The following is a 576,716-nucleotide window of genomic DNA, read 5'->3' on the forward strand; positions in this document are numbered from 1 at the left end:
TTCTTCATGTACTATTATACGGCATGTGTCAAATTGCCTTTTAAATAATAATGATGATAAAATGTCATTCTATGTCACAAGGATCTAAAATGTTAATTCTTATCTTCATCATAAAGTACTATCCCTGGTTAAATGCGAGTAGATAGACTGCAGGTGTGTAAGCAGGCCTGAAGTTGCATTTAAGTCAGGTGCAAAGATGATGGACCAACCGAGCAAGCCATTTTTCTCTGTCATCTGATGTCATCAGATATTTGCAATGATGTTACTCAACAGATTCCATCATAAAAAAGTTCAAAGTGAGATCTTCTAATTAAGCCACTACACCAGCCAGAGCCAAGTCTCAGGGCACAGGACAGGTTCATGTGCTGGTGTAAATTAGGTTTGGAGAAGGGCCTGAAAATGAGAGCAAAGGTGGAATACGAAAATAGTAAATCAGTCCTGAATAAGCTATGGAAGATGAGTCATAGTGGCACAGGACCAGGTGTTCAGATATAACATTCACACAGATGTTATGGGTAAATGAAATTTTGCACGTACACACAAAAAAATATACAGAATATTGGGAATCCCCCAAAGTCAACAAAATGCTAAGGAGTATTCCCATTTGTGATGGCCAATTGTGGCTGTTGTCAAGGTGACTCTATGTGCAGTCAATGAAAACTCAGCATCTGCCCTGCCACGGAAGCATTTCCTCACTCATATTAGAACCTACTTCTTTAGGAATCTAGCATTTCCTGAAGACCCGTTGAGACATCCCATATCTGAACAACTATCAGATTCTTGGTCTTTCTGTCAGGAGACAGCCATTGTTGTGTTAGCCAGAACACACTCTGCAATCACTTCAATAACACCCCCCTTTTAGTATCTTTTAATATATATATATATATATATATATATATATATTGATTCAATCAATTTGAACCTCTAGAGAACCCTGACTAATACACTATGTATGGTCACTGACAAGTTTCTAAGGCCCCAAACATTTTATTATGAGGATGTCATTCATTTCTAGAACACTTAACCTAAAATATATGTTAATGTATTCAATAAATTTAAAATCATTGAATTCATTGCAATAGTGAGAACTTGTGACATACAATGCAAGACAACAGTGGTAGTCTGAATAATGTCTCTTACAAATATCTATTTTCTAATACCTGGAACCTATAAGTATTGCCTTCTACTGAAAGTGAAGATTTGCATATGTGATACACACACGCACACACACACACACACACACATCTCTATATATATACATGATGAGTCTTATCTTACAGTCTCACTCTGAGCAATATAAAAACATGGCCTCTCTTGGATAATAGAGTAACAAATAGAAGATGATAAAAAGAAGCCCATGGAGGAGGGGCAGCATGTAAATCATAGAGGACCTTGGTTAAGCTCACTAGCAGTCTGCTGTTGTGTTTTGCTTTTGTTGTCATTTGTGGCTAGGGAACTCAGAGCAGGATTTATAGCTGAAGACCATATGCACACTGAACCTTGACTACAGCAGGTGTTGAGGGAGGAGAAAGATGCTTCTTAGGAGAGACTAGAGTAACAAGCAGAAGCAATTGGACACTGGCCTCAATTCAGGAGGCTTTGCAAAGCAACCTGTACCCAAGGGGATGTGACTACATATACTTTGAGGACTTTGCCTGCCCCAGCATTTTTAACCTTATAGGGTAAGCACAGAAGATGCTAGCTCACCTTAATAAAAGATTAAAACTAAGTCAGGTAGGCTGTATCAGAAAGGGAAGAGGGAGTCAAGGGAACTCATGGAGAAGTCATTACAAGAAAGTTGATAGGTCTGAGAAATATTGGTGATTGTGATATCATGTGAGAAATAAAATATAGAGCTATAAAAAGTCCGTGTTCCTTTCCCCAGTAGAATAGGGAGGGCTGGGGTAGGATGGGAATGTGGGAAGTCAAGGTCAAGAAGAGAATATTGGGAGGGGTAGTTTATGTAAAAGCACTTGAAAATGTTATATGGAAGCCTACTACCGTAGAAGATTCTTCAAATATATACACATGTGACATGTTGCTGAAATATGACCTGAACAGGATCAATACTAATAAACATGCTAGTGTGGAATGGAAAAGCTCATTAGGCTTCGGCCTTACCCACAGAACTAAAGGGTGCTGAATGTGAGACACAGTCTTCATTAGGAAAGAACACAGCCCAATTGGTTATCTAGTATCAAATGGTCAGTTCTGAAATATATACATACAAGTAACATTGCATTAACAGATTACACTATATTTGTATATTTAGAAATACATACTTGTAAACACACATAGATAACAGCAAATAGAGAAAAAGGCTATGAATTTGAAAAAGAATGGGGATAGGTGCATGGGAGAGTTTGGAGAGAGGAAATAGAGGGAAATAATGCAATAATATTTTAATCTCAAAAATAAAGAGGAGGTTAAATGGAGCTATCTTAAAATGGGGTAGCAGTGCCTCTATTACATACCACAGGATAACAAATTAAAAGCCTGGTCCCTGAAATGGGTTACCACTTTTGGAGTTGTTGGTCTCTGGGGTCCAATTGGCCTCCTAATATTACATGTTATCGCTATTGCTTTTGGTTACCCTGAAGATCTTGCTGGTAAGGCCATTTTACTGAAGATATTGCACAGCTGAGTTACAAAACAAAATTAAGCTGGTACCGATCTGGAAGCTTCATCTCTACTGGATAATTTTCATAGCGGTGGAAGGTGTCATACATGCTACTGAAGAGGAAAAGTAATCACCAATCTTTCCCAGCTGTGAGTTCTGCAAACTACACTAATGACTGGCCTAACAAAGACACGTCTGCTGGTGTACACATATCAGTCACTTCTGATAGGATTAAGGCCTGCTTCACCACAGAGAATCTACACTTAACGTCATGATTGAGCCCAATAACCTGTGTGCTCACTTGAACTCTTTGGTGCTCCCATAGACATGCATGGCCACATGCACTCACAATATGCATCCCCCCTAACACACACATGCAAAAACACACTGGTGGCTTATTTTAGTTCATTTTGAGTCAGTTTGTAATTCTGACTAGCTATGAGATAATAAATTTCAGTCTGTGCAACCACTGTATCTATAGTAATTTGTTGCACTAGCAGTAGAAAATGAATATTATGTCAGAAGCAACAGAGTAGCTCACTATGCAAAATGAGTATCTACTAAAAATAGCACTGGATGGATATAATAATGAAAAGATGAAGTTAGAATGTATATAAAATACGTTAAATGCATGTCAAACAAATGGCTACTGTTGCAGACAGATGGACAAGGAAACGGGAACAGTAAAACAAATTAGAACAAAAATAAAATGGAATAAGAAACCCAACTTGTCATAAAATAAAACAAGGCTAACACAAAGAAAGACAGGCCTGCTTCTACACTGATAGACGCATTTTGAACATCAAAGTATAGAAGCTCAAAGTCACATGAGCAGAAAAAAATTGCTTACAATTATACGTAAATGATTAATTAGTTAATTGCCATATTCCCATCATTACTCTCTGAAGTGTGTACTGTAATTCAAGAAAGGAGAACTTTGCTCAAAATTAGTGAGGAAAAGTAGGGCAAGGTGCTCATGGGGGTATAAGTTTAGCCAGTAGTGCTTTCAACAGTGGGGAGAGGGTTCAGTGAGCCCTCACCTCAAACTGAGGAGCTATTTACAATTGAAGGCTTTTTAAAATAGGGTGTTTTTTTTTTGTTGTTGTTGTTTGTTTTGTTTTGTTTTTTGAGGCAAAGTTTTTCTCTGTAACAGCCCTGGCTGTGCTATAACTCCCTTTGTAGTCCAGGCTGCCTAGAAGTCAGCAAGATCTGCCTTCCTCTGCCTCCTCTGCCCCTTCTACCCCGTCCCCCAGTGACAATTTTCTTTAAGATCCAGCCCTTTGTACTTTGGCTGCTGTCTACTGGATGGCCCAACACTCAAGATTGCATGGATTATTTTTAAAATATCAAACAAACAGGAAGTTTGGGGTGGAGAGGGAATGGTGGATTTGAGAGGAGATAGACGGAAGAGTGGGGGGGTGAATATGCTCAGAATACATTGTATGAATTTCTCAAAGAACTAATAAAATATTTTATAGAACAAGAGCATAATGTCAGATATGCACTGAAATAATGAAAACTATTGAAACGAATAAGGTATAGACTCATGGGAAGATACAAAGGTGAATAGTTAAAATTTAGAACAGGAAAAGAATAAAGGAGAGGTACACAAGTTAGTGACAGTTACTGTCAAGCTTTTAAGAAAGGAGGATGGATATATGTTATTGATGGGCGGAGGGCCTGGGAAGATGCATATGGGAGGCTTAGGTGGGATGGGCATGGCTTGCAAGAGAATCTTTCAGTGGATACAGTGTGATAGATAATATTGATTGTCAGCTTGACAGGAGCTGGAATCACTTGGAGACGAGCATCTGAGGGATGGTCCAGATCAGATTAATTGATGTGGGAAGAATCAACTTGATTTTATGTTCTGGAGTGGAGGAAGTGAGCTAAACACCAGCATTATCTCGTCTGCTTCCTCACAATGTACACAGCATGACTAACCATCTATCTTTCCTTTATGCTACCATGGATACCTTTCCTGGAGAGAACAATGTGCCAATATTACCCACTCCTTCTCCAAGATCCTTCAGAGCTAGTGAGGGAAATAATTTTGTTAAACCAGTCTGACTCCATGACAGGATTCAAACGTGGCCTCAAACTGAACAGACCTGAGTTTCTATTTCCCAGAAAGCACAACTACAGTCCATGGAAACAAGATACAATAACTCAATAACCTCTCTGGAAATCAGAAAGAATAATTTAGTAACCATCTTGAAAAGTCCCCAAGAACTTGACCAATCAAATTAAACGTCAGTAAAAAAAAAAAAAAAAAAAAAAGCTTTGCCTAGCTATTCAAAATGATACTTGGTTACCTGGGTACACTTTGTTACCTGGACACTCCATGAAGTCCCCCAAAGGCAGAACCAATCATGAGTTCTCCCATACCCCCTAGACCAGCACCATCCAATCAATGTAAAGATTTTCTAACCCCTAACTGTTTTTAAATTAAGCCCCGTGTGCTCACGTCAAGGTTGCCATTCTATGGAATGATGATCCCAGCACACTGGCAATTTCTGCATGTAAATACAAATAAATGCTCCTTGCCTTTGCATACCGCCTGAGTCTGAGGTATTCTTTCAATGATTCCCGGACCTAACACTGGAAGTATAGACTGTGAAGCACCTGGAATGCTTGCTAGATACTGACCCGAGGTTCTCTAGAGCATGCCATTAACCACTGGGATATCCCTCCAGCTTCACTTGAGAGAGTCTTGTGCGGTAGATGGAGATGTTTCTGAAGCTGCGGTTAAGTACTGGTTTGAGAATGTGACATTAGCTCCCTGTGTTGTTGAAGTTTTGGTTTATGATATGTAAACATGTTTTTGTCTGAATGTCAGGTGTGGGATACGGGATTGATTCAGATGGTCCACAACAGCAAACTACTCGCCTCGTAAAAGCTCTGAGAGGGGCTCTGTGCCAGCTGCAAACAGTTTAAACCTGAGGACTCTGGAGAGAGAGCAGAGCCAGAGTGTTGAAGAGAAGGATGAAGGCTGCTGCTTCCCCTGCTGCTCCCGGGTGCTGTTCATGCAGTATGATGAGACAAAGTTGAAGACATCCTGAAACAAGGATTGGATTTGCCCCAAGACATTGGAAATCCTAAACACCAGGAAGTAGCCTAACTACTTCTCCCCCTAACCTCCACTAACCTCCTTTCTCTCCTATCTAGTGTTGGGGTATTGCAAGGGATTGGGGTGGAGAAGGGAGTAAGAGGCATAAGAAACGTTAATAAAATAGTTTTAAAAAGTAATTCCTACACCCATATATGTATCCCACTACTTCTGGAGAGAGTAAAGAACTTTATGAAACTGTTAGTTTTCTTACAGGTGTGTGTGCGTGTGTGTGCACCGTGGGTACATGTACGGGTCAGCGAACAACTCTCTGCAGTTAATTCTCTCCTTCCATCCTATGGGTCCCAGGGACTGAACTCAGGTCATCAGTCTTTATAGATAATGTCTTTATCCACATAGTCGTCTTGCCAGCGCACAAGTCTGTTCTGGAGGAAAGTCCAGTTTAGTTCAAAAGTAAGACTCTTTCTACAGAAAAAGGAATAAAAATGTCAGAGTGTACAAGCTGAGAATGGGCACATGGACAAAAGTGCTTGAGGCAAAAACGAATGTGCTGGGAGTAAGTTAAAAGTAGCACTGAATAAAAGGTTTCAGAAGGAGGAAGTATATTCTACTCTGGATTTGAGGAGTGTGAAGGTGAGGGAAGGAAGTAAAGGGACACTGAGTACTCTGATAAAGAATCAGAACTGAAGGTGCAAAGAGATGCTGTAAGGAAAGAGGAAGAAGGCGTCACAGTTTTACAGTGATTCATGAAAGAAAACAGAAAGAAAGCAAGAGTCAACATGAGGAGTGGAGAGGATCAGAGCGAGAGGCCTGAATGCCAACCCACAGGGTTTTCTGTTCCCAGGAAACCGTTAGAGAGCAGCAGATGGAGGGGTGTGTCGACAACGCCAGTCATCCAACGCGAGTGCGTCATCCAACACGAGCACGAAACAGCACCTGAGAAGATGTACAACTCCGTGTCCAGGAAGAGGGTCAAATCCTCTCAACTCTGTTCCTGCAAAAGTTGGCAAATCTGAACTTCCTCCATGCTAATATCATCTGACCTTTTCACCTACAGACCCGCTTTACCAGTTACCACCCGCACAAAACCAGAGGGACTTTTCAAATTACAATTTTGGTTACCCTTGTGTCCCCAAATGCCATCTCACTCAAATCTTGAAGGGAGGCAGACCTCCCATTCGCTCTAGGGCCTCAGGTGCAGTTCTATGGAGGTCACAGTGGCCTCATCTGGGCCCTGCTTCCATAGGTGGCAAAACCTTACTATCTCCTGTTAAGGCCTTCTGCCACTGAGCCTTTGTTCTTGGTGTGGCTTTATCCTGTTTCTTGCCTAGAAACCTTCCACTTATTTGGCCCTCAAATTGAGCAGGATTCTTCAAAGACAGTTTACTGTTTTTTTTAAAGGGACCAGTTCAACTTCACCCACTTCAGCAGCTCCAGGTAACCTTCCCTGCTTTCCTTTAATTATGGGGTTGCCTGACACTAATCAAGTTACTAATGATATCTTGTATGCCATTTGATCGCTTCTGTTCCCGAAGCTTCCTTGTAAAGTAGTTGAGGGTACCTATGATGCCTTTCAGCCTGCTACTATGCTTACAGAAAGGAGATGTTATAAAATTAATATCAGGACCCTGCATTTGGTACTGAACACAACCATATAAAATAGGAAAAATAAAAAACAAGGAAGGAATGGCATGGAGCCAACTGAGTGTAATCTTTTTGTAATAACTTAGGTATAAGATGGCTGCATATGAGGCTGGTGTATTTTAAAACCCTTTTTAAATAACTTAATATAAATGTAGATTTGGCAAACAAGACACTGCAGATCCATATATTAAAATTTACAAAGCTGTGCTTGCTAGTGAAAACATGTGAGTCCATATAGTTAACAGTAATTTTTAAGACCAATGACACTTGCTGATATTTTTAAGAAGAGCTTATTTCAAACAGCCTTCAGGGAGAGATTGAAATATAAAAAGAGATGGAGCATCTTTCTAGATACTCATGAGGCACCATTGTTGAGAGAGGAAGAAATTGGATGCATATTAACTACAACATTCAGAAAAAAAAATTGAGTTATTTTTTCCCCCAGACCTTGATTGTAAAAGAATGATGGGTGCCACTCTGCCATGCTCTTTACTGATCCAGAGGACTCATCTACTTGGCTGAGGGGATGGAATAAAAGACTCTTATCTCAGCAATTTAATCAGGTCTGGGATGGTTATCAAATATAATATTTCAAGGATCTCTGGAGCGATAGAAAATCAGTACTGACAAGTAATCCCCCGAGATCCATGCTGAGCAGTGATGGTGAGGGAAGTGGAGGTGACTATGAAAACTACAAATTAAGCCCTACATTTTATTGATGAATAATTTGTTGAGAAATAGGTCAGAAGACCTTTGTCACTACTGAGGCTTTTTAGCAACTTGAAGGGATGGATTTATTTAAAATAACTAATCTCAGGCTTTCTCTATGGCTTTGTAGTTCTTCCATCCAATAATCAAGAATTAGTCATCCTAAATTGGGCATTAATGTTATTGCCACAACCATAGATAGAATATTTAAAAACAAAGATCAGGTAATAAAAATGCAGACTTAAATCTGACAGCCAAATTAACTAAGTTATAATTTGCTTATGATTTACAAGAAAATAATTAGCTATAATTTGCTTATGATTTACAAGAAAATAATTAGCTATAATTTGATTATGATTTACAAGAAAATATTCTTATCACATTATGAAATCTGAGCTCAGGCCGTTCAGTGTGAACACATCAGCGCTTCACCTGTGAAACTGACCCAAACAAGCTTACAGAGCTTGGTGTAGCTCTGTAATAGCTCTGCAATAGAGATCAGATCTTCTGATGCTGCCAGGCATGGCGAGGAACTTTCCATTTTCATCTTTAGAATGCCCACTTCCTAGATTCCTGCATATAGGCCAGCTTTTAAAATTAATTTATTTTAGCTTTTTATGGTATCCAACCATGCTTGGGGAGAATGTCCTGCTTCAATGGCTGTAAAGGCCTGAATGATCATGGCTGCATCACACTGTTGTGAGACTCTAATCTTGCATATATACCACAGGCAAACCAAGGAGACCAACACCAGAAGGCCTGCTAACGCTCCCATGCCCGCCCATTCCTTCAGATGATTCATGGCTGCAGCAATCCATGGTGATAATCCTGTGGCTAGTCCTGCGTCCACTCTGGTAGAATTTACTGTGACAATGGCCACTCTCAGCTGCTCCATCGTAGTATCGAATTCTCCAGTCCAATTACCTAAAATATAGCTCGACAATTGTTTAGACAAATTTGCAGCACAGGAAAAATTCTCATGTTGTATGCTAGTGACACAAAGTCCAGCATATTTTCATTGACAGCCAGGTTGAGCGATTTGCCATAGGGTATCAATTTGCATGTGGACCTATCTGCATTGCACACGTGGCACGCCTGGGTTGGCTACCCAGAGGCTATTTAAGCTGTGGGCTGGCTTTCCCCAGGGTCCGAGGATTGTTCAAGGTTCCTGAATAAACTGCATTGAAAAAAAAAAAAGAAAATTTACAAGTTCTGTTCCGGATGGATTATTAATAAAGAAATAAAAGGCAAAAAAAAATTATTTATTATTTTATTAATTACAGTTTATTCACTTTTTATCCCAGCTATGGCCCCCTCCCTTGTCCTTTCCCAATACCACCCTCCCTCTCTCTTCTCCTCCCATGCCCCTCCCCAAATCTACCAATAGGGGAGGTCCTCCTCTTCCATCTGACCCTAGCCTATCAGGTCTCATCGGAACTGGCTGCATTATTTTTTTCTGTGGCCTGGTAAGGCTGTACGGGGCAGTTTTAATTATGTGATATTGAGAGTGACAGGGGATGTTCCCAAATCTCCTCCTTCTAAATACATGTCATCACTGTCTGTTATAATTTGGAATACAGCAATGCTTTTCTGCCTCTCTCTCTCACTGTGTGTGTCTCTGTCTCTGTCTCTGTCTCTCTCTCTCTCCATATATATATATATTTCAAAAGGTCTGCTGGTAAAATAAGTTCATGTTATTTTTGAGGGGTGTTAATTTCTCCTCAAATGATGGATGGGCATTTCATTCTTTTTTTTCCTGCTTATCATTTCTTAACATTCTTGCTTGAGAAGCCATTTCAGACAGTCCTATGCTGAAGTTCAAAAATGAGGCTGTCATGCTCAGTGATACACAGTGATAAAAGACCTTGTTTGGATTTATTTCATTTTTATTTGGCCATGGTGATTTTAAAATCACCAGGAAAAGGGTCATCTCATCGACATTTTAGTGCTCAGTACACTGAGGATTAACAAAATGAGACAAACTTCACCATTGGGTTAATTCTTCACTCACTGAGTGGAAACTAGTTACTTGTACTTAGTCTGAGTTTGATAAACTAAGATGGTTAAGGACCTGGCTATGGAAAGTAGACAGAGTACAAAATTGATAGGAAAACCAAACTGAACTGGTACTTAAAGTGCTACATTGCTTTCAAGAATCTGTCAAAAGTTTCACATCTAATGAGTAGATGTAATGAGTAATGAGAGATGAAAGAGTGAATGAGTAATGAGAGAGTGGTTGAAGGCTGGCTTCTCTGCCACAGCCTGTCTCTCTGGTCTTCAGTTTTCTTCTACATGGGGTGTAACACCGTTGCCCCACCTTTGATAAAATTAGGAGATGCTAGACAGATTGTCAAATGAAGATTGCAAATCAGCCAGTCTGATTTGGGAGCTGCTCAAGGGTCTGTTTCCTACTGAGTTCCAAGTGCTGCTGCTGCTGTTTCATGGAGCAAGACACTGTATCACCTGAAATCAAGAGAAGAACACAGTGATTTCCCTCACATTTTTACCCATAATGCCAGGGTTATCATGGTAATATTTGCAAAATTCCCTCTCGCAATCTCTAAGGAAGTGTGCATTATAGGGGGTGAGAATCAGCCTATGCCCCCACTCTCGCCTAAGTCCTTGCTATTTTCTCATTTTAAGTCAGTTTGTTATTGAATCATTTAATCATGAGTAGGTTAAATTGAATCATCGTCATCATCATCATCATCATCAGTTTACTAAGTATTTATGAGCTGTGGACCAAATCAAGTACTTTCCATTGATTTTTTTTATATCCATAGTAATTTCATGCTATAAATTGAAACACTGTAAAGGTTAAATTCTAGAAATGCCTATAAGCAGTGCTTTAAAAAGAACCTTCATGCCTGAAAGAACTGAGACAAACTTATAATTATAAAATCAAGATGCAATAGAGATAATTTTCAGGCTGTGGCTATCAGGTAAATTACAGAAAGGTCAGATTAGGCTTTGCAACCTTTCTGTTTGCTTAATTTGGGAAAATATGAATGTGTGTTGAGCCTTAGTTAGGGTCTGAATCTGTAAAGATGGAAGAACAAAACTCTATAAATTCTATCTGTGAAAATTATTTGGGAGAGTTGCACAAATAATCTAGCATTTTGATTAACAGAAACTCAGACACCAATGTTGTGGTTATGTTAGTGAGGGGATTAACATGTTAAAATTGCCTCCTTGCATTATTTCATTTGATGCATGAAGGAAGTAAGGTATTGCATGTGGCTTTCTCTGTCATTTTTTGTCCTTTCTCAAATTTTGTGAAAAGTATTATAGCCTTGGCTTTTAGGCTTCCATGTAGAATATCAGCACCCCTTCTTTGGGGTGTGCTGCTTTGACATGACGGAGGAATCAATTACATGCTGTCTCAGTAACTGTTTCATAGCTGTGATAAAACACTGTGAGAAAAGCAAATCAAGGAAAAAGTGTTTATTTCAGTTCACAACCCAAAGGCAACATACATCACTGCAAGAAAGTGAAAGCAGCAGGAACAGGGAAACATCTGGTCACAACACATCTACCCTCAGGAAGCAGTACAAGTTGAAATCATGCTGATGGTGGCTCCCATTCTCCATTTACACATTGTAGGATCCTGGCCAGGGAATGACTCCACTCACAGTGGGCTGTCTTTCTACCTTAATCTATGCAATCATGATAATTCCCAACAAGCATATTTAGGGCTTATCTCCCAGATGATTCCATATTCCTCAAGTTGTCAGTAGTAATAATTACGTACTTCCTTAAAATATTAATATTTACAATGACTATTATGATCCAAGTTATCCAAATTTCCAACACATTTTTAAATGTTTAATTTTTAGATATGACAGAGTACTATACGCATTACCAAGACTGAAGTGAATTATCTTTGAAAATACTTTTTTAAGAAACAAATTGTGATACTTACCTGAACAGAATAACCAAGTGCATTAAAATGACCTATTTGTTTAAAGTATTACAATCTAAATACTAACATACATTATTGACAGGTAGAGTCTTTGGTTATAGATAATTAAAAACATCTGTTTTCCATCCTGGTTCCTGATGAAGCTCAGAAAAAAGATTCTAAAAGTTCCATTATGATAAGAAATCACCATGTCATTCATAGATGCACACACCCCACATTTCTGAGCTTCCTGTATAAAGTCAGTTTTCTGCCAAGGGCATGGAAGAGAAAGACGAGCAGGATGTTGTGAAGGGCCTGGCTGTTTTAGTCTGACAAGTAGATTTACAACAGGAGAACTAACGTACAGCTTGTATAAGAGAGTCCACGCCGCAGTGCTAATGCACAAGTTGGCAGCACATCAGCCTCTATATCATCTTCATTCTCATGAAGCACAGAACGGAAACAGCATGCTGCTTACACCAGCAAATCTCCAAGGTAAGTTCCCTAGGCTACCATTCACTGTGTCCTTCCAAAAGCTTTGTTCTACCGAGCCCTTCCCAGAGATTCAGAGTTTGCTTAGACAGGACTTATGACACTGCCTGGTAGTTCATTCTTCTGCCTGAGGAGCTTGGAGAAGATCTACTGCCTGAACTAAGATCTGAACACCGGATGGGGGCACTCTGTCTAAAGAGAACTCGGTGACTGGCTGCAGAGACAGCTTGGTGGTCAACAGCACTTCCTGCTCTTGCAGATGACCCCAGTTCCTTTCCTAGCACCCAAGTTAGGTAAACACGACACCCGACAGCAACAATTAATGACGGAAGGCTTCAGCAGGTGGTAAATTAGAGATTTCAGTAAGTCATATCACAAAGCATGACAGCTGGGGTAGCTACAGCCATAATGGCAGAACTGTTTCTGAGAGCTCTCACACACAGGGATCACAGGACAGAACTGGACATGCATGAAACCTTCAACAGTCCTGACTTAATTCTGACAGCTTCTGCTCATGTCCAAGAAGTTCTACAAGGTCCCAGAACAAAGTGACTTCTGTGCACTGAGAGTTCACATGAGCTTGAAGAAACCATTTTACATGCAAACCATAACAATTAATTAGACTAGCCTTAGAGAAATGAGAGATCTCAACCAAATATCACAAGTAGTTAAAACTCAAAGGGCCGCTGTCTTTTAAAACTCTGGTAATCTTTAAGCTATACCTATTTCATAAGGGCAGTAAGAGGGCTGTTGCATGTTAATATATTTTGTATTCATAGCATCATCTCCTCAAGTATGTACAGTATCATTAAGCATGAATGCCACCTCTCATGGGTCGCTTGTTTTTAAGTGATAAAGATGTAAGTCAAGACAAATAAACAAATAAAGAAGCCTGTTCTTTCTCATTTTGTTTCCTAAAATGTCATTTAATCTCCTTTCTTCCTTAAGTAGCTGTTTTAACAACTTACATTTCATTAAGGAAGTCCTATTAGTATTGACAAATCTGCACTGATTTTTTTTTTCTTTTACAAATGACCATGTATACCTCAATCATCATGGGGATCATTTTTGCCTTGATACCCTTAAGGAGCTGGCTACAGCTGAGGTGTTCTGATCTCCCTTATTTGTCATTTGCATGTTCATCATAAAAGCTCACACTGCAAAGAGTTAGTTGCTTCATGGTGGTGGTATGTTTGCATGTCGTCTGGAGGCTCAGCCTTGATGCTTTCTATTTAGACAGCAGCAGCATGGATTTTGGTATAAACTCTTCCAATTCAGGTAGTGTACTTCAGAAAAGAATTCATCTCTCACTTCAGTAACATGGATTTTGGTATAAACTACTCCAATTTCAAAGAGTGTACTTCAGATAAGAACTCATCTCTTCACTGCAGTGAGAGAGCATGGGAGACACTGACCTAACTGTAAACCTCCAATATCCCTGGGTATCGTAATCGTCTGAGGAGTAACTTCAGGAATACAAGATAAGCCCACTAAAATAACTTCCAAAGCTTCAATACAACTTACCTGGAAAGACACTCTGCTGTTTAACTTGTAGTTAGGATAATGTTAGCCTGAAAGCCAAAGGAGCCTAAATATGAGGCCTGTGGACCAAGCCAACACAACAGAAGGCAAAGGCTTGAGAGGATGGGAAAGGCCTGTGGCCTAATTTAGATGGTGAGAGAAAATCACCCTTGTCCAGCTTTATGCCTAAATGTTTCTGTTATATGACACTGCGAATTGGCTATTTTCCTTGGTTTCAGTCTGTGTTGGGGACTCTGCTACACACTGAATAAAAAAAAAAAAAATGACAGTGACATCCTATTCACAAAGTCTTCCCCTCCGTCTTTCTCTGGAGTACAAGGTAGAAAGTTAAGTTGAGATAATTAGAGGACACACTGTATTGAACACAAATACCGTGAAATAGTTTCTGTGTTAGAGGCAAGCGACACTGATAAGAGATTGGAAAACCTCACAGAACTGCGAGGACCCTTCAGAAAGGAATTTGCTAACACAATGCACATTTTCCCACAGGAGTTCTCGGTTTTCCCAGCCTTTCTTGGGTAGCTTTGGAAGAGAGCTGATATCTGGTCCTAAATCCAGAGATTCTGTTTTAATTACTTGAGGTAGGGCATGGGCATTAAACAGAAAAAAAAAAAAAAAACTGCCACGGTTATTCCAATTCGAAGCTAAGATTTGTAAAGAGTTATTTAAAGAAATGGCTGTATAATAAAGAAAGATTATAGATAAGAAATGCTTAAGGATTACTCTTGTCCTGCAAATACCTCATCAGGCATCCAGGACATTTTATAAATCACAAAAAAGCCATTTATTTGTGTGGCCACCAGCCATGTTCTATTGAAACACATGGAAGGAAAAAAAAGAAAAACATGTATCCAGGAGGCAGGATTCGCAGGAAGGGGGAACAACAATCCAAAGGTCAAATTCAATATCCCACAGGAGAAAGTGGCCAGCCCTGACTGACCTTTCAAAGAAGCAGTTAATGAAACATACCAGAGTCTGCTGTGTACTGATGGAGCAACATTTTGAAAACCAGTTGAAGTCCTTTGTTTGTAGCTATCACACAAAAAGATCATTTAGTCAGAGTACCCATCAACACAGTCACCTAATATATATGGTGGTATATTTCAAACCTTGGTCTTGGTAGCTGCCGGAGGAGTGCTCAGCTGGACTCATCAGGAAACCATGCTATTTAGCAGGGATTCAGCTCAGTCTAGTTGAACACCAGAAACTGCTTGTTGGCTCAGCCACACTCTATGCACTTAGGATTTTAAGTGACTATGCGGAAGGGTTCAGAAGAAGAATGTGACACAGATGACTCTAACGTATGTGAAATGGATAATTATCTTTTAGTGTGTAACTCTCAGTAGGGTACAGTACTGGCAAGAGGAAACCCACCTGCTATTATTCTTTTGGAAAACATACCTCTCTAAGAAGCTACCTCACAGAAACAACATGACATAGAACTCGCACTGAGTTTTCTCATTAGGTAACGTGTTTTTATCGGGATGTATTGTTAATTATGTTGTAAACACAATATCAATTTTAGGGAAAGTGATGACATAAATGAGAGCACCTATTTCTAGAATTTTGACATCTTCTTGTAGCTTGCTTAGATAACATACCAACCATGACTGTAAACTAAATCATTGCTGTGCAAACATGTTACGTTGGTTTACATGGGATTATGTTTCTCCCATGATTTATTTAAGGATGTGGAAGATGTGGAAGTATGTTACTTTCTGTTAAAATATTTTTAGAGTTATCTTACACAAAAGAAAATTTTGCAATGAAAGAAAAAGAAAAAAAGTGGAGGACTTCTAATGAGTCTACTATAATGGTCTAATCATGAGAATCTAATGGGATACCCTCAGTAGTGTGCAGAGTTGTTTATAATCTCAGCTTTGAAAGAAAACGCTTCTCAACGACATCAAGTCTGAAAGTGTCTGGAAACCAGCTTCTCAGAAAGCCTGTCAACTGAATGTTCTGACTGTTCTCTGGGAATGCATCGTTATGAAGAACCCAGCTTGTTCCTTCTTTCTAGGTTTTTTTTCATGTTATGAATCTTTCCTGGAATTCTGTTCAGGATCTAATTTTTATTTCTATGTAAAATGTCTGTTCACTCTTCAACGTTTTGTTAAGATCCACTTCCTTTGTTGAGCCTCTTGGGGTTTGTTCTATACTTGAACTTTTCTTTCTTTCTAAATATTTTTTTTTGAGAATTCCATGTATGAGTACAATGTTTTCGTCATTTCCACCCCTCCCTCTCTTGGATTTAATATCTCTGGCGTCCCATACCCACTTTCTTGCAACTTCAAGATCACCTCTATAATAATTGCACGCACAACACACACACACATGAGCGTGCATGCATATGTGTATGTAACCCACTGAGTCAATTTAATGTTGCTTTTACATACACATGTTTAAAGGACTAACAACATGTGATTTGGATAGTCTATTGGGGGGTCTTATTCCTGGAGAAGGCTGGCCCTCCTTCTTTTATTAACTGTTGATTGCCTACAGCACTTCTTGTAAGGGCTTTTTATCCTAAACTACTACTGTTCACTAATCACATTCTTATCAGTACCGACTGCTGCTTCCAATGAGTTCCTGCTGGACATAAAAACTCTTTACTCTCGAGTGTAGAGACTTTGTTGTTTACCACAAGGCTTCTCTAGTTTGTTGGTGATAATTGATATTGAACTAAATTTTTTTATGGAGCATTAATTTTTTTAATATTAGTTACAGTTTATTAACTCTGTATCCCAGTTTTATGCCAGCTGTATCCTGCACCCTCATTCCCTCCCAATCCTACCCTCCCTCCCTCATCTTCTCCCTATGCCTTTAAATTCCACTGATAGGGAAGGACCTCCTCCCCTTTCATCTGACCCTAGCTTATCTTCAGGCCTGGCTGCAGAGTCCTCCTCTGTGGCCCAGCAGGGCTTCTCCTCCCTCAGTTGGGGAGAGGAGGTCAAAGAGCCAGCAACTGAGTTCATGTCAAAAATAGTCCCTCTTCCCCTTACTGGGGACTCATTTGGATACTGAGCTACCATAGGCTAAATCTGAGCAGGGGTTCTAGGTTATATCCATACATGGTCCTTGGTTGGAGATACAGTCTCAAAAAAGACCCCGTGCTCAGATATATTTGGTCCTGTGGAGCTCTTGTCCTCTCCAGGTCATACTACCTCCCCCTTCTTTCATATGATTCCCTGCACTCTGCCGAAGGTTTGGTTATGAGTCTCTGTATCTCCTTTGATACACTGCTATATAGAGTCTTTCAGAGGCCCTCTGTGGTAGGCTCCCATCCTGTTACTTGTTTTCTCCTACAACCAATGTCCATCCAATTTGTCTTTCTAAGTGAGGGTTGATCATCTTACCTGGGGTCCTCTTTCTTGTTTATCTTCTTTAGGTGTACAGATTTCAGTATGTTTATCCTATCTTATAGTTCTAGTGCCTACTGAAAAGCTTCTGTAAAGCAAAAGACTCTGTTGTCAGAACAAAATGACAGCCTACAGACTTGGAAAGGATCTTCACCAACCCCATATCTGACAGAGGGCTGATATCCAGAATATATAAAGAACCAAAGAAGTTAAAAAGCAATAAATCAAGCAATCCAATTAAAAAACGGGGGGCAGAGCTAAACCGAAAATACTCTGTAGAGGAATATAGAAAATGATCTGTAAAGAAACACTTAAAGTAATGCTCAATGTCCTTAGCCATCTGAAAGATGCAAATCAAAAGGACCATGAGATTTCATCTTATACCCATCAGAAAGGCTAAGATCAAAAACTCAAGTGACAACACATGCTGGAGTGGTTGTGGAGAAAGGGGAACCTTCCTCCACTGCTGGTAGGAATGTAAACTTGTACAACCACTTTGGAAATCAATCTGGTGCTTTCTCAGACAATTAGGAAAAGTGCTTCCTCAAGATCCAGCTATACCATTCCTAGGCATATATCCAAAATATGCTCAAGTATACAACAAGGACATTTGCTCAACCGTGTTTGTAGCAGCTTTATTCGTAATAGTCAGAACATGGAAACAACACAGATATCCATCAATTGAAGAATGGATAAAGAAATTGTGGTACATTTTCAGAATGGAATACTACTCAGCAATTAAAAACAAGGAAATCGTGAAATTTTCAGGCAAATGGTGGGATCTAGAAAAGATCATCCTGAGTGAGGTATCCAAGAAGCAGAAAGACACACACAGTTTATACTGAGTTATAAGTGGGTATTAGACATATAAGATAAGATAAACATATTGAACTAGAATTCTAATAACATAAACAAGGATGTTAAGTGTGGGGGTTTTGAAATCTATCAAATTTATTGTTAATCAATGAAAGAAATCTGTATTTTTTTTAGTCATTCAATTGTTTCTTCTGCATTTGCTCGCTGTTTACAGCCATTCATACATTACAACTTATTCCAAAATATTTGGATATTTTAACAAAAATGTTTTTCACATACATAAAAATGCTGAAAATTCACAGTTGATGATTACTCACAGAGCATTTTAGTCGTAAAACTTCCATCAAAGTGTACTGGTCACTGTAACCAGTCTTAAATTTTGTATTAACAATACAGTGTCAACTCATTAATTATAAATGCACAACCATTTGGTGGTGAAAGGAAAACAGGATGTCGAGGGCAACTAAAAATGCTCGCTCACTGATGAAACAAAGTCTTGGAGAGAAACTTCTATTTGTCTGATGTGCTACGTAAGTTTAATAGCCCCACAGCTAGCGATCTGCAGTGGTTCTGAGCAATGGCAATGAGTAGATTCCCCTTTCTTTGTCTGACTTCCAATTGAAGGGTATTTGCAATATTAGGACACACACACACACACAAACCTACACCTGCATGCACGCCATAACAAAAGCTCTCTTTAGGATCCCATATGGCAGGAGCCTTGCACCTGAAACCCAAACAAAGCCAACAGCAACAGATTCAGTGTTTGTTGTTGGCTGCTGGCTGAAAATTTGAGCTGCCATCAATTATGCTTTTGAGGTTGGACTGGATTCAATGAATGCTTGTAAGCCAGCACTTTAGAAGAATGAATTAAACTATGCCTGTGTTTCCTTATCACTTGTGTACTGGCCAAACTGTGCATGGGTTTGACATAATAATTAGAGGAACTAAGTGGCTTTCTTTCCAAGTTTGTGTGGGATAGATAAACATAATGTGTATGGCTTCTGCATATATGGCTTGAATTGTTCTAAGAGTTTTAATAAGAGATTCATGCCATTTCATGACTGGTAAGCTAATTTGAAAAAGAACACGTTGGCCCCATGGCTGCCTTAAGAACACAGATTTCTTTAGGCGTACAGATTTTAGTAGGTTTATCCTATATTATATGTCTATATGAGTGAGTATATACCATGTGCGTCTTTCTGGTTCTGGGATAGCTCACTCAGGATGATCTTTTCCAGATCCCACCATTTACCTGAAATTTTCATGATTTCCTTGTTTTTTATTGCTGAATAATATTCCATTGTGTAGATGTACCACAATTTCTGTATCCATTCCTCCACTGAGGGGCATCTGGGCTGTTTCCAGTTTCTGGTTATTACAAGTAAGGCTGCTACAAACATGGTTGAGCAAATGTCCTTATTGTGTACTTGAGCCTCCTTTGGGTATATGCCTAGGAGTGGTATAGTTGGATCTTGAGGAAGCGCTATTCCTAGTTGTCTGAGGAAGCGCCAGATTGCTTTCCAGAGTGGTTTTACAAGTTTACATTCCCACCAGCAGTGAAGGACTATTGCTAAAATGCTCAATTCCTATCCAGAAAGGCAAAGAGGATGGACATCAGAAGAAGGAGAAAAGAGGGAACAAGTCAGGAGCCTGACACAGAGGACCTCTGAAAGGCTCTGCCCTGCAGACTATCAATGCAGATGCTGAGATTTATGGGCAACCTTTGGGCAGAGTGCAGGGAATCTTATGAAAAAAGTGAGAAATAGTAAGATCTGGAGAGGACAGGAACTCCATAAGGAGAGCAACAGAACCAAAATATCTGAGCACAGGAGACTGATACTCCAACCAAGGACCATGCATGGAGATAACCTAAGACCCCTGCACAGATTAGCCCATGGCAGTTCAGTATCCAAGTGGGTTCCATTGTAATAGGAATTGACTAGGCTCAGAAGGAAAGAAAAGAAGTCCTCCCTTATCAGTGGACTTGGGGAGGGGCATGCATGCAGAGGGTGGAGGAAGGGAGGGATTGGGACAGGAGGAGGGAGGGAACCACAGGAGGGATACAAAATGAATAAAGTGTAATTAATAAAGAATTAAAAAAAACAAAACACAGATTTCTTTTCTGTAGTGACTTGGATGTTGAGTATCAGCAGTATTTCATAAGCTCATTGACATAAAAAACATGGAGAAGCCTTTCCTGCCAACATCATCCTACTTCTCTGATCTCCTTTTCTGTGTTTTAAGAATGAAACACCTAAGAGTTTCAGTAGTGTCTTAGGGTTTCCAATACTGTGACAATTAGTAAAATGAGATACACAATTTCATTCTGTTAACTCAGGAAGTGAGGGATGAAGACTTATGCTACCTTTTATGATTAAAAGTTTAGCTTATACAATAGACAATGACAAAACACCTCCTATGCATTGATTAGATGTGCATGCCGACACTATAGATGCACATTTTGCAATATTTACACAAAGCTCAATTAATGAAAACCTAAGTCAGACTTATTCTGACATTGTCCTGGACTTGAAGTAGGTATTTGAGAACAGACTTAATACAGAATCCCATTATATCCTTAATAAAATCTATGTGTTACTTCCTCTGTAAAGGCCAGACATGAAAGATATATTATTTTCAGCAGTAAAACATGTAAAGGTTCTGATGAGATGGCTTAGGAGACAAAGGGTTTGCCACCAAGCCTGAGTGTGTTACTCAGGAGACACATAGTTGAAAAGAAAGAACCAATTTTTACCAGCTGCCCCCTGACCTTCACATGCATACCATTGCATATGGGCCAAATAAATGAATGAACACAGATGTAATTTGAAAATATGCCAGTTTTTTTTTACATTCTAAAGTTTTCATTACCTTGTATCTATGGCTTACATATAATATAGCAGGAATATTTAAGATGAGGGGAAAATATGACAGCAAAGACCAGCTGCACATTCCTGACTACATCAAGCTTCCCCAGCATGTCAAAGATACTGATAATCAAGAGTTCAGCTCTCGTGTTGCCATCAAGCCTCCTGCGTGATGGAGCATGCTGCTTGCATCTTGCAGATTCAGCAATCAGATGCTACTAAATGCATATGCACAGCACCTGATACAGAGCGAGTAGCCTGTGATTGGGAGCTTGAAAGAAGAAATTCGCGTAACCTGGTGTCCCTTGCAGATTTCTGTGTTATTTGTCAGTCTTCAACTTGAACACTTGATTAATAATCATTTAATGATGACACACGACATGTTGGCAAGTCAGAACCTGCTGTCCTGTAACAACTGCATAGCTCCAGTACCTTACTTTATCATGAGCAATTAAAAGCAGACTCAATTTTCCTATGCTGCAATATTTTCTTGACTTTTAAGAGATGAAAATTGTGTTTTCATGCGCATCATATAAACATTTTATGTGCTTAAATGCTTCATATGTTTTCCCCAATTATCTCAATACAAACAAATGCTTATTGCTTGATGACATCATCCATAGTGAAGCATTCACAGAAAAGATGGCAAACTGTTCCAAATCTAGCACAATCCATGTGCAGGTTTAAGGACCACAGACATTTGCCTGTGGAGTATACACACACAACAGCGCAAGGAGAGGTTATACCTCTGTGATACATAGACATAGATACACTTCTCCCTGACCTCCATAGTCCTCTCTTCTAACACATACTTACACTTGACTAAAGGTAGCAATGCCCTGGGGGTGAGATAGTTTTAAATCAGTCTGTTAGAAGGGAAACATGCTGGAGTGATAAACAGACTGTTAGCATCCCTTTGAAAATCTGCATTTAACAATATCACGTGGCTTGATGGAGATACTCCATAACTGGAGCATTTATACCATCAAAGCCTATATTCCCTTAACAGAAGGGTAGGATTTTTCCTCACCTGACATCTTGTCAGGGGTAAACGTGAACTATGATTACCCATCTGAGACCCTGATCATACTCTATAATATTGTATGATTATTTAAAATTTAAAGATATTATAAGCAGAAAGAGATACAAGAAAATACTTTTGATAATGTATCTTACAGAACCAAATACAGAGATTTCCAGAACATCTGTATGAAGATCTCATGAAAGTACTGTTTGAAGTCACCATATCTAAAAATATTCGGAATGTTAATCTGCAAGGAATGACGGATTGTGCTTTTAAACATCCTTGGATGAAATATCAATCAATTGTAGAAATGGGTGAGTTAGATATGATGCATTATTTTTTTACATATAGCAAGTATGTGTCATTAACTGAAAAAGAATGAAATTGACAATTTCACTGATACAAAATAAATGACCTTAAAGCATATAAAAGCATGTTTTTTTTTTCAACCGTTGTGTGCATAACTGACTTGCCAAATTCATCTGTGTTCTCTATTCCCCCCGTACTATATGCAAGGGGCACTCAGGTTGCTGCCTGAAAGCTGACTTCCCTCTAGGAATCTCCATACAGCTAAGTTTCTATCATCATTCACTTACACGTTCAGTCGTTTTATTATTAAATGCATTTGTGTCATTTTAGATTTGCAACTTTGGCATGTAATAAAAAATATAAATGCATAATAAATATTTGTGATAAGAAAAAGTTATTGCTTTCATTGAAAACAAAATTTAAAACTTTGGAGATACCAGGTAGCTGACAGCCACAAGCATATACCTCAAACTTGGATGTGAGCAGAAAAACTGTGACAAGTCCAGGAGACTAACCAAAACTGGTAGAATACTTTATTAAAATAACCCACACACAACATCACAGTTTGATTCCACTTTAGGAAAACTAAACCAAGCTGAAATTATGGTATACTTTAGATAAGAAAGTATTAAAAAGTAGTGAGTTCATGTTGCAAGAAATACAGGTAACATACTGATATACATGAATAAGTTATCAACATATTCTAACTTTGCACTATCAATTTATTTAGCAACTTACAATTTTTAATGAGGTAGACTGTGTATAATCATACATTTCTGGGGTAAGATAAATGTGGAAGAATACACAGCAATCTGCTAATATTTTTTTCCTAAGGGGGAACTGAGTGGAGGCAAAGGAAAAAGAAGAGAAGTAATATGTACAGCAAATAAAAATGTGTTATTATTAATAAAGTATTTTATATAAAATATAGTCTGTCTATAGCATAAATTCACACATGTAAAAATATAATTTAACGTGTACTAATTCAAGAACAATTGAGAGTAAGGATGTTGGTTTAATTAGGTAATGGAATGGTGAGTACAAGGATTTATTTGGATTTTAATCATCTTAATGTAGTATCACTTTTGTACAATATATTATAATTTAATAAAAGGGGGTAAAAATGCTGTGAGAGGGAGAGTTCTGAGGGAGGAGGTTTCCATCTTGGTTCCAGCTTGGTTCCCCCAGGTCCCATTTATAAGTGTGTGATGTATTAGGCAATAGCATCTAGCATCTCATCAAGTTCTGGGAATCAGTCAAGGGCAGCAGAAATCACCTCTATTGTTTTGGGGTCTTTTGATCTCCCCTGAGGAACACTAGAATAAAAGTTTCACATGCTTTTTAAAGACAGTCTGTGGCTCTTAGGGGGAGCAATATCATACCAGCCTGAGTAATACAACTTTATTTAAGCTTGTGTGTAGGCACCCATAAAGTAAACATAAAACAATATTTCTTTATGGATTTTTCCTTACTGTCATCTGTCTCCCCCTGATCCTCTTCCCATGTATTATCCTCTCAGCCATGATCTCATAAATCCCACCCCTGTTTTTCACATTTTCCTCTTTCATAGCACCTGTGTCTCATTATACTCCTCTCTATTGCTCTCTCCCCTTAATTTTCTGGGTTTCCACAGTTACACCTGGTTATAGACTCACATCTAATGATTTAGAGTCAGGATCTACAAACAAGAGGAAGTGCATGAGGTATTTGTCTTTCTGGGTGTCACTTACATTCTTAGTAAAATACTTTCTTGTGTAAGCCCTCTGAACTATAGCAATGACTATACTAGCAAGATATACCCGAGGAAGCAATAGTGACACTATTTCTCAGGGGTAACCAACAGCTTCTAATTGGACTGAAGACCACCCACTCAGTAGGAGTACAAAAACTACCTGTTAGCAAACTCCCAAAAATACATGACATTTAAATGTGAACATGATGCGATAAACCCATGATTGTACATATGTGCTGATAAATATTTAAAGAAAAATAACTTAGAAAATGTGCAATTGTATGACTCTACTTCATCTGAGGTTTTGAAGTTTTAAAACATTTTCTTCGTGATAGTATTTTTGAGGAAGAATACAGCATTACTGGTGAGCCACATAGCCTTGTGGATGAGAGAAAAAGTGTTTATAAAAATTTCCTTAGGAAAAAAAAAAGCACAGAATGGCTTTTAAAAATTCAGGCCTAAATCAGAGTGCATGTTCTCTCTATGCTGATCCCATTAATGGACAAAAAGGAAAAAAAATGACAGTGTCAAACTGCTGAATAAGAATCAAGGGCGAAGTAGAATAGTCTGTGTGTATGTTTCATTCTCACATCAGAACTAAATTAAGGACTGAATAATTTAGCCTCAAAAATCCCAACTAGTGAGAGGAAACATTGTAGCTGGGAAATCATGTCTGTGACATTTGTTTACTTACTCTTTTTTCTCAGTAGAACACTGAAGTAGTTTAAATACAGATTTTGTCACAGCAAAACATTATTATTCTATCATCATCAAACTTCTGCCAGGTCTAATTGCTCATGTTCGGTCATGCCTTCAGTATAGTCTCTTAATTGTTTTCCTGCTATTAGTAAAAGAAATATTTAAAAGGTTAAACTATACCAAGTGTGCCAAAATGAAGTATTTGGGCCCTGTGGTATTCTTCTCTCTGAGTTTTGACCAAGTTTGTAATACCAAGAATGAATTCTAGTAGTCCTAATAGCCAACCAGAAAGCTGTTGCTAACCCCCACACTGATAGTATCATTATTATACATGTTGTACAAAACTCACATAGATGGTTGTCCTCATAGTTTGCAAAGATTTAAAGGTGGGTAACAGAATTTTTGCCCTTTCTTCTTTAGTAGCATACATAATACCTTCCCAAATTGTGAATGTGACCAGACAGAAAAGAAGGCTCTAGCTCAGCTCTAGCTTGAGTTCTCTGTGCAGTTAAGATATGTGATGAAGTTTTTTAGAAATAGGGTCTTTGTATTTCATTCTGTTTGATAATCAAGAAGACAGCAACATCCACTGATGTTTGTGGCTCATTGCAGTGTCCCTGACCAACAACTCCTAAAGAGGTATTCCACACCTGGTACTGGGGTATTGTTTAGCCATCAACTCCTCCAGTAGCAGCTTTTGCTAACCTGGCAAGGTTTTTTTTTTTCTTTTCTTTTATAAATTACAGTCTTAATTGAGTTTCAAGATTAAAGGTTTCATATGTGTTTTTAACGTGACTCCATTTGGGCTAACTCTACCCATCACAGCCTTCTCTCATCTATCCCCCATCTTTCACCCTGCTTAAATCTTTATAACTAGTATTTTCCTGTGCTGTATCCATCTGTATTGCCTATGTTCTACTTTCTCCACATGGTATCAAGTCACCTTTACACCTGTGTTGATATGCATGTGTATATGGAGTCTGGAGGTCAACCTCCAAAACTGTCTACTGTACTTTTTGAGACAGGCTTTCTCATGAAAATGCGGGATTCATGGACTTGGCCAGGGTGGCCATCCAACCACCTCCGGAGGTCCTACTCTCAGCCTATCCTGGAGTAGCAAAACAGCTGCACCCTTGACTGGAGTTTTGTTGGTATCCATGGATTTCTTTGGAAGGAAATACCTTCCAAACTAAGGTCTTTCTGCTCGTGTGAAAAGAACTTTACTGACAGCGATTGGAGCAGCCCTATTAATAAAACTGGTAAATGACTGAATTCCTTCCTCCTCCGATCATGAACAAGACAAAGGTGCATGTGTATGCTCTCTCCATTTATACTGAATATTGTCCTATTGTACTGTAGGTTCTAGCTGTGACCATTAAGCAATGAGAAATAAAAAACTTTCAACTGGCAAACCAAAGTAAACTGCTCTCTAAGTGCACCTGATATAATCTTAGAGAACATCCTTCAGACTATACAGGGATGTACACATACAGTTAGGATGATCAAATGAGTTCATTTACTGTGCTAACTAAAACCAGTAAACACAAATTGGCTGTACTCCATACACAAGTAGTAAATAACGTGAAAGAGGTCAGAGCAGATTTTTATTGACTAGAGCATGGCAAGATAAAACCATAGGAATAAACAATGAATGAACTAAAAGCCATACACCGATAATTAAGTCATTAATTTGATCATAAACTTAAGCATATTTAGCTAAATCATAAATCTCTATAGTGACCTGGAAATTTTACCTGTTCTTCTCCAGGAAAACTTAGCTTTTTATCACTACACACAATTCTTACAGAATGATATAATTACCTTTAGCATAAAAATTAGTTTAAATTAAATTTCAGGCAGATCTTTAAATTAATAAGCAGTTACAGATGAGAGAGAATATTTGCAAAACCATGTATTTTCTCAAAGGGATAATTCTAAAAATACGTAAATAATTACTGCAATTAAGAAGACAATAAATCAATTTATAAAACACAGACAAAACCTTAAATAATGGCTTCCAAAAGATATTTATAACTGGCCAATAAGCACATGTCCAGGTAATTAATATAGTTCAAAGAAAGTTGAAAGAAAAATGGAGTATCAGCATTCCTATCAGAAAACTAAAGTAAAAATACTGGCAGTCCCCAATACTGCGGAGACTTCCAAGTAGCTTAGACTCGCAGGGATGTGAGGTAGTATTCGGCTTCGCAGACAGCTAAGCATTTCTGCTGCGTGATGAACCCGTACAGATGCTCACTTGTGAAAGAGAAATTGCAATCCTCAGTCTTTAATCAAGAGGAATGAAATAACATGTCTGCAAAACCTTTATGCAAGAATGTTCACAGCAGCTGTATGCATGGGAGTCAAAACTGGAAATGCCCCAAGTATCCATCAATACAAGAATGGGTAAACAAATTGCTGTATAATCATTCAAGGGAATAATACCCGGCAACTACTAGAACTCAAGTGTAGATACAAAAATATCTTCGATGGATCTTTAGATCGTTGCGTTGAGTAAAATATGCTAGGCACAAAATGGTCTGAATTATATCTGTGTGATATTTCATGACTGGCAGAATAGTGTGGTGAGTACATGGGCATAGACCATGTACAAAGACATGCACGTGTGCACACACACATACATATATGTACATCCTGCACACACACACATACGTGCATGAGAACACACACATTTTAGCAGCTTCCTCTGAGTAGACAGGTGGGAACTGGCTAGAACCTGGTAAGATGGAATGTCTAAGTGATGGAATTACTTGTTGCTTCATATTAATATGGGTGGGTTTCACGGCTATCATTAGTTTTTTAAAAGTCTTTAAAATTTCTATTTTAAATGTTCCCATGAAGAAATAGGGACGTGAACCTTTGGATAAAAACTGCAAGAAAACAATAATACTAGAAACCCACAGAGGGAAGCACTTGTCAGGAGCACTGTGTCACGCATAATCTGCTTTACAATACTTTTGTGTCTCAATGTGATTGAATTCAAGGCAGACTCAGGGTTTTAATTGTGCACTGAGTGCAGATTAGAGGAAGCGCCCTGTCTCTAACTCTAGGACACTGAAGGAAATGCCAGCCCTGATTAACAACAACAACAAAAAAGACTGTCTGAAATACATGAAGAACAGCAAAGGCAGAAGGGTATCATTACTTTGGAAAGGGCACAGCAAACACAACTAGATCCCCATCTGTCTGTATATTACGAGCAGTAGAAAATGGGGCATCTAATTTTTCTTGAACAAGTTGCTGGGCACACTTAGGGATTGTTGGATTGTCCAACTCTAGCAGGAACCTTTCACTATAAATCTGCATTTGGGGGAATTCCAGTCCCACTCAGTGATGTGAACACAGGGCCTACAAGTGTGGTACATATGGCAGGTGGCTTAGATGCTATGTACATACGGTGCAAACTGATCCAAAGGTTGGGAATAACTCTAGAGGTGCAACTTAGGAAAGGGTGTTATTTTAACCTATCAAGCAGTTGATTTGCTTGAGTTGTGTTTCTGATCTCCGTGTTAAAGCAAGAAATCAAATCCTTGCAGCCTTCTAGCTTTTGGCTCTTATAAGGCTCTGTGACTCTTTAATTATATTTTTGAGGTTTGACAATGTAACTAATGTTGTTGAAAAATTTCAGAAGCTCTTAGGACTGTACCGTCTTCCAGTATTTTATCAACATTTCTGTTGGGGTAATATTCTTTCCACTGCTGTGATTAATTCTAAAGTAGGAGGCCATTACAAACCTGGATTCTTATATTCAGTCAGAAGGAGTTGAAAATACAATCAGATACAGCAAAATTAATGATTTCATGGATTTTTATTTTTATTGTGTTTATCATTAGAGAATGTGTGCATGCGTGTGTATGCATGTGTGTGTGTCAAGCATGCATGTGTATGAATATGAGTGTGTGCATGCACCTGTCCCAGTCTGTGTGGAACACAGAGAACACCTTCCAATAACTTGTACTCTCCTTCCATAGTGTGTTCTGGGGATCATACACAGGCTGTAATGTTTGTGTGGCAACTGATTTTATTCACTGATACATCTTGCCTGCCCAGTTTTGTTTATTTTTAAATTTGAAAACCTAGGAGGCCATGGAAGGGTGCTGTCTATCATTCCTCCTGCTCTAGCTTCATTCCTGTTGCTGCGATAAAATACTCTGAAAAAGAAACTTACGGGAGAAAGGATTTATTGCAGCTTAGAATTTCTCCTTAGATAATATTGTCTTCCAGCTCCCCCGAGCCAGCTATGGCTCTGTGTTTCTCTCCTTCTAGAAACGACAGGTCTATGCTATGACAAGCAACGTTGCTGTGTCATAGTCATCTGAATGGCTTGTGGAGATCACGCTTGAACTATTGTTCATCCAGTCACTTCGTTTCTATTCCCAAAGACCTCATTTCATATTCCGGAGAAAATAAAGGTTGAAAGAGCTTTTTGAAATGAATCAATAATCTAGCTTGCATAAATTCTGAATTTTCTAATAACGTAAAAATAGACGTTAGCTGAAGTTTTCCAAAGCCAGAAAGGAATATATGGGGACACTGAGAACTTTGAATTGTCTTACAAAATTTTTATGGGAAGTCATTAAAAATTATCTGGATAAAAACAAAAGAAAAATGATGCAAAAATATATCTAGCATTTTTACATCAGAGAATCATAGCAGCATCTGGTGCAGAAAAAGAATTAAACTAGTGGGAACTTCGGGGAGTGTTGAGGGATAGGAAATTCAGTTCCAAAGTCGATGCGTCACCTTCCTACTCCTGTCTTAAACTGATGCAGTTCTAATTCAAAGGCTGAGATAGGAAGAACACGGGTCATTTGGCTTACTAAACTTATTCTAAGTTTCATTAGCTACTAGTAGAGGAACTAAATGAAACTTCAGTCTAGAAACAAAGTAAAACTCTGAAGTTAGTAGAAGAAATGGAGGTGATGAAATAGAAATATCCAACCAGCGTGATTATGGAGTCCTGGAACTTCAGTAAGGAGTCTAAGAGTTGAGTAGTTTGGATTCCCATTAAAATAACGTTTTGTTCCATGATAAAATGCAGAAAATGTGAAGGCTAAGTAGAGAGCTTTAAAGAAGTTTAGAGTGACAAAGGTGAGATAAGTCAGAAAAGCAAATTGAGAATGAATGAGCTGTTTGTGTTCTGTTAAAGAGGTTGTCTCCTGTGCCAATGAGTTTCAGCATCTTCCCCAATTTTTTTTCTAACAGATTTAGTGTGTCTTTTTTTTAATTAAATTTTTCTTTTTATATTAATTACATTTTATCCACTTTATATCTCAGCTGTAGCCCCCTCCCTCATTCCCTTCAACTCCTACATTCCCTTCCTCATCTCTTCCCAAGACCATCCTCAAGTCAACTGATAGGGGAGGTCCTCCTCCCCTTCCATCTGACCCTAGCTTATCGGGTCACATCAGGACTGGCTGCATCGTCTTCCTCTGTAGCAAGGCTGCTTCCACCTCAGGGGGAGGTGGTCAAAGAGCCAGCCACTGAGTTCATGTCAGAGACAGTCCTTGTTCCCCTTACTAGGGAATCCACTTGGATACTGAGGTGCCATCAGCTACTTCTGAGCAGGGGTTCTAGGTTATATCCATGAATGTTCCTGGGTTGGAGTATCAGTCTCAGAAAAGGCCCCTGGGCCCAGATATTTTGGTTCTGTTGCTCTCCTTGTGGAGCTCCTGTCCTCTCCAGGTCTTACCATCTCCCTCTTCTTTCATAAGATTCCATGAACTCTTCCCAAAATTTGGTTATGAGTCTCAGCATCTGCTTTGATACATTGCTGGGTAGAGTCTTTCAGAGGCCCTCTGTGATAGGCTCCTATCCTGTGTTCTGTTTTCTCCTTCTTCCAATGGCCATCCTGTTTGTCTTTCTGAGTGAGAATTGATCATCTTACCCAGGGTCTTCCTTCTTGATTAGCTTCTTTAGGTGTACCGATTTTTGTAAGTTTATCCTATATTGTATGTGTAGTATCCTCTTATAAGTGAGTATATATACAATGTGTGTCTTTCTGCTTCTGGGATACCTCACTCAGGATGATCTTTTCTAGATCCTAGCATTTGCCTGCAGATTTTATGATTTCCTTGTTTTTAATTGCTGAGTAGTTTTCCATTGTGTAAATGTACCACGATTTCTTTATCTGTTTCTCCATTGAGGGACATCTGGGTTTTGTCCCTCAATGTTTTGTACTTTAGTTTTGCACATCCAAAATCATATAATAATTCTAGCAGTGGAAATAAAATAAAAGCTGAAATGTGGAGAAATGGCAAGCTAGCCAGCGCATGGGGGCTACTATGTTTATATTTTGTTAGATCCTTCTAATGCTGCCTTACATTCTGTCTTTTATTCTGCCGGTCATCCTGAAAAAGACAAAATCAAGCAAACCCTAAAATGACCACATTTTCTAGGAGTTAGTTAAGGCTAGCATGATGCATTTAAAGTAACATTTATGTACTTAAGATTATGCAAAAAGGAAGATGGATTTTCCAGTGTTCCTTAGTGAAGGGTTCTGCTCTCACTCCCCACGCCTATATGAGTGAACACTTAGCTGGTGGCAGGGCTCTCTGAAGCAAAGATAAAGCAGGGAAGCAAGTCCCTAGCAAGGTACCCACAGGCACAGCCTAGGGGAAGGCAGTGCAGAATGGAGCTTCTCTAAGGCAGAGGATGAGAGGAGCAAATCTATGTTTTGTCTGCATTTTGGATAATTGAACACAGGTGTGTGATTAAAAATGTCTTTTCATTAAAGCATGTGTGCTAGGTAACATCTGAGGCAGGCTCATAGACGCTCAGCTTGAAAAGCTTTTTTTTTTTTTCTTTTATGGTGGCTAAGGAAAACAAATAAACTGAATGCTGTAAACAGTCAAATATGAATGATCGAGAGAGGATTGTGCCACTGTAGCTATTATCCGGTGAAAAACTTGTGGTGATGAATGTTCGATATTTTATCTGCTTTCTTGAGATATGCCTGTTATAGAACTCACCATTTGAAAGTGTGTTCATCAGTATATTGTTACATTCACTACCACCTTTAGACTTCTAAACATCTTGTTCTAATTTCATTCTTGCTGCTGTTACAAACACTGAAATAAAGCAACTTAGCGGAGGAGGGGGTTTAATTTCAGTGTACAGGATGAAGTGCATCACTGAGGGAAGTTCTGCAAGCTGGAACCTGCAGTAGAAACCATGGAGGAAGAGGAGGAAGACTGCCTGTAGCTCACTGGCTCATGCTTGCCTAACTTTCTTATATAGTCAAGGCCAACTCATTTAGGGAATGGTTCTGCCAGCAGTAGCCCAGGCCATGCTACACCAGTACTAATCAAAACAAGACCACAGGCCAGTCTTATCTGAGTAATTGCTAAATTAAAGCTCCCTTCCCAGGTGACTCTAGACTGTGTAACGTTGACAGTAAAAGCTGACTATGACACATCTCAAAGAGAAATTTTCTCTAGTCAACAATCCATAACCCGCCTCTACCTCCTCACAAATGAGAATATCAAACACAGCCTGTAATTAGGTAGTAAGTTTCTCATATGGACCTTTCTAAACTATGCTGTGAGGTTAACTCCTAAAGGCAAAATTATCGTAAATGTGTCATTTATCTAACACATAATTGTCCATATTGAAATAATACTATTTTTACAGTCTATAGTGATACATTTTCAGTCTTTGAGGAACCATTTTGATTAGTTTCTCCTTGCTATGGTTGACTTCTCTTGATGGGCCTGAGCTAGCAGGTGGATGATAATGTGATGTAATCAGAATATGAACCCAGCAGTCGAAGAGTCTAGGTCAGCACGAAATCTCTAGTAGGCACATAACTCCTTTGTAAAGTCAAGTCATGGATTTATTCTTGAGTGGATCACTGTCTTTGGCTCTAAGAGACACTGGTGGTAGTTTCTCTAGAAACTTTAGTGCCTTCAAGATAATCTCAGAGTGTCCAGAGCTGTGACGTGCACATACACTGACTTACTGCTGGCTGTCAGTCAGGCCCTAGATGCCCACATTGAGAGACTTGCTGAGTGTGTTTTAGATTCTTCAGCAATCAAAAGAGAACAGAAACGAGGGTGACTTGTGTTGTCCTTTCCTTTGAGGTTAGCCTTCAGCTGCTATCGTCATGGGACACAAAAAGAAAAGGAAATAGAGAGTCTATCGGTAATGACAAGTGGGGAAGGTTCACCACACCCACACATCACTGTCAGAGACAATGCGAGGCTGAGATGTGGCTTCCTTGGTAGAATGCTCTGGGTTTGACCCTTGGCTCTACATAAACTGGTCTTCCTAGTGTAAACTTGTGTCACAGGACTTGAAGGCAATGGCCAAATTTGGCCATTAATGAGTTTGAGACCAGCATGAACTATCTTGCATCTTGTTCCAAAATGGGGACATGGAGGCTGAAGAGATGGCTTGGTGGTTAAGTGCACTTACAGAGAAACTAGGTCTGGTTCCCAACATGATAACTAACAACTGGTAACTCCAGTTCTAGGGATCCCATACACAACGGTGAGCTCTGAGGGCATCAGACAGGTAAGTAGTGCAGTCAAAATACACATTCATGTAAGATAAAGAAAGTAAATAAATCTCTTTTTTTTGTTGTTGTTGCTAAAGGCAAAGTGCCAACCACTTTTGCCAATGCATTGGTATAGCTCTGGGACCATAATTAAAGCAAGCACTGAGACAAAACTTGTTTTATGGCCAACATGGGGAAATTAAATATCCTGCATAATAATTTTGTCCTCTGTTGTATTCTGAGTGACTATAATTAAGCCATTGTTAAGTATCAGAGGCATCCAAGGAAAAAAGAATGATAATGTGGCTGGGAAATGACATGAGGCAGATGACTAACAGAATGGTAATAGTATTACCTTCATTTTTTAAAAAAATTTTATAGACAGGCACCTCACCTTCCACATCATTTCTTCTCATTGCTAAAGTCTAGGAGTTTAACAGTCATGCTCAAAACTCTGATTGATAAAATAACCACGTTAACTTTGCTCCTCAGGTTTGTGTTGAAACAAGCAAAACTTTATGCCTTTTCATTTCCAAACTGGCTTAATTTTTGAAACACTGTGTAAAATTGGACGCAGAAAAAAAAATAGCACAAATCATGCTTGGAAAATGGAATAGAAAGATTATTCAGATAACTTGCTATATGGATTTGTAAAATAGATTGTTTTCTATGGTAGTTTAAATATGAAGGCCCTGCTCTACCTACCAATCTAATGTTTCCGCAATAGATAAAATAATTCCAACCACTTTGACGGCTATTCTCAGCTTCATCATTACAGCCTTGGCTATCACATCGATTGACTTTGGTGAGATGAACAAGTGAATGTGTGGACTCGGCACTAAGCCCCAGACTAAGAAACTAGGGCACAACTGCAAGTAACCAGGTCTTTATTTAACTTCCTAAATTCATTCCTGCACTGTTGCATCCACACCACTTTTATTTTTCTAATTCTACTCCTTACATTTGTAATTACTTTTTTATGTCCCCCCTCTAAATAGACTATAATTTCCATAAAAGCAAAGTTCACAGGAGTCTAATTATTTTCTTCCATCTCTTTGCTATGTATACATATGCGAAGTCCTAAGAATGGCTCCAGGCACACCAGTAAAAACTAGGAATAATGGCTGACAGAATCCATAAGTGGGCTTGACCTGATACATTAGTGCGATGTGTTTAATATGAAGCCTAGGAGATGTCCTGGCAGAAGGCATAACTCTGGAAAACGAACTGTTGATGGATGGGGTGTGTCCAGTGCCTAAGTCTTTTAGAATGGTCAATAAATATTGAAAGCAGCCAGTTGTAAGCCTCAGGGAAATAGAAAAACAGCTGTAAGTGAAATGGATAATGGCCATATATTTAGTCAATTTACAATGCTAATAGTTTGACTGAAGATCCACTCATTTGTTGAACAAACCTACATCTATAATACAAATATGTATAGCAACATATTAATTTAAAGCCTTATTAGTATGCTTTTTGGACTCTAAGAATAAAATGAACAGACATGTTGTTCTAACATAGTATGCTAAAGGGTATTAAATGTTTCCATAACATCTTGAAGTTATTTCAGCAGAACTTGATATTTATATTATGTTCTTACGTGTGTGTGTGTGTGTGTGTGTGTAAGAGAGATAGAAAGAGAGAGAGAGAGAGAGAGAGTCTATGTGTATATTTGTGTGTTGTGCACATAGGAGGTCAAAGGACAACTTTTGGAAGTTGTTTTTCTCGTTTTACTATGTGGGTCCCAGGACTGAATTCAACGTCCTTCAGGAATGCTTGGGGCAAATGCCTTTATAAGCTTTATCAACTTCCTAGCCATAGAATCTCACTCTTACATCATCTTCATTTAGATGCTTATTACTATATGAGAGACTCGATATTTGGCTCATCAATACTACTGAACAATTGCATGTCAGCACTGATACATTACTTTAACTAGGTAAGAAAGTATACTGGTGTGGTTTTAGGATGCTTTGATGAAAGTAAAGATTAAAACACAAAGGCATGGTTAATTATTATTTAAATGAATGGGAAATTAGTTAAGAATGTTATATATGTGTGTATAAAATGTTTAAATATAATGCATTTAATAGTTAGACTTATAAGAAGACATGCTAAGTAATTTTAAATTAGGAAAAATTAAAACAATGTTATCATGAACTTTGCATTAAGTAATGTCTTCATTACTTACATGTTATTACTTTAAAGAACACATTTTATGTTAGAAACAGACTTCTCAGAGGTATGGGAGAAGTCAATAGCCAAACTCATGTCTACATAATCTTGTGGAGAAGTGTTCTTATATATCCATTTATCGTGGGTGCAGAGCATAGAACTATTAGAATTGTTTGATAGATATCAACATTGGGAGTGAATTTGTTGCTGACAGCTCAAAGGGTGAAATGTTTGCTATGTTTACTCTGATGACCTGAGTTCATGGGAATCTAAAAATACTCCGTAAACACACTTGTAATACCAGCGTTATGGAGGTAGAGACAGGCTTGAGGCTCAGTGTGCACCAAGTTCAGTCAATATTATGAGTTTCAAGTTCAGTGACAGATCCTTAATTAAAATTAAAAGTGAAAAAGCTACTGAGAAAGATTTCAAGGTTTCAGGTCAACCTCTGGTCTCTACACATGCCTGCCAAGATGAACACCCACTCTCTCTCACACACACACTCAAACTCCACACAATTTGCATTTTTCATTTTGGTTAGGTAATTATACTATTGTTTTTTGCAGAGAATGTATGCTTGTTAGAACCAGCCATAGTGCCCATCAGACCTTTCTTTGATCTACATTAATGATTGCTATTATTAATTTTTAGTCATCTACTGAAGTCCAAGGACCAAAGAACTCAGAGGCTTTGCCAAAATATTATAGTCATATTCCTAAGGTTGACCTTAAGGAACCAGAGAAATAATTATTCTTTAACCTCACATTCTTTAAGTGATTTTCTATATCCAGTGATGTGTTTGTGCATGTGTATGTGTGCCTGTGTGTCTGTGTGAGTTCATGAGCATCACGTGCATGCAGGTGCCCTCAGATGCCAGAGGGGGGATGGATCTTTTGGAACTGGAATTACAGGCAGTTGTGGGGCACCTGAAGAGGTTCTGGAAACTGAACCTGATTACTCTGAGAGAGTGGTGCTTACAATTAGACTCTGAGCTATCTCTCCATTTCCCATTAAATGTGGTTTTAATGGGAACTTCTCACATTTCCTTTTGTATCAATATCTTCCCCCAACCCACAATTATCTTGACCTTGTTTTCATAACAACAACACACAGGGCTTTTAATTAACACCATTACTAACCATCTTAAAGAAATATATTAATAAAAAGTCCCAGTGATGAGATATTGGTGGTTTCGGGCTTGAAAATAAGAGTTGAAAAAGAGTGAAGGTCTGAAGACAAAGGCATGAGTAGGGTAAAAGAGTCGTATATTGTACCAAAGCAAACCAAAATCTGTGGGAGAAATTCAACAGAAATTCATGAGTTCTATGTGTTAATATGAAGGATACCTTCCCACTTATTCAAGTTGCTAAACAAATACCAAGCTACTGTTAGTTTATGGCAAAGTAACAATGGTTATGCATATTAAAAAAACAATTAGAAAGAGCCAATGAAGATTATTACCTATCATTGGGCTATAAAATGGAAAACAGTGTCTGGTTTACAGACTGGGAAAACTTTTAATATAAAGAATTATACAGTTTGTTCAAGGTCACTAGAAGAGCTATGAGGGCCTATTCTTAGCAGATAATTACTAAGGTTGGGTTTAAATATAGTCCCTAATTGTAACTGCACATTTGCCTGGCTTACTCCTTCATTTACTTCACACTCTAATACGACCCCAGCAGTATCTTTTCCTAAGATCTAATTGAATTTTAGCATTCCTATACCTTAATTTACCTCATCCAACTTGTTCCTGGATTTTCCTAAATTGCCGAGTTATCTCACATTGGCTAGAAAACAAGATCATAAAATGAATATTAGGTTTGAGGCACTGGAATATGCCTGTCTGTTCTTACTCAAAACATATGCTCAGTTGGCCCACGTGTTATGCAAGGAACCTCATTGGCTTCCTATGAAATTGGCTTGGAGATTTCATCCAGGAGGAACACATGAGTATACATGGAAGTTCATTTAACTAATTCTGCATCATATTGGATAGATGCCAATTGTGTTAGAAAATACGAAACTCTTCCACCTGTGTTAGTCAGTTTCATGATACAGTCATCAAATACCTGGGCCAGCTTTCTGATGGAGAACATTATTGCTGTGGCTTATAGTTTCAAAGGTTACACTCCACAGTCATCTTTCTTCATCTCTTCCAGGCCAGTGACGAGGCAGGAGATGCTAGTAACCGACCTCAGGGCAACTAGGAAGCAGTAAAATTAGTAACGATGAAGTGTTTGGACCAAAACAGCATTGTACCGGTGGCTGCTGTATCATGAGTGCATCAGTAGGTAGCAGAGAGGAGAGAGGCCATGTCTACGCTCGGTGTTCTGACCTGTGAACAGCTGAATGATGGGTAGCCTAACACTCCCATAAAAAAGCAAGCCTGATCTAAACACCCGTCTAGCACTGTACAAGCCTTAATGGCACCAAAGGCTAGGAGCAAGCCAGAGACTAGAAAACCCCACCGGTGACCAAGGACTCCTGATGGGTGTGAGCCGAGGACAAATGACCCTCACATGGGATCACTTGTGCGGGCTAGGCAAGGAGCAAGCCCAAGGTGACAACCAGACCAGTGCCATGGGGCCCACACATGGAACTAGCCTGAGACATCCACCATTTGGATGCTGTGCACACCTGGAATGGGGGCGAAGACCATGCCTGAGATGACCCTTGACTGGTTCCATAATGCACCAGCGGGACATTGCATTTCTGAGATCACTCCTGAGATGACTCCAGACATGCAGAGGCCCCAGGTGTCACGAAGAGGAGCAAGCAAGCAAGTGGTGGAGAAATGGGGGGGGGAAGAGAAACAGAAGGATGTGAGCACAATGAAGAGAGGCAGAACTAGCAAGAAACACCCTGATGTGAGTAGCTGGTGATGCCACCTGGGATCGTGGTGGGGTCATGGTCTGCTGGGTGCTGCCACAAGGGCCATGTCTTGGTCTGTGGTCCTGAAGCATTAGGGATCTGTTATCACCAAAGACCAAACAGACATCCCTGACCTGGGCTGCTAGCCAGGGAGATGTTGATGTCTGAGGGCTACGCATAACTGTCCCCACCCCTTACCTACACAGCATGGGAGAGATAGCCCTGGGGTATGAGGAAAGGAGAGCTGACCCATCCCCTAGCCAGCTGCAGTACTTTTGGGAGTTGCCTGGAGACCTGGCCTTGCCAATCATCTCCCATGTGGTTGTGTAGGTGAGGGAGAGATACTCCTCCCCACTCTCCATGTACAACCTTCAGCAGGCAGAGGCCTGGCCTTGAGGTCAGGAGATCAGGAGAGCTTTTCCTGCCCCTCACCAGCTGCAGCACTAGGGAGAGTGGGCCCAGCAGCTCACCTGGGTATCACAGTAGAGCTGACCCCTGGAGGCAGGGGCACAGGTGAGCAGACCCTGAGGGTGTGAGATTGGGGGAGCTGATCCTAACACTAGTCTGCACTGTGGTGACAAGAGCAGAAATGTGCCACTCCCCCTGGTCTTTGCCACCAATGGCAGGCAAGAGAGCTGGCCCCAAGGTCATCAGAGGAGAAGCGCTGTCCCTGCCCTCCCCTACTACAAGCATTGGAAAGAGAAGGTCCTGCTCCTCACCTGGGCAGCACAGTAGAGCTGACCTGGTTGTGGGAGGTGCTGGTGAGCTGGCCTGGAGCGCATGAGAGCAGGAAATCTGACAGGCTGACCAGCCCGGATACCTCTCAGGCCCAAGACATTTGAATTGGCTTGGAATTGGCCCATCCCAACATCTACCCCATTGATGAACTGCTGGAGTGCATGAAGGGGCTGTTCCTACAGATCCAAAACTACAGTGTCTCCATGACATGGGACACCAACAGGATATCCAAGAGGAGTCCCAATGAGGCTCCAGGACGATAGAGTAACAGAAACCAGAGGCCTTGTATCAGACCAAGGAGTCACTGAACGAGAATTTTGAAGCAAAGATGTGTGTGCAAAAGGTTATGCTGTAGGACACACAGTGATACACTACAGCTTCCATTAGGAGATTTTTTTTTCTGTAGGGGGAGAGGTTTCAAGGGTGGAGGGTAAGTACAAGGGGAAAGAGAGATGAATGCGATTGGGCTGCATGAAATTCACAAAAAGCCAATAAAAACTTAAAAAACAAAACAAACTGCATAGACTTCAAAGTCACATACTGGGCAGCGCACTTCTTTCAGTTAGGATTTACCTTTCTTAGCTCCTATAAGAGCTGCCTAAACAATGGTTTTGGACATTTTTCCTGCTTTGTTTTTTCTCACCTTGACATAAGGTGGAGTTATCTGAGGAGAGGGAATCCCTCTTGAGAAAATGCCTCCATAAGATTGGCCTATAGCCAAGCCTGTATGTGATTTTGTTTATTACTAGTTGGTGTGGAAGGGCTCAGTCTACTCTAGGAGGTGCCACTCCTGAGTTTTGGGTGTAATAGAAATCACGCTGAACAAGCTCTGAAGAACAAGCCAGCAAGCAGCTTTCCTCCATGACCTGTGCACCAGCTATTTCCTTCAGGTTCCTGTCCTGACTTCCCTCAGTGGTGGATTATGACCTGAGACTCATAACTTGAAATAAATCGTTGTCTCCCAAGCTGCTTTAGGACATGTTGTTCTGTCACAGAAATAGAAACCATGATAAAGATGGAAATTGGTACCAGGTTTTCAAGATATTACTATGACAGACATGACAATGTTTTAATGAAGACTGTGGAAGGACTTTGGAACTTTGACCTAAATAAGCCATTGAGTGATCATAGTTAAATGGGTTATTATTGTGGGAACTTAAAGATAAGTCTGAGAAAGGTGCAGATGATAAAAGCCTGGTTTGGGAAGTTTCAGAGAAAAGCAAAGATTATATCAAGGCAATTTCTGTGATATTTTTAATTAAGAACCATTAATGTAAAAGCTTTGTTTGGCTGATTGATACTGGTCAGCTAAGCCAGAAGAATCAGCTGTGGTTAAGATGAGATCAGAATCATTTAGACAAAATTCCCTGAAAAATATTTTCTCAGAGTCAGCACACACAATCTTTGGTACAGAGATCACCGTAGTTCTACCTTGAGGTGTCAGCTAAATTTGATAATGTGTAAGAGTTTCCCAAGCGGTATTAGTTTTGAAGGCACGAAGATTTTGGAGAGTCGCTGAAAATAGGCACTATGGGGCTGGGTCAGAATCCCTGAAGAAAATCCAGGAGAGGCTGCTGCTGAAGGTGTAGTCCAGTTGCAGTGGAGACAGGAGCATTTTGGAGATGCCAGAACCATGGGATAACCCTCAAGGACAGCAACATCTGTGTAGTGGAGCTGGCCTGAACCTACAAGACAAGCTGTGTGTACTGTGGGTAGATGCTCAGGTCCTTTGGAGCTTAGAAGTTTAGTGGATCCTGTGTGTCTAACTCCGAAATTTTTACATGGTTGTACTTTAATTCTGATTTGATTTGACTGTGACTAAGTCCTGATTCTTCCTTCTTGGAATAAGATGGTATGTAACTTATTTTTTATGTTATAGAATACCACAGTTAAGAACATTTGGAAATTTAGCAGTTGTGAGAGATACATTATTTTAGGTGCTTTAGAAACTTTAGAGAAACTTTGATTTTGATAGATACTCTGGATGCTTTAATGAGAATGAACTTTTATTTTAAAGAGTTTGAATTTTTATTATTCTTTATTATTATTATTTATTACAATTTACTTTGTATCACAGCTGTGGCCCCCATCCTTGTCTCCTCCCAATCCTACCCTCCCTCCCTCTTTCCCTCCTATACTCTCCCCTAGTACACTGATAGGGGAGGTCCTTGTCCCCTTTTATCTGACCCTAGCCTATCAGGTCTCATCAAGACTGGCTCCATTGTCTTCCTCTGTGGCCTGGTAAGGCTGCACTCCCAAGGGGGAGGTGATCAGAGAGGCTGCCACAGAATTTATAAAGACTTTTAAATGTTGGACTGCAGGAAATAAAAGTAAAATTATAAACACTAACCCAGACACAGAACCTTTGACCAATAATCCATCCTGTCTATAAATTATATTAGGGCAGTGGTGGCACAAAGCTTGTGTGAGCAACCAACCAATATTGAATTGACTGAAGACCCATTTTACAACATGGAATACAAACTCAACACTGCTTGGCTAAACATCAATGCCTTATTCAGCCACCATCAGATGAACTTTCTCCTGCAGCAGATGGAAACAAAGGAACACACACACAGACACACACACACACACACACACAGAGAGAGAGAGAGAGAGAGAGCTTGGAACATTTAGCTCTTAATGGGATGTTTCCATCGGATCCCTTCTGTCATAGCTCATGAAACCCCATGAAAGAGTGCAAAGAGCCAAAGGGTATTAAAGGACACCAAGTAAACAAAGCCCTCTAAATCAACTGAGAGGAGCTTATATCAACTCGCAGAGACTGAAGCATCCAGCACAGGGCCTTCAGGGGTCTGCTCAAGTGCGCTGTGTGTATATTATAGCTTTCAGTTCAGTATTTTAATGGAACTCATGGGTGAATGAGTGGGTCTCTGATTCTTGTGCCTTCTCTTGGGCTCTTTTCCTTCTACTGGTTTGCTTCGTCCAACCTCAGGGTGATGGTTTTGTTTTACCTCATATTTTGTTTTGTTATGTTTAAAAAAAGTTGGGCTGTTTCATAGTGTCACAATAATATTAACAATACATCTTAGGGACAACAGGAGAGGAAAGTTTATAAAGAGGTTTTAGTGATGCTTTTGTATGTCTGGTTAGCAGAAGGTCAGGTAAATATTTTCTTTTTTGAACTTGACACAGAATAGAATTATCTGCGAAGAGGGAACCACAATTAAGAAATGCCTATCAGGCTAACCTATAGTCAAGCTTGTGGGCATTTTCTTAATGATTTTCTTAGTGATTGGTTTGGGATAACCCAGCTCGTTATAAATTGTACCCTTGAGCTGATGGGCTTGGGAGGTATAAAAAAGCATTCTAAGCAGCTGTCATGAGCAAGCTAGTTAACAGCATTCCTTCACAGATTCTGTTTGTATTACTGTCTCCAGGTTCCTGCTCTGAGTTCCTGTGTGGATTCCCCTCAGTAACAGAGTGGGATGTTAGAGTTTTAAAGCTGAAATAAACCCTCTTCTCTATCAAGTTGCCTTTGGTCACAGCAACAAAAAGCTAAGTAGGGTTGCGTCCTTGTTTTGGGTTGGGCTGGAACCAGTTGGCACTGTTGTTCATGCTCCAGTGGATGACCCCGCAACGATGTACTTTACAGCACTGGTTAGATTTACTGAGCTATAAAAATAAATAAGTAATTGAAAAAAAAAAAAAAGGAAAGAGGACATGAAGTTGATCAGGAAATGTGAATAGTGGTCCAAGAATAATTGGAGGAGAGGATAAGGAAGTTGATAAGATCAAAATATATTGTATATACCTATGAAAGAAACAAAAATATTTAAAGTATTTCAAAAGAAACTTGCCCTCTCTCTTCTTGTTTTTGCTATTTATATACATGGTGTTCTGTGTTCACAAGACAGTGCTGAGCTCTGAAGCCCAAGAAGCACAATGTCTAAATGCAAAGCAGAATTTTAGGATGAAGAAATTTACTACATATTTTGGGAGGCCTTTCTAAGGAGGTGACATTTGAGGTGAGACCGTCCTAGCCCAAACACTGTAGGCTGCACATTCTAAATGTATGTTTTAGCAAAAGTGCCAAGTAGAACAGGATGCAATTATGGTAGCAAGGCAGGGTGTTGAGAGCAGAGCTGCCCATGAGGATGCAAGATTGGATTCTACTCAATACACGTGGTTTTATTGTGAGCTAGCCTGTTAATTCATAATCTATTACTTTCCTTTTCCTGAGCCAAAGGTAGCTGCTTATATGCCTGCTAACACATTGTTTAGCCTAATAGAGACACACAGGGTTTCAAGAGGAATTGCTTAAAAATATTTAGTCTCTATATTTTATGTTTTTAATATTTTATGTTTTAATCATCCACTTTCTTTCAGATGCTTGTTTTTCAATTAATGCTTTTCTTTACTTCCTGCTAATGGTGTGATAATATATTTATAATAGGTATTTGCAGAAATACTATTAGCAAGTATTATACTATTAGCAAATATTACAGTGTAAATAAGACATTTATTATAAAACGTTACAGAAATAAAACATTTATTAATAAAAATAAGTGGGTTTTATAAAAGCCCATTACGTTACTCTTTTATATACCTAGCCAATAGCCCAATAGCTATGAGCACATTAATTCTTTCTATCTCTCTAGAGATTTAGAGGCATACACATCCATCTGTGGGGTAGATTAGCTATTTGAAAGCAATGTTATTCCATCTTATGAAAAGATTCTAGTACCTTACAGATATTGTTATCTGGGCCCAAGTAATTTCCTTCCAAATATATCATAAGAAACATTCATTCGTTTGACAATGTTTATAAATGGGAATTTCACATACAAGAATCTGACAAGGAATCAGTTCTTTGGAGACCACATTATCCTTCTCATGCTGCTCCCACTCATGCTAGGAGTTGCGAAACTCTTTTGATTATGCCTACTGCTCTACTTTAATTCTTTTTTCGTGCCTAATAGAAAGACTGTGAAACTCAGTTAATTCCATGTAAGCATAGTTGATGCGGTGAGAAAGAAAAATGAATCAATGTTAAGCAACCACCGTACCCATGACAGACTTACACATTAAGAAACACGGTTCAGACTTAAGGTCTGTCCAGAGTCACTTAGCTGGTGAGTGTGGGGCCAGACTGGGAGGTCTGATCATACACAGATATTCCATACTCCCAATGATCTAGACAGTCTCTCAGTTGGCTTCCATTTTCATTATAGACTGAAGGAAAATTTGCAGTGTATCAAATAAAAATTTTGATCTTGTCAAAGGTAAATATTTTGATTTTTTTTTCTAAACAAAGAATTGAACACAGTTCATTGAAAGGGTTTGTTTTGGGGAAACCTGAAACTCTCTCTCTCTCTCTCTCTCTCCCTCGGGATTGCTCTTCATCATTGTATTGTATTCCATTCACATTTTCGTTTATCCAAAACCCTCCAAAATCTGACTCCAGTAACTTGCACACATACACATCACCCTGCTGCCCTTCCAAAGGTATCTGGTTCTTTTCCATTACAGGAGAAAAACTGTCTTTGAATCTTTACAGGACGTCCCAGATGAAGTTGTAGTAAGGAAGCTACTTTGCTGCATTTGAGGGCTTTTATTCTCAACTTTATTAGAATTGATCTTTGTGTAATAACATAACTGCACGAACACTAACTTTATCATCAGACACTACTGTGATAATTTCGTTATCTTTATTTACTTATCAAAATACTAAAACATGGGAGAACAGTCTAACAAAAGGAAACAAAATTCTCTTAAATATGGTAAATCCAAGATATTCTCTCCTGTGTATATGTAATATACAAGCATCCACTATGTTCTAAGCCTTAGGCTTCTATGTTGAGAGATAATGTATGCAACCCTGTTCTTGTGGAGCCTAATCTAGAAGGAGTAGTTTAAGTATTATAAGAAAAATATACAGATACTAGTTGCATTTTATATGTAGGCTTTACATACAGTGAGTATGGTTTATCTTTTGTAAAATTTTAAATAGTCTCTCAACAGAAATTTTAGAGCATGGATATTTTATAAAGCCAAAACAAAACATTTCTCAAAGTTCCAAGCAGATTTTATTAAAGATTTTATCACTATTTGGGCAGGACTAAGCAGCATTTTTTTTTAAAAAAGACAGTTTCATTAGATGAGTATTAAAGAGACAGAGACAGGGAGAAAGACATTAAATTATTATTCAGACAATCTCTCATGGTGTAAAGAATGAGTCCTGTGTAAAGATCTACTTTATTAAACTCTTAGTAGGTTTTCACTGAACTAAGACATGAAATTTTGCTTTTGAACACAATCATTCTGGATGTGGGCATTTGGTTGAGGTACTCATGACAATCTGCTATTTGATTTTACTAGGTCTCAAAAGTTTGCTTTGATAATTGCTGTATTGGAAATACACAATATTGCTATATTGGAAACACTCTTTATAATCTCAGGATTGCACTCTGTATCTTTATTAGAGCTGTTCTTACTAAAATATAAAATATATCAATATTAATAATCTTCAAGTCAGAGTAACCACATATTCAGGAATATTGAGTTTTTAATCAATTCAGTTTTACAGACTTCTTTTTAGAAGAGGGTCTTCAAAACATCACATTTACCCTCTTTATTGTTCAGGTCAGAGAATTCCGATGAATTAAACTGACCCGCCTGTGGTGACACAGATTTGGTGTCAAATACAGAAACGCAACCTACACTAAATGGCTCTATTATTCTTTTCACTACAAACACTGCCTCATTTGGAGCCTTTCAGGAGTAATTTTGAGTTATTTACTGATTCATGAATTTCTGGACACAATCTGACTCTAAAATTACATAGAATAAAAGCCTAACAAAATCTTCCACAATAAAGCAAGTGAATATTTTGGACTACCATTCAGTAATGCCAAGTTTCAAAGTGGGGTTTAAGACAATTACATTCCAAGATATTCTAAGGTATGAATTGAATCATTCCACAAGCTGTAACTCTGATTTTTAGAAGCTATAGTTGTATCAATTTCTATTAAGAATGCTATTTTTATTCAATACTAAGTTTTTGAATTCTAGTAGAAATGCGTTTGGGACCCTTTTCTTCAAATACTAGCCTCATTTATAGAAATGTTCCTGGAAGCTTATACATTTAATAGATATATTTATTACCCTCTATAGTTAAATTACGTATATAGTGCATATTTTGTACCATTTCAAAGTAATTTTAAATAAAAGAAAAATAAAAAAATAGTCCTAAACAAATGAAGGAAATGAAGGAAACACCAACAGCACAGGCTCTAAGATCAACAATCAATAAATGGGACCTCATGAAACTGAAAAGCTTCTGTAAAGCAAAGGAGACTGTAGTCAGAACAAAATGACAGGCTATAGACTGGAAAAGGATCTTCACCAACCCTATATCTGACAGAGGGCTAATATCCAGAATTTATAAAGAACTAAAGGAGTTAAAAAGTGGACGCAGGACTAGGCACAGGATTATCATCATGGATTGCTGCAGCCATGAATCATCTGAAGGAATGGGCGGGCATGGGAGTGTTAGCAGGTCTTCTGGTGTTGGTCTCCTTGGTTTGCCTGTGGTATATATGCAAGATTAGAGTCTCACAACAGCGTAATTCAGCCATGATCATTCAGGCCTTTACAGCCATTGAAGCAGGACATTCTCCCCAAGCATGGCTGGATACCATAAAAAGCTAAAATGATACGCTCAGGATGCGAGGCTAAGCACTGCACTCAGGGTCAGCCGCTTTGGACCCAGAGAAGAGCATGTCTGATTGCATGCGGGTTGATGCCCCAGGTCCCGCCTCTGAGAAAAAGGTATCGGTCGGGTCTGATGCTCTTTGGGTGGATGACACCTAAATGAACATCAGTACAAAGTCCCAATTTATTTCTAATATCAGAGATCAGACCTCTACTCTTGACTGATGCGTCTAAAACAAAAAGGGGGAACTGTAGAGAGCTGCGGAATGCTATGCCTTAAAGATGGAGCTGGTTTCTGCCTTCCACCTTCCCGATGGTGAGTGTTCTCTGTCACGAACAACTCCATATTTGGCTAAGGCCGAGGATCTGGCTTGCTTCCATGTATGTGGACCTATCTGCATTGCCCACGTGGCACGCCTGGGTTGGCTACCCAGAGGCTATTTAAGCTGTGGTCTGGCTTTCCTCAGGGTCCGAGGATTGTTCAAAGTTCCTGAATAAACTGCATTGAAAAAAAAAAAAGCAACAAATCGATCAAGTAATCCAATTAAGAATTGGGGTACAAAGAGAAACAAATGAAGGAAACATTCACACAATAGCTTCTACCACAGAGAAATAACAAGATGAACCTCTGTCTTTTCATTAAAACAAAGAAATAACACTGTGTAAAAGGAATTACAGTAGGCACATTTGTTGTGGTTTGTTATGTCCCCACCTGCCAATAAGAGCCCCCAAGTGTTCTTCCAGAGCATCATTATTTTGCTCTCAGGCAGGACCAAGCCTAGTCTTGGCTCTAGGAATCACACATGACCTAAATCTCTTCATCCCCAAACCCAGAGTGGACTAAAATGGTGCCAAGAATGGCAGACTTTTGCACATACGTAAGGAAAATGGAGGGATTTTCCGTGATAGTTGCTAGTAGAATCACGTGTCACTACGTAACTGATATATCATCACACTGAAAGGATCCAAGAACAAATCTAGCAGAGGACTGAGTGCAACCAAAAGCAGGGGTAGTGGTGGAGGAGTGGGTGGGTGGGGTAGGGAGGGGGAATCCTGATTTTCTGAGACTGAGCTGTGCCTAAGCTTTGGCACTGTTTTTGCTATTAACATGAACAAAGATTTCCTTCCTATGCTCATGACATTTTGAGCTGAACTCCTCAATACAGCTTTTGTTAGCACTATGGCCTGAGTAGCCTAGGACTAACAATAAGTTAGAAAGTTTTCTCTGGCACAGCATGGATAGTTTCACTATTTTCCTTCATATTTCAGTTATTCATGGTGTGGTGGTTTGGATGAAATGTCACCTGCTGTCTTTGGAATTTGAATATTTGGTCCTTAGCTGGTGGTACAGTTTAGGAAGCTTAGGGAGTGTGGCTATCTGTTGGAGGAGGTAGCTTATGGCAGGCAAGGTATGAGAGTCAACCCCCTGCCTACTGAGAGTTCCCACTTTCTACTTTTTGCTTGTGGTTCAAGATGTGAGCCATCAGGTCCTGGGCTGCCATCATGTCTTTATTTCTGCCATCATGGACTCTTACTGCCTGGAGCTGTTAGCCTGAATAAACTCTGTCTTCTATAACTTTTCTTGGCTGTAGTGTTTTATCTCAGCAAGAGAAAAGTGACTAACACTCATGAGCTTGAGATTCATAATCTCCTTCGTTTTTTCATTAATCTCTTACCCTCGGTTTTTCTATTCACCAATTCTTTTCAGAGCTAGGTTAACAATACACCAGGTAGTTTTTATTGTTTTAAGGCTAATAAGAGCCAAATATGATGTCTGTTTCTTAGAATTTAATAAGAGAGATAAAAGTTTGCAGTCGAATAAACAGAGAGTTAGCAACATACCGGGGAAAGATGAAAAACATACACACGGAAGAATGGTGTTCGCCTGTGTGGAAGAATCGGACAAGTACTGTTAGGAGTGAGCATGATGGTCAGCTAAAAGAGAACATGAGCTTCTCTCCTGGAACTTTTCAGCCACTTCTAGAAGAGCATACACCAGATGCAAAAGCCTGAGGGGCAGAGGGAATTGTATAGAATACATAATGATCAGTGTGTGGACATGAAGTCAAACAAGCTCACCCCTTATTTTCTCATAGCTTTATTATGAATTCCAACTTGGTGCCTCGAGTCATCCTTTTCTTTCTAATGAAATATCTTGTCCATTTTCTGCATATAGACAGATCATAGTTTTATTTATAAAATTGCTAATATCAGTCCTGCCCCAAATTAGTAGTGCCTCTCTCTTTCATGTTGTTTGTTCATATAAGAATCTGTGATTCTCAACCACAGTCCATGCAGATTGCAGAAGGCACCTCTTTATGACTAATGGGGGTGGGTAGCTGCTATAGTATTACTGACAACTATTTGGTCAGGTTCATTTCTTTTTCTTCTTCTTCTTCTTCTTCTTCTTCTTCTTCTTCTTCTTCTTCTTCTTCTTCTTCTTCTTCTTCCTCTTCTTCTCCTGCTTCTGCCCTTTCCCCTCATTCACCTTCTTCTTCATCTTCTCCCTCTCTCTCCTCATTATAAGGAATTGGGTCTGGCAATTAAGTGGCTAATGAAGTCCCAAGAACTGCAGTAGAAAGCTGTTGGTATACAGAAACAAGTGTTTAGATTCCAGTAAGTTCTAATTTGAGAACAAAAGCCTGGCCTCCAGGAGTTCCAAAAACCAAGTGGCTGGATTCCCACAAAAAAATTCATGTTCAAATTTAAATCTGATGTTTGAATCTGAACCTATGGTTGGAAAAGACCAAAGCCTGAGGTTAGCAAGGAAGGAGGATGTGCTTCTCTCTTTTTAAATATTAAAATATACATTTTTATTTTTGAGGCTATAAGTACAACATTACTCTCTTTTCTTTCTTCTCCCCCTCCCCCACCTCATATGGTCTATGGTCTTTTTCAAATTCATGGCCTCTCTTTTTCTTTAACTGTCTTCTTATCTAGGCTTTCTGTTTGATTCATACCTCCTTAATTAGTTAAGACCTTCTCTAATAGGGTAATTTTGGTGTAGCTTACTTAATTAAAATATTAATACCATCCAGAAGGAATCTCATAAAATATAATGTAGGCTTCTATTTTTCTTAACATAATTTATTTGGGGTTCCTTTAGCCTCTATCTCCCTTCCAACTCCCAAACCCTAGGTAGGATAAAAAGAAGATTAGTAGGGTATAGGAATAAAGTTGTTGTGTAATTCAAATGCTGATTTTTGTACCTCCTATATCTGGTTGTCATCTTTGTGCTGAGAATCTCCTCTTTCAATGTTGTGAAAACACTGTTCTTAATTGTCCCTTGACATGACAATAAAGAAGCTTACAGCCATTTGCTGAGCAAGGGAAAGAATAGGGCTGGACTTCCTGCCAGCCAGGGAAGGAGGACTGAGAGAAGTAGGGGATTCATCTAGAGGATTCAGCCATGAGAGAGGAGGGGGCTACATTATTTATTAAAGTGAATAAACTGTAATTAATAAAACAATAAATAAATTTTTAAGAAAAAAGAACCCTACAAAGAACAACTATCTCTGGATTGAATGCTGGGAGGAAACCAAATTAGCTTTTTGTGTGTGTGGCCCATTGTGTGCTCTTCTATATCCAAAAACTTACAACTTTATTGAGGCCCCTATATTTAACTATGTTACAAAGAAAGAGACTCTTAATTTTTTTTTTTTATTGCTAGGGAGCAAATTACTCTTTTTAGTGTCATCCCATCTCAGACCCACTCTTGACACTTCTTGCCTGTGATATTAAAGAACAATCAATATATTTAGGTAAATCTGGAAAATGTCAGGTATTTAGGCTCAAGTCTCAGCAAGAACTTCCTCCTACAGTAATGAAGAAGAGAAAGCAACAAAGGATAAATATCACGTTGAGGTTCTAAAGGCTTCCACATTTTTCCTTAGGAATGATCTTGGAGTTAGACTCTAATGTCCTTCCATGTGGACATTTATCCAAGGCTGATTAAGTGAACCTACCATCAAAACTCATCCTATGAACCAATAGAACAGCCCTTCATAATCCCAGCCATATTAGAAAACACTGTGGAACCAGCTTGATGACCATAGCCCATATGATATACAGAAATGCAGGTGCAGGAGCTACTACCAACATGTAGGAATTCATAGCGCCCAATATCAGAGATAAGAGCCATGAGGCACCCTGAACTGCCAATAGACAAACAACCAAATAAAACCAAACTGAATCATCCCTACACTGAGATGCTGAGAACCAAAAATGCTCAGGGCACAATTCTTCTTCTAAAGGCTGAGTAAGCCATGTTACAAGCTATGTTCAATCAGAAGTTAGGTAATAGTTATAAGAAAAATATTTTAACCAATGGTAATGAAACTCTGATATATTAATTTTAGATTGTATAAAAACAGAATATTTTTATATTCATCAATATTTATTATATAATGCCTTCCTTACTGGGTAGTTTATTGTTTTTATGTCCTCAGTGTTTGCCAGATACTTTTTAGCATAAAACAGATTCATTAGATTACTGTTTTAATTTTTAGGAATGTAGGTATCAATAGATGCTTGAGAAAAAACCAGAGGAAATACTGATAGCTCTTTGTTCCAAATGTCTTCCAGTGTATGGCAGTGTAGAATTAACATCTTAAAAAATATATTCTCCAAAATGGTAACAAAGATCTTCAGGCATATTTTGTATTTGGTAGATTTTATACTTTATATTTGAAACACCACTAAGGCAGATAGCTAAAACATGGCTTCAAAAGTCAATGTTTCAGCCAGATGGTGGTGGTGCATGCCTTTAATCCCAGTACACTCCAGAGACAGGAAGATCTCTGAGAGCTCAAGGCCAGGTTGGTCTACAGAGTAAGTTCCAGAGAAACAGGGTTATACAGAAAAACAAAGGGTCTCAAAAACAATAAACAAACAACAAAAACAAAACAAAACAAAACCCCACAAAAGTTAATGTTTCTACTTTTATCTCAATTTTCTGGAAATAGAAGCTTCACCTATTAATATTGGGAGTTGCGGACCACCTGCTATTGGATAACACAAATTGTCAAGGGATTTGCATTAAAAAAAACCAACAACAAAAAAAAAACCAAAAACCAAAAAACAAACAAACAAACAAACAAACAAAAACATGGCTACTCTAGTAAGGAATCATATCCAAAGGTCTGTATGATCTTCCTTTAATCCTGGGATTAAGGCAAACAGATCTCTAAGTTCAGGTCAGCTTGGTATAGAGCAAGTATCAGGTAAACAAAACAAAACAAAACAAAACAAAACAAAACAAAAACCTTAGGTCCAGGCAAGGTGGAACACTCTTCATCCCAGTACTCAGGAGACAAAGACATGTAGATCCTTGAACTTTAATCATTTCTGTTCAGGCAGTTCTTTCTAGATTGGATTGTCTGGAGGCTAGAAACTTCCAGGACTAGGCCTGTGTTAGCAGATGGAAGCAATAACCCTCCAAAAAGACAATTAATTATATTAGGTGACTGAAAGTTATTTTAAGAAAGTGCTGTGTATTATCAGGATTCTCTACAAAGACAGAACAAATAGAACATATATATTATATATATATTATATATAATATTCACATGTATGAAACTGTCAAAGAACAAAATTAATCCTCACACTATTTTCAAAGAGCAATCACCATTTTCTTAGGACCTAAATATTTGAAGTCTCTTGGTAACACATCACAAAACCACTACATGAACATTTTTAGAAATAGTTTTTTGTTCTTCTTTGTTCTTAATAAAAGTTCTGCCGACCACCAATTTTGATATCCATATGTAAATTGCATTTTTAAAACTATTTTTCTTTTCTCTATTATTTATTTTACATTTCAAGGGTGCCCCCTCCCTCCTCTCCTCCCAATCCTTCCTTCCCCTCTCCCCCTTCCCCTTTCTCCTCTCCCTTTACCCCCAGGAAAGGAGAGATCCTTCCCCCTTGTATCAACCTTCCCCAGCACATTAAGGCATGCCAAGACTGACCATACCCTTATCCCCTGAGGCCAAGCAAGGGAGCCCTGCCAGGGAGAAGTGATCCAAAAGCAGGCAATAGAGTCCATGTTAGAAACAGCCTGCGCCAACCCCCTTTACCGGCCAACTGCCCCACAGGAAGATGAAGCAGCCTCTTGGCTACATGTGTGTAGGTCCCCTAGGTCCAGACCATTCATGCTCCTTAGTTGACGTCTCTGTCTTTGTAAGCCCCCATGAGACAGGCTTGGTTGGTCTCTGTTATCTCTGTTGGTTTTCTTTTGCGGTTCCTGTTCCCTCCAGGTCCTTCCCTCTTTCCCCCAACACTTCTGCAGGACCCCTGGAGCTCTGCCCCATGCTTGGCTCCAAGTCCCAGTATCTGTCCAGATCACTGCTTCCTGGAGCCCTCCAGACTACAGTCAAGTTAGGCTCCTATCTGCAAGCATAGAAGAGTATCATTAGTGTCAGGGGCTGACTCTCTACTGTGGGGTGGGTCAGGTTGAACCAAGGATGGGTTGGGTTACATGTTTGTTTTTCTCACTAGTATAATGGCATGAAGTTATAAAACTGAAATCCCTGTTTGTGAAGCATGGGGTCCTCCTATCTACTTGCCAGCATTATTTGAGGGTTGTGCAAAACTGTGTAACATTTCATATGCCTCTCAGGTCATTATACATGCTCAATGTATTACAAGCATCATTGGCATATGACCACTTCCCTGTTAATTTTGTAACAAATCACTCTCTAAATGTTTGATCAATTAGCATTGCCACTATATGATCAGACACATGGGGCTTTTCATGGTTAAGGTTTGAGAAAATGTATCATTAAGCACCTTTATGGTGTGTGTGATTGTAACTGAGCCAATTCTACCTGTGTAGCAACCTTGCTCTGCCCTTGAAGGCGACTTTGGTACACACATTTATTCTAGCTCTGCCCTGTCCTCTGAGCTCAGCATCTTTGACATATTTTATAACTGTAGTCACATGTGCTTCTACTCAGAACACTCAACAGGAGCTGCTCAGGTTCAAGATTATTATTCAACCAAAACTTTCCAGCAGCTGTGTACAAACCAGGGATGGAGACATTTGAGTTGAAAGCGTAGTCTACCTGCTAGCACTCCCTGATTTCCCAAAAAAGCAGGAACAAGAAGCAAAATTCGAAGAAAAAAAGAATAAAAAGAGAAGGATCTGAGATTGCGTAAGGGAAGGGTTGTGTGTAAGATAAGTGAAGATATTGACTATTGGCTTGCTGTATCTTGCCTTTACTATGTTCAGATATGTGCCTTGTATCCCTGATAACCTAAGACCCCTGCACAGATGTAGCCCATGGCAGTTCAGTATCCAAGTGGGTTCCACTGTAATAGGAACAGGGACTGTCTCTGACATGAAATGATTGGCCTGCTCTTTAATTACCCCCCCCCCCCAGGGGGAAGCAGCATTACCAGGCCACAGAAGAAGACAATGCAGCCACTCCTGATGAGACCTAATTGACTAGGATTAGAAGGAAGGAAAAGAAGACCTCCCCTATCAGTGGACTTGGGGAGGGGCATGAGTGCAGAGGGTGGAGGAAGGGAGGTATTGGGACAGGAGGGAGGGTTCACCCCGCCCTTCAAGAGCTCTTTGCACCTGGTTTCAATTCAAATAATCACAGTTGTTTTTCTCATTCCCTGGTGGTCCCTCACTGCCGGCCTTCGGGTGCTGGGGTTACAGCACTCACCCCCCCCAGGCCTTCTTTGTTTTTATTATCCATTGATTGTGCGTGTGTGCTCAGGTACACGCCACAGGGCACATATGGAAGTCGGAGGACAACTCTGGGTGTTGGTTTCCATCTTCCACCGTGTTTCTGCTGCTGTGCTGTGTAGTGCTGGCAATCTAAGCCCAGAGTTTCGGGGAGCAAGCATCACCTAAGGATGCCGGTGTGATGGGTGTGTCTCACCTGGTCTTCAGGCTTGTACTCTGAGCTTTGTCTGTCCTCAGGACAGAGTCTCACCACTGAGCCTAGGCTGACCTTGAACAGTCAAGGTCACAGGGATCTCCGCACACGCTTGGTTGGCCGCTCTGTCAATTTGCCAGCAATTAGGATCAGCCGCTGGGCCTAGGGTGGCCCGAGTGTGCCCGAGGGTGGGCATGCAGGACAGGTGAGGCAAGATGCACTCCTCTCCAGCGCTGGCCTCCTGCTGGTGGCGGACTGGGCACCCTGAGGCGCCCCGCCTCGTGCAGAGTGAGGCCCAGGAGAGGCGCTCTCAGCGCCGGGGAGCTGCCTGCTCCCAGCAGCCCAGCAGAGAAGTTTGAGAGCTCTCAGCTCACAGTTGCCCTGCCCTGTCCCTCCAGAGCCTCAGGAGAGCAACCACACCGCATTCACACTACTGTTTGCGAAAACCACAGGGGGGATACAAAGTGAATAAAGTATAATTGATAAAGAATTAAAAAAAAGATAAGTGAAGAATCCTATTGCTTGAGCAGTGGATACTAGGGGGTACAATTTGAAAGGAATAGAATAAGGAGAAAAAGCTTCTCAAGGAGAGAAGGCTTATTGTTTGCTGAACTTGTCTATTTCTTCTGTAACAGACCTCCACATTACTTTTTCATATTAATGTCATTGTAAAAGTTCTCTCTCCAACAGCTACAAGACTCATTTATTAAGATGCATTTTTGACTGAATAATATTCAATTATGTTAAAACCTAACACTTGTAGCAAAATGGATAAAACTGGTGTACACTGTGTTAAGCTTAATAAGGCAGATACAGAAAGGCAAACACAATGCATAGTCTCTCAAATGTGGAAACTGAACCAAAAGACAAAAACAAAAAACAAAACAATACAAAAAAAAAAAACATAAGAGTTGGAGAGATGGTTCAGTGCTTAAGAGAGCTTGATGCTCTTGGAGAAGGAACTTGATGAGCGGTCAGCATTGTAAGGGAGGGTGCAATAGAACCACAGAACTACACCACCCCATAGATGAGGTGAAGATTTATTGTAAATATGTAATTACCTAGTGGCCGTCTCTCTGTTGGTAAAGAGAGAAGAGCCAGAAGCATTAAAGAGAGTCCAAACCTGCCATGGAAATACCATTGGTGGTGGTGGTGATGAGTAGCCACGAAAATCAGGGAAAGCCTTGGCAGTTACAAAGAGAACAGATAGATATGGTGAGAAAGAAGCTGTAAGCTAGAACAGCATGGAAGTTTAGGTCCATAAGAGCTGGTAGCTTGGAAAGCCATTACAGATAGTTGTTAACAGGAACCTAAGAGGGATGGAGGTTAGTGTGGGGTTTGAAATATAGCTGGATGCCCCATTTCCTGGAAGTAAGGGGAGAGAAGAGAAGTGACCTTTCACATGTTTCTGAAGATGCTGAGCGTGAGATTTTATGTATCTGCCAGGAGTCCTCTGAGTTCTGTCCTAAGTTGAATCCAGACTGTAATTTAGGACGTTGTCAGTGGCAATGTTATTTTGGGGATTTGGTCTTGAGACCTAACCAACGTGGTGGTTTTATGACATTTCTTCACCCCTACAGCTTTACCAAGTTCCAGCTAGTCTACTAAGTTTTCAAATGAGTTTTCCACACATCTTTTGATGACTTTGTGGCAACAAATGTTAGTTTGATTTTTGTTATTTGTCTAGTCAGCTTTTTGGTGTCACAGTCAAGTCTGAATTTCCATTTCCAAGCTTCAGCAGATTTCTGACCAAGTGGTTTCACTAATTTTGGCATTGCATATCAATCTGCTGTTTATTAGAGATTATGACAGTGGTCTAAAAAAATGGTGTTATCAAGACCACATAATATAGGGACATATTTGCCCACTATTTTAGTCATTAGAAAGAGGTGGTTGTATGGTTATAGGGAAGGGCTTTGAAGATTCTGCTTCATATAAATTGTTTCCCTCTGTTCCAGCTAAAACTTACACATTACCAAACATAAAAGAATGGTTTACTCATCTTCAAATGTGATTAATATAAATCTCTGTGTTTGTGGAGCTGTCAGTGTCCACAGGAAACAATGGAGCATGAGGGCAATGAAATTCCGCTGTGGTACTCCTGAGTGTTGTGGCAAACTCATGGGAAAATTTGAGTTGAAGTCCAGTAACTTCATCCAACACTTAATTACTGAGAATATCTCAGGCTAAGTGAAAAGACTTTAATTCCTGTTGTGTGTGTGTTGTATTTGCAAGTTGTCACTAAGTTAATATGCATATTTAGGTGTTTGTCAGCTGACCAGTTAATAAAGAAAACTGTTAGGTATTTTCCTTTGCAGTACGTGCACCACTGAAATGAGGCTGAAATAGGAAGATCTTCATTAGCTAGCTGAGAACGTTTAAATATTTTTGCCTGCACTCATGCTTGTTGTGACAGTCCAGTGAGTATTAGCTATTTTGTAGAAACAGCATAATGAGATAGTAATTTGATTTTTTATACTTACTCTATTTTCTCTTATCTTATTCCTTTTCCAAATATGTATATTCATTGCACCTGCTGTTTTATGACTACAGAGGAGTTTCAGACTGTAGAGTCTTCATGCAGAAGACTTCCCAGGGAGTCCCCAAAGCCTTTGATGATGCCACTTATCTCAGAAAAGAGGAATGTACTTCATGGGAACAGAATGGGGTGCTCGATGATATCATGATATTGAGGTGGTGTTCACAACTCCTTCATATTGAAAGGTCATGCCCTGACTTGTTGCTGTGCTCTGAGAGGTATATGTAATAGAAATGCCTCAGAACTTTTTAAAGGCTGTCTGGTATGTCTTGGTTTAAATAGAGCTGAAGAACAAGTGACCTAATGAGTAGAGGACAGGAGTAGTTGATCTCATACGTTAACAAGTCATGTTGCCAAAGGCTAGTATACCCCATTTACTTTATACAGAGGCCTCTGAGTCTTTATATTTCCCCCATGTGGTACTGAGGATTGAACTTTAGTCCTTATGAACACTTAGTGCTGTCCCACTGAGCTAAATAGTATGGTCAACTCTCATCTTTCTTTTTTTTTTTTTTTTTTTGTTTTGCTTTGTTTATTTGTTTCAATTATATGACAAGGTTTTGTTAACCTTGTCAGGCACTTCTCAAAAAAATCCCCCTGCTTCAGCTTCCCAAGTAGCTGAGATCACAGAGCTGTACCACCACGCCTGGCTTAGGTCAGTTGAAAATATTCTGGTGGGGGAGTAGAGCCTTTTCTCTGACCGTCAATATGTTCCATATCCACATCTTGGGGCTGGGTATCTTCTGTTTTGGGGGCTATAGCTGACTAGTCCTGGTTGGCTTCTGTGGCTGCCTTTTCTTTCCAGGCAAAGCAGATCTGCTGCAGGGGTTGTCTGTACTTCTTTCTTGTCAGAGTAATTTTGGCAGGTGAGCCGGCACTTGGTTCTTGAGGCGGTATCTTGTGGTGTTAGTCCTTCGTTTATTAAGGACCTGAACACTGGGTGCTTTTGTCCCTGACTCTTGCTGAGAATGCTTGGTGCTTAGACATCTTATTCATCCTCATTTGGCAATTTTTGATCTTTCCTCTAGGAGCCCAAATATTTTAGTGACAAAATAGAGTACTCTTGGTGGATTGGTGGCCTACATGTTTCTTCTTGTTGGCTGATATCCTCCTGCTATGGCTTCTACCTTGGAAGTTTTATCTACAGAAGGAAAGTAGCCATCATCTTCTAATGAGATGCCAGCACTCTAAGCCAGTGCTGTAGAATAGGTCTTCTCTCCTTAATGTTCTGATAGGAACCTATAAGGAGCTTTTTTTTTTGTTTGTTTGTTTGTTTTTGTTTAAGCCTGTTGCATTCTTGGTGCTACTGGGGAAGCAAAATATAGCAAATGGCTGTGAATCAATTATCTGCCCTTCTTTAACACAGATCAGACACTGCCCTTTAACAAAACTATTACTAATTTTTAAAAGATTGTGAAGAAGTAACACATCATGATTGTCCGATATACAGTACACATAGATATTACTTTTTAATAAGAAGGGACAGTGAGATGTCAGACCCACAGGACAGGTCAGTGGAGTGAACTTTCATTTCTAAAACCATCTTGAATTGACATATATCAGACAGTGGACATCCCAATGTTACTAGCAAGCACATCCATGTGTTCTCATTTTCACAGTGGAAAATAAAGGAGGTGAAAAATTTGTGAGACAAGGGCCCCTTAGCTGGTATTGAGTATGTGTACAGGCAGCAGCTACAGCTTCACCTTCAATTACGAGGGGTAAACGTCCTTGGACAACAGATAGGTGTTTATCTGCTTGTGGTCTGGGAGCTCTTTTTGGCTGGACTCATTTGAAACACTCCCAAGTTCTCCTCTGCGTGGCAACTAACTCCGCAAGGATTCAGTTGCCATGCAGCTGCGTGGTATTCTCCATAGTACTGCCTTTCTTGTGATTACCGAGTGAGGAGCTTTTATAGTCACAATAATACCTTACACTCATGCCAGGACTTTTACATAAGAAGATCCCAGTAGAGTGAATAGAGTTGTTCTTTATGTAAGTCTTTTCACCAAGCACTAAAAATACCCATGCTTCCAATTTAGCTACATGGTAGCTATCCTCTCCCAGTTAAAAGACACAGTAGATATTTTGGTAGGAGTTGATACCAAAGATTGTTCTTTAGGTTTAAAATTCAAAGATGTGTAGGAGCAAATAATAATAATAATAATAATAATACAGGATCTCCACTAGAAAGTATCATTGACATCCTATCAAAGAAGCATCTCCACTGCCAAGTATTTTGAGGGTATCTTGGCTAGTTTTTGTCAACTTGACAAAGTAGAGTTACAAAAACGAAATAGAGTTACCTGGCAAGATAGACTCTAGAAGGACTGGCCTGTGGTAATATCAGTGGGAGCATTTTGTTGATCAGTGATTGATGTGGGAAGGTCTAGCCCACTTTGGTTGACACCCACCTTGGAGAAGCAGTTCTGGTTTGTATGAGAAAGTGAGTAAGGAGCATCCCTCTGCATTCTGCTTCCATTCTTGCCTCCAGGTTCCCAGTTGGATGTCAGCCCTGGCTTCCTTCAATGCTGAACTGTGAGTTGTAAGCAAAATAAACCCTTTCCTCCCTGAGTTAGTTTTAGTCACTGATTTATCACATGAAAAGCCTAACTAAGAAAACCTAGCCTTTGGAAACTCAGAGGAGCTCTTTTCCCTTGTGTGCAGAATGAGGCAGCAACTGAAAAGGACACCAGGTTAGGCCTGGCTGATGGACTTGGGTTGCAGAGGAGGTGGGCAGCAGAGCTTCATGGGCAAAATTTCCATTCAACGCTTGTTCCACAATCTTATTCTGTGTCAGATGGCCTGCTTATCACCCTGTGAGGATCACTACACAATAGCATGTTTAATCTATTAAACAGAAGTTTTGAAAATATCGGGTGTTTTAAGAGGTTATCTTAAAAATTTTAATTGTGTGGATGTATATGGGTCTCATGGGTATAAGAGTGAAAGTCCTCAAGGAGGTCAAAAGCATGGGATGCTCCTGGAAGTGGAGGTATACAAATGGGTGTGAACCAGAAGACATGGATGCTGGAACCTGAACTTGGGTCCTCTGCAAGAGCAGTAAATGCTATTCGTTCTTAACTCTCAATTATTGGTCCATATACAGAGCCAGGAATTTGGTTTTCTGTTTATTCATTTTTATTCTTAATTGAAGGAACAAGGTTCTCTCTGAAAGTAAAATAGGCTGTTGGGTTTCCTCTTTAGCTTTTTGAAGTAAAATGAAAATAACTTAGTGAAGAGAACAGAACTGAAATGGCCTTTGTCTCAATTTTATTATCCAGTTAAATAAAAAAATACTTTGAAAGTAAAAGCCTGGTTTGTAACAACAAAATTGTTTCTTTCTTTTTTTTTTTTTTTGACAGTATGTCTTCTAATGTTCCCTGTCTTCTTTTGAAACGCTCTCACTTGCAGTCCTTCTGTTTCTGTTTCACTTAGTGCAATCTATCAGCACTAGATTTACCCTGTCTTGCCTGTATTGCAGTAACTGTCTGGTGTTAGTTGTCCTTTAAATTTTATCTGGTTCTTTAAATCTATGTCTGCCCTGGTTAAGACAACTTTTTAAGTCTCTTGTGCAGCTAAATTGGACCATGAGTCTAAATTCTAACTGGTAAGATTTGGATAGTGATGATTCATGCAAGCTTCAGGCTATTTCTCCCTTCTTGCTGGAACTCAAAAAACTGGACAGTTCCTTTTAGTTACAAGGACCATGGCCATAAGCATTTAGAGGTGTTGAATGAAGTAGACTGCTATGCCCAGAAACATCACCCTTACTCTGTTTAAAGGAAATAAAGCAAAGATGAGAGAGAGAGAGAGAGAGAGAGAGAGAGAGAGAGAGAATATGATTAAGCCTCCAAGGCTTTCCTTTCTGTGGCTGAGTCTTGTACTTAGAACTCTCTCTCTCTCTCTCTCTCTCTCTCTCTCTCTCTCTCTCTCTCTCTCTCTCTCATCAATCCCCAGACCTCTTACCGTCGACTGTTAAGAACATCAATGAATGATTAAGGAATTATGAAATGCGCTTCCCAGAAAAAAAATCAGTATCTATGTTAGAGACGTTACAGACCTGATGGACTGAATAGGAATTTAGTAAGTAAAAAGAGGTGAAATGGTACAGCTCCAGAGCCACATTATCTTGGGTTAGCTTTGCTATACATTGGTCATGTCCATAGCAGAATAACATATATTCTTAACACTATGCATAAGTGCTTTTGAAAAGTGAATCATTTTTCTTCAGGGTTCTAGCCCTGAGATTCTCCCATGCTCCAGTAGAGGGTCCTATACTCGTGTGCATATATAGGTAGCAATGAATTGACACAGTGGGTATTAAGATGATAAAAAACTAAAATAAAAGAGGGGAATCTAAGATGGTGGTGACCAATAAGCACCTTATCTGAATGACACAGGATCCCAAACTCAGAAATTGGTGAGTGGAGGGGTGACTGAAGCCAGAACATTGACCTTGAGGCTTCCTGAGTAAGAGGGGACAACCCGTGAGCGGGGACAGTTTGGATCCAGGTTACCCGTGGACATCTCCAGGATCTGAGAGTGGCGGATATTTGATCCCCCTGCACTTCCCCTTTCCTCAAGCATGGGCCTTCCTGATTGGCTGAGGCAGCAGTTGTTGCCCCAAGCAGGAGCCTCCATTCTAGGTGACTGACAGCAGAGGCGACTGCTCCAACTACTGGTCTCCTTGCCAAGTGACCAAATAGCAGACACCACTGAGCTGAAGAATCTCCTGCACTTTCATTTGACAAGGCAGGCCCAAATCTGAGAGTAGAGAACAGGGAGAACCCCTGTGCTTTCTGCATAGGCCTGTGAGTAAGTGAGTGCACCTTCAAGTGAGTGCTCACAGAGCCCCAGATCCAGGGTCCCTCTATGCTAGCAGCCCTACATCAGATGCCTCTCACCCACACTCCCACTATGGGCAACATAGGGATTCTTGGGATAGCATTCTCAACATTGAAGACCCTGTTCTGTGGGTCTCCCAGTGGAGTCCAGCCAAACAGTTCATGGAGCCAAGATGGTGCAATCCAGACCGATCTGAATAGCTGGAGGATGGTTCGAGAGGCCTGTGGGCCATGGAGACATTCAGGGCACCTGCACTTGTGCGTTGTGCCTTGGAATGGTGCCAGCACATCCACCTGTGCTTACACTTCCAGGCATTACACATTCCAGCACTCTGTCTTTCAAGGCACACTTCCACACACACTCCCGAGCCTATGCATATGCACCTGCGACCTTCCTCCTTTAACTACAGCTGAAAGACCAACATTCACTCTTGAATCAGTGGACCTCTCTCATCTTCCTGAAGAATACTCCAGACTCCAGAGACAGACAGACTCAGTCTGTAGTATAGACTTCAGGAACAAACAGCAAAGGTTACTGATAAGCAGAAGGCTAGAGGTTGGCATAAGGACAATCTAACAAAAATCAGGACATCATGGCTTCACCAGCAATCCCAAAAAATCAATGGATATTTTAATCCATCTGAAACACAGGAAACTAATCTCAAATCTATGCTTATGTGGTTATTAGAGACACATAAAATGGAAACAAACAAAGCTCTCAAAGAAATTCAGGAAAATACAGCCAAACAAATAGAGGCACATGCAGAGGCATATAGAGAGGAAAAGAACCAAAAAATAGAGGCCATTATGGAAAGACAGGAATCCACATTCAAATAGACGAAGGAAATGGTGAAAGACATGAAAACAGAATTATAATCAATAAAGAAAACACAAACAGAGAAAACCCTGTAACTGGAGAACTTAGAAAAAAGAACAGGAACCACAAAGGTAAGGATCACCAACAAAATACAAGAGATGGAAGAGAGAATCTCAGGTGCTGAAGATACAATTGCAGAAATTGATACATCTCTCAAAGAAAAAGTAAAATCAGAAAAGTTCCAAACACAAAACATGCAGGAAATCAAGGACACCATAAAAAGACAAAATCTAAGAATAATAGGAATAGATGAAAAAGAAGATTTCAGGCTGCAAGGTCCAGATTTCAAAAAAAAAAAAAATTCACAGAAGAAAATTTTCCAACTTAAAGAAAGAGATGTCCATAAACATACAAGAGGCCTAAAGAACACCAGTTAGACTAGATCAGAAAAAAAAAAAAACAAAAAAAACAAAAAAAACCTCCTCATGTCACATAATAGTCAAAACACTAAATCTACAGAACAAAGAAAAATATTAAAAGCAGCAAGGGGAAAAAGGCCAAGTAACATACAAATGTAGAATTATTAGAATCACACCAGACTTTTCAACAGAAACTGTGAAGGGCCTGGGCAGATATCATGCAGGCTCTAAGAGACCACAGATGCCAAACCAGAATACTATACCCTGCAAAGCTTTCAGTCAACATAGAGAGAAAAAACAATATATTCCATGACAAAACTAAACTAAAACAACATCTATACAGCAACCCAGCCCTATAGAAGACACTAGAAGGAAAACTCCAGTCTAACAAAATCAATTACATCCAAGAAAACACAGAATATAGGTAACTTTACAACAACAACAACAACAAAAAAAAAAAAAAAACAAGCATAAACAAACTAACACCACCAACTCCACAATAAAAGGAACTGCCTTTCATTGGTTCCTACTATCTATCAACATCAATGGACTCAACTCTCCAATAAAAATACACAAACTAACAGAATGGTTGCAGAAACAGGATCTAATATTCTGCAGCATCCAAGAAACACACCTCTGCAACAAAGACAAACTATACCTCAAAGTAAAGGGCTAGAAAAATGTTTTTCAAGCAAACAGATCCAGAAAACAAGCTGGAAAAGCTATCCTAATATCTAATAAAATAGACTTTCAACCAAAATTAATCAAAAAATGGGGAGGGGCACTTCAATCTCATCAAAAGAAAAATCTACCAGGAGAACATCACAATCCTGAACATCTATGCCCCAATTACAAGAGCACTTGCATTTGTAAATGAAGCATTATGAAAGTTTAAATCATACATTGATCCCAACTCCTTAATAGTGGGAGACTTCAACACTCCACTCTCACCAAGGGACCAATGATCTATACAGAAGCTAAATAAGGAAATAATGACACTTAAGTCAAATGGACCTAATAGATGGCTGCAGAACTTTTCACCCAAACTCAAAAAAAGAGTATACCTTCTTCTCAGCACCTCACAGAACCTTCTCAAAAACTGACCATGTACTTGGGCCCAAAGTGTGCCTCGACAGATAGAAGAAGATCAAAATAATCCCTTGTATCCTATCTGACCACCATGGCCTAAAACTAGACCTCAACAACAACAGAAATAACAAAAAGCCTACAAACACATGGAAACAAAACTCTCTACTCAATGTCAGCCTGATCAGGGAAGAAATTAAAAAAGAAATTAGAGACTTACTAAAATTCAATGAAAATGAAGGCACAATGTGCCCACACTTATGAGACATAACTAAAGCAATGTTAAGAGAAAAGTTCATAAAACAAAGTGCCCCCAGCTTTAAAGAGGTTCGAAACATCTTATATAAGCAACTTAATGGCACACCTAAAAGCCCTCAGGGAAAAAAAGAAGCAGACACAACCAAGAGGAGTAGACTATGAGAAATAATCAAACTCAGAGCTGAAATTAATGAATTAGCAACAAAGAAAACAATTGAAAGAATCAATGAAACTAAGAGCTGGCTCTTTGAGAAAATCAACAAGCTAGACAAACCTTAGCCAAATTAACTAAAAGGCAGAGAGAAAGTATCCAAATCAGCAAAATCAGAAACAAAAAGTGGGCCATAACTACAGACACCAAGGAAATACAATCATTAGGTCTTACTACAAAAGCCTGTAGGCCACAAAATTTGAAAAATCTAATGAAATGGACAATTTTCTTGATAGATTCCATTTACCAAAAATAAATCAAGATCAAGAAAATTAATTAAATAGTCCTATACCTCCCAAGGAAATGGAAGCATATATCAAAAGTCTCTCTTCCAAAAAATGCCCAGGCCCCGAAGTTTTCAGGCAGAATTCTACCAGACCTTCAAAGAAGAGCTAACTCTAATTCTCTTCAAACTATTCCACAAAATAGAAATAGAAGGAACATTGCCACTCATTCTATGAAACCACAGTCACCTTGATACCTAAACCACACAAAGACCCAACAAAAAAGGAGAATTTCAGACCTATCTCTTTTGTGAATATTGATGTAAAAATACTCAATAAAATTACTTGCAACCCGTATCCAAGAACACTTAAAAGATATCATCCACCATGACCAAGTAGGCTTCATCCCAAGTATACAGGGCTGGTTCAATATATGGAAATCCATCAATGTCCAACATGGTCCAACCCAGGACCATGTATGGAGATAACCTAGAACCTCTGCATATATGGAGCCCATGGCAGCTCGGTCTCCAAGTGGGTTCCATAGTAAGGGGAACAGGGGCTGTCTCTGACATGAACTCAGGGGCTGGCTCTTTGATCACCTCCCCCTGAGGAGGAGCAGCCTTACCAGGCCACAGAAGAAGACAGTGCAGCCAGTTGTGATGAGACCTGATAGGCTAGGGTCAGAGGGAAGGGGAGGAGGACCTCTCCTATCAGTGGACTTGGGGATGGGCATGGGAGGAGAAGAGGAAGAATGGGATTGGGAGGGGATAAAGGAAGGACTACAGCTAGGTTACAAAGATAAACTGTAATTAATAAAAATGAATAAGTTAAAAAACAAAAAAAAGAACATATGAAATTGGGAGAGAAAGTGGTGGAAGGAACTGACGAGAATTGAAAGAGTAGGGCGAGGAGTAAACTTGTTCAAAACACATTACATTTATTATATGTAAATATTAAATAAAATATTTTAATGAAATATACCAACAGACTTCCAGCTGGAATGTTTAACCCAAATGCTAGAATGTCATCAAATATCATCTGTTGCCTGTGTTAGAAATGTCTCCACTTTGCAAGAACCTATGTGCCTCATGTTCACACCAATATATTTTTGAATTGTGTCTTTCTGTCTTGTTCTTGTCAAAACTTCATGAAAATATTATCACACTAGAATACAATATTTAGGTAAGCAGTTTGTTCTCTCAAGTCACAGTTACAGTCCTATTTGACACCAGAAAAAACCCTGTCTTATTTCCTTTGTTATGTGAGCTATGATTTATCATGGACTGGATCTACAATAGTAATTTTTAGTAGCGTGGTTTTATGCTTTCAAATGGACTTAATCTTGCCTTCTGTTGTGAAGAATTCTGATTCATAAATCAAGGTAAACTCTGTGACAAAAATGGCTGACTTTGGGGACACAGAACTTCCACCTTGTCATCCATAGCCAACAGATAATAAAAATCAGAGATAAAGTTCTGTCTATCTGTCTGTCTGTCTGTCTCTCTCTCTCTCTGTGTATGTGTGTGTCATACAGTAAGACATACAATAGTAATATTTTTAAAAGTATTTTTACCAAACCTAAAGTTGATAAAGTTTTCAAGCAGGTGAAATTTAGAATTATGGTGATGCACACTATTTTAAGCTATTATGCTTCAGTAGATATATATTTCCATATTTCTCAGGTTGCAGTTAAAAATTTACCGAAGTTGAATTTTTCGTAGTACACTTTTATATTTGTCTGCTTCTCTTATATTCAACTGAGCCAATAGTGAGTTGGAAACAGTTTACAACCATAACTTAATAAATAGATTTTCATAAAAACTATAATTCCATGAAATCCATTTTGCCTCAGATCAGTGATACACACTTTCCAGCAACTGATCACTGGGTGCTTTCTCCAGAAAGATGTGCTGAGAAACACATTCCAGCACAACATACTACTTCCTGGAGGAGGAGTCCCCAAATGGACCCTGTCCTCTCTCACCCTGTCTCATTTGAGAAAAAGAATACTCACAGGAGCCAACAACAGATTCTAAACACAGTATAATCATCAGTACATCATGTGCAACACATAATCTGAATTCCTTTAGTATAAAATACATTTGAAAATAATCTTCAGATGTCTGTTTCATGCTGTGGCAATTTAATGTGATGTGGTGCTTTTATATCAACATATCTATTATTTTTGTAAGATGGCAGTCTGTTGACCTAGTCAGAGTGGCTTATAATTCTAATTTTACTATCATTGATTACAAATATAAGTTTATGGCTCATCCTCATATCGGTATTCAAGTGAAAGATCTGCAGAGGCCTCAGAGCACAACCTGCCTGTAGTCTAATGGTGCACGTAGGGGACCTAAAGCTGCCTCTTTCTGGAGTTATTTACCTTGATCTCAAAACCTAACCTGTGCCATAAATGTCTATACGTGATTCTTCTACCAAAAACTTTTTTAACATATTCATCCTTCTCTTATACTGCTTGATGTATAGGGGAAGAACGAGAGAAGGGAATGGGAAGGAAGAAAGGAGGAAAAGATAAAAAGAGGGAGGGAGAAAACGAGGAAGTCTGTAGACCTTCTTTTAATTTTTTTTCTGTAAAGGACACGGACACACACTGTTTACAGCTTCTGGAACACTTTATCCTAATAGACAAACAGTAAGTGAACTTAAGTCGGTGATATATATTAGAAGACATGAAAGATAGTAAACCGGGGATACAGACGCGAATGTGCGCACCCTGAAAATCATTGTTTATTTAGGTAATCACAACACAGGTAGATACTATTACAGTTAGGCCAGTGAGGAAACTGAACCAGGTAGGAGGCAAACAATTGTTCAAGTTTCTATAGTCAAAGGCTAAAGCCGAAATATAAATTGGGGAGATTACAGCCCTCAGTGCTGACTGTTTAGAATGAAAGTGAGGATGAGATTAACATCCCGGAGAAAGACTTGAGGGGGCAAGTGATTTTGATCAATTTGAAGCTTTGTCCATGTATATGTAAAAACTTCATTGAGGGTTAGGAGGACATGAAATTATTTCTGGTTTTAGCCATATTTTGAGAAGGTACTGAGGCTTCTTGCTTCACTGAGCAATCCTCTGTGGCCTCCTTCATAAGGCTTTAAACTTCCCTCAGGTAACTACCATTAAATGAATTAAATAGTAAAGGCACAAGAGTCTCGAGGACATGTGTGCACTCCAGCTTTCATCAACTCTTCCATTATACAGTTTAATTACCAATGGATATTTTCAAATACTCAGCATGGATGTAAGTGAGGCTACAATGTGCCCATTCTGGTGAGACAGCCGTAGCGTTTGATGTAGCGTGTAAAACCAGAAACAGAGGACCAGCCTCCCTCCAGCCCAACACAGCAGTGGGTTTTAAATATTTTCATTAGACAAGCTGTGTTTCCACTTGCAATGAATTTCTAAATTTCTCCCCGGATCCTATAAGAGTGCTAATACTTATTTGAGTCATCTTCTTTATTTCATATACTGCCAACTCAATAATACCATGCAAATTTTCCATCCCATACATCATCTTGACCCAGACTTCCCAGTGCAAATATAAATGGAAACCCACAGGTTTCAAAGGTGGACAATGGGCGAAGATAGAATTTTATATTTTATTTCAAACCACTTTATTAAATCATTATAAAATAGCGTATACTTGTAGAAAATTGAACCACTCCTATGTCTGTTTTTTAAATATAAAAAATGCCTCTAGCCAGTGTAAACTAAGTTAGCCCTTACCACTTTTCTGCACTAAATATTTCCACATTCATGTAATACTTGCATAACTTCAAGCAAATCAAGTTAACTCCTTTTTGCCTAAAGATTCCAATTTGTAAAAATTGAGGAATTAGAATGCCAGTCTCATGAGATGAGAGTGGTTATGGGAGAGGTGTGTTAATGGGAGTAAGCACAGTGAACCCTGCATATGTGTTGGCTGACAACTTCATCATCATGAACTCTATTCTCATCCACAATAACTGCTATTATCATATGAGGTGCGTTGATGTGTTTTTTCAATGACTTAGTTAAATGTCTTCTGTCTAGATGGCACTGAAGTGTGTACTGGGATGTAAAGTTAAGTGAATACATGCATAGGACTTTCATCTTAGAAAAAAAACCGCCAAAAGTAAAAATAACTTTAAAATTTATAGTCAATAATATAAAAACAAATGATGATAGTAGTTTTGAAAACTTATCTATCCACCAGTTATGACTCTACCAAGCATCTATCAATCATAAATCTATCATCTACCTAACATCTATCTATATATCTATTTATCTAGCTATCACGATCATCATCTATCTTCTATCTATCATCTGTCTGTCTACCTATGTTTCTGTCTGTCGTCTATTTGTCTGTCTTTTTATAGTCATCTTCTTCCTTATTTGAAGAACGATGAGGGGTGTTCCTCCATTGAGTCTGACCATATTGCCACTGTGATATCTGAGTCTTATCATGTAAAACTTGGAGAAATGACTTTCTGTTGTTGAATACAGTCAGCCTATGCCATAGATTTCACGGGACCTGTTCCTAGAAGCTCAAATTGACTAAAGAGTCAGACCTCTGCATATCTAACAAGACCTAAAACCATATTCACAGCGATGTTCTGTAGTACACTTTGAGTTACAAATGTCTAGATTCACTTTTACATCATGAATTATGAAAATCTATGCATGTGTACATATACATGCTTCTGTTTAATTTCATTAATTATTTAAATGCATGTTTTTCACATGAAATAATGCCTAGACAGATCTTTTTTTTTAGATATTTTTAACCTCTTCTATTGATTTACAGTATGAACATGAACAAGTAAATCAATGTCTATTTATAAGATATTTTAATACTCATCTACGGGCATATGTGTGAATAGCTATCAAATTCCATCATTATCAATTTTATTTAAGTTCGGGTCACATTGACTTAATGAATTTATGAAGGAATAACTATTTATAAAATTGATTTTATCTATTCTGGAAGAAATCCTTCTATTTCCACATTACTTCATTCATACCTTCATTATAAACTGCACATTCCTGGACATATACTGAGGACTAAACCCCCAGAGACAATATTTGGGGACCAGGCTTTTGAGCAGTAATTAACTTGAGATAATGTAGAAAGAATGAAGTCTTAGGAATGGATTTTTAGATTCATATGGAAGGGAAGATAAACCAACCTCTTCCATTCAGCAAGCCAGACAAGGTTCTCGTGAGGAGAAAGTTTACCAGCACCTTGATCTTGGCTTTTAAACTAAAAATGTGTAAGGCATACAGAGTATGATATTTCCTCACAAACCCCTAACCTAACACAGTACTTAAAAAGAACATTGGTGTTTTGTTATATAGGAGCCATAGGTTTGCACATCCAGTGGCTCTTCTTGTGGATTTTTTTATCATTATTTCTAGTTAATTTCATATTGCTAGTATTTGGATTTTCAGGTAGAAAAGGTGTGGGTTTTTCTTAAGCATTTAGAATTTGGCTTGCTACTTCCATTTTAAAATACACATTTATAGTTTCATCTTTAAGATGATCTTTTAATGTTCATCATATAGGGCTTTGAATGTTGTACTAGTGTGCAGAGTATATCATCTGTTGAAGCTTGGAGATTTGTACCCACTCAGCAAATCTCTAAACCTAGTGGGCTGTAGTCATTGTGCTGGGACCCTGGGGAAAGAAAAGAAAATCATACTTCTTCAGGAGTTTTACCCTAGTATGTGTGGAAAATTAAGGAGCTGTGTTCACCAGTGTATGACAAATCTCTCATGCCTTTTATTTTAATCCTTCACTAAACTGTTTCATAGAACTGAAGGTAGGCACCAACTTTTTACTGTAGTAAGTTAAGATAATCTTGATAATCTTAGAGGGAAAGAAAACTTGAGTGGATACTCTACCCGTTGAGAGGAAGAATTTGGATGTTGGGAGTTCTGGCATCTGATTCACTAGTTTTGGGGAACCTTTTTAATAAGGAATTTATAAAACTTTAAAAATAGCAATGAAAATATTTGTATTTTTAAAACCTTCCTTAAATACTACCATTGGATTGACAGAGCTTGGGGAGTCTTGTGTAGGAGTGGGAGGAAGGACTGAGGGAGCCAGAGGGGTCCAGGAAACCACAAGAAGACCTACAGAGAAATTAACCTGGGCCCATGGGGACTCACAAGACTGAGCCACCAACCAAAGAGCATGCGTAGGCTGGACCTAGAGCCCATACACATATGTGGCATATGTACAACTTGATAATCATGTGTGTTCCATAACTATGGGAGCAGGGGCTGTCTCTGACTCTGTTGCTTGCCTTTGGATCCCTTTTCTCTAGCTGGGATGCCTTGTCTGGCCTCAGTGGGAGAGTATGAGCTTAGTCCTGCTGTGACTTGAGTTACCAGGGTGGGGTGGTACCTCTTCGGGGCCTCTCCTTCTCTGAGAAGAAGGAGAGAGGGCATCAGGAAAGAGGCATGTGGGTGGGACTGGAAGGAGAGGAAGAAGGGGGCTGGGGTAAGGCTGTAAGGTGATTAAATAAATAAAGAATGAAAAATTTAAATACACTTTAAAAAAAAAAAGGAGAAGAGCATTGGTTTAAACAAATCAGCGCTCTGTGTCTTTCTTACCTTATGAATATCCTACTGAATATCAGTGTGTCCTCAGATGCTATAAATTTAGTCCTGTGAGCATTACTAGACTATGAATCATTATTAGTTGCTGAGTACCCGGGGCAGCCAGTGCTTAGAGCACACACAGCACAACAGTTCCTATAGGTTAGGAGTCTTCACTGAGATGCCTGCTGACATCTAAATTTTTGGAGGCAAAATAAAGAGAGGCAAATTGTTCTCATTGTAGGATATTGGTTGCTTCTAACCTCTCTTTTCTATCTTTCCTATCTTCTTCCTTCTCTCCTTTTTTCCTTTCCTTTCTTCTTCTCCCTCTTTTCTTTTCCTTCTCCTTTCTTTCCAACATCCATTTACTTCCTTTTATTCTTATCCTCCCATGATTTCTAAGACCTAGAAATCATGTTACACCATGCTCATATGCTCAATGCCATACTGTCTTTATTCCAACCACAGTATTCAAAATTGGAAATGTGTAATTTTAAAGACTATCTAAGGTCTCTTCTTTTGATGTTAAGTTCTCCTTTCCTTTTGGAAATTTTGTGGTAAAATTTGCCAGGTCCTTTTTTATGTTTGGCAAGCATATATCTACTTCTTTTTTTTTTTTCTTTTTATTGTTATTTTTATTTTTCCCCCTTGGAGTCTTTTTTTTTCATTTTTTTTAAAATTCTTTATTAATTATACTTTATTCACTCTGTATCCCCCCTGTGGTTCCCTCCCTCCTCCCATCCCAATCCCTCCCTTCCTCCACCCTCTGCATGCATGCCCCTCCCCAATTCCACTGATAGGGGAGGTCTTCTTTTGCTTTCTTCTGATCCTAATCAATTAGATCTCATCAGGAGTGGCTGCATTGTCTTCTTCTGTGGCTTGGTAATTCTGCTTTCTCCTCAGGGGGAGGTAATTAAAGAGCAGACCAATCAGTTCATGTCAGAGACAGTCCCTGTTCCTATTACAATGGAACCCACTTGGATACTGAACTGCCATGGGCTACATCTGTGCCTGGGTCTTAGGTTATCTCCAGGCATAGTCCTTGGTTGGTATATCAGTCTCAGGAAAGAGCCCTGTGCTCAGATTTTTTGGCTCTGTTGCTCTCCTTGTGGAGTTCCTGTCCTCACCAGATCTTACTGTTTCTTACTTCTTTTATAAGATTCCCTGCACTCTGCCCAAAGGTTGACCATAAGTCTCAGCATCTGCATTGATAGTCTGCAGGGCAGAGCCTTTCAGAGGTCCTCTGTGTCAGGCTCCTGACTAGTTCCCTCTTTTCTCCTTCTTCTGATGTCCATCCTCTTTGCCTCTCTGGATAGGAATTGAGCATTGAGTCTCAAGTACAAAACAAGGACATCTGCTCAACCATGTTTGCAGCAGCCTTATTTGAAATAGCCAGAAGCTGGAAACAGCCCAGATGCCCCTCAGTGGAGGAATGGATGCACAAATTGTTGAATATCTACACAATGGAATATTACTCAGCAATAAAAAACAAGGAAATCATGAAATTTGCAGGTAAATGGTAGGATCTGGAAAAGATCAGCCTGAGTGAGCTATCCCAGAAGCAAAAAAATGTACACAGTATATACTCACTCATATAGACATATAATATAGGATAAACCTACTAAAATCTGTACATCTAAAGAAATTAATCAAGAGGAAGGACTCTTGCATGCATCCACTTCTACTCACTGTTTTTAAATTGTGCTAAACAATGACAAAAAGAGTTAGTGGTGCAGGGTTTTTTGCTTTGTTGTTCTCCTTGTGGAGCTCCTGTCCCCTCCAGATTTTTCTCTCTCCCCCTTCTTCCATAAGTTTCCCTGTACTCCCAAGGAGGGCTGCATGAAGAGGACCTATGATTCCTGCTCAGATGAAGCCCATAGGCTGCCCAGTTTCCAAGTGGGTTCCCTAGTAAGAGGATCAGGAGTTGTCTCTGACATGAACTCAGTGGCTGGCTCTTTGATCACCTCTCCCTGGGGGGAGGTGGGGGTACAGCCTTGCCAAGCCACTGAGGAAGATGATATAGTCAGCTCTGATGAGCCATAGGGTCATTGGACATAGGGGAGTGGCATAGGCAGAGAAGAGAGAAGGTGGTTTGGACTGGGAAGAGATGTGGGGAGGGTAACAACGGGGATACAAAGTGAATGAATTGTAATAAATAATAATAGATACAAAATTTAAACAAGAGTCAGTAGCTTGGTTTCTACTGCTTATGAGCTGATGTGTGTGATACTAGTGAAAAGTTATTTCATTTACCTGAGGACTGTTTTCTCATACATGGAAAGAGATTTTATCCTTATTTATTGACACTCTTCTATAGTTTTAAGTGCATTCACCTAAACCTACTTAAATGATTAGTCATGATAAAAATATTTCCACCCCTAAAATATTTGTCATACAATCTCTTAATTTATTTAATTTTTTCATTATTATTATTATTTATTACAATTTATTCACTTTGTATCCTGGCTGTAGCTCCCTTTCTCACCCCCCTCCCAGGTCACAATCACTCTCCCTCTTTCTCCTTCCCACTCCCCTCCCCTCGTCCACTAATAGGGAGGTCCTCCTCCTCTACTATCTGACCCTAACCTATCAAGTTTCATCAGGACTGTCTGTATCTTCTTTCTCTGTGGCATAGTTAGGCCACTTTGCTGGAGGTGGATGGTGATCAAATGGCCAGCCACTGAGTCCATGTCAGAGACAAGCCCTTGCTCTCCTTATTAGGGAACTCACATGGAGACTGAGCTGCCCATGGGATACATCTGAGCAGGGGGTCTAGGTCCTCTCCCTTCATGGTCTTTGGTTGATTCATAAGCCTCTGCAGGATACCCTGAACCCACTTTTTTTGGCTCTGTTGGTCTTCTTGTAGAAATCCTAGCCACGACCAAGTCTTTCTATCACCCCTCTTTCCATAGATTCTCTACTCTCTGACCAAAGATTGGCTATGAGTAGCAGCATCTGCTTTGGTACCCTGGTGGGTAGAGTCTTTCAGAGTCACCCTCTGGAAGGTTCCTTTTCTGTCCTGGTCACTATCTTCTCCTACTTCAGATATCTATTCTGTTTGTCCTTCTGAATGAGGATTAAGCCTCTTCCCTAGGGTCCTCCTTGTTGTTTAGCTTCTTTAGGACTTTAGTCCTAATGATCTCCTTATTAAAAGAAAAAAAAAAAACTTTTAAACTTTGGCTCTGTGATGAAAGACAACTTTTACAAGAGCACTTTACTACAAAAATAATGACACATTAGTAAACCTCTTGATCACAGTATGGGAGCTGTTGCTAGATTGTAAGTAGTACTTGAGTCTGTTTACTGAGATGTGCTGAGATTTTAACATGAATCTGGTAAAGGGTGGGAGAAAGAGTATGTGGGAAAGACACATGTGATATGATCTCTTTCCTTCTACATCTATACTTTCCTCCCTTCTAGGTATCTGCACAATTTTCTATGGAGTTTCATTACACTACATGGGAATCCTGTTCTACTCAAAAGCTAGATACATAAAAGATAAATAACACAATATGTATTAAAATGTGTGTTAGAGAATACTGGCTTACACAGAGTAGTATACATTAAGGATACATAATGTGTTGATTTTATTTCTTCTCAGATACATATATGTTAATCTCAAAAAAAACCAGATAAAATATAGCACAGTCTTAGTTGTCATTTGTGAATTAGGAAGGTGAGCTGAAGACTACTGCCTTTTATAGTTTGTTGGTGCATAAAGATATTTTCATAAGGAATTACTTATGAATCTAGATGCTTAACTTTAAAGAAAGCAGCTTGTAATCAGAAGCTATTTATGATAAAAGTAACTGGGAGCAAGTGATTTGAAAAAAATGTAGAGGCCACTGTCTAATAATATGGATACAGTTTCTCACTAAAATCTATTTTATCCCACATAAAGCTTAAACTGCTTTCTTTATGTTAGTTTTCCAAAGTATTCCTTCATTTATTCCCTCATCAATTCTTCCTTTCCTACTTTCTTCCTATCCTTTCTTCATTTCTTTACTTCCTTTTTCTTCTTGTCTTGTCAAAACACAGAATAAGACTGGGGAATCATCATGTTGCACCATATACAAACAACATTTTTTTAAAAAAAAATCTATTTCCTTCATTTATCCTGAGAAAAGCAAGCTTTAAAAAATAGATTTGTCATATCTATATCTAACTATATATATATTTACTCAAACAAGTACATAAATATATTATGTATGTGTGGGCACAAGTATATACATCTGTCAATCACAGTGAATGTCATAAGTTATACACACAGATTCAGTGGAAAACTGAAAAAAGAATCCTGAGCCTCTTTGGGAAAGGCAAGAACTAGAATGACTTCACAGCATTTATGCAGTGATTCTGAAGGAGTTAGGAGCCCACATGCCATGATCACTGTATATTTGACTTTGGTTAAAACGTTGAAGTCCAAGGGAGGGAGACCTTTGTTCTGTGTGCCTGCACTGTGCATGCTTTTTCCAGGGGGGCTAGTTTTGTTCTCATGCCATGGGAGCAGGTGGCATGAAGCTGTTTTGATGAGGTTAAAAGGCTCCTCCCCCCTCTCTGCAAGCAGCAGCCTCAAGTACGTCAGCAGTAATTGTGTGCGTGGCTCTGCTGTGCAGGGTGGGTGGAGGCAAAATTGATATCAAATAAGGGCATCAAACTGGGATCCGAGAGTTCCGTTTAAGTTGTTGCTCATTTTTCATTAGCCCCACCAGGGTGAAAACCTTATAACTTAAATATCCTCCACACAAGAACAACAACTCTGATGGATTTAAATTTTCCTCTCCAAAAGGACTGATTTAGTGCTACATGGTGGATATAAATGAAGAGGTTTCTTTATCCTCTTTTTATTTTGTTATTGACATTTCAGACTTTAGATCAGTTAGAAAAAAAGAAAGAGGTTCTGCTGCTTGGATGTGTAGCCTTTAATGAGGATGGGAGCGTTGCTGCTTTTGGGGTTTCTTGCCATTTCTTCAGTCTTTCTTTCTCCCTTTCCCTTGGGCCCGGGGTGTGGGAACTATCCAAGGTACTAGGATGATGGCACCTTTGCTTTTCAATGCAGGCCGATTGCAGAAGCAGAGGAGAGAGATTACTGCTTATTTTCAGAAGGTACGTTCTTTGTTTCAGAATCCCTGATTAATCAGCAGCAGCAGCATCAACAGACTAAGGCAGCTGGAGAGAAGAGAGAAGCAGGAAGGGAGGGAGTTGGGAGGGAGGGAGGGAGTCGGCAGGAAGGGAGGGAGGGAGGGAGGGAGGGAGGGAGAGAGAGAGAGAGAGAGAGAGAGAGAGAGAGAGAGCACCAGAGCCAGAGCCAGAGCAAGCTGGTTGTCATGGGGGAGGGACGATGCTACCAGCTAGGTTTCTCCAAACGTTCTGTATGTATGCATCGAGAAAGAGCATCTTTGGGGCTGAGAGGAGACATTTAGAGAGGATGTGTCTGATTTTTTGTTTCCATGTATTTTTGTCTTCACAGAACATGATCAAATGAGGTACCTTAGCCAGCCTGGTGATTGCTTCGGGTCTTGTGATCATCTGTGTAGCAAAGTGGGTAAAATCATTCAGTTTCTTCCCTGCTGGACCTGGACGGAGAGGGGCTGTTCTCTCATCCCCACCCATTAGCTATGCCCTCTTTTCTCCGAATGTTGATTTAAGGAAGCAAGCACCTGTCTTCTGCCACTGCATCTTCCAAGCAAACTTTAAAGGGCATTATATCTCATAGAAAGAACATTGAAAATGCTCTGATCTCTAGTGACGAAGAATCTTGGATTTGACACTTTTCCCATCCAGATATAATGCACTTTAACTGAAGAAAAACTGAACTGAACCTACAAGTATATTTCTTATGGTGCTGGATTACTCATGCCGAACTGCCCCGAGACCTGCCTTGAGAGAGGGATCTGACAGACCCAAGTCACCTCCTGACTATTCCACTTAGCTCTCCCTGGGGACTTAATTTTTGGTATGTATCTCATTTCTTTTTCAGATTCCATAAGCATGCTAATTGAATCTATAATTCAAGGGAGGAAGCAATTGTTTATGAGATGGGATGGGTTTTGGTTAGGGTTACTTAATGCTGAAGTTCGCATGTTATATTAGGTGGAGCAGAAATAAAGATACGGCATGGGCATCCACAGTGTTAGTGAGCCTCTGGCTATTTTTAATCCCTCACCCACTTAGTGATTACCATGAAGATGTTAAATGGATTTTCATTAGTAAAATAAGCCCTGTTGAATTATTAAAAGAATCAGGAGTATTTCCATGCCATTAATTGGTATCCACGTTGTGCATGCTGCTATTTCTCTTAATTCCATACCATAAATATTTTACAACAGGCTCAGTTCACTGGTGTCATCAGTGAGAGCCCAGTTTTGCATTCTCAGAAAAAAAAAGATATACAGTGTACCAAAAAAAAATGCTAGACATACTTTGAAGGTAAAGCTGCTTATTTCTGGCTGATTCCAAATAGACATTTTCCAGAAAATGTGCTTTAATATCTGTCAATATTAGGAGAATTTCATTAGTCTTTACAAGATGTACAACTGCTGGAGAACTTTAGATGGACTTGTTTTACTTTGGACATGCACTTATTTATTGAAATAACTCTGTTCTAATTTCTCAAACTACTCAGAAGTATTTTCACTACTTACAGTGTAGGCATTTGCACACTTGGGAAAATTTTGCATTTGAAAAATGTTCATCTTTACTGAGAAATACTAAAGTTATTTTTGTACTAAAGGAATATATGCACTTTTTAAGTGTGGTAAAAACAGGTTACATGGTATAATTTTGATAGATTTAGTATCCATGAATTTATAATCAGACAGTATAAATAATGAATAGAGAGTAAGGACAAAAGTTAATCTCCCATTTTTTTCACATTTTGGATATGATCCAATTTATTTGATGTATTGTTAAGTGTCAACTTAAAAATTAATGAGAAAACATGAGCAAGACATGCACAAGCGATTTTGTTTTTCTCTGAAAAGTAGAATGTACTTTTGTCCAACTCAGAGAAGAAGGAAATTTTGTTAAGGACATTTAATATTTAGGAAATTCTGAAAACAGACCTGTGAAAAATACTGAACTTTGCAAGGACCAAGCATAGTTAGCCAAGTTCAATGGTTTGCAAAGTTGTGTAGAAGTGTCAAAATCTCAGAGAAAAGGATGGTGGCCATTGTTTAAAATCAATCAATTAGCCATAGACTCCCAACTCGATTTGGTGGCTTCCACTGTAGCTCCAGTCAGCACTTTATTACATTGACTGTATCTGCTTTGCAAATACTGCCTTGTAAGCGTCTGGAACCAATTGGCCCAAGGCTCCACAAAGTCCCTCAGCCACTGACTCTTTGCTGGAGTCCCTAATATTAGAGTGGATACAGGCAATCTTTTAAGACCTTTGGTGAAAGACACCATGACAGCCTGGAAGTCAGGGAAATGCCTGGTGTATGCTAGTGCATTTGTATGATTTCTGCCCACTTCCAAATTTGGGGGGTGGAGATAGTAGAGGAAAAACTCACTGCTAAGAAATCTGCTTTCTGAGAAAGAAGCAATCAACGCCTTTGTGGTTACTCCTGCAGGCTTTCTTGGTGGTAACTTCTTTCCCCATTTTGTGCAGACCAGCTGCATTTTGAGAACACTGAGAATGAGAATATGAACATGACCATTTGTGGAATGGGGGATAGGATTCCTAGCACAGATCAAAATATCTGGCACTAGTATTTGATAGTTCATAAGACTTTTATTGCAAAAACAATTTTTGATATAATTTGCATGGCTATGGGTTTTAACTGTGCTATCTAGTTTTGAAGTCCCAATCCACAAAGTTAGCAAATTTCCAATGTGAATTTGCATATCTAGTTAACATATATATGTGAAGCCTGATTACTACTTATATTTTCACACATAATGTGTGGTGAGTGGTTTTAGATTGGTTTAGGTTCGTGCAAATGATATAAAATGGTTTTTATACTGCTGAACAGTGCAACAACAACAAGAAAATGGTCAAATCATCTGGGGAAACTTGCACTGGACCCAAGCCCCCAGCATTCCCCACCTTAGGGAAGATGGAATGATGAAAATGAGAAGAAAAAGTCAAGTTTTGATAACTCAAATTCCAAGAATTTCATATAGCATTAAGATAAGTGCCCTTTGGAAAACCTAAAAAAAATTATTTTAAAAATAGAAACTAAGAATCTTGCAGTTTGCTCAAATAAATTGAAACATAAACAAGTGGAAAGAGTAAAATGTCCAATCTCACCTCAAGGCATCTAATCTCTCTATGCATTATGATGTTTTGGAGTATTACAAATCACGTTACAACAGCATAAAATGCACTTTACTTTATTCTGGTCATAAGATTATCTTGCAAGATTTGCCATGGCCTAAAATATAGAAATTCTTATGAGACTTTAAATATGGGGGAAACAATTCACTCCACATCAGACTGTTTCTCATTCTTACCCACTCAATATAGGTGGCAAAATTAAGATCAAAGAAGTTGTCACCACTCTGAATGTTGGAAAAGCTAGATCTTATGTAGAGAACAATTTCATTTTAAAAATTTTGGGTAAACAGTTTAAGAAGAAGAAGAAAAAAAAAAGCGGCAATGACCAGGAGACTAGTGGATTAGTTCAGTTAGAGAATGTGGGTATATATGAAACTCCACCCTGGGTCAGTAGAACTCTTAGGTACACCACAGGACTAAGTCTTACTGAGTGAGTGGAATCTCTAACAAACCTTCCTTTACAAAGTTGGAGTGTGGATATAGTCAAGCAGGAGATTATACTAATTGAAGAAGTGGTTCAGAATTTTAAACAAAGGGGAGAGAGATCCTTAGACAAAGATGAAAAAGAAGCAGACAGCCTGAATATTCATTTGACTCTTTTTGCGTGACATGTCTCCCTCACTAGCATGTCTTTGAGGAGCTCAATTTCTCCATGAGTTGGTGCCATATTAAATAGACTCTGTGGACTGACAAGACACAGTGGATTTCTACACTGGTGGAGGGGAAATACCACATAAGCGTGTGATCTTGCTGGAACTTCCATGCATCTATTTTCAAAAGTACTCCCATTTAAATTTCTCTTTAATGCTAAGTATTACATAATGCTTTTTTTTTTTTTTTTAGTTTCTTTGCAGAAACTATCAGCTACAAAAGAAGAAAAAGAAAATAGGGATTTTCCTAATTTTATGCTTTTATCAATTTCATTTGTACATACATGACTTTTGCTGTATGGGCTTGGATAATGATAGCTTTATTTATGCAGGAGCATTTCTGAAGCATTAATAGCACTATCAGCTCTAGATTCAGCAGTGGCAAGGAACAATGACGGCTGCATTAAAAAAATATATATGTAGAAACCTCAATACGAAGTTAAATGCTAAGCTTATTTCTTTTGTCGTTGGTAAAAATTTAATCGTTGTATTTTGGGTATGTCAAGTCTCAAATTTTAGGAAACTTCACAGTATTACACACTCCAGCCTTTGAGAAGGGTGTGGTCAACAGGTTATATGTAGTAGAGTGAAAGAATAGCATAACACGAAAGCTGAAAAATCGCCACCCGCTTCGCTATTCAAGCCCACGTCATTAGCTCTGTAAGATCAGACATGATTGTAGATATAGTAATCTAAATGTTCAATCTAAATATTTCCAGACAGAATCTCTGGAAATATACACTATACACAATATACACACTATAGAAGCTTAGGAGGGCATACAGTAAAGGCCCTATTTTCGCTCCGTATTACATGAGATTCTGAACTGGTTATTTAACTGCATCATCAGAAGAATCCTTGATGATAAGTTTTAAATTCATCCATGAATTACAATAAACACATACACAGAACTGCACTACTTGGATCGGTGCTGTGGCTTCCAAGTGGCGCATATACACTTTTAGAACGAAGACACAGTGTTCCAAGAATATAGGCAGGCAGCAAAAGTCTCTCATTTGTTTTACACAAACAATGGGTGCACAAAATTATTGTTGTCCAGAGGAAGACAGAAGCACCCTTTCAACCTTATGCACTCTGTTGTTGCTATATCTAATTTGAAGCCAAACAAGGGAGGTAGTTACTTTTTGTGAAAAACACTGAAGATGTTACCTATAATACAAAATGCAGTTGCCTTTCAACAGTGTATCCTAAAACACCAACTAGGTAATTCACTGTCTGTTTAAATAGATTTGCAATTCAAGAGTCAGGAACTACAACCAGGTCATTGATAGGCTAGACATAAAGCGTGCCTTACTCAACATCTATGTGATTCATAACAATGCATTCTGAAAACACGTTTATGACTTACTGGATTTTCATGCTCATTGCAGCAAATGGTAGTAGTTGTAACAAGGTAGACAACACGGAGGTCAGGAGTTCAGTTTTCTGTTGAAGCTGTTCACTGTGAGAGAGCTATGGTTTGTTCATCTGAAAAATGTCCTTCAGCTTGAAAAGGCAAAGTTGGAAGGTGAGAGATGAAATGAGCTTTGTGGTCCATACACCATAGTGCCCTTGATTTTTTGTTGTTGTTTTGCTTGTTTGTCTTTGCTTTGTTTTGTTTTGTTTTTAGATTTGGACAATGGGAATGGGGATGGATAAGAGTCCTGATTACATTTTTTTTGCTTGTTGTTGTTAGTGAAGAAATTTGCTAACTCCCAATTTGACCCCCATGTGAACAACTATGGTGAAGTAAGTGGTATGGTCTTAAATATTCTGCCTAGTTGTTTCAAAGTAAGATTTGTCAAGGAGCCATGTTGTTAGATATTATAATTTCCGAAGTTAAGAATTGGAAGAGTATGCATGATGGCTCAGAGGTAGGGCACTTATGTGTGGCCTTAGCACCTGAGTTCCATCATCTGATCCTACAGGTGGTAGGAAAAAATGGGCTAGTGATAATTGACCCTTAACTTCTACATTTCATGTTATTGCAAGCATTCCTGGACACACACACACACACACACACACACACAAATATAAACAAACATACATATATATATATATATATATATATATATATACACATAAATAAAATCAACCGATAATTATTTTTAAAACAATCTTAAATTAAACTACAACGGGAGGTAGGTGACAGATGGCTCACCTGGTAAGGACGATTGCCACCAAGCCTGACAATCTCAGTTAGATCCTCGGGATCCACATGATAGAACAGAGTAGCCAATTTCCTCAAGTTGTCCTCTGACCTCCACATGGGAGCTATGGCACCATATACCCCTCGATTAAAAATAAATCTACAAACTAATCTAATAAAAACATTTAATTTTAAAAGAGTTGGTGAAAGGCTCTGCTAGCAGCACCACCATTAGGTTACTTGAAAACATGTACGTTTTTAAACTAAATCCTCATGATATAGTCCATTTCAACCTTTCATTCTCTTAATTTTAATTTTATTTTTATTAATTACAATTTATTCACTTTGTATCCCAGCTGTAGCCCCCTCCCCCTTCCCCTCCCAATCCCACCCTTCCTCCTTCTTCTTCTCCTATGCTCCTCCCCCAGTCCAATGATTGGGGAGGTCCTCCTCCCCTTCCGTCTGACCCTAGTTTATCAGGTCTCCTCAGGACTGCCTTCATTGTCTTCCTCTGTGGACTGGAAAGACTGCTCCCCTGTCAGGTGGAGATGATCAAAGAGGCAGCCCATGAGTTCAGAGCTGTCCCTGTTCCTATTACTGGTGAAATCCTCTTGAACACTGAGCGGCCATGGGCTACCTCTGTGCAGGGGTTCTAGGTTATCTCCATGCATGGTCCTTGGTTGGAGTATCAGTCTCAGAAAAGAACCCTGTCCCCAGTCTTTTGGTTCTGTTGCTCTCCTTGTGGAGCTCCTGTTCCCTCCAGGTCTTTCTATCTCCCCCTTCTTTCATAACATTCCCTGCACTCTGCCCAAAGTTTGACTATGAGCCTCAGCATATGTTTTGATACCCAGCTGGGTAAAGTCTTTCAGAGGCCCTCCAGTCCTGTTCCCTGTTTTCTCCCGCTTCCTATGTCTATCCCATTTGCCTTTCTGAGTGAGGATTGAGCATGTTACCTAGAGTCCTCCTTCTGGCTTAGCTTCTTTAGGTGTAAAGATTTTAGTATGTTTATCCTATATTATATGTCTAATATCTGCTTATGAGTGAGTATATTCCATGTGTGTCTTTCTGCTTCTGGGATAACTCACTTAGGATGATCTTTTCTAGTTCCCACCATTAGCCTGCGAATTTCATGATTTTCTTGTTTTTAATTGCTGAGTAGTATTCCATTGTGTAAATGTACCAAAATTTCTGTATCCATTCCTCTGTTGAAGGACATCTGAGTTTTGTCTAGGTTCTGGCTATTACAAATAAAGCTGCTATGAACATGGTTGAGCAATGTCCTTGTTGTATACTTGAGCATCTTTTGGATATATGCCTAGGAATGGTATAGCTGGATTTTGTGTTAGCACTATTCCTAGTTGTCTGAGAAAGTGCCAGATCGATTTCCAAAGTGGTTGTACAACTTTATTTTTTAAATGTAAAGTGAAGCATAAAAGTATTAGTTAATGCCAAACTATAGAACTGGATATGATTTATTTGAGATTTTTAGAGCACATGAAAAAGCTTTCACCTGTGCCTACAAGACTTCTTCAGAGCCTTATACATCAGTTACTAATTTCCATGGGGACCAACAAACAAAATACTGAGAGCTCAATAATTAACAAGATGCTATTCTTATTTAAAGGACCACATGTAAATGTCGAGAAGTTATACCTATTTATCCTCAAAAAGAATAGAAAGAAAGAATGCATGGCCAGCTGGTGATGTAAACAGTACCAGAATCAGATGAGAGGCAATTTTTCATTCTAGTCTTCCACTACAATGTGACATCTAGAAGATTAGAATTTGACATTCATCACTGTCTTGTTTGTAACAGCTGACCAACAGGATCTTAGATAAATAGATGATCATATGACCTCCTAGAGGCATGTATGGGCACATACATAATATGCAACCCATTTTTATAGTGTGAAATTTGAATTGATCATATGGTTGATTTTCATCTAAAAAATTCATGTGAATTAAAAAATACCTATCCCATGTATAAATATTTCACAATAATATTATTTCACATTATCACAAAACAACAATAACTTAAGTGCCATATAATTTGGAAGGGCATAGATAAAGAGAATTAATGTTCTGAAATTGTCAGCCAACCTTGTTAATAATTACTAAATGTAAACTGTGTAAGAATCACTAGGGTTGGTGGGAAACTTCAGCAAAATAAATAACTAAATCAGGGAGGGGCATTCGTGAAGAAGGGGGAGGGAGGGTGGGACCGGGAGGGGAGGAGGGAGGGGCTTATGGGGGAATACAAAGTGAATAAAGTGTAATTAATAAAATTAAATTAAATTAAAAAATAACTAAATCAATAGAGCCTGTTGGATAATCATGCTTCCTGCACCTGGGAAAACTACATTTTTGCTGGAGGGCAGAGTAGGAGGAATCATTCTAGCCCGGGGTGTTACCTCCAGCATGCTTATAACTCTGAATTGGCTTGCTTAACTTAGGCAAGATTAATTGTCATGAATTTAGGCTGGTCCTCTTTTAGCCGGGAGTACCTGCTGTGGATACTCTTGATGCAAGTGAATCCCTGATAACGGCGATGTTTTAGTTAGCCAAAGGAGACTTTCTCACATTTCTCTTACCAAAATGGAATTCATTCATACTAGTAATTTTCTTCTCTTCTAAGTGTCCACCACTTAAGCATGTAGGCTGATGGACTGATGGAAAAATACAGTTCAATTATATTATAGAGTTGGAATTAAAAGACTGTGCAGCTTTAACCCACTGGAGCTTGGAAATCAAACAAAACGCAATTAAAAATTTAACATAAAATTCCAGAGCCAAAAAACAACTTTCAGTTTTTTTTGGGGGGGTGTATTTTTTTATTTTATTTAATTTTATTTATTATTAGTTACATTTTATTAACTCTGTATCCCAGCTGTATCTGCTCCCTCATTCCCTCCCAAACCCTCATCTCCTCCCTGCCCCTTTCCAAGTCCACTGATTGGGGAGGACCTCCTCCCCTTTCATCTGATCCTGTTTTATCAGGTATCTTCAGAACTGGCTACAAAGTCCTTCTCTGTGGCCTAGCAGGACTTCTCTTCCCTTGGGGGGGGGTGGGGAGGTCAAAGAGCCTGCAACTTTTAGTTTTTAAAATGTCAAAGACAGGGAAATAATTTAAGTTCAGCATGTGATTCAAATTTGGGTTAACCAGTAGCTAAAAGGTTAATAAATTATTATATGAGTGAGATTTTCATAACTACAACCCAGGTTATAAAATATGATTTTCATTTCAGAATGACTATGATATATACTTAAAAAGAAAACTTCTTGACTTTTGCAGTAAATGGATAGACTGTTCAACATTTCTATGATATTTAAAGAATGAAAGTTTTTGTTTGCTTACAGCCGGAGTCTCAAAACATGACAGACATATGCCACATGCACTCTGTCAATTTTCTACATCACAGTGAACAAGAAGTTAAGAAAGCCTTATTAACGTAGAAGATTATTGTTTTATTTTTAGGTAGTTTTGTTCTGTATTGTTGCTAGGGCAGTTTTTCAACCTCATCTTGAATACCTGAAAAGTTCTTTAGGACATGGTGATTTTTAAGACTTTCCTGTCTACCCATCCATCTATCCATCCATTCATCCATGTACACATTCATCCACCCATCAAACCACACAGCCACTTCACATTGAGACTGTTGCCAAACTTCTTCCCTAACATTCTCACACTATTGTCACACTTTAATGTTCATACTACTGTTTAGTTCCACGCTGAGTTCTTCACCAGCCTCCCTTCTAGTAATCCCAAGTGATGGGAGCTTTGTTGTTCTCACTTTACAGCTGAGAGCTAGGTAAAAGTTCCATGTTTTAAAATGTGGCTTGATTTGGCTTTGATTTGTCCATCGTCAGTCACTTCAGCTTTTGAAGTGCTTACACTTTTAATTGACAGTTCTACAGTGATATCAAAGCTACTACTGAAAGGCTGAGGACGTATATGGTCTTGATAATACACAATATGTCTCATAGTAAATTATGATATAAAACAGTTATAGAGGTCCATTTTGAAAGTAACTCAGGGTCACAAGAGACCACAAATTAATAAATGTGTCTTTCCTTTATTGCTGTTGTATTTTGTATGGACATTTTAGATTTATAAATTTCCCATTTATGTATTTAAAGAGAAATGGAAGTCAGTTTTTCTCCAGCATAACAATTTTAATTTTAAAATACATGGAAATGTCATTATGATAATGAAAATATGAAAATTGGATCTATGATATTGCAACAACATATTTTGACAAACAAAAATCATGACTGTAATTATGTATAACAAATATTTATCTTTAGATACGATATTTGCATTTTCACAGGTGGCAGGGGACAACTGTGGTTCTTTGTTCTGCTGACGTTGTTGCTTAGACGAAGCATTTGGTACTCAAGCACCACTCATTTCATGTTATTTCAGATACTCTGGGCACTTGTAATTTCTAATGAGACATTTTCCTCAATGGAAAACTTAAATTAAAATGTGTAAATCTTAATTATTTCTATAAAATTCAGCTTCATTCAAGGGAACATACAGGTCTAAAATAATATGAATGGGACATAATCTTTTAAAAATTCTATTATATTCATTAATGGTGTTCTATAACAACTTTATGCCCAAACTCACCATCACGTAAATGCACTTTTAATATATTAACATATTTAGAGTGTAGGAGAATATGAAGATGAGCACCTGTGTGCCATGGTGCATGAGTGGAGATCAGAAGACCACTTGGAAAGCCAGCCATGTTCTTCCACCATATAGATTCTGGAACTTGAATCTAGGTCACTGGTCTTCCCAGCAAGCTCCTTTACTTCTCCTTTATCCACTGAGCCATACCTATGGCCCTTACCTTAAACACTGAAACTCTCCAGAGCTACATATATCCTGAGGAGTCTGGCAACTAACTGGAAGTTTGGTCTGACAAAATTTCTTTATTTTGTTTTATTTTTATTTTTTTATAATTTATTCATTTTATTCCAACTATAGGGCCGTACCTCATCTCCTCCCAGTCCCACCCTCCTTACCTCTTTCTTATTATCCCTTTACCCTAGTCCACTGAAAAGGGGAATTCTCCTCTACTGCCTTCTGACCCTAGCCTATCAAGTCTCATCAGAACTACTGGGATCTTTGTCCTCTGTGGCCTGGCAAAGCTGCATAGCCCAGGGGAAGTGATCAAGAGCAGGCAACAGAGTTCATGGCAGATGCAGCCCCTGTTCCCCTTACTCAGGAAGCCACATGGAGACTGAGCTGCCTATGGGCTATACCTGAGCAGGAGGTCTAGGTCCTCTTTATGCATGGTCGTTAGTTGGTGCATAAGTCACTTCAGAGACCCCTGGGCTGAGATATTTTAGCTTTGTTGGTCTCCTTGTGGAGTTCCTGTACCCTCTGGGTCCTTCAGGAGCCTACCATAGAGGTCTTCTGAATGGCCCCACCCCTCAGGGGATAAAATCATGCTGAGACTCAGAGCCAAACTTTGGGGAAAGTGCAGGGAGTATGACAAAAACCTTAGTGACAAAATTTAACAACCTGACTAAGGGTATGATATGTTCTCAATCTACAGAGAACATTCGTGTCAATGATACCTTCCAAGATGATGAGCGCTAATCCTGAAGAAGACCCTTTGGACACTTTTCTGCAGTATATTGAGGATATGGGGATGAAGGCATATGATGGCCTGGTCATTCAAAATGCGTCTGACATTGCTCGCGAGAATGATCGCTTGAGAAATGAAACAAATATGGCTTACTTGAAGGAGAAGAATGAGAAACGGCGAAGACAGGAAGAAACAATCAAATGGTAAGTACAAGCACCGCACTCTATGAGGGATCTACAGACCCTCCCAAGACTGTGTTGCTGACACCTGACCAAGAAGGGGCTGGTCAGAGTCTTGGTGGAATACATAGTGAAAGGGACACCTGGGCTCTACCAAAAGCTCATCCGTGCTGGTGACAGATCCTGGCCTTCGTTAACAACAGTTACTTGCCTGTGCTTTGTGCATGCAGAGGTACAGATGGGATGAGGAGAGAATCCAATTTTCTCCTCATCAAGGCTTGTGTTGAACAACCACTTGGTAAAAGCACCAGGGAACATAGACACATTTTTTTTTTTTAAACAGCCAGCGTTTTATGAGAATGTCCACCTTTAATGGCCTACGTTTATGGTTCTTACCTTAAAATAGAGTTCATCTGCTTCCTACAATATGGCTAAGACCAGCAAATAATTAGATATGCATGAGCCTCTGAAGGCAGTTGGAATCCTTGGTGTATGGTTCTAAGCAATTTTATGGTGATTACAACTCCTAGTTTGGTACCTAGGGTCCTGAGTTTGTTCAAACGGAATTGCTTTCATGATGTAACACCTACTAGTAACAAACTAAGAGCTCCAGAGTGGAATTTTTCGAATAGAGGTAAGGCTCCTAGTGAGTGCCCACAAAAGAAGGACACACAACTCTTGTTTTGTTTGTGTTGTTTTGTTTTACAGAAAACTAAAACAGGATTGTTTCCTGGCTGTGTGTGTTTCTGTGTGGTCACATACTGTGCTTTATGGAATCCTGTTTTTACAGTCGAATTGATTTGCCACGTTCAAAAATTCAAAATGTAGATTACTTCTTTCAGTTATCTGCATGACTGGATAGTGATGGGATCTTAACATAGTTCATAAAAGATTTTCCATCTAATACGTTATTCACATACTATCCCCAAAGATTATAATATTAAGAAAAATGAAAATATTTTTTCAAGTTAAATTATTTAGGTTGTAAACAGGCAAGGCAATGTGGCACAAAACTAATAATGTAAAGAAAATGTTTTATGTGTTAGAGAAAGATGGAGGGAGGAGAGAAGAGGGATGGAGTTAAGGAGCAGGGAGGGAGAGAGAAAAAACTAGAAAGAGATGTTTTAGAAGACTGTTTTGAAAGAATATACTGTTTTTCCTTTGGATTATTAAAATTTTATTTAGCTTAATTTAAAATTGATTTTTTTTTTGCTGGAGTATGCTAAGTAGCCTTTTTATACTACTTTGCCCGTGTATCGTCTCCAAAGGACTTCTGCATGTATATGAATGTTTTACTTTAATTTTGAATGTTGAAGATTTAAAAATTCAAAGCAAATATGGATTACATGACTTCTAGAAAGTTATAGTAGAATAGTTCAAAGTTTTGTAATCTTGCAGTTGTGAATCAACAATTAAATATTTTGTGAACATATAGAATTATTTATGGCAGCATCATGTTGGTCTCTCAGAGCACCAACAGGTACACATTTGTCCCACTAGCTTCCATGTTTCATTAACAACCTTCAATAGGTTTCTGCACAAATATCCAAACACAGTGACAACTGAGGTGGCTAAATTTTAAATGCTTTTACTGACGTGCTTAGAGAGGCATGAAAAAAATGGGGTGGAAATCTGAAATCTAAGGCACTCAAGAAGCAAGTATCTAAAAAGGTGGAGATACATTAAAATCCTGTCACTACATGATGAGTGATGTGTCAAAGATGTGGTTATGTGAACTTGAGCTCATTTTGCTGGACTAAGCAGACTACTTTCTAACACTACATTACAAAGCACAAAAGATAGCTCAGATCACTTACTAAGCTGAAAAAGGTGAAAATGGTTTGCATGACCTCCATCTTACACATTAGACTTAAGTCTAGCATATCTTGATAATAGAACTTAAAAGCACATATAAATCAACTCTCCTGTTTAGTTCTAGTTCACCAGAACTAATGGTGGTTGGTGCGGTAAAATCGGGTAAAGTAGCTAAGTCCTGGGCACCATATGAGCAGACTCGGGCATTGAGTACAGAAAACGAATGACAAGGAGCTTCTGGTTGGTCTGCTGTTGGTCACCCTGTTGCGTGTTGTTATTGCTTGAACTAGCAGGATGGCATTTCAGCTTAATGAAATGGCAAAGACTGAAAGTGAAGCAAGGTTACAGCAAACAGAAGGGAATAGGAGCTGACTTTGATGTGCAAATGTTGAAAGGCCTTTTACCTGCACAGGTCTGAGATTCTGGGTGGAAGGTTAGATAAAAGACACAGGATTTTGGGTAGAGATCAAAATAAGAGTTCTATACTGTGAGAGTGAGAATCACCTCAACCTTCCCATTGGTTTTTAAATCATGAGCTTACAAGACAACAAGGACGGCTAGGACTTAAATCTTAAAATGGTCAAAAGTCCAGGAATATGCCCCAAAGCACCAAAAAGCTCACAGGATGAGGACAGTGTAAGAAAGAACCCAACAGGCTTAGTCAGGGAGCCTCAAAGGAGGACTGAGCAATGTTGGAACCACAGCATTAATTCTTGCCCCATAATGGCTGCATGTTTTAGGAATTAAAAGATATAGAATGTGTCTTGCTATTTATAATTCAGTTCTTCCTTATTCAACCCTGCCCAAAATCTTTTTCTGGAATTCTAGTTTAATGTGTAAATATCTTGGAAGTGTAAGAAGCCCATAAGAGCCCAAATTTTGTTGAAATTTCTCCAAATCACTTTTCTTTTCCAAAAGCAAAGCCCATGTGAAGCAAAATGGCAAAGATGTCTTAGGATGTGATTGGGGAGGGCTTGGAGAGGAAAAAAAAAGTGAACAAAGCCAGCCCAGCAATGGTTCTACTGGAGGAGGTGTCTATAAGCCTCCCTCACTGCATTGTGAGGGGATGGCAATCAAACAATCTTCTATAGGTACCATAGCGATTTCCAAAGTTGGTTTTATTTTGTGCATATAAGGACCAGTGTCGTGGGTGTATGACCATTTTCAAATGAGCGTAATCTTACTCCAGTGTGTGCTTTTTCGACCCACTTCAACATTCTTAATGAGAAATGACCATTATTTACAAAGTCTATCAACTATGTTTTATTCAAACAGGCATTTGAGGGTTTTTAGGATACCGACAGAAACAGAATGTTCATATTTTAAAGCTAATACACACACACACACACACATTACCTTGCAATTAATATCAAGTAGAAAAAGCTCAACAAAGGAGCACCATCTACTTAATTAAAATTACTTCATCTTTCTGCTAAATGCCTTCAAAATATATTCAGTTATTTAATATATGGGATATAAATGCCAGAAATTCTAAAAGGCAGCACATTTGACCTTGAAAAGGCATTGATGATAATTCTCTGTGAAATGCGCCAGTTGCAATTTCAAAAATGTGCAGACTGCCAAGGCATGCTTAAAACATGGAAATAGGATTTCATGCGATTGACTTTCTGGACCACATACTGTTGAAATGCCTTTTGTGCTCGAGCTGGGGAGTTTAACCACGGAGCCCTTAGACAAACAATATCCTCCTGGCTTCCTCTGTGATCTAAGTTGCTTAGGTTTTCTGAGCCCAGTTCCTTATTTTTAAACTAACTTGAGCCCTTGCCACTATTAACTTCCTTGTATCTTCTTCTCTATCTGTCATATGGGATTTACTGAAAAGGCTTGCTGGTGAAAAAGAAATACCAAATAAAGGAAAAATGATGTTCTTGGTGCTTCTCTTAAGAGTTGTAATTGATATTTGGTAAGAAAGAGAGAAATACTTAAAGAATTGATGGAGAATAAAAACAATTATTTCAGTGGCTCATTGTCTATGCTACTTTAAATCCCACTGGCTTTGTGCAGGCACTAGTGAGTAAGATTTATTTATATTAAGTAGCCCATAAGTAAAATAAGTGTGCAAAACTACCTTTCAACAATATAGCTCATTCAAGATGGGTTAGAATATCCTACATGACCGTTATTAAGGAGAAAGGTGAGGAACCTAGTTTGGTGTTCAGTGTATGCAATTATAACCAATAAGAAGAAAGGAAATGATGAATGACAGACGCCCTGGAGGGTAGTAGCTGAACACACCTCTGAAAAAAGGCTTTCTTTAGAGGCCCTCTGTTTATAAGTAATCCCTTGTTAGGTCATCAAATAAGGACATTCACTGAAGAACACGAACAATCAAAAGACCATTTTGGATGCCACAGGTACAATGGGGTTCTGGGAATCCTTTTAAGCAAAGTTCTTTATGAATTCCGGTATTGGTCCTCACACCACCCCATTTGGTTGTTTTGAAAACAGTGTGAGAAGTACACTCTAAATAAAAGGCGAGAAGAGAATTCTCACATCTCTTCAACTATGATTTTTACTGTATGAACGCTTTTGTTTGTTTTCTCTTAATGAAAGAAACGCTGCATTAGCAAAATTTCTTTAAACATTGTGAATCTGGAAGACAGCTCTTGACTTCAGCAAACTGTTTCTGACACAAAGGACTACTTAGGCTGATTACCAGTACCTCTGTCCCCTGTGGATGCCCTCAGGGGATCTTTATGAGGTTATATTTCCTCTTTAAAAGTGACACTCAGAAATGGAATTAGATTACACGTGGCTCCCTTTAAAATGGCATGCACATTGAACATTGGTGTGTGTTCTTGAACACTGTGTGGACTTGGGAATCAAAGGACTACTACAACCTTTCTTGTGCTTTGAGGGAGAAAATGACAATAAGAATAAACACTTTAAATTTACTTTTTAATTTGCTGGTTCGCTACTACCTTAAAAGAAAATAGTTGTGATACTGAATTTATAAATCTGTCCATTTTATTTACATGGACCCACAGTTACACAGAGAATGCCTCTCAGAGAACTATGGTCAGTTATACAAATAGTTTGGAGTTAGTTTTGGCTTTTGGAATTATACTCACAACATGATTAAAGACACTGTGGTTGCAGAGAAAATGCATTGACCTGCATTTTGTGAATACTATACCTACTCAGTGTAGCATGAGCAGCCCCTCACTCTGGTCACATATAGCTCTCCTCAATGAATTTGTTCTAACACAGGCATGCAGTGATGCAAAGTTCTCTATATTTGTAGCAGAAAGAAGATTAAAACCATAATTTCATAAGCAAAGTGGAGACAGATAAATGAACAAAAGTCCAGAATCACAAGGCTCTACAGCTAGCCCTACAGTATAAAGAAATTATCTACAGGTAGTTCGAGGATAGCCTCCGGCTAGGCAGTGCTTCTAGGCTTCGAAGAGCATTGGCGATAAGCCCTTGGCCTTATGCAGCTTGTCAGGGCCCAGCCTGCCATGAATCTGTTGATCTGATCTGATGTGAGTTTCTGACCTAATTTTTACTGTAGGTCTTAGTGTTCAGGCCGAGAAAACAAGGTTAATGTGTTGATACAGAGTGAGATTAAACAGCAGACACTCTCATAATAACCCTCTGTAATTTTGGCTTCCTCTTGTGAGTGTGATTAATCCAAACCACTTTTCTATTAATCATTTCAGAGTACCACAAGCTGTTTCACCTGTATTTTGGTGTTTAAAACTGTATCTAGATTGTCTTTTTCCGAGTTGAATGAGATATACAAACAGGGTACAAACGTAGATACTTTCCCAAATATGTAGGGCTGGTTTTTATTTTTTTAATTCACAGAAACGCAAAACTAGAAGAAGAAAAAATCACTAACCAGTCTTGCTCATCCCTAGGTGACTATTTACTAAGCCGGAAACCACTTCTACAATGATGGCTATACTTACATATCAATTTATTAAAGGTTTTTCAGTGATGGTGGTGGAAGTTAATATTGTCCAGTATCTGAGAACACTGTTGGAATAATGCAAATGATATTGTTTCTGCTCTCCCACCTTTTTCAGCAAGGGTCACCCCCTGTCCTAAGATGATTAATATATACGTCACAAACCATTGACTTGTGATTTACATGATGCTAATATTTGTAATGATGATGGCCAAGGGCCCTACTTAGTCACCTGTCAGCACAGATTAGAGCCCACGAGAATGGGGCCTTTCAGACCCGTTGTTTAGATTTTGCCTGTATCAGGTTCTCACAGACTGATTTGGGAGCAACTAGGTTTTCTGTTGTTACTACTTCAGTTATATCCTGGACCTAGCACTGGCTTTATGCTTTAAGACGATCAGTATCTGTCTGTATCTGAAATAAATAGACAGATGCTAGCAAGAGGAGGGGCTTTTTAGAACACAGCCACATCCAGATGGGGCAGTTCCCAGGATGAATTCTTCTGATGCAGAGGAAAATTGCTGTGTGGAACGGACTTTTGGACCCCCAATTCCAAGAGACTTCAAGCACCACCACTGCAAAGGTGAAGGTACCCTTTTCTTAAGGGGTAGAGCTAAATTATTTATAGATTCTTATGGGGCTTACCATTTCTTATCTAAAATTGTTTTGTTTCAGGTGAAAGCTGTGGGAGATATTCTCAACCTTTTATGTAAAGATGGCTCTTATAAATGTTTAAAAATAACAAATATCGAAAAGGAATTGTTGTAGAAATAGAATATTCATCAGGGAATTATATACATTTTTCAGCTAAATGTGAAATAGCTCCTGGAGAACATGTCTAATGTAATGAAATTGCCAGAGTAGAGCCTAAACATGCTAATAAATTTGCCTCTGAGGCTTCGTTCCAAATTTGAGGTTGCCTGAATAAAATGTCTGCATTACAAATGTATGGGTTACCTTAACATTAATTATAATCGTAAGTTGGTAGAAGGCAGATAAAACCTTTCTCCCATGAATTTTTGCTGGGGATATATGCTTTTAGTTAAAAGTTATTCTCAATGATGCTCATAGCCAGCCTGCCAAGATGCAAAGGTGGAGGGGGCTAGTCGCCCTCCCTTTGTCTTCAAAAACATGCACTTTCAACAAGACGTACAAGCAAGGTGTTTTAAAAACACAAAAACAGGCCAATATTTAAAATCCATTATTTTAATTAGTAAATTGCATTTTAGCCTTTGGTTTGGGGTTAAGCAAAGCACTTAGAGTATTTTGGTGTTAGAATAAGAAATGAAGTGGCTCAATGAAATGAAAATTAAAATCACCAAGGAGAGGTGATTCTCTATCAGGCTAATTAGTATGTATTTGTATCACACAGCTATTTGGTGTCTATATTACTTTTTTCATTTTTCCATTATTGGGCATCTTTTATGTCAACCATTACTCTCCATACCTAGGTGAAGGCGGTGACAAAGTTGTCAAAAGAAAAAAAAATAGAGAGAATTGCCTTTGAGGCATTGAGAGTGCAGTTTAAAGGAGGTTTCTCAGGCCATCTCAGGTAGCCTGTCACATACGAGCAAAGAACACGAAGGGAGGGAGGAAGCCATACTGTTAGGGACTGCAGGGACACAGGGATACAAGGAAAGGGACGCTAGGAACAGAGGGCACTACCGTGAAAAGAGAGGAAAGTCAAAGGCTTGACTAGAACACTGCCCATCACCTGTGGAGAAGGCTAGACAATCAGGTCAGGATGGTCGGCAGATGGCCTTGCAGTGACCTTGGGGTAACTGACAGGACTTTACTTCAGAAAACCTGGCATGGAATGAGAAGCTTCTGGGGTCATTATAGTTGAAGAATGAGGAATCTGACTCAATAGTTGACAAGTTGGCCTTCTAGCTGCTCTGTGGCTCAAAATATTTTAAAAAATAAATAAATAAATAAACAAGGAGAGGGGCAGATACTCGAGCTGTAGTTGAGGGAAGCCTCTGGCCTGGAGATGAGGAGCTGAAGTGAAGTGAAACTGTAGACCTTTTTCACAGGTCAGATAGGTCAAATGTGTGTCAGATTTGATGTGGGACGTGATAGCACCATTCAGGGGTGATAGTAACCTTAACTGGGATTGAGAAGACAGGATAAGAAGTAAGTTAGTGACCAAAGATGTCATACATATTAAGTTTTAAGTGACCACTGGGCTGCCAGAGTTTTAATAATATTTGTATTATTTATGGTTCACTTTCAACAATTTGTAGGTTTAAACTTGAAAACTTTTGTAGAAATGTCAACATTTAAAATGTTTACAAAATGCTAACAGGTACATGAATATTTGTATACATATAAGTTCAAGGAAAGATTGTTATTCATTATTATTGTTATGATGATGAAAATATTGGACATAGGATCTATCTACTCTCCTCTCATTTTGTCAATGTATGATACAGAAATTTCACTCAAAAAAATCCCTTATGCATCTTGGGAATGGAAACCTATATTCACTGAAGAGCTAATGAGGGTGAGCTTCTACATTAACTAGAACAAATAGACAATTTCCAGAGGAATTGCTTTTGTGTGTTTATTGGAGTCAGAGATCTTGATTCTCAGAGCTTTGGGATCCTTGCATAGAGGGACTTCTCATGGAGGTTAAAGCCAAGAATCCTAATCCTGTAATTAAAGAAGCTAGATGAGACATAGATGGAGGCCTGCATGACACTTGACATTTTCCAATGAGAACAATGCCTTTAGGTTTATAATAGATTCAATCATTATTACCATTGGTAGTGTCATAGTCATTTGGCAACTGTGGAGAAATGAATTAGTCTGCTAGTCTGCTAATTGATGTATATAGGACACAGTCCCTGGTATAAGGTCTTTTGATAAACCTATAATTTCTACCTCATTGCAAAGAGGAAATTTGGAGCCCTGCTGTGGATGTAATCAGAGTGAAGCATAGCCTAACACTGTTGAAATTTGAGTGTCTAAAAACAACATGAGATGAGGGTCTTTCCTTGCTAGATTTAATGAGAGCCGTAGAAGGCTCTTCACGTCCTCTTAGACTTACTCATTTATTCTTTATTGAGAAAAAAATATATTTGTCTTGTTCAATCGTTAAAAGACAGAGCAGGGACCTGCACCACGTGGGGTTCACTGGATTGCGGGGCAGCCAACACACAGCTGCCTGGAGCTGGCAGGCCGGGTTACTACAGGCAGTATTGTTGCTGTTGTCATGATTGTTTCTGTAGCCACCATTTTCCCTTCATCACATTAGGCTGCTCCATTATTCATTACATACAGCTCCACATTCAAAGATGTAACACTTCCACGGAGGGTGAGAACCAATAAAGAATTATCTCTGGTTTGGGCATTAACAAATGACAACGCAGCCAAAAGCATCCACCTGTTTCATCACATCCATATACTCTGTTCTTTTCCCTAAAATTCTCAAAAACTCTCCCTAAACTTTGCCTGTTTCCCTACAATGCAGGAGGGAAAAAAATTAGTGGTACAGATAGATTCAACAGGATTCAGTCACTGACAGGTTTGAGTCTTATTAAACTGAAAGTCAGGAGAGGATAAACTGTCTCTTGTGGGGGTGTAGGTTTCTAACATTTGTTAAACCAAATTGTGATGAACTTGCTCAGTGTGGTAATGTAACAATCTAACACAACACACAGTACTGTGCAATCTGCTTGTCAATATCCACGCATCTAAGAGGGATGACCTTGAACATTTTCCTTCCCTGAGTATGAACAGCAAATATTTTTTGCTCCTTTAATGGAATTGTCTTTTTTTCTGTAACTTTTTTTTTTGCTACAGCTAAGGAAAATTCATTAACCATGAATTATGAACATAAAATAACTACCACATATCTCAAGAGCTCACATCTAGAATGATGTCTTTTGTACTTTGCATTTGGGTTCCTCTTCTGGTGAGAAGTGCATTTTCAGTAGCAAAGTATAAACTCCTCCCAAGACACACACTCTCTCTGTCTCTCTGTCTCTCTGTCTCTCTGTCTCTCTCTCTGTCTCTCTCTCTCTCTCTCTCTCTCTCTCTCTCTCTCTCTCTCTCTCTTTCTCTCCAAGTGTTTGAGGATACTGGGCAGGCTGGCCCTGCCTTGTTTCCAGCTGTCCTCTACCTGGGAAAGAGCTCTTCCTGTTTCTTTCTCTTTGGTGCAATAATTATAACTCAAGCATGTCCAGCATTTTTTTGTTTTTGTTTTTGTTGACAAAGTATACCAGACATACATGGAGAAACTTGAGCTACTTAAGAATTTCCTGGGGGGTGGGTACGCTTACCTAACCAAGATGCCTGTTATAGTTTTTTGTTTATTTGTTTGTTTGTTTCCAAGACAGGGTTTCTTTGTGTGTAGCCTTGGCTGTCCTGGATTCACTCTGTATGTATACCAGGCTGGCCTCAAACTCACAGAGAATCACCTGCTTCTGCCTCCCAAGTACTGGGTGGGATTAAATTGTGTGCCCCTACTACCCAGCCCTGTTATCAATTTGTATATATATATATATATATATATATATATATATATATATATATATATATTTTAAATGTTGGTATGTACGTTAATCCTTGAAATATATTATTTTCTAAAATATATGGCATTTTATTTAGTGGGTGAACAATATTTTGTGACAAGAAGTGTAACAGAGGTCAGCGATAAAGAAATTTAAAAGAAAGACAACGGAGAAATGACTATAGTGGGCACAACACATGCAGATCCTCTCTCAGGAGAATGGAGGTGACTGCCTTTGGCTCTCCTCCCATTCCAGTTATGAAGCTGGATTTTTTTCATGTGACACAGGCTTCTGACATGATCCATCTTTATGTTTTTAAGAGAAGTATTAGTATTTGAGAATGTCATAATCAATGTAGATTATTCTCTCTGCCCCATTGCCTCTGGCTGATTAAGCAAATAGCTAAGAGATTTGTAATTGATGCCTTTTCTCTAAATGTCTGCTGTCTTCTGTTTGAAGTCCATAAACCTATCTGGTCTCAGCAGATCAATGAAAATAGTTCATTATATTTATAGAGAAACCCGATGATGTGTTTATAAACTTTGTTAGTATAAGCATTCAGTTTGAGAAATTAATTAATTCAGATGTCAAAATTGTTCTTAGATTGTTTCTTATTTCATATTTTCATACTTTCATAACTTCTTAATGACTCCTTGGGATTTTACTTTAATTTTTTTAGGTTTCCATTTTTATAATCCTTTCCAATTCAATAGTTCTTTTTAAATGTTGTAATTTCCCCTGTAGTTATTTTTAAAAGTCTTGGCATTTTAAGCAAAAATAGAGCAGAACACGTTTTAAAACACGGTATATAGTTCAACAGATTAAATGGGATAAAGAGAGATGGGGGAGGGGATAAAAGTGACTGCCCAGTAAAAGGCTTTTTAGCAAATCATGCTGAATCTCATTAATAAAGAATACATCCACTAAAGCTGCACAATCAATCTGCCGTGTACATTAGTGATGTCTGGCCTAATTCAGGTAGATAAATTATTCTCTAAGTGTCGGTCGGCTGCCACTCAATCACAATACCCAGAATACAGGCCTTGCTAAAGTTTCCCTGATTCATGACAATGTTTGTTTTTCACAGGGTTGACTAGACTGTGCAGGCATAGCAGAAGAGTGAAAATAAGAAAGGCTATATAACTGCTGGGAGACTCAAAACATAAAGAATGGTGTCTGTAAGTAATCTACCAAAAATAAGCCGGCAGGGCATAAGCCAGCTGGACACTACTGCCAAGTGTCAGCTGAAGAGAAAGCAGGAAAAGCACAGTCAATATAGAGCATTGATACTATTACTGTAGTATAGACTGCTACTTATCACCAGGTAATACAGAAGAGAGAAGGGGAATGGAGGAGAAAGGAAACACAGTAACCATTAGCTTCTGTCAGTTTTTAAATTACAAAGTTGTAGCCTGTTTTCTAGCCACCAGTGATGTATTTAATGATGAGGACCGTGACTAATACCTTTTCCATTGAGCAGCTGTCAGGAGCACTCATTGTTATAAACAGATACTTCTTGCAAGCCCAATACAATGTCCCTTTGTGAGACTCTGGCTGAAATTGACAGCATGGGATATTTCTAAAGGAGTCAATCAATTTCACATATGTCCTGAAAACACAGGCACCTGCTTTTGAACCTATAGTCACAGGGAAAGTGTTCTGTCACTTTACAAAAGATTAAAAGTGTCCAAGGAGATATTGTGCATATAAGAGAGCATTTTGAAATGAGTTGAGAACACTAAGCCTGCACAGTTATATGATTGTATTAACGTAGAGGAGTGGAAGATTAGAGGGGTATTGGGTTTTAGGAAGGAATACTGCTTGGGGATTTGTCCTTAATGCAGTGACCTTATCTGCTCAAGGCTTTCCATTTCAATGTGACTTAGAATTGTAAAAAGAAGTCAGCTTATAGGTATCAGCAGAGGCCCTTGTGTAAGTTCCCTCTAGCAAAGGGCCTCTATCTTTAGCTCAATGCAATTGGCAATCTAGGTTGGAGATAGTTTGTGATTTAGTTAACATGAATACAGAATGACCTCTGCCACCCCAGAACTGAATGGAGGGTTCAATGCAAACGTGATGGCATGAATGGACTAATGCCGCAGAGAGAACCTGGGGACACAGTGCAATGACTACCGTGAACAAAGGGAAGAAGAGAGAAGTCCATCACACTTGGAGACCATGCTGTCACACCCAAGCACGTGAATGTTCACATTGAGATGACAACCTTTACCAACGTATGAACGTGGTATCATTACCCATTTGTAAGGATCAGGCTCATGATGATTCACCTTGAGCAATGACTATCTAAACAGGCAGCTTAAGTCTCTTGCTTGATGATAGGAAGGAGACACTGAGCTTGGGCACACAACAAGACAATTCACAGCAGTTATATTCACTAGTCTCAATTCCTTGACAGAGTGCGTCTAGTTAGCAAAAACTGCATGCATGAATATGTCAGACAGAAAATATAGTCAATTTTAAGATTGTGTCAGATGGACACATGGAGTCATTTTCATCCTTATGTGCCTGATATCATTTTTAAGATTATCAATGGAATGCACTACTATGAATCTAAGGTGTAACCTAGACTGCTCAATATTTTCTTTTGTCTACATTTAGATTTAAGTTTTGCGGAAAAGACTCTTCAGCTTCATACTTTTTTGTTTAACCCATTACAGAAGTCTGAAGTATTTGAACTCAAAATATTATTCTGTGTTAAAAAAATTCACATGGCAGCAATCATTAAAATTAAAGCTATTGTCAAAATATTTTCCTTATTGAATTAATCAAATACCTGATTTTCACATATCCTCTAGGTGTTTTCAAGTCTCAATTTGTGTTATTTAAGTTCCAACTATCATCTCACTGCAAAGGGCACACTCACATAAATAATACAACGTTTAGAAGCAATGTGAAAGTATCCTTCCTCATCATGTGGTTTACAAATTAACAGAGAGGTTTAGAAATGTTTCTTTTTTAGCTTTGAAGTCCAGGAGTTTTGCTATATGCTTATATGTCAGATTTTTACCTTTAAATGTCTGCAATATGATCATTATAGATGTTCAAATATATAGCACAATTACTAACACTCTCCTGTCCATGTCACAAAAGAGTTAAATGAAAGGTTTGGAATTATTTCAATTTATAGTTTTCTCTTATTTGGTTAACCTCATTTTTATTTCATTGTTTTCTGCCCCTCTTACTGACTTAAGTTTCATAAACTTAAAGCAATAGTTTGAAACAAATCTATTAAAACAGTTAAAAGGCAGAGAGGTCAGGAAAATTTTATACAGTTCTCTAAAAAGACATGTCTTATATTCTAGTTTCAGCCTCTGAGTATATAGATTTGAAGCATGCTTATAGAAGTGTGCTTATGAAAAGCGATCCGTGCAATTTTTTGAAGTCATAAAAGAACTTTAACCTGATATTCCTTTATTATATTATCATTCCTTTTAGAAGTTAAATATTTTGCATCCAGAGCTACCCTCAACCAAACATGAGACAGAGCTAGGGGAACCCCACTGAATAAAGGAGGAAGGATTGTAAGAGCCAGAGGGGTTGAGGACACCAAGAGAATACATCCCACAGAATTGACTAAGCAGGGCTCGTAGGAGATCACGGAGACTGAAATAACAAACACACAGCCTACAAAGGTCTACATAGGTCCAGGTCCTATGCATGTTTTATGTTATGTTATGTTATGTTATGTTATGTTATGTTATGTTATGTTATGTTATGTTATGTTATGTTATGTTATGTTATGTTATGTTATGTTATGACTATATAGTTCGCTGTTCCTGTGAGAGATTGGGGGAGGGCAGCATGGGGTGTATCTCTGAATCTTTTGCCTGCTCTTGGGACTCTTTTCCTCCTACTGGGTTGCATCATCCAGGCTTGATATGAGGGTTTTGTGTCTGCTCATATTGTAATATGTTATGTTGTGTTTGGGTGATATCCCTGGAAGGCCTGCTCTGTTCTGAAGGGAGATGGGAGAGGAGTGGAACTGGGAGAGAGGGAAGATGAGGTCTACAGGGAGGTGTGGAGTGAGGGGAAACTGCTCAGGATGTAAGGGATGAGAGAAGAATTTATAAAAATTATAAAATAAGATTGATATTTTTATTATTATTTTCATATATTTTATTTTTTTCCTCCACCTCCTCCCAGATCCTTTCCACCTCCTTTCCAGGATAAGTCAATTGACTAAATTTTTAGAGAGAGTGCTTTCATGAAAAAGAGACAGAACCATACTGGGTTCATGTCTATGGAGAGGTCATGTTCACTAACTACTGAGTCAATAGGGCATATCTGTCTCCCAACTACAAGGTTAACAGCTTGTACAATTATATAAATGGTATAGTAATTGACTAGGTAGATTTACTCTAAACTGAACAGCTTGGTCAGAGTTTGCATTTATATATTAGTTTCTTTGATTGTGATGGGTTGTGGTGGTAGAATTAGTGTGTGTGTATGTACATGTGTGTACATGTGTGTATGTACATGCATGTGTGTATATGTTTATATTTTGTATGTATGTGTGTATATGTTTATATTTTGTATGTATGTGTGTACATGTGTGTATATGTTTATATTTTGTATGTATGTGTGTACATGTGTGTATCTTTGTGAATACTTTGTGTGTCTGGGAATGTGTATGTTTGCACGTGTGTCTGTTTATGTGTACACAGTGCACGTTGTATGTTTATGTGTGTATACATCTGTACGTATATACTCTATAAGTGCTTGTGCCTTTGCATGTGTGTAGCTATCTGTGTGTCTTTTGTGTGTGTGTCTATTTGTATGTGATTGGGTAAGTGTGTATGCATGCGTGTGCATTTGTGTGTGATTGAATACGTGTGTGTGTGCCTGTGTGTCTGTGTTAGATCCATTAATGTTTTGATGGATGTCACACAGTGCACTTCTCACCAGGAATTCATCCAGTGAGTAAGGGCACTTTAGTTATTAAATTGAGGTCCCATGTTAGAGGCCATTAAGCAAATTATTTAGTGCATTCTGCTTTAGAAGGCAAGGGCACAAGTGCAGTATTTTATAACTGGTTAATTTCATGCTATAATTAAATTCTTGACACACACTGGAATGAGAAATAATATGAAAGGGGAAATTTAAAAAAAGACTTTCTATTGCCAGGTTTCTGGATGAAATGTATTTTTCTAGGACTTATGTGTAATATATTTAATATCTACATGTTTTATTATGAGACAATAAACTAGCATATTGTATAAAGAACCATCAAAATAGAAATACATTTTATTCTTGCATTATTTTTGTTTTATTCAACCAGCAGGAGTTTTACAGCAATAGACTTTAACTGACACTTTAATGAAGATAATTTCAAAGGCAAATCATTTTTATAACATAGTAGCATTACATGATTAACTTATGTATGCTTAATACATGTCTAATTTCCTGTTTGATGACAAGATCGTGAAAAAGTATAATCATGTCCTTGCATGCTTACTTGTGTGTATGAAAGAGAAAGAAACAGAGAATAGGGAATGAACTTGTTATAATTTATTGTACTTGAAATCATTAAGAAAAATTAAAATTAAAATGTTTTCCAGGAATAAGTTACTAACCATTCAATCACAAGAAGGGTCTAACCTACCCTAGGGAATTAGCCACACAGCGCACTCACTTTGCGTGTGACTCTCCAGTTTCCTCTATATTTCTTTAGTGATTTTTATAGTGTGACAGGACGGTGTGAGGTTTTCTTTGGAGCCAGACTTCGACCTTGATTTGTGGTTGTGATTATAGACAAGCTACTGACAGTACGGGCTGCACATTCTTCATTTTAAGTGGCCCTGATGTTCACAACAGTGCCTACCACTGGGAATGACAGCCATCTCAGAGAACACTGAACTCAAGGTCCCAGAGTAACTGCTGACTCTAATCCACCGAACCACCCCCTTCCTCTCCAAGAGCAGAGCTGGATCTGCTCCATCCTCCACACTTACAACAGTGAACACTGGCGCTCTCTCTTCCCCCCTTTTTCTCTATTAGATAGATAGATAGATAGATAGATAGATAGATAGATAGATAGATAGATAGATGTGTATATATATATATATATGCACGTATATGTATGTATATATATGTATGTGCATATATATATTTATTTAAATACTTACTGAATGTTTCTATCATGAGTCTTACTTATGAATGTATTGGAACCTAGTAACATGGTAAAAATCCAGTAAGTGCTTATTAAATTCTCCCCCATGGGAAGAATTCTTTGATTGATATGTCACAAATATCAAATTATAAAATTCTTCCTTTGGCTTGCATATTGTCTCACTGTTTTAAGAGGATCCACAGAAACAACATAGTACTATGTACTATGTATTAGTACTATGTACTATGTATTAGTACATAGTACTAATGGTGACAGACATCTTTCCCTTAGAGTAAATTATTTTATAAAATGGCTTCCTGATAGCAGTTAAGTAAAAACACAAGCAGGAAAAAGGTTACTGACTGAAAGGAATTACACTGTATTCTATACTATTTTATAATTTTTGTTTATATTTTGACTACTACAGAATACCAACCAAGCAGAGAAAGAAGGCTTCCCTCTTGAGGGAATCCTTAAGTTTTAAAAGTGAGGTGTGGCTAATTTCCTGATACTACTAACCTAAATGAGCCTGATTACATTAACTTTTTGTTAGACATAGAATGTGGGTGATGAGAGGAATCTGAAATGTAAATTAAACAAGCTTCAAAAGAACTTAGAACATAAAAAAAAAATAACCTTTTCTCCTAAGATTATTTGTGTAGAGCTTCAAGGTAGATGGTTGAGTGTTACGGAATGTCTAGACTGTGACAATTCTATGTTACCAAAACCATCACCTTCATTATTTAGTCCTCACCTTGCTGTTCACAAAGGGGTCAACTTGACAGTCTCTCAAATGTCTGCACCAATGAGAACAAGCGATCATCCCATATTTCCACTGCGACAGGGGCGAAGAGATGGGCTTTACTGCCAGAGGGAACACTGCTTTTCTGTCAGAGGAGGATGCAGATTTGCTCACAAGCTCAGTACCAACAGTTCCTCTGAGGTTTGTATCTTTAGACCCCATGGACTGGCTAATTTAGAATGTGGCCCCTGCAGCATCTCTTTGAAGCTCTGTTGGTTCCTCACAGGTATCATTTCTAATCTTCTATTTATTCTCATGGAACTTTCTGAACAACTTTATTGATCTCAGTGTTTCCTTTCCATACATAAATTAAAACTGAGCCAAATTATGATTAAACACTGGCATAGAAGCCCATTCAAACAATGTGACTCAGTGACCTGGAATACTTATAGAGCAAGTCAGATAATAGCCAAATGAGGATTTCATCCAGAAACCCAACACTATGACCTCCTTGTCATTGATGAACTATATAACAGATAACTTCACTTTTCCTCTCTTTATTCTTTGGTTTGACTTTTTACACTACAGAGCAAGGTGATTTTTCTGAATTACTTATTTATTTATTCACTTTGTATCCCCTCAGCAGCTCCCTCCCTGGTCTCCTCCCAGTCCCACCCACCCTTCTTCTTCTTCCTCTATGCCCTTTCCCTAGTTCCTTCTCCCCTTCTATCTGACCCTAGACTATCAGGTCTCATCAGGGCTGGCTAAATCATCTTCCTCTGTGCCCTGGTAAGGCTGCCCCCCGCCAGGGGGAGGTGAACAAAGAGTAGCAACTGAGTTCATGTCAGAGACAGCCCCTGGTCCCGTTATTAGGGAACCTACTTGAAAGCTGAGTAGCTTATGGGCTTCCTCTGAGCAGAGGGCCTAAGGCCTCTTTATGCATGGTCCTTGGTTGGAGTATCACTCTCTGCAGGACCCCCTGGGCCTACGTATTTTAGTTCTGTTGGTTCTCCTTGTGGTGTTCCTATGCCCTCCATGTCTTTCTATTTCCCTCTTCTTCAATAAGGTTTCCAGCACTCTGCCCAAAGTTTGGCTATGAGTCTCAGTATCTCCTTTGATACACTGGTGGGTAGAGTTTTTCAGAGATTCCCTGTGGAAGGCTCCTGTCCTTTTCCTTGTCTTCTCCTACTTCAGGTGTCTATTCTGTTCACCCTTCTGAGTGAGGTTTTACCATCTTTCTTAGGATGTTCCTTGTTGTTTAGCTTCTTCTTTTTTGTAAATATTTATTTTTTAATTTAATTTTTATTTTTTGTATTAATTACAGTTTATTCATTTTATATCCCAGCTGTAGCCTCCTCCTTCATTCCCTCCCAATCTTACCCTCTCTCCCTCATCTCCTTCCTGCCCCTTTCCAAGTCCACTGATAAGGGAGGTCTTCCTCCCCTTCCATTTGACCCTAGAACTGGCTTCAATGTCCTCTTCTGTGGCCTAGAAAGGCTGCTCCTCCCTTAGGTGGTAAGGTCAAAGAGCCAGCCATTAAGTTCATGTCAGAAATAGTCCCTGTTCCCCTTACTAAGGAACCTACTTGGATACTGAGCTACCAAGGGCTACATCCAAGCAGGGGTTCTAGTAGGACTATAGATTTTAGCATGTTGATCCTATATAATATGGCTAATATCCATATATAAGTGAGTATATATCATATGTGTCTTTATGCTTCCTTACTACCTCACTCAGGACGATATTTTCCAGTTCCCACCGTTCTGCATTTTGTGTGTTTTGAGAAAAAGCAAGAGATGTTCTGTTTTTTCTCCTTTATAAATACAATTTAAACAATAATATTTAGATAGGTATTTTATCAATCTAAACTTCAACAGAGCAAAAGAAATAGTAACTACATGGGTGATAAATTTTAATTGTATCTCAATTATTTTAAGATAAAGTGTAACTGGAGAAAAATAATACAAGGATGTAGCATATTTCCTTGTTGTATCTATGGTGAGCCTATGAAGAATTGTTGATGGTTTAAACAAAGCTGCATGGTTTTGCAATGACTTTCTTTCAGTATTAATTTAAATTCTGGTGTTTCTGTGCTCTAGCAGCACATTAAGCAAACAGAAATCAGCTGCTCTCTTTGTTTCCCATGACAATAACCTCATCACATACTGTGCAAGCTCTTCTGAAGCCAAAGGGCTCCACAAGGTCTCTGAGTGGACACGTACATCCATGGGCACATGTGTATACACACAAGTGCATATTCACACACAGACACTCACACACAAGTGCATATGCATACACACACACACATACACACAAACATACACCTGCTCCAGGTTCCTCCTGGACTTTGCCTCCAGCCAGCAGCCTTGGCTGGGAAAATGTGTCAGTGTGGCCTGACACACTGGGTGCTTCCAAATGCCACAGCTCTCTGATCTGTCTTCTCCTCTGTCCTCTCCCTCTTTCCTGTTCCTTTCCTCCCTGCGACTCTTTCCAGTACCCTCCCCTGAGTAGGATAAGAAATGTGATCATTAAAGGCTTATTCGTCATCTTAGCTTCTCTCAAAATAAGGCTTTCTATTGAAATGTCTACAGCTGGAAAAAAGGCATTTTTACAATGCGTAAGACCTTATTAAATTCACCGTTGGTGTCTTGGAACAGGAATCACGTGAGGCCTTTGCAGAGACTGAGAGAAACCATGAACTAGCCACAGAATAAAGAATCAGGACGTATTGGAGGTTTGAGATTCTTGTCTTTAACTTCACAAAGGGAAGTTTCTTAGGAATTATTTTAATTGCATCAGAGTTATTTATTAAGTGAAAAGTTATTTTTTGTCTATTAGCTATTCACTCTGTTCCTCCATTAAGAAGCTTTTCTGGAGGATGACCATATGTTTATTGATGTATATCACACTGCATATCACACTGACAGTGCAGTGAGCATGGCAGCCCAGTGAATTACTCTAAGAGCTCACACACATGGAGATCATGTATTGCATGTGAGGCCCAGGATCTCAGTTATCATCATGTCAATGACCTGAACCCAACAGAAAGTGTCCCAAGCATATCAAGTCCACATAGGAAAGTACAGAAGCCAAATGTGTTTCAGACTCTACAATGCATCTGGATTCCATCTCTTGACAATGATGGCTGTGTGTTTTGCGAAAGGTATTTCAAATATCTGTCTAGTGCTATAATCCACTTGGATTAAATGCACCACAGTTGCTTGATGTCCATATGCTGCAATTACAGGGAAATCATACCTTATCAAAACTGATGACATTTTTCAGACTTTCTGTTTACTTGCTGGTTTAATTAACAAAATTTAATTTTCTAGTTTCTTTCTGGGACTCTGCTTTTCTAGGTTAAATTCAAGAACATAAAGGCAGCAGACTTTACAAACTGACAACTCCCTAGATCCTATGTAGGGTAATTAATGATTCTGTGATTTTTTTTTTATGGAGCTTTGAACTTCAAGGGAGTCTATTTTCAATTTCCAATGTCAGTCAATCAGCCTCCAATGCTTTTTCCCAAGTAATAAAATTTATGTGCAAATGTTTTTAGTTAACAGCCATTGAATAATTGTCTGTCTTTCAAGTCAGTTTTCGGCCTCTGTCTCTGTCTCTCTCATATTACCTTGTTTGCATGCAATCATTTTGGAAATGGTCCAGAACAAAATGTCATTAGCATGTTCCAGGAACTCATTTGCAAATGAATTTATGCATTAAGAAATCCACTTACAATAAACAAAGCCATGCCGGATCTACCACGAATACAGAAATGTCTAAGAGTCCAATATGAAGGATTACACAATGTTTCCGCCAGTCATAAAATTCATTGCATTTACATGAAACCTGAGACAATAGTAAATATTTTTAATGATGGTAGGTTTTAAAAGTCTGGAGGATTTTAAAGAAAGAGGCAGTAGTCTGTGATATTTATAGATTTATAAGGAGTTATGTATGCAGGTATACATTGGTTTGGTAGAGAATGCAACACAAATGATATCACACACAAACACTTTTAAAAAATTCTTCTGAAAATCCATATTTGCCAATTTAAACGTTGTAAAAAGGGACAGAAGACCTTGGCTTAGGTGAGACTATAATCACTTTTCCTCTCTTATTGTTTATGATATGGCCCAGTCATAAACATCAGGGTCTGATGTGGCATCTAATCCATATATTTACTCTAGAACCCTTCATTTTTTAACCTGTCTCTTGTCTTCCAACAGACTTCCTCTTGTGAAATTACATGGGTAGAATGTGAAAGTTACAAATTACGTGCCTGGATGACCTCTAAATTATCTTTAAATTTCTATTGAATGAGTACACAGTGTTAAATCATTTCCATGCTCTCTTTTCTCTCTCCAACCCCTCCTGCGCTCCATCAACCCCTCCCTCCTCGAATTAATAGCACTATTCTACAATTAGTATTATTACATACCTGTCTGTATATGCATATATTAAATTATTCTAATTAAATTACTTTTAAATTGGCATAGTGGAGCTACTGAAGTGTCAAAGCATCAGCTGTTTCATTCAGCTGCATTTCCCAAATACTGATATTTTTCTTTGACGAGAAAAAAAAATGGGAGCAACACATATCTCTAATTGTCGAACCATAGCCAGACACATTTTAATAGAAAGATATACTAACATCAAGGCATTCTGTGAGCTTCTGCTATAAAGTGACTGAGAAGAGCCCTCTGCAGTACCCACAGAACAGTCATGGAGAAGGAGCCAAGATTTGTCTGATTGTAGGTGATGCTTCTAAAGTGATGAGAAACTTAATGAAGATGCTGTGAGGTGCAGGTGTGGGAGCTATTGAGAGGCCTCAGGGACAGAAGCCAGGCTGCTCTCTACTACAGCATTGGAGACCTTGAAAGATGCTTAGGAATTTCCATCAGCCCACAGTCAGGATGACACTGTCTTTTCTACATATAAGTAGAAGAAATAATTCTACTTCTTTCCTGGTATTCTAGTTGATTTTTGGAATTTGTTAAGCCAAGAAGTGGCTGTTAGAATTCAGAAGCATGACACTTGTGTAATTTAAAAATATAATTTTGAGAACGAAACAATGCTTTGCAAGTTGAACAATGCAATATCTTTATTTGACAAATGTTTATTTTGCACCGTCAGTATGGACTGTCCCTTTAGCACCTGTGCTGTTGTATATCATAGAGTGTGTAACACGGACATGGAAATGCTTTATCACACTAGCTGGTGTTCCTGATTCGCACGCACTCTATGAATACCCTCCACTAATCACGCACTGCTGTTTCCTGACAGTGACAGCGCCGTTGTCATGGATGGTACACACCTAGGTACAAACACAGAAACATATATAAGAACAACAAGTCGATCTATCAAGTTGAGATTCTGCAGATATGACTATGCTTGTGTAGCTGTGTGAGACAGAAACCATGCAGAGATCCTTCCGTGCATAAAACACTGTTGTTCTCTGAAGCTTTTATGGAGTTGTCTAAGAGGTCCTCTGAAATAATGTTGAAATGAGACCTGGTATAGGGCAGAATGCTTTATTTCGTGCTTCTGCCCTTGGAATACGATGTCTCATGGTTGTTTATGATGTATGACTTTACTGGCTTTTATGAGTGTGATCTTTTGTATTGTGTTCTTTTGTTTCAGCCACTTTTTAAAATTTTTATTTTTTTATTAATTACAGTTTATTCACTTTGTATCCCAACTATAGCCCCCTCCCCTATCCCCTCCTAATCCCTCCTTCCCTCCTTCTTCTCCTAGGCCCCTCTCCCAGTCCAATGATACGGGAGGTCCTCCTCCCCTTCCATCTGATCCTAGTCTATCAGGTCTCATGAGAACTGGCATCTTTGTCTTCCTCTGTGGACTGGTAAGGCTGCTCCCCCCTCATTTCAGCCACTTTTATCCTCTGAATTTGCACCTGATAGACTGACCATTTGTCCTCAATGATCTTCCATAATCAAAAAACAAAAACAAAAACATAACACCGACAGTCAACTGACCTAGTCCATCTCTAAGTGATAGCACTTATTCACTTTATTTAATATCTAAGGCAATATCTAAGATCAGGTTAAAAGGGAAAGTGGCCTATGAAATGAGATAAAGAACAGAATGTAAGCATAATGAAACTGCTGTTGTAATTACTAATGAGAGTTAGCTGGAATGGAGACCCACGAGGATCAAATAATGTTCTACATCAATCGCAGACTTCAAAACAAGCATTGCAAATGAACTTCAAGTAAGTTTAATTTTTAATTTCTACTTGACTGGTCAACGATTCAAATTTTAATTCTTCTTGTATCTGTAGTCATGACCTGTTTATTGGATTAGTTTCCTTTTAATGAAATAAATTTTATATCATTCCAAATTATTTAAATGCTTGTAACTTTTATGCGTCCTAGTTGTTTTTTTTTTTTGTTGTTGTTGTTTTTATTTTTTATTTTTTACTTAATTTCCCTGTGAAGGATCTGCTTCCATTCAATATCCTGAAAGGAAGAATTTACATTATCCTAATAGATTTTTAGCTTTATTTTTTCTCTTACACACATGGATATAAAACTACAACCATGTATAAATTTAATCAAGGGTGCATATGTGTGACCATGTAAGATAGTGGCAAACAAGTCTCTGGATTGAATCAGATCTAAGTTTAATTTGTAGTTTCGTTACTCACCTTCTTTGATGGTCTGTTTAGCTATTCATGAAGCAAAAGACCTGATGCTATCCACATCATAGAACAAAAGCAAATCAAACAAGTACGAGCTCGGGGTGTGGTAGATAGTGGGTGCTCATAATTTTAAGATATAATTATTGGTGGATTATTTTCTAAGAATTATATGCTGTGACTTGCATTTTATTGTTTACTGCTTTGAATTTGCAGGCTACATATCTTGGATTTAGCCCATTTAATACCTGGTGACCAAAGTAACTGGTGTAATTGCATCTCTTCCCTGTTATTGTTTGTGCTTTCTGTGTGCCTATAACTCGAAGCCATGTGCAGTTTTGTATAACATTCTAAACGTACATATTCCAGGGTTAATGTAATGAAGACTCACAAGTTGATTGGCTTGATAAATGGAGATGGATTCTGGAATTCTCACCATTCTAGAAGTACAGCACGTTCAGTTCCTTCTGAGTGCTGTAGTAAACCACTCCATGACTTGTTCCTAGGTACGTGTTTTTCTGGTAATCGGTGGCACTTCTTGTATTTCAGAAGCCTCATTCTGGCCTCCAACTTCATCTTTGCATAGTGCTTTTGCTTTGTGGGCTCCTTTCCAAATCTCAAGAACCAAACATTCCAATGCCAGAGCATACAGAGGGCAATTCTCATTTAAAACACCACAGATATCCACAATTCACCCCATGCCATTTTACAGCAACTCACCTCAATTCATATATGAGAGAGGTGTCGGTGGCAGAGACAGGTAATCCACTCTGGCGTCAACAACACAATTGTAAGTAATAGTCTCGTCCCATACTAGAGTTTAAAATCAAATTCAGATCGTTTTCTTTTGTATGTAAAATTGCTTGCTTGCCTCTGCATATACTGCAATTATTTGTATGTACACGTTTTAGAAACATCTGTGGTGTATTGCTAGTTCTCAAATCAAACTATGCCAGCATTGTGTGCTCTTTCTTTCCCCATTCCTCTGTGCTTCACCCTTCCTTTCACTGCTCTGAACTTCTTCCTCATCAGATCCTCATTTTCAACCAGGGTCTAATAGCTGAGCCAAGGGAATGGCTGTAATTACCAGGACAGAATATGACTTGAGTAGCCACAGAAGCTATCCTGATAGACATTATAAATGGAGTGAGCCATGCACAGAGAAACTGAGTTTTGCAACAGACCATAAAATTCAGCTAACTTGAATGCACACAGGAAATACAAAATACAGTAATCTTATCACTTGATGTTTATCGTATAAAGTTGAGTAGCTATAGTTTCTAAGATAACATATGGTGGAGTAGAATCTGCACCTCTCATGAGCTCTTCTCCAAAGCCACTTAAGAAGTTTATATGAAAACAGCAAACAGCTAAAATTTAAAGAAGACTCAACATGCAACAGGTAAAAGGGGGGACTTCTGCCTCTCTGCTTCAATCATTTGAAGAGAAAAGCCACAAGAACCACAGATAAATTATATATTTGGAATGGAGTATATCAGCTTGAGCCAAGAAGCTGCCAAGCTGTCCTTATGTATATATAAGATTGGTCACATTTGGCTCTCATACAAAGAGATGCCTGGATGACCTTCTCTGATTTCTGAGCACACTCTCAGTGTTCACAGTGATCTGTCTCATTTGCCCTGCCTGCTTGCTATTCAAAGTAAAAGCCAAACTATGTGATAATTGTTTGGACTCGTTCAGAAAAAAGAACACCTTCAAGCCATGCTAAATAAATTCAATAAATGCAAATTTTGATCTTTCACTTTCTTCAGATTCAGGGCTGCATATTTCATGACAGATTTGAACAACCTTGCCCCCAAGGAAGACAGGACTTATAGAGGCTAGGTAAGGTATGCCACATCAATCACCTTGAAAGTTTTAGAAAGCATTCTAAATTGGACTCTGACTCTAGAATCTCTGATTCTACACATCTTACTATCTTGGTTCTGAGTATACAAGAAAATTAAACTTATGTTTAGCAATTTAAAAAAAATCATTGATGATATGATAGCAAGAAATTTACTAGTCTCTCTCTCTGTCTCTCTGTCTCTCTGTCTCTTTCACTCCTGTCTCCATCTTTTTATGTCCCAGTCTGTCTTCCTCTTTTTCTTTGATTCCCACTTAACAAAGAAAATGTATTTATGGTTGAAATATAGCATCTCAGATTTTGTTACTGTTTTTCATGTCCTTAGTTTTTCATATCTCATCTTGGTCCATGTCTCCTATTCCTTTACCTTGCCTACTCTAAGACCAGGTATGATTAGGACAAAATTCCTGATGCCTGGATAAAATATTAAGTGGTATTGGGATACATGGATCTCACCTTAAAATTCAAGATATTAAATAGGGTTATGACAACTTTTGGTGTATTTGAAATGTTACTGCCAGGGCCTGAAGAATCTACTCTAGAAGAAAATATTCTGCCAAGTGCTTTAGCTTCATTGAAGGTAGGCACAGCCTCTTGTTCCTTACACTGCATTGTCTCTGATACAACGTTACAACTGTGACTCATTTACTAAGAAAATACTGAAAAATATTGTAAATTAATTAATAGATATATTGCTTTAATATAGAGCTTTTCAACGGCTTAGTTTCTAAACAAAAGATCAAGGTGTATTATAATAATTGATATGTTTCCACATTTCCAATAAAAAAATAAAGCATAGATATGATAATCATCTTTAAATAATGTCATCAGGGCCCAAGGGGGTAAACTACTTGTCTTGCAAGCTTGAGCATCATAGTTCTATCCCAAGAATCCATGTAAATAGCTGGTTGTGGTAGTGCACATGGATAATCCCAGAAATGAGGAGGCAAAGATAAGAGGATGCCTAAAGTTTACTGGCCAGCTAGACTACCTAACCAAGAAGCTTAAAGTGAGAGATCCTATAGAAAAGGCAAGAAGTACAACTACTGAAGAGTGTCACCTGTGGTTGATTTTGGACTCCACAAGCATATGGAGCATACACAAGGCACACAAACGCACGCACACACACACGCGCACACACACACACACGTAATAATGCCACCAGAAGAACAAGGATAAACAAACACAGTGCAAATGATGTATCTATCTACCTGCTTATTTGTTCAGCACATAGCAAGCAAATTCCAGTTATGTTTACTCCAAAGAATTACGATGGCAGGATGCACGTGCTTTGGAAATATACACCTTATACAGCCAACTCAGAAAGTGTCTTGGTTGAAGCAAACTTAGGAATACTTTGACCAGTAAAAGCCACTCAAGATTAGTCTGAGAACAACAATATTGTAGATCACAGGGTGATACATGCTCAGAAGTCCACAAACACAACATGGTTAGAAACACATAATTCAAGGTAACTGAAAGTATAATTGTAAGATTGTGATTTGCTGAAGACGAAAGGAGATGCTAAGTGATGTGATGTGTCTGTATATGTGAATACTACAAGCTGACACAGATACTGTATGGAAAGAGTGCCAGCTGATTGTGTGAGGACTGCAGGGAAGGTTGGCATTGCTGGTGTCCAGCATCAAAGGTAGATATGGGTAAAGATGCAAAGGTATACTGGCATCACTGTAGACCAAGAACAGTAGACCATGAACATAGAATGCCAACACATTTTCCCTGTTTTCTAACAGTGCATGGAATATTAGGTTAAGTTAGGAAAGAACAGACACACAAATGTACATGAGGTGTACTTTGGGAAAGAATAGTTGGGGGGTTAAAATATTTGGGTCCAGTTATAGAGTCTAGTTTATAAAAAGGCAGAAAAACTGGAGGTTCATTCAGGTTAAAGCACAGAAGAACAGAATATGAAAGAGGAGTACCTCGGAGAACTAAAAGGTTGAAAGGTTATGATCACTGAATAAAATACCTAATACTTAGGCCAATGTGGGGCCTAGTGAGTCACTGCGAGGTTGTAGATTTTGGCTTTGGAAGTATGTCACAAGAGTTAAATAAAAGAGTTAACTAGAAGTGGAAATCATTGACAACCAGATTATAACAGAAATGAGAATCTTCTTTGGATCTATTTCTTTTTTTTAATTTTTTTTCTTTATTAATTACACTTTATTCACTTTGTATTCCCCTGTGGTTCTGTCCCTCCTCCCATCCCAATCCCTCCCTTCCTCCACCCTCTGCATGCATGCCCCTCCCCAACTCCACTGATAGAGGAGGACTTCTTTTCCTTCCTTCTGATCCTAGTCAATTAGGTCTCATCAGGAGTGGCTGCGTTGTCTTCTTCTGTGGCCTGGTAATTCTGCTTCCCCCTCAGGGGGAGGTAATTAAAGAGCAGGCTAATCAGTTCATTTCTATTGGGCATGAAAGATACCCAGAATGATAGAAAGGCACACAGCAGAGTGGTTAGTGTTGTCTTATGGTCAACTAAAGAATTAGAGACAATATCAACAGATCTAATGATGCTGTGGCACTCCAGGGACCAGCCATTATTTTCTATGATGCTGGCTGACCAAGTGCCTGGAAGCAGCATCATGCAGACAACAAGGGGGCTGGTTCCATTTTCAGATCTAGAGGTTCCTTCATCCCTAATAGCAAAGGAAAGAATGAAGAAAGAAAATATGTGCTAATAATTTTAAGCAATGCCGCAAGATACATTTTGGGATAATTGATGGGGGTGGTATACTTAGACTCTGGAGTGTAATGACTTGGGTACCACTCAACACAAATGAAAACCAAGCATATCATCTTACTCCATGACTTGTGGCTATTTTAAGCTAAGAGATATTACTTAACATTCTAAAAATCATCTCAATATATGATATAAAGGTGCTTAATAATGTCAAGCAAGGGTTATAGAGTGCTAGGTAATGTGGCTTAGAAGACAGAGAAATGATGTGAATTTAGAAAAAAATGTTGAGAAGTTTCTAGATTAAAGAGCATGACCTCAGCCACAGGCCTATGGCATGACAATTGTTTGGAAATGGGCAAAGATGTCTTTATGTAGGTGGGGCATCGTTACATCCAAGGCGTTATCTGGAGATAACTGGATTACAAAGCAGGGGAGACTGAATTTACCCAACCTCAAATATATGGTTTTCTTAGTGAATATAGATAAGATTTGTCCAGAATTTCTCAGAGCTGCTCTTCTTGATTGACTTGACTTTCTAGTAGATGGGAGACTTTTTTTTTTTTTTTTTAGAGATGTCAGTCAAGGTCTGGCTGCTTATCATGGAGATAAAAGGGTCTAAGATGTGAAGGCTATCAACAAGGGACCTTGGTGGTCAATGGTACCCTTTATAAGTTCATTTCAGCATGATAAGCAGTGTATCCATGTTAAATTCTAAGTGCAACTGTATTATGATCATACTCTACAGCAATGAGACAATTTAGGGCTCTGGAGCTGAAATACAAACTCCTGTGATCCAGGGTGGATTCATGTAAAAATCCATATTCTGAAACAAGCTTTACAGTTGAGTAGATCATCCTACAGAGCTAACAGTAGGCAATTTCTGTATTTCCCCATACTCAGGTTCACTCTGCGTAATCTCCAGGATGATGTAGATGCCTTTGTTACAATAAATCAAGTCTAATCATTAATGAGACAGGAATTAATGGTTGATCCTTTCATGTAAAATCAAGGGGTACAGTTTCAATAAGATAATATGTGAATTCTGGACTCTAATAATTTTGTTTCAGAGACCTACTATACCACAAGCCAGATAATTGATCTTGGACAATATTCTTAGCCTCTAAATCTTAGATTATTTATAAATAGAAGACGCCATCAATACCTGCCATCTAACTTAAATACTTTGCTCAATGTCTAGTCCTCCATAGTTAGTATATTGTCATCTAGACTAGAAACCAAAAATGTATAACCATTTGAATGTTACCTGTAGCCTAAGCTTCTAGCAGATAGTTTAGATTTGCTTATATGAAAAGAAGCCTAAGAGAGGATTCATGCTCTTCACCTTGGTGAATTTTTCAAGCATTACCATGACATCCTATCAGAATGTATCCAGTCTGCATTGAGTCATTGTGGAGGAATCCTCTAGACTTCTGTGTGTTCATTAGGAATTTTTACCATTAAAATATTTGTGTTTGTAATGTATGTGAGTTCTGATGTATCAGGCCTGTTCTGTGATCTTTAGAGCAAAACTGTAACTAAATGATGCTGTGGCTTGACACAAAGTAAGATGCTTCTCCCAAATGTCCCTTTTGCTCATGCCCTACTTCCATCTCTTCAAATTGGCATCCAAATGGCTAGTTCCTGCCAAGCGAGTTATTTACAAGATGAACATCAATTCATTTGAGTGGGTTTAGGTCAGTGTTGTTCTGGGAAAGGTGTTGGTTAGTATACTGCGCTGGTGCTAAGCCAAAATGAGAGGCTGACTTTGCAGGTGAAAGCCAATTTCCACAGCAGCTACCCCATTCTTCTTTAGGACCAACCTGTACCTCTGAGACTGCCATACAGAGCTTTCTCGGTGCTGCATCCCAACGATGGTATTGCTTAACAATGACTTTTAAAGATTATATTTGGATATGTATGTATGTTTCTCTGTGAGTATATGCACGCACACGTGTCTATGCATGCACAGAGATGACTCGAGGTATCAGGCTCTTCAGAGCTAGAGTGGCAGGGATTTTAGGGACACTGGCCTTATTACATGTATCCTGGGATCTGAGCTCTTTTCCTCCTGATTGCACAGCAAGTGCTTTTAACCACTGAACATTCTTTTTTTTTCCCTTTTTTCTTAAATTTTTCATCAATTACACTTTATTCATTCTGCATCCCCCCATAAGCCCCTCCCTCCCCTCCCAATCCCACCCTCCCTCCTCCCTCTGCTTGCATGCCACTCCCCAAGTCCACTAATAGGGGAGGTTCTCCTCTCCTTTCTGATCTTAGTCTGTCAGTTCACATCAAAAGTGGCTGCATTGTCCTCTACTATGGCCTGGTAAGGCTGCTCCCCCCCCCAGAGGGAGGTGATCAAAGAGCAGGCCAATCAGATTATGTCAGAGGCAGTCCCTCTTCACATTACTATGTAACCCAATTGGACTCTGAACTGCCCTGGGCTATATCTGTGCAGGGGTTCTAGGTTATCTCCATGAATAGTCCTTGGTTGGAGTATGAGTCTCTGGGAAGTTCCCTATGTTCAAATTTTCTTGTTCTGTTGCTCTCCTTGTGGAGACCCTGTCCTCTCCAGCTCTTACTATTTCCCAGTGAACATTCTTTTAAAAGTGGTACTTTTAAAAGCAGCTATAGCCGTGTGTATGTGTGTGTGTGTGTGTGTGTGTGTGTGTAGCTTCTATAAAGAAATATCAAAAAATTCAGATGGCCTTTTCACTGATAGTAGAGTGTATAATAATGAACATATCAGAATCAATGAAAGATATAAAAAAGAACATGCAAAGTATTTGCATAAGCACCATCAGACATGATAAATTGGTAGCACAAGGCAAGGAGCCAGTGTCCTAAAATGAAGCTAAGGCTAAAGTAAAAAGCAGAACATAAATGAGGAATGGGCAATTAGCAATACTTGAACAGAATTCAAACTACATGCTAGGAGATTTTGGGGTTTTAGGATGGGAGGAATATCATAAATAATTAAACATAAAAGGTAATGATTGATTAAAGGTAGATAATAATCTAAAAAGCAGAAACTCCTGCAAAGCTTTATAGTTAACGGTGAGCAGACAAGCTGGGGATCAGAAGTCAATAGAAAAAAAAGACAGTATAAAATAGCACTTAATTCTAAGTATCCTAGACACATAAGGTACTAAGTCAAATCTACAGGATTTAATGATAGACCTGCAGGAACTGCACATATAAGAGTAAAATTTGAAAACATTATGAAGCCAAAAGAGAATTTTCTGGGAATAGGAATTCATGAGAGAAACAGATAAGCTTATACGATAAGAAAAATGAATATCCGGGCAGGAAACTCTAAGTAAGGAGATGGAGTAGCAGGTGAAGTTGGTAATAACTCAAGAACAGTGTAAAGCTGAGTGTAAAGTATCTCACTCATAAGAGACTCAACTAACCCCTCCAGGTCCTTTTATATCCCCCTTCTTCCACAGGACTCCCTGCTTTCTGTCCAAAGTGTGGCTGCATCTGCTTTGGTTTCCTGCGGGGTGGAGTCTTTTAGAGGACATCTGTGGTAGGCTCCCATCCTGTTCCCTCACTTCTACCACTTCTGGTGTCTATCCTGTTTTCCCTTCTGAATGAGAATTAAGCATCTTCCCTATGCTCCTCCTTGTTGTTTAGCTTTTTTAGGTCTTTAGATTTTGGTATGTTTATCCTATATTCTATGGTTAATATCCATTTATAAGTGAGTATATACCATGCATGTCTTTCTGCTTCTGGGATACCTTACTCAGGATGATCTTTTCTAGTTCCATCCGTTTGCCTGCAAATTTCATGATTACCTTGTTTTTAATAGCTGAGTAGTATTCCATTGTGTAAATGTACCATAATTTCTATATTTATTCTTTGGTTGAGGGACATCTAAGCTGTTTTCAGATTCTAGGTATTATGATAAAGCCGCTATGAACATGGTTGAGCAAATGTCCTTCTTGTATGGTTAAGCATCTTTTGGGTATTCGCCTATGAGTGGTATAGCTGGGTCTTAAGGTAGCACTGTTTCCAGTTTTCTGAGAAAGCACCAGGTTAATTTCCAAAGTGGTTGTACAAGTTAAGCCAGGACCAGGTGTGTGTGTGGGACTACAGAGGCTGATGCATCAACCGACGACCATACATATAGAGGATCTAGACCACCTGCTCAGATGTGGCCCACAGACAGCTCAGTCTCCATGTGGGTTCTCTGTTAAGGGGAGAAGAGACCGTCTCAGACATGAACTCGGTTACCTGCTCCTTGAGCACTTCTCCCTGGTCAGGTGACCTAGCCAGCCCACAGAAGCAGAGGATCCAGACAGTCCTGATGGGACCTGATAGACTAGGGTCAAAGAGTAGGGGAGGAGGACTTCCCCTCTCAGTGGACTAGGGAAGAGAAATAGAGGAGGAAGAAGGAGGGAGGACAGGACCAGGAAAGAATGAGGGAGCAGCTACAAAGAAGATACAAAGTGAATAAATTGTAAACAATAATAATGATAGCAATAATAGTAATAATGATAATAGAAAAAAAGAGAAACTCACCTAAGTTTTCACAGGTCTAGTCTTCATGAGGTTTATTTGGTTGATTTTAGCAAAAAGAAATTTGTATTTTTCACAATGTGTTCTATGGAGTTGCAGTTCTTTGAGGGTGGTCTATGTTTATAAATGTTTCCTGGTTGTTGTTTTGTTATGTTAGTATTGCAAAATGTATATTTGATGATCATGTTGTCTATTTTATGTTTGATGTTCTAAGCAGTTGTGCAGTAAATATACCTTGATTTTTTTAAAATTTCCTCTATTTCCTGAGGAATGGATACAGAAATTATGGTACATTTACACAGTGGAATACTACTCAGCAATTAAAAACAAGAAAATCATGAAATTTGCAGGCAAATTGTGGTATCTAGAAAAGATCATCCTGAGTGAGGCATTCCAGAAGCAGAAAGCCACACAAAATGAACTGTTTATAATTAAAAAGGTGTGTTAATATGTGATTGCAAAATCTAGATAATTTTTCCTGTCACTTTTAATAAAATATTTTATTATTTACTTATTCATTATGTTCATTTCTACCTCAGGTTACTTACTACATCACTATTTAAATTGCCTTACATTTAACACCTGCACAAAACCCATAGTGTTTCTGGTCTGAGTTATTAAATGACTGAAAAACCATATGAAATATGAGAGGCATACAATAAGTATTAGCTGTTAATAGTTTTCATCCATCCCTCCATGCTTGCATCCATCCATCCATTGTTTCATTTTCACTCAGCTGAATGTAGGAAATCAAAACAAATATTTGTGAAAAAAATCAACTACTTTTATGATTAAGTTAAATATGCAAATAAAAGAGCTGGAAAGATAGCTCAGTATTTAAGAGTGTTGGCTTCTCTTGCCAAGGACCCAAGTTAAATTTCTGGTACCCACCTGGTGTCTGATAACCATCTTTTACTCTAGTTTCATGGAGTTCAATGTCCTCTTCTTACATCTGCAAGCATCAGGCATGTGCATACACACATGCATGCAAAAAGACATACGCATAAGTAAAGTCTAAAATAATCTTGTCAATTAAGTTCAACAGAAGCACAGAGTACAACAACTGACATAAACTATTCCAGAAATGGAAAGAACTCTTTCTCTGGTGCCCCAAAGTGATAAGTTTGAAAGTTTTTAATTTATTGTAAAATACAGTCATGGTACTATTGATATACCAAAAACATCATACACTTCAAAGAAATTGAAATTTCTCTGTTTGGTACTAAACAGTCTATTACAGTACCAGGCCAATTAATAGGACTATAGGATTAATATTGCAGCTGTAAAGCTTTAGCTATTAAGGAGACCAAAGAAGAAAATGGATTCGGAAAGTTTGTTCCTTACACAGACTATAGTAGAAACATCAGAATGGTGTCTACCTTAGTGCTCTTATTTTGACAAGACAAGTTTACCAAAGAGGTCAAGGGAATGGAGCTTGAAAAGGGAAAGTGCACTGCCCTTACAAGTAGGGACCAGAGCTGGATCACAGGTAAGCTGTTTCATAACCTATAGGGGGTTGTGTATGTATAGCCTAAGGCAGAGTGGGAAAATAAAGATCAATAAGTCACCTCATGATACCCCCTTACCAGATTGTTTACCACTCACCACTTCAGAGGATGCTTTGCCAACAGTCTTGTGAGGCAATAGGCCAGGCTAACCAATGTAGCTCAAGCAGCTACAAGGTCATCTGTACCATTGCATTTTCTGAGCTGTTCTCTGAATATATAGGTTGGATTCTAGTGTCCTCTGATTCTTATGACAAATATCTCTTTTTCCTTCAGGTTATTTAAGTGTGAACTGTAATTTTGTTTTGGTTGTATGTTCCTATAACTAATTTCCATTATTAACTAAAATTTTATGTACTATTAATTTATCTCAAAACACTGTGGCATTTGATACTAATGCCAAACAAATACTAACTTATTATAATATAGATATGGAGTTCTTTATTAAGGCAGTAAGAATTGCTAATGAACAAAAGAGTTTGCTACCGACCAACTAAATCTAATGCAGGAGAGTAGAGGGAAAACAAAGAAAATATAAACAAGAGTAAAGCAATTAAATACCCCAGCTAATGATTAGAACCTCGTGTCTGTTGCCATTTCTTCAAATCTGTAAAGCGTAAGTAAAAGAATCTGACAAAATGGGTAGATGAAAAAGGTTGAAAGATCAAATATAATAAATCTATGGCACTCCAAGCATTGAAGTACCAGGAACTCGGAAAAGGCCTGGGAATGGTAAAATCAATGTCTTCTACATCCCAATGCGACATTTATGCTTAATTCAATATAAGCAATTTGAACTTACAGCTCCCTGACAGAACGATTAAAGCAGAAGATTCATACAACAATGAGAGCAGCTCCAAGCAGCTGTTCAAACAGACAAAAAAATTCTGTGTAATGTTCTTGCTGGTCTTGGGTCTGACCTTTCATGTAAGAAGACTGCTGGTGGGAATTCCATTTGAAGCAGAATTTGGAGAGATGGAAATGCGATGGAAAAGGAAAAGGAACATGAGAACCTGTCCCAGTTTGTCACCCAAACCTGGCCTGTCTAGCTTTGCTGGTAAAATACTTCTGCATAGGGCTGGTACCAGAGATTTGGCATGGTAGGATGGAAAGCAAGGAAAGCCTAAAGAAGTACAGTGAGTGAGACAAATGGAAGTCCTGGGATCACTCTAACAAATGAATGCATCAGTTGTAATAATGGGAGCTATAGTTGAATAATGTCGCCAATAACTACAATAGGTAAGAGAAAATGGGATTGCTGGGGTTGAGGATAATTAAGGGATTATAAGAAACAAAGGGCATCATTTAAACCTAAAGAAGAGAGTGCATAGAGAAGTATGCCTGTTTTTCAAGCCCATGTCTTTGCTTGAGGTGTGTGTGTGTGTGTGTGTGTGTGTGTGTGTGTGTTTGCATGTGCACGTGTGTGTTTGCATGTGCACGTGTGTGTTTGCATGTGCACGTGTGTGTTTTGCCTGCATGTATGTCTGTACACTACATGCATTTGGTGCCCTTGGAAGCCAGAAGATACTGGATCCCTCAGAACTGGAGCTGCAAACTGTTGCAAGCTATCTTGTGGATGCTGGAACCCAAACCTGGCACGTGTGCAAGAGCAATAAGTGCTCTTAATCGCTGAGCTGTCTTTCCATCTCCAGAAAACTTTCTTTTGATGGAATACTTGAATCAATGATGGCTTAGAAAGAGCTATGCAAAGCAACCAATCCTAAAACTAAAATCTTTCAGTAAAGCTATTGATTACAGTGCCTCAAAAATGATTGATTTGTAGAACTTAATTACTGTGTATTCTGCCTTCTCTGGATGCATACACACACAGTCCACACAGTCAAGCTTAAATGACCCACAGTCGTGGTAGGTTACTTCCTATTCCAGAGAACCCAAACCGCAAGCTGCAATTTATAAGCTTTCACATTATCCTGTCTGTTTAGATGCACTGAATGGTGACGAGGCATTGTTTTTTTCATGCTCCAGAGTCAGTGTTAGCCAGTGGGGATTCAGTGATGAGGTTCTAAGATTAGGCTGTTAATTTTCAAAGCAGTTTGCAAACTGTGAGTCTTGTTTTTCCTTCATTACCCTCCTGGTTGGTGTATGCCCAAATTTACACCCACTCTGATGAGTGGAAGGATGCAATTGTGTTTATGGCAAGGGATTTCTGTTCAAACTGTGTGGTAAACTCCTGGAGCCAATGAAAATATCTTTGTACCTCATGACATTGTGTAGAATTCAACATAACAGACCAAATATGCTTCTAATAATTTATAATGAGGATTTTGAACCTATCAAGGATGGAATGTGCTACCCATCTACTCTTGGATGTGTGAGCTTCCACTGAAATATGGTCAACCTTTGCTCTTAAAGAAAACTACCTTTCGTTCTTCTGGCTGTTATCAAATGCCAATGGCTCCTTAGCTAGGGATGGGAATTTGTGCCCATCTCACCTTTCCACACTCGGGTGTTTTCTGGCTTGAACTTGTTTAAGTCATTCCCATTGTATCTCAGCTACTGTAAGTTCATATTCGTAATTGCCCTGCTGTGTCTAGCAAACATTTTCTTGTAGTCTTCTACCAGCTGTGGCTTTTACAATCTTTCCACCCCTCTTCTAGAAACTACCCTAGACCTTGGGAGAGTGGGATGTGATAGATGCCCCCTTTAGGATTGAGCAAATAAAAGAAGGAGGAGTCCAGAAAGTGGGTAGGTAGGGAAATGGAGAATGGACCTGTGAAAAGTTGGAGAAAGACCGTGAACATGATAAAAAAATTATACAAAATTCTCAAAGAATTAATAAAAAATATAAAACATATATGCAAAAATAAGGAGGACAGAAATACATATTTATTATATACCTAGCAAATAACAGATATTCCCATGGTCATGAAACAACAAAACCAGAAGTGGCAAAGCCCAAGAATAGTGGGAAGAAAATGCTCTGAAATATTTGATGCTCATTCATCAGCAGTCCATTATCCTGGAATCTAACTTTCCTTATACAGTAGAAGTACATTGTATAAAGAGATTAAAAGACATGAATGAAATAATATATTCTACATACTGCCAGTCTAATAAACTGAGTAAATATGAAGAATGCTTATGTTATTGTAGATATCACACACCATTTAAAAGACAAGTCTTTTTTTTTTTTTTTTTTTTTTTTAAACAGTCTCACAATATAGCCCAGGGTATAAACTGGTAATCCCCAACCTCAGCCTTCTGGGTGCTAAAATTATAACAGTGAAAAACCCTGCCAAACAATGAAACTGTTTCTTAATCTACCACAAAACACAATATAAGCAATATTGCAAGACCGCTATGTTTATATAACTTGAATAAAAATTCAGGATAATATACTTTAATTTAGGAGGATCAACCAACTTTACTATCCTGTCAATAAAAAGCACTTAAAGCACATGCAAATTGTGTGTATTTGCTTATGTATATTACTTATTCTTTGAAAATTATATATAGCATATTTTTATTATATTCTTTTCTGTCTCCGCACTCCTCACAGATATTTGCTCCCCAAATTTTTTCTTAATAAAATGCCACCGAAAACACATGGAATTTAATTTATTTTTTCCTTTTTTAAATTTATTATTTATTATAATTCATTCCTTTTGTATCCTGGCTGTGGCTCCCTCCTTTGTCTCCTCCCAATCCTTCTCTTCTTTCCTCTTCTCCTCCTATGCCCCTCCCCTAATCTGCTGATACAGGAGGACCTCTTCCCCTTTACCTGACCCTAGCCTATCTTTTTTCATAGGGCTGTTTGTGTCCTCTTCCTCTGTGGCCTGGCAAGGCTGCACCCCCCAGGGGTTGGTAATCAGAGAGCATGCCACTGAGTTCATGTCAGAGACAGGCCCTACTCCCCTTACTAGGGAATCCACTTGGAGACTGAGTCTATGGGCTACATCTAAGCAGGGGTTTTAGATCCTCTCCATGCATGGTCCTTGGTTAGGATATCAGTCTCTGCAAGGCCCCCAGAGTAGAGTCCAATTTCAATTGGGCAATGATTCTTGAGTATGGGTCTTTCCCTGGAGACACTTAAAAGTTTTTAAGTACCATAATTCAGGTTCTCTGCCATTTCATAAATAAACATCAGATAACACTTTTTAGTGAGGGCCCTGAGCAACCAACGAAAGATAATACATTGGCTTGATCTCTAAGAACACAGAATTTTGGGGAAAGATATCATAGACATTAGAAACAGAATTTAAAGTCCTCAGGAGAAAGAAGCACAACCCTCCTTGGGGTGGGTATGTAAGTCAAGTGTAAATCAGAAAGCAACCTTCTACTACCAGGGATTGATGACTTTAAGATGGCAATGAAGAATCAACAGAAAACTGAATTTTTCCATTTTAATTTCTCAGCTGAGAAAATAGATTTAGTGGATGTTTCTAAAGTCAGAGAAACACAAAAGTGCTTTTGTTTCTGAAAATATGGGTTTAGTCCTTAGCACTTTAGCAGGGAGAGGAAACCCAAACTAAAATGTCTTAGTGTTTTTTTGTTCTGTTTTTCCCAGCTAATTATGGCAACAGGGGTTAGAAAGTTAGCTTAGTTGGTAAAAATGCTTCCTGTGAAAGCATGACAACCTGAGTTTGGGTCCACATGTAGCCACACAAAGCAGCAGACATCTGTAATCCCAGCACTTCTATGGCGTGGTTAGATCCGAGGCAGAAACCGGAGCCCTTAAAGCTCATGGTGTTCACTAAGGTGAACAACAGAACTTTCGTCGTAAGCAAGGCAAAATCAAGGATCGGAACCTCAGACTGTCCTCCAACCTACACAGGCAGGCTGTGGCATGCGTATGCACAGACTTGTGGATATGAGCCCTGAGATGCATGTACAAAAAGAAACAGCAACAGCAGAAGTGTCTTCAAGCTCAAACATCAAATATATGTCACTAGTTTCTTATTTTTATGCATTTGTGAGTTGTTGAGCCCAATATACTACCTGCTTTTTATATGGAAATGTTTTCACTGTTCATGCAATACAAAACAATTCCTTACTATGATTTAAGGTACCTCACAAGTTATTATTTATATTGAACCTTATTTAATATTTTTAGTCATATAAGATGTATTAGGTGGGATTTGACTCATATGTTGCATATAAGATAGTCCTCTGCAAAGAAATATGTCCATAATTTATATGCACGAAGCGGTTCAACTAGGGTAGTTAACTTATGATACTCATCTATCTTCTTTGTAGAGGTCAACGAGAAGTTGCTATATTTTTATTCTTTTTTTTAATTAATTACACTTTATTCACTTCGTATCCCCCCATCAACCTTGGAACCCCTTAAAGTCATGTGCCTCAGTTTCTTCAACAGTCCAATGGGAATAAGACTGCTGTGACAAAATTAGTGTATTTGAATCCACATACACACACAATACTTATAAATACTACAAATACCCTGCAAGTGAAGACTGTTTACCGTGTATGTGCAAGTTCATGTGTGTTTGGTATATATGTGACTCTGTATAGAGGTCAGCTGTCAGTCTCAGGTGCCGCTCCTCAGGCTCCTTCCAGCTTGCTGTTTGAGACCCAGCTTTCTCATTAGCATCAACCTCACCGCTTAGGCTAAGCTGCCTGGCCAGTGAACTGCAGGAAATTACCTTTCTGTTTCCTCCGGAACTAGGATTATATATGGGTTCTGGGGTTCAAACTCAGGTCCTCACACTTATAGGGCAAGTAACAAGTGCTTCCTCAGCTAAACTATCTCCTCAGACCGCGATAGTATTCATCTCGCATTTGTGAAGCCTCTGAATACACCTATCTCCTACCTCTTTCCATCTCTGGATCTACAAGGTATCTAAATTCTCCGGGTCCATTAGATGAGTGTCTTTGTTTAGTCATGATCTTTTCCTGAACTTTCTGCTATGGTCAGAAATCTCCCATATGTAACCAAACCTGAAGGTTCTTCATGAGAATGTTTGTGGGGCATGTGAGAAGGTAACACTTAAGAGTCCCAAAGGAAAGCATTCTAGAGAGCAACACACAGGTACCATGGTTATGTAAAGGACAAACTAGTCATAGCAAACAAATAAACTACTGCAGTACCTGAAAGAGTGATTAAAAAAATAATGAATAAAGCTACAACGAAAACAGGAAAGAGCCTGTGGTGACATCTCCTTGAGAGTAATGGAGTAAACAGGAGACCAAAGTGAGGCAGGCTTGGGGCAGAAGAACCAATTATAAGCACTGGGTGCCTGGAGCAGAGTGAGAAAGCCATCTGTTCCCGTCCACGGTGAATGACAAAAGCCCTTATGTACTTGATCTTTCAATATTTGTATTTTTCCTTTATAGTAAACATGCAAAGGGGCCTGGAAACTTTTTTTTTTAATACAGAAAATGATTTTGTCATAGCTAGGGAAGACGATAAGGTTTTTCTTAAACGCTAATGATCTAGGCTTGGCAAAGTGCCACCACTACCTGTAAGAGTAATTTAGAGCCTGGAAATTACTGCTCTGCCTTTTAAAACCATGTGTATATAATAGGGCCTAGCAGATGATGTATTCTTTACGGAAACCATTACTGGGATTGTAATTTAAAGTAACAGGTGGACCATTTTAGAGCAGACTGGAGTTGCTGGCTGACTCTATTTCAAGTCTCATATCACCTCCATTACTCATTTTTACTCAGGTACTAATTTGGCAGCATTTAAAAAATATTAGCTAAAAGCAATGGATCAAATATTGTGTTCCTTAGTTTCAAACTTTGTTATGAAATATCTTAATATTTTTAAAATGTCAGTTCATTTGTACATCAATTCATCAACCACTTCATGACATTCTTCTGAACCAAGTTCACTTACATTCCCTGTATTAATTTGTTTAATCCTGTCAAAGACTGCAAAAGTTTTTTAATTGCTTTTATTTATTTATTCTATCATTTTAAACAATTTTTATATTAATTACAGTTTATTCACTTTTTATCCCAGCTGTAGCCCTGTACCTAATTCCCTCCCAATCCCACCTTCTCTCCCTCCCATACCCCTCCCCAAGTCCACTGATAGGGGAGGTCCTCCTCCCCTTCCCTTTGACAGTAGCCTATCAGGTCTCATCAGGACTAGCTGCATTGTCTTTCTCTGTGGCCTGGCAAGGCTGCTCCCCCATCAGGGGGAGGTGACCAAAGAGCCAGCCACTGAGTTCATGTCAGAGACAGTCCCTGTTCCCTTTACTAGGGAACCCACATGGAGACTGAGCTGCCATGGGCTACACCTGTGTAGGGGTTCTAGGTTATTTCCATACATGGTCCTTGGTTGGAGTATCAGTCTCAGAAAAGACCCCTGGGCCCAGAATTTTTGCTTCTGTTGCTCTCCTTGTGAAGCTCCTGTCCTAGCCAGGTCTTTTTATCTCCCCTTTCTTTCATAAGATTCCCTGCACTCTGCCCAAAGTTTGGTTATGAGAAAAACTGCAAAAGTTAACCAACCTCTTCTTCCTTTCACAAATATACATATAACACAGCACACACATAACACACACCATAGACAGAACATACTACAGACACACACACACAAACATTCACACACACACATTTTACACAGCCATATACTACAGATTCACATACATCAGGCCTACACATACCATATATTCACACAACACTCAAGCATGTTACACATACACTCACATACACTCACACACACACACACACACACACACACACACACACATGTTCTACACATACATACTTGTTGTAATACCTACTGATAAGCATTAGACCTGAAACAGGCAAATGTAAATTCCCAGTTTTTAAATATGCCTTTTATATTTGTATCTTTTTTTAACATTTTATTTATATATTTATTTATTACAATTTATTCACTTTGTATCCCCACCGCATACCCCTCCCTCCCAGCCCCCTCTCTTCCTAGTACCACCCGCCCACCCTCTTCTCCCCCTATGACCTTTCCCTAGTCCCTGATAGGGGAGGACCTCCTCCAAATTCCCATTTTTAATATCCGTGAAAATGCACATTGTCATGAGCCAATTTTGATGTTGAGACCAGATTTATTTATAGCTCTATATATACTCTCAAATATTTGGATTCAAATTCTGTCTCTACCCATTATTTAGGATAACTTGGAGCAGTACCAACCTTGATACCAATAAACCTGTATTGAAAATGCAGGTATCAGAACAGCACCACCTACTTAAGCAGCGGTCGTGAATTAGTAAGATAGGGTTGAAGCTTTCAGCGTCCTGTGGCATCCGCCATAAGGAGCTTGATGAGTGCCACCCATTGATCCTAACCATCCCTACAGAGTGTGTACTCCTGTGCAGTGTACGTCGGAGCTCGTCCCTAGGCCTAAAGCTGGGCACCTGAAGCAGCGCAGATGACACTCTAACTTCCAGTGTACCTAGCTGGATGTTGGGGTGTCTCTCCTAGAAGACTGGAAAGGTGTTTCATAGAAACGAAATCTTCTCTCTATAATATTAATAGGTATCAGGCTGGCCCATGAGAGCCTCCTTTATACGTCTACTTCTGTCTTTTGCTGTCCCCTAAATACTTAAAGATAAGTGGCATTTCCTCCCAGTTTGGTTTGTTCTAAGCTAACTAGTCCAAGAATCCTATACTTTGATGAATCTCTTGATATTGTTCTATTTTTTTTCCTTTTCAAATAAAGTTTAAAAGACTATAAAACTGAGGCCCAGGGAGATGGCTCAGCTGTTGAAAACCCTTGTTGCACTTCCAGAAGACCTGAACGCGGTTGCCTTAACCTACGTCTGGCAGGTCACATAGAACTGTGATTCCCCTTCCAAGGGATCCAGTGTCCTTGTTCCGACCTCCATATAGATGACATTCTCTCATGCACATACATAAATTTAAAAGTATTTTTAAGTTATAAAAATTTAACCAAGGGGAGAGAAGGGAAGGCAGGGAGAGAGCCTAGTTATTAGCACAGGCTTTAATCTTGGCCTTGGAAGGCAGTCACACAATGACTGTTTCAGTGTTGTTGTTTTTTTTTTTTTTTTTTTTTCTGTGTTCACTCATAACTAACCATTATAAATTATTTTAGGAGACTTTCAAATTCAATTAGCACACCCTGCTCAGAGATAAAGGGAAGCATTTAATTCAGCTGTATGTTGTGTCTGAATTTTCACTTCCAAATATAAACAGATTTTACATGAGACTCAGAAGGCAAAGCTGCTGCCTTCCTAGATGAAAATCCTACCAATGATGTGGAGTATAAATGTTGATTTATTGTTGTATAAATAAAAGTATCACTGTGAAAGATGTTAATTTTATTCACCCAAATACTAATGAGGACCTTTCAAGTAGTGAAATAAACAGGGGAGCATATTGACAGCTAATACAAATGTTTATATTAAGTATGAAACTAGTGTTTGTAGCAATGTTTCTCAGATTTTAATTTGATGGTAATTGGTGTGTGTGTGTGTGTGTGTGTGTGTGTGTGTGTGCGTGTGTGTGGTGTTTGGGGGTTGGAGGATGTTTCTTCCAGAAGCTTAGATTTGTTTCAGTGAACTTGATTTGTAAGTTCTTAGGTAGAGACTATGATGGAAAATATTAAATCTTGATTGTGAAAATGCATAACCAAGATGAATCTGCAGAAGCCCAGAATATGATTCTGGAGCTGCAAAGCTGTTAAAAGGCCCAGTCTATTAAGTTGAGACAATAGTTACTATTCTTGTGTCATTATACATAACCTAAAACTTGTCTAATATTCTTGTTAGCAATAAATATCAAAGAAATTTTGTTTTAGTAGCACATTTACTTTTGTAGTCTAAGATGTCAGTTCTTTATGCAGCTGAGGATGACCTTAAACTCCTAACCCTTTGGTTTCAACCTCCCACGGGAGAGGATTGTAGGTCTGTATCACCTGCCTCACTTTGGAATTCAGTCTTAATGGTGGCATTACCTTCCTTGTAGACAGAAGAATAGCTTTCAGAAATGTCCACAGCGTATCCATCACATCCTGCAGAATGTGCAGGAAGATATATTTTACATTATGAAGCAACGAGAAACTGAGATTCAAGATGGGTTGAATCTTTCAAAATTTGTGACTGCAAAATGAATGGATTATTCTGAAATTTCTGGGTGAGCTTGTCGTAGTTACAGGTTACATAAAAGTGGAGGGCCACAATGACTCGGAGTGATAGCCTCTGCTAATAAGACTCACATGGCCATTGCTGGCTCTGAAGCCGATGGAAGGTTCAGGGAACCAAAACATAAACAGGCTCTAGAAGTGGGAATAGAAAAAGACAGATTCCTCTCTGAAATGCCTAGAAAGATATGCTGATGCCTTAATTTTAGCTAGTGATGCCTCATTCAGATTTTGAAGCTCTCAAACTATAAGAAAATAAATTTGTGCATCAGTTTCTGTTGCCCCCCCAGGGGGGGGCAGATTTGTTGGAGAGCCAACCAAGGATCATGAATGGAGAGATCCTTGGCTCCTTGCTCAGTTGTCCCTGGGGGCCAGCTTTGTTGGAGAGCCAACCAAGGATCATGAATGGAGAGATCCTTGGCTCCTTGCTCAGTTGTCCCTGGGGGCCAGATTTGTTGGAGAGCCAACCAAGGGTCATGAATGGAGAGATCCTTGGCTCCTTGCTCAGTTGTCCCTGGGGGCCAGCTTTGTTGGAGAGCCAACCAAGGATCATGAATGGAGAGATCCTTGGCTCCTTGCTCAGTTGTCCCTGGGGGCCAGATTTGTTGGAGAGCCAACCAAGGGTCATGAATGGAGAGATCCTTGGCTCCTTGCTCAGTTGTCCCTGGGGGCCAGATTTGTTGGAGAGCCAACCAAGGGTCATGAATGGAGAGATCCTTGGCTCCTTGCTCAGCTGTAGCCAATGGGAACTTCAGTCTCCATGTGGGTTTTCTTAGTACGGGAGCAGGCTCTGTCTCCGACATGGACTTGGTTGTCTGCTTGTTGACGACTTCTCCTGTTTGAGAACACCTCCCCAGGCCACAGAGGAAGAGGATGAAGGCAGACCTGATGAGACTTTTTAGGCTGAGGTCAGTCAGTAGGGGAGGAGGGCGCCCCCTTCCTGAGGACTATGGGAGGGAGATAGGGGGAAAGGGGAAAGAGGGTGGTACTTGGAGGAGATGAGGGAGGGGGCTACCATCTGGTTGTAAAGTGAATAAAATTTTAAAAAAGAAAAAAATTTCTGTTGTTTTAAGCCTCCGAATTTTTGGTCATTCGTTACAGTAGCTTCAGAAAACTGACATGATTATCATTTGCTGAATACCTTTAAACTGTGGCCATGTATTATAGCCACAAAATGTATACCTCTGACCTCTCTCCAGTTCACATCCATGCTCTAGTGATGCATGGCTCACTCGGCACAAGATACCATTTAATGTCCCCGCCTGAGAATGAGCAGTTGCAGCCTTTTAGTACCCGTCCCAACCTTTGTTGCCTCACAATCAATCATGACATTTTATTTCACTGGGACAGAATAATAATGGTCAATGACTTATGACTTTGCCCACAAGGCGATGAGGGTATTATGGAAGAATGCCATGCTATTTTCCTTACGTTATATGTGTATTTTAAAATGGACTTGCATAAAGAAGACGAAGCAGAAACATGAGTCTTAAATAGGAGTAAGGAAAACATTGGTAGGTTGGAAGACTTACTCCTGTATCTCCTTTCATCTACAGAATTTCTCCTACAAAATTCTCACACTTTTGTGGTGATAGGACTACCCACGGAAACGTTTGAGATGCTACTGAGTGATCTAAAGGTTTAGCAGTCACCAAACTTGAAGACCATTGAAGAAGCTCTTGAGATATTAGCATTGACTACGTGAAAGAGAGACATACCACTAGAAAATAAAATTTAGGGTCTTGTGATAGGAACGTTCTATCTCTCTTTTTCTTAAAATCATTTATTTTTTACTTTACTTCCTGATCATTACCCCTCCCTTCTCTCCTCCAAATCCCATCCTTCCTTTCTCCTTCCCCTCTCCCTTCTCCCCTAATCCTCGGAAAAGGGGAGCCTCTGCATCACTATACTACCCCAAATCGCATCAGGACTGAGTACATCCTCTTCCCCTATGGCCTGGTGAGGCAGCCCTGCCAGGGGGCAGTGATCAAAAAGCAGGCAACAGAGTCCCTGTTAGAGACAGCTCTTGCTCCCTTTTCTAGGATACCCACATGAAGCCTGAACTGCCCATCAACTACAACTGCATATGGGGCTTAGGTCCAGCCCATGCATGATACTTGGTTGGTGCTTCAGTCTCCACAAGCCCCTCTGGGCTCTGGTTAATTGCCTCTGTTTCTCTTCTTGTGGAGTTCCTGTCCCCTCCAGGTCCTTCTATTCTTTCCCCCCTCCCACTTTTCCACAAGTCTCCCTGCTCTTTGCCTAATGTTTTTCTGTGAGTCTCAGCATCTGTTTTGAGCCACTGCTGTGTGGAGGCTCTCAGAGGACAGCTATGCTAGACTCCTGTCGGCAAACATAGCAGAGTATCTTTAATAGTGTCAGTGGCCAGCTCTCCCCCATGGGGTGGGTCTCAGGTTGGAAAGCCCCTTCTCTTAATCAGGAGCCGCATGAATGGTGTTAAGATTTCTAGATACACTGACTGTCTCCTGAGTGGTAGGATTAACGAAGTACACTCCCACATCCAGCTTCAAACACACTAAAGAAATGTACTCACTTTCCTTGTGGCTATCTCACCTCCGAAAACTACCCCAGACTAACAGTTTAACACTGACAGAGAGCTCAACAGAGTTTAAACAGATATGAAAGAGGAATTACTATTTTGGTTCCAAGGCAGATGCTGAGACTCATAACCAAACTTTGGGCAGAGTACAGGGAATCATACGAAAGAAGAGGGAGTTAGTAAGACCTGGAGGGGACAGGAGCTCCACAAGGACCAAATATATCTGGGCACAGGGGTCTTGTCTGAGACTGATTCTCCAACCAAGAATCATGCATGGATATAACCTAGAACCCCTGCTCAGACATAGCCCATGGCAGCACAGTATCCAAGTGGGCTTCCAAGTAAGAACTGTCTTTGATATGAAGTCTGTGGCTAGCTCTTTGACCTCCCTACCCCCCATGGGAGGAACAACTTAGCTAGGCCACAGAGGATGAAAATGCAGCCCGTCCTGATGAGACCTGATAACCTAGGGTCAGATGGAAGGGGAGGAGGACTTCCCCTATGGGTGGACTTAGTGAGGAGCAGGGAGGAGTCAAGGGAGGGTGGGATTGGGAGAGAATGAGGGAGGGAGCTACAGCTGTGATACAAAGTAAATAAACTGTAATCAATATAAAAAATGTCTAGAAACACTGGTTCATATAAAACTCAATAAGGCTGCACACTGGCAGACTGGTCTCTAAAAGACACACCCATTTTAAATACTGTTTCTGTGGAGAGCTCAGATGAAAGGGATTGGCAGCATATTACACATCCCCTGGCATAATTAGCAATGTTTTACCTTACTCTTTGGGCATTGCTCTGAATCAATGAGAAATGACCGTATCAATATTACTCATCTTTGCACTAACTTTAGTTCATGACACCATTTCGTATCATCTGATAGATTGTCTGTCAATAGTTTCTCACACTGTCTGTTTGACAGACCAAAAGTCTGACACTCATCCTATTGACTGGCACCATGACTAGTATGCTCTGAGACTCAGAACATGATTTTGACTTACTTCACTAGGCTAACTTTGTTTTCTGTTTGTTACTTCCCTTTTTTATGGCCACATGATGCCTTTATGGAGCCACTATTCTGTCCCAGGCACTGATCCCCCACTGCTCCAGAACGACTGCAATGCACACACTTTACTTGGCTGATATTACGTCCATCCTGTTGGACACTACTGAGTTACAAAAGTAATGTTGGATATAATATAATATAATGGCTAACCATATTTTAAAACAATGGGCAAACTAACATGCACGCAGGAAAGTCTAGGAAGCCTCAAAGAACTACAAGCAAGTAAGGAATGCTGAGAGGGGGAGAAATTATCTTCCCCAAAGAAAAGCACATTAATTGGTTATCCAGTAACAAATGGTCAGCACTGAAACATATATACAAATGAAATTACATAGTCTGAGAAGTTTAAATATAGGAATATATTATATGTACATAAATACATACAATAGCAATTAGTGAAAAAAAAAGGGCCATGGATTTGAAAAAGAGAAAAGATGAGTGTATGGGTATGTAAAACTTAGATGGAAGAAAAGAAAGAAGAAAATTTATAATTATAATGTCAAAAGTGAAATAAATAACTTAATTCTATTATACTAAATATTATGCTAAAACATTTATTTGTCCTCAAAAGATAGCTCAGCAGTTCCACACTGTTTTTACTGAGGACCTGAGTCTGATTCTTCAACATTCATGCCTAGCAGATCTCTCTCTGTCTCTCTTTCACACACACACACACACACACACACACATACACACACACATACACACACACACACATACACACACACACAGTCACATATAGTTAAAAGTAGAATAAATCTTAAAATGCATCCAGTTTTGCTGGAAAAAAAGACACTGATGTTTTTTGGTAGAACACTGAAGAATCTACTATTCCTTCAACATCTACCCCATTTGCTGATGAAAGAGAACACACACACATTCTCAACCTATTCCATTATTTGAAATTACCATTGAAAGTCAGCTAAAGGAACAAAGATTGCAGTCCTAGAATGGTAGAAATCACTTCTGTGCATAGTGTGTAAAAAAACCTCAATGTAATGAAGCCCCAAAACAAGGAAGAGAAACATCTTAACCTAGAGGTCTGCTGAACAAGACTGACTCTTGTCAATTTCTGCCAGCAGAAGTGTGTTTAGCTAATAATAATTATGATGAGACATATGACTCAATTATGCCAAAAGCCATTTCATTGTCCCCAAGAGTGCATTAGTAAATACACAGAGATAAATTCAATTCACTTTCATGTTAAAAAAGAGCAAAGGTCATATGCCAGGCATGTAGAAAAAAAAGAATGCCTAATGAAACATTTGCTTTTCTGTCTTAAAGGCCACACGGGGGAAAACAACCCTTTTCATAGTCAAGTGAGTACTCTGTGGTGAGATTACTCATATACTTCGTCTTGTACAGCAAATTTTTTGATGAGACAGAAATAATTTTGAATCACTTCTAAGGAAAATATGACAATTGGTTTGACCCTTAGATCTTTCTTTCTCCTTAATTACCTGACAATTGTTACAAGAAGATTAATTTTCACTGATGTTTAAGGAAAGATGAAAACAATATGCAAATGTCAAAGCAAACTCAGTTAAAGGTGCATTTAAGAAAGTAACTTACACTTTTTTTTTTTTTGGCTTTGTTTAAGATTTCAGGACTCATGTCAGAACCTATCATTCCTATTATTTTACTTTTTTTATGAAGCCAGTGTTACTAGACATCTAATTTTTTCATTTAGAAAAGATTAAGGAGTTTATTTTCCTTAATAAATATCTTTTTCTTAATTTAGTAGAATGTAACAAAGGCTTAGCTTTGTGCGATAAGAAATGAAGTAAGTAAAACCTATGCTTGGGAAGTAAAATTCTGAGAGCTGACTCATACAAACAAGAGTTCCAGTAAGTGCTTGTTTCAGCAAAGCAGGCATCTCACCTGAAATGTGTAAGTACGGGTAGCCAGTGCTCAGAGCAGTTCAGCTCACTCTGTCCCACTTTTAGTATCTGTAAATTAAAATTCATAAAATATAAGTTCACTGAAATATAAGTGTCTAGTTCTTTGTCTTACTATTTTGCTCAAGAATCTCTAATGCACTTATTGGCCTACACTGATCTTTCGATCCACCGTTTTTTTTTTTTTTTCCTCAAGACCAACATGGAGAGAACAGCAACTCCTTTGGCCAACATAAATGTCATGCTCTGACTGAGTCCTGTCATCTAGTATTTCATTGACCTTCTCTGCTTCTGGTTCACCACACAGTACAGCTCTTCTGGGTTCTCTTTATATGGCCCCAGACACATCTATATTCCCTGGTTTTATACTACATCAGTAGAATGAAAGGAGAGTGAGGAATACTTGTAGTATCCTTTGCCTTGTGCCAACTACAGACGAGCAGTTTAATTCATTGCTAGTAGTAGTGTTAAAATGTGTGTGTGTGTGTGTGTGTGTGTGTGTGTGAAAGAGAGAGAGAAAAAGAGACAAAGAGACAGAGAAAGAGTGTGTGGGTTTCTCACGACAGGGTTTCTCTGTGTACCCTTGCCTGTCCTGGACTCATTTTGTAGACCAGGCTGGCCACGCATTCACAGAGATCCACCTGCCTCTGCCTTTCTGAGCGCTGGAATTAAAGGCTTTCACCAACCACACCTGGCAAATTTTGTGTTTTAAACATCTACAATCTGGGATACAAAGTGAATAAACTAATTAATTAAAAAAATAAATTAATCTTAAAATGTATTTCTTAGCCTCTGTTGAGAAAAAGGCAATGTCTCCTACTAATAAATGTAAAATGTCTGCAAGTTGACAAAAAAATCTGTTCAATTAGTTTAGAGTAAAGTTTTAAGAATTAAATAAAAAAAAATCAGGTATACCTGTCCATCACAAAGTGAACAAAATGTGCTTTAATCTTGAGTTAGGAGTTGTTCATTTCCTATTTATGGTTTGCAGGTGTGTGAGCACAGTCCTTGGAATGTGATTGTAATTGGAAAGCGCTAAGGGTCTAAGTACATGGTGTGGAGATTTGGGATGCTTTTTTCTGTTATTCATCTCCCTCTGGAGATGAAGCCTCGTGTACCAAACAATTGAATATATATGCTGTCTGTCACACTAGCTCTGAAAACAGTCCAAGATGTTGGCAAATGCCTGTACAGGTCATCTTAATTTTATAAAGTTGCAACTACTTCTTAATCCATTTGATATGTCATTGGTCACAGAGTATTGTAGCACTTTTAGGGGCTTGTGGTTTTACCTAATGGTTTACTTCAATTTAAAAAGATCCCAAACATCAGAGATTTGCTGTCTTTCTAATTTGTAGAATTCGTAGATTTCATTTCATCGGAAGGCTTACCCAAGAAAGTCATGCTCGGTTATATGTTTATAGTTTGTTTTATGCTGAGAGGTGGGTCCCCATACTCAGGAGGTAAGTCTGACAGTTTTAGGTTCTCTGGCTGGGCCCCTGGAAGGAGCTATGTGGGCATGCTTATTTTGACAACCAGAGGGAGAAGCTATCTGCCTGTGCTCCACCACCTCTTTGCAATTCAAAATTGCCCTGTAGAAAATAAAGTACGAATGGGTATATCTTCTGTGTTAAAGACTCACTGTGCACATTGATGTGACCAAACCTAACTCGGGCATTCAAAGAGAGATTACATTATCCGCAATTGGACAAGTGGATGAGATTTATTTTCCCAAAGAAAAGATCAGTGCTCATTTACAGAGAAGCATGGTGCGGCTGCTCCCACAGCTACTGTCTGCTTTCCACAAACAGATCGTTCTCTTTTAAGCTAAATGGTGGCTTCCGTCAAAACAAATGCCAAATGCAGTTACCCACTTGTTTTACCTGTGGAGGTCTCTTAGATGGGCTGTGATAGTTCCTGACACACAAAATCCTATGGTGAGAATTTCCTGGAACTTGAGAGCATACTGTAGTGGTATGTATGATGCAGCATTGTTACCTGGACGATGGTGCACTTTAATTTGCATCTGCACAGTCTCACTGTGCATTTGAACATTGTGCAGAAAAAGAGAAACACTGCATAAAGCAAATGAATTGCCCGAATATGGTGAGAAAGAGTCAGTGAAGACAAATCAGTTCCTGGGAATAAGCTTCAAAATGTGGAATGTTTCTTGGAAAAGAGTGAGAATGAGGTGAGAATGAGATTGTTTCCCATTGGCTCAGAATTTTGAGTACTTGATCTCCAGTTGGAAGAGCTGCTTTGATAAACTTAGGAGATGTGACTTTGTCGAAAATTTCACATCCCTGGGAGGAGGCGAGCATTGATGTTTGAAAGCCTCTTGCCACACCCAGCATGCTCTCTGGCTTGAGCTTAAGATTTATGATGTGGGTTTTCCACACCCTTCTCCAATCATCATTCCTGCTGCTTCCCCATTGTGGACTCTTACCTCTTAACAGAACCCTAAGAAAAATTAAACCCTTCCTTCCATGTGTTGCCAATATTGTGGTGTTCAATCAAGCAACAGAATGTAACTGATATAGTAACTGATAAAGGCTGACTGAGAGAGAGGTCAGGTGGCCTTTTTCTAAGTTTGGGAGCTAGAAATCCTTGCCACCTTTCCTTGTTAGCATTTTCCTCTCTTTCTGTATTGTAGCTTCTAGTGTATTTTGATTTTGAAGAGCCCCATGAGAAAGTTACAAATTCAATAATTCTTCTATCTACCAAGTACATTTTCCACAATTTAAGCACTGTAAGTGAATTAGTATAGGAGAGAGTAAATAAATAAAACCAAGGAGTCATGTGCCTTTTTTAAAAAGTTAATACTAAGAGGATTTATTAATGTTTAGTAGGCTCTGAATAATCAATGATATCAATTCTTCTATAATTAAATGTTTTTATTTATTTTATTTTTTATTTTAAAATATTCAGACAATATATTCTAACCACACTTCTTTCTCCTCCAAATCTTCATTAAAAGCTTCCAAGTTTGTTCTTATTGTTAACTTAGAAGCTAAGAAGACTCAATGATTCATATATTTTTCCTCATATTTTTCAGAGTATTTCAGAGTAAATCCACATAAGCACAGTTAACAATAATTTTAGGGAGAAACTGTCTAAAGATTTAAGAGATAAGAAGCTTAAAATTTAGATTTGAAAACTGAAACAATCCATCTCTATTTGGTTTTTACACTTTTGTTGCATTTTTTCTTCCTTCTTCCCTGCTGCTTCCACCACCATGACAACTTGTTCCATCTTTCTTCTGTGTCTTGACAAATTTTAGCTATTTCCTGATGACATATACCCACCCAGACTTGAAGACTCCAGCCTCCAATTTTAGTATCAAATAAATGTCTCTGTAATGGGTCATGTTGTGTACGGGTCAAAGGGGATGCATGTCTGCCATCCATCTTCCTGATCTCATTAGGTCATAGTTTTCCATACCAAGTCTAAAGAAATGTGATTCCCATTAGCCAGGCTGAAATCCCTGACTTAGCAAATATAAATGATTCGAATCAGAGCATAATAATTCTGAGTTCAGTCCGACCAGAATCTCATTCTGAAAACCCTCCAATAGATTCAGTTAGTTCACATGTTTTTGTAAAAATCCATTTTTTTCCAGTACTTGATACAAAGTCTAAGTATATTTAAATATTCTTAAGATTGTTTCATCCAGCCCATCTTTGCAATTGGTATATTCTTAGGGGATTATACTCAGCTGGTTGCTATTTATCATGATCTGCAGCAAGAGATTCAAACACAAATAAAACATTAGCAGTAAGCATGTGACATGCATGATGATGCAAGTTGTGGGGGAGAGGACCAGGCCTAGATAGGCAAATGATAGAGCAATATCTTGTCTCCTGACTTCTGCTCACAGTGTAATACACCCATTAGTCAGCTTTCCATCCTGTGGCCAAATAGTGGAGAAAATCCACTTAATGCTGGAAATCTTTTTCTGTCAGTAGTTTTAGAGGTCAGCTAGCTCCATTGCTTGGAACCTGCATATGTAGAACATCATAGTACTAGAAGCATGTGGCAAAGAAAGATGCTCACTTCATGGAACCAGGAAGCAAAAGTTAGTCAGGAGGGACCAAAAGAGGAGATCTTGGGGTAAGATACATCATTCAAAGGATATCCACAGCGGTTCACTCTCTTCAACTAGGTCCCACCTCCTATAAATTCATCAATGAAATGAAACTGTCAGGCTAGACTCCTGGATCTAATCATACATCTTAACAGTATCAGCAGCTTGGGATGGAGCATTTAACACAGTGCATTTGGGAACATTTTGTTTTCTTTTGGTTTTGTGTGTGCAAGTGTTTATGTGTGGCATAGATGTGTCTATGTCTATGTGTGCTTGCATGGATACAGATATTTGTGCATGACAAGGTCAGAAGTTGATGGTAGATATTCTCTGTCATTCTCCATGCTTTTTTTATGGAATAGGTTCTCTCACTGAACTTGCAGCTTACTGATTGGCTAGACTGGCTGGCCAGCAAACACTCAGGCTTACTACCATCTCTGGAATTTGGAATTATTTTTTCAGTAGGCTAGTTAATGGCACACAAACTGTAGAAGTAATTCTGTCAAAAGGAGTAGGTTATCCATCAATCAATCATGTTTTTCACATATGTGTAATGTTGACATTTTTCTGATGAGCATTTTAACTGTGAATCATTTGGTCTATTATTCAGAGTTGTTCTTTTTTTTTTAATATCATGTTTAGCTTTGTCTGTAGCAGCATTGAACTGGCCCCTGTGAATCTGTAGCTTCCCTGCCACAAACATTAAACTGATTTTATTGACAAACAATGTTAAACTGTGCTATTTGGGAAAATTGTGCCATATGGATGAGATCTCTTCAATCAAATCACTTGGAAGTATTTCTTTTACAGCATCTCACTCTTTCCCAGAAATCTCCCATTGAGGTCTTTTTCAGGACAGCCAGAAAGCACTCAGATGAAAAGGAACAGGAGGCAATAAGCTTGTTAAGCACAGCAGATTTTCTGGCTGTGGACTGAGAGCAGGACACACTTTAAGAAAGCTTGGGATGCTGATTGTGGAGAGCAGCAACTGGCTCCACCATAGTGACTCTGAAATGAGATGCATGAGATCCTCAGACCCTGAGCACCAATGTATTTGGTATTCAATAAAGAGAATGCCCCCCACTGTCTCATATATTTAAGTACTTGGTCTAGTCCACAGTTGGTAGAACTACTTGGGAAGGATTAGGACTCTCCCTTTTCCCCAGCCTCCCTCCCATATCTCTCTCTCTCTCTCTCTCTCTCTCTCTCTCTCTCTCTCTCTCTCTCTCTGCCTCCTACTTGCAGATTGAGATGTAAGCTCTCACCCAGTCCTGCCCTTCTGACATTATGGACTCTAACTATAAATCAAAGTTAAATGTTCTCCTTTATATGTTGTCTTAGACCCAGTACTTTATTACAGCAGTAGATAAGTAATTAAAATATACACCTTAGGTGCCGTAAATTGCTTCCTAAAATGTGGTGTAAACAGAGGTAGTTTGCCTAAAGCCTCTGTCATAAAAGATTTGTCTTCTTTTTATGCCATGGATCATAACCTCATGTTTGAACTCTTCGTCCTTGGGACTACATCTGAGTTCTGAGCCATTATCTGCCCAACACTGGTTCCTTTCCATACCTTCTGTTCATGTTGGCCCTAAAGGAGCACTGACCAACATCTCACCTATCTCCCAAACTCTGTCTTTTGAAGACATGTCAAAACTTAGCCTCATCCATATTTGGGAATATGTAGGGAGACTGTGAGAGAAGTCAGAGAAGGAGGAAAACATCCTTCTGATTAGGTTTGTTGAAGGGGGCAGGTGGCAGGGGCGGGGAGGGAGGTAGGATGCATCATAGACTAGTTATGATGGCAAGCTGATAGGAAAATACAACTTCAGTTCACTTGAATGGCAGGTGAGCTTCGAAGAGGCCGCATCAAAATTCAAGTTTGGCCTCATTACTGTTGTGAAAATGTCTGCATCCACCATTGCTGGGCTTCTTGAGTTGGGAATGAGAGAAATATTTACTAATGTGGAGTTTCCGGATCTGGTAAATATTCAGACTATGAATAAGAGAGTGCAGTCCCAGAGTAAACTGTATGTTCCTTTCCTTAAGTGATTCTGACAGGTTAGGAATAGTGTTGGAGGCCATGTACAGATGTTTCTCAGTTTGCAGAAGAAATAATTGGCCAATGAGAATCATAGGGAGTTGGGGACCTTGATCTCTGTCATATATGACACATGTTCTGTTCTCTCTGGACTGATTATCACTAAAATGCTACATATAATTCCCTGAGGTGATATCTGTGTATTTATGAAGAAAGTTTGGCATAGGATGAACTTTCATTAAAAGTATTACGCCTATTTTTTATGTGTATGTGTGTGTGTGTGTGCGTGCCAATGAACACATGCGTGAGATACTGGTTATATTCATACGTGTGTGCATATGCTTGCTATGTGCAGGCTGGAAGTTAGCATCTGGTATTTTCTAGTAGTGCTCTCTACCTTGTTTGTCCAGTCCAGATCTGGAGGTTACCATTTCAGCTCAACTGGCTGGCTAACAACCCCAGGGATCCTCCTCCCCTGCACTGGGGTTACAGATGGGTACTGTCATGTTGACATTTCATGTGGATGCTGGGGATCTGAACTCAGTTACTCATGCTTTCTTGGAAAGCCTCTTACCCACCCAGCCAACTCTTCAATCTCTCCTCTTATGACTACTTTATTGTGTTGCTGAGACTGGCCTTGGCGGAGTCTTGACAAGCAGTCAAGTACTCTACTTCCAAACTTCATTCCCTTGCCTCGGCCTCAATGAGTATGCCATGGGCCAGACTTGTGAATCAACTGATACTTCTTGGTGTGTTCGAGGTTTGCATATATATTCTAAAATGACTGTCTCTGTCATGGAGTACATAAGTCAAACAAGTCAGATGTTCTACTAGTGAATTACAAAGGACAGAAATTTGAACTCTGTCTCATTGTGATCCGTAGACTCACTCCGCTCTTCCCGTTCTGCACTTCTGCCCTTTGCTGGCTTCCTATAACGCGTCATTCTCTACATTCACCAATTCTTTACGCACAGAACAGTCACATTCTTAAGCCCTCGGCTTACTAAAACCCACCTACAGTGTACTTGTCCATTAATCTATATTGCAAATAGTGTTCCAGGAGTCGAAACCACCCTGTGGGGTTTTTTTGTTTTGTTTTTTTTTTCTTTCTTTTCTTTTCTTTTTTTTTTTTTTCCAAGCATACAATACTAAACTGAACAAAACGGGCTATAAATAGCCTTTGCCATTTCTCCCAAATAAGTGACTTCCCCAAAACATTGTTTTTTATAAACATTTATGCTTTCTTGACAAATGTGCTTTTATTTCTCTAATTCTTAGAACAGGGCTGTGGATAGATTCTTTATTTTATTTATAGATTTATTTTATTTATAGATGCTTTATTCGTCATTCCTGTGGGGGTGCAGGGGTAGGGAGTAGCATGAGCACCAGGTGAAAATTTCAGATATTTTATCTTTAAGATTAAGAAAATGAGAATTCGGTTCCCACTAAGGGGATAAAGCAACGACTTGGATAAAAAAAAATATTAATAGAGAACAGGAAATGTTTGAATTCTCTTTTTTCCAGCATCCTTTGTTGTGCTTCAAACCCCAGGTGTGAGTCTTGCTCTGCACCCTATTGTGAAGCTGATTAGGAGTTATGCCAAGTGAGGATGGAGGCAGCGGGAATTGCTTTTAGGATTTTCCTATTTAAAATGGTGTTTAGCACTAACATACATATTTAAATATAAAAACAGAGAAAATCTCAGGAAAAAAAAATCAAAGCTTGGAAGATAAAGAATCTATCTAGACGGTGGCTCAATAATTCTGATTCCTCCACATGTTCTAATCTCTTATTCTAGGGAGGTAGTTTTTGCTTGGTACAAACAAAGCATTCTCAGCCAACCTAGGTGGCTTGCCTTTTATCTCTATAGTCCCTTTCTTGCCTGAGATAACCTTCCACTATTTTTTAAAAACCTCTGAAGAGACAGTCTTTGACTGCCTTTCAATCAGATCCCTTTTTTTTTTTTTTAGAGGCCAATCAATTAGCAAAGCATTTATTGAGTTTCCATTCATGTTTAAGTAGCATGCTGGGCTCTGTGACTCTGGAATATAAAATAATGCACTTCAATTTTTCTTAGAGTAGTAATTAAAGAAAAAATAACACTAAGCCATTACACACACACACACAAATTGAGAAATTATGTGGCATGTGTTCACTTGCTGAAATCCTCTGCTCAGGCAACACATTCTTCCAGAGCTCCTGCTCCTGCTGTATGATAGCTGGTACTCTGGTGCCAGGGAGAGGTGGGGATTTTGAAGAGGACTCAGAGTTAGTAATCCCAGTCAATCAGTCAGAAATTCAGACAGAGGTGAACTCTTAAAGATAGAGTAGATTTGGTCAAATGATTAGGAAATCTGGTGTGTGCCACTCTCTTCAGACTAGAGAAAAGGAAAGAAAAAGCAGGAAGAAAAGGGAAGAAATAAACAGCTGGGGAAAATATTATTCAAACCACTGCTTCATTGCAATGAATTATTCTGGGTGGTTGGTAGGGGGTTGGTGGTCCGATTAAGGTTGAAATTGACTGATAAATAAAGGATCGTATACCTAGAATACAAAAGATCAATGAGAAAATGAAAGGTATGTGAAGAGTCACTCTAGAAGATTGAAAAGAAGGAGCCAAATATAGTTATTCTGATAAAATCTTGGAGAACATCTGTTTGGTGAGAGGTAAAAAAAATGAGAAGAATGGGGGCATGCTAAAGACCTGAAGAGGAGAGAGGACAAAACATTCATTCCTAGGAGTGGCACTATTCCATGAGAACCACAAACTTGATCATAGGTTCTATACCTTTAGATTCCATCACTGGCAACTTTTTCCTCTCTCTGTTGATCCTACTTGCACAACCAGAAGAAAGTGGTGCTAGCAGGTAATAGTTAGCAGGGTTATTCTGATGGATTCACAACAAATTTATTGCAGCTTTTTATTTATCAGTTCCTCTGTAACTGGTAAGTGATTGCCCAAATATTTTGCTTTAGCCTCATTTTGGCAGAGTGCAGAATATAGATGCTTCCTAATGTTGCCTGTAATCTGTATGTGTGTGTGTGTGTGCAGAATGCATCTGGTAATATGCTGCTTCTGAAATATTGCTACAAAAATTTACTTTTCTCTATTTCCTTCACTTCTGCTTATTAGTATGTTACACATACACTCAGACACGAGCACACACACACTCACACACACAGTGCTACTCTCTCAGTTGCTACAAATGAAAACAAAATCTCATTAGGTTGCACTTTGATGTATTTATTAGAATAATTTGAAGCCCCAAATTTCAGAAGTGTGGTCTGGCATGCATGGAACAGGCTCTGTTGAATTCTGATGGTCTTGCTAAAATGTTTGCCATGCTTGAAGAGAAGTGTACTCAGCAATTCTTGTAGAAAGTAATTGGAATAAAAACATCACCCAGTTATGGGTGAGGGTATGATATGCTGGAGGATTCTCCTTTTCCACTGAACGCAGGGTATCATATATCTTGAATCACTTACATTCTAAAATATCAGTAGTCAACCCCCTTTTTTTTCCAGGTCGTAGTTAAAAAAGTGAAAACAGAGCACATATGAAGGCACTGTGTTGAATGAACTGTAAAAATACCGTGTAAGATTTTACACAGGCATACTTGTAAAATCCTACACAAATCTTTTATTTATTTTTATTTTAATTTCAATTTTTTATATTAATTACAGTTTATTCTGTAGCCCCTTCTCTCATTCCCTCTCGTTCCCACCCTTCCTCCCTCCTCTCCTCCCATGCCCCTCTCCAAGTCCACTGATAGCTGAGGTCCTCTTCCCCTTCCATCTGACCCTCGCTTATCATGTTTCATCAGGACTGGCTGCATTGTCTTTCTTTGTGGCCTGGTAAGGCTGCTCCCCCTTTAGGGGTAAATGATCAAAGAGCCAACCCATGAGTTCATGTCAGAGATGGTCTCTGTTCCCATTACTAGGGAAACCTCTTGGAGACTGAACTGCCATGGGCTACATCTGAGCAGGGGTTTTAGGTTATCTCCATGAATGGTCCTTGGTTGGAGTATCAGTTTCAGAAAAGACCCCTGTGCCCAGATATTTTGGTTCTGTTGCTCTTCTTGTGGAGCTCCTGTCCTCTCCAGGTCTTTCTATCTCTCTCTCCTTTCATAAGAATTCTGCACTCTGCCCAAAATTTGCTTATGAGCCTCAGCATCTGCTTTGATATACTGCTGGGTAGAGTCTTTCAGAAACCCTCTGTGTAGGCTCCTGTCCTGTTTCCTGCTTTCTCCTTCTTCCAATGTCCATCCCACTTGCCTTTTTGAGTGAAGATTGATCATCTTACCCAGGGTCCTCCTTCTCATTTAGCTTCTTTAGGTGTACAGATTTTAGTATGATTATCTTATATTATATGTCTAATATCCACTTATAAGTGAGTATGTACCATGTTAGTACAATGCCAGAAGTGATGGCGAGGGTGACTTACTTGCATAACTACCTATGGAAAATATCTCACAGTTAAAGCTAAAGTTTCACTGAGAAATGACTACCACCCTAGAGCACTGGATCTCAGCCTTCCTAATGCTATGATCCTTTAATACAGTTCCTCATGTTCTGGTGACCCCAAGCCTTAATTAATTTTTATCGCTACTTCATAACTGTAATTTTGTTACTGTTATAAATTTTAATGTAAATATCGTGTCTCCCAATGGACTTAACTGAACCCTAGGAAGGGTCATTTAACCTCCCAAAAGATTGTGACCCACAGATTGAAAAACCACTGTCCTAGTTGGATTTTAAGCACTGTATTTGTGGGAAAATAAACAGATACCGTACAAGTTATTTAAAAATATCTGCCAGAAACCACATCTGCATTAGGGAATGTATTGTAAAATGGTCGTCTTCAAGTGATGTAACTGTCAATTTAAAATCTATACAGGAAGTCATATTTTAGTATGTGTTTGCATACGTGTGTGTATATGATACAGACTTATATATGTGTACACATTTGTTGATATGTGTATGTATATATGTGTGATACATACATTTGTGTTATGGGTATCTATCTATGTATACATATATATGTGTGTGTGTGTGTGTGTGTGTGTGCATGCATGTGTGAATTTGTATGAAAAAGATTAGTTTAGGTGAATTTTAAATCATGATGCTGATTGATGTTAACCATTGACTATTACTATGGTTGTAGGATAAGAAAAAATGTCAGCTTTTTAAAAGTGTATTTATTAAATGATAGTTGAGAATATATATTTTTATCAAACTGGTCTTGTCCTCTCTAGAAGGTAACGTTGAGGACCATTGTACTAACACCAGTTTTAAATTACTTAGCTTCCTCTAGTGTGTAGAGGAGCATGAACGGTGTACATGCTAACATGTCAGTGGAACTGACCTGCACGGATGCTCTCTGCAATCCCCTGCACAGTTCACTGGCTAAGCAAGCATTTGCAGTGGGCCGTTGCTGCATTCCAGGTCTCGGGTGAAGGGCTTTAAGGAGGCATCATGTTAGGCACTCTTGTATGCCCCACGTGAAACTTACTGCCTCATTTTGTCTAAGGAAGTGGCCAGAGGCATCAGAATTCATTTTTTTTCCTAAAAAACAATAGTCTATTTTCAAATGCAGTCTAGTACCGATATTTTCATCACAGCCCAAAGTAATCAAAAGAGAGAGGGTGCCAAATTATCAAGATGCCGCACTTTTGGATATTTCCATACTTTTATTGGGTTCTTTTTCATACTTCCCTACACACGGTTTCTATCCTTTCCAACCCCCTAATACTAGGTAGGAGGGAAGGAAGGGTAGAGGGGAAAGGGTGCATTGACGTTGCTTGATTGCTAGACTACTTCCTGCTGACTGGGGGCATGGGGCTCTTGGAGTTTGATATTTCTTGCCAGGGTATCTCCAACCATCAAACAGCAAACAGCAACAAACAGCAACCAGCAACAACATCAAGAGCAAACAGCAGATTTCCTGATTTTCTTGTTTTTAATAGCTGAGTAGTATTCCATTGTGTGAATGTGCCACAATTTCTGTATCCATTCCTCTGATGAGGGACATATAGGTTGTTCCCAGATTCTGGCTATTACAAATAAAGCTGCTACAAACATGGTTGAACAAATGTCCTTGTATAGCTGAGCATATTTTGCATATATGCCTAGGAGTGGTACAGCTGGATCTTGAGGTAGCATTATTCCCAATTTTCTGAGAAAGCGCCAAATTGATTTTCAAAGTGGTTGCACAAGTTTACATTCCCGCCTGCAATGGAGGAGGGTTCCTCTTTCTCCACATCCTCTTCAGCATGTGTTGTCACTTGAGTTTTTGATCTTAGCCATTCTGATGAGCATAAGGTGAAATCTCAGGGTTGTTTTGATTTGCATCTCCCTGATTGCAGGCAAATGGTAGGAACTAGAAAATATCCTCTTGAGTGAGGTAACCCAGAAACAGAAAGAAATACATGGTATATACTCACTCGTAAGTAGTTATTAGACATATACTATAGAATGAACATGCTAAAATCTACAGTCCTAAAGAAGCTAAACAACAAGGAAGACCCTAGGGAAGATGTTCAATCCTCATTCAGAAGGACAAATGTGATAGACACCGTGAGCAGAAGACAGGGAACAGGACAGGAGCCTACCACGGACGGTCTCTGAAAGACTCCACTGATCGAGGTATATGGAAGCAAAAGCTGAGACTCATAGTCAAACTTTGGGTAGAATGCAGGGAATCTTATGAAAGAAGGAGGAGATAGAAAGATCTGGAGGGGACAGGAGCTCCAAAAGGAGACCAACAGAACCAAAAATACTGAGCCCTGGGGGCCCTGAAGAGAATGATACCCAAACCCAAACCAAGGACAGTGCATGAAGAGGACCTAAAACCCTCGCTCAGATGTAACCAATAGACTCAGTCTCCAAGGAGGGTCCCTAGGAAGGGGAGCAGAGGCTTTCTCTGGCACTAACTTAGTGGCAGGCTCTCTGATCACCTCCCCCTGGTGTGTGTAGGGGCAACCTTGCTAGTCTATAGAGGAAGACAATGCAACCAGTCCTGATGAGACCTGATAGGCTAGGTTCAAATAGAAGGGTTGAAGGACCTACCCTCTCAGTGGACTAGAGGAGGGGCATAAGGGAAGAAGAGGGAGGGAGGGTGGGATTGAGAGGAGACAAGGGAGGGGGCCACAGCAGGGATATAAAGTGAAAATTTGTAATAAATGATAATAATAAAAACAATTTAAAAAGAGCAAACAGCAGCAGCAGGAGCAGCAGGGGGAGCAGCGGCTGTCTGTTTGGAGTGCCGCTGGCTCCTCTCAGGGCTCTCACATTTAGAAGAGTGACATGACCTATCTTCAGACAGCAAAATCATGCCCCTTCTAGAGTATGAGGCAAATCATAGTCAGCTGCTATGAACCACCTGAAGAGCCCCACATCCTACACCTGGGATTAAAACAAAAATATATTTCCACATATTTCTGTGTTTTTAAAGAAACCAAAAATTCTCACTATAATCTGACTTTTTAATTGTCAAAAGTGTTAATATCTAAGTAGAGATTATCTTTCACAAATTTTTTATAAATTCTCTCTGGAAATAAATTTAAAAAATTTCTATCCTTGCTGGTAATAGATAAATATATCATTATTCCTTTTTTTTTTACTCAAAATATCATTTTTATGACACTTTTGGGTTTTGCTTGTGAATGAGAGTCTGCAAAACTAGAAACATTTAACATCCTTGTTATGATGTTCTAATTCCAAGTAAACCAGTTTTCTAAAAGAGCCCTTTAATGTCTTTTTAACGGTACTATCTATATTCTTGGTTGTGGTAGACATGTTTGAAGGAAGAGAAAATTGTCCCCAAAATGTATGAAAAGGAAGGTATAGATAATTCAATCAAATATATTCATCTTATGCATCGGGGATATTTCACTGAGGACAATTAGCTTGTCCAAACTGACAGTTCTTGGGGATATTTTTCAAAGCCTAGTTCCACACTGCAGCTGAACAATGCTGGCAGTACAGTGAACCAATAAGACTCATTCTCTCTAAGGGCACCAGCTCTTCTTTGGTCTACTGTACCCTCTGTGGTACTTGAGATTCTCTGTGTAATGTTAGTGACAATAGTGATTTTGGAAACATAAACAAAAACAGAGGGAAAAGAAAGCCTACATTCATTTATTCACTGTGAGTAGAAATTCCACATCATAAAATGAGAGAATTATTATGCTCAACGTGTTCTGAAAGGTCAGGCTACTTATGTTGACATCTGCCTGTGTATAGAATCACCACCAGCTTTAGACCGAGAAATCACTTCGACTCTCAGGTGGGAAATTTGCTGTCTGAAGTCGTAAGTCACGTATATGGTTTTAATGAACTTTTTCTAATATTATCTGACTATTTCGCTGTTGACCAGACAGAAGCACAGAGTAACCAGATTTTTGCACAAAATTCCTGTCATACTCTACATTTGGGATTTCTTTTCTTTTCTTTTCTTTCTTTCTTTCTTTCTTTCTTTCTTTCTTTCTTTCTTTCTTTCTTTCTTCTTCTTCTTTTTTTAGAAACTTCAAGACACCTGTCTGCATTGAACGAAGTTACCTGTTTATAATATTTCTCTGTGATAATGATTCTGAAAACAGAACAGTTTATATGAAAGAAGTTCTTTATGTTTCAAACAACCAGAGATGCTAGGTAACTTTTCAAGAAACATGTGATGCCAGAACCCACTTATAAAATGTTTCAAGATTTCATGGTACTAGAGAGTATCAGGAAGGTTTGGAAGGAAACTAAGCACAAATTAAGAGTCAACAAAGGCCTGAAAAACAAATTTGTTTCATAGGTATCTGAAAACCACTCTATGAAAAGGTTATGTTAGGTTTTTGTTTGTTGTAATGACATTTTGTTTGTAGTTGCTCTGACCAGTACTGACTGGGAAAATACATACCAGATCCTTTAGGATATTTGTATTTCTTTGTATATCTTTGTATATCAAATATATATATATATATATATATATATGTGTGTGTGTGTGTGTGTGTGTGTGTGTGCCTTTAATTTGTGACCTTTGACTTGTGAATGTCTGTGGATTATCATGAAATAACAAAATTATAAAAGTTGATTTCAAGGTATGAACTATTGGCTGCTGAACATCGCGTAGAAAAGGAATCTATGCACCATTATATAGCATGATAACAGACAAACAAAATCAACCTAAAAGATTTTGAGAGAAATAGTGAAAATAACTACAATAGTCAGAGAGAGTTTTGTATAATTTTTCCCTGTGAGTTATCAAATTATGAATTTATATACCATGTTCAAAAAAGTTAGCTGTGTTTAACAAACCTTGGAAATGTACTGAAAATTTAAATTTCTTTACTAGCCTACTTGTACTGTTATTCAGTATTGTCCATGTTTTCAGAAAAATAAGGTATCATACAAAGGAAGTATAATACTTCCTTTGTATGATACCATATATATACATACATATATATATGTATATTAAAATATATATCATGGAACACAAATCACACCATGCACACATAAGGTGCACGTGTTGTGTATGTTCAGTGTTTCTCAAACTTCAACATGCAAGGAAATGTCTTCGGCACTCGTTATGATACAGATTTTGATTTAGGAGGCATGAAGGCTATGTTGCTAACAAGTTCGTACATATTGTTGGTCCATACATCAAATATGGAATAGGAAATACTTTGCTTAGTTATTTAAGAGACTTACTAAATAACAGTAAGCATCTATCTATCTGTCAGTCTGTCTGTCTATCTGTCTACCTATCTACATATCTATCATCCATCCATCTATCATCTCAGTAAGAAAAAGATATATTAATTTGAGCCCCAGAACTCAAATTAAATAAAAAATAAATAAATAAACATGTGTAAATGCTGTGTAGCGTCAGCACACACACACACACACACACACACACACACACACACACCAAAGTTAATTAAAAAACTAGAAACCAATTGGGATGGCTTCTTTAGTTCTTGTTATTCCCGGCTTTGGAGAAATAGAGACAGGTGATCACTGAAGCTCAGTGACTAGGTAGACTAACCTAATTGGCATGTTCCAGGTCCCTGTAAGAATCTCTCTGTGTGTAAACAAGGTGGATGGCTCTCAAGTAATAATGCCCAAGGTTGACCTCTGAACTCTCCATCTCTATGTCCCCCCCCACATGCACAACCACACATAAATGCATGTATGCAAACAAATTATGTAAATTTTATTAATCCATTTTTCTCAAAGTTGAAGAGATTCAAAGACAATTCCTGATGGCATATTTACTACTGTGACGATAAGATGATATGGTTATGATACTAGTGAAAATTAATATACACCACACTTGAGTGTGTGTTTTTGACCACACTCATATTTATTAGAAAAAAATCCAACACATTACAGCTTAGATCCTGGAAATGGAATGTTTATTTCTAATTATTAATCCTTGAACACCTTTTTTATCCTTGGCAGTATAACCCTATCTCTGGAACTACTTGGAGAAATATAAATTTTAAAAATACAGATTTCAAGTTGTAGTAAGGCTAGTACTTGGTAGGCTAAAATAAGGGTGTTTCAAGTTCAAGGCTAACTTGAGTGACAGTAAATTCATAGTTAGCCTGAGTAACTTAGTGAGACCTTGTCTAAAGAGAAATGTTAGAAAATCTCCAATGATATAGATTATGGGTGGAACACTTTCCCGAGGTTCAATCCCGGAGCTGGAGGAAGAGGTAGAGAAAGAGAATGAGGGGGAGGAGGAAGAAGAGAAAGGGCAGGAGGAAAAAGAAGAGAAAGGAGGTGGAGGTGGGGGAGGAGATGTCTTTTGTAGAAAGTATAGGACCTGAAAGCTAGCTATAGGAAGATGAAATTGGAGTAATTAAAGAAAAGCAATCAAGATCCTACTAGAGGGAAGAAGAATAAAGGAGACAGAGGAGAGATGGAGGGGGTACAGGGAGCAAACAAAGACCCAGGGAAACGGAAAGGAAGTTTTAAAATTATCTCTTGTGAGTTGTTAGTTCAGAAATATAAACAGTGGACGTGATAGGATGATAACGTTTATGGACAGTTCACGAGAAAATGGTTTCAAACATAAATGAAAAGAATAAAGAAATGTGGCTTCGAGTCAAGCATTATAGCACATGCCTAGAATATCAGCTTGGGGGAGGAAGGTCATTAGTTTCATGATATCCTGGGCTAAAAGTTTCGTCTCTGGGGAAAAATAAAATAAAATAAGAAATCTAAGATCTAACACTGGGGTGTGAATATGTTTTAAGATTTCAATAGCACATGTGATTGAAAGAAAGCCAAGGAAATAGATTACATTTATAAAGGATTTAAAAACCATTTAAAGAAGAGAAGTGTTGAGGGAGGGGAAGAAATTCCAATGACAAGTCTTCCTTTTACTCTTCAGCCAAAAAGGAACCAGTATAATCAAAATCAGACCTTTGTTCAAATTTTCTGGTTCTGTTGCTCTCCTTGTGGAGTTCCTGTCCTCTCCAGATCTTACTATTTCCCACTTCTTACATAAGATTCCATGCACTCTGCCCAACAGTTGGCCATAAGTCTCAGTGTCTGCTTTGATAGTCAGCGGGGCAGAGACTTTCTGAGGCCCTCTGTGGCAGGTTCCTAGGTTGTTTCCTGTTTTCTTCTTCTTCTGATGTCCATCTTCTTTGCCTTTCGGGATGGGGATTGAGCATTTTAGTCAGGGTCCTCTCTCTTGATTAGCTTCTTTAGATGTACAGATTTTAGTAGGTTTATCCTATGTTATATGTCTATATGAGTGAGTATATACCGTGTGTGTCTTTCTGCTTCTGGGACAGCTCACTCAGGATGATCCTTTCCAGGTCCCACCATTTACCTGCAAATTTCATGATTTCCTTGTTTTTCATTGCAGAGTAATACTCCATTGTGTAGATGTACCACAATTTCTGCATCCATTCTTCAGTTGAGGGGCATCTGGGCTGTTTCCAGCTTCTGGCTATTACAAATAAAGCTACAAACATGGTTGAGCAAATGTCCTTATTGTGTACTTGAGCCTCTTTTGGATATATGCCTAGGAGTGGTATGGCTGGATCTTGAGGAAGCGCTATTCCTAGTTGTCTGAGAAAGTGCCAGATTGATTTCCAGAGTGGTTGTACAAGTTTACATTCCCACCAGCAGTGGATGAGGGTTTCCCTTTCTCCACAGCCTCTCCAGCATGTGTTGTTACTTGAGTTTTTCATCTTGGCCATTCTGATGGGCCAAGATGGGTAAGGTGAAATCTCAGGGTCGTTTTGATTTGCATTTCCCTAATGGCTAATGATGTTGAACACAGGAGTCTTCCCAGAGACTCATACTCCAACCAAATACCAGGCATGGAGATAACCTAGAAACCCTGCACAGATATAGCTCATGGCAGTTTAGTGTCCAAGTGGGTTACATAGTAATGGGAAGAGGGGCTACCTCTGACATAATCTGATTGGCCTGCTCTTTGATCAACAGGGGGGAGCAGTCTTACCAGGCCACAGAAGATGACAATGCAGCCACTCCTGATGTGATCTGATAGACTAAGATCAGAAGGAAGGAGAGGAGGACCTCCCCTATCAGTGGACTTGGGGAGGAGCATGCATGAAGTAGGGAGAGGGAGGGTGGGATCGGGAGGGGAGGGGGAGGGGCTTATGGGGGGATACAAAGTGAATAAAGTATAATTAATAAAATAAAATTAAATTAAAAAATCAGACCTTTGAATAATAATTTGCATGAGGGTCTCCTGTTCTTGTAAAGTGAGGTCTGTTGTTTTTAATTTAACACACAAGTTGTCCTAAACTAGCAGAACACCTCAGTGTATCAGAAGTACAGCAGCGACCTAGTTATTTAGAAAATAACTAACTAAATAAATAAAGTCCAGACAGTTTGAACCACCCTAAATAACCCATTGGGAGAGTTAAAAGACACTGCTTTTTTATGCATATCAATAGTTCCTTAATTAAACAGTATAGTTTGCCAAAGGCTCAACTTTCAGCTGGTACTCATAGTCCAGCCAAGATAATAACTTATAAAAGCTTTGTTGAATCTCTTCCAATACACTATGGAAAAGCCTAGAATTCCAAAGTACTATTTTTTTTTCTTCTTAATTTACCAACAATTGTTCAATGCATTTACTTGTGCAACCACCTTGAATGTCACACAGTGCGACCAGTGTTCCTCTAAGGACATCTTTCAGAGTATTCAGAGGTCAAAGTTAAGTTGTTAATGCATATAAAGCATCTCATTTTCTCTCAGAATGAATAATTTTACCCAAATTTGCCCATTGCAGTCTCCTTTCTCCCAGCCCTGTTTTGTGTTAAAAAAAAAAACCTTCCTAATGCAAATATCATTCCATTTCTATATTCCACTCTTCAATTTCCAACCCATCCCAAAGGGAAATATATATTAAGAAATTTTAATTCTTTAACTATTGATGAATCTTAGACTTCAAGCAGGCAACCTTGATAAAAGTTAAAGCAAAGTAGGTATTATTTTCTAATGCAATCTAAACTGCTCTAAAATGGTAAATTATTCATTGAGATCAATGTTTCTAATAACCTGAGACATACTTAATTTTTAGAGAATAACTTTATAAGATTTACAAACTTGCCAATTTTGTGTTTACATTCAATAGATATAAGGAAAAGGGCAGGTTTGGCTAAGTACATATTTTAGAAACCAAGAATATACACACATACACACACACCTTTTTCTCTCTGCTTTATAAATCTTCATCAGCAGAAATAAATCTGGAAGTAAATATTCTATGTAACTATAACAAGTAATGTCAGGCAGGGAGAGAATGGAGGGAGAGAGTTCTGGGAGTAACAACTGAAACTGGGGTCATTTCAGGGCCTAGGTAGAAGCCTAGTTCAATGGAAACTCTCCAGAATCTGAGGGTGACCCTAGCTAAGAAGAGGGAATATGGGGCCCAAACAGACCATCCTCTATAACCAGGCATGACTTCCAGTGGAAGGATCAGAAACCCAGGTACAAAACTTTCAACCTACACTTGTCCTGCCAACAGCCTGTGCTGGGGTAAAGGAGGTGTAGAAATTGTGGGAGTGGCCAATGAATGAGTGGTCCATCTTGAGATCCATGCCATGTCATGAGAAGGTCCAGCCCTGAAACTTTTGGAAGGGCCAGGAGCCAAAATGGTTGGATATCCCAGAGACCCAGGGCTGGTAATCAAAGAAAAAAAAAAGAAAAAAGAAAAAAATTGATGAAATATTTCCTAATGACATTCACCCATACTCATAGATTGGTGCCTAGCTCAACTATCTTCAAAGAGTCTTCTGGCAGAACTGGTGGAAACAGTTGCGGAGACCCACAGCCAAACTTTAGGTGGAACTTAGGGAATCCTGCAGAAGAAGGGGAGGAAGGATCTTCGGAGCCAGAGGGTGCCAAGCAAAACTATAAGAAAACTTACAGAATCAACTAACCTGGGCTCATGTGGGCTCATAGAGACTGAGGGGCATAGGGGAAGAAGAGGGAGGGAGGGTGGGATTGGGAGGAGACAAGGGAGGGGGACACAGCCTGGATACAAACTGAACAAATTGTAGTAAATGATAATAATAAAAAAATTAAAAAGAAAAGCAGGGAGCATGCATGGGACTGACGTAGGCCCTCTGCATGCATCTTACAGTTATGTAGCCTGATCTTGTAGGACACCTCACAGTGGGTACACTGCTGTCTCTGATTCCTCTGCCTGCTTTGAGAGCATTTCCCCCTCAGACAAAGGAATGTGTCTGATTATATTGCAACCTGATATGCCATGTTTGGTTGATATTCTTGGGAGGCCTGCCCTTTTCTGAAAGGAGATGGAGGAGTGGGTTGTGGGGGGAGGGGAGAGGGGGAACTGTAGTCAGGATGTAATATATGAGAAAATAAATAAATTTTAAAAACAGTCAGAAGCACAGAGGGGATAGACAGGAGCAGATAGTTGCTAACTTAGTAGGGAGATATAATAAATATTTCACACATAAAGCATCATTCTGAAAAAGGTGTGTTTTGGTGGGACCAGCAAAGTTCTTTTTAAAAAATAGTAATTATTATATTATTTTTATTACAATTTATTCACTTTGTATTCTAGCCATAGCCCCTTCCCTCATTTCCTCCTGATCCCACCCATCCTCTCCCACCATGTCCCTCCCCTAAGTCCACTAATGGGGAGGTCCTCCTCCCCAACTATATCTGACCCTAGACTCTCAGGTCTCATCAAGACTGTCTGGATCCTCATTCTCTATGGCTTAGTAAGGCCTCCTTGCCAGGAGAAGTTGATAAAGGGCAGGCAACCAAGTTCATGCCTGTGACTAGCCTTGCTCCCCCATGGAGCAGGTTACTAGGGAACCCCCATGGAAACTGAGCTGCCCATGGGCTACATCTGAGCAGGGGGGCTAGGTCCTCTCCATGCATGGTAGTCACTTGATTCATAAATCTCTGCAGGCCTGCCTGGGTCCAGATATTTTGGCTCTCTTGGTCTCCTTGTGGAGCTCCTGGTCCTGAATCAGAAAGGCAAACTGGATGGACATAAGAAGTGGGAGAAGACAGGGAACAGGGCAGGAGCCTTCCACAAAGGGCCTCTGAAAGACTCTATCTAGCAGGGTATGGAAGCAGACACTTGGGAATCATAGCCAAACTTTGGGCAGAGTGCAGGGAATCTTATGGAAGAATGGGGAGACAAAAAGACCTGGAAAGGACCAGAGCTCCACAAGCAAAGTTTGTACAAAGGGGAAAAATAGTGCAGAGCATTTTTATAAAATATGACTCTACAGGTTTTATAGGAGAACAGAAGTTTAGTTTGATTGGCACAAAGAAGACTGCACAATGATGGCTGAAAAAGTACCTAGGAGAAATCTGAACAGAAAACCAAGAGAAATGCCCTTATGAGCCCACCAAAGAGTCAGAATTCCATTTACAATTATGGCTATAAAGGAGACCTAAAACTTGTTTGGCATGATCAAGACAAGGAATAAAGAGCTTTTGGTTTTCTTCCTTATGTACTTAATTTGTTAAACTTGAACAAGAATTTTTTTTTAAGTTGGGATAGTTTATTTCAATAGCATGTGACTGGTGTTACCTGTTTCAGCATTAACTCTATATTTTGTCTTCTTTACAATGTCTTTGGTGTGTTCAATATAATGCTACAAAACTAAACTTTCTCTTATCTTCTCATTTCTCATTTCATAATCACTCTTAATTTTTTTTTGATAAAACATCTGGATCTGAGTAACTACAGTTGAAGGCTACTGATCCCTGGTTCCTCTTTCTTTCAGAATGTCTCTTTTTTTTTTCAGTAATCTTTATCATCTTATGTATAAACCATTTCTCAAGAAATACCCAGGTTATCCTTGTTTCTCTGGTGCCTCTGAGTTATCAGTGTTTTCTTCAATGGTCAGTTATTTTCACTAAACAGGCAAGCTAAAATGAATACTATTTCTTTTTCTGGTTAGTTGTTTTCAATTAATTTAATGAATTTTCTATTCATTTGCAAATGCCCTATAATAAAAACACCAATTAAGTTCAGCCAATGCCTTCACTGGGTTCATGTTATTGTATTAAATGTTAATGCAAATTTGCACACAATTTTTTGGTTGTTTAATAAAGAGACGAACAAATTAGAGAACAACAGAATGAAAAGTACAGGCACGGTGCCAATTACCAGTTAATTATCTCTGTAACGTCAACTGACTGACTGAAATTAATAGTGCTTACTTTTGAGTCAGCACTCCCCATAATGCAATACTTTGAAACAATGTTTCAGAAAATTCAAAAGAAAAAGCTAAATGCTTTATGTTTCTGAAGACTAATATGTAAAGTAGATAAAATATGTTACCTTCTTGGTCCAAATGGGAGTTTGGGAGACAGATCTCTCTCTCCTCTCTCTCTCTCTCTCTCTCTCTCTCTCTCTCTCTCTCTCTCTCTCTCTCTCTCTCTCCCTGTCTATTTGTGTCTCCCACACAGTCATTTATCATTTATTCAAATTATTTTTTTTTAATTTTTAACTTTGCCAAACTTTTGCCAAGTGCTAGATTTAAGAATGGGAGGTTAAATCCACACCATTTGAACTTTGTGATTTCATCCATAAAAGGAGAGAAGTTACAATAACAAGTAAACACAATCGTACTCATAGACACATGCATACACACAAACTCATGCACATAGATACAGACACAGATACACACACATATACACAAAGTTGCACATTCCACACAAACATGCAGCAATAACTGTGAACACTGATGAAAAGCAGTTATTAGTAATCATATAGAAGACCGCAATGTAAATAAAGTTAAAAAAGCAGAAAGGTCTCTTTCCTATACATAGAAAGCATGGTGAGAGTTCTCATTTCATCATAAACTCTCCCTTTCAAGTGAGATTCTGGAAGTACCTTTAAGCCCCTGTACTGAAATTTTACAGTAAAGCACCCATTAAGAAACAAAACATCTTTCAGTCTGTTTTTTTTTTTTTTCTCTATAAAAATTTGAACTATTTGCTTTACCGTCCTTATGCTCTGTATTCATGAATGTCCATGATGGCTGCAGGAGACAACAAAGGATTAATATAGGATGCCTCAAGCTATTGTGGTGATCTTTCTTGTCTCAACTGCTTCTGCGTCCTTCTGTAGATTTTCCTAGTCTTACTTTGCTAGCAGAGATGAGGAATTACATCAATACCATGCTATTAATATCTTTAATATTAAATATATTTAACATCTGCCTTAGTATGTCAGTGACTGTTAAAGAGGAAAGTATAGCCACAGACTATGAGTAGAGTGATCATTTCAGTTGAAAGATAATGCTGATATCCCACGATGGTCTTTTCTGTCTTTACTTAAATGCAACAGGAAACCAAGCCTTCCAGGATGTTATGTTCTTTCTGCTTTGCTGCCTGATGTCCCCATTGTCTTCTCTTTCTCCCAGTCTAGAATCATCAGATTCTCTCCTCTTGGTCTCCTAGCTGCATTCCCTAGGTGGCCTTTTCCCCAGCCAGCTCTACCCTGAGCAAATGACTTAGGTAAACAAATGTGCAGTCTTCCTGAAATTGGGAAAAACAAGAGATTAAAAGAAATGGAGAAAATGCTCCACAGCAGAAGAGTGAAGCCTGAGGACCCATTATTTCAGGGATTCTGTGGCCTGTTCAGGACCTCTTCTGACAGCTGGTAAATACTTGATCTCTTTCTGAGCAAAGCCCACATTTTGTTTTTGTAATACATGTGTTGCTATAGTGTGCCTGTGTGCTTTTGTGCATTATTAATTTATATGTAGACAATGAATAATACAAAATTCATCCATGGCAAATGTTTATAAACCAAGCAATAGCAGTGTGTTACAGTGACTGGCACTTTACTATATACGTGAAAGCTGACCAAGAGGACAGCTTTATTTCTGATTTATTTATCACACACGTTAAGTATAATAAATGAAAACTCAGAGACTTGGGGAGGGGTCATAAATAGGCTTATGACCCAACTTGCAAGGATAACTCTATTACCATGTGTCTATTTTCATTGACATATACATGTGTTCGGCTTTTTGTCGGTCCAGATAAATTTTGAAAAAACACAGTTGGGAAATTAAATTAATCCACCACAGTGCACAGTCCCTACCCTAGTTTGAAAAGAGGCCTTAAGGAGACTATGTGCTCCTTACATTTTATTTTTTATTTTATTTAATTCTTGCATGTGTATTATACACACACACACACACACACACACGTGTGGTATAGTGTACATGTGGAGGTCAGAGAAACGCTGGTGATGCGAGTTTTCTCTTTGTACCATGTGAGTTCCTGGGATCAAATTCAGGACCCCAACCTTAGTGGAAAGCACCTTTGCCTGCCCAGCCATCTGTTTCTGGCAGCTTTTAGGAGGAAGCAGTAAATACATGCTTCTGTCAAACGCAATATCTTTATTATTTTTTTAGTTTAGCTCTGTCTATAGGCTACATCCTTTTGATCTCTTGGAAAGCTGGTTTTCTCCCCAGCTTATAAATCTCATGAAAAACAGTATTTAGGTAGAAGCACGACATTTCATCAGTTCTTGGTTACTTGGTGTTGACATCTGTGGCTTTTGTGTGGTCCAGTCTTACTGGCTCAGGAACAATGAAGGCTCATCCTTTTCTCATCTGTTTTTAACCAAAACTTCTGAGTGAGTTTTGGTTCTCGGGAGCATAGCATCACCATCCTGCTTTCGACCCATGCTAATGTCCTTACACCATTTGGTCAGCGGCTCTTCAAAAAGCCTTGTAATTTCTATTCCAAAGTCAAGTTTCTACTTACTTTGACCTGACAGCCATTTTCATTGAGAGATTATCTAAGAAGGAGGCAGGATGAATGACCTAGAAGGTTAAGTTGCTCTCAGGCTTGAATGGAAAACTATAATGAGTGTATTTGTTCTCAGCTCCCTCTTATGGAACAGCATGACCTGACTCTCAGGGGAACAAGTAAAGGACTTTGTCAAAGCAAAAGAGAGACGTTAAATCCACAGCAAACTATGCTGGAGGCTTCTCAGCAGAGGCATGTCTAATAGCTGGGTCTGAATAATTCTTGTAGAGTGATGGTTTTTGTATGTTTTAGAATGTTTAGCAGAATCTGTGACCTCTCATCAGTAGGTGTAAATAGCACCCCTTGCTACAAAGCATAACAGTCAAAGACATCCTCAACCATTGCCAAATGTCTTCTGGAGGTTAGGATTTTCTGTGCTTTTGTTGAGAACTAGCACTCTGGGATATTCCTTCCCTTGATTCCCTTAATGTCAACTCTTGGGTTGGCATCTTCTACCACTGATGATGCTAGAGAGGGAGCAGCCATTACTCTCTGCACCTTGATACTTCTGCTATTCTCTGACCAGAGTGATGAGAAAAACCCTGGATTTTTTGAGAAGCTCCATTGCTTTTCCTGGACTAGAAATAAAAAGTGAGAGATATTTAGTGATGTCTTAAGGACATTCAGTGCTCTTATCCTGGCAACAGATCACTTTGGAGAAATAGCCAAGGGTGGGAGTTATGGAAGTAGATGAGCTGAAAAGAAAACTGCCAGCTATTAACATTTCTGTGGGTGATAGATGTTGCAAGCTTTGATGCTGCTGAGCATCTGAAGGTCTGTGTGAGCAGAGAACAACAGTATTTGCTGCCAGTCTGTGAGGCACTCTGGAACTGGGCTTATGATATCAGGTAAGTACGATTTCTTCTTTCAAATGCCACTGACATTCTCCATGGAGATATTTGCTTTCATAACAGAACTTTGAAATGACCTCTGGGTATGTATCTGGACATAGATCATCTAAATTCATCATCTGATGTCAAGGCAATCATAGTTAAGTTAAAGAGCCCATTTTGGAAGTAATTTGGTTGGAAGAGATGTTCTGATATGAAATCCTTTGGTCTCTCACTTCTGCTCCTTCCTTCTAAATTCAGCTTCCCATAGTCCTCTCCTTTTGGGTAGACTGTCTGATATTCACCATTATCTACTCATCCATGCACATCTGATCTCTAGCTGTTCCCAGGATACAAAAGTTCTAACAAGGAGCCTTACTTTTAAGAAAATGTTAGCCAGATATACAAGAACAACCAGAGGCAGGGAAAACATGACGAGCACTTCCGCAATCGCCGGTAGAACAAAACCCAAAGGGTTGTCTATTATCAATGCCAGCTACCAGCTTCTTATGTCTCCTATGGATTCCACAACTTTGGACACTCTACGGAATGTGTGGGCTTCTTTCTCACTCTAACAGCGGCGTTTTCTCTGTCTTGTCCTGGGATAAACTCTGAAGAGGCGCTGGACTCCCACTCCAATTTCGGTAAGAAGTAAAAAGAGTAAGGAGTACAACACACAAGGAGCCCCTCTGAGTAACAGATCCTAGTACTGGGGTGCTCTCCACCTCTCCCCATGGCTTGTGGACTATCAAATAATCTGAAACAATAGACCTGTGTGATCAAGTGGGTAAAATGGCTGCATTTCCATACTTGAGTGATTGTAAACAGACACACAGCTGTCGTTCTCCGTATACAACTGCACATCTCTTTGTAGCGCTCAATGCCTGTACTTTACTATGAAAGGGATGCTTGATCTGAGAGAAAAGGAAGGGTTCCCATTTGTAATTAGCAAATAAAGCTTACATTAGGTACTGGCAAGCTTTTCTCTTAAGTCAACCCATTGGCCATTATACTAGTTACATCCAAGTTTATTGAATTTTATTTTATAACCCCACTGCTGCTTCAAAAAAGGAACAACAGAAGAAAATCTTAATTGTTCTCCACAGCTCAAAGAAGAGAGGGGGGTGGGGAAAGCTAGGCAGCATACACCTAATGAAGCCATAAATGAAAGAAAAAAAATGATAATCCTTGGCCTTAAAAATATAATTAGCAGATTTTGTTTGTTTAATTTAGGGGAAAGTTAGGTTGATCACTTTGTAAGTCAATCATATAAACTTAGTGAAATTTTCATTTTGTCTCTTTGATAGGACTTTTCTTCCTCATACTTTCTTTCTCTCCAATGAAGCTGGTTTTGGAGCGATTTTGTGAGTCTACAGAACTAAATGCCACTAAATATGCCATCAGTAGTAGTGAAACAGGGACTTCCATTCAGGACCAATCTAGCTCAAAATCATACGATAAAGAGGGAAATTTGCCTCTCAAGCAAGGAAAGGAATGTTTGCCAGACTTGCCTCATTGAGAAGCTATGAGGAAGAGCTGTTTCAGCTCTGTCTATGAAATGTGTGGTGATGGACAATCTCTACTTCCAATAGGAAAGGTTGGCCATGCTTCCCACCTCCCCATCCCTAGCACAAGTCTGTATCTGCACAGGACAATTAAGTCTTTGTAGATCCTATTCCCATCTATTACAGGTTGCTTCCTTTCTTTCTGGGGCCTTTGTGTTGTTAACAGTTCTCCATCAAATAAAAACATCGATCCTTACTTGTCCACTAAAAGCACATAAAATAACATTGCTCCTTTAATAAATAAGTACTAGCGTTGCTTTACTCAGAGATCTCCATTGTTACCCAGAAATATAGGGCTCTCCTGTCAAATCTGATGTTCAATAAAGTAAGGTGTCCCTCTCTTAAAAGGATGAGACTGGGACACATACAAGATTTAGCTTCTCAACCCTTGTCCTAATACAAAGCCCTAGAAAATTGGCTGATCATTGGTACTTTGGAACCCTGATATAGATCAAATGATAGAACTCCCTGGAGATGTATCTCAAAGAAAATTCTTTTAAAATCACCCTGTGTGAATCCAATATGCAGCCATGGGTAAGGACTACTGAATAATAAGTCTATTTCACAGAGAATGAACACACTTCTATGTGATTCCTGCCAAAAAGTAGTATAAGCAATACTGAAAGCCATTACAGGCTATTCATAATATATATCTGCATACTGTTAATTCATATGACTTACAGCCAAGAAACCTGCTGATGACCATGAAGCTGCTGTATATCATACCTCAACCATTCCAGGAGTTTCTGAGTTTCTGTTTGCCAGACTACTTCAGAGAATCATCACACCAAATACTCTAGAGATTCTGGGCAGTGACTAATTCTGAGACTTAATTTCCATTCCATTCTGTTCTGTTATTTTGCTTTCAGCATGTGCAGATGTCCCAAAGGTAGTTTTTTGATTACTTACAACATAAAGACTCCTGCTTGGCTCCATTAGCAAGGATGCAGGAGACCCATAATCATTATCGTTTGAAGACTGCTCCATGGATGATGCTCAGAATCATTGGTCCAAAACATATATTGCTAAGTGAGGGGACAGAGCAGCTTTGAAGAAAACTGGATTTTCCTTAAATGCATCTGCCTGACCCTCCTTTTAAATTATATTTCACCAGTAGTGTTTAATATTCTTCAGACACACCTCCTGAGTGGAAGAAATGATAAACAAGCTAAAGCCAGGTATAAATGCCTTGATGATGAATACCAACCCAGAGACTGAAAGGGAGTCTGAGCAGGGATGACTCCGAGCACAGGTCTAGAGGAATGGGTTTAGTAGATGGAGGTAACAGTGTAAATCACAACCTTGGGTGCGCACTTGCCTGTTTTCAAGTGTGGAGTTATCAGCAGTTGTCCTAAGTGTTGGCAGTAGTTGATACCATCTTGAGTGGGGCTGAGTACCTGCAGAATGGATGGATGGGGCTATTGATTTTTCTCAGGTTTGCTGACGTGGAAGGAGCACAGTACTCTTGACTGATGTGATGGAATTATTCACATGGTCCATTGTCTACCTAGTAATACATGAAAGAACTTATATTCTACATACAGCATTAGATGATAGAGACGTAGTATAAACCATGATGGGCATCATTTAGAGTCCATCTAAATACCATCTACTCTATACAATGTACTTTCCTGTGATGCCTAACAAGTTCTAGACAAAGAAACATTTTATAAAAGAAAAAAGCTCTCTGAAAGAGGGTATTCCATATAGAATATGACCCTTAGGTTAATTATAGAAACAATGTGTGGTTCATTTTGTGAAATACAAGAACCCATATTGAAAAACTTGCTCTTTACAGAGCTACTACATTTCTTCACCTGTTTATCATCCAGTGTCCACAGTCTAGCTATGCTGGAGCAATGAGGAAAGCTCCTACACTGAAAAGAGAAATGAAAGATAGAAGGTTTCTTAGAACTTGCTAACACAGAGACAGAGATTAATTTTCTACCCAAATCAGATGTCCATCAGTGGGTAAGTCATAAAGGAGGGACTACACAGGAGTGGCCATTGTTCTGACAAGGTTACTAAGAGCCACCTACTGCTGCGGGTGCAGGCAACGAACCCCTGGACCCTCCGCAGTGCTCCTTTACTGCATCACTTACTTCTGGAAAAGAGCTTTTACATCTTAGGCACAGTAAGCAGGGATTCATTAGCTTGGTGGTGCACTTTGCCCTCGTATGATTAGGGCTCCAATGATAGGTAGCTTAGCATGTTTGCAAAAAATCAGGCTCCCTCTTGCTTGTCCAGTTCCCAGAGCACTTGGGAAAAGATAATCTCATTTGTACGTTTGGTCTTAGTCAGCCTAATCCATTTCTACTACCTGGTTGCTAAGCTATGGGTGGTTCAGGGACACAGAATTGGGTCCCAACCATGTAGCCTTGTTGTAATGAAATAAATTATCCTATTGCCAGTGGAGCTCCTACCTTCTTCTGGATCCCTGAATCCATCATTCTCTATTATCCATTGTAACATTTTGTATTTAACACTGTCCATTCACTCTGTCTTTGCTGACTTTTTTTTTCTTCCTGTATGGATTTAAAATCAGACCTGAAGCAGCTATGCATTGGTAATCTCTCAGCAATTTGGAAGATTCAAGAAGAGACAATGCATTTGCAAAAAATGTCCTCTATATTTTTAACCTGAAATGAGCTGTCTTTAGAAAGAATTACATGCCCTCTTCCCACACTTGTGTTGCAGAGCTGTCTGCTACAGTTGACTGATAGGTATCATATCATCATGTTTAATACTATTTCAAGCCATGAGAGATAGTTCCCATGAATCTTGGTAGCAGATACTTGCTGGCTGGTGATCAACATGGCAATTATCATCCCCTAGAAAATCATTGGTTATAGGATACTTCCTGTAAGGAAATGAGCATTTCCCCAAGCTGTAAAGGGTTCATATTTTGGTAATTTATCATTGTTATTTTTACTATGCATTGTCTTATTTTTTTACCCAGCAGGACAAGTCTGGAACTTTACTCCCTATCTGATTCCAGAACCAATTTCTGTTAAGCTGGAGTAAAGGAGGTGGAATGGACCAAAAGGCGTGTTACCTGAACCTACATCTGAGTTGTAGGAGGCCAAGGAGAAAGGGATGTCCTTGAGAGGCTTAGGTCAGGAGCTAATCCATGCAGAGTGAGGTGCAATAGGAAGGGGCGTGTCATGACACAGTCACATGCCATGGTGACTGTTCCATCCCTGTTAAGTGATGGAAAGACATGAATAAGGACCATCAGAAATAACACGGTTCTAACAAGTTATTGTACAAATGTGGAAACCTCAAGCATCCATTATTACATTTACGTTCTAAGACTCTATTCCTACAATATTGTTTCTTCGAAAGAATCTTAAATGTCTAATCATAATGCTGCAGGTTAGGTAAATGTGCTTCAGAAAATGCCCACGTCATAGCTATGAAATTTTTTTAACAGGTGACTGGCTCTTTACAACTCATCTGTCCATTTGAAAAATGGGGTAATTATAGTCTCCTGGTACAGGACTCTGCAGAGTCTGTTCCTACCTCAGGTAGTGCCTTGACTATAGAGTATTTTGATTTTCTTAGTACCACAAGTACTGCTGTCAACAATTTAATGTCTACATTGAGTTATACAATAACATCAATTATCTGGATCCTTGTTTCTGAATTCAAATGTGTTACAGAAATCCTCCCAAAGATGTAGATTATTCTAGAAGTGGAATGTCTCAAAATTGACCCTGTAAGTATATGTACCTACCAGACTGTTTTTACCTTCATAGATGGGTAAAATAATACTGTGCTTGATATTCATAAGGACATTGTAACAAATATATGACGTGAAGAATGAGAAATGTAGTTCACAGACTTCTAAATTGTTCTATTTAGCTGTTCTTCACAAGGTGACTCATGCCATAGTTTTATTTGGGGGCAAATAGTTTCAGATAAAGTGAGAATATTTTCTCTTTTAAACGAAAGTGAATTTACTCGTATTCTGCAAATACACGTTAGTAAAGAACAGCGCCTCTGCTCACTGTCTCAGCATCAGGTCAGAGCTGACAAAGGGCCATCATCTCAGATCTGCAAAGAGAGATTTTCCTCCAGTCTGGTTAACCCTGGTATGTACAGTGTGGACAGCATACAAAATAGGAGACTGTATAAAACATGTGGATTTTTATGCTTTCCCAAAGCAGCCAGCAGAATTGTCTACCTAGCATGGAACTTTAAACAGAACTCCCCTTTGTCTCTCCCATAGGTATCCAAGACTCAGCCCTCACTTGTGCTAATTATGGCTTCAGCCTCCTGGTAGAGCTCCCAGCCTGTGGTCTCACCCTCTACTTCTGTTATTCATTTGGAACTGGGTTTGCAAGACGCTGCTCTTTGGTTAAAATCTCCCAGGGCATTTCATGATTACTGTTTATAGAGGCAAAGGGAAAGACTTGATTAGTGGACTTTGCTGGATTTTATTATCTCCCCACAGCTCTTTTCAAGATCTCACTGGAGTTGGTTGGGAAGAGATGCCCAGGCTTCCCTGCCAAGTCAATGTGATCCTGCTTAGGCACACAACTGGAACTCTTCCCGGTGATTTCTCAAGCCATTCCTACTCAAGTCTTTGCAATGCCCATGAATCAAACTCACATTTTCAGTGATCCCTGACCTACTATCCTTGCTAGTGTCTATTCTTCAGCACATAATTTTCTTTTTTAGTGTTCCATGATTTGATCTGTAAAATGGCTGTGCATCAATTGCAACACATCGTATAAGAGGCATGAAAGCATTCAGCACTCTTTAGGAAAGAATTGGATTAACCCAACTTTGTAGGAATACTGGAAGTTCCTTTAATGTGAGAAAATGTGACACATAGTCTTTCATTGAGCTGGATAATTACTCAATGACTGTCTTCTCCCACAAAACTGGACAGGAACAAAAGTTTCTATCACCTGATGTACTGTGACTGGCCACTATAACTGAAGGGAAAGAGGAAGTACTGCTTTGCTTGGCTTTGAAAATAACTTACAATGGCAAGGATGAATCATTTGCCTTGATGCAGTTAATCACATCCAGCCTTCTGAACTGAGTAGGATCGGTCACACATACATTACTCTGAAGTGACCACTGGTTCTGCAAGATAAACCTTCTTCTTCCAAAGAACGATTCATTTTAGCCCCACAGCAGACCTCATCAGTAGTTTTGTCTTTATTTTTGTTTTTGTTTTGCTTTTGAGAAAAGGATATCAGGTATCCAGGTATGCAATTCTTTTTCTTCTAGAAAATTATTCTTAGAGTTTGAGGGTTATTGGGAAGAGCTGGCTTACAAACAGATCTCTCAGACATGTTTGATGTGTTGAAGTAGGATGTAGTGTTTTTGTATTATTTTCTGAACTCTGTGGCATTATTTTGAGGAATGTTACTCTTAGTTACGTTTGGGAATTGGGGGAAGGCTGGTTTATTTTGGTGCCTATCTGCAGTTTGTGTGCCTGATTCATTTGTATTTCAGCTTTATCTTTGTGGAAGATTTTATTTTTCATTTTATTGGACTTCACATAAATGTTAATATGTATAAGACAGGAGGAAACTCTAGACATTATTTATGTAGGCTTCCCATTATATTTCTAGTTAAAAAAGAAATAATACTAGCTCAAACCATAATATTAATTGATGTACCCTTAGTTTAACTAATAGATTCAAAACAATATGTTTTGAATATCACACTGAATAAAATTTGTAGAATTTATGCGGCTTCTTTCTTGAAAAAAATTGCATGTATGCATCATTTAGTAATTAATGAGTAAATATTAATGGGTCAGTTAGTTATGCTACTTCAGCCTCATTTCCTATGATCAAGAGTTATAGTAGTTAGAAGATAAAAACACCAGTTATTTCTTAGCTTTAATAATGCTTATTTTAGTTGGGTGCAGGTGGCATTCCAATAATGGCAGAATTGGGAAACTGAGGCAAAAGGTTCACTTGAGGACAGAAGCTATAGACCAGGTTTGATAGCATCGCAAAACATAGCAAACAAATGAAAACAAAATGTTTGCTTTGGAATAAAAAATTAATATTTTACAATGCAGGGATTCAGGGAACAATCCATTTCATTTATGTCTAGAAGCCTCGGAAGCTGAGGCAATTATGGAATAGCTATCCTTGAGAGAAGCAGAACCCCATGGTCACATGAATGTTCTCCATGTCCTTGGAAGACAAGTTTTAAAAAAATGGAAAGATATCCTATACTGGAAGAATGTATCATTTATTCATTCCCCCGTCTACAGGAAGAATTAATGTTTCACTCTTTCTAGCCACCTTTTTTTTTTTTTAATAATAGCAATTTTAACCATCACATTTTCAAGCTTTAGGGAGAAAGTATCCTGCCCACAGTCACTGAATGACAATGGCCTAGTGAGATATTTAGCTCAGGTAACCCTAAATTAAAGTACCTACCCAGGTTTTTAGTCACCAGGCATGTGTTGTTTCTCTTATGGGCTAATAGAGACTGGGCCTGAAAATGGACATGCTTAGCATTGCCATGTAACAAAACAATTTTAAGTGTTTGACTCTGAATCAAGGGGATGTTTTATTTCAGTGGTGTCCAATCCTTTGGCTTCTTTAGGACATTTTTTACAGAGAAAAACTGGCTGATCTTGACCTCTGCAGCTGACACAGCTCTGCTCATTCCCTCATCCCATGATAGTGGCGTAGCTGGAACAGGATATTAAGAGGATGTACCAGGCAGTGACAATAATAATTGACTGTAAAATATTAGCTACACACAGACAAGATTTACAGCATGGGAGGAACACAGAGAAGATGGAAATTTCAAGGAGCAGCAAAGATGAGTTGAACAGACAGAGGAAGTGTGTCAGAGAGAAAAGTATTGGGAATCAATGAAGTCTACGGTTAAAATTGGAGTTTTGGAGAGGGTAAAGTTTGGTAATCCCAAAGTTCACATTAAAACCATATTGTTGTGGTCAAAGCAGGAAACAACAGCAGTCTCTAAAGAAAAGTTTCTTGAAAATTGTGTTTTCAGAGAACACAATTATCCTAAGCTTCAATTTTTTTAAATATGTTGCAAAGATAATTTCTTTTGGTGATTCTTTGCTAGATTCAGTTTCTGTACTTCCAGGATTTGTCAATGTGATTTAAGAGAAAACTGAAACAGATATCCATAAATGACAATTAAAGACCTTTTCCCAAAGAATCATTTAGTTAATTGTCCTTCAGTTGAAACATGCTGTAGTGAATAGAAACTCTTTTCAATTAGACAGCCACAAACTCCCTGGTCTCCTTCAATGTGCATAGGAAGGTTTGGCTCTCCACTATACTGTAAAGCCTGAGGGGGTTGGATCTTTCTCTTTTGTTTAGCACAGGCTTGTTGTACTGTTTTGTGCAACATATAACAGATGATAAATATTATAGTGAGGCCAACTAAGAGAGTGCACCCATTACAGTAGGGAATTGTTTTCTTTTAATTTTTTAGAAGCATCAAGGACATTAAAACTGTGGCTAATATATTGTGACGAAAGCTTTTAATTTGCTATGCATAAAGATGTATAGGGAAAGATGAAGTTTAATCAAAGGCAAGTTTTAACACCAAACCCTGGAGCCTTTAGGGACTACCACATAAAGCAGATAATCCAAGCGCTTTCACTGACACAAGAGCATTAGATTCAATTACTTTGTCTAAAGGAAACCAATCATGGAGAGTGCATTGTTCCCGGAAAACCATTCCAGAAAAACAGGCTGCCAGACTTCTGGCCCCCGAGAAGGTCGTCTATGACATCTTTATTTCAGCCTATCCCATTACTCCATTTGGTAGCATTAAGCAGATGTGAACCTTCTGTACATAAAGATGGAACATGGGTCCATTTATGGGCACTAACACATCCACGAATAACTATTTGAGTCTTAAGCAGTATCTCTTGTAATTCATATTTACATGATTATCAGGATGGAGGATGGACATTTTGTTTTAACAATTGCATGAATGATTTTCAGTGGACTTGAAAAGTGCCTTCACGCATGCTTCTCAGCTCACGTGTTTACCATGTTAATGCGCACAGTGAAAACATTTGCAAAATTCTTTTTGTTCTTAAATAGGAAAAAAAATATTTTGTGACTAAAGTCTGATCTCCATTTACATTAAGATAGTACTACTCCTGTCTGATGAATGAATGAGCCTTTTTTGAAATAAATTACTAATCATCTTACATGATTCAGGAACAGAATTTGAAACATTTTCTAAGGAGGATGGAAAAAATGTCAGAGAAGGTAAGGTGCTGCATGCTTCTGTGTGTGTTTGTGTGTATGTTTGTGTGTGTGTGTGTATGTGTGTGTGTGAATGTATGTTTGCATGTATGTAAATGGGTGTGTATTTGAGTGTGTGCATTTGTATGTATGTGATCAGCAGTTTCTTTTTTGCAGACACACAGATTACAGATGACTTACTTTTTCCATTTTGAAGGTTCTTCCTGGAAAGCCAGTGGCTTCGTTGTTCTCTTTAGAAGCTGGGGATTTCAGGATGACATATACTTCTCCATATTTTGCCTTATTGTTTTCTTCCAAGTTTTGTTTCTGCTTTACAATATTTCAGCTTTTTTTATATTTCTTCTATTAAAGATGTGTTTTAGACAGTTGAGACCCTTTAATATACGTCTAGAAATCAGTCACAAAAATTATAGATTTGTTTTAATGTGGGTCTGAATTTCATTGAAATGCCTTATATGTTGAAGCTACATCTTTATATTATAGAAGCATGTTGGATGTGTAGGAGATAAAGGGATATACAGTATTTGATGCTGTTCCGGCAGAATTTCTAGAATTTTAAGTTTTCGTAGGATAGCTATAACAAAAACACAAAGTGGCAGCAGACAAGGCTTTCAAACTGTAGGAAAAAGAAGCAATGGATGGAAGTTTTAGAGGATGGGTGGCATTCAATACGGGTCTTGATGAATCTGAGATGCTTTTTCACATGGAGATGTAGTCTGAAAAAGATAAGGCCTCAGGGAAGCAGGATCATATGAGTTGAAAATGAAATGCAAAGGAAGGACGACCTGACTCTCACAAAGCTTCCGTGGCGTTACAGAGTTGCTGTGCTGTCTCGAGGATAAGCCCAAAGATTCTAAGGAAAGGGGAAGAATTTATCCTATTTCTTTCTTAGGAGTGTTTTCCTATTGCTAGGGAAAAACGAGGCGTCCATGTGAGTGGGTGAGGTGGTTAATCTGTTTGTCACTAGAGGAAGTCTAGAATTCCTGAAGACTCTAGCTCCTGGAGAGCGTGGCATGCGCTCCCACCATGAGGAACAGAACACCTTTGAGCTATGAAATAGAACGATCTTTCCTTTGCTTAAGTTGCATGCTGGCAGGTACTTGGTCACAGAAATGAGAAAAGTAATCAATGTATTGTTGACAGGCGAACACTAATGCAAAGCCTTGGAGAGAGTTTGGAAAACAGACAGCATGTGTGAATGCTTGATAGAAGAATAAGGAATTATTATACGGTAGTTTTGAATACCTAACTAGAATATCGGTGTCAAATTCTTGGAAATGAGCAAACACTTAGAAGTTCGTAGTCATCATGAATGAAGAAAGCCTGGGGGCGCTGCCGAAGACGGTCTCAATAAAGGCAACAAGACTGGTAAAAGGCCCCAGGACACAATCTTTTCTCAGTGAAATGCGCTTTGAAGTGCTTACGTTTTGAATTAACCAAACCAATTAATCTTGAATCTCTCAGTCATCACAAGCTGTGTGCATTTAGACCTATAGCCACATCTTAACTGTAAGGGATGCTGTAGAGAGACACCGGATTAATGTGGATGAAACTGGTATGTCTTCAGTTCTCAGCAGTTCAGTTTTTCAATCTTAGTTTTTCATATACATGACCATGGTTTTTTAAGGTACATTTTTTCCCTCTTCCCCATAATTTGGTTTAAACCTTAAAAATGCTTTTTGATATTATTTTGCAAGTAGTATTTCACCATGCTCGAGCACAGTAAATCTCCTGGTACTTTCTATAGAGTCTTTAGGCATTCACCAAAGAAATTTGAAGTGGTCCTTAAATTGCAAGGCACCATGGTCTGAAGAAGCACATCCTATAAATTTTTAAGGAAGGCCGACACCTTATATTTGAGACAGAACTGACATTAAAGCCTTGCTTCATTCCAGTCCTATGATTTTATTTGGCAAATTATACCATTTCTCTGCTAGAAGGTCAATGAATGTCTGGCAGTATAATTGGGAGCTTTACAAATTCCAAGATAACTCATTTTTTTCTGGCTGTGAAATTTGAAGCCAGAAATAACTTTGGGTCATAGCAATCCTTTTTCTGCCAAGATTATGGGAAATCCAGATTTTACAAAATAGAGTAGACATTTTGCTGGTTTTGCTCACAAAGCAAGGATGATGATGATGGTGATGATGATGATATGTTAATTTGTGATGAATGTGATGATCTAAGCTTGTAAAGTCACAAGCTACCTTTTAACTGGTGCTAACACTGCTTTGGAAATAGCGATAGTGAAATTGTACTGAACATCATGACATCTGCTGCTTCCATAATTCCCCCCACCCCCAATCCATGGCATTGCTTGTATGTTACCACTATTAGGAAAGTGTATTCCTCATCCAAGGATCATGTACAAGCTGCCTTGAAGTTAGAGAGCAAATGTAACTGATTCTCATAAGCATACAATTTCATCTCCAGAGCATAAGTGTGTGGGCAGAACAAAGAGCAGACTCGTGGCTGCTGCTCTCAGAATGCCATGGCTGTCAATTACAGTACTTTCCAGAGCTAAAGCAGAATGAGATCCACTCCAGAGACTGGTTCAAAGAATATTTGTTTAGAACTTTTACCGTGTTATCTCAGGCATCTAAATTATCTATAAAAACCATATGACAGGCAGATATTGAGAACCCCCATTTCGTGATAAGAGAAGTAACGTTGAAAAAATAAATGTCCCTGAGGACACAGAGCTAGTCAGTTGCAGATCTTGAATTTTAGGTGTATTAATTTTGCAAATTGGCCACTGGGATATGAGAAATAGCATTTGAAGATATGATTTTGCAGATAATAAAATAATGATTGGCTAATCCCCCATGCCTCAGAATCTTCACAGCTTCTTTCCAATGACAGTGTGAGACTGCCTAGGCCAGAAGAATTCAAAACCAGGCAGGTTTTTGAAAATAACTGGTATTTTTCTCAGTTTGCTTTGCTTCAACTATTTTGTTCTTCTGCTTATTTGCTGCAAGTAAGTCATGTTCTAATGCCACAGGGGACTTGGTGATCAGTGGAGCAGATCAACTAAGGGGTTGATAAAGTGGGGTTGTGTGCTGACATTTAAGACCCAGAGATAGATTTTGAGAAATGACACAAGGATTATTGGACTATTCCTGTCTCCAGCCAGGAGAAGCAGAATTTTCAAAAAAAGAGCAGAGAAGAGGCGTGGAGTCTGGTCTCAATGAAACCTGTCTGATGATGGAGGGTTTCCTCAAACAAACTACACAGGGACAAAGTCCTACACATGACTTAGCCAAAGGAACATCAGAGAGGGCTGTGTGGCCACTGGCTGAGGTCATAAATGACCTGATCTTTTGTGATTTATACTCAACACTTTGACATCTGGTTGATCTTGAATGTTCTTTCTAACAACAACCTGAAACAATGGTAGAGTAGGGATACATTATGTTAGGAGATTTTTGGGGTCAAGATGGGAAAATATGGGTTATATGCAGAGGATACATGCCTTAAAATATCTCATATATCAAGAAGAGTGTGAGGAATTAGGCCAAAGTACCAGAAAAGCTCTCCAAGGGTTCTTATTTCAAGTGGCATGAGCAAATCTGCATTTGGGAGCATGAGTCTGGCATCACTGACAGGGATGATCAGCTAAGAGGAAATGACATTAATTAAGCCTAGAAGTGATGAGTGCTGTAAGCCCAAAGCAGGGCAAGAGGGATGAGAAGGATGGGATTATGCAGATCTCTGAATTTAAGTCAGGGGTTCTGAAAGCAGATGAACAGTGCACAAGCATTCAAAGTTCTCTGTCTTCTCCATCACTAATAGAGAAATGACAACATTTTATTTAATTAATTTATTTTTTATTTATTACAATTTATTCAACTTGTATTCCAGCTGTAGCCCCCTCCCTCAGCCCCTCCTAACCCCACACTCCCTCCCTCTTATCCTCCATGTTCCTCCCCCAGTCCACTGATAGGAGAAGTCCTCCTCCCCTTCCATCTGACCCTAGCCTATCAGGTCTCATCAGGAGTAGTTGCACAGTCTTCCTCTGTGGCCTGGTAAGGCTGCCCCCCCCCCCCCCCGGGAAGGAAAGGGAGAAATAAAGAACATCAGTTAGAAATACAACACACAGCTCATTGCTTAAGACTTTTATGAGTTGTTCTTGACTATTCCAAAATACGTACACCTCATTCATTTTCCTATCATGTGCTTAATAACTGTCCCTTTGAGCTAAGCTCTGTGACAACAATAGAGCTATAAGGCAACAAGTTTCCATGAAGTTCTGCCTCGCTAGCCATGTCACACTTTAAGCTCTCAGATTCCATGTGTCAGCACCCAATGACTTCATCTCACTCATGCTCTGCATGGGCTAAAAAAGCCACTTCCTGTCATGGGATTTCCTGGATAGTCAGTGGTGGTTAAGGCCCCAAGGTTTGCTTTCTTTTTGTGGACATGGTACTTCCTGTAAGAACAGTCCTGACCACGTGATGTTGGTTCATGATGGTTGTATAGTCTCTTGTTCCCTAAGGTCACTGGCCAGAGTATCAGCTTTGTTCATCGTCTAGCCAGGAGTGACCTGAACTTTTTGTTTGATTGTTTGTTTGTTTGTTTTAGTATTTAGTGAACAACTGCAAGAAGTTCCACAGCAGAGCTGTCCCACCTGATACCCAGCACAAGGGAGGCAAGCAGAGGAAGGCAGATCTCTCTGAGTTCAAGGACAACCTGGTCTACAGAATGAGTTCCATGACAGCCAAGGTTACACAGAAATATGGTGTCTCAAAAAACAAAGGAAAAAAACAAAAAAACAAAACACGTCACACTCCAGAATGTTCAGCCAGTTATTGTAGCACTTAAAATGTGACTTAACTTAGCCTCTTCGGCAGAGGAAGGTCAAAGCCATCATATTAGCATTTCTCTCTGGTTTCTACTTCTAGAAGAGGAAAAGAAGCCACATATGGCTAGCTAAGCTCAGCTCTAGAAACTTGGCAGGTTCTCAAACTGTATTCAAAGTTTATGTTGGTTTTCATGACACAAATAAAATAACACGTTTCAGAACTTCCTCATCATTTGGGGTTGAACTGTTGCAATAGATCTCCCACAGTGAAAACCTGTACAAACTACATTGAAACTGAATCAGGCTAACCATGGCTTATTTTCAACATACCTGCTCTTGGTCAAGCTAGAGCACCTTAAGGAGCATGGAGATCTTATTTGTGTATCGAAATAAGTAATTTTTAATTTTAGATTCTAAAGTACTGTAGGCAATTACATATGTTAATCTTAAAAGCACTTGTCAGGTTTTAAGTAAGTCTTAAAGATGATGGAATTTGTTCAGGCCTTAATAAGTCTTAAAGATGGTTGAATTTGTCTGAGTCTTACTAAGAACCATATCACAGGCCTGCCTCTTTAGAAATTCAGAATGAGTGAAAGGAAATTTTAGAGAGTTATATAATATATGTGTAGACTTTTAGTCCACCTAGAAAAACAGAGAAAAAGAGAAAGAGAGAGAGGGGAAAAGAGAAGAGGAATAACAATAATAATAACAACAACAGTGCCAGGACTCAGCAGCTTATTAACAAGCTTATTTTGCATAGTGCTGAAATCTGGGGAACCCAGCATCATGCCTCTGGTAGATTCAGTGTCTACAGCGGGTGTTCTGGATCTCAGAGAGGTTCTGTCTCCTGGTCCATAGAGGACCTGCTTCCTGGATCACAGGGAGCCTACATATTACTATGGGTTTGCAGGACAGAAGCAGTGATGGAGGACTGTTCAGTTCTCTTTAATAATGGTATTAATGCCACATAAGAGATCTCTGGTCTCCTGGCTTAGTTATCTCCCAAACCCCACTTCCAAATGCCTTTACTCTGAAGGTTAGAATCCAAACTATAAATTTTGGAAGTTGCCTTTGAGCACAACATTCAGCCTATAACAACTATATCAACCATCTTGGTAGGTAATTTATAAATGCCTGATACCGCTTAAATTTATTATAACACTGCTGATGAGTGTTTGACCATTACATTGGTAATAATTGAGAATTAAAAATATACAAGGACTATTCATGGAGATAACCCAGAAACTCTGCACAGATGTAGCCCAGGGCAGTTCAGAGTCCAATTGGGTTACATAGTAATGTGAAGAGGGACTGCCTCTGACATAATCTGATTGGCCTGCTCTTTGATCACCTCCCCCTGGGGGGGAGCAGCCTTACCAGGCCATAGTAGAGGACAATGCAGCCACTTTTGATGTGAACTGATAGACTAAGATCAGAAAGGAGAGGAGAACCTCCCCTATCAGTGGACTTGGGGAGTGGCATGCAAGCAGAGGGAGGAAGGAGGGTGGGATTAGGAGGGGAGGAGGGAGGGGCTTATGGGGGGATGCAGAATGAATAAAGTGTAATTGATGAAAAATTAAAATATATATATACTTCTTACATTAATTTACATAATTATTAAGAAGGCAACTAATTGAATGTTTCTTATTTTTTCTCAAATATAAAAAAAATTGGATGTATTTGAAATATTCCAGCAAGAAGTAAGAAATATGGTGCTTCGTAATGTTAAATATAACATATGGAGCTAATAGAAACAGTTTCCTGTCTTTGGGACAAATTTTCTGTTTTTTTTTATTTTTCCTTGAATTATCTTTTACAACAGTAAATGACGCAGTGTATAAAAAAAACACACACTTTAACACCTGACTTAAGCATCCAAGAAGCATCAACGAACAGCCAGACACAGGAAATTGATGTCTGGAAAAGAACCTAGGAAAGTGAAGATATTAGAAGCAAAACAGCAGAAAACAGATAAAATAGAGGATATGAAGTGCTGAAAATGAATGTTTGGGCCTAAGGCAAGAAAGCCGCGGATTATGGCTTTGAATGAGCAAGTGGGGCTCAGGGAAGACATTATGGCTAATGGTGAGTGAATAATTTAGAAGAAAATATGAACACAGCTCAATTTTACAGGAGCCAAGTTTCCACATCACAGTAGACTGTGGAATTAAAAGTATATACAAAGCAAGAGTATCAGGCACTTAATTATTCTTATGCATTGGGTTACAATAAGAAGGACGTAACAAATCACTAGTAGACTGTGCTGTTTTTTCACTTCTTGTCATTTTGGTCCTTTCCTGAAACCAGCTGCTTTTTCTGTCAAGTTATCGGCCTTTCTTGGAAAACATCACCTTGGTCCACTTGGAACTTCCTGCAACACAAAGGTCATAAAACTTGAACATGATTGCTCAAATAAAATAAAATTTAGCAGTTAACATGCCGGGAGAGTCTTGGGCCTGATCTAGCTTCCAGCACAGATTTGCTGCAACACAGGATCCCACTATTGCCCCCCCCCGCCATGTTCAAAAGGGAAGTCAAAACCTCCATCACAACACTTAGGATTTACGACAGTTTGCCCATGACAAACATTTGCCAATCCCGGCAGCAGTCATGGTGACTAGAGGCTCTGCTATCAACCTGTCTGAGGGGACAATACCAATGCTTGAAAGAAATGGTGTACATTCACTCTAGAAGCCCTTCGCAGGCCACGTCTTAGGTAGACTTCCTTTCTTCATTTCCTTTCCATTCATTGAGCATGACTTTACTAGTGTGTTATCTAACTGTAAATGTTATGGGCTCTACAATCACCTAGGAGGTGGCTTCCGGCCCGGCCTTTGGTGTTGTCCACATTTGATGTTCCCACTGTGGTGGGAAGACCCACCTCTGTGGGTCTTGCCATTTCCTGTTCGAATCCTGAATATGCATTCCGTTTTCTCTGCTTCCTGATTATGGATATGAGCTTTAAGGTCCTACTACCTTAACTCTTCCTCCTCTTTCCTTGATCTGTGAGCCAGAATAAACCCTTTCTCCTCGTAGTTACTTTCTTCAGCATATTGTAGCATGACAACAGGAAGAGAGAATAAGACAGTTAGTAACTGTTGCCATGAAGGGGAAGAATTTCTCACAATGCTGTAGATGGGTGGCTGGGAACAGTCAGCTTGTTCACTACTTCTGACTGGCTGTACATGGTATGCAAACTATATGTTTACAGTTACCAGCTGCCAGACCCTGAGACAGACAGGGTTCACCATGCCTGTTTCTGTCTGACTTGGTTTGAGGCATGCCAGCATATATCACTTACTAGCCACATGGCACTTTCTGTATCCAATTCTCCTAAACACAGATGGGTGTAGCTGACCATCACAACAGGAAGAGGCCCTGGTTTTGAGCATGAGCCTCCTGTAGAGTGGGCTGGGCAGTGCTTCAGAATAAAGCAGGGGTCTGCCTTTCCTCTCATGCATAGAAGGAGAAGGCGATATACACACCAAATACAGATACTCTAGGCATTCTTTTCCTGAACAGTCAGTGTTGGTACCTTTACAATTCATTCACAGTGAAATACCTAATGTGAAAGAAATGCCTCATGTGAAAGAATCCAGTGTTGTTAACCAGGGCAATGACCAACTTCTTTTCTTTCAAATGGGTTCATTTACTTTATACTTGGAAATGCCCCAACCCTGTTACCAGATAAGCAAATAGACAAAAAATGTCTCAGGGCCTCAGGTGTTTGCAAAGGTAGAAATATACTAGATTCAAAATCACTATCAGAAATGGATTCATGAGCCAAGCTCTACAGATTCACTGCAGAAAACATCTACTAAGGAAGCAGAGGTCCAACCACCAACTATCCCTTCTGTTTGCTGACTGATTTTTTAGACAGATTTGTAAAAATATGCATGTTGCATGTGCACAGAGACTAGGATTCTGTATTCTTTTCTTTTCATTCTTTTCCATTTTCTCAGCTGTTGCCAAAGAAATCTTTATTGCAAAAATACTGGTATGTTTGCTTCTAAATTATACACAGGAGCCATAGCCTTGTCACTTTTAAAGTTGACATCTGATCTCGGGAACTCACCTTTCCTGAGTTTGTTACTGTCTGAAAATCAGCCATTCTCAAACCTAACAATGAAGATGGGCAGGCAGAGGAGCATCCTGGTGATGACAATACTTTCAAAGTTCATGATTCTCAGTTTCCTTTTTTAATCCTGATCAACGAGTGCTTTGAGAAAATGAAGCAAGCATTTGAGAATGTTCTGAACAGAAGGGCTCTATTTGCCTAGGCTGTCTTGGTACTTGCAGTTAAATATAAGAATTTGTTTTGATTTTCTTTGCATGAAGTTTTTTTTTTTTTGAGGTTCTGTGATACCATATGCTGCACTTTACACATGTGGACTCCCCAGGAAAGTGGTGATATTATTTAGAGGATTCAGTAAGACAAGGTTTTAAAGAAAGTACTTTAAAGCTAAGATTATAGACTGTGCCATACATCAGATTATGCTACAGGTACTTCACAGATGCACATAGGAACAGCTACTGAGCTTATGGGACAAATACAGGTAGGTAATAAATTTTAAGAAATGACTGTAAAAATTCAGGACGTAAGATATTCAGTTACTGGGAAATAATCTTAGGATATATAATGAACACATCACATTTCTGTCTCTCTCTTTATCTCACCTTCTCTCTTACACACACACACAAACACACTCATGCATACATGCATGCATATAAACATATCTTATTGTGTATATGTGTTTGTGTGTGTGTGTGTGTGTGTGTGTGTGTGTTACTCAAATGTCCAGGCCTGTCCGTTACATGATAGTTCCTTTATTGTGTGTGTTAGTTACTTGTTTTATTGCTGTAAGAAAACACTTGGCAACTTAAGGAAGTATGGGTTTATTTCAACTTACAGTTCTAGGGTAAGGAGAATCATGAGGCAAAGTCACTGCCTTGGTGGCGGTAGCTTGAGGCAGCAGGTCTCATTGTGTCTGTGGTTAAGGAGTAGATATTTGAATGCTGTTGTCCAGCTCTGGCTCCTTTTTATTCATTCAGGAACTGCAGGCCAAGGAATGGGCTGTCTGCATGCTAGCATACACCTTCCCACCTCAACCAGCAGAGTCAAGAAACTTCCTCACAGGCACACCCAGAGATTTGTTTCCATGGTGATTATTAGTCCTGCCAAGTTGACAATTAAGGTTAACTGCTACAGGGTAGAAGTTTAAAAGTATGTGGCCCATTATTTGTGGAAAAATCCATTACCCTTTGCTTTAAGCCACACTTCCTTCTCAATGTTTTATGGCAGTCAGAGTGACTAAAGACAACTTGATCTTGCCGCTTTACTTTCCCTGTGTGAGAAGAAACAGACTTGTTTAAACTCAAGATTATGAAACTTGTTTTTATTTTTATAACATAAGATGTGTCAGGCTCAGTCTATCTTGAGTGCTGGAGTCTTGTTGCAAAAGACTTTCTTTCTTCAGCCCACGTAGCTTTCCCTCGGAGCCAAGTAGCCCTACAGTAGAACTGGTTCCTCACTCTATCAACATCACATCTATGTTCAGTCTGAGACAGGAGAGCGACCTATTTACAGAAACATTCTTCTTTCTGAGCCTCACATCTGCTTTTAGGCTTTCTCTTTGTTGCTAGTTTGGTTTCTGAGTTTCACAGGTCGTATTAACAGTGGTGGACATTGGGGTTCAACAGATCTCTCAGAGGATCTCCAGGTTCTTGTGTCCCCGATGAACAGAGACACACAGTTGTACAGGAAGTAGAGCAGCTTATTAGAGAAAGGTATACTTCCAGAAAAGAGGAGTATCGGCAACACACAGAGCAAAAGTCACTGGCTCTTATGGTAATGCAGCACGGAGGGCCAGGACTTTTATGTCACAGTGGGCAGGCTTCTCTGCACATACTGTTACCTGTGGTACTACATATGACTTCATAGGTCACATGTATTGTTAGCATCTTAAATCACCACCCAGGGAAGTGTGTGTTGCCTTTATAGTGAGGGCTGGAGCTCCTGTTTATTGGCAGAGTGCTGATAGAGCATGTGCAACAAAGTACAGCATGAATAAATGAACGAATGAATGAATAAATAAGTCAAAGTCTTTACTTTGGATCACCTTCAGACACTCTAGACTGTGCCTATGGCATTGGTCTGATTTAGTGGGGGCAGATGTGTTCCCAGCCTTCTTTCCCAACTGTTTTTTAATATGATAATTTTGTAAGGTTTAGTGTAAAACCTGGTCTGAAAAAAATTTGGCTTCACTATGTCATATGCTACATCAGGGTTCCCAAGGAAGCAGAAACTGAGTTTTACTGAGGAGCTTGGTTGAGAGAGATGAAGAGAAGGAGATACAAGGGTGGTGATATAAGCTCAGCTTTGCTGAAGTCCTGTTACCTACAAAAGGAGAATAGGAAGGAGAGACAGTTGGACAGGAAGATCCTGAGACTATGCTGTAGCTATGGGAAAACAGAGACAAAGATTTCACATATGGAGCAGGAGCAAGCTCTCACAGCTCACATGTCTGTCCACTGGCTAGGAGCTTCCAGACTAGAAGACTACAGTATGCTTTGAAGATTGTAGCTGGATGCTGGGAGTCAACTGATCACCTCTGAGAAGACTTCCCCTTGAATCATATTTGGTTCATAGCAGCCACATGTTGTCCTCAAGGTGCAGCTGAAGTGACCCCTCAGTACTTTGCTCGTTCCCATCTGACTCCTGAGTGAAATTTGAGAAGGACGCAGCCAGTGACTTAAATTATATTCACAACCACTGCAGCTTGCATAGAGGCTGCCACATCCTCAGCATCCTGTCCTTGCTGATTAATTAACTGGACCATTGTGAACATATTTGATGGCTTTGCTGGTCACAAGATTAGTCTCTTTGATGATAAGTTGGAATTTCTTGGGACCGTGACCTCCACGAACTGAGGTTGCTGCATGTGACCACTCAAAGTCACCAAGTGAGCAAGGGAGGATCAAGAGACACCACAATGGGATAGAAAGATAACTCAGCTATTAAAGGCCAAGGCTCATGGCCAAAACTCCAAGAAATGCCCAAAACTACCTATCATGTTCGTATATATTTTTCACTTCTTGGTTGGAAAAGCCATCCTACCTGTTCCTGACTTTCAAAGTCTGTGGTTTTATGAGCTGTGAAGATGCTTCTTGTTTTATTTATTTGTATCCAATGATGTATGTATATAGACTCACTCGTGTTCATATCTGTGGAAGACAGACGTCAATATCAGGCGTCTTCCTCTATTACTCTGCATTCTTTTTGTTCGTTTGTTTCTTTGTTTGTGACAGAGCCTTTCACTAAAGTTGGAACTTACACTGATTGGTGTTTACTGTTGTAAAGGCTGGGAATTCCAAGATCAAAGGGGTTCATATAGCAAGAGCTTTCTGGTTTCATTATAACTCGGTCTGAGGCATCACAGAAAGAAAGGAGTACAATACGTTAAACTGCAAATCTTTAGCCTTTTTATAATCAATACAAATCCTTTTTCAATGGAACCATTCTGATGAAATGCCTAGCACTGGACTGTACTTCCCAACACAGTCCCCAAATGCAATGGGGGATTGCATTTCCAGCATATAAGTTTGTTTTGTTTTGTTTTTTTAACACAACCAATGAACAGCAAATTGAAAACACAAAGTCTTCAGGTAGGCTGGTTGTTATTTTGTAACTAACTTCATCCATCTTTGTAACTTTTCTGATCCAGGGAGACCTCGACCACACATGACATTTCTCTGTCATATGAGGTATTTGATTCTCTACTTATGAGGAGGGGCATACATACCCACCTACTTTCAACACTGTCCTGTAACAAAGTACATCACTAGTTGTAATTAGCGAGATATAAAAGAAAGCTTACACACCGCATATGAACAATGGTCTTAGTGGTCACTGTGTTTTTGCCAAAGCCATTCGTTCCTGTCAGAAGAACATTATAACCCAATAGGGGCTGACAGTGGAATGAAGACAGAATTTGAGGTAGAACTACAGGTAATGAACCATTGTTACTTCAAAATAACCTAAAAAGATCTGTCTGATAAATCTGTGGCATTTTGCCTCACATTTGTTTCTTCTGTCTCTTTGTAACAGTTATTTTCTCGTTGATGGAAGCCTTCTCTCTAGGGTTCTGGACTGACTACATTAGAATACATGGGCGAAGTTCTAAAGGCACAAACTCATAGGTCATTACAGACACTAATGCAACAGATGCGACTCGTTTTTAACCCTCGGGATTGGGGTAGTTTGCAGTTGGCATACTTTTTAAAAAACACCCGCAGATATTCGGCAGATCCAGAAGTGGATAATGTGCTTCATTCCATGATCACCAGTGTGCGATGGACTCATCCTCCTTCTACGTCTCTTGCATTTAGCTGTGTCATTATCCTTACTGCTCGTCCTTAACCTTGACATAAACAAAGGCCCCATGCATATGTAGCTCATTCTTAGTCACATTTTTTTTCACTGTGTGTTCTCCTGCCATGTCAGACTAAACTTGTATCTTTACCTGCTATTGTTTGAAGCACATGTTGTACTCCACTTGGAAGAAGTGTTACACTGTGTGTGAAAGGAAATTTATAAGCAAAAGCAGCCTTATACAAAATTGTTCTGTGCTGATACATAGATAATCGTGTCATGAGGCAGCAGAGGTAATTATCTGTCTGGGAAAAGAGGCAGGCTCTATTTAGGTCAAAGGTAACAGATAAATTGCTGATACAATTATTTCTAGTAACTCTCTCGCAAATGGCTGTGTGCATTAACACATGCATCGATCTCCCCAGGTGAGTGTGTTCCTGGCAAAGAGGCAGCTGTCTGCATAAATCTTTATAGCAGCTTTTGTTCAGAGATACAACGGAAATGAGGAAGAGACACGTAGATGAAAAAATAATTTAAGGCAAAGTTAGATGAAATAAAATACATCATCTTCTGTGGGGAACATCAAAGCCATGTCATCACAGATTGCAATCTTCCCGTACTGTCAAGACTCCTCCCAAACACTAAGCTCATTTTCCCAGAAATTCTTAATGACTTTTTTCTCAAAACACTCTGTGCAAACCTTTCATCTGTGTCTTGACTGATGTTCCTGAAACAAACACAGAAATTAAAAATGCACAGAAACATTAAACAGGTTGCTTATTGTTTCTATGTAAAAATTCACTTCACTGACATGCTAAGGCCGTCTGAGCTCTTGCATGTCCATGGCCCCTCTTTATCACTGGCATCCATGTTACTATGCTACATGTAGTGTCTAAACACTAACTCAAAATATGAAGCAAGAAATGATATAAAATTATGTTGGTGTAGCGAATTAGTTTCTGAGTAAATGCTAGAAAAAAACTATTGGAATCTTGTGGCTTCTTGTAGCTTTTCCCACAATATACATATACTTCTCATTTGAAGAAGAAAAACATTTCAATTCCCATTATTGTTCTTATCACAGTTTGGATTTCAAAATGTATGGACTTATTTACTCATTGATTTATTCATTTGTTTGCTTATTTATTGGTGTTTGAAATTGAACCTAGAGCCTCATCTATGCAAAAGGAGTATTCTACTACTAAAATATATTCACGGCCCTGAAATTTTAGAGTTGCAATGAATGTCATAATGGTGTGAAAGACATAATAAATGAAATATCTAACTTTGAATTGGATTAATTATGGAAATTAAGATAAAATAAAAATGTAATAATTCTAAATAAATCTATATACTAAGAAAGGCAGACTCAACAAGCTTACAAAATTCATATACTTCAAGTTTCTTTTCATGATTGACACATTTCAGTGAAAAGCAAATATTTTGTACATGATTTTTCTATTAGGTTTTCCTTTAAGTAAATGAGCTTAATATATAGAGAAAGCTCTAAAATAATTTCTCTTCTGAAAGCTTACATATATATTCATGTTGTTTTCTTCATAGACTTTCCATTGCATACGGTATAGAAAGAGACACCCAAAAGTATTTCCTTTGTAGTTAACTAACTTCAAACCGAGAGGGTTACTTATTTCTAAATCTTACCATGTCAAACCTGAATATTTTCCCATGTAGAATCTGAAAAATAGTAAATTTGGAAAGTTTTTACAACTCAATACTTAGGAAGTTAGTCACATGAGGATAGGTCATTTGTTCACTGTTAAAAGTTTCTACTGTATGAGGTGGGGTTTTCTGCTTAATGGAACCATCTTTTAAACATCACGGGGTGGGAATGTTCCTAGAAAACGAAGTGATAGACAATTCAGTCATCAGTTTGAAATGTGTTTCCTCTCCTCTTCTTCCAGAACTCTGTCCTCTTCCTTCTTCCTCCATTCAATTGCCTTCCTGCCTCCCTTCTTTTTTTTTTTTTTTTCAATGCAGTTTATTCAGGAACATTGAACAATCCTCGGACCTCGGGGAAAGCCAGCCCACAGCTTAAATAGCCTCTGGGTAGCCAACCCAGGCGTGCCACGGGGGCAATGCAGATAGGTCCACATACATGGAAGCAAGCCAGATCCTCGGCCTTAGCCAAATGTGGAGTTGTTCATGACAGAGAGCACTCACCATCTGGAAGGTGGAAGGCGGAAACCAGCTCCATCTTTAAGGCATAGCATTCTGCAGCTCTCTACAGTTCCCCCTTTTTGATTTAGACGCATCAGGCAAGAGTAGAGGTCTGATCTCTGATATTAGAAATAAATTGGGACTTTGTACAGCTGTTCATTTAGGTGTCATCCACCCAAAGAGCATCAGACCCGTCCAATACCTTTTTCTAAGAGGCGGGACCTGGGGCATCAACCCGCATGCAATCAGACATGCTCTTCTCTGGGTCCAAAGCGGCTGACCCTGAGTGCAGTGCTTAGCCTCGCATCCTGAGCGTATCATTTTAGCTTTTTATGGTATCCAACCATGCTTGGGGAGAATGTCCTGCTTCAATGGCTAGCATACAACATGAGAATTTTTCCTGTGCTGCAAATCTGTCTAAACAATTGTCGAGCTATATTTTAGATAATTGGACTGGAGAATTCGATACTACGATGGAGCAGCTGAGAGTGGCCATTGTCACAGTAAATTCTACCAGAGTGGACGCAGGACTAGCCACAGGATTATCAACATGGATTGCTGCAGCCATGAATCATCTGAAGGAATGGGCGGGCATGGGAGTGTTAGCAGGCCTTCTGGTGTTGGTCTCCTTGGTTTGCCTGTGGTATATATGCAAGATTAGAGTCTCACAACAGTGTGATGCAGCCATGATCATTCAGGCCTTTACTGCCTCCCTTCTTAGCTTTTCCTTTCTTTCTTCTTTTCTTCCCTCCCACACTCCCTTTCTCCCATCTTCTTGCTCTCTCCAGGATCTATCCCAGTCTCTTTCCTTCTCCTGCCCTGTCTTCCTTGTCCCTCCCTCTCTCTGTTCTCTCTTCCATCCTGCTGCCTTTTGCTCCTCCCCAGCCTCCACCTTTGGCTTTTTCATTCTCTTGCTAGTGTTCATTAACGGAACCTTTATGTCCCTTTTCTCAACACATTAAGCAGGCAAATTAGAGACGGTATTGATGAGTACAATGGGGACCCAGTCAATCACCAGGAGCTGGTCTGGAGTATGTTGTCACCAAATTCTCATATACTTCTTAAATCATGAGACAAGATTTACCTCAACATCCTTTAAAAAAAATTAGTGGCTGCAGACAGTTTACAGTATTTTCCCCCATAAGATATTAGGTTCATCTGGAGATAAAGATGCCTGCGGACACATGTTACACTGAGCTGAATCAAATTGTTTTGTTTTTACTGTTAGGAATTTATTTAAAAGTATATAGTCTGTTTTCATGCCATTTAAGACTGGCCTATGTAACATGATGTACCAGTGAGAATTTTCACCTTTCGAGAACAGGCTGGCGGTATGTATGCTTTCACGTATATCCTGGCCCACTATTGGCCTCACATGTGGTCTCTGCTCTCTGTTACAGCATAGGGGGAGAAGTAGGCCGAAGCCAGGACGCCAGCTACGCGGGCAAGCATTTCCGCATGGGGTTCATGACGATGCCTGCACCTCAGGACCGACTCCCACATCCCTGCTCCAGTGGATTCACTGTGAGATCTCAGTCCCTGCACTCTGTCGGGGGCACTGAGGACGAGAGCAGCTGTGGATCCCGGAGACAGCCGCCTCCGAAGCCCAAGCGAGACCCCAGCACCAAGCTTAGCACCTCCTCGGAGACAGTCAACAGCACTGCAGCGAGTAAGAGCGGGAGACCTCTGGAGAGGGCAGAAGGTAAACTCTCCATGCCAACTTCCCACTCATCTCCAAGGGCTTCAGCTTCTGGGCACCTGTCTCCTTCCCCTGGGTCCCAGGAAAGGAACAACAAGGGTAGGACGCATTATGGTGTGTTGTCAAACAGTCTTATTTAATATGTGAAATCAGAAAAGCCAGACAGGGCGGGCGGTGCAATTCGGTAGCTGAGCGCTTGCAGTCGTACGTGAGGGTTCCCAGTTCAGTCCACAGTGCAAAACCAAAACAAAATGGACAAAGCAATCTGTAAGCTTCACAGCCCCTTTAAGGCTTTGAGTCATTCAAAAATTACTTTTGCCTAGAAGTATATCTGCTGTTTATATCTTCTTACTTGCGTTTATTTCCTATTTACATAGTTGAAAGATGTCTTGGATGATCATTAGAAAATCTTATGGAGGAGACTTTAATGTAGAAAATATAAGAAGAAAAATTTATTATCATATTTGTTAGAAATGACCATTTTTTTGACATTTTTTCCCCTTCTTGTGTATATGTACCAGCTAAGGAGTTCAGTCTCTGCTTCATAAGTCTGATTTCTTTCCTTGTAGTTTATTTATTTTTTTCCTCTCAGCTACAAGATACACAAATCAACCATAGCTCCTTCAGGGTTATGAATATAAATTTGGTCACATTAGCCTTACATCTCACAAACCCTTCAGCCCTTCTGGAATAAAGAAGCCCGTAGCTTACCTGAGCATTTTCAAAAAGCCCTTTGGTTGGAGTGGCGTCCTAAGTGGGCTTTGACACAGCCGTCCCCCAGTTCAGGCCCTTATAACAAATTGCCGTTGGCTGGCTTGTTTATGAAGAGTGGTAATTCATTTCTGTAGCTCTGCTGAAAAGCCCAGGAGCCAGCGTGATTTCCAAATAAAGCCCTCCTCAAGGTTTTGGAATCGTGTCTTCTGATATTACATGCTTTATATGTGGTAGGAGCGAGTATAAGAATGCTAAGCAATCTTGTCTAGGGAGGCTCTCCCCTTGGGTCCCTCTTGCCTCCCAAAGACACCTCTTCTCGAACAGTAAGCTTAAGCTTTCAGCACTTTAATGTTGTGGTACATAGCTTTCTATCCCTCATTCCAAGCCATTCAGACACCTGTGTCAGCTGTGAGGTATAGCTCAAGGTCCCCCGGGCTGCCAATGGCGAGTCTACAGCAGAATTCTGCTGAGCCCTGTGGCCTTTTTTCTGACCCAACTGTCCCTGAGTTTCAATCTTCCCTGAACCTCACAGTACCACATTTCAGGTTTGTTCGCGGGGAGAAGAAGTCATGCCACCGCTTCCTCAAGTACCAGTTCTTTGCCAGCTGAGATTCCTGGCCTGACTCTCAAGAGATACAATGCCTGTGGGTGACATGCTGTCTCGCCCTTCATTCTTCTCACATCTTCCTCCTATTGCTGCTCAGATATAGTCTCAGCGAGTTGTTAAATAGTGCGGATGGATACCTGGAGAAAGAACGAATCCTTCCATTTTAAAAGAACAGTTTTCACCTTTAATATTGTTTGTCCACACCTAGATGTCTATGTGAATGTGCATATAACAAGCGGATATAAGCAAAAACACACCATGTGTGCACATACGTGTGAGCGCTTCAGACCACAGCACAGTATGTTCTCTGCATTTCCAGGCTCACCTTTTCAGTGCTTCATTCTAACTAACTTCCGTGGCATCTAATCTCAAAGAAACATTATTTTTACAGAGAGAAATGTTTCTAGCTAGGATGTACAAATTATCTATGCTCTTGGTAATCCTCAGTGCAGCTTCCAATTTGATTAGATACAAGAAAGAATATCATAGTGGGCTTTTGGTGTGCGTGTGTGTGTTTACATTCATTTCTTAGCATCCATTAGATTTAGAGTTCTAGCTGAGTGTGATGGTGCTAGTCTGTGATCTCAGTACTCAGGGAATCAGAGGCAGGTGGATTTCTGTGAGTTTGCAAACAGCCTGGTTGCACATTAAAAGTGAGTCTAGGGCAGCGAAGGCTACAAAGAGAAACCCTGTCTTGGAAAAAAAAAAATCAGAACTGCTCTCATTGTTCAGAGTTAGAGGTGAACCTTTGACTTTGAAGCACTACATTTTTATGCTTCTGGAAACAGCAGACCTTTAGTTTCCCTGTTAATAAGGGCTGGGTGGTGACAGGACCTTGGAACATTTTAAACATTGTTCTTAAATTTTCTCAAATATTTAAACATGACAACTTCAATTTCTCTTTATTCTGTGTGATCCCCATGTCCAGAAGTCAGCCATCTTTTGTTTATGCTGCCAGAACCACATCATCAATTACACCAGGTTGCTTGCCAAAGAAAATTATAGATTCAAAGACAGGAATATTTGAGGGATGAGGTCTTTATACAACTCAAAGTGGAAATAGTGGGGCATTCTGGGCTTAAAGAATTTTGCAGATTAGAACAGGAAGATCCGGAGTTTGAGACAAGCCTGGGCTACATAGAAAGTTCTGAGATAACTCAAGCTAAAGAAATAGCAAGGGCCATGCCCCAAGGCCATGTCATGCAATGAACTCCTCGAAGGAATGTAGGATACAAACCTCCAGGGCAGTCTTGTTAAGAAGAGGGGAAAGTGAAGTACAAAGAGTGAAACTAGGGGTGCAGAAGCAACATTGGATGGCTGTCAGTTACCTTAAAAAATGGAGACAGGGTTTCTCTTTGTAGCCCTGACTGTCCTGGACTCACTTTGTACAGAGATCTGCCTGTCATCATTGTTTTTTTTTTTTTTTTTTTTTTTTTTTTTTTTTTTTTTTTTTTTTAAGGCAGACATGAGAAAGTGGCTCAGATTGTGTAGCAAAGATTTAAATTAGGTGTAGAAATTACTTGACAGGCTCTGATGCTTATGGACCACCAGGCCCAAATTCAGCATTTCTGTTTAGAAAAGAACTCTCAAGATAGATTGGGACGCCCTTAGCTGTGTGGGTGTATAAGGGTCTTACATAGACCTCATGATGGTTAGGATCCAGTAAAAGGAAGAACAGCATTAGCTATGCAAATTTACTTTTCTCTTTGGACTTCATAAGAAAGCAATAATCTCAAAGCTATATATAGCCAACTGTTTTCTAATAGGTTATTAGAATAATAATGACAGGGTTGAATCAGGGTCCAGTTCATAGATGGGAAAAAAAAAAAAAAAAAAAAAAAAAACCTCTTGAGTCTAAATGCATGGGCACATACATCCATACTCAAATCCAGTATTATTTAAATATGTAGATTGATCTTTTATGAATCCCCAGTTCTTTATAATTAGGAGCTAACTGGAGCTTATTATAGAGCTCATGTTTTCTTTACCAACTCTTAGCTGTCAACATCATAACAGAAAAAAAATGTGACTTCTATACATCTTAGCCTGTCTTTTCTTTTTCTTTTTCTTTCTTTCTTATTTTTTTTTTTTTTTACCTGAAATGTCAGCAAAATCAAAATATTGATTCAGGGGCATTAGAATGATTTCCATGGTAACCGGCTGCTATTTAAAGAGAGGATTGTGACTTCCCTGTGGATAAAAGTAAAAGGAAAATAGCTTTTCAAAACTACAAAAAAAAAAAACAGATGAAATTTGCATGCATACACACACAGACACACAGAGATTACACAAGGAAGAGTGAGATTTGCTGTTTGTTATTGTTCTATCCCATTCAAATACACATTGGCCACTTCAGACTATAAAAGTCACATCTCTAAAACTTTATTAGTAGGTTTCATAAACTGGAAATCATCAATCCATAAATAGCTTGTTGGCTCTCCTTTTTCTAAATTTATTTATTCACTTCATATCTCAATCATAGCCCCTTGTTTCTTCTCTTTATACCCCCTCTCTCTCCCTTATGCCCTGCTCTTCTTCTCTACTCTTCAGAAAACGGGAGCTCCACCACCACCCCACCCCAACACAGGAAGTGTATCAGAACTGAGTGCATCCTCATCTCCTGAGGCCTAGCCAGGCACCCCCACCAGGGGAAAGTGATTGAAAAGCAGGCAACAGAGTCCATGTCAGAGACAGCCCCTACTTCCATTACTCCCCCACATGAAGACCAAACTTCCATCGACTACATCTGTGTAGGGGGCCTAGGTCCAGTCCATACATGGTCCTTGGTTGATGCCTCAGTCTCTCCAAGCCTTCCTGGGCCCTGGTAGTTGACTCTAAAAATTTACCCTGTCTACAAGATATGCAGTGACAAAAATAGAGTGGATATTGAGTGAATAGCCAACCAATGCCTGACCCAACCTGAGACCCACCACATGGGATGTAGCCAACCCCTGACACTATTAGTGACGCTCTGAGAAGAATTCTTAAAAAACAAAAACAAAAACAAAAACAAAAACAAAAAAAAAACAGGTCACGTGAGCTGTTTCTTGTATGTCGATCAACCAAAGAAGCAGCTATTAAGCATCTCCCTCTTTTCTAGTCACCCTCTTTTCTCTGGTGAACCTATTCCTTCTTAAAGACAATGAGAGAAATGTTGCCTCAGCATGGTCAAGAGTCAAGAGGCAAACTCTGAATTTGGCCAAGTGACGAAATAGTGACAACTGTTTCTTTATCTTTGAGGTACCATCTACAGTACCGAAATCAAGGTGGTACTATTCTTCCACCATACCTTTACAATAGCTTGGTGTGTCAATGCTAATGGTGTGTATGATAAATTGCTGAAGAAATATAAGTTCAATGCAGTGCGAAATGCCATTGGTAGTCCTGAATGACATGAGTGTTTGGCTTAGCGCAACACTGGTGTGCTAAGCAAACATGGAAGGGAAAGAGAAGATGAATTCACACACTCTCCACCATGGAACATAAACAGATACTACAAAAACATGGAAAATGAAAGTTGCTGAATGTGGGAAGAATGTGGAGAAAAAGGACCTCTTGTACACTGTTAGTTTTGTTGTTAAGTGGTACAGATGTTATGGGAAACAGCATGGAGTTCCTCGCAAAACTGACAGTAAAACTACAATGGGATCCAGCGATCCCAGTACAGGATATACATATAAAAGGCATCTTTGTTGCATTACTAGTCATAAGTGTCAATATATGGAATCATCCTAAGTCTAGAGGCTGATAATGAATAAGGAAAATTGGGTGTATACACACAGCAGACTGTATCTTCCTTCATCAGTTAACATTTTTCTGCAATGTGGAGGAATCTGGAGGCTAGAATGTTAAGTGAAATAAAGCAATCACAGAAAGACAAGTGCAGTGCCAACCCCCTTACATGTAGAGAGATAATATCTGACCTGATAGAAGCAGAATGGAACAGATGTTACCAGGGAATGGCTGGAGTTGGGGGAATAGCAACCAAAGGAGACAAGTTTAAGTTAGGTAGAGGAATGCTTTAAGAGATTAACTGCAAATTAATTGTAACTAAGTCAATTACAGTATATTCTTGCACATCACTGACAGTAGATCTTATCATTTTCTTTTTTCTAAGGTTTATTTGTTTTTATTTTATGTGTGTTTGTGAGTGCACATTTGCACGACCGTGCAGTGCCATAGAGGCATAGAAGAAGGCACTGGATTCCCTGGAGCTGGACATAACTGTTGTTAGAAAACGTGTAGTTGCTAGAAACTGAACCTGGATTGTCTGCAAAAGCAGCATGTACTCTTAACCACTGAGCTATCTGTCCAGCCCAGACATTAATGTTTTTACCAGTAAAACTTTTGTGAAGTCATCCATATTAATAATTTTTTAGCTATCCAACAGTACATGCGTATTCAACCCTACACAGTAAAACATGACAAGTACATTAACTGAATTTTTGTTTTATGTATAGAAGTGTCTTGCATGAATTCATGTATGTGTACCATGTGCATGCTTGGTGCCATAGATGTCAGAAGAGATCATTGGATTACCTGTATCTGGAGTTGTAGATAGCTGTGAGTTGACATTTGGGTGCTAGAAAGAAACCTGTGTCCTTTGCAAGAAAAGACAGTACCCTTAACTACTGATTCATATCTCCAATCTCAGGTCTAAATAAAATTTGAATGTTAAGAATGTATATATACAAAAATTGGTATGACATTCCATTAGTAATTCTCACGCATTAATACATATTTCCCACGCCTAATAAGGTTTTAGGAATAGGGAACTATATATTGTTTAATATGAGGAATAAAACACATGTTTTCTGTTTCTGGAATACCTCACTAAGGATGAGGTTTTCCAGTTCTCACCATTTGCCTGCAAATTTCATGATTTCCTTGGTTTTAGTTGCTGAGTAGTATTCCATTGTGTAAATGGACCACATTTCTGTATCCATTCCTCCATTGAGGGACATCTGGGTTGTTTCCAGGTCCTGGCTATTATGAATAAAACTGCTAAGAACATGGTTGAACAAATGTCCTTGTTCTGTACTTGAGCATATTTTGGATATATGCCTACAACAGGTATAGCTGGATCTTGAGTTCCTAATTGTCTGAGAAAGTGCAAGATTGATTTCCAAAGTGGTTATACAAATTTACATTCCCACCAGCAATGGAGGAGGGTTCCCTTTCTCCACACCCTCTCCAGTTCTACTTGAGTTTTTTGATCTTTGCCATTTTGATGAGTGACACACACTGTATATACTCACACATAATACTAGACATATAATACAGAATAAACCTACCAAAATCTGTACACCTAAAGAAGGTGAAATAGATGGAGGACCCTGGGTAAGATGATCAATCCTCATGCAGAAAGGCAAATGGGACATACATTGGAAAAAGGAGAAAACAGGAAACAGGACAGGAGCTTACCACAAAGAGCCTCTAAAAGACTCTACCTAGCATTGTATCAAAGAAGATACTGAGACTCATAAAAAAACTTTGGGCAGAGTGCAGAGAATCTTAGGAAAGAAGGGGGAGATATTAAGATCTGGAGAGGATAGGAACTCCACAAGAATAGCAAAAGAACCAAAATATCTGGACCTAGGGGGTCTTTTCTGAGACTGATACTCGAACCAAGGACCATTCATAGAGATAACCTAGAACCCCTACCAGATGTAGCCCATGGCACCTCAGTATCTAAGTGGGTTCCCAAGTAAGGAGAACAGGGACTGTCTCTAGCATGAACTCAGTGGCTAGCTCTTTGACCACCTTACCCCAGATAGGGGAGCAGCCTTGCCAGGTCACAGAGGAGGACAATGCATACCAGTTCTTATGAGACTGGATAAGCTAGGGTCAGATGGAAGGGGAGGAGGACCTCCCCTATCCGTGGACTTGGAGAGGGGCATAGGAGGAGATGAGGGAGGGAGGGTTGGATTGGGAGGAGAAGAGGGAGGGGACTACAGCTGGGATATGAAGTGAATAAACGATAATTAATGTTAACAATAAAAATTTAATAAAAAAGCATGCTTTCAACTTTAAGAACCTTACAGACAGCCTCCCTTAAAACAGTGGTCCTCAACCTTCCTAATACTGCAACACTTTTATTCAGTTCCTCATGTTGTAGTGACCCCCAGCTATAAAATGATTTTTGTTGCTATTTCAGAGCTGTAATTTTGCTACTGTTATGAACTGTTATGTAAATATTTTTGGAAATAGAGGTTTGCCAAAAGGGTCATGACACAAATGTTGATAGCCACTGCCCAAAATGATTCAATCTCTTCAGCATCCATTTACCCTTTTGCCTCAGGTTCTATTTAATGCTTCACTTACAGTGTCATCTTATGATTATTTCTTTACAAAACACTGAGAAGACAGTTTTGAATTGGTACAATTGTCCTAGTTTCTGATGCTGTCTTTCAGAAATGATTGGTGCATTCATACTTTTAATTTAACTTTACTTTTGTTAGTATCTAATATAATGTAGGCTGGCTGAGAGCTCTCTGTGTAACTACAGATGGCTTTGAAATTCCAGTACTTCCATACATTTTTCTAAATGCTGCCATGAAAGTCATGGGCTTCCATACCTAATGTGAGATTATTTCTTTTGACTCACGCATGCGAACAAGATATACCTCCTGCAGTGTTTTCAAGTTGTCCCTAATGATCTGGACTATATCACTGACCCAGAATCTAGTGAATGAGAATTTTGTCTATGATCAGTATCTTAAAAACCAAACAAAATGCTTCATAAAGGCTGTCAAAGAAGGAAAAGTAGACTTTATCATAATGTTATTTTTTTATACCCCCATCTATTCAGCAAATACTTTGAATGTGTCTACCACATTGTATTTGGGATTTGACCAGCAAAAGTAGTCTATTACTATTACTTTTTTAGTATTACTTTTTTTTCTAATTCTTCACCTTAGTCTTTCTGACTTGATCCATATCACAGAGCAAGCAGTGATTAAAGGAAGGATTATAAAAACCAGAAAACCTGCCATAAGAGCCCAGAAGTGTTTTTTTTTTTTAAAAGCAATTAATTGTTTAGCGAGGGAAGAAAGTTTCACACATTTTAATCTATGTGTTTGTTACTCTTTGGCTGCTGGCAATACAAAGATCCCTGTTTCTAAGCAGACAGCTTAGCCCTTTGGTTTCAGATGTCTCCAGGGTTCTGGTCTGTAGCACTGTGAGATAAGAAATAATATATTTTTTTAAGCAGGGAATTTTGTGATTTGTTAATTAGAAAAGTGAACATCTTATAAACGCGGCAGGAGAGTACCTAGGTCGTTGTGTGGCACTCTTTGGTGCCGCGGAGCCTTGCTTCTTTTCCTTCCACAGGATGGGCTAAGTTATTAGCAGAGACTGGTTAACGCCAACTCTTCCTCGGCTTTCCCAGCTTAGCTTTCTCATTTCAAAAAAAATGAGATAGGAGAGCCCTGAATAACCTTGATGTTTCAACATGCAGGGTATCTTCTGAGCCCTGTCTGGATTTACAAGCTCTTTAATATTTTCCACACTCTTTTTTCCTCTTTCGCCAACTGTTCAAAAACTATTTTATTTGTTTTGGGAATTTCATACTTGTCCACAGTGCATTTAGATCACACGGGACCGCCATTTTCCTCCTTCAGCTTCTCCCAGTGTACACATAACAAGAGACAGCTGTCTTCACAGTATCCTTCTAGGAAGGGCACTAAGCCCGGCATAGCCTACAGTGAGAAAACCAAAAGACACCCTTAGTGAGCTTTCCATCCTGTTAACGTGGGATAGTTCTTATTCATTTTATGAGTGTAGAAAGTACGAGGTTATCGCAGAAGGCCTCCATTCCTGGATTTCTCTTTCCAGGTTGGCAGAATCACATGCAGCTTGGCTTCCTGGAGTAAAAGCCATCTGTCAACCGGGCTCTGTTCAGATGGAGATGGGGCTGTACAACGACCACGTGTGATTGCTCTCTAAATGAACCCCCAGGCTCATGAATGAAACAATTTGCAAGTTAAAGCCTTGTGCAATGTGTTTTTCTCTCTGTACTTGCCATGGCTAGGGCTCTAATGCAAAGTACTAACTGCCTTAATGGTATAATCCAATGTATTCTACTGAGTCCGGCCTGACCTACCTTTCCCAAGTGCTCAGACTCATAGGACTCATGATCTGTGTTCTTGACATAAATAGATTGTTTGTTTGTTTTGTTTTGTTTTGTTTTTTTTGAGATGTCAACCTGCCCAACGTTCTTGGGGGTTCTGTTGGGATTAGGAATGGATTTCTGAGGCTTTTCTATTGCTGGAAACAAATCACCACAAATACTGTGGCTTAAAACAAAAAAAAAGATGTTATTATTTCACAGTATACATTGGGTAGATACATGTTCTCAGAATACCTCAAGATTATCATTCAGAGTACCAACAAGATTTGGGGTCTCATCTGAGGCTTAGGAGGGTCTCTACCAAAGCTTATGTCACATTAAAACTTATTTAGTCACAATTTTGGAGCACACAGTAGCTTGTCTTTTCAAAAAGAACAGTAAGTGAGTTCGCTAGCAAACTGATTCTTCCCTTTCAGAGACATCTGGTGGTCTTTTATTTTAGGTATATAAATACTTGTGTTGTGTGCAAGTATAATGTAGTATGAGAGTGTGTGGGTGTGTTTGCATGTCTGCCTTTGTAAGTATAGGTGTGCTCATGCCAATGCACAGATCTGAAGATCAAATGGCAACTTTAGGTATCTGTCTTTGACTTTCTTCTTGTTTGAGGAAGGATCTCTCCTGTTCACCAGGCTATCTGGCCTGTGTGCTTCAGGATTTCTATGTCTGCCTACCATCTTCTGAAAAGAGTGTGCAGATTGCAAAGAAATATGTGTTAGTGCATAGGGCTTTATGTAGAGTCTGGGGATCTAAACTTAGATCCTCAACACCTTACCTACTAATTCATCCCCCAGCACCAAGACTGGCTCTTTTAAAGAGTTCACTTGAATAGTATAGGATCATCTTGATTTATGTATAGTGTTGGTTGAGTTAGTCAACTTGTTAGAAACAATAGTACAACTAGAAAATCCTTTGGACATTTTAAATACACTGTAGCTTAATCATAGGCATGAAATGTCATCAAATTCACAGCCCAGCTTCTTCTGGAAGGGGAAATCATAAGAGGCATATACTCCTTAGGGGTGGGAATCTTGATAGACAGCCCAGAATTCTGAGAGCTCAGTGATACAGGGAAAGTAGGTGTGTATAGCTTTCCCACATACTATTCAGTTATTGGATACTCGAAAAGTCTTATTCGGAAAGTAAATATGAATGCCATAAAGAAACCACAATTCTACAGAATGCCCAAACAAATGAAATGTCGGCTGAACAAACCCCATCCCCTTTTATCCATATAAGAAAATCATCCATGTGGCAAAATAGCTGGGTTATTTTATTGCATGGAAGTAGGGAACATCACATTGCTGGTGGCTTCAGCTTTATGGAGGAAACACTTCTGCATTTAGAAGCTACCAGGCTAAGAATTAGAACACAGAGGTCTAAGGAGAGCATTGGTGGAAACGCACCAGTGATTGCAATGAGAGTTTCCCTGGACACCAGTCTGTGTGAGGCCCCACTGCTGAGTTTCCTACTTGGTCAGATCTCTCGACTAAGTGTGCTAACCTGCCCAGTCCCTTCCCACTAAAAACACCAGATGGCTGTAGACCAGGTAAGTCTGGCCCAGCATCATCTGTGACACAGAGAATGTCCTCCCCATTGTTTTGGTCCATAAGTAACGCCAGCTCTTGATTTTTTTGGAGTTTGTTCTAGTAAGGAAAGCTCTATAACTTCTGATATGTGTGTGTCTGCCAGTAACGTTCTGATCATAACTTATATGATCTTAAGTGACATGGCTTTTCAATTGCAAGGACAGCATCAATTTTCTTAATTTTGACAGTTAAATACATATATAGCAGGTGCTGTGATCACACATAGCTCAATAACACTCTCTTATCTGTCTCCTATCAATTTTCAGTAATGGGTAAATGAATATTGGAAACATGGAACATGAAATGAAATAAGTGTCTAACTTCCTTTGTGGTTTCTGCATTTTCATGCCCTTAAATTTGGAGAGGGTTTTATGTTTTCTTTGCCTTTACACTAAAGCAAATTAATTGATAAATTGCTAATTAGTATCACTCTCATATAAATGGAGAAATGACGGCTTCTAACCTTCTGTCTTTCAGTGTAATCCACCTCTTTTACCTCTCATCCCCTCAAAGCCATCACTTTTCTCTGTTCCTTCAGACATCTGTTCAGTGTTTGAGTCTTAATAGGAACTGAAACCACCATTGTTAGAAGTCAGCTTTGAGGGCCGCTAATTTTTTCACAGGCATGTTTCCTGAGATAGCCAAACACATTTCCATGTTTCCAAGCTCTGTTCAAGCCTTTCTGAAACCCTTTGTACTGAAATCCTACCCTACTGCCATTTGATTCCATAAAGAATTTGATATTTTACTGAATATTAAACTTTTGTTTTTAGGAAATGCCCTCATCTTGTGTCTACTGTGTTGCGTGGGATGGAATCTTTCTAATGTGTAGTACATTTCTCCTCCAGTTAGGACTTGCTTAACTCATGGACAGGGAGGTCTCCTCTGACTGTGCTGCTACAGCTCTTCTTTCTTGCTCAGGTGGTCATTTAAAGGCCTTCTGTGCATGCTTACTCTCTGCCCAAACACTAATTTATGATATAAATGCATCCAATTTTCTGCTCCACAATTCCACCTTCATTGTGCCTTCTCAGTGGTGTTCCTTCATCCCTACCCTTTGCAATTTCCCTTTAACATCTTCTACTCTTATTGTTGTCTCAGACAATTTAAAAATATATTAGCCCTTTCATTGTTTGAGGCTAAAAAAAATTTCAATCTTTTTTCCATTCTCTTTCCTCATTCCAAACACTATCATATACTTCTCCTTACTCAAAATTTCATTAATTATTGTTGCATATGTATTTGTATGTATATGTATTTAAATAATACATAAATATTTATGTACTTAGGAATATATATGTACATAAATACAAACTGTTAGTCGTCTGTATAGGTAGTACTTTTGTCCACTTCTTAAATGGTGATGTATATGAAGTTTGAACTCTTTAATGCTCATTTAAACCTTGTTGAACATGTAAGTCACAAATTACACTTACCCTCCAGATCCTTGGCTGAATGTTTATACATGTCTCCTGAGAGGTAGCTTCAAAAATTCCTACTACTCATGCCCATACTAACCCAGTGGTTTCTTCCCTGTGGTCCATCTTGATGCTCAAGTAACAAGCTTTATTAGAATGTGCTCTTTGCCCCAACCCTGATGTCTCCTTAGCATCTGTCAGAATCTCAACATCCCTATTCACTGACACTTCTATTATTCTATTGCTGACTGCCACCATCTTCACAGGGACATTTGCAGGGGGTCTGGCTTCCCACAGCCTCATGATTCCACGTGATGGACATATGAACTCACAGAGATGGAGCAGACTTCTTCCAGTCTTTCATCAACTGCTATGTAATTCTTGGGACCTTAGCAGATCATGCCACTGTGCTCTTCTTCGCAAAGGAGAGTTCATTAGCTTGGACCTGTTTGTTTTTCCTTTATTAATATAAGTTTTTATTTATTACAATTTATTCACTTTGTATCCTAGCTGTAGCCCCCACCATCATCCCCTTCCAATCCCATCCTCTCTCCCTTCCTCCCTCATCTCCTCCCATGCCCTTTCCCCAGTCTACTGATAGGGGAGGAACTTGTCCCCTTCCATTTGACCCTAGTCTATCAGGTCTCTTAGTCTTCCTCTGTGGCCTGTGTCTTTCATAGTCTCCCTCTGTGACCTGGTAAAGCTGCCCCGCCTCGGGAGAGGTGATCAAAGACCCACCTACTGAGTTTATGTCAGAGACAGTTTCTGTTCCCCTTATTAAAGCGAATGCTGAGATTCATAGCCAAACTTTGGACAAGTACAGGGAATCTTATAAAAGAAGGGGGAGATAGAAAGACCTGGAAGAGACAGGAGCTCCACAAGGAGAATTAACAGAACCAAAAATCTGGGCACAGGTGTCTTTTCTGAGACTGATAATCCAACCAAGGATCACTCATGGAGATAACCTAGAATCCTTGCACAGATGTAGCCCATGGCAGCTCAGGCTCCAAAAGGTTCCCTATTAATCATGGACCTTTATTATCTGACCCCAGAGTACCCACAAAGCTCACAGCAGATGCAAACTTTGGACTTCTCTAGCTAAATCAAATCTACTATCTCATTTATTAATAAGATTCCCTCTTCCTAGAGTTATTTCCTACATCACTCTGTATGGGAAATTTTCATTTTTACAAAACCCAAAGCCAACTGCTATTTTTTTTTCTGATTTGATTAACACAGGTGTTTTAATTTTCAATGATTAAACTATACATTGTGTGTTTTTGCATTATATCTTATATTGCATTTCTTTAAAATATTTGATTACATTTTATATTCCACTGAGTTTTAAGCAGTCCATAAAACCGGAATTCTTGTCTCTTTCTCTGTATCTTTCATGCCTAACACACAGTATGGCTTCACAGAAAATTCTGAATGGTGGTATTTTCTAATTTATTGATATTTAAATTAATTACAGTTTATTCACTTTTGCATCCCAGCTGTGGGCTCTCCCTCATTCCCTCCTAATCCCATACTCCCTCCCTCATCTCCTCCCATGCCTCTCTCCAAGTCCTCTCACAGTCCCTCTGACCCTAGCCCATCAGGTCTCATCAGGACTGGCTGCATTGTCTTCCTCTGTGGCCTCATGTGCAAGGTTGCTCCCCCATCAGGGGAAGTGATCAAAGAGCCAACCACTCAGTTCATCACAGAGACAGTCCTTGTTCCCATTGCTAGGCTACCCACTTGGAGACTGAGGTGCCTGCAGGGGTTCTAGGTTATGTCTATGAATGGTCCTTGTTTAGAGTATCAGTCTCAGAAAAGACCCCTGTGTCCAGGGATATTTTGGTCCTGTTACTCTCCTTGTGGCATTCCTGTCCCCTTCAAGTCTTTCTATCTTCCCCTTCTTTCATAAGATTCCCTGCACTCTGCCCACAGTTTGGCTATGGGTCTCTGCATCTGCTGGGCAGTCTTTCAGAGTCCCTGTGTGGTAGGTTCCTGTCCTGTTTTCTGTTTTCTCCCTTCTGATGTCTGTCCCATTTGCCTTTCTGAATGATGATTACTCATCTTACCCAGGCCCTCCTTCTTGCTTAGCTTCTTTAGGTGTAAAGATTTTAGTATGTTTATGCTATATTATATGTCTAATATCCACTTATAAGTGAGTATAAACTATGTGTGTCTTTCTGCTTCTGGGATATTTTTTGGTTCTGTTCTGTTTCACAAGTAAGTCTTCTAAGAGATTAACTGCTCTGAAGAATGTCTGCCTTTTCTCTGACATCTTTACTATGGAAAGAAGTTCAAGCATTTAGGGAACAGAGGAGAGGCACTGTGAGTGATGATCCTCAGACAACTTGTTCATTGTGCTTCCATCAATCTCTCAGCCCCAGCTTTGTTTATGACATACTAACCATTCGGGATGATTTAAAAGATGAGATTGTGCTCACTCTTAGGTTTATAGAAACCTTGTATTTCTTTTGGTGTTTTGAAACCTTGAATCTTGATAATGCACAGATTCAATATGGGTAGCAGGAAAGGACAAAATCGACAAGCTGTAATATGTTATTTCACCATGTACCTTCTGCTTTAACTGAATGATACAAATCAAAGCATGTTTGACTTGTAGCATTATAATCTCAAAAAAAAGTATGTTTCTTGATTAGTGTGCAGCACAGAACTGATATTTCTTTATTTAAATGCTTTTTAGATACAAATTTTAATTTTTCTTATACTTACATTTCAATATTTTATTGAGTTATTTTAGCTCCATTGCAGCATTTTATTGTATGTATTTTAATTTTTCTTTTTATTGAAAATTGATTTCTTTTTACATAATATATCCTAATTTCTGTTTTTCCTCCTTCTAATCTTCCCAGTTCCTTGCCATTTCCCTGCCCCATTTGGATCGACCTCTTTCTCTCTTTGATTAGAAAACAAGTAAGCTTCTAAGGGATAATAATACAATAAACCAAAATATAAAATAAACCAAAAACTAACACATTAAAATAGGACAAAGCAAATAAGGTAAGAAGGTAAAAAGCCCAAGAAAAGACATTGAATAAAAGAGATACAGACTCAGGACTCATTTATTGGCATACTTGGGAATTACATTAAAAAACTGGAAGTCATACAATATATCTAAATGGAACTGTGGGGGAAAAAAGATAAAAAAAATTACATGAGATAATTTAAATGAGATAAAACTTTGTAAGCCCTGACATGACATTAACAGACAAAGAACCTTCAAAAATGCTATTTAGTTCATTTTCTGTTGCCCATCTACTGCAGGACCTGCAGCCTACACTTAAGAGTAGTTTGTTTCCCTAGTAAGAATCTCTTGGAGAAAACTAAATTTTATTTGCAAGTGGGTATCAATTGGAGGTAGCTTCAGGGTTAAAAATGGGGACATGTGCCCATTTCTCCTTTAAGCTCTAAGACCCTGTCTGGTGCAGACCCATGCCAGCACTGTACAAGCGGCCTCTGTCTGAGTTCTTATTTGTATCCATCTTGTTGTACTTAAGAGAGCCTTGTTTCCTTTGTATCCTCCATACCTTTTGGCTCTTATGCTTTCTCTGCCTCCTCTTCCAAAGGGTTCATTGATCCCTGAGAAGAGGTATTTGATGAAAGCATCCATTTAGTGCTCTGTGTTCCAAGGTCTCTCAATCTATGAATATAGCAGAATATCATTAAGGGTAAATTTATTGCTATATTTTCATAGTAGAACATTAATATTTCATTTTATCTTAGGTTCTTGATCAGTGTTGGGTGTAAGTTCTAGAGTGGGACTTAGGTCAAATCAAATATTGGTTGGTTACTTCCATAAGCTTTGCGCCTCCGTTGCCCCAGCATAGCTGGCAGAGGGGATACCAATATAGATCAAAGGGTTTGTAGGTAAGTTGTTGTTTCTATTTCTCCTTTGGTAACATGCAGAGCACTTTCCTGTACCAATGACACTAGCATGTAACAGTTAAGGCTCAACATAGACACCAGCTTGACTTGTCCATGATCAATGAGTTCTATAAGTGTTGTCTTCAGCAGAAGGGTCTGGCCGTCATTTGAGGAGAGTAACTCACAGTGTTGGCAATGGCATGGGTTATTTGAGGGTTCCTGTGGGACCCTTTTGTCCAGCATCCCTATCATATAATAACCTATTCCTAGTACTGGAGGCTTCCTTTTTGTGATCAGATATGTACTGTTAAGGCTCTGCCTCCCCCATTATTTAGAAATATCTTTTAGGTCACCTTCATATAACTGTATACTTTAGGAAGCTTCTATTGTATTAAGTTTCATACCATCCCTCAAATGGTCCTTAATTTTAGGTGTCTTTCCCTGTATTTCCTCCTTGTCCCCTTCTCCCTACTCTTTCCCACTTGATGCTCCCATTCCATCCTAACCCTCCTCTGTCCATACACAACTATTACATTTTGCTTTCCTGGGGAAATACATCTATCCCCCATACTCCTTAACTCTACACCTAACTCCTGTGGTTCTATCTTGGTTACCATTGACTTAACAAGTAATATCCACATATAAGCAAATAAATACTTTATTTGTATTTTTTATTTTTCTCTCTCTCTCTTTCTCTCCTTCTCTCTTCTCTCACTCTCTTTCTTTCTTTCTTTCTTTCTTTCTTTCTTCCTTTCTTTCTCCCTTTCTTATTTTTCAATACATGGTTTCTCTGTACAGCCTTGTTTGTCCTAGACTTGCTTTGTAGAACAGGCTGGCCTCAAACTCACCTGCCTCTGCCTCCTGAGTGCTTGGATTAAAGGTGTGCACCACCATACCCATCTTCCTATTTGTATTTCTGGGTCTGAGCTACCTCACAATGATTTCTTTTTTTCTAGTTCCAATCATTTACCTGTGAATTCAGTATTTTGTTGTGTTTAATGGGTGAGTAATATTTCATTTTGTTGAGTAAATGGACCACATTTTCTTTACCCATTAATCTGTTGAAAGATATCTAGGTTGTTTCAAGTTTTCAGCTATTATGAACAGAGAAGCAGTGAGCATGGTTGAACAAATTCCTTTATGGTTGAAATAAGCAATCTTTGTGCATATGCTCAAAAGTGATCTAGGTACATCTTGAGGTAGATCAATTCTCATCTTCCTGAGGTGCTGCTACACTGATTTCCAGAGTACCTGTACAAGTGTGGAGTCCTTGCAATGGTTGAATGTTCCCCTTACTCCACATCCATGCAGAATGGGGATTATTTAATTAACCTTGGCCATTATGATGGGTGTAAGATGAAAACTCAAAGCAGTTTCAATTTCTGTTTACCTGATAACTAAGATGCTAAATATTTCCTTAAGTGTTTCTTGGCTAGCCATCTGAGTTTCCTTTTTTGACAATTCTGTTTTTAGATCTGCAACTTGTGTTAATTAGATTATTTTCTTTGTTGATATCTAGTTTCCTGTGTTATTTATAATATTTGGATTTTAACTCCCTCCATCAAGTGTGTAATTGGTAAAAATCCTTTCTCATTCGGTAGGCTGCCATTTTGTCTGAATGACAGTTCCCTTTGCCATGTAGAAGCTGCTCAGTTTCATGATGGTTTCATTTATTCTTTGTTGGTATCAGTGCTATGGATAACAGTGTTCTGTTCAGAAAGTCTTTTCCTGTGCAAATAAGCTCAAAGCTATTTCCAACTTTTTCCTGATTCAGTTTCAGTGTATCTAGTTTTAGGTTGAGGCCATTAATCCACTTGGAACTGAGTTTTGTACAGGGTTATAAATATAAATCTTTTTGCATTCTTTTACTTGTAGCTAGCTTTCCTGTTTGATTAGCTCCATTTGTTGAAGATACTGTATTTGTATTTTCTAGTGTATATTTCTGGCTTCTTTATCAAAAGTTAGGTGTACATACATAGCTGTGTGTATTTGTGTCTGAGTATTCAATTTGATTCCATTGATCAGTATGCCTGGTTTTTAGCAATACCACACTGCTTCTATTCCTATAGCTCTACAGTAAAATTTGAAGATGGCATGATGATACCTTCAACAGTTCTTTTATTATTCAGAATGGTTTTAGCTAGAATTGTTTTCCATTTCTATCTGAAGCTGTGAAAAATAGTTTTGGAATTTTGATAGGGATTGCATTGAAACTGTAAAGAGCTTTTGGTAGAATGGCCACTTTTACTCTATTAATCCACAGGATCATGAGCATAAAATCATATAATCTGAAAATAAATAAGATACTTTGACTTATTACTTCCTAATTTCTTTCTCCTTGATCTCCTTTAGTTTTCTTTTTGTTCTACCCAAGACTTTGAGTACTATATTGAATACGCATGCAGAGAGTGGACAACCTTGTCTTGTTCCTGATGTTTGTGGAAGTGCTTTGATTTTTCTCTCCATTTATGTTTACGGTGACTATAGGCTTGCTGTAAACTGCTTTTATTATGTTGAGATATGTCCCTTATATCCCTAAACTCTCCAAAACATTAAAAGTTTTTAGTGATTTATTTATTTTTATTTCATGTGTATTGATTTTTTTTTCTGCAAGTATGTCTGTATAAGGGCATTGGATCCCTGAGAACAGGAGTGCCACATAGTTGTGAGTGCCATGTAGGTGCTGGGAATTGATCTCTGTCCTCAGAAAGAGTAGCTGGTGCTTTTGACTGTTTAGCTATCTCTGTAGCCTTCTTTCCAGCAATTTTACCAGGAACTGGTACGAGAATTTTTTCAAAGGACTCTTCTATGTTTAATGAGATGACCATGGTTTTTTTTGTTGTTTGTTTTGTTTTTTGTTTTCCTTCTTTCAGGTTGTTTATATGTGGGTTACATATATTGTTTAATGTATGTTGAGCCATCCCTGCATTTCTGGCATGATGCCTACTTGATCATGGTGAATGATTATTTTTGATGTGTTCATGGTTTTGGCTTACAAATACTTTATTGAGAATTTTTGTATCTATGAGGGGAAATAGTCTGTAGTTCTCTTTCTTTGATATTGAATCTTTATGTAGTTTGGGTATCAGAGTAACCATGTCATTGTAAAACAAATTGATCAATGTTCCTTCAGATTCTATTTTGTGAAGTAGTTTGAGGAGTATTAGGGTTAACTCTTCCATGAAAGTCTGGTAGACTTCTGCGCTAAAACCATCTGGGCCAGGGCTTTTCTGGTTGGTGATCTTTAATGACTATTTCTCTGTCACTTGGGGTTGTAGGTCTGTTTGAATTATTTATCTTCTCTTGATTTGCCTTTGGTAAGTTTTATGTATTGAGAATTTTTCTTTTGAATTTTCTAATTTAGTAAAGTACAGTTTGGTTTTTAAGTATGTCCCTATGGCTCTCAGGATTTCCTAGGTACCTGTTATTAGGTCCTCCTTTTCATATCTAACTTTGTTAATTTGTATCTTTTCCTTGTGTCTTTTAGTTAGTTAGAATAGGAATTTGTCAATCTAATTCATTTTTCTCAATAAATAAAATCTTTGATTTCATTCATTCTTTTTATTGTCTACGTTTGTTTCTATTTTATTGACTTCAGCCCTGAGTTTCTAGACCTTTGAGTTGTGCTGTTAAATACTAGTATGAGAGATCTCTCTATTATTTATTTGTAGACACTTAGCGCTATGAACTTGCCCATTTGAAACACCTTCACTGTGTCTCATAACTTTCGTTGTATATTCATTATCATTCAATTTTAGAAAGTTTATAATTTATATATTAACCCATTTCTCCTTCAGTAGTGAGTTTTTCAGTGTCTGTGAGTTTGTAAACTTTCTGTTGTTTGTATCTAGCTTCACTTTCTGGTGGTCAGATTGAATGCAAGGTGGATTTTGATTTTCCTGTATCTGTTGAGTCTTGCTATACATCTGAGTATATGGCCACCTTTGGAGAAAGTTCCATGAGGTTCCAAAATGAATATATTTGAATGTGTGTGTGTGTGTGTGTGTGTGTGTGTGTGTGTGTGTGCTTGTGTTTGTGTTTTTGGAAATATCTGTTAGGTCTATTTCATTTTTAATGTCAGTGAGATCTAGCATTTCTCTGTTTAATTTTTGTCAGGATGACCTGTGTATTGACAGCTGGGATATCAGACCACTGTTATCAATGTGTAAGCGTCAATATGTATTGACATCTTCCCAATGCTCGAGCCTGTGAGTGAGGACAGGGGGTCCAGGCCGAGGCAGTGAGAGGCGCAGAGTCATCACACAGACATCGTGATGCAAACAAGGGCTAGTGGCTGCAGACTCCTTTATTCTGGAAGAGAGAGCATGTTATATAACTTTGAGTGACCAATCAGGTTTCTCCACACCATATCCGAGCCTGCCACTGTTTGTTCGTCTCAGAGCAGGCTCCCCAACATTAAGCCATGAACCCTCCACCCAACTACTGCCCAAGAAGTCATGCTAGGCCTTGAGCCCTAATAGCCCTTTTCTGGGGATGCCCACAGTAATGTTTCTTTAATGAACATATGTGCCCTTGAGTTTGGGGAATAGATGATAAAAACTGGGATGTCTTCTTTATGGATTTTTTTTTCCTTTGGTAAGTATGTTGTGTCAGTCTTTATCTTTCCTGGTTAGTTTTTGTTTGAAGTCTATTTTTGTCAAATATTAAAATGGCTGCACCCACTTGCTTCTTAGGTTAATTTGCTTAAAAGCTATTTTTCTACCCCTTAGCCTGAGGTGATGCCTATCCTTGATGTTAACAAATGTTTCTTCTTTTTAACAAAAAAAAAAAATGGATCCTGTTTTCACATAAATTCTGTTAGCCTGTGATTTTTATTGGGGAATTGAGATCACTGATGTAGAAAGATGTCAATGAGAAGTGGTCATTGATTCCTGATAATTTTGTTGTTGTGGTTGTTGTTGTGGTGGTGGTGGTGGTGGTGGTGATGTGGTGTGTGTGTGTGTGTGTGTGTGTGTGTGTGTACATTTTTTTGGGTCTAAGATTATTTGTTTATTCTTTGTGTTTTCCTGGGTGTGCTTAACCTCTTGAGATTAAGGTTTTCTTTTCTAATGCCTTCTGAGAACTGGATTTGTAGGTAGATAATGCTTAAATATTTTCATTTCATGAAATGCTTTATTTTCTCCATCTATTGTGATAGAAAGTTTTGCTAGGTTTATTAGTCTGAGCTGGTGTCTGTGATTTTGTAGAATTTATAGAACATCTAATCACAGCCTTCCAGCTTTCAAAGTCTTCATTGAGAAGTCCAGTGTTATTCTAATAGGTGTGCCTTTAATGTTCCTTGGTCTTCTTCCCGTGCAGCTTTTAACGCTATGTCTTTGTTCTTTTCATTTAGTGCTTTGACTGTTATTTGTGCATGGAGATTTCTTTTCTGATACAGTCTACTTGGTGATATATATGCTTCTTGTACATTGATAGGCATTTCCTTCTTTATTAATATATTTTCTTCTATTGTTTTACAAAAAATATTTTCTGTGCCTTTCGCCTAAGATTAAGTATCTTTTCCAGGTTTATAGGCATCCATAATTTAAATAGTTCTAAGTCATGCCTCAAGAGTGTGTCAAGTCATTTGTTAAGGCAGAGTGACCACATACAGGCATATACTTGCCTTTTAATTGACCTCAATAGAGGATATGATACAGTTATTGTAGAGTGAATGCTCTTATTTTATGGCTTCTGCACTGAGTTTCTAGAATATGAGTTACTTTCTATGAAATTCTTTGTTGAGTGGGAGGTAGGTAATTTGATAGTAGCTCCTTTTAACTTTATTCTTTGATATTAATGTTATTAAATTTTCATAAGGTGAAGAACATGGAAATAGATCATCCTTCACAAACTTCTGCTTTCTGACAATTTCATCTAACTAGAACAGCAAGTTTGGGAGACATTGCTTATAGACACTGAACTTATTCTTGCTTTGAGGCTTATTAATTTTGTTTCCTTGCTTACTTCATTTATCTTTCTTAGTAAAAGTTTATCCTTAAATCGATATCTTTTGTATTGATACCCTTGGTAGTGTTATTAGTCTATTAGGTACAAAGCATGATGCTAGGCAAAAGAGAAATATCACCCTTATTCAAAAGGCATCAGAAACTTTCTAAGCACAAGGACACTCTGAGGGATCAGAGTTCTCAGATGGGAAATAAAGGCATGTACAGGTAGAGGGTAAGTACAGCTAGAAGACACCCAGCCCAAACTAAAAGAATCAGAAACTGCTTCTTAAAGGAAGTGTTTTAAAATGTTGGAACTCAGAATGCAAAATGTTCCTAATATTTTTTTATAAAACTGCTTAAGATGAAAACACACAATGCTACTGCCTGAGAAGGTCTTTATATTCTAGGATATCTGCTCAACAAAACTGAGTCACAAGTTTGGGTTTGCGAATAGCCAAAGTTCTGCACTCAGCATATGATTTTTACTTGAGGAGTTCAGTTAGTTGTTTTGTCTCTTGTGTCTGCTAATCTCCACAGAATGTATGGAGGTGAACATTGAAATTGAAAGAAAATTGGGTCCACAAAGAGGAAACTCAGAGATGCTTCTAAAGAGTAAACAGAATGTATTAAAAAAACTTAGGCACTACTAAGAGAAGTGAAAACTTGCCTCTGCTGTGTGTGTGTATGTGTGTGTGTGTGTGTGTGTATGTGTGCACGTGAGCCTGCCTGCATTCGCAGTGGTGTAAATACATGTTAGTGTGAGTGTGTTAACATGTGTTAATATTAACTCATGCAATTGGAAAGGAGAGTCAAGTTCCATACTTCTTTGATTTCTTGTCACTTGAAAATCTGAGACAGTCTTTTACACAATATCGAACTCCTCATTGATTTGGCTAGATGACCTGGGTGGTGAGTGCCATCTTCCACAGAATCACCAGGGCTGCAGGTTTATCAGCTCATCTGGGATTTACATGGTTGTTAAGCACCAGGAGCTGTACCTTCATGCTTGAGTAGTAGGCAGTTTAACCAGGAGCCATCTTTCTGGCCCCATATTTTTATTTATTACACTAAATATTTTTTTTCTAATTGTTTTATGGCCTTGGAATTTGGCCACAATAATTTACACACTATATAAACTTTAAAAGAAAAAAAAAAAAAACACCTTCCATCTGTATTTGTTCTCAGATCAAGGAAGCCAGAAGACTATTGATTATTCCTTAATTGAAATGTTCCCGTTTCAATGTTTGTGAAATCTTTGCTTTAACGACATGTGCAAAATAGCTTGACAGGGAATACAATTGCATTGCATCTAAAATTAATTGCCACATTCAAAACCAACTGAATAGAGAGTTACTAATTTGGGTTGGACAGTCAACTGAATTTGGAAGTGTTGAGACAACATTTTATATGCTATGAGAGAAAAAGGCTGTATCATAAACCTTTCCATAATCTGTCTATAATAAGTAGAAGGATTAACCTCCTTATCAGACCCAAAGAACATAAAAATGCTGATGCTCCCAAATCAAGTCAAAGTCTCTTTTGTGGCCAAAGGGATCATTTTTCAGAAACAGCTACTGTGAGCTATGTGATGTTTTTTCAGTAGCTATTTATTGAGCATATTCTATCTGAAGTAAATGAATAAATAAAGACATATTATATTTATACATGTGTTTGTGTGTTGGAAAGTAATTCATGCCCTACATGGACAAAGAAAGAATCTTGAACAAGGGAAACAGATTCACAAGTAGAGAGGACAGACTTTAAGTTCAGAGATTAAAAATCCTTGTAACGTGATATTTGAGCATCTGATAAAACCAAATCAGGAGAGAAAAATCTTAGAGTAAGAAGGAAAGGGAAACTTTTTTTTTCTGCAAAGAATTAATAACTGAGGAGTGAGTAACAGGGAACCAGGTTAGTGGAAAGTAAAACAAGCTGGAAAGAATGCCAGAAAGAATGCTATGAGGACCCTGCATTGTTCTTAGGGCTGAGCTAGAGCAGCATCCAGCTCAGGTCTCAGGACCAGATCACCTTGGGGGTGGGGGCACTAATGGGAGTCATTGGAATGGGATGACATTGCCCATGGAGGAGCTCTGCAGGTAGAACTTGTGGGAAATCCATTTTAAGTGTTGGGAAGAATTTTGGAAACCCAGTCCCTGAGCTGGGAAAGAGTTTATGCAGAAATTTCAAACTAGAGACCCCCCCACTATGAGATGACTTTTGGGTCAGCTGGTGTCTAAGGCTTTTGGGATATTTCAGAAGCTAAGTCTAAAGAATTTGCAGGAAGCAGATATACAGGAGCTGTATGTATGTCCTACAGGAGCTGGGCCAGTGAGAACCTGGGACTGTGAAACAAAGCCCTTCATGAATACATTTTTTTTGTGGTACCCTTTGCTGATGAACCATAATATTGGGCCAGCCAGCTTAGGAGCAAAGAGGCAAAGGTCCTAGATCCCTTATCACAGAAGTCTACAAGCGGTAAGATGGCTCTTACCACGGTGACAATGGTATTAACCCTGGTTTCAGATCCCAATCTTTAGAACTGAGAAAAATCTATTTCTGTTGTTTGTAAGTCACCCAGAGCCTACAGTTCTTTATTACAGCAGGCCAAACTAATGCATCTTTTCAAAGCAAAGTATTAGGTTTATTTAATCATAAAAGCCTGTTGATAAAAAAAAAGAAGAGAAAGAGAGAGAGAAAAAAGCATGGTGAAAGCCAAGGCCTGGGTAGCTCGGAAGAACTGTACTTTAGTGATGCTGATGCTGCCACTGTCTGTCAAGCATGATGGAGTTTGTTTGAAGACTGACAAAAGATCCAGGAAAATGGAAGCAGGTGCTTCTGTTGGTAAATAAGAAACAAACCAGAGAGAAATGATGTAGACAGGAATCTATCTTCTTCAGTTGCTTTCTATTTGAACAACTCTAGACAAGCAGGTGCATGACATTCAGGGAGTCATCCCAGAGTCTCAGGGCTGAGCGTAGGAAGGGGAGGCAGGAGGTAAATAATAAACTCTTAGTAACTGTTCCAGTATTTTATAACCCTTGTACTTTCTTTGTCTTCAGTGGTGTCAAAGGGGAAGTAAGAAAAAAGGGAACCAGTCTTGGTGAATTTATATGACAAATCATCTGCTTTGAGACCACCATCTAAGAAAGTCCAGATGTGTGTTAATCACTTTTTGTGTTTGTTATTAAAACCATTTTTTAAAAGTTCCAACATCAAAGAGTATGCATGCCTTTCACTTCTGATTTATGATGATTTGAAAATAAAAATCAATGTTATGTGGACAGGAGCCTATTGCAGAGGGCCTCTGAAAGACTCTACCTAGCAGCGTATCAAAGCAGATGCTGAGACTCATAACCAAACCTTCAGCAGAGTGCAGAGAATCATACAATAAAAGGCGGAGTTACTATGACCAGGAGGGGACAGGAGCTTCACAAAGACAAAAGATATCAGGGCACAGGAATCCTCTATGAGACTGTTTCTCCAACCAAGGACCATGTATGGACCCCTGCTCAGATTTAGCCCATAGTAGCTCAGTATCCAAGTGAGTATCCCTAGTAAGGGGAACAGGAACTATTTCTGATGTGAACTCAATGACTGGCTCCTTTACCCCCCCACCTCACCCCCGAGGGAGGAACATCCTTGCTAGGTCACAGAGGAGGACATGGAAGCCAGTCCTGACGATAACTGATAAGCTAGGGTCAGATGGAAGGGGAGGAGGACCTCCCCTAGCAGTGGACTTGGAAAGGGGCAGGGAGGAGATGAGAGAGGGAGGGTGGGATTGGGAAGAATAGAGGAAGGGGGCTATGGCTGGGATACAAAGTAAATAACCTGTGATTAATATAAAAAATAAAATTAATAATAAAAAAGTGCCACAAAGAATTGAAAAGTTTAAAATCATTTAGACATCTTATTAACTCTTGTTTATTTCATTTATTTCTTTCATGACTAATTTATCTTCTGTTCCGCAATTTTTTTTATTTCAAAATGGCATTACAAACAATCAGCTAAATAATATAGTTTAAAATAGCTTAAGTGTTTCTTGTTTCTAACTGTAGTCTTAATATTGAGTATTTGAATTATAGAAAAATATTTCCAATCCAAAAACAACTCTAGAAGTGTCATCAGAAAATATTCATCTTGATAAGATCCAGTGTTTAGATCAAGAGAATTCTGTTTCACTTTTGTGAAATAATCAGTTTTCCAAAGCCAACATCAAAGCAGAACACAGAAACTGCAGGCAATTTCCAGTTTTCTTCCTTATCTTTCATCTTGAATTAGTTTCTATATGAAATAGGCTAATGCTTTTGTAACCAATTTAAACATTTTTTTACATTTATTGATTGATTAACTTGCTCACTTGTATATAAGTGGAATGCCGTCACTGTGCTCTCTTTCCACCACATGGGTCCTAAAAATTGAACTATAATTGCCAGGATTTGCTGTAAGTATCTTTACTTCTGACATACTGTGCTGGCCTTGGAATAATTTCTGCAGAATAATTTGTGACCCAAAATAATCATCTTCAAATGATATCCCAGAAGAACTTGATTTACCAGACATTTGGAAGGTGGTACATAGCAGCCAACATAAATATAGCATAAGGTGGGAGTAGAAAGACAAACATGTTGTTTCTCACGTTTTAAATATATATTTTGTGTACCTGAGTTATAATTTACATCATTTCTACTTCCTTTTTTTAAATGTGTGTGTGTGTGTGTGTGTGTGTGCGTAAAAAGTAATCGAATTTGGGGTAGTCAGTGAACAAAAGCGTCTTTCATAGTTTCCCTCATTGTCAAAGATTCCGTGTTGTCAAACCTTTTAGTCATAGTCTCAATCATCACATAACTGTTGAGTAGTGATCACTAAAATCTTCAGATTTTGCATTTTGTTGGCTGCTCATGGTAATGTTGAACTGAAAATCATGGCCAGTGGACCAGAGAGCATAGAAGAAGCTTTCCTGAGCATGCGGAAGCATGCCCTAAAAAACTTAACCAAAATTTAAGATGCACGAAAGTGCATCTATGTTTACTATCCCCACTCCAGGAAACTAAGCCTCAGTAGTCCTCCCCCTCTTTTGCTTCTGCGGAAGAACAGCCTAAAAAGTTGACAGTCACTGTGAGAAAGTTAAGTCCTAGAGCTTCCAAAATGAGCTTGGTAGGAGGTAAGGAATATGAATGGGAGAGGATGATGAAAACGATCCTTCCTCCTTTTCTAGTAACTCTATGGAGAAATCAAATGAATAGAAGTAGCCCAAGTGTTCCTCTCCCTGCCCCAAATACCAGTCTTTTGTTTCTGTGAACAACCATTACTTTCTAATGAGTCACATAATCTAAAATCTTATTGCTTATTATTTAATTTTTAATATGTACTCATTTTCTTTTATATTTTCCCGTTTATAACACATATACATATACACATACACATAAATGTACACCATAGATATGTACATACACATATACACACATATATACTCACCATGTTTGTGTCTGGTTCCCACAGATTCCAGAGGAACGTGTCAGATCTTGTAGAATTTAGTTACACACAGTTGTGAGTTGCCATGTTGGTTCCGGTAACAAAATCTAGGTCTGCAGCAAGAGTAACAAATATTCTTTTCTTAATTTAAATTTTTATTTTTATATTAATTACAGGTTATTGACTTTGTATCCCAACTGTAGCCCCCTCCATCATTCCCTCACAATCCCACCCTCTCTCATCTCCTCCCATGTCCCTCTCCAAATCCACTGATAGGGAAGGTCTTACTCCCCTTGCATCTGACCCTGGCCTATCAGATAAAAAGTGTTCTTAAACCCTGAACAATCACTCCATCTCCTATTGTTTAAATCTTAGTGCTATATTAACTCTATAAGAACTTGCTGATGGAGATGCATCAGCAACAGTATCTAAATATGCATTAAATTTGTGTGCAGAATTAAATTCAGCAAATTTTATGCATACTCAGTCATTACTATTCTTATTTTTACTATTTATCTTAAATGAAAATCATATTGGAGTGCTAGTTCTTTTTAAAAGTGACGACTTATTTTAGGCAAATCCCTTTAGAGTCATAGAAACATTTTCTGGTTTTAAAATAATCCTGGGCATGTTGCATAATAAGTATGTAGTATATAATATTTTATAGATGCTTATCATATTACATAGGTTAAATCCAGCTCTTGACACTTAAATTTCAGAAGCTTACCAATAAACTTTACTGATATTAATGATTTGTCTACATAAGGGTATTTGGGGGTCTTGCATGGTTTTGTACTACATGATAATCCAGTTTCCTAGGCTTCTACAAGTGTTACGGCCTCACTGTTTACATGTTTTTTTCATCATCAATGTGCATGTGATTATCGAGAAAGAGATGACTTCTTAGTCATGACTCTCTCATCTTGTTCCATTGGTCAGAACTTTTCCTGTGGACACCCTCAAGGGCCCATATGTTGGGGCTCAATGCTTAGGTGCTGAAGTGTCAGTACTTTAAGAGGTGCAGTCTAGATGCTGGAGCAGTGGATCATCACAGGACCTGGGTTCGATTTGCTGCACTTACATCAACAGCATACATATGTGACGGAGTTCAGCAGGCATCTTTAACTCACTAGGGGTGTTCCTCTAGAAAAGTGTTGTGGGAAGAGGATATCCCTTATTTCTTGTTCCACGCTGTGGTTTTTTTTCTGCATATCTACTCATGTTCTGATGCCATCAGCTATTCAGCTCTAAGCAGAAACCAGCTTACTTGGACTGCCCGTTCTAGGCCGTTAGCTTCCAGAACAAAACAGTAAGGAAGCCTTTTGCCTTCAAAAGTAGCCTGCCTCAGGTATTTCTTCATGGGAACTGTGTTCATAATGCAAAACTAATACAGGTGCTGATTAGTTTGATTTTATGACATGGTCTTTATAATTTTTTATTTATTATAATTTATTCACTTTGTATCCCGGTGGTGGCCCCCTCCCTCATCTCCTCCCAATCCTGCCCTCTCTCCTTCTTCTCCCACTATGCCCCTCCCCTAGTCCACTGATAGGGGAGGTCCTCCTCACCTTCCATCTGACCCTAACCTATCAGGTCTCATCAGGACTGTCTGTGTTGTCTTCCTCTGTGGCCTGGTAAGTCCACACCCCCTACCCCAGGGGTAGGTGATCAAAGAGCCAGCACTGAGTTCATGTCAAAGACAGTCCCTGTTTGCCTTACTGGGGAACCCACTTGAAGACTGAGCTGCCATGGGGTACATTGAAAGACCCCTGGGCCTAGATATTTTGGTTCTGTTGCTATCCCTGTGGAGCTCCTGTCCCCTCCAGATCTTTCCATCTCCCCCTTATTTTATAAGATTGCTTGAATTCTGCCCAAGGTTTGCCTATGAGTTGCAGCATCTGCTATGATACCTTGAGCAGAAGAGTCTTTCAGAGGCCCTCTGTGGTAGGTTCCTGTGACACTTTCTCAGAAATTTAGGAATTGTGCTACCTCAAGATCCAGCTAGACCATTTCTAGGCATATATCTGAAATACACTCAAGTATACAACAAGGACATTTGCTCAACCATGTTCATAGCAGCTTTACTTGTAATAGCCAGAATCAGAAAACAACCCAAATGTCCCTCAACAGAGGAATGGATACAGAAATTGTGGTACATTTATACAATGGAAAACTACTCAGCAATTAAAAACAAGGGAATCATGAAATTTGCATGCAAATGTTGGGAACCAGAAAACATCATTCTGAGTGAGGTATCCCAGAAGCAGAAAGAAATAGATGGTATATACTCATTTATAAGTGGATATTAGACATATAATGTAGATTAAACATACTAAAATCTGTACTCCTCAAGAAGCTAAGCAAGAAGGAGGACCCTAGGGAAGATGCTCAATCCTCACTGAGAAGGGCAAACAGGATAGACATCAGAAGCAGAAGCGGGAGAAAACAGGGAATATGGCATGGTCTTTTAATGGGGGTGTATTATCCTGAGGAAAGAAGGATGACTGCTATATTCAAGATGTATGGATTGTATTTAGTTAAGAACTAAAAATGTTGGTAATGGATTACTTTTAATTTCAGACCATTGTTTGCTATTGTTTGCTATTACTCCTTCAGTAAAATGGTTCAAATTGAGTAACTTAACATAGCAGTTACTTGTCTGCTATGTGTCTTGCTGAACTAACATAGATGTCAGCATGGCCAGCTGAGTGTCTTTCTGAAGACAGTAGGGAGAATCCTTTTCATGGCTTCAGCTTCTGCCAGCCACATAGAATCCTTGATGGAAGGCCTCCATCTACAGAGTTTGGCACTATCTGATCATGACCCCATGTCACTTTTCTCTGGCCCCACTTCTTTTGTTCCCTCTTTTAGTGAGTCCATAACCAAGGAATGGGTTCTCTGTCTTGAAGATTCTTGTGCTTAGATTGGACTCAGATAGATAATCCTGGCTGTTGTTCCTGCCTAAAAGTTCTTAAATCACATCTCCCAAATCCCATTTTCTCTCCCATAAAAAGCAGTGAGTTTACAGATTTCTGATTTTAGGACATTAACATCTTCCTTGTCATTATTCTGCCTACCATAGCTTCTATTTGATATGACCCTAGGTCCCATGAATGTGGGAAGCATCATCACGTACAACCATTTTTAATGAGAGTAGGAGGATTATGGAGAGTGAGAAAAAAAAAAGTGTTGTAATGTGATATCAGTCATCTTCCAACCCCTCCCCCCGCCAAAAAAAAAATCATTTAACGTAAGGGCTGGATGCTCTTGGAAAACTTCATTTGGTTGGACTTTTGTACCTGGAATTTGAGTCAGCTCTTGAGGACACTTTATGACAATCTGGAAAAAAAATGTATTATGAGAGATATACACCTAATTAAAAATTAAATTTTTTTCTCTCTCTCTCCTCCTTTCTCTCTCTCTCTTTCTCTTTCTCTCTCTCTCTCTCTCTCTCTCTCTCTCTCTCTCTCTCTCTGTGTGTGTGTGTGTGTGTGTGTGTGTGTATGTGTTTCAGCATCATGAAATTTTATCTTTTGATGGATTCAAAATTGCTCCTGGAAAGAAACTCTTGAAATATTCTAATTTCAGTTGCCTTTGCTCCAGGGACTGGTTTAGGTCTTGTCTTTGATGTTGTACTTCTTAAATCACAATCCCACCTTTCTGAAATATGAGAATTATGGAAGAAAGGCTTGCCAAGCCCAGCGCTCATTTGTCACTGAGCAGGTGCTCTTAAGGAAGGTCTTAAGTGAAAATGTACCAGTGCCAAAAACGAAGAGGAAAGTTCTATGTCTGGGGACTTGGAGCAACTTCCCATTGTCTAACCTCAATTAGAAAACACCAGAAGTGTTCTAAAGGATTCCTCCTGAGGGACCTGATGAGGCTGACTGAATGCTGGAGCTAACATTTCCTTAAACTGAACTTCCTGCCATTTAGGATCAGTAACCTCCCTCCTTAACATGTTTTCAGAAACACTCATGAATTTACACAAGGCTTATTCTTTGGAGTCTATGGTTGAATTTTAATTTGCACTTACTGGAAATGATGAGGACAAATGAATGCAAAATAAATAGAAGAAACTTTAAACTTGTAACAAAATAATAAAATAATTTAAATTTTATTTTTTATTTTTCTTTTTTTTTTTTTCATTTTTTTTCTCATACTCCAACCAAGGACTGTTCATGGAGATAACCTAGAACCCCTGCACAGATGTAGCCCATGGCAGTTTAGTGTCCAAGTGGGTTACATAGTGATGGGAAGAGGGACTGCCTCTGACATAAACTGATTGGCCTGCTCTTTGATCACCTCCCCCTGAGGGGGGAGCAGCCTTACCAGGCCACAGAAGAAGACAATGCAGCCATTCCTGATGAGATTTGATAGACTAAGATCAGAAGGAAGGAGAAGAGGACCTCCCCTATCAGTGGACTTGGGGAGGAGCATGCATGCAGAAAGGGGAGGGAGGGTGGGATCAGGAGGAGAGGAGGAAGGAGCTTATGGGGGGATACAAAATGAATAAAGTGTAATTAATAAAAGTTAAATAAAAAATTAAAAAAAGAAAAAAATTTAAAACCTTCATAAACATGAGCTTCAAATATTTGGACTGAAATGGAAAAGGCTTCCAGCAACTCTGTCATTAATAGTCTCATAGGGAGCCTTTTAAGATCTATTCTTTCTAATAACCATCTATGTGTTATATCCATATTTAGGCTTTATACATAAAAATAATATACTTTTCCACTTCTTCAAGAACAATATCCATGTGCAGTTTTTTTCTCTAATTAAGGATGTATGGCATAAATTCAAGGGGCAAACTTTATCTACTCTCTAGATTTGTATTACTGTAATTCTACATCTTAAACATAAAGACTCCTCGTGGTATGAACATAACAATATGAACACAAAGAATGACCAGCACCCACTGGCTATGAGATAGCCTACAAAAACTGCCAGTACTCCTCAGGAATTCTCCGTGAATCCTTCACACACAGAGACACACACAAATACACAGACAGACAGACAGACACACTCACATACACACATAGATACATACAGACACACACAGAGACAGACACACAGACAGACACAGACACTCATACAGACACACAAATATTTGCACACATACAGACACACAGACACACACCTACAGGTGTACCCATTTGAGCACACACACAAACAAACAGGTTTGTAGATTTGAAAGTCATAGCCACTTTTCCATGAGAACTGGCATTTTATCAGAACATTACTTGCATTATAAAATTAATCATAATCTGGGTATAAATGTCTCATAATTTAAGGACATGTTCTTTCTTCGCATTTGTACTTTTTTCTAACTTATTTTTGAAAGGAAAAAGTTCATTAAGTAATAGGACATTGGCTATCTTTTCATATGTAACTGAATTTCTCCTTGAGATCCTAGCACACAGGTATAATTTGTAAGCAAATGCAATGCACTGTGTCAAAAATTTGAAAAGTGAGGCTGAGTTGTACATCTACACATTTGAGGTTTCTTTCAGGATCCAATGTCATAACAAAATGTGGCTCTGAGTGACTGAGTTGAATCTATCCTACCAAAGAATTTTGCGTCTGGATCTGGATGACTAGCGTATTTTAGAGAGTGTAATTGTTCAATGGGAACAGAAGCTGTTGTGAGCAAGCAAGACTCAGAAAGAGATTTGTAATGTGCTCAGAATTTTGTACATTTCATCTCTCAGCAAGACTATTGAGATTTTGTCTGTGTGGAAAGAGAAACAGGGATGTGTTTTCCATACAAGTAATTTATTGTTTGTTCCATTCTAATTTCCTGTTTCTTGTTATGTGTAAATTGTCCACATATTTCAATCTAGCTTCTATGCATGAATGCCTGTACAAGTCAGAGAGGAAAGACATACAGGCAACAAAGTGTCTTCCCAAAACATTCTTATGTATTGTTTCTCATGAATTTGTCAACAACTTTTTATTGAGAAATCAGTCAGTGATGGGTGCTGCTGCCAGTCTGAGGGATGTACTTGTGCCTAAAAGCTAATCCCTACCATTGGGGAATTTATGCTGCAATGCAGGGAAGCCAGGAAACATAAATTAATAAGAAGGCAGTTGGATATGGATGTTATGAAAGCTAATAAAGCAGTGTGCAGCAGGGAGATGGGCAGAGACATAACTGTTTTTAGATAAGATGATCAGAAAAAAAAACTTTCAATACTTAGGTGACATATAATCAGAGTTACAAAAGAAAAAAAGTTTAAAAAGGACACTACATAGATGTTAGGCATAAGAATATAGCAGGCAGGAGTGAATTCTCCAAGCGCCATGATTCTGAAACCAGAACAGGGCAGACAGTTATAAGAGCCCAGTCTGGGTGGACCATGCTGAACTTGGAAGAGAAAACATGACTGATAAACATGACTGGGTTTAGTTCATGCCCAGTGTTACAAGACTGTGTAATGTACTTTGAGACTTTCCATCCATCCATTCAACATGCATGTTAAGTAACCTGAGATGTCACATGTCTCAGACTAGACTCTGTGTAGAGAAGGAAGAAGAAGCCAGGCGTAGCCATCATGGTGCGAGCATTCCCGGGGGAACCCGGAACCCGGCAAGGGCAGAGAAGATTACACTCTGCCACGTTAATGCTGTTCTCGACAAAGCAGAGGGCTTTAGATGGGGCTGTGAGGGTAACAATTTACCTAGGTGAGTGCACTGCAAAATTACTGTCTTATAAATCTAAGGTTTTTCTTTTTTCTTTCAGTAGGCTGTTAGTGGCATTTTGTTGTTTCAAATATGGTGTTATTTTGACACTAATAAACTGCCTGCATTGGTGCATTAGGTCCTGGGATTAAAAAAAAAAAGTTCTTGTTTGACAGAAGTCCAGCTTCTGGTCTTCTATAAAGTTCTGGGCTTATCTGGAAACTAGAGGATTGGAACATTAAGAGAAGCTTGCTAGAAATCTGGGGACAAAGTAGGGCTCGAGGGGTTATGAGAGTCAGTTTGGACCCATGGGTCATTTCCATGCTCATTTTGTCAGCTTCGAATCTGACTTGCTGGTAAATAGCAAAGAATTACATGTGTTCTGTTTCTCCTCTAAACAGTAAATTCACTGGAGGAAAAGCACAATTCTTCATATTGCCTCCTATGGGTGTATGACAAATTATACTCAAATGAGCAAAAGTAAATCTTCCCAGTGGAATCTGTTCACAGCAATGCACTGAGAATCTAGACACCAAGAGGCTGCTGTTTTCTGTCATTTTTGCCATATGTGCCCAATGTCTCCATTATCTCCTACCATTAAGACGTTCTGTGACTGTTTCAAGCCACTTGCTGGGCTGTGTCTTTGCAACGCTCTTATTCTCTGGTCTAAATTCTGTGTTCTTTCGGATGATTGTGGAAGAATTTGAGGACATAGATTTGATTGAAAAGGACTGATATCTCCAAGGTAACACTGAATTCTTATTGGCTGAGAACAGTTTGTCCTCCTTCTGTGAGTCTTTTTGGTATTTGGAAAGCATTATGGGGACAAATTTGCTTGGGAACATTCAGAGTCTCAGAAATGTAAGAGGCAGAGCAGGTGCCAATTACCTCAAGTGCCTGTCTGTTCCATGGAGGTTTTACCTGCTGAGCTGCCCAAGGCATCACTCTATACCCTGATCCTTTTAAGACAAATTTTCTCTCCAACTGAATTTTTCCAGCACCACACTCCTTTCTTCAATTTGTGCCCGAGAAGCAGGCTTAGCTTCTTCTTGACTGAATATTTTCTCTTATTTTAGCTGTGACAAAACTCCATAGCTTTTTTCACGACAGAGATTCACTGTATGGACGGGGAATCTGATGGTGATGGAAGATATTCACTATCCACTCATTACACAATATTATTTGAATTGTTATTGCTATCAAGGTGTTTGGAATGAAGGGGCAATGTGAAAGTTTATGTCTTGTCATCTGTCACTTTATCAAATTTCCATTTCTGTTTTTAAGCAGATATCAAACCAGCAGCAGGGACTGTAGAGGTAAGGTAGCGATATTTTAGCTAAAGGTCAGGAAGAACACTAAATGAGCAGTAACACAATCCATGTGCCTCTAGAGCTGGTGACCAAAAAAGAAAGGGATGGATGCCAACGAGCATTATTCTTATACCAACTTTCAGAAAGCAGTCCTTGACCAAAAACCAACTTGGAACTGAAAGTCTTAGTAGGAGAATGGGAGAGGAGAAGAGGATGGTGGAACAGCACCTGGCAGGAAAGGGTTTCTGGGGTCTGACTTCCTGGGATAGGACCCTCTCTTTGCAGGGGTAAGCACAGAAGCAAGCTCTGTGAGGCTTGTCTGAAGGAAGCAATGACAACCCTTCTTGGTCCTGTTATGCACAGGCATCCCAGTCAGCTTGCCATCACCGTGACAGAGTACTTCTGAAGGACAAAATGTTTATCGCTGCTCAGGATTTCAGAGATTGAAATTTATGATCGCGTGGCAGCAGGGTGTATCAAGGTGACACATGGTTGAGAATGTCATTCCGTTAGTGCTGATCAAAAACCAAAAGAGACAGCGAGACCACAGTCCGGATAACCTTCCTTAAAGGCATGCTCTCAGTGACATAACTCAATTTCACTACATCTCAATTCTTAACGGTACAGTCATCTCGAAAGGGAGCCTCTGTCTATACCCAAACCTTTAACACATAGGCTATCAGAGCTCCAAACCTGAGCTCAAGGTGTGGCCACGCGCGAAATATGAAGTACATTCATGACAGAGTCAGGGTTAACTTATTGGGGAAATTATGATCCTATAAAGGTTTTACATGTATAAAAGATATCTCTAGAGGTGTGTACATGTGTGACTTAAAAATTATGGGTTGAGATTAAGGTTAGACTCATGTCATTATAACATCACCATTGATTAAAATGTCTATAGGTCGAGGTTTAGCCTTGGTGTTGTTAAACCTGGAATTGCATTAGAAGTCTAACGTGTGACTTTGAGTTGGAAGAGACTAGCAAGGAATGATTGGACAGCACTGCCGTCTGGGTGTGATAATGCCTTTTTTCTTGTTCACAATTTATGCTGAGTATTCATGTCATCATTCTGATTTTTCTTAAAGTTAAGTCGTTATTTGAAAAGTTCACACATGTATGCCATGTTTCTACGTCATATTCATTGCTCATTCCCACTCCCAGATCCCCCCCAGCAACCACTATCACTCACCCCTCCAAATTTCATGCCCCTCTTTCTTTTTTAACTTTTCTTGAAATTTTTTTTAACACAATGAATCTAATTCCTACTACAGAGATAGATGACTGGGCTACCCAGTTGGGTCTGGATAACCTCACAGTAGCCACACTCCTACAAAAAAAGAAAAAAAAAAGTGACTCTCTATCTCACTCTTCTTGCATAAGGATACCAGCACTCTGGCCAAAGTTTGGCAATGAGTCTCATTATCTCCTTTGATACCCTAATGGGTAGAGTCTTTCAGAGGTCCTCTATGGAAGGCTGCTGTCATGTTCCTTGTCTTTTCCTACTTGTGATACCTATCCTGTTTGCCCATCTAAATGAGGACTAAGCATCTTCCCTCGGGTCCTCTTCATTGTTTAGCTTCTTTAGGACTATAGATTTCAGTATGTTTATCCTATATTATAGCTAATATCCACTTGTAAATGAGTATATTTCATATGTGTCTTTCTGCTTCCAGGATACCTCACTCGGGATGCTATGTTCTAAGTCCCACCATTTGCCTGCAAATTTCGTTATTTTCTTGTTTTTAATTGCCGAGCAGTATTCTGTTGTGTAAATGTACCACAATTTCTGTATCCATTCTTCCATTGAGAGACATCTAGGTTGTTTCCAGATTCTGGTTATTACAAATAAAGCTGCTATGAACATAGTTGAGCAAATGTCCTTATTGAATGGTGCAACATCTTTTAGGTATATGCCTAGAAGTGGTATAGCTCCATCTTGAGGTAGCATTATTCCTAATTTTCTCTTTTTAATTGTTTTATTAGTTACAGTTTATTCACTTTGTATCCTGGTTGTAGCCCTCTCCCTCATTCCCTCCCTCTCTCCTCCCATTCCCCTCTCCGAGTCCACTGATAAAGGAGGTCCTCCTCCTCTTCTTTCTGACCCTAGCCTCTCAGGTCACACCAGGACTGGCTGCATTGTCTTCCTCTGTGGCCTGGTAAGGCTGCTCCCCCATCATGGGGAGGTGATCAAAGAGCCAACCACTGAGTTCATTTAAGAGACAGTCCCTGTTCCCATTACTAGGAAACCCAGTTGGAGATTGAGCTGCCATGGAATACACCTGTGCAGGGATTCTAGGTTATCCCCATTCATGGTCCTTGGTTGGAGTATCAGTCTCAGAAAAGACCACTGGGACCAGATTTTTTGATTCTGTTGCTCTCCTTGTGGAGCTCCTGTCCCCTCCAGGTCTTTCATCTCCCCCTTCTTTCATAAGATTCGCTGCACTGTGCCCAAAGTTTGGCTATGAGCCTCAGTATCCACTTTGTAACCTTCCTGGGTAGAATCTTTCAGACAGGAGCTTCTGTGGTGGCTCCTGTCCTGTTCCGTTTTCTCACTCTTCCGATGTCCATCCAGTTTGTCTTTCTGAGTGAGGACTGATCATCTTACCTAGGGTCCTCCTTCTTGCTTAGCTTCTTTAGGTGTACAGATTTATATTTATCCTATATTATATGTCTAATATTCACATATAAGTGAGTATATAAAATGTGTATCTTTTGCTTCTGAGATACCTCACTCAGGATGATATTTTATTTGTCTGCAAATTTCATGATTTCCTTGTTTTTAATTGCTGAGTAGTATTCTATTGTGTAAATATACCACAATTCCTGTATCCATTCCTCAGCTGAAGGACATCTGGGTTGTTTCCAGATTCTGGCTATTACGAATAAACCTTTTACAAACATGGTTGAGCAAATGTCCTTCTTGTATACTTGAGCATATTTTGGATATATGTCTATGAGTGGTATAGCTGGATCTTGAGGTAGCACTATTCCTAATTGTCTGAGAAGCTACCACATTGATTTCCAATGTGGTTGTACAAGTTTACATTCCCACCTACAACGGAGGAGGGTTCCTCTTTCTCCACATCCTCTCCAGCATTCATCATCCCTTGAGTTTTTGATCTTAGCCATTCTAATGGGTGTGAGGTAAAATCCCAGGGTCATTTTAATTTGTGTTTCCTAAATGACTAAGGATATTGAGCATTCCTTTAAGTGTTTCTCTGCCATCCAATATTCCTCTGTTGAGAATTCTCTGTTTAGCTCTGTACCCAATTTTTTAATTGGATTACTTGGTTTGTTGGTGTTTAAATTCTTCAGTTCTTTATATATTCTGTATATTAGCCCTCTGTGAGGAACTCCACAAGAAGAATAGAACCCAAATACCTGGGCCCAGTGGTGCCCTGCAAAGAACAATAATCCAACTAAGGACCAAAGCATGGAGAGGACAGACCCTCTGTTCGAAGGCAGCCCATTAGCTTCTCAGTTCCCAGGCCAGTTCCCTAATAAGCGATACAGGGGCTGTATCTGACATGAACTCAGTGACTGGCTCTTTGATCACCTCCCTCTGAGGGATGCAGCCTTGCCAGTCCACATAGGAAGGTGATGCAGCCATCCTTGATGAGACCTGATAAGCTAGGGTCAAATAGAAAAGGAGGAGGACCTCCCCTATCAGGAGACTGGGGAAAGGGCAAAGGGGGAGAAGAGGGAGAGTGGATGAAACAGGGAGGAGATGAGGGAGGGGGCTGCAGTGGGGATACAAAATGAATAAACTGTAATAAATAAATATATAAATAAAATAAAATCTTAAAAAAACATTATACTTTTGAAAAACAAAGTGACTCTCCTGCCTGCATCAAAGGTCAAGGGGTCTTCAGCTAGGGATGGAGTCTTGGAATCTACTTCCCTTCTCTTCCACTGCATGCTGGAACTTTTAACTGATCTTGTGCATGTCTTGTGTAGGTAATCACTGCTATGTGCATTTTTTTATGTGTTTGTCATGTCTAGATCTTTGCATTACATAACACATATTCTCATCTTCTGGCTTTTCCTGTTTTGTTTTGTTTTGTTGTTGGGTTTTTTTTTCCTCTTCCAAGTTGTTTCATGAATCTTTTTTTGCAGGCATTGCTATTCTTGTTCCATCTATGGCCAAGCACTCAAGGTTGCTTGTTCTCAGCACTTTGAACAGCAATGCATCTCTGTATTAACTGCTACCCACTGTAATTAGAAGATTTTTCTGATCAAGGTTGGGGACAGCTCCAAGCTATGTATATAAATCTGATAACAGGACCCTTAATAAAACCAACATCAGTTTATTCTCTCCTTGTGTCCTTTCTCTCAGCATCTTGTCTCCATCACTCCCTAAACATTATGGTCCCAGTACAATCCCCATTTCTTTTATATTACATATGATCTGCTATATCCTCATCACATAATTTTACTTGAACTGTGATATCATATGTTTAAAATCAGCTTCTTCACGGATAGTCATGTCCATTAAGCCTTCCCTGGCCCCTCTTTTCACCACCTCTATCCCCTAACACCTGAATTTAAAAGCCTAGCAAATAGTGCCTTGTGCATTCATCACAACTATTTGAATAAACACTAGATCTCACATAATCCCATGGTACTATTCAGGTTCCACAAATAGCCCCTATCCTGTGATGTCACAGATGGTCAGGGCCGAACTACATGTGTCACACATAGACAAAAAATTCAAAGTCATGAATCTGGGAATAATACAGGTAGGAAAGAGGAAGAGTAGATGACAGTATTGGAGGAAGATAAGAGATAAAAGGGAGCTTAATCAGCATGTATTCTGCATGTGTATAAAATTGACCAAAAATAATAAGAATTGTTTTATACATGTTTATTTTGTTGTTGTAACCTAAGTGTTTTCTAAAAACCTCAGTGTTTTCTAAAACTTCATCAAAAATCTGTGAGGCAGTGTTTATAAAGATACTTAATTATAGTTTCCATTATTTGAAAAATCAGGAAGATGAAACACTGACATCATTCTGATAGCAAATAATCTCAAAAGAATGCTCTATTTTTTCACAGTAAACTGAGTTCTAAAATGTGGACAGCCACAGAATTGAAACCTGTTGTACAAGGAAAGTGGAATATTGATCTGACAGTTCAATGAACATAAAATCTATGTTTATCTGGGTAATCATTCATTTTACAATTTCCTGGAGCTGGTGGTTCTTTGATACTGGCACCATTAATTTTTATTGCACCATGTTAAACAATTGTGCAATATATGTGAAAGCACGTGCTCTCATTACACAGTTTTCTATGCAGCCAGAAGGAGCTTTATAGAGAAAGTGACAATAATCGTTAATGATACTGCCTCTGCATTTTGAGTCTTTCCTATGTCACACATAGTATGACAGATGTCTCCAATACAGCACCTTTTAACATCCACGCGTGGCCATGTGAGGAAACACTGCTAGTTTCATTTGAGAGTTTCATTCCATATGGCTTAAAGGATTTATTCTTTGCTTTCCCTAGGTTATACTATGGCTAAATTCGATGCAAATTAAGACTAAGCCAGTTCACAAAAGAACAGGTTAACAATGGTTAAAACCTGCCTGCTGTGTGACTTTTCTTAGGGAGATGTGAATGAATGTCTGTTAATCACAGTTAAGGCACCAACAGCAGACCAAAGACAGTTTCAACTGAGTCCAACTTGGTGAACCAATGTATGCCCTGGAGTCACTTATAGGAACGTGAAGTAAAAATACTTAGAGGGACGTGAATATCTCAAAGGTACTGTGTCACAGAAGTGCCTACCACAGCATGAATGACAGGTCACAACAGTGCCACCCTTGGTGTAGTCTGTTCCCTTGAAGACTCTTCTCTGTCCCAGTCCTTGTTTACTGTTCTTATAACATTGGAGAGAATCTTTCTGAATCTTGGAATTTTCTAAGCTCCTCAAGTTTGCATGAGCTTTCTATAAATGTCATTAGTTTTCTGGGTCTTATAAGTCTCTATCCATCCTATAGGAGGAAATATTTTAAATGGGAAGAAATAGCTACATAACAACACTTATCTTTGTATTTGCAAAACCACTATAAACCATCATCCTCATAGGCAAGTTATTCTTTGATGGTGCAACAAGCAGAGTCAGACAACTTGGGTTTAGAGCCAGATTCTGAACTTGAGCATGTGGTTTAACTTTTTTCAGAACTAAATTTTAATGTCAGAAAACATAAAATTTACAGTATGTCAACTCCAGGGGGATGTGATGAGAATTAAAAAAAAAATCTTGCAAAAGTACACTGATAGAAATAAGGAATCACAGAGGGCCTCTGAAAGACTCTACCCTGCAGGGTATGAAAGTAGAAGCTGAGACTCATAGCCAAACTTTGGGCAGAGTGCAGGGAATCTTATGAAAGAAGGGGGGAAACAAATAGACCTGGAGGGGACAGGAGCTCCACAAGGAGAGCAACAGAACCAAAATATCTTGGCCCAGGGGTCTTTTCTGAGACTGATACTCCAACCAACCAAGGACTATGCGTGGAGATAACCTAGAACCCCTGCACAGATGTGGCCCACAACAGCTTAGTCTCCAACTGGGTACCCTAATAAGGGGAACAGGGACTGTCTCTGACATGAACTTAGTGGCTGGCTCTTTGATCACTTCCCCCTGAGGGGGGTGCAGCCTTATCAGTTCACAGAGGAACACAATGAAAGCAGGCCTGATGAGACCTGATAGTCTAGGGTCAGATAGAAGGGGAGGAGGACCTCCTCTATCAGTGGACTTGGAGAGGGACATGGGAGTAGATGAGGGAGAGAGGACTGGGAGGGACTGAGGGAGGCTACAGCTAGTACACAAAGTGAATAAACTGTAATTAATAAAAAATTAATTAAAATGTAAATAAATTTTAAAAAGAAATAAGGATTCAAATAAATAGTTTCTGCAATGATAATAATTTTAATGGTATTACAGTCATCTTTGAAGTTATAATTCCTTTACAGCAAACATCACCACAGCTTCAGTGTAGTTAAAAAATGCTTTGCAGCTTTGGAAATTCAAGCTGCTTTCCCTGTGATCTCACATACTTACAAAGATCACAAACATTTCTATCTTTATATCACAACCAGGACAAAGTTACAAAGGATAATCCCCAGGGGACCGTATCTGTAGAACTGCAGGGACTTGGCTTCTACAGGGTTGGTCGCCCCAGGGACAGGAGAAATGTCCTAATCGTTAATCGGATTTCTCTGCCATCTTACATCCCCTCAACATAATATCCTCCTGGGTGAAATCCAAATTAACTGAGCGTCTATTGGGTGCTCAGGACCATGCATTTTCCATGGGCACTTTGATGTTATCACATTTTCCCCCTCAAGACAGGAAATCAACTTATTTGGTGACTTCTTTCACTGCAGGCAGAGATGCAGCAAATGATAGCTACTGTCAGTTTATAGAGATAACTGAAGAGTATTTGGTTAAAGCAAAAAGCAAAAAAAAAAAAAAAAAAGGCTCATGACTAGTGAGCTAATAACTTAGATGCTCCTACCTTTTTAATTTGTGTCTTCCTAACTTGGAGTTCCTAATAGATGGATGGCCCCTGCGTGTAAGTGATTTTTATTAAGAGAGAAAACCATTTGCTGCACTCATAGTTGGAGAAGCTGTAGTAATATGTGTCAATATATATTTAAATCATTTTTTTCTAAATACATCTCATTTTTAAGGTTAAGCATTCCCAAAAACTTTTGGAAGACAAAGTTTCATTTATAAAACTGAAGATGGAAAAGAAGCTTAAAAATGAATTAAAGGTATATATATAGGAAAAAGGACTTGAAATCTTTGAATTTGTACAAACTACATTTATAGTTCATTCTCTGATGAATGTTATTGGTAGTAATTATTTATCAGCTGTCTATTGGGAGCAAATCTGTGTTAAGTTTTGGGGGTTCTGAAGAATGAGTTAATTCTGCTGTTAGAAAGTTCATAATACCTAGGAGAGAGAAGCAGTTATTCTAGTACAATATAGAAAAGGGAAAATTAAAAAATAACAAAGCAGAATTTATAAAGGGGGAAAGGAAAGAGGTGGTGTCATTTGAATTGGACCTTAGAGCGTAGGAAAGGTTCATCTCAGGAAGACATTAAAGAAGAAAATGACGGTGTAACTTGTGAACACACATAGATGAGAAGCATGAAGAAATGGCTGTCTGCTTTAGCTCATGTGAAGAACACATGAACAATTAAAGATGTCTATGGAATAACAGAGATATTAATTCAGTCTAGGGATGAGCTAGCTCTCTCTCTGATATGCTATTAGATAACATCATGTTGGCAGTTGTGTATTCTGTATTCTTTTTCCTACCACACAGAGATCTCAGCAAAGTGTCACTTTCACTCATGGAATGGTAGATACAAAGGAATATATAGTACATTGGTGCCATATTTTTTGTAGGGGCTTTGTTATATTAAGCTTTATATCAACAAAAAGCTTTTTCCAGGAAATGGCAACTAGGACTCCTGATTCCTAGCACATAGTTTAACAAATCCTCAGACCCTACACATTACAGAATCCACCTTGATTTCCCTTTTATTGTATCTTCATGCTTCTCTCTGGCCTTTCCTTAGAGTCTGACGGTGACTGAAAAAGGAGAATTGCCTTTCTTGCTAGCCTTTCTTTTTGGCAGATAAAATATTTGTCCCTCCTTATTCCACCTCATGGATGATCTGAGTGCCCCTTCACTAACCCCTCCCTCATTCATACAATTCCTTTGCCAACTCTTCATTGGTCTCATCATCTTACACATTGAGTCAAACAATGCCTAAAAACATGGCAAACTCTAGGGGCCCTCATGGCTTTTTTGAATTTTTATTTATTTTTTATTAATTACAGTTTATTAACTCTGTATCCCAGCTGTAGCCTCCTCCTTCATCCCCTCCCAATCCCACCTATCCTTCCTCTTCTCCACCCATGGCCCTCTCCAAGTCCACTGATAAGGGAGGTGATCAAAGAGCCAGCCACTGAGTCCATGTCAGAGACAGCCCCAGTTCCCCTTACTAGGGTACCCACTTGGAGACTGAGCTGCCATGGGCTACATCTGTTCAGGGGTTCTAGGTTATCTCCTATCTAGGCCCAGGGTTCTTTTCTGAGACTGATACTCCAGCCCTCATGGCTGGAGAATACTCAAGTGGAGAACACTTGAGTTCTTAAAGCTGACAGTAAGAATGTCCCAGGTCTCACACTCACTCAACAGTGAAAAACACTGACCACAGACATGTTTACAATTACCCAGCCTTCTTATCTTAGTGATTAGAAAAAGATTATTCCACACATAGAACCATTCATCGTCCTATAGAGAGTAGAGTTAAGTGTGGTAAGGAGAAATACTTGCACAGTCATGCCTAATTCACTTGAACTAATCAAGAAAGCAAGAGAAGAAACTGATACTGGTAGCTGCTGGGGTCAGTGTGAAAAATACTCTGAAAAAGTGTCATTCAACCTGATGTCTGAATAACACAAAGGAACCAGCCATATTCAGGTACGATCATTTCCCTTTTGATGTTTTGACTTAATGATGGTGTGAAAGCCAGACACAGTCAGTGGGACTCCTAATAACCAAGCTCAAAAGAGATGGCTGTATGAAGGCAGAATTCAACTATGCTAGTTACTAAATCAAAACAACGTACATGCACTTTAGTAATTAAAACTATTAAAATCTCCAGAGATAAATCTTAAGTTAAGAAACAAATGCCCCATAAGAATTATAAAGATACAACTTAGGTCTCAGCCAGCATGCTGTGCCCATAACAGAGATATATTTCATATCCAGAGCTACTGGGAACTTTTGTTGGACCCCACGCTTTGCTCTGTGAGTCTTACGCTTTTCATTCTCTGTGTATAACTAGCTCTATTCTGGTTTGCTCTTTTCTTTTATGTTAATTCCTTCACTCTGATTTTAATCTAGGCCTTTGGTCCGGAGAGTATGTAACCTCTTTTTATATCTCTTCTCTGAGTCACCCTTTGGTAAATTGATAATATTCAGGAAGAAATATTACTTCCTTAATTTCTATATTCTGGAAAGATGCCTTCTGTATCCTCAGAGTACAGTATGTATCTCAATACTATTAAAATGGCAATAGCCTTTTTCTGAGATACCTCCATGCACAGGATATTAATTTTGGATTATTTCATCTATCAATTGTATGCTAAGCTGACTCAAAATGCCATAGCTGAGACAATAATTTATTATTTCTCATTACTCTGAGACTTGATTTTACCTCTATGAAAGGTTCTTCTAATCCCTGTGATATTAGTTAGGGCCTTTCATTTGGATGTACGTACATGACACTGGAAATGAGTTGGGAGTGTGAAGAGTATTTCCTTCTGAGACCCAATAAGTCACTTTTACTGCTTTCTATTGGTCAAGGGAAGTACAACTCCAGCCTGAGGCAGAAGAGACAACCCCTACCTGTTGATTAATGACTCATCGGAAGAAAGAAATTAAAGATGGCTGTCTTTGAAGATTATTTGTCTCCCACAATTTGCCTTCTAGCTTGAACAGAACTAGTGGATAAAATATCCTCAAGTTGATATTGGTGGTAATACAGAAGTACTGTGACATTGGCTTGAATTCAGTCTCCTCTGACAAAGCTTCTCAGGGGGAGCTCCTTGGCTATAGTTCTTACTATGAAAAGCCTTTGAACACAAAGTAAAATTTACCTGAGCTATGTGAACCCACCATGCTGGCATAATAGAAATAAGAAACCTGCCTGTGTATACCTGTGGACAAAAAAAATTAAAGGAAAAGCAAGTCAAGATACCTAAAAGTTAATGCTCCACAGCCTCTCAGAAATAACTTGTAGTCATTGCTTATACTCTGATGTCAGAAAACATTGGTTGACTAAATCTTAGATTTCTGTGCTTATTAGTTGCCTCCTGGTTTGCAAAATTCTCTCCCCAAATTATTCTTTCATAAGAAGTGCCCTGGTATCTACAGTAAATGGTTTTATGTTAACTTGCAGTCTTCACACATTTTAGTTCAAAAAGTATTGTTTTATTTAAGTTTTTATTTGTTTCCAGCAAATCTGGGTGGTTTATGCTTTTTATGCTTTTTAAATGAAAAGCAAAAAAAAAAATTGAGCTAGGTAACTCGATTGTACAATACTAATAAGATGTTAAAATCCCTGACTTTATGATCTAAAATATTTTAAAGTTTCAACAATGGGTTGTATAGCCTTAATTGTGATTTTTTTTTAATCCTCATAGCAAGATTTTGCTGGTCCGGCTCTGAATTTGATGTTAGGCTACACCTATTTTTCTTTAGAATGTTTCGCTGCCCAGAATGGGTTTCAAGACAAAAAATAAAGCACTAGAAATATTTCCCTTCATCCCAACCTGAAGAGATAGCAGCTCCTTTCTCAGCAACCTTCTTCAGTGTTGTCCTTTATCATGCATAGCTAAAAGAAGCCCATTGGTGCTTCCATATCCCTCTGAATCTCTCCATAATTTTATTATGTCCATTTTGTATTTCTCTCTGTCAGCGGACAACAATCATCCTAATCTTTCCTCAACCTGCAACACAGATTTCCCATTTTCCTACCTTCTGTAGCAATTTACTTAACAACCGTGCAGCTATCTGACACATTGTCCTTCAAGCTTTTACTGCCTTTAAGTCCTGAAGCTAGTCTAGGCTAGACCAGTATTACTCCAGATAATCATTTCAAGTATGTATCACTGCATAAGGAACTGTCCTAAGGGGGTGTATAAGAGCCACAAAACCTCTTATTATCTACAAAGTTGACACCAGATAAATGCACAATTGAGTCAGAATGTTTTAAGTAAGTTCATGATTTTCTTCTGCGCTACATTCATGACTACCCTCTGATTGATACCTGCAGCTCATGGAAACAGGTTGAACATGTCTGACATAATATTATTATTGTATTGTATTAGTGATAATACAGACAGGATCATATTTCCTCATGGTTTTGTTGGTGAAATCCACCAGTGCGCACGGTGGGGGATGGTCATTATATGACTGAATGTCTTCTGCCTTATATGGAATAATTCAGAGGCAGGGGTGAGATGAGCAAGACATCTTAACTGGGCTCATTCTGCTGGCTTTTCATTGTTGGTACTGTTTTGTTTTTGTTTTTGTTTTCTTCTCTCTATGGGTAGCCTGGGCTTTCTGCCAGCATAGTGTGCTCAGAGAGGTTAGGTGTCCTATTCCGTGGTAGGTGGATTTCTTGAAAGAAGGTAGAAAAAGACTTCACTGGTCAGGAAACAACATGCTCTGATAGAACTAAAGGAAACTGATATTAGAGACTATCAGAGATTTTTTTTTTTCCAATTTAAGGTTCCTGTAAGAATTATGTGTGGCATGGGATATGTCTACATACCTCAATATAAGTATAATATCAAGAAGAAGCCTTGACCCTCATCATATAAAATGTGTTTACACCTTCAAACCTACCCTAGTTTTGTCTTAAAATAAAAGTGATAGAGCTTAAGTTTATTTTACTACGAGTAGCCTGGGGAGTAGAATAGCATTGTCTTTTTTTGTTTGTTTTGGCTTTTGCAAAGTATGTACACACACACACATTTTAAGATATGTGTGGAAGAGAAGGGGGAAAGAATTTATTTTTATTTTTTTTAATTTATTCTTTCATATATTACACCCCAACAGCAGTTTCCCCTTTCCCCTTCCAGCCACTTCCCTTTCCCCCAGATCCACTCCTTATCAGTTTATCCTCAGAAAAGAGCAGGCCTCCCAGGAATATCAACCGAAAAAAGAAGTCAATGAAAAACATTTTTTTAAGGTAACGTCCCTATAGTCATGGATCTCAAGCCAATCCTAGCTGGGTTACAATCCCATCTTCGATTTTAAGCCAAAGCTCCTTCAAGGCCCCACCCAGCTGCGAGTCTCTAAAAGTCAGAAGGCATTGCTAAACCAGTAGCCAGGCTTGGTTTATTTGGATCCACTCAAATGCTAATCTGAGTTCTCTGCTTGTTTTGGCACCTTATCTGGAAGGGTAGCATGGACCCTACAACTTCAAACTTTATCTGCCCTATGCCTTTATCATGCTTTCTTGTTCCTCCCATAAGCAGACCAAAGAAAGACATTGCAACTTTCATCCTTTAGCAAACATCTTTAAAAAATCGTTGATAGTATTTTGGAGCTTGTGACTGTGAAAATAAAAATATCTCTCAAAGCTGTGGAATTGTGAGTTGTGAAGAGAGTTATTGTGAGCACAATTCCCCCTGCAAGTGGGAAATGTGTCTCTCACCTTCAAAATCAACCTGTGCCAGAATCACACAGCGTGGACATTATTTCTCAGGCTGAATTATTACTTAAACAAGTCTCTACAATAAAGTATAAAGCACTTTGGTTCTGCTTGTTTTATGGATTTAAAACAGTACACTACAGTACACCATAGATATGATAATGAATTACATAGCGTTATAATAATGAATTCCCATATTGCTTTGCTTGTCCCTGAAGGTATAAAATATTAACTTGAGCTTGGAATATTCTTCTCTAATAACATAGTTGGTAAGAAATTCATATTTGCTTTTCAGCAATATGTAGTTCGGCAACTCTAGTTACCTGCACAAGATCCACACAAGATTGACTCTGCCTACAATCAGTCATGGAAGGGGGAGAGGTTTAGAGAGTCCCACCTGTTAAACTAGGGGTTATTGATAGATTTGGAGAGATGGAGAAAGAGTGTCTTCTATTGTGTGCCCACAGCAACACTCTGATAGTTCTAAACCCATAGCCACACAAAAGGCCCTGAATGAGTGAGTCACAAAATAAAAGGAATAAAAGGAATGAACACGAACATGTGAGATTAGTGGGGAAAGAGGTAGTTGAACATGGAAGGTAAGGATGCAGAAAGTGTGGGGTAAGAATGGATAATATACATTATGTAGACATGTGAGATTGTCTAAGAACAAATGATAAACATACACATAAACCTTAAATGAATGAATGTCTGGGCTGAAAACCTCTAACTGTCCTTCAAACTCTGGAATTCTGTGGTCACAGACTGTTTCCATGGAGAGAAACACAACCTGTGCTGTGTCCCTATTTTATCTCATGGGCTGTGTACACTGACAGATCCTAAAGCATATTTTTATATTACCCTTTTAAAAAACACACAAAAGATGTATTTCTGAAGGGTAAGTTGACAAAGGACATGGTGAATTTCCAAAATTAACTGTGAAAGACAGATCATCTAGGCATGACTGAAAGCCATGCATAACCTTTGTGCTCAGGTACTACATTTCAAAAATGTCACTTTCTGCTCATTCAATGAGACTGTCATTATGCTATTTTAAGCTTTAAAATTTGTGTTCTGAAGCTGAACAGGATTTATTGCTTCTATATTTGGGCTTATTAGAAACAATTTAAAATTCATTTAAAATGATAAAATCACCCTTTTCTTATGGTTAAATTCAGTTAGACGTTGAGAATTGAAATGCAGTTCATATTATCTTCTTGTGTGTATGTGTGTGGCTTCAATTAGCAAAAATTCTACATCTGTATATGTAGCTAAAGACTATTTTAAGGGTTTTTAAAAATTACATCAAGAATTAATTTTCTTTACTTTTTAATTCAGCAGAAATAGATTAAAGTAGAATAAATTATAGGACGATGTTACCTAAATTTTCAAACTTTTCCATAGATAGATATACTTTAAAAGTGTGATGGTTGAAACATATTATCATTGATCTACCCTATGATACATGGGGAAATGAGGAGCAAAGTTCAATCCTTAGAGAATAAGTAAGATTCTAATTTTACTTTCCAAAATGAGTTCTGAGATTCCGGGGGTTCATGGAGTAAAGATACACTGTAGGAACCACCTCCCCTCCAAAGCTAAGAAAATGGATTCAATTATTTGTTCTCTAAATAAATCATTACTCTCCCAATTCAAATTTAGTGTGCGGTGCTAGTTCGGGAAGAAGCAGAGAAATGACTATTAGATGTATGTGAGTCTGCTGGAGTTGGGCACTCTTCACCAGTCAGGGAAGGGAAGGGGGAAGAAGCTTGCCTCCTGATAACAGAGGGTCTTCCCTGGAAAGGCTAGCCAGAGAATCACTTCTTCTGGATGGGAGCTGAGGAAGTGCAGGGCCTAAGAATGTTGAAGTGAGTGCTAGCAACAAGCACCGAACATCCAGAAAGTGGATCAGTTAGGCAGTCTATGTGTGGGCATAAATCAGAGACTGTAGAGTCAGATCACAAGGAACTGAGATTACCGTCCTGGTGGTAGCACCATCCTAATTCGAGACTCAGCTTCATCACTTACTCTTAGGGCTCTTCAGTCTCAGACTCTTCTTTAGAACCCAACATCCAAAGAGATGTGTCTTTTGTTTAAGTGATTCCTTGTAGTTGAAGGTAACAGGAAATAATCTTCAAAGAATATTCTGAATAGACTTTCTTTGAAGTTTTCATTCTCTCAAAAATCCTTCCAGTACTTAGTTAGCCTTGTTCATGGATAGCTTTACTTTATTCCAATTTGGATTTGTGTGTGTGTGTGTGTGTGTGTGTGTGTGTGTACATAATCTGATTTATTTTTTTCAATGCAATAAGAATCATGCCAAGTTGAATGATGGAAGGAAAAGCTAGTGGTTGTTTTGGTCCCTTCTACACAGAACTGACTAGCTACTTTTCACTTCATTATGTCTGTAGACACTTTACATAGGAAAATAAAGGTTTCCACTAGGCTAGTCCCTTGGGGAATAACTACAATTTTGGTCTCAGGTGTTGGTCTGGTGCTTTTGTTTAATTGCTAATGACTGCCTCCCCCCAAGATCTGGTTATACCCCAAAAGAGCACATTCTCACATACCCCAAATGATGCTGTGTACCTTCACTCCCCAACTATCCCTGATTAGTTAATATAGTTGCTTGTAGCCTAGGATGGGCAGAAGGGAGGTAGGCAGGACTTAAGTTCCTGGGCTTAAGTTCCTGGGTTTGAGAGGGATCATGTTGATGGAGGTGAGAGAGGAAAAGGAAGAAGATGATGTACCATGAGGAGAGGAAGCCAGAGAGAAGGAAGTCATGGTGGGGCAGAATGGACCATGAGCATGTGGCTACAAGGACAGACTGGTAGAACAGGAGCAACCCAGATAGGAATGATTAAAGCAAGTAACGTGACATGCGTAGCTGGGAAATAGCAAAATAACTTAGAGGGTTGGTATCTGCCCTGCTCTAGTGTTTTAAAATTTATAAAAATAAATTATAGTCTCTCTGTATAAATTATTTGGGAACTAGCCATTGTATAAAAGCCTTTCGGAGTCTAATATATAATTATACAACATTTTGGGAGTAAGATTTAAAGAGAAAGTCAAGAGGCACTAAAAACATTATTTGAAAAGATGACTGTGCTGAGTATAGTCATCATGATGGCGAATAGAAGAGAATATATTAAATTGTGAAATGCCCAGACAAATGAACTACATAGTCAATGTAGAATATTTGATTAGTTTCATGTTAAAGACATGATGGATGCAGCCACATAACTAGCACTTAGAAGTATTCCTATATTTTAGTGAATGTTAGAAAAGCTTTTGTATCATAAGCAATGTGATTTGAAAACAGCAAAGGAGAATTCAATATTTCTTGATTTGTGACTTGACCCCCTTGTTAATCTGCAAACCACAGAATAGTCTTGTTAACTGTTTGCAAGTTTGGTACCTGTAAACTCTGATGTCAGCTTACCTCTGTGCTACCATCTACTTAAGCGACTCGTTCTGACACATTGTACCAGGGAACAACCAGTATAAGTACCCATCAACTATGAGACAGTAAGACAGTAACAAGACTCCAGCATCTCCCCTGCATGACAAACACCAGACTTTAATTGCAGACATTTTCCACCTGGATCCGCCTTACTGCACTATGTCAGAAGTTTATTTTCTGTTAAAAGATGTGGAGCAGGGGTAGGACTTGCAGCCTAGAGGGAGGTGGTTCATTGTTATAAAGATCTGCCACAAGTTTCCAGTTTCCAGCAGTTACTGAAGCTTATGAACAAACAGGGAATTCAGATGTGAGAGCGGAACATCACTAATAAATTCACGTCAAGCGAGCATTTGGGATATCCAAAGATCTCTTCTGAACAAGAGCAGATGAAAACTACCTAGAGTGTAGCAGGCGAGCGAGAGAGTGACTCATCTAGACTCATAAGATGTTCCATAGCAATTTCTTTGAGGTCTTGGATCCGTCTTCGCAGCAGCTATCTATTTACATCAGCACAGAGATTAACTCCAGCAGAGTAAGACTTTTTCTTCCTAAATGAAAGGTGAGAGCAGCTGTTACAGTCACACTAGAAAAAAAAATTCAGTTTCTGTTGTTTTTGATGACCATTTGTGTGAACATACATCACTTTTTTCCCATAACCCCCAATTTCAGTCTCACTCAATCCTTCTGAGTTATTTTTTTTTAATACATTGTTATCCAAGAACCCTAACCTGTAAGTGTTCCATTCCTCATCACAAAGCAAAGAAGTAACCAGCCCCGGGTCTAACGCACTTATCAATTGTTGGTTAAGAAGGTAACAGTCTGAAATTGAGAGTTGGTACAATTCAACCACCAAGACTTTCTGTTTGACTAAGACTCGAGCTAAAAGCGAAGTTGACTACTCCTTGCATCAAAGTTTTGCAGAAAACCCAAACACGGGTCAAATTTGAAAGCTTTCCTATTATATTCACCTCTTTTACTTCTCCTAAAACCCCCCTCTTTTTTTTTTTCTTCTTTCAGTGTCTGCCAAGCCAAGACCCCACAGTGACGAATATTCAAAGAAAATCCCCCCTCCGAAACCGAAACGGAATCCCAACACTCAACTTAGTACATCTTTCGATGAAACTTATATCAAAAAGCATGTGCCAAGGAGGACGTCGCTCCCTCGAGATTCATCCCTGTCCCAGGTGTGCAGCCCCGCTGCGGACCCGGAAGAAGAGGAGCCTGTGTACATCGAGATGGTGGGGAACATCCTCAGAGACTTCAGGAAGGAAGATGATGACCAGAGCGAGGCTGTGTACGAGGAGATGAAATACCCCATTTTTGACGACCTGGGCCATGATTCCAAATGTGACTTTGATCATCACAGTTGTTCTTCGCAGTGTGCTACGCCCACGGTGCCTGACCTGGACTTCGTCAAGTCTTCAGGACCATGTACTCCTAAGGGGCTTTGCGAGATACCCCCGCCCTTCCCCAACTTGCTTTCTCATAGACCGCCCCTGCTGGTGTTCCCACCAGCCCCCGTCCACTGCTCTCCCAATTCTGATGAGTCTCCACTGACCCCTCTGGAGGTCACAAAGCTTCCTGTGTTGGAAAATGTGTCTTATATGAAGCAGCCACCTGGAGTGTGTCCATCCTCACTGCCATCACATAGCTCCAGCCATGCTAAAGACCAGAGTGGCGCCTTGGGCCCTGCTCCTACAGCGTCCGTGCTCTCCTCATCCCCTCCGCCGCCATCCACTTTGTACAGGACCCAGTCTCCCCACGGCTATCCAAAAAGTCATTCCACTTCCCCGTCCCCCGTCAGCATGGGGAGGTCCCTGACACCCCTGAGCCTCAAGAGGCCTCCCCCCTATGACGCTGTGCATTCCAGCAGCCTCTCAAGGAGTTCTCCCTCAGTGCCTCACTCAACCCCCAGACCCGTGTCGCAAGATGGGGCCAAGATGGTCAACGCTGCCGTGAACACCTACAGTGCTGTGCAGAGCGGCTCCAGGTCCAGGACTCCCACCAGTCCTTTGGAGGAGCTCACCAGCCTTTTTACCTCAGGGCGGAGCCTGCTTCGGAAGTCATCCAGCGGCCGAAGGTCCAAAGAGCCTGCAGAAAGTAAGTTGAGCAACAACCTGGTCTTGTGCTGGCCTCAAACCCAAAGCAAGGCCCCTTAGGCACACGCAAAGCTCACAGGGCTTGCTTTCGAGTCCTTTTAGCTCCAATGTCAAAGTGCACAAACTTTTTTTTTTTTTTAATTTCGGCATGATAAAAGAAATAGTCTCTTTTGAGTGGGAACTAAGCACAAAGATTAAAAATGGCAGCCTGCGCAGTTATAACACATCCTCCCCCCAAAAAAACAGGTATTTTAAGGCTAAAATTAAAATTCTTACAATGGTCACAAAAAGTTTAATGGTGAACACCATAAGACTTTTAGGTGAAAGGTCTGATTTGGAGAAGCCCAACCATTCTCACTGAGAATTATTCAAAGTCAAAACTTAACCGTTTATAGTACGATTGCTCAAACTTGACTGCCAGAAAAATCTTTCAGGAAAGAAAGCAAACTGGACAAAGTTTGGATTTCTTTCCTTTAATATAAGATTTATATTATATCCCTTATGTTGTAAGGAATACTTCTGTCTACACACTTCATATTATCACAGGCTTCCCTTCACTGTCAACTAGAAGAGACACATTATTTCCCTACTACACACCATGGCAGGGTCTGGAGAGATATCTCAGCAGCTAAGATAATTTGCACATTGTGTGGTTCACAGATGCCTCTACTTCCTACTCAAGGACCTTTGGAATCTGCACCCATATATACAACACACATATACACACCACTATAAACACATGAAAACACACAGACACACACACACACAACACAACTGCTATCATCATACCACAGAGCATACAAATGTACACACACACCCACACACACACACCACACATACATATACACACACACCACCACCATCACACCACAACATACAAACACAAACATACACACACATTAACACCACAATACCACATACCACACAGACACAAATATAAATAAAATAAATCTTTTATCACTAAAGTGTGAAAACGGTTGGCACTAGTGAGCTTTAAAGACCAGGAAACTTCAGTCTCTGGGTGCCATAGCTCTTTCATGAGCCCTGCATGCCTGATGCCATAATTCTGCAGAATGTCTCAGGATGAGCTGGGTCAACTGTCTCCATGTCTAGTTCATTCAGTTACACTAGTTTTCGTTTTGTTTGTTTTGATTTAAAATGCTTAAGGCACCTAGACTTATTTAATCAACAGATGTCAAATGAGCCTACCATGTAATTTGGTGACCTATTTATATGGTTCTATTATTTATATGAGGAAGAGAAGAACTCTCCAACACTTTTGACACTGAAGATGATCATGGCATCCTCAAATAATCTATAGTTACTGGGTAATTAAAAGTGACTTTTTCTGATTTTACTTCCTTTACTTGGAAAGATTTATAAATGCATTAGTTAATCAAATTATACCTCCCCCATATTTTTATGTCATAATGGAAAAGCAGTAGTTTTTGATACCTCAGACATACTTGAGTTATATCTATACATATATGCACATATATACTCTCTTAAATTATTCCAAGCATTGAATTTAAAAATTAGAGGGGTTCTGTAGTTCATGTTAAATACAGAAAACACAAATTATAGGTGCCTGTAACCTCAACTTCTCAAATCACTCATATATACCCTCAACATTTCTAGGAGCAATCTATCTATAGACCAGTTGTGAATTCCAACAGTTTTTGCCTGCAGGGATTTTTGACATTGTCAATGTCTAGTAAAAATCACTGGTTGGCACTCCGGAATGCTGCTGTTGTCTACAAGACAGACTGGGGTTGTAGAGAATAATCAAACACTACGCACCAAAACACAGATCCACACCAAGTAATGCTTTTAGGATAAAAGAGAATAATGTGAAGAAATTATTCACTTCTAAGATACAAAATTCTCCTGTGAAATTTTCAGGAGTTTCACTTAGAATTGGTGAAACTATTGGACTTTCTCCCTACATATCAGCTTCCTTGGGAGACCCTTAACGCCTCCAGCTGGCAGCTGTGCCAATTAGCTGGAAAAACTATGTGTAAAAGAGACAATTAACTAATGAAGTTATATCAGGGAAAAAATATCCATCTGTTATTATCAATCCATGGATTACCTATCAGAGACACCCCTATGAGACCTGGAAAGGGATTTCCATGTTTTGCAATTAAAGCTTGTGCATGGGAGAATGGCCTAGTCCTTTGCAGCCTTTGGGAGCCAAGGTCCCTTTCCATAATTTATCAGCTGTGTTTCAATCCTTCAGAAAGAGTCATGCTCTGAGCTTCATTAGCCCTGGCATTTTGTTCTACGTAAATGGGAGGGGGGAATGAGGAGTAGGAATGAATAATCAAAATTTTATTTTTCCTTGAATTTAGAGTAAAATAGAACAATTATTACTTGGTGCTAAAAAAAAATCAGGAATGCTCTTAGAAACATCATGTAATGCACTAGAAACAAAATTGTTAATGAAGACCAGTGAGCTGGTGATTGTCACTGAACCTTCTGGGACAGTTTCTCTCCTTCAGCCCAGCCTGACAAGACTGGGACACACCTGTTGCTATCATAAGCACAGAATGCAGACACAAAGTAGTGAAAGATGCACGACTCAAGCGTAATTAAGTTTTTTTTTATCTTTTTTTATTTTTTATTAATTACAGTTTATTCACTTTGTATCCCCCCATAAGATCCTCCCTCCTCCCCTCCCAGCCCCACCCTTCCTCCCCTTCTTCTTGCTTGCCCCTCCCAAATCCACTGATAGGGGAGGTCCTCCTCTCCTTCCTTCTGATCTTAGTCTATCAGATCCCATCAGGAATGGCTGCATTGTCATCTTCTGTGGCCTGGTAAGGCTGCTCTCCCCTCAGGGGGAGGTGATCAAAGAACAGGCCTATCAGCTTATGTCAGAGGCAGTCCCTCTTCCCATTACTATGGAACCCACTTGGATACTACGCTGTCATGGACTATATCTGTGCAGGGGTTCTGGGTTATCTCCATGCATGTTCCTTGGTTGGAATATGAGTCCCTGGGGAAACCCCTGTGTTCAAATTTTCTGGTTCTGTTACTCTCCTTGTGGGGTTCCTGTCCTCTCCAGATCTTACTATTTCCCACTTCTTAGTGCATGTAATTAAGTTTTTTTAATTAATATTCTAGGATTATTTTATATTTTAGGGAATAAAAGTATGATTCCTTCCCCTTTGCTTATTTGCCAAGTAACTATAAAGCATTTAATAATAATAAAAAAAAGAATCTTGTTGGTTTTAATCAATTAAAATGTATAAATAAAATTTATACATTTAAGCATTACTTTTAACAATATAAAAGAGATCCTGTATTTTCTTGTTTGGCTTCTGTTGTTGTACTAAAACTCTCTGGCACAGGGCAAATTAAGGAGGGGAAGAATTCCTTTGACCTAGAGTTTTAGGTTGCAATTCATCATTGAAGGATGTGAAGGCAGGAAGCAAGGCAGGAACCTGAAGGTAAGCCTGCTAACATGTTTCACCAGCATCATCTTTAGCCAAGGGATGCAGTTTATAGCCAAGGAAGTACAGCATAAACTGGAGAAACACTGTTTGGGTGGGCTCACTTTCCAGTGCACTTATCGAGGATTTTTAAACACCCCAGGACCACCTCCTAAGGGATGGTGCCACCCATGGTGAGCCCTTTCCATCTGGATCAATTCACATACAAGAAAATTCCTCAGAGAAGCTGGAGACATGGCTCAGTTACATTGTTTCTCTTCTAAAGTTCCCAAGCTCAGTTTCAAGCAGTCATGTTACAACTACACCTAATTCTATTTCCAGAGGATCCAGTGCCCTCTTCTGGTCTTCATGAGCACCAGGTTTACACGTGGCACACATACATGCATGCAGACCAAACACACTCAAAAGAAAAAGAAATAAAACTTTTTAAAAGTTTCCCCACGGACCTGCTCACAAACTAACCTGATATCAACAGTGAGGTTTTCAGTCCTGACCTGTCACTAGGTACATCGACCTCAGCAATCTAGCATTTCTTGTCCTTGGCTGCTGATACTATGGTCACCATTATAAAATAGCTTGATGGTCCATGACTCCACCAAGGGAAACTAAAACAACCATCTAAAACCTAAGCTATGTCTAGGGAATGGCTCAGAAGGTACAAGAGATGCCACACAGGCTTAAAAACTTGTATTCAGATCCCTAGCACCCATGTAAAACCCTGGGAATAGGTGCCTTTAATCATAAAAACGCTTCGAGTAGCAGAGACAGGAGGATCCATGGGGCCTCTTTCTTTATCTGCCTACATTTTGGTTTAGTAAGAAACTCTGTATTAGGTGAGTAAAGAGAGTGATAAAGCAGAATATTCAATGTCCTCCTCTGGCCTCTGCATATGTCACACATATGTCATACACATACAAACAATAACAACAGCAGCAACAATGAAAGAGCTAAAGGCAATGACAGCCTCATAGTAAATGGTCCAGAAACTAACTTGGGTAAAAGGAAGTCCAACAGACCATTCTTGAAAGTGAATGCTTTCAAGAGCACCTTTGTTGTCTTTAGATCTGTGGATCTGTCCAGTCAGATACTTGCCTTTAAAATTAAAATCAGACAGCATAGTTTAGAATGTGTCGGCCTGGTCTATTTAATCAGTCTTACTTTAAACCCAAAAGACTGTCTATTCAGGATGATAAGGTTAACCAAAGAATGACTAAAATTCCTTGATTTTGAAAATTCTCTCCACTCCTTGGTAATTGGGCTGGTGACATTGTCTGTTTTCCTCATGCAGTTTATCCTAGAATCGCGGTTCAGAATCACTGAAGAAAACATAATTTCATAAATAATTGCTCACCTTTCTGGGGGTTTGCTGCAGCTGTCTTTGATTGATACAAGCAGACATGTTTATCCCTAGTGTTTATAGTCACTGGCTGCTGAATCTTAAGTGCAATTTCTTGTCAGCAATTTAACCACCAATTCTCTCCATTAAGAACCCTTGCTGCTTTAGACTCCAAAACGCAGCCACATTGACAATTCAGACATTAACTACACTGGTCTATTTTTTTTTAAGGCTCTCTCAGTCATGCCTAAGTCACACAGGTGAAATATCCAACTGATTTCTTTTCCTCCTGTTCTTTTAGATGCAACAGAAAATTTATTACCTGGGTTTCATTTACTCTCATGGATTTTGAGAGCTTTGACAGATATAATTAATAAACTCATATTTAGGTAAAAGGGTTCCTAGTGCAATATGAAGTTTCCAGATGCATGGCCTCTACTTAACTAAATGATCTAGGGATTTAGAATAAGACTAGATGTCAGAAGAAGTAGTTTCCAAATGGCCCAATTGAAGGAGACACTTGTAAAGCTGGGTGTCCCCCTCCAGACCTGGTATTAGGCACAAACCACACCCAAACACCTGTTTTCACAGAGATATCCTTTATTGAGTGGGGATGAAAGTTAAAGGGATTGCTCTCTGGCTCTGGAAGAAAAACAGCAGCAAATGACCTGACAGGTGTAACTTTTATAAAGAGCAGAAGGGTGAGGTCTCTGTCAGAATGGGCTAATATTCAGTAGAATATTTTGATTGGCCACGACAATGAGGTGCACCCAAGGGGGCTTTTGATTGCTGGACCGCAATACTTTGATAACTGAATCTTAGTAGTCAGCCTCAGGAGAAGTAAGTGGCCAAATAAGAAAAGAGACTTTGCGAGGTAGCTTCAGGACTATAATCTAACTGTTTTTAGCAAAGCAGAGGGAATGTAGAGGAAGGGCAAGGCCGGCAAAACCATGCTCGCCATGCTTATGCCAGCCAGAATCCCTTCACCAGCCAAAAAGTGTTGAGATTTTGGATAGGGTTTTCATGGCATAGTTCTCCTACTCATCAAATAAAAATACTAGGCAGTAAAACTGAGGTCTCTTCTGTTTCTGTGTTTTGTGCTTCTCTTGAATTCTGGGTGACCTACAATTCCCTGACCAATCTCTGAATGTTCTTGTCTGAAGTCTTTACTTGCTGAAAGGGCTTCCTCTAAAATCCCATAAAACAGTATTAGTTTCACCGTGCAGTCTCTACCCAGAATCCATCAACTTAGAGTTTTATCTCTGATAGTGCTTTTGCATAATTTCATTGTACTTCTGTGATGATTTGTAACGTATAATAATGTCTCATAACTTAACAAATATATTATTAACACAAAACGCATGTAGACTATGGCTATGCCTTACAATCATCTTCTTTCCTGTAATACTTGGTCTGCTGTGCATTTCTCAGAGTCAAAGCATGATATATTCTTATTTGAACTTGAGTGAATATGAATTATAACTTAAGAGGGCTATTGAATTTGAACAGGAGAAATCATATAAAATTGTTTAACCATTAAGTTTTTTAAAAGTAAGCTTCTATGACCTAGAAAATGTCACACTGAAATCAATATAGTCATTCAACAAAAGAAGTGATGGTGAATACTGCATCCATTGCTTACACTCTTAACTGGCATGATTTAAAGAACCATTCTATTCAGGCATATTTAACTAGAATATTTTTTTAAAGTATAAAGACTATAACTATGAAGCATTTAAATATGAGCCATTCTGTAGCTGTCAAATCATCATCAGCTTCTGGACCAATGAATGAGCTGTGAAAATTGATCCCTTTCAGATGTCTAGAATGTTTCTAAAGGTGCATTTATAAAAGAAAGTAAGAGATTAACACCTTAAAGAAGAAATTCCAATCTGCTTAATATTATGCATTATTGAACACAGATAGAAGAATGAAAACCTCTTGTAAGTAAGTAATTTAATCCTTTTGAAAAGAAGCAGTGTGGAAACCTAGGGAACTATTGTGATCAGCCACTAGCTGTTCGAGTGTGTGTGTGTTCTCCCGTAAAACTGAGTTCACTTATAAAATATTTTAAAAGCTTTTCATATTTTTTAAAAATTATTTTCCCCAGAAATTTGTAAATGAATAACAATTCCAGATTTAATAAGGAGTTTGCAGCCGTGCGTGGTGATTCGTGGTTGAAGCAAGCCCATTATTGCAGCTTGCTGATGGGAGTTAGGTTAATTAAATACTTCACTCCTAGTAAAAAAGCCAACCAACTGGAGAATCTGGGCCATTGTTATTCCCAAAGGAAAGGACTGAAAGTCCTAATGAGTACCTGGGAGGAGAGCAAGGAGTGTTGGTGACATGGATGTTGAATATGTGCATTCTATCTAGCTAAGTGTACACAAAAACTTTGAGCTGAAGTGTGTGCATGGGGTGGACTACTTCAATTGAGACATCTGAGCTTTGCTTCTGACAACTGATAACATAGGAAAGACTTCTCCCTACATTTTCTCTTGCTCCAGTTTTAGTTGCATTCAGAAAGACAACATTTTTCTATTTTCTCCATATAAGATTAATGACTAAACAAGAACGAATAAGAAAGGAGAACAAACAGATTTTAAGAACTCCAGGTAGGTAACGGTCAGTTGGGGAAGAGGAGTCATATTCCTCAATGGTAGCCACTTCAGATTGCCCTTGCTCAATTAAAAATAACTCTCATCCATATCCATTCATTTAACATTAATTAAATATAATTGGACACACACACACACACACACACACACACACGACATGATGGTAGGAAGGGCCTTGTTGGAAAGAAGAAAGGATTCAGGAAGAGTAGAGATGAGGGAGGATAGTGTGATCAATGTGCACAATATATACATATATGTATATGATGAATATATATATATTAATATATATATGTATGTGATTATGAAAGAATAAATAATAGTAATAATTTTAAACAAGAATAGATCAGACCATAACACCCATTTGTGGTCTAACACGGACTCTTACATGGTAGTGTGGATGGATACTTCTATCATGTCTTTTTGTTCTGATGACACGAGTAAAATTTCCAAATGGCTAGAAGGATTTAGTTGTTAGCGGCCCCCAGGAGAATGACGAGAGCTGAGGGGAAGCATTGCTTTGTTCGAGTTACACATTCTGTATGTCAAATTAGCCTTTATACAGGCATGCTAATTTCACTGTTTTGACAGATTAGTTATTAGCCACTTACTAGTGATTAACATCAAGAGAGAGCTGTCAGAAGATGAAAGCTTGAAAATGGCAAAATGGCCTGAGACATTTCAAACCTAGGAAATTCACATTGTTTCTTTACTAGTTTATTGACCATCTTACTTGAATGGTGAAGAATTCATTTTGACTTGATATAGATCATTAGAAGATCCTATTAATGTTTCAAAAGGATATAAAAGGCTTACCCTACATCTAGCCATGGGTCTCCACTCAAGGGCATGGTCTGCATGTGGTGTCTACAGCTCTCCTCTTCTACCCTATCTCAACCTCGGTTCCTCTCTACTGGCCCTAAAGCATAAACCCCTTCTCACTCGTTCTCTGACTCTGGTCTGTTTTCCATCTCGGTTCCCGTTACCCTTGTGCTGGTTAGTTTTTCTGAACTTGAAGCTAACTAGAGACATGCTAACCCAGAAAGCAATAATGTTGAGAAATTGCCTCCATCATACTGGCCTTGGAGCATGTATATGGACATTTTCTTAATTGTTAATTGATATAGGAGGGTCCATCCCACTGTGGGTGCTGTCATCCCTGAGCAGGTGGTGTGGGAGAAAGAAAGAAAGAAAGAAAGAAAGAAAGAAAGAAAGAAAGAAAGAAGAAAGAGTAGCCAAGAAAGCCAGAGAAAAAGAGCCAGTAGGTAGCTTTCCTTTATGGTCTTTTCTTGTATTCCTGTCCTGACTTTCCACAGTGGTTAACTATGGCAAGGCATTGAAGCTCAATAAACCATTTCCTTACCATAGCCAGTTTGGGACAGTGCAACAGGCAGCAAATTAATACATTTTTTTTTCATGACATACTGACCTTGTCAATTATTCCCATTAAGGCTTTTCTTTTACTACCCATTCCATAAAACATCCTCTGTGAGGACCCTTTTTGTACTCAGCCCTTTCTTCCTCTATGAAAGCTCTCTTCCTCTCTGTATTAGAAGCTATTCTGGCATGAGAATGACAGTATTGTAACGATGTATGCGTAAAGGTATGATTAGGAGATCAGGACACACTGTGTACTTTGAGTGAGTGTAAAAGCTAGCACTTTTCCTAGACCAGGGACAACTTGTAAAATGTATGTTGATCTTGAAGACTGAGTGAATGAATGTGCAGTGAATGAATGAACTTAGTTACATGGTAATTTTTTTTTTAATTCAAGGGTCATATACTGTGCTCGTCCATGTTCATGGTCTTTATGAGTATATTTTACAGTATATTACTATAAATAATATATATTACATTACCAGTTGATACTGGAGTTCTTGATTTTTTTTCAAATCTAAAGGTTTTTAAATATAATTTATTTATTCAATTTTATGTTTTTGGTGATTTGCCTGCACGCATCTTTGTGAGGGTGTCAGATCTCCTGACTGGAGTTCCAGACAGTTGTGAGCTGCTGGGAATTGAACTAGGATCCTCTGGAAGAACTACCAGTGCTCTTAACTGCTGAACCATCTCTCCAGCTACAGGTGGCATTGAGTACAGCCCGTTTACTGTTTAATATTTAGAAAATTGAAGACAAAAAATCAAAAAGATAAAGCATGAATATTTTATTTTCATGCATTTATTTAAAAGTTATTGTTCAAATAGCTTTAAAACAACTTTAATGTAATATAAGATAGTTTGGGGATTCAAATTGTATATGTGTACAAGTGTCCGTGTGTGTGTGTGTGTGTGTGTGTGTGTGTGTGTGTGTGTGTGTGTAAAAGAGTACTATTCCAATGTTTTGGGGCAACATATAAACTTCCAACTAACTGCTAGTATTTTAAGGTAAGAAAAACTCCTGCAGTCACAGATTTTTGGCTGTTTTGTTTGGTTGTTATTTGGTGGGTTTTTTTGTATTTTAATTTACCTTAAAGATTGTTGCAACTTAAAAAAAATGTAATACATGGACGTTTCTTATAAGACATTAATTTTATGCACATTAAAGGGGGGAACACAGGACTCCAGATATAACTAGAAATAATATGCAGTTCATCTTAAGTGACTGAGATGAAAAGGAGTGAAAATGCCAGAGGTCGTTGCTGTTGTCTGGGCACCTTCCTCTTCAGTTAGAGCTGCATGAAGGACCTGACATCTTAAGTGAATAATCCTGGTACCTGACGTCTGGAGCATAAAGGACTGAAGACGACTAAGGCATTTTCTGCTCCCATGGGAACCATGCGGCTTGCAGGATGCTGAAGGTGGGGAGAGGCAGAGGGAAGTGCGGAGAGGTGGAGAAAAGTGAAGAGCCATCCTGCAGATAGACACACCTTCCCTTAGGAACTCTGAGAGCAAACAGGCTGTGTTCATGACATAGAGGTCCAAGCCTCATGCAGCAAGGAGAATGACAATCATTAACATCCAAATGTTAGTACGTTTTTCAAATGTAACACATATTTTGATTTCCTTTTAATGTGATTACATTAAATGTCTCTATCCTCCAAAGTTAAGCTTAGATTTGAAAAAAAGAACTCTCAGAAGAAGTAGCAAACACTCAATTTTTATTTAAAAGCTTGTGTCACCACAAAGGCATAAAACTAACACCAAATTCCAACGTACAGACTAACTGACACAGAGAAGGCTTTTATGACCAATGGCCTTCCAGAATAATATTTGTAAGGGCAAAGCTACAGACACAAAAGCAGTTGTGGAAACACTTGCCCATTTACTCATTTTTCCATGGGTTTCCTCACTATGTCTTTATCCAGATGCTCATTAAGCAGAGACTTGCTTTCCTCATCAATTTTTAATATCCATTCCTCACAGTAAAATAAAACCTGCAGCACGAGGCCTCTCCAGTTAAAAGCAGGCCTGACCTAGTTCCTTGTGAAATCAATGGAAAGCCTCAAAAGACTGGCAAGTGGCTGGCCTTTAAGAAAGCCACTTTGTAATCTGTGGTGGTGTTAAATATGTTCGGCTGGCTTCGGTCATCATTTCTTCTCTGTTTTCTTCCTTCCCCTGTCCTCATGCCCTCCCCTTTCATTCAAGTTATTCTAACAACAGAGAAGGCTGTAGTAGGTGTGGAGTCCTAGAAGTGAAGTCATGACACAGTTATGGGCCCCCAGAGAGTTGTGAGTTCAGCTACATATGAAGTGGTTTCTAGTTGACAAGTCCTCAGTCAGAGACTGGAGGAGAACAAAAGCCTAAACCCTCAGTACTCCTTTCATACAACTACAGTACAGGCAAAGAAAAAAAAAAGGCAGAAGGCCTTCAGATACTTAGTGTTCCAAGGCCTTCTGAGTAGGAACAAGAACCCTTCCAGCTAGATGGAAGAGTCATGGTCCTTCTTACACCGAGGAGCCCACAGTGTCTAGATGAAAGCAGGGGCCATTCTGTAGGTGAATATGAAGATGCCCATCAAGGGTGTGTGAACTCTGCCCTAGATCCTGGAGAGACTGACTCATGCTAAACTACACAGTAGTTACTCCAGATTAGAGGCTGATGGGGAAAAGAGCGCAAATGCAGCTAGCTGCTTCATCGCTGTTGGGAGCCTTCAAAGGCCTTCTAATTTTTATTAAAGCTGCACGGCAAACATTAAAGTGAGGAACCAGCTTTACTGCTCCCCATTTGTTCATGTCAATCCTATGACTCACATTAAGTACAAGTACAAGGATGTGTTTATTAAGATAAAGTCTATGGAACATTCAACTTATGATGTTACTAACTGTAAATACCGGTCAGTGTGCAACCATCACCACTGAACATCTCAAGAGATGTTTCTTCTTGTTTTTCTTGTCCTTGTTCCCCTTCTTCTTGATCTTCTTCTTTTTCTTCCTTTCTAACTGAAACTCTAAACAGTAACTTCCAATCTTGTCTTGGCATCATTCCAATTGCTGTTCTGGTTTCTCAGGTTGCTCTGGCTAACTCACCTAAATGCAAGCACACAGGTTTTCCCTTCCCTGCCTGGGATACATTTCCCAGCTCACTGTCTTCAACAATCAACCCTGCAGAGTCTTCTTTTATTTCACGGTCCACGCAAACAGCACTCTTATCTATACATTCATCATGGTCCTTTGGGATGCTTCTACCTCTTCATTGTGTCACCAATGTTGTGAGGGACACAGGTGTACAATTACCCAGTTGAGGCCGGATTTTCAGCCTTTAAGTATGGGAGTAGTTGCTGGGTCATGTATCAATTCTCTATTTCATTTTTGAGGAGCTGCTAGCATTTTCTGAAGTGACTAGAACTTTTCGGTCCTACCAGTAACACACAATAGTTCTGACTACTCCACAGTCTTGCCAACTCTTATTAATTTTTCAAAATAAAAATATTAATGATACTGAAGTTTTATCTTTTGGGTTTGACTTGTATCTCTGTAATGATTAATGGTGCTGAGAATTCTGAATGCATTTACTAGCCATTACATATCATCCATAGGGGAATACATACCTAAGATATTGACAAGTTAAAGTTGTAGTGTATAGTCTGAGAATATTCTATACATAATCCATGCATGGTTTGTGTGTGTGTGTGTGTGTGTGTGTGTGTGTGACAGTACATATTTCATTTTCAAGTGCACACACATGCAAAAAGCAGAGGACATATGGGGATTTTCTTTTCTTACTCTCTTATTCTCTCAAAATGATGTTTCTTTCATTGAACCAGAATCTCTGTTAGAACTAGGTTGGTTGACCAGCTTCCAAAATCCCCTGTCTCTGCTCACCAGTACTGGATTTGTAGCCATCAATGGCATGGCCATGCACAGTTTTTTATATGAGTACCAGGGATTTGAACTCAGGTCCAACTAGCACAGCAAATGCTCTTGTTAATCGAGCCATCTTCACAAGTATTTTATTGAAAACAGTTGACTTCAGGCTTGGGGATGTAGCTCAATGTTAGAGGACCAGGCAAGCAGACACAAAGACTTGGGTTTGAGCCCTACTTCTAAGCATAACAACAAAAACATGTATGAAAAATGTTTCTTGGTTCACAACTTTATGATTTGGGGCTGTCAAGATGGCTCAGTGAATAAAGGAACTTGCCACTAAGGCTGATGACCTGAGTTCAATCCCTCAGATTCTCAAATAGTGAAAGGAGAAAATTGCTTCCCACATGCTTTCCCCCACACATACACAATAAATAAATATAATAATTTTTTTATTTTTTAAATTTTTGTTAATTACAGTTTATTCACTTTGTATCTCCCCTGTAGCTTCCTCCCTCCTTCCCTACCAATCATATCCTCCCTCCCACTTCTCCATCCATGTTCCTCCCCAAGTCCACTGATAGAGGAGGTCCTCCTCCCCTTCCTTCTGATCTTTGTCTATCAGGTCTCATCAGGAGTGGCTGCATTGTCTTCCTCTGTGGCCTGGTAAGGCTGCTCCCCCCTAAGGGGGAGGTGATCAAAGAGCAGGCCAATCAGTTCATGTCAGAGACAGCTCCTGCTCCCCTTACTAGGGAACCCACTTGGACACTGAACTGCCATGGGCTACATCTGAGCAGGGGCTCTAGGTTATCTCCATGAATGGTCCTTGGTTGGAGTATCAGTCTCAGAAAAGACCCCTGTGTCCAGATTTTTTGGTTCTGTTGCTCTCCTCATAGAGCCCCTGTCCTCTCCAGGTCTTTTTTTCTCCCCCTTCTTTCATAAGATTCCCTGAACTCTGCCCAAAGTTTGGCTATAAGTCTCAGCATATGCTTAATTTTTTTAAAAAAGAATGTTTGCATTCACGCTCATCAGGAAAATTGGCCTATTGTTTCCTTTCTAGTTGTGTCTCTATTTTTGGTGTGAAGGTGATACTAGCTTTTTAAAATTAGTTTATGGTATTTTTTTCTCTTCCTATTTTTTAGACTCAATCAAGGCATACATATGTTAGAACTTCTTTAAAGGTTTGGAGAAGAACAAGATGGCTCAGTAGGTAAAGGTACCTGCCATCAAGCTGGGTGACGTGTGTTTAGAACCTACATGGTAGGAGAAGAGAACCGCCTCCAGCAAATAATCCTGTGATTTACATGGTGACTGTGGCACATGTACACACACACATAGATAGAGACACACTAAACAAACAAGCAACAGTCTGTAGAGCTCAATAGCCAACCTGTCTAGTCCTAATATGTTATTAATCCCTTTCTAGATACATGGCCTGGAACCATTGCTTCTACTCTACAGACTGTTTTTTTTTTTTATTCTGCTGATTGCACCCATTGATTCATATAATCTTTCAGTTTTAACTTAGTCTAATTTATTTCACTTTACTTTCATTGTTTGTGCTATATTTTTAAAGTCAAAACTCATTTTCAAATGCCATTTAGAATTTTCTCTCTTTTTTTTTTTCGCTAGGGTGTCACAATGTAAGACAATGTTTTTATAAAAAGAAATGAAGGTTGGCATTGTATTTATAACAGACAGAGTACTTTTCTGGGGGAAAATGTGGCAGAGAATGTCTTTGTTGCACAAGCCAGCACGAGAAGGAAGATAGGTGCAGTTAAGACTCCTTAGAAAGGAGTTTGATTTTCTCTTTCTCACAGTGAATCTTTCTGGTTACACTGGGACATTTCCTGTACTCAGAAGCTCATGTTCAGCATCCACGGGAAAGCCTATAAGGAATGGCCTTATCAGGAGATTTTTGTTATGCAAACACTGTACCCCATCCCTCTCCACCTATGTCTTTCTTTTAAAATATTTTTCCTCCTACTCTCTTTTATTAACCTATGAGCCTCATCTTGCTAATCTTGAATACTGCGTATCCTAGGTTTTTTTTTTTTTTTTAATCAATCAGACTTGCCACAAAAGAAGTCTGCTATTAGCTAATCATGAAGAAAGATAAGACAGGATTAAAAAAAAAATGGTAACATCAGACACGAGGAGGAACTCCAGGAAACAGGATTTTTTCAGACACAAAGGGCTTTTCAACATATGAACTCACAGCAACTGTGACAGCACGGACAAACTCAAACCAGACGAAAAAATCTCCAGCATGGGCAAGAAGAAGTGGACATGAAGTCCCACATGTAGGTGAGGAGCTATTGGCCTTTGATAGCTGATCTAGAAGGCAGAGTCCTGTACACACACATCTGTGTCTGTGTATGTGTGTTTGTGTATGTGTGTACATGAAATTGCTAGGTATGACATAGGAGTAGATCAGATCTGGAAGGACTTGGGGAATAAATATGATCAAAATATATTGAATACAACTCTCAAAGAATTAATAATATATTATTAACATCACAAGGCCTCAACCCTACACGAAGAACTACAGGCAACGAACAGTCTTCGCTAGTGAAGATTACCAACTGAATATTAAATTCCAAATCATTAGCCCTGAAAACATACATACAAGTAACATTATACACAAAGAGAATGTTGTATTTATATATTTGGGAATATATATACATATATAATATATACATATATGTACACATATGTATATAACAGACATTAATGACTAATAAATAAAGAGGCTAAGAATTTAAAATAGAGCAAGTAGCGATATATGGGAGGTCTTAGAAGAAATAAAAAGAAGTGTGAATTATGTAATTATAATTACAAAAAAAATTACATGTATATCATACATTTCTATTTGGTCTGTAGCTTGATTTTATCTAAAATAACTTCATTTAAGGTACCCTTTTATGAAAAGCTCTGAGATTCCATCTTACACCTGTCAGAATGGCTGAGATCAAAACCTCAAGTGTTGGTACATGCTCTCAAGGATGTGGAAAAAGGGAAACACTCCTCCATTGCTGGTGGAAGCACAAACTTGTACAACCATTTTGGAAATCAATCTGGTGCTTTCTTAGAAAACTGGGACTAGCTCTACCTCAAGACCCAGCTATATCACTCCTGGTCATATATCCAAGAGATGCTCTATCATACCACAGGGACACTTGCTCAACTATGCTCATAGCAGCTTTATTTGTAATATCTAGAAATTGGAAATGATCTAGATGTCCCGCAACCAAAAATGGATAAAGAAAATGTGGCACATTTACACAATGGTATAATACTTAGCCATTAAAAACAAGGAAATCATGAAATTTGCAGGCAAATTTATGGAACTAGAGAAGATCATCCTGAGTCAGGTATCACAGACCCAGAAAGATACACATGGTATGTGCTCTTACAAGCAGATTTCAGTCATTTAGTACAGGATAAGCATAACACAATGCACTGACCCCAAGATAAGTAACAGGAGGCCCCAAAGGAGAATGTATAAAACTCACTCAGATGGGGAAATAGAATATACAGAGGGAGTGGTTGAAGAGTTGGAACGAGGCAGAAGAGGGAACAAAGAGAGTAATTAGGATAGAGATCAGATCAGACCTGGGGAAAGCAGGGGCAGGAGGGCAGAAGAAAAAAGAGAAAAGGTGGATAGGGGCATCTCTGTGAAAAGCTACAGATCTAATTTAGAATAGGCCTCTTGGAGGGTATAAAGGGGTCTCTAGCTAAGACTCCTAGTAGCAGGGACCATTGAGACTGAAGAGGACACCTTCTAACTTGACAAGACACCTAGCGGAGGGAGGAGAACACCAACCCACCCACAAAAACCTTGATCCAAAACTGACCCTGCCTTCAAGAACTGCAGGGACAAAGAACAGATAGAGTAGAGATTGAGATAATGTCCAGTCAGTGCTTGGCCCAACCCAAGATCCACCCCAAGGAAGAAAGCCAACCCCTATCACTATTAACAACACTTTGAGATGCTTGCAGAGAAAAGCCTATCAGAGTTGTCCTCTGAGAGCCTTCACCCAGCAATGCTTCAAAACAGATACTCAGGTTCACAGCCAAGCATTGGGCAAAGCATAGGACAATGACCAAGGACAATGCATGTACTGGACCTAGGTTATATATATATACATACATATATCCAATGGGCAGACCAGGCTTCATGTGGGATCACTAGTAAGGGGAGTGGGCAGATATCTGACATGGACTATGTTGCCTGCTTTTTGATCATTTTCCCCTGGTGGGACCTCCCTACCAGGCCACAGGGGAAGAATATGAGCTGGGGTATATGGGTAGGGAGGAGGCTCCCCTATTCTGAGAAATAGAGGAGGGACTCAGAAAGGAGGGTTGGACTGGGAGAAGAAAAGGAGGAGCTGACGGTGTAAACTGAATTAACAAATTAATTAATAAAAGATAAAATAATAAAATAAAAGAAGATGTCCCTTTGTGGAAAAATAACCAAACCCAGTTAACATTTACCACATTTGAATTTCCATGTGCATTTCTTCCCTTAGAAACTCTGACATATTTAATATTGTCCTGGAATAGTTCCAAAACACCCTTACTCTCTCCAGCCATATTTTTTTAGAGAATTGGTACGTTGAAATCAGAAAAAACACAGCTCTGTGTAAATTAAGTGTCATGGCCATCAGTTCTTTTATATAGAATTTTTTCATATAAATGTCATCTTCTTCTCCCTCAGATACAGCCTTTAGAAACTGTGATTGCAGCAATGCCCATTTGTTTCTCTGCTTTAGCAGAAATTAAATACTAAATGGTGGGGTGCCATTCTCGACTCTTCTTAGCATTTGATGTTTGCTTCAGGAACATTTATGAATGTATTTTCAGAGTCACATCTCTCAGGAAGAATAGACATGGTATTTTTTTTCTTGTACATTAATATTTTTAGAGCTTGAATGTTCCTAATTCTTTTAAGATGAAGGTTCTTCCATCTGTCTGTTAAAATGATTTGTCTTAATTAAATTTGATCGCACCTGTGCATGCATTCAACTACCTACACACTTCCCACTTACCAGTGGAAAATCTTACCTTTCTTTCAAAATTAAATGAATTGAACTATGACCTTTCTTTTAAAAGTACATAGGCATGCAACACTGAAAATATTGGGAAATGTTAAGTAAGGCATTTTTTGATTGTCTTAGGTCGCATACGTTTTTATTTCCTAATGATTGTAATGAATGTAATGAAGCTGTTTCCCTGCAGAGATTGTCTCCTTTTCTTTTAGGAGACACCATAGCTGAAGCAGCCAATGAAACAAACAGAAACTGCCCACATTCCTATGTGCCTTTATATGTTCTAATATTTGACAGCCTAATCTTTTCTTATTAGAGGGGTAAACACAAAATAACACAAAACAAATAAATAAATGATAGAGATTATCTTTAATTTTGAAGTAATCAAGCATTTTCTTCTCTTTCTATACCCATTTCTAAAGAAAAAAAATTCTAAAATTGTAAAATAGACCAACCTATGTTATCTTTTGCTTTTCCCATTCTCTTGAGAAAACAGGAATATTAGGATACTTTCACCTACAAATAGGTAGCACCTATAAGAAAAGCACTTAGCTAAGTTAACAACCCAAATTATTTTAAACAGTGCTCAAAATTTCCCCCACTATTAAACAGTGGCTCTGAATCTTAATATTAGAAATAACAAAAGAGTTTTAAAAACACCCACACTAAAGACCAACTCTAGAAATTCAATTTAATTGTGGCTTAAGGGTGCAGTGCTTTAAGAAACAAAACAAAAACCAAACAAAACTACCCCCAAGCCTTTCTAATAAGCATTAAGGAATCAGAGTATCCAATGTAGACTCTATTCTAGCACATACCGTTAGACTGCTGGGTTTGAAGACCCTTGAGTCTAAATGCCTCATTTACAGATAAGCACATGGATGTTCACAAGAGGACAGTGATTTGGCAAGGCCTGAGAAAGAACTAGGGGCGAAGTCCAACCTGGTACTCAGGTGTTTATTACTCCCAAGACAATTCCTCAACACTGTTACTCTACCACCTTGTGGCTGGGGCTGCCCATATCAAAGAACTGAGGGGGAGGACTCCCTGCACACAGTTCCCAGATAGCAGGTATGAATTCATGTTCTGCACTATTAATGTTGCTTCTATATCCTCCAAGAACATTTAGGTCATTTCTAAATTATATGGTAATAACCCATGCAATAAGAACATCGATTTGGATTCATAAATAATAGTAATTTACAATCTCTGTAATATATAAAATCACTCTCCAGTACCAAAGTCCTTCTAGCTTTTAAAATACCTTTTACCAGGGTCTTTCCTTCCTTTCCCTTGTCAGTTTCTTTGTCTCCTCCTGTTCAATGGATTCTTCGGCTTTGATCACTTAAAAGTAGAGGAAAAAGAGAGAGTACATAGATGCATCAATAGGATCCTATGTTTTTCTTATCAACGAATCAGTCTGTTTGAAATCCTTTTAGCAGATAATTATTGTATTGTTTTTCTCATCATACTAGTAAGCAGAACCTCTTCAAATGATGCCAGTATTTTTTAATTTCTTTTGAATAATCAAAATTATGGCCATGTATTTTTTAACTTGTTCATCTCCTTGCTACTTCTCCAGCATTTTGCACCATCTCTACTGCACTCTGGGTATGGGAGTTTCCTAGCTACGGGCAGTACCTAAAAGCATTCTGTTTAACCACCCGTTCTGTATAAAACTACCTACATTCTGTCTATGGATAGAAATGATTCAACTGTTTGAAAACCTTATTCGGACAGGCTAGCGTCATAGTTTGAAAAACAATGGAAATTAGTAGGGAGATATGCACAAAAATGCAACTTCTGTAAGAGACTTAGATTCCCATGAACCCTAATTCCAAAGAAATAATTTTTCTTTCTTTCTTTCTTTCTTTATTTATTTTTTTTTGCAGATAGCCATAAAGTCACCTGCTTTAAATAGAAACACTAAGTGTTGTTTAGAAAGATGAAACACCAGTAAATATTTAGTAGTCCTACCTCTTGGCATCCTAGACTACACAACCCTTTGCAAAGAACATGCTAGAACTTGATGACAGGCAGCAACACAGCATTCTGTGGGTTTCATGAGAGCGATCAAGCAGGCAAGATCCTGAGCCTCCGACTTGGGTAACTGCACATGTCCTCATTTTGATTGATCTTACCTAATTCTCCTGGGTAAAATTCTCTTTAAAAGCAATAATATCACCTTACCCAGCTCAGGTGACATTCTTCCCCACATGAAGCTTATTTTCAGCAAGAAGCAAACACTTTGTGGCTCCCGAACCCTTGCCCTTTCACCAGACTGTTGAAAATCTGGCCTATGCTGCTTGATATTGCTGGGCATTTCCCAGGGCTTGGCTTACCACTTCCTATGTGTCTGTGTATCGATTCTCATACATCAGTGCCTTCCTGGGCAAAGGGCATCCACGGATGTGCAAGTTATCACAGAACTATTCATTTGGGAAGTTCTGAGTCCAGGGAACAGCAGAAGCAGTGAAGAAAAAGAGGTTGGGCATTTAGACAGACACAGACACGTGGCTTGACAGGTCTCTCACTCCATTGTGAAGGTGCAATAGAAAAGGAGTAAGAACTCAGATCTTCATGGGGCGATGTCAAGGGTGGAAGGGTGCAACTCCCTCAAGTCAAATACATGAAGCCAGTGATAGTAAAGTGTAAATGCACGTGATAATACTTGAGATCTAGAAAGAACTCTAAAAGTGGTCTAGAAAGGTGTGACACACCACAGCCAGAAATGAAGAAATGTGATATTAGAAAAAACTAGTATGCTAGAGGCAACAATGCACTGTTTTCAGTCAGCACAACTGGAGGTCACATCTACCTCTAGTTGCCCACCAGCCAGGTGTTTCTTGCTAACAAAACCTGAGTGAGCTTTGGTTTCTTCATTATCATGAGGATGATGCAGTCACATTGCAGTGAACATCTCTGCTTGTGAATCTTATCAGAACTTGATTTCTGTGTTACTTTATAGAAATGTTTATCTGTCTTAGAAAGTCCCTTTTGCAAGGTGGTCATGATGTTGGTTCACTGTCTAATTGCTCAAAATCAAAGTGCTTGACTTACACAGATGTAGATGATGGGCAACTTGGGCTTCATGGGGGTATCCTAGTAAGGGGAACAGATGCTGTTTCTGATATGAACTCTGTGGCCTGCCTTTTGATTACTTCCCTCTGGCAAGAAGAAGTACTCAGTCCTGATTTGACCTGATGTGCTGGGGTTGGTTGGTTGGGATTCCCTTTTATGAGGAGTAGGGGAGGGTGGAAAGGAGAGAGGGGGAGGGAGAGGTAATTGAGAGGAGATGAGGGAGGAGGTTATGATTGGGATGTAAAGTGAATAAATAAATTAACTAATAAAAATAAAATGTCTAAACAGAGGTAACAAAGCAGGTAGTTCTTAAACATGCACTTTAAAGCTGAGTTATGGTACTATTGAAGCCTTGGCTATTTTGCTTTTCTCCAGAACCATCATAGAGGTACAGGCATGTGACACTTAGAGGGCTCTTAGAAATGTCTTTTTTTAATTCCAGGCAAATCATTGTGGAGTTGGAGGTGGCCTGCCCTCCCTTTGGCAGTTGGGATCTGTAGTTCCAGGCTCCCGAGTGGCTGCGTGCTGATCTGGGTCAGGGCAAGGATGCTCAAGCAGCTGCTTGGGCTAATCTGACCTTGTTTCCAGTTGTTAATGGCTTTGATGGCTTGAGTGTTGGTGGGAGAAAGGATGAAAGTGGTAAATAAAGTCTCCAAAGAAGAAGTGATTCCAAAAAAGAAAGGAAAGAAGGAATGTTTTATTCCAAACCTATTATTTTATTTGGAAAATCTAAAATACAGTCATTGGTACTTCCTGAGGTTCATGGGGGGAGGTTACAGAATGAAGCAGAGTATCAACTACAGATCATCAGAAGCCCACACAAGTGTGGGAAAAAAATAGCTTACACTTAACCTTTCTTTAATATGTAGCTTATGTCTAAATTATTATCATATTGAAATGTTCTATATTTTCTTTTCAAAAATGTTGCATGTAGCCTCTGCCCAGGGATCTTAGCTTTTATAACATGAGCAAAAGGCAATTGTAAGTGGCATCCTTCCAGTGTATTACCTCTCTGGGCTGCACTGCTAGGCTTTCTTGATGCAAGCTTTATGTAATAGTGAGGTACCTCAGTGCTGCTTGGGGATCTTGGTGGGTGATCTTTAAATAGAAGTGACTTGGTAGTTATGTCTCTATCACTGTCACAGGCTTCGATCATCTGCTTGTGCAGCTGAAGAAATTTCTTAAGAACAAACATGGTCCAAAGTGGAAAAATAAGAATGATTTCCTGGGAAAGTAAATATAATTGTTAAACTGATTTTATTGCACCCAAAGGAAAAGGATGAGTTGATTTCCAAGTCAGCGGCAGAGCTCCGGTGTGCCAGGAGTACCTGGGTTCTCAAGGAGATTGTGGCCAACTGCCACTTTGTGAGCATTACTGAGTTGCATGCTTTGAGGAGTTGTTAAGTTGGTTAGAAGTGGGACAGGAGAGGGGTTCAACTGATGGTGTGCTCACGTAGCACACATGACACATAGGGTTAATGTCCCAGATTGAGATGGTGCCCAATTGTAATCTCAGCACTTGAGGGGTGAAGATGGGAAAATCAGAATTTCAAGGTTCATGTCTACATAGCAAGTTGATGAGCAGCACTTTGATACTTTAGGCCCCATCTTCAACAAACACACAAACAAAAAGCACATAAAACAAAACAAAACAAAACAAAAACCCTCATTATGGTTTGGTGCAAAGTAAACTGTTTCAGTGTGCCTCTTCTTGTGTATCTCATTAAAAAATAAATTTGGCCTTCCTGATTTATTTACAACCATCAGATCTGTAGATAGCTGGCCTGTTACTCTCTTTCTGTATATGTATTTGAAGAGAAGGCATTCCTTGAATGTCTAAACTGACTGCAAATGACAAGGTTCACACAAGAGTGGAGGAACAATAAGAAATAAAAATTTACCCCTGACCTGTCCTTCCCTTTGATTGTGGAGACAGGAGACCTTTTGCCATATTCCCCCCTAGAGATTCAGGAAATGAGATGACAGAAGGTCACAAAAAAACCTCATGTTTGTCTAGACTCGAAGGTAAACTGTCTCAGCTCCACATAGCACTGTTTTGAAAGACACAATAACATGTAATTAGAGTTCAGGGTAGGGTCAGAGAGAGAATGAGAGTTCATCTGTTTTATAAGGAAGACATGGCCAATGGGAGATAGATAGCTTCACTATGGCATCACCAAGGTGTTTACCTAAAAAGACAGGAAGGAAGGAAGGAAGGAAGGAAGGAAGGAAGGAAGGAAGGAAGGAAGGAAGGAAGGAAGGAAGGAAGAAGCTAGTTCTAAATTGCTTCAGAAACAAACATCCTGCTGTGATTGGTGGCATATGTCTTTTACTAAATCCTCAGTCAGTAGTAATGATGAATAAGACCTTGAGAACATCTCTGCTATAGATGATCAATTGTCACAGAAATGAGTTAATTATCTTGTTAGGGTGTTTCTTATAAAAGAGTGAGTCTGCTTCTCTTTGTCTTTCTATTTCTATCTTTGTCCTTTCCTCTTCCCTCATTGCCTTCCCATCCCTTCTCTCTATATATTTCTCCTTCTCTTTTTCTGTCCTTCCTCTTCTTTGTTTGCTTTCCTTTCAAGGTATGATGACATGAGGAAGTCCCTCACTAGTTGTGAGCCTTCCAGTCTTGGACTTTCAGGCCACTGAAATATAAAAAATAAGTATCTATTCTTTTCCAATTATCCAGTTAGCATTAGCACAGTTATTCCTTGAATGAGAGGGGTATGTAGAACACAGTTTATTAGTTTATTAATTTTCTACAAATAGGAGCTACCACTGTCAGCACTGATTCCACAGTGAATCTGTAGAGTTTCCACATAGTATATAAGAAGGATCTTGTGAACAATCTATGTTACTAAATTCAATTGGCCTTAAAAGACATCAAGATATTTGGATAAAAGTGACTGTCTTTACGTTCTGAACAGATTTCCATTAATTTGTTTATTTCATCAATATACATCCTGATCATAGCTCCCTCCCTCTTCTCCCAGTTCTACTGTCACATCCCTTCCCCCTATCTCTCTCCCCTTCTCATCCTAGAAGGAGAACAGCACCCCAACCATCCCATGGGTACCAATCCAACCTGGCACATCCCATGGGTACCAATCCAACCTGGCACATCTTTTCCCACTGAAGCCAGACAAGGCAGCCCAGCTAGGAGACAGAGATCCCAAGGCAGAAAACAGAGTCAGAGACAAGCCCCATTCCAGTTGTTCTGGGACCCATATGAAGAACAAGATTCACATCTGCTACATATGTGAAGGTGGTCTAGATCCAGCCAGTGCATTCTCTCTGGTTAGTTACTCAGTCTCTGTGAGCCCCAATGGGCCCAGGTTAGTTTACTCAGTTGGTCTTCTTGTCCTTGACCCCTCCAGGTCCTTCTACCCTTCCTCTCACTCTTCCACAAGATTTCCTGAGCTCTTTTTTTTTTATTATTGTTTTTATTTTTTTGGCTGTGGATCTCTGCATCTGTTTCCTTCAGGTGGTGGATGAAGCCTCTCAGAATACAGTTATGCTAGACTCCTGTCTGTAAGCATGGCAGAGTATCATTAATTGTGTCAGGGTTTGTCTCTCTCCCATGGAGTAGGTCTCAAACTGAACCAGTTGTTGTTAGGCCATTCTCTCAGTTTCTGCTCCCTCTTTATCCCTATACTTCTTGTAGGCAGAACAAATTTTGGGTCCAGGGTTTTATGGGTGGGTTGGTGGCCCCCTCCTTCCACTGGAAGTCCCACCTGGCTAAAGGAAGTGGCAACTTCAAGCCTGCAATATCTCTTAATTCTATAGCTGGTATTCCAATTGCCTTAGTGCAATAAGTTTTTAGTTCGGGTTTCCACTTTCCATGTCTCTTTTTGACAGTTATTTTGAAAAGTTCTGTATTTTAATAAGAAAACTTACAGATTTTGAAAGCAGTTCTTGAATGTGAACATGGGAAGCAGATTTATTACAAAATAAAAGCTTAAGAATAATACTCTTTTGGATATATGCCCAGGAGTGGTATGGCTGGATCTTGAGGAAGCACTATTCCTAGTTGTCTGAGAAAGCGCCAGATTGATTTCCAGAGTGGTTGTACAAGTTCAAGTACACAAAAAGGACATTTGCTCAACCATGTTTGTAGCAGCTCTATTTGTAATAGCCAGAAGCTAGAAACAACCCAGATGCCCCTCAACTGAAGAATGGATGCAGAAATTGTGGTACATCTGCACAATGGAATATTACTCAGCAATGAAAAATAAGGAAATCATGAAATTTGCAGGTAAATGGTGGGATCTGGAAAGGATCATCCTGAGTGAGTTGTCCCAGAAGCAAAAAGACACACATGGTATATACTCACTCATATAGACATACAACATAAGACAAACCCACTAAAACCTGTGCATCTAAAGAAACTAAGCAAGAGAGAGGACCCTAACTAAAATGTCCAATCCCCATCCGGAAAGGCAAAGAGGATGGACATCAGAAGAAGAAGAAAACAGGAAACAACCTAGGAACCTACCACAGAGGGCCTCTGAAAGCCTCTGCCCTACAGACTATCAAAGCAGATGCTGAGCCTGATGGGCAACTGTTGGGCAGAGTGAATGGAATTTTATGTAAGAACTGGGAAATAGTAAGAGCTGGAGAGGACAGGGTCTCCACAAGGAGAGCAACAGAACAAGAAAATTTGAACACAGGGAACTTCCCAGAGATTCATATTCCAACCAAGGACTATTCATAGAGATAACCCAGAACCCCTGCACAGATGTAGCCCAGGGCAGTTCAGAGTCCAATTGGGTTACATAGTAATGTGAAGAGGGACTGCCTCTGACATAATCTGATTGGCCTGCTCTTTGATCACCTCCCCCTGGGGGAAGCAGCCTTACCAGGCCATAGTAGAGGACAATGCAGCCACTTTTGATGTGAACTGATAGACTAAGATCAGAAAGGAGAGGATGACCTCCCCTATCAGTGGACTTGGGGAGTGTCAAGCATGCAAAGGGAGGAGGGAGGGTGGGATTGGGAGGGGAGGAGGGAGGGGCTTATGGGGGGATGCAGAATGAATAAAGTGTAATTGATGAAAAATTTTAAAAAAATACCCAAAAATAAAAAAGAATAATACTCTTATGATTGTCTTACTAATATTTTGTCTCTGCCTTCTAATTGAAAGGCATATATGAAGGTACATACATTTAATCCTGAACAGCACAGACTCTTCGCTTCTTTTGTTCAAGTTTCTCTGAATACACCTGTCAACATTCTCTGAAACGGACTCTTGGCAATTACAAACAGAGAAAGACACAAAGAAGAAAAATAATGTTCCTCTTTGTTTCTGAAGCTGTAGTCGGCTTTCAAATAGTTGAGGCTCTAGGCCTCCATGACACTCCACTGAGATCTGCAGTAGAGTGATTTGAATAAGAACAAAGATGCTGACTTTGTCTGAGATGCCTTCACACAAATCATCTCTTTTCATATTTAAAATGTCTACAACAGTATTGGATGCAGCCTTAAATTTGCAGTTTTTAGCCACTTGTTTATATTTGGGCTAGTTCTGACTCCAGAGACTCTAGTATTTGTGACAAGTTTTTAGAGAGCAGGTGGCAGAGAGAAGGGGAGAGAGGGAGAAAGAAATGAGGGAAGAAGGCAGCTCTTATTTCATGTGCAGATCACAGCATAAGGACTGGAGTAGTTGGGTTAAACCATGGAAGAGAAGTTCAGGTGAAACAGATGGGTTCTTAGATTTGAGGCCCTGACATTCAGAAGCCATAGTTTCATTTCATTTGAGACAGAATAAACAGCTTGGTAATGGCCTGTGTTGATCTTGTCTGGTGCTGATTTTGTTCCTTTTGTTTCAGGGCATAGAAGAGCAAGTGTTGGTTAAATGATCTTGTCCTAATGACTATCATTAACTATGTTATCATTAAAATATTTTGACTTCTTACATTTGAGTACAGTGTAACTGTGACCTAACTTTCTAACAGGTGTCTTTGGAGACCTGAATTCTTTCTGATATTGCTACTGGATCCGACTACCCTCCGGGATTGTTCACATCATAAAATGCAATTCTTGTATTTACATAGCTGTATGCTTTCTTGGAGCTGGAAGGGGCTAGATTAGGGAGAAAATAGAAGAACAGACCGATATGAACCGAAAGGCTGTTTATTCAAGGCTTTCATTTGGCAGAGACTCACAGCAGGCGGAGGAATGGGAAAGCAACGCGGTTAAAAAATGTGAAATTAACTCTCGTCCACAGGTGCTTCCTTCTAATCTAACTCGTGTGTAAACAAACTGCACCCTCACTTAACAGCGACCCCTTGAACAAACAGCAGAGTGTTAACGGATCAGCCAGTCGTGGGCTGCCACTACACAGCATGTCCACATCAGGCCCTATAACCAAGTAGTCTATTTCTGTCTACCACTTCCCCTTTCTAGCTATAATTACCATTTGCTCGCACTGCCAAGTGGAGCCCCTGAGGCCCTCAGAACCCTGACCATTGCTGCTCAACGCAAAGAAGCCTGGTCTTTTCCCATATAGCAAGATAATGAAGAGCCAAACATGACATTTGTGTTTAGCCCTGTTCAAAGCTGATGAACCTTTGAAGCTAAATAACAGACAGAAAAAAAATACATTTTTTAATTGTTACTGTTTATAAAAAATCTGCATGTGACTTATACTTATAATTTGATAAATTTTATGTATTATTATCAAATGATCACGTTAAAAAAATCACTACCAACTTCTGGAAACTTTTAGTACATTCATTGTCACTTGATTCTCTAGTTCTGTTAGAAATATACTGTATTTCTTAAACATAGTAGAAAGAGTTAAAAAAAATCCTGCTATGTAAATTAAGTAAAATATTTATTAAACAGGATGCTTGCTGCTAGGGGAACCAGCTCTAAGAAAAGAAAAATCCAAGCACGGGGCTTGCAAGAATTTGGGGTTGGGGGCAAAGAAGAAATATGGTATTTAAAAAAACAGATGACCAGAAGGTATGATTCTGGAGGTGATAAAGCTAAAACAAACAAACAAACCCAAAATTGAAGTGGAGTCACTGTGCGTGAATTTATTTGTTCAGCTAGACCAAGGACGAGATTTAAGTGTAGTCAGAATGGGGAGGGGGGAGGGCAGCCTTTGAAGTTGTAGAAGAAAACATTCTTTTCCTCAGGAGTAGAGGAAGGTGACTAGAAGCTGTGACCATTTGACATTGTTTCCTGGTTGCTAGGATTATCAGGACACTGTTAGGAAGAGAGGAAAAGCCAATATGGCAGAGACTCTTAATAGGAAATCAGTTACTGCTTTGTGAGCAGGAGACTCCTCAAATTATTCTTGTCAGTAACACTTTATGATCACATTTACATTGTAAATGGAGGCCGCGACTTGTACCTCAGGTACCAAAGACAAAGTCAAGGAAAACAGTTGTAATAATTCAAGAGAAATAATTAGAGCTTGAACTAGGGTTGTCGAAGTAGGCTTAATACCAAGCAGAGAAGGGTGAGAAAAAAGGCTCAGAAACAGTCAGTAGACTCTTTCCAGTGACAGATTTGAATTTGAAGTTTAGCAGTTATGGACAAGGACAGACAATCTCTCGGCATGGATGGATGGATGGATAGACATGAAGAGCCATCAGCTGAGTAAGAAATGTCTGTACAGTACCAGGAGTGTTAAGTATGTATATTGATGAGGCATCCTCTAGATAATGAACCTAAAAGCAAGGAGAAAGGTCTCACCTTTTGATGAAGAGTTTGGGAAATTATTAAGAATTAAATGATTTTTTGTTGAATCAGGAAAGATAAAAAAACTTACAAAAGAGTATATAGTAACTGAGGACAGTGTCTCAGCTATTGTCTCAGAGATGACCAGTGTATAAGGGATGTGTAGAAAACGAAAATTACACATAACACAGAAAGGGGGTTTAATAGAACAAAATGCACAAATAAAACGAAGGACCTATGAAACCAAAATAATTAAATACATAAAAGCTAGTGGTAGAAGATTTACCAATCAAGGGATTATATATGGTGAGGACCTAGACCCTCTGCTCACATATAGTCAATTGGCAGCTCTGTTTCCAAGTGGGTTTCCTAGTAAGGGGAGCAGGGGCTGCCTCTGTCATGAACTAAGTTGCCAGCTCTTTGATCACTTGCCTCTCGCGATGAGGCCTTACCAGGCCACAGAGGAAGAGGATCCAAGCAGTCCTGATGAGACTTGACAAGCTATGGGCAGATGGCAAAGGAGAAGAACTCCCCCTTTCCATGAACTAGGGGAAGAGGATGGGAGAGGAAAAGGAAGGGAAGGTGGGACTGGGAGGAGCTTAGGGAGAGGACTTCAATCGGGATATATAATAAATAAATTGTGAAAAAAAAAACTGAAAAGATTTGCCAATCATTATGAATTGTGTTACATATTTTAAGTAATAGAATCTATTATATTTTCTTTGCAAAATCAGTACTAGAGAATGGTTGGGTTGAATTCATGCCACAATAGAGTAAAGGAAAGATGACAGAAAGAAGGGGGAGGTGAAAGACTTAGAGGGGACTGGAGCTCCACAGAGAGAGCAACAGAACCAAAAAATGTGGGCACAGGGGTCTTTCTGAGGCTGATACTCCAACCAAGGACCACTCATCGAGATAATGATGTAGACTACATCTGATGTAGTCCATGGCAGCTCAGTGTCCAAGTGGGTACCCTAGTAATGGAAACAGGGACTGTCTCTGACATGAAGTCAGTGGCTGACTCTTGGATTACCTCACCCTGAGTGGAGAGCACCCTTACCAGGCCACAGAGGAAGACAATGCAGCCAGTCCTGATGAGACCTGATAGGCCAGGGTCAGATGGAAGGCAATGAGGATCTCCCCTATCCATGGGGAGGAGGACTATGGGAGGAGCATCGGAGGAGAAGAGGGAGGAAGGGTGGGTTGGAAGGGGACGAGGGAAGGGTCTACAGCTAGGATACAAAGTAAATAAATTAAAAAAAAGAAAAGAAAAAGCTGAAATAGGTCTACTGTAAGAAAGAAAGAAAGAAGTAGGAAGGAATGCAACATGCTCCTTAAGAGAATTCTTTAAAGATTAAAAAGGGGGTACTTAATAGACAAGACTCAAGATTCATTGAGATATTCTGTGTCAAATAAAATAAAATAAAACTGTTTTCTTACTAGTAATACTGATATACCCACAGCATGGACAAACAAACAGACAAAACAAAACCTCCCATGGGACTCATTTCTCTGTTACATATTTAATGCTAGTTGCAAAACAACTCTGTTTTCAACAATATCTTACAAGTACTTTAGACTTGTAAGACATCCCATGTTTCTGAACTTAGTTTAGGGGTGATTTAATTCTTAAATCACAAGTAATTTTATTAATACACAGAATCCACGGAGGAGCTAAAAGTTCGAAGCCACAGCACGGAGCCATTACCAAAGTTGGACAGCAAAGATCGAGGTCATCATGGAGCGTCTTCCTCCAGAGAGCCAGTGAAGGCTCAAGAATGGGATGGAACACCGGGTCCGCCTGTGACCACCAGCAGAATGGGTAGATGCTCTGTGAGCCCCACCTTGTTGGCCGGAAACCACAGTTCAGGTAAGCAGGACCCTGTTTTTCCATATGGCTTTATAAGTCTGTTCATTACTTAGGGAACCATCACCCCAGATCAGTCTGCCTCCATTCAGACCCTCACCCCAGAACATACATGAAAGAATAGTCAGTCCCTCGCTGTATGCCACTGTATAGCTACTCTCGTAGATATGGCTGCTGAGGGAAGCTTCTTGAAGCTCTGCCATGCAGTAGTCTACACTTGGAAAACCTTTCTACTAAATGCCTTTCAAAATGACTACTTAACTCAAGCCACTTCCATTTATGAAAAATTTTCAATTTGTTGTTTGTGATCTTTTTTTTTATTAATGGAAACTGGTAGAATTTGAAGAGACGTACATCTGAGGATAAAATTATAGCAACAATGATCTGATGGCACAAGGGAGAGAAACAGTTTCTAGTCACACAGTCTAGTCACAGTTTCTAGTCGCAGAGGTATGTGACATGGCATGAATTCTCAAATTCAAAAAGAAACATGAATGTACGTTTCAATTTCACATCTTGAGATTAAAATGTGCAATACAATCCTGCATGGGTAACGCATAAGTATTATTAAACATCATTTTTAAAGGGGCATATGTTTGCTTTGATCTGATTCATCTACATGTTGGACTAATAGAGCGCTGTCGATTAAAATAAACAGTGAATAATCAAGGAAGATCCTGCAGTTTTCAGATTTCTGTTCCAGAAGAGTACTAGGGCTCTTAAGAAAAGACCAGCCCTTTAATATTTTTTCGAATTTGATACTCATCTAGAAAAGCAATTTACACAAATTTAAACCATATACTCCATGACATAGCTATGTTAAAACATTGGAGGGTCTTGATCTTTGTCCTTGGGAAGAGAGGTTTCTAGGAAAAGACCCAGCCATGACTTTCCAGATTGAGAATACTATAAAGCTTGATGGTGAAGCCATCCCGTGTACACTGTGAGGAACTCATCTTAAATCACAAGTTGAAAATTGGCAGGAGAAAACTTCTACACATTTACCAGACTCTATTGATTGGTGTGGGAGAACTCAGACCTCTGTAAGTAACCCTATCTCTTGATTTGAGCCCTGGGCAGTTTATGAGTAGGTCAGTGAGCTGAGTAGACAGCATGCATGCATTCATTCTCTCTTGACTATGGATGTCACTAGCCACTTTGAATTCCTGCTAACCTGGCATTGTGAGCTAAAATAAACTCTTTCCTCTTAAATTTGCTTTTGTCAAGGTATGCTGAAATAACAACTGGAAGTGAAATTTGGACTACCTGTTAATTCTGTCAAAAAAAAGAGGCCATGGAGTAGTTGCAGTTCAAACATAGTGTCGATAGTACAAACCACAGTCTGAGCTCAGAGGTTTAAAAAAACACAGCTGTAATGTCCAAAGCTAGGAAAAGATGGATATCCCAGCTCAAGGAAAAAAGAAGGGATCTGTCCTTCTCTTTTTAGACCTTCACTGGATGGCATGGAGCTTACTCACATTTTGAGGGTGATTTTCTCTGATTCAAATATTCATCCCTTGCAGAAACTTCCTTACAGATACACTAAAAAATAACTTTACCAATTATGTGCAGATCCCTTAGCTCAGTCAAGTTGATATATAAATTAAATGTGAAATGTAAATCAGTTAATTCTTCATGGGAGACTTTGACTTTGGAAGGAAGAATTGTGTGTTATGGTAGATAAGACAGTAATTTCTAGGGGCTCACCAGAAAGAGGGGAGAGAAAAACAGCATACTTTCTGATGAAAGCTGAAAATCTTCAGGATGCAAAAGGAAAAAAAAATCAGTTTAGCGTATCTACTACTGTATATAAGCATCTAAAGAACCCCATGTATTAACTGGAAATGCTTCTACCATAAAACACTGGGCTTCACTAGTGCCTTTAGCCCTGAGGCTGGAGATGCATATCTACAGGTCTTCTACAGCTGTTCCTGGATGCCATCATTTCCTCATGATGGCATCCTCATGTCTATCCCACTCAGTATTCTGCTCTGTTTTCCTTAAGGTTATTTTATTTTTCATAGCTGTGGGCTAAAAACTGAAGTTTGGGACATTATGCCCCAGGAAACCTTCTCATTTTCATCCAGTTGGTTAGAACTGGGAAGACAACTTGTGAGACCAACTCCTGACTGGAAAGGGCCTTCCCTGAGGGAGCAAGAACCTTTCTCCCCTCAGTAAAGGAGAGCTTACATCTAGTAGAGATAACGAGGTTATCTCTAATAAGATTAAGCAGAACTTCAGTCCTGGACTAGAGGCCTGAGGAACTTTTTCAAGCATAGGCTGTGTGAGCCATACACATGAGGAAGAGAAGAGACATGAAAGAGAAGGAAATGGAGTTAGGATCCAGGGAGTCTGTAAGTTAGCGCTTTAAGCAATCAAGGCTGTGAGAGGAAACAAAAGAATTTTAAGGTGAATGCTTACACTCTCAACAGCAAGTTGCACAGAGACTGGCAAACACATGCCTTATGCTCTTTAGCACTCTGACATGCCTTCCTAATAAGATTAGAGCTTAAGCAAATTTTGTACCAATTTTCCTTGTTCTTCTACCTCAGGCTCCTGAAGCATCTACTTTGGTTTGCATCCTTCTAAGCCTGTTCTTCTGAGTCTTATGACAGAGCAGGAAATTATCTAGTGATCATAGGAAATCGCAAACATAATTCTGATCCCTGATGCCCTCTATTGTGGATTCTGAAACATACATATATAGTAGAAAAGGGGGCTTTGTCAAAAATTAGTTTCATAATTTAAAAGTTACAAAATATAGAAGGTGGTAGCACATGCATTTAATCCCAGCACTTGGGAGACAGAGACAGGTGATGTCTCTGTTAGTTGAATGCCAGACTAGCCTACATTGCAAGTTCTGGGCCAACCACTCCTACACAAGTGAGACAATGGCTCAAGAACAAACAAACACAATGAGGAAGCACATGCAAAGGCATGAATTTAGTGGCAGCACTCCTCCGGGTTCTGCATGTGAAAGTGTGATTCAAAAATTGCTACTTTCACATGCAAGAGTTTAGTCTTCCCTTCCACTCTTTTTGTTTGTTTGTTTTTTGCAAAACAAATGCAAAAGAGGAAAAGGTGTTTCTTATGTGTTTTATGCTTTCCTTTTTTTTTGGAACAGCAAGAGTTTAAATGTGCCATATATGTTCTGAAAAGCAGCATAGTTCCATCGGTGAAGGCTTGCAGAGAAACCATGTCCCATTCACCCCCCTGGATGTTTTAAGCAAGCTAGCCACCACCTGAAGCTTACCTTCCCACAGAGAGGGCCTGGGTCCGTAATAGGAAAGTAGCTGCATGAGAAGAACATTTGGGCTTGCTGTTTTGAAAGAGAAGAAAACAAGCCAATACTAACTGTCCCTCCTTCTGCACACTTCATTACTTTCTACAGGTTGTTGAGTCGTTGGGCCACTAATACTTTGCAAGAAATGCTAGAATGGTAATCCACAACCCTCTTTCCTCAGTTGCATAATTGTCAGTGATACCATATCTCACATGGGGAGGAAGCATGTTCTATGTACACATTTCTCTCTTTAGCATCAGTGTTCTTTCTCTGGTACTTTGAAGTGTCCCTAACGGGCACACACATGCATACATACACCTACAGCCCTAGGTGTTTCCACACACACACACACACATTCCCATAAACTATTGCTTTACCCAAAGTAGTTTAGCTCCATGGAATGGCTGTTCTTAACAGCCCTGTTGAGGAAAGGAGGAATTGCTGAAGTAAAGAAAACTTGTCAGGAGATCCCAGTTCTAATTAACATTGCCACTGGTTGCTGCAGTAGTTTATTAAACCACTGTTGTTTAGTGAGTCAGAAAATCCCCAGAGAGTGATTTCCCGAAAGCAGTGGAGAACAGGGACCCATATACTCATGAAACTAAGGGGGAATGTGGGTGAAGTTATACAAGTAAATATAGAATTAACAAAATCTCAGACCCCATCAGTTAGTCAGTTTCCATAGCTTGTATCTGATGCCATTTCTGGGGATACACACACATTCACACGTATGTACGGCAGACTGTATGCTATGGTCTCTGCTCTCCAGAATCTTATTCTGTTTCTTTACGGTACAGAATTGCTGATAATACATTAATTTGACTAACCAAATATTTTATTTTCGTGGTTACATACTATTTTCATCTAAAAGTCCTTCTGAGAAAATAAAAAGATACAGACCTCAAAAATGATGATGGGTTAAATAGGACACAGAGAGATCTCAGATCTTCTCAAGAGCCATTGTTCTCATCAGATGACTAAAGGACAGTGTTGCACATGGGACAAAGATGACCTGAAGCTGGTAGTGTTTCCGGCTTGGTGTTGTCAGGATGGCCTGACTGAAGCACTTTCAGAATGAATCTGTGATGGGATAGGTCAGAGATGTGATGGCAGCTGAGATGGTAGGAGGAGAGGCAGGCACATTAGCAACTGCAGCAGCAGGAGCGTTTTCTTTCTCTACACCAACAGGATTTTGCTCACACATGAGGCAGGCCAACAAACATAGGTATCAGTCTCACAGAGGAAATTATTTTTATCATTTCCTTGAAGTATGAAGGCCTTTAGTCTTTGCTATTTATTTCCACATTTCTTAGAAATACAGAAATGAAAACATACTTCTGGGTGAGAAAGAAGGAAAAGCCATTTCAAGCCGATGAACCCCAGGATGCAACGATAAGCATGCGGGTGACTTAGAAATAATAAATCATGTCAAGAGACAGAAGCTACCAAGAATCTGCTAATGAGCATCCAAAATGTCCAGATGCAGTTTTGATTATGTGAAGGCTCCCAATGTTTAAGCATAGCTCAGCCATCAGAAAGCATTGAGTCAAATGATTCCCTTCCTCCAGTTGCATGTGACCTGAGGGTTGTCTGTATGTGTTTTCCACTTCATAATGTCAAGCTTGATTGCTCGATGGAGTCATGGGTTCTGACCATACAGCACAATACAATCCAAAGAAGGCAGAAGTGCAGCAAACACGACAGCCTCTGAGTCTGCATTTTCCAAAAACCACAGTAATTTAGGAAAGCCATGAGAGAAAGAATAGAGATGAGAGAGATGTAGCCCTAGATCAGTGGTTCTCAGCCTGTGGGTCGCGATCCCCTTACAGTCAAATGCCCCTTCACAGCGGTTATCTAAGACCATCAGAAAGCACAGATAGTTACATTACAATTCATAACGGTAGCAAAATTACAATTATGAAGCAGAAACAAAAAATAGTAATTTTATGGTTGAGGTCTCCATAACATGAGGAACTGTATTAAAGGGTCACAGCATTCGGAAGGTTGAAAACCACTACTCTACATGGTCTGACAGGGACAGAGAATATCACAGAAGACAGCAGGTCTGGATGTTCACCAATAGTGAACATAGCCCTCTAGTCTTTCATGGAACCTTGCCAAAATGCCCAGGCCTCTGAATGGACAGGGAGAGTGGGTGGGGAAAAATTTGCCTCCAGCTTTCACTGAGGCCTAAACATTACTATTCTCTTGACCTCCCGGATATGGAATTTGGTGCTTCAAGTGGCTCTTTGTGGTGCACGGGGGACTGTGCGGTGGTAAGCAGAATGAGCTAGAAGCTGAGGGGCAATATTGTAGAGTTGCCTCTGCAGGACAGGTGTAGGCATTTCAACAGTCATTGCCAGGATGAGGTATGCTCTCCCGTCACATCTGAGTCTTCCCTGTTTCCAAAACGAGTCCCAATTTCAAAGAAATGAAACAAGACGGACATCGAATTTCATTTTAAAAATCAGAATATTCTATTTTTTTTGTAAGCCACATCTGTGGGGCGAATTCTGTATTAATTTTAAATACACATAAACTTACTGCAGTAGTCAGCCACAGAAGTTGGATGACCAGCCAGTAAGGATTTCAGTCCTGATTCTGTTTAGCATTGTGATGATAACAGTGGGCAGACTCTTCCATCTTCCTAAAATTTGTTTATAAAAGATGGATGATAATAGTATCTAGCATGAAAGATTTTTCAGCATTAAAGACAATGGCTGTAAATATATCTCAGATGATAAAAGCTAGGCTCACAAGCAAATAAATAAATTACACATATATATATAAATTAAACAGAAAAATTTTTAAATATTTAAAATTTTAAGAAAGATAAGGATTGATTGAGGCAAATATTAATTCACTGAGTGTAGACATTCATTATAGACAATGAATTGTCTATAAATGTTAGGGTTACCCTTGTGGATTCTTGAATATTAAAGAGGTCTTTCCACCAAAGCAGAGAAAACCATCAGCCTGGAACAATGGAGGAATGTTTCCTATGAGAAGGTGAATTTGAGATGGGTCTTCACTGACCAGAATTTGGATAAGCATCAAAATGAGACAAAAGAAAGACAAAGGACAGCAGGAGGGGAGCAGCCAGGCAGGAGCAATGTGCTGTCCTCTGGGAGACTGAGCGCTCCAGAGCTCGCACTCCATGCACCAAAGCCACGGCTCATAAGCTTGTCTGCAGCTGCCATTCTCACTCCAATCGCCTTCTTGGAAATTGGGAAAATAGCACAGATATTTAGAGAGTTTTTTTCCAAAAAGCCTGGAGAGATGGGAAGGAGCTGGGGGGCAATGGAGTCACATTGTTCTGAGCAACAGAAAACTGTGATTTCAGAATGGATTCCAAGAAGCCTGGCTTTGAAAATGGAATTTGCATCCATTGATTTGCCAGGAAGATGCTTTCTTCATGAAAATGATGTGATATTTGCCACTTGATGGTGCTGAAGAGGTAGGAAAACTCTTCTGATGAGCATCCTGATGCTCTAACTCAACTAACAGTCCTGTCTCCCCTTTGTATTCAAGAAGAATCCCAACAACTAAAAAAGTAGCAGAAAGGTCTACACCTTAGAATCATGGGACTGAGGACTGTGACAGCATTTGTGACAATAATTCCTGCCAAACTGTAATGAACAGGTATAGCTTTTTACCTTCAGCGAGGAAAACCATGTTGGGCAGCAAGATTAATAAAATAACATATTGATGGCAATGACTTGAAGAAATTATAGAACTCTGCTCTCATCCAAATCTAAGATAAAAGGAAATCTCATTGTCTATGTCATTAAGAACTTTAAAAATGCATAGAAATGTCTGGCATGAAGCCCACGTGAAGTCGCTGATAGACTGAGGCTATTTGAATCCCTTTCAACTTCACCTGAAAGCTCTCGTGGTTTTCGTCCTGAGATTAAGACAGAATGTTTTATTTGGAAAGAACAGAACATAGAATCCAAGAGATTTTCTTAGTTACCTAAGCACTCACTGGTTGCAATGCTCTAAGCGACTTCTATGTGTGCCTGCTTGTGTGCACATGTCGTGCACACAAATTCATGCGTGCAACCACACACGTGCATATATGTGTTTTAGAAAACGACTAGACCATGTGCATAGTCATTCTTTATTCACCTGAGTGTGCATCCATAGATTGAATGGAGAGACATGATCACGGGCGTGCCTCATAGTTTGTTACTGCATTGTACCCAGCTATCAAAACAGAATTTTAGGCTATCAATTCAGCTCAGAAGGTAAAAGAATTTGTACATGAATTTGACTCCCAGGTCCCAAAAGGTGACAGGAAAGAATGGACTCTCAGAATTGTCTTTTACTTCCATACCTAAGGCATGGCACAATTACTCCTGCAACCATGCTTGTCTCACACACACACACACACACACACACACACACAGGCAATGTGTGTACAATGCATGTACACACACCACACCACATACAAACACACAAATGCTCATACACACATATACACACACACAGGCTCATACACAAACATACAATGAATTTTATAAAAGTTAAGAAAAAATTTTTTGTGGTTTTTATGGGTTTTTTTTGTTTTTTTGTTTTTGTTTTGTTTTTAGTTTTTTGAGACAGGGTTTCTCTGTGTAGCCTTTACTGTTCTGGACTCACTTTGTAGACCACACTGGCCTCAAACTGACAGAGATAAGCCTGACTCTGCCTTCTTCAGTGCTGAGATTACAGGTATATGCCACTGCACCCAGCTAAATTTTTTTTTTTAATTTATCACACTACTTCTGTTCTGCCCAGTAAAATGGATAGGATATAAAACTATGCTGACAGGAAAATAAGGATAAGAAAATACAGACAAAAATTTATCCTCTCTGACGAATATCCTACTCAACCTTTGCTCAGTCATTTACTAGTTTGGATTGTATTGGAAAACAATAGTTGGTATTTACTCTATATCATGTGAGGTCTAGATGCTGGGAGATATCCCCTTGCTCCGGAGAAGGCAATTTCAGGGGCTTCTGGAATCTTCCTTTTTAAATTTGGAAACGGCATAATATATAGTGGTAGTGGCACAATAAATAATAAATGAGGATCTAGACTGCTGTGGCTCACTTGTGCGGGTAAAACCGTCTTTGAGAAGCTAACGTTGGCCTGCTGTAGTGTCACATCATAATTTCTACAGGGCATTCTCTTCCTTTTCCTTTCCTTTGTGCCTTCATGCAATGCTAGGGCCTAGGAGCTGCTACCTAGCCCTGCATTCAGGCCTCTGGAATCTGCCTTCATAGCCTCTTACGTGGGATGGAAGCTACTGGACAGGACTTGAGGGTCTCAGTCTCAGGGAGCGTGAGCAACCCTGTGCTAACATGCAGAGAGGTGAAACCAACACAGAGAAGCAGAGGTTCCCAGCCTTTTGCCACACAACCCACATTAATAAGAAAATAAACCAGTGCACATCACACACACATGAACAGCACACACACAACACACACCCCTTACATACAAATACCGCACACACAAATACTCCCACACACAACAACAACACACAAACATCACCCCACACCTGGCTCCCCGAACAAGAGAATCAAATCAAAGCAAAAACCCTGTCTGCTTGGCTCACTGACCTATGGAAAAAATAATGAAGGCGTGAGTCCCAGAGCTTGAGAATATGAGCACGGGTAACTGAGGCATGACGGGTTCTTTGACTTCCCTGTCTTTCTCCCAAATGAAGTGCTTTAATTTTGCTGCGTAACAAAAAGGGGAAATAATAGCAAAGTAGATTTACAAAGAAAATGTAGAGCTAGTCCCGCAACTCTCAGAGTATGGAGTCTGACCGACCCGCCAGTTCGTTAACGCTCCCTTTCCTTCTGAAACAAGAGCAGCGGGCACGCTGGCAGATCTCACTTTAAGGTGGACTTGGCTTCCTGCTGACTCCACAGCAGCCCCGCACAGCTGTGGCTCGGCAGCGTTTACAACCCTCCAGGCTGCCATTCTGGGCCGTGGGCTCACGGACCGGAAGACAACTTTCATCACATGCTTCTCTTCCCACTTCCTGCGCTTGCTGAGTTCCTCCGGGAACCCTTTGTTTGCTCCTGCTGCGCTGCTCTGCCCACGCTTGCCTCAGCTCTGATCGCTCCCATTTTGAATTCTAGTAGTAAACACATGGTCCAAACCTCATGTGGAGTCTTTGGAGAGTCATGTCAGCTACATCCCCAGCGGATCCACTATTTCTCTGTGAGAAAGCGTAATGCCTGTCGCCAGAATTTGTGTTAACCGGAAAACTGCTATTATTTGTGTTTTTCCTGATAGTGTTGAGGCAGCACTGGGAAATAACCAGAAAAGGAGAAATGGGAGTGTATTAAAAACTGTGAGTGGTCAGAGTGCGCCTTAATAGACTATGAATGGAAGTAAACGGGGTATAAAATGCAAAAAGCTAATTACAAAATAATATAACCCCGCTCATATCCCAAGACAAAAGCCAAGCCACAGAAGAACTTGCAGAGGAGGTTAGCAAAATAAATGTCAGTGTCCTCATCTGAACTCTCATCTCTAGCCTAAGAGGGCAGTTAGAGGTAGAGACAGAACCTAGCGTTAGACAGGATTTTAGGATGGCTTTGTGTGGTTGTTTGTGTGGTGTTTGTGTGGTGTTATATGCCATTTGAGTGTGTGAATGTTCTGTGATGGTATATGCGTGCTTTATTTGTGACTGAGAATGAACTCTCAATGGGGTTGTGCCCGTGTATGTTTGATTAATTGTGGACTGTACTATATGTGTGATTCTCTCTGTGTGTGACTCTGATAACTGGGTGTATTTGATTTTGTATATGATCATGTGTGACTTTCATGTGACTTGTATATGTGGTTGTGTACATATGATTGATTGTCTTGCGATCAAATATATGTATGACTATATGCATGTGATCGTGTGCGAATGTGTGGATGTATATGTGTGGATTTATTGTGACTGGATATCACAACATATGTATGTATTGTGAGACTATATATATGTGATAGAGTGTGATTGTGTTTATTTACTGTGTAGGTGTGTGTGGGGGGGAAGCTTCATCTCTCCCTTGATGGGCACAGAGATTTCATGTCCAGCAGGAGACAGAGGCATAAGTAAGGAAAAGGATATTAATTGTGCCAGGAACACGCCTTTACAGCCAGGGAGAAGTACTTTCTTCAAATTATGATCAAATTCTTGATTAATCAAGTCATTTGGATGTTTAAGCTACAATCTCATGACAATTGTTTTTTTAGCTTGTATATACTGAATGATTTTTTTTCTTTAAAAAAGTAGTTTATTTGTGGTGTGTGTGTGTGCCACATATGTGCAAGTTCATACAGAGGCTGGAGGACTTCAGATCCTCTGGAGCTACAGGTGGGTGCAAGTGGCCTAGCTTGGGGACCAAACTCAAGTCCTCTGGAAGGGCATCAAGTAAGCTTAACTACTGAGCCATTTCTGCAGCCCCAAAACAAATGATTTCCTGTTATCAAAAACAGAAACACTAAGCTCCAGCCTGTGATACACGTAATAGAAAGAACCAGACAAACGAAACTGAATTTGCACACAGAAGAGAATGACACTGTTTTCTCTGTTACCTTGCTTTATGTCAACTTGACGCCAGCTAGAGTCATTTTTGCAAAAGCGAACACTGATTGAGAAGATGCACCCACAGACTGACTTGTGGGCAACCCTGTGGTGTGCTTTCTTGATTGAAAATTGGTGACGAAGGGCCAGCGTATTGTGGGGTGGTGCGACAAGCCCGCTCTGGGCTTGTGGTCCCAGAGTTTATAAAGAAGGAGGCCATGAGTAGTAAGTCAGTAAGCAGTGCTCCTCCTGGCCTCTCCATCAGTGCTGCCTCCAGAGTCCTGCCCTTTCTCTCTCTATCCTGACTTCCCTCAGTGATGGACTCTGCTGTAGAATAAGATGAAATAAATCCTTTCCTTCCCAAGTGGCTTTTGGTCAAAATATTTTATCACAGCAATAGAAACTAAGATATTTTCTGATTATATGTAAGGTTTTATATGTGTAAAAAAAAACAGTTCAATACACTAGTTTAGGAGAATAGAATTCAAGACAATTAAAAAATTTATTTTAAATTTTTACAAATAATATTTAACCCAAATTACCGAATTGAGCCTAATTACCTCTGTGGATTTTTATGGTACACTTGAAATAATGCCATATACAATGTATGTTATAGTCTATGCATTGTATATAATGTATTAAAGTTGATATTATGCCATATCTACTTCACAAAAGCCCATACATGTTTACATGTATGGGCTGGTATTCTTAAATGTTCTTTTAAAAAATATGAAGCCTCAAACAAAAGTCTGTGATTTTCAGGATTGTTTTTTGTCCAGTATCATTTTCAAAATAAGGAACAGACTTTCAGGTTTTTGAACTTCAGTGTAGCCCTTGTCCTATAATTTATTCAGTCTTGAGTATGTGATGGAGGCTGGTGGCGGGGGTTGGGCGTGATTAATGGCAGAAGTAAACCTCTAACCACAGCACTTCCATTGGAGCATGTTGTCTGGCATTCTGATGATGCAGAGATTAAGGCCTCAAGGCTAATTAGGAGGAATTACATGCAAACAAGAGGACTAGGAAGGGCTGTGTCTTTAAGTTCGGATGTCCCATATTATACAAGGGCTAAAAGGAAGGCAGAGAGTCAGCTCAGAGCCTGCATTTGTGATTTGAGACTTACCTTAAAATGACAGGAAGCCATTTATGGATTTTAAAACTGGGGCTTATGTGATCAACAGGAGCCTATAATTTATCATCCTCCTAAACCGAGGGCAACAGCATTATGGAGATAAATATGCTGTCCCAAATGGCATGCCTTATAAAACCAAAGGATAAATGTTTTCTTTGCTCTTCGGCCTGTGCAATTTCTGTTTCTGTAACCAAGCAGGAGGTGTTTGTGGCTGATTGCATTACTGTGTCGCTCTACTCTAATGTTAATTCCTGAAGGTCTGAGCAACTGGGTCACTCGTGTGTTTCTGGTTGTTCACAAAAATACAAAACAAGAAAGTGGTGTGTACTTGGGTGTGTACTTCCCACACATCTGTGAGAAGCTTAGGCCCTAGGATGATGAGAAGGTGACCCATCAAATCCAGGAGTTCAGGTCTTGCTTTCCCAGGGCTCTGAGGATAAAAGCAGCGTTCAATAAAATGGCACAATGGTCTTTGCTTTCCCGTAGTTTTATAGAATTTCCCTTAAGCTATTATATTCTTACTCCAACTTGGGGGAAAAGTAAGGTATTAATGACAGTCAGATGGCAGCCTGAAGGATTTGGGTGATATTAACTTATATCTGTGTGTGGTCATGGGAGTACCTGCCCATGGTGCCACTTGGAGTTTTAAGCTAGAGTAGAGTTTTACCTGGCCAAATTTATAATGGCAGCCAACCTCTCCTCATCATATTCCCTTCCTCTTCAGTCTTTCCCTTCCTCCTTTCTCTATCTTTCTTCCTAACTCCTTCCTTCTCTCTCTGATAGTAAAGAGTAACAAATGGGGAAAATTCCATTTTATAAATGGGAACCCTAAAGTAATTCATCACACATATTATTTTGTATGCATACGTCTTGCATAAACTCGATTTCCACTAAAAACCATGGACAGACGATGATATTGTGCACTCTAGAGATAACTGAACACTACAGAAAAAGGTCATTTGGTAATAATTTCATTCTTGTCAAAGAAATCCTGGATTTACCAGCTAATCTTAATTGAGCCTCTTGAGGAGAAGTAACCAGCCAGAGACAGTTCATCAGCTGATACGGAAAGTAGATTTATTTTACTTGTCTCGGTAAAAGACTAGAGCTGCCTGAGGACTGTGCTGGCAATGTGCTGGCACTTGTTTCTTCCTCAACCCTGCAGGGATGCCCTCTTTGATAGTGCTCCTATTGGCAGCACCTGGCTATCCTTGGAAAGGTCCCAGGGGTACACTGTACCAACAGCACTCACAAAAAGCGCGCTAGCTATTTCTTTGATAGTCATAGAAGACATTTATTATAACAGAAGGTACTGAAAGGGAAGTAGTTCAGGAAGCTTAGTGTTTTCACTGCCATCTACTGTTCAAGACAGGAACTACAACCTCCAAATCAACATTTTCTTCCTCCTTCCTTCCTATCCTTCCTCCCTCTCCCCATTTCACCCCCCTCCCAGTGCTCTATCTCTTGCTGTCTTATTTTCTCCCTCCTTTAATTTGAAGGTTTCACAGTATATTTTGGCACTATTTTTCTCAAGAAATGTGATATTTTTTTAAAAAATCGAGAAAATTCAATTTTATAAATATGAGGTATAAAATAACTCATTTTATATTCATCTTCTTTAAAATATGGTTGGAATTAATTTGTTTCATAAACACTTAATGAGTTCCCAGCATCGACCACTCATGACCATGCTAAGATTAAACATAAGAAGGAAATTCAGCCATCGATAGATAAGTAATTAATGGGGGGAAGAATATTTAAGTGGCCTTTTTACATAATTGTGAACACTCCTCTTCAGTATCCTTCTCAAGCTCAATGAACATTGAGATCAAGTAGCATATTAAAGGTTAGGTAGAATGTTTCTCATATCAATAAGCTTATCATAATTTTGTCATGCTAAAATCCATCACTGTCTCTTGATCCACAAAGCACAACTTTCACTTACTGTGATTTATAACCTCATGTGCCTAGAAAGTATCAGTTCACTAAGAAAGACTGTCCTAAGTGCAGTGCTTATGCTCAGAGGCTGAGGCATTCCATTATAAAATCAATATATTACATCCATTAATACTTACACTGATCTCATAAGAAAAGCCTCCAGACGTTGGCTATTCTCGAGCTCATGGTGATAGATTTTATGGTATTCGAAATTAATTTTTTGCCTGAACGCTTGATATACTGTTTTGAACAAATGTTGCCGGCTATCTTCTTTGGACCAATGGAATCTCTGAATTAATTTTCAAGAAAATAGTTGTCACTTACCAAAGCCTGTGGGTCAGGGAACAAAGCAGCACATGGACAGTTTGGTATTTCTACTATGATGGGCTTAAGTAACAGCAAGTTTGAGCATCTCTCTTGGGGTTTTGATGCATCCATCAATAAGTGAATAATAATTCCTAATATTTTTATAAGTAGAGATTTGAGATCACTCTCTGATACCTAAAAGAAATTAGGGTCCCTGGAACTTCTGCTGTAGAGTAAACAAGAATGGTCTGTTGTGAGAATCAGGTTGAAGGAAGCTGCTGCAAGGAACTCGATCAGCTGCACGTACCTTTGCTGCTATCTGTAAGAGTCGTTAAGGTAGCAGCATAGAGACGGAGGTCATTGAAGTACAACACGCCATTTCCATTTCTATGTCTCTAATAGAGCATGAAATTCATAATACCTTCTCACACTTTCATGTTTGCTCATTAGCCCACTACAAAATCCACTGGGATAAAAAGGAAATACCATTAGTATTATGGCCAATTTTAATTTTAATTTTCGGACAGAAATAGTTTTTCATCAACAAGTTAAGTGATGTGAAAAACTTAAATTTTCTTCTACTTCGTTATTCTGTAGCAGAATACACTATTATTTTAATAGTTGAAATTTAGTTTATTGCTAAAATCAAGGAGATGAAAGGGAAGTGATTTATTCATTAATTTACTATTGTTTAAATTTCATAACACAAAATGAAATTTTTACTCGCCTGCCTGTGTGTGTGTGTGTGTATGTGTGTGTATTCCATCCTGATTCAATTTATCATATACTTTTGACTTTCATGCCTCAACTGATAAATTTGCCTTACATGGTATCTTATATATTTGTATATGTTGTTTTAAACATATATACTTAAGAATTTGAGATAAATAAACTTTTTAAAATGAAAGTTCATCTTGCATTCATCTGAAGGGACGTAGATGTCTGGGATGTTTTGAAAATTATAGATTATTCCAAAAGAGGCTGAAATGTGTTTGTGCCACATTCCATTTTGCCACTCTGTAAGAAGCTACAGCATCTTGAATATTTTCATTACAGGAAACAGTGTGCTTTATATTCTCTCAGAAGAAGAGAATGGGAGAATAGAGATCTTAAGTCTTCAAAACACTAGAAGGAATGCAATAAACTTTTGCACCAGGATATGTGTGTGATTCTCTTTCTCTTATATACAACAGCCTGAGAACTGTCTACATTCATTCTTAGATCACAAGCATCACACATCAATATTATTTGGAATTTAGGTTTTATCAGGTTTCTGATACTCCTAGCTATTACCCATTACAGTAGTCAGAGTGACTGGATTATTTAACCCTTCAGAGAACACTGAAGCCAGCTGGTTCAGGATACTGGGAGTCAACCAAAGGTACATGCATCTCTGCTGCTTCCTCAGAGGAAAATTCCTTGGGAATCTAGATAAAGAGAGAGACAATATCTTCTTCCATGACAGACAAATTGGAGACACTTCCCCCTTACTCCAGAGTCACAAAATGGTGATAGCAATTTCAGATTTGTCTTCTTTTCTGTGCAACAACCATAACACTCAGGTCTATCACCTGCTCCGAGATCTACCAAAATATCTGATCTTAAAGAAACGAGAAAACCAAAACAGAACAGAACCGCGGACTTGAAAGGTGGCTCAGTCATGAAAACGGTTGCCACACAAACATCAGGAGTTGTGTTTGACCCCCAGAATCTATTTAAAATAAAAGCTGGTGTAGTGGTGTGCGCCCTTAATCCCAGAATCTGGGGGAGGGGACAGGACCATCTCTAAAGCTGCCCAGCCAGCCTGTCTAGCCTAATAGCAACCTCCAGGCCAGTTAGGAACACCATCTCAAATAATAATAATAAGGTAGAAGGCACCCGAGGAACAGCAAGTGCGACTCTCCTTTGGCCACCACACGCATGCATATATGTGCACATGAACCTACATATTACTGTATACTCACCTTCACATGGAGACACATGCTTGTGAGCATGCATATGTGCACACACGAACACACACTCAAAAAGCTGCCATTTTCACAGTAACAAAAATGTAAAAACCAAGTACAGTGTGCCATGAGGTAAAGTTATTAAATTTACAACGATAAAGATGAAGATGCCTTCATTCTTGAAAAACGTTCTATACTAGCTTGTCCCGTCTGGTGTATAATGCTAGGTTTGCGGCACACATTTTATCATCTCAGACAGGATGGTGAAGCAAGAAGCTCATGAGTTCAGGACTCCCCTAGTAGCCAATCACAATAGGGTTAATTGAAATTCAATAATTAAAAACAAGTTATTAAAATTCATTAATATATGAGTGTGCATAAAAATTAGATTTAGTTTGTAGCTTGAGCTCATCTTAATATTTTTTTTCTATGATAGGTAACAAAAGTTTTAAAAAGTATCTGGAACATATCACAAGATCTCATTATTATTAAGTTGCTAATTCATCTCAAATAACATACATATTAATTTCAAAGTTATCTTCTGCAGAGATAAGAGTCTGTAGTAAACACAGTTTGATGTACTAGGGGAAGGCTACTCTATACAAGCAATGTAGTGTTGAGCTACTGATGGGCAGTTTTGAGCAGTAGAACTGACTTGGGGACCAGGGCATGTCTCTCTTAGTACATGTTCCGCAGAAAGGAATATCAAAATGGAGAAAATATGGGCACCCAAGCTTGACTGATTTTTCTTCTTTGATGCTAGGTGAAAGTAAGATCTATCACTTATTTATTTATCTATTTATTTGTTTAAGAGAAAATGGGCTTATCTGTTAAGGCCATGCAGGTAGTCATCTGCCTTTCTGAAAGCAAAGACCATCAATCAACAATGAAACAGTGCCCTCCTCCTGGGGATTCTCCTATATCAACGTTCAGAGACACTTCAAGAGGGAAAAAAGGAAGGAGAGAGAGAGAACTGTAGTGATGTTTATCCTGCCTATTGGAGAGATCCGTGACTACATAAGATGCTGATTAAACCAGGTTTGGATTGAAAAATCTCAGCAGTGGAAATTAATCCTTTTATTAGATGGTATAAAAGGCCTTAAAGTGTGATTTAAAGTCTCTTTTTTATCAAATAATCTTATCATTATAAATGTGAGAGGAACCTTGAAGTAAAAAAAAATAGTATGTGAAAAGTTATAATAAGAAAAAAAAATGAACTTTTTTTTTTACCAGATAAGGGGATATGGGGACACAATGATTTCTCATAGAGACATTACTGACCAAAACCTCTGATGGAAGATTTACCTGCTATTTAATGTGATAAAATGTGATTCCCTATGTAATTCACCATGGATTTCTGCTTCCTGGTGAACAAGGTTAGATTATAACTTACAGTGAGACTTTACCTACGTTCTCATATAACATAGGTAACAAATAGCCTCAGTTCACATCATATACTCAAAGCTGAAGTTTTCCAAAGAGGGTCTAAGAGCGTCATAACCCTTTGAGTGAGAATTATTGTGTCAATGTGGCGGGAAGCAAGGCCTGGAAACCGGGTCTCACAACATATTCTGTGTTCAGTGGATTTAGAAGAGTGCTGAGCTCATCTTTGTGAGTTTGAGTGGCTGTGTGTGTGTGTGTGTGTGTGAGAGAGAGAGAGAGAGAGAGAGAGAGAGAGAGAGATATTAAAAATACTTTATGTTTTCTGCCAATAAAAAAAATTCTCAAAAGTACAGGAAGTAGAGTAAACATTGACTGCATACTAAAGATTTCGAAGATTGGAAAGGAAGCAAGATCAAAGGATGGTTACCAGTCTCAGGGAACAGTGAGCCCTGATTTGATGGAAAGTTAATGCATGTAAACAACTCGAGGGAAAGGGTAGAGCCAGATCACTGTGCCTGATGAAGAATAAGAAGGGAGAAGGGAGGGAGGAAGAGAGGGGGAGCAGTTAATTTGAGAAGGCATATAAGACATATTGAGGCCATGGAGTCCTAGGAACTAAAACTGAAAATGGATCTCATCCGTCCTAACAGGGTCACTTGCTTTTCTCCCGAATGGGGTATTTTTCTTCCATGGAAACTAATTCTGATGTGGTAAATTGTGCAGAGAAACAAAGCCTGTGCTTGAAGGGAGTCTCTCTGTACTCCCCAGGAACTCATCTGCTAATAAAGTGCCTGTGGGAACGAGTAGTTATAAAAATGTTTATCCCCAGGATAATTATTAGCCAACACCGGAAGCATTCTCTACTTTCCCCCATGTCACAAAACAGGAGTGGGGCAGAGGGCCTCTCCAGCACCAGTGATGTTGCTCAGCTAATGTTCTGTCTCTCCCCTGTTCACAGAACCTAAAGTGAGCTGCAAGCTAGGCCGGTCTGCGTCTACATCAGGAGTTCCTCCTCCTTCAGTTACTCCTCTCAGGCAAGCCAGTGACCTACAACAGAGCCAGGTACCATCATCGTTAGCCAATCGTGATTGACTTCCTGTGATGCAGCATACCAAATGCTTCCCACCTGTCTGTCCTGTGTTGCTGTACACAACATTTGCATTCGCTTTGATTGCTCTCTGTGGGTACCGGTAGGGGAGGAGTTGAGCGTCTGTGTTTTCATCCCCAAGAGAGTGTCTTTCTTCTTTGTGATTGGTGGACGTCTCTTTGCTGTTTGTGACTGAATTGTTTTATGTCTCTGGTTTCCATCCTTCTGAAATATAAATGTATGGGCATAGTGGCTATTTAAAAAAAAATCGTTCTCTTTTCCATGTTTTGTGTACTTTTATACTGTCTTTGAAAATTTATCAACATTTGATAAATTTGTCTACTTTTTTTGTGTAAATTTCTTTTTAAATGTTTTGTCCACAATATTTGCACAGATGTTGTCAATGAATCTGTACGTATATTTTAACTTACCCTACTATACTGTAACATTTGTGGTAATTTACTTAAATTTTTATTTAGCTTCAAGCATGATTGTAAGACAATGTCAATATTGATGTTCTTATAAATATTCATATATTTATCAACTCCTTGGATTGAATGTGGCAGCTAGTCTTTCTTTATTCTTAGGCCAGATAGACAAATTAGCCAAGCAGATAATTTAGATATTTACCAACAGCTGTAGATTAATAAGGCAAGCTTTTAAATAAATGGCATCTCTCTCTTAAACCAACACTATCAGAAATGTTCTCAGAAAGGAGAATGTAAGTGTCTATGCATGGCAAATGAGATCTTCATTATCATTTGGAGAAAAAAGATAAGAAATAAAGGCATAAGCTAAAATACCATCTATTACTTTATAGTATAATATGTTGTTTTCATGTTCATTTGGGTACATGGCTGTGAATGGGAGTTAAGAACATGGAAAATCACTACATGTAAATATTGTTTTTTAATTCAAACAATAAGAACCCAATACCTCACCTTAACTGGTGAGGTTTAGTCATTGTTGCTTTGAGGTATTGTGGTTATTAAGCAGGACAGCGTCACTTTGGAGTAGTTCTGCTTTTCAGCTCTGTGTTTGCCTCCAGAATGCTCTGATGAAACAGGAAGTTATAAAACTAATGATAAGATGTTCTAGGAAACTGCACCGCACTAATCATCAAATTGCACATTCACCAGTATGTTGAATGTCAGGATCTTTTAAGAACATAACTAAGAGAGTATTTGCAATTTGCAATGAGAGGCATTGTGCTTCTTAGTATTATTGTCTGACTAAACTCTGCACAGTATTTAATTTATGCATATATGGATATCTACAAACACTTGTCTCTCTCAGGTGCATCTCAAGTGTCATTTAGGATTTATTGTGTCTTAATTTAAACCACTAAAGGCCTTTGTAAGTAAATGTGTCCCTCTGAACTACTTCCAGGATGACAAGACAGACAAGTCATCAGAGGACACTTGCCCCTGAGTCACAGTGACAAAAGGACCCCTTCTCTACTATCTCTCAAATATTGAAAAAGGGTCGTAGGCTGTAATATGAAGATTAGTGTCTTCCAACACAGTTAGGAAACTCTGTCTCCCACTTGTCTGATTTGATTGTATGCTTATGGTTATATAACATGGAACGAGAAAAATAACCAAAACAGAGCAGGTGACCAAAGCTGATCTTTTCCTGAACACAGAGCTTCCCTGCAGAAGAGATTCCTATGGACCATGCAGGAGATAGGGCTAATAGCATCTGTCATTTATGTTAGTTTACCCTGAGGTTAGCCCAGCTTAATTTTCTAAATACAGAAAAACCCAGCAGAGGGACATTAAAACAGATACAAAGATCATTAGATGAAGTCAGCTCATGTTGGGAAAATGTTTATCTGTACTAACTTCAAACTGAAAAAGAAATTGTATTGGCAATGTGTGTGTTACAGAAATAATGCTTGTTTCAATGAAATTTATTGAAGATGGTATCTAGCTCTGTGAAATATGGAATAAATTAATGTTAGTAATAAGATGACTGGTGACTAAATTAACCTATAACCATGCATTATGATGATGTTGCATTAGCATAATTGAAGTACAAAAATCCCCATTATCTTCTATGTACTCTCAATAGTTCTGTCTGATTGATTTAGGAAAATGAAAGGCTTTACTTTCTTGTAGAGTTCTCTCTTCTGTTTAATTAATGTCAGAGTTAAATAAGGAAAAGATTACCTTTAAATGGCAGCTGGATCTTGAAATGTTGGAATTATTTGATTTCTACATTCATACATGGAATTCAGACAGCTGGGATTCTGATTATATTTTATAACCAACTATGTCATGGATATTTTGGCATATAATTTATATCTGCATGGCCATTATATTTGTATGCTTTAAGTAACAGATATTTAGAGACCCCTTTTTTAATCTCATAACCAACACCTCAAGAAATCTGTTACTGAGCAGAATACAACAAAGTCAAGCCTGCTCCCAACAGGCTTACCATTGGATTACTTCCAGGTGTGAGACAGAGAACAGGGATTTAGAACTCTAAGAAGACTTAAATCCATGGGGTAGAATTGTTTTAGTTTATCTCCATTTAATTTGATGTTGGCTATCAGCTTACTATCTATTGCTTTCATTATGTTTGGGTATGGACATTGTATCGCTGATATCTTCGAGACTTTTATCATGAAGAGCTGTTGGATTTTGTCAAAGGCTTCTTCTACATTTAATGAGATTATCACGTAATCATTTTCTTTCAGTTTGTTTATATGGTGGATTACATTAATGGATTTTTGTATATTGAACCATCCCTGCATCCCTGAAATGAAGTGTACTTGATCATGGTGGATGATGTATTTCATGTGTTCTTGAATTTGTTTTGCAAATATTTAATAAGTATTTTTGCATCAATGTTCATCAGGGAGAATAGTATGAAATTTTCTTTCTTTGTTGAGTCTTTGTGTGGTTTAGGTCTCAGGGTGATGGTGGCTTCATAGAATGAGTTTGGTAGTGTCCTTTCTATATCTATTTTGTGGAATAGCTTGAGGTATATTAATATTAGCTCTTCTTTGAAAGTCTGGTAGAATTCTATGCTAAAACCATCTGGTCCTGGGTTTTTTTTTTGTTTTTGTTTTTGATTGGGAGAAATCTTTTTTACATTTATGCATCTATCTATCTATCTCTCTCTCTCTCTCTCTCTATTTATTTATTTATTATAATTTATTCACTTTGTATCCCAGCTATAACCCCCTTCCTCATTCCCTCCCAATCCCACCCTCACTCCCTTTTTCCTTTCATGCCCCTCCTCCAGTCCACTGATAGTGGAGGTCCTCCTCCCCTTCCCTTTGACCCTAGCCTATCAGGTCTTATCAGGACTGGCTGCATTGTCTTCCTCTGTGGCCTGGTAAGGTTGATCCCCCATGGGGGGGGGGTGATCAAAAAGCCAGCCACTGAGTTCATGTCAGAGACAGCTCCTGTTCCCACTACTAGGAAACCCACTTGGACACTGAGCTGCCATGGGCTACATCTGTGCAGGGGTTCTAGATTATCTTCACAAATAGTCCTTGGTTGGAGTATCAGTCTCAGAAAAGACCACTGTTTCCAGATATTTTTGGTTCTATTGTTCTCCTTGTGAATCTCCTGTCTCCCTCCCCCCAGGTCTTTCATTTCCCCCTTCTTTCATAAGATTCCCTGCACTATCCCCAAAGTTTGGTTAGGAGTCTCAATATCTGCTTTGATATCCTGCAGGATACAGCCTTTCAGAGGCCCTCTATGGTAGGTTCCTGTCCTGTTCCCTGTTTTCTCCCTCTATCCCATTTGCCTTTCTGAATGAGGATTGATCATCTTACCCAGAGTCCTCCTTCTTGCTTAGCGTCTTTAGGTGTACAGATTTTAGTATGTTTATCCTATATTGTATGTCTAATATCCACTTATAATTGAGTATATACCATGTGTGTCTTTCTGCTTCTGGAATACCTCACTCAGGATGATCTTGTCTAATTTCCACCTTTGCCAGCAAATTTCAATGGAATACTACTCAGCACTTAAAAACAAGGAAATCATGTTGGGAGAATTTTGTGGACTGTTTCTACTTTCCTAGGGGTTATAAGTCTGTTCACATTGCTTATCTGATCTTGATTTAGCTTTGATAGGTGAAATCCACCAAGAAAATTGTCCATTTTTGTTAGCTTTTAAAATTTTTCGGAATACAGGCTTTTAAAGTAATACCTAATGATTCTCTGGATTTTTTCAGGGTCTGTTGTTCTATCCCCATTTTCATTTCTGCTCTTGTTGATTTGGATACTGTCTTTCTGTGTTTTAGTTAGTTTGATGAGGGGTTTGTCTATCTTGTTGATTTTCTCAAAGAACCAGCTCTTGGTTTCATTGATTCTTTGTATTGTTCTCTTTGTTTCTAAGTTATTAACTTCAGCCCTGTGATTATTTCCTGCAGTCTCCTCCTCTTGGGTGTGTCTGCTTCTTTTTGTTCTAGAGCTCTTAGGTATTCTTCTAAATTGATAGTATGAGAACTCTACAATTTCTCTATGAAGGCACTTAGTGCTATGAGCTTTCCTCTTTGCACTGCATTCATTGTGTCCCATAAGTTTGAGATATTATGGCTTCATTGCATTGAATTCTAGAAAGTTTTTGGTTTCTTTCTTTATTTCTTCCCTGACCCAGTGGACATTGAGTAGGGAATTGTTCAGTTTCCACGAGTTTGTAGGCTTTCTGTTGTTTCTGTTGTTGTTGGGTTCCAACATCGGTTGTCTGATAAGATACAAGGGGTTTATTTCAGTCTTTTTGTATTTGTTGAGGCTTGCTTTGTGAGCGAGTATATGGTTAGTTTTGGAGAATGTTCTGTGAGGTGCTGAGAAGAAGGTATATTCTCTTGTGTTTGGGTGAAATGTTCTGTTGATATCTGTTAGGTCCATTTGATTCATGATGTCTGTTAGCTCTTTATTTCCCCATTAGTTTCTGTCTTGATCTGTCTATTGGAGAAAGTGGAGTTTGCAGTCTCCCACTATTCATGTATATGATTTAAGGTTAGTAGTGCTTCTTTTACTGATGTGGATAACCTCGTATTTGGGGCATAGATGTTCAGGATTGTGACATCATCTTGATGGATTTTTTCCTTTGATGAGTATGAAGTGTGTCTCCACATCTCATTTGATTAATTTTGGTTGAAAGTCTATTTTATTAGATACTAGAATGGACTACTCTAGCTTGCTTCTTGAGTCCATTTGCTTGGAAAACCTTTTCCAGTCCTTTATCTGAGGTAATGTCTGTTTTTATTGCTGAAGTATATTTCTTGTATGGAGCAGAATGATAGGTCCCTTTTTTTGGTTTTTTTTGTTTTTTTCAATGCAGTTTATTCAGGAACCTTGAACAATCTTCTGACCCTGGGGAAAGCCAGCGCACAGCTTAAATAGCCTCTGGGTAGCCAACCCCAGCATGCCACGTGGGCAATGCAGATAGGTCCACATACATGGAATCAAGCCAGATCCTCGGCCTTAGCCAAATGTGGAGTTGTTCGTGACAGAGAGCACTCACCATCGGGAAGGTGGAAGGCGGAAACCAGCTCCATCTTTAAGGCGCAGCATTACGCAGCTCTCTACAGTTCCCCCTTTTTGTTTTAGACGCATCAGGCAAGAGTAGAGGTCTGATCTCTGATATTAGAAATAAATTGGGACTTTGTACTGATGTTCATTTAGGTGTCATCCACCCAAAGAGCATCAGACCCGTCCGATACCTTTTTCTCAGAGGCGGAACCTGGGTCATCAATCCGCATGCAATCAGACATGCTCTTCTCTGGGTCCAAAGCGGCTGACCCTGAGTGCAGTGCTTAGCCTCGCATCCTGAGCATAACATTTTAGCTCCCATGCTTGGGGAGACTGACCTGCTTCAATGGCTGTAAAGGCCTGAATGGTAATGGCTGCATTACGCTGTTGTGAGACTCTAATCTTGCCACAGGATTATCATCATGGATTGCTGCAGCCATGAATCATCTGAACGAATGGGCGGGCATGGGAGCGTTAGCAGGCCTTCTGGTGTTGGTCTCCTTGGTTTGCCTGTGGTATGTATGCAAGATAGGTCCCGTTTTTATAGGACCTGTTTTTGAGATCATTTATATTGAGAGATAGTAATGACCACTGGTTGTTAATTTCTGTTTTGTTTTGTTTTTTGATGTTGGTGGTAATAGAGTGTGTGTATATGTGTGTGCATGCTTTCTTTCTTTTGGTTTTGCTAATGTGGGGTTATTTATTTCCTGTGTTTTAATGGGTGTCGTTGGTCTCTTTGGGTTGGAGTTTTTCTTCTTAGTATCTTCTGTAGGGCTGGATTTGTGGTAAGTACTTGCCAGGCCACCATGGAAGAGGATGCGCTCAGTCTTGAGGCAACTTGAAGTACTGGGACGGGTTAGTGAGAGTCTCCCTTTTCTGAGGGTAGTAGGGGTAAAATGGAAGGGGGACGAGGAGGAGAGGAGGAGGGGGACTATGATTAGAATATAAAGCAAACAATTAAATAAAGCTAAAAGTTAAAATTAAATAAACAAATTCATGGGGAGGCAATTAGATCAAAGGACTCCAAGTGTCTACCACCTGGCCCTATGACCCTCTGTAGCTGGATGTGACCTTTATATCCTTATCTTCGGAAGTCAAGGATGTCAATATAAGGAATCAGCCTAACGGAAAAATTATAAAGTGGCTGAAGTATATTCTTTACTGCATGAAAGGCACAGAAGTTATGCAAGTATCTAACGTGACATTGGCACAGTGACAGTTCTCTGTCATTCATGCTCATCTCTCCTTCTTGCATGTAGGACTCACACAGTCATGTGCAAAGCATTCCTGTATCAGGGGACATCATATACCTTCCCTTACTGTCTCACGTAGAACTGAAAATGCCAGTGTGAGGTGGCTGACATAGCCCATTCAGGGATTTTTGCTTATGGGATTTTAGATCCTATGAAGTGAAACACTTAAACATGTCACTTATTTTTTTTTTATTGAGCCTGTTTTCTTATCTGTAGAATACAGGAAGTATCTTAATAGTGTTGTTGAGAATCAATATGATTAAAAATGTGTTATATAAAATATATGATTTATGTTATATATGATATATAATTTGTTACATATAAATTATGTTTGTATACCATTTTCAATTTATAAATAGTAACTATATTATTATAATTAATATAATTACATATTAAATATAAGTAAAATTTTATATATGAAAAGGACTAGGCAAATAATATTTACTAGAAGAACATTAATTCTTTCTCTTCTTGCTTTACATCATTTTACTCTCTCAATAATTCCATTTTTCTACTTGCTGTAAGATTCTAAGGAGGATACTTCTAACCAGTTGTATGATAAAGAAAGTGAATGTGGGTGGATGTTTTGGCTTACCCCAGTATTACAGACTTAATAATACAGTAAAAAACTGAACAATCAGAATGTGCTATATAGTAGCAACTTTTCTTGTCTTGTACTTACCATGTGCGATTTGGATGCAAGATAAGTAGAAATTGACTATAGGTGTCATTTCAGCTCATCTGTCATCTAATATCATTTGTTGTTCTGTTTGAATTAAATGATGAATGCAGCAGAAATGCTACAGCTATAAAAGATGCTATTATCCCTTGTGGTTAGGAAAAAAAAAAAAAAAAGAACATGCAGAAACACGGGACACATTTTTGCTAAGGTCACAACTTGCTTTAGCTCTCTACTGTTTCAAATACCTTGTTCTCTTTAAACACCAGCATATGCATTTTGGAATACACGTTTAACAATTGAAATGAAAGGGCTTCAAATGACCTGCCCACACTGCTTGGAGAAAGTTAAATGCATTAAATGGATACATGGCTCCCTCTAGCAACTGAAACATATATTGCAACTTGCTCTTCAAAAGGGTTTTTGTTTTGTTTTGTTTTAATCCAGAGTCTTACTTTTTGGGTGAGAAATATAAGGAATTACATACAATGTTCCACCAATGCTGTGCATCTTTATGAATAAATGAATAAGTAAATTCTAATTTCACTGGGCTCTATGACACCTTCCCTTCATTTTAATGATCTTTATCCAATCTGATTCTTGAGGGGAAAAAAGTTACCCTTCTTTAACAGGTGTAAATTAAAATTCAGAAAAAAGCTTTAATTCAACAAATGGAAGATTATCTTCTTGATTTTTTTCCTGCCATCGAAGTCTTTGGTTTGATTAGCCTAAAAAATGTTTCCTAAAGAGATTCTCTCTCTATCTAGTGGGTAAGTTTACCTCCTACTTAGGTGACGAGCAGAGTAAGAAGAAATGTTTGTACAGTTGTTCTCAACCTTCTTAATGCTGTGACCCTCTACCCTCATGTTGTGGTGACCCCTCAACCACAAAATTACTTTATTGCAACTTCATAAGTGTAATGTTGCTACTGTTAGAAATCATAATGTAAATATATGAAATGTGACCCCCAAAGAGGTCAAGAAACACAGATTGAGAAGCCCCGCTTTTTTTAATTAATAAATATGGTCACACAGCGCATGCCTTTCTGAAGAAATACTGGAGATCTTGAGTTCTTCCCCTCTCTTCTGTGCTACAAATAAATATACCCTTCAGGTTGAAGCACCTTTCTAAACAAAGCAGGTATACACAACATTTGTGTTCTTCCTGCAAGTTCCCCAGTTCTGACATATCTAGTAAGAAGACGTAGTATTTCTATAGTGAGGAAGCTGGAGCTACAGTGTCGTTGTCCATTTAAATTCTGATTCTTGTCTCACACTGCTGCCCAGGTCACCTTACATAGAGCTGCTTTCTTTATGCTCCATTCTCAACTGCTCTCTGCATTCTCTTTCCCTCGCGGACTTATTAAACGTGCAGAGTATCATAGACTGACCACCCATGTTCACTATTCTTAAATAGAAGTTGCGTAGAGGAGGATGGATTTCAGCAGTACTTCAACTAAGCAGGGTCCTACCTGTGACCAGAAACTCCAAGGGTGAAGCAGGGTTGGCAATGTGACAGTCTTTGAGATATGACTCTCAACTCCCCCTTGGATCCCCACTCTTTGTGTTCTCCATCAAAAGAATTCAGAAGAGACACAGAGAACAGAGTGTAAAAGACAGAATTCATTGCAGAAGAAAGGGATGGAAGTGTGAGATGGCCAAAGAGATCATTGCTCCCAATTATATTTTAGGATCATGTATTGGATGTTCTTCCATCGCAATGATAAAATACCATAACCAAGGCAGCATATAGAGAGGAGGGTTTATTTGGGCTTATGGTTCTAGAGGAATAAGAGTTCACTATGGCAGGGAAGCAGGGTAGCCAGTAGCCAGTTGGATGAGTATGCTGTGTGTTCACATACTGAACTGCAAGCAAAAAGCAGAAATAACGAACTGAAAACAATGTGAGATTGAATCTTCAAAGTCTCTTCCCAGTGTCATATTTCTGTCAGCAAGGCCACACCTACTAAGCCCCCTCAAATGGGGACCTACTGGGGACCAAATATTCAGATGCCTGAGACTCAGGGCTATCTCTTTCACACCACTACAACTGGCTTCAGATAACTTCTAAAGTCTCTAGAACATTCAGCATTTGAAGGATGGGGCAGTATTTTCCTGTCCAAGTAGCTGGCAGACCCTTTTAAACCAACTTTTATGAAAGCGGGTAATGATGTCCTTAAAATCAGAAAGCCTTTGACTAGAGAACAATTTAGGTAGTTTAGGTGGTAATCTGTTAATGAACTTCTGGCAGTTTAAATGCCACGCTTCCTTTCCAGGGCCAGAGATATGATTTAAATTTCATTCTGCTGAAAAATAATCAGAGCTCTGTAGTAACAGTCCTTAGTTTTAAAAGCTGCCAATTATAAGGATGGTACCCATGCCCAGTAATCTCCATGCCTACTAAATGCATGAACTACTTGACAGCTAGAAGAAATCCAGTGTGGTTTGCAACATTCTTTTATGGAGTACAGGGCTAGGGCTGGGAGAAACTTCTGACCATGTTGAAACAACACCTAAGTGCTCATCCAAGGCAGTGTGAGCATTCAGTGTGTGGATGTTCGTTCACACGTAAGTGAACACGTGCTGCTATGAGTGTGCATAAGCATGCATGCACATGTATGTGAGTGCGCATGCCTTTGAAGAATAGGCCTTGTGCACACCTAATACACTGCACATTCTGAAAACAAGGTGCACACCAGGACACAGCTGAAAGTATCAGCTTCAGGAGTGTGGGGGCAGATTTAGCCAACAGCTCACAACAGACATTAATGTTTTCATTGAGGCTTACCTGGCTTCTGGATTTCTACAGCCATCCCATAAACGGACACATTAAAGGGGGAAAAAATAACCATACTGTCAGTTCAAAGCATTTGTTTTCACGAAGCAAAGACTGCATTAGAGCTGGTTAATAATCCCTGGTTGTCAGCTATTTTGACAGGGATGGTATTTGGTGTCTGAAATGCTGCATTTAATGGCTCTGTTCCTAAAAATGAGGAAGTCATTTGAAAGACCAAAGAGTGTCAAGAGTAATCCTACCTGACACAACTTTGCATATGAAAGGGAGGGAGGCTTTCCAGGAGAAGCTCAAAGAACCAAAGTTGCTCATCTTTCAAATGCACCCTGGGTAGATTCCCAATCTGTGCCATTTACCAACAAAGACCTAAATAATGAAACAAGGGGCTCTTGGGAAGCAGAGACACTCACACCAACCACATCTTGGTGTTGCCAAGCCTGTGGAACCCCCAAGTGTTTTGGTTTCTGAATTCTTATGAAGTAAGATAATGGATTTGAAAGCACATCTTAAACTAGAATATTGGAGAGTAGCATTGTTCTTTTTCTGTCGTTCATTTGTTCATGTGTGCCCCTTTGATCATTTTGCTTGAGCACAGAAATGAGGAGAATTGTCTCTTTCTTCTCAGCACAGGCATCAAGCGAACAAAGCAGTGGGCAGATCACCAGAGGGACCAACCACACCACCAGTTTTGTTCTTTGAGTTTCTGCTTCTTGAATCTAGATGTGTTTTGGAAAACAGCTGTGCACTTTTATAACAGGACCATTACCTCTAGTCTATCTTTGCAACTCCAATCTCTATTCCAGATCTTTTTTTCACACCTATAAAAGAGTAATTATATGTACTTGTGTGCACGTCCCTGTGTGAGAGTCTGTAGAGTTCCTCATTGCCTACAGTGTAGAAAGCACACTACTCCATGGATTGCAAAGTCCTGATGAGTTGGTCCAGGTCTCGTTCAGCTAATTATCCACCACTTATTCATATCCTTCCACTACTCCTGGTGTCCACTTTACACTCTCCACCAGGCAATCCCTCTCACACTTTAGTGCTCTAAGGGAGTTTACAAAGGTCGCATAGGGCCTAGTCTCTGGAAATGTTCTCCTGGTGTTGACGGGAGTAACAGCAGTTCATCCTCTGGCCAGGGTCAGATGCACTCTGCTGTCGAGGGAGCTGTTCCTACTACCCCAAGAGTGCCTTCCTTCTCTTTTTCACAATCTAACTGACCTCATAGTGACACTGGCTGAAGGATGTCACTGTAGATCATGGACCTGTCCGCTGAACAGGCTTCTCACTCTAAGAGACCGGATCCGGAAGCCTGAAGAAAACAGGCCACACCTGTTCTTCTTGTCTGTCTGCCCCAACTTCTCTTCCTTTCTCTCTTTGAGACTGAGAGTTAAGAAGCCCTGCTATACCGTGGCTCACCAGTTTCTACTGATGGCTCCTCCATGCTTTCTGGCAGGTACATTATGTTGATCATAATGGCATCATGTGATGCCACCCCCAACGTTGTAAGTCAGATATTTTCTTTTATTCAGGAACATTGCTCTGCCTGGTTTCTCCTCTAGTGTTTCGCCTGCCCTTATCTATCATCCTGAACAAAGACCACGAGTTCTACCACACTTGGTCTGTTCTATGTCTACCCAATCAAGGAGCATGAGAAACTTTTGCTGAATTTCTTTACAATAAAAGTTTTAAATTTATAACAATATAGCAGATATTTGGGGGAGAGGAGGAGAGGAGAGAGAGTGAGAGACAAAGAGAGAGAAAGAGAGATCACATTTCTCTTCTGTAGCCATAAGTATTTTCATTAGATTAGGTTCCTTAAGAGTACAAATATTTATTTCTAATATCAGAGATCAGACCTCTACTCTTGCCTGATGCGTCTAAAACAAAAAGGGGGAACTGTAGAGAGCTGCGTAATGCTATGCCTTAAAGATGGAGCTGGTTTCCGCCTTCCACCTTCCCGATGGTGAGTGCTCTCTGTCACGAACAATTCCACATTTGGATAAGGCTGAGGATCTGGCTTGCTTCCATGTATGTGGACCTATCTGCATTGCCCACGTGGCACACCTGGGTTGGCTACCCAGAGGCTATTTAAGCTGTGGGCTGGCTTTCCCCAGGGTCCGAGGATTGTTCAAGGTTCCTGAATAAACTGTATTGAAAAAAAAAAAAAGTGTTCAAGGCACAAGCATAGATTCAGAAAACAATAAATAAATAAATAAATAAATAAATAAACATGCAGCTTTTTAAAGTGATAAAAGTCAAGGCTTGGTCTAAAAAATAAATAAGTAGCATCAATAAAAAAAAGAGTACAAATATATATTTTCAATTAGAAAGCTCTAGCTGTCTTAATATGTATTGAAGGAACGATTCATGATTAAGGTATAACAGATAAGCCTGCGGCAAGCTGTGATAATGATTGGTGGAAACATGGGAACTCCCAAGAGTGTTCTCACAATTCTCCTGTACCCCTCCATTGGAGGAGCCCAATGCTTGCTGAGTGCGCCCAAGAAAAGTCAGAAAGATAATAGAAATGCAGTGCCAACAGAGAGAAGTAACATAATAGTCAAACTCATACAGGAAAGAAATCCCCATCAAACTCATTCCTGGGCATGAAGTTTATTTTTAATCAGCTTTGTCAACAAAAGGAGGAATAGTGTATCGCTGGTTCCATTATAGAAAGACATTCTACAAATACGTATTTAGGGCAGAATATTAACTCTGATGTACAGTGGATGAAAGTGAATGAAGACCTGTAGAGTTCCTGAGAACAGAGTGGTGAGGGGCCTGTCACCGCGAAAAAATTCAGTACAGAATATTATTGAGAGAGAGACAGACAGACAGACACAGAGACAGAGAGAGACAGAGAATTAACTGAAGCTGGAATTTTTCCCTTTTCTGTCTGTCTATCTATCTATTGTTGTTCTATCACAGCCTTATACACATGGACACATGAACATTTGCTTATTGCATAGCTCCTCATTAGTTATATGCTTGAAAAATTTTTAAGAATACTTCGGCAGGCAAATTTAAAGAGAAAAAGCTCAAAAAGAGTAAAATGTCATAAAGATAGGCAATTGTTCACTGTGACAGCCCATTGACCTGATTCCACCAGATTTTCTCTGTGCTGTTATCTTCATTCTCAACGTGACTCACAGGCGTGGCCGCACAAACTCACAGGGGTGGCCATGCAACTAACACCCAGAGGTGGGCAGCACCTCATCTTTCCCCCTCTCTCTGAGCAGGGATGAACTGACTGTCCAGGTCCCAGCAGCACTGACAGCTTTCAGTACAACTACTAAAAACAGGGCTGCACAGTGAGGTGAGGAGTGAGGCCCAGAAGGTGGAGTAGAGGAAGCCATATTCTTCTTTTTATTTTTACATTTTTATTTTTTTAAATTTTAAATTTTTATTTAAAATTTTTTTTAAAATTTTATTTAAATTTTTATTTTTTTATATTAATTACAGTGTATTTACTTCATATCCCAGCTGTAGTCCCCTCCCTCGTACCTTTCCAATCCCACTCTCCCTCCCTCCTTTGCTCCCATGCCCCTCTCTAAGTCCACTGATAGTGGAGGTCCTCCTCCCCTTCCATCTGACCCTAGTTTAATCAGGTCTCATCAGGACTGGCTGCAATGTCCTCCTCTGTGGCTTCTTCTATCTTCTCCTTTACTCCTCCCCCTTCCTCTCAGCCACTCTCAGGCAGGCCCAGTGTGTGGCTGAAAGCACCCCCTCCCCCAGGATGCCAGGAATCTGCTGGACAGAGAAGAGCTCAGGTGGTCTTATGTGCCAGGGTGGCTTGAAAACAGTAGCTGTGAGCTCTGCAAAAGTGCAGGGGAGATAAAAGCAATGTGAGGCCATTTTAATTTTTGCTTCTCATTCTAAACTCTTGCACTCTAAAAAAAAAAAAAAGGAATCCGTTTTTAATGCAAAAATATCCACTCCCTATGGTCCCTTATCTCCTGTGTAGCCTGGCTTCTTATGTGCCACTGACTAAGCCTTGATAACTGGCATGTGTAGCTGCCATGCTGTTTTGCAGTCATGAGTCATGCTCAGCAGTATGTTAGACTACACAAATGGTTTTCATGCATTCAGGCAGCAGACCCTCATTGCTCGGATTCTGACACCGTATAGTCTCAGGCATTCTAGCTTGCAACCCTGTTGATCCACCTCCTATTCAGATGAGCTTCAGCCTATTAAAGAGACCAGTTATGTGTGTCAGTAGAATTAAGAAGCACATACACGGAAGACAGAGGAATTAATTGCCGGTGTTGGAGATGTCACTGAGGGTGGTCATGTGCAGCTTTAGAAAAGGAAGAAGTGGCATTGGATGGAGACTTTAACAAGACAGAGGAAAAGGTCATTAGAGCAGACATCAGGATTGCAAAGGAGTGAAGATCCATAAGCTAGGTGACCTGTCAGTGGAAGGCAAGCAACTAGCATGAGGGGAGTTACAGTCATGGAGGTGGGAAAGGCTGGGGGAAATTTATGAAGGGATGAAGAGCAAGTGTCTAAGATCCCCCAGACCGTAAGAGCAGCCATTTTTTCTCCAAGTGGTGAGTAAAGCAACTTGCCTGCTTAGGATCTTCAGCATAGGTTTGCCAAGAGCTGCTTCCTTAGATCTCAAATGCTCACTCTTCTGTGCATAATCCTTAAGGACCAGATGACAAGATTGTGGAAGAGAGCCTTAAACTAAACAATTAGCATGACAAAAGGGGGAAACTGATAGCTCGAAAGAACTCCAAATGGGTGGGCTTCCGAAGGACATTCACCTGCTTGCTTCACTTTTCTTTTTTTTTTTTTTATGTTGGGAAATGTGAATCCTGGTAAACAGACTAACATTCTTTTCACCATAAGGAGTCTCTGAATATTTCAGTACCAAAGTATCCTTTTAAAACACCTCCACCTACCTATAAAAAGAGCAATTGAGTAACTGATAACTATTCAATTTTGTGCTCTAATATGAAACTTATTTTCAAATCTAAAAATGGCAATCTCAAAAGCCCTTAAAGTATCCCAAATCAAACCTGGTGCGTACATTAGATTTAGTTCCATAAGCGCTTTGAGCTCGCTCACCCTCTTTCTTTCTCTCAGCAAGTGTTCTTTTTTGTAAAGAACTTTTTACCTAGTTTCTTGCCTTCATTTGTATATGTTTACCACTTGTGTGCATGGTGCTCACTAAGGTCAGAAGAGGGCACTGAATTCCTTGGAACATGAGTGACAGATGGCTGAGAAAGAAGCAATGGATGCTGAGCACAGAACCCCAGTCCTCTTCTATAAGGGCTGCAAGCGCTCCTAATCGCTCCAGCCCACAGTTGTAACTCTGTCATGAATATTTTCTATCTTTCAATGGAATGACCTTTTCAGGGCCAGAGCATTTTTTTCTGGTTTTGATTTTTCTGTTTGTTCATTTGCAATTAGATTAATATTCATGTTTGTTGGTAGGAAGGCTACATGGGGGCTTTCCCAGCAGTGCCAGAACTCAGGTACCCAGGGTCAGCTGGCTGCCTCACTTTTTCATTATCTTCTACTCTAAATACTTCCTGTACCAAGGGGCAGAGACAAAGGTTCATGAGAGCCTGCCCACAACAGGATCAAATAATCCACTGACTAAAAATGTGTGTCTCTTGAATGTTGTCTAGAAAGAAAAGGGGGAGATTTGTTTTCTTGTGTATTAGTTCTTTTGTGTATGAATTTGATGTTACATGCTTTTTTTTCTTAGTAATCACAACAGTCCTGCAAATCAGTGCTCTTTCAGAGAAGCAGCTGAGTAGCAGCAGGTCAAATGCCATCTCACATTCACACAGCATATAACAGAAGGTCAAGGACTGGACCTCCTCTCCTCTCACTCTCCCTGTAATGTTCTAAGTCAGTGGTCCTCAACCTGTGGGTCACAACAATGACCCTTCCACAGGGGTCACCTAAGACCATCAGAAAACACAGATATTTACATTACAATTCATCACACTAGCAAAATTACCATTATGAAGTAACAACAAAAATAACTTTACGGTTGGGGGGGGTGTCACCACAACAAGAAGAGCTGTGTTAAACTGTTGCAGCATTAGGAAGGTTGAGAACCTTTGCTCTAGGCTGTATGTAGCCCATATAGTCTATTCCCACCAGAGTTCTTGAGCAAATAAATGCCTTTTGCAAATTTCCTATGCAGTTCATCACCACTAGAGGGGGGGAGAGGACCTTTAAAGTTAACATGACTGCCTTTGCTTGAACTCTTTTAAGTTTATTACAAAGTAATTCTCTCTCTCTCTCTCTTTCTCGCTCTCTCTCTCTCTCTCTCTCACACACACATACATACACACACAACAAAACAATGGAAACATCACTGTCTCCCAAATGTGTCTCTCTGTTTTTCTTTGTTAATGTAGTTTGTAAAGTATATTGTACAATAATGAACTATAAATACAATGCAACAAGATTAAGAATACATATGAATACAAACGTACAGTGTATGAGCCCATGATCTTTATTAATTTATATATGGATGTTTACAGTATGTACCATCAACTTACAGGAATAAATTATGTGATATATGAAATCAGTAATGGCTACTTTCCTCAAGCCTATCTCTTCTTATTTAAAAAGAAATATATTTTTAAAAAAGTATTGGGAAATATAAATTTGGTTTCTATTATATCATATTAGTCTAAAATTAAGTTCCTCCCTCAAATAAGTCTCTTATCATCTTTACTTAATATACCATGGACAGCATTACATCTTTATCTCCCTTGAGTGAAGCATGGTTATATTTAATTCATCCCTTTAAAATTCACTCCCATGGACTAATATAGGGTAAAGCTAATCTTTGTATGTTTTCACTGACTATGGGCTGCAAAATTAAATCCTACCTGGAGACAAACCTATAAGCCTACATTTTAATTACATAAAAGAATAGTGACAAATCATTTGCCATAGGGCTAAAGCAGAATAAAAAAAATACAGTCCTGTGACAGCGGGGCTTCAGAAAGTAACAGAAGGAGTTTTGTCTGTTCTAACATTTGAAAAATCACCGAAAAGTCATGATAGCTTTCTCTCTCTCTCTCTCTCTCTCTCTCTCTCTCTCTCTCTCTCTCTCTCTCTCAATTGCGGCTGGGGAGTTGGCTCAATGAAGCCATGACTTTGTTGGATTATCAATTTAAATGCAGCTGTGGAGAGACAGAAACTGGAAAGAAAGACAGGCGTGATCTGAGGGAATGAACATCTTGTCCGTCAGGTGTGCAGATGGCCCAAATGTCTAACAGAGAAAGATGGAATGGCAGCCTGCAGGGGAAGCTGGCAAACATGCTCCTTTATCAGGAAAATCATTCCTAACTCCCCAAGGATATAAAAAAGATGAAGGGCAGGGGTGTTACAGCTTTTCCTGCTGAGGAAAGCGTTTGTCAGAGGGTAGATCTGGGTCCATGGGGCATGAAGCAAGGGGAGCGTCTTAACCTGATTGGCTGTGATGGGTCAGGTGATTGCCACTGCATTCCTGAAGAGAATCAGAAAGTGATTATTAGAGGCCATAAGCAGGTGATTTCCTTACAAAGTAGAACTGAAGGATTTTTTGGAAAGATGGAGGTGCAGGAAGGAGCAGAGGTGAGAGGACGTGAGCATAGACTTGATTCACGGTGACGGTGACTGGTCCCATTGCCAGGACTGTTGCACTGAAATGAGCTAGCAGAAGTAGCAGGTTGCTGCGGGGCGTCAAAGGAAAGGGACAGGAGAAAATAGAGGACTAATGTGAAGAATTGTATCTGGCCTGGGGTGAAAGGGAGGAAGGTCTCTTTTATCCAGAGTTTATCCGAGGCATCTATAAGGTCTTTATTCAGATGTTTCAGGAGCAAATGAAGCTGTTGCAGGGTGAAAGCTATTGGAAGAGCTTGCTTGGAACATTCGGTTTGGGCATTGGGTAAAGTTCAGTAAGTAAAACATCCAGAGACCAAGTAGAAACACAAGTGTTGGAATTATAATAAAGAAAGAGTGATAAAGATGGAAAGCTGGAGTGTTGGGGGGGGGGGGGACCAGAAGCCCACACATAGGAGAAGGCTTGTAGTTGACCTGTTTCTGTTCGTTGTCTCTAGGCCTCATTTCAAATGAGTTAGGACTTGTTGGCCTGGAGGCAGCATATTGGTAAAGGAGAGCACAAATCCCATCCCAGTAGTCAGATCTAGTCCTTTTTAGTCTTGGAATACAATAGCAGTCAGGGAGCCAAGCTCTCCCTGAGCTATGCTGAGCCGATCTGAACTGGTGATTTAGCAAGGTTAAGTGACACACAGAAGGCTTCAGCCCATCTGTTTTAGTTCTGAGTCCCCAAAACAATGGCCATAGTGGCAAGAAGATCGATGAATTCAGTGGTCGATGGCCCATTAGTCTTCTTTTAGAGGTCACACAAACTGCCTTTAGGGTTTGGGGCGTCAACGTCTCGGTAACTGCTTCCAGGCTGATAGAAAGTTGGACAAGGAAGCTGCGGTTAGAGTACTTCAGAAGAAGGCCCATCCAAGGGGCCACGATAAAGCTTAACAGTTGGCAAAAATCTACAACATAAAGTCAGGAGGTAATAACTGAACAACTTGGTGGGGAACATTAGGAGACAAAGTTACATGGAAACTTTTAAACGAATATCAACATGAGTTGAGTTTGATTGTGTAACTGTCTGGACCATATACCAGAGTTCTGCAGAAAGATAAGGCAACTGTAATTGGCTGTCTCGGTTGTCTCGTTAAATCAGACTCCTACATCAGGCAGAATCACCTGGAAGCCTTGCTCCACCCAGGTGGACTGCTTGAGCCTGAAATGTCCTGCCAGGCAAGTGTATTGTAAATTAAGCCCCTTTACTCAAGCAACCTTTCAATATCCAATTTTATATACCTTAAACTTGTTTTTAATTCCTTGCTTTCGGCTTCATTTTGACACTGTATGAAGAATACTTAGTCTATGGTGGGAGATAAAATTGGCCTGTTCCTATAAGCTTGTCTCTGTAGTTGAATTACATTTCTGCTAAACACGACTGACCACAAACTTGCATATTGTGATTATCTTTAACAGTTTAAAACAAGTTGGTATCTTTTATAAGATTAGGATTTTACACTTTTATCCCTCTTAGGTTTGAGCTTTTTTAAAAAATTTTTAAATTACATATCTTTTAGTATCAAAATAAAATTTAAACCATAAATTCAGTTCACAGAGAGACTAGGAACCTCATTTTCCAGACCATTTCACAATACACCTTTACAAAATATCACAGTTTTTTTTTAATGACTCACTTTCTCCAAATAGCTAAAGCTTAATACAAATAGCAAAGATAATCCTAGAAATATATAAACCTTAATCATCAAATATACTAAACATAGACATTATTCATGGTTTTGTTCTCATCTGTTATTTTTTCCTTCTCAGGACAAATATCATCATATAAATATCCATGATAATGTAAAATATCGTGGAGACCCATAGTTGCATTCTTAAAATATGAAACATAAAATAAAATAAACCATCCTGGATGCCTAGTGTTGCCTCCTTAGTCTAAAAACAGGGGTACAATGATAAGTAGTGAGGTACCAAATGATCACCTTAACCAAGACGTCAGTAAAGTCACATGGCACATGGCATACTCCTATGCTGATGTCACCAGCCAAGATGGTGGCAATCGATGGATGCTAGATCATCAGCCAAGATGGCAGCAAACCTCGTGGCCCTCCAAAGTCAGTTCATCAAGCACATATCCTTTTCCTGAGCAACAGTGGAGGCCATGTTACAGACATGGTATGTTATAGCAAACTAAAATTATCTCTACACTCTTTTTAAATCATACTCAATGAACTTGCAAATCTTAAAACACAGAAAGCTAAAGTTTTGACAGATGCTGTAAAGAGAGTAAACAAAACCAAGAAAAATGACGGGTAGAATTCAGAAAGTTAAACATCTTGACATTTGTAACCCCTGTAGGAAATCATTTACTTCTTGGTTGTCCTCAAGAGCAAAAATGTCTTTTCCTGGATTATTCTGCTTTTCTGTCTTTTTTTACCTGTCATTGAGTCAGATGGCTGGCCTCTGGTCTCAGGACAGAGACTTTGGAGGAAACTTTGCCTCTGGGACAGATGGGCCAAATGCCAACTCCATTGCTAGCCTTCTAAGCAGAACAGGACAGCATAAAACAAGTTTTCAATATTATTAACACTTAAAACACTTTTGGATCTCTTTAACCCAGTGATCTACACACACACACACACACACACACACACACACACCAATTTATCTGTATCTGTAGATGAGAACAAACAACCTGAAATGCTTTAATCTACACAGTGGGATGCTGGCTTCTATAGGAAAGAAGTGAGGGCTATAGACTGCAAGCAAAGCTGGGAAATGTAGTCTTTCCTTAGAAAACCACCAGGATTGGATCTGTGAATTAGTGCTTCTACGAGCTTGAGTCCCCGAGTTTGAGTCCCCAGGATCCACGTACAGCTGTATGTACAGTGTGAGTGTCTGTAATCTATGAAGAGATAGAGGGAGGAGAAAGGAGACCCCTCAGACAATTTGAACCAGGTAGCCTGAAATATGCAGTGAAGAGACTATGCCTCCTTTCCAAATACTAAACCAGCTCTGCCTCTGCTCACCTTGTGAGATCAGACAGGACGGGAACATTCAGGCTGTTACCATCATAGACCAGACCCTGTCTCAAACAAGATGAATGGTCCAGATCAACCTCTGAGTTTGCCCTCTGATCCCTATACAAAGGTCTTGGTATGAGTGAGCCCACATTTACATGAATCTGCACACATTTGCATGAATATGTACATATACATCTATCGATACACATAAATGTTGTACGTACTCATGCCTTAAAATATTTGAAAAAAAAAGTAATTAATTTAAATAGAGTCGGACTGAAGAGCTAGCTCAGCAGGTAAGGACAGATAGTGCTCTTGCATTGCACCCAGGCGCACCCAGTACCCACTTCAGATGGCTCACAAATGCCTGTAACTCCAGCTTCATGGAGAAAGGATGCCTCTGACCTATCTCAGTGGGCACATACACTGCCATGAACACCCCCCTACACAGACACGAGCCCATACACATAATTAAAAATATAAAAACAAATCTTAAAAAATGAAAACAACATATTAGGGATAAAGTCTAAAATGGAAATAAAAACACAACACAGCTTTGGAATGAATGATAAAGGGTATGACATAACTGGTTAACTAGAGTTTAAACTGACAAAAGAGAAGAATGAAAGGTTTCTCTTCATATGTATCTAGTAGTTGCGTGGCTAGCAAAGGGTAAGGGGCTAGGTGGATAGAAAAATCTTTCAGAAGCTCTAACTATTTGAAACGTCCTCTAAGGAAAGGGGTTTGTTTAACAGCTCACAGCATCAGGAAATTGCCTTCTTGAGACAATGATAACATGGTCTTCAGATGAAGATGCTGGCTTTGCGCATTTTGATCTGTTCAAATAGTTTTTCCCAGCCGGCATATGTAGCATTGCTGGTCCCAATTTTGAGGTTTTCTGAGTAAATTGTGATTAGTCCCTCTACTTGAGCCACAGTTGCTGTGGTTTTGCCTCTCTGGCTTTGACCTTGTATAAGTAAACCAAAGAACAGAGATGCCAGAGAATGCTTCCCCCTCAACCAAACAACCAGGTCTGACTGGAAGAAATGGGCACACGCTGCTGTAAGTTCTGTGTTTATTGGATGCCAACTAGACATTGGATTGTGTCAGAAGGCGAGGTCATGGGACTTTTATTGGAGGACCTTTAAAACTGTGATAATTTCCAAAGTGGTGAAATGACATCAGTGGGCTTCTTCCAGGCGAGTGAAAAGGGGGCAGTGTGTCTCTAGGCCCTAAAACATGAGTCTGTTGGAGATTCTAAATGTTAATTACTGTAATTTTCACACAGGCAAATATTGAAAATTATGAGAATGTGTATATTCTAGAAAACTAGATCGGAGTATTCTAAGGAACAGGAGGGATCCCGGAAGGGCCAAATGGTGTATTTGGCATTAAAGCATTTGAGACCGGTCTAGCAGGCTTGGAAGAACCCAAGGGAAGGTTTGGCGTAGGGAGGAGACTGGAGAGAGAAGCAAAAGAAACAAAATTTTGTTTGAAAAAGGCGTACTGAACATGAACACTTCATATGCTGATAAGCATTTTTTAAATGGCCACATCGCTTGCAAACTCTCATGTTGCCACAAGAGGGGAGTATTGCCTCAGCGTTTTCTTCTGTATACGAAACCGGCTTAGCTTTTCTCCTAAAAACCCTGCAGTGGGGTTTTCAGCACTTTGCTTAGGAAGCAGCAAGCAGTAATTTATCCTGTACCACGTGTTGTAGAATGACAGAGATCTGGCTAAAGATCAACACTACTAAAATTTCTTTGTAACCGTGTGTGTGTGTGTGTGTGTGTGTGTGTGTGTGTGATATCCTTGAGTCTATGTCTGTGGAAAACACCACTCTTTCTCAGGCAATTATAGGGCATGTGACTCAAACCCGTAGTCATGTAACCTTTTCAGTAATAGGATTCCAGGACTAATGATCGAATATTAGACCTGCAGGAGAGTCAGAAAGCTGAGGCTGCTTTGAGAACTGCAAGATTAGCCTGGCTCTCCAGCAGCTGGATCTCTCCTACCTGCTTCTCTGGTGGGAGGATGAAAAGGCCAAAGGAATCTTTAGCCTTCGCTGTAGCTACTAAGAACAGTTCTTCCTCCATTTTGTGTTGGGTTTAAGGACAAGGAAGGCTGCGTTCGCTGGTCCAACTGGGCTGCTGAATGGCACTCTGGTGAGATTACCACGTGGTGTGCAGAGAGCCCATTCATAGCCTAGGAAGTCAGGTGCAAGCCACAGAGCTTAGGATCTAATTGTCCAGAGTTAGGTCCTGGAGACCTTCAGTGATTAACTCTCTGTGCTAAGAACTGCTGGGTAGAGCCAAGGAAGGATAAAGCTAAGCCTTTCTTTTTCCTAGGAGGATGAGTTGCGGCTCTCAAGGAGAGGCTAACTCCCACAGTTTGGGGATGTGAATCTATATTCACTTATAGTGTTTGAATTTGAGGAGTGAACATGAGGGTTTAAAGTATGCTCAGAGATGACATGTTAGGGGTTCTATCCTCTCATGTCATCAAGTGAAATGACCTGTGACGTTAACTTAAAAACAGTGAGCATTTATTAGCACCTGTCTAGAGGGTTTGTTTCCCTTTGTCTAAAGCATTGTGGGGCTGTTGGAAAGGGATATTGCTCAGGGAGTAATTGACAGGAAGTGTTTGTGTTCATCTTTCCCCCTTGAGACTGTGACCCGGATCCAAGAAATGGGAAGTGGTGTGTTACAGTGTGATACTGACTCGCTGGGGAAACCCGAGACCTGTAAGGTGAATTCAGTACCAGATGCTCTCTATCTACAGTGACCACCGCCTCGCTAACCCTTTCTCCTTTGGTTATCTGAGACCCAAAAGACCCCCAGGAGTAGCCAATTGGGGTCTGGACCATATGTTTGATTGCATGTGGCAAATCTGATGTACTTTCAGACTCTTTTTTTGTCTGTGTGTTGGTAGAGAAGCAGAGGTTATATTTGGTCACCATAAAGTATGGGAATTTCTTGATACTTACTGAGCGCATTAGGGTCATCAGAATTCAGGGAATTAAAAGAAAAGGAGTATAATTTTGGAAGGGGTACAATTTAGTTCCTCATGTAAGACAAGTGCTCTCACCCAGAATGGATATCACTTGGAAGCCCTGTTTCTAATAACACGCTGATTGTAGACTCATCAACGCTGTTTCAGCAAGGTGAGGAACATGGCTCCGGCTCAATGCCATAAAAGGAATGAAGTGATTCGATTCTTAATTTCAAAAGCAGAGTTAAGGACAACCCACAACTACCATGGTGAAACTTCAAGAAGATATTCCTTCCCCCACAACTCATACATACATAGTCAGTGGATATTTATAATTCATTGCTTACTAACAGTGACAATGTTTCCACTCCCGTCTCAAAAACTCAGAACAAAGTAGCAACCCCCATCTTCTGAGGCTGAGTTCTTTCCTGCTCTTTTCTACAATTTCATAGGAATGTGGCACCCTTTCCTTACACACTTACATAGTATTTTGTTAAATGGTGAAAATAAAAATGAAGGTTTTTGTTTTTCTTCCTGAACTTATAGTCTTTGTGAGTTGCATGCTAAGGTGTGAAACGGGAAGCTGGAGAAGCCTGTAGGCACTCCAGCTGGAGGATTCTAAGTTATGAAAGATGTCACTCATCAGGTTGTGAGATTAGATATGAAAGCGCAGATGTGCAGTCTCTAGGCTTTACCCTGCCTCAATTATCCCCTTGCTGAGTTCCATGGACAAATTATTTAACCTCTCTGACTCAGGTGCCTTGTCTGAAAAATGGTAGTAATTAAGAAGGCTGTAATTACAGTCCTAACGAGCATAGGATCACTGTAACTTATGATAAAGTGGGTTGACAGTATCATCGGTTTTCTTCTCATTGCTCAATACTCAAAGGACAATGAATACATTATTTTATGCTGATTCCGGATTAGAGAAAGATATCAAACGCATTGTATAAGAAACTTGGCAGGTGCTCAAGGGGCAATATGGAGCCCAGCAAGCAGGGACATGATTACAAGAGCTTTCACAGGCATGCGCTCACCATGTAGGAATGCTGTAGGAAAACAGCGCCTCTATGTCAAGGAGACATGTAGAAATGAAAATACAACACTGGACAGTTCAAAATCACGACCTAGAAAGAAAGATTCGTGCTGTCCAGTACTGTGTTTCACATCAGTTATAGTCTAGGGGAACTGCCTTAAATTTTTTGTCTGTGAGTAGATATGTGTGCTTATATGTGGGAGTCAAAGAACAATTTTGGGAGTCTGTCCTTAGCTTCTAACATTTTTGAAACACTTGGGAATTTTTTATTACTTCCTCCCCCGCCCCGGTGTTGTCTGCTTCCTTGCTTGCTAGCTTGCCTGAGAGCTTTTGGAGATTCTTGAGTCTCACCACAGGACTACTGAGATTCTGAAAGTATGCTACCATGCCCAACTTTTTGTGCATTCTAGGGATTCAAGGGATTTGGTCTCAGGTCTTCAGGGTACCATGACAAATGCCTTCCCCACTGAGTCATCTCCCTTGGCCTGCCTTAAGTTCTTTTCAAAATACTCACAGTGTTCATGAGCATTTGAAAATCATGCAACCTTCATATAATTCTATTTAGGGCTTGTAGACGTGGCTCAGTAGTTAATTGCACTGGCTGCCCTTCTGGACATTCAGGGTTTATTTCCTGTCCTAAGGTATCTGATACCTTTTTCTGATCTCCACAGGCACTACATTCACATAGTACACACACAAACATGCAGGCAAAATACTCATATGTGTGAAAAAAATTTAAATTAAAAAAAATCAAAAATACTTTAGAAGAATATTTAAATATTTCTAAAAACAAACACACTGATGTTTTTTTACTTTTAGAGTACAGTATCTAATGTCTTAAATTGTTTTAAAATTTTATTTTATTATTGATCTTTATCATTATTCTTCTCTATCTATTTGCATGCCTTGGTACATGTGTGCCCCCAACAAACAAATCATGCACAAACAATTTTCTGAATAGTATTGCTATGAAACATATTACTTGTTGGTAATAAGTTTTTCAAAGATGATGACTTTAAAGTATATTATGTTATTAATATTTTCATGTGTTTGTGTCTAGAAAGAAGGCAGCCTCAAGAATCAATCAGAAACATAACAGGCTTAACCTTGTTTAAAAATTTTCCATTCAGCTCTATAAACATAGTTCCTTCACTTATAATCAGCAGATATTAACTAGGCTAAAGTTGGTAAGCATTGAGAATTATTGTTAATATTATTGATAAGGTCAATTTTAATTCTATGAAGCTAGTTTAGCGAACATGGTTGCATGAATCTTTTAGACTAAAAGCAATAATCTAATTGCAAGACTCACTCCACCTTTTGGAATTTTCAGTTTAAAGTTCTCCACGGACAGTTGATGCATCATGGAAAAAGGTTTGCTTGCTTACATGCTTTCAGGGAGAATGTCAATGGATTGCTGAAAATTTGTCCCTATTGAGTTTGAAAAAGAAGTCTCTGGGTGGAGGTATCTTAAAGATATGATACTCAAGTTTATAGATGCACTTAAAGCTCTCTGCCCTTCATGCCCTGTAAGAGCATCCCAGTTCAATGCAAAGGTATGTGGTAAGTTAGGGAAGGTTATTATAGGCAGCAAGCTATGATTTCGCCACACAGTAGATTATCTTCTACTGCACCTGCCAAGCATGATTCAGCCTTCTGCGCTGTTCCACTGACAACAATCTGCATGTGTTTCATGACACCTGCTCTCAGCCACTGAATTATAACCTCTTAACTCAAAAACTTACATTTTTCTAGAATGGTCATGGTCAATCTTTTCCAGAAGTTGATATATATTATTTTTAATCTGAGGAATTTTACAGTACGAATAAAATTTGAAATGATACATGTAGTTATGAATCTTTACTAAAGAATTGATATCATTGTCATGAGGTATGTGTTGATAGTGAGGAACCACCAGTCAGTAATTACTATAGGCCTAGATACAAGTATCGACGACAGCAATGATGTCCAAGGAGGGAGGACAGTCCCAGAGGTCCCTTAAGGCTACCAGGCCACAGGAGAGGAAGACAAACTCAGTCCTCATGTGAAGAGATGAGCTGGAGTATCTGGGGAGGAGGGTCCCATATTGTGAGAAAAGGGAGGAGGGGGTGTGAGAGGGAGGGTGGGACTGGGAGGAGAGATGGAAATTGAATATATCAGAAAAAGAGTCACTGAGGTACTTGTGAATGAAGAAGGGTCGGGGAAACTTTGCGAGCTCTGGAGTCAGATACACAGTTGCTTTGGCCCCAAGACTCACTTTCTTCACCTCTGAAGCATTAGTGAGGGGGAAAAGAAAAACACTTAATGATCATGTGCAGATTCCAAGTAATGTAATATCATTACACTTATCCCTAATTTGACTGCCTTCATACAACTTCCACAGTGGTAGATACAAATAAATGGCAAGGATGGTATATACACAGCTAGTTAAATTGAATCCAGACTCTTGATACAACTATTTATACTCAGTATGTGGAAGCAAGTTTGTTGTTGTTGTTTTGTTCTGTTTATTTTCAGAGAGCATCAGTTCTGTCAAGCCAGTGTGTATTATAGTGTCAAACTTACAAAGTTGACAAAAGGTTGACATGAAGAGTCATACATAAAGTAAGCATATAAAATATTTTCTCTAGGTTATTTCCATAGAGAGTATTATTATTATAGGGAAATGTTTCCCAGATACCTTTGTCTTAAGAGAGCCAAGCTAGCCAATTATGGGACGGTATGGATTTGACTTTGAATGTTTTTTCTTGACCAACTTTCAAAACAATTCACAGTCTTACTGTTATAGAAAATTGGTCCTGAGGTAGATAATATACAATATATTATTATTAAATACAGGCTTTTTTATTAGTTTTCTAGATGGGTCTAAGGACAACCAAGACAAAGTGTGTGTGTGTGCGTGTGTGTGTGTGTGTGTGTGTGTGTGTGTGTGTGTTTCTTTTGAGCAAGGTATGCATTCTCTCCACAATGTAACAAATACTTTGGGGGCTGTCATTATTCTGGTGTGAGAATATCTATAAATTAAAAGTCAGTAGAAATGAGAAAGAACAGATTAAAGCTCAGAGTGCTGGGAGTGCTCTGGCTGACTCACCCTAATTGAAGCCTTTGTGAGCTACAAAACACCCACATCCTCTCCATTCCCCTTTGCCCTGATTGTCATTTTTCCCCACTTGCATTTTATTTTGGAGTGCTTTGTAGGTCTGAATCTGGAAGGAAAGGTTTGTCATTACTGTGTTTATAAAAGACTGGTCCCTACAGCTATATTGGTTAGGCTAAGTGGCTGCCAAAAAGAATTCCTCTCATTTGTAAAGAAGTAGACATTTTAGGGAGAAGACCTAGCAGCCTCCACTGAAAGTAATGATTGCAACAGAATTGGTGTGGGTCCCAAAACATTGGAGATAACTGTGTGTGTGTGTGTGTGTGTGTGTGTGTGTGTGTGTATGTGTCTGTGTCTGTGTGGTATATGGGTGTGCCTGCCTGTGGGATATACAAAGGCCAGAGTCTGAAGCGGAGAGACCTATCATTGTTTACCTTGAGACAGTCTCCTTACCAAACCTGAAAACAGGCTCCTAGTGAGCAATGCCCAACCCTCAGCAAACGTCTTGTCTATCCTCACATGCCCTTTACCCCTGCCACAGTGTCAGCCATGCCTAAAGTTGTATATGGGTGCTAGAGATAGAACTCTGGTCTTTGTATCTGTAAATTATCTCACATGATGAGCCATCTTCCAGGCCCAAAGCTCAGATTGTGCGTAAGGAAGAACTTTAAAAAGTTATTTATTTATTCACATCCCCATCATAGCCCTCTCCCTCCTCTGCTTTAGGTCCCATCCCACCCTCCATCTTCCCCTTATCTCCTTCCTCCACTCCTCGGAAAAGGGGAGCCCTCTCCCACCTACCCACTCCAGCAATTTGGCTCGCTATAGACAAGGGGAGTATGAAGGTGGACAGTCCCATAGTCTGTGTGTCTCCATAGAGTTAGGATATATATTGAAATGCCACATACAACAGATCTGATATGAAAGAGATTTATTGGATGGAGGTGGGGAAGGGGGAGAGAAGAAGAGAGAGAAGGGGGGTAGAAGATAAACCAAGGCAGAGAGAGAGAGAGAGAGAGAGAGAGAGAGAGAGAGAGAGAGAGAGAAAGTGCAAGACAAGGGAGTGGGTGGGAATGACAGGTTATATCTGAAGCACCTGGCCCAAGTAATGGCATAGGATACAGGTAATGATGTAAGATACAGGTTGTGACATAGGATGTTCTCAGGACCCTAAAGGCCCCTAAGGATAGGACAGTTGAATTGCCTGCACAACATAACATTCCTCCCTTTTTGTTTAATTAAAAAAATGAGGAGATAGGGAGGGGTGTTGAGGCAGGAAAGAGGACATTGAATGGCTTCTTATGCAAGGCAAGTTAAAGTATATAAATGTAGGTTCACTGGAAGCTGCTCTTGGTCGCCATGCAAGGGGGTAAGGGTGTGTGTGTGTGTTTGTGTATGTGCGTTTGTGAGAGAGAGAGAGAGAGAGAGAGAGAGAGAGAGAGAGAGAGAGAGAGAAACAAAACAAAACTAAGAACACCAAAATATCCAGATTATATGGTGAAGGGAAAGCTCTTTTCCTGGAATGTTCAGGGTAGAGAGTAGAGTTTGCCAGCCATGCCCAGTAGCAGATAGGGACTGAGGAATGCTGGGAGAACCTGGAGCTGTTTGTTGATTGGCAGTGCTTATCTGGATTCCATTTAGCCTGAGAGGTTGATTCAGGTAGATTTCCTGTAGTGTAAAATCCCTCTTCAGTTGTACAAAGGAGGTAAACTTTAGACATGTTAGCCTCATCATTGAAATCTGCAGTGAAATATACATCCTGAAAAAGGCAGTAGATACACATACACCTTTGTTTTAACAGCATAAATACTCTTTATGGAGCTCTGGAAACCAGAAGGCCTTCCGTGAAGGAGAAGAGGCAAAGGCTTACTTGATCTTGACTTTTAGAATGATTACACATTATGGAAAATTTCTTTATTCAGAACGTTGGACGTATATAAGTCTAGCACAATGAGAACTAATTTTTAAGTCTATACTTAAAAGACAAACCAAAGGAGATTTAAAATCTTGAGCTTGGAACCATGATAGTGGATTGTATAGTAGAATGTTTTACCAGATTTGGATTAATAAATCAGAGCTCTAGGGACAAATGTCAGAACTCTGGACAGTTAATGTAACAGTAGCATATCAAGAGGAAGACTTATGAAGCATTTTTATCTATTTAAATACCTTAAATCACCTTTGACCTTCCAACCTTCATCACTTTCACTTTCCAACTTTAAAACACTTCCTTAGACCCTCACTTTCTTAGAAACTTTCCTTCATAACTTTCCCCATAACTTTTATTTACCAACATTGAAACATCTTCTTAGACCCTCAAACATTTTCTTAGATCCCATAACTTAAACTTCTGTATCATTAGGCCTTTATACAAATATTTACCACGATACATAGGTGAAACTGCTGTCAACATTCATTGTCCTTTAGCTAAAGGAACGGTAAAACAGTACATCTGAGACCTGTTTTTTGAGTCTGGTAACAAAGTAGACTCTGTCTAAACCTGATAGTAGCAGGACTAGGAGTGAGGATTAAGGCCTGGTTTCCTGCAAATGAAGAGGACTGATGAAGGAATCTGAACCCTCCCATGGCAGAGGTTGGCAATATGACCGTGGGACCCAAGTATGAGGTTAAAAGAGACCTGCAGCATTGCCCTGGGCTCAGCGAGGGTGGTGGAGGTTACTAAATCTTGGAGTCATCTATCCTCTGCCAGGCCAAGGAGGTTGAAGGCTGAAAGTGTTTGTGGAGCTGGTGGTGTTTCAGCTGGGCAGAGAGGATAAGCCTGCATAGGAGCATTTTGACTTCCAGAGGCCAGTGTTCTGGCAGGCATGACATGGCTTGTTGAGGCAGCTGTGGGACCAGTGTCCTTCCTGGCTGCGTCTGAAACAGGTCTCTGGCAGAGTTGAGTTAGCCTGAATCCTATGTGATGAGGCATCACAGACCTCTTGTTTCTTCTGCAGGAATGCCAACAGTCAAAGGGCAGCAGCCAAGGCCTGGAGCATAGTTTTTTGCTACAGCTGAGACTGTTGGGAAGGCTCCTCTAAAGTCATCTTTACCAACTCCTGTATAGGGGTTCAGGGACTAACCTCAGCTATTCAGTTAAGATGGCAGTGAAATGGTGTCTGCATCTGTAGGACTCTAAACATATTTTTGGACACTGTAAAGGACTTGAGGATCTACAAGATGACTGACTAGTAACTTGCATTTGTTAATCATCAATTAAAGACTTAAGACTTTAGGTTCTATCTCTGTTAAGTTGGAGCCTTAAAAAAAAACCCATAAACATAGTCCATAAAAAGAGTATAACAGTTTCCTGTATGATTTAGTTAATAAAATATCCATACTTTATAAAATTCTAAGGCTATGCTACAGATTGATAATATTGCCAAATTCAGAAAACAAGACCAAACATATTTTAACATTTTTGAGAGTGAAGATACAGCATAATGACCAAGTTTTAACAATGTAAACAAATGAATGTGTCTAAAATTAATTCATATAAAACAACTTTAAAATTACATTTGAATTTATTATACTAAATCATTTGCCAGACAGCCTAGTGGTGAACCCAGATCACAGGCAGATGGTGGCTAGAGATATAGCATTCATTTATTAATTTAGGAACTGCTGAAGTCATAGGCAGCTAGACATAGATTTTATATTAGCTTGTTAATCTGAATAGACCTTTATAACCTTGAAAGCCTCAGCATCATAAAAATATTATTTCGAACCAGGGTTGAAACATATATGCAACATGTAAAAATATAACTTTGAAATTATATTAAAATCTATACCAATTTAAAGTGAGACTTGCTGCTTTTTCAGTTGAAAAGGAGATAAAATAAACAGAGTTAATTATGATTAAAAAGTTTTAAAATTGTTATTTTGTACCATGTGGCCACCTTAAGGTTTACAATTTAATCTTAAGATTTTTTTAACTTAAATTTTTATTTTTTACATCAATTATATTTTATTCACTTTGCATCCCAGCTGTAGCCCCTGCCCTCATTCCCTCCCAATCCCACTCTCTCTCCCTCATCTCCTCCCATGACCCTCTCTAAGTCTGCTGATAGAGGAGGTCCTCCTCTCCCTTCCATCTGATCCCAGCTTATCAGGTATCATCAGGACTGCATGCAATGTCCTCTTCTGTGGCCTGGCAAGGCTGCCTCTCCCCTGGGGGTGGGGTTAAAGAGCCAGCCACTGAGTTCATGTCAGAGAAAGTTCCTGTTCCCCTTACTAGAGAACCCACTTGGATACTGAGCTGCCATGGGCTACATCTGAGCAGGGATTCTAGGTTATCTCCATGACTGGTCCTTGATTGGAGAATCAGTCTCAGAAAAGACCCTTGTGCCCAGATATATTTGGTCCTTGTGGAGCTCCTGTCCTCTTCAGGTCTTATTAACTTCCCCTTCTTTCACATGACTCCCTGCACTCTGCCCAAAGTTTGGTTATGAGTCTCAGCATCTGCTTTCATACAAAGGATAAAAATATCAGAGAGTATTTTTATTTAGTGGAGAAACAGACAGGACTTTGAGAAAAAAGAGAAATAGGGTATGACTTTTCATTTCACTGATCACTCTTAGTGTTACTGGATAATATTAGACATTTGACAAGGGTGAACAGATGCCAGAGGTTTCCCAAAGGGGAGAGACTATGAGGAAGCTGATCGTTCAAATGAAAACAGGCAGTGGAATGGACCATGCAGCCAGTGGTTCGTCAACCAAATAGCATGGCAGATCAGAGGCTTAGACCATCTGAGCCTGAGAAACTCAGTGCCGAGCACCAGGGCTTTAGCAGCAGTAAGGCCTACTTGCAGCTCTGAAAACAGTGGGATGAAAACATGGCTCTGTTCTCTTTATCCACAAATACACATGGCAGTATGCAGTCTCAGCAGCATGACCCGGGGCCTTGCTGATGGCATGGCAGACCCAGCCATGTTGCAGTTAAAAACTGGCCTTGTGTTGCACAGCAGAGGAGGTATCTGCAAAAGGTAAAAACCCTCCTTCCTTGGAGAGCCTAAGTGTGAGTCGCAGGGGCTGAGTCAGTGCAATTCGCAGCCGCCTGAGGCCTTGGTGGAGGGTAACTTTAAAACCGTGTATATAGCGGGGCCCTAGGCTGGATGGTCTGCTTACCTAACAGTGAAGTCTGGCAAGAGCGACGGATTGTGAAAGATCGGGGCAGATTATAATGGCTGTAGGTTGAAAGTACAGGTTTGGGGCACATGCGGATGAGCGATAGTTAGTGACAGGTGGAAGAGAAGACACGTTTGTTTCTGGCAGCATGGCTCAGATGTATGGGGTCCAGGTGTGAATGCCCTTCGAGGCCAATGCACCAATGTTAGGATGGATTTTAAAACGACACATACAGCAGATCAGAAATGAGAGAGATTTATTATATGGAGGTGGGGAGAGAGAGAGAGAGAGAGAGAGAGAGAGAGAGAGAGAGAGAGAGAGAGGCCCCCAGGAGATAAACCAAGACAGAAAGAGCGCAAGAGAAAAGAGCAGGTGGAAGTGCAGATGGGTTATATCTGGAGCACCTGGCCCAGGTAATGTCATAGAATGCAGGTAGTAACAGAGGACATTATCAGGACCGTAGAGCCATTGAATTGCCTGCACAACACAACACAAAGTTTGTGTAGATTGTGTAGATGTGATATCATTGGCCATGGGATTCCTGGCATTGCTAGGCAAACACCTAACCTCACAAACAAAACTAGTGTCATTAGAGTTTTCTATGTTCCATTCTTCCTATTGATGCTCCAAGCATTAAACCTCTGTTGGAAGCTCTTTCTGAGGCATCCAGCTGAAAGGCACTGAGATAGGAAACAGAAAATTCCAAGATGACCTCTGATCTGTGGAATGAACATTAGACAAAGGCACAGGGACACTCTTGAAATAATACCCAACCAAAGCTTACTGTGATATATCCCCTCTTTGATTTCACATTGGACCACAATTTTAGAGGAAGGTAGAGAGCAGAAAATTTGTGTCTTATTTCTAGAGTAGAATGGAATTGTTGTCCATAGGGAGTCCTTCGAGAGGTAGTTCCCAACAGTGCCTGGAAAGACAGATTCATTTTCTCCATAAACAGTTCAATCATTTTCAGGCCCAAACAATATCTGCTTTTCATGACTACAGAAGCTTTTTGTGAGCACTTACTTAGAGGAGATAAGTTTAAGGTAGCCTGCACGTTTTATATTAGCCAGAAACAGTCACCATCACCATTTAATAACGAGTTCCTTCCGTCGTCTGTATGTGAGCAAACCACATCAAATCACCTTCCTGAGAGTAGGCTAACAGGAAATAGAGTCTTCAATCCTGTAAATCAGGCTTAAAGGCTTTCAATTAAGAGTGAAGTGAAGGGGGGCTGTTTCCTGTCTGTACCCCTCTCTCAGACAGCATCCCTCTCAGACAGGGTGTGTGTGTGTGTGTGTGTGTGTGTGTGTGTGTATGTGTTCATCTCAGGTGCTCTGAACATGTCTTTTAAGATGCTGAATAAGGAACACAGGAAGTAGCTGGAAGGCAAGAGGCTAGCAGAAGAGGTGGAAAGGAAGGTGGCTCCCCTTTGAACTCTTAGCTTGTGTGTTATGTACTATAATAAGTTGTTCAGAACTGAATTTTTATTTATTAAAAGTTAATTTTTTTTAATTTTTTTATTCCTGTGCCTTCCCAGAAAGTATCCATAAATATCTGGACAAATTTAGTTAGAAGGAAAATAATCATCTCTTCTGATTAATGTACAGGTGAAATTTCACCTGTGGTTTACCTAACTTTGGGATCCAGTACTGGATTCTGAGGTATCATAAAGATCTTGATCTTCTGGTCACTGTGTCTCACTCACATCTCAAATTACAGAACAAAATACAATGTATTCATTCTGATTTCTTTCCCAGAGACACAAAGATCCAGGTGCCTGCATCTCCTCACAGGCAATGGAGAGTTGTTACATTTCACAGTATGACAAATTCAAAAATGCAAAATTTTATACTATACAAAAAGTTTTGCTACCAAAGAAATGAAAAAAAAAATCACAGCTGCCATGCTTTGCCCAAGCACTGAGCTGGCAACAGGGCTAGGCTGAGTGGGAAGGACTAGCTATTTAGGAAGACAGAGAAACATGGCACCCGATCACTTCTGGGTTGCTCTGATGTGCAAGAGAACCACAAATGTGGGTATTCCTTGCCACCTTTGACCTTCTCCTTCACTGCCTTCTTTATTTTCAAATATGTCATACCTCACTAATTATTGTTCTTTTGTATGGGCTCAGATTTTTCAATTATAAATCAGAAGCCTGATGCAGTCTTACATTGCATAGTTTGGGCTCTCTGGTTCTTTCACCCTGACTCACACAGGATTGGACCAGTACAATGGCAGATTTGGCCCCAGAGCAGATTCCTCTGATTCCTACTGCTTGCTTCTCTTTCAACTGGCTGTGTATATCTATCTGTGATGGGCAGGGCATTTCAGCGGAGAAAAACATACTGTGTCTTCCAGCTCAATTCCAAGTTGTAAGAGTGAGCATGCCTGACAGGGTCCATGTGTCATTATCAGTACGCTCCTGGAGGATTAGTATTTGGCCTGTCTATAAACCACCACTCTCTAAATAAAGGGCCTGTTCACCAAGGTTTTATTCTCCGTCCTATGACTGGGGTCGAGCCTACATCCATTACCAAAAGCCAGTATTTTATAATGAAGTTAAACTTTCAATTAAATTAATGCTAATGTAGGTGATTAAGAAATTGTACTTAGTGAAAACATCAATACATTTCCTGTAATTGAATTTTATCTTGTAACACTGTGCTTTCCTTCGGGGAATGTCTTTCTAAAGTTTTCCTCTGATAAATGTCTCATTCATTTAAAAACATATGAATTAATTCTGCAAATTTCTCAGGGCTTTTTTATTATTAAAATTAGTTTAATCAATTAATAGCTGAAATTAAGTTGGTAGTGATCATTAGGCTTAATTTTGAGAATCCTGTTGTGTCTTCTTTACTGAAAAACTATATTCTGAACATGGCCATTTCCAAAGGTTCTAAGGAAGCAAAACACTGACTAATTTCACATGTAAAAGTGCCACCACAAATAGACTTTCTCGTAATGCTGTTTTCCGACGGCCTTCCCGTGCTCTGCCCTTAACAGGGTATAACCCACTTTCTGTACCTGCGTGTGCTCTGTGAGCAGGTGCAAGGCTCTGAGTGTAGCTTGCCCACATGGTTGAGTGGATTCATTTCTTGCACAGCTGATCATGTCCTCTCGCCAGATAGCAGGCATTAAAGCTTCTATAGTCATGTGCCCTTCTCAGTTTACACTTTGACTCTGTTTCTGAGAGGTTAAGAAGTCACAAGGAATAGGACAACAGAGTCATAATAAGCATTCAGCTGTCCTTCGTAAGATTAATTTATTTGTAGGGTGTTTTAATTGTATGTACCGTGTGTCTGAGCATTTGTGCACGCATGTGTGTGTGTGTGTGTGTGTGTGTGTGTGTGTGTCCCTGGTGCTGGTAGAGGCCAGAAGAATATCTTTGGTTCCCTGGGACTGGACTTATAGACCATTCTGACCCACCCTGTACGTCTTGGGAATCAAACTGGGCCCTCCAGAAGAGCTGGCAGAGCTCTTAATCATTGAGGCCTCTTTGTAGGCACAGAAAATCTATTATTTTTAAACTTATCTTTACACTAAAAATTTAATCAGTAACTAAGCCCAAGTACTGTACATATTATCAGGGTGTTGTATGCTAAATCAACATATACATGAACTTCATAAAGTTTAAATCAGGATAAATAGATATATCTCCTAAATTATCATTTCCTCATGGCCAAACATACTCTACTCTTTTAGCTGTTTTGGACATACTGTGCACGGACATATGTGTAGTCTCCTAGTAGGTGCTCAGCGCGCCAGCATCTGTTCCTCTCTCACCACAACTTGGTACCCATCATCAACTTTTCTCACCCTGTCTTCTCACCGCTCACTTCTGTCTCAAAACATTTACTGGCAAAGTGTTTGTAACATGCTCATTTAATGCCATTAACATCTCCTCCATGGCGTCATAAAATGAGTCTCTGGCCCTTTTCCTTATGAAACTATTCTCTTGGGCTTTGTCTCTTACTGTAACTCTAAATAGCTAACACGTTTGTGAAATTCAGTGATGACACTACCAGCTCGCAATAATTGTGGTTATTCTTGGAGAAGCATCAACATGCATTGGAGGATTCCTATGTTTTGTTGTTTTTGGTGGTGGTGTATTTTTTTTTTGTTTGTTTGTTTTTCTACTGTGAAGTTGAGAAATAAACTGCAATGTGACTATCAAAGAAGAAACAAAAATACTTCCATTAGGGTTTTCAAAAATATGGTGGCAGGTACAGTCAGTTTTCAATGCCAACAAGACAGCCATTGGCAGTGATATACTGAAGAGCGAGGATCAATAGTCTTTGAATACTAAAACCCATCAACAAACACAGTTTGATGGACAGAGGCAAGGATGAAGAGCTGCAAGGCAGAGAGCATAGTCAGGGGAAGGAACATCTCCTTGCTCTGATCTGCAGGCTCTTCACTCCCAGTGTGGAAGCTGCTCCACCGGCTGACAAAGGATCTTTATGAGCTTCTCAACTGTATTTTCTCACCTAGAAAGAAGTGGTCACAGGGCCATTGTGAATCTAGAACAAAGTGAAAGAGGCATAGTACTGATGTGGTGATTTGTCCCCACGAGGAGTTCCTCGTATTGCAATTATCTTCATGACCTTGATTATAACCAAGAGGATGGTAGTATGATAATAAGAAATAGCATAAAATTTCTCCTCTCCCCCAAGGTATTTTCAGTATTAAAATTGTGTAATTTTCAGCCTTGCGCTTGGCTGATTTCATTTCCCATGCCATTGGCTGAGCGGGGCCTAAGTACCGTAAACACCGTATGTGTGTGCCCCTGTGTGTTCACTGCTGGCGTGGGTTCCTTTAATCGCGACCAGCTATGAGACATGCAGTATGACACTAAGGGCAGAGCCGTCACAGTGTCTACTACACTTAGTCTCATGAATTACAGCTCAAACACTATCCTCTGTTAAGTGTATGATGCATCTGTAATATCATTATTGTCAGCTTAATTTTATCACTCGAAAACAGCATTAAAGCATTAAAGCATAATTTTTACTATGCCTTAGGGAATTGGTGCAGGATTTGTGTCCACTAACTGCTCAAGCAGGTTACTGGAAACTAAGAACTTCTGATATTGTTATGTTACATGATTGATGTTGCTAGAACGATTACCTTGATTTTAATAATCCTTTACTCCAATGTCACTATATAAAAGGGACATATGTTTTGCCAACTTGTTTCCCTAAAGAATTTTCGGAGCTCATTACATCAATCAATAATTTCAGTATTTCGGACTTTACCTGTTTTATGATTTTTTTTCTTGAGTGGCATCATCAGTTAATGTGTTATTCACTAGTACTTTATACCTTTATTTTTTATCATATTTCCTTTCATTAGCATATATTAATCAGACACAGGATTAAAGTTCATTACAACATTTTCACACATGTACATGCTGTATTTTAAATGTTATCTCTCTCCACTACCTTCTCTTCCTCTCATTCATGCTGATGTTTCTTCTTCTCATATAGTCCACCTTTTTACAGTCATGTTTGTTTGTCTTTTTTTTTTAATAAAACATGGCAACTGAATTGTCTGAAGGGAGTTTCAGTAATATAAACATTTGTGATTTTTTAAAATAAGTATAAATATACATGTGGACACATAAATGCATGCATAAATGGACTGCATTTCTCAGACAAAAAAAATGTATCCAATTACCTGTCTAGAACTTCAAATGATTATCTGTACATTGTATACAACTATATGGAGAGAGAGAGAAGGAAGGCTAGACCTTGTCTTTTAATATATTCTATTCCCATTTCCGTGTTTCTAACAGACCTTCCAAGAAAAATTACATTTTTCAACTAGTACAATTAAAGATATTGTTAAGTGATTCAATGTAAACTGAAATCTTTCATTAAATAAAAATCTTCAAAAGTTCTGAAAGACTCTACCCAGTAGGGTATCAAAACAGATGCTGAAACTCATAGCCAAACTTTGGGCAAAGTTCAGGGAATCTTATGAAAGAAGGGGGAGATAGTTAAGACCTGGCGGGGACAGGAGCTCCACAAGGATAGCAACAGAACCAAAAAAAAAAAAAAAAAAAAAAAAAAAACTGGACACAGGGGTCTTTTCTGAGACTGATACTCCAACCAAGGACTATTCATGGAGATAATCTAGATAGCCTAGAACCCCTGCTCAGATGTAGCCCATAACAGCTCAGTCTCTCCAAGTGGATTCCCTAGTAAGGGGAACAGCAACTGTCTCTGACATGAACTCAGTGGCTGGCTCTTTGATAACCTTTCTCTAGAGCAGCCTTACCAGGCCACAGAGGAAGACAATGCAGCCAGTTCTGATGAGACCTGATAGACTAATGTCATATGGAAGGGGAGAAGGACCTCCCTTATCAGTGGGCTGGGGAAGGAGCATGGGAAGAGAGGAGGGAGGGAGGGTGGAATTGGGAGGGAAGGAAGGAGGGGGCTAAAGGTGGGATACAAAGTGAATAAACTGTAATTAATATAAAAAATAAAAAAAATCTTCAAAAGCGGCTTTCCTAAAAACACCCAGAAAACACTATAAATTATCTATATATTTATTCACCCATTCACTAATTTTAAGAGCAGTTATTGTATTCTTCTCTTACTCTTGAAGTTAAGAATACTAGAATTAAGAAAAAGGTCCCCATACTCAAACATTTCTATTTATAGAAGAATGTATACATTATCTCTACTTTTTAATAAATTTACTTGTTACTAAATTGTTACATTCAATTGTTTTAACAGACAGGAGGCCTTATCATTTCACTTCACAAAGAAATGTGGCCACAGAATACTTAAAAAACTAGTCCCAGACAGTAAATTCTGATTTAAAAAAATCACGTCATTTTCTTTATCTTATTCATTTTATACGGTCTGCTAGGAAAACAGAAAAGCAAACACACAGGATTGATTTAAACAGCAAAGTCATTATTAAAAAGGAATGCATGTGCTAGGAGAGCTTGGAAAGCTGAAAGCAGCTTCATTCATCCTTGTGTGTGACTTATGATATTGTTTTTGTTTAAAGAACGTCATAAAAAAAGTGAGAGGTTAGACACCTTCTTCATTTTACCAGCAGGGTAAAAAAATGCGGTATTTGTTAGCTTAAAACCGCAATGCCAATTTGAGAGACATTAATGTATAATTTTTGATTATTTTTATTTTTGAGATGTATATAATTGATGCAAGCATAGATATGGAAAAATCCAACAAAACACAAGATTTAACAACTTAAAGTGCAATATTTCTAGCATGTACCTAGAAACTGATCTGACTTTTTATATGAAGGGGCCTATTCACATCAAACAAGAGAAGAGTAGAATTCCAGTGCAGCTATGATTTCATATTGTACAATAAGTCTGCAATAAAGGTGTGGTTCTCGGTTAGTGAACATAGATACATATCAAAGCCACGTTTAGACACAGGGAATGTTTATTTAACAATCAAATTCCAGTTCATGGCTCAGGTGCAGACTTGCCTAATGATTCTTTCATAAAACGTATTTTCTGAGTCAACTTGTTGCTAAAAGAGGGAGAACTATGAGGAGATAATTAAGAAACACTCAGTAAAGAGATTAGAGTTACACGCACACGCACACACACACAACACACTCACTCTCTCTCTTTAAAGTTTGGAAAGACGTAAAGGCATGCTAAAGGTTTTTGTAGTTTCTTTTAGGGACGTCTTTTATTTTCTTTTCCTTTGTTCTTTTCTCATACAATACTTCCTGACCCAGCCTCCTCTCTCTCCCCTCCTCCTAGTCCTCCCCCACACCTCTCCTTTCCCCTAGGTCTATTGTTCCTCAGTTTCCCTTCAGAAAAGAGCAGCCCTCCCAGATGTATCAATGGATGCAATGCAATAAGGAAGATGAGGCATAAACCCTCATATTAAGGCTCAAGGAGACAGCCCAGCAGGAGGATTGGAGTCCCATGAGCAGGCAAAAGTCTGCTCATGACACCATTGCCCCTGCTGTTAGGGATCCCACTAAAACCACATTGTGTAGTAAAAGTGTAAAAATAAGTAAAGCACTTGATTAGTATGCGCAAAACCCCTAGGTTCAATTCCCAGCACCTCAAAATAATACAAAAAAAAGTAAAGCAACCAGACATGGTGATAAATGCCTGTAATTCCATCATTTGGGAGGCTGAGAAAGGAGGAAAGGAACGCAAGGCCAGTCTAGAATACATGACAACTACCAGAACAGCCTGTGATACACAGTGAGATCCTATCTCAGAAAGAAAAAAAATACCATCAAAACAAAAATTAAATTATAAAATCTAGAATGCCTTCATCTTTGGTTCTTAAAATAACACAAGCACAAAAGCAAAACATACCTCATGTCCAACACTGATGATGTCATATCAAGTTTTTTTGATCAGCCTGAGGACAGTGGAATTGAAACAGTCTTCTGCTTGTTTTGGTATTGCATGCTCATGATATCAATTCAAGTAGCTTCATTATGTCCTTCAAGAAATTAATAAGGAAAAGGTCATTATTTCACACTCATCTGATTATCCTGGGATTTATACTTTAGAAAGGATTTATTTATTTTATTTATTAAGTGTCTGCTCGCACATCTGTGTGTGCATTGTATGTATGGCATCTGTGGAGGCCAGATGAAAACGTTGTGTGCCTTAGAACTGGAGTTACAGGCAACTCTGAGCCATACTGTGTGTGCTGAGAACTGAACTTGGATTCTCTATAAGAGCTGCAAGTGCTCTTAACCCATGAGCCATCTCTCCATCTTTTGAAAAGTGTTTAGTGTTCACAAAGCAACTATAGAGTCACAGGGTTTAAGTTAACCATACCTTTCAAACATCTGGCATAGAACACTATGAAGTTGGCATACGTCCGTACTTTTGCAAAGCACAAGTTACTTTGTAGAAGACACACAGACCAATTCACAATTTTTTTTTATGCGATGCTATTTGAAGGACCTGTGTTTTGTTAACTACAAAATAAATACATGGACATGTTGAGAAAATTACACCCCGTCCCACTGGGGCTCTTGTCAATTTCAAGTTTTATGTTATTGGGTTTTTTGTTATCTACTTTCCAAAATATATTTGGGAAAATAGACATGACAAATGACTGAGGAAAATTGAAGGAAAGGTCACCAATGTAAACGCTTGATTTTCGGTTGAGTCACCAGAGTGACACATTAGAGGAGGTGGCTGCTACTCTGAAAGAACGGGGCCACCTAGTAGTGATCTTTGATTTACTACTAGGTGTAAGCCCAGCTACTTCATGATTGCAACATTCTACTTTTCCTTAGAAGAATATGACAGCAAAATGTACAGCCAACACACCCACCCAAGTAAATTCTCTGTGATTTCAGATTTGTTTCTTATCATTTCTGGTTTATCAGACGGTGGTGAAATTTATATTAAAAACCATCATAAGCCTGCCTGAATCAATGCTGTGTATTTGGTTTCACAAGCGTTTTATAACACCAATATTTACATTGTCTCCTTTCCTTCTTCTGTCATACATGCTTATTTTAAGGGTCAACTAACCATTTAATGGGTTGAAATCATTAGGAAAGAGTGTGACCAGAGAACAACTGTACATTTTTCTGATTCCAGTAACCAGTAATAACAATAGCAACATGCGGGCATTTCACTAGTTTTCTTATGTTCAATTCATTTGTTAATCGTTTTTCTCTCCACTTTCATATATCCAGCATGGCATTTTCTTGGCCTTTGAACTTTCTTCATACTACAGTGATTATTCATTATTGTATCAATTTGTTGTATGTTTTTTTCTTTTTTCGGGTGATCTTTTATACAAACAGCCTTGTTGTAAATTGTGAGCCACAAAGTCTCTGTCTTAATGACCCCATTTTATAGATGGTAGGCCAACAGATAAATGTGCTACAATCTTGAGATATATATACTATTATCTTAATTTTATGATTCCCATGCGCTATCAAACATTTTCTGTTTGTATGGCCTGCTCTTTGATCACCTCCCCCTGGGAGAGGGTGCAGCCTTGCCAGGCCACCAAGGACGACAATGCAATCAGCCCTGATGAGACCTAAAATGCTAGGGTTAGATGGAGGGGCAGAGGACCTCCCCTATTAGTGGACTGGGGGAGAGGTTCAGGGGGAGAAGAGAGAGGGAGGAAGTGTGGGATTGGGGGAGACAAGTGGAGAGTCACAGTGGGATACAAATTGAATAAATTGTAATAAGTGATAATAATAAAAAGAATAAAAAACAAAAAATAAAAATAAAAGGATATTTTAAAAAATATCTTCTCAGTGGTTGTATGAGAGCAGGTGGGTGTCTACTGTTTCAGGAACTAAGTATTAACAAGTCTTTAGACTAACTGTAGTTCGCAATCACAAAGTCATGAAGGCACTTCATTAATATTACAGTCTTTCTCCTGAGTATTTGATAACATATTCCAGGCTAGTTAGTAAAGCCTTTAAAGTAAACATAACTTATATCTGTTTTATTTTTCATTTATTTAATGTTTAAATGCTCCAAATGCTTATTGCACAGTAATGCATTTTTAGTTTTATAGTTTATGCATTTAGGTAAATTTCAAATATATAATATAGGGAATTATTATTGTAGAGTGTTGTTATTCGTTTACTCTCTGGGGGAAAATATTCTGTTTCAGAAAGTACTTAATTTTAATTTCCTAAAAAAGTAACTAGGTTATTAAAAATGTGAAATCATTTCTTTGTGAAAAGGAATCATTCCATGTTCCTTACAGCCATGTAAAAAATGTACGTATGTACAATTAATTGATGTATAAGTTATATATATGCTATGTACATGAAGTTATATGTTAAACATATACTATACAAATGTATATTTATTTGGATAATATACCAGTTTACAATCCATATAGAAAGTTCAGAGATATACTATTTTTCAGTGTCACAACTAGAAAGATTCTAACCAAACAATTTAAATTTTCTTATTTTACAATGTGATCTTACAGAAAGGAGAAAGGTTAAAACTAAAATTTGGAAAGATGGTCCTTTTCCTTTAAAAAATTCTTGTATTGTCCTCTACGCCGAGGATCTGGCTTGTTTCCATGTATGTGGACCTATCTGCATTGCCCTCGTGGCACGCCTGGGTTGGCTACCCAGAGGCTATTTAAGCTGTGGGCTGGCTTTCCCCGGGGTCCGAGGATTGTTCAATGTTCCTGAATAAACTGCATTGAAAAAAAAAATTCTTGTAAATTTTAGATGTAAGGAAAACCTAAAAAGCATGCTGAGGACTCCGTAATAATATACTTATTTCCTCCCATACACTTTGTAACTTGCTGTCCTATCACTTGTTTAACACGATTAATGCATCAATATTGATACATTATAATCAGCCAAAAGCTGCGCTTCATTCCACTCTCCTTAGCATTTATCTAATGTCTTTTCCTCCTACCTCCTAGACCCTTCAAAAAATGCACAGCATTTATTAGTCAGGAGGTCTCTTCAGCCTTGTCTAGACAGCCAGAGTCTCTAAGGGTAGTTTACTTATTTTGGGTGGCCTTGACAGAGTGGCAGGAGTACTGCTGTGGTATTTTATAGACAGTCTCTCGGGTGCTTTAGCTGATGCTTTCCTCAGGATCAAGAGCCCTGGGCTTGGAGGACAGAGACCAAGGGGTCACTATCATGGTGTATCACTGCAGTGATACATGCTAGCAACTCACTTCACTTCTGGACACCTACTGAAGGATGAGTTTCCCAGATGTCTTATGTGTTTTGGTTTCTATAAGAAAATATAACAAAATTCCACAAACTTTCTAATTCATAAACAAAGTGAAGTATTTGTCACAGCTCTGAGGGTTGGAAAGATCATCATCATGGTTCATCCATGGAAGGTACTAGAAGTTCCCTCTGTTAGCTTGTATCTATTTATTTCTCACTGCGTTTTCACCTGGTGAAAGAGAGAAAGCTATCTTAAGTGCCTTTTGTAAAGAGATCAGTTCCATTCAGGAACTAACTTCCTCTACCTCTTGCCAAGTTCCTTTTTTTAATTTTTATTAATTACACTTTATTCACTTTGTATCACCCCATAAACCCCTTCCTCCTCCCCTCCCAATCCCACCTTCCTTGCCCCTTCTCCACGCATGCCCCTCCCCAAGTCCTCTTATTTATAAGATAATAAAGGTAGAGGTTAGGATTTCAACACAAGAATAGGGAAGGCAGGCACTAAGGTTCAGAATCGATTTCTCCACGAGAAAATAATAACTATTTAAAACCATTTGAAAGGAGGGGTTATAATATTTAAGTGCCCACAGCAGTAGCCCTTGTTTCAACGTGAGAACTTAAACATGTACCTAAGCATATTCTATTCAAATTATAAATATGAAGGAGGTTCATCTTCCCACGTGAATCGCACTCTATAATACAGTCATTCATTTCATCTTACGTTGATCTCTTGGATTGTAAGAGTAAGAAAAGCTGACTGATTGTAGATTTGACATATGAATATTCTATATTGTAGCTTGCGTATATTTGTAAATGTATTTTACAATGCCCTCTTACCTTAAGTTGGCAATAATCCAACCATGTAGAGTTGAATGGTCTCCAGATATATAGCTCTCTTTTCTGGGGTAGGAAATGTTTTTCCATGAAGCTTCATGCACCACACCATGGCAATATACAGTGTTTATTTTAGAATGTTGTTTCTGCAAGGAAGAAATAGATCAAGTTATTAAAGCACTACAATATTATGAGACGTAGAATTAAAATTAGGTAAGGATTTGTGTGAAATGCCATCCTAAAAGCCATAATGCCAAGTTTGGTGACTCCATTTGTTTCGTTTTAACCTTTCAGTCGTGGGGGATATTTGCTTAAACAATTAAATGCAGCTTTCCGTGTTTAGGTTGATGATGGGCTTATCTCATTAGTATCTTTCTATGACAAATTTTATTCCAAAGATTGTTATCAATAGACATGGTATTGCACATGCTCCGGGGGCAATGTTCAACTGCTTAGCAATGTATGTATTAGTGTATATTCAACCTATAATATTCAACCTATACTCCACACTGGCCCTTCTTTGTTAATAACTAATTTGAGTATTTATTTATCTGCATGATTGTAGAGGGCATTGATTCCTTCTTAGGTGTTTGCTGATGTATCAAAACTGGAGAAAAATAATAACTCAGCAGAAGAACATTAGAGCATCTATCCAAACCTGGAGTGCATACCCTGAGTTATTTCAGCGGGTGGAATTATTTAACATACATGAGCTCAATTCTATTTAGAAACAAATGCAAGTATTTAAACCATATTTCAAGAATGAAAATTGTCCTTAGCAATTTTCAAACATGTCATTGAAAAATAGTTCTTATATTTGAATTTGGATATATTGCTAAAAATAAGACAATGGAACCAACAGAAAAACTGGTAAATATTTGGAAAATTGTTTAGAAAAATAAAAGTTATTTTGTTTCCACACTGTGGTCTTTTAAAAAACATTTATTTCCTTATTCTGTGTATGTGTGAGTGAGCGAGCGAGGAAGAGAGAGTGAGAGAAAGAGACAGAGAGACAGAGAGAGAACACAAACCAATGATTTTGAAGGTCAGATGACCGCTAATGCGAGTTGGCTTTCTCGCATTCCAGGGATTGAGTGCAGATCACTGGGCTTGGAAATAAGCATCTTTTCCTGTTTTGCCATGCCATTGACCTTATTGAATATTTCAAAAATATTATGGGAAGTTCAAAATGTTGCTAAATGGTATGATGTTTACCGATTTAAGTACAATGTTTATTCATTTTTGGTTTATTAGAGTATTGCATTTTATTAATCCATTTTAAACATTTCTTAAAAGCAAAGATGTAGAAATAGCTGAAAGTTTTCTAAACAGCTTCTAGCACAGTGCAAAAGATATGCTTTCATTCCATCTTTTTCCTCTGTATTCACTCTTTCTTTTTTGCTAGGTGGCATGCATGCAGTGGTTTCATGGAGACCATACAATGCTTGAGATGATTGAGAAAAAGCGTTGCTTGTGCAAAGAAATAAAGGCTAGACAGAAAACGGAAAAGGGCCTTTGCAAACAGGATAGCATGCCAATCCTACCCAGCTGGAAGAAGAATGCGGGAGCCAAGAAGTACAGCCCTCCACCGTATTCCAAACAGCCAACGGTATTCTGGGATACTGCCATATGAGTGTGTACCGGCATGAGCTCCATCACTTAACAGAAGAGAGGTCGACCTTGGTCTTGTGATGATTGTTACATATATTCTTTGTTGATTCGGATACCACAGGAAGCTGTGTGTACTGTGGCAAGCACAAGATAAAATGTATTGGTCCTTGCAGTTAAGACACACTTACTTATCCCGGATTCTTTTGAATCCAGAATATATTAAATTGTAAATATTTTGCTAGTATATGGGTGACACCTGAAATAATATTCATTATACATATTTAAGTTGCAGAAGTATCAGAAAAGTTTACTAGATGATATAATTTGGTATGAACTGGTTTGTTATCTCTTTTATAAGTAACCCCTGGATGCCTTTTCTTATTGATTTTTGCATTTAAAATGTCTTCATCCTTCTGCCCACATTTGGCTCCTATAGAAGAACTCACAGGTACAAGTCCTATTCAAACACATAACATGTGATTTGGTGCTAGCCAATGCATAAGGTGAACATCGCATTTGTAAAGCTTCTCTGCTTTCTGCATTCGTAAGGGCTTGACTGGAAACTGAATGGAAGTATAACATCAGTCTGAATGTGCCCATTACACTGACACTGACAGTCTTTACTAAAGTGACATCATAAGGATTTCTTTCATATCCTGGCAATACACTTAGCATTAGCTAGACTACACAGAAAGGTAGGAGGATATATTGGGACATTTCAGCAGCAAACTTTCCTTCAGAAACGACTTTTAGAAATGTATGTCCTTGCAGCATTAATCTGATTGGAGGAGACCAGGGTTCACTGTGACATTGGAAATGACAAATAATTAAAACCTTAAGAGCACAGCTGTTTTCAAGAAAGTGGAAGCAGAGACATAGACATGATATTTTTAAGTAACATTCCACAGGCACGATTTTCTACAAGAAACAGAGAGGTAAACATTCAACCATACCAATTTGCATATTTTAGTATACTCCATCATACCAATTTGCATATTTTAGTATACTCCATGCCAACCTTCTTCAAAAAAATAAGTACATTCATGAAAAAAGTATTTCTTGCCAATCTTTTTAAGCTGGTTATTATATTTTGGGTCATAATCTTCTGTGTATAACTACTGTACCTGTTCTTACTGATTATGATACCATGACCAAAGAATTATGACCACTTTGTTAATTTACTTTGATTTAAGAGAGAGACAGGAAACACAGGGGATAAAGGATAAGTTGGAGTCAACTTTATGTGGTGGTAAAATTTAAGTTAAGAAACTTAATTTAATAAAAATGGTATATATCTTTTAAAAGTAACTTGTTAGTTGAAGATAAATATTGCCACGGATAAAGAAGAATGAAACTATCACATATATTTTGTATATTTAAATTACTATTTATGCTTCCTAAAATTGACAGTATGTGGTTCTTCAGTAACAATCAATTTAGTATTATATTTCTGAGAGGAAAAAGTGTGTTTGAAGTTATCATAGCAGTTTTTCTTGTAAGGGTTTTGACAGCAATAGCTCCATGCTGCTCAATAAAACCAAATATAACAGAAGTTAAGGAATTTTTGTAATCTATATTGATAAAAATATCTAGCAATCCTTTATCAGTAATAGTTCCTTGAAGAGAGTTTGAAATGTTAAAACATAATTTTTTAATATTTTATAATTAATGTATATTTTGATGTCCAATTATAATTCTGAAAGAATAAGAAAAACGGTAAGTGGGAGCATGTGTTGTGTGTGTGTGTGTGTGAGTGTGTGTGTATGTGAACAATCAGTGGGAGAACTGTATATATAAAATGCTTACTGAAGTAGTAAGTTCTGCTTGTACAAGTAAGAAGTTGACAAAGACAGAATAACAAATATAGGAAACCACAGAGAGAACTTAAGTGGCTTAAATGAATAGGGTTGCTGTGCTTCATCAGCTATATAGATTTGTACTTCAAGCCTAACAGCCAATACAGCGCAGATCTAAGAGTGATGGAAATGGTTTAAGTTAAAATTATAATTGAAATCAAATGTGTTTATGACCCAAGTTGTTATCTGGATTTGAGTTACTGTGACCTCATCTATTCAAGCCAATCGAATGCAAGGTATCATTTGACAGCATCTCTATGATCTTAGTGCTCGTGTTTTCTAGCTTTTGTGGTAAAGCTAGAATGAGCCCTCTCTTGACATTTAAGTGTAGGCAACATATTCCTAGGTGTGTTTGTCACATGCTGATCTTAAGCATATCACTCTGAATTAGATGGAAGATAATTGTTAATGTTGGTCCCCTGTGCATAAAGAAACAGAGGTATTAACATGATTTATGTTGGATCAGCCATTCATGTGTGTTCTGTCAAGCTCATAACACACTCCTTTCACAAATGTGTTATTTTTCAGAGGAGTTGGATTTTTTGACAATTTGAACTTAGACAACCATTTCCACATATTTCTCTAAGACTCTCTCTACACGAGAAAGAGCTGAAATATTTGGGGAAATGGCTTCACTTGGATTTGACTCCAGATCTGTTACTTGGTGCCTATATAATATCTAATTGCCACAGTGGACAATTAGATATTCTATAGTCAAGTCCCTCTTTGTACAGAGTTTCTCTTTGTTGTGAGACAAGAGTCATTATTACATAGACAAAAATCATACTGACTCTCTGGTGGAAATAAATCAGGGCACTTCACCGTATGAATCTGGTCGGAAGATAACCTGCAGCCAGCACATGATGACATGATAAAGCTCATATTTCTAGCAGTGCCAAAGAACAAATCATATAAAGCATGGTTATCAGGCCAAGAGAACTCATGACAAATAGTCTCTTCACAGCAAATGTTGTAGAAACAGAATGTTATTGGCTGTCAGTAAGACGCTTTTATGTGTGAGATACTTCCTCGTAGAGAAGTCACAAATTTCCTTCAAAATGATGGAAGAAAAGAGTAAAATACTGTGTTTTCCTCATCACAGAAGCCAGTGCTACGTGAGAAATCACACTTTACAGAGACACTGCCAATATCTCCCTCTGTACGCTATTGAAGCAAGTTTGAGATAAAAAGTGATGTATTTGTGCAAGTAGGGGTAAATTTTCAACCACATAATAACTGAGAAATAAAAGCAAATATCAAGAGCTTAAAATGTGTTACTTTAAAATGTGTTATTTAAAGCATACCACTTTGAATACAAAATAATTCTTTGGACAGAAGATCACCTTTCAAAATAGTTGCAGTTTTGAACTGCTAACAAGAGGCAAGATCCTATTTGAATGCTCTTAGAAAATATAGATACAGACTTAGGAGTAGTCTTGTCTGCACACAGAATTTGGTTTGATTCTTTTTTGAACACATTAAATAGAAAGTGAAGACACATGAACAGCCCCAGCTAGTTACTGTTTTAATAAAGACACAAGAGCAATGCACCTACATATACAATTTTTATGTCACTTACATGTTAAACTCAGTCAGATTTCCAATGTAGATCTGGTGAATTGATCATGATTCCAGTTGAACTTCAGGCAAATATCCCTACAGTTTATAGAGTAAGAAATTTGGTGTGAGTTATAAGTCTCACATGAAAGGGAATGTAGATAAGATAGACTATCATATCCCCATGCATTGTATTCTAAAGTTAAAAGCAATCAAAAGAGAAATGATACATTCAGTGCATAGGGATACTTAAAGCATGCTCCAGACTTGGAATAATAACTAGCGAATTGCACAATGTGGATAATTTGACAGCAATCCATTGTTTTTTATAATTGTGTTGTATAATTTAAATATACAGTTTCAAAAGTATTTAGAATTTAACATTGAAATAGATGTGGTCTTTACAATTAAGGACCTCAATTATGCAATCATTAATATTTTCAAAAGAAAAAAAAACCCACTTGTTTTCAATAGAATACACAACTTCACGTGTTTGGCAGTTTTTAAGTGCTTTTATGCAACATACTTGTTGTGTTCTGATCAAGTGTACAGTCAAAATAAAAGATGAGAATATACTAAATTTATGTCTATAGCATACGTGTGTGTGTAAGCTCCTCCCTGTACATTACAAGATGTACTGCTGTGTAAATCAGTAAAGGATAACACTGTTTATCAAGTTAAATGTAAACATTGTGGCTTGGGGTTTGGAAGGTTTAAAGCCCTCTCATATTTGGGTCAATTTTATTGAAGCAAAATGTGTAAAACCTGGAAACATGTGTCATTGCATTTTCTTTAATTGTTATGAAGCTTCAGATTTAAGGGAAAAAAATAAAATATGGCTGAATTTATCTCAAGTAAAAATATATGAATAATCCTTCAAAGTATTCACTTGTTCCCAAATATAACTGGGTTTGCCCGCCCTAAAAGCATTTATATTTAACCATGTACACACTCAGATACAGAATACATACTGTATATAATATATATGACAATGTTTAGTATGCACTTCTTTAGTTTGGGCTTAGCATTTAGAGTGTAGCAATGTGTGTCAAGTGCACTGTGATTAGAAAGAGAGTCAAAGCACAGTACAGTCACACTTTGGTCATCTTGCACTAAAAGCGTGTTTACGTATTTAGCAATTGTATGTTTACCTTCTCGACTTTTCAAACATTTGAAACAAATAGCTATAAAGATGATATAAACTAATCTGTTTTTTAGTGGGTAATGACACTACATTTTTAAAAGACAGGGTTTTTAACTAAAACCATTTAACATCCATTCCAACATTAATATGTTTACCATATCTAAAAATCTGAATGTCATGTTGCATTTTCATAACTCATTAGCAATGTCAGGTATGTGCCTGAATATTTGTGCAAATAAGCATTAGATAACAGATTTCTCTATTCATGTATTCCTAGGCATTTCTATATACATAATAATATAAACACTGATGTTTTAATGTCTCTTGATTTTTGTACCTGATTTTTTTAGGTAATATGTAATTATATATGTACTTTGATACCACTGAAGTAACCAGATGTTGTTTGAAAACGAATTGATTTCTCTAGTGCATTGACAATATTTTATGATATTTTGTGCTTATTTATTTGTGCTCCCGTGTAATTATAATAAAAGCAATAGTTTAAATTAGATGGCTGTTATTTCTTATAATTATTCATCAAGGGGCAAGGTTGAATGGGCCATAAGGTTGAATGTAAGTTATACATACTCTTTCTATACATGTATCAGAATGTCACGGTGTCATTTAATTTATATAATAAACGTTCGTGTTCAAAAGATTCAAGAAAAGCACACCTTCCAACTTTTAAATTTGTTTGTGAGAGTGTACTAAATGTGGAAGAAAAGCATGGTAAGTACTAAAATCCACAATTTTTTAGCCATGCAGCCACTGTTGTCCTTAATCATGATTTAGTTTCTGTCTCTAGATGATAGGTTACAAAAGGCACTTCGACATTTTATTTTATTCCATCTCCACCTAAAACCAGTCCAATTTAATGCTAGAGCTTCAAAGTACAAAATGCAACAACCCTAAGCCTATACTTTCAGATAAGATATTTATCAAGATGGCATTAAACCAAATTTTTACACTGATCATTCTTCTGGATTGTTTAGAAATAATCTGAATGAAATAATGAGTCAGTGTTTACTGTTGTACTGTTGTCAGAATGTCAATAAGTAAAATATTTCTGAGTATCTGGAACATGGCTTTGGGGCTTGGTGATCATATAAAATGTATGTAGTATCCTTTCATGGTCTCTAACATCTTCTTCATCAACCACTTACATAATACTCATAATTAATGTGAATTTAATTGATTATAATTTCATAATTACTCAGTAAACGTTTCCTTGTCAAGACTTATTTATTTTATATGCATGGATGTTTTGCCTACATGTATGTCTGTGAAACACCTGTTTTCTTGGTGCCCTTTGTGTCAAAAGAAGTCACTGGACCCCTGGAACAGGGGATGCAGATGGTTGTTGTGGCCTTGTGCGTCCTTTGCAAGAGCAACAACACTCTTACCTATTGGAGGATTTCACCTCCTGCCCATGATAATGTCTTAAAATGAATCTAATTTACTGCCACTGTTTATCTCAGCTCCTGCAGGTATTGAAATGTCCAGTGTGATACTCTCTCTCTTGGTGTAACAAATACCATCATCCCTCCATCAACCCTTCAAGCTTGTATCCATCTTAGTCTATGATAAATACTCTCTAATTTAAATCAATGATCACTTTCATCATCCTAAGTTCCTTTAATAGTTATTCCCTGCTTTGTGAACTCAAACCTTAATAGAATTATGTTAACAGTAACAGGTGAGTGATTGGTAATCAATTTCCATTCCCTTGTGGTGATTCCTTGTCAAGGCATATTTATTAACGTGCACGTATATTCACAAACACGGGCCTGTGACAGAACATGAGATTAGAATAGGAGAATTTAGAGCAAACCATGTAGCATAGAGCTATGTTGTTTAGAGAAGTGGTTTTCAAATTTTGCTGTACAGAAAATCAAGACACTTGCCTGGTTAGCGTTTCTGGTACTATGTGGTATCTATCTTTTATTATCAAAATCAACTTGAGAAAGAAAGGGTTTGTTCTTCTGCCCCTCAGGTCACAGACCACCACTAAGAAAAGTCACTGCAGGAATTAAGACAGAAACATAGAAGCAAGAACAAAAGCATGGGCAACGGAGGAGTGCTGCTTACTGGCTTGTTCCTCATGGCTTGCTCAACCTGCTTTCTTCTCCAGCCCAAGACCAACTTCCCAAAAATGGCACCACCCACAGTGGGCTAGCTACACAAAATCAATCACTATAAAATACCCACAGTTTGCCTATAGACCACTCTTAGTGAGGCATTTCATCAGTTGTGGTTTCCTCGTCTCAGAAAATTCTAGCTTGTTTCAAGTTGACTAAATAGGACAATTCTCTCTCTGTCACACACACACACACACACACACATACACACACGCACACACATCACTACCTAATAAAAATGTTCATATCTTAGTCATCCCCAAGATCTCATACTAATATCAAAATACCAATATAAAACATATTCCAAACTTAAAAAAAAACACCACAGTAAAATTTAGCCTTTTTAAAAACATTTAAAATCTCACTAAATTTTCGACAGCCTCTTCTGTGAAATCAACAGACAAAAGACAAGTTGATTATTTCTTACTGAGAGGAAGAAAGCAGGGCACAGTCACAATGAAATCAAAGCAAACCCAAGCTCCGAAAGTGTGGTATCAGTGTCATAGTTCCGAGACACACTCAGAATCCTTAATTCCAAGGGGTTTAGACAGGTCCACTCTACAACTGCTGCTGTCCTTCGTGGTTCTGCCAGGGTACTCTCAGCGCACAAATACTGGTGTCTCTGCTGTTAATCAGCCTTCTGGCTTCTCACAGTGCCAAGCCTCAGCTGTTCTCCATAATCACTATGCCTTCAAATCCAGAACCACTGGGTGAATCTTACATATGACCAAGTTTGTCTGACAGTACAAAGTACAGCTCTGACCCATTGGACTACAGTTTCTGATTGCTGACCCTGAGGAAACACTTCCTATTTTTCTTCTTCAATGACACTGGTCTCTTTTTAATCACAGCTGTTTCTTTAGCTGTACCACTTGTCTCAGCAAAGCAAACTACTTCAGTGGTTCTGGGATCTTATGAATCAGAGCCAAATCTTCAGCCACAGATAACCAGAACCACAAGTTATTAATTCAAAATACTGAATGGGTCCAAGAGAGACTTTAAGAGACTTCCAATTTTCCATCTGAAACTTCAGAAGCCAGTCTTCCATTGGATGCACTTCTACCAATATTATCTTCTAAGTTCCTACAATAATAAATCATTAATCTCTGAATGCTCAATGGCTTTTCTAGACCACACCCCCAAATGGCCAGGTCTGTCACAATAATACCCTAATTCTGATAATGATTTCTGTCTTATTTACGGTTTCTATTTCTGTGATAACAGATAACTGAAAGTTTACAAATCTCAGGTCACATTCTATCACTGAAAGGATGTCAGAATAAGAACTCAAAACATGAACCTAGATGCAGGAACTGAAGCAGAAGCCATGGAGGAAAACTACTTATTGTCTTGCTCCTCCTGGATTGTTGAGCACGCTTTCTTGTATAACCAATACAGTGTGCCCAGGGATGAAACCACGTACAATGGTTGGTCCTTCCCACATGAACCACTGATTAAGAAAATGCTCTATAGGGTTATCTATGTGCCTGTGTTATGAAGACATTTTTTGAATTATGTTTCCTCCTTAGTTGATAATTCTAGCTTGTGACAAGTTGACCAAAACAAAACGACACTCGATCTCAAGAGGGCTACTTTGTAAGATGTGGAGAATAAGAAACTTCAGAATGCTCAGCCGTAAGTGCAGCATGTATATGACATCACATCTCCTCACTAGAGGTCCCAGGGATCATTGAGGAAGAGAAAGTAGCCACATCACAAGAGTAAGAATAGGCACTGGCTGACTACAAAGAAACTTCCTTTCAAGACAAAGGAAGGAGGTTGTACGTGCAAACTCACAATAGTATGCACAAATCATGTGCAAGCTTAAGTCCGACAAAACCTCAGCATGGAGAGGGGCCGTGGGCACAAAACCCATTCCTAACTGAGAAGCCACTGGCAATTGTAAGCTGCTGGGAAAGGGAGAGCCAGATTTCTTTGAGAGTGTTACCATGGCTAGGTCAAAAATTCCCCCCAGTAAAGGTCACACACCCAAGAATATATGGGTACCACAAATTAAAATTGGTGAGGAAATAAAAGAGGGCACAAAGTCAGGTGTGTTGGGAAAAGGAGATGGATATAGAAATAAGTGGGGTTGGAATGTGATCAAAATACACTGTAGAAATTTTTCAAAAAGTTTAAAGCGCTTCCTCGGGATCCAGCTGTATCACTCCTAGGCGTATACCCGAAAGAGTCTCAAGTACACAAGAAGGACATTTGCTCAACCATGTTTGTAGCAGCCTTATTTGTAATAGCCAGAAGCTGGAAACAGCCCAGATGCCCCTCAGTGGAGGAATGGATGCACAAATTGTGGTATATCTACACAATGGAATATTACTCAGCAATGAAAAACAAGGAAATCATGAAATTTGCAGGTGGGATCTGGAAAAGATCATCCTGAATGAGCTATCCCAGAAGCAGAAAGATGCACACGGTATATACTCACTCATATAGACATATAATGTAGGATAAACCTACTAAAATCTTTACACCTAAAGAAACTAATCAAGAAGGAAGACTCTTGTTAAAATGCTCAAATTCCTATCCAGAAAGGCAAAGAGGATGGACATCAGAAGAAGGAGAAAAGAGGGAACAAGTCAGGAGCCTGACACAGAGGATCTCTGAAAGGCTCTGCCCTGCAGACTATCAAAGCAGATGCTGAGACTTATGGGCAACCTTTGGGCAGAGTGCAGGGAATCTTATGAAAGAAGTGGGAAACAGTAAGATCTGGAGAGGACAGGAAATCCACAAGTAGAGCAACAGAACCAAAAAATCTTAGCACAGGGGTCTTTCTTGAGACTGATACTCCAACCAAGTACCATGCATGGAGAAAACCTAAGACCCCTACACAGATGTATTCCATGGCAGTTTAGTATCCAAGTGGGTTCCATTGTAATAGGAACAGAGACTGTCTGACACAAACTCAGTGGCCTGCTCTTTAATTACCTCCCCCTGAGGGGGAAGCAGCATTACCAGGCCACAGAAGAAGACAATGCAGCCACTCCTGATGAGACCTACTTGACTAGGATGAGAAGGAAGGAAAAGAAGACCTCCCCTATCAGTGGACTTGGGGAGGAGCATGCATGCAGAGGGTGGAGGAAGGGAGGGATTGGGACAGGAGGAGGAAGGGAACCACAGGGGGGGATACAAAGTGAATAAAGTGTAATAAATAAAGAATTTTAAAAAAGCTCAGTAAGTGATATTTAGAATCTGTTTTGAGGTAGGATGTGAGAAATAAAGAAAAATATAAGTAAAAAAAATAAAACTGAGGAGCAAAAAGACTTTAAAGGAGGCATCCTGAGGTAAGTACATATATAGTTTAAAAAAATAAAATCTCACTGGTGATTCTAACATGTCTGAGAATAAGAAGAGATATTCTCAACTTCATTGCACATTCTTATTACACCGAGATCTTCTTTACAGAAGGACTGGAATCAAGGAGTCTGAGATTTAACCTCTCTCCCTAAATTCTAGAACACTCTGATACTTTAGTCCACAGACTGCTCATCTGAGCAGCCATGCCAGGCATCTGGCTTCTCTGACTATGTTTCAGGAGATCTTGGAAGCCATCCTCAAGAACACCAGTATCCAGATGAAAAATCAGGCACAGGTAACGCAGCAAGATCCTAGACGTTGCTGGAGATGCAAACCCTAGCTCTTTCCCGGTGGTCTGTGGGTTGAGGAAGATGAACCTGCTTCAGCAAGCTATCCTGATGATTTGCATTTGCAGCCAAGATTGGGATATTTTATCTTGGTGTGTGGTGACAAAAACATTACATTCACTTTGGTAGATTTGCTTTCCAAGGCTGACTTCTGAGTTCCACCCTCAAAGATTCTGAATTTATCATAAGCTTGGAGTAAGAACCAGAAATTATTTCTTCTTTCTTCCCCCTTTTTTACTTCTATACCCACTGGTTGCCAAGAAAGGATAGCATACAGGTGGTGTCGAGAAAGCCAATCATAGACTCACTCCGTACGATATATTCTAAATTATATGGTTTATCCTAGAAATGACACTTCACACACCACACCGTGTTAAGTGTAAGGGCCATGCTTTCTTATCTCTTTCCATCCAAATTACACACAGAAGTTCATAGCAGAGAGGGCTATTGAAAGAAAGATTATTATAAAATTAGTTTCTTGTGATTGGCCATTTGAAGTTTGCCTGTGTTCCACGAGAACACGTTTATATTTGAAAGTACTGTAAATATTACTTAGTAATTAGCATCACATAATCTTAATACTGATGATAGTATTAGGATTTTGCCAGGTTCCCACAATTAGAGTTGATGTGCGTTTCTCAATAGTTCCTATTCCCTCCCCAGTATCATACAGGAATCTCCACCCTAATGTGATAAGCCTTATAATGGGTATATAATGGTTTCTTCTTTAGGGGTTTTTCTTACATGCTGTATGGCAAGTTCTGGACATTTGAGACAGGATTGTTTGTTTTAAGGCTTACACTACCAGTTTCTCTGCACATAAATATACTACCTAGTCACTATACTAGTGACATAAAGTTCATTCACCAAAATTCTCCTATATACTAAACTAAACGATATCAGTGTGCATTTAAAATCTACACTCGAATTGAGTTACATAGCTCTTGAGGTTGTGGTGCCTAGACCCCCCTTCATTAGAAAAACAAATTCTATGTGAAACCTTTATGATACTTTGTCATTTGTAGCTCAAGATTAGTGTATGGATGTGTATAGCATGTAGGAACTTATTTTTCTATGGTGCCCCCTATATATGTATTGAATCTTTACATAGTTATCAAAATCAATCAAAGTAGTTTGATTGATGCATGAAATTTAAAGAATAAAGATACACTAGAAATCTGCAAGAGATTCATCAATAATGACAGACAGCGTAAGAGTAAAACAACTAGGCATGATTATTAGTATATGCGCATGCATTCCCTTAATGACTAATTATGCTTGTAACTCATGAAGATGTCAGTGATGGGTGTAAGAGCCTTAGCAGAAGATAGACACCCTTCTCCTCTTAGAGTTTGCGTAATAGGTATGAGTCAAGTAGGGTTTAAAATGTGTGTTACCAAGTCAATCTACCTTATCACATCTTAAGAATCATAAAGTGTGACAAACAAAACACAGATGTGGTAGAGCTAACCAGTGTTCAAATAGCTGAAAAAAATTAATTGTCTCTTCCACAAGAGTATTTTTTTTTTTTTTTTGCCAACTCTCCTCATTCTCGGGGATTTGTCAGGGATCATAGAGGCTCTCAGACTGCTTCTTTGGTGTACTAGGTAAATACCTACATTTCCTCCTATGATAAAAAGACTCTTAAGATTGGGATACACACCACTAGGAACAATCTAGAAATCCTTAGATATGACTAACTATAAATCTTAAATAGTCTGCTTGCCTGAGGACCCTATAATTTTTTCTATGATATTCCTTTTCTGAGTGACTCTAAATTACCCTTACCCTTTAATTCTTCTGGCCTGTGATATTCCTTTCATTACACAGGTTACATAGTATCCCACTTTGTTACAGAAATCAGGTAACCTTGTATCATTTTTGTGGTGACAGAGGTTTTTTTTTTCTTTAGGGGTGAGGCAATATAGTCCATATTGATCTGTAACTCACAGTAATCCTTCTTCTTTAATTCCCCAAAGTGCAAGGATTATGAACATGGGCCAGTATGCCCAGCTCAATTCTACTTCTCACCTATAAGTGCTCCCAAACACACAGATTTCAGCAGTTTAAAGATCTCAGAATTTGAGAGGTTGCACCAGACAAAAGTAGGTTCCTATCTTTAAACACTGTGACAGGCAATATCCAAAACAGAACTAGAATCAGTGGTCTATGAGAGCATCAGTGGTGGCCTGCACATAGGACTGTGCACTCCGGGGAAAAGGTATCTAGATAAAGGCAGAAGCGCAAGAAAATGATGAAATCGATGAATAAGGTTTGCATTATGCAATTTTAATGCAATTGCCTTTCATCTGAGAGATTGCAAACTGAACTCTTCAAAAACAAGTTTGCCTTATTTTTAATTAAATGTGTGACTGTCTTTCAGATTAATGTTAGATTTTCACAAGATAAAGCATTGGAGAACAATTTTAAAAGGTTTCCGTGATGAGCATAACATGAAGAAAATCAGTTTTAAGAAGCAAGGTAATATGCAAAAAAAAAGTAAATATCTGCCTTGATATTCTCTGATAATTCTTCATAGAAGCTTTTTTTACTTTACAAAAGTACTGTTCATTAAGTGCAAACCTGGGCTTGAGAGATTGCTCAGCAGTTTCAAGAGTTTTGGCTGCTCTTCCCCAAGACCCCAATTCAATTGGTAAAACACACAAAACAGCTTATAACAGCCTGTTACAGCAGTTTCAGTGATCCGGTACCTCTAAAGGCCTCTCTGGGCAGCAGACATGCACATGGCACACAGGCATACACACAGGAAAAAAAAAAACACTCATACAGATAAAATAATAAAATAGCTTCATTTCTTAAAAAGTGTTTGGATCTACAGAATGGAACATTCCCTGCTCTCAATACTGATCCGTAAATCACGTGGACATAATATAGAAAATATGAAAAGACCACCAAATGGGCCCCCCTGTCAACATGTTGTGATGGGCTGGAGCTGAGCAGCAGAGCTGAACTCAGGCTTACCTTAGCTCATTCACCCCATTCTTTCCCAAATGCTGCTGTCTTCTGCAGTCTCAATTTAGTCCCCAAGGTTACCAACACTGAGACCTGCTTACTTTTCTTGGTATTTGTCATTCCCGAAGATTGTGTAGATTTCTAATATTTACAAGATATGATTACAGATTTACTTCTTGTAACTTTTAAAATGAAGATCAACAACCAACCAATCTTAAAATACAATATTCACCAATTAGCAACTTGGAGACAATAATATTAACACATACATTATTTCTAAGTCTTTATGGGTTCAGGGTTTCTCAAAGTACACTCCCAGGTAGAATTCTGGATCTCATCTTCTAAAAAGTACATTTATTTAATATTATTTATTTGTTTGTTTATTTCTTTTGTGGGAATGGCAAGTGTCACAGCATGCATGTGGAGCCTGAGGATAACTTGCAGGAGTTGCTCCTTACATTCCTCTATATTTGTTCTGGGTATGATGCTAAGCTGGGGATGCTTGCTGTGTAAGAAAGCATCTTTGCCCACTTAGCCCAAGCCCAGCACAAGATCTTCTTAAGGACAGCCAAATATGAAGCAAAGGTGATAAAACAAAGCTAGGACAAACATTAATCGTCAAGGAGGTTCTGATGAAGTCAGGAAGGGGATCTCAGAGAGCCCACAATATGGAGAACAAATAATGTCTCCTTTTACTTTAACAGTAGTCATGGACACAGCTCCATAGGGAGGAGGCCTGTAGGTCCCCACCCTACTTATCCTGTTGTTGACCAGTCGTCCCAATGGAAGAAGCCTCACATGCATCTTGCTGTATCTACAGTAAACAGTAATGTAAAGTTTTAATATTCAACAAAATTCTGCATCAAACTGGCTGACTCTGGGGCCTTTTACAGATGTGTGAGAATGGGTGAAAGAGAAATGAAGTGAACTATATGAAGAAATTGGTTCATAGATTTCCAAATATGCCAGTAAGCCTCATCATAAAGATTAACTGTCATGAAATAAAGAAAAAGAGCAAAAGTACAAAAGAGAGAACATCAAAGAGAAGCATAGTGTATTTGGAAAATGAACACAAAGAATCTAGCATTTAAAAAGACATAAAGAAAGCTCAGATTATGCTACAGAATTTTATAGATAAGTGATGTAAGACTATGCCTCATTTCATACTGCTTTGCTAACTCATAAATGCACCCAAACTCCAGGTTCCACTGTCAAGAAGTTTGATAGGATCTTACTAAAGGAAAGAAAGTGAAAACCAACAATACTGCAGATATTAAATGGATAAATGAGAAGAAATTTCTTGTACCATCAACACCATACCCAAGATAAATACCAAACCTTACATGTAAAGATCAAAAACAAAACAAAGCAAAAACAAACACTACTAAGTCAGATGTGCTTCTGCATGCTTGTAATTCCAGTGCTCAGTAGGTGAAGGCTGGAATTTCAGATCCACATCAGGAAGTCCAAGGTCTGCCTAAGCTACACAGAAAATTTGAAGTTAGCTTAGATTTCACAAGACTCTATCTCAAGGAAGAAATCAAGAGGTGGAGAGATAGATCAGTAGTTAAGAGTGCTGCCTGCTCTTCTAAAGGACCAGCACTTGATTCCAAGCTCCTACACAGCAGCCAAGAATTATTTATAACTCCAGCACCAGAGGTTCCAACATCATTTCTGGCCACCACAGTCAGCAGCCATGCACAACGTGCACAGACACACAAACAAGCAAACACCCATACAAATAAAAAAACGAAGTAAGTATGAAAATTCAAAAATGAAAATATTCACAAGGAATATATCATCAGCTAATTCATATTAGACACAAATATAAAAACCCACAAAGTAAGCCAACAATTAAAAAAATACAAAGTAAATGTCAAATGATATATTGTAGCTCATTAAATACCTTATTTTATCAGTTACATTTTATTAACTCTGTATCCCAGCTGTGTCCCGATCCCTCATTCCCTCCCAGTCCCTCCCTCCCTCCCTCATCTCCACCGTGCCCCTTTCCAAGTCCACTAATAGGGGGGACCTCCTCCCCACTCATCTGATCCTGTTTTATCAGGTATCTTCAGGACTGGCTGCGAAGCCCTCCTCTGTGGCCTAACAGGACTGCTCCTCCCTTCGGGGGTGGGGAGACCAAAGAGCCAGTCATTGAGTTCCTGTTAGAAATAGTCCCTGTTCCCCTCACTTTGGGAAACCAATTGGTTATTGAGCTACCACAGGCTACATCTGAGCAGAGGTTCTAGGTTATATCCATACATGGTCCTTGGTTGAATGTCAGTCTCAGAAAAGACCCTGTGCCCAGATATATTTGGTCCTTGTGGAGCTCCTATCCTTTCCCCAACAGACTAACTCCCCATCTTTCTTATGATCCCCTGTACTCTGCCTAAGGTTTGGTTATGAGTCTTTGCTTTGAAAACACTGCTAGTTAGAGTCTTTCAGATGCGCTCAGTAGACTCCTGTCATACGTTCAATGCACATCCCATCTGTCTTTCTAAATGAGGATTGATCATCTTACCCCATGTCTGCTCAATTGATTATCTTTTTAGGTATATAGATTTCATTATGTTTATCATATCTTATAGGTCTATATAAGTGAGTATATCCCGTGTTTGTCTAGGGATACTTGCTCAACCATGTTTATAGCAGCTTTATTTGTAATAGCCAGAACCTGGAAACAACCCAGATGTCCAACAACGGAGGAATGGGTACAGAAATTGTGGTATTTTTACACAATGGAATACTACTCGGCAATCAAAAAGGAGGAAATCATGAAATTTGCAGGCAAATGGTGGGATCTAGAAAAGATCATTCTGAGTGAAATATCCCAGAACGAGAAAGGAATGCAAACTTTTACAACCACTTTGGAAATCAATCTGGCACTTTCTCAGAAAACTGGGAATAGCTCTACCTCAAGAACCAGCTATCCATTCCTGGGCATATACACAAAAGATGCACTGCCAGACAACAAGGACACTTGCTCAACTATGTTCATAGCAGCTTATTAGTACTAGCTAGAAACTGGGAAAAAACTAGATGTCTCTCAACTGAAGAACGGTAAAGAAAATGGGTACATTTTCACAGTGGAATACTACTTAGCTATTGTAAACCAGAAAATCATGAAATTTGCAGAAAATGGATAGAACAAGAAAACAACATCCTGAGTGAGCTAACCCAGACCCAGGAAGACACACATGGTATGTGCTCATTTATAAGTGGATTTTAGCCATATATGACTGGATAAACATACTACAATTCACAGACCCAAAGAAGATAACTAACATGGAGTACCCAAAGAAAGATACTTAAATCTCACTCAAAAGGGGAGATAGAATAGACAACAGAAGTGGCTGAAGAGAAGGAACAAGGAGAGGGGACACAGTGAGAAATGAGGTTGTAGACCAAATCTGGGGAGATTGGGGCAGAAAGACAGAGGACCTACAGAGAGAAAAGAAACCTTGGGGAGGGGCATCTCTGTGACAAACTGGAGATTTAAGATCGAGTAAGCTTCTGGAAGGATATGTGGGTGACTCTAGCTGATACTCCTAGTAGCAGGAATCATGGAAGAGGTCACCCTCTAACTAGACAGGGCTCCTAGTGGAGCCAGGGGATCAACAACCCACCCACAAAAACTTCAACCCAAAATTTACCATGCCTACAAGATGTACAGGGAAAAAGATAGAGCAGAGATAAATGCCTGCCCTAACCTGAGACTCTCTCCATGAGAGAGCCAAACCCTGACACTATTAACTATATTCTGCTATGTTCACAGACATGAGTCTAGTGTGGCTGTCCTCTGAGAGGCTCTACCCAGCAGCAGATGGAAACAGATGCTGAGACTCACAGCTGAACATTGGGCAAAGCATAGGGAGGCTTGTAGAAAGGATAGAAGGGCCTATAGAAGGGCCAAGAAGGACCAGGAGCTCCATAATACCCACAGAGCCACCTAACCAGGGCCCAGAGGGGCTTGTGGAGACTGAAGCACCAACCAAAGACCATGCATAGACCGGACCTAGGTCCCCAGACAGATGCAGCCCATGGGCAGCTCAGGCTTCATGTGGATTTCCTAGTAAGAGGAATGGGGGCCGTCTCTGACATGGACTCTATTGCCTGCTTTCTGATCACTTCTCCCCTTGTGGGGCTGCCTCGCCAGGACACAGGGGAAAAAGATGAGCTCAAAATCCTGATGTGACTTGATGAGCTGGGTTGGGGCGATAGGGGGTCCACTTATTGGAAGACTAGGGGAAAAAGGTGAAGGAAGAGGAGGGAGGGCGTGATCAGGAAGAGAGGAGGGAAGAGGCTAAGATCGGGATCTGAGGCGTAAATAAATTAAATAATTAAAGAAAATAAAAATTCTCAAACAAAAAGAAAAAATAATAAAATTTAAATTAAAATACTCTTAACTGGGACACAAAATACTCTTAAATGGGGGAAAATGTTCAGATGAAATTGCCAAACAATTAGCCACTGGTGCTGCTCTCTGATAAAAATAAAATTCACCTTCTACATAATTTTCTAAACTTTAAATTCTCGAATATGGTAGTGGAGATGGATGGAATTGCCATATGGTTTAGAGAATTTGGAAGCAGAAATGGATTTTATGGAATTTCTATGGGAAACCTAAAATATAACAACAACCATATTAATTATAATACAGATACCCAGGGCCAGAAGAATGCTATGGAGATGAAAAGGTATGACCGTTTTATTTGGGAGGGACGGTGGATGAAAGTGAAAGGAGTGTGAGGAATATGTATAAAGCAGAGGTAAGAGTGGTGACAAGCCTGGAAGGTCGAGAGATGCCGTATACATCTTATGTAACAAGAAGTAGGGATTTATGTGTGTATCAGAGATGCCCAACATAAAATTTAAGGTCAACAGTACAACTATCAGCTATTGAGACCAACAGCAGGGAACGTGCACCAAGTCAAACTACAGATCGTTCTCACTAAAGAAAATTGATAGGCAGTTTGGAGAGATGGCTGAGTGACTGAGGACTTGTACTTGGAGCTTCAGAACCTAAATAAAGGCAGACAGCAGCAGACATCCACAAAGCCAGCACTCCTACAGTTATGTTGGAGACAGACAGAAGAATGCCAAGGAACTAGTAGATCCATTTGCCATACATATGTAGGGACAAACAAACAAACAAATATAAGACATTGTCACACACAAGGTGGAAAGTGAGATGAACACCCAAGTTTATCCTCTCGTCTTACACACACTGCATGGCACACATGCAGTCACACATGCTTAAATAAACATGCATACCTAACACACACACACACACACACACACACACACAAATGAAAATAAAAGCACGCCAGTGTTGGCATTATATAAAATTCTAGAGGGAACCGTCATAACACCCAAAGGCAAGACAAATTAAAATAGGTTTGCAGAGCATGTGTAGGCAAACGTAGTAAGTTTACAGGCTCAGAAGCACAGCCCAGAGGTGGAAGAGTAAAGAGACATGCATTCCTTGCAGCAAACAAGGGCTGGAGATTATTCTCAAGAAGTTCTTCCTGTAAAAGCAAAGCAGGGAGTTTTCCTGGAGAAATGCGTACACTCTCAATGGAGAGGCCCATCATTAAGTGTGGGTCTGGGCACATCTGAGCATGCTTTATGATAGGTTATTTGTATGCCTTAAAAGTGTCAGATGGAAACATTTTAGGGTGGAGAACATACTTGCAAAAGGGGGAAATTTATTTCAAGTTACCTAAAAATGAGTCAGAGTAACTGGATTTGTAGGTATGCCCCTTGTGATGTTCTCTGGAGGGCCTTACCTGATCGAAACTCTAAAAGAGTTTCAGCTTCTGCTTTAATACCCTGCTGAGCAGTCTTTCTGAGGTTCTCTATGGTAGACTCCTGTCTTGTTCCTTGTTTTTACCCTCTTTTGATGTCTACCCCATTTGCCTTTCTGAGTGTGGATTGAGCATCTTACCCAGGGTCCTCCTTCTTGCTTAGCTTCTTTAGGTGTACAGATTTTAGTATGTTTATCTTATATTATATGTCTAATATCCACTTATAAGTGAATATATACTGTGTGTATCTTCCTGCTTCTGAGATACCTCACTCAAGAAGATCTTTTCTAGTTCCCACACTCATAGACAAACTTTGGACAGAGAGCAGGGAATCTTATGAAAGAAGGGGAAGATAGAAAGACCTGGAAAGGTCTGGAGCTCCATAAGGAGAACAATAGAATGAATAAATCTGGGCCTAGGGGTCTTTTCTGAGACTGAAACTCCAACCATGGGCCATTCATGGAAATAACCTAGACCCCCTGCACAGAGGTAGCATGTGGCAGCTAAGTCTCCAAAAGGGCTCACAAGTAAGGGGAACAGAAACTGTCTCTGACATGAACTCAGTGGCTGTCTCTTTGATCACCTCCCCCTGATGGGGGAGCAACTTGACCAGGACACAGAGGAAGACTGAAAGACAGTCCTGATAAGACCTGATAGGCTAGGGTCAGATTGAAGGGGAGGAAGTCCTCCACGATCAGTGGACTGAAGAAGGGACATAGGAGGGTGTGATTAGGAGGAGATGAGGGTAAAGCTACAGCTGGGATACAAAGTGAATAAATTGTAATAAAATTTTAAAATATATTTAAAGACTCTAAGAGAAATGTCTTTGATGAATCCCTCTAAGTCGTTGAAATGGACAGAAGTATTTCTTCTGAAAGTATGGGCAATTGTCCTTAAAATCACATGTTTAGGGCCAAACATGAGTTTGGGAAGGGAAGAGTGGAAGAATGATATATAGTCTCTGCAATTTGATACTACCACGAGCAAGAATTACAACATTAAAGAGTCAGTGTAGGTAATAATAATATCATTTACCATAGTTTTAAAATATATAAATGCATTTGTACATGAGCTTTAAATATATTTAATGGCTTCTTCCTCTATAGAGGGCCAGAAGTCCTTTGCATACAGATAAGCACTAGGGAAATCAGAAAGGTTAAATTTGCAGGCTTATCTCTTTAAACCCTGAAAGATGGGTATGGATGAATGTTAAAAACAGGTAACCTTTTGCTACATATAGGGCCAGGCTCCACCCAAATTCCCCAGAAAATGATGTTTCTTTATCCAGACTTTTCCTCTTTAGAATCATGAGCATTGCTTCTTAGTAACTAAAGGCCATCCTTATGAGAGATGTCACTTTTACTTTATAACAGCCTGGTAACTTCTGTTTTCTCTTAGGGCCAGGCCAATCCTGACTCCCACAGGTTTGGGATTACGTTTACATCAGTCATTCTCCCTAGACCTCTATTTTGAACATTGTTTCTGAGTCAACAGAACTTCTCTTCCATGGAAGAGGCCATATATATTTTGTAAGTGCTTTAAATGTATAAACATGTATTAAGCTTTGTTGTATACACACGATTGCCATCAGCAAACATTTTCCCCAAAATTGCACTGTGCTAGATATGACTAAAATCAAGTGCCTGGTAACAGACTCTGGGAATTTTAAACAGCACTGGCTCACTAAATCCCTCTGAACTGGATTTCCTTCTTGCCTCTCATGAATTATTTATTTTCCTACCATAGGGCTAGCGGGGACCCCCACATTTCTCCTTGTTGATTAAACTGGATAGCCCTGTAGGCTTAGATTCTCCAAAAATCTACTTCATTTAGGGTTCTTAAATATTTCTACCTCCCTTCCAACCCACTGACCAAAGGTAGGGGAGAAAGATTAGGAAAATGGGGTTTCGAACCTTGTTAGACAATCCTTGCGGCGATTGCACTCTTCATTGTCTGGATCCCAGCATTCCAGTCAGATAGCAAACACCAAACTGCAATGAGAAGCAGCAGCAGCAGCAGGAGCAGGAACAGGAGCATGGTTCAGGAGAAACAGCAAGACTGCTGGAATGCCATGAGAAGTTCTCTGGAGTGTTTCCCACTGTGAAGGGCAGTGTAGAAAAGTGAAGACCAGCAAAGCGATGTGAACCAATGCAAAGCGTACTGATGCAAGAGCATCATCTCGCTGTCTGTGGGCTTCTACTTATCTCTTCTCAGCGTCTACGCAGGTTGTTTTTCAGCTGGGGAAAACCATACCCTTCTCGTGAGACAGCGTCCAGCGAAACATCACGTGCCTCCTGAGGAGTCTGTTCTGGGTAACAAAGATCAGAGTCTGTCTTCCACAGTACAAAAACACTCCCACATCTCTCACTTGGGACCAAAACAAAACAAACAAAACAGAAACACACAAAAAACCAAACCGAAACAAAAAAACCCGAAACATTCGTGTGACACAGAAACTTCCATTTCATAGCCCATTTCTCTGTTTTCATTATCGCATGTGTGTTTGTGAGTGTGTGTGTTTGAGTGTGCATGTGTGAATATATATGTGTATGGGGGAGTGTACATGTGTGTCTGTTCGTGTGTGTGTGTGTGTGTGTGTGTGTGTGCATTATATTTAGATACATGCACATATGGCCTTCTATTGCCTCTGCTCCTCTGGAGAGTTCCATTGACTCACATTTATATCCGGGCTGAGGACAGACGAGCTGCTGGGATTATAAAACACTTGTGTTTCCTTTTCTCATTCCCTCCTAATCTCACTAACTGCTTATGACTTTTCCTGTGTCATATCATCCAATGCAACAGGCTATTTCCATAAGCTTTTGCCCAGGCTACCTGATCTCCATGTCATGCTCTACACTTCCTCCTAGAAGATGCTCTAACCAAATTCTCCCTTCTCCATAAAGGCTTTCAACAATGCTTTGTTGTCTGAGGACCAGGTTCTATTTTTTTAGCCAAGCAACAAATTTACCCTTAGCTGCTTCCTTGCACACCTGAGTGAGCAAGTCCTGCTAACCTTCTGTTCCTATTCAGATAATCTGTTTAGACAATCCATTCCTTTGTAGAAATCAGGGCAACAGTCATTCTACATATTTTCAGTATGTGTAGAATGAATATATGTGAATCAAAAAAAATATAAAACTATAGAAAATTATTTTTGGTTGAGGGCTCAGAGGTTAAGAATTTTTAATTGTTCTCAGAGAAGACCTAGATCCAGTTCCCAGCACCCACACAGTAACTTGTAATTGTCTGTAACTCCAGTTCCAGTGGACCCAATCTCCTCTTCCTAACTCCTCAGACACTGGACATTCATGTGGCACACACACATGCATTCAGGCAAAAGAAAACTAAACAAAAACCTTAAATACATAAAGTAAAATAAATCAACTTAAATATATTTTTGCTTTATTTCTGAAAAATATTTTCTTAACCTTGATAAATCTAACAAAAGATGATCTATAATTTCCATATGTTGAGATGGTGTCTTAAAATATCAATTATTTGGAGGTTTGATAAGATGATATTTTTACTCAGTGGTTCCTAAATATGTGTTTGTGAAATTAGTTAACACATGGGAAAAATAGATGAATTAATGTGTATTATTTATTCTGAGTCAAAAATGCATATTAAACACACTTAATTAAATTAAACTGCGAGTTGTAATTGAGCATTTCCATTTCAGAGCTGAAAAAAATCCTAATACACTTAAATGTTTAAGCATTCTTAATATAGGTGATATTTAAATACAAATTGAAGCAAAAAATGTACACTCACTGATTTATCTATTGAAATTTACTATGCAAAAGCTTATGTTTTGTTACTCTGCTAAAGACATTCACTCTCAAACATGAATCTTTTTTTAGTTCTCATTTGTTCTTACCATATTAACGATACACAGAAACTTCAGTTTCCAGAAGGTGTAAAGGGCCTTAGTCTCCTCACATCTGATATGGCTGTCATACAGGTACTCTTTCTAAAAAAGAGTGGTCTTGGTTTGGGCAGATTATAGCAGACATCTGATTAATGAGACTGGTGAATTCAACAATAGGAGGACACAGGAATAAACCCTATGGATAATCCTTTCTGCATAGGAGGCAGATAAGGAAAACAATCGATAGAATGTTTGGGTTAAAAACCCAGCATCAGCCTGGAGAATTGGACCAAAGCTTAGTAGAGGTGTACAAGCTTCTCGGTTCTCTTTTATCTCGCCCTTTTAACAGTACAATTATTTCAGTGGAAATCTACCCAAGATTACTGTAGCACATATGTTTACTTCAGTTTGAGGTGGAGGGGATTAGGAATGTGTGAGATGGTTTGGCTTGATGATAAATAGCTTGGACTGTAGACAAGCAACTGAGTTCATAGCATTTCAATTACAGGGTTTATGTCTTCCATTTACTTTTAAGAAGACACTATAAAATTTAATCACCCTGAGTTAAAAGACTGTGACCAACCTTGTATTTATTGGCTATAACATTTCTTAGATTTTAATCCTATGGGCTCAAGGTATAATTTTGTAATCAGACAAACAAAAATATTGCTGAAGAGTGTTTACAACTAAATCATTTGTAAACAATATAAACAACGAGTGAATAAATTCATGAGATCTTAAGAAATTTAACATGCACTCCTTATTTCTAAGAGGGGATGACACTTAAAATCATATGTCCATTTCCTTGCTAAGAATAACAATTTCTTCACTCCTACTTCCTTTGAGCTTAGGTATCTTCTCTACCCATACTCCCCTTTCTTTCTTTCTTTCTTTCTTTCTTTCTTTCTTTCTTTCTTTCTTTCTTTCTTTCTTTCTTTCTTTCATCTTCTCTTTGGATTGTAATAAAGTCAGTTCATCCTGGGTGCCTTACTTTTGGACAGGATCTGGACTGGAATTACACAGTTGTTTCATCTAGATATCGAACCTGATTTCTACAGGTCTTGAAACTTCCCAGACTCACATGTGAATGAATGAATTCCTTGTAGTAAATCTTTCTCTGGTGTGTGCTGAATACAATATGCATGTTGGTTAGTGTTAGTTGTCAACTTGAAAGAATCCAGAATCACCTTAGCAATGGTTCTCTGGGCATGCCTTTGAGAGGATTATCTTGCTTACTAATCGATATGGACAGACCCATTACTGTAGCAAGACAATTCCATGGGCTGGATTGCTGTGACATCCTGCAATAACGGATTGAAAAGTCAGCCAAAATAAATTCTTTCTCCTTTAAGTTGCTTTTGTTACCATATTTTATCATCGTGAAAAAATGCTAAGATATAAGATAAGCTACAACTTTTTTCTACTTAAAAAATGTCCTGCTATATGTGGTTTTTGTCAGAAAATAGTAATATGGTTTACTAAGTTATTATGATTCATATACATATATTCAACAACAATTAATTAAAAAGGAAGACATGAATTTGAAGAGCAAGGAGAGATGTATATAGGAGAGTTTAGATGGAGGAAAGGGTAGGGAGACATGATGTAATTATATTACATTCCAGAAAAATAAAATAATTGATTTACAAAGTATCCCTCAAGGATGATTATGATAGAGAATGAAAAGAAAAACATTTCTAGAAACTAACCATAACTGACCGAGGCTGATAATTTTGCCTAATGTGATGTGGGTTAGTTACAAAGCCAGTTATAATGCAAAAAAATGTTGTGATATTCAATTTGTTTTTAACTTTTTTCTCAATTTTTAAACATTTAGGCTGTGCACTCATACCACAGGGCACAGATGGAGGAGAGAGAGTGACCTTGTGGAGCTGGTCTTCTTTTTCACCTCTTCATGCTTTCCACGCATTGACATGAACTGAAGTCACAAGGCTTTCACAGCAAGCTCATTCCCCACTGAGCACCCAGCTGCATGTACCCACTGGGCACCCAGCTGCATGTACCCACTGGGCACCCAGCTGCATGCACCCACTGAGCACCCAGCTGCATGTACCCTCTGTTTTTTGTTTGGTTTGGTTTGTTATCTAACATTGCCAGTAAAAGAGTTTAATAAGATCATATCATTTTTTTTTCTAAAATAATCACTCATATAACCTTGATTATAATCCATTTAGAGAAATTTCCTGTTTGTGACCATGAACTTTCAGTGCTGTTATTCTATCTGTTATTCAACTGTGTTGGAGTTATTTTCTCTCTCTCTCTCTCTCTCTCTTTCTCTTCTTCTTCTTCTTCTTCTTCTTCTTCTTCTTCTTCTTCTTCTTCTTCTTCTTCTTCTTCTTTTTTGGCCAGACCTTGTTTGTTCTTGTCTTTCAGGTATGGATGGGGAAGCACCTTCTCTATCTTTTTTGAGAATTCTGTCTCTCTGTCCTTCTCTTCTGTGTCAAGAGATGTTCTATACCTCCCTGAATTTCTTTCCATGGATTCATTCAACAGTGCTAAATTTGATTCATTCTCTGAGCTTTTATAGGAGCAGGGTTCCTTGCTGGCTTGTTCCAATTCCATCTCACAGATTTAAAAAAAATAGAAATGAATTAGATAACTTGATTTGTTGCTTTTTAACATCTTTAGTTCTTTATATATTGTGGATATCAGCCCTCTGTCAGATATAAGGTTGGTGAAGATCCTTTCCGAGTCTGTACACTGTTGTTTTGTTTTGACAACAGTGTCCTTTGCTTAACAGAAACTTTTCAGTTTCATGAGGTCCAATTTATTGATTGTTGATCTTAGATCCTGTGCGGTTGGTGTTCTGTTCAGGAAGTTATCTTCTGTGCCAATGAGTCCTAAGCTCTTCCCTACTTTTTCTTCTAACCAATTTAGTGTGACTGGTTTTATGTTGAGGTCTTTGATCCACTGGGACTTTAGTATTGTTCTGGGTAATAAGTATGGATCTATTTAAAATGGATTACAGAGCTAAAAAGATAAATCTCTGTAGAGGAATATAGAATGGCAGAGAAACACTTAAAGAAATGTTCAACATCCTTAGTCATCAGGGAAATGCAAATCATAATGACCCTGAGATTTCACCTTACACCCATCAGAATGGCTAAGATCAAAAACTCAAGTGACAACACATACTGGAGAGGATGTGGAGAAAGGGGAACCCTCCTCCATTGTTGGTGGGAAAGTAAACTTGTACAACTACTTTGGAAATCAATCTGGCTTTTTCTCAGACAATTAGGAATAGTGCTTCCTCAAGATCCAGCTATACCACTCTAGACATATATCAAAAATATGCTCAAGTACACAACAAAGACATTTGCTCAACCATGTTCATAGCAGCTTTATTTTTAATATCTAGAAGCTAGAAACAACCCAGATGTCCCTCAACGAGGAATGGATACAGAAATTGTGGTACATCTACACAATGGAATACTACTCAGCAATTAAAATCAAGGATATCATGAAATTTGCAGGCAAGTGGTGGGCTCTAGAAAAGATCATCCTGAGTGAGGTTTACCAGAAGCAAAAATACACGCATGGTATATACACACTTACAAGTGGCTATTTGACGTATAATAGAGAATAAACATATTAAATCTATACACCTAAAGAAGCTAAGCAAGGCGGGCCCTGGGCAAGATGATCAATCCTCACTCAGAAAGACAAACAGGATGGACATTGGAAGAAGGAGAAAACAGAAAACATGACAGAAGCCTACCACAGAGGGCCTCTGAAAGACTCTATCCAGCAGGATAGATGCTGAAAAGCAGATGCTGAAACTCATAACCAAACTTTGGGCAGAGTGCAGGGAATCTTATGAAAGAAGGGGGAAAAAGAAAGACCTGAAGGGGACAGGAGCTCCACAAGAAGACCAAGAAATCTGGGCCCAGGTGTCTTTTCCGAGCCTGATACTCCAACCAAGAACCATGTATGGAGATAACCTAAAACCCCTGCACAAATGTAGCCCATGACAGCTCATTGTCCAAGTGGGTTCCCTAGTAAGGGGAACAGGGACTGTCTCTGATGTGAAATCACTGGCTGGCTCTTTGTTCACCACCCGTTGAGGGGGAAGCAACCTTGCCATGCCACAGAAGAAGACAATGCAGCCAGTCCTGATGAGACCTGATAGGCTAGGGTCACAGGGAAGGGGAGGAGGACCTCTCCTATCAGTGGACTTGGAAAGGGAGCATGGGAGGAGATGATGGAGGAAGGGTGGATTTGGGAGGGAATGAGGAAGGAGGCTACAGCTGGGATACAAATGAATAAGCTGCAATTAATATAAAAAATAAAATTTTATTTTAAAAAAAGGAGAAAGTGGAAAAAACAAGTGGAAATGAGGGGATTGAGTGAACCAAAGGTCACTTGTAACATTGACAAATCTTTCAAGAAAATTTTAAAGTTGATATTTCAAAATCACAGCACAATTAACAACCATGTTCATTTTTATTTATTGTCAGAACACTACCAACACATTTTATTCAAGAATTTTTACTTGACTTCCAATACAGTAAAATGACTCTTAATTTTGAAGGTAATGGAAGAAATGTGATCACAGTTCAATATATACATAATTGATATAGTAAAAGTAAAAATGAATAATAAAAATATGCATGAGTATGGGTTAGGCTCTGGTAACACATTCAAAATATTACACAGGAAATATCCATCCCAAAATAATACAGTTGAATATTAATCATAGGGTTAGGTTAAGCCTAATGAGGTTAAGCCTAATGAGCAATATTCAAAAAGGGATACTGTGATGAATACAGTGCAATGTATCCTTACTCATTTTAAAATGCATAAATACCCCAGTAGATACTCAGCAATAAGAGGTGAGATCACAATATAAGTAAACAATAACCTTTGGCATCAGCAGTAGGTCTTATGAAACTATAAAATTCTGCTATACAGGGATTACAGGCCCTCTTGATTCATAGATTGTCAGAGCAGAAGTGCTGACTATAGACACTTGAGGACAACCAACCTGGAGGCCCCTCATTGCACCTCTCAAAATTCCATTTACACCTAATTTTTAAAAACATCAAAAGGTATAAATCACATTCTAGAAACCAGATAAGGCAGGTGTGGCTGAGATTCTGTTTCGGGTTATGTTTGGCATCTAACCAAGTTGAGCATAAGCATTTTGGGATGCCTTTACATAGGGCACATGATTGCAGATGCTGGAAAAACACTGGAAGTGCCTCCTTGCCAGGGCTAGCATTAGAAAATATGCAGCATGGTAGGATTTTACAGTACTGGGAAAATGTCCCCTGGTATTAAACTTTTCCATTAACACTTTTTTTTAAAATAAAAAATCTCTAATTTGTACAAGTGGGAATGACATCGAAATGCATAAACTTGTAGCATTTCCATTGTTTGGCAAATATTTATTGACTGATTAGATGCTGACTGCACTGTTAACATATGTCTTTGCAATTATAAGATATTACAATGGTGTTTACATTGAAGATCAAGTCACACAAAACTGAAATCAAACAAGATATAATGTGAAATAAATATCCTTGTAGAAAGGAAGCTGAAAAGGAAAAAAAATGGTAGAATTTGACATGCAAAGCAGAGTATAGAAATATAGGAAATTTCTCTCAAAGGAATGCAAAAGTAAAACACAGATGATAACACAGTGTTTGAAGACAAGTGTAGTGTGGTTATCTAGAGAAAGAATAGAAGTAGGAGAAACAGGGAACAGGAAAGGAGCCTTCCACAGAGGGCCTCTGAAAGACTCTACCTACCAGGGTACTGAAGCAGATGCTAAGACTCACAGCCAAACTTTGGCAGAGTTTGGCTGTGAGTCTTAGCTGTAATCCTTATGAAAGAAGAGGGAGATAGAAATACCTGGAGGGAACAAGAACTCCACAAGAAGAACAGAGCCAAAATACCTGGGCCCAGGGGCTCTGCAGAGTCTGATACTCCATCCAAGGATCATACATTGAGAGGACCTAGACCCCCCTGTTCAAAGGAAGCCCATTGGCTGCTCAGTTTCCAAGTGGGTTTCCTAGTAAGGGGTACCTGGGCTTTCTATGACATGAACTCAGTGGCCAGCTCTTTGATCAGCTCCCTCTGGGGGATACACAGGCCACAGAGGAAGATGATGCAGCCAGCCTTGATGAGACCTGATAAGCTAGGATCAGATAGAAGGGAAGGAAGTCAGCCCTATCAAGGGATTAAGGAAAGGGCATAGAGGGAGAAGTGGAAGGGTGGATGGGACTGAGAGGAGACAAGGGAGGGGGCTGCAGCAGGGTTACAAAGTGAATACATTGTAATAAATAAATATATAAATAAAATTAAAATTTAAAAAGCCAGCATTAGGGTGGGTCTTCCTACTTCAAAAGATTCAATTAAGGACAATCTCTCATGGGCATCCAGCCACAGGTGACATAAAAAAATGCCCTCTATAAACTAGGTACTGCTACAAATGCACTGTGAAAAGAAGTGGGTTTATACTTGGCTCTCAGAATAGCTAGATATAACATAACAAAAACTGCCAACCCACATACAACGGAGTATTTAATCATTAGAGTAGCACTGACATGTTACTTTTCTATTTTTGACAGGTATTTGATAGCCGGTGGAAAATAGACTGAAGGAACAATCCCGAAACTGGAGAAAACATGATGCAAGAATTTAAAATGTGGCCAAAAAGCTTACTTTGAGGAAAGGATGGACTCTCCAAATATTCAGGATACTTAGCATAGCTTTACAGGGCACTTCCAATTTACTTATTATTTTCATTAAGCAAATTCTGTACCTTTAACAACAACAGCATCTTTTTTGGTTTCCAGTGTTGTATATTAGAAGGAGCATGAGGAAATGTTGTTAGGAAGAGCTTCAGAAACTTTGCCCTTATAGATTGCGGGGCATCCAGACACTGTAAGCATTGGCATCACTAAGTTTTGAAGTTTGAAGGAAAGAGGATCCTGCTTGAATGAACTTGGTCAAAACACAGTGTTCTTGTGAAACTGTATTTCAAGGTAGATGGTGGGACTAGGGGGAGGAGAAGAGGAAGTAGTCTTGACTTCCAACACAAAGGTAAAGAATGGGATCTAATCAGAGACAGTGGAATGCAGCAAATATTGTGTTTTCTAAAGCAAGGCAGATCCTGAGACTCATAGCCAAACTTTGGGCAGAGTGCAGGGAATCTTATTAGAGAAGTGGGAGATAGTAAGACCTGAAGATGACAGGAGGTCCACAAGGACAGCAACAGATCCAAAAAGTCTGGGCACAGGGGTCTTTTCTGAAACTGATACTCCAGCCAAGAACTGCTCATGGAGATGGCCTGAAACCCCTGCATAGAGGTAGCCTATGGCAGTTCAGTATCCAAGTGGGCTCCATAGGAAAGAGGACAGGGACTATCTCTGACAGGAACTGATTGGCATGCTCTTTGATCACCTCACCCTGAGGGGGGAGCAGCCTTGCCAGGCCAGAGCAGAAGACAATGCAGCCACTCCTGATGAGACCTGATAGACTAGGATCAGAGGGAAGGGGAGGAGGACCTCCCTTATCAGTGGACAGGGAGAAGGACACAGGTGGGGAAGAGGGAGGGAGGTACAGAGGGAATGAAAGTAAATAAACTGTAATTAATAAAAAAAGAAATAAAATCAGCTGTACAATGCTGAAAAAAAGACTTCTTGATCAAAATCATTATTTTAATTTTTGAGATTGTAATTAAATTACAGCATTTCTGCCTTCTCTTTTCTTCCTTCCAAACCTCCTATACATCCCTCCTCACTGTCCTTCAAATTCATGACCTTCACTGTTATTGCATTCGAATATGTGCATACATACATAATAAATATAACTTATTCAGTTGATATAATGTTACTTGTATGTATGTATGTTCTCAAGGCTCTTTTTCATTGGACAAACAACTGGTATGCTCTTTCCTGGAGACAACCACCTTTGCTATTCCCAGCTATCCTTGGGTGCCTATAGTTCCTTGTGCAGGTTAGTTAATTAATGTCATCCTTGTTTGAGACGTTATGCTGGTGAGACTTTATGGGTATAACTTCTGAAACTTTTAGATTCAGGCTAGACTCTGCTGTTGGGCACTCCATTAAGACATGAATTCTCAAGTACACAACAAGGACATTTTCTCAATCATGTTCATAGCAGCTTTATTTGTAATAGCCAGAAGCTGGAAACAACCCAGACGTCCCTGAATAGAGGAATGCATACAAAAATTGTGGTACATTTACACAATGGAATACTGCTCGGTAATTAAAAACAAGGAAATCATGATATTTGCAGGCAAATGGTGGGATCTAGGAAAGATCATCCTGAGTGAGTTATTCTAGAAGCAGAAAGACACACATGATATGTACTCACCTATAAGTGGATATTAGACATATAGGATAAACATACCAAAATCTGTACACCTAAAGAAGCTAAGCAAGAAGGAGGGCCCTGGGCAAGATGATCAATCCTCACTGAGAAAGACAAATGGGATGGACATTGGAAGAAGGAGAAAACAGGAAACATGACAGGAGCCTACCACAGAGGGCCTCTGAAAGACTCCACCAGGCAGGGTATCAAAGCAGATGCTGAGACTCGTAACCAAACTTTGGGCATAGTGCAGGGACTCTTATGAAAGTTAGGGGAGATAGTAAGACCAGAAGAGGACAGGAGCTCCACAAGGAGAGCAACAGAACCAAAAAAATCTGGACACAGGGGTCTTTTCTGAGACTGATACTCCAACCAAGGACCACTCATCTAGATAATCTAGATAACCTAGAGCCCCTGCACAGATGTAGCCCATGGCAGCTCAGTATCCAAGAGGGATCCCTAGTAAGGGGAGCAGGGACTGTCTCTGACATAAACTCAGTGGGTGGTACTTTGATCACCTCCACCTGAGTGGGGAGCAGCCTTGCTATGCCACAGAGGAGGACAATGCAGCCAGTCCTGATGAGACCTGATAATCTAAGGTCAGATGGAAGGGGAGGAGGACCTCCACTATCAGTGAACTTAGAGAGGGGCATGGAGGAGATGAGGGAGTGAGGGTAGGATTGGGAGGGAATGAGGGAGAGGGCTACAGCTGGGATACAAAACAAATAAACTGTAATTAATATAAAAAATTAATTAAAAATAAAGATGTGAGCTCTTACCTCCAGCAGAGACAGCTATAGATGGACTATATAGGTGTTATATACCACATAGAATCTGACTGGTGTAACTTCTTCTGATTTATGATTCATCCAGACTATGCTATGGTATATCCATAAGAATATTAAGCTTCATCTATCATATATGTAACAAACATATAAGCATAAATTATGTGTGCGTTCATGTGTAGATATATGTGTATGTGCATAAATATCTTGGTTGATCTGCAAATTCTTTTGAGAAAAAGCTTACCTGTGATATTCTCTTCAGTATAATCTAGATTCCCTCTGAATTTCTCAAAAGGGAACCAAACCCTTGGACTTCAGAGTTACAGAACACGAATAAATAATCTTAACCCTCTGATGAAAAGATAAAATAACCATTAGATCCAAGCTTGGCTCTGATTGCACCTGGAAAGGCGCAGGGACTCCTACATACTTTGGCCTAATTATGTCTTAGTGGCAGAAACGTTTTATTATTTTGAACAATGAATATTTTTCTAGTCAGGTCATGCCACATTTCTAAGGAATTCATATTTAAGGTGCAATGAAACCTGAGTAGTGTCACTAACTTCAGCCAAACACTTGTCATGATCTGGCTCGTAGTAGGCACAGTCTAGAGTGATCAACTTTTGTTGAGTTAGTCATGGATGGTGCTGAAGCTGCCAATACTACCTCAGTCATTGAATATATTAACACAGAACGAGAAACACTTGGGATATGCTGGGTGTAATATAAAGTTGTTGGTGCAATTCCAGAAGGAACTGCATAATTATGAAAGGGAAGGGCTCCAGGTTGCTCAATAAAATCATGTGAAAGGTAAAATTTGAAGAGTGATTAATCAAGTGTTCAAGTTCAGACAATGCAGCTCATCACAACTTGCCAACCTTTTCTCTTCTACTTCTCACAACTTCAGTTTGCATGTCTTGCGCTGAGTATTTAACTGTACAGAAGCAAGATGCAGTTGCCAGTGATCCAAAGAGATTGTCTGCCTATGGCAGGTTTTCACCTCATTCTCTTTCTGTATTGTTCTGTCCCCTTGAACCCAGCCTCTGGTCCAATACCTGCTGTTTTCTTGCCTAGAGATGCTGTCTCACAGAAGGAAAGGGTGTTTGGATCTTAATAATAATAAGAAAAATGGCCAATGAGCTAATTGGGGCTTTAGATCCTCGCTTTGATGGGAGTGATCTCAATGGTAATGAGACCTTTACATAGTCAGAATCAACCTGAGACCCTGGGGTTCCTTTGTTTGGTGGAAGATAAAGAAAGATAGCTAGGAATAATTACTGAAGATACTGAAAAAAATTACTGTTATTTTGGAAGCAATGAAAATAAATAGTGCATTTTTTGTTTATTTTATATATGTATAACTTATACATGTATAAGGACGCCAATGGCATCCATGCTAATGGTGCATGTCTGTCTTTCTGAATCTACCTTTCTTCTATGTAGCATTTATATATTGTGTAAAATAAGGCCTGGAAAAAAAATATATATATACATACATACATACACATGTCATTTTAGCTTTATATCTCACTTCCAGGCCATATATATATATATATGTATATATATATATATATATAATGACATATATATACATATATATATGTATATGATTACATATATATATATACACACATATATATGTAATCATAAAAAGTACTTTGAGAGGTAAATGTGTCACTGATGAGAGGCGAATAGTGACCGAGAGAAAAGAGAAAAAACTTGAGTCCACATAGGATAGCAGAGACTGAGGAAGAAAATAGCTCACATTGCTTACTGTTGGATTTGTATGGCACATTTTGTGAATTAGAGTATAAAGTATTCATTATTAATCTATTCTTGCATTGTGATGATAATTTGATTTGTTAACAATTTGTTTGGTGTTAAAGTTTTAGTGAAGTCTGTAATTACAAGGATAACATAAAGAAGATACCAGCCAGACCCCATCTGTCTGGTGTAATGGACGTTTTCATTTCTTTCAGAACTCGGCAGTGTTATGTAAATGTTTTTGTTTTGATCTTGGGTGTGGGATTTTAGTCCGGGCTTTAGTTTGTCCACGGCTAGAACCTGCCTCCTGCAGGGCATGGTCTTTGCCAGCTGGTAATAGTCCGCCTCGAGCAGCCTGGAGAGGGCCCTGGTCTAGGACTCTCAGGGATATAAAATATGAGAGGCAAAAAGGAGTAGGTTTGGCAGTTTGGAGAGACAGGAAACGATGTTGTCTTGGCTTGGAGGAGACAGGTAAAGGAAAATATTTGAATGCAGTAGTTTGGAGGCGACTACTTGCTGCATTTACTTTTGACAGAGGTTAGTATAGATCCAAAAGAACCCAGCCACTTTAAACAACCAGAAGTAAAGGGATCTGCCCCACTTCCCCCACTAACCTTCTCTCTCTTACTTAGGGTTAAAGGGTTGGTAGAAGGGAAGTAGAAGCCTAAACATCCCAAACAAAATAGTTTAAATACGAGTGCATCACTGTTGAGTCACAATGAGTTTCAAGTATCTCTTGGAGTTTGGGAGAGCAGCTGGCTGGAAGATGGGTACCACCTCACACAGGAAGAATAGGTCAAACCGAGTCCATTGAGTCCTCTTGCCCTCAAAAAAGGCTGGTTTTCCACTAGAGTGATTGTCACTTTGTTGAGTTAGCATTTATTGTTGCAGTGGGGAAGGAGTACCAGATCCAGTGGGTGGAGCTCAGGGACGTTCCTGTAGGGTCATTTCCCACCATAAAGAGTGTTCTGACTCCAATATCAGTGATGCTGAGGTTAAGAAACCCTCACATAGACTTGCCCATTTCAATCTCAGCAGTGTGCTGTTTAAATTTTTAGCATTTAACATAGAACTTTAGAAAGCATCCTTTTGCACATTGTAAATGGCTCAGTGTCTTCAGGCAGCCCTTCTTTACACTCTTCCCCACATTGATCCCTGTCTCTCTGTTGACATCCCCATACAACTTGGATGGTGAAGGGCTGTGCTGATGTATATCTAAGGCTTTGACATGGCAAAAAGGAAGCATCTTATATTTCAGGCAAAAAACAAAAAAATCTTGTTAGCACTGATAAACAATTTTTTACACAGTCTTGTGGTTCTGTCTTAGAGTCATCGCAAGAATATGACCTTTTTAAATACTAAATTATTTCTTGACCAAAATTCTTTTTTTTTTCTTTGCATTTTCTACATGGACTTTTACGAAGGACCCATTGACCAGACAGCAGTATTCTGTCATGGGTGGGATGCTTCCAGATCAGAGGGGTTTCCTCTGAGGTTTGTAACATTTTTATTTTTATTTTTTTTAAGAATCCCATTTTTCCAGCTATACTTGCTACTATATTGTTTTGTTCTTTGGAAAATTTTAAAGTTGAGGTTGATACTGAAAACTATTTAGCCTGTGTTTTGTTCTTTTGAAGCTGTCATAAAATTTGGTCACTCTTGTAAAAGAGCAAACAGTTCCTATGTGTGCGTCTGGTCATCTTCAAATACACACAGCGGAACACCTGCCCCTCGACATGCAATGTTTCAGCTCAGCAGAAATCCCTCCAAATGACTCACAAGGAGCACAGAAGGAGAACATGAGTCATTCCAATATAGGCATAAACTTTAAGCAGAAAAACTGATAAGACTTCTGTCAAAAAAAAAAAGCTTACAGCTAGACCACCCTGGTAGATTTCTTCAACAATGTGAGAAAATATTGCTTGTGCTTGCAGGCAGGTTTCTGTACTCAGAAGCTTCAGATTCTATCACATTACTGGTTTAGAGACTTAGAATGAAAATGTTATTTCACAGCAAGGGACAGGAGAGAGTGAGTCTTGTTTTCTGAAAATATTTCCTTGTGTTTACTGGAAATAGGGAAATGGTAAGTTCAACTATTGGAAGTCTGAGTTAAGGTGTGAAAGTCTCTGCTTCATACACACACACACACACACAGAGAGAGAGAGAGAGAGAGAGAGAGAGAGAGAGAGACAGACAGACAGACAGACAGACAGACAGAGGGGAGTATACACATGTACTAGAGTCTTTTGGGTCCTTAATTCTGAGTAAGGTATGCTTCTCTTATCTCCCCTTAAGATATTGTGTGGTACAAAGCGATTCTTTAAGGGTATCAGACTAATTAAATGTTCAGAATGAGGAGATGGGGTGTGTCTCTAAATGTAATCCTGAAGTTTTCTTTTCTTTCTGATAAATGAGGTTCAAACATCTTAGGGAAATCAATCACGCTGTTGCCTGTATGACAAATGTGGGCACATCCTTGTTTAAGCAAGAATATTAAAAGCGAAAGGAAATAGAGAGAGACTGGCAACAGAGAAAATGTGGTGGGTTTAATCTTTTTGCCACAGTCAGCCATACATTTCCCAAAATGACAGATTTTTCTATGCTTAACCTGTAGGGCAAAGCAGCCTATTGTCTTGGCCTAGCTCTGGGGCATCCTCTTCATTATTCAGTTTTGCTAGAATCCCTGAGTGAATGAATGGAAGAAAAGAGAGTAATATCCTAATTTTCTCTTTCAACAAAACCTTCATTATTATGAATGAGCCTTTTCTGAAATGGAGAAAGCAAGAAGAAACACTCCCAGGTTTTGTATCTTCCATGTGTTAAGTCCAACAACAACAACAACGACAACAAAGCTGTGGCATGATGGAGCAGATTCAAGATGTAAACAGGAGGTGAGGCCTAGTTTGTGTGTTTTGGAGAACACATAAATGTGTGACTAAGGGGTTTGTCAACAGGGTATACAACAGCATGAACCACTGTCAGGTCTCTTTTAAGAAATTAAAGATTCATGCCTGAACTTTCGAAAGCAATGGTATCACTTGCTGTGGGTCTTCCACTGGAAAAGCCCACCCTCCTTGGGTAACAAACATCTGCTTCCTGGTCTGAGAGAAAAGGCTATACAGACTATGTAGCACTTGTATCTCAACATAGGGAGAGAAGTTCAATGGGCTCCATCAGTACACCCTTTCTATCTTTTTTTTCCAAGGGCATTGGGTCCTAGATAATCCAGTGAAGGCCTGTTGTGTAGTGGTTTTCTACCAACTGGAGCATTTCTTCCAGGAAAGAGAGGGGAAGCGCCGGAGATAAACCCCACATGTCTGAGAAACCCGAAGGAAGAGTACTAAAGGCCTTCTCCCCAGTGCTGCAGAAGCAATGAGTAACTACTGAGGGAGGAGGCTCTTACCAGTTCTGCTGTGGGGAAGTGATCTCTGAGAAAAGAGGGCTGGCTGTTGGTTCAACAGAGAGTCCCAGGGCTGCGGATAAAAACTCATTGGGTCACCAAGGTGAACTCTGATGCCTTTCAAATGGCATCCATAATAATCCATGAGCGAGGCATTCACAGAATATACATATATATAGTATACACATGTAGCATTTTTTTGCGATTCTTCTACATCAGTCATTCATGTTATTCTTAAGTTTATTTATGAAGAATATTGATACTGTGCTTTTCTTCAGTTCTTCAGGGAGTTCTGATCTTCAATTGTGTTTGTATGATAACCGATATGCTTTTTGCTACAGAATTATTTGCATCTACCTATCCAATAACCTGTAAAAAGCAATAGATAAAAGCAATAATATATGCATATATATTATTATATATGCATATTTTAATATATGCATATGGAATTACATAAGCAATTGTATTATAATACAAAGATTAAGATCTTGTTGCTAGTGGGACAGAAATTTGATATAGGAGGAGGTTGCTTTAATTTCTTCTTTATTTTTATAAGCATTATTTTCATATCAGTGTCTGATAATGCTATTCACAACTTAGGGGTGTATAGTAGGGAAGAAGGGCTTCAGAATTAACTGGCATGGTGGACTCTCCAGGAAATTAGACATGTGTGCATTGATCTGCTCAGCAGTTCTTGCAAGCAGAACCCTGCTGAAAGTGAAAGCCATTTATCTAAAGTTAAAAAAAGTGTTATCGGGTTCAGAAGTGACTGGAAGCCAATCATTTTTGGCTCTTGTGTGATTCCCACCATTTTGTACAGCAACATCAATTAGTCTTCTATCAAATTTTCTATTTGTTAACTGATTTGTACTTGCCTTTGGTTAAGGAGTTCCTTAAAGACAAGATCTGTGTGTCATTTGTCTTTGTGCCTATAGAACACGGCATAGACTGTGACTCTTCGTGTGATCTTGGTTGGATATAGGCTTAATGAAAAAACTCAACAGATAAATGCCAAAGTTATGTTGTAGATATTGAACATATTCTCTGAAAACTCAGTTATCCTACAGTAAGATTTCTATGCTCAAACTATCAGTATTTTCAGTAACTGATAGCAGCCAGACTTCACATTTGTGTAATCCCAGAATAAGGGGTGAGTTGTTCCCTTCCTGCCCAGCATATTTGATAGTTAGCTCAGCATAATGTTATCATGCTTTTAATCTTTGTTCCATATGCTGGGAGAGGTACACATACTTCACTAGGGAGGGGACGGGTGGAACAACTCCAGGATCTGGATTCCTAAACTGTTTCCAATTAGGAAATGACTTCTGTGCTCCTTCCACTCAGGTGCTTTCGATTAGTAAGAAGCACAAATATTCAGTCACAAGGATATACAATCCCACGGTCAGAGCCTACAAAGGGTAATCAAGTGCTTGGCTGGTTTTCATTTCTATGCATTCCTTGACACACACAGAGGCTTCTTGAACCTCCTTAGTCTATCCTTCCACACTGTTGCCAGAATCCACAAGTATAATGAAAGAACAGCCAAAGTTGTTTTGTTTTGCACTTGGGCCATGGTCCCTAGGATAAAGACCTTCTGCTGAACAGCTGTGTTACAGAGCCTTGGCCTTGCTCTCTCTACAGTCATACTTAGAGATAGGTGTGGATATTTTCCACCATTGACAAATAGATGTGGATTACTTCTACATATTTAGATGAGAAGGGCTTAAAGTGGCACCTGCATATAGATGTGTGAGCGTGTTTGTGTGTGTGTGTGTGTGTTCCATAGTTGATCCTGATACTATTCACTATCATTAGACTCCAGGTTTTGGTGAAAGCATTTGAGAAAAACATGAAGGAGGGTTTTCTTATTGTCTTTCCCCAATTTTTATCCTCTTCTACACAGACATTTTCTGATTAGCTGTCAAATTTGACTATCTGCTAAATATCCAAAGCTTCCTTTAATTTTTCATGTAAAATCTGAAATACTTGGGATGGTGTCCAGACCTCGTCTCCTCCTGGCAGCCCATCCTTATCAGCACTGCCTCCAGTTTAACCCTCTGCTAGAGCCACTCTTGCTTCCAGTTTCTGCTTTCGCCAATTTCCTCAGTTGAGTTTCCAGGCCTTACCTGCTCCTCCCAGCACACTTTTGTCTCATTGTATCCCTCTCCTTCACAGCATCACTCCCAGATACCAGTTTGCACAGAGCTTCGTGAATTGTGTAATACGGGTCCAGATATTCGCGCAGATAAAAACCACGCCCCCTTCATTCTGCCCTGTATTCCGGCTGTCCATGACACATAAAGTTAATTGGCTTGTTGAATAGTTAGTGACCCAATGCCCACTCACAACCAGGACATAACCTCTATCCCTGTCCTGAGTCCTCTATCCTCTACCAAGTCACTTCACAAAGAAGGATTTCGATCATTTAGCTTCTACAAATCATTCATAATGAGAAGCATTGTTTAGGAGCATTGTTTGAGGATACACTAGTTAGTCTGTGCCTGAATCATTTGTAACGTACAAACTGACCTCAGATGTGTACTTCCTTTGGTAAACTCTCACAGGACTTAATCTTTTCTCTTAGTTTCAGTTTATTATGCAATGCATAGCAGGTTAGTAAAATGTGCTTCCCATATCAATAACTTTCCATGCCCTTTCAACTTTATCCCCTACCCTAATTATTATTCCAATAATTACAGCAACATACTTTAGTAGGTGATGTTCCTTAATAGTCCCCATTTCAATTGTTTTACATTTCCCAAGCAATATAATCTTGATTACAACAGTCATAGTAAATTTGAAAATAAACAGGTCCGGCAGAGCTAAAATCCTTCAAAAATTTAAACAAATATTTTGATTTTGTTTATACATGTGCCACCAGCTGTTTCAAGGAATACACTGGGGAAGAAAAGAAACTACAGAGGAAGAAACCCAGATTGTAAACATCTGGATTTAAACACTCGACAAAACGCCAGGAAGTAAGCACAGCAATATTAAATCCGATCAAGTGGAAGGAATCTGCTCCCCAGTGAATCCAAGACAGTTTAATTTCACATAAAAGTGACTGTAAACAGGTGGCTGGCCAGGAGAACTGGAAGACAGGAAGAAAAGGCTCAGAGATGGGCCTGGCTGTGTCTCACTAGACTGAATGGTGGTGAATTGCTTGGAAGCCTGGAATGACCAAAATATACAGACTTTCTCTTCTGACTGCATCTGATAAACATGTTTATTTGACTACATCTTCTCTGTCGTGTAAGATGGTTTCCTTCCACCTTACATTCAGAAGTGTCTCACAGATGCAGATAGTTTAGCTGGGTAGGTGATTGTAGAAATCACCTGCCTCTGGCTTCTAAGGACTTAGATTACAAATGGGCCTTCATATCTACCCAGAATTTATGTGGGTGCTGGTTCTCATATTTACACTATATTGCTGAATGACTTCTTTGTTCCATTTATTTTTGTTTTTCAGACAGGATTACTGCCATGCTATATCCTAGGTTTTTCCTTGAACCTGCCTCCAACTCAAAACTTACAGTTTTCCCGCGAAGTAAGATTTATGAAGTAAGATTTATCAGGGCTAAAGATGAAACCCAGGGTTTTGGCAAGCATTCTGCCAGCTGAGTTACTATGTATCTCCTAGCCCTAATTGTATAATAACGTATATCCACTCTGCAAGAGAGTTCCCTGCTAGGACTAGAGGGCTCAAATACCAAATTAATGGACTCTTGTAGGATTTGATAAAACCTTCATAGAAAAAAAGTGATGATGTCATTGAGTCTTGGAATGTTCATAGTGTCTTAGTTTTTGTTCAATTGTTGTTAAGAGAGGCTATAACCAAGACAAGGTTTAGAAGAAAACATTTACTTTGGGCTTGCACACAGCTTCAGAGTGGTAGTCCATTGTCATCATGGCAAGGAGTATGGGGACACACAGCCATGCAGGTCTGGTGCTGGAGAAGTAGCTGAGAGCTTTACCTCTTGATTTGAGGGAATCAGGCAGAGATTCACTAGGCTTAGCTTGGGCTTTTGAAACCTCAATGCCTACCCAGAGTGAGACACCTCCAATAAAGACTGTCCATCTTAATCCTTCCCAAGGAACATCTGATCCTGGAGGGGTGGGCATTCTCATTCAAACCAGCATGCATATTTTTTTTTTTCCCAGAGCAGGAGCCATGGCAGAACTGCAAAGTCTCTCTTTGACAACTCTTGGGTCTCAGCATGCCTCTAGGGCTAACTTTTGTTCCTGCAGTGTATCCACATAAGTACAGTAAATCAGCATGGTCTCCTCTCGTCATTCCCATGCTTTATTGTCCTGTGGGACTCCCAAATTCAAGTTGAAACATAAACTTAAATCAGTAGCTGAAGAGTCTTCCCCAGAGCAGGACAGTTTACTCCACAGATCTCCTACATGCAATGTCATCCCCACAGCTACAATTCCCAATACCAAGCCGCAAGAGTAAAGGATATGAAAAAGAAAACAAAACCAAAAACCTGACTGGATTTTCTTTATACTTATCCCTAACTTAATAATTAAAGTTGCATCTCAGAGAATTTGGCATGGAGAAGATGGAACTCGGGCTGAAGTAAGACAAAGCTTCCAGAACAGATAGGACCCATGTCATGCAAAATGACGAGACTTTCCTGCTTTCCAGATAGGTGAAGAGGATCATTGAGTGATTGCAGTTAAACGAGATTGAGACATGAGGAAATTCAATCTGGTGTTAATATGATGGATGAATGTGATGCCAGAGAAGCAGAAGGAGAGAAATCAAATCGAACCATTACATGACAGGGATTATTTTATTTCTTTCTCTTGCAATATATATGCTTAGTAACAAACCATACCTATTCTGTGGTCTATTTCCAAGAGGCACAACCCATCCTGCACGCTACAATAAAAATTCCTTAGGAATAGGAAGGGTTAGAGGTGTCTTTTAAATAATAGATGCTTTTTGGATGCTGCCTGCTCTCTGACATTCCCTTAGTTGTTAGAGTATCCATATGCAAATATTAACCACTCTTAATTAACCACAATTGTTTTATCAAAACCAAATGGGCTTTATCTAACACCATTGTGCATTACATGGGATGACCAGTGTTTTTCCATGATGGTGAATGAACTTAGGATGCAGCTTTTACAGAAAGTTGCATTGGATAACAATGGCATTACATATTAATGTGTGGGCTTGGGTAAGGGTGATTTTATTACACTTTGATTTACTAAGAAGTGGGGTTATTATGTCAACAGTACTTAAGGGTACCTATACTAATATATGTAACTGCAAAAGGAAGAATTATTAGAGCTTCTGAAATCAACAGGATGAAGCTGTGGTTTGTACCTTCACCTGGGATGGATCTAAAGTGTTTACTTGCCAGACTTCCTCAAATGAATTAGAATGTCTGGGGCTACAACTCATTGTGTTTGTGCGTGTGTGTGTGTGTGTGTGTGTGTGTGTGTGTGTACAAACTACCTCAGATGTGTACTTGCTTTGGTAAACTCTCACAGGACTTGAGAGAGAGAGAGAGAGAGAGAGAGAGAGAGAGAGAGAGAGAGAGAGTTACATCTTAAACAGATATCATCTTTGTTTCTGTAGCTCTTCGGTTTCCAGAACATTATGTAAATGTGATCAGACATGGGCCTTTTTTTTGACTGGCTTATTTCATACACCATGATATCTAGACATCTTTGGGAGCCTTCCTACTGTATCAGCAACCTTTTTCTTTGCACTACTGAATACAGTGGGCAGAATCCATAGCATGGCTACAACACAGGGCATTTGTCCGTGTGCCAATTTTTCTCGGGTATCTGTTTGTTGCCTGACTCAGTTGCAGCATGAGGATGTTGGAGTCCTCTTGCAGCTCACAGTCCTCTTGAACTGGCTGGGGGCCTGAGGATTCCACTGAGCTTTATGCAAGAGACCCGCTGCTTAAGAACAAAAGCTTCCATCTGGCTTACAGAAATTAAAATGGCAGTAGAAGGGACGCCTCTGAGTCAATAATATGTCAGCTTTATTGTTTGAGAGAAATGAAGTGTATGAGGCTCTGTGATGAAGAGATTAAGGAAGGTCTCAACTGTGAACACTCAAATGGGACCTCTTACTCCACTGTGAAAACACCACCACTGAGAGCTCAGCTCTTTGAAACTGATGTTCTTTGTGATTATTACAATCTTTTAGATCAGGAAATAAAACCGTTATCTGAAATTTCAAGAGTCTCCTTCATCTTCCCTGAAAAAAAAAAAGCCAACAAAATCTGTGGCTTTTCAGGTTGTTATGACTCAAAATTGCTTTTTACTTTGTGAAATTTAATGAGCAGTGCTTATCAGTCTTGGAAGAGATTGAAAGGGGTTATGAGTCTTATTCTTTAGACTCTTGGGTGTCACTCCACTGACCCTATAGCGTGCGCTCTTTCCATTGGCAATAGAAGAATAAAGGAGTACTAATTTCCCAGAATTTATGTTCTGTTTTCCCAACAGGCACATACAGATGCATAAACACACACGCGCACACACACACACACACACACATTATTGATCTCTAGTTTCTGAGGATCTGCCAAATCTTGCACAGATAATTGCAAAATGAATAACCATGTGCTCTATTAGACAGATAGGGGAAAACAAAAATGAATTACCATAGGAGATAATGATAACCTTAGTTGAACAAATAAAACTAAAAGAAGTATTGATACCATTTTATTTTCTGAGAAAGTTCTTTACATTATTTCATGGGAAAGTCTAATTAAAATTTTTAATTCCTTTATTAAGTTGAATAATATCCCTCCCTAAATTCAAACTCTTATAGGAATCTCAAAATGTAGCCTTATTTGGAAACGAGTTCACTGTAGATATAATTAGTTAAGATGAGGTCATACTCAATGAGGGTGGCCCTTTAATACACTGTGACTGACATATTTTTTAAAACAAGAAAAGGAACAAAGTCACATAGGCAGATATGTGAAGACTGAGGTAGATGTTAATGTCATGTTTCTACAAGCCAGGGATTTATCAGAGCTTAGAAGCAATGAAAAAGATCGTCCCTCTGATGTATAGGAGAGAGAATGTCTCTGCTAAGTACTTTATTGTACTTCTAGCCCCTAGAACTGTCAGAGAATTTGTTTTTTCTTTGTGAAGTCGCCCAGGTCTGGTACTTTGTTATGACAACTCTAGGAAGCTAATCCACATTGCCTGAACTGATGAACAAAGCTAGGATTAAGGGTGGCCATTCTACATCTTGGTTCAGGGAGACATCAAAACCAAAAAAGGGAACATCCCACTTCTGGGTGCTCATGACTTCCCTAAAGCTGCAGGTTTTGTGGGGATATAAACAATGTAGAAAGTACAAAAAAAAGTATTCATCATTTATGTGGAAGAGATGATGGAATCATACTAGAGAGGCAGTAAAGAAGGTCTCTAATTTTGTATACAATGCTTTACACATCTTTTCAGAATAAAATTGGAGTTGATAGTAGAATCCATGCACTACTAAATAACCATGCCTGGAGTAGAATACTGGTAGTTAAGGGTTTAAGTGAGCACAGCATGAGAATAAGGGCTGGTGAAAGGAGGAGATAAAGGAGCCAGGTAACCAAAGCTAAGGATGGATGAAAACTCTCTCCCTTCTAAGCAAATTGAAAACATAATTTCAACAACATACATGGACGTAGCAGGATGTATTTGCATGTGTTTGTATTTTGTGCATGAACATGCACACTTAACACACATGTAATAATAATAATCATCATCAATGAAAAAGAGATAGTTGTAGAGTGGTGGGTGTTAGAGAAAGGGTACCTGGGAGGGGCTGGTAGGAAAAAGGGGGAGTGATGTAATTCTATTTAAATTAAACTATATTTAAGGAAAGGACAAGACACAATAAGGAAAGCAAAGAAATGAAAAGGAAATCAAAAACAAACAAACAAACAAAAACAAACCCTGAAGAGTTTGTATAGAGGTGTCCTGGATAGGTGGACAATACCGCCAGAATAATTGAGATGCTATAGGAAAACCAGGTTACCTTGCTGCATGATATTAGTCAGGTAAGCCCCAAGGACACCCAAACTGAAGCTATGGCCATTGCTCCCGGTTGCCCACTCTAACTAGGTTCTAAGAACCCCTTTGCTGAAGACAATACACTCTTTGGTTGTAGGACACAAAGAAACCAGTCTTGAACTGCATACAATTCTGACCTACCAGGAAAGATCATTTTATTGGTAAAAAATGGTGTCATGACTTAGTTATGGGGGTAACCATCAACTTCTGATTGGATTGGAGGCTTGCTCCATGGGAGTTAATTCACTTTTGGTACTGTGAGCATGACCCAAAACCCATGGTTTGGGAGATCATGGGTCCTAGTGGAAAACCCACAGCTGTTGGCTAAACAATCATGCCCTCTGAATATTTATGTTTACATGCATGTATTTCTTTTTCTGCTACCATCCTAGATGAGAGAAGCTGCCCCCCCAGTGGGCAGTAGGTAATGAGACTTATAACTGGTAAAAAGCTCAGAAAAGCATAGCATGTATTCAGCATTGCATGGGTCATCTGTATTGACCTTCACCCAAGAAAAGCTCAGGGAATATTTAAAAGGAGTGGCCAGGAAGAATTTGAAAGCATGAAAATAGGAAGAGGTGTGAAATGCTGTCTCCTGAACAAGCCACAGCAGTTGTGCATAGGATGTCATGGTACTTGTGTTTATCAGCATAAGACCTGGACAAGAACAAGACAGTCGAAATACTAACACCCAAGATGGAGGGTTCCTCAAGGCCCCAGCCTCTGCTGAGGATGTGTTGATGGTTGCTGGTTGCCAGAAGAGAGAGCGCTTTTCTCTGAGGGTGTAGTAGACTGACTGTTCATGCTGCAGTGGGAGGCTCCATGTCTAAGCATGCATGATGGGAAGCACCAATTAGACCCAGTGGGTTCAAAAATGGAAAGAAAAGAAATGATATGGTGTTGGGAAAGAGATGTACTGAATGTATTAAAAACAGTGTGTGGAAGATAGATATTATAAAATATGTTTATGAAAATTGCACTGAATAAACATTTAAAAATTAGTCCATGTCATTAGAAACAAGGCATTTTTCCTGTTAAGGCCTATGTATATTCAGAGTTGAGTAGTAGAAAAACTACTATATTGGCAAACTTTACAAAGGCTTTTGTTTTTCATATAAAAGAATCTATTTCATGACCAGAGAGGGAAAAACTCATAACTATTCATTACACAGGAATGTCAGCTACAGTATTTTAAGTTCAATGTCCTGAGGCTTCTTGTTATAGTATGTTGAGCATAATTTATTCAAAGAAACAATCAGTGGTACTACTCATTTAATATAACACATAAAATGTCATTTAATTATAAAATTAAATGAATAATTAGTTATGGTCATATACATGACTTTCATTTAGGGAGTTTAATGTATATAAACATGAAATAAGCATGAATAAATATGTGTTACTATATAACAATGGGAAATGATTAATCTAACATGTTAAATTATATCATTAGGCTTTGGATTTAACAGATGTGTTCTGATATATACATGCACACACACATATATGTGTGTAAGATATATAATACATAATGTATCATATATTTGCATATATTATATATGCATCTGTATATATATATGATCATATAAACCTGCTGTCAAGTTGTTTGCCACATTCTATGAGTTTCATTTTCTTTTTTTTTTTCTTTTTTTTTATTTTTTATTTTTTTTATCAGTTACATTTTATTAACTCTGTATCCCAGCCGTGTCCCGATCCCTCATTCCCTCCCAGTCCCTCCCTCCCTCCCTCATCTCCACCGTGCCCCTTTCCAAGTCCACTGATAGGGGGGACCTCCTCCCCATTCATCTGATCCTGTTTTATCAGGTATCTTCAGGACTGGCTGCAAAGCTCTCCTCTGTGGCCTAACAGGACTGCTCCTCCCTTTGGGGGTGGGGAGACCAAAGAGCCAGTCATTGAGTTCCTGTTAGAAATAGTCCCTGTTCCCCTCACTTTGGGAAACCAATTGGTTACTGAGCTACCACAGGCTACATCTGAGTGGAGGTTCTAGGTTATATCCATACATGGTCCTTGGTTGAATGTCAGTCTCAGAAAAGACCCTGTGCCCAGATATATTTGGTCCTTGTGGAGCTCCTATCCTTTCCCCATCAGACTAACTCCCCTTCTTTCTTATGATTCCCTGTACTCTGCCAAAGGTTTGGTCATGAGTCTTTGCTTTGAAAACACTGCTAGTTAGAGTCTTTCAGATGCGCTCAGTAGACTCCTGTCATACGTTCAATGCACATCCCATCTGTCTTTCTAAATGAGGATTGATCATCTTACCCCATGTCCACTCAATTGATTATCTTTTTTAGGTGTATAGATTTCATTATGTTTATCATATCTTATAGATCTATATAAGTGAGTATATCCCATGTTTGTCTTTCTCCTTCTGGGATATTTCACTCAGAATGATCTTTTCTAGATCCCACCATTTGCCTGCAAATTTCATGATTTCCTCCTTTTTGATTGCTGAGTAGTATTCCATTGTATAAAAATACCACAATTACTGTACCCATTCCAGCGTTGATGGACATCTGGGTTGTTTCCAGGTTCTGGCTATTACAAATAGAGCTGCTATAAACATGATTGAGCAAGTGTCCTTTTTGTGTACTTGAACAAACTTTGGGTATATACCTAGCAGTGGTATAGCTGGGTCTGGAGGAAGCACTATTCCTATTTGTCTTAGAAAGCGCCAGATATCTTTCCAGAGTGGTTGTACCAGTTTACATTCCCACCAGCAGTGGAGGAGGGTTCCCCTTTCTCCACAACCTCTCCAGCATGTTTTATCGCTTGAGTTTTTCATCTTGGCCATTCTGATGGGTGTAAGGTGATATCTCAGGGTCGTTTTGATTTGCATTTCCCTGATGGCTAATGAGGATGAGCATTTCTTTAAGTGTTTTTCTGCCATTCGACATTCCTCTGTCGAGAATTCTCTGTTTAGCTCTGTTCCCCATTTTTTAATTGGATTACTTGGTTTGCTGCTTTTCAGCTTCTTTAGTTCTTTATATATACTGGATATTAGTCCTCTGTCAGATAAAGGGTTAGTGAAGATTCTTTCCCAATCTGTAGGCAGTCGTTTTGTTTTGATGACGGTATCCTTTGCTTTACAGAAACTTTTCAGTTTCATGAGGTCCCATTTATTGATTGTTGCTCTTAGAGCCTGTGCTGTTGGTGTTCTGTTCAGGAAGTTGTCTCCTGTGCCAATGAGTTCTAGGCTGTTCCCCACTTTTTTTTCCAATTGATTTAGGGTATCTGGTTTTATGTTGAGGTCCTTGATCCACTTTGACTTTAGTTTTGTGCAGGGTGATAAATATGGATCTATTTTCATTTTTCTGCATGTAGACATCCAGTTGGTCCAGCACCATTTGTTGAAGATGCTGTCTTTTTTCCATTGAATGGAATTGGCTTCTTTGTCGAATATCGAGTATTCATAGGTGTGTGGATTTAGTTCTGGGTCTTCTATGCGGTTCCATTGATCCTCCTTTCTGTTTCTATGCCAATACCATGCAGTTTTTTATTACTGTTGCCCTGTAGTACAGCTTGAGATCAGGAATGGAGATACCTCCAGATGATCTGTTGTTGTACAGGATCGTTTTGGAGATTCTGGGTTTTTTGTTTCTCCATATGAAGCTGAGAATCTTTTTTTCAAGGTCTGTAAAGAATTGAGTTGGTATTTTGATGGGAATTGCATTGAATCTGTAGATTGCTTTTGGCAGTATGGCCATTTTCACAATGTTAATCCTACCAATCCATGAGCACGGGAGATCTTTCCATCTTCTGATATCTTCTTCGATTTCTTTCTTCAGAGACTTGAAGTTTTTCTCAAACAGGTCTTTCACTTTCTTGGTTAGAGTCACACCAAGGTACTTTATGTTATTAGTGGCTATTGTGAAGGGTGTTGTTTCCCTAATTTCTTTCTCAGCCTTTTTGTCTTTGGTATATAGGAGGGCTTCTGATTTTTTTTGAGTTGATTTTGTATCCTGCCACTTTGCTGAAAGTGTTTATTAGCTGAAGGAGTTCTCTGGTTGAATTTTTGGGGTCGCTCATGTATACTATCATATCATCTGCAAATAGTGACACTTTGACCTCTTCCTTTCCGATTTGTATCCCCTTGATCTCCTTTAGTTGTCTTATTGCTCTGGCTAGGACTTCAAGTACTATGTTGAAGAGATATGGGGACAATGGACAGCCTTGTCTTGTCCCTGATTTCAGTGGGATTGATTTAAGTTTCTCTCCATTGAGTTTGATGTTAGCTATAGGCTTGCTATATATTGTCTTTACTATGTTTAGGTATGTGCCTTGTATCCCTGATCTCTCCAAGACTTTAAACATGAATGGGTGTTGGACTTTGTCAAATGCTTTTTCGGCGTCTAAGGAGATGATCATGTGGTTTTTCTCCTTCAGTTTGTTTATGTGGTGGATTACATTGATGGATTTCCGTATGTTGAACCACCCTTGCATGCCTGGGATGAAGCCTACTTGGTCATGGTGGATGATATCTTTGATGTGTTCTTGGATTCGGTTTGCAAGTATTTTATTAAGTATTTTTGCGTCAATGTTCATAAGAGAGATAGGCCTAAAGTTCTCTTTTTTTGTTGGGTCTTTGTGTGGTTTAGGTATTAAGGTGACTGTGGCTTCATAGAATGAGTTTGGTAGTGTTCCTTCTGTTTCTATTTTGTGGAATAGCTTGAGGAGAATTGGAGTTAGCACTTCTTTGAAGGTCTTGTAGAATTCTGTGCTGAAGCCATCTGGTCCAGGGCTTTTTTTGGAGGGGAGACTGTTAATAACTGCTTCGATTTCCTCGGGAGATATAGGGCTATTCAGTCTTTCTACCTGATCTTGACTTAGTTTTGGTAGATGGAATCTTTCAAGAAAATTATCCATTTCATTCAGATTCTCAAATTTTGTGGCATATAGGCTTTTGTAGTATGACCTAATAATTGTTTGGATTTCCTCAATGTCTGTGGTTATGTCCCCATTTTCATTTCTGATTTTGCTGATCTGGATAGTTTCTCTCTGCTTTTTAGTTAGTTTGGCTAAGGGTTTGTCTATCTTGTTGATTTTCTCAAAGAACCAGCTTTTTGTTTCATTGATTCTTTGGATAGTTTTATTTGTTTCTAGTTGATTGATTTCAGCCCTTAGTTTGATTATTTCCAGCCGTCTGCTCCTCTTGGATGTATCTGCTTCTTTTTTTTCTAGGGTTTTCAGTTGGGCCATTAAGTTGTTTGTATGTGATGTTACGAATTTCTTCTTGCAGGCACTTAGTGCTATAAATTTTCCTCTGAGCACTGCTTTCAATGTGTCCCATAAATTTGGGTATGTTGTGCCTTCCTTTTCATTGAATTCTAGGAAGTCTTTAATTTCTTTCTTTATTTCTTCCTTAACCCAGCTGTCATTGAGTAGTAAGTTGTTCAGTTTCCATGTGCGTGTCGGCTTTTTGTTGTTTCTGTTGTTGTTGAGGTCGATCTTTAGTCCATGGTGGTCAGATAGTATACAAGGGATTATTTCAATCCTTTTGTATCTGTTGAGGCTTGCTTTGTGGCCCACTATATGGTCTATTTTGGAAAAGGTTCCATGCGGTGCTGAAAAGAAGGTGTACTCTTTTGAGTTTGGGTGAAATGATCTGTAGACGTCTATTAGGTCCATTTGATTTAGGGATTCTGTGAGTGCTTTTATTTCCCTATTTGGTGTCTGTCTAGTTGATCTGTCCCTTGGTGAGAGTGGAGTGTTGAAGTCTCCCACTATTAAGGTATTAGGATCAATGTATGATTTAAGCTTTAATAATGTTTCATTTACGAATGTCGGTGCTCTTGTATTTGGGGCATAGATATTCAAGATTGTGATGTCCTCTTGGTGGATTTTTCCTTTGATGAGAATATAGTGGCCCTCCTTATCTTTTTTGATTAACTTGGGTTGAAAGTCTATTTTATTAGATATTAGGATGGCTACTCCAGCTTGTTTTCTGGAACCGTTTGCTTGAAAAACAGTTTTCCAGCCCTTTACTCTGAGGTAGTGTTTGTCTTTGTTGCATAGGTGTGTTTCTTGGATGCAACAGAATGTTGCATCCTGTTTCCTTAACCATTCTGTTAGCCTGTGTCTTTTTATTGGTGAGTTGAGTCCATTGATATTGATAGATAATAGTGACCAATGCATGTTAGTTCCTTTTGTAATGGAGTCGATGATCTAACCCTGTTTCATTGCTTGTTTTCTTTTCATTTTTGTTGGGACATTATCTGTATGCCCTGTTTTCTTGGGTGAATTTGTTTTCATTGGATTGGAGTTTTCCTTCTAGTATCTTCTGTAGGGATGGTTTGCTGTGTAGATATTGTATAAATTTAGTTTTGTCATGGAATATTTTGTTTTCTCCATCTATGTTGATTGAAAGCTTTGCAGGGTATAGTAGTCTGGGTTGACATTTGTGATCTCTTTGAGTCTCCATGATACTTGCCCAGGCCCTTCTGGCTTTCATAGTTTCTGATGAGAAGTCCGGCGTGATTCTGATAGGTCTACCTTCATATGTTACTTGGCCTTTTTCCCTTGCTGCTTTTAATATCTTTTCTTTGTTCTGTAGAGTTAGTGTTTTGACTATGATGTGACGTGATGTGTTTCTTTTCTGGTCTAGTCTATTTGGAGTTCTGTAGGCCTCTTGTATATTTATGGACATCTCTTTCTTTAAGTTGGGAAAATTTTCTTCTATGATTTTCTTGAAAATATTTTCTGGACCTTGGAGTCTGGAGTCTTCTTTTTCGTGAATTCCTATTATTCTTAGATTTTGTCTTTTCATAGCATCCTTGATTTCTTGGATATTTTGTGATTGGAACTTTTCTGATTTTACTTTTTCTTTGAGAGAAGTATCCATTTCTGCAAGTGTGTCTTCAGCTCCAGAGATTCTCTCTTCCATCTCTTGTATTCTGTTGGTGATGCTTACTTTTGTGGTTCCTGATCTTTTCTCCAAGTTCTCCAGCTCAAGGGTTTTCTCATTTTGTGTTTTCTTTATTGATTCTAATTCTGTTTTCATGCCTTGCACCATTTCTTTCATGTGTTTGAATTTGGATTCCTGTCTCTCTACGATGGCCTCTATTTCTTTTTTCATTTCCTTCTTATATGCCACTAATTTTTCCTCTACTTGTGTATCTATTTGTTTGGCTATGTTTGCCTGTGTTTCTTTAAGGATATTGTCTATTTCTTCTTTCTTTGCCTCCAATTGACTGGCCATCTCTTTGAAAGACTTGTTCATTTCCTCCTTATGAGCCTCAAATAATTGGGCAAGCATGGCTTTAAAATCATTTTCCTGTGCTTCTGCTGAATTGGTGTATCCACCGATTTTGGGGTTTGCTGGTGAAGTCATGATGTCCTGATTTATGTTGGAAGTGTTCTTTCGCCTACCTCTGGCCATTGGCTTATCTGAAACCTTCCCTGTTTGTTTTTGGATTCTGCAGATCAGACTGGTGCTGTCTCTCTCTGGTGTTTGGAGAGTTCTTCAGGAAGCTGAGCACTCTCAGCGTGTGCTGAGGACTAGCTGTACCTGTGGGAGGAAAGTACGCAAGCGCAAACGGGGCAAATGCAAGCGCGCGCGCGTGTGTGTGTGTGTGTGTGTGTGTGCGCGCGCGCGCGCGTGCGTGTCTGTGTGTGTAAGTGTGCGTGGATGAGTTTCTCGGGGGACAGAGTGATGGCTAATGTTGAACCCTTGAGTGTGTGGGAGGGGCTCTGCACTGTATATGTCGCAGGCGCTAATGATGATCGCAGCGCAATTTCTGGCATTAACTGTCTTAGCTCCTCAATCAGGCCCACAGGGCAGGAACTTCAATGCCCCTAGTGCCCCTCTGTTTCCCAAAGTGGGTATGTGGGTGGGAGGGGGGTTCGATGCCTGGCTTCTGATTTAGAAGGACCCAGGATCTGGGGAACTGCAGATTCTCAAGGATGCACTCACTTACAGGCAGGTCTCTTGGCCGAGATCGTGGTATCTGGGGCTCTCTGCTCTCTGGTTTGGCCCTGCTTCTTTGATGTGTTCCGCCAGTTCTGTGCTGCTGTCACTGCCAGGTTCTGAGGTCTTGCTGCAGCTGGAGATTTCAGGGTGGTCACTTCAGCAGGGATGGGGTAACCAGGCTCTCTGTTCTCTGGTTTGGCCCTGGTTAGTCTTAAACTGGAGGGCTGTGGTGCCCCGCCAGTTCAGTGCTGCTCTGCCTCCACGTCCCCCTGTAACTGGAGACTGGGTTGCTAGTCCCAAAGCTTTCTGGGAAGTCCTGGGATCTCTTCGTTGTGCTCTCCAAGCTTGGGAGGCCCAGCGCCTGGTGTGTCCAGGTTGTATGACGTTTCTGCCTGGTTTCGGTGAGTATATAGCGTATTCTCTGTCACTGTGGGATTGGGCGGGCCGCACCGTCAGTGATGGCGATCCTGCGGAGCTAGTATGGTGTCTAGCAGATTCGTGCCCTGGGAGGATGGTGCAGCCGCTGCGCGAATCTGGGAGTCCGGGGCACGTACTGCTGGCTTTTGTCTGCCGCTAAAGTGCTTGGGGCTCCGTCTCAGCGGCTGTATACCCCAGGCAGTTAGGTCTGCGCTGAGAAAGATGAGTCCGCTGTGCCGCTGTGCCGAGGAGGAAGGAGGTCTGGGGGAAGGGAGTGCCGCAAGAACAAAGGATCCTTTCTCTCCTTCCCCAAGCAAGTCTCCGGGTGACCGGAGGCCAAAGTTTTCACCTCCTGCGATGTTCCCTGTTGTTCAGAAAGCCTCGCTGTGGTTTTCCTGGGTTGGGGGTCCTTCCATTCTCCAACTCAGAAGATCAGGTATCCCACCGCTCAGAAACTGTGTGTGCTAGTCGCCATCTTGGCTCCGCCCCCCCCTATGAGTTTCATTTTCATGTTAAGTCATCATTGTATTTGCTGTCTTTTTAGCACCTATTAAGACAATCATATGGTTTTAATCTCACAGCCATTAAGTTGGAAAAATTGGTTTATTAGCCTTTATAGTTCTGGAATAAACATGATTTAATTATAATTTTATGAGAACAGAATGCAATTCAGAGTAATGTCACTTTATAGTGGATATTTTAAACTATATGCCAAATTTAAAAATTGTATGAACTTTTCTTTACTATTTTTGATCAGGTTTACTATTGGAATATATTACCACATATATTGCAGTGAGTAAAATTTTTCTCTTCTTTTGTTTAAGTAATTGCAAGGATCACAATTTATACATTACCTCTTGGAGCTTTCAATAAATCACACCTATAAAATCCAGCAGGCCTATTTCCCAGGGTTTGTAATGAACCAGTCTGTGAGAAAGGTTTTGTTTTTTTTTTTTTTTTTTTTTTTTTTTTTTTTTTTTTTGCTTTCAACCTTGGATTGAGAAAGTTTTTGAACCATAAGTTCAATGTGCAATTTAAATAAAATTACAGAAATGTAAACTTTAAATTTTATCTCCATCTTCCCTATTGATTTTTAGAACATTTCTTTCATACCAGGTAGATCCTGTTGTCTTTTCAAAGACAGCTTTCTTTCCTATCTCCAGATCTACTTATCTGAAAAAAAAAATTAACATTTTCTATAAACAGAATCACAAGAAATTTAGGCTTTTGACATTGACTTTTTTCCCAAATATAAGGTTTTCAGTTCATTGACAAGACAGTTTGCATCATTGTTACAGTAAGTTTTGTTTTTTTTTTTTTTGTTACTTAAAACTGGAGGTATTTTCCGACTTTTATTTCTTCAGTGCAACACGTTGCTTGTATTAAAATTCATTAATGAAGTGTTTTTGCTGAATTATAAATTTGTTATCTTACAAGTGTTTATACACATCCTTATGATTCATAATTTTAGACTTATTTAGAATAACAACAAAATATTAATGCAATTTTAATGTTTTCTCAATAATCACTTCTCAGTTTTATTTGCTTGAATGACTAATTTTCCTGTTTCTATTCTGAATTTCTTTTACTTTTCTTTTTCTCGTGTTCTTGTTTGCTTTCTGTTGCTCTGATAAACACCATTAAAAGGAACTTGGATAGACTCTTTCAGAGACCCTCTGTGGTAGGCTTCTCTCCTGGTCCCTGTTTTGTCCCTTTTCCAATGTGTATCCCGTTTGCCTTTCTGAATGAGAATTGATCATCTTAAACAAGGTCCTCCTTGCTTAGCTTCTTTCGGTGTACAGATTTTAGTATGTTTATCCTATACTGTATGTCTAATATCCATTTTAAATGAGTATATATCGTGTGTGTCTTTCTGCTTCTGAGATACCTCACTCAGAATATCGAAGTAGATGCTGAGACTGACTCATAGCCAAACTTTGAGTTGAGTGCAGGGAATCTTATGAAAGAAGGGGGAGATGAAAGACCTGGAGGGGACAGGAGCTCCATAAGGAGAGCAACAGAACCAAAAACTCTGGGCACAAGGGTCTTTTCTGAGACTGATACTCCAACCAAGGAGCATGCATAACCTAGAACCCCTGCACAGATATAGCCCAGGGCAGCTCAGTGTCCAAGTGAGTGTCCTAGTAAGGGGAACAGGGGCTGTCTCTGACATGAACTCAGTGGCTGGCTCTTTGATAACCTTCCCCTGAAGGGCGAGCAGCCTTGCCAGACCACAGAGGAAGAAAATGCAGTCAGTCCTGATAAGACATGATAGGCTAGGGTCACATGGAAGGGGAGGAGGACCTCCCTCTATCAGTGCACTTGGATAGGGGCATGGGAGGAGATGAGGGAGGGAGGGTGGGATTAGGAGGGAAAGAGGGAAGGGGCTACAGCTGGGATACAAAGTGAATAAACAGTAAATAATATAAAAATTTAATAAAAAATTAAAATAAATAAATAAAAGATAAAAAAATAAAAGCAACTCGGAGAGGCAAGAGTTTATTTAAACTTAAAGGTAAGAGACCATCCTCAAGGGAAGCCAGGAAGGAGCTCAAGGCAGGAACCTGGATGGAAGGAACTGAAGCAGAGATTATGGAGAATTTCCTTACTGCCTTGTTGTCCTGGCTTGTCAGCCACCTTTCTTATACATCACAGGATACCTGCCTAAGGATGGCACTTCTCATGGTGGGCTGGGCCCTTCTACACTATTGGCATTCAAGAAACAGTCCCATAGACATATCCATGAGCCAATCTGATGGGCTATTTCTTCGGTAGTTATTTTCTCTTCCCACGTGGGCCTTGTTCCCTGCAAGGTGACAAAAACTCAATAGCACATCATGGGATGCATTTTCTCTTTTTATTTTCCTAATTTCTTTCATGACATAATTTATTTATTGTTAGTTTTTTTCTTAGTTTTATTTGAGACTATCATAAACTTGTACTTTTGGAAAACTACTTTAGTCCAACTCATAGATTTTAACATATGATATGTTTATTCTAACTTATATACTAATATTAAATATTTATAAACTATGAAATTCATGAATCTTATTTTGGTGATATCTTTCTTTTTTCCTGAGTATTATTATCCAATGAGATAATTGCTATACTTTTTAAAATTTTTCTTAGCTGTGCTTATTTACACTTTTAATACATGGGTGTAATGCATGGGTATTTTCCACTGAACCTTTAGCACCTTCCATTCAGTTGTATCAGGATAACAATATTTATCCTCCTCCACCCAAAGAATGTTCATATTTTTTACATTATACCTCTTCTGCAAATCATGATGTGAGCATTTTTGTACTAGCCTACCTTTCCCATAGCTGTTTCTATGCATTTGAGAGTTGCAGCTTGAAGGAGGAAGATTTATTATTTTTTTTATTTTTTATTTTTTGGCTCTGGCTTTAAGACTAGAGTATGGCAGCTCAGAGTCTGTCCATATGAGCAAGAGGTTTGTGATGAAGTATACTAAATCTAAGCTGTTCAGGAAGAGAGAAAATTTGGGTGGTAACTAGGAGTCACATCCATGACATGCGTCTCCAAACACTCCTTTTGGCCAGCTCAGACTCACCTTGTGCAGGTTTCACAGCATCACAAAACAATGCCATTAGTTCAGAAACAAGTGTGCAATGACATGAGCCTGTGTGAGAACAACTGTTATTTTAATTATAATGGCTTCTCTGTATGCTTTGGATAGATGCATAGATAGATAGATCGATAGATAGATAGATAGATAGATAGATAGATAGATAGATGGATGGATAGATACATAGATAGCTTTTAGACAAATAGATACAGCCATAGATAGATGCTAGATAGATGATAGATGATAGATGCAGTGATAAACTTTTTCAAAGGTAAAAGATTAAATTGTGAATTATCCAATATAGTAATGTTTAATATCATTTATGTTACCAAATTTTTCTGTAAATCAATCATCCTCAAATAAGAATTGACTCCTTTAATTTTGTAAGTCTGACACTAGAAGGGTTAAGAATAAGAAAGAACAGCATTGTTGCTGAGACTTTTAATGAATACCTCTCTCACTCTAAATTTCTTATCAGGAATCAAGTGCAGGTTTTATTATATTCATGTAATGGCCTAAAAATTGTTCTCTTTTGTTCTGATATATCGACTATTATATTATAAAATAATATAAAATTATTATAATATTTAAGTCTTAATTATTTAAGACTTTAATTTAAATTCACAGATATTTATGATTATTATTTAACCCCTTTTGATTATTAGACCGATATTTATGTGCTATGTTTTCAGTAACTATGGTTGCTTTTAATAAATTTAACTTTAACCTATATTATTATTACATATAAATGTTATTAATTTTTGCACAGAACTTGGAGAGCAAGAAGTACATTTGATAGGCCTGTTACTTTTAAGATTATTTTCTTTCCCCTCCTAGCGAATTGTCCAGTTTAACTTTAGGTGAATTAGCACAAACAAAATCAAATATTACTGACTTTTATGTCTCAATACAGTCTTCATTTAGATTGATTTTTGAAATCAAATGTGTTGAATGCCATTAATGCCATTAATTAATTTGTTTCTACCTGAAGAACTTTGGGAGCTTTCTTTTATTTATTGGATTGTTTACTAAGGTGGTAACCCCTGGAATATGAGTAGTCTCCTATTTTGCTAAACTTGTAATATATTAAGTGTTTGTCACTTTTGTTCATATTACACATGTATCTAGAATTCTTGGTAATTTAATTAATCCCAATACCTTAATCTTTCTTAATGATAGTGATATCTGGGTTGAACCAGAAGCCTCTAAGGAAGGCACTGATGCAGGATCATTTTGAACAAAGGTATTAAAGTTTAGGATTCATCTCTTTTAAGGCATTCATATTAATCCAATGACCCCGTGATTCTCAACCTTCTGAATATCGCGAGCCTTTAATACAGTTCTTCATATGTTGTGGTGACCTCCAACTGTAAAACTGTCTTGTTACTACTTTATAACTATAATGTTGCTACTGCTGTGAATCAAAATGTGCATATCTAACACGGAGACCCCCCAAAGTCATCCTAGCTCACAGGTTGAGAAATACTGTAACATCTTGATAGCACTTTGTCACTTAATTAAATCTCTATAATTTGTTTCATTTTCTTGACTCTTATTATTCAATAATTTTATAAATTGATCAATATTGACACTAAAGAATGATGTAACACTCATATTTTTTCATATCCGTAGATACCCCTGGGGTAATGTTTATGTAATGGTAATAGGAATTGTTCTCCAAAGTCTTCTTGTTTATTTAAACAGGCTTTTAACATTAGGGCTTCCTGAGATCTGAAATTGTTTATTTTACTTAAATAAACATTTATTCTGCTTGACTAAACACAGAAAAATAAACATTAATCCCATTTGAATAAACACTCTATTGCATTCTATTTGCCACCTCAGAGCAATGTGAAGGATATTTCAAAATAAGTAGTTGAATACCCACACAAACCTAGTAGACACATGCTACATATGTGTGCATATAAGCACATATGTATGTAAGCACACACACGCACACAATTATATGCTAGTGCCATAACACCATTCTACCTACCGTACAAAATGATGTACATATTGCCAATGTATTTCTAGCAGTTGTATGAAATTTAACAATAGTTTCTGTACTATATTCCTGCTGTGGTTGAAGAAAAAGAATCCACTACAATAAATGAGAAATTCTCTGAGCTCACAGGTAGGTTGAGAATAGTTTGATCATGGCTCTCTGGATTATTATCATCTTAATGACCCTGGGCTCAATCCAAAACTCTTTACTCTTTTGTACCCTGGGTAGTTAAAAGAACATTCTTCAAAAATAGTATTAAACTTTTTATTATTGCTATTTTGACTTTAAAAATAAATTATATACTTGCTCTTCTTTATGAATTCATTTTCTTTTGTAGTATTTGAATTTTGGTAGAAGTTAACTTTTTATGTGTCTGTAATTTTTTCCATTTGAAATATTTTAAAAATTATACCTCACTTGCATTCCTTTTTCAGATTACTTACCATTTCTATATTTTTGGTGTTAGAATGTATTGAGTGAATCATTTAGATTGAAGTATTTATTTTTCTTAGTACAATTAATGGTTTTTCATTGAGATGTGGATATTTTCACATTATGTATGAAATTTTAATTAAGGTCTACATGAATGTATGCATGCGTGTATACATATATACATAAAATATACTCATATATGTATACATTTTATAACTATCCCCAATGGTATATGGCACAAGTACCTCTATACAATTTTATTGCAGAAGCACAGTCCAGGCACTTTATTTTAACTATAAGTTTATGTCCCATATTATTTTTAAAGGGATTTAAGAAAGTTATGTAATGAAGATGGTGAGATTGAAAACGTTGTTTTGTCCTGAGATATTATTATCTGTCACTGGAACGAAGGATGCATGAGAGACCTCATCAACGTACTGATGCCTCTCTCATGTCAGAAGTGCAGTGTTGAATGCAGTGGCTTGTGTTAGTTGAGTCCTGCATTGCAGGCTCTGTAAGTGGGAATGTTGTGGGACAGCATCTCATAGAGGAGTCATAAAATTAAAGAATCATCCAGCTACTAGATAAAATGACTCTTGTGGCTAATTCTCGCTCTTCTGGAGGGAATGCCAATATGTAGATACACTGCTCCATACAGATAACTCAGTTAGTTTTTGAGGTTTTTAAAAGAACATTAAATCTCTATTTAGCTCTGTACCCCATTTTTAAAAATTGGATTACTTGGTTTGTTGGTGTTTAACTTCTTGAGGGCTTTATATATTCTGGATATTAGCTCTCTGTCACATGTAAGGTTGGTGAAGATCTTTTCCAAGTCTTTAAGCTATCATTTTGTTCTGTTGACAGTGTCATTTGCTTTACAGAAGATTTCCAGTTTCATGAGGTCCCATTTATTGATTGTTGCTCTTAGAGCCTGTGCTGTTGGTGTTCTGTTCAGGAAGTTGTCTCCTGTGCCAATGAGTTCAAGGCTCTTCCTCATTTTTTCTTCTAACAGATTTAGTGTGTCTGGTTTTATGTTAAGGTCTTTGATCCACTTGGACTTTAGTTTTGTGCAGGGTGATAAATATGAATCTATTTGTATTTTCTATGTGTAGACATCCAGTTAGACCAACACCATAGGCTAAACATACTAAAATTTATAGTCTGACCCTAGGGAAGATGCTTAATTCTCGTTCAGAAGGGCAAAAAGGATAGATATCAGAAGTAGGAGAAAGCAGGGAGCCTTCCACAGAGGGCCCCTGAATGAATTCCCAGCAGGGTACTGAAGTAGATGCTGAGACTCACAACCAAACTTTGGGCAGAGTGAAGGGAATCTTATGGAAGAAGGGGGAGATAGAAAGATCTGGCAGGGACAGAAGCACTACATGGAGACCAACAGAGCCAAAATAATCTCGGCCCAGGGGGCCTGCAGAGACTGATGAATAAGCCAAAGACCATTCATGAAGAGGACATAGACCCCCTGCTCAGCTGTAGTGCATAGGCAGCTCCGTCTCCATTGGGTTTCCCTAGTAAGGGGAGCAGGGGCAGCCACTGGCATGAACTTGTTTTCCTGCTCTTTGATCACCTCCCCCTGGTGACCTGGCCATTCTAGGACACAGGGAAAGCAGATCCAGCAAGTCCTGACGAGACCTGATAGGCTAGGGTCAGATAGTAGGAGAGAAGGTTTTCCACTATCATTGGAGGAGGGAGGGACATAGGTGGGAGAAGAGGGAGGGAGGGTGGAACCAGGAGGAGATGAGGGAGGGACTACAGCTGGGATACAAAGTGAATAAATTCTAATTACTAATAATAATGAACAATAACAGAAAAGAAAAAAGCACATGAAATCAGTTATTTCATGATTTGTTTCTCTGGTCTGTGACAATTTAATGCTTAGGTTTTCAGCATAATTTTGCAGTCAATTTCCCTTTATTATCATAGACATTGGAATCACCTTCTAGGGAAATATAATATAATAGCTTCAAAAGATTACAAAGCCTTCTGGGTGGAGATTGTACAGTGGTTCTAATAAAGCTTCAATCATGCTTGACCTATACCTCTTTTAAAAATAAACTCTAAGCATTATTCTTTTGATATAATTCTAAAAGATCTTTCCAGGAAAAAAAAAAAAGAGCAGCCATCTTTTTGAAGAACCTCTTAAGTACCAGTGAGACCTGCATGATTGAAGTTTGGTGAGACCATGAAGAGCAAAAAATAGAAATACGTCCAAACCATGACATCCTTTCAGCACAACCAAGCTTCATGAGGCATCAGCTTAAGTCTAAAACATTTAATCTAAGATAAGCTAGAAATTTTCTTTGAAGTGATCTTTTGTTAAACCCTCCTTTTGAAGAACTGGTACTGGTACCTAAGCCTGAAGAGATGACTCTGTGTGTTGCTTTTACAGAGGACCCAAGCTTAATCCAGCACCCATATGCTATCTTACAGCCCTGTGTAATTCCTTCTTCAGGTGCCTGATGCCCTCCTTTGGCCTCAATGGATACCAGACATGCACACAGTACACATACATCTATTCAGGAAAACACTTATGCAATAGAATAAATAAATAAATCTTTTTTTTTTCTTTTAAAAAAAGGAAAGCAAACTTGCATCTAAGTTGTGAACACATGACTTGTGCTGCTGGGTCTAGGGACCAAAATGAGCCTTACAGGAGCATTCAGAGTTACCCCAAAGGAGAAAAGTCTGTCAGCTTCATTTAAATGAAACACTCTTGTCTTTCATCTCCAGAATAGTGGGCATATGGTAGGGGGCAGCATTTAGTATTCTATTTTTTGCTCTTCACGGTCTCACCAACCTTCAATCATGCAGGTCTCACTGGTCCTTAAGAGGTTCTTCAAAAAGATGGTTGCTCTTATAAAATCTTTGTTTATAAGAGGAAAAGAATGGCCTTGGCGCCCTATAATTAATTCAGGGGAGTCAACACCGAAAGAAGCCACGTAGATATCCAAGTCTTTAGCCACCTACAAAAAAAATCTATCCCAATAGATGTGTTTTCTTTTCTTCCTTTAATCAACACAAACAAATAGGAAAATTCCCGACCTACATGGTGAAAAGTACCACAATTATGAGTGGGGACAGCATTAGTAAGACCCTGGGTCTTGTCCTCATTATCACACACAGACAAAAACACATCTGAACATGGATGCATATATGTATCCATGTATTTACACAGATGCATACACACATGCACACATTCATTAATCCACTGCATACATAGTCACAGGCAAGCACATACATATCTTTGCACATGTACTGTATTTTCAAATCTTAAAACTATATTTTTCGACTGTAATGTTATGTGGTACATGTTTTATGTCATTTAAAATGTCTGATTTATTCAAATTACTCTTCATCAAAATTCAAACATGTCATAGTTTAATAAAATATAATTCTTTAAAATAGACACATGCAAATAACATGTAAGCATTCGGGTAAAGGGAAGACAAAGATGCTGATGGCTATCTCCAAAAGAGTCTTACTTCCAGGCATTCTTGTCTAAAGGGTTTTGGAAAAAAGAAACATGCACAGATAGTTTTTATCATTGCTGTAAGATGTTGTCATGGTACTGCCTGTGTGCTTCCTTCCTCTTCCTCTTCCCCATCAATATTTATGACAGCTTTTCCAGCCAGAGATTTTCTTCAATAATTATGATATCAAGAATGGTACAGCAAGGCTCCTGCTACAGCATATGAAGACATGAACACGTAAGCGAAAATATTATTCTATTGTTGCTCAAGAGTTTAGAACAATGTGCTGCAAGCATACACAGCTGGACTAGTTTCAAAGCTATACATAAGAAATAAGGCTTCACAGAAGAGGCATCGTTTATGCAGGGCATTTTGAAGAATAGAAACTCTCAAAAACAAGAATTCTTGTAAATATTAATAACGTGCTAACTCTTAATTCAAAACAAAATGCAAGTAAAAATTTGATGGGCACTAGACTCAACAGTAAATTATTTCAAATGATACACAGTCCTTTCCAATTTATCTCAAGAGTTTCTTATTCCTGGCAAGCTGTGATCAAGATTTATTACAGGACAAAGTCAGGGCAAATATTGTGAGTATTAGGTTCTACGGATATACAGGAGGCAGAAAATGATTTAGAACAAGGGGCTAGTGCGAGACTGCCTGTGGTGCCTGCATGAACTGCTTACAGTGTCAGCTAGCTAGGGGAGAACATTCCATATGTGGTGGCCAGTGTCAGGAAAAGCAAACGTGTCCATTAAAGACAGCCGCAGGGGTCTCACTGATGATGCGTGGTGAAACCCCTGTGAAATCTAAGCATACGAGTCTCTACTGCTGCTGCATGGGATGCGGGCAGGTCTGTTTGGTTCACCCACACTTTGTACCCGAGTACAAAGAAATCCTTGGGATATTTACAGGATTTAGAGTCATGGGGCAGGGTCTGAAAACTGTTGAATCTCTACTCAGATATGTGGGTGAGTCCCTTTCATGCAATAGTGCAAGACGGAATGTGGGAAGGCAGCACTCTCCACCGCTGGAATCTGTCAACTGAGGCAGGCTGAGCTGAAGTTTACAGCTGGTCCTATCTTACTCCTACTACTGCGTTTTAAACTGACTTTGATAATCACTGAGTTGATGTTTTTACAATTTTTCTATTTATTTATTTGCAAGGGTGTGGCTGCATATGTGTACACTCTGTACGGAGTCCATGGAGGTTAGAAAGCTATCACCAGTACAGGCGTGTCAGATCCCCTAGAGATGTATAGTTAGAAGCAAGAGTGAACAGCCTGATGTGGGTGTGGGTGCTAAGAGTCCCACCATGGGTCCTCTGAAAGAGCAGCAAGGGCTCCTAACTGCTGAGTCATCAGCCAAGAAACAGATGACTTTTGACTCATTCAAATACTCAGTTTATTATCTCCACAAAATGTCTTTTTCTAGTACCTATCCCGTGGCAAGCACTGCTGTATGACAAGGGCCAACATAATATTTTTGGACAGAATCATAATTTTAGCGAGTGTGTTTGGGTTTGGGACGTTCCACTAACACTAGGTGCCATATGTGGGTAGCAACGCCCTGAGAAAGGCCATTCTCTTCAGCCAGGCTATTTCTATCTCTGAGTAATTCCTGTGAATTAAGTTTCCTCCATGCTGAAAGCTCCATTGAGGCAGATTTTAGTAATTGTCTAGTGGAGCTTTGGGGGAACTTTTACTCTCAAAGATCCTTAATGGATGCAAAAGGTTTATTACTTAGTTCTTCAGGGCACAGAAGTCAAGGCCTCAAATTAACTTCTAGTGTACTGCAAACAATGAAAAAGCACAATTCCCTCTTGGATATTAGAGTGGTGAATCTGTGATTTGCTTGTAAACCTTCAGGGGACCAAGAAGAACGCATGCTATGACAGAAGATCGTGGAACTGCGGAGGGAATGTTGAAGATTGTGTTCCCTTAAGATCTGAAGATTTTTTTTTTTTTTTTACCATTTTTTTGCGTATGTACGTAAGTGTCTGCACTCACACGTGTGCATTCTTGCATGCATGTGTGTGCGTGTCTGTGAGTGTCTCCAAATGTGCCAAACACATGTACGGGTTCATATGTGTGGGCAAGTGCTAACACCAGGTGTCCTCCTCGGTTGCTTTCCGCTGTACATTGATGCATGCTCCATCACTGATGCAGCTGGCTGTCTCACTCTGGGATTCATTGCAACTAATGCCATGAGGGAAACAAAAGGAACTATACTGAGAACATACGTTTACAAGATAGTTTGATCAAAGTATAGAGATCCTTTCTTGTTGAGGGCTTCATTTCCATCCATATAGAAATCTCAATTAACTTCACAAACATGAGGATGCCTTGGTGACTTTTTCCTCACTTGGCTTTCCTCAGATTGTATAGCAACACCTTTCCCCAACCATCGAGACTTGGCACACAGGTGTTTCCTTGTCTTTGAGTTTTACTTCCACCTTACTCATCGTTTCCGTAGCTGGTCCACATTTACCACTGTGCTTTCTTCAGAAGTGTATGCGTTTGCTCCCTCGGCGCCAGCTCTCAGTTGTTTCAGCATTGCATCTTGCCTGTGTATTTACTGCACAAGGAGGATGGCATCAATTTCATTTAAAAATATGTGTTTTCAATTTTATCATCATATTTTAGTTACATATATATTTTTAAATTAAATTTTTATTTTTTAATATTAGTTACAGTTTATTAACTTTGTAACTTTGTATCTCAGCTGTAGCCTGCTCCCTCATTCCCTCCCAGTCCCACCCTCCCTCCTTCATCTCCTCTCTGCCCCTTTCCAAGTCCACTGATAGGGAAGGTCCATGAGCTCAATGTCTGGCTCTTTGACCTCCTTTTCCCCTCCCCTACCCCCCCCCCCCCCGCTGAGGGAGGAGAGCCTTGCTAGGCCACAGAGGAGAAGGGCATATATTTATTCTTTGTTCACTACTTTTGCATTTGTTTTTTGGTTCAGGAACAAAATATTGGCTCATTTTGACATTTTTGTATGTGTGTGCCATTGTACTTCAGTCATATTTATTCCATTTGAGTCACTTTTATCTTCATTGTGATAAAGGAAATAAAAGGAACAACCGAAGAGAAGGAGAATGTATTTTGATCCATATTTTCAGAGGTTTTAATGTGATCATGATGATGAAGCCCCATAAAGCTCATGGTGGCAGGAGCATGGAGCCAAGTTTTGTTTGCTGCCCATAGCAGGAAATAGAGAACTAAGGCATAGAAAGAGGCAGAGGTAACACTCAAAGGCCACCTTCAGTGAGCCTCGTCTGTAACCTAGACTCCACATACCAAAGGAATTGCTAAAATGCCAAAAAGCATCACCCTCTCAAACTTAAGCATTCAAACATATTCAAATTGTTACATCAGCGCACTATTCTTTTCTTTTCCTCTCTGCTTCCTTTCGAAAGTCTTGACTCTTAATACTAAAAAGCCCTCTCTGCTTTTACGTCCTATATGTGTATGCATGTATAAAATCTGGGCTCTGTGTGTGACAGGAAAGTATGTGTATTTGCTGTTCTTCTCTGCCCAGGCTACAGTTTGTCTGTGCCATGCTCATCTCCGTTTAGTCCCTCTCTTCCCTCAGCTCCTTCTTCAATTTATGTTTACATCTCATGTTTGCATTTAATTCTAGGCTTGGCATACGAGTGAAAACTTTTGACATTTATCTTTCTGAATCTCAGTTGTTTCTTAACACGATAACAAAATCTTATTTTATACATTTTTCAGCAACTTCACTTTAAGGTTGTTTTTTTTTTTTTTAAATAGTTTAGTTGAAGCGAAATTACATAGCTTAATTACATTCTTTATGGCCTAGCAAAAATTCCATTGTGTATATGCATCGCACTTTTCTTTCTGTCCTAGAGATTCCATTTCATCCTAAAGTTGTCACCCTCAATACTTCAGTGGGAAATCCCTCTACAACCCTGTCAGTTCCAGATCATGGCTTCTCTCTCTCTCTCTCTCTCTCTCTCTCTCTCTTTCTCTCTCTCCCCCTCAGATTTACTTGCAATGTAAACATCACAATTCAGGAGACATCTTCCTCTTCTCTCCTAGATTATGAGGTCTGTGCGTTGATTTTTGTGATGTGTAATAGGCAAAAGTGAATGATTTTTTTTTCTGTCAAGATTCAGTAACAGTTTTCAATTTGGATGATTTTTTTTTCTTTTTCTGTGTGTGTCAGCAAAGACAAAAATGACCCAAAAGTCACAAAGCCACATCAAAGTGCTAAAACAAAACAAAGCAAAACAAAATAGAAATACAGCTTTGGAGGTTCCATGTATGCACAAATAAAAGGAGAGACAAATTCTTGAGCACGCTGCTGACTGAGGGACTAACCTTCTAGATGTTTTTGCTGCTGGGTCAGACAGTTTTAACTATTGAGAAGAGACAAGCTGGGGCAGAGAGGATGTCTATTGGAGAAAAAATACGTCACCAAGGAGACTGAGGACATAGCATGTGGTGCTGGGTGTTCCTCAACTAAGTCTGAGTTTGATTTTCAGGGGGAAAAAGGAGAGAGTACAGATTGCAGTTTGTATTTGGCATCATACTATTGACTCCCTTGGATCTGAGACCTTTATGCTCAGACTGACCTATAATAAATGGGCTTTGGTTCTCAGGCTGATAGGCTGAAAAAAAAATGACTTCTCAGTCTCTATAATAATATCTCCTATATCTCTGTGTATACAATCAGTTCTAATTTTTTTTGTAATTTTGACTAGTACAGGTTCTATTGTCCCTATTTATTAGCTAGAAATCCTGAGAGTGAGAGATTTTCAGTACTTGCTATAGATTGAAAGTTTTTGTCCTCCTTAAATTTCCTTAATATTCAGAACTGTAGTATTTGGCAGAAAGGCTTTGGAGATGTTATTAAATTATTATGGACTAAGGTGCTTACCACAGTCCACAGACAGTTTCTAATTTCCGTGCCACCTAAGACAGCTGGAGCCCAGTGGATAATAATCAGATATCGACTCTACCAGGAACTAAACTTGAATTTCTCACTCCATCTCCAGAACTTCAAGAAGCACACTTTTGTTGGTGAAGACATATGTTTTGTGGTATTTTTGTTATAGCTTCCTAAATGAGATCAGGCCTTCTCTCTCTCTCTCTCTCTCTCTCTCTCTCTCTCTCTCTCTCTCTCTCTCTCATTGTTCTGCTAACTTGTACTCATATTCTTCTTTGATGCTCCCTCCTTGCTGGCTGTGAGGTGGGCAGGGCAGAAGGAGGGTAGGGAAAGAGAGACAGAGAAACAGAGAAAGGGAGAATTACAGCCTCCACCTTTTTATTTTGATTTTTTTTTGTATATATTCTTAAGTATATTAACATTTTCATGATAAAAAGACAAGGACGTTGTTTTGTTTTTTTTCTTCATCTTAATTTTAACAGAAGTTAAATGAAAGCTCTCTATCCTCCATAATACCATAGAGACAATGGTCTTTAACTCAGCTGATTACCCAGTTAGCCAAGGAAGGAAATTGTGAGGAATTGCCAAGCAATTCTTCCAGCTTAATGGAAGACAAAAGAAGTAAAAGGGAGCTACCCCAGGCCTATGCTATGGGTCTCTTTGTCCTAAGAGGAGATGATCACTTGGTGCTCTTTCATTTGGTTGTGGTCAAGACTTACCATTTCTCAGAAACACAAGCAGGTTCCAGTTCCTGACATTTTTTTATTTGAAAGTCAGAAGCTTTGTTTCAGAGTAATCTGGTTTTCTGTTCTCATTGTTTTCTTCACAGTCTAAGGATACAATCAATAACATATTTGGACACTGAGATGAATGTGCTTTTAGTACACCCCAGTACTAGAGTTTTAAGACACTGGACCCCAATACCTATTAGCTTTCTGATTCCTGCTCAGTAATCCCTGTCTGTGGTGTATCTTTTATGTCTAAAGTAACATTTATTTCTCCAGATTTGCATTGTTACCGAAAATCCTGTTTCCATAACTTTCTATTTTCACTGGACAGCTTCATAGTGAAGTCAGATTTAAAACAAAACAAAAACATGGAAAACTATGGGCAGTTTCTCTCTAATACTCTCAGGATGAGAGAAAATGCTCAGATCCTCATAGTACAAGGTCATGGTCCTGTGCCTGTGTGACTTGTTCCTTTCGATACATAATAAATTTATTGGCTTTGCTTTGCACATTATTCATTAACTAACGTCTTTGTTCTGGTTTTATTTATTTTTTTAGATTAGCATTCAAAGTAATAGGTTTCATTACAGTACTTTCATGAACAAAATGCTTTGGCTTAGTCCTCTTCTCCTGACTTTTCCCCCTATCCCTTTGACCCCTCATTTTACTCATAAAAATGAAATTGTAAACTTTGCAGGAAAATGGGTGAATCTGGAAATCGTTATAAGTGAAATAATCCAGGGTTAGAAAGAAAAAATATTGCATGTTTTCTTTCATATGGGAAACTAGTCTTTATTATTTACCTGTGCATGTATGTCCATATGCATTTCTGTGATTACATGTGTGTATAAATATGTGCATGTTTATGTATAATAGTGTGAGTGTCAATACATATCATGGCTAGAAAGAGGACCACAAGTATGGGGGAAATTTTGAGTAAGCGGAAAGGGAAGAATGTTAATAGAATATATGTGACATGAAAATGCTAAGAGGACTCCTGATCTCAGAATACCTTTGTCGTTTAAAATGCAATGTGCACTTGTGACAAGATAGGAACAAAAGGGTTCCTAAAGTAAGCAGAGGAAACTAGGTGCTTGGATAGACACCTGTAATCTCAGCACTCTGGAAAGCGGAGGCAGGCTGATCTTTATGTTTTTGAAGCCAGCCTGGCCTACAAAGTGAGTACAGACAACCAAGGCTATACAGAGAAACCCTGTCTCAAATGCCACCCCCCAATAAATAAATAAGTAAATAAATAAATAAATAAATACATAAATAAAAGATAGATAGAAGATAGAGATAGATAGATAGATAGATAGATAGATAGATAGATAGATAGATGGAACAATTAGAGACTTCTAAAAGATCTTGGTTTTCGTTGGTTTGGGGTGTGTGTGTGTGTGTGTTAGTGCACATACGTGCATGTGTGCATGTGCAGAATATATGAAGAGGATTGTATGTGCCCATGCATTCACATATGGAGGCCAGAGGAGGATGGTGGGTATCCTCCTCAATTGCTATCCATCCTTTAAGGTATGTCTGTCACTAAATCTGTAGCTTACTATGTTTTGGCTAGACTGACGGTCAGGAAATCAGTGCTGATACTTCCGTCTATCTGTGTCTCCACCCTCAATGCTGGGGCCATGAAGGTACACAACCATGCCTGGCTAGGGATCCAAGTGTATGTCATCCCCTGAAGGAAAAATCTGAGGATCCAGCCTGTTTGTAAAATTCGTAAATAAACATGAGTGAAAGCCTTGCCAGTATGAAGGCTACTGATGGTAACAAGTCTTTCTCCTCTCTTCATATAACTTACTATTCTTTTACTCCTGAGCTTTTTATTCCATAAAATTACCATTATCTTGGTTACATCCATTCATGTTATTCTGCTTTTAAATAAGGATGTTGTGGTGAAATTTTATATAAAACAACTTTATTAAATATTTTAGATAATAAATATCAGTACTTTCCAAGGAATATTTTACAGTAACAAAAATTATTCTCTTGTGTCCAGCATTGTAATTAGTATTGTGATGGAAGCTTGCATGGTTGGAATTTGTTTGCCTCCTTACCCACTGCCTGCTACACTGCTTTGGAATAGGACCACCAACTATGCGCAAATCCCCCTCAGTAGGACCAAAAGCTGAGCGCAGAGAGAAATGGTACTAAAGTCTCCTGATGTTTGCATTAGTTTGGACTTGGAATCTAGACCCCTTTCCTCTTTCCTGTTTCTCTACTTTGAAACAGAGTATCTGTCATAAGCCTTTCTCACCTTTGTCTTTTGGATGAACTTCTTTGTACATGGATATATAGCTGGGGAAGAATTTGTCTCAGAGTCAATAATTTCTTAAGATCTGGACATGTCTGACTTGGACAATATTGTGATAATAACAACTTTAGATCTGAAAGTTCATGTTGGAATGTGACTCTGAGAGCTGTTGGAATATAGCAGACGTACTTTCAGTGTGAGAAGAAAATAAATTGAGGGAAGGAAGGAATAGAACACTACAGACTCTAGTCTGTCTGTCCTAGTTAGGACTATCTTCCACACACACAGATTGTCTTCTAGGCTCAGGCTGGCTCTTCCTCTCCACTGCTGCTGCTCTGGGTAGTCATTTGATGGTACTACCATGTCCAAAATCCTCGGCTCTTCTATTCCAACTTGGCTACATTTTTACTAATAGCATCCTCTGGTATCTCTTCAGGGACTCTAGTCCTGCCACATAGTGTCAAGCTTCAATTGTTCCCTATGACCCTCAAAGACAGTACCACCCAGATGACTCTTACGCTATCAAGTTTGTCTATGAACACATGGTACAACCTTGGCTGCCTCTGGAACACAGCTGCTAGATACAAACGCTGAGGAATCACTTCCCAGAAGATTCTAACTTAACGATCCCGGTATCTTCTTAACCACTGTTAATTTCTCAGCTACACCTGATCATGTTTGAGCATCCTGGAAAAGCAAAGGTTTCAATTCAGTGGTTCTGGTATCTTGTTACCTATAGCCAATTCTTCAGACTGATGACCAGAACAACAGGTTCTGAACTCAAATTATGCAGTGGCCCTAAAAGAGTCTTTAAATAGATCTCATATTTTCCTCAGGAATTTCACAAGCCAATCCTCCACCATTTATATTTCTCTCGATGCCCTTACCTTCCAAACTCCCACAAACCAGTCCACCAATCTTTGAACACTTAATGACTTTTTCAGCACAAAGTTCCAAAGTCCTTCCACAATCCTCCCCCAAACAAGATCAAGCCTGACACAGTAGTACCTCACCATCCTTACATTGATTTCTGCCCTAGTTAGAGTTATCCATGATGTGATGAGACACCATGACCAACATAACTTGAGAAGGAAAGGATTTGCTTGTGTTATACTTCCATATCACTGTTCATCCCTAAAGGAAGTCGGGACGGGAACTCAAACATGTTAGGAACCTGGAGGCAGGAGCTGATGTGAAGGCCATGGAGGACTGCGGCCTACTGGCTTGATCCTCATGGCTTGCTCAGCCTGCTTTCTTATAACAGCCAGGGCCAACAGCGTAGGTGGTACCTCCCCACAATGGGCTGCAATATCCTACATTAATCACTAATGAACAAAATGCCTATTGACTCCTCTGCTGCCTGATCTCCTGACAGTATCTTCTCAACTGAGACTCCTTTCTTTCCAGTGATAAAAGTAAGGAACCTGATGTTTTGGAACTGAGTATGTAGCCCATGCTGGCCACAAACTCACAGAGATCTGCCTGCCTCTGCTTCCTGAGTGCTGAGGTTAAATCTGTGTGCCACAGCACTCAGCTTAATCGTTTCCTTTGAACAAGTACTCACTAAGCTCTTGATATAAGATTAGCAGCACACGGGGTCTAGAAACAGAATGCTGAGTCATCTAGACTGTATCTCTGCTCCCCCAGTTCTAATAGCTTGCATTCTAAAGATGGAAAATAACCACAAGGCTGTAAACATTCTACTTTCAAAAGTATTGTGCCAAACGTGAGAAAGAAAATAACTGATGCAGTGGAGGCTAGGTTTAGCAGACAGTGTGAAGAATAGCCAAATAAGTTTTACCGTGGAAAAAAATTCACATTAAGACATTTCAAGATAAAACTCTGTATATATTGGTAGGATGCATATATATGTTCATAGCTTTATTAAAATGGAACTACATTTATCCTGTGAAAAAGAAAATGAAAAAATAGATTAAACTTAAAGACAAAGTTTTTGGGGGGGCTTGGTGGTGTAGGCTTATGAGTGTGTAGCCTGTGTGGTTGGTTCCTTCTTATATCACTTTCTTATTTATTGCCTTGAGACATCCACTGGCCTGGAAGCTCACTAGCTTCAGTTAGCAAAGCAGCTCTGGGAATCTGCTTGTCTCTGCCTCACGATGCTGGGGTTCAAGCATGTGAATGCTGAGGATTTGAACTTAGGTACTCACACTTACAGAGCAAACACTCTTTTCCTCTGAACTGCCTCTGTGGTTGCCCTAATATGTCTTTATTGTTTTTTGTTTTATCTCATTTATTTAACATCCCTCTACAGAGTATTTATAATGTTCATCCAGAGAGCTCCTTTCTGAAACACAGAGCAACACACCCTTCTCAGTCATCTCTGAGAACAGCTTAAATGATCTCTGTCGTACAGGAAATGGAGAGTGTGGTTCAGTTATAAGTACCTTTTTTTTTTTAACAAAGCCGTCCTATTTTTAAAGACAAACAACACAAAAATAACAAAAGCAAGAGAGGAAGTCTTAAAATTACATGATACTCAAAGGCCTATCCTCTTGGTTAGTAGTTCCAGTTTTGTCACCTGGTCCAACAAGGCTTCATGACTGCCAGTGCCATATTTATGGCTCTAGGAGGAGAAATAAGAAGTCTTCTCTTTAATTAGATGTTAGCAAAAGTTATGAATGGTGAGTGAAAAAAGGAGATATGGAACCAAACTGATTTTGTTTTTGATCATTCCCCACCTGCTCTTTAAAGGTCACAATTTGTTTCCCACTAATTGTACCCTGCATCGAGTTGGCAGGCTGATCTGTGAGTGTGACTTTCTCTGTTGTGGTCTAGGTCAGCTTCACTCCATGGGAGAAAGAAAAGATTTGGTTCATTGACTCAGAGACAAAAAAATTAGAAAGTCTGTTTTGTAAACAAGTTCTCTTTAATCATGGTTTCCAAGCCATTCTGTCACTTCAAAGCATTTCCACACTAGCTCTGGCTCACATTTTTGGTGCATAGGCAAGGAGTGAGCTTGGCAAATGCAAGCCATCATTACCACTTGCCGCTCCGGCTGCTCTTTAAAAAGTCCAGGAGGTTACAGCAAGTTCCTTGGACTGTTGTTGGACATCTTTCTAGAATGATTAGATTTGTTAATCTGTCCATTTCAAGCTTTGCTTTAAAACCTCTACTGGAAAAAGGACTCCATATTAAAAGGAATACAACAGAAAAAAACAAACAAACATGGCATTTCTCACTAAAAATAACTACATCTTAAGTGTGAAAGCAAAGGCGATCAGAGGTTAAGGGCTAGAACTTGGTATGGATGTCAAAGCTAATGTTTCTGTACTCACAAGATTTTGTACCATATAACTCTATGGGTGGTCATTTGTTATGAAAATCACAGATTGTGTGACATAAAATGTTCACACTACAAGTAGCAATGAATTCTGATGAACAGTACACACTGAGATACTAAGATCTTTATATATAGAAATGCTTTCAATTCCCACAGCACTATTAGTTTATTATAATCCCTTTTTTCTTGAGTGACGAGCTGAGCCAAAGAGGGTTAACATGATGCAGATAGCGTTTCACAGTGGGTAGGTGACAGAACAGATGTAATCCTGATCACTGGGCATTAGATACTACTCTCTTGATAGCTATGTGAAGTTGCCTTGCACTGAAGAGTGTTAAATATGCATGCACACTGTGAGAGTACAACCTTATATAATGATTTGTTCATTTATCATGTGTCATTAATTAATGTTTGTATTAAATCAAGTACCGACGATTCCTATAGAGGCTTCCACTACGCATGCCCACTGACAAACAAACCGACAAGAAGTAACTTGAAGGTGGACATGTGAGTGAAACTATACAACGAATGCTCAGAATTCTCTTCATGGAGGTGGAAGAGGCAGCATGGCCATCCAAGGTAAACTACTTAAGCCTGCTTTGAGTGGTCAAAAAACCTGTTTGTTTTTCTAGTGTTCTAATTCGTCTCTGTTGATGAGACAGAGACCCCGACAAAAACAACACAAGGGATAAAAGGTTTTATATAGTTTTTAAGTCCTGCTTGTGTCCGTCATTGCAAGGACAACACGGAGGCAGCTGCTTGATACAGCTGGTCGTAGCACGTCCACAGTCAAGGGCAAAGGGAAAGGAATGTACCCATGATGCTCTCTTTTTTCTTTTCCTTCTAGCTGCCTTCACGCTCGTGGAGTTTGGGGCTCAGCCCATAACATGGCATTACCAAGATTCTAGTGTGGGGAGCTAACTTTCCACATCAGTTAACACTGATGGCAACCTCCCCCTCTCCCCTCCCTCCCCCCCCCCCCGCCATAGACATTCACTAAGGCCAGGCTGATCTAGATAATTCTTCAGCTGAGACACTCTGCTCAAGTGATTCAGCATTGTGGCAAGTCGGCATTTAAAACCTGCAGTTATTGCTCTTTCTCCTTAGGTGTTTCACAGGGCTCTTGACATTCAAAACTCTATTTCTGAACTAATACAAGGAAAACCAACGGGAACTTAGAACTACCAGGAAGAAGGGCCTCAATAAAAACATTTAGACATATGCAAGATGAGACATGGGAATCAAAGGCTCTGGGAACATAGCTACTAGGTGAGGGCAAGAATGAATCCCAGTAGCTGCTGTGAGAAATTACTCTAAACCGGTGGTATTAGAACAACAGACAAAAGCTCAAAATGCCGGCAGGGCCAAGCACCTATCCTCTCATGATCTCAGCTCCTAGTGGTTGCTGGCGTGCCTTCACTTGTGGATACATCTTTAATCCCTGCCACTGTTGGTCCTCCAAGTCTGACTGTGTCATCTTCTGTCATGAATAGCTCTCCTGTCATCTATTATGATACTTAAAATTCTATTTATCATAAATTCTATTTATGATACTTATAATTCTATTTATAACTCAAGCTCTTCTCTTTATTTTACCATCACTGACTGACTATGGCTACACAAATTATTTGATTTACCAAACTAAAATAGCACCCACTCACAGACTCTGGGCATCAGGACAAAGACCCATCTTTTGCAAGGCTTTCATTCAACTTATTGTAACAAGTAATGATTAGATCCTCTAGAGGGGTTCTTTTTTAGGGAGGTTCTCCTTGAGAAAACCTGTTCTTTCAACTTCACTTTGATTAAATGCAAACCCAGCACTAGTACCATGTGGGAAGTTTGGTTTGTAGTATCTGAATGAGTCCAGAAGGCATCATTGAGAACATTCTTGGGTTGCTGAAGTACCTTAAGTTTTTTATTTTTATTTTTTATATTAATTACAATTTATTCACTTTGTATCCCAGCTGTAGCTACCTCCCTCATTCTCTCATCTCCTCCTATGCCCCTCTCCAAGTCCACTGATAGGGGAGGCCCTCTTCCACTTCCATCTGACCCTAGCTTATCAGGTCTCATCAGGACTGGCTGCATTGTCTCCCTCGGTAGCCTGGCAAGGCTGCTCCCCACTTAGGGGGAGGTGATCAAAGAGCCAGCCACTGAGTTCATGTCAGAGACAGTCCCTGTTCCCCTTACTAGGGAGCCTACATGGAGACTGAGCTGCCATGGGCTACATCTGTGCAGGGGTCTAGGTTATCTCCATGCATGGTTCTTGTTTGTAGTATCAGTCTCAGTAAAGACGTCTGGGCCCAACTTCCTTGGTTCTCTTGCTCTCCTTGTGGAGCTCCTGTCCCCTCCAGGTCTTTCTAGCTCCCCTTCTTCAGAAGATTCCCTGTACTCTTTCCATAAGTCTTAAGTTGCCACAATGTGTGTTACAGTTCCAACAAGGTTCTCTGTCCAGTTCTTCAGAAATGTCATCATACATGCTAGTGAATATGGATAAATAAAATAGCACTACTGCCCTCAAACTGCTGGACATGTAGAAAATATATGACAGAACATGGTTTTTGTTTTTGTTTTTGTTTTTTTACACTTAAAAAAAAATCTGTCCTTTGACAATGTCACAATGTATACAATGTGCTTTGGCAAATCCAATCTTCACTTCCTCTTTTCCTCATAACCACTTCATCCCATCTCTTCTCAACTTCACACATTTTTCTTTTCTGTTCTTTTCTTTTCTACTTTCTTTCTTTCTTCCTTTCTTTCTTCTTTCCTTCCTTCCTTCCTTCCTTCCTTTTTTCTTTCTTTCTTTCCTTCCTTCCTTCTTTCTTTCTTTCTTTCTTTCTTTCTTTCTTTCTTTCTTTCTTTCTTTCTTTCTTTCTTTTTTTCTGTCCATTCGGTATTGTCAGTATCTTCATTTGTGTAAGAACTGCAGAGGCCACATCCCAGAAGACAAATTATTTTCATTCTCCTTGCAGCTATCAACTTCCAATAGCTCTTTGGCTAGGAGTGGGACTTCCTGAGCCCCTCCTCCAACCATGTTGAAATTTTTACTGGCTTACTTTTCTGGAGGCCTTGTACCTTCCACCAGAGCCACTGTGAAATCATGTGTGTTACCTGTTCTTGTCTGGTGACAGTGTGAGCTCCTAGTCTTCATTCAGTTTCTTCAGTCTTTCACAGATATAGAAACATTTCATGTTGAGTTTTAAAGTCACATAGTGTCAGTTATGACTGCACTGTTTACCATCCTGATGATCCTGTTACCTCAAAGTCCATATGTGGTAAGTCCATATATCAGGACATGACTGTAAACAAAGAAGTTTCAAAAGATTTCTTAAATTTGATTTTATTTTTATATTTATTTATTACAATTTTTAAACTTTGTAATCCCCCTGTAGCCCCTTCCCTCATCTCCTCCCAGTTCCACCTTCCTTCCATCTTCTCCCCCTATGCCCTTTCCCTAGTCCCCTGATAAGGAAGGATATCTTTCCCTTCTATCTGACCCTATCTTATCAGATCTCATCAACACTGGCTTCCTCTTTGGCCTGGCAAGGCTGCACCCTCCACAGAGAGGTGATCAAAGAGCCAGCCACTGAGTTCATGTCAGAGACAGCCCCTGTAATCTCCTACTAGGGAACCCACTTGGAAACTGAGCAGCCAATGGGCTTCCTTTGAACAGGGGTTCTAGGTCTTTGCCATGCTTGGTCCTTTGTTGGAGTATCAGTTTCTCCAGGTCCCCCTGGGCCCAGGTGTTTTGTCTGTGTTTTTCTCCTTGTGGAGTTCCTGTTCCCTCCAGGTCTTTCTATCTCCCTCTTCTTCCATAAGTATTCTGGCACTCTGCTCAAAGTTTGGTGTTAGTCTCAGTATCTCCTTCAATACCCTGGCGGGTAGAGTCTTTCAGAGGTCCTCTGTGGAAGGCTCTTGTCCTATTTCCTGTCTTCTCCTACTTCTGATGTCTATCCTGTTTGCCCTTCTGAATGAAGATTAAGCATCTTCCTCAGAGTCCTCCTTGTTGTTTAGCTTTTTTAGGGCTATTGATTTTAGTATGTTTATCCTATATTATATGGCTAATATCTGCTTATAAGTGAGTATATGTCATTTGTATCTTGCTGCTTCTGGGATTTCTTAAAATAGGAACTTACTATATAGTCTTCACTGGTTCTGAATTTGCTGGGTAGCTCGGCCTAGTTTCTAGCTTGCAATTTCTCTGCCTCCACCTCTCAAAAATCATGTGACACCAAATCCAGCCCAGAAAATTTAATTTTAAAACAACTTCCCCACATCTAAGTTAGGTATGAGGTTTTAGTGTTCTTACTTGTCTAATTTCATCCTGCCCAACAAGTTCTCCAACAACCACTAATTCCTACTTATCCATGTTTACCAGTTTCTGATTATCTCGTTTTTGAGGTTTTCTGTGTAAATTAGAAATATCAGGAAAAAGCAACCACAGAGAGAGCAAGACCAAATTATAGATACAAGGCCTGCATGTGTCTCAGTTGGTAAAGGACTTGCTTAGCATGCACAAAGTCCTAGGTTTGGTTCTCAGCACTGAGTAACATTGGGTATGGTGGCCCATGCTTGCAAACTTTGTACTTGGGAGGTAAAGACAAGAAGGTAGGAAATTTGGGATCATCCTTGGCTAGAAATGAAGTTGTAGTCCAGTCTAAGCTACCTAAGACCCTGTCTATAAACAACAAAAAAAGAATTGAGCAAACAGGTGGAAGAAAAAACAGTCACAAACAATGATTTATGTTTTATATTTCACTTAATGTGCCTTGAAGATCTGGTTTGAACTAAAATCACATTATGGACAAGGTTTGTTTGTTTATGCATGCATCACTGTTTAATAAACTTGTTTTAGTTCAGCAAATGAATTATGAATAATACCTTTCAGCTGGCCACTTGAAAAGGAAATGGACAGCTTTCTTCTAAAATAATATTCTAATTGTTATTTAATACCTTACACATCAGAAGTAGAAATTGCTAACTATTGAATACACAATAGTTAGATAATGGAAATTCTTCCCTGTTTTATTCTTGTAAGACTTTATATCTGCAGTGAATTAGCGACTGTTATCATTCCATTCTACAGATGAAGAAAGTGAATCTCAGAGAAACTAAATGGTTTTCCTGAGGTCTCATAGCTGGGAAATAGTTGAGTTGGGATTCTGACTGGAATCTAGGCCACCCATTCTTAATATTAATTCCATGTGTGGAGTCATTGTGCTTGAATGTGCTACTGTTATCTCTACAAGGTGTCACCTGTCTTTGCTGAGCTGTCATTCAAGGAGCATAGAGCGTTTTATTCTCTGAGTCAGTGGTTCTCAAATTTTTTGATGCTGTGACCCTTTAATACAGCTTCTCATGTTGTGATGACCCCCAAACTATAAAATTACTTTTGTTGCTGCTTCATAGCTGTAATTTTGCTACTGTTGTGAACCATAATGTAAATATCTGATCTGCAGGGCATCTGCTACGAGAGGGTCGTTCCACCTCTAAAAGGCGTCGAGACCACTGGTTGAGAACTGCTGATTTACATGCATTCCAACACACAAGAATCTCTTCTCACACTCTCTAGTCAACTGTTTCTCATTCATCTCTTGCACTTCCTGTGTGTGTGCTGCATACATGCATTTTGTTGTATACACATGTGTGTGTGCAACCACACATGCCAGTGTACATATGCACATGTGAAACGAGGGCATCAAGTGTCCTGCTCTGTCACTCTGCCTTATTCCCCCAGGATAGGATATTTCACTGCACCTAGAGCTAGGCTTGCAGACAGAAAGCCCCACTAACCCCACCTATATTGTTAGGGCCTTATGCCATGGTCATAACTGGCTAAATGAGAAGATTCTGGGAAGTTCACCTTCAAGTGTCCATGTGCACACAGCAAGTGCTCTTACCCGCTTGGCTATTTCTCCAGCTCCTTTGATGGTTTTATTTCTTGCAGTTTACATGCCTATTCACTAACCTTCCTTCCTTTCTGATCATGACTGACAGTGCATTCATACAAATATGCAACCTTGTTCTCATGCACTGTGGAACCAAGATGTGGAAAGAATAATACTGTTTAGAGGAGAGTATGGGGGTACCAAGAGGCTCATAGTTGCTTTCATTTGTATTGTCCCCGATTTTAGAATGCTTTTTCTAATGACATGGAAAAAGACATAATATGAAATCACAACAGCACACGAAGAGATCTGACTTCTTAATGCGTTCTTTTACCTATTATGAGTTATAGAGGTGGGTTGTCATAAGGATCACACCTACTGTGAAAATAGGAATTGCCCTTACTACAGTAAAAAATCCTGCCCCTGTCTTGGGTCTCTTCTGTAATGCAATAATGTGTCACAGACAGCATATCCACCTTGAAATAACGTAAATAAAGATGCTGAACACATTGCAGTGTTGTAAAGAAGTGACTGCTCTTTCCCCTCATGTTCTTAGTAGCACTCTGGCTTAATAAGGTTCGTCTCTGATACTCTGTTGCAGTACCACAGTTTGCTTTACACACAGTTCTTTGGGCAAAGAAAAGCAGAGTATTGCAGGAAGCTGTGCACTATTATGTCATATTGACCCTTATCAGCCAGAAAGATGAGAGAAAAGATAGCATGCCATAGACTGGGCTTGTTCTCTTTAATGCTTGCTTCTTACGTGTGCACCAAAGACCTGAAAGAGGTCTTTACATCTCTGATGTAGTTTAATGTTTGGCTTTCAGGACAGGCATATATTCTTTTGCCTACTAAAAGCTAGTAAATAACAAATCCTTGAGAATCATCCCTTGCTTTTGTTATTTTGTTTGTTTCAGATAGATCCTTCCTCTTTTTTCTTTTTTCTTTTTTTTTAATACAATTGAATTGGGCAATATATACTTCTGGAGGGAAGGAAGCAGAAATATATCAATGTAAACCACCTCTGAGTATTACTGAGTGTTATTTTGCAGGAGACTGAGTTTATTAATCTTAGGACAGAAAGAAAAACCTGTCTCACTAATTGCCTGCCAAAATGAAAAAGCAGTGTGAAATATATTTTATTAGATTGCCATCAGTTTGACTAAATAATTTAAAATATCTTACTGTAACTCAAACCAAGCAAGTAAAGGACCTATATGACAAGAAGTTCAAATCTCTGAGGAAAGAAACTTTGGAAGATATCAGAAGATGAAATGATCTCCCATGCTCATGGATTGACAGGATTAACATAGTAAAAATGGTCATCCTACCAAAAGCAATCTCCAAATTCAATGCAATTTCCATCAAAATATCAATTATTTACAGACTAGAAAAAAACAATTATCAAATTCATCTGAAAAATACAAAAAAATATATATGTGGGGGGGATATACATATGCATATATGCATATTTTTCTTTTTTATTCAGAATTTGATACATATGGAATATCATACCCACATCCCATTTTCTCCTACAGCTACCTCAACTATCTAACAAATCTCCTTCTCTCTCAACTTCATGCTCTCTTTCTCTTTTCAGGAATCCACTAAGTTCAGTTAGAGTCTGTATATGTGTGTATTTGAGATTGGGGAACAGTCAGTAGGCATTGGAGCACCCTGAAAATAGAATACTTTTATTTCCCGTAGAAGCAATCAATGGCCAGTTCTCCTCAGCAATCAGTGAGGCTTGGACCTTCTTCCATCTATGCTTTAATCTTTCCTGTTTTGATCTTGTGCGGGTAACTCTAGTGATTTCATGACTGCAAAAGCCATGCCACATCCTAAGGAAAGAATTTGACAGCCTTCCTCCCCGTACCCCTAGTTCTTAAAGTCTTTCTGCATCCTCTTCCTTGACATTTGCTAAGCCTTGGAGGAGGAATTGATAAGGTGCTTCATTTGGGGATGAACATTAAATTTTAGGTTTCTCATACATGTTTGTGAGAGATATTCATAATCATCTTTAATCTTCCTATCCATAATACTTTTAGGTTTGGTATTAAATGGTGTCATTTTTTGCCTTATTAAAAACATATCAAATGTATTGATATTCACTTGTGGGGTGTATAGGCTTGTGGTTGCTTATCTTACAGGAAAACTTTATCAAGTTTTGTCTCTTTGTATGTATGTCTCTCTGCTAATCTTTTCTACTAGACATCTTATTTTTCTAAAGTTAACACAACTGTTTTATTTTCTTTTTCCTTTTGACTTTCGTTATGGTATTCTCTATTTCTCTATTTTTTAAAATTTCAGGGGTCAATATGATTAAAGTTTTGTCTTAGTAATTAATTTTCTGAGACATTTTACTCTATTAAAAGAAATTAGCAACATTTGTGCTAGGGGATTTCAATGTTATAAAACACTGCTCAAATGGAAAATAGTTGTTGCCTAAAGTTAGGTAAGAAATATTTTAGTTATTAGAATACATGTGCAAGTGCTGAAAATGCCTTTGATCTCTGGAAATTCACATTTACTTTGATGTTCATTTTAATGTCTCTCATGGTACTTGCTTTTTTTATAATTAGTTTTTTAATATTCTTCCAAGGATACTTAGAATGAAATCAAAATTGTAATTGCTTCTAGTTCACATCAAATTAAAAGAATTCATTGAAATAATTTCCTTTGAGGTTATGTTAGGAATGCATCTGGAACTACAGTGTATAATTTCATTAATTACCCTCTCTTGTAGATGGTACACCGTCAGATGTCTCTAAAGCTGATCAGATAGTAGGAAATTTGAATGGGCACTGGCAACAGGTTTGTAAGCAAATATATAATGCCTGAAATTGTCACTTCGCCTCTACAACTATACCCCTCTACATAAACACTAAAATAATAATAATGATGATGAGTAATCAGAAACATCAAGTATGTACTTAGGTCATATCTCTTTGAACATGATTTTATACAACACTTCTGCTTATTATACTGATCTTACACTCATTTGCATACATATCTATGTTTTCCAGGGATGATGATGAGGGAGCAGATTAATTTCACTTGGGTACAAAGAAACAGGGAATTTGGGAGAGATAAAGTTTAATATACTGACTATGGGAATGATTTCAAATCTATGTATGTAGAAGCACAAAGATGCATCAAGTGAAAGACTTAAAAGAAATTCATTTCATTATATAATTGATTTTTGTTTTGTTTTGTTTGCATTATGAGAAAGCAAGCCATGGGTTTTACTAGGCAACTGATCTACTGCTGATATCTAATATGCCTTAGTCTCATGCTCTGTAAAATTTATGAATAATAATATTGAATGATTCTTAAGAAGTTGGATGTCTCAATTAATCAAATATGAAATGAGGAAGTTAGGAGTAATACCCTAAACATTTGAGTCTTAAAATACTTCTAACATTAGAATATTGAGTTTCAGGAAAGACTCCTGTGCTCAGATTTTTTGGTTCTGTTGCTTTCCTTGTGGAGTTCCTGTCCTCTCCAGATCTTCCTGTTTCCCACTTCTTCCATAAGATTCCCTGCACTCTGCCCCACTGATACTCCAACCAAGGACTATGTATGGAGATAATCTAAGACCCCTGCACAGATGTAGCCCATGGCAGTTCAGTATCCAGGTGGGTTTCATTGTAATAGGAACAGGGACTGTCTCTGACATGAACTGATTGTCCTGCTCTTTAATTACCTCCCCCTGAGGGGGAAGAAACATTACCAGGCCACAGAAGAAGACAATGCAGCTACTCCTGATGAGACCTAATTGACTAGGATCAGAAGGAAGGAAAAGAAGACCTCCCCTATCAGTGGAGATTGGTGAGGGGCATGCATGCAGAGGGTGGAGGAAGGGAGGGATTAGGATGGGAGGAGGGAGGGAACCACAGTGAGGATACAAAGTGAATAAAGTGTAATTAATAAAGAATTAAAAAAAGAATATTGAGTTTCTAATTTCGTAGGGATTTTTTGTCAAATTTATATTAATTATTTGACAGTTTCATACCATGTATATTGGACAGATTCATCCAACTATTTTAAACATACTTTCAAACCAGTGAGATGACTCAGCAGATCAAGCTGCTTGGTGCCAAACCTGATAATCCCGAAATCCAGGTTTGAAGGAAAGAAGTGGCTCCTGACAGTGTCCTCTTTACCTCCACATGTGAAACATGGCAAAAAATAAAAAATAAAATAAAATAATAAAATAAAATAAAAAGAAGCACTTTCCTTCGAACACACACCCATACTACACCCAGAGAAATAAGTGTTCATAGCAATATAAATAGATTTGTTTATTAAATACTATGCACAAACAAATTATTTTAACTATATCTTTTTTTTTTCCTTTTGATAGCAGCTTCTGGAAGTTCTCTTCCAAGATTTGGTCAAGGTGCAGCTTGAAGCCATTTGTGTATTTGAATAGGCTAATTTTATGTAACCCATCTATGTTATTTAAAGCAATAGATCTACTTTGCCCATGGCTGTGGGAGGTTTCCTAAGAAACTAGAAAAACATTTCAGAGATTTCCCATAATTATCAGGTTCTATTCAAATGCCAGCAGATTGGCATATGTCTGTGGTACGTGAACAGTGTATATTAGCATCACTACCATATAGTGTCAGATTATTTTAAAGATAGTTTGAGCTAACTTTTGAGAAGCAACAAGAAGGTATTTTGAGAGCTAAAACCAATGGTTAAAAATGCCGTGTTGAGGCTGAAATTCTGACTCTGCTTGTGAGCAAGCATTGCTTACAGGTGGAATTGTCCATTGACGTGTCTGCTACCCATTTGTTGCTTTTCATGAAATTGTTAACTATGAAAAACTTGAATTTAATCAATAATGCAATCAGAAGCAGAAGACGAAGACACAGGCTAGTACAGCAAGTGACTGGGCTCTCTCTCTCTAGTAATTTAAGGTCCTGGAATTCACTTAAAGTAAAATAGATTGTTAGAAGTGGCCCCGTGGGTTTCCATTAGAGCTTTATGGCAGATTTAAGGACTTTGAATGGCCTCACTGCAGACCCAGAAGGCCTGAGTGTCTCTTTGATCAATTATTGTGCTTCCATTAAAATATTTTTACTTCACTGTGGGGGCATCTTGATCACACTGCATATTGGTATGGCTGTCAGATCATCCAAGTCTTTTACTTTTGAAGGTTATTACTTCTTAGCACTGGTGTGTCTTATGTTTAAGAACTGTAGATGCCATGGATACAAATCTTTCCTGCTGGATGGAATTGACTTCTCCATACAGTTAAAGATGCTCAACATAAAATATCCGGTGAAAATCTGTGCACTGCCTCTCACCAGTTGGGCTGGTGAAATGACACACGGAGAAGCTGTGATGATTGTTCTCTGCCAGTAGCTTTAGAAAATACTGAATGGCCTAGATAGCTGCTGCATCCATCTGTATGGCTTAGCAGTATTTCTTTACGTTCTAAGTTGATGATATAAAGAGTATTGTTGGCAAACTGGCTTGTCACTACCACAGCTATCCTTCCTACAGACATTTCCTGTGAATGGTAAATCTATTCTTTCAGTATTTGTTGGATCATTTACTAAATAGTAACAACATGTAATGAATATTCACTCCACAATTATCAGAGTGAAAGTTTAAAAATTGTTTGGAAGTCTGGGAGATATTCAGATTCTTCCACTGTAATATATATATATATATATATATATATATATATATATATATGTGTGTGTGTGTGTGTGTGTATATTTAGTATCTTTTTTGTCATCTTTAAGTTTATTTAAGTTTCAGGTCCCATGTTACATTTTGAACAATTTAAATAAGGACAGAAGACTGGTATTCTAGCCACTTATACAGACAGGAGATTTATAATCCAAATATACTTTAATTAAATTTTTTATTTACTATTTATTTTACATCCCGATTGTATTCCTGTTCCACCTCGCCTTTCAGTCCCACCTTCCATCCTTCCCTTTCCTCCATTTCCCCTCCCTCTTCCCCTTCCCTTTACCCTCAGAAAAGGAGAGTCCCCCTTTCCCATCCATCCTAGCTTGATGCATCCAAGATGCATCAAGGAATGAGCACGCCCTCTTTCTCTGTGGCCTGCAAGGAAGTCCTGCCAGGCAGGAGTGATGAAAAGAAAGCTAGCAGGAAAGTCCATGCCAGATGCCGTCCCTACTTTCTTTACATGAGGACTCACATGAAGCCTAAGCTGCCCATCCACTCCATTTTGCAGGGGGTTCTAGGTCCAAGCCATGCATGGTCCTTGGTTGATGCTTCAACCTCAGCAAGTCCCTCTGAGCCCTGCTTAGTTGGCTCTGTTGGTGTTCTTGTGGAGCTCCTGTCATTTCCATGTTCCTTTTTTTTTCCCATCCCACTTTCCCACAAGACTCACTACACATCGCCCAATGTTTGGTTGTGAGTCTCAGCATGTGTTTTGAGGCATTGCTGTGTAGAGCCTCTCAGAGGACAACTCTGATAGGCTCCTGTTTGCAAGCTTAGCTGAGTGTCATTCATAGTGTCAGGGGTTGGCATTCTCTTATTTTGAGGGTCTTTGGTTAGTCCAGGCTCTGGTTGGGCATTCCCTCAATCTCTGTTCTATCTTTATCTCTGCACATCTCGTACCCAAGGTAAATTCTGAGTCAAAGTGTTTGGGATGAAGTGGGTTGTTTTTCCCCTCCCTCTACTAGGAGACTTGACGACTTAGAGGATGACCTCTTCTGTCTCTATGGACTCTTCTACTAGGAGTTTCTTATGAGTCCACCTCATTTCCTCCCAGGAGCTTAGCCTGACTTAGGCCTCTAGCTTGTCACAGAGATGTCCCCAACCTCTTTTCTCTACTGGTCTTCTGTCCTCTCACCCTGCTCTCCCCAGGTCTGATCTCCACCATCATTTTTCTCTGAGTCCCCTCTTCTGCCTTGTTTCCTCTCTTCAACCACTACCTCTTTCCAAGTAAAATTTATTCCCTTTCCAAGTGAAATTTATGTGTCTTCCCTAGCATCCTTCTTGTTACTTGTCTTCTTTGGGTCTGTGCATTGTAGTATTTTTTTCCTTACTATACGGCTAAAATCCACTTATAAATGAATACATACCATGTGTGTCTTTCTGGGTCTGGGTTACCTCACTTAGGATGAACTTTTCTAACTCTATCCATTTGCCTGAAAATTTCACCATTTCTTTGTTTTTAATAGCTGAGTAGTGTTCCATTGTCTAAATGAGGCACAGTTTCTTTACCCATTCTTTGGCTGAAGAACATCTTGGTTGTTTCCAGATTTTGGCTATTATGAATGCAGCTGCTATGAACATAATTGAGCAAGTGTCCTTGGGGTATGGTCAAGCATCTTTGGGTGTATAGCCAATAGTAGTTTATCCAGGTCTTGAGGAAGAGCTATTCCCACTTTTCTGAGAAAGCTCCTGTTTAATTTCTAAACTGGTTGCACAAGTTTTCACTCCCACCAGTAATGGAGGATTGTTCCTCCACATTTTCACCAGCATATGCTGTCACTTGAGATTTTGATCTTAGACATTCTGAGGGGTGTGAGATTGAACCTCAGAGTCTTTTTGATTTGCATTTCCCTGATGACTAAGGACATTGAACATTTCTTTAAGTGCTTCTTAGCCATTCAAGATTCCTCCATTGAGAATTCTCTGTTTAGTTCTTTGCCCCATTTTTTAATTGGGTTATTTTGTTTATTGGTGTTTGATTTCATGAGTTCATTATATGTTTTGGATAGTAGCACTTTGTCAGATGTAGGATTGGTGAAGAGCTTTACCCAATCTGTAGACTGTCATTTCATTCAATTGACAGTGTTCTTTGCTGTACAGAATATTTTTTTTCAGTTTCAAGAGATCCTCTTTATTAATTGTTGATTTCAGCGCCTAAGCTGTTGGTGTTCTGTTCAGGAAGTTGTCTCCTGTGCCAATGAGATTGAGGCTCTTTCCTACTTTCTTTTCTAATAGATTTAGTGTATCTGGTGTTATATTGAGGTCTTTGATTCACTTGGACTTGAGTGTTGTGCAGGGTGATCGATATGGATCAATTTGCATTTCTCTACATGCAGACATCCAGTTAGACCAGGACCATTTGTTAAAGATACTGCATTTTTCCATTGTATAGTTTTGGCTCCTATGTCAAAAATCAAGTGTATGTAGGTATGTGAGTTTATTTTGGGGTCTTCACTTCTATTCTATTGATCAGCCAGTCTATTTCTATGCCAGTACCATGCAGTTTTTATTACTATTACTCTGTAGTATAGCTTGAAATAAGGGATGTTGATACTGCCAGAAGTTCTTTTAGTGTATAAAATTGGTTTTGTTATCCTGTGTCATTTCTTATTTCATATGATGTTAATAGTTTCTCTTTCCAGGTCTGTAAAGAATTGTGATGGAATTTTGGTGGGAACTGCATTGAATCTGTATTTGGCTTTTGGTAAGATAGCCATTTTTACTATGTTAATCCTACCAATCCTCAAGCATGGGAGATCTTTCCATCTTCTAAAATCTTTAATTTCTTTCTTCAAAGATCTGAAGTTCTTGTTATACAGCCCTTTCACTTACTTGGTAGTTATATCAAGATACTTTTTATTATATGTGGCTATTGGGGAGGGTATGATTTCCCTAATTTCTTTCTCAGCCTGTCTTTTGTATACAGTGGAGATACTGATTTTTTTAGGAATATTTTTATTATCATTTATTACAATTTATTCAATTTGTATTCCAGCTGTGGCTCCCTCCCTCATCTCCTCCCAATCCCATCCTCTTTCTCCCTTTTCTCCTCTCTCTCTCTCTCTCTCTCTCTCTCTCTCTCTCTCTCTCTCTCTCCTCCTAGTCCACTGATAGGGGAGGACCTGCTCCCCTTCCCTCTGACCATAGCCTATCAGGTCTCATCAGGACTGGCTACATTGTCTTCCACTGTGGTCCCGGCAAGGCTGCATGCCCCAGGGTTGTATCCAGACACTTTGCTAAAGATGTTTATCAACTGTAGGTGTTCTCTGGTGGAAAATTTGGGGTCAATTACATATGCTATCATATCATCTGCAGATGGTGGTTCTTTGACTCCTCCCTTCCCAATTTGTATCTCCTTGATATCCTTTAGTTGTCCTATTGCTCTAGCTAAAACATCAAGTGCTATATTGAAGAGATATGGAGAGAGTGGGCAACCTTTTCTTATCCCTGATTTTAAGAGGGATTGCTTTGAGTTTCTTGCCACTTAATTTGATGTTGGCTATCAGATTGCTGTATACAGCCTTTATTATGTGCCTTGTATTTAGATCTCTCCAAGATCTCATCATGAAGTGGTGTTGGATTTTGTCAAAGGTTTTTTTTTTTTTTTTTTTTTTTTTTTGTGCATCTAATGAGATGATTGTGTGATGTTTTTTCTTTGAGTTTGTTTATACAGTGGATTACATTGATCAGTTTTTGATTGTTGAACCATCCCTGCATCTCTGGGATAAGCCTACTTGATCATGGTGGATGACGTAACTGATGTGTTCTTGGATGTGGTTTGCGAGCATTTTATTGAGTATTTTTTTTAATGCAGTTTATTCAGGAACCTTGAACAATCATCTGACCCTGGGGAAAGCCATCCCACAGCTTAAATAGCCTCTGGGTAGCCAACCCCAGCGTGCCATGTGGGCAATGCAGATAGGTCCACATACATGGAAGCAAGCCAGATCTTTGGCCTTAGCCAAATGTGGAATTGTTCGTGACAGAGAGCACTCACCATCGGGAAGGTGGAAGGCAGAAACCAGCTCCATCTTTAAGGCGCAGCATTCCGCAGCTCTCTACAGTTCCCCCTTTTTGTTTTAGACGCATCAGGCAAGAGTAGAGGTCTGATCTCAGATATTAGAAATAAATTGGGACTTTGTACTGATGTTCGTTTAGGTGTCATCCACCCAAAGAGCATCAGACCCGTCTGATACCTTTTTCTCAGAGGCGGGACCTGGGGCATCAACCCACATGCAATCAGACATGCTCTTCTCTGGGTCTAAAGCGGCTGACCCTGAGTGCAGTGCTTAGCCTCGCATCCTGAGCATAACATTTTAACTTTTTATGGTAGCCAACCATGCTTGGGGAGACTGTCCTGCTTCAATGGCTGTAAAGGCCTGAATGGTCATGGCTGCATTACGCTGTTGTGAGACTCTAATCTTGCATTTTTACCACAGGCAAACCAAGGAGACCAACACCAGAAGGCCTGCTAACGCTCGCATGCCCGCCATTCCTTCAGATGATTCATGGCTGCAGCAATCTATGATGATAATCCTGTGGCTAGTCCTGCGTCCACTCTGGTAGAATTTACCGTGACAATGGCCACTCACAGCTGCTCCATCGTAGTATCGAATTCTCCAGTCCAATTACCTAAAATATAGCTAGACAATTGTTTAGACAGATTTGCAGCACGGGAAAAATTCTCATATTGTATGCTAGTGACACAAAGTCCAGCATACTTCCATTGACAGCCAAGTTGAGCGATTTGCCATAGGGTATCAATTTGCTCCTGCACGAGGTCAATCCTCTGATTGAACACCATCAAGCCTCTTTTTAGTTGAGCATTAATTCCATTTTGTACATCTAAGGCATGAGCTACATTGGCTAAAAGATTATTCAAGGACTGAGCAGTCTGCACAGTATGACTCATGGCTAATGCCGCGGTGGTAGCTCCAACAGCCGCCAATGAGATGGCAGTAACAATGGTGGCTGTAGTTCCAAGATCCCTTTTCTGTCTGAAGAGAGTCATAGCGTGAGGGGCATCAACGGGCACAGGCACCCAGCGAGGCATGCGAGTAACTAGGGCATACCTAAATTCATTAGCATTCCAGCACAATTCTTTACAGACCTGGAAAGAAAAATTCTCAACTTCATATGGAATAACAAGAAACCCAGAATTGCTAAAACAATCCTCTACAATAAAAGATCTTCTGGAGGTATCTCCATCCCTGATCTTAAGTTGTACTATAGAGCAACAGTTTTAAAAACTGCATGGTACTGGCATAGAAACAGAATGGTGGATCAATGGAACCGAACAGAGGACCCAGAAATAAACCCACACACTTATGGACACCTGATCTTTGACAAAGATGCCAAAAACATACAATGGAAAAAAGATAGCATCTTCAACAAATGGTGCTGGTCCAACTGGATATATACATGTAGAAATATGAAAATAGATCCATACTTGTCACCCTGCACAAAACTGAAGTCCAAGTGGATCAAAGACCTCAACATAAAACCAGACACATTAAATCGGCTTGAAAAAAAAGTGGGTAATACCCTAGAACTCATTGGTACAGGAGAAAACTTCCTGAACAGAACATCAACAGCAAAGGCTCCAAGAGCAACAATCAATAAATGGGACCTCATGAAACTGAAAAGCTTCTGTAAAGCAAAGGACACCGTCATCAAAACAAAGCGACCGCCTACAGATTGGGAAAGAATCTTCACCAACCCTTTATCTGACAGAGGACTCATGTCCAGTATATATAAAGAACTAAAGAAGCTGAAAAGCAGCAAACCAAGTAATCCATTTATTGAGTATTTTTGCATCAATGTTCATGAGTAAAATTGGTCTGAAATTCGTTCTTTGTTGAGTCTTTGTGTGGTTTAGTAATCAGGGTAACTGTGGCTTCATAGAATGAGTTTGGCAATGTTCCTTCTGTTTCTATTTTTTGGAATAGTTTGAGGAGCATTGGTATTAGCTCTTCTTTAAAAGTCTGGTAGAATCCTGAGCTAAGCCATCTGGCCCTCAGCTTTTGTTGTTGTTGGGAGACTTTTGATAACTGCTTCTATTTCCTTAGGGACTATAGGACTGTATAAATTGTTTACTTGATCTTGATTTATCTTTGGTAGGTGAAATCTATTGAGAAACTTGTCCATTTCCTTTAGTTTTCTAATTTTATGGAATATGGGCTTTTGAAGTAAGACAATGACTTTTTGGATTTCTTCATTGTTTGTTGTTATGTCTTGATTTCTGATTTTCTTGATTTGGATCTTTGCCCTCTGTATTTTAGTTAGTTTGGCTAAAGGTTTGTTTATCTTGTATATTTTCTCAAAGAACCAGCTTTAATTGATTCTTTTTATTGTTCTCTTTGTCTTTAGTTTATTGATTTTAGCCCTGAGTTTGATTGTTTCTTGTCATCTACTCCTCTTGGGTGTGTTCTCTCCTTTCTGTTCTAGAGCTTTCAGGTGTGCTGTTAACTTACTAGACTTGGATCTCTCCAATTTCTTTATGAAGGCACTTAGTGCTATGAACTTTCCTCTTAGCATTGCTTTCACTGTGTTCCATAAGTTTGGGTAGGCTGTGCCTTCATTTTCATTGAATACTAAAAAGTCTATAATTTTTTTCCTTATTTCATCCCTGATCCAGTGAACATTGAGTAGGGAGTTCTTCAGTTTCCATGAGTTTGTAGGCTTTCTGTTGTTTCTGTTGTTGTTGTGTTCCAGCTTTAATCCATGGTGGGCTGATAAGATACAAGGGGAAATTTCAGTCTTCTTGTATTTGTTGAGGCTTACTTTGTGACTAAGTTTATGGTTAGTTTTAGAGAAGGCTCCATAAGTTGCTGAGAAGAATGCCTATTCATTTATGTTTGGGTAAAATGTTATGTAGATATCTGTTATGTACATTTGATTCATGATGTCTCTTAGTTTCTTTACTTACCCATGTAGTTTCTTTCTCAATGATTTGTCCTTTGGAGAGAGTGGGGTGTCAAAGTCTCCCACTATTAATGTGTGGGATACAATGTGTGTTTTAAGCTTTAATAATGCTTCTCTTACGAATGTGTTACCCTTGAATTTGGGACAGAGATGTTCAGAATTGAAATATCATTTTGGTCTATTTTTTTTCTCTGATGAGTATGAAATGTCCTTCCCATCTCTTTTGATTAATTTTGGTTGAAAGTCTACTTTACTAGATGCAAGAATGGCTATTCCAGCTTGCTACTTGGGTTTTTGTTTTTGTTTTTTGGAAAAGCTTTTTCCAGCCCTTTACTCTGAGGTAATGTCTATGTTTACTGCTGAGGTGTATTTCTTGTATGCCACAGAGGGATGGGTCCTGTTTTCACACCCATTCTGTTAACCTATGTTTTTATATTTAGGGAGTTGAAGCCATTGATGTTGACAGATATTAATGACCAGCAGCTGTTACTTCCTACTATTTTGATGTTGGTGGTGGTAGAGGGGGAGTCTCTCTCTCTCTCTCTCTCTCTCTCTCTCTCTCTCTCTGTGTGTGTGTGTGTGTGTGTGTGTGTGTGTGTCTGTGTCTGTGTCTGTGTCTGTGCTTCTCTTCTTTTGGTTTTGCTGATGTTGTGTTCTTTATTTTTTTTGTGTTTTTCTGGGTGTAGTTTGTCAGCCTGTGTTGGAGTCTTTTTACTAGTATCTTCTATAGGGCTGGTTTTGTTGAGAGGTACTATCTAAATGTGTTTTTATCATCTAATATCTTGTTTTCTCCCTCTATGGTGATTAAAAGTTTTGCTCGGTACCTGGGGCATCAACCCAAGAGAGCTGCGGAATGCTGCACCTTAAAGATGGAGCTGGTTTCTGCCTTCCACCTTCCTGATGGTGAATGCTCTCTGTCACAAATAATTCCATATTTGGCTAAGGCTGAGGATCTGGCTTGCTTCCGTGTATGTGGACCTATCTGCATTGCCCACGAGGCACGCTGGGGTTGGCTACCCAGAGGCTATTTAAGCTCTGGGCTGGCTTTCCCCAGGGTCAGAAGATTGTTCAAGGTTCCTGAATAAACTGCATTGAGAGGAAAAAGAAAGTTTTGCTCGGTATAATAGTCTGTGCTGACGTCTGTGGTTTTTGGATGTCTGTAAGATATATGCCTATGTACTTCTAACTTTTCAAGTTTCTGATAAGAAGTCTGGTGTAATTCTGATAGGATTGCCTCTATGTGTGACTTGGTCTTTTCTTTTTCTTGCAGCTTTTAATAGTCTCTCTTTGTTCTGTATATTTAGTGTTTTGATTATTATGTGGTAAAATGATTTTCTTTTCTGGTCCAATATATTTGGCATTCTGTAATCTTCTTGTAATTTATAGGCATCTCTTTCTTTAGGTTAGGTAAGTTTTCTTCTATGATTTTGTTTTAAATATTTTCTGGGCTTTAGATCTGGGAGTCTTCACTTCTGCTAATCCTATTATTCTTAGATTTGGTCTTTTCATAGTGTCTCAGATTTCTTGGATGTTTTGTGTCATGAGCTTTTAGATTTAACATTTTCTTTGACTGGTTTCTTCAATTGTATCTCCTATGCCTGAGAATCTCTCTTCTAGCTCTTGTATTTTGTTGGTGATCATTGTGTCTGTAGTTCCTGTCCTCTTCCCTGGGTTTTCCATTTCCAGGATTGCCTCAGAGTTGTGGTTTTTTGTTTTTTTTTTTCTTTTTTTTGTTACTTCTATTTTCATTTTTATGTCTTTCTTAATTTTTTAAATTTTTTTATTAACTATACTTTATTCACTTTGTATCCCCACATAAATTCCCCCCCCTCCTGATACCACCCTTCTTCACGCATGCCCCTCCTCAAGTCCACTGATGGGGCAGTTCTCCTCTCCTTCCTTCTGATCTTAGTCTATCAGATCTCATCAGGAATGGCTGCATTGTCAACTTCTGTGGTCTGGTAAGGCTGCTCCTCCCTCAAGGGGAGGTGATCAAAGAGCAGGCCAATCAGATTATGTTAGAGGCAGTCCCTCTTCCCATTACTATGTAACCCACTTGGACACTTAACTGCCGTGGGCTACATCTGTGCAGGGGTTCTAGGTTATCTCCATGCCTGGTACATGTTTGTAGTATGAGTCTCTGGGAAGATCCCTGTGTTCAAATTTTCTGGTTCTGTTGTTCTCCTTGTGGGATTCCTGTCCTCTCCAGAACTTACTATTCCCCACTTCTTACATAAGATTCCATGCACTCTGCCCAACAGTTGGCCATAAGTCTCAGTGTCTGCTTTGATAGTCTGCAGAGCAGAGCCTTTCAGAGGCCCTCTGTGGCAGGTTTCTAGCTTGTTTCCTGTTTTCTTCTTCTTCTGATGTCTTTCCTCTTTGCTTTTCGAATGGGGATTGAGGATTTTAGTCAGAGTTCTCTTGATTAGTTTCTTTAGATGTGCCGATTTTAGTAGGTTTATCCTATATTACATGTCTATATGAGTGAGTATATACTGTGTGTGTCTTTCTGTTTCTGGGACAGCTCACTCAGGATGATCCTTTCAATGTCCCACCATTTACTTGCAAATTTCATGATTTCCTTATTTTTCATTGCTGAGTAATATTCCTTTGTGTAGATGTACCACAATTTCTGCATCCATTCTTCAGTTGAGGGGCATCTGGGCTGTTTCCAGCTTCTGGCTATTACAAATAAAGCTGCTTCAAACATGTTTGAGCAAATGTCCTTATTGTTGTGGTGGTCTAACTGGATGTAGAAAAATGCAAATAGATCCATACTATCACCCTGCACAAAACTAAAGTCCAAGTGGATCAAAGACCTCAATGTAAAACCAAACACATTAAATCCGTTAGAAGAAAAAGTGGGGAAGACCCTAGAACTCATTGGTACAAGAGACAACTTCCTGAACAGAACACCAACAGCACAGGCTCTAAGAGCAACAATCAATAAATGGGACCTCATGAAACTGAAAAGCTTCTGTAAAGCAAAGGACACCGTTATCAAAACAAAAGGACTGCCTACAGATTGGGAAAGAATCTTCACCAACCCTTTATCTGACAGAGGACTCATATCCAGTATATATAAAGAACTAAAGAAGCTGAAAAGCAGCAAACCAATAATTAAAAAAATGGGGAACAGAGCTAAACAGAGAACTCTCTGTGGAGGAATATAGAATGGCAGAGAAACACTTAAAGAAATGCTTAACCTCATTAGCCATTAGGGAAATGCAAATCAAAATGACCCTGAGATTTCACCTTACACCCATCAGAATGGCCAAGATGAAAAACTCAAGTGACAACACATGCTGGAGAGACTGTGGAGAAAAGAGAGCCCTCCTCCACTGCTGGTGGGAATGTAACTTGTACAACCACTCTGGAAAGCAATCTGGTGCTTTCTCAGACAACTAGGAATAGCGCTTCCTCAAGATCCAGCCATACCACTCCTAGGCATATATCCAAAAGAGGCTCAAGTACACAATAAGGACATTTGCTCAACCATTGTTATGTCTTGATCACTTTTATTCATTTCCTTCTCCTGTTTGATTATATTTTCCTGTATTTCGTTAAGGATTTATTCAATTCTTCTACCCCTTTGATTTTATTTTCCCATTTTTCTTTGAACTTTATTTTACTCCTTCATAACTCAGATTTGTGGGTTTTTTGTTGTTGGTGGTGGTGTTTTGTTTTGTTTTTACACTTCGGGTGGGATAGTATCTCCAGGGGTTGCTGTGGTGGGACCGCTAGTTTCTGGTAGTGTGCTATGGCCCTGAGTTTTGTTGCTTATGTTCTTATTCAGTCCCATAGTCATGTGGTTGTCTCTGGTGTTAGAAGTCCTCATGGTCTCTCCACTGGATTCACTGTCCCTGTTCCAGGTGGGCCAGGCAGATGAGAAACAGGTGGAAAGATTTCCCATCCAACAGCTGCTTTGGCTCCATATAAGCCTTCTCAGGTGGGGACACACCCATCTCATCTCTGCTGGGCTCATTGTCTGTGTCCCAGGTGGGCCAGACAGATAGGGAGTAGGCAGAAACTTCTCCAAGCTGAACACAACTCCAGCACTATGTCACTTTAGTAACTTCAAAACAAACAAAAAAAATTTCTTATTACTACTTTATCTAGTCAGATTTATTTCTTACTTATTTTATATTGGTAATTTATACACAACATTTTCATACATGAAGTGTACAGTCCAATATTTGAACAAGATTGTTAAGTCATATTTATATAAAGGCTTTGAGTGTTGACATCTTTAGGTTGAATTTTTGTAAACATTTTTATTTTTTCCATGTATGTTTACTTAAATTCAGAATCTAATTTAGTGAAATGCACTTTAGCATATAGTGAGAACCATGCTAGGGGTAGGGAATGTAATTCAGCAGTATAATTTTTTTTTTCTTTTAATCATAAGGTCCTAGTTTTCCTTCCTTGTACTGAAAATAAAGCAGAAAAAGAGGCAAAGTCAGGTGCTTGTGTCTGCACTATAGGCAAACATCAATGTTTAAGAGCAAAATTCTAATACTTGTTTGTTTTTCAGTTACTTATTTTTAAATAATTATACTTGAACATATTTATCTAAGATTGCTTTGCTTTTAATATAGTGTGGATATATTTGGTCAAACTTAGAAGTTAAAATTTAAGCAATAAAATATTACTGTACACTCATTATAGTAAAAACTAAAGAAACATTTTATATTTATTCTTGCAAACATCTGAGAAAAATATTCGCAGTCACCATTGGGGGAAGAGACTGTATTGTAAGTTTTGAAAATTAAACTGGTAACAAGTAGGAATGGTACAGTTTATCTTCCTGGTGATTCCATAACTAGGAGTCTATTGCATATAAGAACCAATAGAGAAACCCATATGTACTTAGGTACTTCGCAGTTCATTTGTAATGATGGCCCCTGTAAAACAACTGGTTGATGCACTTTGTTGAATAGGTGTATGCGTTACTAAGCACTTATGCCTAAAGTGTTATATTTATGATAAGTGTGCTATTAAGCATCAGTTCAGCAAATACAATGTAGTATAAATACAATGTAGTATAAATATGCATATAATGAGCCATTGTTTGGAACTGGGTCTTTGCGAAAACAATGATTTAAGATGAGGATTTCTAAATTGGAGGCGTGGAGTGACAGGCAGGTTATACCAGGAGTATAAGAGCTACAAATCAGAGAACACTATGCTATGGTAGCAGCAAAGATTGTTAGTATGACTATCCTATGTTATATCTCTAATATCCACTTATGATTGAGTATATACCATGTGTGTCTTTCTGCTTCTGGGATACCTCACTCAAGAAGATCATTTCTAGTTCCCACACTCATAGACAAACTTCTTTAGGGCTATAGATTTTAGTATGTTTATCCTATACTATATGCCTAATATCCACTTATTTGGGGTGTTTAGGCTTCTACCTCCCTTCCTATCTCTCAACACTAAATATGAGAAAGAAGATTAGGAGAGGGATTGCAGATCCCTCTCTGTTTAGGATCTTTTAGGGCTGCACCAAACTCCATCAATAGCAACCACTCAGCCTACAGTCTCGTCCAAGCTGCTGCACTCCAAACATTTCTCTCAGACTTTCTGCTTCAAACCACCACACTGTCCATCTCTGGTCTCCCCAAACTGCCACTCACCACAAGCCAGCACTTTTTCTTTATGGGCTCTCATATTTAGAGCCTCAGTTCCCTAGACCACACCCCTCTCCATGCCACAGGAGAAGGCCATTACCAGTTGGCAAAAAGCCATGCCCCACATGTGACAATTAACAGCTGTGGACAAACAAGAACTCAACTAAATTCCCACACTTGGGATTAAAACAAAAATATATTTACATAACCTAAATGAATTTACAAAAAAACCAAAACTTCCATTACAGCATCATTTTTTTCCCCACAGAAACATGGCAAACAACATGCAAGGAAAGAACAAATGAAGACAACATCATGCCTTGGTTGTCTCCCAGAGGTGGAAAGTAATTGCTAAAGACACCGTGTTCTTTGGACACAGGACCCAGAGGATCTGAGCTGGTTCTGATGTGGAAGATTCCTCCCTGAAGACTAGCTTAGTATCAGAAGGCCCTATGAAAACTTCCAAGCAAGTGAAATAACCAAGAGTCCTACTCAGCTATGACACCCATGAACCACATCAACAAACCAACATGGCAGGATAATGCTAAGTGTGCAATAGTGGCACATATACTTCAGCAGTAAACAACATTTCTCTAATTGGACTCAAGGCCTGAATAAACAAAACAAAACAAAACAAAACAAAAACGGTACTTAAAATCTTGCAAACCACCGGGACTAGCAGAGTCGTGGATCTTGGAGGAGAACCTATAGCCACCACTTTCCTAAAACAAAATGACATCTAGCTAAATTCTAAATATTTCTACTTACACCCACAGAGAAGTGTAGATCTCACCTCCCATCAAAGAAAACTCTTTGTACAGAGAACATTACAGAAAACCACGGATGATCAAAATGCAGAGAACAAGAGATTCTGTTGTGACCAGTCATAACAGATGCCTCTACAACACAATTTCTGCATGTATGGCTCCGGTATTATAGCAGGAGATAGGGCAGAAGGAGTGTAAGAACTAGAGGAAAAGAGAGTTTGCTATGAGATTTGTATCTCCCAGAAATTTTTAAGAGGCTACACTCATGAAGTCATGGCTGCCTAAATAAGGCCTGAACAAGTCCAGCACCAACTAACATGTTAATACAGAAGGGGAAAGCTTGTGAAAGCTTAATCCTAGACAAAGAACTATGAGCAACAGGAAGGTGCTGAGAGGAGAAGAATTGCTCTCCCTCCGGGAGGAGTCACCAAGTCGATTATCCAATACCTAAGTGGTGGTCAGCCCTGATATCAAATACATTGTACAGACTATTTATGCATTATATGTGTGTGCTCACACACACATACACATATATATGTATTTGCTCACACACATACATATGCATAATGCCTGAACTATCTGTGAGCAGCTTTGAGTCTTGAGGATACCCTTATACCTAGTGGCTTCTAGATAATTAGATGCAATAAGATGATTTTCTCTTCATCAAAGAATGACAGTGTAAGCTAGTGGGTCACAAAAGGGTGATTTTGGGGAGAAAAATTAATTTTGCCATGACGTTGTTATTGGGGGATTCTGTTATAACAGTTAAACATGCACCCAAAGTATTCCAGAAACCAAAGAATCTGGTATGTATCACACTCAGAAAAGGTGACAACCATGTAGTAAAGGCTCCCTGAACCAAGTGGCATTTCTCGGGGTTACATTGACTTTAAAATACTGATTTTCCTATGTAACTCAGTCTGTTTAAACAAATAAAGTATTTGTTCCAGCATTTTCCAGAATACTCTTCAATAATTCATTAACATCCTGGTATTTATTTAGGCTCATGGTAATTACTTTTGCAAAGCAGTGCTAACACAAACCCAAAGAAGTTCAAATAGTAACTTTGTAAATATGAATTATAAGCTCACAATTGAAGTCAATGTTCCCGACGGTGAGTGTAAAAATTCCCGAGGCAGCAGGGACACCTGGATGCTAACACCTGTTTTCTGTGTTTAATCACTGCGTGTACTGGGCTAAGCAAAGAAAAGCACTCTCGTTCCAAACTCCCAGTGAATGTATGTTCATTTGCTCTAAAAGCGTTGCTTGGTTTAGTAAGATCTTATTATCTATAACTGTGATTATTATAATGGTAATCTGCTCCGGTGCTGAATTAATCTTATAAAAGTTCAATGACTAGATTACATTGGCACAGTCGGTCTTTTCATTTTTGTTCATCATTTACTTTTCTTTCCAATTTTAATCCTTCAATGTGGATACTTTCTGTTTTGTCTTATTTTTCTTCAACTACCTTCTCATCTCCGTTTCAGTTAACTGCGCTCTCGTATTTTTCTAATATTCAAATATTAGCCGGTTTCTCCACTATGTGTAGAGATGCTCTCTCCTCATTTTTTCCTGATGCCATCCAGTTTATATGATACAAAAATGACATCACCATCTTAATTTTCTCATGAACCTTGAAGGCAAGGCTTGGTCAATGTCTGTCCCTTTCTCTAAGGGTGCTTCATTCATGCCAGGCTGTAAAGGCCATTTGTTTATATCCCTCATGCCTCTGAATTAAGGATGAGAATTTTGCTTTTCTTTGTTTTTCCTTTTTTTAAAAAAAAGTTTATTTATTGTTTTATTAATTACAGTTTATTCACTTTGTATCCCAACTCTAGCCCATCCTTCTTCCCCTCCCAATCCCACTCTCCCAAGTTCTTATTCTTCTCCCATGACCTTCCCCCAATCCACTGATAGGGGTGGTCCTCCTCCCCTTCCATCTGATCCTAGTCAGAAAGGCAAACAGGATGGACATCAGAAGAGGGAGAAAACAGGGAACAGGACAGGAGCCTACCACAGAGAGCCTCTGAAAGGCTCTACCATGCAGGGTGTCAAAACAGATGCTGAGACTCATAGCCAAACTTTGGGCAGAGTGCAGGGAATCTTATGAAAGAAGTGGGAGATAGAGAGATCTGGAGAGGACAGGAGTGCCATAAGGAGAGAATAATAATAATAATAATAATAATAATAATAATAATAATAACTGGGCACAGGGATCTTTTCTGATAACTTTGCTTTTAAAGATAGGTGGAGAAGCCAGGTCCTCAGAATCCTCATTTTCTGGGAACTTGGTTCTTTTACCAAATAGATGCAGTCAATATCCATTATGGAGCTTGTAGTGTGGTAGAGAAAGACCCATGTGCTGATGTATAGACTTGAGACAGCAGTAAAAAGTCCATTTTAACATCATACCAAAGGTACAATTGTATAAGCAGTTGTCTCCCCAGATAGTACATCAAAAATCTCACGTCCAGGACTGTTTGAAATTATAGTTTATTTGGAAATACATATTCTTTGCAAGTGCATTTAACGACCTTGAGATGAAATCATCCTGAATTTAGAACTTGTTAAAATTTTGATAACAAGCAGGTATCCTTTTAGAAAGACGAATGACATAAAGAAACGTTCATTTCCAGTATGCTGTCACACACAGCTATGTGACAATATAGGCAGATATTGGAGGGAGGCACCGAAGGGGAAGCTACCAGAAGATTGAAAAGTAGAATGGGACAGATAATCACTTCTAAAACAAGCCAGTCTTCATCTTGGTGTTGACTGATAAGATAGAATAGCCTCAGCAAGGATGGAATACATAATCTTCCTTTGTTTTCTCATCTTCTAGCAAGGTAGTTAGAACTTCTTTACATGTCAAGAATCAGTGAAAGAGTAAACAGCATTGTAGGTCTTCAAGCCTCACTATGAAGCCAATATTCTAACTGTAAAACTGTAAAATTATCTTTTATTCTTTCTGGAAGCTTCTAGCCTCCACACAATCTAATCTAGGCCTAGAGTGTTTTTAGCCTCCGATTATTCTTGCTGATGAATAAGCTCACTATTTCTAGCTCTTTCTGAACTCTGGCTGTTTGTTTCAACTCAGATGTTTTGTCTCAAAGTCCTCTCTTAGCTGACTGATTCAAAACGGATTCTCTATCAGCTTCTGACTGGATTGCTCTGCTTTGCTTCAAACTAACTCTAGCAATCTGTTCTAATCTTCTGGCTCTTTCTCATTCTCTGGCTCATTCTGTCTTCACCTGTGTTAAGTTTATTTACTCTTCAAGTCTCTGTAAAAAAAAAAATTCAAGCCTCTGTAAAACTCTCCCAGGAAAAACTAACTCTGAACCCCACAAACAGAACTGCCATGATCTCAACCCTCCTGCACTGCCTCTCAACTCACTGAGTCAACCCAACTGACTAAACACATTGACTAGAACTCAGAAATCTGCATGCTTCTGTTCCTGAGTGCTGTGATTAAAGGCATGTTATAATATCTAAGCCTTTCTTTGTATGAAAAGTATCTTTCTCTATACCAGGCTTGCCTTGAGCACAGAAATCTGCTTTTCTCTGTCTCTAGGGATTAAAGGTATGTCTGTATTCCAGCTGGATCATACAAACCTAAAAAGTCTTTGGATGTGATCTCCTGCTAGAGCAGCCATAGTCTGAATTAAAATTCCTCTACATAAAGCAAAAAAGCTGGAAATATCAGACTTATCATGGGAAAACGCTACTATAAAGGACAGAGTTAGGGGAGGTGTGAAAACTGACCTATAGTGAACTCAGTTTATAGAGAAAAGCCACCATTTCTGTTGTCTGCTTCCATATTTTTCCAACTGCAAAGACCCATTACATATTCAAAGCATTTGCGTATACATCTGATATTTGTTAGATAATTTCTATTTATTTTTATTTGGTATGCAAGAAAAAGTTAAGTCAACTCATCTACAATCCATCCATTGTTTAATGGTAATGTACCCTGGGGAAAGAAAGAAGGCAAATTGCCCTATCTAATTGCCTCATCAGTGTGATAGCTAGACCTTCAGATAAATTGACTAATAACATATTCTAGGGAGAGTCTATATCTATGGAATATTTTAATAGGCTCTCTCTGATTATGTATTGTTTATAGTTAATTATCGCACAATCTATGCATTTGTATAGTTTGGATACATGAAAAATGTCATACATAAAATGGATGAGTTTCATAAACTAAGTGATATTCATAGTTGGAGATATGACCAACCAGAGACCCTGAGCTACTTGGCTGCACAGATTTCATCTGAAGAAGAAAGGATAAAGGATAGAAGCTCCCTGTATCCCAGAACCCCATCCCTACTCAACTTCTTCAAACTACGCCAATACTTTCAGATATTGTTGCATGACTGCCTATATTAGAAAGGATAAATTCTGCAAGAGATCCCTGATTTGAGCCAATAGCATTTGGCAATCCCATTTTTCTGTATTAGCACAACTTATGCAGTTAAGTAGTATGCTAGTCATATTTTAAAATACTGCGGAACACAATCTTTTTCATTCTACCATTTTCAATTAGTGTACAATCAGAGTGATTTCATTCCACTGGGATAAAAGTTGTGAATTTGAATGATAACTTATCTTGAATATTACAAAAGAAGAAATATACCACATGTTTCCTCACGACTGGAAATCCCAGAAATTGGGAGTCTGAGGCCGGAGGACTGCCACAAGTTTGAGGCCATTCTAAGTTGCAAAGTGAGCTCCCTGCCAATGTACCCCACAGAAGTTTTGTCTCCAGAGAATCAAATCAAACACACATACACACACATGCACACACCTTACATTCCTGCTGTTATTAATTTAGCATCTCTACTCTACCAGTCATGGAGCATGGATCTAAACACAGTGCTGAGACTGGAGCTAGAGGAGTGTCCACCTATAATCCAGTATGTAAATATTCATGGACTACAATGTCCATGGTCCTCACCATTGCAATAGTGTCAGTGTATTGTTAACATTTCTAAAGAGATATGCAACCTGTTATGTCTGTGTGGTATGTGTGGGGTGGATGAAGAAGGAGGCTTGGAAAGGGAGAGGGATGGAGGGACCAAAAAGGAGAGATACAGAGGAAGTGGAGACAGAATGGGAGGCTGAGGGATGGAGGGAAGACAGGAGGGAGAGGGACACTGGCATGGGGCAGACTGACGGAATAGGAATTATGGCAGAGATATAAGCCATCAAGTCCCACCCCCAGAGATGTACTTTCTCCAGCAAGGCTCTTTGTTCTAAAGGTTCTATAACCTCCACAAAAGAAGGCTACCAGCTGAGAACCAAGCAGTTCATGCATGAGACTATGGAGGGCTTATTAGAACCACCAGAGGTGACACGTTGTTGTTTTCATGTGGTTGTAGGTTCCATGATGAGACAAAGCTGTTCTCAGCTAAGATTCTACCTGAAATACAAACTATGAAGAGTGTTTATGAGCTGCCGGTCAAGGAATAGGGTTTCTTCTGGTACAAGCTGTGCTTTCTTGGACTTTCTGATCACAGGCCCAGAAAACAACAACAACAACAACAAACAAAACAAAAAACCACATCTGACAGGGAAAGTGGGGTAATCTGCTGCTATCACTGAATTTGACCTTTCATAACTGAGAGCTGAAGTCTTAGTTATGAATTCCTGTTTTTAATTGCAGACACACTTTAAAAACCTGAAAGATGAGAGCTGAAGATAGATATGCTTAGATTTCAGACCTACTATGAAGGAGAACAGCTATGTACCTTAAATGGCTCACCCTTCTGCAGCCTTCATGGTGCAGTTTCAAAGTGAGCGCTAGGCAGTAAGTGACATGTACTTTGTCAGGAGCTGAATAAACAATTAAATAACAGCTTCATTATATAAATATGGAATGAATACTCCATATTTAAAATTGGGAATAAGGATTTGTTTGACTATAAATACATCTCCCATTAATTTTTTCACTAATCCATATCCAGTTCTGTTACATGATGCTATCTATCCGGACCTGACACTTTCTACAAATTCTTAAAATAATTTTGGTTCTCAAATGGATGTCTATTTGATCAAATGAAAATCTGGACATCAGAAGAAGGAGAAAAGAGGAAACAAGAGGAAACAAGTCAGGAGCCGGACACAGAGGACCTCTGAAAAGCTCTGCCCTGCAGAGTATCAATGTAGATGCTGAGACTTATGAGCTACCTTTGGGCAGAGTGCAGGGAATCTTAGGAAAGAAGTGGGAAACAGTAAGATCTGGAGAGGACAGGAACTCCACAAGGAGAGCAACAGAACCAAAAAATCTGAGCACAGGGGTCTTTCCTGAGACTGCTATTCCAACCAAGGACTATGCATGGAGATAACCTGAGACCCCTGCACAGATGTAGCCCATGGCAGTTCAGTATCCAAGTGGGTTCCATGGTAATAGGAACATGGACTGTCTCTGAGGTGAACTGATTGGCCTGCTCTTTAATTACCTCCCCCTGAGGGGGAAGCAGCATTACCAGGCCACAGAAGAAGACAATGCAGCCACTCCTGATGAGACCTAATTGACTAGGATCAGAAGGAAGGAAAAGAAGTCCTCCCCTATCAGTGGACTTGGGGAGGGGCATGCATGCAGAGGGTGGAGGAAGGGAAGGATTGGGTTGGGAGGAGGGAGGGAACCACAGGGGGATACAAAGTGAATAAAGTGTAATTAAAGTGTAAAAAAAGAAAAAAAAAAAAGAAAATCAGTGTTTCTTGGTTAAATGTGGTTAGAGACAGCAATGAAGAAACAGATTATGTCTTGAGCCTTAATACAAATGTGGTTGAGACACAATAAATATGTCTAAGGGATAGAATAATTATGCTGATTAAATTCAAGTCCTAGCTGTCTGACCAGGTATCTCACTGCTGCCAACCATTTCACCTTCTCAAATGTCAATAAGAATAAAATTTGAGGAGGGAGGGGGCTATGGCTTGGATACAAAGTAAATAACTTGTGATTAATATAAAAAATAAATAAATTAAAAAAAAAGAATAAAATTTGTGTGACCAGTATGGTAACATTTCTCTTCCCAGCATCCTGAACATTTGGTACAGCAAGAAGAAGCATAATGACAGATAAAGATCACGGGCGACTTAGATGTCAGAAAGCTGGGAATTTGAAATGTGAAGTCATATGAAGTCAACAGAAAATGGTGGCCACATACCTCACAGTGACAATGACAGAGGATACCAAAAAACAAAGCAAAGCCGTTTCCCCAGACACTCTCCACGAGAGTACTGATGAAAAATGAGGCTCATTAAGTTTTCTTCTCCATGCTTTAAGAAACAGACCCCAACTCCCCAGGTGGGGTTCAGAGAAGACCACAATACTACAATTTCCAGTGAGAGTAACAACCTTAGGAGAGTACTATTAGAAAATAAAATAAAAACGAGTTTGCAGAAAACCTTGCCCAAGCCATTTGTCCGGAGTTTTAGTGTATCTGACTTCAGATTGCTAGAAGCCTGTGTAGACTCTAAGCTCAGCTTGCATAGATTAGAGTGTTAGTGTCTGTATTCAATCCTGCATTCTAAAGTTACTCGTTAACTTAGTTAATTAACATTTCCTGAGTGGTTGTCATGCTCATGCGCCACATTATAGCGCACTAAATAGCTCAAAGTTATTTCTGTAAAAAGTGATGGAAATTTTTGTGTCAGACAAATTCTATATTTAAGATAAATAGGATGGGAATATTAACATATAATCAACTATTACAAAAGAAACACATGAACGTATCCTCTTGTTACCACAGAACACAAAAGAAAACCTGAGCAAACACAAAGCTCAGGTGACACGCCCTTAACCAATGTTCTACTCTAATCTATGTACAACATGTAGAAGTTTTTCTAGATGATTATACGTTCTCACACACATGTATGCATGCATAAATATGAATGTTTGCATACATATACACATAAGCACTTTCAAGGTTAAATTTCTGAATTTGTGTCAAACAGAAGCAACTCCTGGTGTAATATGATTCTATAATTAGTTTACTCCAGAACTATGTTTGAGAGATTTTACAATGTTAATCTATTTGGTGTTTTTTTTTTTTTTTTTAACTGAAGCATGGAATATCAGGATAGAGTGGGAATTTCGAGAGGACAGGAGCTCCACAAGGAGAGGAACATATCCAAAAAGCCTGGGCACAGGGGGTGGGGAGGGAGTCTTTTCTGAGATTGATATTCCATCCAAAGACCACTCATGGAGATGGCCTGGAACCCCTGCACAGAGGTAGCCCATGGCAGTTCAGTGTCCAAGTGGCTTCCGTTGTAATGGGGACAGGGACTGTCTCTGACAGGAACTGATTGGCCTGCTCTTTGATCAGCACCCCCTGAGGGAGGAGCAGCCTTACCAGGCCACAGAGGAAGACAATGCAGCCACTCCTGGTGAGACCTGATAGGCTAGGATCAGAAGGAAGGGGAGGAGAAACTCCCTTATCAGTGGAGTTGGGGAAGCACATGGTAGAAAGGGAGAATGGAACTGGGAGGGGAGAGGGAAGGAGCTACAGGGAGGATACAAAATGAATAAACTGTAATTAATAAAAATAATAAAAAAAGAAAGTGAATGTTTCACATTAACTCATAAGATGTGTTATAATCACCAACTTATAAATACGTGAAAATATAGACCACAGCTGTGAATAAAAAAAAAAAAATCTTCATTTGTAGATGTAGTTAGAACTAGGTCTTAGACAGAAACTTAAGTCACCTTGTGTTCTGGTGTCATGTTTTATTTTTGTTTATTTCTTACTTAAATTATTCTGTTTGTCAGGTTAGAAAGAGAGAAACACTAAATCCTGGGTTGGAATGAAAATGGAGGGGTAATGAAAATCTGGAGCAAGCGAGGAGGAAAAATAGAAATCTAGTACCGCATATTAATGGCTTCTGGATGACCAGATCACTCCTTCTGCCAGCCTTCTCAGACATAGCCATCCAAGGCTTCAAACTTATTCCACAAAAGATGTGGAAACCATAGAGTATTTACCATGAAACGTTAGGATTTGCTCACCAAAGTATTAATTGCTTTTAAAATGCATTTCTGAGTTGTGCCTGTGTTTGACTGAGTGAGTGGTCACTCAAGTCATCAGAGAGATGAAAGAGTCTTAGAAGGAGCATACAAAGTGACATCATCACTGAAATGGGATCGGACAGACAGACAGGATGTACTTAGAGGTTTGACAATTAGCTTTAGTCTTATTTGTCATTAACCAGTCAACACCCAGGCTTTGACTAGAATTGCAAACTGAACAAAAATGCTCTCCTGTTCTCGACCCATAACCTCAGTAATATTTTCCCGTGTACCTCTCTGGAGCAACTTTCATACACACATATACACTGTATTTTAATACAGATAAGAAGCTGTGCTAACTGATAAGTTGTACTCCACTGATACACTTAAATCTCAAAAGTCTTAAAAGAACTTTAAGAAAAGTCATACAGTGGCTGAGTGGCCACATTGCTGCTTGAAGGCTAGATTTCATTCTGTTTAAAGATGTTTAGAGACCCTGATAATTAGAAAGAAAAGCCAATTTATTTAAGAAAAAAGCCATCACTAATTTGTCTGTGTATAAATTGATATTCCATTTCCTTTGTTTAAGAATAATTTATAAAGAATTTTATTTGAAGTGTAAGATATCATGAATTTCATGCTACTTAGTACAGAGCAGAGAAAGCTAAAACAATCAGGACGCTTTGGCTTAGAAGAGAACAGATGTTTTTAATATGTAACAAATAAATTGATTGAAGAATTGTGATTTCCAGAAATGTTAAAAAGGAAATTTATTGGGAGAAGTTATTGGGTCAGTTGAGTCGGGTAAAGCTACAGAAATGGCTGAGGGAAATGGGCTTTTAAAACACCTGATATGGAAGCTAAGATTTTTAGGTGGATTGTCAGTCAAGATGTGGCAAAACTTTGAAGCAACTAGTCATATCTCCACTTGAGTGATTATTGCCCCTGGAATTGTAGAGCATTTTCTATGTTGTTGCAGAGAATTATCAGACTGAGGAAGAGTTTAAGACAAAAAAAAAAAAAAATTGTGCAGGATCTGGTTAGAAACCAACATATTTAAGGTAGAGATTATATCTAATATTGACTTGAGATAGGAAGAAGTCAATCAAAACACATTGTAGACCAGGAGAAATATATAAGAAAAATGTGAGAGAAAAGTAAAAGAAGGAATGATAAAGGCAAGAGAGAGAAAAACAAGTGAAAAATAAAAGCAATATAAAGAATCTAAGGATACAGGGGCTCTTAAAAGATGAAATTATAAAACCATACTGATTGATAAAACATTAAGAATCAGAATATAAAAATGCATCAGAGAAGAGAATACTTCAAATCTTTACAGAGTGTACTTGTAGATTCACAAAGAATTGTAATGTGGGTCACTGAAAGTCTGTATGTTATTCTACTAGGATAATCTAAACTCTTCTGGTAACTCTTACAATGACATCTCTGGACCTACCTATGTAGAAAAATCCCAGTCTTCTGTATTATATTTTATTCATACTGTGTTACCCCAGGAGACGCATTTCTAGCATGTTCTCATGTAAACTTAATTTCAAATATGCCTTTAAAATGAAACTGATTTAGTTACACAGCTCAGCCAGCCTAATCAAGCAAGTTTGCTCCTCTACCGTGTCTGTAGACCTGCCATCCTTCTGGTCTTTCTGCTTGGTATTCACAGTGTCGATTATTTAGTTGTGCAGAAGTCCCAGTGTTGTCTTGAAATGAGTTATAATCAGTTATGAAATTTGACATGCATGTAATTTAAAGTCCAAGAACATTAGGGCTCCTGAATTTGTTTTCTATTTGTAGTGGTGACAGGGACAAGACTGAGCTTAATTTAGTTCCCAATCTCAAATGTGTCAACCTTTGTTCTCGTATTACATTTCTCACTTCATTTTTAAAAGTATCTTTGGATAAATATTAAGAAAAAAATACTTTGGCTGAAGTCTGGGCTGAGATCTCCATGCATACCTCCTGTTCGAACCAGTGGCCCCTCCTCAGGGACCTTATGCAGATCACATATGCCAGCAGATCGTTTCAAGACTCACTGGGCTTGACAAAGGTACATTGTTTAAAGAAAAGTGTGAAGAGTAGATCAAGTGTCTAAGCTAAAACATGTAAAGAGAGGGTTGTTTGACTCCATGTGTGCCCTTTGAGTGAAAGAACGGCTGTGTGTCTCATTGTGTTACACTAGCTTGCTTCTTTATTAAGGTCAGTAGCAGCAATGCATACTCTTCTCCCTTGGGAGTGTATCAGTGTTAAGAATGAAGATGGGAAATATCCTTTGTTGAATTCTGTTATTACTCTCACATTCGGGAGGGAAGCTGCAAATCCCATAGGATTGTCTATCCGCATAGGCCACTGTTTCTTTTGCACCCATTCATCTTTTCCACACATACTCGGAAAACATTTTGTCCAACAGTCTAGCAGTTAGTATCAACGTCTCCTAACCTATGAAGCAACTGAGGCTCAAGTATCTGAGTAAGTCACCTGTTAGCATAGCCTATGAGATTATCATCAGCAATGTCACTCCAGTTCTTTAAAAGACGGATGTAGGGCTGTGCAGAATATGTATAGTTCTGTCAAAACTGCTCCATTTGGTGTAGTACAAAAGGCAACTGCATATAATATTTAATAATTTGATATACTATGTTCCAATAAAGTTTACCTGAAACAACCACCATCTTAATTGAATGTACGTTTCAATATCAACTTTCTTTTTTTAAGTGTAAAAAAAAAAATTCAAGTGTTTGGAAATCATGGGCACGTAAGATGAGGGTTATGTTAGATTTGCCTTTGAATTATAGCTTTCTAACTCCTGGGATAATGCATATTTTCCTTGGAGTCAATGATGGGATTGGGAGCAATCCAGGGCCATCAAGTTGGTATTTCACATCCTTGAGGGAAGAGCTCACTGTGCTGTGACCTGTGGCCTGTAGCCTGGAGGCTGAGTCATGAACTAAATGTCCTGACTATAGAACACTTAAGAACACTTACAGTCAAGTAACTGTTTCATATGCGCATGGTCAATGAAGGCCTGCATCTTGCCTAATCCCATTGACGAGGTTATCTCCTGTGAAACTACAGTGATCCAAAATTGCTTTTCTTTATGCATGTATGCATGTAGGAGTATTGTGTATGTGGTATGTGTAACTAACTGTTCTTGTGGGTATGTGCATATATGTTGTTATGCATGAATATGTGTGCGCATGTGTGTAAGGCCACAGGTCAATAATGGTCTTCCTCAATGGCTCTATATGTTTTGTTTTTTTTTTCCCTGAAACAGAATCTTTCGCTGAATCTGGAACTACTGATTCAACAGGGGTGACAGATCAGTGAGCTCCAGGAATCTGCCTATCTCCACATCCCCAGTTCATTCTACAGTGGAGGCTTTTCGTTGCATGTGTTGTGGGAATCCAAAGTCAGGTCCACATGTTTCTGTGAGAAACACTTCACCACTGAGCCAGCTTCTCGGCCCCCATATGTCTTTTTCTTAATTGAAAATAATTTTCTATAATATATTCTCATCATGATTTCCCCTCCTTTAACTCCTCCCTGACCTTCCCAGCCTCCCTACCCATTGAACTCCACTTTCTTTCTCTCTCTCTCTCTCAAGAAAACAGCCAGATAAAATTTAAAAAAAAAACATAGCATAATTTTAAAAAGCAAATAAAAAAAACAAGAAACTCATGCACAGAAATATAAACAAAAACATAGAAACACAAAATCAGAAACTATAAAATACAAGCAAAGTACCAGTCAGATTTAAAAAAAAAAAAAATCCCAAACAGAGAAGGAATTAACATCCCTTGTAGAGGAATGTTAATTCAGAACATGGCTATTCTGGCAAGAGAGCACATCCCAAGACCTTCTAGATGTTTCTTAATCCAGGAGACAGAGGAATACAGATCTCAATTCAAGGCCAGCCTGGTATAGAGCAAGTTTCAGGTAAAGAAAAGCTTAGATTCAGGTGTGGTGGTATGCACTTTTAATCCCAAACAGTGAAGGTAAATTTAGTTTGGAGGAGGAGCATCAGTGTTTGAGAGGAAGAAGCTGAGAGACTTGACAAATAGGAAGCACGCAACTCTCACAAGAAGGGAGAGAGAGAAAATGATAGCTCTTTAAGGGGCAATGCAGAGAGAAGGGAGGAAGTTTTACCAGGACAGTAATAGAGACAGGGATTGCAGAGAGAGAGAGAACTAAGGCGAAGTCCTAATGAGCCAAAGAACTACAAGGATCCAGAAGATTAGAAAAGATTGTTGGAGTTAGTTTGAGGTCAAGCAGAGCAATTTCAGGCCAAGAGAGAAGCCAGATTGAATAAATCTGCTGGGAGAGGAGTTTGAGCCAGAACAGTTGAGGTGAACGGGCCAGCCCAGAGTTCAGTAAGAACAAGAAAGGCTGAGCTTACTAAGGAGTAAGTCTTAGAGGCTGAAAACGTTCTAGGCCTAAGTTAGATTGCACAGAGGCTAGAAGTTTCCAGGACTAGGCCTAGGTTAGTAGAAGGAGGCAGTAAGCCTCCCAGACAACAACTGAAACAGGAGAATAAAAGGTTTATTTATTTATTTATTTTTAAAGTAGGACCTATACAGATTTAAGCCAGGTGGGGTTCTAGCACTGAGAGGTGACAGCTCTCATCTTTATCCAAGAAGCTATTTCCAACCGACAATCGATTGCACAAGGAAAACTATTGTTCTCTGGTGGAGTCTCACAAGGTATACAAACCACACATGAGGGAACCTGCATGCCTAGCAGTGGATGGCAAACACACATAGACAAATACACACACAACACACACATACATTCATACACATATGGACACATATACATACAAATTCACACAAATACACACAGACTCATACACACACAAACACACACATGGACACATATACACACAAACTCACACAAATACACACACCTCTATGGGATTTTTAAAAATTTTGCCACATGTGGTATATATTTTTTTCTTTAGGAAAAAGTGTCGTACAGCCCAATTAAATTAACTGGTGTATGCTTTTTTTTTTCCTTTATTTCAAGCACATACATAAAAAAGCCGTAATTGAGAAGCAAATGTTCGATGATTCCTTTTTTTCCCTGTGGAAAGATTGTGTCACACTTGTGATGACAATCTGGAAGCACACCTGTCCTTTGGGAACAGCTGACCTTGTTCATCTGGGATGTATCCTATAGCAGGCTCAAGACCTGCAGGAAAGACAGCTGATTTGGAGGTAATTGGCACCAACTTGAACAGGTGCTTGGAGGCTTGAATGGTTCTTATATTTAAGACAGGATTCCATCCTCAAGCAATTAAAAATACATACATTTATCCTTGAGCTCACTGTACAAAAGAATTTCATTTTTTTCCCTTTAGGTTTATGCATCCATCTCATTAGATACAAATGAATACATTTACAATTCACCACAAAGGAAAAATTAAAACTTGGCTTTTTCCCACGAAATCTTTTACCAGAAAAGTACGTAAAGATTAATTTTAATCTGGATGTAGAAAAAGAAGTCACAGGAAAAATCCAAAGATCTTTTATGACTTTTCCATATGAAATTCATCTGTGAACAATTTTAGGATTGTTTTTTTGAGTTGATAGTATAATTATGCCCTTTCCTTCTCTTTCACCTTTCCCACCTCTTATGACCTCTTGAGCTCTCTTAAATTCATGGCCTCTTTAAAAAAAAAAAAAAAAAAATATATATATATATATATATGTGTGTGTGTGTGTGTGTGTGTGTGTGTGTATCAGCAGATACATAGATATATATTACCAGATGCAAAATTACGATCTGCTTGACTTAATGTATATGTTTTCAGGCCTGACCATTGGATACTGGATAACTTGGACAACTGACTGGCAGGTGTTATCACCTACTCTCAGTATTTCTTAGTTGCCTGCTGTCCTCTTTCCAGGGTGGAGGCCTTTTGAGCTTCCCCACTTCCATCTTAGCATATCCATGGCTGTTGTCCTTGTTCAGCGTTTTTGAATAGAGATTGTTCGGGGCAACTGTGTCCTGAATGCATTTTAAGGTAAGACGTATTTGTTTAAGATGCTTGGGAATAAAATCGGGTTTGCTGGAGATTATTCAGCCGGCACAGCACACGGCTATGTGAGTTACCACTCCTGATTATCTGGTTGCATAGGAATGTCATCTAGAAACCACATTACGTGACTGACTTTCATGTTGGCTTTGGGGTGGAGGGATGATGTTTGTTATACTGATATTAATTCTCATTTTTACCTATAATCCTAGCCCCAAACTCATAATTCACATTTCATCCCAAAGAGAACAGACACCAACAGGTAACACCACTGATGGCAATTTTATCAATAGCTTTTGTTAGTCCATATGCACAATCTTCATTTTATATTATAATATCTATTGGATTATTTCTCATTTTTATCACTATTGCATCTTTAAAATGCTATCATTATTTTAGCCTGACTATTTATGATGATGCAATTAAAGAAGGTACTACTGATGGAAGTTTTAGATATTGAGGAAATGATCATTTACCTTTTTATAGAGGTATATCTGCAGTCCCTATCACAATCACACACTAGCCTCCCTTTGGGTGGTGGGATTTGAATAAAACTATGTCAATCCTGATGAACCAATCAATGACCATGCATAGAAAGGACCTAGACCCCCTGCTTTGATGTAGCCCATGGGCAGATCAGTCTCCATGGGGGTTCCCTTATAGGTGGAACAGGAGCAGTCATGGGCATAAAGTTGGTTGCCTGCTCTTTGATCAACGCCCCATGGTGAGGTGGCCTTACTAGGCCACAGAGAAAGAGCATCGGAACAGTCCTGATGAGACCTAATAGACTAGGGTCAGATAGTAGGGGAGGAAGACATCTCCTATCAGTGGACTAGGGTAGGGACATGGCAGGGTGAAAAGTGAGGGAGAGTGGGACTGGGAGGAGAAGAGGGAGAGGGCTATAGCTGGGATACCAGGTGAATAAATTGCAATAAATAATAATAACACTAAAGAAAAAAATACCAAGATGACAAACAGGGGAAAAATTATGTCACGTACACACAGTCTACTAGGCACCAAGTTAATAGAAAAAGTATTAATAAAAGTATGTTTTATAATCAATGCTTTGTCATATAAAAGATTTTTAATAATCTTAAGCAAATGTATATATAGAATATATAAACATATATAATCACATATATATTAAATCACAGTGTGTGCGTGCATGTGTGCATGCGTGTGTGTGTGTGTGTGTGTGTGTGTGTGTGTGTGAGTCTGTGAGTGGGGATTGAAAGTATGGTGAAGGAGTCCTGCTCAAACACAGATTATTGGAAGGAAGCAGATCTTTGCAGGGAAGACAGTTCTAGAAAATAATATGATCAATAAGGAAGTGTCTACATCCCAATAGAAACTATAGACTGTACATATCAGACCTGTTTTTCATCTGAAGAAATCTAAGCTCAAAGAGGTTAGGTGTCCAAGAGAAGCTGTTCAGGAAATAATTTGGCTAAGATTGAAAGAGGCAATTCCTGGTACTTGATGATGAAAATTATATACTCCAATTATATTCTTGGGGCCAGTGTCTGCCACCTGCTATCTGTGATCCTAGGCATGTGACATAATGTCTGTGTTTCTCAGATTCTTTATCTAGAATATTAATATACAAAGAGTGCCTTCCTCAATAAAGTTACTGTCTTATTTAGGGATTCTGTACCCTGTGATGAAACACCTGGACCAAAAAGCACCTTGGGGAGGAAAGGGTTCATTTGAATCACACTTACACATGTGTAGCTCATCACTGAAGTTAAGTGAGACAGAAACTCAAACAGGGCAGGAACCTAGAAGCATGAACTGATGCAGAGGCCATGGAAGGTGCTAGTTACTGGCTTGCTGACCATGGCTTGCTTAAACTGCTTTCTTATTGAACTGAGGACCATTATCCCAGCTCATCCACACAGCTCAATGGGCTGGGTGCTTCCATATCAATATCTCATTAAGAAAAATGCCCTACATCTGGATCTTTTGGAAGGATTTTTCTCAATCGATATTCCCTTCTGTCAGATGATTCTAGCTTGTATCAAGTTAACATAAAAATAACCAGAATTATTGACCCTTGTCAACTTGATACAAGACACATCACTGTCAAGCCTTAACCTTTCCTTTCTTCTTCTTCCCCAAGATCACACACTAACATCAACATTACAATAGAAAACATCCTCCAAACATTAAAAGTCCCACAGCCATTACAAGCTCAAACACATTAAATCTCAGCCTCTTGAAAAAATTCAAAGTATCTTATAAAATTCAAAATCTCTTTTAAAGTTCAGTTAACAGTTGGCTCCTGTAAAATAAAATTTAAAAAAAGTTAAATGTAACTTACTTTAAAAGGGAATAACCAGGGTACAGTCTGAACAAGCAAAACCCAAACCGCCAAAATGTAAATAACTCAATGTCCAATTATCACTCACAATTTTCTGGAATCCTCCAAAGGACTGAAGTCACTTCTCCAACTCCACCCTCTGTATCAAACACACACAGATTGTCTTTTAGGCTGAATCCATCCCCATTCCACACCTGCTGCTGTTCTGGGTAGCCATTCATGGTACTAGCATCTCCAAAATACTGGCGTCTTCTGCTGAAACTGAGCTGCACTTCATTAAAGCCTCTCCTGGTCTCTCTTCAAGGGATTCACCCCTGTAACACAGTGCCAAGCCTCAGATGCTCACCATGGCTCCTTCATGCCTTCAAGGTCAGTACCACTTAGTGACTCTTACTCTACCAAGTTTGGATGCCAACAGGAGGTGTAACCTTAGCTACTTCTGGAACACAGCTACTGCATCCTAACCCTGAGGAAATAGTTCTCAGAAGACGGTACCTTGGTGATGCTGGTCTCTTCTTAATCACAGCTATTCTTTTGCCCCAGCTAACAATAATGAGATATTTTTTGACTCAAATATCTCGGTAGGGTGTTTGCTTCCTTCTGAAACTTCAAAAGCCAGGTCTCTATCATCAACACTGCTGTCAGCATTCTTATTTCCCCAAATTCTACAGAGGAGCTTACTGAGCTCTCAACTCTCAATGGTTTCCCTAACACAAAGTCAAGAATGTCACAGTAATACCCAACTCCTGGTACCAACTCATCAGAGTTAGGGTTTCTCTTACCATGATGAAACACCATGACCAAAAAGAAAATTCTTTTATTTGTCTTACACTTTCACCATTATAGTCCATCACTGAAGGAAGCCAGGCCAAGGACCTATAAGCAAGAGCTGATGCAGAAGCCATGGAAAGATTTTGCTTACTGGTTTGCTCATGATAGCTTGTTCAGTCAACTATTTTATACTAACCAAGGACCACCAGCCTAGGAATAGCACCAATCACAATGGCCAGGACCTCCAGCTTCAATAATTAATTTAAATGTCCTATAGCTGGATCTTTTTTTTTTCAATGCAGTTTATTCAGGAACCTTGAACAATCCTCGGACCCTGGGGAAAGCCAGCCCACAGCTTAAATAGCCTCTGGGTAGCCAACCCAGGCGTGCCACGTGGGCAATGCAGATAGGTCCACATACATGGAAGCAAGCCAGATCCTCAGCCTTAGCCAAATGTGGAATTGTTCGTGACAGAGAGCACTCACCATCGGGAAGGTGGAAGGCAGAAACCAGCTCCATCTTTAAGGCATAGCATTCCGCAGCTCTCTACAGTTCCCCCTTTTTGTTTTAGACGCATCAGGCAAGAGTAGAGGTCTGATCTCTGATATTAGAAATAAATTGGGACTTTGTACCGATGTTCATTTAGGTGTCATCCACCCAAAGAGCATCAGACCCGTCCAATACCTTTTTCTCAGAGGCGGGACCTGGGGCATCAACCCGCATGCAATCAGACATGTTCTTCTCTGGGTCCAAAGCTGCTGACCCTGAGTGCAGTGCTTAGCCTCGCATCCTGAGCGTATCATTTTAGCTTTTTATGGTATCCAACCATGCTTGGGGAGAATGTCCTGCTTCAATGGCTGTAAAGGCCTGAATGATCATGGCTGCATCACACTGTTGTGAGACTCTAATCTTGCATATATACCACAGGCAAACCAAGGAGACCAACACCAGAAGGCCTGCTAACGCTCCCATGCCCGCCCATTCCTTCAGATGATTCATGGCTGCAGCAATCCATGGTGATAATCCTGTGGCTAGTCCTGCGTCCACTCTGGTAGAATTTACTGTGACAATGGCCACTCTCAGCTGCTCCATCGTAGTATCGAATTCTCCAGTCCAATTACCTAAAATATAGCTAGACAATTGTTTAGACAGATTTGCAGCACAGGAAAAATTCTCATGTTGTATGCTAGTGACACAAAGTCCAGCATACTTTCATTGACAGCCAGGTTGAGCGATTTGCCATAGGGTATCAATTTGCTCCTGCAAGAGGTCAATCCTCTGATTGAACACCATCAAGCTTCCTTTTAGTTGAGCATTAATTCCTTTATGTACAACTAAAGCATGAGCTACATTGGCTAAATGATTATTCAGGGTCTGAGCAGTCTGCACAGTATGACTCATGGCTAATGCCCTGGTGGTAGCTCCAACAGCCGCCAATGAGATGGTAGTAACAATGGTGGCTGTGGTTCCAAGATCCCTTTTCTGTCTGAAGAGAGTCATAGCGTGAGGGGCATCAATGGGCACAGGCACCCAGTGAGGCATGCGAGTAACCAGGGCATACCTAAATTTACTAGCATTCCAGCATTGGGCAAAAAAGCAAGTATCATTACCACAATTACTTGGCTCTATCTGGCTAATAATGAATAAAAATGGGGGATATAGACAAACAGGTGTGGGCTTATAGGAAATATTATGAGAAGCCTTAACCCCTCGTTGGAACATCCTGCGTCAGTTCTAGAACTAGCAGTGGTGGTGTCCAAGGTCTGAGTAGGTTCAGGAGACCATTGCCCCCAGGGGTGAGACGTGCTCCATGCCAATTGACTAACTCCATGTTTTCCTCCAATTTTGAAAGTCATTTAAGGTTCTTAAATTATTTTTTTCCCTTTTTTTAAAATTTTTCATCAATTACACTTTATTCATTCTGCATCCCCCCATAAGCCCCTCCCTCCTCCCACTATAGCTGGATCTTAAGGAGGCATTTTCTCAATTAAATAAGCCTCTTTTCAGATGACTCCAGCTTGTATCTAGTTGACATAAAACTAACCAGAACAGTTACTATAAGGGTTATATTGATTGACATTACCAAAATGCTTATAACAGTGCTGAACATTCAACAAGTCTCATGCTTTGTTTAAAGTGGTTTCCAAGTCAAGAGAAATTTTAATTGGCAATTGGGCATGCCTAAACACAGAATTTGCTATCTCTTTCCTTAAGTCACAAGCACTAGGTTTATCTCTTTTTTTATTTCCCTTCCCAGCAGCTTTTGCTTCCATGATTTGAAGAAGAGAATCAAAAGTACAGCAGAAGTGAGAAATCATGAATCCTCCTTTTTAATAATCTGACTTCCATATTTACTTTTTCTGGAGTAAATAGAGATGAGTTTGTTTTCAGGGCAAGTCAGTCAAAGATATTGTTTGTCTAAGACCTTAAGGAAAAGAGAATACAAATACCCAAAGTAGCAGTAAATAAATACTCTCTCCTTCATTAATGCATGGCATTTCATTTAGAGGATGACAATTTTTTTTATGTTCCAATTGATGTTTTAAATAAAACAGTTGAGTTCAGATAAAATTTAAGCCATCCCCCACGGGGATACATAATCAAGATCTTACAGCAGGGTAGAAGCAGAAACAGTCAATATCTTTTAGTCAGGAACTGAATGGACTTATGGTTACTAATTTCTTTTTATATACATTTAAACTAATATGAAACTTAGAGCCATTGTTACCATAGTTAATATCACAATGATGGTTTTGAATATATCTGGAACTATCTTATACATATATACAAATATATTTGTCTAGTCACAAAAATTTTGGTAGGAATAAAGATTTTTATTCATTGAACATGAGAATTGTCAAACATTCTGTTATGCTGAGTTGTCTGTAGTCTCTGAAAAGATGAATAAATAACCATCATGTCCTTGAAGTCTAAAATTTAATGTGACATTGTGTGTATCAAAGAGATACATTTGAAGATCCTGGATGAAAGTTCTTTTCACACATTAAAAACTCAAAATGTATAAAGAAATAAATACCTATACATATTTTATGTTAAGTCATCTACCCAGGCACAAAGTAGAGATGAGGAAATTATAATTTTTTTCCTTTTCTACACAACCCCCAAAACACACATAGATTTTTTTTCTTAATTTCTAAACAGTATTTCAAAAGGAGAGTGGACAGAGTTTCTACACCAGTCGTATATCCAAAATGACTAATTGATGAATTCTTTCAGCAAATATTAATTGCCAAATTTCTCTGTGACAAATGTGCAAAACAAGACACCCTCAGCTTCACCTTTACAAGGATGGTAAAGTGCATGGAGAGGGGCCCTCGGTCTGGGGAAGAAATCACAGTGCAACTCTGGCCTTTATGCACAGACTATTAGGGTGAGAACATGAAATAATATTTGATGTCACCCAGAAATCAATAAGTGCTCAGTCTAGTGCGTCCTATCTCAATCCTATCACAGATATCACTTCTGTTAGCATCCTCACCAGTCACCTGTGTTTCTCTACCTTATGAAGTCGCAGATTTCATTCACTTCTTTGAAGTTGTAAGTATCTGGCTATTTACATAAGAAGCAAAAATAATAAACATTTATGCCTGAGGGTAAGATAGCATCACAAACATGGAGCGAAGTAATATTAAGGGATATTAACCTGAATTTCCAAGGATGGCTTCATCGGCTAGGATAGAATTTCCTGGAAGTAGGGCTCCAGTTGGTCTTGAAAGCAGGGCTTGGACATTTAGAGGCACAGAATAGAGGTTGTACAAATTGTCAGGTTTTCAAAACAGACAGATATAGAAAGTATAAAATGTGTGCAATGACCACTGGCTACCAGCAAGGGTTGATTTGTGACTAGAAAAGGGAAAGTTCATGGAATAACTCTATGCAATTGTCTTCTATAACAATAGTAGTGAATTATAATAGCAAACTTAAAACTTAAAAACTTAAAAACGAGTGCATATGTTTGTACTTACGCTTTCACAGAACACATTCCAACAGTGAAAATACTATATAGAGAACCATTAGAGAAATTAACTAACAATTTAATAGGAAAAAAATGAAAAGTGCTCTGTGTACATATTACTGAAAAAAAAAAATCGTAAGTTTTAAGTGGCCAAATCAGAGAAGAAGAAATTTAAGTATCAGCGTAAGGTTGTTGCTGTGGCTCAGTGATACAGCACTTGACTGGCATAGCAGAGCTGTGGGTTATTACTCCCAGAACCACAGAAAATTTAAATGAAATAAAATAACCATGCAGTAAACACTAGTGCCTACAGGTTCTGTGCATCAGAATGGTCAAGACAATGGAAAGAGAATGAACATAACAAAGCTTTTATTATGTTTGCTTGTTATCGCATATTGGTGCTAATGTCATTGTGAGGCAGTATGCCAAAAGGAAACTGATTCTGTTCAAATCCCATCGTCATAGACTTTATCTTCTCTTCTATATTGTAGAAAGTCTTACCCATGCTTGACTTTTTTTTTGAGACAGAATTTCTCTGTGCAGCTTTGGCATTCTTTCATGCCAATGTCGTGCACCATGACTGCCCGACAGCCTATACTTTCTCTGACTCTACTGCATGTATTTTTCATGTGGCTCCCATCTTCCTCATTACAGCTGGAGGACTTGGATAACTTTTTAATTTAAAGTTTCACAATTTACTATCTGATTGCAGACATTTAGGTTGTTTCTAGTTTGTACTGGTATAGTTAATATTGTAATTAATAATTTTATGGATGTAATTATGTTACTCTTTTGAATAATTTCCTCAGGATAAATTCACAGGAGAGATATTACTGGGTCAAAGGAATAAAAGTTTTACAGCCTTTCAGGCAAGTTACCAAATTGCTTTCTAAAGGGATTTTTCTGTGTTGACTTATAGCACCCCAGGTATCTTTTCTGACTATATATAGCTCTCCCATCCCTTACTGTCCATTGCAGAATCATCTATGACATCTCTGGTCTGCATTATACAGACTTTCTATTCCATGTCTACTATCCCAGCAAATCACCGGTTTCTTTTATTGCTTTAATAATTTGAAGACGCCCCTAGTTCCACCCACGGCACCTTGCAGAATCATTAATATCTAGTATTTTACTGGAAGCAAGAAGTACACAATGAGAGAGTTTTGCCACATTAAGAGAAATTCATATAAATGCTTTGCGAAGGGAAAAGTCACTGATTAAGGTGGTTTTCAATGGGACTGAACATATGTTTAATTTAAAAAAAAAAAAGGCCTTTTGGCCTCCCCATATATTAGAACACTTTAATATGTTACCTTTTCCAACCAGTTACTGATAGGTCTGCACTGTTCATCTTCTCTGTTTCATGTTGCAGCATCTCCATCCTAGGCTCTTTAGGCACAGTAACAGGAGCTTCTGTTTGGAGCAAGGCAGTCTCGGATTCTGCCACAGAACTTAGAAATGTCAGGAATGTGGAAATGAAATTGACTGTTCTGCACTTCAGACTCTTCCTTTGCCAAAAAGGAATGAGATAGCCCACGCTTGTGCTGCCATGAAGATGACATGCGGTGTACATATGTAGACTTGCTGGAATGGAAAGTCTTTCACACATACAGACAGTGACGAGCAGCAACAGTCTTTTCCCTAAGCCGGCAGGACCCACCAAGAAAACAGTGCAGAGCGAAAGCATTCAAATGTACTAAGAATTTCTGAAATATTTTTGGGTGGTATGTTTATCTAAGTACACATTATTGAAAGCCGTCTATTTTTCTTTGAAAAGAAATCTTTCATTTTCATCTCCACAGGCTCTGTAAATCACACTGATCTTAGGGGACAATAGTTGCTACTATATAAGCTCATTTTAATTAAGAAGAAGCTGAATCTCTGTCTGTACGGTGCAACAAAGTATCATTTTTAAGTAGTTTCTCCCTTTTCTTAATCACAGATTCTTTTCCCATACAGTATAATCTGAATAGTTTCCCCTCACTCTATTCCTCTCAGTTCCTACCCATCTCCTCTCCCATCCAGATCTACTCCCTTTCTATCTCTCATTAGAACAGAACAGGCTTGTAAAAGATTTTTTTTAAAAAAAAAAAAGACAAAATAAAATATAATAAGACAAAACAAAAACCATCATATCAAAGTTGGACAAGAGGAGCCAAGAAGATAGATAGATAGATAGATAGATAGATAGATAGATAGATAGATAGATAGACAGACAGATAGATAAATGAATAAATAAATGATTCCCAAGAGAAGGCATAGGAATCAGAGACCCACTCACTTACACATTCAGGAGTCCCATAAAACTAAAAACGTGAAAGCTAAAATATATGCACAGAGGAGTTGGTGCATGTAGGGCTTTTTTTTCTGAGCAGCTTTAAAATCATCTTGCTTTGGATGTTTGTTATAAACTGCCCAAACATATTATTCATTTTTTTATTTTTGGAAAAGTAACATTTTTATTTATTTATTAATTTATTTATTACAGTTTATTCACTTTGTATCCCAGCCTTAGCTCCCCTCTTCTCCTCCCAGTCCCACCCATTCTCCCTCTTTTCCCCCATGCTCCTCCCCTAGTCCACTGATAGAGGAGGACCTCCTCCCCTTCTATATGACCCTAGCCTATCAGGTCTCATCAGGTCTGGCTGCACTGTCTTCCTCTGTGGCCTGGCAAGTCTGCACCCCCCTGGGAGAGGTGAACAGAGAGCCTGCCACTGAGTTCATGTCAGAGACATCCCCTGAACCCCTTACTAGGAAACCTACTTGGAAACTGCATGTAGGTGACTATTTATTGCATCTCAGTAAAGATTAAGTAATGATACAGTGTCAAAACTCCTATTTCATTTTCTGTGAAAGCAATTCAGTTTTCAGTAGAAATTCATATTTTGGCCATTGTTTTTACACATTAGTCTTCTCTATATTCTCTATATTAAACCATTTAACATATAAACTTTCTGTATTCAATGCAGTATAAACTGAGTCTATATAATCTCCCCATCTTCTGGTTTGGTCCTTCAATCTAAGAACAACAGATTATAATTACATCCACGTTCCAAAGAGATGTCTGAGTCTGTATGCCCAGGCTAATGATATATCCAGAACTTGGGAACTGGACAGAGACTAGAACCTAAATGACTTAGAAAGCTGCATTATTAATCTCAGAATAATGCCCCTCTTCGTATACTATTTGAAATAATCAAGCTTCTACTTATGTAAATAGCTCCAGCTGCCTTTGTGTTGCATACACATCAATTCTTTCTATGATTCCCCAACTACTTTAATTGACAAATGAAAGTGTTTACACGATTTTTGGGGAATAGTTAAATGTTAATCCTCATAGTCATCTCTTTTAGGCTCCACATTGTTCATCCCTCAACAAATGACTTGCCAAGGACCGTTACTCAGAGGTGTGATGCAGCTATGGAATCTAGAGTGGAGTCAAAAGATTACCTTAAGGTAATCTAGAGTGTGGATCCGTGCAATTTTCCTGGAGACTGATGTCTGATTTTGTTCTCATAGATTTTTTTCAACTTTGTATTGATTCTTTGTGAGTTTCACATCATGCACCCCAGTCTTATCTCCCCATCCCCTTGTATCTGCCTTTGCAATCTACCCCTCTCCACACACAAGAAAATAAAACACCAAACCAAAACAGAGCATAAAAATACCTCATTGTGGAAGTTGTTGTGGCCCAGTGTGGCCCATAGGACATCACTCTGCACACACATTTTCACCTGCAAGCGTTCATTGCAATGAGTCCTTGGTCTGGTTTGAGGCCTCTGGATTTTACCATCCCATCAATATCAGACCCTCACTGGGATTTCGGTTTATCCTGTTGTTTCCATGTGTCATGAAGATCTTGCAGCTTCATATCAGCCATTTCACGTGCTCCAACGGTTCACAGAAGATGTAGACTTTGTTGCGGGCCACCCCAAAGCCCTGGATCTGGGTCTGGGTGGTGACTGAGCTGGTTGGTCCTCTGGCTCTCCCACATCCGCAACATCAGGGCATGCTCTGCAGCATTGCTCCAGCTTGGCCACCCAGTGCTGCCTTTATGCCCTCAGGTCAGTTCTCCTGCCTTTTTGCTCTCAGGCCAGCTCACCCACATCCAGGCCACCAGATCCAGCTCCACTGTGCTGCCCAGTGGAGGCAAGGGGCTCATTCTCCTAAGTTCTGCAGCCTTCAGGGAGGAGCTGTTCCCCATAGAATTTTATTCTTAAAAATTGGGCAGTTTTATCTTCATGTGGGTTCACTAGTAAGTTGAGTGGATGCTCTCTGTGACATAGACTCTGTTGCTTGCTTTTCAAGCACTTCCTCCTAGTAGGGCTGCCTTGGCTGGCCTCTGGGGATAAGGATGAGCTCAATTTTGATGAGACTTTATGTGTTAGAGTGGGTTGGTGGCTGGGGAGGTGGGATAGAAAGGAGAGGGTGGGCAGATGGGACCAGCAGGAGAGGAGGGAGATATAATCGAATGTAAAGTGAATATATAAATTAAAAACAAATTTTTAAAAATTTGGCTGGAGCTGTGCTTGAAAGCAGCATCAGAAGACTGGACTGAGAGTGGCTTGCATATCCAAAGACAGAAAATATCTCCCATGAATCCAGTTGGCACCACAGAAGGTACAGAGTCCTCTAGAGAAGATGCTGTTCAGAAATGTTACCCATTACAATGAACTGAGATCCAGCATGTCAGCAGGACAGATCGGAAACTAGTTTTAGATGCAGCACTGTCAACATGTAACGCAGTTAGAGAGATGGAGCTGAGAGGGCAAATTCACAGGATTTACAAAGATTTTCTTTGGGAAACAAAGCCGTCACTTAAGTTAGCATCTACTTAATGTCATTAGAACATACTTCTTGACTCTAATCTTGTAATCCCAGTTATATGGTTTCTACAAGGGTCAGAAGCAGGAGGTTGAAAGCGGTGTTCACTGTGTGTATGGGCTGAAAGACAACACAGGAGCACTTTGCTGCTGAGACTGAAAACCTGAGTTCAGCTGTGGGAGAGAGTTCAGAGTAGGAGAGAACTATCACTGGGATACAGTTCTTTGACCTCCATGCTCCTTACCCCAGCATAGCCCTGACTGCTCTGTAATTCTACCAAATCCTCTCGCCTCAGTTTCCCAAATGTTAGGATCACAGGTCTGTGAACATTCAAGCCTGGTGAGGGGACTTATCTTACCAACCTTAATGTTTTACGTTTACACACACACACACACACACACATATGCACATATTTCCACATATATATGTATACACATATATTTCTCTTTACTTCAAAAGCAAAAAGAATATTCAGACACATTGACAGTCTTCCATGTAAAATTGTGTCTGCGTATTAATTCTTTCATTCCCTTTAAATATTTTCTAAGAAATTTTTTGTCCTGACACAGGCTAAAAATCTGTGGATTTTTATGGTATCCAAAATGATATGCTCAGGATGCGAGGCTAAGCACTGCACTCAGGGTCAGCCGCTTTGGACCCAGAGAAGAGCATGTCTGATTGCATGCGGGTTGATGCCCCAGGTCCCGCCTCTGAGAAAAAGGTATCGGACGGTCTGATGCTCTTTGGGTGGATGACACCTAAATGAACATCTGTACAAAGTCCCAATTTATTTCTAATATCAGAGATCAGACCTCTACTCTTGCCTGATGCGTCTAAAACAAAAAGGGGGAACTGTAGAGAGCTGCGGAATGCTATGCCTTAAAGATAGAGCTGGTTTCTGCCTTCCACCTTCCCGATGGTGAGTGCTCTCTGTCACAAACAACTCCACATTTGGCTAAGGCCGAGGATCTGGCTTGCTTCCATGTATGTGGACCTATCTGCATTGCCCCCGTGGCACGCCTGGGTTGGCTACCCAGTGGCTATTTAAGCTGTGGGCTGGCTTTCCCCGGGGTCCGAGGATTGTTCAATGTTCCTGAATAAACTGCATTGAAAAAAAAAATTTGTATCTATTAAAATAAAACTTTCATTGGTTTTTAAAAAAAAAAAAAATCTGTGGATTTTATACATGAATGATAGAAGGTGGTATATGCCTCCACTGAGCATGTGTCTTCATGTTGCTCCACACTAGCCACGTTGAACTCCTTCCAAGAAGGAAGTCATCACACTCCAACAGAGGCCTCAGCCCATATACCCATTCTCTATCTGGCTTTTCACCTAATAGTTTAATTTACCGTAACCAATAGCTTGCCACTTCCTGTCAGCCTCCAGAGTATGCTTTCTTCTCTTGGCGCTGTGAATAGTTAGCTGTGTCTTTTCCTGTGTTTTGTTTGTTACCTCGTCTGTGTCTTCTCTCAGACTTAAACCTCATGGGATCTGAGTTCTGTTGCAGTAGCTGTCTCCATAGGAATAAACAGGACTCGGATTATCAAAGAGCCACAAGGACATCTGCTAGCATAAACACATTTGCTGTGACGAGGACACTTGGTCACGAGTTGGACACAAGCATTAGGCTGTCTGCCAGGACAAAGAATTATCCAGTGCAAAGCACAGTGTAAACACCGACAACCAAATCCTGTAGTGCTCTGTGCAAACAGGGCTAGGGTTGACAGCCATCCTTTAAAAGTGGGACCTCAAGACCTAACTAGGAGAAAATTCATAAAAGTTTAGATATGCATGTCCTGGAATATGGGGGGTGGCTAAAAGGAAAGAATTGGCACACTACAGTCATGTTGTACCTTGAGTAGCTGGAGGGACAGGTTGGTGGGGTGCAGACAATAAAGGGGTTTGTTGTCTGGGGCAGGTTCACTCAAGTAGCAAACACTTTGTACATGACAGTCTGCTGCTGGAAATTCCACCCAATCCCACTGGTCACTTCTTTCCACCAGCTGAGATCCCTGCTGCTTCTACTCTGATCTCTACATTCCCTGCATATCAGTTAAGATTGAGAGATTTCTGATAACTTTTATTCACCAAGACAAAAATCCAAAATATCACGATCAGGCATACTATTTTTATTAAAAATTATGATCAGAACACCATATCTATATGAATATTTATTATATGTAATACAGGCATGTCTGAATCAAATGATTATTTGGTAACCAGAAAATGGACAGTCTGCTACTTTCTATGTTGTTAACAGCAGTACAAGGGACTTAGAGGGAAGATAGTATGTAAAAGGAGTAAAAAAGGAGGGAGATGGTTGTTTTATTTAAATGATACTACATTCAATATTCAAGCATTGTTGACCACAACTTTATATTCGCATCCATGGAATTACTTTTGCTACTTTCAAAAGCAGGACAAAAATAACGTCTTTGCTCTTCACAAATTGAGAATTTAGAAGGCAGATTTCAGAGTTCCATGTGATGGGACTATTAGTCATAAAATCTGTGACTGGATAGGCCAAAATGCCCAGTTTGGACGGTAGCTGACAAAATGACAACCTTGTCCTGAAATCTAGATTTATGCTAGCTGGAAAATTCATGCCATTGGTAAAGTCACAACTGAGAAAACTCAGTGTCTCCATGTGAATGCATAAATATACTAGCTGCCCATCACTCAAGTGCGAATTAGTATTCAGAGTGAAGATTAACTTTTAAAATACCATTTTCTTTAGAATTCGTGTAATTAAATAGCAAAAACAGAGAGTTCCAGTAATTTTGACTTCACATTTCTATAGTGTGGTTTTCTTTCTTTTCTTTGCTTAATTACCTGGGAAATTGTAACACAAGTGATTTAATTTTTTGAAGGTGTGCCTTACATGCACAAAGCCTTATCTTCCAGGAGTTCTGAGCAAGCAAAGCCTAGGAGAGATTCACGTAGTGGTTTTGTACCTGAAACAAAAAAGAAATATTTTTAATGTTTCTAATCAGAAACATATTTTGTTTTAAATTCCAATGTCAATTCCAGTGGTTCACGCTTAAGTGTCCACACAGAGGCAACCGAGATTTCTCAGTTAGTCATTCAAGCTGCCTTTGCTCATGTCACTGTGACCTTACACAGAACACAGTGTCCTGATGAACTAAAATGTTGTTCCACACGACCTCATAAAGTACATTAGCTTATGATTCTACCCCGTATGAAATACGAAAAGAACAAAACATATCTGATTGTATTTTTCTTGAATGAAGTGGATTAAGGTCCGTGAGAAGGCTTAGGGGTACAACCGCCGCATCAGCCATTTGATTTGTAGCATCGTCAGTTTGTGAGGAGTATGTGGAAGCATGCCAGCAACTCTCAATAATCCTCTTAGTTTCAGACATAAAGGCAGTAAAGAAAATCAGAGTGTTGGCAAAGGAATCTTTTCATTTCCAGTGTCAACTTGTTACGAGGTAATACAGATTCTTTCTAACAAACAGAAATAAATATCATGTTTCACGGAGAGTCTCACATTCTGCAATCAAGAGTTTCTATGAAACACATCATTGTCTTTCTCTATTTCAGAAAATAAACACTGGGTTAGACAAATATTTTGGCCTCGATTTAGGACATTTGCTGGTAATAATAAAAATACAAGCCTGTTGTCAAGATGTCCACAGGCACAAATAGAATAGGATAGGAGAAGCACCCTAAATATATGTGCAGGAAAGTGTTCATGTATAGAAAATTATAAGCAACATAATTTTGGTTAATTTATGTATGCTTTATATGAGATACCCCAGGATTTAATCAGGTTTTTTTTTCAACTAGATGTAAACTTGGATATAACTCAGTAGAGGAATTCTCACTTGAAGAATTATTTTCATCAGATTGGCATATGGTATGTCTGTGGGATGTTTTCTTGATTACTAGTTGATGTAGGAAAGCCTACATCTGTGGGTGGTATCATACCTAGGTAGGTGTGCCTGGATGGCATAAGAAAGGAAGTTGAACCGGCCAGAGAAAGCAAGCCAAGGTTCTTCATTGGTTCCTGTACCCACAAGATAAGATAAACCCTTTCACCCTCACGTGAGGGTGGGCAAGGCTTAACAAAGCATTGGAGAAGCAAATTGTGATAAGGGCTATGGGTAACTAATGAACTAAATACCAAAGGTACATAGGTGACCCACATGACCGACCTACAGAATGAGGCCGAACAGTGACCATTCTATTATGCCAACTTCTACAACTAAAAACTGAATTATATCAACTTCCATCCTTGTTTTATAGAAATGAAATGTGAATTTTTTCAGAAATGGATGTTTGATTAGAAATTGTAAGCCATTAACTTTGGAATGCTGTGTGTCACTGTAGAGTCAGTTGTTACTTTCATTCACCACTATAGGTCACTTTAGAATCAGTTTTCATATTCATTAAAGCACAATGAATTGTTCAACAGAAGCAAGCATTCTGAGCAGGGATATACATTTATTAACTAATTAACTATTTATGTTCAAGTGCATGTGAATTCACATGTGTGCATTTGTCTACCAACAAATGTGCTGAAGGTGTGTGTGGAAGTCATAATATATTGTTTCTTAGGCTCCTCTCAGATTTTGTTTGAGACAGGGTTCCTCGTTGTCCTGGAACCTTACCATGTAGTCTACGTAAGCCGACCAGCAAGCTCCAGGGACCTACTTGTTTATTCCTCACATTTTACCTCAACCCCTCTGCCTAACTCTTTACATGAGTTTTTTGGTTTTTTTTTTTTTTTTTTGGTTTTTTTTTTTTTAGGGGGGGGTTGTAGAACGCAAGTCCCCATGATTACAAGACAAGAACTTTCCTGACTGGATCATCTCTTCAGAGCCATTTCTTTCCCGGTGTCTGATGTTATATAATGCAAAGCGAAAGTGGGAAAAGCTTTATTCAATTCATGGGCAAACTTTTTGGAGCACTTAGTGATTAATAAAGAATTTGGGTTTACACGTTTACTCAATGAGTTGTGTGTGTGTGTGGGGTGAGGGCATGTGTATGTGAATTCACATGTATGTATAGGATGTGAGCATGTGTTTGTGATATGAAAAGTATCTGAATAGATTTTACTGTGCATTTTAAATTTTCTAGATAAACAATAATGCTTGATTTTCTAGATAAACAATAATGCTTGTACATATTTGTCACAAAAAAGTGTTTCTTTTTAGTTTGATACTATAGCTTTTTAAACTTGCATAATATCCATAAATTTTAACATCGACCTAAAACAGAAAACACCTTTCAATACTTAAAAGGAAAATATAATAGCCTGGAACACCAATGGGTATGGATTGTATCCTTCTTTTGCTGTTGAGCACAGCTTATTCAGTTTAGGAATTAATATTTTTTTGCAGGTCTTACTTTGTATGGCAACTTTACTGTACCTTCTGATACATTATCTGACTTGGGCTTTATGATAAACTCATGTGTAGAGAGTTGAGTTTATTCAAAGAAACAGAACTATTATAATAGAGAAATCTCATTATTTTAAGGCCTTAAAAGCAGCACATTTTTTCATTCACATGAAACACAGTAAGTGGTCACTTGGAGGAAAAGGAGGTGTGCATACGCAGAGAATGTGGCTTCCTATGAACTTTGGTAACACAGTCAGCCCACATATGAAGGAATGCTGGAAGAGGACCATGTGAGGTGTTGGCCATGTTTTAAGTGGCACAAAGCACCGATCCACAGAGCCACAACCTCATGCACAGGGGTTTATGTGGGAAATGTTGCCATAGATCTATGTCCAAGAAAAAGAAACAGGTTTAGGAAATATATATTAAGTGTTTATTTCATTAAAGGTGTATAGCTTACCTTAAAAAGATAAAGCATGATGTAGTTTTGACATTAGCATGCAATACACTAAAAGGCACATCTATTAATTATCTTTGTGAATACTGTAGTTCATTAGATGATTATGTCATCTATATGCTGCATTCTGATTTTCTAAGCTTCTGAAAATAATATTTACTTTGTATATAGCAGATGTCAAAAATGGTTTGGACAAGTTTTTCAAATAAGCCTTCGTTTTATTTGGCAATGGGTTAAGCCCTTGTAGGTTTTCCTGGTAGGCCAGGCTCTTGAGACATCTAAGTGTGTGGGGAGGCTAAGCAGTCTGGTGATTTTGCTGAATAATGGGGTCTATTTAGCAACTCTAAACGGACCGAGACAGAGGCCTGCTGAAAGATGAATCAGAGCGCAATGGAAATCTACTGACATGACATAAATAAGCCTAAAGTACGTGGCTAACTGCACATAATATCTCTCCCTCACTAAGAAGTGGCCTCAAATCCAGCCAACCAAAGGTCTGGGCATGTCTGCATTCACCACACTCTTTCCTGACTAAATCTCTACCTCATTCAGCCACAGAGGGATGGACTGCTCTCAAAACCCAAGACTTTTAGAGAATGTCCTTTAAATTTAACTAACTTGATCTGGATGAGAGCTCTAGTTTGATGTTCCCTCTGAGAACAAATTGAATTTCAGTTTTTTTTTTCCTTTCATTCTGAGAAACACCCCAGATTATTTGTGATATGTCCACATTGGTGCAAGTTAATTTTGGATTGGGTTACACTCAGTTATTTAATCATGACACATCTCTTATTCATTTGTATTGCTTCTGTGTAGTGTGAATTAAAGTTATGAAATAGAAATCAATTTGACTACCCAAAAACGAGAGTAAAAAGGAGACTATGAATTTGAAAGGAAGCAAGTAGGGAGTATATGAGATGTTTTGAGGGAGGAAAGGAAAGGCAATTATAGTATAATCACAGAAAATAAAGTAATTTTAAGATAGACTTGTTATTTTGTATAATACATTATTCCTCAAAGAAGTCCTACTGTTTTTGTGTCTCCAGGAAAATCTCTTACTAGTAACTCAAATCTGATGCGTTCAAAAGGAGTTTGGACTTTCCTGTTCGTGTTGGGTTTATTTGGTCTACAACTCCCATGCCTTCCTCTTCTCACTCTGCCTCATTTTCCATGTGCAGCTTGCATTACTGAAGCTATCTTATTTAGGCTTTTCTGTTTATTTTCTATATCTCCATTTAGAATTAACTTCTCAGAGGAATGAAAACTATGTTTTACTCACTGGTAACTCTTCTTCAGAATAACATCCGAAAATAAAGCATTTAATTGTAATAATTAAATTTACGATAAAACATAAATAATTAATGAAAAGACATGTTACAACGTCTTTGTTAAATTTTATTTTTAAAATTATTATAGATATACAAAGTTGCAAAATTTGAAGAGTCTGAAGTATTAGAGACTAGATAATGAGTTTCACTTATTAGAAAATAAGAATTAAATATATAACTAACCATATACAATTAAATGTATAAATAATTTTGTTTAGGGTTAATTCACCCATGGGAAATCAATGCAATATCATTATAACTTTATGGTCTATGTATGGTAACATAACCATATAAAAAACAACAGTCTACCTCCAACTAAGGGGCATGCACCAAAATAAACAACTAAATTCAGTCCTCAAAGTCATCATCAAGAACAAGGAAAACCCAAGGAACTTCAGATAAAGAAAGTCTAAAGAGGGTGACAACAAAATTCCATGGGATGTCATGGGTAGGAAAATTCATCCCGAAAGGCAAAGAGTATGGACATCAGAAGAAGAAGAAAACAGGATACAAGTTAGGAACCTGCCACAGAGGGCCTCTGAAAGGCTCTGCCCTGCAGACTATCAAAGAAGATGCTGAGACTTATGGCCAACTGTTGGGCAGAGTGCATGGAATCTTATGAAAGAAGAGGGAAATAGTAAGATCTGGAGAGGACAGGAACTCTACAAGGAGAGCAACAGAACCAGAAAATTTGAACACAGGGGTCTTTTCAGAGATTCATACTCCAACCAAGTATCATGCATGGAGATAACCTAGAACCCCTGCACAGATGTAGTCCATGGCAGTTCAGTGTCCAAGTGGGTTCCATAGTAATGGGAAGAGGGACTGCCTCTGACACGATCTGATTGGCCTGCTCTTTGATCACCTCCCCCTGGGGGGGAGCAGCCTTACCAGGCCACAGAAGATGACAATGCAGCCACTCCTGATGAGATCTGATAGACTAAGATCAGAAGGAAGGAGAGGAGGACCACCCCTATCAGTGGACTTTGGGAGGGACATGCGTGAAGAAGGGGGAGGGGAGGCAGGATTAGGAGGGGAGGAGGGAGGGGTTTATGGGGGGGTACAAAGTGAATAAAGTGTAATTAATAAAAGTTAAAAAAAAGAGGAAAAAAAGATTAAAAATCTAGACAGAATTGAGTACAACATGAATTTCAGTTTACAGTAATAGATAAATGTAAATACTTATACTTTTTATTTTTTTTATAAATAATGTATATTCTTATATAGTTTGTAGAAATACTTAAAATGTATTATATTAATTTAAGATGTCAATAATAGGTTGGGGGAATTTGGTGTTCTCAAATTTCACACAATTTTAAAACTAGTCTTCAAACTTTTATTAAAATTTTTCTTCGAACTCTTAAATGTAAGGGGCTCAAAAAAGCTTTGGTATAGCCTATAAACAACGGCAGTATTATGGGCAGTGTGTGTGTTTGCACTGTAATTAAGATTGTGCTCTGAGGTCTTGTTTGTTTTCCCTCAAGATGTGACTTAGGACGCCTTGTTCTTTCAGCAGTCCGAGTTGCTTATGTAAACTTTGCCATCACTTTTCAGCCTGTGGTTATTACCAACTGAAAACACACCAAAGTGGCTGTGCCAAGGCTTTCTACAGAGGAAGCAAAGGAAAAACAGAAAAAGAAAATCTCTCCTGTTAGCATTTTCTGTGTGGTCATACTCTAGTTGATATATAGTATAGCAAACCTGAAACAACAGTGCAAGTTTACAACTTATTATAAATATTTCAAGGTATGTAGTAGGCATTTTTTTTTAAATATAATTGATATTGTCCATGTTAGTTGATTACACCAAAAACTGTCTAGAGCTTCACCCTCAGGTTCAATGTTATGGGACTGCCATATATTTTAAATTCCACTTAACCAGAGAAAGCTATATTCTATATTTTATTAGAACAAAACAAGATTTAAAAAAATATATATTATGTAAGCAACCATCTGCGTCAGCATCACTGCATGAAACTACGTTGTGTCTCATGGTTAGAGCTAATATTTAACCTCTGTAGTACTTTCACGCCTGTGAAGCAGTGAGATAGGGTTCTCCTAAGAGGGTAGGTATATTATACTCTGACTGGTTGGTTACTGTAGTCTTACTCAATGCTTTTGAAGCCATGGGCCCACGTTCAAGAAAGCATCGCTTTCTATTTAAAATCAGTAGAAATGAGCGGTCAACCGTACGAGTCAACCTCAGTAGGAAGAATCTCCTTGTGTTCTGATGGGTACATCTGTTGCCAACTGGATGGGGAAACAACAGAACCCAGTCTTCACGATGAGGCCCAGTTGCCGATAGTAAAATAAAACAAACGGAGACTTCAGTTTAACTGTCACAGCATGATTTAGAATTAGGAGAAATGCATTGCTTTGAACCATGTGTCTTTAACGATACTAGATTATTTTTGATCAAAGATAATGGATGTTTTATTGGTTTGGCCTAATTAATTCGGTATGTCAGAGTACAAAGAACAAGACCTTCAGCATTTTTCTAATTTTCCCGAGGAAGTGGTTATTTCTCATTATGCTGACTATGGCATTAACTCCACTAATTTTTCTAGGTGAGAAAAGACTACAACTTAGAGTAGCATAAAGACTAGTGAGGCTACTCTTCCAGAAAGCCGCACAAGCTCTGTAACTTGTTGCTCAGAGGTAACATTTGAATGTGCAATTTTCATCCCCATTGAAATCTGCCCATTAAACTTCTCCTGGAAATTGATCACTTATGGATTTCAATCTGTGCGTGGATCCAATGTTAAGATTTCTATCTTGGCATTCTGAATCATGAACTATTTCCTTAAAAACTTGGTTACATGGACCAGTGCCTTTTTGAAAGCATTTTTTCTTCTCTCATACATTACATCCCAATTGCAGTCTGTCTTCAACCCTCTCAGTTCCTTCCCCTACCTTCTCTCTCCCTCAGATCAATTTCTCTTCTGTTTCAAAAAAAAAAAAAAATAGAGCAGGCTTCCCAGTGATATCCACTGAACATGGCCTACCAAGATACAATAAATAAGACTGGGCAAAACCCCTCCTATCATGGCTGAACATGGCAACCAGAAGGAGAAAAAGGGTCCCAAGCAGAAGTAGAAGAGTCAGAGATACCTGACTCCCATTGCTGGGAGTACCACAAGAATACCAAGTCACACAAACATAAGGTAGATGCAGGGGACCTAGCTCAGACCCATGAAGGATCTGTTGTTTGTCACTTCAGTCTCTGTGAGCCCCTATGAGCCCTACTTAGTTAATTCTATGGGCCCTGTTTTTACGGTGTCCTAGACCTACAATCCTTCCTCCTCTTCTTCTGCTGGGTTCCCCTGCCTCTGTCTAGTGTTTTGCTGTGGGTCTCTGTATCTGCACCCATCAGTAGCTAGATGGTGCCTCTCTGGTGACAATTGGGCTAGGCACCAATGTTTGAGTATAGCATACATTTTATGTGCCAGTCCTGTTTGTTTCTATTTTGGATCTCTGGAGGAAGGCATGGGCTCCCTCTCATGGCATGGGGCTCAAGTTATATCAGTCATGGGTTACAACTCCCACAATCTCTGTGCCACCATTGCCCCAGGATGATGGTAGGTTGAATGCTTTGTGTTTGGGTTGATGTCCAAATTCTACTGCTGGAAGCATTACCTGGTTAAAGAAGATGGGTCAGTGCTTCTTAAGTAACTCATTATACACACACACACACACACACACACACACACATATATATAATATCCTATATTAAAGTAACTCTGTAACTCTGTTCACATAAGTATTACTGACTTGCAAAACCCATTGGCCCACAGGAAACTTATAAATGTGCACAGTCCATTCAAATGATATCCAAAGTGGTTTGCCGGTCAAAAAGAGGAAAGGATCTAAATATTGGTACAAAAGAGAAGATCCGAGCAAATAGGGATGTGTTGCCAGTCTTCAACTAAAGGTTCAGTACATGGAGAGTGATAGTAGAATTGGTAAATGAGAAAATTTTTTAAAAGTTTCAAATAACAGAATAGCATATGATGCATTTGGGGAAAGTGTGTCAGTTTGGTATACGGCTTTCTTTTTATTTATTTATACATTTTTATTTATTTATTCATTACAATTTATTCACTTTGTACCCCCACTTTGTAGCTCCCGCCTTCATCTCTTCCTAGTCCCACCCACTCTCCCTCTTCTCCCCCTATGCGCTTTACTTAGTCCCCTAATGGAGGACCTCCCCTCCTATCTGATGTTAGCCTTTCAGGTCTCATAAGACTTACTGAGAAAGGATAGAAAGGAGCATTTTAGATAGAAAATCAAACATCTCAAATATTGTGCTTACTATCATTCTAAATACACTGATCTGCCCCATTTTCTGGCTTTCAAGCAGTATCTATGAACAGCATTGCCTTACCACTGATATCTCTCAGTGAGGAAAAACATTTTTTTTCCTGTGGGGGGAAAATGCACTGTGATGGAAAAAGTAACACAACCTGTAATTGCACTGTGATGGAAAAAGTAACACAACCTGTAATTGAGTTTTTTTGTGTGTCTTGTCAAAGTCCAGCAAAGTCTACCAAGAATACTCTGATCCTTATTAAAAAAATGTTATCTGACTACAGGTAACTGTGGATTTTTTTTAAAGTCTAGGTAAAAAATATTGGTGTTTTAGTTTATATGCATAAATTAGAAATCTCATTTATATTAAAATAATAAAAGTGAAGAAGTCATTCTATAGTCCAATGCATGACTTACCAGCTGAAGGATACCAGGCTCTTCAGGAGTAGAGGCAAAGTAATCTTCAGCAGGCAACTCAAGTATTCATTATATCCTTCTTTAAAATATATACATTGTGTTTTGTGTATGCTTTTGGTTATCACATAAACTGTAGAAAATGAGAAGATACACTTTAGTCTTTACGTAGTTCATCATTAAGAGACATGCAGATACCTTAAAGTGACATTAAAGATGAGTGATCTATTGAAGAATTATGTAAGCCTTCTGACACAGGGTTTTCAGGACCTACTCCAAGGAGGATTCCTGGAACCAGGAATTGAAGTATACATATAAGTGAGTTTAGAGGACAAGGCTATGCTGGAAAGCAGAAATTGAGCTGGTGATGCTACCGAGATGCAGACATGACTGTATGAATATGAAAAGCTAGTCAATAAGTAAGGATGAATGGGGCAATAGATTAGATTAACAACACATAAAAGGAGCTTGGAAGGAAACAATGAGTGTTGGGAGAATTAAGAAGTTGACAGTACACACTAAGGAATTGTAACCGCAAACGGGTGATTCTCAACCTTCCTAATGCTGTGACCTCTAGTACATCTCCTTGTGTTGTGATGACCCCCAACCATACAATTATTCCCATTGCTACTGCATAACTTTAATTTTGTTACTGTTTTGAATTGTAATGTAAATGTCTGATATGCAGATATGTGACACCTATGAAAAAATTACTCCCCCCCCCAGAGGGGTCATGACCAATAGGTTGAGAACCACTACTGTGAACTATATGTCAACAGAGAGCCAAAATAAAATCAGCGCAATGGATAAGAAAAGCCTGCCCCATAAATTTTCTGGTCTATCAACAGTTATAACCAAGGTGGCCACAGAAAATTTCACTGTAGTCTTTAACCTAGACTGAACCGGCACTCTGTTAACATCAGTCTCATCTCAGTGCTCACAGACAGCTTTGCTTGGACTCTTTTTCTGCCTAGCAGAAAAAAAAAAAAAAAAAAAAAAAAAAAAGCTGCCATTTTTCCCATTTTTTTTCTTGGTTTGGGCTTCACCAGAATTGTTCTTATTATTCCTGAGTGTGACACTATTCACAGGAGACTTAGAAGCACTGGGGGTAGACAGTTTGCTAAACCCGGAGAGTGTATTTGAAACCTCACACCAGAACTCCTCTGGTGTTCACCATCCTGTCCTTTCTGGTTATGTTCTCCTGTGAAGCTTCTTGTCGAGTCATCAGTAAACAAGCAGTCTCATGCATACACTTCCTATGTTCTCCTGTGCTATGTGCAGAGCTGAAAGAATATTCCCCCGTGGAACCTGAACATTTGAACTGAAAGTCCTACAGGCCGCAGAGGGGCCCTGGTTCACTTAGACCCTAGCATGGCAACAGATGGGAATAATCAAGTCCAGACTTGGCATTTAGCTGGAAGACACACGACTGGCACGTGGTATTCGCTTAGAGAAGTCATCATGTTCAGAGCACACTGACAAACACAGCTCAGCATCTCTTGGTTTTGCTCTGTGGTGAAGCCCTGCTGCAGCCCGAGTATAAGGAGTTAGGAGACTTACTTTATGATATTTTATGCAATGTTGTATTTCTTCACCTCTTAGTCCTCAGCCTTCATCATTGCCTTTTATAGGCATCTTCACTATCCTGCTGTTCCCCAAACCACATCTTTATAAAGATAATCTAGTCTGGATTTTCACCAAGCCCCATAATGTAAAGTTTCTCATCTGCATACATGGAGTTTCCGTCATTTCAAGTAAGTGTTATCATGCAAAAAACCTTGTATAGATTTCCCCCCTATCTTTCAGTCAACCATTTTGTTTCTTGGTTGTTTATTTGTTTCACATCCATTTAGAAGTCTTGCTCAATATTTTAAGTTGGCAGTGCTTACACATTTATGTGTGCCATTTGATATATATATATATGTATGTGTGTGTGTGTGTGTGTGTGTGTTTGTGTATATGCATGTATGCTGGTAAGCATATATGTTCTGTATGAAGGCCTCCATGTGAGCATGGGTTGTGTGTCCACGTGTGTGGGTGGAATGCAAAGGAGGACATTAAGTAGCTTCTATATCACACACTAACTAATTTATTTTGTACCCAGAGCTAGGATGGCAGCAGGAAGGCCCAATGATTCTTCTGTCTCTGGCTTCTGCAGTACTGGGCTCTCATGCATGAGTGGCAAAAGGTAGCTTTTTACATCACTGAACACAGGTCCTCGTGTTTGCATAATAAATACTCCTACCCACTGAACATCCTCTCCAGCCCTTTATGTATATTTTATCTCCTTATATCTATTATATGTATTCATATACATGATATAGAGGCAGTATTTATAGGCCTATATAAGAAACATTTGTTTATTTCACACAAAGTTTGTACACTTTAAAAATGAAAAGTGTATTTCACAATGTAGGTTATAATTCTGCCACTGTTCATCATTTTCTGTTTATGGTATTGGGGACTGATTCTAAAGAATGATTAGAATATGCACACATCCACATAATGCCTTGCCTGAGTTAGCCTTTATACAGTCTAAGATCATCATAAAATATAAACATTTAGTTTAGTCTGCATTCTCCACAAAAATATAATTATTAGGATATACAAGACTGGAGAATTATTACGAGCAATGAGGAATATGGTCTATGATTACGTAGGCTGACAAGTCCCTGGAGGTCTTTTGTCAGCAAACTGAAGTCTCATGAGAACAGTCATTCCACCTACATGCCCCACAGCAGGAAACTCCCTCTGACCTGTTAAAGGCTCAACTTTTTTTGTCTTATTTGGTCTTGTAGCAAATTGGATGTGCCCATATACACAATTGCTCCTCCCTATAGCCTAATAAAGCAAATGTTAAGGTTACTCGGAAATACTCCCACTATTTTCTCAGCACTTTGTGTCCTTGGGAGGCTGGCGTATGAAATTAAGATATTGATTCTGATCCCGGATGAAGAGTGGTTCATAGATTTAGAATTTCAAATTACTGACAAGTACCATGCCCAGCAGCAACTCATAGTCTGATAAACCAAATTTCTTAACATGCTTAATTTTGAAGCAGACACACTTACAAATCACATTCACATGTATTGTCTGTATTCATTTCTCCTTCCTTCCTGTGGGTATTTTTAAGATTATTAAAAATCAGAGCCAAAAGGAAAGGGCAATGGAATATGTGATTGAAAGTTGATTGCATGCGGGTTGATGCCCCAGGTCCCGCCTCTGAGAAAAAGGTATCGGACTGGTCTGATGCTCTTTGGGTGGATGACACCTAAATGAACATCGGTACAAAGTCCTAATTTATTTCTAATATCAGAGATCAGACCTCTACTCTTGCCTGATGCATCTAAAACAAAAAGGGGGAACTGTAGAGAGCTGCGGAATGCTATGCCTTAAAGATGGAGCTGGTTTCCGCCTTCCACCTTCCCGATGGTGAGTGTTCTCTGTCACAAACAACTCCACATTTGGCTAAGGCCGAGGATCTGGCTTGCTTCCATGTATGTGGACCTATCTGCATTGCCCCCGTGGCACGCCTGGGTTGGCTACCCAGAGGCTATTTAAGCTGTGGGCTGGCTTTCCCCAGGGTCCGAGGATTGTTCAATGTTCCTGAATAAACTGCATTGAAAAAAAAAAAAAAAGAAAGTTGAAGGGACCACTATGTGAGGAAGGAAGGGGACCAGGAAATGGGATGGGGTAGGGAGGACACCGAGAGGTGAATAAGAAAGAAGCAGAAGGATGTGTATGGAAATGTCCGTATGCTTACTACAACATAATTTAGAACTTTAAAGATGTAAAGATCAACATAGAAGTAGAGATTGTCCTAATTTTTCAGTAAGCGTATTAGATGTGTACAGAGAACTGCATATGAGCTCTAAATACAAGGGGGACAAAGGCCAACAGGGAACATTTAGTTGCAAGCAAATATATTTCATCATAGTAATGTGTGGCCAAGAGAACAGAAGAAACTCTCTCTCATTTGGTTCTCTGTTAAATGTTATTTTTAATTTAATTTAACTGAAAGACATATTAGCCAATGAATTAAAGTCATACTGAGGGACATTCAAATTGTGCCTTTTCAGGCCTGACTTAGCTATGTGCTTTATTTAATGTAGCTTCCAAAGATTTAACTTTTATTAAAATTTTATATGGGGCTGATTTTAAGCTGACATGGATTTGGATATAACACTGTATCTTAGTCGGTGTTCCATTACTGTGAAAAGACATCATGACCATCGCAACTCTCATAAAAGAAAGCATTTAACTGGGGCTTGCTGACAGTTCCAGAGGTTTAGTCAAGCATCCACGTGGAGGGAAGATGGGCAGCACTCAGGCAGACATGGTAGATGGGAATTCTTCTGGATCCAAAGGCAGCAGGAAAGAGAAAGAGACACCGGGCCTGGCTTGGGCATGTGAAACCACAAAGCCCAGCCCAGAGTGACACACTTCCCCCAGCAGGGCTACACTGCCTCATCTTTGTCAAGTAGCACCATTCCTAATGACCAAACATTCACACATAAGCCTATGGAAATCACTACCATATAAACCACTGCATACTGACAAATGCCTACATCCATCACCTAGATTCTAAAACACGAATGCTTTGAGTAATCAGAAAAATAACACGATAGAGGAGTCAACAATGATTCAACCATTGATTTTATTCGTATTTTGTAATTTTTCATAACCTTACTCAGAGTCACACATTTGTTTGTGTTTATGTAAGTATAATGTGTGTGTGTGTGTGTGTGTGTCTATGGATCTGTACAATTACTATCTTACAAAAGACTTTTGACTTTTCTGTTTCTAACATTACAGATGATCACCCTAACAAGCCAGTTATTAAAAGCAGATATTGCATCTAGAGTGACCAGGATTTTCATATTGACACATTCTGTGGCACATCCCCCCCCCCCCCCCGCCCTTTACGGAGTAGTAACATATACATTATGTTATTCCTTGGCTAGTGTTTGCTCAAACTTTCAATGATGTGCAATTTCTTTGTCATCATTTGTGTATGATGACACACTGAGCCTGTTATCAGGTGAAATCAATGAGCAACAAAACATGTTCTCCTCAACTAGCTAAGCAACATTTCTCATTTCTCTTCTTCTTCCAACTTTGCGCGGTCACAGACGGATGGAAAGCCAATCAGAGGTTTTGTTCTACTTTGTTGACGTGTACACATTTGTGTTTGTGTGAGTGAGTGCCAGCAGGGGCCAGAAGATGGTGTCAAATTTCCAGAAGCTGGAGTTACTGGTGGTTAGGAGCCACCTGGCAAGGATGCTGGGATCAGAACTCGGGTCTTCTGGAAGAGCAGCACATGCGCTCATAGGCACCCCTTCTTCCCCAGATCTGAGTTTGGAATCATGCTTTGCAGGTGGGCATGAGCATGCCATGCCTCAACATGCAGCCTCTCCAATGACTGAGATATGGCACTGATTTCTTTTGTTTAAGAACTATTGAAAATTATGGACAGATATTTGCAAGTTCCCAGTATGTCTTGCATTAGAAATCCTTAGTGCTCATTTGTCTTTTTCCTACCATATTGCATTTACCTTTTCTTCATCATTCAGATTTACTTCAGGAATGCCTAGCTCAGGAAACACGGTAGTTCTGCCTGGCTTGCTCTTCAGATGCAGAACTGGACTCCTTTCCTCCATTTTCAGTAACAGTCTAACATTCTTTGTGTGTGGCTATTCTACTAACATCTGTCTCCTGCATCAGCTTACAGAGTTGCTCATAAATCTATGCCACTGCCCAGATTTTCATAAAATAAGCTCCTTAAAATAATGACAAAAATACCTGATTACGAGAATGGGAAGGCTGATTGTGGTGAGGCTATCACATCAGGAAGCTGAGACATGTTGGTTAAAGAGTAGCCTGGTTACATAGCAAAGCTCTGGAGAGAGACAGAGGCAGAGACAGAGACAGAGACACAGACACAGACAGACAGAGACAGAGTGAAACAGAGACACAGAGAGACAAACACAGATCCAGAGAGAGACAGAGAAGAGAGAGAGAGATTTTGAACAAAACCTACAAACCTGTATTTATAAGACTATCTTTGAGATGTTTAGCCAAAGGTATATTAACAAAAATATTATATCTGAGTGATGAGATTGACAAAGACCTTTTGCTAGCAAAGAGATCAAAAATATAAATTATCTATAATTAAAAAGACTTTATAAAGGAAAACAAATTGGAATATACAGGCTAAAATAAGCAATAGCTGGTCAGTGAAGACATAGACACACAGAAAAGAAAGCTGGAAACACACTTTGAATTTGGGGAGTTATAGATTCATTCAGCTGTTCCAGATGGTTCTGTTGGCTACATCTTATTAACAAGCACCTCTTTCATGAAGTGAAAGTGATTTGAAGTGATTAAAACATACATCTTTGTGTTACCCCCTCCCCTTGGCTACGGATGAGCCTTGTCACTTGCTTCTAGCCGTTAGACCATAGCAACGGTGGAATGGTTTGCACAGTTAACTGTTATCATTAATCAGCTGGTACTCATTCTTTCAAAAGGAAGATCATATCAGCAAGAGCCAATCAGGCTTTCTCGGAGGTACTGCATGGTAAGCACGGGTGCACTCTCAGCTTGTCTGTTTGGCCATGCAAGCTGCTATGTAGACGGCATGATAGATCACCATGAGAGACTCAATCTTACAACCAGAAAATGAAATCAGCAGGAAATTCCACTCTTGAAAACCTGTGAAACTGCCATTGTTTTACGTGTCAAATTGGCCCAACATCCCTCAGTTTGCAGGATTTGATCTGTCTAGAAAGTGAATTCTGAATAACACAGTAGGTAGTGTTCTGTCTGAAATATCTCCTCATGTAGTGCCTCTGAAATTCACAGGCCCAGGCACAACTCCCTGGGCCATCTGCTCAGGGCTAAGCAGGTTTGAGTAAGTGCTAGCTGGGCTACGGTCCTCATGAGGAGGTAGGTGATGTTCTTTCTCCGGCTCATGTGAGTCTGCCCATGATTACCATCTCAGTTATTATTCTCATTTTATTTTCTTAATCAAGTATTAACACAGGAAATCATTTTATGTAATATGGTTACAAGTTGACTTAGTATATGGCTAGAAATGCCTTTGTCTGATTGCAATACTTAATGTTGTGTTTCTTACCCTGTAAATAAGCACTAATTAATGGGAAAAAGTGCCTTAAGGTAACTCCAAAAGATGTTAATAATTTGCTCTCTAGAGGCATTAGACAATAAGAATAAATATACTAAGAAAGATAATTAAACCATTGTACAAAGTACATAGGACCAGTGAAATAGCTTAAAGGGTTAAAGTGCTTGCCACAAAGGTAAGTGACCTGAGTTCAGTCCCTAGGACCTATGAGTCAGAAAGAGAGAACTGACTCTCACAAGTTCTTCCCCTGAACTTCAGGCATAGTATGTGGCCTGTCCATGCCATTCCAAGAATTAAATAGATAAATATACTGGAATATCACAATGTCAATACAATACATTTATCATTCTCTGGAATATATTCTGATACACAAATTTTAACAATTTAACTCTACTCTTTTGTGTGACTACCATGGATAGATGGATAGATAGATAGATAGATAGATAGATAGATAGATAGATAAATGGATGGATGGATAGATAGATGGATGGATGGATAGATAGATAGAGGGATAGATAGATAGATAGAGGGACAGATTTGCCACGTTTTAAAGGTAGCTGAAAAGCTGAAACTGAATTGGCAGCCACTCACGTGCTTCCCTGACCCTGTGCCCAGAGTCAATGTGCTTTTAAAACAAATTCACATGTCACGAATTCCTATGCAAACTGTGTGTGAATAAGGGAGTATATAAGAAAATATACTTAAGCATCTGGCAGAAAAATACCAATAATTATGGCGTTTCGAGTCAATTTGTTTCCTTTTGAGATTTTCTTTGAAAGTATACACGAAGCACGTAAAAAGGAAACTGATTGCTTCCTAAAGGGTAAACAGTTCTCAATGATGGAAGTAATTTACTTTTGATTTCTTTTTAGGTGAGTATTCAGAAAGACACTCAAATGTGAAACAAATTTAATTGTGAAAAATAGCTGCAAAAATATTATGTAAAATGTCAATCATTAGTTTTATGTGGAAGCTGAAAATATTCTCTTGTTCCAGAAAAAAAATATATTAAAATGCTGAAAACAGCTTTCACCGTCTCAGTTCATTTTCTTCCCATCTTTTCCTCATTCATTCATTCATTCATTCATTCATTCATTCCATAGTCAATAAATATTTACGGAGCCTCTACTGTGCTCCAGGGTACTCCAGATAGAGTAATCAGAACTGTCAAGTCTTTGTAAACCTCTAGTGTAGTTTTCATTCAACTGAGGAGAACAATTAAAAACAATAAATATTTGACATTTGAACTAAACATTAAAAAAAAGGGGTGTGGTTGGGTGATGTGGGCTTATAGTTAATTTACTGAAAATATGGTGGTTAGAACATGCTGGAGATGTAATAAAGGGCACAGTCACACTTTCGCTTGTACCAGGGATGCCGACTCCGCTTCACCCCCGCCCCGCCCCTGCTTCTCAGGGGTCCTGTGTTCATTCTCACTCTAGTAAGACTTAGACTGGCAGAGGAGCAAAAGCAATGCATAACCAGCAGTTACGAAGGTCCTAAGGGTGTCCGTGACTAAGCGCACTGCAATGAAGGGGGAGTTTTGAAATGTCTTCCTGGGGGCCGGGTGAAGAGCAGGATGTAGGGTCTGTTCCGAAAAGTGTGCCTTGCAATTGCTGTTTCAAGAGCCTGGTGAGGAAGTACTGCCAGGGCTTATCTGGGCTTCAGGAACCAGGAAACGGAAGATAAAGTATGGTTGATGATAACTGTAATCCCAGGGCTGCTATGGGAAGTGAAGTCAGCAGAATCACCGAAAGCTCAGCGGCCCCTAGCGCAGTGTATGTAGCAGTGAATACAGTGGAATGAGGGGGAACCCCAGGTTGGGTTCACATGGGCACCTCTGGTAATGTCCACCACACACACACACACACACACACACACACACACACACCCCTCTTTACTTAATATTTGTAAAATACAGTGCGTTTTAATCATGTTTTTCTCTCTTCCAAATCCCCTCTTTCCACTACCTACCCAACTTCACTTTCTTCTCACTCTTTCAAAATGTGTCCGTAGCTCTTTCACTGTATCTTTGGAATATACAGACACACTATTTTCTCAGTCTACTGCAATCCTTCATTGTCCTATGGTCTGTTAGATGGGATATTTATTGTAGCTTAGTTTCTTACCACTTGCCATATTGTTTAAGTGGTTCCTGAAGTATGCTTTTTTCTACATATGCTGCTCAAGTCTTTATGTTAATATGAATAAACTTTTGGTTATCACTAAGAGACAATATAAGACAAGCATTAAAGAAATGATGAATTAGATACAGGTTATTGTAGTGTGTTCCTTGCTACTTGACAGCCCAGTGTCACAAAGACAGTTTTCTAATGTTAAAAAAAAAGTGCCCATTTAAAGCTGGGATTGCGTTCATCATTGGTGTCATGGTTGGCAGTGGAGTGTGACGGGCGGCTCTTAACTCTGGCAACTTGTCATGTACCAGCTGCTTTGTCACAACTCAAAGAGCCCAGAGGCAAATTCAGAGCTGAAATAATTAAATGATAAAGAAATAGACTCATAAAAAATAACACCTCAAAGGGAGAGCCCTTCAAGATTCAGTGATCAATAAATATGGTTCTTCTTCATGGGTAAGTGTTCCTCAAAGAGTGGAGAGACATTTGCCGTCAGAAGAAAATAAGAAAAACATTACAGCTCTACATGTATCCTATAGATACTTAATTTTGACAAAATACCTTGTCTGATAAGGGCATTGTCATTTACCTTTTAAACAAAATTTCTCTAGAACCATCACAAGATTATTTCTAGAATATTGCTCAAAATAAAATTTCCCAAGGAAAACACCTAACGAGCTGTGGTCACAACAGCAGATCTCTTAAATCTAAGAATTGCATGGTTGATGCAGCCAACACTGGACAGAAGTTCAAGCAGTGTCCTTTAGCTTTGTGCTTCCAATGAATGTAAGTTTCATGGCCTTAGAGAATATGGAATTGTTTTTCTTAGTTTTGTCTTCTTAACGCTTTAACGTATTGAGATCTAGTGCAATTGTTAGGACACTCACGGATTCTCTTCCCCCAATTTCTCTGGTTTAGAAAGGGAACCATACTTGGCAGCTGTATGAGAACCAGAAAACATTGATAGAATTGCTGTCACCACTGGAAGAAATTTCCTGTCCGATATGGGGATATTAGAAGACCATGAACCCACCTGCAGACTGAGTGACAATTGGAGTGGGCATTTGGGGTAAGATGTTTATCTTTTGGTGTTTTTCTAGATTCAACACATTAGCTGTCCACATTAGTATAACCTTAATAGGAGTGCTGAACTCATGGGCCTAGGTCATGGCCAACCACAGTGGGATCCTTTATTTAGAGGACTTAAGGCTCAAGAAAGTGTGAGTTGGTGGCACATAGAAAAAGAAGAAGAAACATTAGACAAAGGCATGAAAGCAAGACTCAGGTGCACAGTGAAGTAAGCCTCAGTTCAGATAGGATCCCTCCACTGTAGCTGTGTGACTTCTGGAAGGCGAGCTGGGCTGCAGATCTATGGTCTGCAGAGAAAAGACAAGAGGCCTCCTCTTAATGTAATGTAATAGAATTAGCAAGACAGACCTCTTGTGAGTTGTAAAGTTTCTAGTTTTTTGTTTTGTTTTGATTTGTTTTATTTCATTTTGTTTCTAAGTTCTGCTATCATCAATCACCATCACTGTCACTCTGATTTTTTTTTAATCACCTTTAACTTCACAAAACATTTACTTCTGGAAGTATTTTACCACATACATCCCCTCTGACAATAAAAGCCGGCCATGTATGCTTATATTTGTTTTGCTTTGTAAGAAAATGGGGAGACACTGAATGTAAAGAAAGGATTTTACCTGCAGATTGTAGTTTTATATATCCATTACTCTATATCATAACTCAGTATTGTTCATCACATTTCATTGCTATGAGATTTGAAAACAATGTGTCAATTGTACTTAATGCTTCCTCACAATGATGTACAATTGCTATTTACACTTTCCAGTCTTTTATTATAGACTCAAAGCACCATATCGCTGGACCATATCGCTGATCTATAACCTTTTTAAACTCAAGATGACCAGATGACTGTGCTGTTTCTACTGGGTAACCTCGGAATATTGAAGCTGACTTTCCCACTAGAACTTTTATCTTTTCATTGAACACTGTTATTATAAAATTGAAAATAAGTTTATGGTAAAATATGCTTGGGAAAGACATCACAAATCACCCTTGAGGAATTCTGTGAGTAAAGATAAAATGAAACAAAATCTTTTACCGGAAGGATCACTGGTAAGTCAGAAATCTACTGGGATTTCTGAAACGATAAAAACATTAGACATTTTTTTTTATTTCTTCGCCTATGATAAATGTATTTTTAAGCATTAGGAAGATTTGATGTGAGCTTATGAAGAATTAGGATTCTCCAAAATTTAGTCACTAGTTATGTCAGCTCTCTGAACTAATTTCAATTCCTAATGTTAAGTTCTCTCCCTGACACATGCCCTCAGGTTTCAGGAAAAGTGCATATCCTGCAGAAAGAAAAAAAGCACACCTCTCCTCAGACACCTAAGACAGCAGTGTTAATGCTGGGAATGCTAGAAAGGTTTTGAACACCTGCTAGGGCCTAGTACTGTTACCTTTTTCATGAACTTGACAGTCATTTGTACCTCTTCTAAAGAAATGTCTTCCTAAATAAATCTCCCACTTTTAAATGTGGCCATTTTTCTGATGAGTTGAGCCACATATCTATCCTGGATACAATTTCTACACAACTAAGGAGCTAGCAAAGGTTTTCTCATTCTCTCTGACACTGTAGCTTCTGTGTCAGATATGCGCTTTTAGGCAGATTTAAATTTGTTTGTTCCACTCTACCTTTTGCTGTCCACGCTGTTGAAGACTTACCGAAAATGCCACATAAGCTGCCACCGTGAAGTTTTTTTTCTCTGTTTTCTCCTAGTAATCTCAAAGTTTTAGCTCTTTCATTTAAGTCTTTTGAGACATTCTGATATGACTTTTTAAGACATGGTCCTGATTACTATGTGCAGGACTTCTTAGTGCTACACTAAACTGTAACAGGGAGAGTGGGAACTCATGCCTTCTCCCAGATTTTAGGAGCGGATCTTTCAACTTTTCCCTTTTCCATGTAATGTCACATTACATATTCTATACCTGCGAATATCACTCTAAAAGATGGAAATTGGGCCCAAATCTCATGGAGAGAAGACAGGAGATTTTGTAACAATAAAATGTGTATGCTACTACAGGGATAAAAAATGCAAGCAGAGCAAGTAAGCAACCATTAAGACTTAACTCAGGAACTTGGCATGATGGTACATGCCTGAAATCCTAACACTCAGGGAGGCAGAGGCAGGTAGGTCTTTGTGAGTTCAAGGCTAGTCTGGTCTACAAAAAGAGTCCAGGACAGCCAAGGCTACACAGAGAAACCTTTGCTCAAAAAAAAAAAAATTAACTCAGACGAATTTTCAGAAACTCTTGTGTTCCTTTCTTTCCCAGAACGTGATGCCCACGTGTTTATCACTCATGTGTGACACTCTTCCTTACAACAGGACTACATCAGATGGATTATAGACTTGCCTTGTAAGCACGTAAGTCATTTACCAATCTTAAAGTACTGTAAAATTGTGTGTATATGTGTGAATATGTGCACATAGTGGAGGTGGCTGCAGAGGCTAAAGGAGTTAAATACTCTAGTACCAGAGTGACAGGCTTATATGCTACCTGACAGGGGTGCTGGGGCCAAGTCTCAGATCCTCTGGAAGAGCACTGTGTGTCGTTAATCTCTGACTCAAGGTACAACTAGATGTGGAAGTTCATTTCTAATCCCAGAGCTCCTCTGGTGAAATGGCAGGTGAAGAATAATAGTACATGGACTTGTCAGCCTGGGAGCCTCAGTGGCAAACAGAGAGAGTGACCCTGACCCAAACAAGGTGGGAGGCGAGGTTCATCTGGTGAGAGAATTCTCCTCTATCCACATTCACAGTATAGAATGTTGTTTGCCTGCACTCCTGTAAGCACACACACAAACCCTGAATGACAAGCAGAAAACAAAAAATAAATTAAAATGTCTTTTCACATGAGTCTATGAGGTTCATGAAAGCAAGGATCATCTTTGCATTCTTCCACATTATAAGTCACAGCTACAAGAATGCATTACACACTGCAGGATAAGAAATAAGTAGATTTGAACAAAATATCATCTAGATTCAAAGTTGAATGTACATTCTCTTGCATTTGTCTGGTTCCAAATGTGTAAGGACATATTCAACCATAGCACATAACACTCTTTCTAAAAGTACATATTTTATTTGATGTTATGAACATAAAACCTTGATTCGTTACAAATCTAAGGTGTATTTTGTACTCACTGGTCTGGCATGTTGGAAATAGAAAACACCACCAATAAAGAAATCCTTGAACAGTTCTGCCTTTGGCCTCTAGATGTCTCACCGAGCTTCCCATTGCAGAAAACAGCCTGATGTAATAACCCAACTATAGGCTTGGCTGAAATGTCATCTTGGGACCAAGGAATAAATCATACGAATTTAACTACACTTGGATCAAAACATTCCATTTTTTTAACATTCTGGAAAGATGAAAATAACAGATGGTGGGAGAATAGACAAATTTATGAGAAAAATAACTTGGTATTAGTCATTCAGATGAGCCACATCCCAAGGAACCCTGCCTCTTTGGTGATGATGAACAGTTTCCAGGTGCAACCCTCGATGTTAGGAAATCAATATTTAAGATAATGTTCACTGGCTTCTTAAACACATTCTGGCTTTGCAAGTATTCCCATCATGTACATCCAAGCTGACGAAGTATGGAATACAACACTTTAATATATGTGTTTGGAATACGCTTATACAAAAATAATGATTTCTTCCGTTGGGGAAAAGTGACTCTATAAGTTAATCCAAGAAAAATTAACAAAAAACAGTTCAGAGAATTTGAAACACTTTGTTGAAGGGCAAAAATATGAATATTTAACACTTGAACATCAGCAATGAGAAATAATTCTTCCATAAATAGTCTTATTAGTAAAACGTTTGCAGATACAACATACTGTACAAGAATTTATTCTATATGCAAATACCTTGTTAGTATTGAATGTATGTGGGAAATGGGATGATAACTTAGAAATAATATTCCAATTCAGATACTGTTCAGAGGGCATGCCGATCTGTGTGCAGGGATGTGAAGAGCTGGTAACCCCATGTCTGGATTTCCTCAAAATTTTCCTGTCAAATGCAGAGACTACATGTGTACCCCAAACCACAAGTAAATGAAAGTGAACAAAATCTGTTTATACTCTAGTATATTCACACACACACACACACACACACATACACACACACACACACAGTAAGAGAGAGAATATTTTAAGACAAGTATTTCACTATTTCATTTAAAAATATATCATTGCTAGCTGCTTAATTAGCGATGAACCGTCAAGCTAGCTTTTTAGGTTATTTCATGCTCCTTACTCATCTTGTTCTACCTCTAGCAATTGTAACTGTAATTCTGAAACCGCTTCCCTTAAATATATTTAGTGGTAAATTCACTGTTCAATTAAAAAAATGTCCTACCATTTACATAATGCATTGCATCATTGAGGTAGGCATGATATAACTTATTCCTACAGGAAGATCAATTATTTGCTTGTGTCATGCCACTGTCTGAATTTGCAGGTCATCCAGATTATCAACTATGACCTCTTCATAAGCATACTATCTGAATTCAACACAATCACAAGCAAATAAATTGTAATTGTCCACTTGACAGTTACAGGAACAGGTACAGTCAACACTGTCCCTGGGAAGAAAGATCGTCCAGTTATGAAAAGATGCTAAGGAGAAGATACCAGTGATAAGAGGAAAAGTGAGGCACTGGGAAGTTAGAGCAAAACAGAAAGACAAAAGAGGCTGAGAGGAAAAATAAGATGAGCAGGAAGAAGGGTAACAGTCTATTTGTTGTGTCTCAAGGGTGCTCTACCTAAGATCCTCTGTCTTCACCTCAACTTGACATCCAGTGATCAGTCCCTGGTGTTCACTAGAAAGCCATCAACATTTAATACCTTTGTCTTTCTAGCCAGAGATCTACCAAGGATGAGTCTAAGCAGTGTAGACTGTAGAAGCAAGGGAGAGAAACCAATACCACTGTTCTGGAGCCCCTCCCTTGCTCAATATGATAGTCTGGTAGCTTCAAGGATGACCTCTTTGACCCGAATCATAGATGCTTTGTAGAGTGTGTTCTGACAGCCTGGATACTAAAGCATCTGAAATTACCTAAGATGCAATACCGAGGGGCTGCATTTGCCTGTAAGACTGAAAAACATGAATTTTGAACTAGTTGTGGTTTTGAATGGTTCACCTACATTCTCTCAGTCTCTGTCAATTTTGATATTTGTTTTTATGCTGGAGTTCTTGCATCACTTTTTAAAATATGAGGCTTTAATGGGCAACTTTGGCAATCAGGGTGAACATATTAAATTTAACCATCTAGTCATAATAAATACAGTCAACTTTTATTACTAATGTAATTACTATAGATAGATTGATATTACAAAAATCTAATGCATAAAAGAGATGATATATTATTTCAAGTTATTTGTTTAGTTGGATTTTTATATAGTCTTACTGTGTTGGCCAGTGTTCAGAAATACATTGGTTTCTAATATATTTTTAAGTCCATTTCCAAAATTAAAATTATAAGTTCAGATAGTTAAGCTTCTGGAAACAATTGAAATTCTGGAGTTCATCTTGCCAGACATTGTTTATATGTCACAGGGAGGAAAGTATTTCTCAAAAATTAGTTAGTTTACCTTACGACTATTAAATGACAGGTTTTTTTGTGTGTGGTTTTACATTGCTGAATGGAAAGTACAGTAAGCCTGTCAAATGTATTGAGAGAAAAGCAAGAAGGAAAAAAAATCTTATTTGTGAGCTGTCTGCACCACCAAATACTTTTCTCTGGTTCATTTTAGGTCATAGAACAAGCAGATCCTTTGATTTTCATAACACTGGAAGTTTATGCACACAGCCCAAAACACCAGCAATGTGATCACAATAAAACTAGCATGCAGTTAATATTAGAAGAAGCCATGATCAGCACTGCTTCATGGCCACACATGATTATGATCAGGCTCATTTCCTCTCATGTCACTTTGTTCCTTTCTTATCCTCAGGTGAAAAGGGAGAAAAATGCAAAGCATTACAAACTTATTTTTATAAACATTATTGTTGAAAATTTAAAAACCAAAACAGTTAAAGAACATAATTTGGGTGAATAACTAAATAAAAATCCAATCAGCAACTGCTTGGTTTTGCTTTGTGCCTATTTTAAAGTGGAAGTTAAAGATGAAAAAGAGATAATGCTTCCCAGTTTGTCAACTTTTTAATATCACATTCATACACATACACACACTGATACACATTCTCCTCTGACTTAGAGGAAACTGCCCATTCAACCAAGGGTAATGCATGCCGCAAAAGTAATTCCTCACGGTTCAACATGACATTCATTAAATATATGTCAAATATTTGGTGCAATTTAGCCGATTCAGCACAAGTGGCAAACCCTTCATGAATATAGCCACAGTGTTGTGTTGGCAGGAAAATAGAATCTGGGCTGAGAAACAGGAGAGAAAAAAAATAAAAGTTCTCTTAAGGTCAAGGACAACAGCTGAACAGCTCTGGACCTACCTGCTTCAAAGGATTCAGTGTCTTCTGTTTATAGATAAAATGTTGGTTTCTATGGGGGAAGGGTGGTCACGGGAACAAATATCCCTGACACCCAAACAAAATAATCCCAAATAAAATGGGTGATGTAGTCAATAGTAAAAAGGGAGATAACTATTCATGGGGAAAAATTCATGACCTCACCCTGTGAGAATACACAGCCATTCATCGGCGTGTTCCAGTTTTTCTTGCTTACTTGCTTTGAATCTCATGGCTCAGGCCCTTTCCCTCTCCACTCAGGGTTAGCTCATTTGCTTGCAGACATTAAGGGTTCCTCAAGAATGGACAAATTTTTAAAAAGTTCTGAATGTGTGGAACTTTTCCTGTGGAAACTTTAGAGGCTTTCTTTGAGGGTAAAACATGGTTCATTTTACCTTTTGTTGCACTTCATCCTTTTGTTGTTTTTACCTTTGGTCTCAGGAAAGCTTCTTGTTAGAATAGCTGGAAGAGAAGTGTCTGAGATCAAGAGGAACACATTTTAGGAATAATATAGGGAAATGTGTTTAGAAGTGGAGGAATGAGCTAAAAATATCCGTGTAAGCAGGCTAGGTTATAATTTTCAATTGTGGTTCTTGCTTAAATCTTTGAGGGCTATCAGCCCATCTCCTGATTCTCAAAAAGCCCCTTAATTTAACCAAGTCACTATAAACAAATGCCCCAAAAACTGCAACCAAACTGTTTGTGCAGTGTTATGTATCTAAGGAAACAAATGTAGACATCTAGAATTACATTATTAGTTTCTTTGGAGCCATGTGCACGTCAAAGATTTTTCAGAATCTAGCAATGCTATGTCATCGAGGAGCCAACTCCTCCTGTGGTAAAAGTTTCAGGCCCCTGGCTGCTGCTCCTGCTCGCAACCCCTCCGTGCGAGTTCTTTGGTCTCTGCAGTGAAAGGGGGCAAATACACACGGCATTTGTTCCATCAGACACTGACGACTTCAAATAGCAGATAAAATTCCAGAGAGGAAAAAAAAATATATATTTTGACCAATCTGATGCTTTCTATTATGGCACGTCCATCACTGCCCGTGTAAACAATGTCCTGGTGGCTAGTGAAAGAAAGCTCCCGGGGCCCTTCTCCCCTGAGAATCAACAGGGCTGGTCAGAGATCTCTTTTTTATTTTCTACTGGGCAACTTAAGGGCTCAAGGCTGCATTTTGAGAAAGGCAGTTCACACACATCTCTATGTTGCCAGAGTCTGGTCAGTACAAACCAAACCAGCCCACCATGGCTTTATTGGCGCTAACGGAACAGTTTCTAGAAGAATAGTGACAGCGTAGCACAAGGCTTGGTGCACCAACCGTGTCTGTCCGGCAGGTACTGCGCTAGCTCCCCGAAGCTTTAGGAACCTCTCCAAACAGCCTGCTAGCAAGAAGTCCCTGAGGAGTGTGGCTCTGGATGGCTTCATAAGTACTCTTAACATCTCCTCCTCCTTTGCCTTTCTGGATTGCTGTTCTGGCCACAAGCATCTCCGGTACTAACTGTCTGGCCCAGGCAAGGATCTCTCATGCTCCTCCCACATTGCTTCTGAGCTACCACAGGTGACAAGGGAGGAGGAGTTTTGCACAAGCCACTGCATTATTTTCATTCTGTCTGCGCATGCCTGCATGAACTGGGGGGCCGGAAGAATTGTGTCCAACCATATTGCTGCATGTCTCTGGACATCGGTTCTGTTTTCCTGGCCGCTGAAACCTTCGGGAATACCCCCTGAGAGAATCCTCTTCTTTTAATTGTCACTTCCATCACTCTCTACCCGCATGGCAAATCCCACTGGATTCCCATAGCATGTGCTTTCTCCTGTCCATACTGTAGTCATTAATACAAGTGGGCTCGTATTAATGTATCTCCCTTTTGGTTGTGTGTGTGAGGATGCCTGTGCCTTCTACACACTCTTGTGGAGGCCAGAGGGGGACATTGCACGACCTGTTCTATCGCTGTCTATCTTTTCTCCTTCATACTGGACTGTCACTGAACTCGGGGCTAAGCTGGCAGCCAAAAAGCCCCAGCAGTCCCCCTGTTTCTACTTCCCAATGTTCTCGGGTCATGACTTACTTTTTAAGCTTGTATGGAGATTCGAACTCGGGTTCTCATACTCAGGCAGCCAGTACTTCAACCCAGCGTGCTGTCTTTTCGCGCCCTGATTATAAATATCTTTAGGTCTTTTTCTAAAATGATTTGACTAATCAAGCTACACAATACCTCCTATAGTAAAAATAAAACAGTTCAAACTTGAGAACTCTCCAAAGCAGATGAGTATAAACAACCGATTCCATTTGCAGAAGCTGATAACTAATATTGTGAAATCAATATTATTTTGATATAATATCCACACAATAAAATTCACATATCAAAAGCATTGTTCAATGACACGTCAGAGCTGTTCATTTTATAGAGAATTTCAGCATTGAGTACTACAGTTTGCCTTCTGGTTGCTCAAGTGTAACCAAGGTCACCCTCCAGTGCAGGTAGATCCAGAGGGAAACTATGTATGCGAAGACACTGGACGTTCAGTGATGACTTTCTAAATATTTCTTAGTTTTGTAAAATATATATATATATAGATTTATTGGAAGCTACAAATCTAGAATATACCATGTATCCTTTAACAGCTTTTCCTGATTAGTTAAATGTTATAAAATTGTGATACAGTATAGAAATTAAAAGTTGGTGTTAGTGCAAGTGCCAGTGTTACTTTATTAGGCTTATATTTCATTTAGAACTATCCTAAAATTAGGAAGGTGTCTCACGGGATGACCCTTAATAATTTCACTCATATTAGCTCTTCCTTCCATCATCAGAGTCCCTGACACCAAACTGTTACTTGAATGGATATGGCTTTTCACTGTAAGGTTTTATAAATAGAATCATACGTTTTTTTTATCACACAAGTGGCCTTCATCACTCATCCTAATGGAAAATCTAATTTGGCTTTGTTCCTTATTTATTACAGAATGATATTTCAATTTACATTTATTTTGTATTGAATTTATCTATAAGTGACTCCTTATATCAAATTATGAACCAGCAGGCCTAATACACATGAATGATGAATTAGGAATATTGAAAACAGAAAGGCATAGTGTACTAACCTCAGTGACTGGTTAGCCACGTCTCTATGGTTACGCTTCACAGTTGGCTCTGAAAGCCCTGGCATCCAGAACGAAGAGACAACATGATAAATGGCACAGCTCTCATTAGAGATGAGGAAGCTTGCCAGGGCCTACATGGAGAGAACTCTCTTGCTGGTGTTAAATGCAGAAAAGATAACTCATGAGAAGTTTTCCACAGACTGCATTGATGTGATGGATAACATTCTCCACAGTGTTTCTACAGCACAAGAAAATAAGGACACTATTTTGCAGGCTACTTGTGAGTGTCATCACTCAGAAAGCAAACTGCAAAAAAAAAAAAAAAAAAAAAAAGAGTGATTTTGTGAAGCCAGATAGCAAGCATGTTATGAGCCCCGCACCTCAATGCTATGTGAAGAAGCCTCATAAAGGTGGACCTTAAAGTCATTACACAACACAGATCCCAGCTGCTTCTTTCTCTCATCTTTACAGGTACTTGCTCATCTGTAAGTGCTCCTATTGCATATGTTTCTAGGAGTGAAATTCCTGGGGCAAAGAAGATGTATAGCAGATAGAATGTTTCCAGAGTCATAGGCATCATCTACCATCCAACCAGAATTAGCAAGGCAGATGGGTGATCTATTTGGAGAAAGGGGCTCAGTAAGAAGGGAATTGAAGCTGGAGAGATTGTTTGCGGCTCACAGCAGGGTTCACGCCTGTAGAGCATCTGAGTTCAGTTCCCAGCACCACAACTACCTGTATCTCTAGATCGAGGGGATGTGATGCCTCTGAATTCCATGGGCACCTGCTCTCCAATGTGCACCCCCCCACAGTCAAATACACAAACACATAATTAAATAGCAAGAGATAAGATAGAGTGGGAGGGTGAATAAAGGCCACAGTGTGTGTGTGTGTGTGTGTGTGTGTGTGTGATATATGAATGTGTGTATGAATAGTCACAATGAAACTCAACTTATCATTTTTAATTAAAACTATAGTACTGTCATTTCATACCTCGGTGACTCTGGACTATGACTTTGTGTATTTACGCTTCTTCCTAGTGGCGTGATTCTGTTCTAAATGTAGTTGTATTTGACTTATGAGGGATATTAATTCTGAGAACAGCATCATTAAGCAGCTCATAGCTGTGGCTTCACAAACAGAGGCAGCTGTGATGTTGTCACTAGGTGGTGCTATCTTGTGGGGCTACCACCCACGGGGTCCCCCCACGGTGAACAGAATCTCACTGTAGGCCAGGGGAGTGCTGTGATTTGAAACTGCCTTTTCTTCTAGGACCAAACCAACCCCTGAATTTCTCTAAAAATCCTTCTGCACATACATTGGCTTTGGTTTGGATGAATAACATGTAATAAAAATATCCTTTAGCCTAGTATAAAAATTAAGAATTGCATTTTCATAAGTATTAATATAAGAAAATAAGCAAGATGGTGGAGCTAGCTTTCCACCATTGGACATGAGTGTGAATCATAGAAAAAAAAAATATTTGTTTTTGCTAATTTCCTCTCTCTCTCTCTCCTCCTTCCTTTCTTCTTTTCCTCTACCACCAATTCCCCTTATTTCAGTCCTTCTATATTTGGGGTCATGGATAAAGAAAAATGAGTTAAAGTCATTCTTAGCTTGTCATGCCAGCTAAACCACATGGAGAAACTACAAAAAGGCAGAGTGGTTTTCCCCAAATCTTTCCAGCTCTTCTATTCAGCTACTCAAAACATCCCACTTCAGGATACAGATACGGGGGGAAGGAGTCATGAAGGTGCCTGATCCACATAGGCCTTCTCACTGTAACCTCAGAAAAGGAGGCTAATTTATTTTCAGTTCTATTGGAAACACATACGTTGGTTCCTAAAATAAGGAATAGCAATCTATTATTTACAAATGCTAATGCTGAAACACGAGGGGATACCAGGTATACCATAGCCAATTTTGAATCTTCCTGAAGACCTAAAATAGTAAAGAAAATGAAGCACCCATTAGTATAATTGTTCTTTTTTTGAAAAAAAAAAAAATCTCATCAGGAGAAAACACAATGAAAACCAAAATTAAACTGAGCATGTAGTCCACACTTAAAAATCCTTCTGCTACTGGGGACAGGAGGATCAGCTAAGGCCAGCTTGGGCAACAAAGGAAGTTCAAGTGCAGCCGAGAACACACAAAGGCTAACTCAAAAACACACAAGTAAGCAAACTGGCCTGAGTGTAGTTACCTACTTGATGTGGGCCGCAAATCAAGTCATGGCTAATTCCCTGAACTCCAATTCCAAGGGGATCAATGCTGCTGGCTCCTAGTAACAGCACTCATGTTCACGGACCCTCACACAGATACAAAATATACACATAGTTAAAAAAATAAAAGAAATAAAATTTAAGAAAATTAAGGAAAGAAATTTAAAATTATACTAGGATCAAATTAAGATGAAAAATATACTAGAACCTGTCTTCTATAAATAAAAGTGGTTTTAAGAGGAAAGTTTATGGCTGTAAATATCCATATTTTAAAAATTCCAAAATTATCCAATCAATAATTTAATGATGCATATCACTGTATTATAGAATGAAGACATTAAATGAAAAAGTAGAGAGTATTCACTAATAATAAAGATGAGAGCAGAAGTTAATGAAATAAAAATTAGAACAACAATCTAATGAAAAATGAAAATTTAGTTCTTCAAAAGATTAACAAGAATGACAGTTAAAAAAAACTAACCTACAGAAAGATTGAATTGTCTCAACATAAGAAAATTTGAAATAAAAAGGGAGACATCACAACAAATATCAATAAACCTTAGGAGTTCATCATGGCAATCTTTGAAAACCCAAGTCCCAATAAACTGGAAAATTTAGATGAAATGAATATTTTTCTAGATATACATAGTTTACAGAAATTAAGCCAAGAGAATATACCACGAGTGGAGATTAAAGTAGTAATATAAAGTCTTCCAACTAACTGAAGACCATGCTTAAATGGATTCAATGCCAAATTCTACCAGGTTTTTAAAACACAAAATCAATGTTTCTCAAACTATTTAACAACATAGTCATGGAAGAAATGCTAGCAAACTCATGAAGACAGTGTTGCCCTGATGTCAAAACCAGATAACACAATTAAAAAGTTATAGGTTAATTATGCTGATGAACATGTATGTGAATAAAAATTTCAATAAAATATCTATTAATACCTCGATCACTATTCGAGGTATTGAAGCAGAGGCCAAGACTCATAGCCAAATTTTGGGCAGAGTGTAGGGAATCTTATGAAAGAAAGGGGGGATAGAAAGATCTGGAGGGCACAGGAGCTCCAAAAGAAAAGCAACAGAGCCAAAAAACCTGAGCCATGGAGACCCTTAAGAGAGTGATACCGCAACTAAAGACAATGCATGGAGAAGACCTAAAACCCTGCTCAGATGTAACACATAGAGTCAGTCTCCAAGTGGATACCCTAGTAAGGGGAGCAAGGACTTTCTCCGACATAAACTCAGTGTTAGGATCTCTGATCACCTCCCCCTGGGGGGTGCAGACTTGTTAATCCACAGAGGAAAACAATGAAACCAGTCCTGATGAAACCTGATAGACTAGGGTCAAATAGAAGTGGAGGAGGACCTCCCCTATCAGTGGACTAGGAGAGGGGCATAGGGGGAGGAGGGTGGGATAGGGAGGAGATGAGGGAGGGGGCCACAGCTGGGATATAAATTGAATAAATTTTAATAAATGACAATAATAAAAACATTTTAAAATCTCTGTTAATAAAATACTTGCAAGCAGAATTGAACTACATATAAAAAAGAAATAATTCTTGATATGTAAGAGTAATTAGAAATAAATACATCAATAAATGCAATGTGTCATCACATTAATAGGCAAACTCAAGAACAAAGATTACCATTTGTTGAAGATGCTATCTTTTTTTAATTGTATGGTTTTGGCATCTTCGTCAAAGATCAGGTGTCCATAAGTGTGTAGTTTTATTTCTGGGTCCTCTGTTCAGTTCCATTGATCCGCCACTCTGTTTCTATGCCAGTATCATGCACTTTTTGTTACTGTTGCTCTATAGCTCAGCTTAAGATCAGGGATGCAGATACCTCCACAAGATCTTTTATTGTAGAGGATTGTTTCAGCAATTCTGGGTTTCTTGTTATTCCATATGAAGTTGAGAATATTCCTTTCCAGGTCTGTAAAGAATTGTGTTGGTAATTTGATGGGAATTGCATTGAATCTGTAGATTGCTTTTGGTAAGATGGCCATTTTTACTATGTTAATCCTGCCAAGCCATGAGCATGGGAGATCTTTACATCTTCTCATATCTTCTTCTAATTCTTTCTTCAGAAACTTGAAATTTTTTTCATACAAGTCTTTGACTTCCTTGGTTAGGGTTACTCCGAGGTACCTTATGTCATTTGTGGCTATTTAGAAGGGTGTTGTTTCCCTAATTTCTTTCTCAGCCCTTTTGTCTTTTGTATACAGGAGGGCTACTGATTTTTTTTTTTTTTTGAGGGGTTGGATACAGGGAGGAAAAAAAAAAAAAGTCAAGTCTGAACTATAGATACTCCTCAACCTTCTTAATGAAAAACTCAAGTGACAACACATGCTGGAGAGTTTGTGGAGAAAGGGGAACCCTCCTCCACTGCTGGTGGGAATGTAAACTTGTACAACCACTTTGGAAAGCAATCTGGTGCTTTTTCAGACAACTAGGAATAGCGCTTCCTCAAGATCCAGCCACACTACTCCTAGGCATATATCCAAAAGAGGCTCAAGTACACAATAAGGACATTTGATCAACCATGTTTGTAGCAGCTTTATTTGTAATAGCCAGAAGCTGGAAACAGCCCAGATGCCCCTCAACTGAAGAATGGATGCAGAAATTGTGGTACATCTATACAATGGAATATTACTCTGCAATGAAAAATAAGAAAATCATGAAATTTGCAGGTAAGTGGTGGGAAATGGAAAGGATCATCCTGAATGAGCTGTCCCAGAGGCAGAAGGACATACACAGTATATACTCACATATATAACATATGATATAGGATACACCTACTAAAATCTTTACATCTAAAGAAACTAATCAAGAGGGAGGATCCTGAGTAAAATGCTCAATTCCCATCCCAAAAGGCAAAGAGTATGGACATCACAACAAGAAGAAAACAGGAAAAAAGTTAGGAACCTGCCACAGAGTGCTTCTGAAAGGCTGTCCTGCAGACTATCAAAGGAGATGCTGAGACTTATGGCCAACTGTTGGGAAGAGTGCATGGAATCTTATGAAAGAAGTGGGAAATAGTAGGATCTGGAGAAGACAGGAACCCCACAAGGAGAACAACAGAACCAGAAAATTTGAACACAGGGGTCTTCCCAGAGACTCATAGTACAACCAAGTACTATGCATGGAGATAACCTAGAACCCCTGCACAGATGTAGTCCATGGCATTTCATTGTCCAAGTGGGTTACATACTAATGGGAAGAGGGACTGCCTCTGACATAATCTGATTGGCCTGCTCTTTGTTCACCTCCCCCTGAGGGAGGAGCAGCCTTACCAGGCCACAGAAGATGACAATGCAGCCACTCCTGATGAGATCTGATAGACTAAGATCAGAAGGAAGGAAAGGGGGACCTCCCCTATCAGTGGACTTGGAGAGGGGCATGAGTGAAGAAGGAGGACGGAAGGCAGGATTAGGAGGGGAGGAGGGTGGGGTTTATGGGGGGGATACAAAGTGAATAAAGTGTAATTAATAAAAGTTTTTTTAAAAAAGAAAAAGAACAGAGTACATGATCATCTCAATAGATAACAAAAAGGCCTTTGACAATTTCAGTGTAAACTGATGATAAAAACTTGAAGAAACTCAGATATGGTGGTTTGAATAGAAATGGCTCCCATAGACTCACATATCAGAATGCTTAATCTCCACGGGGTGGAACTATTTGATAGGATTAGAAGGATTAGGCTATGTGTTTTTGTTGGAGAAAATGTGTTATTGGGAGGTGAAGTGGTGTTGAGGTTTCAAAAACTCATTCCAGACTCAGTCTTTCTCTGCCTCTTAGCCTATTAATTCAGATACAGTCCCCTACTAATGCTCCAGCACCTGCCTGTGTGCTGTCATGCTTTCTGCCATGATGATAATGGACTGTTTCTGAAACAGTAAACAAGCCCACAATTAAATCTTTTCCTCTTGTAAGAGCCGCCTAGGTCATAGTATCTATTCACAACAATAGAACGGTGAGTAGGATATCGGAATAGAGAAAAAAAAAAAAAACAAAAAACAAAAACAAAAAACCAATAGCCACCAACATAATAAAGGCTATATAGAAAATGTTTAACTAATATTACACTAAATGACACAACACTCAAAGTGTTTCATGAAAATTAGGAATAGGTCAAGGGTGATTATATTCTCCACTGTAATTCAGTATGATCCTTGAAGGCTTTTCTGGAGTAAAACGACAAGAGAAGGGGGTAATGCCACACCAATAGAGATGAAGTTGAACTACTTCATTTTGTAGACAATAAGATCACATGCAATCTTTTTGTGTGTGTGTGTGTATTATTATTTTTTTTCAATGCAGTTTATTCAGGAACCTTGAACAATCATCTGACCCTGGGGAAAGCCAGCCCACAGCTTAAATAGTCTTTGGGTAGCCAACCCAGGCGTGCCACGTGGGCAATGCAGATAGGTCCACATACATGGAAGCAAGCCAGATCCTCAGCCTTAGCCAAATGTGGAATTGTTCGTGACAGAGAGCACTCACCATCGGGAAGGTGGAAGGCGGAAACCAGCTCCATCTTTAAGGCATGGCATTACGCAGCTCTCTACAGTTCCCCCTTTTTGTTTTAGACGCATCAGGCAAGAGTAGAGGTCTGATCTCTGATATTAGAAATAAATTGGGACTTTGTACTGGTGTTCATTTAGGTGTCATCCACCCAAAGAGCATCAGACCCGTCTGATACCTTTTTCTCAGAGGCGGGACCTGGGGCATCAACCCGCGTGCAATCAGACTTGCTCTTCTCTGGGTCCAAAGCGGCTGACCCTGAGTGCAGTGCTTAGCCTTGCATCCTGAGCGTAACATTTTAGCTTTTTATGGTATCCAACCATGCTTGGGGAGACTGTCCTGCTTCAATGGCTGTAAAGGCCTGAATGATCATGGATGCATCACACTGTTGTGAGACTCTAATCTTGCATATATACCACAGGCAAACCAAGGAGACCAACAACAGAAGGCCTGCTAACGCTCCCATGCCTGCCCATTCCTTCAGATGATTCATGGCTGCAGCAATCCATGGTGATAATCCTGTGGCTAGTCCTGCGTCCACTCTGGTAGAATTTACTGTGACAATGGCCACTCTCAGCTGCTCCATCGTAGTATCGAATTCTCCAGTCCAATTACCTAAAATATAGCTCGACAATTGTTTAGACAGATTTGCAGCACAGGAAAAATTCTCATGTTATATGCTAGTGACTCAAAGTCCAGCATATTTTCATTTGCAGCCAAGTTGAGCGATTTGCCATAGGGTATCAATTTGCTCCTGCACGAGGTCAATCCTCTGATTGACCACCATCAAGCTTCCTTTTAGTTGAGCATTAATTCCTTTCTGTACAACTAAGGCATGAGCTACATTGGCTAAATGATTATTGAGGGTCTGAGCAGTCTGCCCAGTATGACTCATGGCTAATGCCGCGGTGGTAGCTCCAACAGCCGCCAATGAGATGGTAGTAACAATGGTGGCTGTAGTTCCAAGATCCCTTTTCTGTCTGAAGAGAGTCATAGCGTGAGGGGCATCAACGGGCACAGGCACCCAGTGAGGCGTGCGAGTAACCAGGGCATACCTAAATTTACTAGCATTCCAGCATTGGGCAAAAAAGCAAGTATCATTACCACAATTACTTGGCTCTATCTGGCTAATAATGAATAAAAATGGGGGATATAGACAAACAGGTGTGGGCTTATAGGAAATATTATGAGAAGCCTTAACCCCCTCGTTGAAACATCCTGCGTCAGTTCTAGAACTAGCAGTGGTGGTGTCTGAGGTCTGAGTAGGTTCAGGAGACCATTGCCCCCAGGGGCGAGACGTGCTCCATGCCAATTGATTAACTCCATGTTTTCCTCCACTTTTGAAAGTCATTTAAGGTTCTTAAATTATTTTTCCCCTTTTTTTAAAAAATTTTTCATCAATTACACTTTATTCATTCTGCATCCCCCCATAAGCCCCTCCCTCCTCCCCTCCCAGTCCCACCCTCCCTCCTCCCTCTGCTTGCATGCCACTCCCCAAGTCCACTAATAGGGGAGGTTCTCCTCTCCTTTCGATCACATGCAATCTTAACGACGCCAACAAAACTGCTATAGAAATACAAGTACATTCAACTCAATTAGAAGAACAGAAAATCACATACAAAAGTCAGTAGCTTTTTCCCTAACGAACACGCTGAGAAAGAAAAGAGGGAAACAACCCACTTGTAGTAATTAATAATGTATGTATAGAAATAGAAGAGTGAAGAATGTCAAAGAGCTGTACCATAAAAATTTTAAGATTGGTAGAATTATATGTGAGAATGGTTGTGTTATGAAAAGCTATCTACAATTCAATGAAATTTCTATTAAAATTCCAATGTCATCATCACAGAAATAAAGAAACAATATTGTAAATCAACACGAAAACACAGAAGATTCCAGACAGCCAAGGCAACCTTGGGCACAAGAACAATCCTGGGAGTGTCATGAGAACTAAGTTTAACTTATAATGCAGAGATTTAGTAACAAACTCAGGATAATACTAGCACCAAAACATGTATGTGGTGGTTTGAATGAAACCATAGGCTCATAAGGAATGGTATTATTCAAAAGGATTAGGAGGAGTAGCCTTATTGAAGTAGGTATAGCCTTGTTGAAGAAAGTGTGTCACTGAGAATGGACTTTGAGGTTTTAGAAGCTCAAGCTAGACCCAATTGTTCTCTTTCTTCCTGCTGTCTGCTGATCCAGATGTAGAACTTTTGGTTCCTTCTCCAGCATCATGTCTGCTTCTGTGCCACCATACTCATGGCCATGGTGTTAACGGACTAAGCCTCTGAACTGTAAGGCACACCAGTCAAGTGCATTCTCTTATAAGACTTGCCATGGTTTTATGTTGAGGTCCTTGATCCACTTTGACTTTAGTTTTGTGCAGGGTGATAAATATGGATCTATTTTCATTTTTCTGCATGTAGACATCCAGTTGGTCCAGCACCATTTGTTGAAGATGCTGTCTTTTTTCCATTGAATGGAATTGGCTTCTTTGTCGAATATCGAGTATTCAGAGGTGTGTGGATTTATTTCTGGGTCTTCTATGCGGTTCCATTGATCCTCCTTTCTGTTTCTATGCCAGTACCATGCAGTTTTTATTACTGTTGCCCTGTAGTACAGCTTGAGATCAGGAATGGAGATACCTCCAGATGATCTGTTGTTGTACAGGATCGTTTTGGAGATTCTGGGTTTTTTGTTTCTCCATATGAAGCTGAGAATCTTTTTTTCAAGGTCTGTAAAGAATTGAGTTGGTATTTTGATGGGAATTGCATTGAATCTGTAGATTGCTTTTGGCAGTATGGCCATTTTCACAATGTTAATCCTACCAATCCATGAGCACGGGAGATCTTTCCATCTTCTGATATCTTCTTCGATTTCTTTCTTCAGAGACGAAGTTTTTCTCAAACAGGTCTTTCACTTGCTTGGTTAGGGTCACACCAAGGTACTTTATGTTATTAGTGGCTATTGTGAAGGGTGTTGTTTCCTGAACAGAACACCAACAGCACAGGCTCTAAGAGCAACAATCAATAAATGGGACCTCATGAAACTGAAAAGTTTCTGTAAAGCAAAGGATACCGTCATCAAAACAAAACGACTGCCTACAGATTGGAAAAGAATCTTCACTAACCCTTTATCTGACAGAGGACTAATATCCAGTATATACAAAGAACTAAAGAAGCTGAAAAGCAGCAATCCAAGTAATCCAATTAAAAAATGGGGAACAGAGCTAAACAGAGAATTCTCGACAGAGGAATATCGAATGGCAGAAAAACACTTAAAGAAATGCTCATCCTCATTAGCCATCAGGGAAATGCAAATCAAAACGACCCTGAGATATCACCTTACACCCATCAGAATGGCCAAGATGAAAAACTCAAGCGATAACACATGCTGGAGAGGTTGTGGAGAAAGGGGAACCCTGCTCCACTGCTGGTGGGAATGTAAACTGGTACAACCACTCTGGAAAGCTATCTGGCGCTTTCTAAGACAAATAGGAATAGTGCTTCCTCCAGACCCAGCTATACCACTGCTAGGTATATACCCAAAGTTTGTTCAAGTACACAAAAAGGACACTTGCTCAACCATGTTTATAGCAGCTCTATTTGTAATAGCCAGAACCTGGAAACAACCCAGATGTCCATCAACGGTGGAATGGGTACAGAAATTGTGGTATTTTTATACAATGGAATACTACTCAGCAATCAAAAAGGAGGAAATCATGAAATTTGCAGGCAAATGGTGGGATCTAGAAAAGATCATTCTGAGTGAAATATCCCAGAAGGAGAAAGACAAACATGGGATATACTCACTTATATAGACCTATAAGATATGATAAACATAATGAAATCTATACACCTAAAAAAGATAATCAATTGAGCGGACATGGGGTAAGATGATCAATCCTCATTTAGAAAGACAGATGGGATGTGCATTGAATGTATGACAGGAGTCTACTGAGCGCATCTGAAAGACTCTAACTAGCAGTGTTTTCAAAGCAAAGACTCATGACCAAACCTTTGGCAGAGTACAGGGAATCATAAGAAAGAAGGGGAGTTAGTCTGATGGGGAAAGGATAGGAGCTCCACAAGGACCAAATATATCTGGGCACAGGGTCTTTTCTGAGACTGACATTCAACCAAGGACCATGTATGGATATAACCTAGAACCTCCACTCAGATGTAGCCTGTGGTAGCTCAGTAACCAATTGGTTTCCCAAAATGAGGGGAACAGGGACTATTTCTAACAGGAACTCGATGACTGGCTCTTTGGTCTCCCCACCCCCGAAGGGAGGAGCAGTCCTGTTAGGCCACAGAGGAGGGCTTTGCAGCCAGTCCTGAAGATACCTGATAAAACAGGATCAGATGAATGGGGAGGAGGTCCCCCCCATCAGTGGACTTGGAAAGGGGCACGGTGAAGATGAGGGAGGGAGGGAGGGACTGGGAGGGAATGAGGGATCGGGACACGGCTGGGATACAGAGTTAATAAAATGTAACTGATAAAAAATAAAATAAAATAAAATAAAATAAAAAAAAAAAAAGACTTGCCATGGTCATGATGTCTCTTTCCAGCAATAGAATCCCTTATTATGACAATGTAAATTGGCTCTAAGACAAAAATTTAAATAAATAAGGCTGTCACCTGGATTTGTATCAATTTCCCAAAATATGCATTGGAGAAAAGATAGCATCTTCAGCAAATGGTGCTGGACAAACTGGATATTTCTGTTTAGAAGAATAAAACTACCATATTTCTAGCATATTATCCACATGTACAAAAATCTAATAAATGAATCAAAGACCTGAATGTAAATTTTGAAACTTCTAAAATTGTCAGAAGAAAAACATCAGAAAATAATTCAACATATTGACATCAATAAGGATTTTCTGAAAACAACTCTAACAGACAAAGAAATAATGACAAGAATTGACAAATCAAGAAGCTCCTGCGCAGCAAATGAAATGAATAATTGAGTGAAGAGACAGCCTAAAGAGTGGGAGAAAGGTCTGCTAGATGAACACTCAGCACAGGACAATGTACAAAGTTATTTTAAAACTAAATATCAAAAGTGTAAACGATCAAATGCATTAATAAAATAGGCAGTTCCTAGTAGATAAAATCCAGAGGGCCAATGAACATGAAAAATATTAAACATCCTTATCTGTGAAGAAAATAAAGATTGAAATTATATTGATTGATATTCCGTGTCTCTTCCCTCAGAATGGTTGTCATAAAACAAATAAACATGCTAGTGAGGATGTAGGGAAAAGGGGACCTTTTATAAACTGGTGGTAGGGATAGGAATTACTTTAGTCATTATTGCTGTTGTAAATAAAAATGGCTTTTGGTCTATATAATCTTTATTATTATCCCTAAGCCTATCACAATCGTATTATTTAACCTGCTATCACAAATAATAAAACACAGACACCTGTTAGATCTGATAATTGCCTTATTTGCCTTGGGACAGGCAGATATTCCTACCTATCCTGCCTGAATCACCTCATCATCTATCTCTCAGCCCCCATCCACTGCCATCCTCCTTGACGATCCTATCTTCCATCGATAATCTTGTAAATACTTGCTTTTATTCTTCATCTGGGCCTTTTCACACTATTATTGAAGTCCTTTCTCCAGGTCTCACATGGTTTCTTATGGAGGCTAACCTGTCATGGCGTCCTCCTTCTTTCTCTCTTCCTCTCTGTCCACTTCCCCAAGAGTCTCTCTGTCCTCTCCAAGCTCTGGAACCTTAACCACACGTACCCAATTCTGCCTTGCCCAGATATAGGTCATGTTATGAACCAATCAGGTATAATGTTTTAGGCAGGTTTACACAAACAAGGATGGGCGTATCTGGAGGGCAGCAATCAGATCTTGAGGGCGAGTAATTAGCATTAGACAACCTCTAGCACGTTATGAAAATCAGTATGGTAGTTCTTCAAAAGAAATCTAAAGATAGGCTTACCATGTGGCCTAGTCACACTATTTCTGGGAAAATACCCAAAGAATTCTTAGCCAACATACCGCAGACAGACTTTTACACCATTGTTGTCTCAACGCTCTATAAAAACCAAATTTGGGCTAAGGTTAGATGTCTGTCAAGATATCAATATACACCAAACAATGATATATATATTCATTCACAAAGATAAATTAATTATTTGTTAGAAAATTAATGCAACTAAAGATGACCATAATAGGTAAAAGAAGCCAGACTCAAGGTAACAAATATATTTTCTTCTATTTGTAGATTTTTTGGATTTTATATTACACATAAAATTATACAAGTATGTCTTTCATGCACACATATATGTCACATATAAATGTTAAAAAATAAAAATGAGACGAGGAGGAGGAGGAAAAGGAAGTAAAAAATGGATGGGATAGTATGCCAAAACACATGTACTTGATAAAGTTGAAGAAAATTATTTTATGGAACCCAAAACTATGAATAATGAATACAAATCAATGAAAGTTTGCACATAAACTTTGTGTATTTCCTTAGCACAGAGAATTTTACTTGTATATATATTTAAAAAAATGATGCAGCCTTATTGCCATTTAGCTATTGTAACGTTTCTCAGCCATGCTAATATTGCTACTGAAACTGAATATCCCAAATTGTATAATGCATCACTTTCTGCTTTCTAAGTTTTCATTATCTTGTATCCACGTTCAAAATTAAAATTTTGTGATTGATTATTCATTTTATCACCAACGAGGGGTTTTGATCTATAACATTTATTTTATCCAACAGCTTTAATTTGTAATATTTGGTTTGCATCTTACTTTCTCCTTCATAATTTTAATCTCTGTAAGTCAACTTACTTTAAGTGCCTCATATACAGTTAGAGTAGCTGAAAATTAAAGTGAAGAAATAATTTTTGTAAAAGATAATTTATTCAATTTTTTATCTATTGATACATTTTCCTTTAGCTCAATATTTTATGTTGGACCAATTTCTAAACCCTCTTGTTTGGCATTACTGCAAATTTAAAGTCCTAATTTTGATATAACAAGTTTAGAGATCACTTCTTTCTTTCTTTAACCCCTCTGCTTGTCCCAACTCTTCTCCCTACAGAATGTATTCTTTAACAGTTTCTTCAATGAGGGTAAGCTGTAAAATTGCTTAGTCTGAAAATGTTTTAATTTTCATATACTTTAGTTTTAATATACTGAGTGATTATTCTGAGTGATATTATTAAGTAAACATTTCAACTGGATCAAAATACTCTCGCTGTGTTTATATTCCTCTGAATTTCTTTCTAAAGTCTGGTTCATACTTAGAGTGTTCTAATAATCTAATAATATATGTATTCTACTTATTTAAATATTGGTGGATGAGATGTTCAATGTACCACATCCATTGGGAATGACAGTGTCATGAATAAACATCACCTTACAGAAAGATAACGTTAAGGTAAGCAATGGAAGCTCATCAAAGAAAACCTCCTCTGATCAAGAAAGTGGAATCTGGCCTTGGTGGAGACCTAACATTCCTGTTGGGCAAGACAATCACCTTAGGGACTCACCTAGGAAGGCAGACTCACCTTGGGTCATGCTAATGAATAGATGGACTAGTCCCCTTTAATGAGATACTGTACTGCTTTCTAGAAATCCTACCCCACTGTTCAGTACCTATGAGCCACCATGAGCTGGGACTGAGACTGCCAGCCTTTCTGAGAAAAAAGTCAGAAGGGTACAACTTTTCCTTTTTTTTCTGTCTTTTTTTGGGGGGATGCTGACCAGAACCCAAGTCTCTACATTTACCCCCATTCCAGTCTAAACATCACTTTTCCATTTTTTTTCTTCTCCAGGAAGCTGTTGATATTTACAGCTTGTTTGTCCTGTTTTTTTTTTTCTTTTACACCCTAAGAAAATTGTCTTTGAGCTTCAATTTTCTTATATTCTTAAATTCTTTTATTAACAAGACTAAGAACTCCATGAGGGGGACTTCGACTTCCCCTGTATACTTAATGATGTATGTTTCATTCTTTTATATTTATTTTTTGACCTATATAACTGAAAATAACATGAGGTTCCTTCAGAAACTTTGGTAGCAACTTTTGGATAATAATTGGAAGAATTTTTTCAAACTGGTTTGATAAAATAATTATAAAAATCTGATATCTGAATATTATCAATAATTTGATAAAATTATTATCAGAATAATTTTGTTATTATGCCATACAAATGGCATAGAACAATGCCATCATAAGAACAATGATCTTAAAAGATCATAAGAACAATGACCTTTTTTTCCTGATACTCTTTTCAAGTTGTGACTGTTGCAGAGTCTACAAAGGGTACAATGACCAAAACTTCACCATAATTACTATTTCAAAAAATTAAAAATTAATTTAAGATTTATGGAAAAAACAGTTCTATTAGTATTCGTTATTTCTTTTCTTCATATGCAAAATATAAATAATTGAACCCTGTTTCTGTAAACATGCTTCAAGAATGGAACCTCATGTCATCGGACAATCTGTTAGAGATGTTTGTATGTTGAAAGGAGAACTGATGGGTAACCTGGAGTGTACCAGCACCAGGCTAGTGTTTAATTGTCTTTGAGATGAGAAGTTACTGAAGACACTGAAAGAATCTTCAAGGATACAAACTTTTCCCCTGTTTTAATAGACAGGAAATGAAGCCTACCAGGACAGTTGGGAGTGGGAAGATCAAAAGTAGAACAAAGTTATTATACACATAAAACATATCCCATATACTTCATTTATGCATTATGCTTTGTCATCAGCTAATTCATTCACAAATTTTTACTGAGTGCCTGAAAATGTGTCATAGATGCCTTTAGTAGCTTGGATTATGAAGACTAGTAAGGGTGAGCCTCAGCTGTTTCTGGTGGTACACCCCTTTAATCCCAGCACTCAGGGAGGAAGGGGCAGGTGGATCACTGTGAGTTTGAGAGCAGCCTGGTCTACGAAGCAAGTCCAGGACATCAAAGGCTACACAGAGAAATCCTGTCTCAAAAAAACCAAAAGTAAAATAAAATAAGCAAGCCTCTCTCTAAATCAACTTATAATATATAAGTTGCCTGTCATTTAATATTGTGCTAAACCTAGGACAGGTGGATTATGGTGAGAAAGAGTGTCAGACTGAAGTGATTATCCAAACACCCGTGCCACTGGTTTACCTTAAAAGATTCAGGGTAGAAAGGTATAATTCCATTAGGGATATCCTAGCCTTGTAGATTTTTTTGCTTATCGATGAAGGTGGATATCATGAAAATTATATACTCAGTGTTTTGTTATTGATGCTCATCAGCATTCTTAATTGTTGATGTACTTTACTATTTTGATCCAAGACAATTCTTTCTTTAACGTGTTTTAGCAAAGCCAAGAGTTTGGACATCCCCACCGACGAAGTAGCTGGTAGCAGAACTCTAAGTGTGAGGCTACTAAAGCCCTACTGTGAAGATGTTAGTGCTAGCTGCAACCACACACTCATCAGCAACCCTAGCTAATGCTCTCATTTCAGGATACTAAGGCATCCTCCTTTTGCTCAGGCTTTCCGTAGAGATCTGTTGGTGGAAACGCTGCTTAACATACCAAGTGATAGGTCCCAAAATGCCCCAGTGCTCTTGACGTCCTATATCTCACTGGAAATTTGCATGCTTGTATATAGTTCCAGGGTGGACACTTGATTACTGCATCTGTCCCTTCCCCACTGCTCCCCAGAGATACATGCCCTCCTATCTGCCAAATAAGTCATACTATGGAGATAAAAGCAGAGTTCCAACACTGAGCCTTGGAGAATGCATCAAAGCAAATGTCACCTTGTTTCCCTGATAACAACTCTGATCTGATCACACAGCATGGCCTTCTTTTTCTCACATCTACAGCTACACGTGTCTGTCATGAATATTCTACTCGGCTCTTTTACGATCTCAATTTGAGGTCTGATTCAAGTTAGCTGACTCTAAACATGTCTACTAAAAAAAATCAAGGATGTTCATGAATCCCCATGCAATCAGTTCCTCACGTCTCCTTACAGCATCCTGACCCAAAAACTGGCACCAATTTCTGTCTTCTTCACCCACACTCTAGAGCATCACTTTTAAAACAAAATAGGTTGTATTACAAGATGTGTGAAAGCTGAAAAATCAACATACAATTACAAGGAAAAAATCATGATTTAGTATGTCATTATTTGAATCTCTTCAAAATTCTTCAGTGGGCATGTGTTCTGTAGCATGCAGCTCCTCAGAACTCCCTACCCTCTGGAATTCAGAGCTCCATTTCTTCAGGTTCCACAGCCAGGGGAAGATGAGGCCAGTCCTCCCCATCACACTGTCAATCTGTCCTTACATACGACTTCTCCAGGACCAAATTCTTGGTGGGAAACAAAATAGTCTGGGTCTCATTCATGCATCTTGTCTCTGCTTTGCTTGTGCGACTGGATAGCTTCAATCTATAACACATAACTTTTACTAAAAGAAGTACTTTTTATTTACCATAAGTTCAGTGTTTAAAATAACACATTCATTACAATTCTCCTCCATGAGGTATGAGATCCAGGCATGTTGTGCCAAAAAAAATCTGGTCAGGACCTCGCTAAGGTGAAATGGGGAGGTGAATTGCAATAGTAGGGTCACCTGATCTTGCAGTCATTGTCAGCAGAGATTACTTCACTGAAGCTTGAGGAGAAAGAACATTCTTTCCAATCCCCTTTTCTTTCTGCATAGTCACTTGTCAAGCATCCCCTACAGAATATGTTATAGTATCAATTTGTGACAGCCAGTTTGAAACTGCCTGACTTGTTCTCTGTACTTTCAGAGGGTCTCTGCTTTTTTAAGGGTCCTTGCAAGCATCTCAGGTCTGTCCAGGAAACCTTCCCATCTCAAGATTCACTGCCTTATAACTTTAATTATATCTGTCAAATCTCCTCATAGCGGGACTAAAATTATTGTACTGATGAGTTAGAGGGAGTGGAGACCAGTGGTTTACAACATTAAGGAAATTAAGGAAATCTGAGAATTATGCCTGCCATTGTCAAATTCACTGTTAGAAATGGACAGAAAGCTTCAAAATCATTTATAGCAAATTTTCCAGCACGCGAGATAAGACTTTCAATCTGTGTTCATGTGGGCACATGCTTACATAATTTTTACAAAAATAGTATATTTTGTTTATCTTTAAAAGAACTTTCACAGTCATATCTAATTTTTTTATTTGAAAATGTTGTTTTGGAGAGTATTCTGCAAAGCAATAAACATCAGTACTTCAGTTTCTCTGCAGTGGCGTTTTATGTGGTCATGGTCACTTCTGTGCCACAGAGAGGGGGATTTTCAGAAATTCTTCAGCTCTCTAAGCCCATTCTCCTGCCAAGGTTTCATAAACCAGGACCTCCAATTGCATTATGAACGAGATCCCAAGGATCCCATTATAGTATTATAATCCTATATCCCATTATGGAAAGGAACAGAATAAAACCTCTTTAAAATGTATAATGACAATAGATTCAAGAAAATCCCTAACCAAAACAGAAGAGTAAAATTATAAATAGAACATATATTTCTCTTCATTGCATGATCAAAGAGAAATCATCTTATAGTCTTAGAATGTTATTAATATAGCCATAAATGCCATTAAGATACATAATAAATTTTAATGTAAGTAGAATATTTAATAAAATTTAAACATATCATTTGATATTCTATTCAAAAAGTCATAAAAGCTGGATTTGTATGGCATCAATATGTGTGATATACATTTTTTATGCCAAGATTAAAATAATTTGTTAAAGAGTTGAATGAAAATTCTGATAAAAGTAAAATGAGTTTGAAAGAGAAATGATAACAAAGATAAGCAATGAAAAAAGTAAGAGTGATTCGCATGTGCAGAATCATGTTTTAGGCAAAATATACTTAGATTCTATTGAATGTAATAATTCTTTTGAGAAAAGGGGATACAGTTTTAACACAGATAGTTAAAAGTTTCTTGGATTTCTTTGTAGATGTTATTATTAAAGAGAAATGAGTAATGTACAACTAAGATTATTCATGATTTTATACAAATTGCTGCCATGGCTAGAAGGCGATCTAACAAGAACAAGATGGCTAATTAATATTCCATGTATGACAAACACTAAAGAGGAGAGGCATGAAGTCTCTGAAATCTGATGGCACATTCATGAAAGATACTCAGGGCGCGTCCATGTCTTCAAATCTGATAGTGCATTTCACGTGGGTAACGGCTTGAACAAGAATGTCCCTCATAGAATCCAAATATTTGAATAATGGGTCCCCAGTTTGTAGCACTGTCTGGAGAGGAACAGGAGGTGTGGCATGGCTTCAGGTAGTATATCACTGAGAGAAGGCTTGGGGGTTTCAAATACCAACCACCATGCCCAGTTAGTTCTCTCTGTCTTAAGTTTGTGAGCTCTCAACTTTCTGTGCCTGTTACAATGCCTGCTGCCTGCAGCCATCGTTTCTGGCCATGATACATTATTTATCCTTCTGGAACTACAAGCCTAAACAAACCATTACTTCCATAAGTTTCCTTTGACATAATGTTTTACAATAATAGTAATAGTAAAATAACTAAAACAACGTTATCATTAAAAACTAAAAGTAAAAGCAAAAAAAAGTTACAGCTATATTAACTATCTTTAAAATAGAAGCTAGTGTTTCCATTTTTTTTCTTTTGAAGAGATGACTACAAAGTATGTAAATTTTATTAAATATCTCATTATTTCAATATTTGGATTACATTTGTGTAAAATTTATATTTTTTCAATTTTAGTGTAAGCAAATGTTTTCATTCTTTCCTAACGTTGTCTTCAAAATATGAAATATAGTTTTAAAAGAAACTTCCCATGGTATGAAAGCCTTGGAGTGCACAAACGTGGATGCCTACCCTGGTCCATGCTGTTTACTGTGGTTTGAGCTCCTTGCTGGGTACCATATATCTGTCCATGTAGACACAAAGACATCCCCTCCCCTAACAGTCCTATGCTTTCCTTTGTGGGAAAGAGATAGAGATAGGAGATGACAGAGGTCACTTAGAGAGTTAAATTTTAAATTGATCACATCCAGTAGCTTATGATTTGAATATGACGTGAAGCAAAGATGGATTTCTGGTTTTTTAATTTCGTTTTTTATTTATTACAATGTATTCACTTTGTATCCCAGCTGAGCCCCCTTCCTCTTCCCCTCCCAATTCCACCCTCTCTCCCTCCTCTTCTCCCATAGCCCTCCCCTGATCCACTGATAGGGGAGGTCCTCTTCCCCTTCCATCCTACCCTAGCCTCATCAGGTCTCATCAGGACTGGCTGCATTGAAAGACTGATTTTGTTTCAGGTAAAATATTAGTAGTATTTAATTAATCATATTAAAGGGCACAGTTCAGTGACATGTAATATATTTACAATGTTCTTTAATTCTATCAAATTCTAAAATACGTTTATCAATATCTATATTTTAAAGGAATAAACTGTTCATAAAAATTGTCTGCTCTTGTAAAATATCCATTAGATTCAGGTTCCTTCGCTCACTGATGGACTTTCATTTGGGGAAAGGCAAGGTAGACATGTATTCATGCACACAGACCCAAGCCCCATGCCCAAACTACCACACAAATGTATTGCAGTGTTTACTGGAATGGCTGTCTTGTTAGCATGTCCCCTTGTGAAGTGTCCCCTTCTGAGAACACCTTTCTAAGACCCTGAGTGAATTCATCAGCACTCTAGTGTAATTGCTGGGTAGAAGAATTTCTGTCTTTTAAAATTTTTGTGGTTTATCACAAATTGCCAAAAATCCAGCCCGCAGAGCTATTTATCAGCTCGAAATGATTTCAAGTGTTCTCCCCTGTTAAAGCTTTGAATGTTCTGTGCAACTCCTTATGCTAATACTGCATTTATTACTGGGATTTCTGCTCACACGAAACAAAGCACATTCATAAAATCTGGATTTCGCACAAAGGTCGCTTTTTCTTCAAAGTTGCATTTAAATCGGTTCATGCTATTTCCTCTATATTCCTGAAAATCTGATAGGGAGACTAGATGGATTCATTACTGAAGGGAGTTTAACTGAGCAAGGGGAATTTAGCTGAGCATTAGTAAAAATGAATTTAGATGTGTGCGGTTTTTGTAAAACATGCAATCTGTTGTGTTTGATCTTGTCTTTGGAAATGGTAGTAGAAGTAGTTCATGCACAAACACACTAAATAAGTATGTGTTTATGCAAGCAAAGAAATGATCCTTTTCTATTCAGCAGTCTACCAAACACTCCTCTGGTTCCAAGTTAGTCCACAAACTCTGGGTGGAGCTCACCTACAGCTGACAGGCACAAACCCGTTATACGTAGCTCTGAAACAGTCATTTACTGTCTGATATTTTCAGAAAAAAAAATTGCAGTTTTCCTCTTTACTCGGGCCCATCTTGTAGAATGAATTTTGTGCTCAAAATATATGACTGGAAAATTTGAAGACTGGCTGCATATCTACTGGTTAGAGTTTTAAGTATAGGATCCATAAAAGCTCTATAATCAAGCATGAAAGTCACCCTAAGCATAGGCTACAATATAAGCATGATGGAACCAGGGCAATTAATTGAAGAGGTTGGTGGGTGAGAGATCTGAACTAGCCAAAGCAAAGTTGCAGAAAAGGAACTTGTTCACAGTGAAATTTGCAGTGGACAGAATGTTTTTGTTTCCAAACTTTACACGTTGAAATCCCAAACACCAGGGGATCCTATTAAGATGGGGACCTTTCGAAAGTGTGAGGTCCAAAGGTCAGAGTCTCAAAGAATAGAGTTAGCAATTTCCTTTTTCAAGACAACCGGGGGAGTGCTGTGTTCTTACTGATACAAGGGGATGCAGCCCTGAAGGTATCACTCCCAACCTTGTCCACAAGAGACTTCCAGCCTCTAAAATATCAACACTAGGACCACTGTGTCAAATTGGGCAGCTATTTCTCTTAACCACAAGGATTTCTCCCGGGAAGCTGCAGCCTTGTTCCACCTTGACAGTGTGTGTGCTTTCAGAGAACCCCAAACAGGCTGTAACCCATCACACTCATCTTAGGAACTATATACCCTAGAACCCCCAGTCTGCCTCTGAGCCTGTTTCTGTATATATTCACCTCATAATTTGAAAACTGTCCGAGAATAAAGCTATAACTTTTTTTAAGTTTTATTTTTTATTAATTACAGTTTATTCACTTTGTATCCCCCCAGAAGCCCCTCCCTCCTCCCCTCCCAGTCCCACCCTCCCTCCCCCTTCTTCGCGCATGCGTCTTCCCAAATCCACTGATACGGGAGGTCCTCCTCTCCTTCCTTCTGATCTTAGTCTATCAGATCACATGGCAAAGCTGTAACTTTTGCTGCAAAAATCTTCTCATAACACTGGGGAGGAGTTGATGGATAATGATGGAGAAAATTTAATACAGCCAAAGAGAATGAGGAGCAAAGGAACAATGTCTAGAAGTGGAAATAATTCTCTTCAACCATAAACGATGCCTGTCCTCTTTTGGGGGAGAAAGAAAGAAATGGAGGAGGGCAGGGATAACCTGGGTGACATTCAGTGCAAATTTAATGCTAAGGTCGTGCACGTATTTTTGGATATTAATAAAATGAACTGCAATCCAAGTATTTAATTTCTCCTCATCTAAAGAACCATCTATGTATTATACTTTTGGATTTAAAACAAAACTTAATAAATTAGCTTCAAATGCACATAATTGCACACATGGCCATGCTGTTTTTATGAATACCGTATGGCAATCTGGACTGTAGAATCACCCTGAATAATCTTCAAGGCTATTTTAGCCACACCCAGTGCTTGTCTCATACTGTAGCTGTATAAATTGACCTTTAATTTGAGAAGACTCTCTATTTCATTTCTTTTTATTGCCTGGAATAAGGAATCCTGCTAGGTTTTTGTTTTTGTTTTGTTTTGTTTTTTAGTATTTTGAATGAAGTTGTGCTGATATCATCTCTACCAACAAAAATAGAAAGAAAATGAAAACATATTTTTCTATCAATAGCAAAAAAACCTGAGAAATATTCTAAGCATTATACAGAAAAAAGGCATTATTATTGTTTTACAGATAACACCCAATTCTGCTTATTTAATTATTTACTATTTGATTTTTTATTTTTGTTCCATGGTACTTCTATATGATATGACTTGAAATTCTGAAAGATTAGCTTAACAGAAAAACACAGGAAAATAACTGTATATACTGTAGGGTAAACTTGCTTAGTTATGTATCTACACTTGCTGCTCATGTGTAAAACCACTTGGAAAGTCATTTTTTGGGAAGGTGTCCAGAATCTGCAGCATGCTTTTCCGAGGAATCTGGATGATAGTAAAAGGGAACAGTTGGCTGTTTTGTTGAGACAAACAGCACACTGGTTTGGTAAACTCAGAATGAAATATGTTCATCTCCACATGGCAGGAGAATATTAGGGTTCATGTTACATCTGTTTCTCTCAATAGACTTTGAGCCCCTAAGGAAAGGGGCTGCATTTGGTTTGGTTCAGAGGAACTGGCACTATTCTAGGTCCATAGACATAACATAAGTGATTACTGAATTTAGTGTCCTTAATTTGAATCACTGTCAGTGGTCCTAATGATTGTAATCAACATCAAATGAGTCCTTGGCCATTTGCAATAACCATGAGATGGTTTTCTTATTCCATGAACGTGAGTCTTTCTACGCATATTCTTTCTGCATGCCATGCTGTGAATTTGCAAAATCTTAGTTTCTGACCCTATCCTCTCCTTGCTGGAGAGCAGTCAGACAAGGATTAGACATGATTGGTAGTTAGGTTCATTTTTCAGCTAGATACCAGGATATAAATATTTGCTTTAAAAATTCAACCCCTTAAAAATGCAATGAAAGTGCCTGGACTCTTTAGGTGGCAGGCTTTCTGTGATTTCAAATTCCATTTCTGTCAGATTTGAGTTACTTAGTTAATTAAGCTAAGGATGATACCTCTGAATAAAAACGCCATCACTGTGTTCTCTATAATACCCCAAGCTGAAAATACCATCATGTTTCGTGTCAAAATAAGAAAATGATAATTTTCAAGGGTATTCATATAAAAATAAAAACATGCAGAGCCACCTGGAGTGTTCCCCTTAGATGATTTCCTGTTTCTTTGTATCAATTTCTTTGTGTTATTCAATCTTACTCAATATTTTATCTACTCTCATTTGTGTACTAACATGAAGTAACAAAACATTATGAACCAACCTGGGTTGATAGGGCAAAATAAGTCTGCAAGCTTTTCTAAGCAATAGAATTTGGATTCTGAATCTAAAAATGTAAAGTACATATTAACAAGGCGCAATCGACTTTCTTGAGCATGGCCATTAACATTTAAACTTAGAGAAATAGAAGATTTTCCTAGACATCACCCAGAATCCAAAGTTCTCTTCACTGATAAATGTGATTTTTCCACTCCAGGAAAGTTCCTTTTGTTCTAGTCTGTGTTTTATGTGGCTGTTTGTTATTGAGACAAACCAAATGGCTAAATCAATACAAATGGCCCTGGAGGGCTACAGAGACCACAAGAAAGTGTAGCATCATTAAACTAAATTACAGACAAGCACTTACGGAGACAAATAAGTATTTTGTTACCATAAGTCTTTTTTTATGGCGACGATGATTGAAAATGTTTATAGAACATGCACGGTACCTGGGAGAAGATTTCTTTGGTGATGTCCTAACAGTTGGGTCTTTCTCACTACCATGAACATTTAAATCAGACAGTGTGGAAATTTGACAATGTTTTTCCAAGCCCAACATTTACTTGCTGTTGGGGAGTACATAAGATACTGAAACTCAAGTGAATTGATAACCAGGTAAATGCATATAAGCGAAATTAATCAAGGTATCAGAGCCCCTTAGTAGCTGTCATGGGGAGGATAGGCTGTGGAGGTGATGGGTGTGAGACACTGCCAAGAGTTTCCTCAGGCTGGAATGGCAATGGGCATTGTTTTTCTTGTTCTCTGAGAAAAGTCCCCCAGATCTCAGCTTCTGTTCTCAGTGTTCCACAGAACATGAAAATGAAAACATAGACACTAATTTCATGACTCAGTTCAGGACAGCAGGTGGTCTTATGTCATTGAAAATAATTGTTGAGAAAATACATTTCAGAAGTGAAGAGAATAATTGGCTAGAAACAGTCATAGGGATTAGATTACTTTTGCTCATAAGAAAAATTATATGTGTGATGTGTCCCTGTACTCAAATACTTTGTAACACTAGCCACTGTAGAGTAAATTTGACTTCTCAGATAAAATGTATGATTAATATTGGGTTAATTGGTTTGGACTAGAAAATTCAGGGGTAATGATTAAATGTTCTCTTCAGATAATTTTTTTTTTGCCTGCTAAATAATCTACTCTAAGTATAAAACAGACATAAAATATATTTATAATTTTCATGTTATGCATACAAATGTTTACATTTAATGTGAACTCTGTCTGAAAAGTTGAAATGAACTCTTGCCTTCCTAAAAGACAGCAGTGAGGAAAATGTTACACTCCTTTGCCAACAATGGCTAGTGGGGCCATGAATTTGGAGAACATGTTGTGTATGTATGAATCCATATGTCAATGTGCATATGGCTGTGTGTCAGTTGTTTCAACAGACTAAATGGGAAATGAATAGGCAATTCACTAAATTAAAATTATTGTTGGCTGTAAATTACATTGATATTCTCTTCTAAGCAGCACATAGGAAGGGTTTGTGATGTTTTCAAAAAAGAAAATAGATTCAATCAATTTACTAAGCACTGACTTCAACATAGCAATCTTTTTTTTGTATGTGGAAAAAGATAAAAATTAAAGAAACTGCTGATACATATATACATGAGTTGTTTTTGCCCTGTGATCGGTGTGGCAAAACTACACAGTGCTAATCTATCCACATTTGTTTCCCCTTCTTGGGTTCCCAGCAGAATTTGGCTTTCTCACTCTTGTCATAGGTATTGCTGAGCAATGGATAAATAGGTTAAGGACCTGAGAGCAAAGGAAACATATCACTTATACATTCAAGTATTTAATTGAGAGTAAAATCCCCCCCCACAGCCCTCATTGTTGGTATAATGTTTCAATTTTCCTTAAAGGGGGTTGGGTATTATTTTGGTTGTTTTCTATGGCAAAGATTTTATTGTCATTAGGAGATGTTTTATGGTCTTATTCACAATGAAACAAGGAATATACAGGGATAACTTATAGGAATAAGACAAAAGGTAGATTATTGAATCTTCCCAACTTAGGGATTTATTTGCTATTTCCAAATAAGATTAATTTTAACTCTGGTATAGGATTTTGCATATTGATACAAAAATAAGTATTTTTGATACATTGGTATAAGCTTTAGTATATTGATACAAATTCAAGGTTACTTCCAATACTTTTAAACAGCTATGAAAAACGGGTTAGGTATTAGGTAATGCAAGTTAATTGCTAGTTATTCAACTCATACTCATGTCAGATAGTAGTCTAACTTATCACAGGAGTATACATCCTAGGTTTAACAGATAGAAGTGATTTTGTAGACAGATCGATTACTTAAAGATAGGTAGTCTTCAAAAACTTCAGAGACCTACAGAATATAGCATTTAAAAGTGTTTTTATTATTTTAAAGATTCTTTGACAATGAGACAGGTAATCTCCTGGCAGCACCCTGCCTACCTCAAAGAAGATAATGAGCATCAAAGAACCTCCATATGGAGATGGCTTCAAATGTGGCAAACAAGCCACTCAGGTAAAGAAATTACCCTTGCTTCACAACAGACAAATTCTGCCAAAAATGGGCAAACTTAAACACAGAACAAGTTGACTGCCAAATTCTGCCAAGACAGGGTAAGCAAGTCCTAAATAGATCTTGCTTCACATACATGTCTGTCAAACATTCTGAGCCAGAAGGCTAAAGATGATGCTTCATTATAAAGAGTTATGGGTGACTGTTAAGGCAGCAAACTGTCTCTGTCAAATTTTTATTTTTTGGAAGCTGCTAACATGCACTTCCTATTTACTCTCATAACTAATTTTATTCCTTCTTAAGTGTCTGATGGGATTGAAGACCAAATAGCTATAGTGCCACAATTAAGCTTGAGTTGTTTAGAAGTTAAGAAATCCTTTTATATAGGTAACACCAATAAGGATAAAAGTTAATTTAGGTATAGAAATTTTAACATGTCAAGATAGGCTGGATAATCAGATACTTTCTACTAAGTTGCTAAATACACATGGACTGGACATTGCACATGTAAATTTTACCTAGCAGTTTTCATAATTTCATAATTGATATTGTATTGAAAGAAAAGGAGCCTTTTATTAGACTTAGAGGAGGAAATGTTGGTATAATGTTTGTTTGAAATGTATACATCTTACCCTTGTTCATTCTGATGCTGATTTCTCTCCCCCCACTTTCTGGTTTCAATAGGGATATTGCATTGTGATACTTATTCTAAGCATCCTGTCTCAACTTTGTGTAAACAGGCCAAAATAAAGCAACTAGCCACAATGTTAAGCAATGGGAGGAGCCAGAGGACAGGAAAGAGGGGAGGAGCCAGAGGGAAGAAAATGAGTGGGAGGAGAAAGGGCAAGAGAGAGAGGAGAGAACAGAGGCAGGAGCGAGGTCTTGGAATGATGTGGAGACATGGACTGAACCTAATATATCACTAAAAGCAGGTATAACACCTCATCTCCATCTATCCTCCCCCATCTAATGGTAATGAGGGAAGGCTCAGATGTTAGTGGCATACTATGGTTGGAAGAATCATGAATTACCATGTCATTACATAGAGGATAATCTCTTTAGAACTTGCTTGGATCCACCAGGAAATTGAAATGACTAGGAAATAAGACTTTGTGTATTTTAAACCCACTGAGATTTTTATCATTACTATCTAATATTTCTTTGCAGCTCAAACTAGGTTAGTAAATATGGTAGACATGATGTTTCCAAGTAAAGTCTAACACAAAAGTACCTAGGTTTTCTTATAATCCTGCATTTTTTTTAAAAATAAAATCTTATTAGAAGCAGAGGTGAAAACTAAATAAAAGAAAAGGGAACCATGGAACCAAAGTTGGTTCAAAGACATAAATTTTCATCTTTATAAAGTTTGGGATATGCACATTATGTGCAAGAATTACTACTTCAAAAGTGCTGGCAACAATCTTCTAAACCATATAAATGGACATTTTTAAGGCTTGCTCTTTCTTATATTCTATAATAGCCAGTAGCTCTACTGTACAGATAATTGCAGTTGGCTCTGAATTGTGACTAGTAACAAAGAGTTAAAATTTGAAATTTTTTAAACCATTTTTTTTCTTAATTTTTCTGTTGCATTTGTATCTCTGTGCATACATGTGTGCCTGTGGTAGTGAGGGCAGACTAAAAGCAAAATCCTCCAGCTCATCTGTTAGCAGAATAACGCCCCACCTCCCCACCCCTGAGGAACAACAACAACAACAACAAAAAAAAAAACAACAAGAAACGGTTCCCACAACTTAAACTTACACTGAGCCTGTGGGTATATTTCATTACACACTAAGGAGGGCATAGGAGAGTCAGTGTAACCGTGATATGATGTGAAAGGGTTCAATTTGACATTGATGTCTATGGAGATAGATCGCAAAAGCTATGAGCCAAGGAATGCAGATGCCCTTTAGAAGACAGAAATGGATTCACTCTTGGGCTCTGAGGAGGAATGCAGTCCTGCTGACACCAGGACTTTGAGCCAGAGAGACCCATTTCAAATCGTTAACTTTCAAAAGCATAAGCTGAGGAGCTTATCTCTTAAGCAACTAGATCAATGCTTGTTTGCTAGAGTTCTAATGGTATGTAAGAATAAAACAACGGGGAAATAGCCTGCGTATGTTTGAGAAAGTGCAACAGGGAACACAGCCACTGTTTTCATTTCTCTAATCAAGTAAATAACAGTAAGAATAATAGTGAGCTGAGGAGCTCTAAATGGGAATTTTATCATGAATGAGCTTCATTCTCCAGACCAAAGTGTTCAGGGAAACAGAATCTAATTCCCATTAATTAGATTCTTAATTCCTTATAAATTTCCTGGGCCCTGTTTTGCTAAGAAACAGCACCACCCAGAACAACATGAATAATGACGTTCTCTTTGGAGTACTTCTGTGCTCACAGTCTCTCAATTGACGAAGAATAAATCATAACAAGCAAGGATTACTAAACGTCAGACCATAAAGTTCACCCCTTCATTGGACCTGGTCCTGAGCAACGAATGTAATTTAATACTGAGGCAGATTATAAATTTGTCAACCCAATCAGGCTGGCCTTTGATGCCTGGCTTCTTCCTTTGCAGGCACTGGTCGATGGCAGATTTTTATTTACACAGATATTTTGTTTCTTTCTACTTTATGAAAACCTTGGTCCTGGTACTTCTGCATCCTGCTTGAGGTGACATGTAAATCCAAACCAGTGAGAGAACTTCCACCATCTCTTAGTTCTACTTTCTGCTCCACAATTGTATAAAGTTTCATGTTTACAACATTCTAACTCTGTGTTAAGAAAAACAACCTTGGTCACCAAAGCTTATGGAGCCTTCTACATTTCCCAATGTGACAGTCATGACAAAGGCAGGCGCCCAAACCAAACATTCCAAACCTTACTTTTTATCAAGTAGTGCCATTCATCTACCTATGAATGGGAATGGTTTATTGAGAGCAAAAGTCACTGGAGGAAATCCAAATGCTTAGCAAGGGCAGTGGAGACAGATCTTTTTCAGGTCACCTAAAGCTGGTGGGGGTTGGGGGTGGGGAGGGATAAACACAGCAAAATAGAGGGAGAAGACTGATTAAGAAGTTCAGAGGGTGTCATAAAATGATTGGAAGGTGTTAAGTGATGATCACTAGGATTGTCTACACAACTTTAGTCAGTTCATACTTAGACATTGAAGTCATGAAAAAACGTACTAATTGGAATTGGAAGAGGTCATTAAGCACTTCTCCATTTCTTTAATGGGCAATCTATTAAATTAGGATTTAGAAATATATCATTGGAAGGCCAGGGAGATTGTTCACTGGGTGAAGGCAACTGCCATCAAGCTTAATGACCTGAGTTCAACCCACAGATGCCTCAGGATGGAAAGAAAGAATCAACTTCCACCAGATAGCAATCTCTCTCTCTCTCTCTCTCTCTCTCTCTCTCTCTCTGTGTGTGTGTGTGTGTCTCCTTCTCTCCCTCTTTCCCTCTCCCTCCCTCTCTGTCTGTCTCTGTTTCTTCTTCTCTCTCTCACACATACATACACACACACAAAAATAAATATATGCAATTTAAAAATACTTGAGAGTAGAGTATAATATCTACAATGATGATTAAATGAGCTCAAAATTTATACTTACATTAAGGTGATGTGTAAATCCAAACCAGTAAGAAAGCTAGTTCATATATTAAATGTATATTAAAATTATATTATGTAATTGAAATAGTACTTTAGCATTAAAGCAGCTATGCATTTTGGATTAGGGGGGTTGGTATTTGTTTTGGGGGGAGCTGTTTGTTTGTTTGTTTTTTCCTTGATTTGCCTAAAGTTATCTGTGAGAAGCAACTGAGTTGAGCATCAAGAATGGAAATCTCATCACAGCATTTTCACTAGAAAGAGATAGACTTTGGCTATAATTCTACTTCTGGAACTAAGTTTCTGTGAGTTCAAAATGAGACATTAAATTATGCTCTTCCAGACAATAAGAAATTGTTCAACCTGCTGTAGCTTTTTGTGCCGTCAACTGGATTACAAGAACAAACACCAAAGACACAGAACTTATAGACTAATTTCCCTCCTGCATAAATAACACATGTGTCTGCTATAAATTATTGCAATATGTGAAGGCAGTTTAATGCCAGCAATTATGTGTTTTGTGCTTATAAGTTATCTAGTACTTTAAAATTAAGTTTAGTATGATGAAAAGCCATCAAAAATTTAATTTTAAAATAATAAATATTCCAACCATGGTTAAATACACACTTAAAATTTTAAGAAGCAATTTTAATATGAAAAAAATTAAAATAATGTTAGTAGTTTCAAACCTAGAATTGAAAATAAATTTAAAAGTCAATTAAGTAATCTTTGAACAAGGCCTACTGGGTAGGGCAATTGCGGCACTCTTTATGGTGGCCTCGGTATGTTTCCACGTAACTTTCAGCCTACAAAACCAGATTTGAAGCAAAGTATAAACTTGTTCCAGAAAACATTGATCTCGTGTATTGTTTTATTTCTTTTGTGTACCTCTTTGGAATTGCTTGTTTATTTTGATGCCACGAATTGAAACCAGGCCTTCTGTGCTCACAATCTATCACTAGACTATATCTCTAACTGAAACTTCTTGTTTTTATTTTTGTTTGTTTGTTTGTTTGTTTTGTTTTTAATGCTGATATAGAAAAATACAGAGTTGAAGGTAGATGAGAAATAAAGAAAAGAGACTAGTTTTGTGAGTGGGTTTTCTCAGATAAACATGTATTTAAGCATGACCATACCAAAATAACTTTTGTTCTGTATTTTCTTTTCCACCTTTCTCTGTATTTCTACTACTGTTATTCTTTCTCAGAGGCTGCCTCTCATTACCAAGTGATATGTTCCTCTCAAGATTCGGAAGCTACTTCCCACTAAATCTTTCCATGCATCCTCTGATGCTCTATATTAGAACTTTTACAACTGAAGCTGAGAGATCCAAACTTAGGTAAGATGAACCATAAGAAAAACAAAGTGTTGCCTCAAATGAAAATCTAAGGACAGGGTATCTTTATGTTTGTGGCATCAAATGGTACCTGTTTCTTGTTACTCGTTTTCTCTTTCACTTAATTCCTCAGACAGATGTTTGTATTGGCTGAATTATCTACCTCCTTGACACATGGACTAGACTTTCTTTTATTAAAACAGTTGAAGAAGATATTCTGTAAAATTAAAATCAGAAAGTGAGTTTAGTCACCTCAACAGACATTTGAGGACTGAACATCTTCCTTTGGCTCGTGCATATTTTAATCTTACAACTTACAATATTCTATAGGGTTCAGTATACATGCTATGTATCCAGTAGTGGAAGAGGTACAAAATATTGGAACCTACAGCCCAGTGCCATGACTGAAACTTCTCCTAAAATTATATGACAATATTCAGAGAAAGAAGCCATGAAATTATTCTTAGAAAAACATTTTGAGACAAACGTTGTATTTATACTAGGATAAATTTGCTTACACTCTTCCAAATTGTTTCAATGATCAAAAATCTCCTCACAGAAACTTGACAACTAAGATATTATGGCTTAGAAGATTCCAGAAAACTGGTTAAATTACACTAAATAGAATACATTTGTGTTGCATAACACTGAATTAATTTTCTTATATATTAATAGTTTTTTTTCTTACTTCATTGAATTAGGCTACCATTGCTATATTTTATCTTCTTCCATGTGATTAGTTAAAATTCATAGCTATCACTGGAACAAAGGCTATTATTTTCGTGCCTGTCATGTTCCCCCATCCTCTTTAAGAATTTCATTTCTTATTTAGAAATCACCCATTTCCCAAAGCATCTTGGCATACCTGATCTCACAAAATCACATCCCATCCACCTCTGATCTTATTCTTTCTCAGTCTACTCTGTTCTCTCCTCTCCAGTCATGCTGTTGCTGCATGGGACCTTTGCATTAACCACTGTCTGCTTCTGTCATGCTCTCATTCCCATAACCACATGGTTCAGAGTATTGGTTTGTTTGTTTGTTTTAATCTCCTTTGAGGGAGGATAATAGCAGTAATCCTAGGCAAAAGAAACAAGCCAAGGAAGCTCTCTCTATATATATTGGATGCTCTAATGTTTTATGGTACTCATCAACACTGATCAAACTTTTGTGTTGTGTTTATTTTCTTTCTTTACCTGTTGGCAAGTGGGTTTCAGGACAAGAAGAACTGATTTGCTTAATGTCACATTTCAGCACCCAGGACAGTGCCTGGCCTATTGTCCTTAAAGTAATAAATCACTGTTAAGTAAAGAATAAACAAAGAAATAGTCCTGGGACTCAGATCCAAAGCAGACTTGTGACCCAGGCTTTGTTTATCACAATACTACATCCTCTACCACAGTAAAGTTTTTTGGCCGGGAGACAACACTATTAAGGTCAGGCAGAGCTGGTGAAATCTTTGTGACAACATGGAAAGTGATAGTCTAATGACAGAACTCTGTGAGCCTCCTTTGCTGTTTTGTTTGTTTGTTTGTTTTATTCCAGCTGATAATTGTTTCTAATGCCTAAAATTGCAATTGTTCAGACAGATTTTTTGTTTTTGTTTTTTAACAAAAGTGTTGAGTGGACAACAATCTGATAAACATGCCTATTTTTAAAAGAGATTCTTTAAAACATTTATCTTGTTTGGATTTTGTAAACTTTAAAAATGTTATCAAATCAATAGCAGCACACATAGATATAGATTCTAGTTATGTTTGCCTAATACATTTTAAACTTTGATCCAGGTGTGTAATGAGTAATTGTAGTTGAGAACCTATATAATGTTGCTGCCATTAATTTATCAATTATTCTGCAGCCATCATATTTCCCCACATTTTAATATGTCCAGATAACGTCAGGACTGAACAGTCAGGCTTTCACCACTTATTTTATAATTTAAGATGCTAATACGTAATAGAAAGTCATGTGTAGCCTGGCTTACGTAAGCTTTGTCCTTTGCCTGTTAAATTTTAGTATTTACGTATTCGCAAATAGACCTGCAGCTGTGAACCTGAGACCAAATTAGCAGTTGGTGGTGACTAAAGATTCCATAGCAGGTGCAGCCCTTAAATTATCTTGTCTCACATTCCCCATGATGCAACAAGGGCAGTATCCCCTGCCACACTCTATCACAGGAGCCTGACACAAGCGAAGGCTAACATCCAGCATAAAAGGTCACGATTAGTGCCAGGAAACTGGTGGCTTAAACACTAGCAAGAATACTTAAGCCCACGTGACAATAACAGCTTTCACTCAGTATAGAGATGTAGTAATTTCTTTGGTTACTTAGGTGTTGTGGTTAAAATATGAAACGCATCTCCTTTCACTAGCAAGGGTTATGTCGCTATCCCAAAACAGTACACAGAATCACAGATTAGAAACTAGTAGCAATTGGCCTTCAATAACTGATTTAGAAAGGCTATGGGAGAGAGAGGTACAGAAAGACAGACACAGACAGACAGAGAGACAGACAGACACAGAAAGAGAGAGAGCTCTGAGAAACATGATACAATGTGCTAAATTACTTCTATTATACAAATGTGGTCATGGAAATACATAGGAATATAAATATGTTCAGGTTAGTATTCACAGCACTTTACAAAGAATCATGAGTCAACTTATTCGAATGAGTTCAGAATTTTTCATGTTGCCATCAGCAGCACTGCTATTCATTCATTAAATCTCTTAAGTTTCTGCTATGTCTCAGCACTAATGTGGAGTTAGTACAAAACTATAAGATTAGATTTTGCAAATATAGGATAAACATACTAAAATCTGTATATCTAAGGAAGATAAGCAAGAAGGAGGACCCTAGGTAAGATGATCAATCTTCACTCAGAAAGACAAACAGGATGGACATTGGAAGAAAGAGAAAACAGGAAACAGGGCAAGAGCCTATCTCTGAAAGGAGGGCCTCTGAAAGACTCTACCCAGAGGAGTGTATCAAAGCAGATGCTGAGACTCATAAGCAAACTTTGAGTAGAGTGCAGGGAATCATATGAAAGAAGAGGGAGATAGTAAGACCTGGAGAAGACAGGAGCTTCACAAGGAGAACAACAGAACCAAAATATCTGGGCACAGGGGTCTTTTCTGAGACTGATACTCCAACCAAGAACCATTCATAGATAACCTAGAATCCCTGCACAGATGTAGCCCATGGCAGCTCAGTATCCAAGAGGGTCCCCTAGAAAGGGGAACAGGAATTGTCTCTGACATGAACTCAGTGGCGGGCTCTTTGACCCCTCCCCCCAAAAGGGAGAGCAGCCTTGCCAGGCCACAGAGGAGGACAATACAGCCAGTACTGATGAGACCTTATAAGCTAGGGTCAGATGGAAGGGGAGAAGGACCTCCCCTATCAGTGGACTTGGAGAGAGGAATGGGAGGAGATTAAGGAGAGAGGGTGAGGTTAGGAGGGGATGAGGGAGGGGGTTACAGCTAAGATACAAAGTGAACAAACTATAACTAATATGAAAAATTTTAAAAAAGATTATATCCTGCTTATCATGGCCTCATTGTCAACACGGAGAAGGGTCTCCTGAAGAACTTCCTAGAGGCATAAGTAGTGAGTGGGAGCAGTGGTACTTTAGGTGACTTGTTAGGAAATGCCTCTCAGATGAAGACGTGGTTTAGGTGACATATCTGTGCTGGTGAGTTTAGGAAAAGCCCCCGGTTTAAATAGTAAGTGAATTTTTTCTCTTGCTTAATCAAAGCAAAGGGCGGGGGGTGGGGATAGTAAGACTGGATTAGACCAAAGAGAGGGTGAGGTTAGAGAATCAGATAAGAGATTGAGATTTGGAGGGAATCTGCAGGTAAGGATTGCTGTCCACTCAGAAAAAGCACTAGAGATCTTGCATCACAGTATGGCATTCACGTGACTTATTTTGCATTCCTAAAAGTCTGGCCTGTTACATAAGATAAAAGTTCTCTAATTATCTCCTCAATTATTGTCTATCACCCAAATAGCTACACACTTAGCAATCAAAGGCTACTGTGAGATTATAAGGTCCTATGCCAGGAGCACTGTTTGCTGAGTTATAATTTTAAGTGGTTTTTAAAATAAAATGCCTATGTAGGCATGGAAATGTAAATGAGAAACTAAATTCAGAGGCTTATAATCTGAAGCACAAAATAATAATAATGGTTTAGAAAAGAGTAAAATTTAATGTAATGTTTTATATTTGTAAACTATGGTAACATGTTGAAACATAAATTAACTATTTGAGAATTTTTTAGGATGGAGCTTTTTTTTCTTTTTATAAGATATTTTCTTGTTTTGTTATTATGTATGGTTTATTTGATTAGTTAAACAGAATGAAAAATTTCATGTAAAAGTGTCCTCACTGTGATGGAAAAACAGCATGTGCTGAAATAAAAAACAAACTTCAAATACAATATTCTTGAGAAAAATTGAATTCAAAGACATTTGAGATTTGTGCTGATGTGAGGGGTGAAAGAAAAGAATGGGCTGTTGAAGATTGTGCCTTTGTGGTTTTCAAGTAAAAATATTTATGAACACGATATGTAGTACATACAAAAGTGTAAGCAGAGTCATGTAAGAGTCAGTGAGTGTTTATATTGACTTCACCCATGTCACCATCATTCAGACAGAAGAGAGTTGAAAAACTGAAACTCCAAAGTGACTCTGTGCTAGGTAGTGAGTTCCAGGCCAGCCTTAGCTACACTGTGAGAGCCTGGCTCAAAAACTGAAAAATTCAGCATTCATGGATATAAGTAAGCAATGCTTGTGTTGGCATAGTAACTTTTAGAAAGGGGGGCAAGAACTAGTAATTTAAAAACTTGATAAAATGCTTCCTAATGCATTCTCATATAAAGTATACTTAGTGTAAGACCTTGGGATGAACTATTAAGTCATATCATATTTTCCTTGCAGCAAAATGAGTTTTTAATGGGTAGCGTCCACATGTGTGTCTGTGGTAAGCTTTACCTTATTTGGAGATCTGCTTTTTAAATGATGATTTTTATTGTTTGAGTATTTCTCTAGGCTGTAGACCTTTGTAAGTATGTTTTATCATTTTTACGTGGCTTATATTTTAAATATGCATTTTAGCTGTCCAAATGATAAACTGAAGTTTGTTAGAAAGGTATGCTTAAAATAATCAGAATTTTAAAATTTCTGAAAACACTGACTTGATGTGCCTGAATCTCAAAGAGTAATAAGCCGTGTTTATTCACATTTTGTTTTGTTTTTTTAAAATGACGATGATAATGATAAAGAGTAACAGTATTCCCAGTATTTCAGCATAACATATTTCTACCTTCCTGTAAGATTGAAAGTCTGTTAACTTCTCATATCATAGACAATCTATACCTGTTCATCTCTTTAATTAAATGTTTTAATTTTCATCCATTTTAGTATGTAAATATGTGCTCTTTATACAATGCTGCTGATTATATTAACATACAAATGCACTAAAATGTCTGAATGTCTTCTGTTGTTGGTGGGCAATTGCCTGCTTCTTAGTTTGGAACTATTAGGTGCAGTGATGGTATAAGCCAGAAGCCGACAAATGAAGTATGTGTTCTGAATGGGATCAGGAATTGTGCAAAATACTTTGGATGAAAGATTTCCTGTCATTTCTAATAAAAATGATGTCAGAGTGAGCAGTGGTATCCTCGGTGTTGAATGGTACTGATTAAAGCTTGGGCACTTCAGTAACTCTCCTGAGCACGTTTCTAGTGGGGTGGGGGAGGAGAGGAAGCAGGACTCCATTCACAGATAGGATCTATTGCTCCTGAGTGCCAGGACTTCACAATGAAGCAACAGAAGAGTGATAAATAAAATGGATCATAATTCCTGCTAACCACCTTAGTGGGCTTGGGGAGTGTGGATCATAAAATATGTCAGATGTTGACTTGCAAGGGAGATGCTAAAGAGAAAGATGGAGTGGGTAGGAACAGCAAGCGGGGTGAGCTGGTTTTAACTGTGGGTGAGAGGACCTGAGAAGACTTTGAAGAGAATGCTGTCTTTAAATGAGGCCCCAAAGAAAGGATTTAAACGCAAGCTTGTCTCATCGTATAGCCCAACCCATGTTGTTCCAGAAGACACTGTTTATCCTTTGTAAGAATCTACTGCAGGCAGACATATTACTGTAAAGATCATTAACTAGAAAAAAGGAAGCAAATAGCTGTGAATTCAGACTGAATTTCATTGTAAGAGCATCTAGGACTGATTCTGCATAGCTGAAAAAGCCATTTGTATCTGTTTTCTATACATTTTCTGGGTGACAGGACCTTCCCTTTCTGCAAATAATCTGAGTGCAACAAGTGCAAGTATCAGTGGCAATTAGGCAAATATTGTTAGAGAACACATTTGGAAGGATTAATGCGCTAACAAGTGCCATTGTGACTCAATCATATTCTGAGAAATAGTTGGTAGGTGTCTTAGGTCACTGTTCTGTTGCTGTGAAGAGACACTGTGACCAAGGCAACTCTTATAACTGGGACCTCCTTACCGTTTCAGAGGTTCTGCCCATAATCATCTCATCGTGGAGGGAAGCACACCGGCGTGTAGACTTGGTGCTGAGAATTCTACGTCTTGATCCACAGGCAGCAGAAAGGGACTGTGTGTCACACTGGACATATCTTGAGCATATGAGGCCTCAACGTCCACCCCCATAGTGACACAATTCCTTCTTGTTGGCTACACCTACTCCAACAAGGCCACACCTTCTCACAGTACCATTCGGTATTAGCCAAACCTTCAAGTAGGGTCTACGGGAGCCACACCTGTTCAAACTACCACAACAGAGTAAGACATAAGATGGTACTGATATTTCATTGTTGTTATTCATTACTGTTCTGCTGTACAGTTCTGACTGGCCTAGAACTTACAAGGTAAAAGAGGAAGACCTTGAATTTGTAACCTTCCTTCCATACCTGCCTCCTGCATACTAGGATTGAAGGCTGAATCATCACACAGGCTGCAAAATGATTTTTTAACTGCTTTCTATACTGGAGTGATTATTTAAGTCAATGGGTCACATGAATAGCATTGTGTTTGTTTTGTTTTGCTTTTTCTTTGCTACGAAAAGCAAGCAGAAAGGAACTCTTTTTTTTTGTTTTTATTTTTATTTTTTCCATAATTTTATTTTTCTCATTAGTTACATTCTGTTAATTCTGTATCCCAGTTGTATCCCTCATTCCCTCCCCAGTCCCACCCTCCCTCCCTCATCTCCTCCCTGCCCGTTTCCAAGTCCACTAATAGGGGAGGTCCCTCTTCTCTTTCCATCTGATCCTGTTTTTATCAGGTATCTTCAGGACTGGCTGCAAAGTCCTCCACTGTGGCCTAACAGTACTGCTCCTCCCTTGGGAGGTGGGGAGGTCAAAGAGCCAGTCATTGAGTTCCTGTTAGAAATAGTCCTTGTTCCCCTTACTATGGGAAACCAATTGATTACTGAGCTATCACGGGAAATACAAATCAAAACGACCCTAAGATTTCACCTTACACCCATCAGAATGGCCAAGATGAAAAACACAAATGACAACACATGTTGGAGAGGTTGTGGAGAAAGGGGAACCCTCCTCCACTGCTGGTGGGAATGTAATCTGGTACAACCACTTTGGAAGTCAATCTGGTGCTTTCTCAGACAATTAGGAATAGCGCTTCCTCAAGACCCAGCTATACCACTGCTAGGCATATACCCAAAATTTGCTCAAGTACACAATAAGGACATTTGCTCAACCATGTTTGTAGCAGCTTTATTTGTAATAGCCAGAACCTAGAAAGGAACTCTTTTGAAAGGTTAAACCAGGACCCCATTGTAGGGGTGATCTCTTATAAGCCACGGGAAGGTTGTCTTCATATATTCATTTATTAATTCTGACTGAACTTTGGTTTCTTTATTCTAGTTGTTCAGCACTTGCATATCTTGTAAACTTGCATATCTTGCCTTCTGGTTGGTTTAATAAAGAGCTGAATGGCCTTACAGTAAAGGCAGAAAAAATAGGTGAAATTTCTTAGAGGTAGGAACTTTGGGAATGAATCAGGTGTGGAAGATTCCTCAGACAGACAAGAAGGAAGAAACAGTACTGGGGCTAAGACTGAGAGGTGATGGACTATGTGACAGAATGCAGATTCATATAAAGATGACAATTTAAGGTAAGAGCTAGATGGGAGCAAGCCTAAGCTAAGGCCAAGCTTTCAGAATAAATATAAAAGGCTTCATGTCATTATTGGGAGCTGGTATTCCAAGAAAGCCTGCCTATAACTGGCACTCAATGGTTATACTCCACAGTAACAGAATTGACCAAGCCATTGTAGTTCATGAAACTCCCTCATGCCTTTCCAAAAGAAGTGAGATCCTGTATTGAATATAAAAATTAAAATTAAGATTTTTTTATAATTTAACTAAAGGCAAAGGAGAAAATGAGAAGTGGGTTACAAGTGTCTGCCGAGAGAGTTTTGCTTCCTGTGTGCTTAGTATCCTCCACAGACCCTAGAAAGAGGAGCTCAAAGTGGGAACCTATCAGCCCCAGGATTGTTTTGTTATGTTGTACTCACACTAACTTCGTCCTGTTTTCTATCAGTCTCATTTCACTTTTGTGAGTTGGTTGAGATATTTTGTTATATATATATATATATTTGCTTTTTAACTTCTATTCTAATGAAGTTCAGGTAGTCCCAGTGTTGGCTGGTTTAAAGCGTCCACTAGATGGATTATAGAACTCCGGAAGAACCTTTAAGGTATTGCGTAGGAACATGCCTGGCAGTGTGATGCGGCGCAGACTGGAGTAGGAGTGTACATACGTTCCGAGGGAAGCTCTGTATCTGGTGCAGTAGGGGATCCTCCGAAGAAAGGATCTTCTGCCTCCACTGGGACTGGGATACACAACCTCCCTCCTGTCTATGAACTTCGGAATTCAAGGCCCACTGACATTTGGACACTAGGATTTGCATCAGCCCCACCCCTCCCATGGGTTCCCAGGCTAACTAACAATTACACTGTCAGTTTCCCTGAATCAGAGACCTTCAGATACTCGGTCTGTCGACACATCTGTAATTTTAGAATGTAACATTCAACACTGACGGTGACCTGGAAAAAAGTTTATTTTGAAAATTTTATTTTCAAGACACAGAAGAATGGGACATTGAGAGAATCTTGTACTGTATTATTTTTGTTTTAAGCAAGAAAACTCAGGCTGTTCATACAGAGCAAAATTAAATAGATGTAAGTTAGATAGATAGATAAATTGATTGATAGATTGATAGCCTACACCTAATAATAGAAGCTGTTACACTCTCTTGTTTCCTGCAATCTGGCTACTGTGGAAAGTAACTAGTGTCACTCAAAAAGCTGAAATCTGAAGAAGCAATGGGGTAGCTCCTGTAGAGACCAGTGTTCATCTAATATCCTGCTTACAGGAAAGCTGAGGACTTGAAGCGTGGGGTCCACAGTCAAGCAGTGAGGCGGCCTGAGTTCACCTCCCTCCAGTTTCCTGTTCTACTCATATCTGCAAGTGGTTCAGATTGTGCCTCACTCTTCCGGAAGGGGGCATCAGATTTTCTCAGGATAAGGATATGAAGGATGTTTTCTTCTGAATATAACATTAAAGACATTTCTAGAAACATCCTTCAACCGGGTATATGAAAATCTCCATTCCTACATAAAATCAATGACCATCCACTCAGGTCATTTAAATCTGTAAGATCATCTTTTGACTTTATTTTTCAAATAAATTTTCAAAAATAATTTAGTAATTATAAAAGCAAATTTCTCAATGGTGGAAATAAGATGACCAGCAAGAAAGGATATGGAAAGTGAATTGTAAAAATTGTTTAATGAAATAGTTATGAAAATGAATGAGGTCCAGGCATGGAAAAGAATGTGGGTTTAGAGAAGAGAGAAAAAAGAAACAGAAAACAGTCATTGAGGCGAGTGGTTTCAAGGAGCTTACCTGAATTATCTAGGAGTGTGGAGACAGAGTGGTAGAAGCAATGATTGTCTCAAGGGGATACTGGATTTTATTTTCTATATATTTATTTATTTCAATTTATTCACTTTGTAGCCACCTCCCTTGTCTCCTACTAGCGCCCCCACACCCTCCCTCTTCTTCCCCTATGCACTCTCCCTAGTCTCCCGATAGGGGAGGACCTCCTTCCCTTCTATCTGACCCTAGTCTATCAGGTCTCATCAAGACTGGCTGCTTCATCTTTCTCTGTGGCCTGGTATGGATGCTCTCCCCAGAGGGAGGTGAACAAAAAGTTGGCCATTGAGTTCATGTCAGAAACAGCCCCAGATCCCCTTACTAGAGATCCCATTTAGAAAGCTATGGGCTTCCTCTGAGCAGGGGGTCTAGGTTCTCACCATGCATGATCCTTGGTCTTTGAAGGACCCCCTGGGCTCAGGTTCTTTGGCTCTGTTGGCCTCCTTGTGGAGTTCCTAGATTTTAGTATCATGACCAGAGACAGCATTTTCTATAGGAAGGGGGTTTTCAAATTGTGTCTTAATGGAAGTCTTTAGAGTAAGCAAATGGCTTAGTGAACTCCAAGATTTAAAATTTAGGATATGCAAAACACATGGGGGACAAGGAAACCGATGTCCTTGTAAAATACATTTTTTCTCTTCTTTGTCACTCCAAAATAATGAGCTTTTACCTTGGTATAAATAGAAAATAAGAAATTTCTCTTGAGCCTGCAAGTTATAGAGGCAGAAAAGAGAGAAAATGAGAAATTTTTGAATGAATGCTCCTTCAGTGGATTTTTATTTTTCTCATGCCTTCCACTTCTAGGATCACTTTCTCTGATTTCCTTTAACTTTGAGTCTTTGACCTTGTCTTTTCAGTTATGACCTCATCCATCCACTTGGCTTTCAACAACCTTGACTTGCAAATCACTCTAGAAAAATTCATCTGAGCCCAAACTTCTCTTCAGTGATTTTCTCTGCCATAGAATCAGAAAGTTACCTAATATCTGTAACTAGGCTTGCTTCAATTTCTCTTCTTCCATCTTTGATCCTCGTTCTTCAAGGTAGGGATCTTTGAATGGTCACAACTCTATCTGTTTGTTCCTCACACATTTCCTTAGCACCAGAGAATGACATTTTGCTTTAAACAGTTAGAGACTGTTGCTATGATAACAAGACCCCATAATAAAATCAAACCTACTAGAATACATAATATAATTGGGTATTATACAAGCCCCAGTCTAGTAGAGGTGTGGGAAGGCTGGAAAACACTCATAATGTTTTAATTTACATTTTATTTATTGCTTAGTTCTTTTTATAGCTCTGAATCGCAAAACCATAGTTTTGACTTGCATTATGAACAACACATCCTTTCTTTTTCTGACAGGTCAGCATTTGGCAGCTCACACCGCTAGCTCCCTTTTCCCTTATCGCATAAGCAAGAAAGCTATTATCACAGATGTTCATTTGTTGTCTTCTGCTCCTTAAGAATGAGACAATCTTTCCCTTCCTACTCCTTTGCATCTATGTTTAAATATGTTTTAAAAGATTTTTGAAACGTGGTCTCACACAGTTCGATCTGTACTGTAATTTCCTACATAGTCATGGATGACCTTGAACTTCTGATGCTCTTGTCTTCACCTGATATGTCCATATCTTAAGTAGCATGCAATCATAGATTTTCTTGTGGCATTTTTAAACTTGGTTCTATCTTCTTGCTTCTCTTCTGCATTCCCTACCCCTTGTCCTCACTTTTACCCTTCTGTCCCCCCTTTCTACTTTCCTACGATGTATGTTCTGTTAACTGTCACACCCCTTTCTTCCACTCCTCTTTTCCCCCTTCATATGTTCTTCTCAATTTTCATGACATCTCCATATTTAAATGTTCCTCTTTTAAGACAATTTTTCTGTGTTTCCCAGTCTCCACTCACTCATTACTCCTACCTTTTACGTCTAGGCTGCTACAATTGCATCTTCAGTTCTACATTGTAAGGTTCACATTTTGTTTTAGTAAACATAATTAAGCTATATAATTAACTTACATGTAGATTTTAGAAGTTTATCAAACCTTTTGAAAGTGAAACCTATGAAAGTGCTTCCATTCTGGTAATTATTCAAACTGGTTATCATAGAGTCAAACAGGTCTGATATCCCAATTCTTGTGCTCAGAAAAGATGCTGCAGAATATATTAACAGGTGCCTCATTTTCTTTGGGTCACTTTATTCATTTCTCTTGATTCATTGGTGATCCCATAATTCCATCTCTGACTTCAACTACAGCACCACACACACACACACACCATATATCCTCCAGATCTTCCTGCCATCAAAATGATGCCAACTTGCTCTCCAAGTTTCCTGTTCTTCTGTCACACAGAAATGTTCCACTGTCGTCTTAAAGTACTATTTACTGGATCCCATGTTTTTATTAGTCTTCCCCTATGTAGTGCTATAGTGAATCGTTGTTTATTTTCTAAAGAAGGCAGCAAAGATGTTGGAATCTCTGATACTCTGCATTTCTTTACAAACCAATATTATCATATTTTATTATTTCTTTAATCTGGAAAAGAGATTTTTGACACTGTTTTCTAGACTTTGATTAATTTATTTGAAATATGTGGTTCAATTTCAGATGTATCATATTCTCTTTTCATTTTCACACTTCATTCTTAGTGTTTTACTATACCTTGAATATGACAACACAAGTGGAAACTTTTGATAATTTTTTCTACCCCTTGATCTATCACTATTGATTTTGTGATTTATAATAGCTTTCACTTTAATATAGCTGCTTTCTTTCAAAGATCTGGAAAGTTGTTAATTGTTTGTTCCTATGTAAGAATTTAGGCACAGACAGAAATTTTAAGACCAATGTGTATCTGAGCAGGTATTGTTATAAAACTGTTTTGTTTTAAAATGATTGGCAATAAACTAGCAGTGATGATAGGCCACATCTAGAACCTACAGCACCACACTCATCCCTAGCTATGCATCTCTGATTACAATAGACACTTGCAAAATAGTCATCAAATTCTTTCTCTACAGCAGAATACAGCTGGAAGAAACTGCCCATAAAGTGCCATCTATGCCAGCTACTTCCATCCACCAACTGTGCTTCTTTCTTTAAAGTGTTCAATGACTAAATGCCTCATTTTTAGCTTCTTTGCGGGGAAAAAATAAACCTAAAAGACAAACAAACAAACAAAAAAACAAAACAAAACAAAAAAACCTTATTAATGGTCAGAATTCTGTGTTCCTAACTAGTACCCTTTTTCATCACTTATTATGGATGTAACCTAGAACTCCTGTTCAGATGTAGCCCATGGTAGCTCAGTATCCAAGTGTGTAAGGGGAACAAGGACTATTTCTGACATGAACTCAATGGCAGGCTCCCCCCTAAGGGAGGAGCAGTCCTGCTAGGCCACAGAGGAGGACATGGCATCCAGTCCTGAAGAGACCTGATAAAACAGGGCCAGATAAAAGGGGTAGCGGTCCTCCCCTATCAGTGGACTTGGAAAGGGGCAGGGAGGAGATGAGGGAGAAAGGATAGGATTGGGAGGGAATGAGGGAGCAGGATACAACTGGGATACAAAGTTAATAAAATATAACTAATAATATAAATAAATAAATAAATAAATAAATAAATAACATGAAAAAAAGAACCAATATCCCCCCCCAAAAAAAAGAATTTACAACATATACCACCCTTAAAGCTCTTGCAAACTTTCATTTTCCATTCTGCCTGTGATGTCTTGTTCCCCTTCTGAACTACCTCACGTAGTTTTTTTGGACCTTTTCAAGCAGCAAGAGCCCTTTCCTATATAACCCTTGCCTGTTTAATCTATGCTAATATTTTAATAATCATTATACATTTTCCATACAAACACCTCCATTAAATGTCATATTCTTTCATGTTATTCATTGTAAGGAATAATGCATTTATGGAGGAATTGTACAAAAAATTATTCAATAAATTAAAGACTAAAAAAAAACAGTGACCACTTATTGGATATTGGATATTGGATATTGGATATTACATACCTCAGGCACATCCATTAATTTAACCTTCAAGACATCTTGTAAGGAAACAAGTGAAGAACAAAGAAGTTAAGGGTGAAGCTGAGCTACAAAACTGTCCAATCTGGTACCAAATCCAGCCCTCAGGTGTTCACTATAAATTAATAAATCACAGAGAGATGTTGAGACTCTCTCTCTCTCTCTCTCTCTCAATCCTAAATTCTCATCTACCATTGTTTATATTTTACTTTACTGGCTCATTTATCTATCTAAATTTATAAGTAGTGGAATATTTATAAATATTTAAATATAAGAGGTTTTAGAAATAATTTTGCATTCATGGTGCACATAACTATAAGAGATGTGTGTGTATGTAAGATGTGTGTGTGAGTGTGCAGGCATGGTATTTAAGTAGAAATCAGAACACAACCTCAGTACTCACCTCCTCCTTGGTTGAGCCATGTTTATTGGTCGGTGACCTCTGTGTACACCAAGGAAGCTGGATCACTAACTTCCCAGGATTCCCTAATCCAGTTTCACCACAGGACTGCTGGAATTACAATTTCACACTACAGCTCCTAGCTCTATGTAGGTCTGGAGAGTCAAACTCCAGTCCTCATTCTTATTAGGCAAGCCAGCTTACCACTGATCCATTTTTCCAGCCCTTCAAACAAGATGCTCCCTAGAGCTGATGTAAAATCTTCAAATTCACATGCATTCATGTCTTTCTAATGTAATCTGTTCCTGAACTCCAGAGATCTTCAGAAGGTTGGACTACCCAACCTTCTGCTTCTGCTCCAGACTCAGTGTGTCCCACAATGGACATCTCACCTGTTTCTTCCTGCCTGGCATTCCTGTCTAGCACATACATCTTTCACTTTCTGTTTTTTTTTTTTTTGTTTTGTTTGTTTGTTTGTTTTTTTCAAGCCCAAGACCCTGGAGTCAGCTTTAACACACCTGCTACTTTAACTACATTAACAGATCTTATGCTATACATAAAACATGTCATAAAAATGTACTTCACTCCAAATCTACTCACCTCACTACTCCAAACAGTCATCCATGCAACACTGGGGGTGGGGTGGGGAGGGGAGGAGGCTGCCAGAGCCATCCAACTAGTTTTCATCTTTGTCAATCCTGTACCCTTTCCTAATCAGCCACTTTACGACCAGAATTATCGCTTAAAGCAGAATGTGTTGGGGTCCTTCTTGTTTATAAACTTTCATTGCATTTCACTGTCCTTTGAATGTAGTGGGTACCTGAACACGTGTGGTGTACACACACAGGCATGCACATAAATTAACAAAAATAAATGTTTAAATAGTAAAGGTATGTAAAAGATTTCATGGAGGTAGGTGGTATCACCATGATTCTCCAGCTGTTATCTGTCTTGTTCATGAAAGGTTAGTGCCATCTTCTACTCTGTTGTGACTCTTAGAAGGCATCATGAGTTCTTGATCTTTTTACAGCCTGCCACAATATTGGCCAGATTTTCGCATAGGTGTGTGTGTGTGTGTGTGTGTGTGTGTGTGTGTAGGGCATTCAAATTACCTGCAAATCTCCAAAATGTATTCAAGTGGCTGGACTCAATGAAAGTCATAGCTCACACAGTAGTATAAAGTAGGAAGTAGCATTAGTTGATTTCCAATGCCTATGTGAAAAATATGGATTGCATATAAATGTTGACTGTGAGCTATCAGATACTTGAGCACACTTAAAATCTAAAAGAAATAATTTTGAATTGTTAAATTTACACATAAAATGTGTCCACTTTGCACATTAAAAAACTGCTGGGCAGATGTAGATCTTGGCAGCTCCGCATCCGAGTGGGTTCCCTAGTAAGGGGAACAGGGACTGTCTCTGACATGGGGCTCTTTGACTGCCTCCCCTGAATGGGAGAGCAGCCTTGCCAGGCCACAGAGGAACACAATACAGCCAGTTCTGATGAGATCCAATAAGCTAGGGTCAGATGGAAGGGGAGGAGGACCTCTCCTATCTGTGGACTTGGAGAGAGGCATAGGAGGAGATGAGGGAGGGAGGATGGGATTGTGAGGGGTTGAGGTAGGGGGCTACAGCTGGGATAAAAAATGAATAAACTGTAATTAATATAAAAATATAAAATAAAAAAATAATTCTTGATTTTATTAGAAAAATAATGATACTCATCAATGTAACATATTTTATTTTCATAAAACATAATTGGTATTTTAGGGGGTGAGGTAATGAAGACTTTTAAAACCTCACTCCTTCATAAAAACATTCAATTGGTTTTTTTGTTGTTGTTTGGTTGGTTAGTTGGTTGATTTTTATTTTTGTTTAAAACTCTGGGAATTAACTAAAAGCTTACTGTACGAAGCCAGGGTAGTGTTTAACAAAACAGCAAAGGAAAACAAAACACCAGATAAATGAATACAAATAACAGACTGTTTCTGCCATTTTGCGTTTGGTTTTCTATACAGTTTTTCAACCCTGAAGTAGTTATAGAAAAACCTGTGACAGTGCAATTCCTGTCACCTGAAGGATAACAGATCTCATTCTCAAAAAATTGTCATTATTTGGTAGGTGCCATGGCTTCCTGGAAATCCCCTCTCCAAAGGTTTGTCTTTAGTCAAACTTCCCAGAATTCACACACTGTCTCACATCTCAGAGGCAGAGGGTCTTTATGATGTTTTAAATCACAAGTGCCTGCAGCAATCGATAAAAGTCAAGGCAAAGGACAGGCTCGACAAAAGCTGAAAAGGAAGGAGCACTGTGCATGAGATGCCCCAGAGGCTTTGGGAAGCTCTGACATGTTCCTGGAGACCTGCAAGGTTATGTGCAGGCTCCATGTGGCTGTGTTCATGGTTGGAAAGACTGAGGAGCCCTCTAAGGATTCATCCTTGGCTGAACTTGGAATTCAATGAAATAACTGTGGACCTTGATACAAGCCTCATAACAAAATAAGGACATGCACAGCCGCAACATGGAGACGTATATGAAAGACAGAGGTTTTTTTATATTACATTTACTTTTTCACTTTGTGTTGTCGGGGGAGGGGTAGAAGTACAAGAATGTGGAAGTCAGAGGACAGCTTATGGGAGTTGGGTCTCTTCTTCTATCATGTGTGGCTTGGGGATTGACGTGACATCATCAGGCTTGGCAAGTGAGACATCTGGCTGAGCAGTAAAACCGTTAAAAAAAAGTCTTATTTTTCTCTCTTCTGATTTAATGCAACTGTATACTATGAGAACAGTCGAGGTTAATGAGTATGTACTGCATAAGAAATAATTTGTAGGAAAGACAACATAGAATAAAAAGATAAGAGTTCGAATCACTAAAGATATATATGTACATATATACATATATTACTGAAATTAATTTATTAATCCAGAGGTAATGCTGAATTCAACCAGGAACTGATAACTCAAAATTACAATGTAAAAGAGCAAAATACTTATAAAGTGTGCTGCTATAAAATACTTTAAGACAACCACAGCAGTAGCAGATGAATTGTGAATCCAACATCAGCATAAAACATGTACAGCATATCATACCTTATCAGTAATCAAATGCAAATTAATTTAATTTTCCAATTAAAATAGAAGCTGGTGGAATGGATTTTAAAATTAATAGACCCTAAAGCTGACCACTGGCATTGGCTAACCAAATGGGAAACTCTTCCCTGGGGAAGACCACTGTTATAGGTAATGTTACCTGAGATGATCAGGCTCTGTAAGTCAAATGTACAAAGAATAAAAGTGAAAGAATAAAAAAGGTACTGCCAGGTCATTGGACATTCATCCCAGCTCTCTAACCATTGCCATTTTCGTGGTGAATCATAGAAAACATTTAAAGGAAGATAAATACGAATCCTTCCCAGATGCTCTCAAAGAGTATAAAAGAGCATAAAGCTTCCTAAGTACATTTTCCTTCTCCTGAAGATCTAGAAAAGACAAAAATGGTCACTTTAACAATGTATATCTAAAATTACATTACAGGTTCTACTTACGTGTATGAAGCATAAAATAGAAATAGAAAAACACAGAGATTAGGCAGGAACAATTAAAAAGACTAGATTCCTGTATCTCACTCAAATAATCAATGAGAGATGAGCTGAAAAAGGTTTTAGTATAATATTATAGGACATAAACAATGAAACAGCAGAGGAAAACACTTGAAGGTATGGGCATAGACAGACACTCTCCTAAAAAACAACAACAACAACAAAAAACTTCCTGTCAAACCTGAGCCTAAGTCCCAGTCCCGGTGTTCACATGGGAGAAGGAGAAAAGCAACTTTCACTCCTTTTAACTAGTACAAACCCCTAGAAGAAAATGCAAATGGAAGGCCTTATGGGTGGGATTAGGCAATTAATTTTTAAACAAATTAAACCAAAAGTAACCAGGAAAAAAAAGAGAGATAAATTTGACATTACAAAAATTAAACTCCTTGTGCGTATTGTGCATATAATTGAAGCAATAACTAATAGAATGAGGGAGCATACATATTTGTATGCTGCATGTCTAAAAACAGTCCAGTACAGAGAATGGACAGAGAATCCTTAAGAATCAACAATACAAATATATATTTTTAATGGACGAAAATCATGAATAAACTTTTCTCCAAATAACACTGATGCACTGTTATTTTTTATTTATTTATTTTGTTGTTGTTGTTGTTGCTGAGATAGAATACCTGATAAGAAGTTACTCAAAGGAGAAGGGCCTATTTTGGCTCAATTCAAACATGGAAAGTAATTCATGAGGCAGCTGCTCTCATTGTATAAGTTAGAATGTAGAGAATGATGAATGATGCCACGAAGTCCCCTTTGCCTTTTTTATTCAAACTGAGACCTCCTGCCATGGGGTCCTAGTGGGTCTTTCTAACTCAGTTTACCTAATCTAAATAATCTCTTTTACACTTGCCCTAATATTCTTTCCCTTGGTGATTATCACACTATACAATTGACTTCCCTTGGTGGCCATCACAGTATACAACTGGCAAATAAGTGGCTGAAAAGATAATGCTAGGAGTAACTATCATTGTTAGAGAACTTCAGTCTCAAATCATAATGAAATACCAGGCCACACTCAGTATGAAGGCTAAAATAAAAGTCAATAACTAAATGGAAAACATTTGGTGAGGATTTAAAGAAATTAAAACCCTCATGTACTCTGGTAGGAATATAAATTAATGCAAAGAAGTTGCCCTTCTATACAGTTGGGCATTAAGACAAGCCCAGAGAAAGGACTTTGACGGGAGGATTAGAAAGAGCTAAAACCATTAAGTAAGATCAAACAGATTTATATGTCAATCAAGCAAAAAATTCATATTTTAATCTAAAGGCAACAGGGAGCCATTGATTTACATTTTAAAGCCATTTTACAAAAGGTTGAGGTGGAAAAGAAATGTCTTCTCGTAGTCTATGTGAACATGCTGGGCAACAAAGATACTGGCTATGTATAAAAAGAGGGCAGTTACAAATGAAATAACAGGATGGTAGGTCTAATTGGATAGAAGGATTATGGAGATTCCAGAGCAAAGCAGCTGCTGTAGTGGCAGCCTGAAATGGAGCTTGCATGAAGGCTGAGAGCATTCTGAGATCTCAAGGAAGGAGTGAAAGCAGAGACAAGTTCTGGGGCAAAGTAGAATGTAGAAATAATTCGTACCATGGGATCTTCACCTATGAAACTTTGTCATCATCCTCTATGAATCTGATAGAAATACAGACTTGTGGTCCCCAGTCCATACTTACTAAGTGGACCCCGAAGATGAGGTTCAGCTATCCATGTTTTCACCAGCCTCCTAGATCAAGTCCTGTAAGAGAAAAGTTTTAGCTCCATTGAAATAGCCTTTGGCTACATCTGTGCAGGGGTTCTAGGTTATCTCCATGCATGATACTTGGTTGGAGTATGAGTCTCAGGAAAGACCCCTGTGCTCAGATTTTCTGGTTCTGTTGATCTCCTGTGGAGCTCCTGTCCTCTTCAGATCTTACTAATTCCCACTTCTTTCATAAGATTCCATGCACTCTGCCCAACAATTGGCCATAAGTATCAGCATCTGCTTTGATAGTCTTCAGGGCAGAGCCTTTCAGAGGCCCTCTGTGGCAGGCTCCTAACTTGTGTAGCCCAAGGCAGTTCAATGTCCAAGTAGGTTCTATAGTAATGGGAAGAGGTACGGCCTCTAACATAAACTGATTGGCCTGCTCTTTGATCACCTCACCCTGAGTGGGGACCAGCCTTACCAGGCCACAGAGAAAGACAATGCAGCCACTCCTAATGAAATCTGTTAGACTATCTGATCAGAAGGAAGGAGAGAAAGACCTCCCCTATTAGTGGACTTGGGGAGGAGCATGCATGGAGAAGGGGGAGGGAAGGTGGGATTGGGAGGGGAGGAGGAACAGGTCTAGGGGGGGATAAACTGAATAAAATGTAATTAATAAAAATTAAAATAAAAATATTAAGAAAAAGAAAAAAAATAAATAGTCTTTGGGAAAAAAACTAGAAAAGAATACTTTCTTTTTCATTTTAGGTGTTGTGGCTCCAGATAGTTTCTTTGTTTGTTTAATTTTTAATTTATTTTTTGTAATTTGTTCACTTTACATCCCAATTGTAGCTGCCTCCTTCATCTCCTCTCACTCTCTCTCCCTTGGCCCTCTCTAGTCTCCTCCCTTATGACTCAGAAAGGGGGAACCTTCCTCCCCTACCATCTGACCACAGCCTATCAAGTCTCATTGTGACTGCTTACATCCTCTTTCTCTGTGGCCTGGCAATGCCCCCACCACCGCCCCCTCCCCCACAAGGGGGAAATGATCAAAGAGCTGGCCACAGAGTCCATGTCAGAGACAGCTCCCTTACTAGAGAATCCATATGAAGACTGAGCTGCCTATGGGTTTAGGTCATCTTCATGCATGGTCCTTGGTTGGTGCATCAGTCTCTGCAGGCCCCCACAGGCCCATATTTATGGGCTCTGTTAGTCTTCTTATGGAGCTCCTATCTGCTCTTGGTCCTTCTCTTCCCCCACTTTTTCCTCCAACTCCCTGCGCTCTGCCCAAAGTTTGGCTGACTCTTAGAATCTGCTTTGATTCCCTGCTGGGTGAAGTCTTTCAGAGGACTTTTCTGGTAGGCTCCCATCCTGTTCCCTCTCTTCACCTTCTTCTGGCTATTATGAATAAAGCTGCTATGGACATAGTTGAGCATCTTTTGAGTATATGCTCAGGAATGGTTTAGCTGGGTCTTGAGGTAGCCCTATTCCCAACTGTCTATTCTATTTGCCCTTCTGAATGAGAATTAAGCATCCAGCATCCTCCTTAGGGTCTTCCTTGTTATTTAGCTTCTTTAGGTCTGTGGAATGTAGTATGGTTATCCTGTATTATATGGCTAATATCTGCTTGTAAGTGAGTATATTCCACGAGTGTCTTCCTGGGTCTGGGTTCCCTCATTCAGGATGATTTTTTTTTCAGATGTATCCATTTGCTTGCAATTTTCATGATTTCCTTGGTTTTTAAAGCTGAGTAGTATTCCATTGTGTAAATGTACCACAATTTCCGTATCTATTCACTTGGGGGATATCTAGGTTGTTTCCAGATTCTGGCTATTATGAATAAAGCTGCTATGGAGATAGCTGAGCAAATGTCCTTGTATGGTGCAACATTTTTTGGGGATTTGTCCAGTAGTAGTATAGCTGGGTCTTGAGGTAACACTATTTCCAATTGTCTGAAAAAGCACCAGATTGATATCCAGAATGGTTGTACAAGTTTGCACTCCCACCAGCAAAAGAGCTGTTGGATAAACTGCAATGAGAAGAAAAAAAAAAGATCAGAAAGAAGGAGAGGAGGACCTCCCCTATCAGTGGACTTGGGGAGAGGCATGCATGCAGGAAGGGGGGAAGAGTGGGACCGGAAGGGGAGGAGGGAGGGGCTTATGGGGGGATACAAAAGGAATAAAGTATAATTAATAAAAGTTAAATAAAAAATTTAAAAAATAAAAGAGCTGTTGGAGCTGGTGTGGTGGTACATACCTATGATCCCAGCACTCAAGGAAGCAGAGGTAGAGGGATCTTTCTGAGTTCCAGGCCAGCCTGGTCTACAAAGCAAGTCCAGGACAGCCAAGGCTGCACACAGAGAAACCCTGTCTCAAAACAAAAACATATAGAGGAGCTCTTGGGGGCGCACATAAATGGAAGAAAGAAATATTTTAGAAATCCTAAAGAGGTTAAGATATGAAAACGGCTTATGGAGGCCAAGAGGGAGAAGTGAGCAAGAGTGGGGTGAGGACTTTGAAAGAGGTCTCATCTTTTAAGTGCTGGGAGAAATCTTTTTAAAAGATGTTCCAACAAGACTGGAAGACAGATGCGATAGAGTGAATGATCTAGCAGAAATAACGTGATTGTTGAGTGGAGTCTGGAAGAGAGGAAGAAGCTGTTGAGGACAGGAATGAGGCTGTAACGGAAGAAATGGCTGAGGGACAGCTTACTTCTTACATGGAGGATCTAGCTTGCAGCTACATGGATGTCAGAAAAGACTCAAAAGAGAAAATAAACAAGTATGGAGAAAGAAAAGATTCAACACCAGAAGAACAACTAGGCTTGGATTGGCACTAGCATATGCCTTTCCAAAAAAAAAAAAAAAAAAAAAAAAAAAAAAAAAAAAAAAAACAACCATGGCTGCGAATGCCACACTTACTAGACACTTCAGTTTAAATAAGATGTTTGATTATTCAGATGAGAGCTATTCTGAAATCCAGGGCCTGGAGCATTCTAAGTATTTGAGTTACCTTCCCCATTTCTGAGACAAAAAAAAAAAAAAAGGAAAGAGAAAAAGAAAGAAAGAAAGAAAGAAAGAAAGAAAGAAAGAAAGAAAAGAAAAGCAACTTAAGAGGCAAAGAACACATTTGGCTCACAGTTTAAGGAAGGATACAGTGCTCCATAGTAAGAAATTGGTGGTGGCAAAAGCGTAAAAAGATAGCCGAATCCAATATCCAATATCCAGAGTTACAGAGCACAAAGATGAATGTTGGTACACAGATGGCTTTCTCCAGTTGGAGGACACCAGGCAGCAGGACAGTGCCTCCCTCTCCTCCTTAGTTAATTCTCCCTAGAAATGCTCTCACAATCATACCAAGAGGGGTCTCTGAATCCCCTAGGTCAGTGACTCTCAACCTTCCTAATACTGCTACCCTTTAATACAGTTCCTCATCTTGTGATGACCCCCAACTATGAAATTATTTTTGTTGCTACTTCATAACTGTAATTTTGCTACTGTGATGAATCATAATGTAAATATCTGATATGTGAGCCCTGATAGAAAGGGTTGTTCTATCGCCAGAGGGATCATGTTCCAAACGCTGAGAACAGTTGTGCTAGATGATTCTAGAGCTAGTCAAGTTGAGAGCGAAGACTGACCATCGCAGAAGTCAAGGAGCCTACCTCCCTACCTGATTGTTCAATGATATTTAATTAGAAGGTTTTTATTTCTAGCTGTTATTGGTTGATTCTTAAATACTGTTCCTTTCTGTAAAAAAAAAGGGGGGGGAGGAGGTAACACCAAGGGAACATCCATTTCAGAGAGCTTAATAGTTAAATATTTTCTCTATGTAAACAATAAGGAAAAAAATAAATAAATCATGGGACAACAGGCAGAGTGAGTGACTTTGAGGAGCTCAGACCTACATGGGATGTCTTTACCAAACCACTCCATTGAAGCTCACTGATCTATGTGCAGAAGGAGGCAGAAAGACTCTCATAGCCAGAGGTACTAACTTACTCCAAGGAACCAGTGATTTCCATATTCAACCTAGCTGAGGTGAGTATGAACTCACAGAGCCTGTGACAGCGTGCACACCAGCAGCACAGATTCAAACTAGGCAAAATCCCAACACAGAGAAAGGAAAATGGACACAAAGTCCAGGCCCTAACCAAAAAGCAATTTGCAATAGATAACTACTGTGAAAAGGAAAATCAGTTTTCTCCAGAGATTGTCACTAGGTCTATCAACCATACCAGAGCACGCCCCCGTGCTCAGGAGTAGTGGACCAACACAAAATAGCTCTCTCTCTCTCTCTCTCTCTCTCTCTCTCTCTCTCTCTCTCTCTTTCTCTCTCTGTGTGTGTGTGTGTGTGTGTCTGTAGGGGTGAATGGAACAGTGTGATAGCATTTTCACTTTTTAGTTTGTTTTGTATTGTTCTAAGACTTTTCATCTTGCTGTTTTTCTGTTTGTTTTTGACCTATGCTTTTGTTTTATAATGGTTTTGTTGAAAGAGAGCAAGAAGTGGAATAAGTAAGGAGATGGGAAGGATGTAGGAGGAGTTGGGAGTGGAAATAATATGATCAAAATACATCCTATTTAAAAATGTTAAAGTAATTTTTTAAAAGAGTGAAAAACAAAACAACAACAAAATGAGTTGGATCCTGTGGTGAGCATCTTCAGCAGCTGGGAACGGGAAGTAGAAGGGGAAATGAAGCCGATTTCCAACACATGTGACAGTTGTGATTCATAGTGGGAATCTGGGTCAGAATGTGCATCTGGGGAAGCACCAGGACAAGATTGCTTTTATTATGAAAGCATGCACTTAATTACAGCTCAAAGCTGGAGGAGGGGGTGAATGGCACAGCTGGAAGAGGAAAGCAAATTAATTTGTTGACTTTTAAAGCCCTCTTACTGCGAAATATGGCCCCTCCTGTTTTTAGCATAGGGTTATACCTGAGAATTTTCAGAGTAGCTTCAAAGCAATAGTGGGCAGGATGCAGTTTAACAACAAATCATTTACATTTGGATATTTGCTTGGCTTGTGACCGGTGAAGAGTTCTGAGCTGTAGTTTCTTATTATAAAATAAATTAAGCCTGGCCAGCAGTTGGGATTGTTTTCCTTAGCAGACAGTGTCACCTCCAGAGAAGATGCTGCTACCTTAGTAGACAGTGTCCTTCATTTTAGAATATGCTGTCAATATTCTACTGGAAACCCTCAGAATGACTCACTGATACAATGGGTCCTCTACGGTCCAGCAAGTAAAAAGAGTAAAATATAGACTGCAAATGTGTTCAAAGGGAAGAAGGTTAAAGTTTTCAACTTTAGCATGTTTTTAAGTAACCATAATAACATAAAAACCTTAGTATATTTCACAATGACTAAGTTGTGTCTCTTTTTAGTCACATATTGGGCAATAAAATGAAGTGGAAAATCAGCCTTGTTCCATTACAGTCAGCCACCACCGTAAAGCTACAAATGAGTGAAGCATTAACAGATGATTAATATCAAAGTCATCTCTGTGAGAATGTCACACACAAAAAAATAGAACATGATAAGCTTTGTTAATGGACCAGTATCCGAATAGTCAGAAATTAAGGGTTTGGAGACATAACCAAGACACAATTGAAAGCACGAATGCAACAGTCAACTAGATATGTCTGAAATTATGTTTTTATTAGTAAAGCTCAGAGTTCCAGGGTTTTATCAAAAGTTATGAATCAGAATTAGAATACTATAGCACTTTGGATCCCCAGTCTGTCTCTCTCTTTCACACACACACACACACATACACACATACACCCACACATACACAACATTTTCACACACATTGTCCTGGTTTGCTTTATATTGCTGTGATAAATGCCACAACCAACTTGGGTAAGGAAGCATTTACTGGGTTTGCATGTCCAAATCACAGTGGAGCACTCAACAAAGTGAGGACCCACCCAGGATTAGCACCACCCACAAAGGAATGGACCCTCTCACATCAATTATCAATCAAGAAAATACCCCGACAAATTTCCAAAGAGGTCAATCTGATGGGGGTCATTTCTCCTCAGCTGAAGTTCCCACTTTCCAAATGACACGGATCAGTTTCAAGTTGACAAAAGTAAATTGCACATATTCACAAAATCCCATCATTAGATCTATCTGAAGATTCAGAAAGCATGTTGCCTATACACATGTGTTCTGTATAACACACTTTGAATAACTTTACAAAGTGAAGCAATTACAACAAAGCATGTTAACCTTATGAAACATGTGTGTCTAATTTTATTATTGAGTTGCCCTCCTATTCTTTTAATGCTTCATTTGATGCTGGCATACTAAGACAATGTCTAAATTGGAATTATTCTTTCCATAAGCATGTACTGAGACCTTCGAATTCAAAGACATAACTAGATGTCATCACCAATTTTAAATAGACCAATTTTAGATAGACATGCTTTAGGCATGTGTATCTTCTTACTGTGCTGTCTTTATCAGTTTCTAATCATTTGTGTTTTTATTGCTTAACGCTTAATTCTCATATTGGTCATCTCTCACGTTGTTCATAAATTTTCATTATTTTAAATTCTCAACAAATATTTGGGACACAATGTTGCTCCTCCTTAGTAATGGTATCAAATGTAGAATGGTAGCAACAAGCTGACAGGATGGTAAATCCAACTCCATAGGAAACTTTTCAAAGAAATCTTCACATGTAGCTGAGGCTCTAGATGCCTTTCCAGTTCAGAAATGGATCAGTGGACTATGTTGTATATTTTGTGTGTGTGTGTGTGTGTGTGTGTGTGTGTGTGTGTGTGTAAACTTACGTGTTTACTGATTATATGAGATGTATTTCTGGTTGCACATAGTAAGCCTTTGCATTAAGTGTCAAACCTTCAGCTTGTGCAGCAGCTGTTCCAGCAAACAGAACATCAGATTCCGATTCCTAAATGTCAACAGTGGCAGATGGAGCTGTCACAGTATCACCAGGTAGCTCTAACATCCACAGTTACCACATCCCAGTTTCTATGAAGGAAGGAAGCAAGCAACAAATCCACCAGCAACTCGAACTTGACTCTACATAATTATCATCTTCCTGAATGAACCTACACAGCTCGACAGAGGTGTGCAAACATGATACTGTCTACATGCCAGAGAAAATCAATTGAATTGGGATGTCCATATCTCTAACTTTTCTAGAAGGAAAAGAAAAATTAGCCAAATAATTACCAACTGTATCCAGAATTCAAAAGTGATTTTGAAACCCAGTGTTTAGGTTTCAGCAAGACATGTCTGTAAGTTTTTATTAAAAGAAAGAGTCTAGAAGCACCGTAGGTCTCATAAAAGCCAGTGGCTGTGAAGATGGCATAGAACACCACTCTTTCTGGTGCTAGTCTAAGTTTTTCGTACATGCTAACTTATTTAATCCATTCAATCTCGGCATCAAAGTTTTCAGGAAAGCGTTCTTATCATCAACATCATTATTAATTATTATTATTTGTTACCAAAAACTTCACATGGTAAAACAAAGTAACAGAGGGGTTAGGGAGTTTGGTTTTGATCATACAGCTGTGGTAGTCAAATGATAAGAGCCAGATTTCAGAGCTCCAGAACCCAGATGCTTAATCACAGACTATGCTGTCTATTCATCGCCAGTGGAGAGAAAGGAGGCAGTAACGACAAAACAGTAAACAACTCAGCAGGCAGTTTGAGGTCGGGATGGGAGGCATAGTGCTGGGTGTGCAACTCCATTCATTTTGAGTTCCAGTTCTCAGTTTCGTTTAGGTTTGAAGATGCAGCTCAATGCTTCTATCCTTTCTGAGGATACTTGAGCCCTGGGCTTGATGGTTGACATCATAAAAAATGAATAAATAAAATATGAGCAAATAAATATAATGAGATAAAAATATACTCATTCTTCCTGTTGGACAATGAGTCAAGGGATCTCAAGGTGCTCAATGAAGGCATGAAGGAGCTCCTACTATCAAAAAGACCGTGGAGAATTTTCTGATACTACAAACTTCGGGAGGTAAATGTTGGCCTCACCGATGAGCCAGAGCTGAACAGAAAACACTGATCAAAATGGACAGAAGAAAGAAAAGGCAGATGTATCTTCATTATTGTTCTTGTAAACCTCATGCCCATCACTTTAGTCAGATCACTATACGAAAATACTTATTTTGTGCACAAATTTCATTACGCTAAGGGACTGTTAGAAGTTAAATAACCTTTTTAGCCGACTGCTCAAATCTGCCTCTTACATGAAAAATTGTCCCAACACAAGCAAGGTACAGTGAACAGAATCCACCTATGAGCATAGGTACCCTGCAAGAGAGTACAAAATGGACTAAAAATGATGAGCTTCATAATTCTACACAGTAGCCTTCCTAACTAATAATTAGGAAGATAATATTTGAAAAATGAACTGACTATAAGATGCGTGTTATATTTAGATTTCCTGGTTGGAAAAAATTAAGTCATTCTATTTCTCTTTACTGTTCCCTAAGGAAAATGAAATTTCTTGTTGCAGGCAAAATCAAAAGCTTTGCTCTGTTTTTCTTCCCTTCTTTCGGTAAAATATATTTTGGATATTTAGGTTCCTTTATGAAATGTTCCAAAGAGCATCCTGGATTTTCTTGGCAGCATTGTTGCCATCATTTTTAGGACTTAATGCCCAGAAATTATAGACTCCAGGGATGCCTAATGAACTGTTTTAGAAATCTGTTCTACTCGTTTTCTGTTTACTGATTCCTTCTGCTGTGTCGTTCCTCCAAGCAGGTTGTTTTCCAGAAACCAGATGCACGAAGACTCTGGGAACAAAGACCTCTTAGCTGAATAAATTGTTGTCTTTTGCACGGACATCTTGCTCAGAGACTAGTTTTCTGGGGTCATTTATTTTTTTCATTTCCCAGATACATTTCTAAATGTGTGGAAAAATGGGAGATGAAATGTTGTCTGTAACAATAATTACTTAGAGACAGTATCTTTCTATACTGCAAATGTAACGTTTCTGATTAGACGTGTGTGTGGCTTTGACTAGAAACACAAGAGATTTGATCTCTCTACTATAGAAATATGCAGCAGAGCCAGCCATCTGGGACGCAGAGAGTGGGATCCTGCCAATCGCTTTCTTTGCTGTTGGCATCTTGACCTAAACTTCCCAGCCTCCAAAACTGGGAAAGAAAGAAAAAAAAAAAACATGTGATTGCCTCTAAGCCACCCAGTCTTTTATTGTTTTCAAGTTGTAATGTTCTGTTTATAATGATATGCACACATGTAATTTGTCAGAATTCTGAAGAGTAAAATGTAACATACCCAAATGAGGTTTAAGTAGAGCTTGCAGAGATGCTGCCCATGCGTAAGGAGGCCCCTTGGTTTGGCATGCCCTAAGCCAATCTCTTTTGAAAGATTTGTAGTTCTGAATATCAAAGAGATATAAAATGTGACCTATCTGAAATTCTTTTTCATTTGTTAAGGGGAAACCATTTTAAATGAAAGAATGAAAATCGCTCACAGGAAGAGAAAAGAGGAAGAAAATTAAACCCTTGTGCAAGGTCTCTAGACAGACTTTGATGTATTTGACCTGTAAAGGGCTTTCAGATCACCTGTGTACTATCCACATTGTCCACATGTGCAGACTCCAAGAGTCTATCATGTCGCTTCCTCTGCTCATCAGAAAGGCAGTGCACACTTAGAAGGGTCAGGATCATTTTAGCTCCAAATTGAGGAATGTCTGCATCAAAGAAGCCTTCAAATGACCTTGGTCATGCTTCGATTACTAACTAGTCCTGATGACATATATCATTTCCAACAGGAAACTTCAAAGAAATTGAGGTCTGGGATGCCTGTGGTGGACAAAAAAGTGATGATATTCCCCACTCTGGTGATAATTATTTGTCTTGAAGTTATTGGAGCACATTATGTATGCAATCTGTTTTGAAGAAGATTTTGAGTAAGAGACAATTTAGTAATCGGAAGGGGTTACTGGAAGGGAAGGGCTGCGTTTGTAACTGGACTATTACATAGTCTCACCAGCAGCATCATGAATTTGCAAGGGATTTTTTTTCCCTGTTCTGATTATTTTACAGTGGAAAACAATAAGGACAACACTGAAACATCTTGAAGCAATGTATATGTCTGAATAAAACATTTCAAAACTAGCCCTGGCAAAGCACATCTGTGGCCACGGAGCGGGGGATGGGGAGGCAGAGATAGGCAGGTACCAGGGGATGCTGCTCATACCTGTCTGTGTGTAATGAGCTCCAGGGTCGGTGAGAGACTCACTCAAAACAGAAAGCGGAGAACAATGGAAGAAGACACCAGACCTCTGACCATCACATGTGGACACATGAAGAGAACGCTCATGCTCACACAAGTGTGCACACATCTATACATACACTAGTTGCCATACCTGAACAACTAGTGAGTAAACATGAAACTAGACACATACACATTTATTGTACTTAGTCATGGGACACTATTCAAATTCAGTATTGAGTCAGGTTACCAAACATGTACAAGATGAAATGATTCCATTTAGTTGTGTTTGTTCATGTGTAAGAATTTTTTTTTCACACCGCGCAAAGCCTCTTTCATATGAAAATCTTTTCTTTTACTTCCTATAAGTCACAAATCTTTATTTGATTTGCTTTATGTATGTGTTTAGCTACAATAGTTCCTCAGGAGCATTATCTAATCATTTCCTTTGGCAAAAATTTAAACATCTGCTTTTTTCTTTTTCATGGCTCTCGCCCCCACCTAAAAGGCCAAAAACAGTTTCCTGTAGCCTGAGTCCAACTTTGACATACGATACCAGCCTCTGGGTGTTTCCAGTCCCTCCTCTGCGCTGTGTTGCTGTACACTAAGGGTAGCAATGCCTTCTTTTTTTTATGGTTCAAAGCAGTAAGTCAAGGTATCCTCCTCAATGACGGCCTTAAAAAAGCTCCATCATCAGCTGCTAGAATGACAATGTATCACTTAGCCGCACGTATTTATTTCTCTTCGCCGAACATCAATAGTTGTCTTCAAATTGATTTTAATTTCACATTACTATATGCACTAAAGTAATAGCACCAACCACTGCAAAGGTTTATGTTTTCTTAAGGAAAAAGCCTATGAGTTTAGGAGACAGAAACTGAGTTTACTGTGGCCTCAAGTTATGGATGCAGTCTACATGAAAGAAATAACTGACCTAACACACAGGTTTTGATATTTTAAAAGAAGAGATGGGACATTACTCATTTTGTCAAAAAGAATTTGAAGATGATGAGGCTCACATGGTTGTTTAGACTGTGTATAAGTGTTAAGTCAGATGTTGCCTTAACATTAGCCCTTAATTTTTGCACTAATGTAAAGTAATAAAAAGCAGAAATGTCATGGATTAATTATTCAGGCTAGAACACTGTTCACTTATCCATGAATTCCCAAGGAGAAAAAAATGCTGATTTTATAATTATATAAAAGATTAGCTAAAGTGAATATAAATATGTAAAATGTAATGATCATATGAAAACAAAAAGAGAAGTTTATCTGCAGGAAGGAGATCACCTCATTCTTGGACATTGTCACAGGTCACAGGTCAAATATGTCATGGAATATAGGAGGACACATTCTCCGCTGCCCCTTCTTCTAATAGCCAGGGCGTCTGAGCCTTTGGAAATTTCCAGGCCATATCTTCTTCCTGAGCGTGATGGAAACTATAAATGAAGTTGGTCAGTGGCACTGATTTTTGTCTGTACTTTTCTTGGAAGTACATCCATAAAGAAAAGGACAAGTTTCCAGTCAGACTACAAAGGCTATGAGGCACAATTCTCCCTTTCAGAAAAGTTACACACAATATGAAAGACAAACACCAATAATAGAGCTCAAAGTAACAGAGAGGCTATAGAGGTTCTCGGGGTACCCTAGTGTGCCAGGGCACTGTGGAATAGAGAACAACTTTCTTTGGTGGGCTTAATACCAACACTAAAGATGCTCTCCTTCCTTGGAGTACCCTTCGTAGCTTGGTTTACTTTGGTCCTCATCTTGTTTTGGCTAAGCATTCTTGCCATTCTCCCACACCCAAAACATAATCACCATCCCTGCTGCCTGTTCAAGTTCCTGATCTCCTGTTTATGAATGTACAGGCAAATGGCTCGCTTTTCTCAAGACTCTTATTAGGTAAATCTCTTAAGAATCTCTTCTAGGTTCCTCCTTCTAACAATGTCTCATCCGCTGACCCTCTCCCTCTGCTTCTCCTCTATAAATTACACTTTTCTTAGTTGTGTTTGGAGACAAGCCTGATGACATTCCATAGTGAGATGCTGTGATTCTAAAAACCTTAAGTATTATTTTTAGAAATATTTTTTAGGGAAAATAATAACCATTTTCATTTAGTAGACAGCTTCCTGGGAGAAAATATGATGAACATAAATCATAAAAGATCAGAAAGAACAAACAAAGTTATTGAAGAGTATTCCAGACCAAAGAATGGCACAGAGCAAAGGAACTTAGCTAAAGGAGCCTACTATTCCTGGAACAGGAGGTACGGTTGAAAACAAGACTAATTTTACATAGTATTGTGAGATTAAACCATGGGCATCAGTCAGAAACTGCTCTTGCCTGAAGGACTTTATGTACCTAACCAGAGTTTGTATTTACACTAAATAATCCTTGTATTTTATCTACTGAGGATTTCAAGTTGAAATGGAGCCTTGTTACATTTGCATTTTCACAAACTTTTATAAGAAAATCTTTTTGGGCTTCATGTCTCATGAGGATGCATTGGTGTTAGTACATGGTGAATGGCAGGTGATAAAGGAAATGAGATGGAGTCACTTAGGTGTTTACGAAAGATGGGATTTTATGGTCACGAATCTCAATGCTATGAGGAAAGAAAAGAAGCTGGTCTGGTTCCTGAGTGTCTCTGACACTGGGAAGAAAGAGGAACAGCTTGTTTATTGAAATAAAATATTCAAGAGACAGAAAACAGAAGAAAATATGATGGTTCCTTTTTTCTTTTTGTTTTAATCCCATTATGAGAAATTTAAAGAACGGAAATTGCTAAATGGCTGTGCAGTCTTTTGGAATTAGCAGTGTAAGACCAAATTACAGTAATTTATAACTATAATCATTCTAAATCTATTTGATTTTAATATGTTTCAAATATTTTACTGTATAATTCACAAGAAAATTGTTCTATATTAAAATGGTCATTTTCTCTAATTGCATATTACCAAATCAGGATAGACTATGAACAAAAATGTTTTTGGATAAATGTGCATGGCAGATTTAAGGAGAATTACTGAAGTGGCTTATTTCTGTTGGCATGGCTACAATGGCAAAGAACAGACTGGGAAGATTCAATTGATAATTAATTTTCATGGTGATAAACATAACGGATTTATTTTATCTCTAATACTAGTCTCTCTTTCTCTTCCTTTCTCTATCCCAGTCCCTTTCTTCCTCCCTTCCCCCTTTTTTCACTAAGGGACTAAATATGATTCCTTCATACACTTGAATTCATTCAAACTACATCTTCACCAATCTAGAAAGAAAGACAATTACAATTGGGAAGCAGAAAATATAGGAGCTTCACAAATGAAAATTCCCTCAACTATAAAGAATGAAATTCAGGTAAAATAAGATTAATTCATTGTAAAACGATCCAATATGCATAGCATGTACATAATAAAATGCATCCAAACGTCAACATTAACTGGAAATACCATAAGCCAAAATAAATAAACATTTAAGGATGATAAAATTTCGAGAAGCTTTCAAATGTTCTTTCTCACAAAATGAGAATACAGATAAGTCTTAGTGGAAACAGCATCCCCATTTCCATCAAAAAATAACTAAATAAGCATCATCCTCATTTCCTGCTCTAAATAGAACACTCAGAATGATTGGATGTATACAAGACTATGAAGATACCAGGTGGCAAAAGTGCCCAATAAATAAACATACTGTTGGTGAAAATCATGTTTAGAAATTTGTCTGTACGGATATAAAAGTAAAAATATCAGTAAATATTAACTGCAGAAAGTATTATATAGTAACTGGAAGAAGTTAAATGTACAGTCCAAACACCATACTTCCATGGCAAAGGTATGTTTCTTTTCTATTAATGGTATCCAGAAAAACCTGGGAACATGCTTAAGCGGAAGAAAGATCATTGGGCCATTACGCAATGGTACTGCAGATAATTGAGAAGATTTATTATTCTCCAAGTCAATAGAACAGAATCATTTTCATTATAGAACCTTCAAGTTCACATTCTAATTCCGGAAGTGGGCAATGAAGCCATGGAGGCTTCCATAGCACCAGTTGAATATATAGAAGACGATAAAAATACAACTCTTCCGAAAAGAATTCATTCTTCCCCATTTCTTTTCTTCATTCTTTTTTTTCTATTTTATTTGCTTTAGCTGTAGGTTGTAGCAGTTCAGGCCCTTCCATCTAATAGAATTTGGAGCACTTATGCTCACAGGTGAGTTAAGCAAAGGAGGGGAAAGAATTCTGTGTATGATAACTAAATCTGCACTAATGGCCCTTCACAAACTGAGTGATACTAACCCATACGAAATTTGATGGCGCAAGGCATCGTAGAATCTAGTGGGAAACTGGGTTTAGCTTCATTTTCTGACTTTCTTCCTGAACAGCTCTTAGCTTGGATTCGGCACAAAAACTAAAAGGATGACGCAGACTATTTCTATCATTTCAGTCTGGGTGTGATCATGAAAGAAAAGACATAGCACAGAGCAGAGGATTGAGAGAAGTCAAGGAAATGACCGCAGCATTTACTAACATGCTAATTCAGCAGCATAATTACCAAAAACAAAGGGGCGACAGGGCTGGCTGCTGTGGTGGTAACTACCTTGATTTCAATTACCCCAGTTTTAGAGGAATGAAACAGGGTTCTAACTTGGTTAATTAACAAGCCTATCCACAGGTGATCTGCAAACGTTCTTAGTACAGATCCTATTAGGGCAGAAATGCCCAGAAGTGACACTTCTGCATATTAAACCCAATTATGCACTTTACAGGAGAACTGGAGCTCCCTTATTTATCCACAAGAATATTATAGTGAAGGGTGAGGAGGAAAAGGCGATGTTGCATGCATTAACGGATAATGGTCTGGAGCCGACGCGTTTTTTTTTTTTTTTTTTTTTTTTTTTTTGAACTTGTTCATTTTAAGAGCAACAAAGGGGCCATCCTGCTGGGTGCATTTTCAGTGGCAAAGCCTGGCTGGCTTATTTTGATCTTCACTGTGATGTGGTTTTAATTAGCATTACCACCTATGAGATGAGTAGCAGCCATTGTACCAGAAAATACGAGCCTAAAAAGTTCGAAAGCACATTAGCTGGGTCAGCAGTAGGTGTCTAAGGGTTCTGTACTTGAACTTTTGCACAGTTAACCATCCAGGCCTTTAGCGAGATCTTCACGTTTTGCGGTTGGTGTCTTATCATGTCTAACACAGCTCTGACTGTAAAGAGAATCTGGTTTAACACACTGTCTTGGCTGTTTCTTCCACTGAATCACAACTACTTGCACTCACACAGGCTTAGGCCCATCCATCCTAAAGCAACACAAGTTTTCACAAGTTTTCCCCTGCTCCCGGGGGGTGGGAGGGAATGTAGAGCCAAAAAACGTTAGAGTGTTGACAACAACACAGGGATTTACAAGGAAAAACTAAGACCAGGATTGCCTCTTGGATACTCACTTAGAGCAATGGATACCGGAATGTAAAGTTGGGAAGCAAAGCTAACTAGATGAAGTTTTTGCCCTCCCATTGGCAGGATGCTTGTTGACTTACTCATCTCTTATTGTAATACATAACTTCATCTATAATTGGCATTATAGTAATAGCAAGGCTGCCCGCACTTATCTGTCAGCTTTCTTGTTACTGTGAGAAAATATCTGAGAAAACAATTTAAGGAATCAAAAGTTGATTTTGTTGTTGTTGTTGTTCGGGGTTTAAAGGGATAATTCTCCCATGGCTGGGAAGCCACAGGTGGCAGTGGCAGGGTGCAAGCTATGAAGTTGGCAAAGAGGGAAAGATAGATGTTATTTCTCAGCTTGCTCTCTCCTTTCTATTCAGTCCAGGACCCTAACCCAGTGCTGCCCACAAGCAAACATGGATGTCTCTCTTCGGTTAAGTTAATCTCGATAATCACTCACAGGCATACCATGCCTACACACTTGTCTCTTCTCTGGTTCTAGATCCTGCCAGTTTGACAACATGAACCATCATGGTTGGGTTTTGTGGGGATTACGAATACTGTTTTACACGTACCTGCCATAATACCTGGAATTTTATATATGATCAACAAATCACATATCTACTATATGATTATCAGTTGTGATTCTGTAGCACAGTTTTATACCCTTAATTGAGTCTCTAAAGGATGCACAGCCTTCCTTCCGTTTTACCTGCAAAGAAAATCTCTGTGGGTCCTGAAGTCACTTTATTCTCATGATCAACACTTTAACAAGGATTTTCATCCTCTCCTTCCTAAAGGAGTCACAAAACCCTGCTTATCTTTAACACACTCACCCAGCCACTCAGTGTTTCTGAAATTCTGCCTCTGCTATGACTGTCAAACATTTGGTGCTGTCCTATGCATCACCAGGGTAGCAATTAACTTCTCAATCTCATTTTCGAACTGTTTCTACTCAAAAAACATTCTAATATTGTAGCACTGGAGTTGTCACAGATGACTCAGTCCAGAGCCCTGCCTCTTCGTGGGCTGTAATGACTACATGGCACCATGGGTAATATGTGTCCTGTCTGGAATTACGGTGAAAGAGTTGGAATCCTGCATTCTCCAAGTAAGGAAGGCTATAAGCAGTTGCTGCAGTAAGAAGATACTTGAGCTCATGTAACTAGCTCCTTCCATGTAAATGGAGGGGCTTAATAAAGGAATATACTATATCAGGGTTCAGCAAGATTAAGCAAACTAACATCAAAGCAGGGGACTGAACTAAAGTAAACACAGTGAATGTTAGCACCGGTGATGGATGCGTGCCTTCTCTGCAGTCGTCACTCCTCTCAACATCGCCGATTCCATGTTTAACACCTCTTCCCGTGTCCTCCTTCTTTGGAAGTTCTACTCCATTGCCACAGTATTCCTCAATGGTCTATATTCTACTTCATAGTTCTGGTCATCAGTCCTTTGAGAACAGTGAGTGCATTTTATGCTCTAACAGGACACATGGTATCTGATAAAGTCATGGGACACATTTCAGGTCCGCCCATGCTGTCCCATCAGGAAGCCATCTGAGGTGCTCTAAGGCCAGAAATGGAATAAGTAGTTCGCTGCACCTCTCTGATGCATGTTACTCCCACTACTTACTCAAATATGTGTACCTTGGCTGGCAAACTGTATCAGCTGAGACGTGAAGTTGCAGGAAAGATGGGGACAGAAGGCATTAGCATCTTCTATACAGACTATGGTCCAGTCTTTTACTTTATTTTCTGGAAAGAAAAAAGAAAAGAATGTATCTGCCATGTCCTGGATTGGATTTCTGTTCTCCAAGTAACATGCATAAATTGCATTAGTAAGTTTTTTAAAAGAATAATTCGCCTTCTTAGGAGGTAAAGAAACAACCCCAAAATCTGTAAGTTCCACAGCACCAAGAAGGCATTTTGTAGATAATGAGAACTAGCTCTTCACAACTTGAGCACTTTCGTTCTAGGAATAAAGGTTGTAAACTAACTTACTTAGTCCTAGATGGACAACTCGTGATAGATCTATTAAAACTGACATTCAACAAAGTTGTATATTAAAGAAGTCATTGCATTATGAAAAATGCTCAAAGAGCGCTCACTTGCCTCTTTAATATTCATGAATAGTGAATGATTTTAGAAACAGTGATAGAAGCAAACATTCAGATTTGTTTAAATAAGCTTATATGGCATATATTTATCATAAAAAATAATCTAAACAACTTTTTTGTAGAGACCTAATTTAAGGACAGATTAAAACAAAATGTATGTAAATATGTAAAACATGTTCTATGATATATATATCATATATATAACATGAATATATACTCACATATATGTTTGTACATATGGGTGCATTGTAATGTGTGCATATAGTATATTACAATAAATAGATGCTATCATTTAAAATGTATAGAATGAAATGTAAGAGTACCTGTTTAAATTAATTAAAATAATTTTCCAAGAATACATTTAGTAAAAAAAAATATTAAAATGGGTGTTTAATTTTATCTTCCATTTATGTCTTATTTTACACATTTAATTTTAGACATTTTATCTTTTACCTTCCACCCGATTGAACCTATTTTCCTGGACTAGAGCAGCCTGGTGCAGTATGCACATCAGAGGTTTATCAGATTTTGATGGCAATAGCTTATCTCCGACAGTAGAAGAAATAAATCAACATTCAGAAGGTTTGTGGGAAGTCTAAGATATTTCTAATGCTTCCTGCCCCGATATTTACTTACACACATGCCAATTAACCATTGGTCTGTAGCTACTATGGGGGAGAGCGTGGCTTGAATTAGGTGGCTTTTCCCCAAATGAGGGAAATTGCCAGAGAAACGTTGGGCTGAGAGAAGTCAGCCCCCAAACCGAGCAGCTGAGGGAGAAGGACAACTGGGATTGCTGTTAAAAGTTGTGTGAAATGGGGTAGCCTGCCACTGCCACCTGTGTCCTCCCAGCCACGGGAGGATTATCTGTCATTTTCCTTTATTAAGGAAATAAAATCAACTTTTATTTCCTTAACTTGTTTTTCTCAGGAAAAAATAATAATAATAGCCAATCAGTAAGATTTGTTTGACTAAATAGTAATCAGAAAAAAATCAATCTGAGCTTTTGTTTTGTTTTGTTTTCAAAAAAAATTTAACAGTACATTTTTTTAATCGCCCGGAGACTTATTTTTGGTTCATTTGTGTGGGTGTTTTAGACTGCATGTATGGCTGTGTAAAGCGTGCATGCAGTGCCCACACGGACCAGAAGAGGGTGCCAGATCGCCTGGAACAAGAGTTAAAAGCTGGTTTGTCATCCAGTACTGGGAACCTGGTCCTCCGCAGGAACAGTCGGTATTGTTAACCAGGGAGCGTCGCTCCGGCCCTGCGCGTTTCTAATCTGAGATACTGTTTGAGACCGCGTGAATGGAAAAGCCTGCTCACATGCAAGCTGTGTCTTGGTCGTTCTGAAGAGTAATTTGGTGTGATCTGTAAGTTAAAAACGCCGTAGCCTGCCGATTCCAATGCACTGGGCCTTTATAAAGTACCGATGTGGGGACTAGAAAACTATCAACGATATCAGTGTCAGCATGATTGGCAATATTAATAAAAACAGGAAATCACAAAATATTATTTAGTTGTATTTTATAGGTCCTAATATTTAAAAAAAAACCTTCTTCCTCATAAATGCATGAAATCAATTCACAGAATTTTATGTGTATATATGTATAATGTATATGTGGTAGAAATTATGAAGTTTATAATGTTATGTGGTTCCTTATAGAACTTGTAAGGAGTAATTTGGAGCAGGTGGGAGTTGACCGGACGGTGTTATTGTGTAAGACTGAATTCGGGTAAAAGCTAGTTTGTGACTATTGGGCTGTTTTACCTTGTGAAGTTTTGGTGGAAAAAAAGGTAGACAAATCTGCGGGCGTACACATATGCCCCGTTACTGATTCTCAGATAAAGTTACCGTGAATAAGCGAGTTTTCCGTCTCACCACAGACGTTCTCCGCAGCTTCATTCCCTTTCTAGGTGTAAGGATCAGGTGCCATCAGCTGGAGAAGCTGCGCCCGATGCCCTGGAGACTCCCTTCTGCTTTCCCATGCCTTTGTTGTGGGAATCAGCGCTCATGCTTGTGCCTACCACGCATGTAGAGGGCTACCCACCTGCTACAGAGGACGCACTTACAGGCCTCCTGGACGGGCATCACTAGCCAGTCTACGGAAGAACGTTTTTTATACACCTTGCCCTGTTAACCGTGAAAAGTCAGATGCTCCCTAAACCTCAGGAGGGCGTGTGTAAACTTGATTTCCTTGGGTTAATTAGTGTTCCCCACGGGGATGCTTCTGGATAAGCATGTCCCGTCCTGGACCGTCAGTCCTGGGATGCTGAGACAGTTCAGGCCCTCGCCCTCCCAGGAAGGAGATAACAGGCATGGTAACATGTGGAAGGAAAAGGTGGAACAATTTCCTCTATCCAACAATTGTTGTCGGTGTTGGCGGTGGTGGATGCTTGTGTGGTGTCCATGGAAAGGAGAAAACTTGCACTGAATACCGCTCTGCAAATCCAAGTACATTTAAATATACATATATTAAAATATACATGCCCATTTCCTTCTCCTACATAAAGGAGTCAGGCCCAGGCCGGTCTCCTTCTATTTGATCTTAATCCCTTTTCCCTTCAGCATGGCCGGGAGCACCCCTCTCTTTGTAATAAATAGCTGGCAGAGCAAGACATTCGTGCTGTCCCCTTTGATCACCTCTGAGCTGTCAGCTCTTGCTGCTGTTTGCCTCCCAGCTCTTGTTCCTGCCTAAAAGTGGAAGTAATACCCCCTGAAAGAAATACCCTAGGTGTCCCGCAAGGCCGCCATCTATTTCTTCTTTTGTTGCACACGCCCCCTGGGGCCCGCCCTCCCAGCTTGAATAAACCCCCTCCCTTCCCCCTTCTCCCCACATCTTCAGACTTCTAGTTCCTTCTGGAGACACTTGGCTGTGCTCCTGTGACCCCCCTGGGCCAGTCTGTCTGAGAAACTACCACCCCGCCAGACAGGGGAGGCTCCGCCTGGCTCCTCCTCCTCCTGCCCGTCGCGGGCTCCGCAGCAGGCTTTAGTGATCACAGGTCGCGCAGTTGGCGACCGAGAAGGCGAGCGTCGTTTCCCTGTAACTCACCCAGCGGACGATCGCCCCTAAACTTCCCCCGTTTCCCTGCATTCACTAGGGACTTGGGATTGCCTCGGAGGACTCCTTGGGCTGGCTTTGGGGCCCCCAGCAATCGGCAGTCAGCAGTTGAGAGGTGGGGAGTGGCGTGGCGCTCAGCTGCAAGCCTTTGCTGATGCTTGCAGACAGGGCAGAGAACACATTTGCAAGCCCTGTTCCTGGTTTACAGCGGAGATCATAAGCAATCTGTCTCCCCTCTTATCATCGCGTCAGGCCGTGTTGCATAGTTTGTAAATATTGCTCAAAGGAAATAATTTGCAAACGTAAACAATTGAGAGAAAAGTATATGGACCGTGAGGTTTGTCTTTAATGTGTTTACAGGACAGGAAAGGGGTCTGGGATGGGAAAATTATGGGGTAGAATGGGGAGGGGAGGGAAGAAGAGGGAAGGGATGAGGACCAGAATGCTGATGACTCTGTGATGGCGACATAACTAATTAAATGTAATGTCGCTTAAAAGCTTCTGGCTCGCCCTGACATTGTTCGAAAGTATGCATTATTTAAAAAAAAAAAATCTGGGATGTAAAAGGGGGTTGGGTGGCTTTAAAATGACTGAATACCACTCATTGTGCTGGATTAAAAAAAAAAAGACAAACTGCAATGGAAATAAATACAGCATTGCAGGCTAGTGCGCTGAGGCCACAGCCAGGGAAGCAAAGACTGCTAAGTGGAAAATTCCTGCAGAGGACCTGTTTCTGTTTCCAGTGGGAAGAAAGAGGGTGTTGTTGGGAGCTGGCAGTTCGAAAATACACAGGGCAAGACGCTGATGACAAAACGACCTAACTGAACTGGGAGAAATTAAGCAAACAGATCCTCTTAGCCAGTGTACTGTATTCTTAGAGACTGCTGCAGGCTCCCAGGAAGACCCTGGAATCTAGGCTCTCCCTCTCAGGTCCCTTGGGTCTAGACCGGAAGAAATGAAGAGGCTGCAGAAGCTGTTAGCCTCTGGGAGAGGGAAGCTCCTTCAGGAGCAAAGGGCACATACACTTCAAGCCTAAAAACGACACACCTGTGTTTCCTGGAGGATGTCAGCTGAAGAAACATTCTTCTTTCAGGAAGGTTCACAGGTCCTGAGAGGATGTTCCCAGATTTCCTGCTTAGAGGGGCTTCAGAAAGACGTAACTGGGGTTTCTTCAAGGGTAGTTTAAATTGCATCCCTAGGATGCAGAGAGAGGAGAACAGAAGGGAGGTCATCCAGCCCAGATGAAAGTTCCTTCCACGCTCAGAATGGCAGCATCCCCATGAATGCATCCCAAGGGTACAGAGAAAGGAAAACCAATAAGAGGCCGTGCTTTTGTTTATTTATTTATCCTGTTGTTGTTGCTTCTCTGCAAAGCTTCTGTCAGGAAGCAAAGGGGGTCCGAACGCAGGGAAGCCTGCAGATGCTCTGCATCAGAGAACCTTATTAGCTCGGAGCTCCCCTCTCGCTGGCTGATACTGCAACATACTAACAAAGTAAAGAAAACCTATCTTGTTTTTAGGCTCTGGGGTCTGTGTGTGTGTGTGTGTGTGTAGGGGAAGGTGTGATGGGTACTATAAGCGCATACTAGTCTGAGAATTAAATAAATTTGATTGATCTTGAAAACAGCTTATGGGAAGCAATTTACGCTCAATATTAATTAAAAGTTACAAATGACACTGAGTTTATGTGGTCAAACTCCCATGACTGATAGCACACAGATAGGACATTTCACCTCATTCCAGTATCTCCAAAATTCAAGTTTTCGTGGGGTGAGCATTCAAGATGAAGATGGACCTTTAGGTTTTAAAAAAATCAATATTACAAATAGTATTTAATTTGACAAGAACAAGGCTGCGTCTGATTGCCAAGGTGGAGGAGACTCTATAAGGTTATTAGTCGTTGTATGTTTAACATACGGATGCTCTTGTCTACTCTTGCAAACAACAGATGTAGATTAAAAATACAACTGAGATAGAACTCATAGATCATTAAATTCATCTTGTTCGAGTCCATGATGCTAAGATATTTGCAGAGCTGTAATATGAAGGCTCCCCGTCATCATTGATCATCCCTACCCTTTCTTACCCCCGAGCCCTAATCAAACACTAATCCACATTCTAACTCTATATTTATTTGTCAGTTTGATACATTTCCCATAAATGGAACCATATAATGTGTGAATGTATGTGTTTGACTTTTTTTCTCTGAGCACTGATTTTAGATCTCCCCATTTTGCTCTTCTTGGTTGACAAATCATTTTCCAGTGTATGGGCATACCACATTTTCATTCAGCAGTTGATAAGCCTTCAAGTTATTTCCTCTTTGAGACAACACAACTGGCACTGCCTTGAAAATTCACATACAACTGACTCTATGAATACAAGTTGTCATTTATGTTCCATGAAGATCTAAAAATGGGGCTGCTGTTGCTTACAGTTCCTTTTCAGGAACCAAGGGACTCCATTCCAAAGTGGTTGCACTGTTTTCCGTTGTCACTAACAAGGAATGTGAAAGATCTCAACACTCCAGTTTCTTACCGACATTTGCAGTTGTCCTATCGTGGCCATCCTAGTCAGTAAGAAATGATAACTCGTTTGGGGTTTGATGTGTGGTCTCTACTGACCAACAATGCTGTGTATCTGTACAAATCAGCTTATATATCACTTGTGTAACCTTTAAAGGCAAATATTAATTTAGAGCTCCCATCCATTCTTCCTTCAGCTGTGCTCCTTGTTATTGTAAACTAATACTAATGTTTGTTGTGTGTTTGTTTTTTAATGATCTGGGCATAAATTTTAACTCGTTACATGACTTGAACATGTATTTGGCAACTGTGGCTTATTTGGTGACTTTCCTACTGGCTTATATTGAAACGCTGAAGTGCTTTATTTTACAATTATGCTTCTTTAATCTCTTTGTGTGTTTATTCTCTAGATCCTGCCTCTTAAAGCTCTGCCCACCTCCATCACTACAGCACCAGAGAACAAGCATCCAAGAAATGTTAATTTGTTTGTTTCAGCACACTCTTCTTTCCTAAAAGTACAAAACCTAGTGGCATGGAATAAGTACTCACCAAGAGGTTTTGAAAAAAGAATTGAGAATTTTATACTTTGCATTTACACTATTACACTTTCCTTCTCCTTCAACCAACTCTTGCCCTGTCCCATCTCTACTCACTCCCCTTGCCTGAACTGAAGTCAGCAGCAAAAAAGAGAACCAAACGGTTACATCACAAGTGGCCTTCAAACATGGTGGCACTGCTGACAATGTCCTAAGATGACAGCCGGGCCTAACCCAGGCCAGACCCTTACTAAGCAAGCAGGGAAATTTTTAAAGGGTATATAAAAAGCTAAGCTCAGAATTTCTCAGAAATCTCACGAGGTGGGTTTCTGTTTGGCTAAAAAGCCAATATTTCCCTTCTCTGCCCCAACAGTCAGCTGAGGTGGGCGAAGGGCTTCTACTTCCCAGTTAACCCAAAGATCATGCAGCAGCCGCTCTCACCCACACACTGCCTCCCTCTGCTGCCCACCCTGACAAAACTGACACGGTCTCTACCCACTCAACCTGGCAGTTTGTCCCACAGTAAACTGTTTCTACCCACAGAGTGGGGCAGTTCAGTGGCTCTGCTGCGCTCACTAACACAAACTCCAGTCCAGCATAGGCAGGCTGTAATCTCACACCAGTCACAAAAACAACAAAATAAACCTATATGCCCAGATCCCATTGAAAAAGATTTTAAAATATGTAATGAGATACCTTCTCTGGGTCTTTGCTTTTGTTGTACTTGATGGCTTTATAGATGTTTCTGGTCATCGAGGAAGCACCTGCTCTACCTCATGTCATAGTCCACAAACCCACAAGCCAATAAGGCCATGGGAAATAATTCCCTATCTCCCCACCCCAAGATTCTACTCCAGTGTGTAGGACTCTTTCCTTTACCACCATGACTTCTCCAGGGCTTCTGCATTACCTCTTTCTCCCCTAATAAGTCACTTTATACACCAAAGCAAATATAATAGTTGTAAAGATCTATGTATCTTTATTTTACGTGTATGAGTATCTTGCACATATGTTCATGTATCACACACATGCCTGGTACCCATGGAAGCTAGAAAGTCATCTTGGAACACCTCAAACTGGAGTTGCAGATGG

At 39.0% G+C, this 576,716-nt stretch overlaps 1 protein-coding gene and 1 non-coding gene across 6 annotated transcripts; both read left to right on the forward strand.

The window, feature by feature from the left end:
- The first annotated feature begins 37,718 nt into the window (after window positions 1–37,718).
- On the forward strand, window positions 37,719–37,851 carry LOC132648145 (small nucleolar RNA SNORA17). The gene has a single exon (XR_009586528.1). It is a non-coding gene; the product is annotated as a small nucleolar RNA SNORA17 (small nucleolar RNA).
- A 38,470-nt stretch (window positions 37,852–76,321) lies between these two features.
- On the forward strand, window positions 76,322–347,426 carry Nyap2 (neuronal tyrosine-phosphorylated phosphoinositide-3-kinase adaptor 2). Of its 5 annotated transcripts, none has more exons than XM_060368703.1 (8): window positions 76,322–76,771; window positions 77,136–77,621; window positions 88,313–88,548; window positions 191,326–191,738; window positions 245,106–246,188; window positions 276,318–276,527; window positions 295,044–295,147; window positions 342,155–347,426. In XM_060368703.1, the coding sequence occupies exons 3-8, from the start codon at window positions 88,328–88,330 to the stop codon at window positions 342,380–342,382; spliced, it is 2,259 nt and encodes a 752-aa protein (XP_060224686.1). In that variant the 5' UTR covers window positions 76,322–76,771; window positions 77,136–77,621; window positions 88,313–88,327; the 3' UTR covers window positions 342,383–347,426. The 5 variants fall into 5 exon arrangements, with proteins under 5 accessions (XP_060224686.1, XP_060224689.1, XP_060224688.1 ...); XM_060368706.1 differs by having other exon boundaries at window positions 191,326–191,627; XM_060368705.1 differs by lacking the exon at window positions 76,322–76,771 and adding an exon at window positions 76,931–77,037 and having other exon boundaries at window positions 191,326–191,723.
- The last annotated feature ends 229,290 nt before the right edge of the window (window positions 347,427–576,716 follow it).

The sequence above is a fragment of the Meriones unguiculatus genome, chromosome 15, assembly GCF_030254825.1.
Source record: "Meriones unguiculatus strain TT.TT164.6M chromosome 15, Bangor_MerUng_6.1, whole genome shotgun sequence".
Taxonomy (NCBI): domain Eukaryota; kingdom Metazoa; phylum Chordata; class Mammalia; order Rodentia; family Muridae; genus Meriones; species Meriones unguiculatus.

Coding starts and splice junctions, on each gene's coding strand:
- Nyap2 (XM_060368703.1), top strand. CDS start 88,328: ATGATACCTTCCAAGATGATGAGCGCTAATCCTGAAGAAGACCCTTTG. Junction 191,739..245,105: donor CAAGGGTAGGACGCATTATG/GTGTGTTGTCAA, acceptor TTCTTCTTTCAG/TGTCTGCCAAGCCAAGACCC. Junction 246,189..276,317: donor GTCCAAAGAGCCTGCAGAAA/GTAAGTTGAGCA, acceptor ATTAATACACAG/AATCCACGGAGGAGCTAAAA.